The sequence below is a fragment of the Eschrichtius robustus genome, chromosome 3 (assembly GCF_028021215.1).
Source record: "Eschrichtius robustus isolate mEscRob2 chromosome 3, mEscRob2.pri, whole genome shotgun sequence".
Lineage (NCBI taxonomy): Eukaryota > Metazoa > Chordata > Mammalia > Artiodactyla > Eschrichtiidae > Eschrichtius > Eschrichtius robustus.
The window spans coordinates 94,302,727-94,815,803 of NC_090826.1; the positions used below are offsets into that span (position 1 = coordinate 94,302,727).

The 513,077-nt window shown below is 37.9% G+C and overlaps 2 protein-coding genes across 3 annotated transcripts; both read left to right on the forward strand.

Moving 5' to 3' along the window:
• The first annotated feature begins 69,314 nt into the window (after positions 1–69,314).
• On the forward strand, positions 69,315–70,571 carry PRMT6 (protein arginine methyltransferase 6). The gene has a single exon (XM_068538090.1). It carries the CDS (start codon positions 69,333–69,335, stop codon positions 70,458–70,460), a length of 1,128 nt encoding a protein of 375 aa, XP_068394191.1. The 5' UTR covers positions 69,315–69,332; the 3' UTR covers positions 70,461–70,571.
• Positions 70,572–165,080: 94,509 nt separating this feature from the next.
• On the forward strand, positions 165,081–483,896 carry NTNG1 (netrin G1). 2 transcript variants are annotated; one of them, XM_068538092.1, is made up of 6 exons: positions 165,081–165,326; positions 324,342–324,982; positions 393,526–393,698; positions 405,457–405,483; positions 416,140–416,205; positions 483,664–483,896. In XM_068538092.1, exons 1-6 carry the CDS (start codon positions 165,081–165,083, stop codon positions 483,894–483,896), a joined length of 1,386 nt encoding a protein of 461 aa, XP_068394193.1. The 2 variants fall into 2 exon arrangements, with proteins under 2 accessions (XP_068394193.1, XP_068394192.1); XM_068538091.1 differs by lacking the exon at positions 416,140–416,205 and adding an exon at positions 432,058–432,192.
• The last annotated feature ends 29,181 nt before the right edge of the window (positions 483,897–513,077 follow it).

The window sequence follows — 513,077 nt, forward strand, 5'->3', positions numbered from 1 at the left end:
AGCCTCCATTTTCTCATCTGTAAAATGAATGGGTTTGCTTAAATACTTTAAAAAATAAGCAAATTTTTTCAATTACAAGTGAACAAAAGGACTAATGCTAATTGTTTAAAAGCCAAAATAGGTAGATGGTTATACAAAGAAGAGAATCGTATTTGTTTATTCCTGGATCTACTATTGCAATTTCATGGCACAGAGAATCAGAGTTGTAACACTATTCTATATCTGGATGTTCTTCTAAAAATTGATTTTTAATGTAAGTTTTTTGTAGCATTTGATGTTGTTGAAAGAGAAAACAGTTTCTAGGGGAAAAAAAGTCAATTTTAAAACATGTGTACTGATAAAAAAAAAGGTCAAAATCTGTATAATTTCCTATATCCTGTGAAATTGAAAATGACTACTCAAAAAGATAATTACACTCATGATAAATCTCTATTTCACATACATGAAAAAAATAAAATTTTAATATACCTCTCTAATATCTTAATTTTAATTCTTTTGTAGCTAAATTTAAATATGCTTTTTACTTGATGTTGTAGCTAAAAATTATCTACGGAATTAGGTTGTTTTTCTCTGAGAAAGATTGACCCAGGATGATAGTGAAAGATAAGGAAATCTTGTCCATAGTAGGAAAAGATTAAAGAAAATCTAGTGAACTGCTTGAAGGAGTAAAACCTAAGCTCTAGTGTAGATAAAAGTGGAGGTAGTTGATTTGTTCAAAGTGGAACATAAAGCCAGAGGTAGAAATTATGGATATATAACATAAAGAATATTTTTTTCTAGTCTGCACTGCACCACTATGAAGCATATCATTTCAGGAAGGAAGTCAGCTTTGGGGACTGGGATTCACAGACAAGAATTGTGAGACCAGCTACCAGAGAGATTTTAAAAGGGATTCTTATGGTAGACAGGAAGTTGCAGTTTCCCTTATAGAACTCTGATTAATGATAAAGTTCATGAGTAGAAAACTACATAAAACCTAGTGATCTCATAAGATTGTAATATAAACTTTCTCTTTTTTTGTACCAGAAACTAACCAATTGTTTCATCCAATAAGTATTTAATAATTATTTACTAAGGAAAAGTGAATTTTTTATAAAGGTCATGTAGAGGATTGACATTAATATCTATTAAATCTTAACTCTTCACTACTTGCCAAGCACTGTTCTAATGCTGTGGATTTACTAATTGAATCCTCGCAACAACCATTTGAGGTATTACACTATCCTCTTTTTACAGCTGCAAAAACTGGGACCAAAAGATATTAAGAAGTCCACATAACTAATAAATGGAAAGGCCAGAATTTGAATACCAATGGAATGATCAGGTATCATAAATTCATTCATTATATATATGCCAGTCCTTTCATATAGTTTTTACTGGTCATCTTTTTTCTAATGATGTATTTATTCTAACATGGTGAAAGGAAAAATTAGCTCAGCATCTGGATCACTGTCTGCTAGCTCCTTTGACAAACTTCATTAATCTTTCAAAATCTTCCTCCTGGTTATAGAATTTTTCAATTAACTAACATGAAAACAGAGAAGTGTCTTGACTAAATGAAGTTTATTTATACCTGCAGTGTTACAAAGCAGTATGTCAAGATGATCTTTAGCATCAATTAACTCTAATCCCACAAAATAAAATATCATATCTACTAAGAAAGACCTTTTACAAACAAAAGTTATCACTTTCCTTTGTTTCTAACAAAAAAGACTGAACTGGTAATTACCTGTCTACTTTAAAAATCTATTTTAAAGAAATAATCAGAATTATAGACAAAGATTATGTAAAGTATGTTATTTATAGTTGTAAAAATTCAAAATTATCTAAATGCCCCGATAGGAGGGTAAGGGTTAAATAAGGAATTGTGGATCTATAAATAGATTTTCATCTATCCATTGAAAATCATGTTTTGAAAAACAGTCAATGTCATCAAAAATTCTTATTATATAATATTGGGGGGAAAGGATCCCAATACATATAAAAAATGAATTAGGAGCCTACATTTCAAAATATCATCAATGATTATATCTTGATTGTGTGATGATAGGTGATTTTAATATTCTTTTTAGTGTTTCTGTTTTCCAAATCATCTAAAAATATACATACTATGACTTTTGTAATAAAAAATCTATATTATAATAGAATTTCACAGTTGCTTTTGGAATAATAGGATGATATTTATACCTCATATATTTTCTGGAAATAATAAGTATATGTATGGAGTATTTTATGCAAACATATTTTAACATGCTATATCATTTAATTGTTAAAAGAAACCTATGGGTTTTCCACTTCCAGCCCAGATCAAATGACATATATTGGATTCACCCTCCTGCCTGAACCAAAAAACTGGGTAAAATACATGAAATACTGGTTTTTTAAGACACTAGATATCAGGCAATGAAGGATATTGATCCCTGAGGGATAGGACTCAAATGAAGTTATCCCTTAAATTTTCTCAGCTTAGTGCCTTGAGAGGTTTCCCAGCCATGACACAGGGTGGGTAGGAGGAGCCCAGGTAAAAGACAATAATTTCCTGAGGTGAAAACATGGATTTGTGAGTCCAGGCATACAAAACTTCACAGGACAGAGCACTTTAAAAATGCTACACAGAGCAGGAACTCTAAAGACCCACAGTGTGTGAGAAAACTCCCTAAGACCTAAGAAGGGTTAGAAGGGACAGTACCAAACTCACACAAGGTTGGTTACTGCCTGTTCCCATGAGTCAAGCTGGAAAAACATCATAATTTATAGGGCATTGGAAGGAGTACTCATAAGAATTTTTTCCTCAGAGAGAATCGGCAAGATGGCGGAAGAGTAAGACGCGGAGATCACCTTCCTTCCCACAGATACAGTAGAAATACATCTACACGTGGAACTGCTCCTACAGAACACCCACTGAACGCTGGCAGAAGACGTCAGACCTCCCAAAAGGCAAGAAACTCCCCCCGTACTTGGGTAGGGCAAAAGAAAAAAGAAATAACAGAGACAAAAGAATAGGGACGGGACCTGCACCAGTGGGAGGAAGCCGTGAAGGAGGAAAGGTTTCCACACACTAGGAAGCCCCTTCGCGGGCGGAGACTGCGGGTGGCAGAGGGGGGAAGCTTCGGAGCCACGGAGGAGAGCGCAGCCACATGGGAGCGGAGGGCAAAGCGGAGAGATTCCCGCACGGAGGCTCGGCGCCGAGCAGCACTCACCAGCCCGAGAGGCTTGTCTGCTCAGCCGCCGGGGCGGGCGGGGGCTGGGAGCTGAGGCTCGGGCTTCGGTGCTAGCCGGGAGGGAGACCGGGAAAAAGTCTGCAGCTGCCGAAGAGGCAAGAGACTTTTTCTTGCCTCTTTGTTTCGCGGCATGCAAGGAGAGGGGATTCAGAGGGCCACCTAAACGAGCTCCAGTGATGGGCGCGAGCCACGGCTATCATCGCAGACCCCACAGCAACAGGGGCGCAGAGGGAAAAACGGAGAGATTCCCGCACGGAGGCTCAGCGCCGAGCAGCACTCACCAGCCTGAGAGGCTTGTCTGCTCAGCAGCCGGGGCGGGCGGGGCTGGGAGCTGAGGCTCCGGCTTCGGTGCTAGCCGGGAGGGAGTCCGCGAAAAAGTCTGCAGCTGCCGAAGAGGCAAGAGACTTTTTGTTGCCTCTTTGTTTCGTGGCGCGCAAGGAGAGGGGATTCAGAGCGCCGCCTAAACGAACTCCAGAACGGGCGCGAGCCGCGGCTATCAGCGCGGACCCCAGAGACGGGCAGGAGACGCTAAGGCTGCTGCTGCTGCCACCAAGAAGCCTGTGTGCGAGCACAGGTCACTCTCCACACCACCCCTCCCGGGAGACGGTGCAGCCCGCCACTGCCAGGCTCCCGTGATCCGGGAACAACTTACCCGGGAGAACGCACAGCGCGCCTCAGGCTGCTGCAACGTCACGCCGGCCTCTGCCGTCGCAGGCTCGCCCCGCCTCCTCCGTACCCCTCCCTCCCCCCGCCTGAGTGAGCCAGAGCCCCCGAAGCAGCTGCTCCTTTAACCCCGTTCTGTCTGGGCGGGGAACAGACGCCCTCAGGCGACCTACACGCAGAGGCGGGTCCAAATCCAAAGCTGAACCCCGGGAGCTGTACAAACAAAGAAGAGAAAGGGAAATCTCTCCCAGCAGCCTCAGAAGCAGCGGATTAAAGCTCCACAAACAACTTGATGTGCCTGCATCTGTTGAATATCTGAATAGACAACGAATCATCCCAAATCAGGAGGTGGACTTTGGGAGCAGGATATATTAATTTTTCCCCTTTTCCTTTTTTTGTGAGTGTATATGTGTAAGCTTCTGGGGGAGATTTTGTCTGTATAGCTTTTCTTTCACCATTAGTCCTAGGGTTAGGTCCGTCCGTTTTTTTGTTTTTTTTTTTCTCTTTTTTTACTTAAAATAATTTTTTTCCTATTAAATGTTTTCTTAATATTTTTTTCCTTATTTTCTATTTTTAGAAATTAAAATTTTTTAATAAGTTTTTTCATATTTTTAATTTTTAAAAATTAAAAATTTTTTTCTTAATAAATTTTTTCTTAATTTTTTATTTTTTATTATAAAAAATTAATAAATCTATTTTTAAAAATTAAAAAACTTTTTCTTAATAAATTTATTCTTAATTTTTTTTCTTATTTTTTATTATAATAGTTTTATTTTATTTTATTTTATCCTCTTTCTTTCTTTCCTTCTATTTTTTTCTCCCTTTTATTCTGAGCCGTGTGGAGCCGTGTGGCTCTTGGTGCTCCAGCCAGGCATCAGGGCTGTGCCTCTGAGGTGGGAGAGCCAACTTCAGAACACTGGTCCACAAGAGACCTCCCAGCTCCACGTAATACCAAACGGCGAAAATCTCTCAGAGATCTCCATCTCAACATCAAGAACCAGCTTCATTCAACGAACAGCAAGCTACAGTGCTGGACACCCTATGCCAAACAACTAGCAAGACAGGAACACAGCCCCATCCATTAGCAGAGAGGCTGCCTAAAATCATAATAAGGCCACAGACACCCCAAAACACACCACCAGACGCGGATGTGCCCACCAGAAAGACAAGATCCAACCTCATTCACCAGAACACAGGCACTAGTTCCCTCCACCAGGAAGCCTACACAACCCACTGAACGAACCTTAGCCACTGGGGACAGATACCAAAAACAACGGGAACTATGCACCTGCAGCCTGTGAAAAGGAGACCCCAAACACAGTAAGATAAGCAAAATGAGAAGACAAAAAACACACAGCAGGTGAAGGAGCAGGGTCAAAACACACCAGACCTAACAAATGAAGAAGAAATAGGCAGTCTACCTGAAAAAGAATTCAGAATAATGATAGTAAAGATGATCCAAAATCTTGGAAATAGAATAGACAAAATGCAAGAAACATTTAACAAGGACGTAGAAGAACTAAAGAGGAACCAAGCAACAATGAAAAACACAATAAATGAAATTAAAAATACTCTAGACGGGATCAATAGCAGAATAACTGAGGCAGAAGAACGGATAAGTGACCTGGAAGATAAAATAGTGGAAATAACTACTGCAGAGCAGAATAAAGAAAAAAGAATTGAAAGAACTGAGGACAGTCTCAGAGACCTCTGGGACAACATTAAATGCACCAACATTCGAATTATAGGGGTCCCAGAAGAAGAAGAGAAAAAGAAAGGGACTGAGAAAATATTTGAAGAGATTATAGTTGAAAACTTCCCTAACATGGGAAAGGAAATAGTTAATCAAGTCCTGGAAGCACAGAGAGTCCCATATAGGATAAATCCAAGGAGAAACACGCCAAGACACATATTAATCAAACTATCAAAAATTAAATATAAGGAAAACATATTAAAAGCAGCAAGGGAAAAACAACAAATAACACACAAGGGAATCCCCATAAGGTTAACAGCTGATCTTTCAGCAGAAACTCTGCAAGCCAGAAGGGAGTGGCAGGATATACTTAAAGTGATGAAGGAGAAAAACCTACAACCAAGATTACTCTACCCAGCAAGGATCTCATTCAGATGTGATGGAGAAATTAAAAGCTTTACAGACAAGCAAAAGCTGAGAGAGTTCAGCACCACCAAACCAGCTTTACAACAAATGCTAAAGGAACTTCTCTAGGCAAGAAACACAAGAGAAGGAAAACACCTACAATAACAAACCCAAAACATTTAAGAAAATGGGAATAGGAACATACATATCGATAATTACCTTGAATGTAAATGGATTAAATGCTCCCACCAAAAGACACAGGCTGGCTGAATGGATACAAAAACAAGACCCATATATATGCTGTCTACAAGAGACCCACTTCAGACCTAGAGACACATACAGACTGAAAGTGAGGGGATGGAAAAAGATATTCCATGCAAATGGAAATCAAAAGAAAGCTGGAGTAGCAATTCTCATATCAGACAAAATAGACTTTAAAATAAAGACTATTACAAGAGACAAAGAAGGACACTATATAATGATCAAGGGATCGATCCAAGAGGAAGGTATAACAATTGTAAATATTTATGCACCCAACATAGGAGCACCTCAATACATAAGGCAAATACTAACAGCCATAAAAGGGGACATCAACAGCAACACAATCATAGTAGGGGACTTTAACACCCCACTTTCACCAATGGACAGATCATCCAAAATGAAAATAAATAAGGAAACACAAGCTTTAAATGATACATTAAACAAGATGGACTTAATTGATATTTATAGGACATTCCACCCAAAAACAACAGAATACACATTTTTCTCAAGTGTTCATGGAACATTCTCCAGGATAGACCGTATCTTGGTTCACAAATCAAGTCTTGGTAAATTTAAGAAAATTGAAATCGTATCAAGTATCTTTTCTGACCACAATGCTATGAGACTAGATATCAATTACAGGAAAAGATCTGTAAAAAATACAAACACATGGAGGCTACACAATACACTACTTAGTAACGAAGTGATCACTGAAGAAATCAAAGGGGAAATCAAAAAATACCTAGAAACAAATGACAATGGAGACACGACGACCCAAAACCTATGGGATGCAGCAAAAGCAGTTCTAAGAGGGAAGTTTATAGCAATACAAGCCTACATCAAGAAACAGGAAACATCTCGAATAAACAACCTAACCGTGCACCTAAAGCAATTAGAGAAAGAAGACCAAAAAACCCCAAAGCTAGCAGAAGGAAAGAAATCATAAAGATCAGATCAGAAATAAATGAAAAAGAAATGAAGGAAACAATAGCAAAAATCAATGAAACTAAAAGCTGGTTCTTCGAGAAGATAAACAAAATTGATAAACCATTAGCCAGACTCATCAAGAGAAAAAGGAAGAAGACTAAAATCAATAGAATTAGAAATGAAAAAGGAGAAGTAACCACTGACACTGCAGAAATACAAACGATCATGAGAGATTACTACAAGCAACTCTATGCCAATAAAATGGACAACCTGGAAGAAATGGACAGATTCTTAGAAATGCACAACCTACCGAGACTGAACCGGGAAGAAATAGAAAATATGAACAGACCAATCACAAGCACTGAAATTGAACTGTGATTAAAAACCTTCCAACAAACAAAAGCCCAGGACCAGATGGCTTCACAGGTGAATTCTATCAAACACTTAGAGAAGAGCTAACACCTATTCTTCTCAAACTCTTCCAAAATTTTGCAGAGGGAGGAACACTCCCAAACTCATTCTACGAGGCCACCATCACCCTGATACCAAAACCAGACAAAGATGTCACAAAGAAAGAAAACTACAGGCCAATATCACTGATGAACATAGATGGAAAAATCCTCAACAAAATACTAGCAAACAGAATCCAACAGCACATTAAAAGGATTATACACCATGATCAAGTGGGGTTTATTCCAGGAATGCAAGGATTCTTCAATATACGCAAATCAATCAACATGATACATCATATTAACAAATTGAAGGAGAAAAACCTTATGATCATCTCAATAGATGCAGAGAAAGCTTTCGACAAAATTCAACACCCATTTATGATAAAAGCCCTGCAGAAAGTAGGCATAGAGGGAACTTTCCTCAACATAATAAAGGCCATATATGACAAACCCACAGCCAACATTGTCCTCAATGGTGAAAAACTGGAACGATTTCCACTAAGATCAGGAACAAGACAAGGTTGCCCACTCTCACCACTATTATTCAACATAGTTTTGGAAGTGTTAGCCATAGCAATCAGAGAAGAAAAAGAAATAAAAGGAATCCAAATCGGAAAAGAATAAGTAAAGCTGTCACTGTTTGCAGATGACATGATACTATACATAGAGAATCCTAAAGATGCTACCAGAAAAATACTAGAGCTAATCAATGAATTCAGTAAAGTAGCAGGATACAAAATTAATGCACAGAAATCTCTTGCATTCCTATATACTAATGATGAAAAATCTGAAAGAGAAATTAAGAAAACACTCCTGTTTACCATTGCAACAAAAAGAATAAAATATCTAGGAATAAACCTACCTAAGGAGACAATAGACCTGTATGCAGAAAATTATAGGACACTGATGAAAGAAATTAAAGATGATACAAATAGATGGAGAGATATACCATGTTCCTGGATTGGAAGAATCAACATTGTGAAAATGACTCTACTACCCAAAGCAATCTACAGATTCAATGCAATCCCTATCAAACTACCACTGGCATTTTTCACAGAACTAGAACAAAAAATTTCACAATTTGTATGGAGACACAAAAGACCCCGAATAGCCAAAGCAATCTTGAGAACGAAAAACGGAGCTGGAGGAATCAGGCTCCCTGACTTCAGACTATATTACAAAGCTACAGTAATCAAGACAGTTTGGTACTGGCACAAAAACAGAAATATAGATCAATGGAACAGGATAGAAAGCCCAGAGATAAACCCACGCACATATGGTCACCTTATCTTCGATAAAGGAGGCAAGCATATACAGTGGAGAAAAGATAGCCTCTTCAATAAGTGGTGCTGGGAAAATTGGACAGGTACATGTAAAAGTATGAAATTAGAACACTCCCTAACACCATACACAAAAATAAACTCAAAATGGATTAAAGACCTAAGTGTAAGGCCAGACACTATCAAACTCTTAGAGGAAAACATAGGCAGAACACTCTATGACATAAATCACAGCAAGATCCTTTTTGACCCAGCTCCTAGAGAAATGGAAATAAGAACACAAATAAACAAATGGGACCTAATGAAACTTAAAACTTTTGCATAGCAAAGGAAACCATAAACAAGACCAAAAGACAACCCTCAGAATGGGAGAAAATATTTGCAAATGAAGCAACTGACAAAGGATTAATCTCCAAGATTTACAAGCAGCTCATGCAGCTCAATAACAAAAAAACAAACAACCCAATCCAAAAATGGGCAGAAGACCTAAATAGACATTTCTCCAAAGAAGATTTACAGATGGCCAACAGACACATGAAAGAATGCTCAACATCCTTAATCATGAGAGAAATGCAAATCAAAACTACAATGAGATATCATCTCACACCGGTCAGAATGGCCATCATCAAAAAATCTAGAAACAATAAATGCTGGAGAGGGTGTGGAGAAAAGGGAACCCTCTTGCACTGTTGGTGGGAATGTATATTGATACAGCCACTATGGAGAACAGTATGGAGGTTCCTTAAAAAACTACAAATAGAACTACCATACGACCCAGCAATCCCACTACTGGGCATATACCCTGAGAAAACCATAGTTCAAAAAGAGTCATGTACCAAAATGTTCATTGCAGCTCTATTTACAATAGCCAGGACATGGAAGCAACCTAAGTGTCCATCATCTGATGAATGGATAAAGAAGATGTAGCACATATATACAATGGAATATTACTCAGTCATAAAAAGAAATGAAATGGAGGTATTTGTAATGAGGTGGATGGAGTTAGAGTCTGTCATACAGAGTGAAGTAAGTCAGAAAGAGAAAAACAAATACAGTACGCTAACACATATATATGGAATCTAAGGAAAAAAAAAAAAAAAAAAGGTCATGAAGAACCTAGTGGCAAGACGGGAATAGAGACACAGACCTTGTAGAGAATGGACTTGAGGATATGGGGAGGGGGAGGGGTGAGATGTGACAGGGTGAAAGAGTGTCATGGACATATATACACTACCAAATATAAAATAGATATCTAGTGGGAAGCAGCCGAATAGCACAGGGAGATCAGCTCGGTGCTTTGTGACCACCTAGAGGGGTGGGATAGGGAGGGTGGGAGGGAGGGAGATGCAGGAGGGAAGAGATATGGGAACGTATGTGTATGTATGGCTGATTCACTTTGTTATGAAGCAAAAACTAACACACCATTGTAAAGCAATTATACTCCAATAAAAAAAATAAAATAATTTTAAAAAATGAATTTTTTCCTCAGTAGTGGAGGAAAATTAGCCCTGAACTAAATGCTGCTCTATCTCCATACAACAAATCTTAAAAGCAAGACCAAAAGGATGAAACAGTTTCAAGTAATTTTATTGCACTCCAGAACACAACTTAAGAATATTTATAGCGATAAAAAATGTTCAGCACACAGTGAGGTAGCATCTACAATGTCTGGAATCAAATTTTTTTTTAAATAATAATGGCCTGCAAAGAGCCAGAGAAAAGAACTCATAATGAGGAAAAAAATTAATTAATCAAAACTGACCCAGAACTGATACAAATGTTAGAATTAACAAAGACATTAAAACAGTTATAATAACTGCATTCTACTTGTTCAAAAAATTAAGTAGGAAAATAGGAAATAATTAAAAGACTCAAAGTGAACTTCTAGACATGAAAACTACAGTATTGATAAGAAAAATACACTGGATGGGATAATTGGCAGATTAGAAAGTAAAGACATAGCAACAAAACTATTCCTAATGAAACACACAGAGGAAAAATGAATTAAGAAGAGTAAGCACAGGGTCAGTAAGCTGTGGGAAAAATTCACATGGCCTGATATACATATAATAGGAGTCTCAAAGCAAAAGACAGAGAAGGAGAGTTATAAAAAATTTCCCCCCAAAATGTCCAAAGTTTTCTAAATTTTTTGAAAATATCAACTCATAAATGCAGTCAACTCAGTGAGATTCAAGCACAAGAAATATGGAGAAAACTACACAAGGCACAAAATCTGATAAAGAGAGGTTAAAGCAGTCAGAGAAAAATTACATACAGAAGAACAAAGAAAAGGATGGTAGCAGATTGCTCATCATAAACAATGCAAGCCATAATTACATGAGTAGATAGAGTTTTTTTATTATTTGAATATCTTGGAAATATAATTGAGAAAACAATGTGTTATGGGGTTTATAATATACACAAAAGTAAAATTTATGACAAAAATAGCACAAAGGTCAGGATGGGATGAGTGGAACTATTCAATTGTAAGTTTCTTATACTCTGTGTAAGGTGGTCTAATATCACTTGAAGATAACCAGTGACAAGTTAAATATGTATATATAAACCTATAAATCCTAGTGCAAACAATAAAATAAAAAAGAATTATAGCTAATAGCCAAAATAAATTAATACATAATGTTTACTTATTCAAAAAGAAGGAAAATTAGCAAAAAAAATAGAGGGAACAATAAAAAAATAGCAAGATGAAAAATTTAAACTTGATTAAAACAATAATTACAGTAAAAATAAATGTTCTATGTGCCTCAATTAAAAGGCAAAGATCCATGAAAATGATAAAAATGTAGCAAGATTGATCAGGTACAAATAAGAAAAAACTCATATTAACTATATCAGTATTGAGAGAAGTCACATCCACAACAAATTCTACAGGTATTAAATGAATAATAAGTGAATATCATGAACATTATATCAATAAATTCAACAAATTAACTCAAGTGATTTAAACACCCCCCAATTAAAAGACAAAAATTGTTAAATTGGATTTTTTAAAGCAAAACCCAACATACATCTTATGTATAAGAAACTCAGTTGAATATAAATAAATTAAAAGTAAATGAAAAAATAGTTACCTTGCTAAAACTACTCAAAAGAAAAATGAAATGGCTATATTAACATCAGAAAAAATATACTTCAGAGCAAAGAAAGATATTAAACCCCCCCCCCCAAATATTTGGAAACTAATATACACTTTCAAATAATCCATAGGTTAACAAAGAAATTAAAAGGGAAATTAGAAATTATTTTGAACTGAATGAAACATCAATATCATGGGATGCTGCTGAAGCACTATCTAGAGAGAAATTTATAGCACTAAACACCTATATCAGAAAAAAAGGGTTTTAACCAACTGCCTCAACCTCTATTTAAGAAATTGGAGAAACAGATAAAATAGATGAAAAGAAAGAAGACAAAATGTAACAATGAACAGTGTGGAAAATAAATAAAATGGAACAAAATGACAAAGAAAAACCAATGAAACTAAAAGCTAGTTCTTTGAGAAGATAGATAAAATTGTTTAACCTATAGGTAAGCTGATCAGGATAAGGTGAGAGATAGAGAGAACAAATTCTCAGTATCAGGAATAAAAGAGGTAACATTACTGTAAATCTACAAATATAACAAGAATAACAAGAAAGTATTACAAAAATCATTTGGCCAATATATTTACAACTTTGATAACCTAGACAAATTTCTTGAAATAAACTATGCAAACAGACTCAAGAAGACATAGATAACAAGTAATTCTATATCTATTAAATAAACTGTATTTGTAGTGAAAAACTTTCCAGAAAGAAAATTCCAGGCCCACAAGTCTTCACTGGTATATTCTATCAAATATTTAATGAGGAAATAATATCAATTCTATACAAACTCTTCCAGAAAATCAAAGAGGAGGCAAAACTTCTAGAGTCTATGAGACCAAATTTTCCCTGATAACAAAACCTGCCAAGGATATCACAAGAAAATGAAACTGCAAAAAATACCCCCCATGAACATAGATGCAAAAATTCTAAACACAATGTTAGCAAATCAAATATAATAATAATATATAAAGGATAATACATCATAATGGGGATGTCCCTGGTGATCCAGTGGTTAAGACTTCACACTTCCAATGCAAAGGGCACGGGTTTGATCCCTGGTCAGGGAACTAAAATCCCACATGCAGCGTGGTGTGGCCAAGAAAATATAAAAATAAAAAATAAATAAACAGCTGTTTAAAAAAAATACATCATAATGAAATAGTTGTCCCAGGAATGCAAGGTTGGTTTTACTTTTGAAAACCAATCAATGTAATTCATCACATTAAATTATTATTTTTAATCCATATGATTATCTGTGGTAAGCCAATATGATGGTCCCCATGATCTGACCTCAAGAAATTCACATCTGTGTGTAACCCCCTGACTTAGAGTGTGAGTAGGATCTGTGACTTGCTTCTGATGAATAGAAATATAGCAAAGGTGAAAGGATGGATGTGATTATTGCAGGCAATTACATCACATATGATTGTAATATCAGTATTGCTGAAAGACACTCTTCCCTGCAAGCTTCAAAGGAGCAAACTGTCATGTTGTGTGCTACCATATGAAGAGGGCCATACAGAAAGCTGCTAAAAGCAGCTTCCAGCCAACAGTCAGCAAGAAACTGAAATCACAAGTCCTCCAACCTGCATGAAAATGAAAGCTTCCAGCAAACCTTTGAGTTTGGATCTGAATTTGAATACAGATCTTTCCTGAATCATGCTTCACATCAGACTGCAGCCCCGCCAATACCTTGACTGCAGTCTTGTGAGAGCCTGAAGCAGGACATTAAGCTTAGTAAGCACTGTCTGTGCTTCTGATTCACCAAAATTGTGAGAAAATAAATATGTGTTGTTCTAAGTCGCTAACTTTGTGGTAATATTGTTAGGCAGCAATAGATAAATAAAACAGTATCTCAATAGATGCAAGCAAATCATTTGACGAAAACCCAACACCATTGGTGATGCTTAAAATCTCAGCAAATTAAAAATAGAAGGCAATTTCTTCAACCTGGTAAAGGGTATCAACATAACACCTACAGATAGCATCATTCTTAATGGTGAAACACTGAAAGACAAGACTGTCCACTCTCATCACTTCTATTTAAGATTTTATTGGAAGTTCTACCCACTGCAACAAGACAAGAAAAAGAAATAAATGGCATCCAGATAGAAAAGGAAGAAGTAAAACTGTCTTTATTAACAATCAACATGATCATCAATATACACACAATACCATTTACATTATCATTCATAAAATGAAATAGATTTCAGTATAAATCTAATAAAATATGTACAAAATCTACATGAGGAAAACTACAAAACTCTGATAAAATAAATCAAAGAGAGATAATCCCCATTTATGAATAGGAAGATAATATTGTCAAGATGTCAGTTCTTCCCAGCATAACCTATAAATTCAATGCAATCCTAATCAGAATCTCAGCAAGTTATTTTGTGGCTATCAACAAACTGACTCCAAAGTTTACATGGAAAAGCAAAAGACCCATAATAACTACAATAGTATTGAAGGAGAAAACAAAGTTGGAAGATTGACACTACCTGACTTCAAGACTTACTATAATGCTGCAGGAATCAGGATAGAATGGTATTAGCAAAAGAATAGACAAAATAGGTCAGTGGAACAGAAAAGAGAGCCCAGAGATAGACGCATAGATCCACACAAATATAGTCATAATATCAGTCAACTTTGACAAAGGAACAAAGGCAATAAAATGGAGCAAATATAACCTTTCAACAAATGATACAGGAAGAACTGGACATCCATATGCAAAAAAAAAAAAAATATATATATATATATATATATATATATATATATATATATATATATATATATATATACATATGTAGACATAGACTCTAGACACAGGCTTTAAACTCTTTGCAAAAATTAACTTAAAATGGATCTACACCTAAATGTAAAACACAAAACTATAAAAATTCAAAAAGATAGTGTAGGAGAAAACCTAGATGGCCTGGGTATGGCAATGGCTTCTTAGGTACACCAAAGGCATGATTCATAAAAGAAGAAAATTAATAAGCTAAACTTTGTTAATATTAAAAGCTTCTGATATGCAAAATACACTCTCAAGAAAATGACAAGACACTACAGACTGGAAGAAAATATTTGCTAAAGACATATCTGATAAAGGATTGTTGTCCAGAATATACAAAGAACTCTTAAAAGTCAACAATAAGATAAACCCATGCACCTATGGTCACCTAATCTATGACAAAAGAGGCCTGAATATACAATGGAGCAAAACTAGCCTCTTCAATAAGTGGTGCTGGGAAAACTGGACAGCTACATGTAAAAGAATGAAATTAGAACACTCCCTAACACCATACACAAATATAAGCTCAAAATGGATTAAAGACCTAATTGTAAGGCCAGACACTCTAAGACTCTTAGGAGAAAACATAGGCAGAACACTCTTTGACATAAATCTCAGCAAGATCTTTTTCAACCCACCTCCTAGAGAAATGGAAATAAACCCAAAAATAAACAAATGGGACCTAATGAAACTTAAAAGCTTTTGCACAGCAAAGGAAACTATAAACAAGACGAAAAGACAACCCTCAGAATGGGAGAAAATATTTGCAAACAAAGCAACTGACAAAGGATTAATCTCCAAAATATACAAATAGCTCATGCAGCTCAATATCAAAAAAACAAGCAACCCAATCAAAAATTGGATGGAGGACCTAAATAGACATTTCACCAAAAAAGACATACAGATGGCCAACAAACACATAGAAAGATGCTCAACATCACTAATTATTAGAGAAATGCAAATCAAAACTACAATGAGGTATCACCTCACACCAGTCAGAATGGCCATCACCACAAAATCTACAAACAATAAATGCTGGAGAGGGTTACAATGTCCCTCCTACACTGTTGGTGGGAATATAAATTGATACAGCCACTATGGAGAACAATATGGCGGTTCCTTAAAAAACTAAAAATAGAACTACCATGTGACCCAGCAATCCCACTACTGGGCCTATACCCAGAGAAAACCATAATTCAAAAAGACACATGCACCCCAATGTTCACTGCAGCATTATTTACAACAGCCAGGACATGGAAACAACCTAAATGTCCATCAACAGAGGGATGGATAAAGAAGATGTGGTACATATATACAATGAAATATTACTCAGCCATGAAAAGGAATGAAATTGCATCATTTGTAGAGACATGGATGGACATAGAGTCTGTCATACAGAGTGAAGTAAGTCAGAAAGACAAAAACAAATATCATATATTATAGCATATTTATGGAATCTGAAAAAGTTGGTATAGACGATCTTATTTACAAAGCAGAAATAGAGATGAGACGTAGAGAACAAATGTACGGATACCAAGGAGGAAAGGGGGGTGGCATGAATTGGGATATTGGGATTGACATATATACACTACTGATACTATGTATAAAATATTTAACTAATGAGAACCTACTGTGTAGCACAGGAACTCTACTCAATGCTCTGTGGTGACCTAAATAGGAAGGAAATCCAAAAAAGAGGGGATATATATATATGTATAGCTGATTCACTTTGCTGTACAGTAGAAACTAACACAATATTGTAAAGCAACTATACTCCAATAAAAATTTTTAAAAAAAGAAGAAGAAAAGGGAAAAAAAAGAAATGGAGACTCTGTCAATTTAAAATAAACTGCTTATGGACTTTTTTCATTTTTAAGATTTTAATTTTTAAGTAATCAAATGAGCTGACCTTTTATTTTATGGTTTCTAAGTCTTGTGTTTTACTTATTAGCATCCCTATCTCAAGTATTTTCATATATTCATAAATCATATCTTATTTCATCTGGGTATTATTATGTTTAAGAATACTCTGTAATGACCTATATGGGAATAGAATCTAAAAAAGAGTGGATATATGTATATGTATAACTGATTCACTTTGCTGTACGGCAGGAACTAACAAACACAACATGGTAAATCAACAATACTTCAATAAAAGTTCATTAAAAAAATTAAAAAAAGAAAATAAGCAACTCAATTTAAAAATGAGTGAAAGATCTGAATGGACACCTCACCAAAGAAGAAGACATATACATATGAAAATATGCTCAACATAATATGTTTAGGCAATTGAAAATTAAAACAATATAACCCACAGAATGGGAGTAAATATTTGCAAATGATGTGACCAACAAGAAATTAATCTCTAAAATTTACAAACAGCTCATGCAGCTCAATATCAAAAAAACAAACAACCCAATCAAAAAATGGGCAGAAGACTGAAATAGACATTTCTCCAAAGAAGACATACAGATGGCCAAGAGGCACATAAAAAGATGCTCAACTTTGCTAATTATTGGAGATATGCAGATCAAAACTACAATGAGATATCACCTCACCCCAGTCAGAATGGCCATGATCAAAAAGTCTACAAACAATAAATGCTGGAGAGGGTATGGAGAGAAGGGAACCCTCTTGCACTGTTGGCAGGAATATATATTGATGCAGCCACTATGGAGAACAATATGGAGGTTTCTTAAGAAACTAAAAATAGAGCTACCATATCCAGCAATCCCACTTCTGGGCATATATCCAGAGAAAAACATAGTTTGAAAGGATATATGCACTTCAATATTCATTGCAGCGCTGTTTACAATAGCCAAGACATGGAAGCAACCTAAATGTCCATTGACAGATGAATGGATAAAGAAGATGTGGTACACATATACAATGGAATATTACTCAGCCATTAAAAAAATGAAATAATGCCACTTGCAGCAACATGGATGGACCTGGAGATTATCATACTAAGTGAAGTAAGTCAGACAGAGGAAGACAAATGTCATATGACATAATTTATATGCAGAATCTAAAAAAAAAATGATAAAAACGAACTTATTTGCAAAACAGAAACAGACTCACAGACTTATGGCTACCAGGGGGTAAGGCTGAGGGGGAGAGACAGATCGGGAGTTTGGGACTGACATGTACACACTGCTGTATTTAAAATAGATAAGCAACAAAGACCTACTGTATCGCACAGGGAACTCTGCTCAATACTCTGTAATAACTTAAATGGGAAGAGAATTTGAAAAAGAATAGATACAAGTATATGTATAACTGAATCACTTTGCTGTACAACTGAAACTAACACAATATTGTTAATCAACTCTAATCCAATATAAAATAAAAATTTTTTAAAATAAATAAATAAAATTTTTAAATTATTAATTAAAAAAAAATAATGACACACCACTGTACACCTAATAGAATGGGAAAAATCAAAAACGCTGACAACATCAGTGCTGTTGAGGATGTGGAGCAACAGGAACTCTCATTCATTGCTGGTGGAAGTGCAAAATGGTACAGCCGCTTTGGAAGACAGTTTGGCAGTTTCTTACAAAACTAAACATACAGTAGTCGCCACTTATTCACAGGGGATATGTTCCAAGTCGTCCAGTGAATGTCTGAAACTGTGGATAGTACTGAACCCTAAATATACTATGTTTTTCCCTATACATATGTATCTATGATAGTTTATAAATTAGGTACAGTATGAGATTAACAACGACTAATAATAAGATAGAACTATAACAATATACTGTAATAAAAGTTATATGAATTTGGTCTCTCTCTCTCTTCCTCTCTCTCAAAATATCTTATTGTACAAGGTTAATGCCTTTTTCATCGTAACTAAGCACTTACCATGGATTGTGGCCATAACTTTTTCAGCTTGAGGTACAAAAGCAAAACTAGAATGAATTATTTTTCCTTCTTCACCATTTCATGGGTAGAAGATTTGTTCTTACCAGAGATCTTAGCAACCTCAGCATACAATTTTTTTTCTTTCCTTATTAAGTTAAGAACTTTCACCTTGGGACTTCCCTGGTGGCGCAGTGGTTAAGAATCCGCCTGCCTATGCAGGGGACACGGGTTCGAGCCCTGGTCCTGAAAGATCCCACATGCAGCAGAGCAACTAAGCCCAGGCACCACAGCCACTGAACCTGTGCTGTAGAGCCCATGAGCCACAACTACTGAGCCCGTGCACCACAACTACTGAGACGGTGTGCTACAACTACTGAAGCCTGCGCACCTAGAGCCTGTGCTCCGCAACAAGAGAAGCCACCGCAATGAGAAGCCCGCACACCAAAATGAAGAGTAGCCCCCGCTCGCCGCAACTAGAGAAAGCCCACACGCAGTAATGAAGACCCAAAACTCAGCCCAAAATAAATAAAACTAAAAAAAAAAAAAAATAGTACTTTCACCTTTTCACTTAACAAAAGCGCTTTATGGCTACTCTTTGGTAGATCCAAATTGCCAGCATCACTACTCTTACACTTGGGGCCCTTACTAAGTTAAATGTGTTACTTGAACACAAGCACTGTGGTACTTCGACGGGCAATCTGATAACCCAGAGGCTACTAAGTGACCAATGGGTGGGGTATGCTGAGCAAAGGGATGATTCAAGTCCTGGGTGGGATGGAGCTGGACGGTGCAAGATTTCATCACACTGCTCAGAATGGCATGCAATTTAAAACTTATGAATTGTTTATTTCTGGAATTTTTTTGTTTAATATATTCGGACCCGTGGTTGATCACGGGTAACTGAAACCACGGAAAATGAAACCACAGGTAAGGGAGGAATACAGTACTCTTACGTTATCCAGCAACACTGCTACCTAGTATTTACCTAGTGAAGTTGAAAATTTATCTGCAAAAACTAGCAATAGATGTTTAATGCAGCTTTATTCATAGTTGCCAAAACTTGGAAGCAACCTATCCTTCAATAGGTGAGAGGATAAATAAATTGTGGTACATTCAGACAACAGAATATTATTCAGTGATAAAAATAAAATGACGTAGAGGACTCTTAAGTGCATATTACTAAGTGACAGAAGCCTATCTGAAAAGGCTACATATTGTATAATTCCAACTATATGACATTCTGGAAAAGGCAAAAATATGGAGACACTTAAAAGATCAGTGGTGACTAGGAGTTGAGTGGCAGGAAGGAATAAATAGGCAGAGCACAGAGGAATTTTAGGGTAGTAAAACTAGTATATATTATAGTATAATAGCAGACATATGCCATTATACATTATACAAAGCCCATAGAAAGTACATTAAGAGTGAACTGTAATGTAAACTATGGACTTTGGGCAATAAAGATGTATCAATATAGGTTAAGCATTTGACAACTGTACCATGCTAGTAGTGGGTGTTGATAATGGCGGAGGCAACGCCTGTGTCCGGGGAGGGAGAACAAGGAAATCTCTGTACCTTGTGCTCAATTTCGCAGTGAAGCTAAAATTGCTTTGAAAAGAAAAGTTTGTTTAAAATATCCTCTGCCTCCAAATACAACGGCAGGTGATTGGCTTTTGTGCTTCTGTAACATAGTGTCTGAGTTAAACTTAACATGTGATGAAATGCACCAGTTGACAAACCTTCATACTTTAATCTATACTGGGTTTCAATTTACAGTTATACCTGAGATACCACTAAATTTCAATAATGTAAACCCTATATTTTTAGGGTAGTCACCAGACATCAAAGACAAACAGGCAAGATTCACCTGAGCCATCAGAATTGTTTCCATGCCTCAATTCTCTATAGCCATAGCACTCACTGCCCTTAAATATTCCGGGGTGGGCATGTATACTCTGACCCAACAAGTAATAAATTTAAATGATATTAAACTTTTGCACTTATAATCAGCTTGACAAAATGGGACTCCATGTACCCACCCTGGTTAAAAACAATTAATCTGGCCTAAGGTAAATTAAAACAGGTCCTTCAAAGATTGAAATCCATTATACAAGACCTCTTTAGAGAAGCAATGAAGGCACTAAGGCAGTCAATAGAAATTTTAGCTCCCTCACTTGCCTCAGGCTTCAGGCTTCATAAATGCCATAATGGCATATTTAAATAAGTTCAAATTTAATTAAATAAAATGTGGCACATTTCAATCATTCGTCAAATATCAGGGTGAATTGTAGTAAAGAGTTCGACTCTACATTTTTAAATTTTTGACTATTGGTAGATTTCAAGTTCCACTCTTCCCCCTTCTCCTATAGTTTCCACTTGTGGGGAAGCCCATGTGCTCCCTCCTGCAACACTTAGGCCCAGTGAGCAGCAACCTTTATGCAGGAGCCATTCCTCTAGCCCCATCCCCTAACTACAATAGAAGTCAAGCCCAGTCATGCCCTCCTTGCTCCCTGAACCATTTCAGACCTGCTTGGGAGTTTGCTCCTCAGGAAGACTCATTATGTGAATAACAAATCTCTTCATACCCTCTTGATGCATTTGTGGCATCATCGGTCTCAACATTAAACTAAATTATGCATGGGAAGTTGAGCCCTTTTCCCATGGGGTGATCATAACAGGCGCCAAGCCAATATGCTTAAAATTAGTAAATGAAGAGAAAGAATCAAACATGCATGCTGCTTTTTCTATATCAATTATATTTTAGAGTAACCAAATGCAGAAGAAGTGAAAAAATGAGAAACATCATACCGCAACTGTAACGGAATACTGAGTTTAGACAACAATCAACAGTGACTGTGAAAACCATTAGATAAAAGGTTGATGGGTAATCTTGTAATAGATGGATTAGGTTGGAACCATCTGAAGTGACTGATCACCTTAACAGCCCTAAAAGAGAGACAACCAGCTGCTATTTGTATCCGATGAATGCAATAGGAAGTACACAGCACAATCTGTTCAATATTCTTACTAAAATTGTAATATGCATGTAATTAAGCCTTTAGATTTAACTACTAGCTAATAGAAAATGTGGTGGATAGAGGAACTTGTCAAATGTAACCATGAGACTGACATTAATAAAATATGGTATATGGAAATTCCATCAGAAAAACCAATGGGTTTCTGCCCCAAGATGGCATTAAAATGGGAAAAGGAACTGTTATAGATAAGACATATTAACCTGTTGCAATGTGTGGACCTTGTTTGATCCTGATTCAAGCAAACCCATTGTAAACTGTTTTGAGTCAATCAAGGAAATTTGTACACAGACTGGATATTAGGTGATATTAAGAAATAATTGCTAAGTATGGTAAATGTGATGAGGATACGGTGATTGGGTTTTTCTTTAAGGGCTTAATTGCTAGACGTACATACAGACTTGTGGGGAAGGGAATGTAATGTGAGGAAAGAGGAGAATATTATAGATACATACTACTGGAGGATATTAATGTCTCACCTGAAACCTAATAGAAGGGGGTAGAAAGGAAAGAGAAGTGTATACCCCACAAAACAAATAGCACATTGGAAGTTGTGAGGATCAGAAAGACCGCAGTCTATCTAAGAAGCTGAAAGGCACAATATGGATTGTATTGTAGAGCAGAAAAGAGATAAGTGGGAACACCGAAAAGTAATTGGAAGCTATATCATAAAGGCCATGAATATTATGGTTAGTACCAATAAGAAGCCATTGAGAGATGTTAAAAAGGAGAATGAAATACTGATATTTTTGCTTTAGAAATGTCATTTTTGACTATGTCATGTGGAACGGATAGGGAGGGCAGGATTGGAGGCAAGGTGACAATGAGTTAAAAGGTTTTTCAATAGTAGATATATGAAGAAAGTGACAGTATAATTGATGAGGAAAATTTTAACAATATGACAAGACTTAGTCACTGTGTGTGTGGGACAGGGTGTGAAGGAAACAATGTAGGCAAGGATGATAACAGGTTTCTAATTTGGGGAAATAAAGAGTGGCATTGTCTCTAAACTGAGATAGGAAGCGCAAAATGAAGAGCTGGTTTGGGAGCAAAGATCATTTGCAGCCTCATTGAATCTGAAATGTCTTCAACACACCTAAGTGGAGAGATATCCAGTAGTCAGTGGACATATGAATTGGAAACTCAGGGATATATCTGACAATCATCAATACATACAGTGTACTTAAAACCATAAGAATACATGAGAAAGCCCTGGAAGAATGTGTATGGTTAGAAGAAAAGCTGGTAAACAAACCTCAAGAATATATGACTAAGAACTAAGGAGGAGGAAACTCATTTTTAATCATCTGATTCCTAAAGTCTTGCACTTAAAAACTACCACTATTTTGTTAAGCTACCAAAGACAGATATTATGTCTTATGTGCTTATGTTTGATTATTATTTTTAATTTATTATAAAATATGTCAGAGATTGCATGATTATTACTATTTTTTATCCATTTTCCTGTCAAGTATATGTCTGCTATTACAAACCATGCCACTATGAACATTCTTGTACATGTCTCCTTGGGCACAAACACAAGACTGTCCTTAGGGTATATACATAGAAGTTGGGAACATAAGCAAAAGTTTCCTTAGGGTATATATCTAGATATAGAATTTCTAGGTCAAAGGTGTATTGGTCAGTGTTCAATTGTAGGAGACAGAAAAAAAACAAGTATTTTAAGGAGAGAAGTATACAAAATACAATATTAAGTGCTTGCAAAATCAATGAAGGGGCTAAAGGAGTGGGCTTCAGACCTCCAAAAATGACTCAGAACAAAGCCACCAAATGAACCCACCAGAAGTTCACCTTGGCTACAATCAGGAAGGTAGAAAGTCAGGAAGACACTACTGGAACTGTTGAGTTGAGGAATAAACCAGTACTGCTGTGATCCCAGGATCAAGAAGCCACAGCCTCTGAACTACAACTATCTGTCAACTCTGATGAAACTAGTGACCTGACATTCACTGTTACTACAAGAAAAACAAAAACAAAAACAATGTCTGTATGACTGCCTGCTGACCAAAACAGAAGTTCAGGAATTGCCCCCATATCATTTCTATTCTCTGAGTATTTCCCAACTGTATTTAATTGACAGAACCTAATGTGCTTCTGGTGTTCTAACTTCTTGAGAGTCTGGGAAACATTGATTTTAGCTCTCAAACTTTAACAGAACAGCACAGTAGACCAACATATGAAGAAATGCTGGGTCACCTTCGTTGTATCCACCGCATAGCATCTGTGCATCTTATACTTGGCCACACACTGTGAAATAGATCTCTGTCTTAGTTTACTCTGGATGCCATGACAAAATATAACAGATTCGGTGGTTTAAATGACAGAAATTTATTTTTCACAGTTCTGGAGGATGGGAATTCAAAGATCAGGGTGCTAGCGTATTTAGTTCCTGGAGTGAGAGCTCTCTTTCTGGCTTGCAGACAGCCCCCTTCTTGCTGTGACCTCATATAGCAGAGCTGTTGTATCTCCTCCTCTTCTTTTACGGACTCTAATCTCATCATGGGACCTAGGGGATGGGGGAAGAGGGGGAATCCTCACCATCTCATGTAAATCTAATTACCTCCAAAAGGCCCTACTTCCAAATACCATCACATTGGGGATTAGAGCTAAAACATGTGAATTTGGAGGAACACATTCAGTCCTTAACAATTTCCTGTGTGGTTTTATCAATAGGTATTCTCACCACTAGTGTATGAGTGTGTCCACGGTTCAACATCCTCTCCTATGATTAGGATTTTCAAGGGTTATTCTTTTTTTCATTTTTATCAATGTAATAGGTACAAAGCTGTATCTCATTCTGGTTTTAATTTGCATTTTTTGACTACTAGTTAGGCTGAACATATTTTCACTTGTTTGTTGGACATTTTAATTTACTTTTAAGTTTAGATATCTTGTCTTTTTTTAATATTGAGGTGTTAATCTCTTCTGTAATGATTTATGGGAGGTCTTTGTAAATTCTGCATCCTAATCCTCTCCTGGCTATATGCATTGAAATTATCTTCTAGTATCTGGTTTATACTTTTACTTTTCTGTTGTTACTTATGGCATCTCTTTGTGATATACTTTTTTACATTTTAATTTTTATGTAGTCAAATTTAATTTTTTTCCCTTTATAGTTTGTTCTCTTTGGGTTCAATTTATTATACTCCTTTCTTTAGAACTATTAAAAAATATTTTAATAGTTCTAAATGTATAACCTTATAACTTCTTAAAGTTCTAAAGATTTAATTTGCACAGTAGGTTTTATTAATCTTCTGATATTAACTTGTGGGTATGGTGAGAGATAGGAATCTAATATATATTTTATTCCTTATGGGTCATCATTGTTTGGGCACCATTTTTTCCAACTAGAACAACCTTTCCCTACTGTTGGAAATGTCACACCTGTCATATGTCAAGTTTCTGAGTCTGATTCTGAGATCTCTATTCTGTCAACTGGTCTATCCCAGTACTGCACAAAACTATCTTGATAGCTTGAAAATTTTCCTTGCCTTAGAGTCTATTTTGTCTGATTTTTATACGCTAGCTTCATTTGTTTAATAGTTGTCTGTTGTACATTTTTTATTCTTTCACTTCCATTTTTTCTGTGTATGTTTAAATATGTGCTCTTTCAAAAAATAGCATATAGCTAGATTTTTAAAAAATTCAATGTCTGACAATTTCTTTTACAACTGTCATGTTAATCCATTCACATTTATTGTGATCGTAGACGTTGCTGAACCCGAGTTTGTGTGCCTGATGTACAGTGAGGCCAAACAAACTGAAACTTTGGAGTTTGGAGCAGAGAAAGGTTTTTTGCAAGGACCAGGCAAGGAGAATGGGTGGCTTGTGCCCAAAAGAGTGGAACTCCCTAGTAGTTTTTGAAGAAGAGTTTTTAAAGGCAAAATTTGGGGTGGGGGCCAGGCCACAGGATGTGTGACCTTCTTCTGATTGGTTAGTGGTGAGGTAACAAGATGATGTCCCCAGAATCTCACCCTCCTGGTTCCAACCAGTCTGAGGTCTATTGCTTGTGGTCAACACGCAGTCACTATCCTTTACCTGGGTGGGGGTGGTCTATAGAACAACTCAAAGATATGCATCAGATTGTTATCTATATCCCTTCAGAAGAACTAGGAGTCCTATGACTCTATTGTCCTATTAACTGCTTGAACCTGCTTTTTGGAACTCAGGGAAGGCCTAAGAGACTAAAGCCTTTTTTTTCTACAAACAAGAAACAGGGGACACAGAGGGGGTTTTGTACTCCGGAGAACCTTGCAGGGTCCTGCTCACTTTCGACGCCCTCTCCTTTTCTTTGATACTCCTCAATCTTGAGGGGAACAGGTGTGGGACAAAAAAGGGAATCATGTTTTGGATAGAGAGGTTAATCATAAACTCGGCAGAGGAACTCAGTTTTAGGGGGACTCAGTTTCATAGATATATTTGGATATATCTATGTCTCACTTTATTCTTTCTATTTGCTTTATTTCTATACTTTGGTATTTTTCATTTCCTGCCTTCTTTTGGATTCACCAACTTTATTTTTTATTATAATTACAGTTATTCCATCCCCCTCCTTGTTTGGGAGTTATTCCCTCAATTTTTATTATATTAGTATTTACAATCCTCTTTAAGCAGATTAACATGTATAACTGATTATTAAAATGAGACTCTTTCTCTCCTGGAGTATCAGCTTAAACCACAAGACCACAACCAATAGATGCAAGTGTCCTCCATATGAAAAAACAAATAAGTTAGATCATTTGTGAATAACTTGCAAAGTTGGTGACCCAAAACTTGTTGTGCTACCTCCTAGGCTACCTCCAGGCCATATGAGAGAACACTGAGGACTCATGGGAGGTAGATTAGAACTGGAAAGCTTATTGTAAGATGTCTTTGCAGTGCTGTTCATTTTTTCTTTGCCCCATCTCCGCCAAGCCAAGAGAGATGGAATTGGGGGGTGCTCAGAGGAACACTTGGAAAAGTAACTTGTACTACTTGGAGTTTGGGGGTCACAAGGCTGCTGGAACCTGACTCCCTCCTGGAGACGTCTAAAGGTGGGTAGTGTGTGGATCCACCTTGACAGCAGGGCAAGTGGAGTGGGCTGTGGTGCAGCAAGCTGTCACTTGGCCTCCTGGATCTGTGGAGAACCAGACATGCACTGTTTTTAAGCAAACTTCTCTTACACAAGACACCCAAGAGTGACAAAGTACCCCGACAGAGAAAAATCTGTGTAGGATGAACTACCAGAAGGCAGAGCCTGGAGGCAGCAGCATAATCCACACATGGAGAGAGCTTTTCCCACATTAGGGCATGAGGAGGAGTTTCTCAGTGAGGAGGGGTCCCTGAGAGACCCACAAAAAAAGCCACATTAGAGAAAAAGCCAGCATATATGTGTCTGTTAAACAGAAGGCCCAATACCTGAGTAAACATTGGAACCTGAAAAACACTGGAACTAAAATCTAAAATGTGATAATAAATGTTTTATTACACTAAAAAGCATCAATCACTCTAGCCAACATGAAAAATATGGCAAAGTTCATTGGAATCTAGTACTCCAACTATTTCTTGCTTTTGTCTGTCTTTGTCCTAGTTACCTTCTTAAGGGTGTACCCATCAGCTATAAACATCAAATATTCTACAGATGATATTCAGGAAATTGTCTGTCAGTATATTTGTAAAGGTTCTGTCAAGACAGGACTTAAGTCTGAAAGCTTTATCTCCCTCTTACAAACTTTGGTCCCTCTCTCAGTAGAGGATTTGCTTGCCAGCCTGCACATGGAACTTTCTCTGCCTGTTCCTGCTGTTTGACTCTTTAGTTTTTGGATCTAACACCTCTGTTCATTGCTCAGGAACAAGTCCTTAATTGGCCAATTTACCCTATCATAATAAAGCTGATGTTGGGAAAGATTATTATAGCTGATAGCCAAGAGCTGACTGCATCTTTATTTTAATTATTAGTGTGATTGTGAGCTGCAAATACTGAATAAAATAAACAGGTAACTAAATAGATGCTTTTTTAAAAGCCCTCCTTTTCCTCTGTATTTCTTAAATCACTAATGGATTCTTTGATTTTCAACATGAAGAATATCCAAAGAGCAGAGAACACATGATGCTCCCTACCGCTGCACATTTTAGAAATTAAATATGTACCCCTGCATCATTTGGCTGAGTCACTGATGGAAGTGGGGGGGAGGAGAGTGCAAATTGTGTGGCCACCACTAGCAGCAGCCATTACCAGCCAGTCACCACCTCTGCCAAAGCTCTGTTTCTTCTTTAAGACTCTTTTCTGAAATCTGAAACTCAATTGACATTTGCTAAAGTGTAAAGCTTTCACTAAGCATTGGCTCAATTTTAGTGTGAAATCTAACTCTCCAAATTATGTGTGGATCTAGGCTAGATTCCAGCTTCTTATATTCTATCTCTATCCATCCTCAAGAATCTTCCTCACTACCACCATCTCCTTACGGGGGAAACCCGTTGGCTTGACTTATTCCTTCTTGTCTAATGTACAAGAGCCAGGTGGCCTTCTTCCCAGACTTAATCTATTTGCCAATTCTTTCTGTCATCTTTTGAAGAGGGCAAAAATAGGGGAATCCTTTCTTCTTGAAACTTTGGAAATGTTTGGGGTTTTTTTATAAGAAGGTCGGAGTGAAGATATCTGGGATCTCTAAATTTTCTGCCAATCTTCTGATTGTCCCTGTAATTAGTTGGAATCAAGTGCTACAACAGCAGTGCATCTTTGATTTTAAAACTAACAATGTAACTAGTTTTTGAAGTTTCACTTATATTTAAAACGTTAAAGTTGAAAAAGAGCTCCAACCAAGTATAAACTAAAAAATGTTCAAAACTGTTTTTATTCTCCTAACTTGTGTGATTTGTAATGAGTGAAGATTAGAAAAAATTAAAAAGTTATTACTTTAAATTGTGTCTACCACCCAAGAACAGCATTAAAACAAAATAGACACAAAATGTCAGCATTAAATATGAGGCTGTGATTCTGACTGGTGACAATTTCAGGCAGGTATGTTAAACAAAAACAAAATGATTTTAATTTAAAAAATTATTTTTCCTTTTAAGTACAAATAAAATTTTACTTTATAAAAAAAGGGTAATGCTATGCAATTTTGAAACACAGCTGATATATATTTGGCACTTACTAAAACCTAAACTTTGTAATAAAGGAATAATTATTTGAGCTTTGAGGTTTTAAAAAAAGTGTTTTTAATGGAAGAGTAAAATACTAACACAATGAGGTTCTCCTCCCAGAAATTTGCTGGGAGATTTGATTGCCATCAACAAATCAAAGATTCAGTCAAAAATCCCTCTTTCTGCTTCCAAAGAAAACAATTGTGTAAAATGTTTCTATAATTCTCAAATTGAGCTAATTGCTTCTCTGCTCTGTTTCGCTTATCTGACTGGGTCTGAGTCACACTTCCTCTTTTCCATTTTCCAAACCCTTAAGGCTGACTGGTGTTTCAGGCTAGGAGAGGCCATGCCACGGTAACAAAAAAGTCCTTCCTCAGGTCACAGGTCAGGACTGGCACAGTTCTCCATGTGGTAACTCAGAGATCTAGATGTCTTTCATCTTATAGCCATGTAATCCAGAACATGCAGGCTCTAAGGTCACCACAGCGGGAAGATACAAGGAAGAGGTGGCTTACGGGCTCTACATCCTGCAAGGGGTACACTCACACTTCATTGGCTAGAACCAACATATGCAAGGAAGGCTGGGAAGTGTGCATGGGCAGTGGGTAGGCGCTAACCATTTCTGACACATATGTGAACTTCTGCAACTATACTTCCTCTTCTTACCTGAGATTTTCTAATGCTACAGTTTTGCTCACTATCAAAGAACAGTGTGTATAGGGGGATAGGGGGGTGGCTTTATTCCAACCTTAGCATCTCTTGCTCTTGGGATACATTCAATTTCCCAGTAACTTGGTAAGACAGTTTTTAGTAAATGTTTATTCTTTCAGGATAATTTGGGTGGGGCTGAAGACAGGGATGGGGTAAGTATCTTGTCAGTAGAAGCCTGGCTGCCTCTTTTTGTCATGGACAAAGAGAATGACATGTGGGGTTCAGGCATAGAAGGGCTCTTTTAATTTACGTAAAGAGTTTGTCACGCGAGTCTAGCTCTATGGATGTGGGAAAGTTAAAAAAGACAAAGTCCTGATGTATCCATTCAGGATGCACCGCTGTAAGTCTACTGCATGTTATTACTTGCCAACATATATTTTTCATGTTTTAATAAATCACAAAACTGCCTCTGACTCACTTGGAAAAAGTAGAAAATAGTTATCATGCTCTTTCAGAGAATGAATTCTCATCAGCCAGCCTAGCGACCAGCTTAAGCAGAAATGAATATGAAATTGCCAATACAGTACTGGAGGAAATGTGTACTGGTCTATTAAAAATGTCTTCACATCATGCAAGCAGCACACACAACCACCAATGGATGATGTTCAGCCTGAGTTAAAATAGATGTCAGTCCAAAATGGAGAGAATACGGAGAGAAAAAAACAATAGCAACACAACAACAAAATGGCTACAAGGTGAGACCATGATATTCCCCAAGCAGGTTAGGCCAGGTGGTTTACCTATGCAGATAATCATCATTGGGGACTTTGGTTCACATCTAAAAGATGAGCAAATTGATAAAGAATAAATCATAGTGAGGAAGGTCCTCCTGCTACATGTAAAAGAACCCATGTAATCCACTGGACTGCAGGAATCGCATTAAGTAACAACCCTGAAAGATTTTTCAAAATACACTATGGCATCTAGCTAATTAGTTTGGTTTGGTTAGCACTGGAATTCTTAACGGCATCCAAAAGGATAAAGTGATTAAACACACACACACAAACAGGAAAGGTTATACATCTAAACTTAGTGGTTCTCAAGCAGGGGTGATTTTTCTCCCCTAGGGGACATTTGGCAATCTCTGGACACATTTTGGTTGTCAAAACTGTATGGATGCTCCTGGAATGTAGTGAGTAGAGGCCAAGACATCTGCTAAGCATCCTATGATACGCAGGACAGCCTCCCATAGCAAAGAATTATCCCATTCAAAATTTCAATAGTGCTACTGTTGAAAAATCCCGATGTATACATTAATAATGGTTTATCTGGGTAATAGAATTAATAGTTACGGTTGTTTCTTCTTTGTGCTTTCCTCTATTCTGGATTATTTACAGAAGTAGATGTTTGTTTTGTATTGTTTTGTTTTAATCAGGGTAAAAGACAATTCCATTTGGGAAAAAAAGAACAATTATTTTAACATATTTGAATTACTTTGAATGAATTTAAATCTAGAGACACTTTATTCAGAAAATCTTGGGAACATTAATTGTTATAGATAGCTAGATAAATAAATAGATTTCTATTATGTTACCTTCCAATTCCAATGAATTTGCATTGTCTCCACTCTTATAGCCTTTCCCCAACTTTTCAGAATTGCATTGTAATAATTCTAAAACTGAGTTTCTGGGCTTCCCTGGTGGCACAGTGATTGAGAATCTGCCTGCCAATGCAGGGGACACGGGTTCGAGCCCTGGTCGGAGAAGATCCCACATGCCACGGTGCAAATAAGCCCGTGCGCCACAACTGCTGAGCCTGTGCTCTAGAGCCCGTGAGCCACAACTACTGAAGCCCGGGCCCCTAGAGCCGCTGCTCTGCAACAAGAGAAGCCACGACAATGAGAAGCCTGCACACTGCAACAAAGAGTAGCCCTCGCTCACCACAACTAGAGAAAAGTCCGTGCGCAGCAAAGAAGACCCAATGCAGCCAAAAATAAATAAATAAATTTATAAAAAATAAAAAAATAATAAAACTGAATTTCCTATTCATTATTCTTACAATAAACCCACAATGTGGAAAGAATTCAAGTGTCAAATGGTGACTGGTTAGATCAGTAATTGGGAAAGACAATTCCTCATAACCTAACCATCTCAAACATGGTAGGGCATCTATCATCTCTGTCCCCCAGCCACTAAAATGCTAGTGGGGTCCCTTCCATTCAGTCATGTAACAATAAAAAATGCCCAAATACATTTCCAAATAAGCGAACCCGGCTGAGAACTGCTTGACTAGGTGGTTTCTGATGATTTCTTCCAATTTTATGAGTCTTTGATCTCCCACATACCAATAGAAAACCTCTCCTGAGTCTTTCATTTCAATTAGACATGTTCCTCAAGTAAAGACATCAAGTTTCCCAGACTTCTCATGCTGAAGGAATATCATTTAATAGATATACTTGGGTTTTGATAAATTAAACCAAAGTAAATTCAAGGGAAAAAACAATAGGTGATAACATAAAGGTCTAAGTGCAACCAGTGAACTAAATGTTTATTAATAAATGTTGATTTAGTATGATTGCTAAGAGCATTTTCATAAATTTGACATTTCTCTTTACTGTTATTATCTTGAATTTCTGCCTGATTGCCTCTAATTTTCAAGTTCTAAAGTAATTGTTATAAATCGCCAAAATTTCCTAATCTCCATGACATATTTTCATACAATCGGTCAGGTACATTATTGTGCAAAGAGTTACTTTCAGCAATACTGCTATAGGATAGCATAAATAAATGTTTTCTTCTCTCTGAGTAGAATACAGCATCTAAAACAAATTTCATATTTCAAAATTTTACTTTTTACAAAACTTTAAGATAAATTTTTATTCCATGAGGAGGATATAGTTTTTAGATAAATTGTAACTGCATAGATATTTAATGACCTTGAATTTACTTTATTAAGGTACAATAAAATCTTTTCCAAGCTCATCTTTTTCACATGTCAGCTGACATGTAGGGGAAGCAGTGAAAGACAAAAGGAAATCTGAGCACCTAAATTGAGGAACTAGATGTATACTGAGCTGAGATTAGCAGGGGACCAGCTTAAGCTACAGTTTCAAGCAGAAGGGAAAGAAAAGAAATTGAGAAATGGTTCTTAAAAGAATGGACTAGGAAGCAATGAAGTGGCTATTTAAGTCAATAGCAGTGGCACACTAGATTATTAGGAAGTTAATTTGATTTTAATTCAAAAAGACTTGTGGTGTTAGGACTGAAGTCCACAGCTTTCGTAGAGGCATATAATTTAAATTCTTTTAAAGTTATAACATATAGGACAGAAGGTATGAATAATTTAAGAAAAAATTACTTTTTTCTTGGAATTAGAAGCACTTTTACTGAGGACTGTACAGTAGCCTTTCTTTTTTTTAACTTTTTATTATGGGAAATTTCAAATATATACAATAGTAGAGCATTTGTATGATGAACCCTCATGCATGTATTACCTAATTTCAACCATTATCATCACAAGGCCAATCTTGCTCTTAGACTAGGTTTTAATTTTGGCTAATGCCTATCTGACTGGATACATTTAGGAGCAGCTTCCTCAGAAATCCTGAACATAGGCAGGATAATGTCTGGATTTTCTCTAAAGAATAACTTCAGAAAGATTAAGACTCCAGATAAAGGCATCGAATTTCACACACCCATCTACTTTTTATTTCTCAAAAATCTCCACCGGAACGACAGCGAGGAGATTTTTTTTTAGCATTGTCCCACAATAACTTGGGGCAAGGGAACAAGGACAACAGCAATAAGGTTTGGAAGCTGGAACAGCTGGAAGAGGAGTATACAACTGAATCCTAAATGGGATCTTGGCAAAGCTGAAAGCCGATCCCACTTACATCTCTGAGTCTCTGAAGAGTTTTAGGAAAGGAAATCTCCAAATCCCGGAATGCCAACAGCCATCCTTCATCTCCACACAGGTGAATGGAGGATCATTCTCTGCAGAATCTGACCAACCTAAGGTTAAAAACCCTAAAGATGGAGATGTCAGTGTCTTCACAACTAAACTGTTCAGCCGCATCATCCTACAACAAAGAGCGTAGATGGTTAACTTCCCTCATAGTTTCAGAGTTTCCAATCAGAGTTTTTCAACCCCCACTTTTGAGTATGAAACAACTGAGTAGTACCAGACATCTGAGAAAAAACATCCAACATGAGAAACTGAGATCAAAATAATCAAACAGGAAAAACAGTTTGGAGTAAAAATGGATACAGTGTAGAGAGAATGCTTTAAAAAAAAAAAAAGATCATCAATATCCTCAAAGAGTCAAAAGAAGGTATCAAAACCATGAAACAAAAATAGACTATTGGTTTTTTAATAAGCGTTTTTAGAGCAAAAAGAGAGTTATTGGAAATGAAAATAACATATGATAATAGATATGCAAAACTCAGATAACACTGAATAATACATAGGCCATAAATGGAAGCAAAAAACTTAAAAATAAAAAAATAAATGTGAAATAGGAGAAAAAAGATAAGAAAATGAGAGGATTAGTCTAGACGATCCAAACTCCAAATGATAGAAAGAAAAGAACAGAGAACACTGAGAGAAAAATCATCCTGGGAAATAATAAAAGAAAATTTCTCATAACTGATTGAGAAGCCCACCAAGTGCCAGCAAAAATGGCAAAAATAAAGCCATCCCACAGAACATTGCCATGAAATTTCCAAACACCAAGGACAAAGACAAGATCCTAAAAGTTTCTGGGGGAGGGGGAAGAAAGAGTTTATACACAAAGAAACAGGAATCAGAGTAGCCTTGGATTCTACACAGCAGTATTCCAGTAACTCACAGATTACTATACAGGGCAGCTCTGGATAAAATTCCCTAGTCTTAATAATATAAACACTGAAATCTGCTCCAACCAGAACTGTAATATAGCTATTCTGAGACGATGAGAGTTAAGTAGGATGAGAGAGAAAGAGAGAGCTATGGAAGTAAGGGAAGACAGAGTTAAACCTTCCTTTTCCATAGCAGGGAGTCAGTAGATAATGCCAAAAAACCGAAAAGTCAAAAAGTAACAATATAAGCATGTTATTTAGAAACAGGAGGTTAATACCACACACACACACACACACACACACACACATACACACTCCAGATAGATAGAGAGATAGATAGAGAGATAGACAGATAGATAGATATTTAAAAAGATATGAAAGTGATTTCTCTGAGGAGGGGAAAGTGGATGAGGGAAGGAAGAGGAAGACTAATGTTTTTTCATATCAAATCTTACTTATTGTGAGGTGGATGGACCTAGAGTCTATCATGCAGAGTGAAGTAAGTCAGAAAGAGAAAAACAAATACCGTATGCTGACACATATATATGGAATCTAAAAAAAAAAAAAAAAAAGGTTCTGAAGAACCTAGGGGCAGGACAGGAATAAAGACGCAGAGGTAGAGAATGGACTTGAGGACACCGGGAGGGGGAAGGGTAAGAAGGGAGAGAGTGGCGTGGACATATATACACTACCAAATGTAAAATAGATAGCTAGTGGGAAGCAGCCACATAGCACAGGGAGATCAGCTCCGTGCTTTGTGACCACCTAGAGGGGTGGGATAGGGCGGGTGGGAGGGAGACACAAGAGGGAGGAGATATGGGGATATATGTATACATATAGCTGATTCACTTTGTTATACAGCAGAAACTAACACAACATTGTAAAGCAATTATACTCCAATAAAGATGTTAAAAAAAAAGAATGCAAAAATAAATAAATAAATGAATAATCTTACTTATTGAATTAATTTATTTGATTATTTGATTCTTAAAATTATTTGTTTACATTTGAGGCATCTATAATTTTGATTAAAATTTTTATACTGCAACATTAACTTAAAAAAATAAAGCCTTGTCCAATGTTTTTGTGTTATTCTAAGTTGATATTTGTGTAAATTTCATTTGGCTATACTCCTCATATAATCAAAACACCCCATTTTCTAACACTTCCAAGTAGCCAGCATTTCTCTGTGTGTGTGAGAAAGCTGCCACAAGGCTAATTTGAGAACAAGCTTTGACAAAAGTTATGAAAGTGAAACAAAACAACTGACCCACATAGTGTTCATTATGTCTACTGAGCACACAGATATTTAATTAGCTAAATGTGTTGACAAAGTAAGACCTTCCTGGTGGCTCAACAGTTTTGCATCAGAAGATCCTACAAAACACTGAGATAGTTAAATTGTTGGATTGCTTACAGTCAGGTTCTTATATCTATGTATGCTCTGTCTCAGGAGTAGCTAAAGAGCAATACAGAGCTTTAAAAACCACTAACAGGCATTCATGAGATGATAATTTTCAGCCACTAGAGACTTAACATGAAAGGATAGCAGTGACCTGGCCACAACCCTACTCTGGGTTATGTGCTGAATAAGAAGCAGATATCTGAATGCTTTGTGGGTAAATCATATCAAATCATTCACTTCCTCTACCTAATTTTTAAATTACCAACATATTGCTAGTAGATCTAACCATCTCCATGTGCACCAAGACCCACACCCTCACTCTCCCTGCCACATCACCGCCACCACCACCATAAAATACTAAAAATATAGACATTTGGAGATGAGTAAACTGTGATATAAGTCATAGGGAAAATAATGTATTGAAAAGCATGGCTGCTTCTACTCGGATCCCCCATTTTGGAATATGTCTGAGGTGATGTGAGAACAGTGTGTTTTTTAAAATAGATTAATGTTTTAATATTTATTGAGTGCACATACTAAATCATAAATATGCACAGAGAAACTTCCTTCTACATACTTCAAAAGAAATGCAACGATGTCTAAATGAGTTAAAAAGCAGGGCACAAAAGTAACAATAGAGGGCTTCGCTGGTGGCGCAGTGGTTAAGAATCCGCCTACCAATGCAGGGGACACGGGTTCGAGCCCTGGTCTGGGGAAATCCCACATGCTGCAGAGCAACTAAGCTCGTGCACCACAACTACTGAGACCGTGTGCTACAACTACTGAAGCCTGCGCGCCTAGAGCCCGTGCTCTGCAACAAGAGACGCCACCGCAATGAGAAGCCCGCACACAGCAACAAAGACCCAATGCAGCCAAAAATAAATTAATTAATTAAATAAATAATTTTTTTTAAGTTATTAAAAAAAACAATAGAATACTTTATTATTTCTTTCACCAGACATTCCAATCATTAATGTTATACTGGAAAACATTAAACATCATCCTAAACTGATCTTTATGTTAATATTTAAGTTAATACAATCAAAATCACTTCAAATAGTTTATCATTTATGTAGTTCTCTTATGACTAGTTCAATCTCCTTTAATTTTTTAGACTATTGCAAGCTCTGAGCAATCAACAGTTAAAAAAAAGAAATGAAATAAAGTTGTTTCAGAATGCATCCCTTTTAATTCTTTCATGGCTTGTTTTTCAAAAGGTATTAAGCTATGTTCATCTAGTTAAGCCTCATTAGTTTACCATTTATCTGTGTGATAAAAGTCAGGCCTCTGGTTTAATGTATATTCTAATTTCCTCATCATTTAAAAATTGTAACAGTCAGGTTTACAACTGGGGTGACCAAATTATCTGACACTGGATGGGGAGAGCTCTAGGTCTTTTTATTTCTTTAGGTTCAAGTAAACCAGGAATAGTCAAAGAACCCATACAGGCTCCAAAGAGTTACACTTTCACTTGACAAATGCTCACAAACTAGTCTTTTCTATAATTTATTTTGTAGTTCTGTCCAGATGTAGTAAGGGGAATACAGTTGATCAATAAAATATCTTTATTGATCACTTCTATAGATTATATCTATCCTCACCTGTTTTTCATTGTTCTTGTAAGATTTCTGACAGAAGTTCAGCAATATCGTTTTCAAGTGTCCTGTTTCCTGAAATAAAATTTGTCTGGATCAAGATACTTAAATAGTTTAGACTGCTGAAGACCTCAGAGACTACATAGAGGACATTTCAGAGGGGCAATGAAGCTAAATCATTATGCACAAACTCTTGTCAACCATTAGTTGAAGGCTTTTCACAAAGAGATTAACTCTCAATTTGTCTTGCCTGCCCCTCATAGGCTGAGAAGTCTTCACCTCTTCAAAGAATCTGGGTTTCAATTCCCTTTCACTAATATTTGTTCTACTCTTTTTATTCAAGGTAAAGATAGTTTTTCTTAACAGAGAAGATAGAAGCAATATTGTTTCTCTTTCTTCAGCATTGGAACATACATTTCTCCTATTTTTGTTTTTCTTCCTTTAGTTCCTAAGACAGCCATTTAGGCTGTCTACAGCAATTTTCATAAACCTTAGTTTATTCTCTATTTTATAGTTATTTGTTTATTCATATTCATCCCTACCTGCTGCTCCTCAGTTCTTATTTTGCCAGGTTATTTCTAAATCTGACTCAATCTGAGAACACCCATCTTAGGTGGGTTTCCACTAGAAGACCTTGAGCAAGGTTATGCGTGAAAGGTCTTCTTAGGAAGCACCCATAGGAGATGAACTAGATGAGGCAGGGAAAGGAAGTAATTCAATGCAAGGCATGTTAAAAAGCAGGATGCCACTGTGGACAACAGAGGATTAGTTCTGCTGAGAAACTTGGGAAACTTCATAGAGTCCACCTCAGAGGACCAAGAAAGCTCACTTAGTATGCACACTCTTGTCAACAATTAGTGAAGGCTTCTACCAAAGAAATTAATTCTAAAAATTGTCTGGGCTGCTTATTGCAGGCCAAGAACTCTCCACCTTCCTCAAAAAAAGTCTTAGGCAAAGGGTTGCAGGTATTTTCAGTAGGAAGCTCTTGGGTCAGGTCTGCAAGCATGGGAACTGTATGTGTTCGGTGGATATGGCAAGGATACTGACAGCATCTGCTTCTACACACCAAGATGACTAATACATCTCTTTATAAAACATCCATTTTTATTTTAATGAGATCATTCTCTATATCATTGTTAGAATGTGTTTTTGAAACTCCAAATCCTATTAAGCCATCCTCTATTATACCCTCAGATCACAGAAGCCCACTATATTTCCTTCCATTTTTGAAAGTCATATCTTTAGTGTTGATGGTAAACACCTGAGTGAGTCAATTACTCCTTTCTCTCATTACTCAAGCAGGATGATGCCACCACTTCATAGCTTCAGCTAGTGGACAAGGGTCTCAGTATTCTCATCCTTAAGTAATATTAATATTTATTTGAATTGCGATAATAGTAACATTTATTTATTAGGTTGCAAAGATCAAGGAAGTTAATATAAGTAAAATATTTACCATTGTTCTTATAAAATAGTAAAGACACTAGTGTTAGTTATTATATTATTATTACTATTATTATTGTTATTAATTGCTGATTTCTCTAAACACTTCTTTAATTTCCACCTTTTCCTTCTTAATCAAAGTTACCCTGAAAAGTAGCCCCCTTCATCTTTAAAACATTCTAGGACAGGGTTTCTCAACTTCAGCACTATTAATATTTGGAATTGGATTAATTTTTGAAGTGGGGAATTGTCCTATACATTGTAAGGTATTCAGCAATATCCTTGGCCTCTACTTACTATATTCCAGTAGCACCCTTGCCCCAAGCTATAGCAACTAAAAATGTCTTTGGACATAGTCAAATATCCACTGGGGTTGGGGATCAAATTGTTAGGAGAAAAATAGTGCATGACATATAAAAAAGTAGTCAATAAATATTTGTTGAAAGAAAGGAAAAATGAAAAGAAAAAAAAAAGAGTGAAGGAAGAAAGAGGGGAGGGGGGGAAGAGGAGAGGGAAAGCAGGAGTCAAGGAGGAAAGAGAGAAAAAGAGAGGGATGTCCTGCAACAAATGGGAAAAATTTATCCTAAGTACTGACTTTCACTGAATGAAAATATCAGTAGATGATCTGACAGCTAATGTCCCCCAATGCTGCTGCCATATATTGCCTCTATGCCAGTTTTATCATCAGATTCAGGGGTATAAAACCCATGTTCTTGACCTGTGCATGCAGTCTTCTGTTACTTATATCATTTTCCCCTTTTACTCTTATCCAAATAGTCTCCAATTTGCCTCAACCTTCAGGTTCATGAGTTTTTATGACAGGTGAATGTTGTCTTAACAAATGACAATACTTGATCTCTTCTGCTGAGAGCTCTATTATTTTTGAACATTCTACACCTGGCCCTATCCAACACGGTAGCCACTAGCCAGTAGACTTAGTATGAAAAAGATAATATAAAAAAGCTGATTAATAACTTTTATTTGATTACCTGTTGAAATGATAGTATTTTGAATATATTGAGTTAAATAAAATATATTGCTAATATTAATTCACTTGTGTCTTTTTACTTTATTAATGTGTGCCCAGAATTAGCCAAATTGTGAAGTTGAGGGCACATTCCTCCAGACTGCCAACTATGCCCGAGACTTCTGTACAAAGTGTGCCCAAGACTTCTGACATCAACTGCAAGGAGTTAGACTCGAACTAAAAAGTTAGAGGGAAAACTGCTCTCACTTCAAGCACTAACTGCAAGTTCAAGGGGTTTCCAAAACCACACTCGGTTTTGATAATTCACTAAAAGGAGTCACAGAACACACTGAAGGCTATTATACTCAGTTATTCTTTTACTATAGGGAACGGATACAAAGTGAAATCAACATGAGAAGAGCGCAGAGTCCAGGACAGTTCCAAAAGCAAAGCTTCCATTGGCTGTTGTCACAGGATGCATGGCAATCTACACAGAGCACTGCCAACCAGAGGAGCTCACTCAAGCTTTGGTGTACAGAGTAGCCAGCCTCCACTCTGAGACTATGAGGTGTGGCTGGTCCCATGTTAAGATCGATGTGGCCAGCCCCCACCCCAAACAAAGACATAGATGGTATGACATCAGGTATTACATAGATAACTCCTACAAGCAAGGACAAAAGCTAAACCTCTCTTGGGGTAAAGCCAATGTGGCTACAGTATTAATGTGACTACCAGACAATGTTAAATTACATATGTGGCTCACTTTATAGATCTATTAGACAGTACTTATCTATATCTTCCCGTTACCAAAATTCTTGTCATCTATCCTATTATACTAAATCTCAGTAATATCATTAGATTCCTATATCTAAGCTGTGCCATCTTCTGTCATCTTAAGTTTTGGGTTTTGGGGGGTTTTTTGTTTGTTGTTTGTTTGTTTGTTTTTTCATTTTCAGTATGACCTATTGGGAACTTTCTCCATTGTTATTCCTCTTTCTAGGTTAGTTTAGGATAACTGAATATATTTACATGTTTTAGAATCCCTGATTTATTTTCAGCTGATCAACCTGACAGATCTTAGTAAAATAATTTTACCTTGGAGCTCCATTTTTTCCCATAATGAGCTCATTGTTTTGGCACTCTTAAACCATCATCTAGGAAAACGCTGACATCATCTAGCAACCAAGTTCTTAATTGGATATATTCTCCTTTCTCTTCCATGAAGAAAGAGCAACCCAGCTCTTCACAGATCCTAGATATGCTCTCTAGGTTTTTCTCAGAAGTTTTATTCATCCTTTAAAAATAGTAAAATCAGAATCACGTTCAATAACTTTCACCAAGTCTCCTGTGTAACTGCTCCAAAGACAAAGTTCTCTTCCCAGTTAGCCATTTCAGGACCACATATAACTCTCTCTGGATCAATACTTTGTTGATTGGATATAAAATTTGGAGTTTATTCACCATTTATTCAATACCTGTGGTATGATATTAAGCAAGAGTGATAAAAAGACAAGAGAAAAATGTCTGCTGTCAATGAACTCTTAGCCTGTAATGGAAACTTGACCAAAAAAAAAAAAACCTAACATGGTCAATGCATTTTAAGATCATGACAGCAATCTGAAGACAGACCAAGAACTAAGCTGCTCAGTCTACAGACTGTGGATTCCCTGAGGCATTTATTTCACACTATTATTAATCTACACCTTGTCAGAAGAAAAAGAAAATTATTAGTTTTAATAAGACCTCAATTAAGAAATACCCATTCTTAAAGAATGTGTCCTGCAGCAATGGGTTAAAGCAACACAATTAGCTATGTCTTTGCAACTGGGATTTTTAAATCCTGGCTCTTATGAGGTGAAAATGGGCCATTAATTATATTTAGTTTTGGTTCATCTTCTTATATTACTCCATTCTGTCATGGGGCATATACCAATTAAAATGTATGCACGTTGTTTTTATGAACACATTAAGTGGAGATGACAATCACTAATGTAAAACCAAAACAACTAAGTTGTTCTGCTGTGTTTAGCTCTGGAGGTGGGCACTGTATGAGATTCTGCAGCTCAAGCAGTTCTGTTGATGGCTTCCTGTCCCTGGAAAAACCACTGAGGATGACTCTAATAGATGTTACATTTGCACGTATGTTGTTGCTTGCCCCTTCCTTCATGCTTATTCTACCTTAGCTGACTTTGCACATCTGTCATAATTTGGTGAATAATAATAAATACTCTTATGCAATATGTGATGCTACAAGGCACAAACAACTGAAAGTTCATTATGCAGTTGAGATTGGGGAAATAGTCACACAGTATCAGGGACCACCTCATTGTAGCCATCTTGGGCCAGATGAGGAGTTAAGAAAGCTGAGTCCTGACCTAATAATTCTCCTCCCTTACTGAAAATCTTATGGAAATTTCTTAACTTTTCTGCTTCAATCATTCATCTGAAGAGAACAGTTATATCTGTTTCGGTTACTTCAGAGTGATTGTAAACAATAAGTGAAGGGTTTTTTTAAGTATGTTAAAAAGATTTTAGTCTCTCACAAGTCTGTACAAAAAAGTTTCCTTAAGGTTTTATTGACCACAGCCTTGTTTTTAATTTCCTTAAATGAGATGGTTTTCCATACCACCACACAATAATCAGTGCCTTTCAGGGAACAGGTTTGAAATTTCTATTACTAGTTCATAGGCCTGAGGTTGTCTTCTGAAACAGAAGTCATAATGCTTTTATCACCCATCAAAGGATATTAAGGCAGCAGTTAAGAATCTTCTCAACTGTGCATGATAATCAGGGAAATCTCAGAGATTTGGCTGCAAGTAGAGACCACAAATTGTTTCAGGAAACTTTTTATGTTTCTTCTTTCTTATCAATGGGTGGTTGTACTTTTTCCTTCATTACTAAAGCATTCCCTGACAAATAGCTATATTACCATCAAGTGGTAAAATAATCGTCTTCTACCATTATTCAATGCCCATGGATGTGCTTTCTGTTGTTGACTCATTGCAAATTAACTCAATGGTGCTGAAATTAATCACCCAGACCTCTTTAACTCTACTTAGAAAAATAGGGACTCCTTGGCTTTCTGTCATTGGTACCATGAGGAACCCAACATAACTTTTACATCATTTATAGTTCTCTGTAATTGCCTTAATAGTTCTAATTAGTATACTGGATTTTGTTTTCTAGAGCTTGCATATTTTTAATGGTTTGCTCTCTTGTTAAATGGTCTAAATGACTTTCCATCAAGATTAACAGCCAACAGAGGCAGACTGCATATCAATAAAAAGACTTCTAATCTCAGAATTTTTTTCCCCATGATTTTAAGTTCAAATATTTAGTGTTGAGTTTTCACCAATTACAGGCAAATAAGCTGCATTAGTAGTGAAATCTCAAATCTCTTAAGAACATACTTTGTATGATTTTAAGATTAAATATTTAGAAGTGAACTTCCAGCAATCTAAGGTAAATGTGCTCTGTTAAAAATTAAAATGTCTAATATTCGTTCAAGAGATACTTTTCAAATACAGTCAAAATATTAAATAATAATAATATACATAAAAGCGCTTCAAAGTGCTTTCATAAGCATTATTCATACTAATCAATCTTAAATGTTTCAATAAATGGTGGAATATACATCCTTTAAAGATTCTTATGTAGAGATAAATATTCTCTTTATGTTTCTTTTTAATGAACATTTTTACAGTTCTTTACAAACTGGGTAAAATGTGGTGGGAATTCTGATGATTTACTTAAAGGAAATCATTTGATTCCATATGTTGCTACAGAAAAATAACAATAAAAAAGATCATGGAAGATATTCAATGGGAAGGAATCATACCATCTATCAAGATATGATATATGGTTACTTTGTTTTAAAAAAAGAAAAAGATAAATTGAAAGCTGCCCTCCATAGATCAGATATTTTGGGAAATAGTAAAGTAAAGGAAGAGAACCCAGAAGTGTTTATACATTAAAAACTCAACACACTCAACTGACAAATGTTTCTGGAGTGTTCATTAGGTGCCACGCTGTTTTAGATCTTGGAGATAACATCAGTGAACAAAAAATAATCTCTAATAGACTGTAAATTATATTCTAGTGGAAGAGACAGCAATAAACAAATACATACATATAAAATAAAGTGTGAGGTAGTCCTATGTTCATGAACAAGAGGAAGATACAGGGCTGCAGAGGGGAGACACTATTTTAGAAAGGCCACCCAGAAAAGACCCAAGAAAATAAGAGATGAAAAGACATCTGACCGAAGTAATGGAGAGAGACATGTGGATACTTGGGGTCAGTGCATTCTGGGACAAGGAAACTAGTGCCAATGCCCTCACGGCAGGGTGTTCAGCAGAGTCAAGGAACAGAATTGAGGTACCTGTCACTAGAACACAATGCAAAATCCCTCTTTTATTAGAGTTCATGTTACAGTGACTGTGAGATTTCCACACCCTGGTTTGAAATTCCTAGTGCCCAACACAATGCAAAAAGAGAAAAAGCTTTCAACAAAACGCATAAACACACTGAGTAAAAATCAATATGGTCAATATGTGGACTACACTTATGTTAAGGGAAAAAAACACAACTGTGATTTATCAAACAAAAACAAAAGCACTGTTGATTTTTTCTGATGCCCTAGAAAGTTATTTAATTATATTTTCTCTGGCAAATTAAAAATCTAACTTACATTCCATATGAAAGTGAAAAAAATGCTTACAAATCCAATTACTCCTTGTGGGGAATTAGAATACAGACCTCACAATTTGATAAAACTGGACTTTCGTTCTTAAACTCCCTTAGGCGTTATTAATAAAGATGTCCTCTTTTGAGGTATGTGTTTTATAATAACAGATAAAAGGCCCTCACTATATATTTTTGCCATTGGAATTTCCATAATCCTGGATTTTATGAAATTAAACCACTTTTATTTTGCTTTTTTAATATTTTAATTTACATAAGTGTTTGCTATTTCTATAATAATTTATACAAATTTATTCTGGCATGGGGGATGTGTAGATAGATAGATAACTGCTAGATGAATTAAAGTATGTATGCATGAATTTTATGAATATATTAATTGGGAATGGTAATTACTTATTCAAAACCAAAATAATTAAGATATTTTTATGTTTTCTGCTCTGGAGGTTAGTTTTTTATGAGATTTTCTCTGTCATATAATCTAAACTATATTTAGCAGTAAAGTGAGAAGAAAACAAACAAACAAAAATCTACTACTTAAGAGTAGAGCATAGATATTATGTAATTCTGGCTCTGCCACTTACTAGCTGTGTGACCTAAGCAAGTTACTCAACTTCCCTGAGGCTTAGCATTCTCTTCTGTAAAACCAAAATAATAATTTCTTATTGTTTTAAGCATACACTATCAAAATCCATGGCACAGTACCAGGGATTTAATAAGGTGCTCAAAGATTAGCACCTATTTTATAAGTAGTAGTAGTAGTTTTTATTATCATCATTACTATTACTAATCAATTATGTCTCACTTTGTTGGTGGCAGTACAAACAGTCTATGTCCCAGGTGAAACTGGAATATGTACTTGACCCTGCCAGGATCTACTGGCTACTTTACAGAAAGACTTGCTCAATCTTGCACTCTTAATTTACCATATGGCAGATGGCAATCTGTGATAACATGACTCCTGGGAGTTATGCTATGTTGCTACATCATTGATAGTGAAAAACAATGACCAATACCTGCAGAATTATAAGCTCAGTGAAGGAAAATATGGAAAAGGTGGTTCTCACAACATTTTGGTATAAGGATTCTATTATAACATAAAGGAAATTTTACTTAATTAATGCCCCCGCCCAGCCAATGTTAACTGTATACTTTTATGACCCACCTTTGAGAAAACCACATTAACAAAATATATAATTATAAATTATATAACACTTCTTAAAGAACATCTATTAATCATAATAGCTTTAAAAACAATAATACATATATGCACAAAGCCCAGGATAGATATAGGAATTAAATGTATGTTAAAGGCGGCATCTCAAATCCATGGGGGGAAAGATAGGCTGTCCGAAGAAAGTTTCTGAGCCAACTTGGTAACTGTCTAGAATAAAATGAAGTTGGTTCAGTACTTCACAGAGAAAAACAAGAGAAATATCCTGTTTTTCAGGAAGCAGCCCATACATTTAGTGTAACACTCTGCTTTCCCAGAGTCTCCAGGGCCATCAACATGGGGTCAAGACACAGCATATTCTGAATAAGATCACCCCCACTCCATTCAAGATCAAGAGACTAAAACAACACCTACTAGGACTTCTAACTCCTTAATCAGAAACTCACCCTCCACCCCTCTCCAGTTTAAACTCTTAAGTCCTGAAGAGGATCTCTGCCTTAAATACACTCAGGGACTTACTTCATCAGGTCCTTTATCCCTGTGTATGGCCATCACCACACTCTTAGTTAGAACAGCTACACTCTAATCACAACAAGAATCCCTACATTATCTTTTCTGTCTCATTTTCCCAAGCCATCGGATTGCTGAAATTTTTCCACTCTACTCTCTGAAATGCATGGTTCCATTATCAGCAAAATCATCTTCCCTTCACCTTCTTGAAATATGGCTCTCCCCTGTGGACACTACTTTCCCTGAAGCTCTTTCAAGTGGCAGCTGTTTATTGACCCCTAACCCCAGTGTCACTGAGCTGTAAATGAGGTAGATGTCAGCCTCGGTCCTCATAGCTGCTTTCAGACCATTCTCTCCCTAAAAAAAAAAAAAAAAAAACAGCTTTGAATAGATTGTCACCAGATTATGTCACTAAGTAGTCCCTATTTTTGCTGACATATCAAATGTTCTGGACCATTTCCCCTAATTTCTCAAAAATTTCAGCCCCTGAGTCACTGTCTCGCTCTCCACAATACTACTCTTTCCTTCTTTTACAATGATTCAATAAACATGCTATAGTAGTTTTCTAGGACTGCTATAACAAAATACAAGAACTGGGTAGCTTAGTAAGTAGAAATTTGTTTTCTCACAGTTCTGGAGGCTGAAAGTCCAAGATCAAGGTGCTTACAGATTGATTTCCTCTGAGACCTCTCTCTTGGCTTACAGATGGTCGCCCCTCTTGCTGCCCCTTTCACATGTTTTTTTCTCTATGCACAAACCTCTCTGATGTCTCTCTATGTCCTAATCTCCTCTTTTTATAAGGACACCAGTCAGATTTGATTAGCGCCCACCCTGTTGACCTCATTTTAACTTAATTATCTCTTTAAAGAACCTACATCCAAGTTTAGTCACATTCTGAGGTTCTAAGGGTTAGGGTTTCAATATATGAATTTTGGGGCAACACAGTTCAGCCCATAACACATGTGGATGATCCATTTTATACTCTGTCTTTTCTTTTCCTTGCTTTCACCTCTTTTAATGATCCTGTCATTAAACATATATCCTTTAAATATATATGTCAAATTATGCCATTCACCGTATCTGAGCCACCCACGCTCAAGATTACACAGAAGCTTTGTTATAGCTGCAGCTCTTTTATTATCTCAATTTATTGCTTCCCATCCTCTGATGATTCCTCTTTCCAGCCTAATTCTAAAATATCTCGGTCTCAGTAATTCTTCAACCCCAGTAAAAAGGATACTATTACCTTTTCCCTGCCCTTCGATGTCCTGATTCCACTCTTCAGCGTGCTCAAATTATTCAGTGCCTCTACCCCTTCTCCCAGTTCATTGAACTAATTTGGAAATGCCATAACCCTGGTTAAATCCAACTCTCACCATTCTGTACCTACATTCTTAAAGCTGAACAAAACTAGTCTAACTTTAAATCCATGACCATGAACCTCAAGTGGGCCCTTAGTGCTACCAGCACACTTATGGTCCTTGTATATTCACTCCCCTACACTCCAAGATGACCATACACCTATTCTCTCTTCCCAACCTCCAACACTTCCTCACTCTTAAAGCCCTTGCTACTTACCTCACTGAGGTGATTAAAGGTTCAAAAGATCCGGCACCATGACATCTATGTACCTGTGTCCATCTAGACCCAGGTAGAGTCTGTCTTCCTTCCTACTGGCATAGATAAACCATCCATCTTTATAATCTAAAGCCAGTCCCCCTACTTGTACACTAGGTCCCACCTCTCTCACCTAAGTGAGGACATTAGTTAGCATTTTCTGCCACTATCTCTTTTATCATCAAACTCTTGTTCCCTTCTGTACAATCTCCATCAGCATACACACAAGCTATTATTTATCCCATATTAAAACAACAATAATTTTTTAAACTTTCTCTCAGCCTCACTTTCTCCACCAGCTACCATCTCATTTCTTTCCTCCTTCCTAACAAAATTCCTTGAGATTTCTCTAAACTGTCATTAATTTCTCTCTCCCCACCTCTTTTAAACCTACTCAGACCAGGTTTTCATCCCAACCACTTTATCAAAACTGCTCTTAACAAGGTCACCAAAGATTTCCATACTGCTAAATCTTGTGGTCAATTCTCAGTCTTCATCTTCCTTGATGACTACTATCAGCAACATTTGACACATTATATTTATTGGGGTTCAAGGATACTATACGTCTTTGTTTTCTTCCAAACTTAATGGTCATTCCTTGTCAACTTCTTTTGCTAGTTCTTTCCCTTCTTCTCAAAATAGTAATAATGAAGTGCCCAGGTTAGAGTCCTTGGTCTTCTTCTCTCTATGCTTATTCACTTTTCTCATCATCCAATCTCATTGTGCTTATTCAACGTCACCATTCAGATGCCTGTTAAAAAACTAAAACAAAACAAGTCCATACTGAACTTGAACAGATATTATATCTGTGCCCCACCACACAAAAATTTCTCCACCCATAGCATTTCCATTTAGGTTGATGATAACTCCAATCTTCCAAGGTCAGGAAAGTCATTAAGTCATCCTTATATCCTCTTTTTCTTGTCCTTGTATCCAATCCATGAGGAAATTCTGCTGGTAAATCCAACAGACTGCATCAATGTGACCACACTTCACCACCTCTGCTGTTCCTACCTTATTCTCAGGCTTCATCATATCTTTCTTGGAATTTTGCAGTAGATTTCTAACTGGTCTCTTTCTTTCCACCCCTGCTCTCCTGTAATCTATTCTCAACACAGCAGCCAAAGTTACCATTTTAAAACATATCATGTTTGTCACTCCTCCGCTCAAAACTCAGCAATGATCCCTCATTTCACTTAAGATAAAATCTAAAGTCTTTATAAGGGTCTAGAGAGCTTTAGATGATCTGATCCCTGTTGTGTCTCTGGTTTCCTTTCCAACTATTCTCCTCATTCTTTGTACTCCAGTCTCATGGCTTCTTGCTCTTTCGGGGGCATGCTCTTAACTTAGGGTCTCAATCTAGAATGTTCTTCTCCCAGAGATTTGCATGAAAGTCACTCACTTCCTTCCTGGCTTTACTCAGATGTTACCTTCTCAATGAGGTCTGCAACAAACACCTTATTTAAAATTGCAACTTATGCCTGCCACTTGGTATTCCAATTCCCCTTAACCAACTTTATCTTAATTTTAATAACATTCATCACTTTCTGGCATACTATATAATTTATGTATTACGTTGTTTTGGGGTTTTTTTTTGTTTTGGTTTGGTTTTTTTAAATCTATCTCCTTCCCCTAGAGTGTAAACTCCACAATGGCAAGGATATTTGTCTTGATCAGTGATACATCCCAAGTACTTAAAATAGTTCCTAGTACATGAGAGACACTCAACAAATGTGTTCAATGAATGAATGAACAAATCAAACAAAAATTTAAATGTTAAAAAGACGAAATTATCAAATGCTGGAAGAAAATTGTATGTTGGGTGGGGGGTTGGTGGGTAGGTGGGGTGTATAGAAAAGTCCTTTCTATTGTATCTCAAAACCTTAGATCCATAAAAAGATAAATAAATTGAATAAATTAAAAACTAAAAAAATCTTTTGCCCAACAAGACACCCTAAGCTAAGACAAATCTCAAATCTCAAATTTTCATATGACAGATAAAGGTTAATCCTTGTAATATATAAAGAGCTCCTAGAAATTGATAAGAAGAAAATCTAACTACCCAACAGAAAAATAGGTAAAGGCTAGGAACATACAATTCACGCATAAATGGAAATAATAATGGCTTTTAACCATATGAAAAGATGCCCAACTGCTCTCATAATACAAATTAAAACTACCCTGGGATACTGTATTTACCCATCAGACTGATAAAATCCAAAAGCATTTTATGGACGAGCTCACAAATTGCTGCTGAAAGTATAAACTGGTATAACTTCTTTGGAAGGCAGTTTACCAATATCTGACAAAATCACACGTGAATAGACCTCCTGACCTAATAATTCCATTTCTGGGAATTTATTCGATATGAATCTATTTGCATGTGTATGACATGAGGTCTGTAAAAGGTTACTCGTTGCAATACAGCATGCCCTAGTAAAATGCTAAAAACAAGACAAATGTTCATCAGTAAAACTTTGGTTAAAAAAATGATGATCTCTCCATCAAATGAAATACTATTCAATTGTATAACAGAATGTGGCACTCTATATTTTGATATGGTGGAAACTCCAAGATATAATATTAAGTGAATACTGCAACAAGCAGAACAATTATATCTTGTGTTTAAAAAACAGAGTAATAAGAATATACATAAACATCGGCATTTGCTTACATGTATAAAAACAAACAGTAGAAGGATATATAAGAAATTAATCAAAGTAGTTGGAGTAAGGAGGTAGGGACTGAGAAAAAGAGAGGAAAAGGTAAGACTAAGACTTTTCATAGTGTATCTTTCTGCATTTTGTACATTATTTTTGAACTATGATATTGTATTATCTATCCTAATAACCACATGTTAAAAAATAGTTGCAGAAAAATCTCATAAGAAAATCATATCAGTACTACATCATTGAAACGCCAACTAACTTCATTTTATAAGCACCTTGACTAGACACTCTGTGTATACCAAATATGAAAACAGAGAAAAAGAACATTTCTCCATTTTGACTCCAGGAAGGCTGCGGTGAGACAGGAACAGGGACTGGTAAAGAATTCATTACTGTTATTTATTGCATACTGAAGGCCTGCAAACATGTCAGGAATCCAAATAAAACAAGGCAAGGGCTCCCCTGGTGGCGCAGTGGTTGAGAATCTGCCTGCTAATGCAGGGGACACGGGTTCGAGCCCTGGTCTGGGAAGATCCCACATGCCGCGGAGCGACTGAGCCCGTGAGCCACGGCTACTGAGCTTGCGCGTCTGGAGCCTGTGCTCCGCAACAAGAGAGGCCGCGATAGTGAGAGGCCCGCGCACCGTGATGAAGAGTGGCCCCCGCTTGCCGCAACTAGAGAAAGCCCTAGCACAGAAACGAAGACCCATCATAGGAATCAATCAATCAATTAATCAATAAAATAAATCTTTAAAAAAAAAAAAAAAAAAAAAACAAGGCAAGAAACAGTATTAGCATCAAAGACAACCACTGGCAGTGAGCAGTACCACTTGCAGAATGAATAAACAGGTGTATAGCCACTTAAAGTTTAATCTCCACATACTAGGAATGAACAGATAAATAAAAGAGAAGCCTTCCCACTGAGACCAAGAAAAATTGGACCACAGAGCAGTAACGCGGCACTGTTGCTGAAATAACAATCAAGATAGTGGGTGATGAAAACAGAAGGAAAACATAGAAACCGGAGACAATCCTCCTTAGATTTAGCATCTATTAGTTCCTTTTTATGTACAGTTCAAGGCCCTCAGATGAAGAGAGACCTCCATGCCAATGCTCCCACCTTTGGGTCCAAAGGTGGTGAGTACAGACAAGTAGGTTTCTCCCACTAATGACTCTAACAATAGTCTTCACCAAAATTTGAAAGATCAAAGGAGCGTAGCCAAATGAACTAAAAATAAAATTGAAGACATATGTAAGAATGAATGGAATTGGGAGTATTCTACCCAAAGAAAAGAAGGGTAAGAGAAAAGGTGAGTAGAATCAGCATCAACAAGAACACATTTGATTATCAACCATTTCAGACATTGGGAATCAGAGAATAAAAATAAAACACAAATACTCACCCCAGGGAGCTTAAGAGATAGGACATACACATTAAAACCAAGTTTATAAACTTGTTGCTTGAGAGTCAACCCAGCACAGAAATATATTTTATTATAGAATGCTATGTCAATACTAAAAATGTTAGGCAATTTCATATAAAAATCTGGATTTTCAGCTTCTTTTCAAAAACTGGGGCACAGAGGATTGTCAAGTGTTGAAAGAAGGAACTGTTTCAGGTACACTTCAGGGATGTATTTTACACTGAGAAAAGAGGGAGCATCATGTGAGAGAAACAACCAGGGACTTGGGGCCTACAAAGCTTAGAACAAGATGAAGTACAGTGTTGAGGCATATATTAGTCAGCTTTGGATGCCATAACAAAATACCATGGGCTGGGTGGCTTAAACAACAGAAATTTATTTTCTTATAATTCTGGAGGCTGGAAGTCTGAGATCAGGGTGCCAGCATGGTCAGGTTCTGGTGAGAGCTCTTTTCCTGGCTTGTAGGTGGCCCCCTTCTTGCTGAGAACCCACAAGGGAGAGAGACAGCTATCTCTTTTCTCTCTCCCTCTTCTTATAAAGCCATTAATCCCATCATGAGAGCCCCACGACCCTCATGACCAAATCAAAGCCTATTTACCTCCTAGAGTCCCCATCTCCAACTACCATTACATGTGGGGCAGGGGTAAGGCTTCAACATACAAATCTGTGGGGCGGGGGTGGGGAACACAAACATTCTGTCCGTACAAGAGGCCAAAGTAAACCATTTTCTGGGTAAGAAATGTGCATGTTAATGGAAGCCTGGTTAGAAGAGATATGATTTTTCAATTATCTCTTTTCACTCTTTTGTATTTTAAATTCAGTGTACTTAAAAGTCTTTCTCCACTCAAAACTTCACTCTCTAACTTACAAATATTACATCCCCAAAATCTCATCTTAAAATCCTTCTAGAAAAGGTAATGTATATTCCATTCCATACCAATTACAGACATAAAACCATGAGGTCAATTTCACAAAGAACATAAGAAAATTTGTCTTGCTAATTTATATTTACCTTTCATGAAAAAATAAATATTTTTAGTGAGCAGAGATTTAGAATCTGGTCAATAAGTTGATATACAAAATTAATTAATTAATTTAGTGATGCTAAATACAGTCAAATGAGGTCACAAGTTTTACTTTAAAATTAATTACCTGTACAACTTCTTTAACAATACGGAAACATTTCATTTATTTTTCAAAACAGCTGTTAAATGCTTAATTTTTTTAAACATGCTGCTAAAAACCTTCTTTTGCCCATAAATTCACCATATTTACATTGTTATTATTCCCCACTTCAGCTCCTTCTTTTGAAAGCAGGTGGCTTGTGTTTCATAATTAGCAAATACTAAAATAGATCATCAAAATGCAACTTTGTCAAGCTCCTGAAAGAAAGAATTTATATCAGAAGATGGTCCAATCCATATTGGTGATAGCACTGATAAAAGTCAGCTCTATACAGAGGTGTTGCTCTCTCATAGCTTTGCATATTCAACTCTCCCTTCACAGGTCCTTACTGTCCTTATCCCTAAAGCTGGGTCTGGAACCAGGGTTAGCTCTGAAAATGCAGGAGAACAATTTGTCTTTCCCATGTTAGCCCAAAGGAGACCTCATAATCTACGTGAACCACTCTGTAGATTTGAGAGCCACTTATTTGCCATAGCTCTACCACTTACTAGCTCTTTGGCCACTTACTCTCTCTGAACTTCACTTCCTTAATCTTCAAAAGTGGCACAATAATAATGCCTGTTGCCTAGAATTATTATAAATTAAATTCTTAGTACAGTGTCCTACAAAAAGAAGGCACTTACTGCAGGTCAAAGAAGAGACAGATTACATGAATTTACTCTCTCTCCTTCCTGAAACCATACCATAATAGAGTTGTTTTGTTTTGTTTTGTTTTAAGACACAAAGCCATGAAGACAAAGAGAACGGAAGAACAGAGAAAGGTAAGAGAAGTTTAGAAGTCAGAAAAGTAAATGATAACTGACTAATGGTAACTGACAGCAGACCCAGGAAGGTAAAATGCAAAGCAGGTAATGAGGGAAGTGAGAAGCAACCCCATTTAACATATAACTGTGCCCCCCACACCCCACCCCTGCTTAAGGTATAGGTGAAAATAAAGCCAAAATACGAAGATTGATGAAAGTCTTTTTAAGAACCAGTTATCCCACCTTTATAAAACCACATCACCTGTGTGATGGTTTCTCCCCAGGAGACATTTACATCGTTAATGCTGAGACTTCAGGCTTCTTACCCTTGTACTTCACAAAAGTGGAAAGCCAGGCCTATAAATAACCTGTCAGGAGACTGGAAGAGCTTTCTCAGAAGAATCTGACCTCTACCTTGAAAGATAGGGACCAAAACAAACAAAAATGGAAAAGGCTTCTCAGAAGAAACAGAAACTATGCAGGAAGAAGAAATTTTCAAAATATTACTAAGACCCTCTGTAATATAATAAAAAATAAAGCATCTATGAAAAAGAGAACAGAACTCTATTAAAAAAAAAAAAAAAAAAAAAAGGAGCATCAGGAAAGAAAAGAGAGCTTTCCGGTCTCCTCTCTAGACAACAAACACAGTAGTTAAAGCATGAGTATGCCCCTTGATAAAGATTTCCTAAATCAGCAATGCCACATATGAGTGTTTTGGGCTCTGACATCCAGGTTTCACATCCTTTCTTTATATGCATCCTCCCTAACTCCCTGTTCTGATTTAGATATCCCCTATCTGTGCATTCAACATGCCCTGTGCATACATCTTTCACAGCACATACACAATATACCTTAAATTCTGTTTGTCTATCTTCCATACGAGAGTGTGAAGTTTCTCCAGGGAAGGGACTGCATGTCACCAACACATAACATAGTCTCTGGCATATTAGTAGGTGCTCAATAAATTTTTTGATTGGATAGATAACTGGATGGGAGAACTGCTGTCACACCACGTTGGTATGTCCCCAGGACTGATCATTCCAAAAGCTCATCATCAGTTTTGCTGGACTCCCATACTAAACTCAGACATGCCACTTAACAGAGAGAAAGAACCAGGAAAGTGTTTGAGTAGAGGAAGAAGGGATGAATGGGATCCTCCCTTCAGTAAAGAATGCCAATTTGAACAAATAATATCTAATTATATACAAAAAAACCCCAACTCTATGGAGCACCTATGGAATTATGCTTCCAGTTGCAAAGGCGACTACTCTATTACTATAGTTAAACTCCAAATAATCCATTTGTGTATTTCAAAATATTAACAGTGGTCATACTTGAAGTTATTTTCTTCTTTTTGATTCTGACTTTTCTGATGTTTTCTACAGTGCAAATGTATTACTTGGATAATAAAAACTAATTGTACATGCATAAAATATATAAAATAATATGAATTCAAATCAATGTTGAAATATATTTAAAAATTCTCGCCTCTTTATGAAATGTACTTTGAACCAACAATGCATAGGATTCACTACATTTGCCCTGGCTCCTCTCAGATCTACAGAACAAATATCTATGGAAGTGAGACCCAGGCATGCGTATTTCTTACAAGCTACACAGATGGTTCTGATGCTCAGGCGGGTCTGAGAGTCACCATTTATAGAACACATGAAGGCTCATTAGAGATGTATGATCTTAAGCCAAGAACTAGGACTCCACCAAGTAATTGCATTCAGTGACTTCACTCATAACTTGTAAGTGGGAAAGTAATCATTAGTTGAGTAAGAAGAGGGGTGGAAGGAGATACATAAAGAATAGGATTTCTTGGGGTGACTACTGAGCACCGTTTAATCCAGATTCAAAGTATCTATTAAGCGAAGACAACGGGTAAGATAGGATTTATCAGACTGATTTCAAGTTTATCTTGCTCTTCTATATTTCTAACTGCTAAGCAGTAATTTCTTAGAGGATTACCTCCGTTAAAAACCCATCCTCATCCTTTTTGCTAGCAATTCTTTCCAAAGTATATAAAAACCTATTTCAGTTTTTAAGAAGCTAGTTAATCAAATGAATATTTGAGTTCATTTGCTTGGTGTCCTTTGCTAAGAGTTGACATTCAAATAAGGGCTTATAGCACATGCATTTGAGCTACTAACCATGTCTGCTAACCATTTATGTTCCTTTTTTTTCTTCTAAACTGAAAAGCTAAAATTCTGTTAACCTGTCACTTTATTTTTATTCACTATATTACATTCAAATAGCGTCACTATTATATTAATGTAATAGATGATCTCTGTAATTGAATGTGAATACTATCACTTTGTACCCTTCTAGAGTTATTAATTTCCGTGTATTCATTGTATTTTCAAATATGGCTGCACAGTAAATAATACAACATAAAGAGGCTTTAACCTATTCCCAAAGCCTATGTATGACAAGGATATAAAGCCAGTGGTGTATTAACTTAAAAAATAGATCAACCTTATCTTGTAAAAATAAGATAAAACGTAGTTCTGTCATTAAAGACAACCATGCTTGAGGCTGTAAACCATACTTGAGAATATAAAGACAAGCCTGGAAACATGTGTTAAATTTTGCTTCCTGTCCTTGAAGAAAGTCATCTCAATGGACATTTTAAAAGCAAAAAAACAGATTCAATCATCCAGGTATTTCCTCATGTTGACTAGGCTGAGAAAGCATAAATTCAACAATAAAAACAACAATAATTATAGTATCATTTTATAGCACTTTACAAAGAGTTTTAATATACATGAAGTTGAAAATTAATTGAATTCTTAAGTATGGCCATTACGCTATCCAGATATCCTAAGGCATGTAAGTGGAGAACCTAATGGTATTCATCCGAAGAGTAACACAGTAGGACCTCAAACCAGCAAGAAAATACAGAGTGAAAATTAAATATCTGCAGAGCCATGTAGGGAAGATATTTGAATAATACAAGAATTATCCTCAAGTTTTTGAGAAAGGGACTCAGCATTATTTGCCAACCGTAGACAAACCTGGGTTAAAGGACTACCAAGTAGATTTTGAGCTCTTTGTATTGATGCTGGTCTGCACCCTCTGGAGTTTCCCCTGGTGAAATCTGAAACTGGCCCTGGCACACGGAGGGCAAAGAGAGACGGAAGAAAGAGGCAGACCACTGCAGATTGGTAGGCAGCAGGTTAAAAGGCATGGGAACTTATGTAAGAGGCTCGTCTTGGGCGGCCGCAAGATGCGTAGATCTCCACACCTGCCAGGCAGAATCTTAAGGTTTATATAGAGGCTTTAATGGGGTTCAGTCGTATACACAGTCCAGATGATCTCAACAATACTTTACTCTCTTAAGGCTTCCTCCATGAAATGGCTCCGGCTATGGGAATGGTGGGCAAAATATACATTTCAAGGACAGCGGAGGGGTGAGGAGCCTCCAATTGCCCGAATCCAGCTTACAGGTCAACAGGCGGTCACATCCTCTCGATGACCTCCTCCAACACTCCATCCCTCGTAACCGGCTCTTACAATTTCACACACACCCCTCTTCTGCAACGTGCCCTGAGGGGTCAGCAAAGGGTTTCACCAGCAGGGAGGTGGCTCATTTGGCGGCTATCTGGCTGCACTGGAGGCAGATTCCACAGCAGCCACATGGGCACATGCAAGAGAAAACACGGAAACGGTAATGTTTCTTGAAATAAGTAACAGTTTCTTCCACCAAGAGGCCCATGATCTGAACCACTGATTTATTAAATCCCATAGGCTGGAGGTCAGATCACTCGTAGCATTCACTTGTGTATTCATGTGATTTAATAAAGATGATGCCTTATCAGACTCATCAAGTATGAACACACAACATTCTATTCGGATAATGGCACAGGTGCCTCCTTTTCAGACTGTAATAATGTCCAAGGCCATACAATTTAGGAGGACAGGATTTCTCATTAGAGAGATTTCATTGTTCAGTAAAGACAGGCTTTGCCGGCTATCATTTAAGGCTTTCTGGGTGAATTCAGTAAGGGTTTCTATGTGTGCTATAATATCCTCCAGGCCAACGAACGGAAAAAAGACGGCAGCCAAGTGATTGTACCAGTGGAAAACAGAATGTGCCCATCTGACCTTGAGGAGAGGGGGTTTGACAATTTTTGTTACTTTGGGGTGGATTCTCCCCTGTGCCCAGGGAAGACCTAGATAGAGCACAGTGGCCCAACCACCCAGGTGAAAGCCATGGCCAAAGATTTGCGCCACACAACCACTGGGTTCCGTTTGGGTTCCCCAACAAATACCTGGGTGTCACAACCAATCATTGCCAAACCAGTCACTATCCTTTCATGTGACAGCATGACTACACAGTTTTGGTGATATCCATTCCATATTCCTGGTACAATTGGGTTGGTTCTGTTTAGAGTGATTCATCTGTTCCCAACATAGGGGTGTCCGGGTTCAAATGTCCATGGCCCAGGCTGAGCGACATGAACCCATCCCAAATCTGAGTGTAGCCACCCACGGCTCTAGTGGTGGTAGTTTTAGGACCCTTCTGGTCAGCAGAGTGATGGGCTGCCTGCGTAGTCTGATTGACAGAAAAAGAATACCCATGCCAAGTGTTACTGATGTTCAAGCCACAGGCCAGGTCTCTGGATCAAGTGTTGGTTGATACTTGATTGGTTGATCAAGTATTGCCAGATGAATTAAGAGTACTAGTCCTAACTTGTTCTACCTTAATATACTGCTTTAGGGCCTTCCAATTCTCTCCCTGGAGTGGCAATGCCCACTATGGTAATCCTGATGAGCTAAAGAAGGGCAGCTTCCCACAATACCCAACAGTTGGATTGATTCCTTTGTCAGGCATACTAGTGGGCCCACTGTAAAAAGGTATTTCCATTAGGTGTCCATCCTGTGGCCAGACAACAGAGTAGCAGCAGAAGCCTAAGGCCAAAATGACAGATATTTAGTAGAAACTTGTATGGGAAGATCTTCCCCTTTTAAGATTTACACTTGTGGCCTAATCCTCAGATGTTACTGTGACTGCAGCTTTAAGAATTTGACCTGGCTGTACGTACCATACCTGTTGGCCAGGGGAGGCAGCCCCGTCAGGCATGAGGAGATGGGCTTGGTGTGGGATGTGCCAGATCAGGACTCTCATTTTTCCCCCTCTTTCAATGGTACATGTTCCGTTCCAGGTATAGTATGTTTCAATAGGTCCAGCTTGCAGCAGGACAATAGGATCCCAGTGGAGACTGCATAGTTCCTCCTCACCCAGAGGTATGAAGTAATTCACACATCCCAGTGGGACTTCCCATTGCCAAGGATAATGTCTTTCCCAGGCATGATGGAGCTTTATATTCTCAGCAGCACAGCACAAAAACCACATGAGAACCAAGGCAATAATTGTCTTCAAGACTTCCAAACCTTTATGGCATTGGGTATTTGGCAAGGATTCCCAATCTGGCGTATGGGGCAATAGGCCCTATAAGTTGATCATTCAAATGTATTAAAGCCTGGGATAGTACTTTAGTCCACCAGACCAAGGCGGTTTTACCTATTAGTAATTTAATCTGCTGGTTTACTATTTCATTTTTCCTTTCTACTAACATAGCAGCTTGCAGGTTATAGGAGAGGTGGAACTTCCATTCAGTGTCATAGTCTTCTGCCTAGTCCTGCATATCATGACCTTTGAAATGTGACTATTCCATGCGAGTATCCATATATGGTACTCAGCTTCTCTGATCCCCTAACGGTTGCAGCCTGGTTTGCATGGTGACAGGGGAAAACTTGAGTTAGGCCAGATGTAGTGTCCACACAAACCAAGGCATATTTAGAACCCTCAGTCAAAGGAAGGGGGCCAATATAATCAAAATTTGCCAATCCCTCACCGTTTGGGAACTCCAGGGAATGGCTCCAAACTCTTTGGTAGTTGCCTTGGCTATTGTTTAGAACACCAGGACATGCTGTTAGTACATGAAACAAGCCACTGTATTTCAAGGGCAATTGGGCATCCTTGACAATATGCCATCCCACCCAGGCACTAGAGTGGCCACTGTTTCTATGCACCCAACCTGCTGTATCTGCTGAAGGGTCAGTTGTTAGGGGTTATACCGGCGCAAGGGCATCAGCTTCTTGATTGCCAAGGGGGTGTCAGTGCCTTATGAGACAGGATGTGGAAGACAGTGAGGACTACTTCAGGCTCTTTCAGGCAAACCCAAATGCTCTCCATACATCCTGACCCCACAAGGGCTTATTCACAATCATCCACCCCTTGGCTTCCCATTGTCTAAGCCATAGACAGGGTTGGCATACAGGGTGCTCCCCTGCTGCAAACAGGCATGCCATTAAGTCAACGTGGGAGTTTGAGCCATGGCAGAGGTGGGTCAATGGAACATATTCTCAACCTTTCTCTTGATAGAAAGGGAAGTTCTTACTATGATATGCTGTTCCTCCATAGGAGGCTCCGCCTGGAGGAGTGCTGTGTACACTGCTAGGAGCTGTTGCTCTGTGGGGGGGTCTGTCAGGTTTCTGTTCCCTTCTAGAGCTGGAACCAAAACCTAGGGGTACTCTCTTCTGTTGTTACTGCCACAGTGCCCAACCCATACCTTCCTAAGTCACAGATACATCTAACAACTCAAATGGTAGCCCTGCTTGGAAGATGCCCAGCACTTTTATCTGTTTTATTAATATTTTTGCCTTCTCAAAGGTGACTTGTTGCTCTGATCTCCAGTTCCACATGTGCCCTTTCTTTAGCAGGCAGAATAAGGGATGGAGGCAGTCAGCACAGTAGGGAGTAAAAGCCTTTCCAACCTCCCACATCTACAAAGACTTGCATCGCATGCTCTTAGGGATTGGATAGGCTTGCATCTTGTCAATCAGAGCTTCTGGGACAATGCACATTTTACCTGACCATATGACTCCCAAAAACTTTATGGTAGTGTCTGGGCCTTTAATTTTTTGAGGGTTCACCACCTATCCTCTAGGTTGAGCCCTCGTACCTTTGCAAATGGCACGCTAGCTCTCCCATCTTGTCTGCCAGCCCCAAAGCTAGCAGAGTAGTGGACAACCACACATCCTTCTCTAACCTCAGCTCTTCTTCCTGCTTTCTAACTCAAGCTTCAGCCTCTAGTTGGGCTTCGGTGGCCAGCAACCTGTCCACAGTAGAGGCCAGCTCCCTGCACGGCCATTCGCTCCACTTTTTTGCCACAGTAGCTGTACATTCTGTACACACACGCAGACCACAATCATCTAACATATGGGCCACCCCTTCCCATACGGAGGTCGATGGCGAACTCTGGATTTCCCCTCGGGATGTCTCTTTTTCAAGGCTCATTTCTTTGGTCTCCTGGTTGGCTTACCAATTGTTGGTTCCTAAACCTGGGAGCTACCCTGGTGAAACCTGAAACTAGCCTCCTACACAGAGAGTGAGGAGAGACCAAGGAGTCAGGCAGATCAATCCAAATTGGTCATTGGCGGGTTTAATAAGCAAGGGAATTCACATACAAGGCTTGTCTTAGGTGGCCGCAAGCTGAGTGGATCTCCACACCTGTCTGCCAAAATCTTAAACTTTATATAAAGGCTTTAATGGGGTTCAGTCATGTACACAGTACAGATGGTCTCAATCTTACTTTCTTAAAACTACGTCCTGGATATTGCTCTGACTATGGGAACAATGGGCAGAACACACATTCCAAGTGCAGGAGAGAGTATAAGGAGCCTCTGATTGCCCAAGTCCGGCTTATGGGTCAACAGTCAGTAAAGTCCTTTGAATGACCTCCTCCAACAATTGTGAGCTTCTTATGGTGAAAAAAGAGACTGCTTCCTCCTCTCTTTCTTAAAGCCCAGCACAGTGCTAGATATGTAGGAGCTCAACAATATTAAGTGAATAAACCAATTAATATTCTTTTTCTTTAAACTGAACTTCACTTTATTTTTTTCTTTTTATTGAAGTATAGTTGATTTACAATATTATTAAATCAATTAAGGTTCTTATATACAGTCAGTCTACTACAGCTTCACTTACAATTGCCACACCACAACTCTTCTGAGTAAAAAACACGGGCAGAGATTAGATAAAAATATGATGTCTAACTTGCTTTTTTTCCTTTGATATATAGAAATAGAGAAGCTGCAGAACAGAGATGGAAGAAATGAGAAGCTCAGGTACCTCCTCTATGCAAAGTCATCCATAGGTATAGTATAGTATGATCCATTGTGGCTTTAGAGGGAGCTGAGAACTGAACAGTATACAGCAATATAAGTGAAGGAAGTACTGTTATGTGCAATCACATGGATCAATTTCAACACACATATATAGAGCAAAAGAATCTAGACCTATGACAAGTCAGCCTCTTTTTGCTTATTTTCTGATCTCTAAAGGGATTAATAATAATACCTACTACAGAGGTTTTGTGAAAATCGAGTTGTCTCTGGTACATAGAAAGCAGAAAATAAATGTTAATTGTCATCAAAATAATTAATATTGTGACTATACGTATGATGCTACACTAAATTGTGGGAAGATAAAGGAAATTGTTTCCTGCCTAAAAGGAGTTTATAATCCAGTAGAAAAGATAAATAAGTGATGGACATAACTGCTATGTGCCTTGGTTTTCCAAACTGTGAAAATAGGGATACTGATAACCACCTCATAGATTTTGAGAATTAGAGATTATTCCCCAAAATATAAACTCCATAAAAGCAGAGACTTTTGTCACTGAATGTTTTATGGTATTATCAGGATACTTACCTTTGGGAAAGAGAAAAAGTACAGGACTGGAGGGACACAGGGACAGTTATGACACAGGTAATGTTTTATGTCTTGATCTGGGTAGTGGTGCTATAATGATCATTCATTCTGTATGTATATTTGTATTAGTCAGCTTTGTTTTTTGCTGCAGTAACAAATAACACCAATATCTCAGTAGCTTGCAACAACAAAAGATTTTTGTTTCTTGCTTCCATTACATGACAGCTGCAGTCTACTGGGTTCATTTAGGCTCAGCTCACCTTGGCTTCATTCCAGGAGTCTTCTCTTCTTGGACCCAGACTAAAAAAGTAGCCACTACATACACTATATGTGGTATGATTTTTTTTTCACATGGCAGGGTTCAGAAACTCAAGGGTGACTAAGGCAAACTGTGCTGTATTAAAATCTTTGGCTCAGATATGGTGTACAGCTTGTTTAAAACTTTGTTTCTGATCTATTTGATCCGGTCTTCTCCCCATGCCATGAGCCATACCCATAGTTCTCTGAGACATAGAATAATTTTAAGATATTTTGCAATATCTATCAAACTTCAGTGGGAATACACCCTTGGTCTCTTTACCCGGAGCTATATTCTTCAGCTGAAAGCATTATTTAACAGATATAATTGAAATCCCAAATCAGTTGATTTTGAATTAATCAAAAAGGAGATTATCCTGGGGAGGTGAGAGGCAAGGAAATTATTTGGAATTGGACCCTCCCTGAGATAAAAAAGCTTCTTCTACTAGTCTTGAAGAAGTAAGCTGCAAGTGTTGTGAGAGAGCCTGGAAAATGACCCTGTGGCAGGGAACTGCCAGCAGCTTCTGGGGGCTAAAATACCCTCCATCTGACAATCAGGAAAAGAGGGAAACCTCAGTCCTACGGCTGCAAGGAACAGCAACCACATGCCTGGGAGAGAATCCCAAGCTCCAGAAAGGACTAAAGCCAGGCAGACACCCTGATTACAATCTTGCAGAGGTTCTGGGGAGGCAGTGCCTGAACTCCTGACCCACAGACACCATGAGATAAAAAATGTTTGTTGTTTTAAGTTGCTAAATTTGTAGTAATTTGTTTTACAGCAGTAGGAAAAATAATAGACCTTCCATTCCATAATCTCTACATGGCCTCATGCTGGTCCTAGCAGTCTTCAGATTGTCTAGAGCAGTGGTTCTCAAATTTCAGTGTTCCTTGGAATCTCCTGAAGGACTGTTAGAATAAAGACTGCAGAACCCCAACCTCAGAAATTCTAATTCATTAGTTACAGAGTGGGGTTCATGACTGTGTGATTCTAACAGTTTCCCAGGTGATGCCGATACTGTTGGTCTAGAAACTACACTTTGAGCATCACAGGTCTACCATGACTACATTACATCTATGCACTTTAAATGCCCTCAGTTGCAAAATGCTATGAGAACGTAAGCATCTGATACAAGCAAATGCTGGTTTCCTTTCATATTAAAGGTTTTCATAAAAGAAAAAAAAAAAAAGGAGAGAGGAAGATCTTATTAAATGTTATTCATTAACCATAATACCTGATTTTCATTAACCTACCTGATTCTTATTACTCCTGGGGTAGGTGTGCAAATGCTTATTTCCATAGATGCACCAATACATTACTTTTCCCATATTATAATTTACATTCCTGTTTTTCTGTACTATTTTCAATATAGTGGCCTGATTTACAGCAGAAATTGTTAAAATGTCATAACCAATGTTTACACTTGAAATTGTTAAAACGCCATATTCAATAGACTAAGAGGGCTCAATAAATTTAAACTGAATCGCTAATTATGTATTAAATTCATAATATCCCTGTTGTCACTACTGAAACATTCAATACACACATTTTTTAAAAGAATTACAACTACTTATAATAATATCATCAGGGAGCTATGAATTTGCTATTCATCTGTTTTAGTATTAGGTTTAATATTTGGGCCAATACACCATGGATCTAAAAGACACTACACACATCAAGAGAGTAACATATACCTAGGCTTTTTATGTTTGATGTTCCAATTTGTTTAAATACAAAAATCACCACCTTTTGTGTTCATTTTCTATAAAGGATTTTTTTTTGACAGAAGTGCCTCTTTCTATGCTGGCAGCTTCCAAGTAACTGCACCATGGCAAGAACTACATCATTTAATGAATATTCATGTCAAAGAGATATTTATAACATTGTTCGTCATTGTTCCTTTACCCTTTCCCAACACACACTTTGAGAATTATAATTAATTCTTGAAATTCTAAAGGAACTACCTTCAACTCTTATGCTAGGCTTTTTTTTTTTTTTTTGACATCTTTATTGGAGTATAATTGCTTTACCATGTTGTGTTTGTTTCTGCTGTATAACAAAGTGAATCAGCTATATGTATACATATATCCCCATATCTCCTCCCTCTGAAAAGACAACCCTCAGAATGGGAGAAAATATTTGCAAATGGAGCAACTGACAAAGGCTTAATCTCCAAAATTTACAAGCAGCTCATGCAGCTCAATATCAAAAGAAAAAACAACCCAATCCAAAAATGGGCAGAAGACCTAAATAGACATTTTTCCAAAGAAGATATACAGATTGGCAACAAACACATGAAAGGATGCTCAACATCACTAATCATTAGAGAAATGCAAATCAAAACTACAATGAGGTATCACCTCACACCAGTCAGAATAGCCATCAACAAAAAATCTACAAACAATAAATGCTGGAAGGGTGTGGAGAAAAGGGAACCCTCTTGCACTGTTGGTGGGAATGTAAATTGATACAGCCACTATGGAGGTTCCTTAAAAACCTAAAAATAGAACTACCATATGACCCAGCAATCCTACTACTGGGCATATGCCCTGAGAAAACCATAATTCACAAAGAGTCAAGTACTACAATGTTCATTGCAGCTCTATATACTAGGCTTTAAAGCACATTTTTAAACAACAGACCTTCAAATTAAAGAGGAAAAGAAATTAGAAATAAGTATTTGTGGGAGGAAATCACATCAGGACCCAAGGTAAAATAATACAAGAAAGAAAGTTGATAGTTAAAAGCAGTATAATACTTTACTTAAGTAAAAACAGAAACAAAAACATAAGATTAATAGATAACATAACATTAATACAAAAATATAAGCTCTTTAGGGGTAAGGATTTTTGTCTTTTTGTTTATTGATATGTCCCCTGTTTCTAGAATACTTAGTGCAGAGTAGAAGTCCAGAATGTTTGTTGAATAAATGAATGATTGGATAAATGCATGAATGTGTGTGATGCAGAAATCGACCATGGTTCTCACAGTCATACAAAACACATCTATGATCCTGTGTGTACTCAGGACTGCCAATCTGGAATGAGCAAATGGTTCAGATTCCAGCACAATATGCTAGATTCTTAATATAAAAGTGAGAAATAAAAAAATCTTGGTGTTCAAATGTCCATTGTCTAGCATGGAAAAGCCAGATGTACAAATAGCTTTGGTACAACGGGATGAGTGAAAAAAGTTATATATAAGGATTATTGGGCCACAGAGTGGTTGAAAAAGCTACCAAAAAATGATAACATTTGAGGACTACCTAAAAAGATAAGTGAGAGGACAAAGCAGTACCATACTCAAAGCAAAGTTACAAAAATATCAAAGTTTACACTGTTTTTGGAGAATAACTTTTAACTGTAATCTGTAGCAAGAAATATATATATATATATATATATATATATATATATATATATATATATATATATATAGTATACTTAACTGAAACAAGTTTTATGAAGTAATACCTTTATTCATTTTATGTATTTGATATTTTCTATTCTATTTTTTTTTTAATGCTGGTGAAGGTGTATTAAATCAATTTCAAGATCCATTTGAAAAACACTGGGTTTGCACATTGAATAGATGTGGTGAGTAGACCACTGGCATGAAAACACAAAGAACACTCTGCCGGCACAGCTCCAATTCTTCTCCCATCCGGGTGGTTAGCTGCTGAGATGCAATGCTTAGAGAAGGACTATGATCTGGTCCTCTTCTTACTCAAAACAACTCAGTGCGGTAGAAAAGACGAGTAAAGAAAGCGCTCTCTGTATCAAGCCAGAGTGCAGGAAAGGGAAGTGCCACAGGCCATTTTCTCTCTAATCTGGACAAAAAATTAGGGCTTGCCATTATTCTATCTAAAAGGGTTATGAGAGTTTGGAAAGGAAATCATCTCACATCTGGGATTATCCTAAATTTGATCTATATCTGGATTTATCTCAGAGTTTACCAGAGTCAAATTGTCACACTGCACTACAAAAAGCAAAACTCTTTTCTCCTTCCCCTGTGAATAACGATTTAATTGTTTCCACAACAGGCTTCACTGAAGACTATTAAACACTCTATACATGTCAGGCTCTGTTCTAGTGCTAGGAACTATAATAGTGGGGAAACAAAAGTCCAAGTCTCCTGGAGTTTATATTTTACAAAAAACAAATAGACAGATTACATACACTCAGCTAATAATAAAAGCTATGAAGGAAATAAACAGTGTCTTGAGTTAGAAAATAGTATTTAAAGTAGCCAGGGAAGGACCTTCTTAGGCGGTAATATTTAAGTTGAGGCCTGACAGATGAGGAGCCACTGAAGTGAAGTGCTAAGAAGAAAAACAGTTTTCCAGGTCCTGGAAGAGCATATGTAAAGACTTAAGACAGGAGAAAGGTGGAAGGCCTGTATATCTTGAGCCCAACAGGGAGCTGGGAAGAGAAGTATGCGATAAGATGGGAAGTTACTTGAAGTTACTGGATTGTTTCAGTAACTGGAAGAAGAAGTTACTGGAGAATGACATGGTCCAATTTAGATTTTTAAAAACTCATTCTTGTAGCTCTGTGGAGAATGGATTAGACAGGAGTATGATTAGAAGTTGAGAGATCTCTTAGGAGACTGATTTCCATACAAGTAAAAATGGGAAATTAGACTAGGGTGTAGGCAGTGGATAAGGAGAAAAGAAGATGGACTCAGATATATTTTGGAAGTAGAACTAACAAAATTTATATTCAGATATTTCTTAAAAAATACCACAAGTCAGTGAATTGGAAATAGGGTAGAGGAGTCAATGCATTTAAAAGAGGGAGGAAAAGATTTTGAGGACAGAAAGAATGGGAGAAGTATACACAAATTAACAGCCTAGAAGTAATATATTGAAGCAGTCACATTTTCAACTCTAATCCCATTCCTGCTCTGGGCCTCTATTTTCTTAAAACAAGATATCAAACTGGGCAGAGAGGAAATGCTCTGAGGATTTTTAGCCTTAAATGGTTGAGCCCAGGCCACCGAAAAAAGATAATTTACCCAATGAAAATAATGGAGCAAGATTTAACTAAAATCATTATGAATATTTCTCACTCTGGCTGCACAAATTTCCTGGGTAGCTTTTAAAACTGTATGTGCAAGCTCCACTGGAGTGGTTCTGATTTAATTAGTTTGAAGTGGGACACAGGCATAGGTATTTTTTAAAAGCTCCACAGAGGGTTCTTATGAGCAGCCAGAAAGCCCTGAGTTAGAAGTACAGCTGAGGATGTCAGGTCAATCAGCCTATTTCATTCAATGACAGATTAATAGAGAGAATGGGGTGAAGGAACTTTTCCCCCAGATAAGGAAAACAGGCTCATTGGTTTAAAAGACATAGTTTGAGACTACAAGAAAATAAAAGTCAATTTTCTTCGTGTGATTTTTTTAAGCTGGGAGAAAATTTTTTCTCACCTTACTTATGAAGAACACAGACACCCATATAGACATCACATGTATTTTAAAATGTATTTTATTTCTACTATGAACAACCAAGAGGGAAGAGATTAACAGCTGATAGTTGACTGAAAGGAAAATGAAAGAGGAAGAGGGGAGTACCAATCTCGCCCAGACAAGGAGATACACAGGAAAAAATGAGTTGAAGCAGAGAAGTGATCACAGGGGATGAAGGATTCAGTTACCTCTGGGGGAAAAAAAATAATTGGTTACCAGAATACACCTGGCAATGGGCTTCACTGTATCACACCACTGTTGCTTTTCAACTGCTCCTTGGTTTGAACCTTTCCAAGATTTAACTCTTGAATGAGCCACAGAATTACCAGAGCAGGACTAAGAGCCAAATAACCATTCTGCTAAAATAGAGACCAGACACTTAATTTTTCAACTGCATTGAAGACTCTTTGTTGCTGGTGAATGGGTAACTGAAGGCAAGAGTAGTTATATAGCTTGCCCTAATCATTCCATTAATTTGTGGTCTCACTGGAATCCGAACCAGGGTTTTACACTGTTGGGTTTTTACTTTGTTCCATTTACACCTTTGCATCCTAACTCCCCTGAAAACTTTGTTCCATTTACACCTTTGCATCCTAACTCCCCTGAGAACAGAGAAGAAAAACATGTAGTGCAATTTCCAAATCTCCACGTTTGGAGAGCTCTAAGAGTTGCAACTGTCCAGATGAGGCGGTAGTGTATGAACGGTGCCGCCCAGATAATCCTGTGTAATAAAAAATCTGGGAGTTGAGTAGACATGACAAAACATGGATTTATTAGTTTTAAGTGGGCGTGTCCACTTCAGGAAGGGAGTGAAAGCAAAAGAGAATCGAGGATCTAAGGGAAGGAGGAGGAACGTAAAGAATCATAGAATATGGGTGCGAGGTGGTGGAAGAGGGATTCCACGACACCAAAGCAGCAGGTAAAAGAGCAGAGTACAGCTCAGAGAAATCTGGCGGGCACTCGCCCGGTGCCCCGCCAGAAGCGGGCGGCACGAGCGCGCACTACAAATACCAGAAGCCCCAGCTTCCTAGAGCTCGCGCCGCGTCGCGCAACGCACGCCGGGAGCCGGCCCGAGCCGCCAAGATGTCGCAGCCCAAGAGAAGAAAGCTTGAGTCGGGGGGCGGCGGCGAAGGAGGGGAGGGAACTGAAGAGGAAGATGGCGGAGAGCTGGAGGTGGCCCTGCCACGACCCCGGAGGACTAGGCGGGAGCGGGACCAGCTGTACTACCAGTGCTACTCGGATGTATCGGTCCACGAGGAGATGATTGCCGACCGCGTCCGCACCGATGCCTACCGCCTGGGCATCCTGCGGAACTGGGCAGCGCTGCGGGGCAAGACCGTGCTGGACGTGGGCGCGGGCACCGGCATTCTCAGCATCTTCTGTGCCCAGGCCGGGGCCCGGCGCGTGTACGCGGTGGAGGCCAGCGACATCTGGCAACAGGCCCGGGAGGTGGTGCGGCTCAACGGGCTGGAGGACCGGGTGCACGTCCTGCCGGGGCCGGTGGAGACGGTGGAGTTGCCGGAGCAGGTGGATGCCATCGTGAGCGAGTGGATGGGCTGCGGACTCCTGCACGAGTCCATGCTGAGCTCTGTGCTCCACGCGCGGACCAAGTGGCTGAAGGAGGGCGGTCTTCTACTGCCGGCTTCCGCCGAGCTGTTCGTGGCGCCCATCAGCGACCAGATGCTGGAGTTGCGCCTAAGCTTCTGGAGCCAGATGAAGCAGCTCTACGGTGTGGACATGAGCTGCCTGGAGAGCTTCGCCACGCGCTGCCTCATGGGCCACTCAGAAATCGTGGTGCAAGGCCTGTCCGGCGAGGATGTGCTGGCCCGGCCGCAGTGCTTTGCTCAGCTGGAGCTGGCCCGCGCCGGCCTGGAGCAGGAGCTGGAGGCGGGGGTGGGTGGGCGCTTCCGCTTCAGCTGCTACGGCTCGGCTCACATGCACGGCTTTGCCATCTGGTTCCAGGTGACCTTCCCCGGAGGGGACTCGGAGAAACCCCTGGTGCTGTCCACCTCGCCTTTTCACCCAGTCACGCACTGGAAGCAGGCACTCCTCTACCTGAACGAGCCTGTGCAAGTGGAGCAAGATACGGACGTTTCCGGAGAGATCACGCTGCTGCCCTCCCAGGACAACCACCGTCACCTACGCGTGCTGCTGCGCTACAAAGTGGGCGACCAGGAGGAAAAGACCAAAGACTTTGCCATGGAGGACTGAGCGTGGCCTTCTCTCCCAGCTACCTCCAGAGGCGGCCAGACCTGCGCGATAGAGGCGGAGGGGGGTCGGAGGAGAAAGGGAAATCTCACGTGCAAGTAGGGGACATTATCATCCGTCTCCCTTTCCCCTTAGGGCTCCTGGGGAGGGAGAATAACTTCAGTCTCCCTTCGAGGAGATTCTTCTGGCGATATTTATTAAAAAGTGATTTCGATCCCCCTCAACAACCGAAACAGCGTGTTTATTAATGGCCCTTTAAGCCTCAAAAGCACGTGGTACCAAGCACTTGTATTTCTTTTGTTTCATGCAAAAAAGGGGGAAAAAAGGAAGAAAATGTCAGTTTGTGAAGGCTCCATGCACATCCCAGACACCTCACACCCTAAGTCTCAAACCAGGGAGGGGGTAAAGGGGTTTATAATTAGACTCCATAAATCTCCCATAGGACTAATATCTCTCCAGAGCCATATTTCCTCCCTTCCCAGGTGCCTCTAGGCTACGGTATTTCTTTCTCATTGTTTTTTTAAATAAATTTTACTACTGGTAACGTGGGAGAGGAGAATGAGGACAAAGTTTAAATAGCACTTACTACTTCCTTAGGGTGCTAGAGTCGATGAACACCTTCTCCATTAAGTGAAGTTTTATTTCACTTAATGGAGTAAGGTGTTCATCAACTCTAGCACCCTAAGGAATTGTACGGCACACCTAAGAAATCTAGAAGGTACATGTAGGAGAAAAAGACCTGAAAGATGGTGAAGTAGTATGGATGTTTTAATTGTCTTTACTCTTGAGATTTAACCAAGAAAATGTTCCATAATAAAATTTTTGTGTACTTCTTTAAAATAAACTGATACAGGAGGTTTCTTCTGATCCTGACCCAAGGGCTTATTTATCATCATGGGTGAATTATTTAAGCTTACTAAATTACGGAAAATATTTTCTCAGCTAGAAAATTAAACTCCCTCATTCAGAAGGATCATGTGATTTGGCCTACTTTGATCAAGTGAAAGTTTTTTAGTGTTTTTTTGGGGTTTTTTTTTCTTTTTAGCTCGGCTGAATGTGAAAGTTGTGAATTTAGGAAAATCATTTGTAATGAAGTGTGAATCATGTTATCAGATTTATTTTACCCATGTTTCCCTCCTTATCTCTGTGGCAAATAAAACATTGGCATTCGCTCTATTTTTATAGATGAAGTAAGTCTTGTGTACTGTTTGAGTTATAGATTTCACCTTTTTTAATATTGTTCCTAAAAACCGTGTTACAGCCCCTACAGAATATAGCTTAAGGATAATTCAACTATGCTTAATGTATGGTTTCTTCATACTAATAGCTTTTGTATGCTAATAGAAAACAGGTGTGAAAAACTGGTCTTCTGAAGTACTCTAACGTAGTTGTGTTATTTTAACTGAGTTTTTTTTCCTTTATTCATTGCTTATTAAAATATTCAATTATTACAACTAATTTTCTAAAATTTGGTATCAACACATGAGATCTACCATTATGAAGGGAAACATACATGTACAAAATCATCAACTTTACAAGATCCTTGAAGAGCAAGTAATACATTTATAGTTGTCACCATGTTGATGTTAGGATAGTTAGCTCATGTAAATGGTACAGTCATAGCAAGCTAGGCCTGGTTTAAGGTAGAGGTATAAATTACTTATGTTAGGGTCAACTATATTTTAAGTTAAACATTTATTTATTTAGCATTTTAGTGTACAGTTTTGAGTAGATTTCTGGTGTTTGTTTTAACTTCCTATAACAATCCCTTTGCTGTATGGGTACAGTATTGCCAGTATAAGCACACAAAGGGAACACCAGTTAAAACTTTGGGTAACTGTAGAAGTAAAAGGTAAGTATTTCATAATTACACAGAATTTAAAATTCTTATTGTTACTGTTTCCCCAAAGTAAGATGGATTATCATAAAAATACAGCTAAAGCCATTAGTCATGTGGCAACATAGCATAGTGGTTAAAATCTTGGACTCTGGAGCCAGACAGCTCATGCTGGAATCTAGGCTCCACCACTCTGTGTGACCGGGCAAAATACTTAACCTCTGTTTCTTCTCCAGTGCTGTCATGCAAATGGTGTAACAATCATACCTGCCCTATAGAAATGTGAGGATACCATGAGTTAACACATGCAAGCACATAGTGCCTGGTACATAATAAGATCTCAATAACTTCTTGCTGTTATAATTGTGGAAAAGTAATATGCAAACCTGGAGCAGCTGGACACATAGAAAATGTGATACAGAATAAATTAGTCAACATTTTGATTTTTTTACAGGTGTTGTTTGACAGTACGAGCATGGCCGTATATGACGAGCAATGTATGACACTGGACACCAGATGATCCAAAGGAGCCTAAACCCTGAAGTGAGGATTCTTCCAGAAGGATGAGGTTGTGAGATGCACCAACACTCAGGCACTGTCCAAGCTCTGTATGAACTGGTACTGATTGCTTAGGGTCATTTGGGTCACAGGAAGAAACTACCAGCCCTAAGGAGAGAAAAACATGGTGAAGTCCTACCTGCTTTCCTCAAAGAGCTTACATTTATTTAGCACTGTGAAACTTTCCAGATATTTTCATTAACTCACTGGACCAATGGACATTTTATTCAGTATACAATATAATAGTAATTGTGATAAGTGCTTAGGATATAAACCAGTAAAACATAGTTTCTCCTTCAAATAGGTATGTTCACAGGATAAACCAGAAAGTAAAGTAAACAAAAAATAATGGGCAAAAGACTGGATGGTGTAGGTGTTAGGGAGGGCAGGTAATTATCTTCACATTACATACTAGGAAAAAAGAGTTACACAGATTTTGAAGGATTTAGCCTTAGGTTACGTAACTAATTCTTGACAGTTTAACACAAGTCTTTCTATTCCTAGCCCACAAAAGACCCCTTAGATTAAGGAAGTCTCACTGGAGACCTGTCTCACAGGCCTCAAAGAGCCACCACCTTCAGTATATAGGATCTTCAGGTTGACCAATACTAGGCACTCACGAAGCATTCCCTGTTCCCGTTCCCCTAACAGAGCTAATCAAATGTGGCACTTTCTGAGGCACCCCAGGAGACTGAATCCTCAACATAGTAGCAAAGGTAGACAAACTCTGCCATTCTACTTGGTGCTTGATGCTGGACAGCAGAGAGACATCTGACCAGGTGGTCATTCATTTAATGATTTAATAAATACCAACTATCTAACAGTTAAGTAAGCAGATCCTACTCTCAAAAAACTGGGGTATGGTGGGGAGTAGAATTACCTACATCAATAATCTGCATTCATTCTTTAGCCTGGAAAGATTTCATTCCAACTAAATCTTACCCCTGCTGAAGCAAGGATAGGAAGCCAGCCCTGTTATCAATTTCATTCTTGAAATTTCACCCAAGTGCAAAAATACTCCTTATCATCACATAGATTATGAGCTCCTCAGAGAAAAATTTCTCTATGGTGTTAGTTCCAAAAATAAATCTATGTCCTCCATATAACTGGTTTGTTTCAGCTAACGGACACAATATTTTGGGTAGATGACTCTTCTCACATTGGCTACTAGAAAGTTGAGCCAAATTTATAGTTCACTTGCGTTTTTTTTTAGCTTTATATCTGGCTACATTTCCATAACCCAGTTTTTTTTCTTGATTTATCCCTCTCAATAAATATTAATGTTTTGTTAGAATTTATGTATCTTTGTTCTCTTCTAACACTTTCTGGCCTTAAAATATTTTCCTACTTTTTGGAATACCTGCAATAGTTCTGAGGGTGAGGAGGTTGGAGAAAAGGCCAGAGGACCCTGATGTATGCCCCCTTTATTTTCTATGAAACGTGATGTCCAAAGTTGTTCATGTGGATGGAAAGCTGATTGGATCCCATCCTTTTAGCCAACCTACAGCATTTTACGCTTTGTAGAATCAAGATTTCTGAATGTGTGACAGACTCAGACATGTAGACAATCTTGAGGAAACCTTGAATATTCTGCAGCTCTTTGTAAGCCTAGAACAGGCCCTAATTGCATCTTAAACACAACCGTAGAGTTGTAGATTGCCAAACCCCTTCCAAAAGCGTGTGAAATAGTTTAAAGTGATGATAAAGAGGAAGGAAGGACATAATGAGACTATTTCTCATATATCATATGTGCTTGTAGGGAAAGATTTGAAACAAAGAATCTAAACCTAACTAAACACAAAGAGAATTTTCATAAAAATTAAGACATCAACAGTTACATGGGAATTGTGCTCCTTGGAGAGCTTTCATAATTAAATTCATCGTTATTGATAATAATAACTTTGGGGAAAGACTGGTGAGATTTCAGTTAGATAGCTTTTTAACTCTAAAAACGATCACTTAGAAATTTAGAATACATAGAACTGGGGGCGGGGGGGCAGAATTCCTCCTTCTCTTTCTATAGGCTGTCCCCTGCAAGGAAAGGAAGGATAGAAAAAAGAAAGTGAGATGGAAAGAAATCCTCTCCACACATTTTTAAATACTTTACAGGCATTCCTGCAGTCACATGATATATGTATTTGTAAAAACCTTCACATTCTGCAATATTATACACTAAAAATAACAAACTTATGGAAAAATTAGGTTGGGTGGACCATCACAACCTATGAAATTTTGTAACCAAGAGCACTAAGAACACTAATTCTAATAAAAATAGTAGCAGTTTAAAAAGATGTTAACCCTAATAAATAAACATTGCAGTAAATAAGACAGCTTGATGAAAGAGCATAAGGAAGAGTTACAGAGACAAAGCAAAATGCCCAAAGATGAGGAGAAGGCTTCATAAACCTTTCTAGGACATAGAGCATGTGGCTGAACAGAGCCAAGAGGAAGAATGTAGGGTGTGCCATATTCCTCTTTGGCTAGCTGCATTTACTTGTGTATGTGTACTCTGTGTTCTGTGGGTGCTACCTGGTGGTGTTAAATATTAATGATGGGAATGATCACGTATGAATCAATCACCTTCCACATTATGTTTGGACATTGTTCCTCTACTTACCAATATCATTTGAGTTCATTATTTTACAGAAACATACACTGTAGCAAAACATTCTGTCCTTTGTTTGATTTCCAGAAATTATAAAGTACTTCAAAATTCCATTGGGTTTATGGATCTTTTCAATGTGGGTTTTTTTAAAGGAAAATGGAATGGAGTGGAAGATTTACAGGTGGCTGTAACCACCCTTTAGCATGAATCTATTTATTTTATTATTTTGGTCACCAGGAAAGATTCAACAGGAAAGGGGAATAGAAATTCTGGCCTGTGTAGAGTGGAAGGAAAATAGTTGAGTATCCAGAAGGTGGTTAGATAGTGGGATTGAGGATAATCGGTATTTTTCTAGAGCCAAAGGTAGCATAAAAAACACCTTGGGGTCAAAGAGACCTGAAAGTTAGGAGAGAAGCACATAAATAAAGGTTAGGATACCCATGCATACACTTTGCCTACATCACAATATCCTTAGGGTAAGCTTTTCTGAAGTCATGGGCTCAGAACATAACTCAGATTATTTTGATCGATTACAAATAATTGCTTATTTTGATACCTGTCCTTAATCTCTCTTTTCAGCTTAGATTCTAAACTTATTCAAAGACTCTTCTATGTAAGAACTTCCTAATCGTCTCAAATTTATGAACAAACCCTTCCAACCTCCATTATCTCAAGTGATGTGCAGCTTAGTAATGGGTGGTATGGAGTGGGATGACATTAGACCTTTTTTAAAAAAACACTTGCAGCTTTGCTCTTGGTAAAACTTATATTTAAGAACAAAGTACAGAGTTTTAACTTTAACTTATATATGATGTTAGAGAAAGGATTAAGAACCCCAAATGGTAAAAAAATTCATTTTATGCATTCACTGGAGCCAGACTTTTACCAGGAATTTCTATAAAGATAACAAACTCCTTATTTTAATGCAAACTCACTCTACCATTATTTATCATCTGGTGAATTATAAAAATAGGAAACCTTTAAATGGTTAAGTATATACAGTAAAAGAATTAAAAAGAGAGGATTTGGAAAATCCACAGATTAAATACACAGTCCCTGAAGAACTGAGAATTTACTCTAGTTAGAATAATTAGGGGAAAACAGAGAGAATGACAGCAATTACAACAAGGGGATTTTAATATGAAATGAAATTAGAAACTAGCAGGAACTGTACAGTTCGTAATAAACAGAATTCAATATTAGCTAGCTTTGCTTAAACCCCAACCAGGGGAATTTCAACCAGGGCTCTCCCATACATTATTATAAAATAGGTTCACATATAAATTAATTCCATGGTCTTGGGTCCAAGAAAAAATAGGCTTCAGGATGGTGCTCTATGTAGTTAGAAGACAGAACAATTGAGTTGCTCTAAGCAATAAGACAAGATTCTTAAAAGTAAAACTAGACCAATAAAGGATGTGGTCATTGCACCACCCCCATAAATAGTGATGTTATTTAAGACATTAAAATGATATATTATTCAGTGCTAAAATATGTGATATGGTTGTTAGGGAGATATAATTTTTCATTTTTTGATTCATTATCTGATTTATACCGGATGATAAAGCATTCATAGGGACACATAGTGAAAATAGCATATGCTGAAACTTTATGCCAAATGATGTTCTAAAGCACCAGCTACACTTCTCAGCATGTAGAATGTTTTTATGCAATAATGGCATATTAATCATAGTATGCAAAGTCCCATTAAAATCAATGATGTATTAACTTTGTTTACTTCATATGAGTGATACATAATAAAATAATGTTCTGTAAAGAGTGGCTTTCATCCCAAGGAAAACTTCATATCATAAATTTTCATGTAAAAGAAGCTTCTTTTGTCAGACATGCCACAGCATACATAGAGATAAATAGTCATGATACTTACATCAAGCATCTTTATTAATTTTTAAATAATTATTGAGTGCCTAACATGTGCTAGATGCACTTTAAGTACATTATTTTATTTACTCCTTGAAATAGCTCTGTAAAGTAGTTCTATTATCAATCCCATCTTACAGATGAGAAAACAAAGCATGAAGTTGGGTGAATTGCCCAAGGCCACATGGAGAGTAAGTGGCAGAGCTTGGAACTCATCACCTAAACTCTGAGCATCTAAACTACTACACTATATATCCTGTCCATGATGCCTGTGTCCTCAAGATTTAAGGTGACTTCAGTAGGCACTTAAAATAGACTCGTCATTGTCTTAGACTGGGATCTTGTAAAAGCGTTTATCAGGAAGTATTCCCAGAAAATGCTAGAAGGACAGCTGGGAAGCAGGACTAGGAAGGGAAGGAGATCTGGCTACCATGTGATATTAAGCCAAGTCCCAAGAAAGGGAACTTTGTCTCAATCCTGCAGAGATGCTCTGAAGACGGCATAGATTACACGTGCTGCTCCTAATTAGGGACATGTGTGACCTGTGCTGTCTCCAGAGCATCTCTGCAACACTCAGACCTTCTCACCCATCAGACATTGGCTAATGACTGACCCTAGAGGGACATCAATTCCTAGGCATTTCCCAGCTCTCAAGTGGGCAGGCATAACTGTTTCCACAGCCTAAGGGCAGTCCCCCAGCTAAGGGTCGACAGTGCAAAAGGTTAAGAGTCAAAGTTCTGGGGGAGCAGATGTACCCCCAAAAAAAGGGAAAGGATACAAAGCCACAAAAAGTAGAATAAGTGGATTACTTATAGGGTATTGCTATTGTCATAAATATCCATTCTAAGATTCCTTTACATTCTAAATACTTAAGACACATTTGTTTTATGTCCCTCTTTATCATCAGATTTTTTAAAACTGCATGAATAAAATACAAATATATTTAGAAGGAAAAAGTTGATCTCCCATTCCTCCTAGTTTAGAATGTATCTTTCTACTATGTAGACTCATACACATATTTATGTAGTTTTTTTACAAATATGTAGACATATTATTCATATTACTCCAAAAATTATTTTAGGTCAAAATATATATCCTGAATATTCCTTGAAGTCAAGACATGTATAAATAACTTATTAAGAGCAAATAAAAATGTATGGTATACATAATCCGTAATTTATCCAACCAATTTTCTATTGATAAATAGTTGTTTGCAATTCTTTGCTACTACAAATTATACTTACCCTTCTTTCTATTCTCTTCCTAAGTGATCTCATCCAGTCTCATTACTTTAAATAGTGTACCATCTATATGCTGATGACTTCCCAATTTATATTGTCATCCCTGACATTTCTACTGAGTTTCAGACTCATATATTCAACTGCTCAATTGTCATCTCCACTTGGACAGAACAGGCATAACCTAACGTAACCAAGTATTTTATATATAATATATGTATATATATATAATTATATACATAATTTTACCATATGTGTATATTTCTCTAAACAGCATATTCTTAAGTTTTGCTTGTTTGTTTTTTCAGAACCGCTATATATGTATCGGATGTATTTTTTAAATAGCCAGAACCTCTCACTACCCTCTATCCAACTTTATCTTTAGTCAAGAGTTGATATGCTCCCTGAAAACATGATAACAGCATAGATCATCACATCAGATCATGATCATCGGTGAGTGTTTATTGAATGCTTATTATATGAGAGTACTATTTTTGGTTTTGGTATATCAAGAAGCATAGGACAAGGTCCCTATTCTGAAGGAGCTGTGTCTGAAATGGAGAGCAAGCATCTCAACTTCTTAAAGACAACTAGTATGATAATATAACATACTTTCAATAACAAATGAATCACAGAGACAATTGCTATTATAAGAGTTTGGTCACTGCACAATGGGAGAATCAGAGCTTCTCACTGAAAATGGAGGAATGGAACCACATCTTGCTGATTCACAATCATGGCAAGATCTCCCTGAGGGACTTTCCACCCAGAACATTCTTTCATTAGACTGCATGTTCCACTCTCTCTCTCTCAGTTCTCTTCTCAAGTGTCACCTCAGAGTAGCTTTCCTTGATTACCATGATGAAAAGAATCCTCTTTTCTACCACAGATACCATTTTCCCCTTGTTATCTGAAATTCAGTTGTTTACTTGTGTATAGTCTTTCTCACAACGTAAGATTCACAAGCGATGAAATCTTGTCTGTCTCATTCATCATTGTCTATACATTGCCTAAAACATTATCTGGCACAAAGTAGGTATCCAATAAATATTTGTTGAGTAAAGGGACCTTGTAAATCAAATGGAACTTACATTAGAGGACAGAGTAGCCATTCTAGGCAAGGACAATGGCTTGAGAAACAAGTGCTCCTTAGAGAGTTATTTGCAAACATGATCCATCAATGGCTTTCTACTGTCTACATGGAAATTTTAATAATACCTGGGATACTGATAATAACACTAATGGACCGTGCAAATGATTCAGCTTGACACTATTAGAATAATTCCTAGCCAGTTTATAGCCATTGAGCCTTCTCCTAGGTCTCCCAATTTTTCCTGAGCACACAGAATAAAGCTTGTCAGAGGAAGTCGGTTGAATCTCTAGAAATAAGATATTGCAAGGCATTAGACAAATGAAAGTGTTGATAGGACTTTCAGAATGACTGTCTTGTTTTTCAGGATTTCCATGAACAAAAGAGAAAGACTAAAATTTATGACAAAGAATGAAAATAAAACCAAGGTCTAATTTGTTAAAGATGATGAAAACTTTTTTTCCAACACTATATTTTGACAACAAGTTTAGTCAGATTTCTCCCTAACTACTGTTTGACGAGTGTCTGCCAGTCTTCTCTTCCCCACCAGGCCTGAGTGGACAAGATCCTACAAAACTGCCAAAAGGCCACTGAAGGAATTACAGACTGCTGTGCTCTTCATTCACTGTCATCACCCATGCTGCCCAGTCTGTGCCATGAGATCACCCCTGATCTTGTCCATTTGCGTTAGCATGAGTCTGCATTTCTTCCTTTGAGGAAGGAAAGAAGCAGGATCTTCTCAATTACTGCTCTGATTGGGTAAATCTCATAAAAGATATGCTTTATGAGAGACTACAGTAAGAGGCAGCAACCACAGAGTGAGGCTACATACCAATATATTTTGATAGGATTTTACTAAGAACCATTTTGAAAAAAATTCATCTATTTTAATAGTATTTTTTTTTTAATCAAGAAAGCAATGCAAGGTGATCACAGCAAATTTCAAACTGCAAGAAACATGAGAAAAAATAACATATTACCCATAGTTTCACCCCCTAGAGTATTTTCCATTCCAACTTTTATGTATGCCTGTTTTTGAACTTTATAAAAATAGCATCCTGCTGTCTTCTACAACTCTTAATTTACTTAATTGTCACACCGCATGTTTTATCTTCCAAATAGCACTATTACCACTTGAAATTATTTTATTCATTTCTTTACTTCTATATTGATTTTCTCCAAATAAAAATCTACATTTTATAGAGAACAAAATTATTTTCTCTCTTATGCACTCAAGAAATTAATTAATAAATAAATGTCAGATTAATATCCTTATAAATATCACCTCATATACTGGTATTTTCATTTCTTTAGGATAGATTTCCCTAAGTATTTTGCTTACTTTCAATTCTAATAAATTCTGGTAGATTGCTTTATGAAGGGTTGTCATAATACAGATTCCCACCAAAAATATCTCAAAAAGTCTGTCTCTTGATACCCTCACTCACCTAGATTTTATTGATCTTGTTTTTTTTAATCTTATGGGTAAAAACGCTAGCTTCTTATGTTTAATTTTATTACCCTAACTTCTACCAGTTGAGAATCTTTCCTTATATTCATTGGTCCTTTGCATTTCATTTTCTGTGAATTTACTATTTATTTTACCCATTTTCCTATTGAATTTTACAGGTATTGGGAGGATCTTTGTTAATTAGGAGTAGTCTATCATATGTGTTATAATTCATTCATTTAATTTCCTTTACTTCATTAATTTTGGGTCACTCAGAACTTTTCCATTTTAATGAATCCAAATCTAGTAGTTTTGTAATTGCTTCTGAGTTTCTTTTCTGACTAAGAAGATTTTTCCTAATTGAAAGTTGGGGAAATACTCCCAAATTATCTTTTATTTTCATTATTTAATTTAAAAATTTAGATATTTAATTCCTATTTAATTTGTGTTTTGTTTTTTTCCAACTTCAAGTAAGAATTGTTTTATTTTCAATGTAAAAGCATAGAATGCACTTAATGCTACCAGATTTCACTTTTAGCGTAAGTTGGATCAATGTTTTTCATAAAATATCTCAGCATTTCAGAAGTATGAAAAAGTATAAGTTTAATAATAGATTACATGGGAGAAAGAGGAAAAGCTACGTAAAAGAAAATGCATGGAGAACAGCAGTAGATAGATTTTCAACAAAAAGAAAGGGAGAGAGAGACAGTTTGGAAAGTCAAAAAATGCCCAGAAGATAGATACAGAAGAGTCAAAATGTCTGAGAAAGAAAAGAATCTAACAATATGACCAGCAGTGTAAGCAAAATTTATCATTATTAATACTTTAGATTCAAAAAGTATTGTTTTGTATCAGTTATTTTCCTGCCTAAGCCAACTCTGATGCAGTCTTTTTAATGATGGGTAATTGTTTCTAAGATAGTTTGACATACACTATTCTCTTAAATTAAAAGATTGGTTATATTCTTAATGCTTGTATTTATTATTATTTATTCTCAATATTAATAAACATTTTATTTTAAAATGTACAATTTTTAATATTTTAAAATTTATTTTAAAATTTAAATATTAATTTATTTTAAAATTTATGAATACTGTTTTTAAACTTAAGATGTTTACAAATTTTTAAAAGTTTCAAGATAGCCCTGAAAAAAGAAAATATTAGATGATTGATCCAAATAATATGCAGTATTAATTTCCAGAAAGAAAACATTAAAATATAGCTGAATTTATGTTTAAATGGTATGGATAAATGCATCCGGTGGGCCTCATTTCTGCACACATAAAGGTTTCTTTCAGTGAGATTATAACCAAGAATGAAATTCTCCAAACAAAATGGGACAAGTATTTTATAGATACTGAGTCATTTGGGTTATGTTGCCAATGCCATTTTTTTAAATATATAGAAAAATTACTTTTTTATGATATCAGTTTTCTCTATATTTGACTGGAATATTTTTGTCACTACAAGGAAGAATCCATGAGCAAATTTCCCCTAATGTGAAAGTTTCTTTCTAGGATTAAATTTGATCATCAAGGAATTTACCCATTGGGGTCCATTTTGCGTTCAACTAATTTGCCCTCTTAATCAAATATGCGTACATGTGCACACACACAGACTTTGTAGAAATACTTGAAACAAACCCAGAAGGTAACATCTGCTGGGTAAATGTGATTCAGTTCCTGAGAAACATGGTGGTATCATCCCAGTAAGCATCATGCAATTCCTGGCTCCTTTCCTTTGCTCATGCTGCCACCCTTGCCTGTCTAGAATGCCCATCTTGTCCCTTTTCCTTTGCATGTCCAACCTTTAAGATCCTGCTTCAGTTCCACCTCCCATTCTATTTCCTTTTCTTCCCTGATGGAAGGAATCTCTTCACAATCTCTCATTATACTTTACCTGCTTCACTCTTTGGGGTCTTACCTGTGTCTGCTTTCGTGTAGTTCTGTTGTCCTGGAGGGCAAAGAACTTTCCTATTCATCTTTACATGCTGCACCTTGCCTAGGATATAGTATTTGATTGTTTTTATTCTATAACACTCTCTGTTTCTTCCTGTTCCTCATAAGGGAAGAGTGTTTTTGTACTTTAAGGCACAGTTCCTGGCTTAACTGATTTTAGAAAGGGCTTAGATGAACTTGGCATCCCATATGTTAGAAAATTCTATTACTAAAAGGAAATCAAAATACTGTATCCCAAAGAGAAGATGGTATATTTTTAATTGAACAATAACTTTGAGACTAAGTTCTGTCTGGCAAAAAAAAATATATATATATATCTATTTATAAAATAAAATTGAACATGTTACTGTTCCTCAAATAAAACCTTAACCAATTTACAACAAGTTTTACTGGGAAGAAATTCATCCAAAACTGCAATGCATATGCCAAGTTCTGCTATAATGTGTTAAAATTGCTTCAGTATAATGTTTGTGGTCCATCCATATCTAATCTATCCATTTGAAATGTAACATTATTATAAAGTGTAATTATTTCCAGAAACCTTAAAATAGGAAGTGTTTTTAATTAAACATTTGTCTCACAATATATTAACTGTAGGTCACTTTATCTCAGAAATATTAGGCAATATTTTAACTAGATCTTGACAAAAATGCATTAAATCTATTTTTTAAAATGTTTTATTACTTGCAAGTTTCAGCCTGATGTGATTTGAAAATAGCCAAGTTATAAACCCTTGAAAATTGGAGTTTATAATGGAAATACTGACAGACCCTTAACTTTTAGGACGAATGTGCTGCTGTAATAACATTTGCTGTTGCCGCCTGAGTCAGTGTTGCAACATGACTGGGGTGCTAGATGTGGTATTTCAAATATGAAACCGGTTGAATACTTGCTGAGATATTCTCCCATTTCTAAAATTTTAGAAAACTCATTTCTTGTTTTGGGAACTCCTTTTATCTCAAAAGTTATTGTAATGAACAAGATGGAGGCCCTATTTTTCTACTTACTGCAATATCTCCTTGGTTATCTCATCTTCCCCCATGGCTGGTTTCCACAAAGGCTTCCTGTCTCAGTATATTGCACCTCTATCCACCAGTTAGTTATTCAAACCAGAAAATTAGAGGTCAGTCTTAACTCATATGACATCTTTGGCACATTTGATTGGCTGTAAATACTGAGGGCTTTACTACCAAAATATATTTTGAAACCATTTTTTTTTTTTTTTAATTTATTTTTGGCTGTGTCGGGTCTTAGTTGCGGCAGGCACAAGGGATCCTTGTTGAGGCATGCGGTATCTTTCCTTGCAGTGCGCGGGCTCTTCGTTGTGGTGCGCGCGCTTCTCTCTAGCTGTGGTGCGCGGGTTTTCTCTTCTCTAGTTGTGGCGCACAGGGTCCAGGGCACGTGGGCTCTGTAGTTTGTGGCACGCGGGCTTAGTTGCCCCGAGGCATGTGGGATCTTAGTTCCCTGACTAGGAATCAAACCCACGTCCCCTGCATTGCAAGGTGGATTCTTTACCACTGGTGAAGAAAAGTTCTTAATATTTATAGAATTCCAGCAAATAAAGCAGTAGAAATGATAGAATGAGAAAATCATCATTCCGCAACCCACAATGAAATGATAGATCTCTGCAATGATTATCCATAGTTGCTAAAACCAGGGTGGGAGTGGTTAATGGAGAATTTTATATTGAAGGAATCAGGCTGACATGCTCAGAATCAAATGTACTAATCACTAAAATTGGGAAAACCAGTTACTATGTGTCTTAAAACATGATGAAAGCAACAGGAAGTTTACTTGCCTAAAATATTGAATCTGAATCTAGTCAGCCCTCTAGATTTATGGAAAGTAAAGGGAATGAAGGAATAAGTTAACACCATGAAGAAGCAACCAACCAAATCCAGAATCTGAGAAGTCTACAGAAAAACAGTGGCCTAATTTCTCCAACAAATCAATGTCGTACGAAAGGCAGTGATGATGGGGAGGGGTGGTTTTATAGACTAAAAGAGTCTTAAGAGACATAACAACTGAATGCAATATGAGTACCTAACTGGATCTGATTCAAGGGAACCATTTGTAAAAATCATATTTGAGGCAATAGGGAAATTCAAATATGAATTTTATCAAAAATATTAAGAAATTATTGTTTACTTTTTAGGTATGAAAATGGCAATGAGGTTATTTCAAAAAAATGTTCTTATCAGAGAAACATAATGAAGTATTTGTGGGTGAACCGGCATGATACATGGGTTTTGCTTTAAAATACTCCAGGAAAATAAAAGGAGAGATGAAAGAAGGAAGAAGATCAACATATACTGGTAAGTGTTTTAGCAGGGTGATGAGTACACAGGGTTCATTATGCTATTTCCTTTATTTTGTGTATATTTGAGATTTTCCCTAAAAGATCATTTTTAGAAGGTCATTTAGGTTCTGCGGAAAAGAAAGACAATAACTTGGCAAAGGTGGCCATAGTGAAATATACATATTTGTGATATATTTAAATTAATAGGAATTGTTAATTAACTGGAGGAAGAGGTGAAGGAAAAAAGAGAAATCAATGGTGATTCCTTGGTTTTTGGTTTGAGAAACTGAATAAATAATAGTGCCATTTACTGAATTAGTTTAGACTACAGAGAAGCAGGTTTGGGGATGGATTAAAAACCCAATTTAATTTCAGACACTGAGACCTGTATTAGTTTTCTATGGGTGCTGTAACAAATTGCCACATACTTAGCATCTTAAAGCAACACAATGTATTATCTTACAGTTCTGAAGGTTAGAAGTCTAAAATCAGTCTCACTAAGCTAAAGTCAAAGTGTCAGCAGGGCTGATTCCTTCCGGAGGCTCCAAGGGACAATCTGTTTCCTTTCCTTCTCCAGTTTCTAGAGGCTGTCCTCACTCCTTGGCTTCCTCTTTTCTCCTTCTACCTCCATGGTCATATCACCTTCTCTGTCTTTCACCTTCTTTTCTCCCTTTTATAAGGACCCTTTTGATTACATTGGGCCTACCAGGATAATAATCCAGGATAAGATCCTTCATTTAGTCTCACCTGCAAAGTCCCTTTTGCCATGTAAGGTAACATATTCACAGTTCTGAGGATTAGGACATAGACATTTTTGGGGGCCATTATTCAGCCCATCTCAAGGTCTAATATGTCTGAAGTGCCTATTAGGTATCCTAGTAGAAAAGTCGGTTGGATAGTTAGATATGAATGTAGATGTCAAAAGAGGGAACTGAGAGTCTAAATTTGTGAGTCATAAGCATACAGGTATGACTTAAAACCAAGTAATGTTTGAGTCTGAGGAATTCCAAGTTTAGAGGATGGACATCCCAGATGACTTGAGAGTGAAGAGTTCAGAAAGCTAGGCAAGCATTACAATCAGAAAGCTAGTTCATGTAGTATGGAGAGCTGTGTTGATGTGGCTGAGAGGTCAAACATACGAAAAGTATTCATTGCATTTGACATCATAAGTAAAATTAGTAAATTTTACAAGAGGAGTTCCAACTTAGCTGAAGTGGAGTGAGTTAAAAATGAAATGGATCCAGTGAATAAAGACAATGTATCTGCAAAGCTTCACTGGGAAGAGCAGTGACATGTGAGGTTTAAAGGATGATTTGGGGTGAAAAAAGAGGTCTTTTCTCTTTCCTAAGAGAGGAGATAAGAGAACATGCTTGTTTGTTGATAGAAATGATCTAGTAGAAAGGGAAATATTGATAATGAAGGAGGAAAACAGAAGGAGGGAAATCCTTGAAAGGTGACAATGCAAAGGTCCACAGCAAAGGAGGAAGACTTTCATGGGAGAAGAGTACTTCTCTGGGCGTAAAGAAGGGAAGGCAGGCCAGATGCGCACAAGTAGAGGCTGGCAGGTCAGTTTATGGAGTTATCATGAGGCATATCTGCTTTGATAGCTCTCTTATCTTAGTCATGAGAGTTGCAAGTGGAGTGGGGGAGACTGTTGGTGAGGGAAGGTCTGAGAATTTTTCCACCAAGAGAAACTGTGAAATTCCTTTTAAAGGACCAATTTGCCCCTGACAAAAAAAGGGGAGCGGGGTGGGAGGAAGCCTTCCCCTTGTGATAAGGTGGATTTGGGGGGGGGCAGTTTCATAAGTCTGATATTTATAATCACATTATTTTAGTGTGATAATTAAATTATAGTCAAATATAATAAACTAATTGAATAGAAGAGAATATTTCCTTTGTGGTGATACAATAGGAGTTATGTTGCCTGCTTGAAATTCACCACTGCAGTATGGATTTAAATGTTCAACATCTTTTAATGAGTTGTTACAAAGTATACTTAAAAGTATGTAAAAATGCTAGACTCTCTCTGTAGTCCTAGATGAGCATTGTCCCTCAGTGGTGACATTAGTTAACATCCTAAAACCCCATAAAAGTACCGTTTTATCCCAATTAAAGTAGGACAGTCATGTCAACAGTCTTGCTTTCCAAACAGAATAGTATTTTGCCCATCCTCTCCCAAGCCATAAGCAAATGATATTTCAATGGCTGAAAGCTCAAGACTGCCTAGATTCAAATTCTTCTCACACAAGTATCAGAAAGGCAAAAATGCATTGTTCCTGGGCTAAAAATCCTTCACCTCCGTCTTGAGGTTTAGGACTTTGGGTTGTAAGTGACAGCAATGAAGAGTTAGTGTATTTAAACTCTTTTGAGGGATATCAACCTTTGGGAGTACCTTTCAATGCAGAACCACAGTTTTATCATAGAACGGGTATGTGTCTCAGTCTGTTCCCTTTGGAAGGAATGAGAGGTATGAAATAGTTATCATAGAAAAAGAAATTACTTTACTGGGAAAGCATAACAAGATTGTTTGTTAAAATACAATCAGTTCTCAGAATGGGAGAAAATATGTGCAAATGAAGCAACTGACAAAGAATTAATGTCAAAAATTTACAAGCAGCTCATGCAGCTCAATATCATAAAAACAAACAACCCAATCCAAAAATGGGCAGAAGACCTAAATAGACATTTCTCCAAAGAAGATATACAGATTGCCAACAAACATATGAAAGGATGCTCAACATCACTAATCATTAGAGAAATGCAAATCAAAACTACAATGAGGCATCACCTCACATCAGTCAGAATGGCCATCATCAAAAAATCGACAAACAATAAATGCTGGAGAGGGTGTGGAGAAAAGGGATCCCTCTTGCACTGTTGTTGGGAATGTAAATTGATACAGCCACTATGGAGAACAGTATGGAGGTTCCTTAAAAAACTAAAAATAGACCTACCATATGACCCAGCAATCCCACTACTGGGCATATACCCTGAGAAAACCATAATTCAAAAAGAGTCATGTACCAAAATGTTCATTGCAGCTCTATTTACAATAGCCAGGACATGGAAGCAAACATAAGTGTCCATCAACAGATGAATGGATAAAGAAGATGTGACATATATATACAATGGAATATTACTCAGCCATAAAAAGTAACGAAATTGAGTTAGTTGTAGTGAGGTGGATGGACCTAGAGTCTGTCATACAGAGTGAAGTAAGTCAGAAAGAGAAAAACAAATACCGTATGCTAACACATATATATGGAAACTTAAAAAAAAATGGTTATGAAGAACCTAGGGGCAGGACAGGAATAAAAAGGCAGATGTAGAGAATGGACTTGAGGACACAGGGAGGGGGAAGCGTAAGCTGGGACGAAGTGAGAGAGTGGCATGGACTTATATATACTACCAAATGTAAAATAGATGGCTAGTGGGAAGCAGCCACATACCACAGGGAGATCAGCTCAGTGCTTTGTGACCTCCTAGAGGGGTGGGATGAGGAGGGTGGGAGGGAGACACAAGAGGGAGGAGATATGGGGATATATGTATATGTATAGCTGATTCACTTTGTTATACAGCAGAAACTAACACACCATTGTAAAGCAACTATACTCCAATAAAGATGTTAAAAAAATAAAAAATAAAAAAATAAAGATAGAGCCAAATGGATTTCCTGACAGAATAAAGGTGGTATGAGAAAGAGGGAAAAAATAATAATAATAATACAGTCAGTTAGGTTGCAGTTTTCAAGAAACATTTTTGTTGCTTTAATTAGATTCACACAAATAATCTGCATTCTTGATTTGATCCAGGAAATAACTTGATTCAAGAGTATTAGCAAACTACCCCCTAAGGGATAAAGAAAATTATTTCTAGAAGAGGTTAATATCAACTACATATTGATTTTTTACTAGTTTTGTTTTAATAAGATAATACCTGGTTATATCTCTAAATTCTAGATGTGCTCTACTGTGGTTGCCTGTGTACCACAAATAACAACATTAATATTTTGCCTGTGAATAACGCAGAGCTCTTCCATAAATTAAAAAACATAAATTATTCCTACAACATTTCCTTGAGAAGAAACCAAGTTTACTATTCCCATTTTTCTGAAAAAGAAAGTAAAGCATAAAGCACATTAAAAAGTACTATCCCCAAATCTATCAGGTGTCTTTGACTGACAGTTTAATTATTATGCCACAAAATTTGAATGGTTAAGCGTAAAAATGTACAGTAAGTAGAGCATTTAGGAAATCATTGAATGGAAGCTCCAATTCCACCTGCTTTGTCTTTGAATTCACTTCAGCAAGACAATTCAGTTAAACAAGCAAGGATTGAAGTTCTCTACTATGATTAAAGCATCTAAACTTTGTAAGAAGGCAAAAATATCAATTAAATGATCATTTGAGACCTGGGCCCAAGACATACTAGGGTAATTCAGTAGGTAGTTGTGTTTTTAAATTAAAAATGATGGATTGCTATCTACGTTGATGCTGTTAGACTAAACATTTTTATTGCTATTGTTGTTGTTGTTTTGCTAGTGATAATGATGTCTCTGATTCATTGATTTTCAGTGCAACAGACAGAATTGTTCAAAATTCTTGTCTCATTCAAGAAAAAAATAACTGTAACTACATGTTTCATATTTGGTTCTAAATTGGTTAATCAGCAGTCATTACCTTCCCAGTGGGGTTCCTTCCTCCTATACTTCATTTTTTTTTTTTTAAACATCATTATTGGAGTATAATTGCTTTACAATGGTGTGTTAGTTTCTGCTTTATAACAAAGTGAATCAGTTATACATATACGTATGTCCCTATATCTCTTCCCTCTTGCGTTTCCCTCCCTCCCAAACTTCCTATTCCACCCCTCTATGTGGTCACAAAGCACCGAGCTGATCTCCCTGTGCTATGCGGCTGCTTCCCACTAGCTATCTATTTTACGTTTAGTAGGATATATATGTCCATGCCACTCTCTCACTTTGTCCCAGCTTACCCTTCCCCTCCGTGTATCCTCAAGTCCATTCTCTAGTAGGTCTGTGTCTTTATTCCCGTCTTGCCCCTAGGTTCTTCATGACCATTTTTTTTTTTTTTTTAGATTCCATATATATGTGTTAGCATATGGTATTTGTTTTTCTCTTTCTGACTTACTTCACTCTGTATGACAGACTCTAGACAGAGTCTAGACAGACTCACTGCAACTAACTCAATTTCGTTTCTTTTTATGGCTGAGTAATATTCCATTGTATCTATGTGCCACATCTTCTTTATCCATTCATCTGTCGATGGACACTTAGGTTGCTTCCATGTCCTGGCTATTATAAATAGAGCTGCAATGAACATTGTGGTACATGACTGTTTTTGAATTATGGTTTTCTCAGGGTATATGCCCAGTAGTGGGATTGCTGGGTCGTATGGTAGTTCTATTTTTAGTTTTTTAAGGAACCTCCATACTGTTCTCCATAGTGGCTATACCAATTTATATTCCCACCAACAGTGCAAGAGGGTTCCCTTTTCTCCACACCCTCTCCAGCATTTATTGTTTGTAGATTTTTTGATGATTGATAGCCATTCTGACCAGTGTGAGATAATATCTCATTATAGTTTTGATTTCCATTTCTCTAATGATTCATGATGTTGAGCATTCTTTCATGTGTTTGTTGGCAATGTGTATATCTTCTTTGGAGAAATGTCTATTTAGGTCTTCTGCCCATTTTGGGGTTGGGTTGTTTTTTTTTTTGATATTGAGCTGCATGAGCTGCTTGTAAATTTTGGAGATTAATTCTTTGTCAGTTGCTTCATTCGAAAATATTTTCTCCCATTCTGAGGGTTGTCTTTTCATCTTGTTTATGGTTTCCTTTGCTGTGCAAAAGCTTTTAAGTTTCAGTAGGTCCCACTTGTTTATTTTTGTTTTTATTTCCATTTCTCTAGGAGGTGGGTCAAAAAGGATCCTGCTGTGATTTATGTCATACAGTGTTCTGCCTATGTTTTCCTCTAAGAGTTTGATAGTGTCTGGCCTTACATTTAGGTCTTTCATCCATTTTGAGTTTACTTCTGTGTGTGGTGTTAGAGAGTGTTCTAATTTCATTCTTTTACATGTAGCTGTCCAGTTTTCCCAGCACCACTTATTGAAGAGGCTGTCTTTTCTCCACTGTATGTTCTGGCCTCTTTTATCAAAGATAAGGTGACCATTTGTGTGTGGGTTTATCTCTGGGCTTTCTATCCTGTTCCATTGATCTATATTTCTGTTTTTGTGCCACTACCATACTGTCTTGATTACTGTAGCTTTGTAGTATAGTCTGAAGTCAGGGAGCCTGATTCCTCCAGCTCTATTTTCCTTTCTCAAGATTGCTTTGGCTATTCTGGGTCTTTTGTGTTTCCATACAAATTGTGAAATATTTTGTTCTAGTTTTGTGAAAAATGACAGTAGTAGTTTGATAGGGATTGCGTTGAATCTGTAGATTGCTTTGGGTAGTAGAGTCATTTTCACAGTGTTGATTCTTCCAATCCAAGAACATGGTATATCTCTCCATCTATTTGTATCATCTTTAATTTCTTTCATCAGTGTCTTATAATTTTCTGCATACAGGTCTTTTGTCTCCTTATGTAGGTTTATTCTTAGATATTTTATTCTTTTTTTTGCAATGTTAAGTGGGAGTGTTTTCTTAATTTTACTTTCAGATTTTTCATCATTAGTGTATAGGAATGCAAGAGATATCTGTGCATTAATTTTGTATCCTGCTACTTTAGCAAATTCATTGATCAGCTCTAGTACTTTTCTGGTAGCATCTTTAGGATTCGCTATGTATAGTATCATGTCATCTGCAGACAGTGACAGTTTGACTTCTTCTTTTCCGATTTGGATTCCTTTTATTTCTTCTTCTTCTCTGATTGCTGTGGCTAAAAATTCCAAAACTATGTTGAATAATAGCGGTGAGAGTGGGCAACCTTGTCTTGTTCCTGATCTTAGTGGAAATGGTTTCAGTTTTTCACCATTGAGAACGATGTTGGCTGTGGGTTTCTCATATATGGCCTTTATTATGTTGAGGAAAGTTCCCTCTATGCCTACTTTCTGGAGGGTTTTTATCATAAATGGGTGTTGAATTTTGTTGAAAGCTTTCTCTGCATCTATTGAGAGGATCATATGGTTTTTCTCCTTCAATTTGTTACTATGGTTTATCACATTGATTTATTTGTGTATATTCAAGAATCCTTGCATTCCTGGGATAAACCCCATTTGATCATGGTGTATGATCCTTTTAATGTGCTGTTGGATTCTGTTTGCTAGTATTTTGTTGAGGATTTTTGCATCTATGTTCATCAGTGATATTGGCCTGTAGTTTTCTTTCTTTGTGACATCTTTGTCTGGTTTTGGTATCAGAGTGATGGTGGCCTCGTAGAATGAGTTTGGGAGTGTTCCTCCCTCTGCTAGATTTTGGAAGAGTTTGAGAAGGATAGGTGTTAGCTCTTTAAATGTTTGATAGAATTCACCTGTGAAGCCATCTGGTCCTGGACTTTTCTTAGTTGAAAGATTTTTGATCACAGTCTCAATTTCAGTGCTTGTGATTGGTCTGTTTATATTTTCTATTTCTTCCTGGTTCAGTCTCAGAAGGTTGTGCTTTTCTAAGAATTTGTCCATTTCTTTCAAGTTGTCCATTTTATTTGCATATAGTTGCTTGTAGTAATCTCTCATGTTCCTTTGTATGTCTGCAGTGTCAGTTGTTACTTCTCCTTGTTCATTTCTAATTCTATTGATTTGAGTCCTCTCCCTCTTTTTCTTGATGAGTCTGGCTAATGGTTTATCAATTTTATTTATCTTTCAAAGAACCAGCTTTTAGTTTTATTGATCTTTGCTATTGTTTCCTTCATTTCTTTTTCATTTATTTCTGATCTGATCTTTATGGTTTCTTTCCTTCTGCTAACTTTGGGGGTTTTTTGTTCTTCTTTCTCTAAAACTTTACGTGTAAGGTTAGGTTGTTTATTTGAGCTGTTTCTTGTTTCTTAAGGTAGGAATGTATTGCTATAAATTTCCCTCTTAGAACTGCTTTTGCTGCATCCCATAGATTTTGGGTCATCGTGTTTTCATTGTTATTTGTTTCTAGCTATTTTTTGATTTCCTCTTTGATTTCTTCAGTGATCTCTTGGTTATTAAGTAGTGTATTGTTTAGCCTCCATGTGTTTGTATTTTTTACAGATTTTTTCCTGTAATTGATATCTAGTCTCATAGCATTGTGTTCAGAAAAGATACTTGATACGATTTCACTTTTCTTAAATTTACCAAGGCTTGATTTGTGACCCAAGATATGATCTATCCTGGAAAATGTTCCATGAGCACTTGAGAAGTGTAATCTGATGTTTTTGGATGGATTGTCCTATAAATATCAATTAGGTCCATCTTGTTTAATGTATCATTTAAAGCTTGTGTTTCCTTATTTATTTTCATTTTGGATGATCTGTCCATTGGTGAAAGTGGGGTGTTAAAGTTCCCTGCTATGATTGTGTTACTGTCGATTTCCCCTTTTATGGCTGTTAGCATTTGCCTTATGTATTGAGGTCCTCCTATGTTGAGTGCATAAATATTTACAATTGTTATATCTTCTTCTTGGATTGATCCCTTGATCATTACATAGTGTTCTTCTTTTTCTCTTGCAATAGTCTTTGTTTTAAAGTCTATTTTGTCTGATATGAGAATTGCTACTCCAGCTTTCTTTTGATTTCCATTTGCATGGAATATCTTTTTCCATCCCCTCACTTTCAGTCTGTATGTGTCCCTAGGTCTGAGGTGGGTCTCTTGTAGACAGCATATATACGGGTCTTCTTTTTGTATCCATTCAGCCAGTCTATGTCTTTTGGTTGGAGTATTTAATCCATTTACTTTTAAGTTAATTATCGATATGTATGTTCCTATTATCATTTTCTTAATCGTTTTCAGTTTGATATTGTAGGTCTTTTCCTTCTCTTGTGTTTCCTGCCTAGAGAAGTTCCTTTAGAATTTGTTGTAAAGCTGGTTTGGTGATGCTGAATTCTCTTAGCTTTTGCTTGTCTGTAAAGGTTTTCATTTCTTCGTTAAGTCTGAATGAGATCGTTGCTGGGTAGAGTAATCTTGGTTGTAGGTTTTTCTCCTTCATCACTTTAAATATGTCCTGCCACTCCCTTATGGTTTGCAGAGTTTCTGCTGAAAGATCAGATGTTAACCTTATGGGGATTCCCTTGTGTGTTATTTGTTGTTTTTCCCTTGCTGCTTTTAATATTTTTTCTTTGTATTTAATTTTTGATAGTTTTATTAATCTGTGTCTTGGTGTGTTTCTCCTTGGATTTATCCTGTGTGGGACTCTCTGTGCTTCCTGGACTTGATTAACTATTTCCTTTCCCATATTAGGGAATTTTTCAACTATAATCTCTTCAAATATTTTCTCAGTGCCTTTCTTTTTCTCTTCTTCTTCTGGGACCCCTATAATTCGAATGTTGGTGCATTTAATGTTGTCCCAGAGGTCTCTGAGACTGTCCTCAAAGGTCAGTTATCCATTCTTCTGCCTCAGTTATTCTCCTATTGATCCCTTCTAGAGAATTTTTAGTTTCATTGATTGTGTTGTTCATCACTGTTTGCTCCTTAGTTCTTCTAGGTCCTTTTTAAACGTTTCTTGTATTTTCTCCATTCTATTTCCAAGATTTTGGATCATCTTTACTATCATTATTCTGAATTCTTTTTCAGGTAGACTGCCTATTTCCTCTTCATTTGTTAGGTCTGGTGGGTTTTTACCGTTCTCCTACATCTGATGTGTGTTTCTCTGTCTTCTCATTTTGCTTAACTTACTGTGTTTGGGGTCTTGTTTTCATAGGCTGCAGGTTCATAGTTTCTGTTGTTTTTGGTGTCTGTCCCCAGTGGCTAAGGTTGATTCAGTGGGTTGTGTAGGCTTCCTGGTGGAGGGGACTAGTGCCTGTTTTCTGGTGGATGAGGCTGTATCTTGTCTTTCTGGTGGGTAGGTCCACATCTGGTGGTGGGTTTTGGGGTGTCTGTGGCCTTATTATGATTTTAGGCAACCTCTCTGCTAATGGAGTGTGTTGTGTTCCCGTCTTGCTAGTTGTTTGGCATAGGGTGTCCAGCACTGTATCTTGCTGGTCGTTGAGTGAAGCTGGGTCTTGGTGTTGAGATGGAGATCTCTGGGAGATTTTCATCGTTTTATATTACGTGGAGCTGGGAGGTCTCTTGTGGACCAGTGTCCTGAACTTGGCTCTCCCACCTCAGAGGCACAGCCCTGATGCCTGGCTGGAGCACCAAGAGCATGTCATCCACACAGATCAGAATAAGAGGGCTAAAAAAAAAGAAAGAAGAAGATAAAATGAAATAAATAAAATAAAATAAAATAAAATAAAATAAAGTTATTGAAATAAAAAATAATTATTAGGAAAAGAAATTTTTTTAAGTAATAAAAAAAAAGAGAGAGAACAGAAGAAGAGAGCAACCAAACCAAAAACCCAATCCACCAGTGATAACAAGTGTTATAAACTATACTAAAACAAAAACAAAAACAAAAACACAAAAACGGACAGACAGAACACTAGGACTAATGGTAAAAGCAAAGCTATACAGACAAAATCACACACAGAAGCATACGCATACACTCTCACAAAAAGAGAAAAAGGGAAAAATATATATGTATCATTGCTCCCAAAGTCCACCTCCTCAATTTGGGATGATTCGTTGTCTATTCAGGTATTCCACAGATGCAGGGTACATCAAGATGGTTGCGGAGATTTAATCCGCTGCTCCTGAGGCTGCTAGGAAAGATTTCCCTTTCTCTTCTTTGTTTGCACAGCTACTGGGGTTCAGCTTTGGATTTGGACCCGCCTCTGCGTGTAGGTCACCTGAGGGCATCTGTTCTTCGCTCAGACAGGATGGGGTTAAAGGAGCAGCTGATTCGGGGGCTCTGACTCGCTCAGGCCGGGGGAGGGAGGGGTACGGATGCGGGGCGAGCCTGCGGTGGCAGAGGCCGGCGTGATGTTGCACCAGCCTGAGGTGTGCTGTGCGTTCTCCCAGGGAAGTTGTCCCTGGATCACGGGACCCTGGCAGTGGTGGGCTGCACAGGCTCCCGGGAGGGGAGGTGGGGATAGTGACCTGTGCTTGCACACAGGCTTCTTGGTGGTTGCAGCAGCAGCCTTAGCATCTCATGCCCAAGTGTACATAATATCAACTAATAATTTTTACTGGAAATGTCTTCATTGTTTTGAGTTCCTACCATGTGCGAAGCATAGAGTTAAGTGGTTAAGGGCTAAGGATAAAACTGTGAACAAATCAGGAAAGGTCTCTGCCTTGCTGGGCAGCAAGTCCTTCCTGAAAAGGATCTGGGAAGGATATCTATCTTTGGGTCTACAAACACAAAAGTATACAAGTCTGTGTTCAAATGTTACTTCATTGGAGACCTACCCAGACCACTCTATTAAAATAGTACTTCACCCCTCTACCTGATAGTATATTGTATAGAATAGCTATTAGTCTATTGTTTGCTTCCCCACCAGGACAAGGCACCATGGCAGCAAGGATGTTGTCTGGTTTACCACTTTATCATCAGGACTACAATCATGCCTATACATAGCAAGCTGTCAATAAATATTTGTTGGATGAATGCATGAATAATTAAAGAATTGAGCTTGTTTGCATTTTTGTCTATTGTAGTCAAGTTTGGGAGGAACATTCTTATAATTTTTTTAGTCTAATTGTCTAACTTTCTTCAGATAAATTCTTAGAAGCAAACTGTTAGGTGTGCATATTTTTAAAGACTTTGATAGAATGCCAAGTTATTATTCTGAAAAGAAATTCGAATTTATATTCCTCCAGTGTAGGACAATCCTCTTTTCTTATAACTTTCCATAAAAGGGCATCATCAATTTTGTTAACTTGTATGAATTTTGTGGGTGGAAAAGATTGCAGTGGTGTTTTATTTTGAATTTATTTGTTTATTAGGTGGTGCAAGTTAGGCTAGTTTCATACAATTGTTGATTGATATTTCTTCTTCTTTTGAGAATTGTTGTTACAATTGGCTTATCCCATTATTCTGATCAGTTTTTACCTTTTTTCATTGTTTTGTAAGAGTGCTTTATGTATTAGAAATACTTATCCTTTGTCACATGTGTTACAAAATATTTTTAACCACTTTATCATTTGTTGTTCAGCCTTCTTTATTATGGGAATTTGGCAGTAAAACTTTTCATTTTTATGTCATCCAAACAATCAAAATTGTTCTTTAGAGTTTGCACCTGTGGTGGATTAAAAATTGCCAAAGATCCTCTGCAACGTCTCTCATCAAGAAGCGGGGTTTTCTTTGCCACTTCTTGAAACTAACAGATCTTGTGAATTTCTATGACTAATAGAATGAGGCTGTAGTGACCTTGTGCAAATTTCTGAGGCAAATTCTCTGCAGTTTCTGCTTTTGCCTCTTTGAATCCCTGAGGCCACTATACTGTGAAGAAGTCCAGTCTAGCCATCTTGAAGATAAGAGAACAGTCATCTCATTTCCCCTAGCTGAACCCAGACACCTTTGGACCTATGATCTGATCACAGCCACATGAGTTAATCCAGCCAAGATCAGCATAAGAACCACCTAGCTAGTCCACAGAATCGTAAAAAATAATAAATCATTATTTAAATTCAGTAAGTTTTAGGGTAATTTGTTACGCAGCAGTAAATAACTGATGCGATGGCTTTGGATTATCCTCAGCTAATTATTTTCCAGCTTATATTATAGAAATATATATCTAAATTTTATTTTAGTATATTATTTTAATTTTTACATTTTTATCTTCAAGTGCAAATTATTTTTGATGCAACATATGAGGCAGTATTTCAACATAATTTTTTTTTTACATCTTTATTGGAGTATAATTGCTTCACAATGTTGTGTTAGTTTCTGCTGTACAATGAAGTGAATCAGCTATATGTATACATATATCCCCATATCCCCTCTCTCTTGAGCCTCCCTCCCACCCTCTCTATCCCACCCCTCTAGGTTGTCAGAAAGCATCTCAACATAGCTATAAAATTGTCTCCAAATCATATATTGAATATCATATTTATCTCACTCATTTTTAATGCCACCATGCCCAAATTCCCAAAATTTGGATTTATTTGGTAACTGTTTAAGCTTTCCATTTTTCTATTTATTTATCAGTGGTCCAGTATTACACTTTTAATAAATGCAGCTTTATATATTTTTTTTTTTTGAAAAAGAACTTTTTTTAGAGCAGTTTGAGACTCATACTTAAATGAAAGGAAGGTACAGAGATTTCCCATATACTCCCTTCTCCCACACATGCATAGCCTCCCTATTACCAACATTCTCACCAGAACAGTACATCTATTATAATTGATGAACCTACATTGACAAATCATAATCACCCAAAGTTCATGGTCTGCATTACAGTTCACTCTTGGTTTTCTAAATTTTTGGGGTTTGGACAAACGGATAACGACAGGTAGCTATCATTAAAATATCATACAGAGTACTTTCACTGTCCTGAAAATCTTCTGGGCTCTACTTTTTCATCTTCTCTCTCCTACCCACGACTTTACAAAAATTGACCTTTTCACTGTTTTAATAATTTTGTCTTTTCCAGAATGTCATATAGCTGAAATCATACAGTATGTAGAATTTTCAGATTGTTTTCTCTCACTTAGTAATATGCATTTAAGATTCCTTTATGTCATTTCTTGGCTTAACAGCTCATTTCTTTTTTAGCACCAAATAATATTTAATTGTCTGGATGTACCAAAGTTTATTAATCCATTCACCTACTGAAGGACATCTTGGTTATGTCCAAATTTTGGCAATTATGAATAAAAACAGCTATAAACATTCATGTGCAGGTTTTTATGAACATAAATTTCAATTCCTCTAGGTAAATAGCAAGGAGCACAATTGCTCAATTGTATGGAAAGGATATGTTTAGTTTTGTAAGAAACTGCCAACTGTCTTCCAAAATAGCTGTAGCATTTTTGCATTCCCATCAGTGATATGTATTAGAGTTTCTGTTGCTCCACATCCTCACTAACATTTGCTATTGTCAATGTTCCAGATTTTGGTCATTCTAATAGGTGTGTAGTGGTATCTCATTGTTGTTTTAATTTGCATTTCCCTAATGACATATTATGTGGAAAATCTTTTCATATGCTTATTTGCCATATGTATATCTCCCTTGGTGAGGTGTCAATAAAGCTGTTTGACCCATTTTTTGATCAAATTGTTGGTTGTCTTATTGTTGAGCTTTAAGAGTTTTTTGTATATTTTGGATAACAGTCCTGTAAATATTTCCTCCTAGTCTGTGGCTCTTCTTATTCTCTTGACAGTGTCTTTTGTGGAGTAGAAGTTGTTATTTTAATGAAGTCTTGTTTATCAATTATTTATTTCATGGATTGTGCTTTTGGCGTTGTATCTAGAAAGCTATTGCCATATCCAAGGTCATCTAGGTTCTCTCTTGTGTTATCTTCTGGGAGTTTTATAGTTTTATGTTTTACATTTAGGTCTATGATATATTTTGAGTTAATTTTTGTGAAGAATGTAAGATCTGTAGCTAGATTCATTTGCTTTGCATGTGTGTCTAGGTGTTCCAGCACCATTTGTTGAAAAGACTATCTTTGCTTCATTGTATTGCTTTTGCTCTTTAATCAATGATCAGTTGACTAAATTTATGTGGGTCTGTTTTCAGGCTCTCTATTCTGTTTCACTGACCTGTTTGTCTGTTCTTTTGCCAATACCACACTATCTTGATTACTGTAGCTTCATATTAAGTCTTGAAGGTGGATAGTATCAGTCCTCTAACTTCGTTCTTCTTCAGTATAGTGTTGGCTATTTGGGGTCTTTAGCATCTCCATATAAACTCTAGAATCAGTTTGTTGATATCCAAAAAATAATTTGTTGGAATCTTGATTGAGATAGGATTAAATCTATAGAGCAAGTTGTATATATATGTCTTAACAAATCTAGTGGTTGTTAGACTTTGCTCAGCTTAGGACCTTTTATCCTTCCTCTTCTTCTCCTTCATCTTCGTCTTCTTCGTCTTCTCCTTCCCCTTCTCCCCCTTCTTCTTTTCCTTCTCCTCTCCCCCTCCCCCTCCTCCTCCTCCTTCCCCCTCCTCCTCCTCCCTCTGAGTCTTAAAATTAATGGTTCCTGTGCTTTGTTTGGCGCAATCATGTGTCAGTCCCCAAATGTTTTCCTTTTAAGTCCAAAGAGTTTTAAATTCAAATAGTTTCAGATCAGGAGATTTCACTTAAAAATCTGGAATTTTGACTTGGACAATCTGGCAATACTGGCCTATAGTTCTCCTTGATAGCAATCAATTCAGGTGAAGATGAATAGCAGGCATTTCTATCTCCAAGCCAGACCTCTTTTGCAAGCTATAGATCATACAACCAACTGTTTACTGACATTAACTCATCCATAGAAATTTCTTTTCTGGTTTCCACTATTGCTAAGGAGAAGTCAAGACAAACTTTTTTCATTCTTTTGCAAGTAACCTTCTTGCCTTCCTTGAATACCTGGAGGAATTTTTCTTTACAGAGCATACATGCTCAGCACTAAATCCCATGACACTCAATTTTTAATGAAAAGATTTCTTTATCATCTTTATCATGATCAAGAAAAGATTTCCTTTATCATGATCTCTTTATCATCCCTACCTTCAGATTCGTTTCCAAAATAGGAAATGTTACTGGGATTTTTCCAGATTTACTTCACTAACTTTCTAAAACACTGAATCACTCCTTTTGGAAGAATTATTTAATGTTAACTTACAATGTCTACTTCCAGTTTTGTTCAGTTTATACTGTTTCTGAAAAATATTCCATGTAGTTTGTGTAATAAGTTTGAGACTAACCCCTAGTCTCAAGTTTCTTGCCTATTTTATTCATTTTGGTACATTTCAGCGGGCTGGGCCTTCTCTTATTCCTACATCTTTCCTGGAAATGTCTTCATCAAATGTTTGATGTGCATGTTACGTGGTGTGTGGTTTATTAAACATCTTAATATTACTTTACAGCAAGAGGGCTTGCTTTATTTGCTTCAGACATTCCGTTTTCAAAGATAGGGAATATGCCACCTGTAAGCATTCAATAAAACTAATTACCTAGGAATTTATGAGCAATTTATTGATGGGCTTGCTACCTGAATAAATACTTCGTCTTCATGGTTATTCAATATAGTTATTTTGTCGCTTTATCTCTTCCTTAACCTACAAGTCAACAAACAATACACTTTTAATCTTGTATTTATCCTGAACATTCTAAGAACTCCTACTTAAAATTTTTTCTTTAATAGGTAGAGTGACTTTTCTGAGGCAGTTGTAAAGTATATCAGTCACAGGTATCTAGAGAAACAGAACCAACAGGATATATGTTTATAGATTTATCTTTATCTGCCTGTCTATCTATCTATCTATCTATCATCTATAGAGAAAGAAAGAGAGAGGAGGGATTTATTTTAAGGAGTTGGCTCATGCAATTGTGGAGGCTCAGCAAGTCCAAAATCTAATGGGGTAAGCAGACAGGTTGGAGACTCAGGGAAGAGTTGCAGAATTCCTTCTTGCTTAGAGGGAGGTCAGCCTTTGTTCTGTTAAGGGCTGCAGCTGATTGGATGAGGCCCATTCACTTTATGGAAGGTATTTGACTTCACTTAAAGTCCACCAACTTAAATGTTGATCTCATCCAAAAAACACTTTCACAGAAAACATCCAGAATAGCGTTCAACCAGGTATCTGGCCACTGTGGCCCAACCAAGATGACACACAAAATTAGCCATCACAGAAGATACTTTTTAGAGGTGTTCATATTTATAAAAGTAGGTTATATGGCACATTTGGGTTATTGGAAAAGATCTATCCTTTGGTGAGCCGTCTGTTTGTTTACTGTTAATGTGAACTGACTGGAATCATAGCTATTTTAAACCAGCATTATCACAACACATTACAGGAACTGCATATGCTGAAAAAAAACTGGGCAGTAAAACATATTAATGAAGAGTTATTGACAGCTTTTGTCCAGACGTGCATTTGCAAAAACAGTGAGTCCATATTTTTGCAACAGTCTTTCTTATCACAAGCCTGCATAGGCCATAGTATGTGTACAGTCTAAGCTCAGAAAAAACATGAGCTGAATATGCAAGTGTTGTTGCAGTGTTCACAGATAGCATCTGGATAAATAGATCCATATTTTGTTACAAATATACAGAAAGGAGGATGCATACTTTTGTGGCAAGCATTTGCTTGGCGTACTATAATATTTTTTGTTAAAATGCTTACTTTACATGCCTGGGGTTTTTTTTTCCCAAAAGGAATAGAGGAAAATAAGTATTTTTCTTCTAGAAATATTTAACTACTATATATTTCTGTCTTTATTCTTAATTCTTTTTTCGGTTTTGTTTTGTTTGGGGAGTAACTCCACAGATATAGAATATTTTCTAACCACATAACATTCTGCACTTAGCAGCAATACCTTGAAATATTCTTAATTTATTTCATAAATCTGCACTCAGGGATGAACAGCGCCATAACTTGGCACTGCATAAGTTAAATCACTAATTTCCCCTCTATGTAATACAATTATCCTCTAATTGACGGATATAAATTTCTACTTACTACCAATAGAATCACTACTGGTTCAGGTTTATTCACCATTTTTTGCAAAATAACTACAATTTAAAAAAAAATCATTTCTGTACTCATGCCACTTTTTGTCCTGAAAAAATGCTCATCTTTCTTTCAAGCCCTGCTTAAAACTATTCCTCTTTCCCCTAAAATAACCTCGGAGTGATTCTGCCTCTAATGGTTCCAGCTCAGGACCTCTCCCTTAGGGCTAGCAGATGTGCTGTGACATCGTATATGTGTGCAGTGGTGTGCACACAGGGTGGCATGACCATGTACAGAATTGTGTCATGAATGACAATTACTCTTGCCAGGCACTCAGAGTGAAGGTGGGTGTGTCATAAAAGAAAGATTTTCTTTAAGGCTCAGGAGATTCAACCAGCGTAGTCGCTGGGTGCTAACCCTGAGATGCTCTTGTTTGACTGAAAGCTGAGTGGATGGTGGACCAAGACTCAGCCTCTGGGAGGTCCTTCAACATCTTATTCAATTCAGTAGTTCTTCATTATGTCCACCCATCAAGTTTTTACTTCTCTTCTCACTTCTTGAAAATTGTACTGGAATTAGTTCCTAAACTTTAGGCATCTCCTCTACTGACCACCCCATCTCCAAAAACACAAATGTGCTTCTCATCTCTCTCTGAAGTTCTTCCTGTGGTTCATGCCCCATGTATTCTGCCCTCACCACTTTAAATAGAAAAACAAGCTTATCTGAAACAGCCCCAGAATAACAAAGAAAAGGAGGAAAAACAAAAGTGTTAATTTCCCATATTAAAGAGATTAAATATTCTTGTTCTCTTACAATGTTTATGTAGGGAAATCAACATTGTAAGAGAACAAGAATCAGCTTATCTTCTCATCCCCTCTATTACCTGGTCAGGCAATGAGATTCTGGCAGGGTTGCCTGTTCTGAGCTCCGGATGGGACAGTTTCTCTGAAAAAACTGTTTGGGCCAGAGGAAAAGGATGGCATCTCTGCCTACAGTGAGGAAGGGGCAGAGGCAGTCTGCTCTCAATTCCTATTGGACTTATGTGCCATTATGAAAAACAGAGAGATGGAGGGAAAGGGAAGGGGATAGGTAGGAATGGAAGGAAGGAAGGGAGGGAGGGATGGAGGAAGGGAAGAAGGGAGGAAAAAAAGGAGGGAGGGGGGACTTCCCTGGTAGCGCAGTGGTTAAGAATCCACCTGTCAATGCAGGGGACACGGGTTTGATCCCTGATCCAGGAAGATCCCACATGCCGCGGAGCAACTAAGCCCGTGCACCACAACTACTGAGCCTGTGCTCTAGAGCCCGTGAGCCACAACTACTGAGCCTAAGTGCCACAATTACTGAAGCCCGCATGCCTAGAGCCCGTGCTCTACAACAAGACAAGCCACCGCAATGAGAAGCCCACGCAACGCAACGGAAGCCCCACTCGCCGGAACTAGAGAAAGCCCGCGTGCAGCAACAAAGACCCAACCTAGCCAAAAATAAATTAATTAATTAATTTAAAAAAAGAATAAACTTATAAAAAAAAAAGGATGGAGGAAAGAAAGAAAAGAGAATGAAAGAAATGAGATAAAAACAGGAAGAAAATATTATGTATCCCAGGTTGAAGAATCCCTTTCTTTTCTTCGTGTCGGGAGATCTTGTACATTCTGAAGACTTCCACCCCAGGCAGTATTCTGATCATTCCCAAATCTCCATTACCAGCCTGTCAAGGACTATGAAGAGTTTGTGATTTTACCCTGTTTACAAGCTCACAAGTGAGCATACCAGTTTCATGGATGCTGGCAGAAGACTCTTGGATCAGAAACAAAGGACTTTAATACTCACAGCACAACAAGGTGAGTATGCTTCATGTTCACGCCAGTTCCCTTTTCCCACCCAAATCCATGGGACACTGTTTAGAGGCCCAGGTGGATGCTGTGGGTGCAGTGGGTTTGCACTATAACTAAGAAACCCAAGCTTAGGAAACCCCAAACTTTTATAATGGGCTGCAAGCAAACCTGAGCAAACTGTGCTCCAGGGGGGAGACATTTTCTCTATCATACTCTAAAGTAAAAAAAACACGCCCTGTACTCCAGAGTGAGACACTGTCTCTAACTTCCAGGCTGTTCCCTATAACAACATCCTTGAAAAGATATTAAAAGCTGTCAATATCTCTGCCTTAAAAATACAGAAATGCTACAGATCCATGGAGAATGCTCTCCCAATAAAGCCCAGCTCTCTTGTCTGAATTCCAGGCTCACATATACAGCTTCTACCACCACCAGGATGTCAGAAAGGCATCTCAAACTCAGATTGCCAAGAGCAAACTCCCCCATAACTCTACTGCCCATTTCCTTTCTCTTTTAGTGAATAACAACTAATTTAGCCCATCCTGAGCCCAGAGTCATCCTAGATGCTATTCTTCCTTCTCCCACTCCTGACTAATCAGTCACCAAGTTCACTCAATTCAGTCTCATTCATATCTTTATACCCACCCACTCTCCTTCGTACTCATGGCCCTGTCTTAGCTCAGGTCCTTAACATCTCTCCCCTGGCTGTTAAAATCCTACTGGTATCCTATCATTCCAGGCCATTCCCCACACTCACATCAAGCAATTTTTAATGCTGTTGCCTATAAAATAAAATGTAAACTCCTATGTTACAGATGTTATTTGCATTCTGGCCCCTACCTGCCTTGCTTTCCAGCCTTTTCTCTCCTCTAATTGCATTTATTTATTTGACTGTCTGACTCCTTCTAATAAAATACAAACCCCTCAATTTCAGAGACTCTCACTTATGTGACTTTGATCCTTCCAAGAAGACAATGAACACTAAATAAATCTTTACTAGATAATTATTTATCTAGTCTAGTCACTGTCTAGTCATTTATCTTTGTCTACTATGTACAAATCTATAGATGTATACGTTTTATTTCTGATGTTGGTGTATTTCACTTAAATGTACAGACAATTTTGGACAGAAAAAACACAATTTTAGATCAACTATTTTGTTAAAACTTTAAAACCTTCAAGGCAAGAGATCATTTATTTTTCAACACCTCCCTTGCCAAAGGGGGTGTTCTGTAAATAATGTTTACTAGCCAACCAATTATTTTTACTTGCAAACTGACTATATATATATGGGTTTTGTGACTGTTTTTTAACTTAAATCAGGGTCTCTCAGTCTTGGCACTATTCACATATCCTTGGCTGGATAAGTCCTTGTTGTGGGGGCCATCCTATGCATTGTAGGATGTTTAGCAGCATTTCTGATTTCTACCCACTAGGTCCCAGTATACCTCCCCAATCCAATTTTGACACCCAAAATTGCCTCCAGACATTGCCAGATGTCCCTGCGGGACAAAAATGCCCCTGGTTTGTGAGTCACTGATTTAGTACCACTGCTTGGCACTTTTTATCTCTCTAAAAAGAATTCACATGGAGTGAAAATTGTGCACAGATTTCTCTAAAACTAATTTTTAAGAATTATTAGAAAAATACATTCCAGCAAGAAAACAGTTCATGGGAGTAAAAATGGGATAAGATGGCTCACAGAACATACATGTTAATAAATGAAATATTATTTATTATATAGACAAAACCAGTGAAGAGTATGATGCTTCAGAAACTATCTTGTGGTAGACCACATGGACCATATTAACCATGGCTGTCTTTCTTAAACCCATAGAAAAGATTTATACCTTCTCCCCTTTTGTAGAATAATCTAACTGCATATCTAGAGTGATGTTTTTTTCTTATTTAGAACATTGTTTTTCTTGACTCTTAAAATTCTTATGGCATTTTTATTGCCATAATCAATGTTTATTTATTGTAATGCTAATAAACGTTTGTGAGTTTGGTTGATCTTTTCCAGTAGGATGGTTCAAGAATAATTTTAACAATTGAAGTTTGCAAAGGGATTGTCATCATATTGTCTAATTTTTCTTGGTATTTTGAATAAACATCTTTAAATTTGCTGCAATATTATGCTCTAGAAAATGACTTGAGTGTTCTGCAATAACAGCTTTTCATTTGGGTTATGAGTCTTAATATTCACTGACAGCATCAACTCTAGTAGTTTCAAATATGCCATTATGAGCCATTTGGAATTTTAAAAGCATTCATAAATAAATGCATAGCAGAATAGTTCCAATTTGTTGGATAAGTAATATAGATTTAAAAAAATAAAATAAAATAATATCAAAATGCATACACAGTTTGGTTAAATAGAGTAAGTGTATTTTGAGTCATTGAAATACATTCTTCATCATACTGAGTGAGGCTTTCAGAAGTGTTGCTTTTGCATTATGACAAATAGCAAATAGTACACTAGAATAACAAACGCCAGAAATAAAAGTGAAGATTTTAAATAAAAAGAGAATGTTACTTTACTTTTTTCATGAAGAGTGAAAATCTAAAACCTGTTGCCATTTGGTTTTTAAGAAGCCTTATTTATGAAGGGCATGAAGCAAAAAATATACAAAGGAATGAGAAATTTTTTATTACTTTTTATTCAGCATGCATAGTATTTGGAGAGAATCAAATTAGATCACATAGACTGAAAATTAATTGAGTATAGCAATTATAGCTACTATATCTTTAATTTCTTATATATTCAGAGACTTTATAACAGAATAAATATCAAATACATTTATTTTCAAAAAAATGTCAATCCACCTCCCCTCCTCCCACAATTCAAAATCCTGAAATCTGTGGGAACCACTCTGCTACTTCTCCTTGCCCAGATTTTCATGGTCCTTTTCAGGGTATGTAAATGCTTTACTTCTGTGCCAGGTGTGACCATGGAAATCTGTGTCCAGAATCTGAGCCTCCCTTGGCCTGGCTCTAGTATGCTGGTACAAATGGAAAACAAAACTCCTTTACTGGTATAGCAATTCCTGTGTCCTCCTAGGCTCAGAGTCTGGCCTCCTTCATCATCCTCTCAGATGCTCACTTCCATTTCGTCCCCTTCCTGAGAAGCCCCATCTCCTTCTCTAACAAAAGCTTCAGATAGATCTTTAAAGTAGCTATTAATTATCACCGAGGCAAGAGAAGCAAAAACCAAGAGCCTTAGCTCCTCTTCCATTCTTTCTATTCTCTTCTAACAGTGAGAATAAATCAATATTTTAATAGGCTTATAAATTATATATATATCCTCTACCCATATTTCTTTAATCCTCACAAAACTCTTGCAACACATATTGCCACTTCACAGACATAGAGTGGCACTGAAAAAGTCTAGTTATCTTGTCCAAGGTCACAAAACTAGAATAGTCAGAGCTGGGACTGAAGCCCAACTCTGTGTGATTCAAGGCCCTCAAACTCTGTAAAAGTTTCAGATGGAATGGAGGAGTCAATGAAGGACAAGGCACTATTACTGAATTTAACTGTAGATGACTACAGAACAATAATTTCAATCCAATGTTTGGTGTCTATGGTAGATAGAATAATGGCCCCACAAAGATGCCTATGTCCTAATCCCCTGAACCTGTCAATATGTTAAGTGACAAGGCAAAAGGGAATTAAGATTGCTAATAGAATTAAGGTTGCTAATCAGCTGACCTAAGACAGGGAGATTATCCTGGATTATCCAGACAGACCCAATGAAACTGTAAGAGTCCTTAAATGTGGACAAGGGAAGCAGAAGAGTGAATATGAGTGATGTGACATGAGAAGAACTCAACTGGCCATTGCTGGCTGTGATGATGGAAGGGAGCAACAAACCAAGGAATGCAGGCAGTCTTTAGAAGCTAGAAAAGGCAAGAAAAGAGAAGCTCTGCCAGAGTATCCAGAAAGGAATGCGGTTCTGCTGACTCTTTTACTTTGGCCCAGTGAACTCTACACTTCTGAACTCCATAACTGTAATTTAATACATTTGTGCTGTTTTTAACCACTAAGTTTGTGGTGATTTGTTACAGCAGCCATAGAAAACTGTTCTAGTATCTATATCAATTTTAAGTTTTTAAAACACTCTAACAATTAGCAAACAGTAAACCAGAAAAAGATCAAAGAAATCAGCATTCCATTATCATTAAGAAATTCTCAGCCCAAGGATATATTAAAAAATATAAATTCAAAGTTTTCTTTCCTTACATTTATTCAGGCTTATAATTATTCAATCAACAATGATTTCTGGGACAGCTCTTATTGACTTGGTGTGGAAGAGATGGTGGGAGGCAAAATAGACCAAGTTTCTGTCCCTCATAGATTTATGATCAGAATAGTCTCAAAAATTGATTCATTGGGTGTTCACTTTATATCCAAATGGGTCAAGTGGAATTTCAAAGAAGTTCACAGTCAAGTCAGCGTTGGATCAAGAGTAGATGACGTGGAGTCAGGCTCAGCCCCAGGCGTCTCTTTTGTTTCAAACCTGTTGACTGAAGAGCAGCCATGCTCTTGTTTGCTCTTTTCCAGAATCATTGTCCAATCTCTTCTTTCTTCCTCAAAACTCACCATGCAGTGGATTTGGTCTTGACAGCCTCTCCTCTTCCTTGCTGCCTCAGTTTTTCTTTAAACACTTTTACTGCTAACCACTGAAGAAAAATAGGCAATTGCAATAACATCAACAACAAACGTAAGAGATCAATTTTAAAGCCTACCATGTTCTTACCTCAGAGGCTTTGACTCATTTTCTGTAACTGAAAGCATTCCCCTGTTTTTTCTTAGAGGTGTTCAGACAGTAACTGGAGATATAATTAAGGCCTAAATGTGGATTCACGGTAGAACAAAGGCTACCCGTTTGACCTCAAGTGTACATTTGTGTTTCTGAGGCTCTCCCATGAGATGACACCCAATTCACTAGGGTGCGCAATAATTACACCCTTTGGGCATTTCCCCTGTACCACACATCATTAAAGGGCAATTCTAGGAGGCCTATGTCAATAAAGTTTTTTTTCAAACTTATTTTGACTACAATCTAGAGAAAGAAGTAAATTTCAATTTGTGATCATAGGCACTCATAATTGAAACAAAAGTTTCACAAAGAATACATATCACTTATACTGAACAATGAACTCTGATTTTTTAAATTCTATTTCTTCTTCCTTTTTTTGATTGCTGGCTGAATCACAACCTGAAGCTTTCAAAACGCTGCAGTGAGTTATCATGAGGAATTGGTTACACAATGTGACAAGTATAGCCATCACATCAGAAACTCTGGAGATGAGTCCAGGCTCCAACACCTTCTTAGCTGGGTGAGTTAATTCTAGCTACTTAATGTCTCTGATTGTGCTTCCTGTTATCTAATTTGTAGTGGTTAATATTTCACAAGAGAGTGGCTATGTCCCAAGGATTAAATAATATAATGTACAATGTTAGCTCTGTGAGGGCACACTTTTCATGTATTTTGTTCATTGGCGTGTGCAGTGGTGTCCTAAAGTCAGCTCTCAGAGCTCACAAGAGTTGATTCTGTACTTTTCCCAACTCCTCATTCAGTGACATCTGTTGCTAATTTGAAATCAACTATCACAGGAGTATTTACACCAGAGAAAACCGCAAGTGCTACCCATCAACCGGTTCCCTGCCCCCACCATTATTAAACATTTACTAGCACATTCCTGCATGTATTCCAAGCACCTAAAATAGTGCCTGATCCCGTGGCTTTTAGTAAGTATTCATCAAATGAATAAATGGAAAGATGAATATAAAACATTTCATAACAACAACTGATATCACCATCAGGAAATATATGTTAATAGAATTGCCTTGGGGACTGCTCTGTTGAAAGAAGAGCCACCTAAGGAACTGCCCTTAAGGAAGATCTTGCCAATCAAATAAATGGTGCAGAATGCTCTTATTCCCTGTTCTATCCCTGCAGAACCAATGAGTTGAACGGTGATTTTTTTTTTTTAAAGCCATTGTGATTTCCTTTGTAGCTTTCCCCTCTATTCTCACCTTTATCTCAGCTGCAAGTGACTAATTCCTAAAATGTCAAAAATCAAATTATGCTGCATAGCAGACAAATCCTGTATATAATTTGTATACATTTTCTTCCAATAGTGATGATGAAGAGGTGGGAAGTTTGCAACCCAATGTTAACACTTTAACTGAGAATGATGGAGAAATAAAGACCATTTCCATTAAGCAATTTATACTTTCTGATTAAAAATAAAACAGAAAATAACAACAAATATTTCCTTCCCACATATTGTCACCTTCACCAAGAACTTCTCTAAGTCTCCAGGGAAAGAGTGGGTGTCCCTCTCTTATGGGCTTCCATGGCATAATGCATGGGCTTGAGTGTATATACTGTATATTTATCACATACAGCACAATATAATTGCCTACAATTACTTGTCTCCCCCTACGTGAGCAACTGCAGTTTAATGACTTTCTTTTGTTTACAGTTTGACACTCAAAGTAATGATTGTAGCTTCCAGAATGCCTGGTACGTAATAGAAGTTAGTAGTGTTTACTAAATACATAGTCAAAATAATACATTCATGAGTTAATGAATAGTTCTTTTTATCTTAAAGATAAACACGAGAATTTGGAAAAACTAAACAATTAACAAAAAAATGATAATGAAAGAAGCTTATTTTTTTGAGACCAAACCAATGCTTATTGCTCTTCAGATTTAATGATGAGATGCCTGATGGACACTCACTATTTGGTTTCTCTTCCATGGCAGGAGGGAGGACAAGGATTCCATGTGGAAGTTAACTCTGGGGGAAAGCTCAAAGACAAATGAGTAGAAATGTGAATCTCTTCAACGTTTATTGCATAGCCAATACTTCTACTAAACAGATACCAAGTTGAGTTGCTTTAGAATCTCTACTGAAGAATTATGTCTACTTGCTTAAATCTCAAGGATTCAGTAATGTTCGACTATTTCTCATTCAGGAAGTAGTTATACCCACTTTTGTCGTTTGCATACATTTCATTCAGGGATTGTTTATACTCCTTTATATTTAAACATAATTAGATATGATCAGTAGAAAGTTCAATCATGTATATTCTCACCAACATGTAGAGATTAAATCACAAAACAAATAACTTAACAAAACATAACACTAAATTTCACACAGCTGAACTGGTTTACTTGCCCCTGCATTTGCTTGAATAGATGTTTAAAAAAGCATAATTTTCGGTGCCCCTTGGTTTCTGCCAAATCATAGCAGCCAATAGTCACAGTAAATCAATGCATATTCTTTCTCTAAGTCCTTTAGGTGCTTTTGAATTGTAATAAATGCAACTCTCTACTTCAGTGAGCTGGGCTGTGGTCCAAGAGAAAGGAAAATCTTGAATTTAGAATCTTGGCTTACCCACTGCTCAGCAAGATGTTCCAAATTCTGATGAAGATTCAACTGACCAATGCATGTAAATAATGAAACTGAGCTTGTTTTCATTGGACAAGACACACCATACTCAATTTGGGAGAGAATTTTTTTTTGTCTTGTTAGAGCTCAGGCTGTTGTGCCATTACTTGGACAAGCCTTTACCATGTACTATGTATCTTTGGATAGGTATTTCCTATTGTTGCTATGGTGATTTCTAAAATTTTTAATTCCAGATTCAGTAATATTTTGTGTAATAACTATGAACTTAGAATATACAATATACTCTCTGGTATCGTTATATCCCCATCAGAAAGCTGAACCTAAAGATCACTTGGGCACATGGGCAGGGGATTCCATAAATAGGCCCAGGGTTTTATTTGTTGTTGTTGTTCTAAGAGTTTTTTTTCTACATACTAACAATTTTTATCAGAGATTTTTAGATCAATTGGTTTTTAATTTTCATTCATTTGATATAATAATTTTGGACTTGTGAAACATTGTACGAGACTTAGAAGTTTAATTATTGTCTTAAAATTATAGTTCACATTCATAGAGATAATTAAACAGTAAATGCTTTATCATAAAACTCCCTATAATTTTTCCTATAAAAGAAAAACTTGGGGCTTTCCTGGTGGCGCAGTGGTTAAGAGCCCACCTGCCAATGAAGGGGACACGGGTTCAAGCCCCAGTCTGGGGAGATCCCACATGCTGCGGAGCAGCTAAGCCCGTGCGCCGCAGCTACTGAGCCTGCGAGCCACAACTACTGAGCTCACCTACCACAACTACTGAAGCCCGCACGCCTAGAGCCCGTACTCCACAACAAGAGAAGCCATTGCAATGAGAGGCCCGCGCACCACAACAGAGACCCAATGCAACCAAATATAAATAATAAATAAATAAATGTTTAAAAAAAAGAAAAACTTTCTCTCTTTGTGTTGAACTAGTAAGACAACTGATACAAAACTTAATTAAAGTTTAAAACATGATTAGAGGGCTTCCCTGGTGACGCAGTGGTTGAGAATCTGCCTGCCAATGCAGGGGACACGGGTTCAAGCCCTGGTCTGGGAAGATCCCACATGCCACGGAGCAACTAGGCCCGTGAGCCACAACTACTGAGCCTGCGCGTCTGGAGCCTGTGCCCTGCAACAAGAGAGGCCGCGACAGTGAAAGACCCGTGCACCGCGATGAAGAGTGACCCCCGCTTGCCCCAACTAGAGAAAGCCCTCGCACAGAAACGAAGACCCAACACAGCCACAAATAAATAAATAAATAAATTTATTTTTTTAAAAAAACAAAACATGATAGATATGTAGGGGTGGGGATGGTTGGAGAGGAAGGTGAGAACTGGATGTCAGTCCTTGAAAACAAACACTTTCATTTCCAGTTTCAAAACACTATGCCCTGAGATTTATTTTAGAAGATAAAAAGAAAAAGAAGAATGGAGCCTGTTTTTTCAGTGGTTGTCTCTGATTCTTAGCAGCTAGTGAGGACAGAGTTAAAAAATCCTAAGGGGTAAGGATTGTGTTCTACTTTTTTCCTTCCCCTAGACTCTCTCATTCATCCATTTTTTGAATATTGATTGAGTGTCTGGCCCTCTTTTCAACACTGACAATACTGTGGTGCTCTGTGGTTTCCAACAATGGCAGCAGCACTCTCTCCCGTCCCACAGGTGTTCCTACAATGTGACCTGGCTACTATTCTATCAGGAGGTGGAGTCTGATTTTTCTCCTCTTCAGCTGGGCTGGTCTTAGAACTCGCTCATAACCAGCAGAAGGCAGTAGAAATGAAAGTGCATGGATTTTGAGGTCAGTTCACCGAAAGCCATGCATCTTCTCCCTCGTTCTCTTGAAACTCTTGCTCTCAAGGAAGTCTGACTACCCTGAGGCTGCCTGGTGGAGACACCGAGTGTAGGCACTCAGTCAACTGAGCTCAGTCTTCCTGCCATTCTCACCAAAACATCAGATGTTGAATGAAGCCATCTTGGATCTTCCAGATGAGCTGGTCTTAGTCAATGCTACAAAGAGCAGAAAACTGTCAAGACACACCCTGCTTAGATTTCTGACCTACAAAATTGTAACATAATAAAATGGTTATTGGTGTAAGCCACTAGGTTTGGGAATTACCATGCACCAATATGTTATATAACTAATAATAATAATGGCTAGCATCTACTGAGCTCTTCTTATGTCTTAGGCACTTCTTTAATCCTCAGGTAAGTACTAACATTATCTCTGTTTACTGCAGAAGCCAAAATAAATGGGCTCAAGATCACAGAGCCTGGAAGAGATGAAGCTACAATTAAAATGCAAGACCTGTATTCTGAACTGCTATGATCTACGAAGTCCCTGCCCTCAAGGAGCTCATAATCCAGTGGAGAAATAGACTCATAAATAATTACAATAAAATATGACAAGTATCATAATATGCACTTCACAAGATGCCATGAGAATTTAGAAAAGAGAAAATATAATTATTTTCGGAGTGAGGAGGAGATGGGGAGAATACAAATGACTCAAAAAGACTTTGAAGAGGAAGTAGAATTTGATCATGTACAGATCTGGTGCTTGAGAGAGAGAAGAGCATTGGCCTTCTTTCTTCTCTCTCTCTCTCTCTCTCTTTCTCTCAATGGCAGGTAAATAAGGCTGAAACAAGAAAGAGTAAGAGGACGGAACAAAAAATTTGAGGAGGCAAGTCAGGAAAGGTTAACATGGACCATTTCATTCCATGCTAAAGCTTTTGTATTTTTTTCCTATAAGTGATAAGGAATCATTGGAGAAATTTTGATGAGGGAAGTAGCAAAAGAAAACTTGCATTTTCACAATATAATTCTGGTTGCAGTGTGGAAGATGAATTGAATTGAATTTAGAAATAGGTACTCAAATACATATTTTATATGAAATAATGTATTAATTTAAATTGTAATTTTGTTTCTCCCTCTCTTTCTCTACTGCCTTAGGCAATTTGCCTTATCATTCACAGCAAAACAATGCAGAATATACAAAGCAATACAAAAAATTAGTAGTAATGGTAACTAATATTTACTGAACACTTATTACGTGTGTTGTCATTTAATCCTAACAATAAACTACAATGTAAGTATTATTATTATCTCCTTTTTATAGAGGAGGAAACTGAGGCAGAGCTTATCCAAGATTATATAGCTATTTGGTAGCAGAGCTGGGCTTCAAGCCAAGGCAGTCCTGTTCCCACTGATAAAAGTTCTGAAGCAGAGTTCAGTGATGGCAGATCCCGAAACAGATATTTTCACCCCAATAGGTGAATATGGGGTCATGGATAAGATACAAAAGAATAAAGAGAATAAAGAGAAAGGGAACTTAGCCAAAACAAAAAGTTAAGGAAAGGCTTTCTGGATATTATTTTACATGAATGAATTTCAGAAGACGAATTTCTTTCTTTAAGCAGTCATTCATTTATTCATCAAATATTTTAGAGTGCCTATGGTGCCAGACACCCTGCCAAGAGAAAAAGATAATTATTTTTCCTACCTGAAACATAAGTTGTAGCATGGAAAGTTAATACACAAATAATCACAAGGTTAAAGAATGTTATAAAAGGAGAAGTACAGGTTTCCACATAAACTTATCAAAAAGGGATCCTCACCTAATCTGGGAAGGTAAAGTTTAAACCAAGTGCCAAAGCACACATAAGAGTTATTCAAGTGAAATGGCAGAACATGATGTAGGATGAGTATTCCAGGCAGAGGGAAAACCACGATGGTAGGCAGAGAGGTGGGAAAGCACAAAGACTGAAAGACATTGAGTTTGACAACGAAGAGTGATGAGCAGAACTGTAAGTGTGATAGGCAGGGCTCAATCCATGAAGAGTTTAATGGTATTATATAGACCTTGGTACCATTTGAAGGCGTTTAAAAATTTGATTTAGAATTTATTAAACTCACTCTGACCACTGTGTACAGACTGAATTGAAAGGTGGAAGTGTGGAAAGAGTGGGGAACATGGATACAGTATATTTAAATATATCTTGGAAATATAGTTAGGATGTGGTGATTGATTACATATCACGATTGGAAAAGGAGAGGGCAATTTAAAGGACAGCTCATCCATTTATAGATTGTATGATTGGGTAGATGGTAGTACCCAAAGGGAACATTACAGAAAACTGAAAGGGGGGGGGTGGTGAGAGAGAGGGATTGGTGGGTGGGAGTAGGGGATTGGAGAGATCATGAGTTCAGTTTGGACAACCCTAGTTTGAGGTGCCTGTGAACTCAGCAAGGTGAGAGTTAATATCTCGTTGGATATATGGAGTTAGGAATGATGTCTGGACTGAAGATACAGATTTGAAAATTTCTGGCAAATAGATATGTGGTAAATGAAGTTATGAAATTGATTGGGAAGGGAGAGTAGAGTGACAAGAGAAGAAAAGAACATTTCCAAGTTGAGTGTGTTATGAGACAAAGGAGATGAGGAATTTCCTGGAGAGTTAGAAACTGAACAAGATAATATTTTGAGGTGAAAGAACTGGTTCATAATATCATTTTGCCGACATGAGAAAATGTAGAGCAAAAATTTAAAGTTTTGAATTTGGCCCTGTAGGGTGACATTAGTTTAGAGTGGAGTGTTAAGGATAAGTCACAGTAGGAAGGGAATCTCTGAAGAAATTTGGCTGTGAAGGATATAAGACAGTAATTTGGGTGAGATATGGATTCAATGAGGTATTTTATTGTTTATTGTTTGTTTGTTTTTTTTATTTTTGGCCGAACCCCAAGACTTGTAGGATCTTAGTTCCCCGACCAAGGATTGAACCAGGGCCCTTCGCAGTAAGAGCACCGAATCCTAACCACTGGACCGTCAGGGAATTCCCTATTGTTTATTTCTATTTTCTTTTTGATTTGTTTTGTTTTCCAGTGGAAGATTCCAGGTAGTGTCTAGGCAGGTGTCAGAGTTCACAGAGCAGAGAAAGGTGCTTGTATGTCAAGTCCTGTTCCCTCCACCAAGAAAAAAGAGTTGTTTCAAAGTATGAGATCAAAGAGATAAAAGAGATCACAAAGATCAAAATTTGCTTAGAAGGTGAGAACATGACCAGAAAATATATTGCTGCAATAATTTTGAGAAATCTTTCCCAGAGTCATTTTCTTTTCATTACTTCATATAAATCTGTGGTCATTTCGTATAGACATTAATTCTTCCTGTGAGAGTTGTGGTTCTTAATGTGGTTAATAGCTCTAATGTTTACTTAGAGTAGATGCCAGTTCAACACTATGTACATTAAATGTGCCCAATGAAAGTAAATTTTTAAGTCTGTATCTCTCCAATGTCCACATTTACTCATGTCCACATTTTAATCAAGAATTTGTCTTCTAAAAATAATGATAGATTCTTGGCTCCTAAAAACACTAAGAACACAGATTACTAGCTTCCTTTATTGAAATTCAGTGCTTGATATGTGATAGAAGAGAGATAAGATTTCTCACTGGAAAATTAACAACAAAAATAAATCCCTAGGTAGATCACTGTTGGCCCTCTCCTCGCTGTGAAACAGGGAAAAGCATCTCTGGCCAACACCAGGGATGGTAGAGGCAAAACAGAGTTCAAACCCATATGTGGTGTGGAGGACCTGACAATAAGTATAGGCAGACTTTCTATCTCCTGGGCATGTCTTCCACCCACAGTTTTTCCCTACTTCCACCCCTACAACACCAGAGAGGTCCTGATGGGGTTGGTGCAAACGTCAGGCAACTTTGTTGTCCATTGTTGAAAGAACAGATAATTAAATATGGTATACATTCACTATGAAATACCATGCAACAGTCAGAAGCAATGAATTAGACGTGCATTCATAAACATGGATGGACGTGAATATATTCCTGCATTTTAAAAAGTGTAAGAAACCAAAAGAGAACTATAATCTACGGTACAATATCATTTACATAATTTTTTTTTCAAATATTCAAAACAATATTCCACCAGGATAGAATATACAAATGTACATAACCTTAAACAAAATGGAGTGTTTTGGGTAGACGAAGGGGCAAAAGAGGAAGAGGACTAGTGATTGTTGAAGAAAGGGATAATTAATTAAAATAAAATAAAATGAGGACTGATGATACTGTGCCATGAACCTAGACCTGTGATTAAAACAAGTCTCTGTACTGCCATCCAAAAAAGATAACAGACAGTATAGCCAAAAACAAATATAAAAAATTATATAATGAAAATGCAAGTAGGTTTATAGTTAATGTGATTTGCAGATTGAAAATGGCCCAAATGTAAATTTATGAGGAGGTAGACTTTCTGCTACTGAGCGATTTCAGATGAAGAACAAAATCAGCAGCCATTCCCCCAGGCTATTATCAATTCATCAATCTCTCCCTAGTAGTTCCAAAAGGCACATAGTGAAAAGTGTCATCAAGGGTACAAAATAAGATATTGAATGAAGTGACCCTTTGGTGAAAGAACAGGAAATGTGGGAGAAGGGTTAAAAAAATCTCAGTAGGCTAGTAAAATCCTCAAGAGATGGATCAATTTTGCCAAGCTAGTTTTGAGATTGCTTTCATATATTGTAAAATATTTTTGAGAGAAAAAGACCTAAAGATGTTACCAATTAACAAATACAGAAAATCTACATACTGGAAAATTTTATTAAATTAATATTTTATGCTTCTGTTGAATGTCAGCCTTGACCAAAATGATGCCATGACTTTGAGTACAACAAAAGAAGGTTAAAAACGCCCTTCACATGGAAGTTTTATATTCTGACAGCACAAAGGAATGAAATGCTTTCTCATCTGAAATAGCAGTTGTCTGGGAGGTTCTTTTATTCTTTCATTGACACATAGTAAATTAAGTCTTTTGAACAGTAATGCAATTGGGAACTTTAAAGATAATTATGAAACATAAAATATGTCAGTCTTCTCAAATGTAGTTGGAATATGAGTTTTCATCTCTCTCCTTCAAGAGCATTAGTATGTTTGTCTATACTCATAATTTTTAAAAAAATGTATCATTTCAATATATACCAAGAAAAAAATGTCTAATAAGTGTGTAGAGAAAAATAAAATATTTGTTTTTATAAATATTTAATAAAAGTTATACTTGAAATATATTGCTGACACATGAGCAAAAATATTTCTTAAATTGTTGATATAATGTAGCAAAAATAATAACGTAGAGAAACGAAATCCTATAATGAAATAAGGTTGATCACTGGCCCTGGAATAAATGTAGGGATTCAGTTCTCTCCTGAATGTTTGGAGGTCACAGGCAACACAGATGGACAAGTGTGTCTATCTGTCCCCTTCTTAAAATCTCGGCAGCTAAACTGATTGCAGTACAGCATGACTGGTACCTGAACCAGAAATCCTTATAGTATGTGTAGTATCCATGAGGTTCCCATCAGTCCTATCCATTTTACAGAATTTAAGAAAGAACTTGTGATTCACACCAGCAGCTTGAGAATAGGTAATGAATGCCTCAACTTCAGTTGAAAAGAGTAAATTTTCATGAAGATTCATATAGGTAATCAGTATATTGCCATAATTTCAATTATAATTCACTCTCAGATTAGACTTTTCTCATCTCCTCTGTTATCTGCAGGCACAGTCCACAATCAATCTGTTATCAAAAGAGATATTACTCTGATTTAGAGGTGTTGATCCTCAGAAGTACATTTCTTCCCCCTTAAAAGTTCTTGATACATCAAGGACATCAACATTTAAGCAATCAACATTTGACAATGCTCACCTGGGCCAAAGTGTTATCAATCTCTTATTATCAGGGTTCCTATTCAGTGCCAAAATTGTCTTCCCCAGTATCCACCATCATTACAAAAGTTGAACACCAAGATTACATGGATCCTACATAACACACATGGAAATAAACAGATTCCCAACTACAGCTATATCCTAAACCACAGAGACAATTATGTGATGCTCTAAAATAAAAGAAAATGTATAATCTCACCAAGAAGGCTGATCAAACACATGAATCACATTTGAAACATCCAAAACAGACCCATAATTATAATTTAAATACCTTATTTTTAAACATCTCCAACATAAAGGAATTTTTGTTTGTCAATTTAAATATTTCAAACACAGAATAGAGAGTATACCATTAAATGACCCATGCTCAGAATAATGTGCTCCCTTCAGGGTTACAAAGCCAAGGCAGTTTTCACCAAATGAGAAATCAAGGGTATCCATTTTGCACAATTTTATGGAGGATGAGGAGGGCCACCCTTCTTGGGTATATGAGCTCTCTCTTTTCTCAAAGCATGAATGCATCACACAGGTTTAATGTGAGAAAACACCTTCTTAAAGTTACAACCTGGTGTAGCTGAATGAAGAGCTGTGTTTAATTCTAATTTTGCTAGTAATTAGTTGTGTGTGAGGTTGGAAAAAAATTCAACTCTGTAGCCCTCAGTTTACAAATTTATAAACTAAGAAGTTTATATTAGATGATTTCTAATGTCCTTTGTACCTCTCATTTTTATCTTAGTTTCCATATTGTAAATTAAATTTAATAATTTTTTTCATTTATGTAATAAATGTATCAAATATTTAGAGAATGCTAGGTAAGTATGTGCTACATATTGAACTATAAAGCCAAAGACCCCACAACATACATTTTATACATCAATCCAAATACCCATATAAAGTGTTAGATGCTATATTAGCAGGAAAAAGAAAACAATGTTCTTAAAGAGGAAGAAGTAATTAATTCTTTGTGGGAAAATAATCTCAGTGAAAGTATTGAGTTAAACTTTGAAGGATGAGTTATTCTCTGAAGGTTGGGGTGGACAAATATGCCCTCTCCAATTCCCTTCAACTACTATGATTACAAAAAAATTATTTAGATCTTGACCATCAAGTATTGAACACAACAATATGATAATTACTAGAAATAATCAAAATCTTATATACACCACAACGTTAAAAGTTATAAAATTGAAACTCTAAAGTCACCAGATCACTACAAATGTAATCAAAAGATGAGGCCATTGAACATTTAAACTCCTTTTCATTTGAATTTAGTCAGCACTTGGGGTGGCAAGTGACAGAAACCCAACTTGAACAATATTATGTAATAGCAGGAATGCTGCTAGACCTTAGAGGCAGCGGAAGCCCAAGGATAGAACAACAGAATCTTCCCACATTCTCAAAATTGCTAATCTTGGCTTCATTCTCTTAGTCTGACTTCTTCCATTTCACAGAAACCATAGCTGCCATAGCTCAACTTACCTCCCTCCTCTCCTCACACCACTGGAAAGTGGAAAGGTGCATTCCCCAGAAGGACAGAAAGTATTGGACAAGCCAAATAATTGTTATCATGTAAACTGCTGCTATAACATCTTACTCTGAAAATCATTTTGGGAACAAGAATAGAGAAAATAGTTAGATGAAAAAAATGAAAGGAATAAACATATGTCTAAGGGTAGGAAAGAAAAACAAGGGCAACTAGAACAAACTTGCAGATAACTGAAAAGAAAATACTTGTCTTTTGTATTGTGGCAGTTGAAGAAACATCACTGTATTTTTTCTTTGATAATTTAAATATATTAGGATCACACATTTACTCACAGTACAATTCAAATGTTTTCCTCCGGGGCCACTCTTACTGGTGTAGGGTAGGGAAAGGATGGAGGAAAATAAATCAAATATTCACTTCAGTTTAGAGCTTCATCCAGTTACATAATTCATATATAATTTACATATTATAGATTACATTATTTAGTATACTATACCTTTTAGGTAGGGTCCATCTAATCTTGGATAAAAATGTTCAGAGACTCCTCTCTGCTTCTCTTCCTTAAATGCTGTCTGGGTACATGGTTGGAGTTGCAGGAGAGAGAAGGGTTATGTGGCTTTTATGTCTTTGCGGATTTGGCAGGGGAGATAAGACTTAGTGTCTGAATGCTGGTCCAGCTTGGGACCTGCCCACAGGGATATACTGGCCCTGCTGATGTTTTGGGACTCAGTTTCTGACTGCTGTTCATGACTTGGTGTCTCTGGCTTGCCTGGGACCCTGGGAGTCCTGCCTGCCTATTTCAATATGGTGTGGTTTCTACCAACTGAAGGCACTTTGGTGTCCACCAGAGCCTTCCTCTAGCCCGGACTGGCAGTTCTTCTGCAGCCCCTGCCTCTGCTGGAGGTTGATCTGCCCCTGAGATTGTAGGTTTCCTGGCAAGCCAGCTGGCTCTCAAATCGGTATTCATGCCACTGGGGAATGCTACCTCCCAAACATCCATGTGATGTGCTCTCACCTCTCCTGCAGGTTTTTACTCAAATGTCACGTTTCAGGGAAGCCTCTGTGAAATCACAGTGTTGTGGCCACAGCACTTCCTGTTCTCCTTCCTGCTTAGCGTTCATTGCCATCTTATATGTAATATATTTTTTGTTGAATGTGTGTCTTTCTCCCACTAGAATATAAGTTCCTTGAGGGTAGGGATTTTTTTCTTTGTTTAATATTGTATATTCAGTGTCTAGAACATAGCCTAGCCTAAAATTTTAAGAATTGAATAGACAAATAGAAACTAAGAAATGCTTCAGAGTTCTAACACACACATTCTCTCTGTGTAACTGTACTGTTTTATTCTCCTAACTAGTCTAGTTCCTGGCACATAGTAGATGAATTAATAAATGGGATTATCATCAATTTGTCCCTTAGTCCTATATGACTCAGCTGATATGGTCCCTCAGCTAGCCCCTGGGTCCATTTCCAATGTTTGCTTTCATTCCTTAACTATCATTGATGATTCTTCTTCCAGGCTTTTGATTCTGATTTAATTGTCTATGGCCTGAGGTAGCATCCCTCCTTGTATTATGCCCTTGAAGATTCTGTATCTGTCTTTTATCTGTGCCCCAGTCCAACCTCCCTAACTCCTTGACTGCTCAAAAGAGGAATTACCATCTAGACAGCGCTTCACTATTCTTTCCTGGTTTTAGGCTGTTAGATTATCAGCTGATTATCTTTATACTTAATTTCCAATGTCCCTGTTCATCTCATTTGGACCCTCAGGGAACAAGGAACGGATCTGACCCAATCTGAAATTTCTTTACGTAGTCATGCTGTATCTAAAATTGTGGGTCCTTGCTCCATTAAAAGACTGACCTATTATGGATCTAAATTCTGTAAGCATACCATGAATATTCCAAGGTTATTTAAGCTTGCAACTTTAAAAATAGCAAACAATAAATCAAAGCTAGTTTTTCAGGAGGAGAATAATGTATGCACTACTGTTTTATAACAATTTGTGTAACCATGTACACATTTTTGTATTATTGAGTTCATTCATAAGAAGTCTTTAAACTTGTTATGGAAATAACATACCAATGTAGACTAGGAGTGTAGTAACATGTTACGGAAAAAATGTGAACGAACTTTTTGGCCAACCCAATATTTAGCATACAGTATGTATTCGAAGCTGTAAAGAGAAAATATGACTCAATGAACTCTATTTCCTGCCCCCCCTCAAATATATTTTATTTAGTTTTAATTGGAATTACCCCCCAATTACTAATGAAATTAAACATCTTTTCTTATGTTTATTTCCTATGTTGTTTCTTCTGTGAAATATCAGGTCCTGTCTTTTCCATTTTTCTACTAGGTTGCTTATCTTCCCCTCCACCCCAGCTTTATTGAGGTATAATTGACAAATAAAGTTGGATATATTTAAAGTGTACAACATGATGACTTGATATATGTATATACACTGTGAAATGATTACCACAATCAAGTTAATTAAAATGTAATTAATATAAAAAAGAGTTAAAAAAGAAAAAGAACAACAACAAAAATAATAGCAAACATTTATTGAGCTTTTCTTATGTGCCAGACACTGTGCTAAGCGTTTTCTATACATTACTTAATTTTATTTTCACAAAATTTTATAACTAGAGACTACTGTTTTAGCCCCATTTTATAGATAAAGAAACTAAGATTCAGAGAAGCCAAGATATTTTCCCAAGATCACACATTTAGTAAGTAACAGAAGTGAACTTCGTGGCCAGTTGTGTTTGTCATCAAGGTTTATGTTCTGAAGGACCACACTAAATAGCCTTTATGATTCATGGCTACTAAAGAGGAATTTTACCACAAATTATTTATCAAATAAATGAACTGTGTAAATTCAGAATCAAGCATTAATTTACAACAAATTACCAAAAAAAAAAAGAAAAAACATCCACCATTTTTCTCACTCAGAATTATCTTATGATTTGGTAAATTCTCAGATGAATACTGAGATCGTAAATAAACAAATGGATTTCAATGAGGCAGAAATACCTTTTTTTCCCTTTTATACCAATAACATCTTTTCTTTACTCATCTTTTATGCTATATTGCGTTCATAGTCCACTGATTAGAAAAGCAAACAACACAAAACTGCTTCTCTAACACCCCTTTTTATACCCCTTTACATAATGACCAGCTATTAAGCCACCAGGCTATATGTATTTTATTTGGCAATGGTTAAAATTCTCACTAGTAGCTTAAATACATGCAGTGACAACTGACTGATAATAATGCGCTGGCCCACATTAGCGCTTGCAACCCACTCTCAAGTTGTTTACTAGGCTTCATAATATTCTAATTACCAATATGGTCAGGGACAAAATGCTGTTTTTGTTGTATTTTCTCTCCCTTTTTACATGGCTCGGCATGGATAAGCTGTGAAATGTATCAGAAAACAATGTTTCTAATAATTTTATTTCAAAATATGTTTTAGATTTTTCATGCTGAGAAAGTTACCCTCTGAATTCTTAAAGCTGCTAAGATGAACTGAATGCTTGGAATTCGCCTGTCATCTTTTCTGTAATCTCTAAAATGAGGGAAATCTTCAGGACAAAAATTGCTTTACGACTCAAGCCCCTCCCTTACTCAGTGTTTCTGTGACCGACCCTCCCGAGTTGGTCCGCAACAAGGGTCCTTCTGACCAGTGTGTTCTCGCCAATAGAATGGAGACCAAGTTTGGTTCAGAAGCAAAGGAAAGCTTTATTTTTTGATCAAATAATGGAAAGGGCCAGTTGCCCTATAGATGGCATGGTCTCCGGAAAGGCTCTGGGCGGGGCTGTTTTATCAGCTGGGGGAGGGGACGGAGTTCTCAAGGGTCTGGTTCTCAAGCAGCTGTGCTGCTCCCAGAGCTGCAGGGTCTCTGGCCACGGCCTGCCGCTGCCATCTTGGATTGAGGTGTCAAGCGCAGTGGCTCTGCTCACGGCACCACCGAGCTGAAGTGCCGGCCACAGCGTTTCCGCACACGGTACGCTGCCGCCATCTTGAATTGAGGCGCCGTGCGCAGCTCCTCTGCACACAATCTCCGCGAGTCTCTCCAAGTTGCAGTGAAGGGCGCCGCGGTTCTGTGCTGGGACCTCTAATCCAACGTGTGAAGTGCAAGGCCTCTGCACATGGCCCCCTAAAGGCAAGTGAAACTAGACATAGCACAAAAGAAGAGTTTAGACCTTATCACCTAGATTCCATCTTATTTTTCCTGGGGGCCCCAGTGGGCTTTGTTGGTGACATTTACATGGGACATAATTTCTGTGGCCTCATAAGTGAATGTTTTATTCCTAAAATAGGCTAGGCTGAGAAGATGGTCAGTGGAAGATAAAAATTAGAGGCATAAATTACGGCTGCCCCAGGGACTCTAGCCACTGCAGTTTACAGCTAAATTTCCGCCATGTCAAATCACTCCAGCATTGTTACACAGTCTATGCATACACTCTTGCTTTCTCTTTCAGCAAATAGGGTCTTTCATGCCTCTTTCAGAGCTGCAACTACTTTTGTCAACAGCCAAAGCAGCTCACTGCTGTGAAAATAACTTGGAGTAAAAACCAACCAACCAAATAAAAAATATATTTGTTCCTCAAAATTGAAGTGGGAAGGAAAATACCTGGGGGATATAATATTCAAAAAAATATGGTAAGGAGGCTTGCAAAATAATGCCGTAAGCCTTGTTGGAAATATCCTTCTAGAGTTTGAAATTCCTTCAGGATGGAGGCCATTCTGACATCCTTTGACGATAAATACTTGAATGAATCTTTCAGAAGCTATTGTGTTTTGACAATTTGGTTGATTCAAGAAGAAAGTGAGGAGAAAGGGGCTGAATATTTTATTTTGTGATTCTAAGTATAAATGTTTCTCAAGCTACATGCTTTCTGGCATCCAGCATTCAACTGGAAATTCATGACATTATTTTAATCATAGTTAGGCTATGGTTGATCGAAATGATTAAAAGAGCCTGTTAGTGAAAAGAGAGGTGGAATGTGGAATACACTTCCTGGTTTGAAAACAGAAAGCCCCAGAAACCCAAAAAATAAGGTGTTTTTGAAATTTGAATAGTAAAGTGTTAAATAACAAAAATAAGTTGTTTTCATGAATCCTGAGATAAAATTAGGATGTTTGTGAAGTGACTGGGAAGCTGAGATAACGTTAGGTGGCCTCATTTATTTATCATAATCATAGATAAAGTTCTGAAACAAGGGCCACGAGGCATGTTAAAAGCACACTTCATCCTCTGTGCATGAGGCGGTCACATTGCCTTTGCTGGGCTAACTCTGTATGTCTCAGTATTTACCGACACTGCAAAATGTAGGTGAATATTCATTATATTAGTGAGATTTTGAGAAGTGTTATCTACCTTATCAGAGTAATTACATGATATCACAAAGTAGGTCACATCCTTGTTTCTGTTTAGAGATCTAAAAATTTCATCTTAAACAGTTTCTGGAAAAAACTGTCTCTTAAGCAATTTCTCCAAGGCCAAAGATAGTACAAAACATTTTATCAGAGAGAGAGACATTCTCCAAGGTTTTCAATTTTGATTTTTTTCCCTTCTATTGAATGATCATCTTTCCTGGTTCCTTCCATAGATTACCTCACACAAGCAATCCCCAATACAAAATAGATTGTCCTAGAGGACCTATCGCAGCCATTTGTCTGAGACACAGAAATCATTTTCCTAAGACTTGGTGCTATTGGACTAATTAGACCTACCCAAGCTACAGTGCCTATTTAGCAAACAAAGTAGCAGGCCTATTTAGGTTAATGTACACTGTTTCATTGAAAAACATGTACAAGTTCCTACTGGGAAAACATCTTTTCTGACCTTAGTGATAATTAGTCCAAAAGCCCTTTTCCAAAAGCACTTCTCATCTTCTCCAGTGGCTTAAGGATTTGATTTTTATTAGAAAGTAACACTTTAATTTCTTTTTAGTCATTTGCATTTACACTTTGTGTCAGTCAGTGTCCAATCAAAAAAAGGAGAACCATCAGAAAACTATAGATTATAGAGATAGATAGATGGATAAACGATATATAGTTTTGTTATAAGGGTTGACCGTATGAATTTGAAAGCTTAAGTTGGGTAAATAGTCTCTGTAAGGCAGTTGACTTTTGTGCCTGATGCTAGAACATTGTGTTGTGTAGTGGTGGTCTATTTCCTCTTATCAGTCAGCATCAAACACACCAGCCAGAGGAATAGTCCTCTTCTTTGCCTGTTGAGTCAGAGGAATAAGGAAACCAAAGTGTCCAGGCAGAAGTTTCAGCTACCAGTTGAATGGAATCATTTTTGTGTGCCCAGCAGAGCCTAAAGTCAAGAAGACGGGGAATAATTTTTTTTTTTTTTTTTTTTTTTGCTAGTAGATCACTTAGGGTAATAGTGAAAGGAATCACTCCTGTTTCTACCATTTGATTCCTGGACCCAGGAATCCTGGTTATAGGAGAACAGCATGACTGGATGCTGATTTAGAGCATATACCACATCCAAGAAGGCATTTCAGTAGTCTCTCAAGGTGTTGCCACCCCCCTAGCACACGTTTTCAAATAGCTATTACATCAATCAAGCCAGCTGCTTCATGATGACAGGGAACACATTAAGACCCAGGAATTCCATGAGCATGAACCCACTGCTATACTTCATTTTTTGTGAAATAAATTACTTGGTTAGAAGTGATACTGTGTGGAATACCATTAGGGTGGGTTAAGGCATCCTGAAGTCCACAGCTGATAGTTTTGTCAGGAGCATTAGGGAAGACAAATCCATATCCAGAGGAAGTATCTATGTTAAAAGAGATAAGTGCTGCCCTTTTCATGATAGAAGTATCCCAATGTAAATAACCTGCTGTAGCTGGATGATTCCACCTTGAGAATAGTATCACTTGCGGGGGCTTATGTTGGTCTCTCCTGCAGTTCTCTGCTAAAATCGGGCACTCAGCAGTGGGTGTGGCCAGATTAGCCTTGTTGAGAGGAAGTCCATGATGCTGAGCCCATGTATAACCTCATTTCTGCTGTCATGACCATTAATTCATGAGCCCACTAAGCAATGACAGGAGTGGCTGGAGAAGTATGGGTCGCCGTACAGAATGGGTCACACCTGATTACGAAAATCATTCTCTGCTACAGTCACTCTTTTGATGAGCCTTCACATGGAACACAAATCATCAAACTCTCTGCCTATTTGGAATGGTTTCCCACATACCTTTTCCTCAGACCTCCTAACAACCAATTTTCCAATCATGTTCCTTTGAAGTCTCTGACCATCCAGTCAAACCATTGGCTGTAGTTCACAAATTGCATAGATTTATACATTGTATCATCCCTTCTTCCAGGAAAAATGAACAGCCAGGAGCACTGCTTGAAGTTCTACCTACTAGGAGGATTTTCTTCCACTACAGTTCTTCAGGGCCATCCCAGAGTAGGGCTGTTCTGCTGCAGCTGTTTTCTTTTGGGTCGTGCCTGCATGTCACATAGTACCATCTATAAAACAAGCCCAAGATTTTTCTTCCTCAGTCAAATGGCCAGGTGAAATTCCCTATGAGACCATCATACATGTAGAGAGAGAGAAGGTAATGTAGCAGGAGTAGAGAGAATGGGCGTCTGCATCATTAGGGACAGTAGGGGCAACAGGCATCTGTGTTCATGTAACTTACTTGTGCCTTCAAGAACTTCTTGCACAAGATCTTGTATGTACTAGCTCCATTTGATGATGGAGTATAGTTGCACACACCCAGATTCACGGTTTGGTTTGGAACCAGGCAGTTCATGAACCACATGCAGTTCATGATGGGCAGTTCAAATCACACGGTAAGTTGATGGTCCATGGTCAAATGGTCAGTCTCTACCAAAGACCTGTAGTAATCAAAAAGCTGTTTCTTAAAAGAGAAGTTATCACCAGAGAAGAGCATGGCTTTGTTCCAAAATTCTCAGGATAAGTACTGTGATAAAGTTCTGCCAAAAGCTTTAAATAGCATCCCTATATACATCAAGTACCATTGGATCTGCTGGACCATACGTCCTAAGTGGCAGAGCAGCTCCCATGGCAGTCTGGACCTGTTGCAGAGCCTTCTCTTGTTTTGTGCTTCACTCCAAACTGGCAGCTTTTTGGATCACTCAATAAAGGGCTCAGAGTAGCATGCCCAAATGACGTATATGGTACTTCAAACTCCAAATCACCATTGGGTGATATGCCACTTTCTTAGTGGCCAGATGCAGCAAATTCCCTTCACCTTGCAAGAGATCATTTGACATGCCCCAAGCCGTTGCACCTTTAGAAATTTTGCCAAGGTGACAGTCCTCTGAATTTTTATGAGTTTCATTCCCCACCCTTTCACATGCAAGTCTCTTACCAACTTGTCTAGATAATTGCTACTTTCTGCTTACCAGAACATAATATGCTCAGTGTAATAGACCAACCCAATGTCCTGTGGAAGGGAAAGGTGATCATATTCCTATAGACTAAATTATGACATAGGGCTGAAATATTGGTATATCACTCAGATAGGACAGTGAAGGTATATTGCTGGCCTTGTCGGTTGCAAGAAAACTGCTTCTTTACTGGTCTTTACTACCAGGTATAGAGAAAAAAGAAAATTTACCAAATCAATAGCTGCATACGAGGTGCCAGGATGTGCTGGTTTGCTCCAGAAAAAGAGAAAAATAACCTGCAACAGCAGCTGAAATTGGAGTCACCATCTGATTGAGTTTACAATAATCCACTGTCATTCTCCAAAATCCATCTGTTCTTCTACACAGACTGAAGAGGCAAGTTGAATGGAAGTCATCATCCCTGTGTCTTTCAAGTTTTCGACTGTGGCAATAATCTTCAAAATGTCTCCAGAAATGCAGCATTACCTTTGTTTTACCATTTTCATAAGTAGAGGCCATTATAATGGCTTCCATTTGGCCTTTCCTATCATAATAGCTCTAACTCCACAGGTCAGAGAACAATTGTGGGGATTCTTCCCATCACTAAGTACGTGTATTCCAATTGTGCATTCTAGAACAAGGATAATAATCACAGAGTTGGTTTGGAGACACCCAAGCCCTATCGTGAAAAGGTCCTGAGCCAAACTTTATTGATTTCATTACCTCCATAAAATCCAGTACTAATTGGTGGACCACAGTGGTGGTTTAAATCTATGGGAATCAGTATTAATTCTGGGCCAGTTTCCATTAATATCCAAAAAGTCTGATTATTTTCCCTTCACAATTTATAGTCACACTAAAAAATGGCCACAGATACCTTTGGGGGAATTCTGGGGAAAAGAGTACCAGTATAAAATTTTGGCAGTGTATCATAGTCTTTTCTCAAGGGGACCAGGCCTCCCCTTCATTCAAAAGGCTCTTGTTGTGTGAACTGGCTTAAGTCTGGGAATTGATGGAGGATTTATAACTCTGTTTTTGTAATTCAAGTCAGATTTCTGTTCACTAGACCTAGAACTATTCCACTTGTAAAGATTAAGTAACCTAGCCAATGCCAGGGAGCTCTGTGAGTCAGGCTATTCTGGTGACTGCATTGGCTCCAGTGCCCATTATAGTAACCATGCTACCTTTTGTTTTTGGAGATTAAGTGTTGCAACTTGGTCTCAGTAATACCATCATCCCCACATCCCCACTGTATTTCAGGAACCCGGTTTTGTGGGAGTAGATCTAACTGTATGGAGAAGAGCTACCACAAAGCTCTTCAAGGATGCCAGGGAGCCCCTTACTAATTTATTTCTCATAACTGCATGAAAAGGATGTCTTCTGAACACTCTAAGCAGATCTTAGATAAGAAAAACACTTTAGTATTCTATTCCAATCACTCTAGGCCTTTGGATTCCTTACTCTACAGAATTTCAAGAAAGTTATGGCATTTTAACTTCTTTGGTATGGGCTATTTTGGATCCATATTTCAACCAAACTACAAAAAAAAAAAGTTAGGGCCATTTCTAGCTCCTCTGCTTAAAACATTAAATCTAGAATCTCTCCTTAGGGGGCCTATAGCAATATTTTAGGCCAGATACAACTTTATATTTCTTCTACCTTGATCCCACACGTATAAGATCTATTCCTACACACTCTCTAGATTTCTGTCCAAATAAATTAGCAAATCTTGCAATTCTCTTGGTGAATATTGTACCTGATCACATGTCATGATTTGTACCATACCCTTGGGGCCTGCTGGGACTTGAGTCTGGCTGTACATCTGGAAGGGCAGCAAGGGTAGTTCCCAAAGATGATAAGCAGTGCCTTGCAAGACAACTCTATTAGAGGAGGCCATTACAGATTCTTCAGGAAAAGGAAGACTAACCTACCCAGCATTTTCTTTGCCTGTGGAAGCAGCCCTTCCACCTCTCAGCACTGCTTTATATCCTTTACTTCCTATCAACGGTCAAAAATCTCTTCAGAAAATTTCTGAATGGAACACTTCTCCTCAGGGTATATGGGGGCTTTATAATGTGTCAGGTTGGCTAGCCTAAACTATATTTCTCAAAATTCTCTTTCCTATACGTTTCCAATTACAATGGTCCTGAGAAAAATTCTTCTGCAAGGTTTGGAGGACGTAGATGGGACGGCAGCCATTTTGTAGTGCACACACATTGCGGATGTGCTTACGCACCATGTTGGCACGAGGCAGCAGCGGTGCCCGCAAGTGCTCCAGCTATCCTGGGTCCTCCTTCCGCTTCTTTGACTCCTGGGTCAAGTGTGTGTTTCAAGATTCATAACGAAGTGTTCAGGCTTCTGCAGGACACCCACACTACCAGTCAGAGGCAACAAGAACCAGACGTGAAACTTACCCTCACGAGTTCTGCTCATGCTATGGGTTCCAGCTTATTCTTGTTCTTCCTTACTTTATATCCATCTCCCCTTCCTGATTCTACCTGGACTATAGACTTAAGGTTCCAACACCAAATGTGAAGAATAAGCCTCACAGAGATTGCTTAACTAACTCTAGCTCCCACAATGGCTTGAGATCAATTCCCTGTAACAAATTATCATCTATTTATCTAGCTAGCTAGCTAGCTATGTCTATCTGTCTGTCTATATCTATCTACTGCCTACTTATATCTCCTAGTGATTCTGTTTCTCTGATGATATCCTGACTGATACAAAATTTGGTACTGGAAGTGGGATGGTTCCACATAAACAAAATCTTAAAGATGAATTCTTTACGTTGGTTCTGGGTTTTCTGGAGTTGGTTCTCTGATGTAATTAAATTTAAAGACATTAATGATCCTGTATCCCATGATAAAATGGGCCCTAGTGATCTATGGCATGCATAGACAATATAGGCAACACAGTGACTCAATTTATAATGTTTAAATACCTGTAATCAAGCACCTTTAGAAGGGAAGGGTCTGTGTGAACTAGTATTTTCAGCCTTAAAATATTATAGTAAAAATACAGAGTATAATGGGGTTGGTTAATTGCTTTTTACTGTGCTAGAGAACTGGAAGCAAGAAGATAATAAGCTCACAATGCTTTAAATTTTCATCTCAAGGTCCTCATAAAGGACTTGAAAGCCTGTATGAATACCGTGAGGAAAACTCTTATTTCCTATAAAGGTGGCATCGAGATATCTGAAAACCAAACCCAAAGTCGAATCCTGTAGGTGGCTAAACTATAATACAAATTGAATTCCCAACCATGAAGAGTCTCTTTTTTTAAAGTTACGACATTGATTGGGAAGGAATGAGATCCTGAAAAGTGAGATGGAACGTGTGGGCAGATTCTGATGACCCAATCTCTTAAAATCTTTTGAGCTTTCTTTGCCAGTGGAAGCAGCCTTTCCACCCCTCAGCACTGCTATATATCCTTAACTGGGATACAAGTGACTAAGAGGGTATAATAATAAATAGCAAATATCATTAATGGAGAAACTAATCAGCATAAGAGGTTCTGTAGAAATTTATCTACCTTATTATACTATATTGGCTTCTGATTTCTTTTATTGATATCTTACCAAAAATGATGCTATTTGTTTATTTCCTGTGGATTCTGGTAAAGATTTCTTTTTTTCTCATGGAAAGTAGATGTAGGTGGGCTATGTGATTCCTGTGGTTAAAAATTCAGGGTTTGACTTCTGCCTCTTTCATTCCTTTGAGATATTCCTACATAACTACTTCTTCATTTGCAAAAGCAGTAATAGGCTTATCTATATGTCATAGAATTTCTGAGTTTATTAAACATATAATGGTTACAAAGTGTTATATCAATACTTAAAAGTTGAATCAATCACTAAGTATAACTAAATAATAATTGAAAAGTAAATTAACAATAATTATGGCCAGATTATTATGTTCCTATGGTATTATTTATGGTTTTCATTTCCATGGTAGATTATAAAATTGAAATGTTTTTACACTACTAATATCTTTACTGATAACATTAGTTTAAAATTTTTTATTTAGAGAAATTAAATTTTCTAAATCATTTGCATTTTTGGTAGAGAAAATAACCATGATACTGTCTCAGTTATGAACTTCCACTTAGAAATTGCCAGTTGCATGTTGCATTTTCTTTCCCCTCACTCACATGAACTTTTTTTCTCTCCAACTCTAACTGAAATACTAACTAGCATTTATTGAGTAATGATTATATGGCAAGCATATGGCTTATTGATTTAACCCTCCAAAATTTGAAAGTGGGGAGTTCTACTGTGTACCTATTATTTTAGTATGACAGTATTTTCAAACACCACCTCCATCTTGTGGAAGGGTAGAGAGTAAAGAACAGAAAAATAGAGAAGTAGTTAACTACAGGAAAAACAGGGAGCCAGGAAAGCACATAGTAAGGACACCTAGCCAGCCTTGATGAGTCAGAAAATGTTTCCAGAGGAAGTGAGACATGAAGAATGTTTTGGAATTACGAGAAGGTAAGTTGGGAGATAAGAGAAGGACATTCCATAGAGAGAAAATAGTTTATACAAAGCTTGCAGGTGAAAAATAAAAAGTTTGCAAGAAGTTACAAATAATTAAGCTGGCTCAGAGTATAGATCATGAGTATATGAGTGGCAATATGTGACAATGGAAAAGTAAGCAGAGTTCTTCTGAAGGGCAGAACAAAGCTTGAATGATTACACTCTATCCTGAAAACAAGAAGGAGCCACTAAAAATCTACTGAACACAAGAGGGCCTAAGTTATTTTAGGAAAATTACTCTGGATCCCTTTATAGGATGAAATGGAAGAAAAGACTAGTGGCAGATGGACCAGTTCAGAGATGAAAGGTGATTGTGACCTAAACTAAGGCACTGACAATGACCTTAAGAAGAAGTGACTGGGTAAAAGGACATTGAACTGGTAGACTTCCCAAGTCTTAATACACTGATTAGATGAGAGGAAGAGGTAAAATTCAGGATGGTTCTCAATTTTCTTACTTCAGCAACTTGGTTGGATGGCGGTGCCTATCACTGAGTTAGGGGAAAAAGGGAACAGCACCCCTTGCATTAGGTATTATTACACCCATTTCAGAAATAAAGCCCAAAGATTTGGATAAATCCCAAAGTCACAAACCTAGTAGGTGGTAGAGTCTATAGGATTATACTCCTGACTCCTGAGTCCATGCTGTTAGTAGGTGCTTTGACATGCTTTCCAAATCCCCTTTTGGGATTGAAGAATTTATTCTCCCAGCTGTTGGGAGTGCTGCCAGCTGACAAGCCCCTCCAGGAAATGAACTACACCAGTGATTCTCAAACTATGATCTTTAGACCAGCAGTATCAGCATCATTTGGGAACTTGTTAGATATGCAAGTTCTCAGGCCACATCCCAGACCTAATCAGAAACTCTGGCAGTAGGACCCAAGAGTCTGTTTTATTAAACTCTTCTGGGTTCTGATTCTGATGTACGCTAAAGTTTGAGAGACACTGACCTATGTTAATGAGAATTGCCTTGACAAACTTCTGCTCCTTTCTACCCCTTTGTCCAAATTTGAAACAACTCTGAAGGGCCTCAGTACTCCCCAGTCTCAGTACTCCCCATGGGCCAGTTGAAGCCTTTCTTGAGAGAGCATTGTATTGCAGCCCAACTTCTCCCTCTGCCCAGGTATGTTTGCTTTCCTTTTGCCAGCGGTGTTTAACCTACATGTTAATCTTCACTTCATATTTTGCCTCCTTAGGAACCTAACCTGCAATAGTTGATACCAGGAGTGACCAGAGATTGTAGACACTGAGATGGGATATTGGAGCTTGACCACCTGCCAGCCCCCTGATCATGAGGACCCTGTTACTGATGGTGGATGGAGCTCCTGGAAAAAAGGTAGCAGTGAAATTGTTAGAATGCTCACTGGTAGAAAATGGAGTTGGTATAAAGGAAGAAGTAAATGCACTAGTCGTGCAGTATGTCAGGTATTTGAGAAATATTAATTATTATTATAATTATAAGGATAATAGAATTATTTGGTTTTTGATGGGGCAACTGATGCTTTGGAAAAAGTAATAAAAGGTTGAGCAATTAAGGGGTAGCTTTGAAAGCCTGAAGTCCTCTTTGACAGCATGTAAAGAGACTCTCATCTCTTGGAGCTGGATGACAAAAAGTGCTGAGAACTAGGCTCCAAGTTTAATTTTAAAAGTAGCAGAGCTCCAAAGAAGGCTGAATTCTCAGCATAAGCAAGTCTGTTATGTCAGGGTTAGGACCTTAACTGGAAAAGAATGGGATCTTGAGATGTCGGATGCATTTGAAAAATTTAAATCCCCAGTTTCCAGTGAACTCTTGGGATCTACAGAAGTTGCCCACTTTTATTTATCGGAGGATAGCATACTCACACTGCTTGATGGTGACGTAGAAGCCCATGCATTTTAGGACAACACACGCTCCCTCCAGAACTGCTGCCCTCCAGAACAATAATTAATGTGAAAATCACACATAATCAAACACAACCTGGCTAGGGAAGCGCTAGGTCTAAGAGACAAAGGAGGAAAAGGACTATCAAAGGAGATAGATACAGGACCTAGTCAACATGTACCAGAGGAACTAGGAGAGTGTACTTGGAAACAGATGTTAAGAGTGCTGGATCAAGAGAAACAGAATATAAAGTTAAATAAGGAAGAATGTATTGCTGTGGGATCAATTTCCTGGGATACAGGATTTAACATCCTGGTAAGGACCCTCAGGAAGAATGCTAACATGCTTGGCAGTAGAAATGGCCCACATTAAAGAGAAGTAGAAAGGTGAGAATTGCCATGGCAATTGGTAGAGGAAGGAAGCAAAGGCTCAACTAAGTGAGCATACAGGAATGGATATATTACAAAATCTAAAAGCCCACTCACCACCTATGCTCTGAGATACTCCAGAAGGAATGAACCTGTGAGAGGGCCATTAGCATTATGAGACGTTCAGTGGAGGCTCTCCTTTATAAACCAAGGATGGAGATGTTGTTACAGAACTAGACTCTCAAATGGCAATGCAAAGATAGGATCTTAAAATGGTAAATGTAAAGTGGTGGATGTCCTAGGTTGCGTATTACTAGCTCACTCTGAGGTCAAGGCTTTCATAAGCCAGTATTCACTACTATAAATATTTGGTTAGTTAGAGTTCAGTTAGTCAGTTAATTAAATACTTCTGCGCTAGTTGTAAATAGCCATTGTAGTAAGCGCACTGAAACTCTCAACTGCCAATGTCCGTCTCCACACAGGTAAAGGTTTAATTGTTGGCACAGCATTAAACAGGAGCTCATGTTGATTCTGACTGATAAGGGCCTAGGCCATACTGCTTGTTTAGCATTTTGATATTCTGAAAGGTCTTAATTCATTAAGCCCATTATGAAGATTTGAAGAAAATGCTTAAATATTCCTTTTATTGCATATATTATGTGTGTTTATATGTATCATCTCTTTTTAAAATTACATAACACCTTTTTTTGTATTATGATATATTTACAATATTTATTTGAAAGGAAGTATACCAGGATGGTATGGAGCCATAGTGTTGTGGAGAAAGTGGGGCACAGGATGTAATGAAAAAAATAGATAACATGCTCGTTAGTTACAATCTATGTTGAGAATATCAAATACATAAGCAATGTTTGATTATCTACTTTACTTACATTAATTCACAACTAAGAAACAGTTCTGTTTTTGCTAAACCTTACAGTTTTACATTAGGGCATCCCTTTGAATCTAAAATATTTTTAAGCTTTCAATAAAATATGTATTTAAATCCCTTCATTTGCTGACCTATTATTGAAAATCATTGTAAACAATAAAAACACTTTTTAATAATTCTCCCAAATCAAACAAAACCTAGCCAAATATTCCCCAAAGTGTGAAACAACAAAGGCAATAGATGAAAATGAATCAGTGATGCTGTCTGGAATTTTAGCTTAATTTTTCGCAGTTACTCAAATATTAATAACTTGAGATCTGATCTTTTTAAACATGCAGAATCTACTTAAGCCTTTAAAAAATAAAAAGCTAAACAGAGACTTAGCCCTCATACTATAGGGAGCAAGCCCAATTTGGGAGAAGGAACTAGACAATTGCAAGACATTTTAGGATTGTTATTTCCATGCATTCCTAGAGACTATGTCCTAAGTGGGGTTACTGTAGGGAAATTGACTCTGCACGGATACTGGACTGCGTGCGAGCTGTTTTATAACCTAGGCAGACACTAACAGGTATTTTCAAGTGAGTGAATCAAGATGGTGGGTCTCTTACCACAGGTTTAAATAGACAGAAGCAAAATGTAAATCAACTAAAAGCAGGGACTGTTTTATTGTCAGTTACGGGAGAATTTTAAAAAGCTGAGAAACAAGCATTGAATTCTTAATTAGAAAATGATTATAATTTTTTGCTTTTCAAAGTATGAAATAGGGAGCAAAAAATCTTCAAAACTACACTTGGTTAGTGAAACTTAAGCTGCTATCCTACTGTTAGAAGTTTGAATAGGAGGCATACAAACATCGTTTTTAAAATAAAAACTATGGTAGTAGTGTACCTCAGCTTGACTTTTTTCCTGGTTGGAATCTGCTATGTGCCTTATTTCCTTTATCTGTACAATGGGGATTATAATAGTAACTACATCATAAATAAATGCCAAAAGCAGAAATTATCACCTGGTAGGTGGTAAGTGCTAAATAAATAATAGCTATTGTTATTGTGTTAAATATTGTTATTTTGTCAAATGGGAAGCTATAGTACTTTCAGCAGAGAGCTTTGCTACCTCGTAGACAAAACAGGAATTTATGATCTTGGAACTTAGCTAATTTTTATAACACTGACTCTTTGGGGAAATGTATTCTTTGTCCCAAACAACCTATTTATAACAGTTGGGGCATACATGCACATTTTAGTTGGAAGCAATCTGAATCAGGCAGTATGCGATGAGTGTCCAAGGAGAGCTGCATATATCTAATATTTTCTATATTAGGCCTTATCCTTGGAAAGTGGTTCAGATGGCACAATGCCCACACTTCTTACCTTTCTTAACTCAGTAAGGAGGACAAGAGGCAAACTGTTGTGAGATTAGTCTGGCTAGGTAGGCTGGTGCTAGATCATATCTTTGTTTACAGGTCATGTTAAGATTTTTTTTTTTTCATCCCAAGAAAAAATAGAAACCCACCAAAAGTGTTAAGCAGAACATGACATATGATTAGGTATGTTTATAAGAAGATTGAGCTGGCTGGCATGGAGAGGATGCGTTGGCGGGAGGCAAGGAGTTTGGGCAAATGTCAATACAAAAGACTGATAGGTAGTTATTGCAGTGGTCTGGTGAAAATAGTTGTTTGAGTCAGTTGTGATCGTAGCAGAGATTTTCCTTCGGAAGAGGGAATGAAAATGCAGGCTATTGTACTAACACATTTGACAGTGTTTCTACATTTGTAAGGTAGAGAAATTGTAGTTACCACACACTGTAACTGTGAATATTAAAAGTAATTTTGACACAGAGAAGCAGCAAGGCCACACAGCTAGACCGGGATAGCGCCAAGGTTAAACTCAAGCTATCTGACCCTGACAGCTTCTCCCTCTAGGGGCTGCCGTAAGAATTAAATGAGAAGATGCTTATAAAATGTCTAGAACAACCCTTGGTCCACTGAATGTTTCCTATTGTTGTGATTGTTAAATAAACAATCCTTTGTGCTTTTTAAAGCACCGTGACAACCGAGTAATAATATGATCCATCGAACAAGTCATATGCCTGGGTGTCAGTCAAAGTTATAACAGGATAGTTTTAAAGTTCAGTTTGCAATTATTTGACAATGTTTCTAAAGAGAAAGGACAAAGAGGCAGTAGCCTGTATGGTAGGGATTTCCCTCCTCAGACTATTGTGCGTGTTCCCCCTGCCTGGTTGCTATGGGGGTTTTGACAGGGGATGTGAACAAGGATGAAATTGAGTCTCAAGGCCCTTATCTGAACAAATGAGATGTGGATGCCAGCAGCTCCCTCCTAACTGGGATCCACCCTTGTGTAAGAGTCCTCCATCCTATCCTCATCCACTGAAGGAAACAGAGCCCCACAAACTCACTACTTTGCAATATTCTTGTTAGAGGGTTAGCTTAAAATAGCAGCTCTTTGCAGTTGAGAACTAAGCCCTAGTCAGGGTTGGGGCTGCCATGGGGCACATGTATCAGGTTCAGACCATGCTTTGAGATCCAAGTGAACCTCTCTTGACTTTGCCATAAAAAAATAAACAAAGCAAACACATTTTGGAGCCCAGAAACAATGTTAGATCCCAGAGAGATGATTGACATCACTTATTTTGCTCTCCACATCCACCTGGAGACCTCTGAATGCCTGGACCATGAGAGCCTTCCATAGTGGAAGCAGGGATGGCAGATCAGGGGAAAAACAGTTGATGCCTTTTTATCTTTTCCTCTTTGTTCACACACTCTTTAAACGAAACTTCCTTTTTTAAGCACCAGGTGTTAAAAAGTGTTTAATTAGGTCAAAACCTGGGGGTAGGCTAGGGAGAATTGAAGTAGGCTGCCGGTAAATCAAGTAGCCCAAAGCCATTCTGCAGTATTTACGCCCTTGAACATAGTGCACACCCCAAACATATTTGTGGGACTGATTAATTACAACATTTGGAAGGGGTGTAAGGGACCCCACACTTCCATTCCCAGGGGAGAGTTAAGTCATTTTTCCTTGTCTAAAGTTCACAATGCACAAGACACCGGTGGAAACCTCTTGTGCATGAAAATCGTGCATTGTACCATGGACATTCAGCTGGCAGTAAGACCTGGAATGCAGAATCAAAACAGTGAATTTTACATCTGCAAAAAATGGTCTGCAAAGTGAGTCAGCGACAGTATATCTTAAATAGTACTGTTAAAGATACTGCAGTGAAATGGGCCAGGTTACATTTCCACAGAGCATCTGCCTCAGAAGCTGTAACCTCTGCACCTCTGTCACTTTACCTAAATGCCCATTCCATCATGAATCTGCCTCTACAGCTTATTGAATCATTGAGCAAATGTGCTCTGCCTCTCTTTTAAATACTTTTAATTCCCGGCAGCTTGCAATGTTACTATATTATGAACTAAAGCAAAATGCAAATTCTAATGTGTTTCAAAAAGCACAGACTTGATAATAAAAGGAGAGAAAAGAGTAGCCTCCTCCTATTGTTCAAATAGATACACAAAGAGCAATGAATAGAAATAATAAATCCCAACCAAATGCATCATTTCTTATGACCCAGAAGGAGGCTTACCGATTATGACTAAGGCAGGTGTATCCATTAAATATAAAACTGAATTTGCCACTCGAAGGGTATTATAGTCGAGCTTCAGCACAACCCTGTAAAATCTCCCCAGAACCGGCCTTGCTATTCAATAGAGAAAAGAAGCAAAACATTATACCAAAGAAGGCAAGGAATTCTTTTTTTTTTTTTAAATCAGTGCGAGACTCACATCTTCAAACTTAAAATGTGTGTGACAAGTAAAGGAAGCTAAGTGTTAGTGCTGTGTTGACTGCCTAGCCAACCCAGGAAGACTAAACTGGAGTTAAGCTAATAATGTTGGGGCTTTTCAAGATAATCTTTTATACTCCTGGCTCCTTCAGCTGTAGCATGTCTATAACTGCATCTCCTGTTGGGCTCAATTGTACTCGTTGAATCCTTTCTTCTTTCAAAACAGCATGGATTCTGAATTGTTTCATTTGTGTTCTGTTGTATAATCAGAATTTTTAAAAAACAAAATGATAAGAGTACTTATATTTTAAATGGCAGTCTCCATTTAAAAAAATGATGAAAAATGATGCCTACAAAAAGTGATAAGTACCTAATTCTTTACTCCTTACCCCCAATTATATGTATTTCCTCTTTCTATGTCTTCCATACTTAAAAGTGACAACTGTACTGAGTCAAACATTGTGTGAACGTTTATTGGAGGGAGGCTTATTAAGTCTTTACAAAGCTTAATAAGTTTTATATTCCTGCATTTAGAGTAAAGAGGATGGAATTATAGGATTTGAAAATATAAGGAACCTTAGAGGGCATCCACCCCACAGCATTTTGCACAGGAAAGAAAGGCTCAGTTAGGTCAAAGGCAGCATGCTATAGCAAAAGAGGCAGAGCTTTGAGGCCAGGCAGTGTTGGTTTCAATTCATGACTCCATAATTTATGAGCAGGTTACTAAGAGCAGAGAAGCCTTGGTGTCTTCACCCGGAAAGGGTGTAAAAATGCCCAGTTCACAGACCTCTTTTAAGGATGAAATTAAGTAATGACCCCAAGTATCCAGCACATGACAAGGTACATTAGAAGTACTCAGTATATATTCTTTGGGACTTCGCTGGTGGTCCAATGGGTAAGACTCCATGCTCCCAATGCAGGGGGCCTGGGATTCCATCCCTGGTCTGGGAACTAGATCCCGCATGCATGCAGCAACTAAGAGTACGCATGCCACAACTGAGTCCGCATGCTGCAACTAAGAAGTCCGCATGCCTCAACTAAGAAGTCCGCATGCCGCAACTAAGAAGTCTGCATGCTGCAACTAAAAGATCTCGCATGCCGCAACGAAGATCCTGCGTGCCACAACTAAGACCCAGGGCAACCAAAAATAAATAAATATTATAAATATATATTCTTTGCCCCTCTTTCCTTGCCTGGGTCACACTATAGTCAGTGGCAGAATGGAAGTGATAATACAGGTCTCTGGAGTCCCACTTACACAACATCTCATCTTCATTTAAATGGATAAGCTGTGGCTGATCTACTCAAAGACCCCTCATTGCAGAAGCCCAAGCAGCCAAGGAAATTTGTCTTAAATCCACCAAGAGATAACAAGGTGTGTGGCAGGCCCACATCTGTAGCTCATCTGAAAGCGCAGAGTTGCTCTTTTGTCATTACCCCCATGGATTTCATTCTAATTCAGCTCCAGCCAACTTCAAAAGGGGAAGAGCGTCCCAACATCAGAAGCAGCTGCTGAACAAGGCCAGCAATATCTTTCAGCACCAGCAACGGGTAAATACATGGAATAAGTCCCAAGAAACAGGGGTCAAAATGTTCATGCTCACATGGTCATTATGTCAGAATACTCTAGTAGGGGAAGAGGTTAACATTTATTGAGCACCTACCAGGCATGAAGCTCTGTTGTCAACCCACTTGTGAAATAGGTGTTATTACCCCCATTTACAGACATGGGCTCAGAGAAGGCAAGGAAATAACCCAGAGGAAATAGGGTAGTAAGTGTCAATGCCAGGATTTACAGCTGGGTATTCTGACTTCAAAGCTCAAGCTGGTTTCACAGCACTCACAGCCTCCCAGAACTGTTCACTTTAACACGTATTGGCTAAGCCTGCTCAAATGATGATTTAAGTATAAGTAGTTGGGATTATAGAAATCTGATCATAAATCAGTGAGACTGGCCACTGTGTTTAAAGACATGCTGTTCAGACTGTATTCCATAATCTATCATGCAGCTACAATACTAACCAGAAGATAACTTAGCTAGGGAAGGACAAACTAGCAAGCTCATGAGTCAGACTACAGTAGGAAGCATTTAGTAATTACGTTTTATAGGAAAACGTGCTTTTTAACAGTTTTTAAAAACCCACAGGTCAGAGAGTCTAGAATATGTTCACTATGGAAAGATGTAACATTAGTTTCCGCTTAAAGTCTTTATCATGTGAAACTAAATATGTAAGTTTTCAAAAAGTGAGAAACTCAGGGCAGAAAAATTTTTTAAGTATTTGAAAAGAAAGAGAACAAATTAAATTACCATGCAGGCTAGACGATGCAAACAATAGAATCAATCTCAAATTTTTAAACAGATTGCAATTTATCTCAAAAAATAATTTCACTATTATAATTGATATATGATTTGGTATAGTACAGGTGAGTTGGTGATTCTTCTGCTTGGCTGTGAAATATGCAGTTTCAGTGTTGATGTCATAGAAGCTGTATTCATTAAGGTACAGTTTGGCCATTGCAACAAGACCCAAAATAATCTCATATAACCATCAAGCATAGCAGTCCAGGGCTCATATGGTGGTCTGTTATATCAAGAAGCCAGGACCATTTATCTGTCTTTTGCTCTGCAGCCCTAAACACCTGTCTTCCATGTCAGGGTTTGAGATGGCTATGCTAGCTCCTACCTTCACACCTTCATTCCAAAAGGAAGGAGAAAAGGGGAAAGTAGGACTGAGACTCCTTCCCTTTAAGGATATTTCCTGGAAGTTTTACATAACATTTAATGGAGGCTAGGAAATGCCTTTAGCTAAAATTCTATTGCTAGGATAGAAAGGAAGACAAGTAATGGGGACAACTACTATAGAAGCTCGATCTGCTATCCATGATGTGGATCTTAATTGGGCAATTTGAAAATTACTCTGTCAGATGCTATTTCAAGTTGTAAAAATTTCACAAATGTTATAGGACATACTAATTTACTCCTGAGCAGGACGTGATCCAGATGTGTACACTGAAAGAGAAATGTGATAAAACCAGTCAGACCTAGAACAAAGAGATGACCCTGGTGGGTCCTTGCAAATAAACTGGCATCAGCCTCTTGCTTCATTTCTCTAGAATCTGTTAAAACCACTAAGTTGTAAAGATCAACAAAGATTTTCCAATAAGTAAGACTGTCATTTATTTTTTTAAATTATCACATAATGCTCTTTAAGAAGAAAACAAGTACTCATCACAAATTTTTATTTTGATATAATATACAAGTAAATGCAATAGTGATTTTGCATCAGTAAATATTGAAGGCTTACATAGTGTCTTATTACACTTCACAAATGATCCATTATGAGTGTAAATATTACACTTACAAATGTTCCATATGTCTTCAAACAATCCAAAGCAACAAATGTTATATAATATATTATCTAATTGATTTGCCTCATATATTTATGTTAAAAAACATTGTTATCAGCTCAGGCCATTTAACTTAATCCTTTTAGTAACTGTATGAGTCGTGTATTATCTCCATTATATCCATAAAAAATAAGATGAAGTCACTTGTCAAGATCACACAGGTCATAAGTAGAAGAGTTGGAGCTCACATCACATCTGTCTCCAAAGACTATGACGTCCCCTATAGGAAATCCCCAAATCTAAACATATTCACTAATGGCTATCTTGGAATATTTTAAGGCCACTAAAAATCTTCGCATCATGCTTATAACCAGTGAAAGAAAATTAAAATGAGATGTGGCTCTAAGTATGGGGCTGTCACCTCCTCCTCCTTTCCCTCTCCTAACTCATCTTAATCACTTAGGATAAACACTTCCCCTCCCCCCACCTTTTAACATATTGTGGTGACAAGTTAATTTAATCAGAAAGCTTTGGCAAAGTGTAAAATTTGTTGCAAGGATTTTTTTCGATTTTGTACACATTATTAATTTAGGGCAAAAGAATGTTAGTTCAGGTCCTGAACTGATATCTGAAAAAGAGTTTATTGAATTTAGAACTATATCAATCGAGGTACCATTGAATGTGATTCCTCTTTTATTTTCGATTTCAAATCAACAAAATCTTTGGATGTTTATGCTATTCCATAATATATTTTTGGATGGCAGAGTTGAAGGTGAGAAAATACTTCATTTACGTGTTCCCAGAATAGCTGCAGAAAAATCTTTAATCTCTGCTTCTTTCTAAGTTCTGTAAGAACCAGTTGATTCTGAAATGACAAATGGTCAAGTTAATTATAAATTTTGTTTTTGTGTTAAGATTATATTGTTTAAAGCTAGCCTATCAGAACTACTAGCATAATATTAATTTGCAGCAAAGACCTTTACATGTAACGAAGTCATCATTTTTATTTATGAATTGAAATAACAATTAGGCTTTATTGTTTATGTTACAAAACTGTTGACAGTTGCTGCCCTTTACTGGTTTGCAGTGGTACCACAAATCATAACTCGTGGTTAGTTGTCAAAGGTGTAAAGGTCTCCACATGCTATGCATTGTTCCAGATAACACATGTGTGTGAAGATCAGCCAGGGAGCCATCTGAAATAACTCTTCTTGACCTCAGGACTCACAGAAGTGGTTCACTACTTACTGTGTATTGTCATTTCCCCACTTGAAAGTAGGTCATCAGAATTTCCCATTTCTTCTTTCGATATTACCTTACATACTCAACTGATCATCTGTGTCCTCAGTGAGTAGTGGTCAGTGAGTAGAGATTTTCACTGATTTTCATATAACTAATACATGACATATAATTAAGAGATGAGAGTGAGGCAAGCATTATAAATCATGATAAATATGTAATGGGCACCACACCAAATGCATACTATAATACCATTGAAAAAATTTTCCACTATTTCAAAACAACTTTTAAGAGCATTATGAGTAGGTAGGGTGTTTTAATTTGTGATTTTTATCATAATGTTGCTTTGCAGCAGCTCTACAGCTACCGATATTATTTGCTGGTTATTCAGAAGTTGTTCCTTCCTGGCCACATATGCAAATGATACTTAGTGTCTCCCACAACCCTAAATTTAACAAGTTTGATAAAACTGGACTATGGGACAATTAAGCCTTCCACTCTGACATTGGTCGTGATATTGTGGCTTCTAGGCTCTGTGGTACTCAGGCTCAGCAGCTTGCCAGCACCAGACAAAGTGTTCCAGTCTCTTATTCTTTAGCATTTTTATAAAGATGTGCAACAAAACTGAGAATCCCGTCCAAGTTTCCCTGGTTTGAATTCAGTACTGAACAAGGAACAGAGATGTAATTTGTAGAGTTTGTAAATATGTGGTTATGTGACATCCTAAGTGAGAAAATGAGATTCCTTTTTGCTAAAACAAATACTATTTCATGTGTATCCCATGCCTTTCCCGGAGGTGCTCGAGATAATCAACTGAAGTCTTGAATTAAACTGCCTTTCCCATGAAACATTGTTTCCTCACTATTCATATCTTTGGCAATGACGCTGTAAAAAATGTTATTTCATCACATCATATTCTTTTTTGAGGACCCTCAGGAAAAATCCAGGCTGGTCTTATTACAAAGAACAGTGATACTTTTCCTATATCCTAGTTTTGTTTTTTTTTTTTTTAATCTAATAGATACTATCAATTAAACTATAAGATTTTTTTCTTTTTTACTGTAAACTAGTAAGCTTTGGGAAAAATTTGTGGTACATGGACATTATGATGTGCATGTTAAGCCTTATTTCTCACTGCACTTTGTTTCTGCTCCCTTTTTGGGGTCATATTTTATATATTCTTGTAAGTGCCTGAAACCCTTTCTGAAATATAGTGGCAGCACAAACTAAAAAACAGGCAAAGGAGTTCAAAACAAACTTCCCATAAAAATATAGAAATGAAATCTCCATACAAAAATCAATGATATTAATAAAAAATAATACTGGCTGACATCAAGTGTGAAGAGGACTGTTCTCCATATCCAAAAATACATAATATTTTCCCCAAAAGACTTAAACAGTACAAATATGGTTAAGCCTCAAAGAGTTGCATAAATATGAATTAATGTGATTTGCTGTAAGTTTCCATCAGACTTTAAAAACAATATCTTAAATCTCTAGCCATGCTGGCCTCTTCCAACATGCCAGGGAGGCTAAGGGACCTTGTACTAGTTGTTTGTTCTTTCTGGAACATTCTTCCCCTAAATATCTGTGGGACCAGCTCTCTTTCCTCCTTAACTCTCTGCTCAATGTCACCTTCTCTGTGAGGTCTATGCTGACCACTCTATTTTGCACTACAACTTGTCCTCAACCTATCACTCTTAATCCCTACTATCCTGTTCTACTTTTTTCTTGTTTTCATATGTTATCCTCTTTCAAACATAGTGGATAATTTACTTATTGTGTTTATTGTTTATATCCTTTGTCCTCCATCTAGAATGTAAAATTCATGAGTTCAATCTTTGTTTGAACTCATGGTGAACTTTGTTCACCACTGAATCCCAAGCTCCTAGAACCATGCCCATATTATGCACTCAACAAATATTTTGTTGAATGAAGAAAAGGTATGTGCATGTAAAGAACACTTAAAGAAAATTGAAATTGTAAAGGTTTTATAGGACTTCTTATTCTTAGCTAATATAAAAGAATTGTTTAACTTAAAATTATGTTTGTATAAATAAATTCTGTCAGAGATCTCACCATTTCCTCACATATCTATTTTTTTTTCTTTTTTATTTCAACAACTACCATTTTAGTATAAATCATTGTCTACCTGGCTTCATACAGTAGCCTCCCGTTTGCTCTCCCTGCTTCTACTATCTCTGAACTTGGATTCATTATGAACATAATTTCCAGAAAAATTAAGTTAAAAAATACGACACTATTCATGGATTTCCTCTGCTCAAAACTCTTATTGCTCCATATTATCTCTTGGGTAAATTTCATATTCTTCACTGGGAAATTCAAGGAGCACTGACCTTATTTTCCATTGATCTAATTTTCCAGACGTATGCCCACAATTTCCAAGCATGATACCTTAACTCGAACGGCTCTGCTTCCCCACCATCTCCTAAAACTGAGTTGACTTCTGGGCTTCCCTGCCTTTGCTCTCGCTCAGTCTCATGCTGAAACTCCCTCCATCACTTATCTACCCAAACCCTAAAAGGTCTCCCTCCTCCCACCTCCTTCAGTGGAACACTCCCTGATCTTTAAGACCAATTGTATTCATTTTTCAGTCAGTTTTAAAAATTTGTATTTCAGTTTTTAACCTTACACTGTGTGATATTGTTATAAAATCATTAAAAGTTGTCTTAAGCATAGAAATTATAGCTTATACTTCTATATATTCCAGACTACTTGGCAGAGTATTAAACGTATTATAAATGGTCCCCAAAATGCTTATTTATTAAATAAATAAATAATAAATAAATGTAAGCATTTATGCTGACATACTAACAATGGAAGGGTCACTACTATAATATGGGAAGTAAATAATATTTGCAAGGTGTTTTTTTTTTTAACCAAATATCACATTTATTCGTCACAACAATCCTATAAGATACTCAGCATTATTCCTATTATTCCCATTTTTACAGCTGAGGAAAGAGAGGCTCAGAAAGATTAAGCCCATTACCTAAGGTCAAGCAATGTATTAAAGGACTTGAATTCTGATCTTTGAGGATTTGCCAGTATATCATACTACATTTCATAATGACTTTAACTTGAATCCACAGAAAATACATGCATATATATAATATGTACACATGCTTACATATAGTTTGACTAATAAGTTTTCAATCTAAAATGTTTTGGAAGTTTGACCTTTATGAAAGTCTGATTATAATAATTCACAAGGGCATTTTGCATAGATATGTTAGCTAGTGCTGGTAAAGAAAGTCCAATAGTCACTGACTGATTTTGAAAAAAACCCAACCAGAATATAATGTTTAAAAGCTTTGAACACCTCATGACTGGATCTTACAGAAGGTCTCAGAGAAATGGTGTTTACAAGTCAAATAATTCACTTCTAGGAGAGATTTATGATAGCTTATGGCTAATACATATGTTCCAGAAATTGGGCCTTAGTGAACACAGTTACAAATTAACTGTATCATGTGGCAAATGCTTGATTTCTTCCTTTCTTAAAAATATGATTTCAAGGTCCCTGGCCTTCATTCTATCTGACCTTTCAGGGAGTCAAACATATATCCCACTTAATTCTAATATATAGAAATTTATATACAACTTTTAGAAATCAGAGATCCTGTTCTATTATCCAAGAATGTGAAGAGTATATTTATTTTTGTCTCAGCTTTCATTTAAATCAATCCCAACCTCAAAGCAAGACTCAAAATACAAAAGCTAGAAGAAACCTCAAAATTTAAGGTGCTTCAATAAGAATCACCTGTAGAGGTGCTGATTCAGGAACCTGCTTTATAGCAAGCCCCCAAAGACATTTTGAGATAGGATTCCCATTTTGAGAATTTAGATTCATCTAACTCAACTTCCTTATTTTACAAATTAGGTAATTAAGGCCCAGAGAAGCAGATGACTTTTTCAAATTCACACAGCAGGGAAGTGTCTTAACAAGGTCTTAGTCTCTTGACTCCTAGTCCAGTGCTACTCACACTATTGCTCATTGGATTTTCTGAAAACATTTCTTTGAAGGATCCAAACATATAATGGTTGTAAACTAAACCACATTTAGATCAGTCTCAGATTTTCTGTGGCTGAAAGTCTGAGGTTCTGCTTCTCCGTGCTTAAAAGAGCTATGAGCATTCAGCTCTCCTTGATTATCAATCAGCTCTTAATATGAGGACAATTGCAACATCTTAACAGTAATATATATACCATGATATACGGTAACCGACAGTCTAGCTCTCTTCCTTTATTGCAAACTCAGCCTTCAGAAAATAGCTGAGGAGAGAGGTAGTTTCCTAAGTCTCATTTTACATAGATATCAAGAAAACTAGGGTTTATAAATGCAGAGGCATTTGGGAATATGTGGGGAGGGCATGTAACAAACAAAACCAGATAATTCATTGTTTCCTTATCACCAATACATCTCTTGACTTTTTGGTCATAAACCCTTAAAAAGCTTGATTAACTGTTCCATCGTCACTAAAAAAGAAAAAAAAAAATCTGAATTCTGCTTTGACTTAGAGAAGTACTGGTTACTGTAAATATCAATTTGTTGCTGTTTCCTTCCATTATGCATAATGATTTCTAAATTTCTTGAAGTTTTGCATCTTTTTCTGTCCTGTTTTATCTTGTTCCCCAGTTCTTTTTGACAAATAGTTATTCTCCAACAGAAGTTTGAAGCACACTATTTTTGCTATTTAGGATAACAAAAATGCAAACCATGGTGGAATGACTGGGGACTGGTTCTTTTATCAAATGCTTAATTGGTGTCTATAATTACTAATTACTCAACTCTGTTATTCATGTGTGGCTTATCCCTGGTTATATGTTTGAACCTTGGGTTTCCAGGTCACCAGTCTGCTCTGCAGCCACGTTCTCCTGCTGTCCGTGCTTACTCAGGGAAATCCAACTAATTTTAATACCAATCTAAGCACAAAAGCTCATTAGGAAGGTATATCTCCTGCTGAAATAAGGCATATAATGTATTCAAAAGCAAATATAGAAGTTTTTAAAATTATTTGCTGTTTTAGATTACTCTTCTTCTCTTAACACAGCGTACTTAGAACTGAATGGGCAGTATCTGATCCTATTAGCTTGAGACACAAAGTTTCCATTTTTGTAGGTCAATAATGGTAAATTTTTAGCGTGTTCGTATGTCTCAACCTAAATAACATAGGATACTTCCTTTCTCTTGATTTTCTTTTCTTTTGCTCTCAATTCTTATTACAGATTTTCCATGTCAAAAGCTCATAAGCACTCACCACAAAGGCCATCCATATGTGGCTGTGAGCTGCACTCATACCAAACTACTTGGAAGTGCCAAAATATGCCCTATTGTATTAGGCCTCCTGATTCTGTTCCCCCTGCTTCCTGGTCAGAAGGCCTTTTGCTCCTCTGTCTGCCAGATGAACACCTACTCATCTTTTGAGATGTAGGTCATGTACCACTTCATCAGCTTTTCCCAGGATTCACCAAGGAGAATCAGACATTCTTTCTTTGGGGTTCACCTGCTCCCCGTGGGTTTCAATCTCAGCTCCCACGGCAGCATTGCATTGGTTGTTTACAAGTCCATCTTCTCTAACAAACAGCCTGTAAACTATGGGAAGGGACTGCTATTCATCTTGTTATTTCTAATATAGTCCCTAGCACATAGGAGGTGTTTAATTCATGTTTGAGAATGAGGAAAAAGGAAGGGAGAGGGGAACAAGAAATAATTTCTATGATATCATAGGAACCTTACAATTGTGTTATTTTCTATGGCATTTCAAAGTTTGGAGAACTGACAATTGAGTTTCTTCCTGGCTTACTGAAGTAAGAAGAGAATTCATAATGCCTCTGATTTCATTCTTCTCCATTACACATTGAGGCAGGATTTAAGAGAATTAGTCATTTACCGTAGGAGAGGGAGCCTTCTTGCCAAAGGAGATGGCAGCCCACTGGGAAGCAAAGGCCACCTGGCACAAACCCATCTTACTTACTAGAAGCCAACCCAGCTTATCTCCACTGTCTCCACTCAGCATAGAAGCTAAAGGATGGAAGCCACTGAGCTGATAAAAACAGCAGTCAAGGCAATCATTTCAGAACAGTAAAACCAAACTCAAAAGCAGAAGTCAAGAAAAGCAGGGAGAAACATCTGAGTAGAATACAGCTCAAATCAATGGCACCCTGTGATCTTAGATTTCTCTTCTGTGTCTGCTATTTTTCTATTCTTGGACTATGTTTCATCATGGATATTCTCACTGCAGTGGTCCACCGAATTTTAGTTCAGCCCTTATGGCATCCCACCCCACATTTATAGGACAGTGTAAGAACCTCTTGCAGAAGCTGCTAAACCACAGAGGCTGGACTCTATTGTACTTTGGGCCAACTGCCTGATAGAGATCTTGGAAGTCCTGTACCATTATCTTAATTGTCTGCATCTTTGCCCCATCTTGCATACAAAAGGAGTGTCCAGACTTCACCATTACTACTACATTTCTCTTAATCAATCTCTAGTATAATATTAAAAATGCACATTACAGTTAGTCTAACTCTCTTTTCCCACATGATGATATATACTCTGCCTTGAGAGTTTTGCATTGCCTCTAGCCCCTGGCAGGTGGTGTGGGTTCCATTAACATTGATTGAATTTAAGGGAAGAACCATTGAGACAGAATTCATGGAAAGATCTCTGAATTAGGCAAGGGTTATTACTCAGTCTTCCTTCATATATTTTTCTTCTCAATTTGGAAAGGCTGCTGATTTTGTTGTTGGAGAATAACTGAAAACATGAAAATTACATTTGAGGAAATTGACACAGCTGTTAACTTTTGAGACTGAACTTTTCCAGCCAACACACTGGATTAATTGGGAGATCTCCTTTTCTCAAGAAATGTTGATCTTAGACAAACTAAGCACAAAAAAATACAAGTTCATAGAGGCTTACTGAGTTTGTTCAGACCACAGCATTATCCAAACCCATTGCTGAGATGCCCCTTTTTGTAGCCTTGGAAAAAAGATAAACTGTTAAACAAATATTGACTATGTGTTCTGAGTCTCAAAAAAACCAAAATAGGTTAAAAAAGGCTCAGGGTGTCATGATTTTTGACAGATTTTAGTGGTTGGATAAAAACATCTAGTGTCACAGTGCTCTGAAAGCATAAAAATTAAGAAGTGATTTCTGTTGACTTCTTATGGGTGAGATAGGTTAAACACAATTAAGAAAACTATTCATGGTTCATAAAGTTGGAATAGAAAAGACACATGAAATACATATTTGACTATGACTAAAAAAGTTCATCTTTTAGGTTGGCATACTTTCTCCTGAAGAAAATACCAAAACCCACATTTTGTTAATTTTTTTCATGTTATTTTAACCAAAGCTTCTAATTTTATTATTTCCAAACTATTTTACACAGTGCCATATATTAGTAAGCACATGGGTGCTAACGGTCATGTTCCTTGCATCAGTCATTAACTATCAATGGCTTATACAATCTGCGATTCTTCACGTTCTAGAATCAGTAACACAGTCACTATGTGTATTTTCTTATATTAAACAATATGTTCTTTGGTCTGCTATCGGTCCTCAGAAGAACTAAATGAGGTTGTTGATATACCTATGTTGGGCATCTTGATATTTGGATAATTTGGGCTTGTAAATTTAAAGTTTCAAGATAAGTGTACTTGGTACACCTACAACAGCAGGAAAATGCCAGTATCGTCAGTGATAGAGCCCAGTCCAGATGCTTAGGACTTGTGAGAAGTTTAAATGTCAAAATATTTAAGGATTAAAAAATCCTCTTAGGTAAAGAACTTCAAAACCTGTCAAAACTACACTGCTAATGACTCTGTAATAAAACATGTCCCTGAGCACAGAGTGGAGACAAGAAAGAGCTAAAGGTTTTACAACTACTAGGAAGGATGTTTCTACTGGGACACAAACAGCAGTTATAAGAAGCATCTATCACATAGTATACAACTGGTCAAATAGGACTTGTACCTGATTTGGATACTTCAGACATCTAAGTCTTAGTTTAATATAGTGGGAATTAGTTCCTGTTACCAAGAAGGCTATTACTGAGTCCTGGGAATGGGCAAAAATTATTTGCACCTGCAAGAAACATTTCTTTTGTACCTACTTTATGTCAAGTACTTTGCAGTATTTATAAAAAGACACATATCTTTTTGGACCAGATACATTGCAAATATGCTACTACTACCAGTTTGTCATACTGATGTTACAAGTATTTAAACAACCCTGCCAAATCTCTAAAAAGAAGGTTTTTAAGCAGCTAATAACCTAGAAAAATGAACAAGAGTTAGAGACCTAACAGAATTACAAATAGATGAAAATCTAAGTTGAAGAAGAATGAGGAATGCTAGGAAACCAGCCTGAGATCTGAAGTCAGAGAACTGAAAGATTAAATAACTCTCCTCTAAAAGGAGAGAGAAAAAAGTAGAGTTGAAAGTTTAAGTAAAAACAGAAAAATCATTCTTTCCAAAGAAAGTTAAATATATATACACACACACACACACACACACACACACACACACACATAGGTGGAGAAAGTAAAGGATGATAGAAAAGATGCCAAGAAAATACCTAAAGTAAATTTCTGATTGTTGTGTATTATGTAAACAAATGCACAAAGATACGTTCAGGAAAGCTGGTTTCATATGTAAATTCACAGGTTCTCAGTTTGAGGAAGTATATCAGATCCACCCAAAGAGCTTTTTTGGAGAAAAAGTCCTTCCCACCCATCCCCACTAGAGGAGAGATCATGATCTGGAGGAGAAGGGGTTTTAATATTGAAAAGCCTCCTCAGGGATTCAGATTTCCTGCTCAGAGTTTAGATCCATTTGTTTGGTTGGTGATTTACTGAGTATGAAAAGAAAAGAGCAGATGTTTGAGAGAAAAATTCACCTCTGGAAGACTATCACTCTTGGAGTGGGAGAAGCTACTTACCTGGAGAGGGTCCCCATTCACATATTGGACGTATTTCGGCCTGATGTCTGCTTCCTAGTCAAAGGGAACCTGGGAATGAGGGAAGTTATAGTATAGGAAGAGGGGGAAGGAGGTTAGTTCTGAGACTTTGACAGCTGAAAGGGAAATTTCTCCAGGTTGGGAGCCAATATCACAAAGATCCTGGTATATCCTAGACTCCTAATCTCTGCGCAGGTTCCTTTCCTTTGCTTTTTACTGGAGAAACACCTGAAAAGATCAGACAAATCTGAGAATGGGAACTCAAAAGGAGTTTTCCTGGCTTGAGAGAAAAGGGCAGGAGGAAAAGGTAAGGATGAGAGCTGTCTGTATCTCAGTGCTCAGTCCAGGATGCCATTGAGAAGTGAGGGGACTGCTTGGGTGTTGTTTCTCAGGTTGTACTGGCTTCTCAGAAGGGACGAGGCTCTGGCAGCCTATGAGGGAGGGTTAGGTGGTGAGTGGCCTCTCCCTGTAATCAGGATATTTTGACCCTGGAGGAGCGTGGGCAGAGAGTGGACGAAGAGCCAGGCCTGGTCACTGTCTAAGAATGCCTTTGAGGACTTTATCCCTGCAGGTAACCCCTTTCTTCAATAACAGTGCTTGAATGTAGAGGTGGAGAGGAGGAAGGCAAGGAAATCACAGATTCCTGCAGTGGAGGGAGTCGAGGGAGAAAGGCTTCATCACGGCCTCTCAGGGGTTGGAGGGTCCAGGGTGCCTGGAATCCCCGTCTCCTTCCTGGCTGCTCAGGGCCAAGAAGGATCTGGTGATAGGCTCACGTTCAACACGCTTCTTCCCTATGCACCTTCTGCCACCACCCCAGCCCCCCTGCGCCCCGAGTCATGGCAAAAAAATGACCCCTCTGCACTTAGCTCAGTGCTTCCATTGTGAGGCATGCAGTGAGTGACCAAGTGTCCCCAATTGCCCATTTCTTACCCTCTGCTTTGTCTTTAACAAACTGGAGTTCGACTTCTCTCCTCCACACAGGACCCTGAACTGGCCCCCAAATCCAAGCAAATACTATAAACGCAGAACATGCTTTCTTTACAGTTTATCCCCCAAATTGGTGGACCAAAGAGACACATTTCTTCTCAAACCAGCTGGTCACACCGTGGTTTACGCCCTCTCATCTGACCAACTTTCCCTACTGCTTATGCCCCTAACCATACAAAAGCCCGGTTTCTGTTTGATTTTGTGATGCTTGCAGATTTGTGAGATCAGAGCTTTCTCCCTATTGCAATAGTCTTTCTTTTTAATTAAAGTCTGTCCCTATGTAAGTCAGTCTGGATTTTTTTTTTTCCCTTGACGTTAGTGTGTAGCTGAGAGTGATCCCGGGTAAGTTTGAGCCCCACTGCTGGGGAAGGAAGTCTTGGGGCGGGGGGGGGCATTTGTCTTTCTCTTCAGAATGGCGAGGAGGCCAGAAAACCACAGCTCTCTCTTCAACTTTCCGAAGAAGAATGAATTTCTAAATAAGGAGGTTTGAGGCTTGCGCTGTAGGGGCCGCTGGCTGGGCAGGGGAATTGGTGGTTGAAAAACACCGTTGCGATCACAGCTAGGAGCGAGGGGTGTGCTTAGGAGCGGTTTTCGAGAGGAGAGCCAGGAGTGAGGGATGGGACGGGCGAGGTTATGAGTGGAAGGTACGTGAAGAGTTAGTAGAAATCGCGCTCGTGTGGGCAAGCTAGATGTGGCGGAGGTGAAGGGGAGTCGCTGAGCCTCAGTACCCCGAGGTCCTGGAGCGGCGGCAGCGGCGGCTAGAGCAGCAGCCGCAACAGCGAGCGGGACGGAGTTAGGACCGCTCGGAGCGCCCAGGTCTCGAGGTAGTATAAGGTTTGCAATCCTTCCACTTGCTGGCAGTTGCAGAAGATCTGCTTTTAAGTGAAACGTACTTGCCACCCCTCCAAGGGCTGCAGCTTCCCCCGGCTTGCTTCCTTCTCTTCCCAGGCCCTCCCTTGCGCTCACTCTTTGATTCGTACTCGCCCCTAAGTTTGCAGAGAGCTCGCTGCCGGCTCGGAGCCGGGTCCGGCCAGGAGCCGCGGGCGGGGTCGGGAAGCCAGTGAACAGCAATCCAGAAGCATCGTGGGCCATGTATATTTCATCAAATGGACTTCGGGTGCGTCGCGTCTCGCAACCATCAACGCTATGTGCAGTGACATTTCTGACTTGAGTGGAGGAATGCGCGAAGGAAGCCCGGACGAAATTGGTACTAGAGGATCTTCTTGGCGCCAATGCTAATTGTCCTGATTTATGTCCCTTCTGACTAAGCTCAACGTCTTCGTCTGAAATACAATGAAACCTGTGCCAAGCGGGGTAGAACCACCGGGCCGCTGGTTCTGATCCCCGGGAATCAGGAAATCGTCCTGCAGCTTAAAAAAATTAAAAAAAAAAAAAAAAAAAGGATAGAGGAAAAAATAGAAAAAAAAAAATCCCTCAGTAAAAGTTTAAGGCGAGAAGTGGCAGAGGCAGTGGCGCGAGGAGGCGCGGAGGAGAGCCGGCAAGCAGAGGACTGGGCTGGCAAGACCTCCCGAAGGCTGCGATTTCATTATTAATATCACTACATTTTTGGAGGGAGAGACACCTTTCTCATCTTCTCTTCCTCTCCGCCCGCCCCTATTCCCTCCCCCTCATCTACCTGTCAAAGTCACTGATCTTTTGCATTTCGGAAGAGGACGTCAACGGGAAGGAATTCCCCCTCTCGGCTAGGGCTCCGAGAGGGGGCTGCGCGCGGAGGCTCCCACCAGTCCCCGGGGCCGGAGGCGAAGGTAATTAAGCGGCGGGTAGTGGCGGCCGGGCGCGGGGCTTCGGGTCCGCTGGGTCTTCTGCAGCCGCCGGCCAGGCGCAACCTGGACCCCGGGGGGTGCGGCGGCGGGGACGCGGCGCTCGGGTCCACACCCCTAGCTCTCCCGCTCCGCCCGCTCTGAGGAGGCTCGGCGTAACAGCCGCCGCCCGCCCAGCGCCGCCCGGGGCTCCGCTGCCGAGGCCGCCGCCCGAGGCGCACCAGGCTGGGCTCGGCCGCCGCCCCGCGCCGTCGGCTGGGTTCCCGCCGGGCGCCTAGCGAACGGGCCTCACGGTGAGTGCCGCCGGCTTCCCCCTCCCGCCGCGACCCGCGCGTTCCGCCTTTGCCCCTCTCCCCGCCGGCTTCCTCCCTCCCTCCCTCCGACACCCCCCCCCCGCCCCCCCGGCCCGCCGCGCAATCCACGGGCGGGAGGGAAGGCTCCGGGTGGGCGAGGAACTTTGTGAAGCGCCTTGTGGAGGCAGCGCGCGCGCGCACACCCCGCACACTCTCACACCCAGACACAAGTCTTCCTGGTGTGCGCCCCGGGCAGGTTACATGTGTGTTTGTGCTGTACTCAGTGCCTGGACTCACAGATACACAGCTCGCTCTCCCCCCTCCCCACCCCCGACACCTGACCGCACACAACGCATCGGAGGGTTCTTTTTTCCTTTTTCTTCTTTCTTGCTTTGCCAGTTGTCCTTGCTTGGGGAAAAAACTTGCCCTCTTGCCGGCCCTGTGGAGCTGGTGGCCACACTGAGCTTTTGAAGTTCCTTTCTTTTAATCTCCTTTATTGGTGTGAGATTAAAGCATTACTATCCCATGTCGTGCAGCTGGGGAGAAGGGAAAATTGAAAGAGGGAAAGACTTGGTGTAGGAATGCTGTCTGGAATATTTTCTCAGGGGTTGATGGATTCGGCTAGAGACATTGAATTGCTCTCCTGTATGGATCTGTGGATATCTATATATAATACAAATAATACTGAATATTATTGGGCCCAAAATAACCAATTAAGTGATTCAGACACGGGAAAACTTAGATAAGAAAAGAAACTGCGCCCTCTGCTGTTTATTTTAGTAACCTCGCTCGGACTTTTTTTTTTTTTTTTTCTTTTTATCTTTTCCAGAAATCCACTCAGGAGGTTGTCATTTTACAGGGCAGGGGAGGAAAATTTCTAGCGGAGATTTTAAGCAACTTTATTTGGAAAAGCTGGAGGTAGCGTTTCCATCCTCGCATCGGGTATAGATTTCCAGAGAGTAGAGGCTTTTGTTTCCCACTTCCTCCCCCATTCTTCCCAGGGAATGGTAATGGAACCACTCATTATCATAACAGTTTGTCAAGCTTTGGAATGGAAAATTCTGAGTAAGATTCAAAATTCCACTAAACATATGGTGGATCTGGCAGTAGATTTGCTCTAGAAATAAGGCCCTATTTTATGACTGAAAATACTAAAAGTTTTCTTATCTTACAGAATTGGGGAACAAAACAGAAGAATCTTCTAATAAAATCATTTATTCAAATACACTTAATGGTTCAGCTTGTTAGAAAAAAGTTTTCCAGAAATTTTCTTTTTCGCAGTAGGGGCAAGGTTTTTCTGATTTGTCTAGTCCTTGAGATCATCTCTAAAAAAAACTTGGGGAATTAACAACCCCAGGTTTCATTAATTAAGTATTTTGAACTGTAACTTTGACTGCCTTAAATGCTCCCCATCCCTTTTCTCTTTGGCAAAGGAAAATCAGCTCCATAACTGTTCAAGATTCTTTTGGAAGATAAGTAACTTTCAGTTTTTCATTAAGATGAAATTTGGTTCTTTGCATGTGGATCAGCTTGCAAAGAAACAATGTCTCAAGTAGTTCACACAGCAGGTTGTCCTAGCTTAACATACCTAAGGGATCTATTTTCCTTTTCTTTTCTGGGTGCCATGAAATAAGGTCTATTTCACCACTGAAGACCAACATGAGGGAATTCAAAATTCCATATAGTTGGCTATTAATTTGGTGATACTTCCTATTGTGAAATTTTAAAAGGATAATCTTAATATTTTGTAAGAAAACAGTTGATCTTATATGCACATAAGGCTGTTTTTCCTATTTTTGTTTCGTCAGCTTTCACTGGGTAGGTGTGCTAAAATGATTCAGGTTAGGTTTTTTAGGAGGAGGCTAATGTATTTTGCTGTTTCCTTTTGTATATTTGTAAGTGGTGCATATACTTGTCTTTGCCTCTGTTATTATTCTGAAAAAACATCAAGTAGTAATGTTAAAAAAAAATTAAACTATTACACGTTTAGTTGATATGCTTTCTAACTGTTGTAAGGATTTGTAGAGAGTTTTAGAGTTACAAAAACACCAAGTCACTTGGAAAGAAATAAAATTTCATACAACTCAGAAAATTAATTGTATGTTAACAGAAAAACGTGTGTGTATGAATGTGTGTGTATAGGTCAGTAAGAGATTTAGCATACTTTTAAAAATAATTTTATCTTCAGAATCCAGAGTTTTGTTTCAAAACTTTAGGTGGGTGTAGATTTTCTCAAATATGTATTCGAAACCTTGGATTTCTGAACTTCTCTACATGACAATGAAAGATTTGTTGTTCTATATTAATGAAATAGCATATTTATTCTAGACTTAGCTGATTCTGAAATAATTTTACGTATTATCCCATCCCCAAACATCCTGCAAAATATATGCTATCTAATTTCCCTAATCATTAGTCTCTTGGTGAAAACAGAGATCTTCCAAATCCTAAGGTGTGTTATTTGGTTTTATTAAGAATCTCATGATAGGCAGTTGCTCATAATACCCAATCAAGTATGAGTAAAATATGCCAATGATATTGCAGTACATGTTAAATTCCTTATATCTTGAAAGGCAGTTAAAAGGATAGAAGCAAATTAAGATGACTCCCATCTCCCATTAAGACGACTAGAAAATGCTTTCTTCACAACAAATAAATGCAAAGAGCATTCAGTATATGTTAAGTATCTCATCTAGCCAATCTCGTTATGACAGTGTTGGAAGCTGCTAATTTTGATAGGTTATGGAATTTGGATATGTCTTTATCTCCTTATATTTTTCACTCAATGGAATATGATTATAGTCAATGTTCTTTTTGTTCCTTCCCATTCAGAAACATGCATATTTATAAAATTCTTAATGTCTATGAGGAATGAGTCAATAGCTGTCTATTTCAGGTGCCCCTGAAGAGCTGAGTATTTATGGAATAAATAGCCTACTATCACCACCCCCTCCTCCTAGCGAGATTATACAGTAAAACAAATGCCGAGAGCCAGCTAGAGTTAGTGGATTTACTGTCAATATTTTCCTCTCTGTTGATGAAATTGTCAGTTGTTTTTGGAATGTAATTGTCTATAGTTTTGATCATTGTTACTTCCATGTAATGTTTAGGAGGCTTCTTTTCTAATGAAAGAAAGGACCTGTGAAATACCTCCTGCAAAGTTAACCCAAAGTGGAAGGGAATTAGCTACAGAATCCTGGAAAAAAGATATGTTCCTTGTATGCAAAGCCATTTTATAGCCCATTTTAGTCCAGATCAGTAACATCTATCAACTTGAGGGCATGATGTAACTTTGTATTTTCACAGCGGCTTTGCAAATTTATATACCAGTCAGAGGTCTATGGAGTACTCATGGCATATTAATGGGTATTTCTATCAAAGAGGACTTCCCAGAACTTTAGTGCACAGGTAGAGATGATAGCACTATTTGATTACAGTGAGTTCCCAAGGTTCGCAAAGTAAAGAACTAGAACCGGGGCCGCGCACAGCTCTTCTGAAGCTGCTCACATTTACGTGATACAAACACCTGAGACAAATTCAAAGCCCACGTTACTTGGCAATTAGTTCAGTTATGGGCAAGAAGGGATTGGTTTAGTATATTAAATCCTCAAATATGTCATTGACTGTCCTTCTCATAATTGGTTTGCCTGGCTATTTGTTGTGATGACCTAGCTTTTAAGAAGCTATTGGTGATTTTAACCTAGTTGAAAGCATAGCCAGATGGGAACTGGTGCCATTAGGTAAGAGAGGTTAAGGGGTAAATAATATCCTATTTTAAAATCATTTTATTTTCTTTGAAAACTCCATAATTATACTTCAATAGAAAATTCCTGATTTTGACAGAGGCTTCTTTTCCATTGTGTGTCATGGAAGTTCACAGATTTAATTTCTTTCTAATTTTAAATTAAGAGAATTTTCTTTGAAATGTATGTGGCACGGAAAAGTAAGGCGATCCTAACGTGAAGGATCCGCACTAAGTGATGCTACAAACATAAAAGTTGGAATGAAATCAAATAATTACGTTAAAGAACAACTTAGTGACCCTCTCCTCCTGATCTGTAATATGCTGTGGTCAATATCTTTTTCTGTGTCAATGGGAGCTCATTAAATGTAAATTCTGCAGACTGACTGAGCCATGCCATATTAGTGCTTGCCAAAGCTTGAAAATTTTAATACATTAATAATATGTCTGTAATGTAATGGAAAACTGTTAATCACAACTGGTTATGTGCCAGAAATTTAAGCTATAATTGGCTGCTTCTTGTCAAGAATGTCTGTCGCACAGCCCTGCAACCGCCTAATATTCAAATGTCTTGCACTCCTTTGCATTTTTCTTTGTCAGTTTCCTAAATTCAATCAATGATGTAGTCCATAATTCTGTGTAATGACCATCATTATAATTCTGGTGTACTTTAATGAGAATTCGTTACACCGGGATTGCTGTTGTGTCAGGAAATAGTAACAGGTTCCCATACATTTCCCTAGTGTCCAAATTTTTAACATACATATATACGGTCATCCTTTATTTTGTGATTCAAGTGAGGCAAAAGGTGGATGAAGACAGTAGCCAAGAATAAATAGATTAGGGGGATAGTATTTATTGATTAAAAAATGTGACGATTAATCTCAGAGAATTCAAATATATACTTAAGGTCATATTTAAAAAATAATATTAAAAATTAGCTTGTAGTGCTCACTCATTTCAAACTCAAAGCAGTTCATTACAGGTCTTCAAGAGTGTGTGGTTCTTGATAAGTTGTTATGTATTTGAAACTAAGAATTTAAGTTAATAATTTCTGGTGTAGTAGATTTTACACTGCTTCAGTTATAAGGCCTACTTTCCCCTCCCCTTCATCCCCCCCCAAAAGTGTTTGTTCTTATTATAATAAAATAGTAAATGCAGTTGAAAAATGCATCTAGAAAATGTAAATTTATATTATTTTAATACTTTTCGGATTATTGTCAAAATGTCCGCTGTTTCTGAAAATATCAACTTAAATTACTAATGAATCCCAAAAAAGCAGAAGGCTGTAGTAGCCACAACACATGCTTCTCTGTGATTTTTTTTTTTTTTTATGGTTTAGATTTCAAAATGTACTCAACACTATATAGTCTTTACAAGGAAGTGGCAGATTCAAATCTGTAGTTTATACATGTTTAGACAAACTGCTAATTATTGCTTCATAGTAACTGAAATATTCAACACTTTTCCTAATAGAAAATATCACAAATTACAGCAGTATGATAACATTTTATGAATTGAATATAATGAAAATTGCACTTGTATCCATAAAGCAATTATTATAAATTACTTTGCTATGGAAACACAATTCAGCCATCTGTTGGCATTTCATAGTCTCTGTGGCTTAGTTCATTTTAAGATGGTACATTATTTAAATATAGTGAATTCCTTTTATAAGATTTTGTGAGGATAGTGAACTTCCATATTTAAACTGCTTAGTGTGAATTGAAGGGTCTATAATGGTATTTCCTAAAACTGTAGGCTTTTTTGTCCTTTTACATTTAAAAAATAGTTAATTATTGGGACTATGACAATATAAACCAACTAATTAAGCAAACACACTTTTCTTACACCTGGATTCCAAATATTATAGTTTGGATTTAGACAGTGATTTCTAAAGAGAAAAGTTGCCAGTTAAACTCACCAATGACTTGTACTCATAGTTATGTAGGCTGTATTATCAGTTAACCAGAAGTACTTTTAAACAGTAATTTTTATTTTCTCTTAGAATTAGTGCCATATTATTCTGCTTCATGGCCTGTTAACTCACCCTCAGCTCCTTTTATATGTGCATTTTAAATTGTGCGTTTTACTACAGAGCTTTTAGTTTTAAAGCAGCATATAATATTCGCCTTTGGGACAAATTCTCTTCTTCTGTTACAGAAAGTAACTGCAAATGCAGATGTAATAGCTATAAAAAAATATAAGAGAATAGAAAATTCTTACGAAAAGAAAATTTGTTCCTCTGGTTTTATTTTTGAATATTTTTTCAGGGAGCCAAGTTATCTTTACCACTAAATGCAACTAAACAAAAGATGCTAAATTCTTCCAATATAATGAGCAAATACAAAGGGACAGGCTCGTGCCAACAATGCCGGTTTTCACTCCAGTTAACAAAAGCTAAGAAATGTACAAGGAATTTGTAGATTTTTAGGGTCTCTTTGCTAAGAGACAAAAGGCATAGAAGTAGTTATCACTTCTTTGTCATTGTTATAAAAGCTCTCATTTCCCCCATTGTACTCCTGGAAGATTTTCCAGCACTGCAATATCTGAGACATGTTTAAATCTAGCTGCTTGCTCTCGGTTTTGTCAAGATGGAAATATAATTTTTGAAGCGAAAACCTGTAACTCACCTGGAACACAAACATCTGTCTTTGTTATGGAAGTGTTAAATCCTTCATTTCAAAATTCTCCCCAATGTGAATGATTTCTGTGGTTTGCTCATTCTAGCAAAGTAAAGGTTGTCCATATTACACCAATTTGCTTCATATTGCATCAAACCTCCCAAATGCCAACATATCATACATTTTGTAATGCATTGATTGTGGGACAATAACTCTTATTTTTATTGTTTCTAAAAGGGTGTTGGTGCCAGAAGAAAAGAATGATTGATGGGAAGCAGACACCGAGCTATAGACACTCATCCTTTTGCTTCAGATACTGATACCTCAGTGCGCCTGAGCAACCCTTATGAGCCGTGAGCATCTAGGATCACCCAGGGTTATTGGATGTACAATAGGAGAGCCATCATTTTGCTAAATCATTATCTGCTGCTGAACATCTTTTACAAAAACCAAACTAGACCCAAGTCTAATAGATACGTTCTAAGACAATGAAAAAGCTGCAAGTTGTTGCTAATGCCTAATGCACAAGTATGCTAGGTTTCCACCAAAGTCCTCAATATACCTGAACACGTGCAATATCCGAATCCTTCACTTTTAGTTTTGGAATCTACTTTGAAGTCTCATCTTCTTTTTTTTTTTTTTTTTTTTTTGTTAAAGATACAAACCTACCTACGTATAGACGTACATGTATATGTGAAATAGAGACCACAGATAAGCAAACCCGGCTTTTGTTACCACGAAGATTGCCAAGAATTTAGAGATGTATTTGTCAAGATTCCTGTCAATTCATGCCCTTTGGGTTACAGTGTCCTCAGTGATGCAGCCCTACCCTTTGGTGTGGGGACATTATGATGTGTGTAAGACTCAGATTTACACAGAAGAAGGGAAAGTTTGGGATTATATGGCCTGTCAGCCGGAATCCACAGACATGACAAAATATCTGAAAGTGAAACTGGATCCTCCGGACATTACCTGTGGAGACCCTCCTGAGACGTTCTGCGCAATGGTGAGACAACCTTTTTGAATAGAATATTTCATGTTAAGTGTGGGCATGTTGTATATGCACACAAATGTGTTAAGTGTAAAGACTCAACTCAGGTAATAAGCTGAATCTGCAAGTGGCAGATCTGTGCTAAACAGGCTAGCTTCATTCTCAGTGGAGGCCTGCACCACCTGGAATTACAGTTTGCACAGTGTGATCGATGCACTGGAACTTACCTTCCTGCAAACCAAAGGTTTCACTGAGACAAGTGTACTGAATATAAATTATAAAAAAAAAAAGTCCACTGAAGTTTAAATTTCAGCTTGGAGATTGGGAATATGATTAGGCTATATGTGATATCATAAGAATAAAACCCATTGGTAAACCAACTTTAAAAACACAAAGGTTTCTTCACATACATATTTAAATTAAGGCTAGTCCCATGTTCCATAGTTCAAGGCTAGAGTAGATGTCCTGGTTTTCCTCATCAGGAAACTGCTATGGTTTGGAAATCCTGGGTTAGGAGACCAGTGAGAAGGGAAGCAGAAGAGGAGACAGGGGCTAAAGCCTCATGAGAAGCTTTTCCAGAAGAGTCTTATTTGTCAACTTATGCAGCCTCTTGTTTACAAGGGTTGTGGTTTTCCATAGAAAAGTTTGGAATATGGAAAACATGTTTATTGAAAAAGTAATGATATGGAGCATACAAATTCAAATACTCTCCTTTTGATAAGCAAAGTTAGATAATTCGTTGTTTTCATAGTATATATAAGTCTTTTTCTGAGTGGAAAGGTAAATGGGATGTGAAAAGGTAATATAGGAGTGACAAATGGAATTTTCACTAGAGATGTTGCTGAAAATATACCCATAAGGTATTCGTAAAGAGTTTGGTGATTGAAATGATGTAAATCAATGTGCTAAAGAATTCAGACAGTGTGTTCATTTGGTTTATGTTGTTGTTGTCTTTTATTATAGGTGGTCTTTATTTGATACAGGAACTGTTGTGGTCCCATTTTTCACCACGTAACAGATGTAATCGTATGGCAGATTTTAATAGTATCCTTACCTGACTTTATTATCTTGAACTTGGCCTGGCATTTTCCGGATAGTAAAACTATTAATCAAAGTAGCACCTGTTCACAGTCCCTAGTGAGTTCAATTAGCATAAGATCATCTTAGACCTAACACTGTAGAAGAGGTTTTGTGATAGGAAACAGTTCTGAGCACTAAACAGTGCTTTCACCTAAAAGCTAAGGGCTTGCCATTTTTCAGAAGTGCCTTTGGGGACTGGTTTGAATTATAGTCTAAACCTGATTTTGCGGAGAGTGAGAAAAAGAGCTTGGCTGTTAGGTGTCACTATGACTAACGTGCTCTGAAAGACTAAATATTTCAAAGAGAGGACCGTCTCTCTGGGTAGCAGGTATGTGCTTTGCAAAGAAGTTGCCTTTTAGAAACCAGAGACTTCCAGAAGAGGAGTTTATTCAAACACGTTAGGAAAACTATAATAAATCTGTAAAAGAACAGGGACATTTTTTGGCTTTATATAAGGTTTTTAATAATCTCTCATAAAAGGTCAAATTTAAGATCTCATTGCAAATCTGGGGTGAAATTGCTGTTCAGGTGACAGGTTTGGCCCAGAACTCCTTAGCAGAGGATGAGTTCTGGGCCAAATCTTCGTATTATTAAGAACACTCTAACTCTATATATTGGTGTGCATGCACTTGTAGCAATATGCCTCTTCTGGAATTGTTTAATAATTTACAGATCTAAGTAAAATAGCAAAGATCCTTTTTCACAGTGCTGTTTGTACTTGCATAGGCCCTGTATGATGTGTTCAACATGTGATTTGAATGTGCAGCTTCCCTGGTGTCAGCCTCTGGCAAGAGAACGCTTGCTCAGCACTGCTTCTGTCCGTCATGTTGAAGGGTTTACTTGGGGTCTTTAGCATGCCTCTTTCTCCCATCCTGAGTGGGAAAGGGTGCATTATAGAACTTCTCATGCCTAACTTTTACAGTGACATGGTCTAAGGTCCTTAAACAAGCCAATTCCTACCAGTTTACTGGCTAAGTGATGTTAGAGACCAAAAGAGAAAAAAGTGAAAACGATATCCCTCAGCTTTCTCAAGTGCAGTAATATGTGTACTTTACATGTTTATGTGAAACTCCACAGGACTGTGTTTTAAAAGGCTACATTTTACTGTGATACAGGTATTCAGAAGTCTTGGTGGGTTTAAGTTTGTCATTGGACAGAATCGTTTTCCATGGGAGAGTGTGAGGTTTGTGAGATGTTACCTATCAATGCTTAATTTGGACTCCTTAATATACATTTGATTGGCATAACAGGTTTAATAATCTATACTTTAAATACATAGTTTGAGACTATTTGTATGCATATTATATACCAAGTCAAAGATAGTGACCTAATATAGCAGCATTTCCTCTCTGCAGTTTTGTATTTTCCATAAAACTCTTTAGTGTAAGGTTTCCTGACACAAGGCTGTAAAGGATGCTGTCATATCAGACCTGTTTAGGTGCTCCTTAGCCCGAGGTCTAATGGGAATCCATCAAGTCATTTGTGTTATGACTTTCACATTCTCCCCTCCTTGACACACGCATCCATACCTGCTCCCGCGGAGTCGTTATGGCCTATTACATCAGGGCAGCTGCCACATAAGCACAATCACTGCTTAGCCCTGATATGTAAATGTTTGCTGCAAAATGGTTTCAGTAATCACCTGCTCAGCTAGTGACACCCTTATTAGCTGTGACTACAGCAGTTCTGAGCACCGAGGGGACATTTGGTCAGAGAAATACCCTATAATTCCCATAGCCAATTTATCTTATATAAAGTTGAAGTTCATCGGCAATGCACTGAGAGTTTGTATTGCTGCTTTTTGCATTGCCTCCGTCATTATATGCCAGTGACCATCCATGAATGCTACATTTACTTTAGAGTGAAATTTTAGGGAAAAAGGACCACATGATTCCATTTAACAGCAGATCTCTGTTTATTAACCTGGATAGCCTACTTAATAACTCTTTAATATCTAGTGATTTTAAATTTTTGTATAGTAATAGTACCAGCATTTTAAACATTAGTTTTATGGGAGGTTCTGCCATTTCTACTTATGATAGTGAAATAGGGGAATAGAAATAGATATAGATATACACATATACATATATATGCATGAATTTTGTATATTGAGGCCATACATTTTCTTTTTAGTTTAATCTGATATATTCCTTGTAAGTTGTCGATGGCTAAAAGAACTCTGTTTTTGTTAAGGGGGAAGGATCTGAAGGGTAGAAGAGGGTTAAGCATTTTTTTTTAGGCTGACATAACATGTTAGTATAGATCATGTCCTTCCTTCAGCCACGTAAAAGCTTCAGGTAGCACAGCTTTGTCAGAAAACACAGACCATCTAGTGACTAGAATTTGTTTCAATTTGCATAAAGAGCAAATAGGATGATCTGAGCCTGTGTGTAAAGCTGAAGTGACAACACAAAGTTATGACTTGTTCTTTGTGTTTAGACAAACTTAGCTGTCATATCTCCACGCAACACCACAGTGGCTTAAAAATGGCAAAATTATCTGCAATTATCTCCAGCCTGCAGCTAATTTTCTGGATAAGTTAAACAAAAAGCTTTCAAAAGAAGCCTACAGACAGAAGAAGTCATGGGCGTTTGTACAATTTATGGCACAGAAGTGCTGATGTCGGTAGAAATGTGAGCCCTGGAGTGCACCTATGGATTTCAGAGCCAATCAAATCTAAATTAGGAAACAAAGATTATTAAAAAGTCTTCTGTGCATGTAATTTTGCCATAATATTCTGAGGTGGACATTAAATGCTTCCCGTGGAGACCTTTGGCATAATTAATGCAGCACGCCTTTAATTACGTGTAGACTCATATTACTAAAAAATGGAGAAAATAAAGCACTCTGAGGTGTAGTTAACAATACCCTAGTTATGTTTACTGAGATAATTAAAAGAAAGGGTATAATTTTTCTAAATAAAATGTCAGAATTTGAAATGAAAATGGATTTTCTTTAGGAAATGTACTAATGTGTGCCTGTGCTCTTGATAGGCATTTATTCAAGCACCATAGCAGGTCTATTAGTGATCATTCCATATTGTGCTATTTCCAGATAGACTCCTATTAAGAAAAACATTTTTAATTACTGTAAGCATTGTGGATAGAGCATATTTCATTATGTTCAAATGGAATTTACAAAAGTTGTACAAAGCCTTCATGTTTTATAATTTTAAAGGAACCCAGTGGTATGAATGAGTGGTGACGCATAGTCTCAGGGCTATCTATAACTTACATTTCTGATTTGGCATCGGCTCAGGTTGCGATCTGGTGGCTATCAGGTGGCTTTTGAGAAGTTAATTTGATAAATTTAGTTACGTTTTCAATGTCAAGGCATTAATATCAATTTTCCAAAAACTGGAAATGACATTGATTTACATAATAATCAAATAATCCTGCACTCTGTTCACGTGAAACATAATTTAATAAATGAATGAAGTTTTAATAACAGTGACATCTTTCATTTGAATTGATTTATCCCTTAATTATGCCAGAATGGAATTTTTAAAAATCTTCAGTTCCTTCATTATTAACACTTCATTGTTATTTAGTTCATTATTTAGACTTACTTCTTAGAAAAGTTTAATTTATGTTTGCAGTGAATTAAGTTCCACAGAGATCAATCTTTCTCATATGTCACTATATCAAGTATTCCCTTGTTAAGGAGCAAACAGTAGCTCCTTATTATCTATTACATCAAGTCTAAAGAACTCTACCTGGTTTTTAAATCTGAGTGTTTACAACCTTATTTCCCATTACTTCCCATCAGGACCCAATGGCATTTCCAAGGGATTTAAGACTAGCAGTCTCATTGGAAGGGGACGACTGGATTTGGGTCGAGGCTGCATTGGCATAGCATGCATGGTTTATGCAGGAGGCCTTGAGAGGGAGCTGCTAAATATTATGGTGGGGCTAACCAAACTTAAAACCACCTCATGTCATTCATTGTTCCCAGACAGTGTTCTTTGTGTGCACGAGTACCCTTGTCTCTGTTGAGCTAATGCACAAATATTACTATAGACTACTGTATGCAGTGTGAAGTGAACAGAACATATAGCACGTGCAAAACCTGGTGGTGGTGGTGAGAATCAAACTCAAATAACATATGGTCCCTGCCCGCAAAGGAAGTAAAAAAGAGTCCTAAGCAAAATTAATATGAAGTGGTGTGTAGACAGAGGATGGGGACGAGGACGTAGAGGTAAGACCAGCACTCATGGTTTAAAGGTGAAACATTATTTTGCTGCATATTAAAGAGCCACTTGGAAAATATTGTCTGGTAGGCAAGTGCCTGATGTTAAACTGTGTCTGAAGAAGACAAGAAAAAAGGCTGGGTGCAGCAGATGGACCCACAGCATTTAAATGACAGCCTAGTGGCCTGGTTAATGGTAGATTGACACCTTATATCTGGCAAGATGGAAGAGGAACAAAAATTCATAGAACCTGATGAGTTAGACCTGTATATATATGTATTTCTCAACTTAGGAGATGCTGAAGTATGCTGCATAAGATAAGCATGGCTCATATACCTGGCGCTCCAACTTTACACAAAGATTAGGAGGAGCATTTAACTGAATGCACAAATACAAGATTTTAAAGGTGAAACATGAGACTTCAACATAATTACTGCCTTGTAGTGGACTACTTTGAATTACCTCCTTCAGTTCCCCAAGAGGTAGCCTTGTCTGCTCTAGAGGAATATCACTTGAAAATATGAGAACTAGTGTCCTAAAAAACCCATAGTCTCTCTGGATTGTTTTGGGGTCTCTCAGGCATATTCTGTAAACTTTTGGTGGTGGTGGTGGGGTTTGTTCTGCTTAGCTCTGGAACTGTACGTGGGTCTTAGTCTGGCATCTTGATCCAGATGACGTTAATGACTAGTGTCATCACACAAGAAGTCCCTCGTCTCATGTTTTTCTCTACCAGGAGAAGCAGAAGACATTCCTCTTGCCTGGAATAGTCTCCACTTACCCCAATTCCACCCATCCTTCAAGGTCTGTGTCGAGTTAGTTTCTCTGTATACTTCCTGCCAATTTCAGCTCTTATCATTCTCTTGACCTTTTAACTATGTGATTAAAATATATGCCTATCTATCTACTCTACTATACTGTACCATTTAGCACTTCATTACATCTTATTGATTTATGTACCCACATACACATATGTTTCATGTGTTTACCTTATCCTGACTCTTGGTCTGGATCACTACCCTTTAAGTGAGATAATATGTGAGACAGCCTCCTGTACTCTCTGATGCAGAGTAGGAGCTCAACAGAATCTATGTGTTATATTGCTTTCCTACCTTACAGCATTTATCATATTTCTAGGCAACAAATAAATAATAACATGTTTTTAACTGATTAATTGATCAGTTGATTGAATATAGTATTTGATTTTCTGGAATGTTTTCTATTTCTCGAGGACTTTTATCATGTATCTGGTTTTTCCCTCTGTAAATTAAGAGACAACTAGAAAAATTTAGCTAATCCATTTGGGCAGCTTATAATGATGTTCTCAAACGAGAGGTGGGAGAGAAAAATCTACTCTGAGTTTCAACACTGAAAGTATGTATGAAGGATTCTTTTTTCCATTTCTAATTGAATCTTTTAAAAAATATTTTTCCAAGTAAAAAATTTGGAAAAGATGAAAAACCTAACACTCAACATTGAAATCATTTTGTCATATTTCTTAAAAGTCTCTCTCCCTAAATATTTGGCTGGCCAAAAAGTTTGTTCTTTTTGGCCAACCCAATATAATATACATTTTGTTTTACAAAATTGGAATCATAGAATCATCAGATATAATTTTTCATCTTTTTTCATTTACTACTATAGCTTTATCATTTACTTAGGTCATTTATATGTGCTTAGAGAATATGATTTGATAGCTATAAATATCCTATTATATGGATATATAATATTTTATTTAATTATGCTCCTACCTTGATTACTTGGTGTTATTTTCATTTCATTTTTTTTCTATTGGTTATAATGCTTTGATGAACATGTATCAGTATAGTTTTCTTTGTTAAACCTACCCTTCTTCTCCCATATTCCAAACCTCCCATATTAAATGCACATGTTTTTAGGATGGTGAGCTCATCATATTGACTTTAGTTGAGGCTAAAGGGTTGGGCTGTATTCTTTTGCTCTCAAGGGTGGAATCCTACTGAATGGAAGGGGCATTCTCTGTGTGAATCTTGGGGAAAAAGGTGTTGGGCTTAAACCAAGATGTAGGACTTAAGCAGGCCCCCTCTCAGTGGGCCTTGTTCTCTTTTGTCTGGACTTGGGAGAGCTTCTGGAGGTAGAAGGAAGACAGCTTCTGCCACATGGTAGAGAGCAAAGTCAGGAGACCTCTTTGGGAGCAACAAGCTGAAGATGAGCAAATTACACCTTGTAGACTATACCTGTGGCTTTAAAACTTGCTTTAAGTTGATCCACAGTGAGAAATACATTTTATATTGGAACACAGTAAACACACACTTATCCACACACACACAACAAAAATAAAAGCTTTGCAGAACAGTCCTTACCCTTTTATATGTGCTATGCCCTCTGATATTTTTTTTCCTTTATATTCCTTTTTCTTCTTTAACAAATAATTGAAAATTACATATTGATGGTTGTGTACAAATTATAAGGAGCATTGTTTTTGAACCTTGCATAAATGGAAAAATAGTGTACACATTATTATATAGCTTCTTTCTTTTAAATTTAACATTATATTTTTGAGATATACTGCTTTGTAGTATTCTACCCTATGGATATTTCTTTGATCAATCTTCTATTTATAGACATTTAGGTTGTTTGGTTTTTATACTTTAAGGCTCTTAACTGGTGTTAAACTGTCCATCAGAAAGATAGTTTATCTATACTTCCTCTAGCGTTTTATGAAATGCCCTAGTAGCTAGATCCTCATCAATACTGGGCATTATATTCTTTTTTAAAAAATTGATTGATTGATTGATTGATTGATTGCCGCATTGGGTCCTTGTTGCTGCGCGCGGGCTTTCTCTAGTTGCGGCGAGCCGGGGCTTGTTGCTGCGCGTGGGCTTTCTCTAGCTGCGGCGAGCTGGAGCTACTCTTAGTTGCGGTGCGCGGGCTTCTCACTGCAGTGGCTTCTCTTGTTGTGGAGCATGGGCTCTAGGCGCGCGGGCTTCAGTAGTTGCGGCTCACGGGCTCTAGAGCGCAGGCTCAGTAGTTGTGGCACACGGGCTTAGTTGCTCCTTGGCATGTGGGATCTTCCCAAACCAGGGCTCGAACCCTTGTCCCCTGCATTGGCAGGCAGATTCTTAACCTCTGTGCCACCAGGGAAGCCCCTGGACATTATATTCTTAAATTTTCTTCTGATATAAGGCCTTAGCAGATAAATTACATAGTTTACCAAAAAGGATATTGATGAAATTATCCTTATTCCCACCACCTTTTCTGCTAAGATAATAATTTTTAAAATTTGGCATTGATATACAAACATATTGGAAGGGGAAAATGACATTTCATTTTTAAAGATGTATTTATTTGCTTATTGAAAAAATTGAGTTTTTAAATATGTTTCTTGGCCATTTAAATTTTCTTATTCCTAACTGTAGTAGTTTTACTCCTCTGTACTTTTTGCCCCTTTTTTAACTTTTCTACTGAAGCCAACAGTTAAGTTAAAAGATATATATTTGGGCCTTTTAAACAGACACCATTGTTTGTCAGTTGATCAAGTTCAAAAATGAGTATCCTTTCTTCCAGAGGAATAGGTCTTGTTTCAGAGACTTTTCCACACCCTTCATTTTGTGGAAATTTTACGTAATCTTGCACTGGGTTTTGGTGGCATGGGGGCTGTCATCTCAGGGCTAGGAAATATTCATCTGAGTGCCCCCTCAAGTCTTTTGTTTCTAATATAAAAACTTTGAGAAGTTGTCATTTACCCTCAGTAAAGTGTTCCTTTTCACTTAGAATCAGTCTTTTGGGAGAAGTTGCATACTGAAACATATTCCTTGTATAAAGTGGCTGGTGTGAAATCTGCTTTGGTTTTAATTCACCAGACCAATGGGCAGACTAGCTTTTCATGTGCCATTTTTAGATTTCAGAATTTTCTTGCTTACAAAAGGGGGAAAGGATGAAAGTTGTTTCACACAGCATCATACTGGAAAAGAACTTACTGAGATTGGCAGGTTGTAAGTTTCTTCTCATCTTTCTGGGAATAGATAGATTCTCATAGTATCAGTTCCATGAAAATTAAAGACGCGAGCTGAGGAAGAAACCAAAATTGGTTTTCAATTTTTGACCTACTTTGGAACTGACTTCTAAAATATTAAATGATGTATTGAGCTGGATGCTGTTTTAGCACAAAGAAATAGCCCTTTTGTTCCAGAGGGTTGATGTCCTTTGAGAGGTCCAGCAGCTGACATTATCATCAAGTCATGTCTGAACAATGCTTTTTCACCATTACATATAACTTTTTGTTTGTTTTCTGTTGCTCTCTTTCCTTCTTGGAAATGATAAAATGAAGATATCAAATACACTTCCAAGCAACCCTCTCTCAAGGGAGAGGAGAATCCAATATATGTGGTCAGTACAAATTGCAGAAGAGGTTGTGTGCATGACAAAGAAAATGAGCTGGTGGCCACTCTGAGGTTGGTTGTGATGCCTGGACCATGCCACATGGATTTTGGTTTCAAAATTTAGAAAAACTAATCTTACATGTGGTGTTAGGAAGCATTGTCACTAACGTGTCTACTGTCTGGCTCAGGATAATGTTGTATTTAGCCATCACCAGGGTCACTTTAACAGTGCCTAGCACAGTGTAAAGCACATAATATTGCTTAATGCACACTTGTTGAATTGAACTTGTGGAATATTTCTACAAATAATGTCATTTATTGAGAACTTTCCTGGTGTCATGCACTGTACTAAACACTTGGCCTTTGTTAGTTCATGTAAACCTCAATCTTATCATTATCTTTATTTAATGGGTGAAGTAATTAAAGCAGTAGGTTAAGTAACTTTTCCAACTAAGTAGCGGGAATAGGATAAATCCAGGCAATCTGACAGACATGTCCTACTTTTACACTATACTATAAATTACCCTCTAATTTTATGTGTAGCCTGTGGAATAAAACCATCACAAAAACCTTTTTAAAATCACATTTATTATTTGGATTTTGAGCTACAATACTATGATTTTGTTATCTAAAAAGCCTTTTATCTAAGATAACCTCAGAAAATTGGATTCTCTAAACAGAGTGTATGGAATGTTGGAAATGCAAGTTATGTGATGAGTGTCTTCATTCGGGGATAAGAGAACCAATCAACTGTGTTTGTTTCCATTCCTGCTTTCATTTCCATTAACGTGTTCATGTAAATGGAAGTAAGCTGTTAAAAATCATAGAGAGCGGAGTACATATTGTATTCACCATCTAAAACCAGAATAATAAGTCAGCAACTGTTGGCTAGTTAACAAAATCATATTCTTGTGGGTGAAGTGTTGAGAAAAGTAGTTAGCGTGATACTTTTGATTTTTTTTTTTTTTACACTATCAATAACAACTGTTATCATATAGCCAACTGCCTCCATGCTGTCTCTACTTGGATGTCTAGTAGGCATTTTAAACTTCACATGTTTATTATAGAACTCTTGATTTCTTCTTCCCAAATCTATTCTGACTCTGGTCTTTCCCATATCTATAAATGGCAGCTTATATTTATCTAGTTGCTCAAGACGAAAAATCTAGGAATCCTCCTTAACTCCTTTATGTCTCTCAACACACATATCAACCAATTCTGTTAGCTAAACCTTCAAAATATATCCCAAATCAGACCACTTTTCATCGTCTCCACTGCTAACTACCAGCTATATCTCTAGGTTGCACTCCTGCAGTATCTCCTAACTGGTCTCCTTGCTTCCCACATTTGCCCTATTATCAAATTCACATAAGTTTTATAATATTATAATATAAAACTTTATAATGTGTGAATATTATAGTGTAAATATATTATATATATAGACAGTGTAATTATATTATGTAAATATACATACATAAAATTTTAAAAATCTGTCAGATCTTTTCCTTGTTTAATTTCCTCTCATATTTTTTGTGTCCCACTGAGAATTAAATCTAAACCATTACCACTGCCTGAAAGCTCCTGTGTAATCTGGTCCCTGAATACCTCTCTGATCTCTGCTCGGATCACTCCCACCTTGCTCAGTCCTCTCTACCTGCCTGCTTGATGTTCTTCATTAAACGTAGTTTATTCTTGCCTTGTTTGGACCCATGTTCTCAATATCTTCCCAGAGCTCATTACTGCCTTTTGTTAGGTCTCTGCTTAAAAACCTTTCTCATCTGACCACCTTATCTAAAATCACATCTCCTCCACACCCTTTATCCATTTATCCTGAGCCTGCTTAGTTTTTCTTCACTGAATTTATTATGGAGTGATGTTCAAACTAATTAACAACTGGGGCAGCACCAACACTGACCAATCAGAAGAGATGTCAATGGTTACACTTTACTGGGTACCTTCTGACTGAATATCAGTTATAACTGCCTGATATTTATTACGTTATATACTACTCCTTTATTTATATCTCTTTTCTCCTCCCCAATACAAGCACCAAAGAGCAAGAACGTTGTCTTGTACCTGCCTATAGTAGGGGTCAATAAATATTTGTTGAATGAACAAATGAAGTGCTAAAAGCAGATATGTTAATTTGATCATAATATTCATATCAAAGATTATAGCTGTAATACATACATGGTCTTTGGGATATATAGGCTGCTTTGGAGGTCCTTGATCTTGAGGGTATTACAAAAATTTTTTTCAGTTTTTTAAAAAATATTTAAAGTACATAAACAATATAACAAATACATGTACCACTACCACTTAAAATTAACGGTGGTAGCATATTGTTTTTGTTAAGCTTTATAAAAAAGAAACATTACTAAGTTGAAATCATCTTTGTCTCCATGGCCTGACCCATTTCTTGCCTCCCTCTCCCAGAGGGAACCAGTGTCATAAATTTGCTATGTTTCCTTCTAGTCTACCTTTTAATATTTTTTATACCAAGCTTGTATGTTCATAAACAATATATAGTTTTGATTTGGGACTTTTTAAATGTTACCATCCTGAAGAATCTATTCTGTAACTTGCTTTTTTATTCAACAATGTTTTTGTAAATTATCCATTTGATCTGTATGATCTTGTTCATCCATATAAAAAATATATATTCCATTGTATAAATACATTCTTCATTAGTGGTAATTTAGGAAGTTCTTTTTTTTTTAGTTTTCTATAATTACAAGCCACTCAACAGTAAAAAATTTTTGTACCCATATCTTGATGCATATGAACAAGAGTTTTGTTTTTCCCAAGATATACACCCAGTAGCCAATCTGTTGGTTTATAAAGTATGGCATTTTCATCAAATATAGTTGCACCCTTTACATTCCTACCAACAGTTTATAAGGATTCTCCTCTCTAAGTTTTGTTTTGTCTTGTTTACTGATATGCTTCCTCTTATTGTGTATTGAAAAAAAGTTTAAGAAATCATGTTTCTCTTATCGCCTTAGACGTCAGGACACTCACAGTTCGATTTAATGATCTATTGTCGCCACCATAATTCACTCAGGATTTTTAATAGAACTCTGTGTACCATGACTCTTAATCTCTCATCTTTTAAAAAATTAATGGTAAATCAGTTGGATATTGTATGAGCATCACTAATAAATATTCATAATTATGGATCAATAGGAAGAAACAAAATTTATAGAAATAAATATTGAGCCAAACTATAAGCTAACTTCTTTGACTAGATTTTTATACAGAAGGCAACAAATTTTAAGAGTGGCATCTTCCACCTAAATTGAAACGTATACTCTGATCTGTACAACTTATACAAAAATCACAGTTTAAAAAATGATTTTTAATATTTAGCTGTATGTAATTTTTTCCCCCCCAAATCACTGTCTTCATTACTGGACTGTAACAATAGCCTTATAGTGCTTTTAAACTGGAAGTCTCCTTGCTTACTTTGCAGATGATATATAAATATTGCCTCATCCATCACCGGAATGGCTTGTTTCCTAGATGAAAAACTGAGGGTGATGTGTAACAGTAATAAATTTGGACAACACGGGAAGGGTTCCATTTCCAATTAAAACCACAGCCAGGAAGTTTCCATTTAGGCTGACAGTGTAGGTAGATCAGTACACATTTTGTTCATTTGTTTGTTTGTTGCAAATTGGGATTGTTTTAGGAGTAACAACAGTAAAGGAGTAGCTTCATACTACTAAGAAAAGGCCAGTTGCCCTTTCTAGATAGGAGGTTTCCAGGATCATTGGGTCTTGGGAATTTTTTAATTACTTAAAATTAATTAATTAGTTAATTAATATTTGTTGAAGTGTAGTTGATGTACAATATTTTGTTAGTTTCAGGTGCAGGGGTCTTGGACATTTAGAACCAGGTATTCCGAAGTGGAGTTCTGTAACTTCGGAAAGTGCATGCCGTTAGAGATATTTTATTTGGATTCAAACAGTTCTCATGGTTCAAGTTCTAACTTAATCAAGTAATTTCAGTTCTTTGGTCAAGTTCCAACTTAATCAAGTTATTTCACTTCTTTGTTCTGAGCAACAGTAGGATAAAGATGTACTTAACACGGCTCCCGTCACATAGGAAGCGCTCAATAAATGTTAATCATCTTTATCATTGTGATTATCATTTCCATTGGTAAAAAGTTGAAGTCATTCTGATTCTCATTTCCTGCTTTGAGAGCATCTTCTGAATATTTTCCCTTTAGTTTTCCTTTTTGTGAATTGCCTGGCTTTTCCTAATGTTACTAATGGCATCTAATAACTAACTGTGAGGTTCTGGCTCCAAGCCAGGTATTTAAAGTCAAAATAATTTCACAACTGTAGTTTTGAAGTAAATGAAATGTATTCTGAATAACACAGTATTAAAATAATTATTCATGGATGCAATGGCATTTACACTGAGATTATAATGGATCAATGTTTTAACAACTGCACTAGACATGCCTAGCAGCAGCTTAGTAACTCCTTATAAAAACAAAAAAATGTTAAAATAAATAACTGTGAGAAGATAAATAAAACTTATTTTATTAATAAAATATTGGAATGGGCTCAATGTGTTGGCTGTCATGGAGGCCTAGAAGTGAAAGAGAGAAATTTTAGTATGGGAAATGGAAATGCCAGGTCCTAAATCAACTTTTCTGACTGCTGTATCATCATGTTATCCCCTTCCTCAAAAGCATCCAGTGTATCTCCATCACAGTCCTGATCAACAAGACAAAACATTGTTCATTGCAGCATTATTTATAGTAGCCAAGATGGAATCTGTCTTTGTTATCACAAGACTAGAAATCTAACCCCTAACCCCTTTTCCTCATTGAAACTATTTTTAAAGGCAATTTGACAACAAGATTTCTTAGACATGCAACTGCCCAGTTATACTAGGTAGTTATCCTTACCAATACATTTTAACACTTCATCTTGTAATTATTGGTTACTTGTCTCCCTCCACACTGGATTGGAAGCTCCTTGAAGACAGGGAGGGAAGGAACCTTGTTCTCCCTTATATCCCCAGCAATTAGTTTAATGCCTGATACACAGTGGGCCCTTAATATATAGCGGTGGAATGAAGAGTCCTAGCAGTCTGCTTTCCTACATCTCTGCTCTCTCCACTTTTACTTTTTTGTTACTGTCCCTCAATTATCTTTTCTGCCACTTCAATTCTTGTTTTCACTGTCTTTGCCATTATTTATGGTATCTAAGTAACCTCGTGCATAATCTGGCAGAAGGTGACCCTCGGGGATATCTTGTGGGAGTATTTAGTTCTTTAACATAGTGGTGTTCTTTCCAGTTAGTTAGTTCAATACTCTGAGTGTTAATGGAATTCCTTGCTCTGCAGTGCCCTGTGTGGGGCATAATGGGAGATAACAATGATAGGCTAGCTTTTGCCTTTAAGCAGCCTTACAAAGTAAACAACTATTTACAAAGAAGAAGAAAATAAATGCTATGCTAGAGCTATATATAAAGAGCTATGGGAACACAGACGGATAGCTTCATAAAGGAGATGAGATGGTCTTTGAGCTGAGCTTTGAGGGAAGAGTAAACTGGTCTGATATGGAAGAAGAAAGAGAAGGACATTCCAGCTTAAGGAAACAAGCAAAGCCTTGTCTTTAGCTTTCCTTTTAAACTAATTTCCTTTTGTGGCTCTGTCTCAACAGTAATAAATGTTATGATTGTGCCATCCATGAATAAATCTGTTCAGCTGTCCTTATGTTTCCCAGTACATGATACTGTAATGTTTTTTATACTTGGCATAATCTCCTACTCTCTAGTCTATCAATCATTAAACACAATCATGTAGGTAAAGGTACTTTATAAAAGACAAAGTATAAAATAGGGGAAAGTGCTACACAAAGGTGCTGTAGTTCTTATTACATATTTATTTGCAAGCTCAGTGGTCACAAATCTTAGGTACTTAACAGAGCATATAGGGATTCAATTCAATACATATTTATTGAAGCCTAACCAAGTAATTTTGAACAGAAAGATCACAATGAACATAGAATTCAAATACAAGCAACTTAACCTGGCTTATGTCCATAGCTTAGATACTCAGAGTGTCTTCCATAATCCTAGCCCAAACCTCAGTTTCCTTCTCCCAAAATACTGATTTGAGACTATATGACATTTTCACTGGCACACTGGATTATTGGTTTTACCATTGATTTCCATTAAAAAATGTTTATAAAACTGCTTGAATGCCCTTTTATTTTATCTGCTCTTCAGTGTTCCAGAACAGATCTTCATAACTCCATGAGCCTGCCTACTGCCATCCTTAGAGTGGCATGAATTTATGCATGATCACCAAGAAGAACTTTATTCTAAAGAGTCTATCCATAAATGGCAGAACATCAATATTGCATTTTCCCACTTTACTAAATAGGTAGGCTGTATAGTATAAATTATATATAATTAATTATGATCAATGTTAAAATTCCTAAGGAGTCTAAAGTTCAAATCCCAACTTTATTATACTAATAATTCATATTTGTATAAAAATAACTTAAAAATAGTTTCATACATCTTGAGTCATGTTATAATAATGTATAGGTGAAAAACCCCATTTTACAAATGGGGAAGCTGAGATTTTAAAAAGGTTGAATGACTTGCTCTCAGTCATAATAATAAGTGGTAGATGTTGGATTATCACACGTTTATAAGGCTTCTTCTTTCTTTATTTTCTTTAATGGAAATCCACAATCATCATAGAAAACCATAGATTAGGTTCTCATTTCCACTTTAGAGTAATGTCAAGGAATAAAGGACCTCAGCACTAGATTGTATTATAATATAAATAATTTCAGGAAGCTCTACATTCATGTTTATAAGTGGTTATTGATCTATGAAATAAGACACTACATCCAGGATAGTATTTTTCTGATTATGCAAATCCTGGGTTTTTTTTTATTATTATTATGGACAGTTTAAAATCTTTCTCTCTGTAGAAAGTTGCAATATCTTTACTTTAACTTGACATGTGATTCTGTCTATACCGGTTCATGAGCATCTCTGCTCCCTTAAGGAAAATACAAGTGGAACGACTTTGAGGTAATGTTTACCAAGGTCAACAAAATAAGCCCAGTAGTAAATCTGTTTTAAAATAATCCTCTTTTGAATTGCATCCTGGAGGAACATAAGAACAAGCACATTGTGTACTTTTTTTCATATCTGTAGCAGTTTCTTTGATCTCTCTCCTATTTGGCTCAATCCTCCAAAGTTGGGACAGGTCTGTCAGTCTCTTGACCATGGAGGGGCAACTCATAGAAACCACCTAGCAACAAAATCTCCAGAAATACCTTGAAATCACTGGCTATTGTGTGTGTGTGTGTGTGCGCGTGTGTGATCTCATGACATTCTAAAAAATTGATCAAATTGGTCACTAATTTCATATGTGCACCATATTCTTGACAGACTGAAATTTCCCAAAGCCATCACAAAGTCCTCCTTATGCAGGCTAGCCTTCTTTTCCAACCAAACCTGTACCCACAGATTTGGGTGCATATAGTGAAAATAAAACTATCCATTTCAAACAGTTTAATCTACACATGTATTATTTGAGTCTGTAGTCTGTGTATCAAACTGGTCTCTTGAGTATATAGATTTTATAAAGAGTGGTGAGAGTATTTTGGAGCTTTGTGATACACAGTGCGCATGTTCTTTTGATAATGAAAGTCTATGAGGTGTGCATTTCTATAAGATCTTGGCCACCTGGGAGAAGCAAGCTTGTACTTGAGCAGGGATTCAAGGATGTTTAGATGGAGACTTACTAGTTCTGATAGGACTAGCCCTTGGCCAAGCTCCGAGTTAGCAACATTCCATTTACTGCCTACTCCTCGCCTGGTCCTTATAGCTCTCCTTGCGGGTAGCATCCTCTCAGTGCATCAGGAGGGAGTAGGGGACCTCTAATGGCAAAGGCCTTAGTAGGAATAATTTATGCTGTTACTCCTTCTAGAAATGTCTGCATTATTAATAGGATCTCACAAAGAAGTGAATGGCTATCTTACAATGCAGTTTGAAATGGTGAGGTATGTATTTTAGGGCAAGGAGTACCTTCTGCTTTTTCTTCTCTCTAATACAACAGCCAGGACACCTTGCACCAGCCTGCTGTATCAGAGTTCAACCAGAGAAGCAGAACTTGTAGGAGATACGTATTAAGAAATGCATTGCAGCAAGGAATTGGCTTATGCAATTATTGGCCTAGGCAAGTTAAAAATCATAAGGCAGTCTGTCAGGAAGGGCGTGCAAGAACTCTCAGGCATGTTCTGAAGCTGATGTCCAAAGACAGAATTTCTTCTTCAGAGAAACCTTGGCTTTGCTCTTAAGGCCTTTCAACTGATTGAATCTGCCCCACCCAGATTATCTAGGATAATCTCTCTTACTTAAAGTCAACTCATTATGGACTTTAATTACATCTATAAAATACCTTCACAGCAACTCCTAGATTAGTGTTTGAATAGTTGGTGGCCATTGCCTAGTGAGTTGACACATCATCACATTGGCTCTTTAGAAATACTAAGAAAACCATTTTCAGAGTATTTAGCTATTTAGGTTTCTTACATAAGTATATACTTTAAGACCTAAAGGAAGTGAAATTGAAAGGATATTAGAACCTAAGGAAGATAAATAAATTATTTCTTAACCATAATTCAAAAAGAGTCATGTACCACAATGTTCACTGCAGCACTATTTACAATAGCCAGGACATGGAAGCAACCTAAGTGTCCATCAACAGAAGAATGGATAAAGAAGATGTGGCACATATATACAATGGAATATTACTCAGCCATAAAAAGAAACGAAATTGAGTTATTTGTAGTGAGGTGGGTGGACCTAAAGTCTGTCATACAGAGTGAAGTAAGTCAGAGAAAAACAAATACGATATGCTAACACATATATATGGAATCTAAGAAAAAAAAAATGTTCTGAAGAACCTAGGGGCAAGACAGGAATAAAGATGCAGATGTAGAGAATGGACTTGAGGACACGGGGAGGGGGAAGGGTAAGCTGGGACGAAGTAAGAGAGTGGTATGGACATATATACACTACCAAATGTAAAATAGATAGCTAGTGGGAAGCAGCCACATAGCACAGGGAGATCAGCTCGGTGCTTTGTGACCACCTAGAGGGGTGGGATGGGGTGGGGGGGAGATGCAAGAGGGAGGAGATATGGGGATATATGTATATGTATGGCTGATTCACTTTGTTATAAAGCAGAAAACTAACACACCATTGTAGAGCAATTATACTCCAATAAAAATATTAAAAAAAATTATTTTTTTCTTGGGCCATGTCTATGTCATGCTTCAAAATTCTAATGTGTGACAAATTTCGGTACCCAGGCAATATTTGTTTATCCTTATGATCATCTTGTGGATGATGATTTAATAGGATAATTATAATTAGCAGTCATAATGAATGACAAATCAACTAATTATAAGCAAAAATTATTGTTACTGCTGATACTGGTAAAAAAGCAATTATTTAAATGGCAGGTATAGTATCATTAAGGTTAATAACCAGATACAAAACTAAACATAATTAATTGATGCTGATCATCAAAACAAGTTGGAAATGAATTAACTGGATGTATCATTTGGTATCATTTATGCTTTCTTTTAAAAGCAGCTATTATAGGTCAGGTTTAGAAAACACATTATAATTGATCAAGTTACCATTGCTGACCCCCAAATCAAATTTAGGTAATGATTTTTCACATTAGGGGGTATATTTAGGCTCACAATTCTCTTTCCTCTTCTTGGAACTCTTCAGTAAGAATAGGATATTAATAATGGAGCCATTATTACTTGTAGCACCATACAAATATTTAGTGTCCCAACCCATAATTTAATAAGACAAAATTTAATAGTGTTGAAATCTAGCCCTTAGTTTGTGATAAAATGAGATTGACTGGTCTTATTTTCTCAGTTCCAAACCAGATACCTTTTTCAGCATGACATTTTCTGTATTTCAAATCAATAGCACCCTCTGTGCTCTCTTTAATATTTAAAAATATTAATGGCTGAGTTTTTGATGTTTAAAAATGCTCAGTAAAATTTTAAGTTTTTTTTTTTCATTTTTTAATTGTGTATATGTTTAGCTATAAGACTTCCTAATTTTCTCTATCCATTCTGTACCAGTTCTGAGTTTTGGACTTAGGTTCCGTCCATCTTCCAGCAAACAGCTTTTCTCCTCTCCTTGGCCTTTTACCCTCTTCTCAAAGCCATTGGCAGAAGGCACTGAAAGGAGATTGAAGACTTGAGATTAAGATTTTTCCTCCCTCCAGGTGTCTGGCTGACTCAAAGACACTGGGTTTGTTTTGGTCTCAGCAGCTTGCACTGGTCTGCCTCTGTGTGTCCCAGCATTGGCTCAGAGGCTTCCTGGCTGTCTTGTGCCAAGCCCCCATGGGGCTCTGTGACTACTGTTATCCTAGCATAAGTCACTAAACACCTGCTGCATTTACCATTCTAAATTCCATTTCCCCATGCCTCATAAACATAACTGCCCATCTACCCTCTGAAAACGCACAGCATTATTTATTTGCTTTAGTTGCTGTGTGCTATTCAGATAACCCTGACTGTAAGACAAGCATCTTGCTCCTTGCTTGTTTAATCCTCAGACAACAGTATGAGGTAGGTATTACTGTCCTTGTTTTACACTTGAGCACACTGAGACTCAGAGATGTCAAATAACTTTGCCTATCATGACAAAGCTAATGAAGGACTGAGGTGGGATCCATCCCTAATTCCAAAACCTGTACTCTGCCAAGGGAAATTTTGGAGACCCTATAATAATATATTAACAACTATCTTCTATTGAGCACCTACTATGGGTCAGGCACTGTTGTAAGAACTTTTAAATCTGTTAACTCACAACAGCTCTAATAATTAGCTACTCTTATGGCCCCTTTTTTCAAATGAGGAAGGTGGGGCACAGAAAAGTTATATAATTACCCAAAGTCACACAACTAGCAAAAATCTTGGCAGTCTGGTTTTAGATTCCTGATATTTAACCTGTATGCCGTAATGTATGAAGTCAGAACTCCAGAATCCAAGACTTGAAATCGTCTTAACTATGCTGTCACTAGGAAAGAAAAGTGAACACTCTTTGGTTAAGGCGTTCTTGGAATGTACAATATTGGCTATGCTTTTAGAAGTTGTCTTGAAAGGAAATGGAATTTTTGTGGAATCAAACTGATTAAGGGTTTGTCTTAAATTGTAAACTGCTTGTCCCATGTCCTTGCACTAGGGACTCTCATAAATGTAAATTCACTAATTTATACTTGAAAAATACAAACACCTACCATTTTAAAAAGCGATGGGTACTTGGTTGGATGTTTATAGCGTGTGAAAATAATTTTTCTAGGCAAACTCTATGGTAGAGAATTTGGTAGTATCCTTCTGCAATCTGTGTGCTGTGAACTTGACTCTTGAGAACTGCTGCCTTTTTAGAGAAATCACCTCATTCTGAACAGAGGACTTTTCTGTTTCCAGATTGGTATGAGATTGGTACAGGAAAGCTCCATAATAAATTAACTGGTCCCCAAAGAACATCATAATGGCTCTGTAGTAGGAACTGAAATTATACTTTACTTCCAAGCCATTATGTGATATTTGTCAAAGAATCAAGCAGCAGTGCTTCAAAGATTTATTGAGATATACCCAGCCTGGATGAATTTTTTTCAGTGCACCTTAAAACCTCTTCCTAATTCTCTATTCTAGAAGTCTCTTTCATTTTCTGCTTTATTCCTTTTCCCCTTTATGCTCTTGTTTTTATTTCTAGGGTTGGATACAGTCTAGTCTGTGGTACAGAAAGACTTGTGATCCTTTAGAAATACCAATTTCAAAGCCCTGGTTGAAAGGGATTGGTGTTCCTATTTTTCAGTAATAGATAAATTGAGTAAGCTGGTACATTTTTTTGCTTGGGGCAAGGAGGCCGAGAAGTGAGCCAAAGCTTCTTTGACAACAAAATATGATCCACAACACTTAGCTTTGCCCAGAAAATTATATACTAAACCTAGCACCCTTCAATAATGCCCCAGCACACCTGATACTGAAGGTTTTACAGCTCTCTGGATCTTAAGGAAGATCATACCCATCTAATGAAAGCAGTGTGAGGTGTTGAAGAAGTTCATATTTAGAGCAGTGAAAAACGGTGAGAAAAAAAATTGTAACCCTTTATTCTTGTCCACCATTCTGAGAGAGGTAAGCAAATCTTAAACCTCAAAAGATTTCATGAAGAAAAGGCTTCAGTGCCACATTGAATGTTTATTCCCAGTTAGTCCTGGAAGAAAGATTTGAGTTTTAGAGTTCCATTTCTGTAGATAATTTAAGTTCCATTCTAATTCCTTCAGAATTTTCTGATCTTGATTAATCAATGCATTATACTAGTCAATACTAAATTGGAAGAGGAAAATTGAGTCCTGTTCAGGATTAATGTGGCATAAAAAGTAATATGTACTATATCCCACTGCAGAAAGATATGTCAGGATTGTTTGTATTTAATATTGAGATTTTAGTCTTTTGAACAAACAGAAACTATAATTTTAGTCAAATCACCAAAACAGTACTTGAGTAGTATCTGGGTTTGAATCATCTATATTTAATAATGGCATTTATTATTTCATGACACATTTTATTTCTGTTCTTCACAATAACCCTATGAGGTATCAATCATTATCCCCAATGTATAGATGATAAAAAAGAATCAAAGGAGTTCAGTAATTTGTCCAGGGACACAATGCTGGTGTCTGAGCTGAATTTCCACTATGGAATCTAGCATTTTTGGCTGGGTGCTTGTCCATTAGTTTACTGTGCTAAACTATGCATGTCTTCTTGCTATTTTTTTTTTAATTCTTTGCTTTCTTGTCCCTCTCCTTCTTCTCTGACCATTTTTAGAAGGCTTTTAGTTCTCCTGTAGAAGCTATAAGTCTATTTTTATTAATAAAGCTTTCCCTAACCATCTCCCACCCTCCCTGAAAGTCTGATTTTTATGACCTCCCAAAGTGCTCCAGTAACATCCTGTTTATGCCTGTGATAGCATTTACTACACTGTACTATGATCTCCTGTTTGCTTGTGCAGTTCATCTAATAGAGCAAGGATCTCATTCTCTATCTACATTATAACTTCCTGGGGTGTTTTTAAGAAATGCCCATGTTTGGGACCTACCTTTGAAGATGAAGTTCACAGAATTTTTTAAAGTGCCCAGGTAATTTTGATTCAAGTGCAGAATTGAGAACTAAATATTAACCTATAAATTCTTCAAGGGCGAGGATAATTCAACCATATTCCCAAAATTTAGTACCATCCCTGTTACATAACAGATACTTAATAAATAGTGGTTGGCTGAATGAGTGAATGAATGAATGAATGAAATTTAAAATGCTGACTTACTATGATTTTTGCAACATAAATATTTATTTGATTAATATATGGTTGATGAATGTGTGAGTGCCGGAATATCTTTAAGTATTTAAGAGCAATTATAATACTAGCTTCAAATTCAGGTAGTGCTTTCTGATTTTCAGAAGTAAGCTGTAATTGCCTAGCAAACCTCAGCACACTGGCTCTTCTAGGATGCTTCCTAAGAACGCCAAATTCAAGAAAAAGCAGTTTACTGGGATGAATGAAGTGCAACAATAGTGCAATCAGAATGTGAGGTTTCTTTGCAAGTCTATCCTGGGATTTGAAGGACCTTTACCTACTGGTGTGTTATATGCTGCTCAACTTCTATGTCAGGAAGCAAGAGGCATTTTAGAATTCAACAACCTGCAGAGGCATCCTGGCATCAGCACACAGCAGACTACTGCCTTGGGCAACTTAATAGGAGAAATTGATTCTTACCCTAGGTAGCCATCAGGATATTACTAGATTTCTTAGAGCAATAAGAACGTTAAGTGGGGTTTCCAGGACTGTAATATATCCTTCAGGTCTCATTTCAATGGCAATCAATGCTCATAATCCTTCTTCCAAAACACTGGAAAACATGCTGGTATAATTAATGTCACTGAGGTACTGTTTTTCCCTTTGCTTTCTGTTTTTTTTTTCCCCCTAAGAAAGTTAGGCAGGTTATAAGACAGATGTCTTCTATGAAAAGCTATTACATAAGTTGAAACAAAAGGCTAGTCTCTAATAATTGCGGTGTGTTGGGGGACAATGAGTAAATTTGCTTGAATGAGGTCAATCATAGAAATTCTTTAGGGCACCATATTTCAACTTGGCATGCAAATTCCAAACTCATTTACCCTATGCATGGTGAGAACCACAAGTATTTCTAAGGCCAGTTTTGTAAAGATTCATAAATTTGTCAGTTGGTTATGTCTCTGCATGTGATCATAAGTAATTTTAGTGTTGACAAGTACAGATTCTTGCTGGGGGGTGTTTGAAATTAAATTCAGCAATCCAGGACAAATCAATAGCTACTTATTGAGGGCCCACTGTTTTCAAGGCTGGACACTTAGAGGGGAAGGAAGTTGAGTAAGACAAGTTTCCTACCCTCAAGGAACTTTCTGTTGGGTAGGAAAAGTGTAGCTTTTGATCGTAAAATAAAGTCTTGTTGCAAAGAAACTAATGGTTTATAGAGAAACACAATGGTAGGGGAGCTTGATTTATCAAAAGTTAAGTGGTTGCCCATTCCCTGTGGATGCCCTTTTTTTTCCTACATAACTGCTATCAACAACTCTTGATACGGGAGGTATTGGAAAAAAATATGATGCATACATTATTTCTTTCTGAAATTGAAGGAAAAATCACTATGCATTTCCATAGACATGAAAAGCATACTTTTACCCTAAGTATCTGAATCCAAGATTCTTTGAAGAAAGAATTTCACTGAATTAGCCCTTATAAATAACACAGCTGTGTGGATCCTCAACTAAGGAATGCAAAGATTGCCTATACTTAAGGTGGTTATGATTTAACGACTTAACAATTTTTCGACTTTACAATGGTGCAAAAGCAATACGTACTCAGTAGAAACCGTACTTCAGATTTTGAATTTTTATCTTTTCCCAGCTCGTGATGTGAGGTAGGATACTCTCTCGTGATGCTGGGCAGAGGCAGCAAGCTGCAGCTCCCAGTCAGCCACGGGATCACAAGGGTAAACAACCAATACACTATAACCACCCAGTATCCACACAGCCATTCTGTGTTTCACATTCTGTACAGTATTCGATAAATTATATGAAATATTCAACACTTGATTATAAAATAGGCTTTGCGTTAGATAATTTTGCCCAAGTGTAGGCTAATGTTAAGTGCTCCGAGCACATTTAAGGTAGGCTAGGCTAAGCTCTGGTGTTCGGTAGGTTAGGTGTGTTAAATGCATTTTCAACTTACGACATTTTCAACTTACAATGGATTTATCAGGACATAACCTCATTGTAAATTGAGGGAGATCCATACTCATTTGATTAGCAAAGTACAAATCTTAACATCATCATTATGTGCATTAGCTGACGGGAATGAACTATATATGCTCTTATTGTAAGGCTTAAGGATCTTATCTGAATTGAGGTGTATTGAAAATTTGCAGGTTAAATACAATGCTGCATTCACTAAAATGGATAAACAGAGAATACTTTTTTCACAGTCTATATTTGGAAAGGTTTCTGATTTTCATTTACCACATCCAGGTTACCGAAAATGCTGCCATTTCCTCCTAACTGGTTCTTTCATTCAGTCCTTATTGCCATTTGCCTTGTTTGGTGCCTTTTTACCTCTCATTTGAACAAATGTACATAGTCTAAGGCAGAGTTCCTCAGCCTCAGCACAAGTGACGTTTTGGGCCAGGTAGTTCCTTATTGTAGGTGGCTATTCTGTACATTATAGGATGTTGAGCGGCACGCCTGGCCTCTACTTACTAGATGCCAGTAGCACACACCTCCAGTTGTGACAAACAAAAGTATCTCCAGACATTGCCGAATGTCCCTGGGGGCAAAGTTGCCCCAGTTGAGAACCTCTTGTGTAAGGCAGTTTCTTAAGTTTTCTTCCACAGTCTCTCCTCTATTCATGATAGCTGCCATTTTAATGGTTCTAAGCCTTGCTTTTATTATGTCACTCCCATGCCCCCAAACTTCCAATGACTTTTTACCCTCATATTCAGACCTTTTTATCACCCTTATCCCTGTCTTTTTGTTTCATTTTTAACAAAGTACTAGTGTACATGTTAACAAATTAAAGAGCACAGAAGAGTGATGAAAAGCAAGTCTCCTGCTCTACTTCTCCCTACAGTCTCTGGTTTACTTCTAGCAGTTTTCTCCAAAACGCTAGATATAGTTATACTCCTGTTTATTTGACTTAGCAATTTTAGGCAACATCTGTTGGCTTTCTGTTTTGAAGTTGGGGTTGTAGCTCAGTTATGTAATTTGCCATTTTCCCTCCCTTCTTTCCATTTTTTGACATTGAGGTGATCATTTGTAATCATATATGGTATCCTTTAAAAAATAATATATTATTGGTCAGTCAACTCTCAGTCAACTCTCAGAACCGCAATGTACCCTCTGAAGCTGGGTGGGACTAGAGACACTGTTGATAATATCTTTCAACCCTTCCACATAGTAAGATGAGACCTTCATTGCTTTTGCTTTTTCTTCCCCTCTTCCACTTTCTGTCAGCTATACTTTTATTTACATTACCATTTACAATGTAGACATTTTCATTCAGTCTTGCAAATAAAACCAAGCTTCTGTGCTTTGTTCTCAGACTGACTCTTTAAGTTGAAAGCCAGTAAGCCAAATTTACATTATTATGATTATGCAAATATTTTTCAATGCGAGGTCAAGTAGAGAGCTATAATTTTATTTTCTTCTCTATAGGTCCAATGTCATGATCTTTGTATCACTTGAAGGAGAATGATCAGTGTCAATGTCAGATAAATTCTTTCTTCAACTCTCATCAACTGTGAAAGATCACACCATATTTTACATTAATTCATAAATAGCCTGTATCTTTCTTGTGAGTTTTTATTTGTCTTGTTTCTTGTAGTATTTGCCTATTTTTATTCATCATATTCTTACATTTATCATGTCTATCTCTTTCCCCACATGCTCAGCCCTGTGCTTGGGGATTCCCTTCATTGTTTTTTCTAGGTGGGACCCATAGTTTTCTGGATCCCATGTCTTTCTAATTTTTGTTTTATCTTCCTTTTGCTAGGGTATAGGTTCAAGTAACTTACAAGAAAAAGCATACAGGGAGTAAACTTTGTATGGGTCCTTGTGTAATGAAATATTTCCCTCACCTTGGTTGATAGATTGAGCATAGACTTCTAAGTTAAAAAATATTTTTGTTCACAATTCTAAAGGTACAGTTAGACTCAGTCCTGCTGAAAAAACATACTTTTTTTCTTTTTTAGATGACATATTTTTGCTCTCTTATATTTGTTGTCACTATATTAGGCCATGGTCACATACAACCCCCAAATCTCAGTGACTTGCAACAAGTTAGCTGTCGGTTGGCTCTAACTTGGCCTCATAAGTCTTCTTAAGTATAGGATGTAGACTAAAGGAATAGCTCCTAGCTGGTAATACTCACTTCTTGACAAGAGAAAGGAGTTATGGTAGAACTAAATGTTGACACTTAAAGCTTCTGCTTATGTTATTTCCATTCACTTTCCAAGATAGTCACATGTCAATCCCTGACACCAACTGAACAGGAAACATTCCCTCCAAGCCTCCTCCTTCTGTAGCCCCATGCTTCCCACAGGGAGGAGTCCCAGGGAGGGTCCTCAAGGGATGGGGAACAGTGAATAAGTAGGACCAGTAATACAATGTACCACACTCTGGGAAGATTTCAGGACTTTCTTTTTATTCTTGGTGTTCTGAAAATTTATGATGATCTATCCAGATGGTTCTTTTATTCATCTGCTGTTCTGGGCACTTGGTGGATCCTTCCAATCCAAAAGACTCATTCCCTTCTTGTGGGAAGATTCCTCAATTATCTCTTTAGTAACTTCTCCTTCCTGTTCTTCACTCATTCTTCTAGAAATTAAACTGCATGAATTACATGTATCTTTTATCTTTTTATTTTTGTCAATAAAACATGTACGCCATTATTTTAGCTTTTTGCTCTATGATATTTTTCCAGGCATTTATTTTCAATTAATTTTCTAGAAAATTGGCAATAATAAATTGTTGTTTTGATTGTTTTTTACTCAAAATATTTTGTTCTTGTTTTATGAATATAAAATATTCTTGAATTTCTGAGATGAATTGTATTATGTTCTTTTCTGTTTCCTGAATTATTTCCATTTCTCTCAAGCTGTACTTTTCTGCTTGTTTATCTTAGTTCTCTTTTCAAGGGTTTCTGACTAGAAGCACTGTGAGGAAATAAAGTCTAGTTTGGCTTTAGGAAGTAGCAAGTCAGGCACTGACTGTTCCATATGCAAGAATGCAAAGGCTCCACTTTGAGGTTCCAGTATCCACATAGGAGCCTTATCTTTGCCCAGTTGACTCAAGGTCCTTTGTAATTCTTTCCACCTACACTCCAGAGAGTGCTTTACATTTTCCTGTCTAAAGACAAGAATATGGATTGATATCCACCCTTAGCAACAATATAGGAATTGTGTTAAAATATATGCTTCTCTTTGAAGAGCCCATTAAGAAATGAAAATGTATTTGCATTTCTATAAGGTTGTGAATTTCATGCAGTTTGTATTTTATACTGGTAATGAAGACTCAGTCAACCCTTTAACTTAGTAGGCGTAATAATTAAGCTGGTCTGGCTTCTCTGTGCTCCTTCCCAATGTCAATGTGAATATTACATGATTTGATGAAGGGCCCTAGAGCACAAGCTTTCCGTTTTTTGAAATCTAAAGTTAAAGGTAATGCAGTTTACATCAAGAAGCAGTAAACACATATAAACATAAACGTGCATTTAACTAAAATGCATACCATGTACAGAGCAATTTTATATTTTCTTTTTTGTTTCAGGTTTAAAAATTCTGATCTAGACTTACAAAACTTGTTTTATGACTCACTAATCATTTCATAGTGTGAAAAACAGCACTATAGGACACGGTCCTAAGAATTAAATAAAAATGGTCTCTGGGTTTTCAAATAAATGTCACAAAATCCCTTCTCTGAAATTATTTTCATGATTTTTTAACATAATTTGAAAACTCAAGAGTCTTATGTGTATTTAATATAACAATTCTTAGCAAGCTTTATTATCTGGGTATTTTCTCCAGATGGCATGGAATTTACAACATATCTCAAACAATTTTCATAAAAAAGGTTTAAGCATTATTGCTTGATTTTGGTCCACTTTTGTATTTTGAAGTCCTCCTAAAGATGGCTAGAAACAAATAGCCCAAAGACTGTGCTGCAGATGCCCCGTTGGCAGGTGGCTGCTCATGCCTAAAGCTCTCCTTAATATTTTGGTGAAAAATAGTGTATCACCCTTGCACAAGATTAGTCGAGCACTCTTTAAGATTGATTAAAATCTGGAACTGGCAGAGAAAGGGATTCAACAAAAAACATGAGGCAAGTACAGTTATATTATACAGAAAAAGAATTCTGTATTCAGAACTGCTTTCTTAGAAAAGTAGAGACATGGCAGTGAATTCTAAATCAAAAATACATTTCAGTGAAATAACCCATGACTGAAAAGTAACTGTGAGCACACCCATGGTTAACATCAATTGATTATGTGTTGAGTAAATGAGGGTTTGTTTTCAATTGTTATTTGGGGAATTGAGTACCTTTCAAGTAGCTAGAAAGTTACATAAAGAACACAGTTTTAAGTGGGTTCTGTTATGCTACTGAAAAATCTTAAGTGTTGGTTAACTTGTATGAAAGAGAATGTGAAATACTCCTAGGTTTTTTTTTTTCTTCACTGTGGGTAGGAAGAAAGATGCCTTTTTAAAGTTTTCCAGAACCCTTCCAAAAAGGTGTTGTTGAGGATTCCTTTAAGTAATAGCCACACAAATAATCACAGATTACAGTATCATACAACTCCATTAACTAGGTGAAGGAAAATTGCAACATTTTCATTTTAATGAGATGTCAGTTCCCTCCCTTGCTGTGCCATGCATCTTAATGTCCTTGTTGTCTGCACTGACTTGGGGCTCCAAGGCTCTGTCATTACTTGGCAATTCCTTTCTCTAATTTCTTGTGACACAGGATCCTTAAATCCACAAGAAATGTGAGGTGAGGCAGAGAGAATTCCTCCAGACTGACTTGCTATATGCAGAACATTCATTTGCATTATTCATTAGATAAGAGCACTGATTTGCATCTCATTCTGGTTGTCTCCTTTAGGTGAAAAAATACTGGAGAACTCTCCATATTCCCCCAATTTTTTATAATAATAATAATTATTAGGGGAATTAAGCTTGATTGCTATCCTAGATTTTGTCCTGCACCATCTGCAATTTCTCTTAAAAAAAAAAAACCCACACCCTAAACACTTCCAGATCCCCAAACCAATGCGCATTTTCCCCTTTCTGTTTAAAATATTTGAAGCTTTAACATTTGATGAAAGATCTGAATACATAAATATATTTTATTGAAATGCAAAATGAGACATTTATTTATGATCTATATCTTACATTAGGAATGGGAAGGAGGAGGGGGTGGAAAAAAATTTATAGGCACAAGTACGTCTCCCCAAATCTCATTTTAGAAAAATTTCTTAGCAACAGAAACATGCCACAAATTAGAAGATACTGCCGGTAATAAATTCTTCCCTTTTTGGTGGTCAAATCCAAGTGATGAAAATTTGCTTTTTATTTTCTCTTCAGAAGCAATGACCAATTAAGATTATAGCCCCATCATTATCAAAAAAGTACTCAGGGATGTTCTACTAAGTGGGTAGAGGTCTGTGTTGGTCTCAAGAGCTCCTGTGTTAGGTACAAGAAAAATAATAAAATATCCTTCTTTTCTTGGTCTGTATTCTCAATTCCCCAAGGTTGCAGTAAACTTCCCAGCACTTGCCAGTTCCTTGGCACAGGTGTTGTAGGGCTTTATTTATGTTCTCTAGAAATTTTCTGGGATTATGAGGTATGAGCTCTACAGGAGACTCTGATCTGCAGTTGCATGTTCAATTGGAACCACTGGTGCATTGACAGAGGAGAAGCAGGACATCGTGTGCATGGCAGCCTTCTTTATCCTTCTCAAGAGAGAAGGGAGCAGAGGAGTCAGAGACGAAGTCTTCTCCCTGCTGATTTGTTGCAGTTCGGTTGCCCCCTGAATAAATGATGGTATTCTATTGAAGGTTGCAGCGAATCTAGTGTCACAGATCAATCACATCCAAAAATGAAATAGAATTCCTGTGGTATTAAGGTGACATTGTAACTAGAAACATGGTGTCTGGCAGGCTGGGATGGTTTGTTTTGAATAGAGGTTTTTACAAATTGCACATTGTTTCATCAACACAGGTAACAGAAGATTGAATCGATTCTTTCGCTCTGCCTTTTCATATCTCCCAAAGGCTTTAATTCACTCGTGGAAGAGATCATCACTAACATTTATTATCCTTGTTCATGAGGTACCCCCCCCACACAACTGCTGTTTATTCTCGTCTGGTTCCTGTGATTAATGCTGTGATGCAAAACAACTACTTCTGTTCTTTATGGCCGAGTCTGTCACACTGCAATGTTTAAGGCTTTTTGGCATCCTCCTAAGGAACACCATTTTTGAAATAGCCCTCATTTGTATCGGACTGACTCTGGAATCCAATCCAAGGTTTGATTTTTGGCCAGTGACCGGCTAGGTCAACTTCAAATTGTGTTTTTCTTGCAAGAGTGATTGTTTAAAGATATTTTTCCACTTCAAGCACTCAGTTCTTTTTTTCAAATAATAAAGTTCTTTTTCACTTATTTAATTAGGGCCAAGTGGTGACCTTTCAAAGTAACAAACATTAATATTAAAAATTTGGGGCAGCTTATGCTTAGTTGTATCAGTTTTGGGTGATCATGCCATTTGGAGGACAACAATCTTTTGTTTTTGTTAACGTCTTAATGGGCCTGTAATGCCACACTTTATAAACAGTGTTGCTGGTGAGCTGTTTCCATTATAGAAGTCTTATTGTGGTTTCAGAATCCTGAATGAATTAAGGAGATTACATTTGAATGTCACACACATTCCAAAAATAACATGGCCAAAAGACAACTGCGATTTTCCATCTCCCTCAATTCCTCTCCCTCCCCCCAAAACTATCTCTGATCATCTCAGCAAGTGGTATCACCTTTCCCCCATTTGCCTAAGCCAAAACCTGGTAGTCATCCTTGATCCCCTCTTACTCTTATCCTTGTGATCAGATTACTATTGCTGTATAACAAACCACCTCAGAATTCAGTGGCAGGAAGTAAAGAAGAGTGGTGAATGGGATGAAAGATATTGTTGTAGCCATCTTCGGTAAATACTATCAACCACTGTTCACCCTTTGTCCATAACTATTCACATCCTTTTTGCATGCAAAATACACCAGATCCCTCCCTCAAAATTCCCAAAGTCTCTTCTTACTACTTTAAGTCTGGGATGTTGTCATACAGATCAGATCCAGGGGCCAGGGAGGCTCTGTGGATACAGTTCTTCTAGCATGTTTCTCCTCAATCTCTAAAGAGCTGTGGCTAGAAGATTCCAATTATCTTTCTCCCATATACCCAACACAACATGCAATGGGGTCAGGCATAGGATAACAACTGCAAACATTCCTGTTAAAAAAAAAAAAGGGGGGGAGGAGGAATGGGAGGCCACAGCTGTCACTGTTCAATGGCAGTTCTGAAATTCAGTTGGGCACGTCTTGTTGGTCCCTTAGTAAGGGCTCAGATCTACTCCCAAGCAGCTGTTTTCCCCAGCTGTAAAATCTACCTTTTCCAGCATTTGGCTTCACTCCCTGTGTTATTCTGTCTTTTCCATAAGAAATAACCCACATTTGCAGCTGAGTAGTTTTCTCTTACTGCTCCTTACCCAAAGTAGTTCATGGGTCCAAAGACCCCACCCCCTTCATTTTATGGTGTATCTCCAACCCTTTCAGTCCAAGCTGATGCAGTTCCTTTAACACTTTTGGGCTTCCTGTATATCAATCCACTCCATTAGACAAAAGATACACCCTGAAATCTCTTCAGTATCTGTAGGGCAAAGCCCTTAAGAGTTTAGGTGCCTATTGTTTAAAAAGGGATGCCCTTAAATCCAGAAGGCTTCGTATGTATTTGAAAGGTTCATGAGGCACCATCTTAAATCTTTCTGAAGTTTTAATGAAAGATTTTACAATCACAGTCTTCTCTTCATCCTAGCATCGAAACATTTTCCTAACAAGCCTGGATTTGATCTTTGCACTGAGGCCCTTTCTCACTTTGAGAATCTTCTGCAGGGAAACACTGAATGAACAATTAAAAAAAAAAAACAGCAAGACCTTTTATATTTCCATTAAAGCTTGCTTAAAAGCTGACCAATTCCTTTTTCTTTATATCTCTCTAACTATGTCTTACACATTGTTGAAAGAAACAGATTAGCACTTTCAATATTCTGCCTAAAAAATGTCCTTAGCCAAATCTGCCAGTTTATTAAGCATATTTTTCATTTTCTGTATCAATGTAGCCAATGGGATTGCCAAACTTTCTGCCATACATGACAAATATCAGTTTTCTCACTAGCCTCCAATAACAGTTTCTTCCCTCTCATCCCAGCTTTCACCAAAGTCTCCCTAAGGCCTTTCTCGCTTTCGCTGACCTCCTTCACTAGCTTTACTAGCTTTCATTTACTTTTACCAACTGTCTCTTTAAGGTCCTTCCTGCTTCTTCCCACTGCCCAGTTCCAAAGCCAGTACCACATGTTTTAGGCTTTTGATTTGGCAGAACTCCATTCTGGTACCAAATTTCTGTTCAACTTGCTATTTCTGCAAAAGTAACCACCACACAATTTAGTGGCACAAATTATCTTTTTATGATGTATAAAGATTCTGTTGATCAGGAATTTAGACAAGGTACAATAAGGATGGCTTTTCTCTATTCTACAATTTCTAGGGTCTTAGCTGGTAGAACTCAACAGCTGGGGGTCAGTTCAACAGCTGGAGCCAGAATTATCTCGAGGTGTCTTCACTCACATGTCTGGCAGTTGACACTGACTGTCAGTAGCCCAACCTCAGCTTGGGATATTCGCTGAAGCACCTTCATGTGACCTATGTGACCTGGGCTTTCTCACTGTGTGATGGACTCAGAGTTTACTGCATTGAAGCTCAGACACTGCAAAGCAAGTGTCACAGCAGACAAAGTGTGTATTAGTTTCCTGCTACTACGGTAACAATATGCCACAAACTGGCTGAAAACAGAAATCTGTTGTCTTGCCGTTCTGGAGGCTAGAGGTCTGAAATAAAGGTGTTGGCATGGCTGTACTCCTGAAGCCTCTAGGAAAGAGTCCTTCCTCTCCTCTTCCTAGCTTCTGGTGGTTGCCAGCAATCCTTCACGTTCCTTGTCTTCCAACTGCATCCCTCCAATTTCTGCCTCTCTTGTCACATGGCCTTCTTTCCTCTGTATCGGTGTCTGTGTGTCCCCTCCTCTTTTTATAAGGAAACTAGTCATATTGGAATTAGGGTCCACCCTAATCTACCGTGTCCTTATTTTTACTAATTGCATCTGCAAAGACCCTATTTCTAAATAATGTCACTATCTGAATTTTGGGGGGACACTATTTAACCCACTGCAAGTTGGAAATTGCACTGTCTCTGTAACCTAGCCTTGGAAGTTACGTAGCGTCATTTGCACCGTGCTCCAGTTGGTTGAAGCAGTGCATGATTGTGCATGAAGCACAGTCATGCCCAGGTTTAAGAGGAGGAGAGTTAGATTCTACTTATTGATGCAGGACTTTCAGGGTCACAGCGTAGAAGAATGCGGGATATAAAGTGTTTTCGTGTTCATCTTTGAAAAATGCAGTCTGCCATACCCTTACCCAGTCCGTGACCAAATTCTATTGATTCTGCTTCCAAAATATATTTCACATCTGTTCGCTTACCTCCTTTGCCACCCACTCATGCAAAGCACCATAATTTCTCATCTGAATTATTGCATTAGACTCTTATCCAATCTTTCTGTACCCACTTTTGCCTCTTCTAACCCATTCACCACCAAGCTGCAAGAAAAGAGGTATTAAAACTATAAATTGACTCTTATCACGCTCTTTTTAAATCTCTTTGGAGGCTGCCAGTTGCATGTACAATACAATCTAGATGCCTCCCAAAAGCCTAAAAGGCCCTGCAAAATCTTTGTCTTTCCAACTGCCTCAATGAAAATGTATGCCACCTTTTTCTTCTTCATGTACTGGTCTCTGGTCACTCAGGCCTTCTAACAGTTCTTGGACCAACCCAACCATGTATGCACCTCAAAGACTTTACACTTTATGCTTTCTTCTGCCTGGAAATCTCTTTCTTTGGTTCTTCATTAGGCTCACATTTGACATACTCTAAGTTTTATTTTAAGTGCTACCTCTTCAGATAGTAATGATAATAATAATTATAGCTAACATTCTTTTAAGTTAGCTTACAAAATTTTCCAGGCCTTAGAGGTAATTGTTCTATCTGGATTATTTTTTTTAAATCCTTATAACACCCTGTAAAAGAGGTTCTATTGTCATTCTTATTTTATAGACAAGAAAACTGAGATTTTATATGATGTCCCCAAATTCATACTACCATGTGCTGTATAATGTATACCATGTACTGTAGAGTTTAGAATTATACTCAGGACTCTGAGACTGCCCTTTCAACCGCTGGACCCTGCTGCCTCTACAGAAAGCCTCATTCTTTATTTTATTCTAAGTCATAGCACCTATTTCTTTTCTTCATTTTGTTGATCATTCTCTATAGTTAAGAAAATATATATATACTTATTTATTGCCTATCTTTCCAACTAGTATTAAAAAATTTTTGTTGTTCATAGCTGTATCTCACCACCCACACAGTGCATGGCACATAGTAGATACTTACTTAGTATTTGATGAATAAGTGTAGTGATGTGTTGATAAATATTTAACCACCAGTTTTGGGTGGGGGATGTGGATTCATTGTACATTTTTTTAAATTTCCATACTCCCACCTCAGAGCTGATTTCAAGCTGCAAACAGTTTAATAGCTGACTCACAAGATTCCTGAAAACTAGGCTCTAGCATAGCACTGAATGAATGAATGTTGCAAAGAACTGAGCAGCTAACCTACAGTAACTGGTTTTCAAGGGGGCAGGAGGTATCCTCTCCATAAGCCCTTGTGGTTTTAGCTCGAAACAGATCAAACACGTTTGTGAGGGTTCAGAGCATAGCTGCTATCAGAGCTGCAAAAGGGTAATGAAGAGTTAACACTGCATCAGAGATACTAAATATCTCTACAGCAATGTAGTGAGAAACATGGAGACCAGATACTGTCATTTCTTCATCTTTTTTCACTGCCTCAGGTGTTGGCAAGGACACGTATGATTCAGAAGCAAGGGCAGGATGACTTTGTTTTATCCTTTACAGGGAAAGGATGGCTGGGATTGGAGCAGAAAGGAGTGAACAGAAAGGAGAAGGGGGGGAGTTGAAGTCATCAGTATTTCACATTAGGTGTAAAAATGCTCAGTTATAGCTTTGGCTAGGGACAGAAATTTCCTTGAGAATATTTGTGACAGTTTTATGCTGAATGATTATGCAGAAGACTGATTTATGATTGGTTATTTACCTCTGTATGTAATATGGAATGACATTATTTTTTAAATCACTATATGCCACTCAGCATTGCTGACAACATCTTATTTGACAGTTCTTAATTATAAAAATACCACTTGAATTTTTTGATCAGCAGTGCCATGCTTGTGTGAATCTAGCAATAGATCTGAATAAATCTGTAACATTTGGTGGGACTGTATTTATCACATTAGGTATGAAAGTCTTGACATCATGTTGGCTGGCCACAGGATGGTAAGACCAGGGGCGATGCTTAGATGTCTCAGTCACGGCCAGGATGTAATATGTCTCTTATTTAACTGACAGGTCTATACTTTGGCCCTGTAGCTTTCAGTCCCTTCACACTCTGCATAAGTAATACCTCCTATTATGCACATTCACTCAGGGATTTTGAATGAATAATCTCTAAAATACTCTCCTTGCCACTCCAGGATCCATAGTTTTAAAAGTGCATGTGTAATTAATTTTGCTTTAGAATTTCAAATTAATACCAAGAGAAATGCCTTTCTCTTTATTAATTTCTGGGTGTGAGTCTAAAGAAAACAGCAACCACTTTTCTTGGAATCACATAAATAATATTGGAGTAAGACTGTCTCGGTTGGAGACAAAAACATTATATTTGTGTCTCATGGTAATCTATCCTTTGGTTAATGGACCCAGAACCCTCTAGACAGTTCAAAAGTCCACATAACAGAGCAAAATTTTGCATTAGGATTCCAGACTTAGCTGAAAAATGTGAAAAATCAGATGCAGCCGAAGAGTTCCCTATTGATTACAAATGTGAGATCAAGAGTAAGTTATTTCATCTAAGGCGACATTTATTTAAATTTAAAATGGTCCTTCCTGGTAATCTCATTTTGGTTAGTGGCATACAAATCAATGAAATTTTTAAGAGTATTAATTCCATTCCATTTGAGGGGCTTCCTGTGACAGAATGGGCATTGATATCCAGTCATATTTTGGGGTGTCTAAGGGTTTGCGTGAATTTAGAAATGCAAATGAAGCTTGAGGACAAAATTGTACGTAACTCTTAGTTTTTTTAAAAAAAGAAAATAAATAACTAGTAGTCTCTAAAGATAAAAATGGAAATCAGAATTCCCAGTCCTGTCAAATTACTCTTTGCTGCTCAAATATCTTTGACTCAATTTTGTTCCTCTACCATTTGAGCATAGTACTCTAATAGCTGTAGACGGGTTCATAAAATGTTTCAATATTTCTACAGTCTTAAAAAGGACCTTTTAGGCATGTAATTTGTCAGTTGTCCAGTATCATACCTGGTATAAGAATCCCCTATAGATCACCCCAGACAGATAGACAGTTCTAGTAGTTCCCCAAACATCTAAACTGGAAAGTTCTTAATGTCCTAAGACAGTTGTAGTGAACACCTATGGCCTAGCAGGTAAATACAAGTCAAAAGTTAAAAAACAAATTGCCTTATTTGAACAGGTATTTGTGCACCAGTGTTCATAGCAGCTTTATTTGCAATAGCTAAAATGTGGAAACAACCCGAATGTCCACTGACAGAGAAATGGATAAACAAACTGTGGTATATATATACAGTGGAATATTACTCAGACTTAAAAAGGAATGAGATTCTGATACATGCTACAACATGGATGAACCTTTAAGATATTATGCTAAATAAAATAAGCCAGATGAAAAAGGACAGATATTCTATCATTCCACTTATGTGAGGTATCTAGAATAGTCAAATTCATGGAGACAGAAAGTAGAAGGGTGGTTGCCAGGGGCTGGGAGAAAGGGGTACTAGGGAGCTTCTGTTTAATGGATACAAAGTTTCAGTTTGGGAAGATTAAAAAGTTTTGGGGATAGATAGTGGTGATGATTGCACAACAATGTGATGTACTTATTAATTCCATTGAACTGTACACTTGAAAATGGTTTAAATGGTAAATTTTGTATTGTGTGTATATTTTCCTACCATTAAAACCAACAACAACAACAAGAAATGAGGTGCCTTGGAAGAAGTCAGGAGTCCATGAGCATCTTTCTGTACTTTCTCACTCTCTAATTGGTCTGTGCCCCTGTTTGTCTGACTCCTACGTTTTGCAGCTGGCCTCCTTCTTTTCACACAGCCATCCTGGATGGATGAGCTCCTCAGTGTCTCCTATGAGGAAAGTGGATGGACTTTTGAGAGCCTTATCCCAAGGGATGACTTCAGCGCTAATGTATTTCACTCTTTTTCCCCAGGAGTCATCTCCTGACCTCCAGGCCCCAAATTCCAACTGCTGGCCATAAAAGCCAGTGTCTGCGGGTTGGCCCCGCCCTCCTCATTTCAACTGAGCGCCCTAGAGACACACATATTAGCCTGTAATCTCCCTCCCTTGTCTTGTATTTGCCGTTTTTCTGGCACATCTTCTTCTATCTTCTTTTTCTTTTATTTCCAAAATGTGTGTTTAGTTTTAAAGTTTAAGATACAATTGCTCTTCCTGAATGGGTGAAATGGTCTTTGTTACAATTGCTGTTCCATATATGAGTATATCCTGCATGCTCAGAAGTTACCAGGGATGCCATGGGATTTGATTCTAATGTTCACTTTAATTCAGTTGGCTCATATTAGACAATAAAATCTGACTAATTCTGAATAATGGAAGTTAGACTATAGTAGTTTCTTGAAAAATGAGAACCATTGACTATTTTTTAAAAGAATTAAACTTTCTTCCTTTTAAATGATTTTTTAATTGAAGTATAGTTGATTTACAATGTTGTGTTCATTTCTGCTGTACAGCAAAGTGACTCAGTTTTATATATATATATATTCTTTTTTTTATATCCTTTTCCATTCTCTTACATTTCTCTGTGCTATACAGTAGAACCTTGTTGTTTATCCATTCTATATGTAATAGCTTACATCTGCTAACCTCAACCTCCCACTCCATCCCTCCCCACCCCCTCTTCCCCTTGGCAACCACAAGTCTGTTCTCTATACCTGTGAGTCTGTTTCTGTTTCGTAAATTTTCTTCTTTTTAAATTCCATGTGTATCATAAACAAATAGGTAAAATGAGATAAGATATTGGAGGATTATAATCAGACTGGCATTATAATGTATAACAAATGCACTTAAATATATACTAATGTTTAGCTGTTAAATTCAGAAATTAAAAGTACCTTGATAAGGGGCTAAATTGTCCTTTCCTTTGGATGGTAGGATAACTTTCTTGAATGGTAGGATGATTTTCTCTCCTGTTATTTTTCTCACCTCTCTGAGCCCTCTTTCCACAACTTCTGGACTTTTGTTGCCTCTCAATATTATATGTTTTGCTTACTGCTCTTTGCTTTTCTCATGGTCTTTCTGATTTCAAGTTCCGCCTAGTTGCAGCTGTTTCTTCAACTTTTTTTGTGCTCTCCAAGCCGGGGTTGACCTGGAAACTAATAACCGTTTGTCAGAGTTTCTGTGGGAAAAATGCCTTCCAAATGCTAAATAGCTGCCTTACAAACTTTGTGACATAGCCCTTATGCAAGCTGTGGTCTTCTTACATTCAAATTTGTTGAGGTTTCTCTGCAAATTTAAAGAAAATTTACACTGTTTTCCATAAGTGCTTAGGGAAAATGAAAGTGTAGTGAAAACGTATGTACTTTAGAGTTAGGCAGATCTGGATTTGAATTCCACTGCAACCATTTATTTTTTTCTGTGTTAATGGATAGTTTAAGCCTCAGTTTCCTCATCTATAACATGAAGATAAATCCTCCTATGTGCCTGTGTCAGGAGCTTAGGTTTGCCAGATAAAATACAGGACACTTAGTTAAGTTTGAATTCCATAAAAACAATGAATATTTTTCTATAAACATTTTCAATACATAAAGTTTTAGTATGGAATTTTTCATTGTTCATCTGAAACTCAAGTTTAACTGAGCATGCTGTATTAGCATTTGCTAAGTCTGGCAAACCTACAAGGGGCACTAGTATATATGTGATACCCATATATGTGTGATATAGAAAATGTGGGATTCCTTCTGCAGCCCTTAGCTACAGTGGTCAGCTCTGCTGAAACTAAGTAGGTCTCTGCTTGCTTACTGCTACTCCCAAATGCTACCCTCTGCCTCAGCAAATTACATAATCACAGAGTCCCACCACAAACAATCTAATGAGAAATCACAATAGTGGTCACTTTGGGATTTTGTTCTTCAGAAACTGTATGATAGATGAAGTGATTTTTAACACTCAATTTAATAATATGATGATATCTTTGAAGTTCAGCATAATATATAAGAATAGGTAGACAATATTTAAAATCATCTACTATTAGATATGGAAGGGACTTAAGAGACCATCTTGGCTACTCTTTTTTATACCAATAAGGAGCCTGACCCCCGGAGAGTTCGACAGATTTGGCTGAGCCCAGGCTGGAATTTCAGCCCCCTGACTTCAGCATCAGCCAGGTTTTCTCCTACAGAGTTTCTCCTGCAGTGTTTCCTATCTAATCCCTGCCATGACTTATTACAATACACTTGCATGCAGTGACAGGGTAGGATCCGTTTCATTTTCTCTGTGTAGCGCCTTGCCCAGGATCGTTTGGAGGTATGGATGTAATTGATAATTTGGTGCACCATAGCATGTAAACATTGCTATCAACTTTGCCACTGCATTTTTAATCATAAACTCATCTCTATTAAAATACTTTTGTATGCATTAAACTGGGTCACTTAATGTGATTATACAAAAATAATGACCTTATTCCCAGACTCTTATAAATAATACACGTTTTTTCCCATTCTCAAGGTACAGTGATATATTGTTGTTATCAAAGGTAGATTATAGTATGACTTTCATCACTACAGCTTATTTAGTTATTCTTCATTTTCAGTAACTTAGTAAAATTAAATTATTCTTGGTTCAAACAAATTCTAAAAATGACATCTGTGGAACAATTGGAAATTTGAACATTGGCTTTAAAGTGATGTTAAAAATTATTAATAATTCTTTAGGTGTGATAATGGTATTGTAGTTAAATTTAGATACACATGCTGATATGCCTATGAATGTGCTCTTGGATTAGTTTCAAAACTGTGCTATGAGAAGAGGCAAGATTAGGTAGGGAATAGATAAAACAAGATTAGCCAGGAGATAATTGTTGAAGGTGGATGATAGGTACAAGGAGCTTTCATCATGCTATTCTGTCTGCTTTTATATATGCTTGAAATTTTCCATAATAGCAAGTTTAAAACTATATTCCTGATTCCCAAACTCTAGTCTGATTATACAGAGTTTAAATAAGATTATATCACATGAAATCAAAGATTTTAATGCTCATATTTAAGGGACAGAAATAACATTTGTCTTCAAGTCCAGTACTTGTTGGCTTATTTTTTTCACTCTATTCATTTGAGAGAGTCATATAATAGAAAGAACTTAAAACTGGGAACTCAGAGAGTCTAATTCTAGCAGCTCTCTGCCTTTTGTTATTTGTGTGACCTCAGGCAAGATACTTAATCTCTTTGGGCCTCAGTTTTCTCATTATGTAAAATGAGAACATTGCACTCTGGTCTCCTGGGGCATTCAGCTCTGAAATTGTTTGACATGATATCATACTCAGGCTTTCCAAATCTACCATTAAGCTGGCTCACGGTGTCTTTTACCTTTATTCTCTCCCTATTAATGGAATAATGGGCTACATTCTGGGGACAACTGATTTTAACATAAAGATATTAGGAATGTGATACAAAATATTGTATGCTTCCTATGGATCTCCTGTATATGCATTTATTATTTAAGTCCTTCTGAAATGAGCTGATATTTCTATCGGTATTACCTACTGGACAAGTTATAGAAATTATTTCCCACTTTGAAAAGTTGAACAATGTTCTTGGTGTGGTGCTAATATAAACTCTTTCAAAATTCAAAGGGTGCACCTTTATTTTAGGATTCAAGATTTTTAAAAATAATACCGTATTTACTCTCTCTGTATGATTTCATGATTTTATTACCTTCAGTTATATCCCCAGCCTTCTATATGAAATCTTTTATATATTCTCATGTGGCAAGACATTGTCCTCTTCACCAATTTTATTGTTTCTTTTTTGAACTGTCCCTAATTCCACAGTCTGGCATACATTATGCATGTTGTGTTTATAACATTTTTTTTTCAAACAAAGGTAATATTTTGAATATGTGAAGTGCAACTCTAACTCACTTCAGGCCTATGTATTTGTAACTTCTCCCCAAGAATTTAATTTCATTGCAGTCCTGTAATCATTGCAAAACATCTTCTTATGAAAAATATGCATTGGGTACTACTTTATAGTAATGCTAAATATATTATTTCAGTGTCACATCAGAATTCATCCTTTCAACAAATGTTTAATGAATGTTTTCTAGGTGTGTTAATTTTGAAAAAGGATCTCGAAGGAAAGAAGGCTTAGAACAAATTACCAGAGGACACAGATTTCCAATTTTAAACTGATTTTATTCCTCAGAAAATGTTACTAAAAGACACTTACTTATTCATACACACAGTCCTCCTCTTGCACAGATACTTCAAAATTACCATAATTAATTCAGAGTCCCAACTCTGGCCCCCATAGAGAGAAGTGACTATTTCAGTGGAGGCCATAATGGAATATCCTTACAAAATCCATTATCACCACTTTTTAAAACAAATCCTCTCCGCTTACTCAGTATCTTTGCAATAATCCATTTTATCAATCAATAGCCTTCTGGACCAGGATTTGTTTGTTTGATCTCTGTGAAACGATGATACTTCCTCTCAGGACTAACTTCTGTTTGACGTTGGTAGATTGTGGGGACTTTCACAACCTGTTCGAAGTACTTGAAATGACAAGTAATAAGATCCATTCCTTCTTTAGTCAGATATGTACTTCAGTAAACACGTCAGGTTCCCAGACACTGTTCTTGTAAGGATTCCTTTCATTTACTCTCATCTCTGACTGAGAGATGAGAGTGTGGGCTTCTTTGTTAACTAACTCATACATTCATTAGTTCATAAACATTTTTTTTGAGAATCCACTGTGTGCTAGGTAAGTGCAAGAGTGACAAAGATAACCTTAGCAACCCTCATTTTCAAAATAATGTATTTTGAAATCTGGCAATTCATGGTAGCATGTCAATTAATAATCATATGCTATGTGGTTGAGTTAGAACAGTACATGATCTTACTCGTGTCTTTGGTTTCTTTCTTTCTTTCCTTTTTTTTAATGTTAATTTTATTGGAGTATAGTTGATTTACAGTGTTGTGTTAGTTTCAGGTGTACAACAAAGTGATTCAGTTATACATATACATAAATTGATTCTTTTATAGATTCTTTTCTCATATAGGTTATGGCAGAATATTGAGTGGAGTTCCCTGTGCTATATGGGAGGTCCTTTTTTATCTATCTTATATATAATAGTGTGTGTATGTTCATCCCAAGCTCCTGATTTATCCCTCCCCCTTTGATTTCTTTCTGAGGATACATACATGAGGGTATTTTCATGAGGATTCCCATCAGTACATTAGAAGGTGTGTCCAGGAGAGAGTTTTCAGCAGATCCTTCTCCTTTCTTGGCCTACTCTTTGAACTTTTGTTTCATTGTCTTTTTAATACTCTTTGATGAGGCAACTTTTCAAAGCCTTTTTAACGTTAAAATAATTTAGGGCTACTGGTTGTCCCTTGTTCAAGCAGTTCTCTGCTTCTTCACATAACTTGTTGATGTGAATGAAGGGGCACGATTTCTCCTATCAAAAATAAATTGCTTTTCCTTCATGAACTTTTCCTATCACTGCCTAATGTAACAGTGTCTGTTTTCTGTCTCAAGAGTTTTTCCCTGTTTCATGTAAATAGAATCAATCATATAGTACGTAATATTTTGAGATTGGCTTCATTCACTTATAGTAATAATGCCTTTTGATATTCATCATGTGGAGATACATCTAAAGGATCTTAATTACAAAAATATCAACCCAAATTTAAAATTATTCAATATACACTATTTTTGAATGAAAAAGATCTTAGATCCCCACCCTCTGACCTTCCAGTCCCCTCTTTTTCTTGCTACTGTTGTCTAGAATTTTAATTCTACGCTTTAAACATAATATTTCTTTGTTTTTGAAAGGAATTTAATTTAGCAAGAAAGTTTGCCGCTTCCTTTGATCACTTTTCTCTATATATTTGTGTCCTTCCATCCCTCTGCATTTGTTAATTACTTTTTAACTGAAGTACTTTCCTTAATAATTCTTTCAACAAGAGTCTGTGAGTACTAATTTCTCTCAGCCTGTGTCTTTTTTTCTATATATCTTTATTTTGTTTTTTGTGCTTTTTTAATATATTTATTTATTTATTTTTGGCTGTGTTGGGTCTTTGTTGCTGTGCACAGGCTTTCTCTAGTTGCAGCGAACGGGGGCTACTCTTCACTGCGGTGAGCGGGCTTCTCATTGTGTTGGCTTCTCTTGCTGTGGAGCACGGGCTCTAGGCACACAGGCTTCAGTAGTTGTGACACGTGGGCTCAGTAGTTGTGGCTCATGGGCTCTAGAGTGCAGGCTCAGTAGTTGTGGCACACGGGCTTAGTTGCTTTTCCCGGACCAGGGCTCAAACCCGTGTCCCCTGCATTGGTAGGCAGATTCTTAACCACTGCACCACCAGGGAAATCCCTCTATATAGCTTTAGAATAGTAGTGTGCTCAGAGATAGAATTTCACATTGACCTTTATTTTTCTGCCCATTTTTAAAGGATATTTTCTATTGTCTTAGGTGCAATAATACCTGTTGTTGCTAATGAAATTTTATTGCAAATTTTATCAATATTGGTTGTGGGGTTTTTTTGGTAATCAATTTTTCTCTCTGGAAGATTTATATATGTAAATATATATATGCATATACATATGCATGTATATATTCTTCATGAAGTTTCAATAAGCTCTATTTAAGTACAGTTTTGCTTTATTTTTAGTTTTTCAGCTTGGCCTTTGCTATATATTCTCAGTCTGAGAATATCTATTTTTTCTGGGAATATATATTTTTGTTCAGTTTTGGAAATTTTTATCCATTCCCTTTATTCTATGCTTTGAATTCATTTTTTTTGAGGTATACTTGACAGTCTTAACTGATCTCCTATGTCTCTTAACTGCTTTTTCATATGTTTTAAAATAACTTTATCTTCTGCATTGCTTTTGGGTGAATTTCTCAATACCATGTTTCAGTTCACTAACTCTTGTCATTGGCTATCAAAAGTCTAAAGTTTATTCCACTAAATGAGCTTATTTTAAAAAATTAATATCTTTATTTTTCATATCAAGACCTAGAGTCTGTCATACAGAGTGAAGTAAGTCAGAAAGAGAAAATCAAATACCGTATGCTAATACATATATATGGAATCTAAAAAAAAAAATGGTTCTGAAGAACCTAGGGGCAGGACAGGAATAAAGACACAGACATAGAGAATGGACTTGAGGACACGGGGAGGGGGAAGGGTAAGCTGGGCACGAAGTGAGAGAGTGGCATGGACATATATACACTACCAAATGTAAAATAGATAGCTAGTGTGGAAGCAGCCACATAGCACAGGGAGATCAGCTCGGTGCTTTGTGACCATCTAGAGGGGTGGGATAGGGAGGGTGGGAGGGAGGGAGACGCAAGAGGGAGGGGATATGGGGATATATGTATACATATAGCTGATTCACTTTGTTATACAGCAGAAACTAACACAACATTATAAAGCAATTATACTCCAATAAAGATATTTAAAAAAAAGAGTTCTAATCTACTTACTCTTCTTAGCTACTTGTTTGTGTTTTTTATATAGTTTTATTTTTGATGCTATTGCTCCCATATATCTCTTTGAAAATCCTAAACATTTTTATGTTGAAGTTATCAGATGCTCCTGTTATTTTCATTTCATTTGGAGTAAGTTTCTTTCCCATTTGTTGATTCTTTGGTTGGAAATTTTAGCATTAATTGTCATCACCTGTTTTAGAGTTTTGGCTTGAGGATGATGGTAGATAGAGAAGGTCACAAATTGTTTGAAACTACTTCCATTCTCTGGTGGATCTATCTCTCTTCTTTAATTTGGCGGGATCTGTAACTATTTTGACCAAGACACAAGGTGGTGATACTGAGCCAGTTTCTGGGCCTTCCTATCTCTTGGAACAGTCCCTTTACATTCCCTGAGCCACTTTGAAAGAAGACCAACTACCATATAAATGACCATGTGGAAAGGCCCTGAGACTACATGGAGAGGGAGAGGGGCCCAGTTGATCCTGACTTACCAGCTGTCTCTACTAATGAACCAGGCTTGTGAGGGAAGTTATCTCTAACCCTCTAGATCACCTTAGCCACCACCTGAATATCATCAAATGATCATAATTGACACCAGGTGCAGGTGGAGCAGAGGAGTCACTCAGCTGAGGCCTGTTCAAATTTCTGACCCACAAATTTGAGATACAATAAAATGATAATTGGATTAAGCCAAAGTTTTCTCATGCATACTTTGTTACACAGCAATAGATAATGGAAACAGTGGCCTTATCTTGAATCTACCTCTTTTCCTGCCTCCTACCCATTCTCCCATAATCTCTGTACATACTCAGCCTGACTACTAGTTTTGGGATGCTCTACTAAATTCCCCATTCCTCCAGTACAGGAGTAGACTTCAGGATTTCTGTCTGCCTGTGATCCTGGATACCTGGCAGTTGGAGTCAACTGAGCCAAAAGCAGCTTGTCCCAGGTCCTGGCTTCCATGCTGTCCTTCTGACTCCTTAGGTCCTCCACTCCATATACGCACCAGCTTTTATTCCTGAGCCACCCTTCAAACTGGAGGGAGCCATGTTTGACTGTGGTTTCTTATGGTGTGTGGGCACTTTTAGTTCCACCTACCACAGGAAAGCTGACTTCCCGGTTATGTTTTCTGTTCTCCAGACTTGAAGCCCAGTAGACTTTCAGATTTAGCCCCATTTAGTGTAGTGTGTTTTTCAATTCTGACCATAGGAATTTTGCTTATTTGGGAGCTTAGCCATGTCTCTCTTTCATTCTCTTATTTTTTTTTTTTTTCTTTTGTCTATCACAGTGATTTTTTTTCATTTTTTTAAAATGAACTTTTTATTTTAGAATAAGTTTAGATTTACAGAAAAATTGTAAACATGGTAGTTTCTATATATCCATATCCAGTTTCCACTATTATTAACAGCTTAAATTAGTAAGATAAATTCCTCAGAACTAATGAAGCAGTGTTAATATTTAGTTATTGACTAAAGTTCATACTTTATTCAGATTTTCTTAGTTTTTACCTAACATCCTTGTTCAGTTCCAGGATCCCATCCAGGATCCCACATTACATTTAGCTGTCATACCTCTGTAAGCTCCTCTTGGCTGTGACTATTTCTGACTTCCTTAATTTTTATAGTAATCTCATTTTTTTGTTTTTTTTATTTTTATATTTTTTATTTTTGGCTGTGTTGGGTCTTCGTTTCTGTGCGAGGGCTTCCTCTAGTTGTGGCAAGCGAGGGCCACTCTTCATCGCGGTGCATGGGCCTCTCACTATCGCGGCGTCTCTTGTTGCGGAGCACAGGCTCCAGACGTGCAGGCTCAGTAGTTGTGGCTCACGGGCCTAGTTGCTCCGCAGCATGTGGGATCTTCCCAGACCAGGGCTCGAACCTGTGTCCCCTGCATTAGCAGGCAGATTCTCAACCGCTGCACCACCAAGGACGACTTCCTTTGTTTTTGATGACCTTGACAGTCTGAGGAATACCGGTTAGGTATTTCGTAGAATGTCCCTCTATTAGGATTTGCTTGGTGTGTTTCTCATTATTAGACTGAGGTTATGTGTTTTGGGGAGGAAGACCACAGGGATAAAATACCATTCTCCTTACATCATATCAAAGGTACATACAATACTATCCACATGACTTACCACTGTTGTTGTTAACCTTGACCATTTGGCTGAAGTAGTATTTGTTAGATTCCTCTACTATATTCTTTGCTCCCTCTTTTTATACTGTACTCTTTGGAAGAAAGTTAGGCATCGTCCTTTCTTAAGGAGCAGGAATTATGTTTCACTTCCTTGAGGGTGAAGTATTTACATAAATTGTTCCAACTTTGACCACTGGGAGCTCTTGGCTCCTGGGTCCCATTGACATACACCCATCATTGTGTGTGTGTGTGTGTGTGTGTGTGTGTGTGTGAGCATTTCTTTACTTTCTGCCAACACAGGGTGCTCTAGGCTCACCTTGTATATTTCCTTCCCCAATACTAGAATCAACCATTTCCTCAAACAACCCTGGTTCCTTTTATTGGAGAATGGTATTAGAAATGAAGATCTGGGTGCTAAGGTGTGCTTGTTGCTACTGGCGTGTTATTGCTTCAAGGCCTTCCCAGCTGATAGAACAATGAAATTGTTGTGTGTATACTAACCCCTGTTATACATATATGTATAACTATTTCTGTAGAAAGCCATCTTATCTATTTTAAGCTAAACATGACTTCATACTCACGTCTGCAGTTCTAATCTATTAACACATGAATCATTCTAGCACTGTCCCATTGCTTGTCTGTGACCTCCCACTAAAACAGTGAGAAACCTGACTCCCACTACTTGATATCTGCTTTCTGAATTTTTGAATTCTAGGGTACCAGTATAGTGGTTTCAGAATATCTAGCATTTCTATTTACTTCTTTCTTAGAGTTTACTCTCTCTGCCTACATTGCCTATCTGTTTTTGCATGTTGTCTTCTTTTTCTATTAGAGCTCTTAATACAACAATCATAGTTACTTAAATTCCCTGTCTGATAATTCCCTGTCATATCTGAGTTGGATTCTAATGCTTCCTTTGTCTCTTCAGATTGTGTTCTGCCTTTGCTTTTGGTATGCCTTGTGATTTTCTTTGTTGAAAGCCAGATTTGTTGTACTGGGTAATAAGAATTGAGGTAAATAGGCCTTTAGTGTGATATTTATATTAATCTGGCTAGGACTTGGCCTGTGTTTAATGTTTGCTGTAGCACTAGGTACTAGAGGCTTCAGATTCCTTTAGTATCCTTGTTTCTGTTTTCCCTCTTAACTTTGGGCTTCCCTAACTACTTCTCTTCGGAGAGAAGCCGTATCTTCGAGATCTTTGAACCATGATCCCCTGTTATACTGGAGCCCTTCTGGTGTGACAGTAAGGTGTCAGGGAAAGGGAGCATTCTATAATCTTCTGATTACATCTCTGTCTTTTGGTGGACAGGTCTTTTGGGGCTGTGACCTTCAGAAATGTTTTTCCCATGGCGTAGCTTCCTGCCCACCCCTGCCCCCACTCTTACCTCTTGCTCCATTCCCTGTCCACAGTATTCCCAGTTCTTCTGTTAGATGAACTAGGACCTTTAGAGGGGGCTGGAGTGGATAGAATACCCTTCTTCCAGCCGGGATAATGCTCAGACATCTTTTTCTGAATATTAAGTCTTTCACAGAGAAGACTCTGGGCCCCTTGCACAAAGATTGTCTTCTCTTCCCTCTACAGAGTCATATAGGAATCTTTGGAGTGAGAGCCTGGTGCGGTGACTGGAGATAAAGCGCATGGATGTGTGGGCACACACCCACTAAGGCTTTGACTATAGAAGTGCCTCACTCTTACGTTAGTCCACACTCAGCCTCCAGCAATCCGTCAGCAATCCCTTTTAAGTGTTCCTATCAGTTCATGACCTCAGAGGCTTCTGCTGCAGGTGTGTAGATCTCAACTGTCTCTCTCTCGATGCGACTGTCTCCCGAAACTTCAGGGTGGTGGTTTGCCGTGCAACGTCAGTTCTCTGATGGATCCAAGAAGTCAATGGTTTGCAATTTATTCAGTGTTTCCTTTTTGTAAAGATGGGAGTGATGACTTCCAGGCTCGTTGTATGTCAGAGCTAAAACCAGAAGTTGCTCATGCCTTTTTAAAAAAATGTTTATAATAATTATTATAATGTATCTGTTATGTTCAGTGTTTGGACCAGGATGCGGAGAGTGAAATTAAAATGCCCCCTTGACCACAAATCCTGAATACTTTCTTTATAATTCCCTTTCAGTATATAAAACAAGCTTCTTGCTAAACTGTTTTATCAGTCTAATATATATACGCAGAAATTTACACACATCATAAGTGTACATACAGAACAATGAATTTTCACAAACTGCAAGTCACCTGTACAACTAGTGCCAAATGAAGAAACAGAACATTACACCATGACCAGAAACACCTCTCATGCCCCTTTCAACTGCCCTTTACACTTTACTAATTGCCACTAATCCCCAAAAGGTAGCTACTCTACTGATTTCTTCCAGCACAAACTACTTTGGCTGGTTTTAGAACTTCATATAAATGAAATCATACAGTATGCACTCTTTTCATAATGTTATACTTGTTTGGTGTAACATTACGTTTTTTAGAGTTATCTGCCTATTGTATATAGTTGAGATTGTTTGTTCTCATTGTGTGACTATATAACAATTTATTTGTCCATTCAGGGTGAATGAAGATTTGGGTAATTTCCAGGGCTGTTGGAACTTTCAAATATGTGCTTTTTGGTGAACACGTGTATGTGTTTCCCTTAGATATATACCTAGTAGTGTAAATGCTGGGTTATAACTTATTCTTACTTCAGGCTTTCCTAGGCACTGATAAGCAGTTTTCTGAAGTGGCTGCCCTGTCCTGCCTCATCCCCCAGCCCCACCCCCATCAATAACCCCCTGCAGGGCATGAAGGTTCTGGGTGCTCCACATTCTCACCAACATTCAGTATCTCACGTCTTCTTCACTTTTGCTGTTCTAGAGTGTGTAGTGGTATTTCACTGTGGTTTTAATTTTCTTTTCCCTGATGAGTAACAAAGTCGAGCATTTTGTTTTCTGGCCATTTGAAGGTACCGTTTATTATGGTGATTTTTTTTTTTTTTTTTTTTTTTTATTTATTGGCTGTGTTGGTTCTTCCTGCTGCGCGTGGGCTTTTCTCTAGTTGCAGAGAGCGGGGGCTACTCTTTGTTGCGGTGCGTGGGCTTCTCACCGCGGTGGCTTCTCTTGTTGCAGCGCACGGACTCGAGGCACACAGGCTTCAATAGTTGCGGCACGTGGGCTCAGTAGTTGTGGCACACGGGCTTAGTTGCTCCACAGCATGTGGGATCTTCCCGGACCAGGGCTCGAACCCGTGTCCCCTGCGTTGGCAGGCGGATTCTTAACCACTGCGCCACCAAGGAAGCCCCCTATTATGGTGATTTTTTAATCAAGTCTATCTTACCAGTTAGACTGGGAGTTCTTTCTAGGCAAGGCTCCTATCGTTCACCTTTGCATCTCTCAAAATCTGCCAGTACTTCTCTTTTAAGTTGCCGTTCACCCAGCGTTACGTAGATGCCTGCTTAATGGAATGAATGTACGGAGCTTTCAGCTTTTCGTCCTGAACTGGTACCTTGTAGCCACCTCAAGGATTATTCCTGGAGCATCAAGTATGTAAGTTTTAGATTTTAAGCATTTAAAAAAATCTTAATAGGTATCTTTTCAGTGCCTAGTATGTATTGGGTACTGTGTAAGGCTGTGTTGGGAGAAAGTGTATTAGTGAATTCAGAGATAATTCTTATGCTCGGGAAGCTTTTAGACCATGTGCCAGCCTAGATTAAGTGCTGGTTTTGGATGAGTCCTCCTTTAATAAAAGGTCTTGGTTTCTCTCCCCTCCCTGCACCCGCTCCCTGGTGTAACTGGATGAGCAGAAGCTGATATGCAGCGCTTTAAGGATATGAACGTGTAGGCTACTTTGAAATTTGCTCTTGAGAGATTTCTGCCTAGTAATTTTCTAGAAGGAAGAAAAAGATTTTTCACTGACATTTTTTTCAAAAGTGGTATGAAGCATGTTTTGGAGATGAAAACATCCAATTACTTGGTTCCTAATTTCTCAGGAATCCTGGCCAGTCACAAGTGTCAGTGTAGGTTTTATGAAAGAAATCCTCTTCCCTGTCTGACACAGCTTTCTTTATCCTCTGTAATAGCAGAACTGCAGCCTCCACTCTGAAGAGACACTCTTCTTAGCAGTAACTATGACACCTAGAGATTTCATTTCGCCTCAAACACTTTCCCATTTTCCTCCCATATCTGTGAAAAACTCCTCTATGGAATCAGATACTTTATGCAGTAGGTATACACACTGAAAAAAATGACTTTTAGATTGTGGATAGCCACTTCCCAAAGGAAGAATATTGTAACTGTGAAGGAGATGGCACAAAGCCAAATTTTTCATGGTGCTTTGCAGGAGATCTTACTGTGCACTTATTTTTAAGAATCTCTTCATTCTGCTTTCCCTTTTGATCAACTTCTGCTCCAGATATAAAGGAGAAAAATGGACTCTTCCATGGAGAAACTGTACATATGTTTAGTATCTGGGGTATAAGGATTGACTGTTTTCTTCTTGTTTTTCTTTAAATAGTCAAACTGCTTCAAAACTCTTTGCCCTTTGAAGATGAGGTGACATGCGTATCAACAGTTATTATAATTCTGGTTCCAGTGACTCTGCTGCAGTTGCCTCTGGTACCCACAGAAGCATGGTTTCTGCAGGGCACCCCACCTCCCTACTTTTTTACCACCCTGGGGACAGAGCTGATGCTGAAGTGCTCTGTGTCCTCTGGAGACACAAAGCGTTAAGGTCATACTTTGATTCATGCGGAAGTGGGGAGAATGCTTCTTTGCTCACTTCAGTGTTCACATTTATCAAATATGTCCCAAAGCAACACAGGAGGAAACTCATTTTCCATCTGTCACCCCATCCCAGAGGGCTGGCTGGGAGACATATGCAAGCGTCCAGCCCCAGGCTGCACTCAGACTCATGTCCCCCTTCCAGCACCAAGGCTTTCTTCCTGGATTAAGCTTATCTGCTCTACTCTCCCTTCCCTTAGCTGGAGTCCCTTCTAGGAGGAGCTTTAGTCTCTCAGGTGGGTGGGCTTTTGTAGGGGCTTATCCTCCAGTTCATCTGACAGACATGCCTGCTCTCAACAATGCCCACAGCTTCTAGGGCTCTTTCTGGAACCCCGCACCACTACTGCCCCCATTCCCCTGCCCACATACCACAGCATATATTTGTGAGATTCCTTCTGTAACCAGTAAGTACAACGATTTGGAGGAAATAGAGAACATTCCCAGTTATCCAGGACCCAAACAAATAAAGCTTAAATTTTACATTTTGTGTTCAAAGGTTTCTTTCCTTGGTTTCTGAGATTCCAACTCTTTTGTTACTTTTTAAAACCTTCTGCTTCCTTTTTTTTGGTCTTCATTGCATTCACTTTTTCCTCACTCTATTTAACTGCAAACACGCCTCATGGCATTGACCCTGAGTCCTTGCTCCTCTATTCTGGCCTGCCCCCATTTGAAACCTTTACCTGTTGCTGTGATTATCCTGATGCAGCAATTAACCCATTCTCTTTTGGTCGGTCACAAATTTTGACCTTTTTGGTGCATTCAGTGAATGTCTTTTGAGAGACTCCTATATGCCAAGCACTGTAGTTATGGTGGATGTGCCTCTCAAGGGAGACAGAAAAGGAAGCACATCATGATATAGTGGTGACTTCAGATAGCAGTATGTGAGAGGTGGGAAAGCAGCATCTCTGGGGGTGACTCAACGTGGAAAGGTAAGGAAAGTCTTCTTGCGCTGGCTGTTGCTTTTCCTCTGCTCAGCACTCATTCATTCCTCACATTGTCCTGGTAACAGCCTCTGACATATGACCTTGGTCCAGCCAGTTAGGGCACTCTATTCTGCCTTACACAACAGTAGGTCCAGGAATAGACGTATGACCTATATTGGGCTAATGAAGGCATTTCTCAGCTAAACCTAGTGCTCTTTAAGGGTCTTTGATGTCTGGAGTAGTGCTGGGTGAATTGGAGGAGCATCATATAAGCCAGTTATATGTGGCCTTCACCTCTGCTGGAATTCTGTCTCACCCCGACTTTGTCTGCCAGAATTCCATTAATACATCCTTAAGAGGTAGTTCAAATTTTGTCTCATTTAAGCCCCAGACTGAATTAGTCATTCTCTTTCCATATATATTATATGTAATATATATGCTCTAATATATAATCTGTACCTGAGCATGCATATGTAAATATACATCTATATTTGAGCATGTCTCAGTTGTAATATCTCTCTAATACTCTAATCCAGCATCTTCAATAATACATATAAGAGACAAGCACGTTCATTTTAATATTCTGAAATCACCACGCCCAGTGCAATTACCACTTGACCCTTGAAAAGATTTTTGCAGACAAGAGGATCTCATGTTTGCATCCATGGAGTCCTATTAGCATGTTGCAGCGTGAGGATAGAAGGTTGAGCTCATCCAGGGAATAAGCCCATCAGCTGACAGAAGGCAGGTGATAAGATCTCTCAGCAGATTAAAAAGGGAAGGGCAGCAACTCGTTAGGAAACACAGAGATATCTGCTTAATTACTTGAAAAATGTCTGAGGCAGTACATTTTATGACACCTGGAGGGTATAAACATGCCCATAAGTTTAATTAATTTTCTTTCTTCTTTCATTGCACCTGTATGGCCTAAAGGAAAAGAAGTCTAATGAAACTACAACCAAGCACTTCTGCTGGACTTCCACAATTCATTTGGGCAATATTCAGAAAATGAAATACTGAATTTCCTATCAGTTTATGGGGAGAAATGTATTTGGAAAAATGCAGCCCAGCAGTGAAATTATACCTATGTCAAATTGTGATCAATGGCTCCCTCAGCTTTATTTCCAAAAAGAACCTAAATCTCTTTATAGATATATTAAAATATATTTAATACTCATAAATCTCTAAGGAGAAAATCAGCGTGAGATATTATCGTTTTCTTGGAGGAAAATGTTATATGAGAACTAGAAGGCTTAGGGGTTGGTCAAACCTTCTAAGCAAATAATCCCATTTGCTCTCTATTACAGTAGCATAACCCACACATTTTTGTTAAAAATCTTTAAGTTTATGATATTATTTTATAAGTTACAAACAGTAGTAATGAGTATGCTTGAATACCCATTTTAATAATATTATATCATTTAATGAGTGCTATTTGCCAGAGACTAGTACTTTCTATATCTTATCTTGAATCCTCATGACAACATTGCAAGGAAAGGATTATCCCTTTCAGAATGACTCCCTAAGAGATAAGAGACTTATTCAAGGTCACATAGCTAGTGAGCGTTGAAACTTGGATTCAAAACCAGATTCTTTTGGCTCCAAAATCTGTGCTTATTTAAGTTTGTTATATGAACAGTAGTGTGAAGCCATTTTTCTCCTTGTTAACTCGGTGTCACTGAACATATGAAAAGTCCATAGACATACCTTATTTTCATAAAAGAATCTTGACATTATTGAGCTTTGAGTAGTGAATTATTCATTGGAGCTTCTGGACTTAGCCTGCTTTCTCAAGAATTTACAGAAGAAAACTCCAACTGTGTATGATTCCATTTAACTTAATATATACTGTGTCCACTTGTTCCTACAGTAAGCAAGAAAGGGCTTCTTACTTGTACGGTATAGAGGGAAAGGAAAACATTGCATATTGAGCACCTACTATGTGCCCATTATATGCTCAGCCTTTTGCATGTATTAACTCAGAGCAAGTGGGTGATGGAGGTGACCACTGAGAGGCAATGCCCACTGGGAACACCCCAAGGTAATGCTCCCTCTTACCTTGGAATTCTGCTTTTAAAAGTCACTGTGGTAAGCGCCAAGCTTCACAGCCAAACATATTTTGGGGTCATTTGAAAATTGCTATTAGATAAAAGTGAAATGAAATATTTTTATTTAGCTGTCATTGTCATGAAATACCATAGTGCTGTTTTCAGTTTTAATCTCTTGTAATTTCATTGACTGTTAATGTTTAGTGGGCTCATAAACTAATTTGAATCGATCTGATTCTGCGCAATCAAGCCCATTACACTTGTCTCAGTTTTTTGCATCATGGCTCTAACATCTGGAAGCTATGAAAAGCACAACAGCCTGTCTAAAGAGACTGCCACAAGAAATCATGTTAAAGGACATATGATTAAGACTTGGCTAACCATCGGCACTAAAGCTCCAGCCATGCTTTCTCAGTTTCTGTATTTCACATCCCAGAAAACATACAGGCCTAGGGATGGAGCATGTGTGGAAGGCAGCTCCCAAAGCCCTACTTGGGAATTGCTTTTCCCAAAACGCATTCTTTTCTAGGTACCCACTAAGCCCTCCCTGCCTCCCCCGCTCCCTCCCTTCGCTTGATTTATCCTCCAGTCCTGTTATTAAATTAGCTATGACTAGTTCCTCAGTGACATTTTGGACCTAATTAGGTCTAGCTGACAAATTCCTGTGGCAGAGTCAGAAATAACTTTTGTATTCAAATTCTCGACCATCATGCATGTCTCAGTATGACTCCATGCCTTTGTGCTTTTTCTAATCATTATTCTTTGAAGAAGCTAGTAAGCAAGTAATTCTGCCTTTGAAAGTGGGACATTTAAAAAAGAGCCAGCCTGAAACTTTATGCCAGCCATAGCAAGGGGGAATTAAGGTACCAGATTCATTCACATTTTTTGCATACATTTTAAACCTTGATTTAGATTAACATATGTTTGCATTTCTTGCCATTTAAAATATATCCTTTATACATGGTGCCAGCTTTTGTGGATTACATGGCTTAAAGGTGGCGGGAATGGTCTTTGCAGTCAGACTGCCTGCCCTGACTCCACCACTTAGCTAACAGTGTGACCTTGGGAAATTCTCAACCTCCTTAGCCTGATTCCTCATTTGTCAGGCTGTATCTCATAAGATTCTTGTGAACATTAAAAGACTTAAAGAATTATAACAATACGTGGCACAAGGTGTGTGCTGAACAAATTTTATTTATTATTGTAACTATGCAGTTGTTAGTTCTTAAAATAGCATTCTTATTCACAATCAAGTGCTATCTTCCTGTTGTGGAAAAGAAAAATATATAGAAAAGGCGTAAAAGTGACATATATTGATATTTCCCTTGAGCCTACCACTAAGAGGCAATCTGTGTTACCATTTTCATCTGTTTTATTCCAGTTTCTAACTTAAACTCTTCCACTTATTATCAGTGTAACCTTGAGCAAGTCACTTAACTTTTCTAAACCTTGGTTACCATGTCTGTAAAATGAAGATGTTTATAACACCTACTTCAAAGGATTATTGTGACGATTAATTGAGATAGCACATGTAAACTGCTTAGCTGGGTACTTGGCCTATGTTTAGGTTGAAACACCTGAATTGCCAATATTCACCATTTTTGACCCATGAAAAAGGCAATTTCATTCAGTTCAACCTAATGCGAAGAGTTCAATATATATTAGCTTTCATGATAAGGCTGTGTGGGGTTGTGTTGATATACAAATGATTACCCTAGGGCCTCAGCCCACAGGGAGGCCACAGTCCTGTAGGCAAGAGAAAATATTCACTTAAAATCAAGCAAGCAAATAAACATCTCTAATGCAAAACTGGTGTATGCCCTAACACAGGCACATGTTCAGTAGTAGTCGATTGCAGTGGAGGTAGACCACAGTGTCTGGAAAGCTTCAGGGCAGCTATGTGGTAAAGGTGATATCTGAGCTGGGCTTTGAGACATGCCCAGTGTCTCCACCTACCAAAATGCAAGGAAAGGGCATTTTAGGTAGAGAGAACATTTGGAGCAAAGAAAGAGCAGTAGCTACATACACAGTATGTCATTCATTTGGTCAGAACATAAGGTGCGTGAGGACTGGAGGTCCTCACTGAGCACAGGACCAGGCCCTTGGCTGGCACCTGGTACACACTTGACCCTGTGCATACTGTTTCTCAGGTCACCCACCAAGTCTGGACCGCATCCCTCCTGGGGACTTGCATGGTGACCTGTACTTCCAACACGCTAACACTTCTACTTTTCATTTTAACTGTCTGTTCCTCTATACCTGCCTCCTAACCCCTCCAGAATGAAAGCTCTGGCAGGTGAGGACTATATAACTTACTGGTTGAAAGCGGGTTGAGAGATATGTATAAACCTGCTTCTGAATCCTGGTTCTGCCATTTAGAACTTGAGTGACTTTGGATGAGTTGCTTCATCCAGCTCTCAGCATCCTCATCTGTATAATGGGGATAATAACAAAGCCTAATATCTAAGATGGTTATGAGAATTAAATGGCTTAGCATAGGTATAGTTCTTAGCGTAGGACCTGGAATGTAATGGAAGCATCATAAGCATTCATTAAAATTTTGCTCTTGGTCACAGTCATACCCCTAGAATCCCGCACAATCATGCACTACCAAGCACATAATAAGCGTGCCAACTATTGCCAGATGATTGAAAAATGCCCATGGACGTGAATAAGATGTGGGTGAAGAAAACATGTCCAGACATGTAGGATGGCCTCTTCAACTTGGGATATAAAGTGGCAAAAATAATATTCAAAATATCCAAGTAGTAAAGTAATATATTTGATAAGTCAGATATTAAATATAGCATACTCTTTTTATTGTCTAAGGAAGTTAATGATACATCATGTAAATTTCTTACCTAGTCATGTTATTTGTAATACATTTCATTTGTAAAATTATTCCAATAATTTCCAAATAGTGTATTGACTAGTGCGCTGGTTCTGATCTTCCATTTGATACTTTTGCCAGCAGCTAAATGATTAACCCTGTTTGCTCTGTGACTTGACATGGGGAACTACATCAGATTTCCAACAACTTTCTATGAACTGATAGCCATTAAGTGATTGGGGATGAAGAATGTTGTAGTGATAAAAGCCAATAGAACACAGTCACTTACCTAATTTAGAGGAGGGGGTAGGTGATTGGGCAGATTCCATCTATGGCCTGAGTCTGGGGAATGGGAAGACCAATGGTGCTTTTTAGAATAGGAGCAAAAGAAGTGGTGGGTGAGAAAAGATGATTATCAGAATTCATTTTGGGGCGCACTGAGTTATAGGTATAGTAGAAAGCTCAAAATTTAGTCCTGCAACTCAGAAAGAAACTGAAGATGTAAGATGGGCTTTAATTTCATTTTAAGAGAAGGGACTCTTGAGTCAGTGCCTCTCTAACTTCAGCATACTTTGGAATAACCTGCAGGTGATGTTAAAAGGCAGGCTCCTGGGTCTTATCTCTCCAGATGCTGATCAATAGGGTAGGTCTGGAGAGGAACCAAAGAATATGCAGTTTGAAAAATTAGCTTAAATGACTCCACTGTGACTTTGGACACGTCATTTATTCTGAATTTCAGTTTTTGCCCTTAATAAATGGGAAAAATATCTAACTTTGGTATGGTAGAAAGGAGGAGAGAAAGTGCAAGGAAAGCAGCTTGTGATGCAGACGGCTCATAAGTAGGCTGTAGGTTGGAAATTGTGTGTATTGGGGGGGTGGGGTCATGTAAATTGAGGAAGTAAAGAGTTTCTGGGAGGAAGTATGGTCATCACATTGTATCCTGTACAGTATTGCAAGTTGGTCAAGAAAGGAGAGAAATGAGAAAAGACTGCTGAATTTAACAAGTGGAAGTCATGGATGAGAGAATTGTTTACATGGACAAGAGACTAGAGAGTGAGGGGATTGAGAGGAGGGTAATGAGTGTCCTTTACTGGTTCAAGAATATAAGAATTTTTAATGACATGGAAAAACACTAGTTATGTGTTCTTAAGTAAGATATAGTATAAATCGGAATGACCCTATTTTTTGTTTAAGAAACATTTGTATGCACGCATAAAGGGTAGATGGATATGTTCTAAAATGATGCATAGGTTATATCTAGGTAGTTGCATTAGGGTGATAATTTCATCCTTTGGCTTAACTGTATTTGCTAACTTGTCTATAACTGATATATCGGTTATAACAAAAAATAAAATAATAAACATTGTTCTTGAATGATGTGAATGGACTGAGAAAGATTGGTATCTCTGGGGGTAATGGGACTGAAAAAAAGGGCTTTATTGTTTAAGATCGGAGGATATTTTTCTTGCTTGTTACACAAGGTAGAGGCAGAGTGAGGTGGGGATAAAATCCTGGGAGAATCAATTTGGGATTTTGTCAGATTAAGGGGTGAGCCCTTGGAATGGAGAAGGCAGTCATCTTATGAAAGAATGGGGAAAGAATTGATGAAAATAATAATGACAGCCTGTGGAATAAAGGTATTATTTACATGGGAATTTTGAAAACGTTAGTTCCGTTGTTTTGAGATGCTTTTATTAGATACCAAAGTTATGGATTTGATCCCTAATAGGCCAGTTAACTTCTTCCCATTTCTATAGGCTAAATAATTTAACGTTAGACTCCTGTTTTATAGAAAGATGTCTAGGGTCATAGGGATGACGTGCAAGAGAGGATGCATGGGTCTCTGAAAACGTACTGGCATCATGCAAGGAAATCTCATGGATTTGCAGTTGCCGAAGTGCTCTAGTCTGACATAGCACCTAACATTACCTGAAGATCTGATGAGTCTGGGTTTGAGAATATAAAACCCCAAACCGAGGATCATGTTCTGGGGGCTGCTCTCCCTGAAAAGGTCTGCCATCACATGTTTGCCTATCGAGATCTAAGAAACACGTTTTCAAGAAAATTGATTCTTATCTGGACACTTACATGCATTGGTCACTGATTTCTAAGACTGGTAATTTAGGACACATCTCCAAAGTAATGAGTCTCAGTTTCCTGGACATCAGACTGTTTCACCCTCTCTGCACCCTCACCACACAGAGAACTCATCAAGAGGACGGTGAAGTACAGTCCCCTGAGAAGCAGTTGTTTGGGTAGCTTCTGTGGTCAGACATTTGTTGGTCCATAAAGATTTTACTAAATAGGATTTGATTCAGTTTCCCTGCCTAGAATGCTGCAGTGTTAAGCACTCCCTGCTGGATTACTCTCTGCTTTTTCTTTTGAGGTATTACATGGTATTTAACAGAAGCTGCAGGATTGCAGTATGTTCATTTAATTATGCAAGAATAATGAGAAATTAAATTGCATCCTAGTTCACATTTTACAACTAAGGCAGCATCTATTGCACTTAAAAATACGAATGTTTATGTCAGAAAAAATCTAGTTTGAGAACCACCTGTGTGAATTGTTAGCTCTGAGACTTGAAGGCTTAGTTTCTCATGTGTTGTATGGTAGTCACTTGCTTTATAAGGTTATAGTGGGTAGTAAATGGATAATGCATATTTTTCCATCAGTATCAACCTAGCATATAGTAAATGTTTAATAAATGTTGACTACTGCTTCTACTGCTACTATTACTCTTAGCCATGTACCCAGTAGTCCATGTACCCAGAGGATATCTCTAAAGAAGAAGATTGTCCCAAGGGAAAACACTAATTTATCATTTAACCAGAATATGAGATTTAGATGGGATGAAATTGGAAGACTTAGCAATTTCCCTTTAGTGATCAAAGATTCTGAATAAGAGCTTGACCTTAGAAAGGGGCTCTCAAGGGCAGTTCTGGGATCAGCAGGTATCACAGTTATAGGATATCACAGGATATGGACATCCATCTGATAGGTCAAAGGCAGGTGAGAAGCACCTGTTCACAGGACAAAGGAAAATGGCGTGAAAATTTCAAAAAACAAACAAAAAACGTGCCTGTCTTCAGTGATAGGTTCTGAGTGAAAAATATATAAATATGCATGTGCAAGCCTTTTAGAGAGTTAAGACAACGTGGATTAAGGCTTCACACATGGTTTTGGAATTAAACACATCTAGATTTGAATCCCAGCTAAATCACGTTACTAGCTGTGAGCCTCTGAGCAAGATATGTAAACTATATAAACCATATCTTCCTCCTTTTGTGGGAATTAATTTAGATACTGAAAGCAAATTGGCAGAGAGCATGGCATGAGGTAAGTAATAAATATGTGTTTGTTGTATTTATGGAAAATTTGACATTGGTGTGTATCCAGGCAGGCAAAATCTTTCTATCCCAAGGAAGTTCTCATGTGCATCCAGATAAAATTGAGAATTTGTGTTCTAATCCTCAATTACTCTATTGATATAGAAATTTGAATAATCCGGAGTGTTTTTTATAGAACCCCTTCTAAATAATTAACATTTTAATTAGTTAAATAGCCACCAGCGACAGTGGACAACCACAGACTGAAGAAGTACATGTGAAAAGGCGATAGAGACCACCCTTTGTGGAACCAGTACTGTTCTAAGCACCTGGCAAATAATGTTTGATGCAAACCTCACATCAACGCTTTAAGATAGGCAAATATCATCTGCATTTTATAGACAAATGAAATGAGATTCAGAGAGATGAAGTATCTTGTCCAAAGTTATGCCGCTTGTGAGAGGGAGGGCAGGATTTAAACTGGAGCCTGTTGTCTTTAAAGCCACTTTTTATCCAGTGTCAGCTGTGTAGCATATACAAATGTAATATATTATGACTATATGATGATGTCCTAGTGAACTCTGTGAATCTTAATTTGACTGAATTGATCCCAGATGTTAAATGCTAAATGTGATGCACTGTTCTAGGGTTTTCCCCCCCTGCTATTCAAATGCAGTCATTAACACAGGAAGTAAAATGTTGCATTTGAGATAAATGCCACGTTCATATTCCTTTTTCGCTCTCTCATTGTGTAAGGGAAGAATTTTGCCATTAATGTGGCAAAAGTTTTATTTCTCAGGAATAGAACACGTGTAGATTCACATGCCTCCAGGGCAATCTTGTACAGATGTGTTCAGTACGCAGCAGGCGCACAAATGGCAGTTTCCTACCTAACCGTATTTCTAGCAACTTTACTTTCCTTGTAACCTAAAGTGGTTTCTCCAGGCCACATCAGCCTAGGGGTGAAATACAGGGTAACAAACACTATATTTCCTTGACTGTCTGCCCATTCATTATTGTGTGTCCCCCATCACCCTGTAAAGATTTCTTCAGTTATTCCAAGGAGATTTTCTCACAGTCTTCTCAGATACCAGAGACTGTTAGCTGCTTTCCTCCTTGTGTGTTCTAACTTCCCGAGGTGATGGCACCTTGGAGGCCTGTGATGTCTCTGAAGCTGCCTTCATGCTTGGTGCCTCCAAGCAAACACGTGGAGTGTTAAGGATGCTGCTTACGAAGAAGCACTGATGGTTGGTTATGTTCTTTAGAAATCCTGAAGCCTCAAATCTACTTCTGAATTTTTTGAGTAATAGGGAAAACCCAGTTCTCCACTTGAAGATTTTGCTCCATAAACTGTAGTGGATCTGAGTAGGGATGTGGGTCCAACTTCCTCCTCCCTGGGTCTAAAGTTTCAGCCCTTCCGTCAGGTTGCAGTGTGACCATGGGCAATTGCTTAATCTCCCTTTGCCTGGGTTTCTTCATCTGTAAAGCAGGGCTAACAATAGTACTTAACCTCATAGGGTTGTACCTGGTCCAGAGTGAGGGCTCAGTAAATTTGGCCACTGTTACTGTGATATAAGTACCTAAACCAAACTGGCTCAGGTGTCCAGGAGAGCACAGAGATTTTAATCTGCTCTTTCAGTTTGTGCATATAGCTTCTCTCCCTAGGACTCAGCCATGAGCTAGAGGATACCATGAGTAGTAAGCTCTTGGCTTTATTCAGAAATGCCCTGCTCTCTAATTATGTGGCACTAACCTCAAATTATGTTCATGTGCCTTATTATTCGTTTCTTAGGATTCACTCTTGCCTAGCTAGCTCCCCAGTCCCTCAAGCAAATCACTTCTGTTGGGACTGTTCCAGCAGGCATCCAAATAGACCAAGATATGTCTGTGTTTTTGAACTTTTGGCTAGAGTTACTTTTGGCTCAAGTCGCAAACCAGCATGTTCTCTCTCTCTCTCTCTCTCTTTCTCTCTCTCTCTCTCACAAACACATATTTTTTCAGCATCAGAAACTTTCCGTTATAATTTGCTTGTAAAACTAACTCTGGTATGCTTGACTCCTTCTTCTTAAATCTCTTTCAAAGATACTTTGTCACTGGAGTTTCAGTAGAACATCATTGTGAGATGATAGTCTTTTACATGAATCCTCCCAAATAATCTTTCAATGATGTTAACTGGTTCTTCTTGAATTACCTGAAGCCAGAATTCAAGACTAATGGAAACATTTACTTTAGTAGTTTATTAAAAACGCCTATTTATATGACTTCTAGATAGCAATCATCTATACTTCCTTTATTCTTATTCAAATACTGTATAAGTATCAGGCAATCCACACAAGCTATTCTTGCATCAACTTTAAAACATTAATTTTGCTTTTGCTAGATGAGATTTGAATCACAAGGATTCTTTTCTAAATGTAAAATTAAAACAACACCTCCAAGACAAAAACAGCATTATCCCTTTCACTGATAACTCATTTAAGTTTAGGCATTAATCTCTTTCTCTTCTCTCTTTCTCACTTTCTTGATTTTTCTTAATATTGAAATACTGATCAGTGCTTGCTTTTTACATACCAGGAAATTTTAAATCTGTGAGATCAGACTCCATTGTTATTTTGTGGACTATAAAATCCATTTATACAATCTCTTTTGACCTAACACATCAACAAAATTTCTATCTTCGTCATACTAAACTCCTTGCATGTTTACAGAAAGTCAGATACTCCTGTGAAAGCATGGCTGTAATTTCCACATTAGGTTATCCCAGACACTAAGAGTCATCACATCTTCCTAGACGCTGAGAAACAACAATAATACTTACTATCATTGACTGAGTGACTACTACACGACATCAACTGGGCTAAGCAGTTTACAGTAACCTCAAATAAACTAATAAGGCAGATAGTGTTATTATTCTAGTTTTATGCATAAGGAAACTGAGGATCAGGGAAGTTAAATATGGCACTGGCATCTTTCATGTTGAGATGTTGATAGTTTTCTAATTCTGATATAAGGCGATGAGGCCTGGACCAACCAAAAACAGCATCATCAGCCAGTGAGGAGTATCTTTTGATATAATGGGTATGTGAACACAGTGGCCCGACCACGTGTGTAATGAATGAGGTCCTATGCTGTATGTGGTCAGCCCACCAGGTGGGGAAGCATTGCTCTCCCAGCACATCTCTGTTTGGCTGATCAGTGTTCACAACATCCAAGTTACTGCTGTCAGTCAAGCGAGGACTTCCTTCTAAGCAGGAAACTGGTGAAAATGCCTGAGGATGCAATGAAACAAAGCCTCAGACTGGCTTCATGCTAGATGAAAGAGCTGCACAGCAAGCCCATCAAGGTACTGTACAGATTAGATCTGCTCATATCAAGCAAAGACTTTGGGCTGGCAGCAAGTCTAAGAGAGTGGAAATGTTTCAAATGAAGAAGGGGTTTTTGGCTAGCAGCCCCATTTTGGATTGATAGCCTCACTACTAATTGATTGAAGGACAGTCAGTTCTGTGCTCAATACGTATATGCCCTCAGTTGATCCAGCATTGGCCTTTTCATCCACATCTTATACACTTGATGTCATTTTCTCATCAAGTATGCCTTCTTTGAAAAATAGAAGACAGCAAGCAATACAAAAGCTGGAAGGAGAAGATTTCTTCACTGCCCTCTCAGGCTCTTAATCCTGTCTGTCCTGAGTGACTTATTTATCCTGTAAGAATTTTGATGTGTTTAGTACATTTCAAAGTTGTTTTCATTTATTTTTAAATGAGAACTTCTGAAAAGGATTCTGTTCTGAAAGAAGAAACAATTGGGAAAAGGCTTAGAGGTAGAGGTGCTAGTGTGTTAGTCTGCTCTGTGGGGACTGGGGAAACTGATCCCTATAATATCTATCTTCCCTTCCCACTTCTCAAAAGTTTGCTATGCCATGACAGTTTGCAGAAACTTCAAATTTTTTTTTTTGTTTTTTTTTTTTTTTTGTCTTAAAAAGTATTCTTTTCAGAGTCCCAACTGATTCCTTCACATAAGTCATAGTGTCATGTATTTCTGCATTTACTGTGAATTCTATTGGAAATGATGACGATCCTCTGAGAAGGGGCTGGAAAAAAATGTGGTGGTTTAATGCATTTTCCCTCAGAGTTGCTCAACACCTGTACACCTATGGGAATATGTTAATGACCCTGAAAAGCGAATTTGTTTCTGAAGAAACACTGTTCTGTGGTCTCTGGGAATTTGTTTTTTTTTCGTAGAGATGGCAAAGACTGGTCCTAGAATTCTTCACTAAGGCAAAATGCGGAATACAAATTGAGCAAACTGAGAATGAAATATATGTGATAATACTAGTACTAATCCTAAAATGTGTAGTTTCTTTTTATTATTATTTTTCGCTGGATTATTGTACCTGTTTATTGTATTAATTTTATAAGCACTTATAAAATAGTTATGAAAGCTTGAATCCTTAAGAAATAAATGACATCACAAGACATTTTTACTTCTGGACATCCCTAGGCCTAACAGTGATATAAAGTGCCAGTATTATTGTGGGAAGAAAAGATAACTACGGTGCTCTTTACTTCAGGTTGCAGTCAGCCCACCGATGGACTGTCTACATCAGACAGAATACTAGAAAGTCTGCAGTCCTTGCAGGATTTGTTCCATGTGTAAGACCAGGGAGAGCTCTAGGAGAATAACTAGGCTGAAGAGTGGGTACAGGGCAGCTGGAAGCTGGACATTTTTAAGGTTCTGGAAAGACTGAGTCGATAGAGTCGCATTTGAATGCTGACTCTGTATATCTTAGCTAAACAAATGCTCTAAAATTCTGTTTCCCCACCTTATTTTCCTTTTCCTTTTTGACTTTAAGTATGTTTCCTCATATTTAAAATGGGAGTATTGATAATAATATTCCTGATGTATTTCTGTGATCTTCAAATCATGCACTATATAGCAATGTGGTTTTTAAACTGTATCAAGAAAGTGAGTTATTATTTCTAGGTCTGCCAAAAACTGAACATAGTTTAATGCTCAGAGCCTAGGAATACAGAGTAGCTGGCATCATTTGACTTACTCTTTGGCCTTGATAGACAACACAGCCCCATGATACAGTTATTAATCAGTTTCAAAGATGAGTGAGTTTAGCTTTCCTTGTACCACATGGAATTCTTCCTGGAATGGATAACTTTTAATGTGTTATCCATGTTATCCATTTTGACTTCCAGTGGATGAAAGAGGTATTGTGGTAGAGTGGGTGCAAGCTTGGACTTTGGGGTCAGAAAAAGATTAGTTTGAAGCCAGGCTCTCATAATTATTAAATGTATGACAAAGTACTCGACTCTCAGACCTTAGTTTCCTCACATGTAGAACAAAGGTAAATATTCCTATCTTCTCGATTTTTTAAAGAGATATTGTGCATAAACTACCTGTACAGCAAAAGATGAATACAGTGACCATACGGCCGTTACGATGAGCATAAAAGTTCATTCCAGTTAGTAAGCTCAGATGCTGGCGTAAACAGCCAGAGGTGCCCACCACTCTACCCAGTGGTGGCCTCTCAGTCCTGGATATGGCCTTCCAGGATCTCTTGAAAAGTGCCAAGAACACGTGAACAGGCTTTGGAGTTAAACAGCTTGGCTTCAACTCCTGATTGCCATTTACCACTGGTAAATAGTGGTTAATTCAGATAAGGGATTTATGTTGAGTATAGTTCTGTGTGTCTCTCCAACAGACTCCATACTTTTCTAGGATTATTCATTATATCTTAGGGCTAATTCATCTCACATGGCTAATCATTAGCTCCTTGTGATATTAGTTCATTAAGTTATCATACATTATGAAATTAATTACAATTCTGATAACTTCATCGCTTATTAAATTACAGTACCTTTCACAGAGGACAGGTAAATAAACAGTGGTACTTGTCCAGTTCAGGCCAGTGAGGTGTACAGATTGAAGGAGGGCAAGCTCCCAGTATCTGTTAGTTGGCCCTCAATGGCATTTGTTCTTTCTCCACTATCTTGGACACTGCTAAGCCGTGGAAGGCATACTGTCGCCAAAGAGAATGAAATGAAATTAATATGTGGCTATAATAGAAGAAACACATGTAGCCCATAGATTGACCCCTTCATTAGGAATCCTCAAATGAGATCAGTCTAGAGACTCACCAGGCATTTCCCTTATATCTGTGGTAATTTGTACTGTGGATGATTTTCTGGAGAAGGAAAGAACAGGAAAGACCTCTTGATTCAGAAACTCTGGCTATCACCCTGGTATTGTGTGAACATTCAACAGACCAAATTCCAGGATTAGTCTCATTTGGTCTTTATTCCTGTTGAGTCAAGGTGAATAGAATAAAGGGCTACCATATGTAACCTTCTTCGTTTCCTAGCTACTAAAACATTTCAAGGTCAGATCCTTTTTACCGTAATAATATCTTTTCAAGTGAAGGAAAGTACAGATCCAAAAAGGCAACATATGAAAGATACTTGTTGCAGAATGGAGTTCTTTATATGTGAAAAGAAATCAACACAATGTTGTTTGTACCCCATGCTTAGAGAAACTCTCAAATGTCTCTGCTTAAATCAGTTTTCTCCTACTTCAGTGGAAACCAGAAGCTCTGGATCTTGTGCCTTCCCTCGTTTCTCCCTTATCTTTCTTTCTTTTTTTTTTTTTTTAAACATCTTTATTGGAGTATAATTGCTTTACAATGTTGTGTTAGTTTCTGCTGTATAACAAAGTGAATCAGCTATACACGTACATATATCCCTATATCCCCTCCCTTTTGCATCTCCCTCCCACCCTCCCTATCCCACCCCTCTAGGTGGTCACAAAGCACTGAGCTGATCTCCCTGTGCCATGTAGCTGCTTCCCACTAGCTATCTATTTTACATTTGATAGTGTATATATGTCAATGCTACTATCTCACTTCGTCCCAGCTTACCCTTCCCCCTCCCCGTGTCCTAAAGGTCATTCTCTATGTCTGCATCTTTATTCCTGTCCTGCCCCCTAGAGAAATGGAAATAAAAACAAAAATAAACAAATGGGACCTAATGAAACTTAAAAGCTTTTGTACAGCAAAGGAAACCATAAACAAGACGAAAGGCAATCCTCAGAACGGGAGAAAATATTTGCAAACGAAACAATTCTCCCTTTTCTTTTAATAAATATTCTTGTGTTCTCTCACCCACTAATTAGTGTTACCATGTGCCTATATTGCTAACAGTTTAAAGAGAGCAGTTCCTTTGAAAATATAATCTCCTTTTAAATGCATCATCATTTTGAAGTGGTCTCATAAATTTTGTTGCTGATTTGGGATCTTAAACGGTGTATTTATTTATATTAAAGTCTGCCTGCTGTTCATCTTGAAGATATTATATTTGTATAGTTAACAGAAGTAATGAGCCAAATTTAATTTTCTTTCTACTCTGGAATGCTTTGCATCTTGTAATCACCATTGACTGCCTACTTACGAGTCAGAATCAGTGAAAGGAGTAGATGTAAAATTGCCCAATCTCATGTTTTATAATAGTCTAGTCAAAATGGAGGGTGGTACTAATAGCATTCAGCTGCATAGACATTATCTGATAATGACAGTACGTATAGCTCAGACTACAGAGGAACAAATTAAAGTTGGAAGCTCAAATATTGGACTTTATTTTGTTTAGAATGAAGTTTATGCACAAATCTCATCGGAATATGTGTTTTACTGTTTTGTGGAAATAATATAATTTTTATTAACTTTTAATCATTTTGATTGCATTTACTTTCAGAGACCACTAACACTGTTTTACCTTTGTTTCAGGATGGTATGTGGTATAACTGGTGCATTTGCCTAAAATCCATAAATATGAGATTATGAAAACATTTAAGCATACAGACCTGTGCTGAGAATAACAACTTTCAATTTCAGATTTGTATAAATCAGCAAAACCCCTGGAGATAAAAGATAAGAAATATTACTAGGCAGTCAGAGACTTAGTCCATTACTTTTAAGCATTTGCACTTCTCTGTTTATTGAGCATTATGGGTCTCAGAATATAATTTCATTGAGCTTAAATATTTCTGAAATGATTGTTGTTTTATGTGGAGTCTTTTAAACTCAGGCATCCCACTGGGGCTAGCCTTTGGATCATTCAGTGATATTCAAAATCTTAGGTCCTTAAGCAAGCATCCTTGATTATGGCTTTAAAAAAGAAATGCAATGTGTACAGTTTCAAAACCCATCTAAAAAGCTGTACTGAGAAAATCAATCTTAACAATTGATAAATTACATCCCCTATTGGAAAAGAAATGTGCTCATGGCATTTTGGAAAACATTCTGCATGGTAGTCAAGTTCTTTTAGTGAGTTCCCTGACAATCGTGGTCTTTTACTATTCTCTACACCTAGAAGCGAGAACTCCTCCCCAGACAGCTTTCAAATACAGTGGTTAGGGAGTGCACATGGAATGGAAACCTTGTTTGTAGATTTTGATTATGGATTAATTACTTAATTGTCTGTTGCCTGTTTAGGGTGGTTAATGGATACGAACATTTGATTTTTGACATTTTTTCCCACTCTTTTGCTCCCTTTTATATTGAGTTCTCCTCACTGGAAGCCATGTAATGAGAATCACCTTTCCATCTCATGTTCCTGCCTTTACTGTTGTCTATTCCATAGCAGTATAAGATTTTTGTTTTGGAGCAAGAGGTGCATTAGATCGAAGGGCAAAGAACTACCTGCACTAATTTTGCTCGTGTTGTTCTGTAACTCTCTACTCTGGAGATAGGCCTTTTGGTAAATGATTTTTACCTTTATATAGGATGAAAATTGGTAATAGAGAAAGAATAACTTATAAACTTGATAACAATGAAATAATGGTCTGGAGATGTTGAGATGCTCAAGAAAGCTTTTTCACTTTTTTTTCAGACATATATGGTTAATGAAAATCATATTTAATACTTACTGTATTCTTACCCTTTGCCAAGCACTGTTCTAAATGCTGTATGTGCTGCCTCTTTTGATCTGCACAGCTATTCCATAAGCTATTTTGCCTTATTGTACAAATAAGGAAACTGGTGCCCAGAGAGGTTAAGTAACATGCTTAAGGTGATACTGAAAAATGACAGAGACAATATTTGAATCTCTCCTTGACTCCCTCTTAACAACACACTCTAATTCCCAGGAAAGCCCAAGATCAATTGGTCCCCATGGACAAAACATTGACAGTCAGGAATTACCACCTTCCATTGGATAAAGGCTAATGCTTAAAATGAGGAGGCTGGTAGTGAACCCATAGCTTCCAAATTTGTCAGCATTGGAACTGCTCATGCAGTATCGAGCCTCATGTGTGAGACAGGGAGGCAGGATGCAAAGAAGTGGGGCAGGGCCTCCAACAGAGCACCGGGGATTAGCACAAATGAAAATTGCCCTTGGGAAATAACAGCTAAATGTTACTGAGCACTCTGTGTGCTAGACCCAATGTAATGCAATGCCTTATTTAATGTTAGCATCTTATAATTATTCCAGTTTTATCAATGCGGCAACTGGGGTTTAAAATGGTTAGGCAATTTCCCCAGGGTTACATAGCTGCTGAATGACAATAGCAGAACCCAAACTCAATTTGTCTGAATTCGGAGGTCATTGCTCTAGGACTTCTGGTTTAGCTCTCACATGTAAAGAGTTTAGAAGTCATCACTCCTGTCCTTACAAGAAAAACCTGGACAAACTGAAAATCAGTGAGTTCTCTTGGACCCATAAGAGATGAGGTTACTAGGAAAATCACCACCCTCAAATCTAGAAAGACAGGCTCATTCAGGGAGAAACATGTAAGACTGCATACCTGCAGTAGAAGCCACTGGAGTCATAAACTGGTAGAAACACTTCAAAATAATAATTCTGATGAATTACTGGATGCTGAGTGTGGACTAGCATGAGTGTGAGAAATTCTGAGGGACCTCAGCCTCAGAGAGTCCCTAGCACATCCATGGGCTTTACCTCCAGAAATCCCACCAGGTTCTCATGATGAACGTTTCATCATTACTCTGGCAAAGAGTGATTCTTGTGAAATAAGCCCAGAGCTTTCTTCATAACAAAACTTTCTTCATAACAAAAACTTAACAAGACTTTTTCAGGGCTTTATCTGTGGCCCAGCTAAGGAAAGGGCATTCTTCCCATTCCAGATCCCTCTAGCCTTCCAGTCACATCCGAACTTGTCCACAGAGGTCATGTCTTCAAGGAAATATATTGGGAACACCGCAACCAGGGAAGGATATAGGGGGAAGGGGAGAAAGTAAGATATGTCACTGGAGTGACTTTGGTTAAGACCATAGCCCCAGTAGGAAGGACCTACTAAGACACTGAGATGTAATTGGAAGATTATAGATTACTCCCCCTCTACCACACCTTACCACCACACCCACAGGGCCCCGGTATAAGAACTCTGGATTTCAAGTGAAAAACTGTAAGACTCAGGCTCTCAGAGTGAAGATGGAAGACCAAGCCCATGATATCTATATATATTTTACACACACACACATTTACACACACATACACACCTGCAGAAAACATTAAACATAGCCCAACTTTTAGCCAGATTAACATAAATCCTCAAACTAAAGATTGATTTATGTCAGTTCCTGTTCCTGATACAATATATCCATCTTTCAGCAAAAAATTACAAGGCATGCCAAAAAGCAAGGACAAACAGTCTGAAGAGACAAAGCATTCATCAGAAACAGACTCAAATATAACACAAATGTTGGAATTATCAAACAAGGAATTTAAAATAAATATGATTGATATGTTAGGTACCCTAATGGAAAAGTAGACAACATGTAAGAACAGATGGTAGAGCAGTCAGAATAATGCCCTCCTTCCTTGCCAAGGTGGCCACATTATAATCCCCAGAAACTATGACTATATTATCTTAAATGGCAAAAAGAAGTTTGAAGATGTCTTTAAGTTAAGGGCCTTGAGATAGATTATCATGGATTATCCGGGGGGGCCCAGTATAATCACAAGCGTCCTAAAAAGTGGAAGAGGAAGGCAAAAGAGGAAGTCAGAGTGATGCAATGTGAGAAGGACTCAACTACCATTGCTAACTTTAAATATGGAGGAAGGAGGCAATGAGCCAAGGAATGAAGACAGCTCCTAGAAGCTGGAAAAGGTAAGGAAATGGATTATTTCCTAGAGCCTCCAGAAGGTAATGCATTTCTTCCTACACCTTGATTTCAGCCCAGTGGGACGTGTGTTGTACTTTGAAGATATGGAACTGTATGATAATAAGTGTGTGTTGTTTTTGGCAACTAAGTTTGATATAATTTGTTAAGGCAACCATAGAATACTAATGCAGGTGGGTAATGTAAGCAGAGGGATGGAAGACTCTAAGAAAATCAAAGGAAAAGCTGGAAATCAAAAACACTGTAACAAAAATGAAGAATACTTTTGATGGGCTCATCGGTAGACTTGGCCTGCCTGAGGAAAGAATCCGTGAGCTTGAAGGTAAGTCAATAAAAGCTTCCCAAATTGGAATGCAAGGGAAAAAAATGAATGAATGAAAAAAAAACCCAAAACACAGAACAGAACATCCCAAAAAGTGTGGGACCTTTTCAAAAGGTGTGACACATGCATATTTGGAATAACAGAAGGGAAGAAAGTAAAGAAAAAGATCTGAAGAAATATTCGAAGTAGTAATTGCTGAACATGTTCCAAAATTAATGACACACAATAGATCCAGGAATCTGAGAACACCAGGTAGGATAAATACCAAACACACACACACACACACACACATACACACATATGTAGGCATATTATGTTCAAACTGCAGTAGGTCAGAGACAGAGAAAATCTTGAAAGAAAGCAGGGGGATAAATACTGTTAGCTATAGAGGAACAAGTATAAGAATTGCAGTGGTCTTCTGGTCAGAAATCATGCAAGCCAGCAGAATATGGAGTGAAGTATTTAGTGTTGAAAGAAAAAGCAATCCACCAAACTAGAATTCTATATCCATCAAAATTATTCTTCAGAAATAAAGGGTAAATGAACACTTTCTCAGACAAACAAAAACCGCGAGAACTCATCACTAACTGATTTGTCCCGTAAGAAATGTTAAAAGAAGTTCTTTAGGGAAGAAGGAAGATGACATAGGTCAGAAATTTGGATCTGCATAAAAAAAGAAGGCCATTAGGGAAGGAATAAATAAAGGTAAAATAAAGTTTTTTAGTTTTCTTATTCTTAATTAATCCAAAAGATAACTTTAAAGTAATAATAGCAACAATGAACTGTGTGATTATAGTATATGGACCAGTGAAATGAAGACAGCAGTGTTACAAGGGATAAAGCATACGGATGATAATCCAGACAGGTAGGGGGCTTGAAGAACCTATTCAGATTGTAGTCAGAACAGAAAAGATTGCTGGAAGCCCCTGCATGTCATTTAGGTCCAAGGATGACTTATAATGCTCACTATGTTCCAGGCACGTAACATTAGGGATAAAAAGATGAATAAGTGTGGCCCATACATTTAAAAAGCTATAGTTAAGCAAGAGACATAGACAAATAAATGACTATAATCTAGGTCATTCATTTGTTCAATACATATTTCTTGAGCACCTACTCTATACTAGGCAAAGTAATAAGTGCCAGAATGAAGAAGTGTAGAAGTGCTATGAAATCACAGTGAGCGGGCTAATAGTCATGTCTAGGGTTGTGAAGCAAATCTACATGAGAGTTAGGACTGGAAGGAGAAATAGAACATTGCAGGTAAGAACCTGAACAAGCAACATGAATGGCAGACGTGGAGCATTAGCAATTTCTGACTTAGTAAATTATATGAATGTTTCATACTCTGTCTCAAATCAGTCCCAAAGATTAAATAGCTCAGGGCCCAAGGACTAGCTCAGACAATAAGAAACACTAGATTAGAATAGAAATGAAAGAGTGGGGCAGGAACTAACATACCATAATCTGACCTACTCATCTTGATACTACGTTTTTTTGTTTTGTTTTTAAATGAACACCCTGCGATGGAACCAAATTAAAATTTTTGATCCTGGAGTAGGAAGTCTATTTCCTGAGGAACGTGAACTCTTGGCCAGAGAGTGCGCCCTGTCCTGAAAGCCACGGTGATGATAAAGAGTTCCTCAGTTGTGTAGACTGAAATCCAATCAAATGAGAGTTATTAGTCCTGTTAGGCCAGAGACTGAAACGGGTGTGTGACCATTGGAGCCATGGTGTTCAGAGGTACTGGAGAGAGAGAAAGAACCCACTGATGACATGATGATTTGGTTGGGTTAGAGTTGGGGTAGGATAGGAGCATTAGATTAAGACCCATTGATCTGGGACAGATGGTTAAAGGATGAAAATTACATTTGATTTTGTGGAAGAAGAGCTCAATAGAAGAGGAATCATCAAGGAAACGGAGTCCAGCCTACGGAATACTAAGATTTCTAGAACTGTGCTGTCCAATAACATGGTCACTATTTAAATTGAAGTTAATCAAAATTACATAAAGTGAAACACTCAGGTCCTCAATTGCACTAGTCTTATTTCGAGTGCTCTCATGTGCCTAGTGGCTACCATGTTGAACAGCACAGAAATCAAACATTTCCATCACTGCAGAAAGATCTGTTAGATAGTAGTGTTCTAAAGTGTGTGGGAGGTTATGATACATCAGAAATGCAGTTTGATATCTTCCAGAAACAACTGCAGAGCAGCTTTTAAAATTTTTTTTAAATTTTGCCAGTGAGGATAAGAAAGGTCTTGCAGTATACTTATCCAACTCTGCCAACAAATATTTGTATGGATGTTTGTCCCTTTTAAATAGAATGAAATATCCTCATTTTTACAGATTAGGAAATTTCGTGAAGTCAAGTCACTTCACACTAGTAGTAAATGGCATAATCAGGAGTTTAAGGCAGGCTGCTTAACTCCAGAGTCTGTTCACTTGACCTTTGCACTCCAAGACACCCCAGAAGGCCAGATCCAGGACCAAGAGGCCACCAGTGGGCACTGGAGTGGGCACCTCTGGCTGTTTAGAGCCAGCATCTGAGCTTAGTAGGGAAAGTGTCCATTCTCCTTGGGCAACAGCAGTTGTTAGATATTTTGTAATATTACTGTTGCCTAAAAATTTGTATATTAATGTACACCTTCTTGATCTTTGCAAAAAATTACGTGCATTTAATGCTTTTCATTAATACCCAGCTAACCATTGGTTTTCATGAGTCTAATTGGCTTTTCATTGTTTAGTTAGTGAAAAAAAGTGAGAAAATTCTTTATGTACAATATAAACACATTGCTTTTTTTTCAGTAACTGAAATTGATGTATGTTTGACCAATTAAACAATATTTAAAAAAAATAAATTCACTGCCTATACTGGAAACAATTCCTCAATTTCTTATTTTGAAATTATGTGAAATGCCTTCATTTCACCTACTCTCTTTGCTTTTAGTTTCTTTTTTGGGGAGATGATAGTTCAAAATAATATCTTCAAATTCATTTTGGGTTTTGTTTTTTTAAAAAAGAGCTAATTACATTGCATTGTTTTTCTTCCAGCATTTTTTTACTTTGCTCTTAATTTATTTCAAGCATTTTGGGAAATAACTATTGAGATTTCTTCATTAAAAAAAGTTTCTTTCTTAACAGTGAACACAGCAACTCCTTACTAAATCTTTTGGGGTTGGGGAATTTCAGTTAAAATTTAATAGTTTTCAGGCTGTGAGATGGACCTTCAACTCTCAAATGCCTAAATATTTTGGAAAGCCTTGGATCATTTGTGATTGACAGGTCAAAAATACAATGGTCTGTTGTGTCTAGCCCATGTCATGCTGGAGAATACTAAATCAATAGTAATGCTATCAGAACCAGAAATCAAATGCAAAATAGTTCCCTTGGCTTCCTGCATAATGACATTTGCTCTTTTGATAAATTACTAATGGATTCTTGGACAGGAGACCTCCTGGAACAGCCAAGCCTGGATATAAATGGAAAGGGTGAAGTAGTGATGTTTATTATACAGAAAAATTTGCCTTCAGTGAACGTTCTACACAAAGAATGTCCAAATATAATCACATTGTGATAGGATATTAGTAAGAAGGCAGGAACAAGCAAACCATAACCCATGATCTTTGAGCCCTACTAAAAGTTATCTGGAGAGCCTCATACTAAACCCTTTGTTCTATAACTGGAGCAGCTCAAACAGGGCAAAGCACAGCAGTGACCAAAACAACAAAATGTCAATATTTGTACCAAGCTCTTCCCTGGATTAGTCACCCTATTTCCTCAAGACAATGTAGTGATTGGCTAAAGGGCATCACAACTATACCACATATTAATAAATTTGATTGATTGCTTGACTTGATATGGGAGATCATTTGATGCCATGAACATGTTTTAGGGCAAGAAAGGGGGAGGTACTTCGTATTACTGTCTTTAAAGCCTGATGAACTGACTAAAAAAACTTTTGACCACCTGCTCCACAGTGCCCATGGATGTATATATGTACGTGCAAATACGGTGTAAAGAAAAATACTATTGAGAATATCCAAATACCACTTAACTCAAAGGCTTTAGAAATTTGTGGCAAGAGAAAGCCTCCCTACCACTCAGTTGCACTGAATAGTATAACAAATGCAGATTAGCTTCTGGGCTTTACAGAATGCCAGATAATATCGCATAAGACATGTTAACAAACCAGTCCATGTTTCCTGTGTTTGTGGTCTACAAAATGACCATACCTCAAGCTTTGGATGCACACTAATTCTAACCTTTCTGTACTTTATAAGGTAATTGCTGTATTTTCTTGCATGCTGAAAATGAATAAAAGTAGGATTTGCTTGCTACAGCAAACAAAAAATCTTTTCCCTCTACCACTTGACCACCTCATTTACTTCATGTTGTGGCTGGATCTCACTGAGCTGCGTTAAGTGAACATTTGTGCTTTAGAAATACCCTTGTTTTGTCAGATTCCCAAATTAAGGGGGAAAAAATTTTATACTGAAGGATTAAATGCAACCAGGGAACAAAATAATGAAAAACCTTATTTGAGAAGAAATAACTCTTTGGAATAAGAGGTTACCATATGTCAATATGTCATATACAGGGAAAGTGAGCTTTTGATTACTTAGAGGTAAGGTTGCCAGAGGGTTTCTGATTTAAATTTCTAAGTCTTGATCAGAGAGAACATCAAGGGGTTTGTTGAAAATCCTAACTTGTGAACTGGACTTTTATTCCTTTGAAAAATTATACAAAATATTTTCTGCTCACATTTATATTCCATGGGGTACGTTTCTCCTTGTACATTTGCAGCTATTCTTGTGCAGGTTTTATACTTGTAACATCAGAATTGAATTTAAGCATTTCTAGGAAAAGCAGTAAGTTTGGAAATGGAAAAGTGACCCCAAAAGTTGGCTCAAAAAATGTTTAAGTGCAAAAAAGACTGAGAAAACCTAAATAAACATGAATTGGGACTACTTAAATCAATTATGGGCATCCTTAAAATGGAAATCTGTTTATCAGTTTAAAAGATAGAACAGTTTCCAAGACATATTGATTGAAAAAAAACAAGTGTCCCCACTGTTAAGTACCTTGATTTTTTTCACTCGGTATTTTTATGTACATATACATAGACTCTATTTGGAATAATTGCATAATAAATTGGTAATATTGCTTTTGGACAAGGGAAGGATGCTAGGGCTCAAGTGATTGAGAGATTTGTTTCTCACTGTGTGGCCCTTTGTACTTGAATCATTTTAAGTGATAAGGCTAGGTAGACAGAATAAAAGAAAGAACTGTTCAGTTCTTTATACCTTCACTCTTTAAATGTATTACTTCTATTCCAAGTTTCATCAAAACTTAGCATCATTTTGTCCAGTAAAGTGGAAGTGTGGATGTATAATGAGTTAGGAAGGTTTTGTTTTATTTTGAAATAAAAAACTAAATTACTAACTTCCACTTTGTAAATATCTTAGAGGTAAAGTAAACGTTCAGCAATAAAGCATTTTTCAATCTACGGCAATGATTGCCAGAAGATAAAAACATGTTGGTACAATACATAAATTTGAAAGATATACCTATTACTGCAGCCAGTGTGTAGGTTAATAACTTCATATATGAGATTGTTGTTTATTTATATATATGTACATATAGATATATACTTTATGTAGATAAAAACCGATAAACCATGTTATCTACATTTAGTTATCCTGTGGATACAAAATACTAGTTAAATAGATAAAACTAAAATTTTGAACTATTTTCTTTTCCTTTATGTTGCCTGTAACTTTAGAAACTCAAGATTCTGAAAATTTAAAAGTGTTGACTATTTGATTTCCCCTCTACACCCCCATCCCTTTAACTTGTTCTGAAATGTGCCACGTGTGATGTCTTGTATTATGTTCCCACATCTGCTGCGCCATATAAACCAGTACTGCCGTCTTAGAAATAATAGACCCCCTTTCATTCTCTAATACAGACGCTGTCATTATGTGCGATTGTATTAGAGCTTTAAATTTTTCCACTCTATATTTCTGTTTTCAGCTTTTCATAGGGAATAAATGATCCATTATTTCAGTAATTTTGTATATTGTTATATTTTTGAGGTTCCATTCTCCCTCTCCCCTTCCCTTCCTCCTCAGTCTCGCCCTTCTCTTATCTCCCCTTCCTCTCTTCTTCCTTCTCCTGCTTGCTGGCTCTCTGTCTCTGCCTCTCTCTCCCCATTCATAGATCTTTGGAAGAAGGTGAAGGGTGTGGAGCAGGCAGCAGGACCTTTAGTGTGGCACATGCCGGGCAGTGCATCTCCTGCTGGAGAATTTAGCTGTCACTTTGGAGCCTGCTGAATGAAACTAGTATGCAATTCACATACCCCAAGTACTGAAAGGGAAACTGCATCTGGTGTCTGCACAGTTTACTGATAAGATTTTATCTTTTCTCCTGCTGATACTGATAGGGCTATAGCCAGGTGGGCAGTAAATAAAGATTTATTATGGGCTGGACTTGTTAGCTAACAGTACTTTCTCAGAACTATATCAAAAAAAGACCCAGAAGTGTTCATCTTTCACATCCATGGAGCTCAATAACGAATGGTATGGTGGGGGAGGGGTGGCTGCAGGAATTTTTCCATCTAGTTTGTTTTATTTATTTTTTATTTTTTTAATAAAATTTATTTATTTATTTATTTTGGGCTGTGTCGGGCCTTCATTGTTGCGTGCGGGCTTTCTCTAGTTGCGGCGAGCGGGGGCTACTCTTCGTTGCAGTGTGCAGGCTTTTCGTTTTGGTGGCTTCTCTTGTCGCGGAGCACAGGCTCTAGGCGTGCAGGCTTCAGTAGTTGTGGCACTCGAGCTCAGTAGTTGTGGCTCGCGGGCTCTAGAGCGCAGGCTCAGTAGTTGTGGCGCACCTGCTTAGTTGCTCCGCGGCATGTGGGATCCTCCCGGACCAGGGCTCGAACCCTGTGTCCCCTGCATTGGCAGGTGGATTCTTAACCACTGCACCACCAGGGAAGCCCCTATCTAGTTTGCTTTAAACCATGAACATTACTTACACAATCAGCATAATCTGAATAGATGACTAAAAGTCCAGGGGTTGATAAATTATCATCATGGCACCTGCATCTTATGCCTCAAGAAACTTAAGCAAACCCAGGGCTGTACTTGTGGATTAATTGAGCATGCATAATTTACCACTGAAGTTTACATAAGTGTAAGTATTTTTCTCATTCTGGAAAATAGGCATTTCCAGCTGCAGGAGAAAAATCAGAATATTGTTACACAATGAAATGAGCTATCAGCCTATTCAGCTATTGTAAGAAAAAAAAAAATCTCTGCTCTTGCTGCCAATGCTTAGTTCTTAAATGGAAATGATTTTTAAAGTTTAATTTGCTTTTCACCATTTATATATACTTCTTTTTGCTCGCATTTATTTTGTTGATTTTTACCCATGCTTGTAATCAATACTGTTTTCTTGTTCTAGTTCGATGCTGCTATATTTGAATGATTTAGAGAATGTTCATCTGGGCACATACTTTCACTGCAGTTATTTTAGGTAAACAAGGGCAAGAAGCAAGGGAGTCGGGAATAATAGTCATGGAAGCACATCAGGGTTCGAACAGCTTGTCACATGTTGTTACCCATGTACTTTTGGGTAAATTAGCCATTAATACTAAGTTACTATTTTGTCCTCTATAATATGGGAATAGTAACACCTATACCACAAGTGGTTGAGTTAAATGTTACGAGGACTGTAAAGAGCCTAATTTAGAACTGGGCATGTGCTAGGTGTTCAATAAATGATGTGAATTTTTGTTATTATCTTATTAAAACAATTTTTTAAAAAGATATAACAATAAATTCTAAATCTCTAAATTAGTAGTTAAAAACATTTGTTTCTATATGGTAATTTATTTAATTCTTAATATAGTAGGCTATAAAGTGTTTAGATACTGGTTACATAATGTTTAGTTGTCTATTTATGAATTTATGGCAAATTTATGCAAGTTTATGTGTCGATAGACAACCTAGAGGCACGTTAGGTATGCTCAACTTGCTTATATCGTAATGTCAACATTAGAGTTTTATTCTTTTTGTTTAAGCCAAAAGAGGCCCTTGTGGAAAATGAAAGCTTAAATGCAATTGTTCATAAAGGAATACTACTATAAATTTATTAATCCCTGTTTTACAATAGGGAAGTACATCCAAACCTCAATTCATATAGTATGCATAATCTTGAGAAGCTGAGTTTAAATTTGATTTTTCTCATCTACTCCTGTTTTTCCTGTTATATGTACATTATAATTTTAAAAGTATTATTTTTTATTTATGCCGAAAATGTTATTGCAGTAGCTGCTAATACTGAAATCTTAAATTTTGCTATCTCAGGGACCTTGTGTAATAAGTTATAAAAACTCATTGAACTATAATAGAGGAACTGAGTACTTAAAGGAGCTTTTCAATGAGTCTTGTAAAATCCAAGATCCCTTTTATAATAGAGGTAAATGCATTTGTAGTAAGTTTAATTTTTCATAACACACAACACCCACGTGTAAATTGTAAAATCCGTTGTATGCTTCTTTCTTGGTGAGAATTACAGCTTTCAGCCAGGCATTGGGTTATTCCTAGAAAGGCATGTCACATATTCTGCTACTTCTCCATGGCTTTCTTGATGTGGCTGTCACCCTAGAAACCCAGCGAATTCAGAGATGAAGCTGCCTTTCTGCTTGATTTTTCACTGAGGTACATTTCAGGAGACTATTGTGAGGCTCTGGTGGAAGAAACCGAAAGGGTAATTCTCCAGGAGAATAATCTATACCTCTGAGGCTTTCCATCTGCACACACCTGACCAGCCATTTCCTGAATACTACATGGGAGGTGCGGTGCCATTAGTCATGCCACAATAGCACCCTCAGTCCTACCAGAAATAATCATTACTTAATTAGCCAGTCTTTTCGTTGTCTTTCTCTCTTTCTTTTTCAGTCATATGTTAAAAATGAGATTACAGAGCCATGAATGGGATAGGAACAAGCCTAAGGGATCATTAATTGTGAGCACAGGGCTTAGAGTCAGATAGGCGAGGTGTCTCTGTCACTAAGGAGCTTATAATTTTGGGCAAGTGACTTCAAGTACCTAAGACTCAGTTTCTTCTTCTGTAAACTTGGTATAATAATATAATCCACCTCATTTGACTGTTCAGAGCATTAAATGAGATGATACCTATAATTATAAGCATAGTGCCTTTCAGGGCGGGTTGGTAAGTTCTAGATAGAGCTATACTTGGAAGCATGGACCTTCTCTTCTCATTTCTATCTGGGTGCTGTGGGATTGGGTCCCAGTCTTAGTACTTAGTCTTTTCCCACCTCTCCAGTTCATATGGTCACCTTTTTTTCTTGGCTTCCTGAATGTCAACATTGCAATGCCAGCCATCTGTTACTTAAACAAGAGGATCTTATTTACTCCCATCAAATGACACTTGCAATAAGAGAAACACTGTCAGCGTCAAGTGAAGTGAGGGTCTCAGCTGTGGGCTCCATCAGCCATCCTGGCCTTGAGGGCCTCTGCTGTCCTCTGCTCAGTTAAATTGTGTCTGATACCCACCTTTTCAAGTGCAGCCAAAACAAGGAAGTCAGAGGCTGGAGCCCACAGGTGAGGTTGAGTGGATACGGCCCAACCTCACCCACTGTAACTGTTTATTTAGGTCAGTTTTATAGGTTCCTGCAGAACTTGAAATTGCCACTCAAAATGGTCCCTGGTCATTGTAGTGGACTTCTGCCACTTTTTAGCTATCCTACTTGCCAGTGTGCCTTACTATTTAAAGGAAACATTCCACCGTGTGTAATATCATTAGAATAAGTACCCTGTCTCCGAGTGCAGACGTTAAGAAAGGGAAAGAAACCTTTTCAAAGCTTCCTGGCAGCCAGGGCTCAGTCATGTGACCTTGACTTGGCCAATCAGATGCTTCTGTTTGAGGCCTTGACTCCAGAACAAAGATGGTGAGGATTCACTGATGATCACTTTGCTGATGCTCAGTGGCAGCATCGCATACTTAGTAAGATGTTCAAGTATATGATATCTTCTTCTATTGCTAGGGTGGGAGTAGCAAGTGGTGCTGAAGCTAGCTTTTGGTTTGGGAAAGTGTGAGATTTTTAGCTGCCATTATAAATTTGGTGCTATAGCAGATATGGGAGGCAACACGGAGTTGATCTTACCGAGGAACTAAGATTGTGTATGCATCTTCACCATCCGCTTGTCCTCAAGTCTTCCGTGATTTAAGGCAAACATTTTTCATTTCTTGTGGCTCTCAAATTGAGTTCACTGAATCTATAATGACAGTCACAATATAAGCAATTTTATGAACCTGTCAATTATTATTCAGCCTTCTTATTCTCATCACATCCCAAGTCCAGGAGGGTGTTAAAAAATGGAAGACAGTGTTTCCTTGAATCCAAAGTGCTGAATTGTATGTTTTCCTTTCATGAATGGGAACTGGGGTGGTTGTGCATATATCTAGCTTCTTATAAAATTTTAAGAATGTTCTGATTTACTTCATCAGAAATTTAGCTATTGACTGAAATTAGGAGGTTATTTTGGGGAGTTATGCATGTATTTGAACCCATTAGAAATTACTACCTTAATTTTTCTCTAAGATAGAAGTTCCCAGAATGTGCTGTTTTGATGAGACCACCCTAAAAAAGAACTCTGTTGTCAAATAAGTTTGGAAGGAAACTACATAAAATATCTCCCTCTTGAGAATCTATGCTATATATTAGCTCATATATATTATTAGATCATATATATGTACATATATATTCATTATACATTTGAATTTATTTTACATTGTTTGACCCAAAGTTTTCCAAATTTATCTGAGTACCAAGACCTTTCCTGTAAAATAACAACCGTGAACATCCCCTGGGATTAAGTTACACTTGGTAACGATAGCATATTAGGAGATACACTTTGGGAAATGTTGCCATGATATATGTTCCTATATTGTGTTTCTTTGTGTTACCTATTTTCAACAACAGATGTCTTGGGCTTATAAACCTCCATGGTTCACTTCTGCCTACTTAATAGTTGTGGGATTTTGAGCATGTTATTTAATTTCTCTCTGCATCCGTTCCTCACCTGTAAAATGGGGATTATAGCATTTGTGTCAGAGGATGTTATGAGGATTAAATGGCTCACATATGTAAATGCTTATACAAGTGCCCAACTTATAGTAAGCATTCTATAAAGGTTGGCTATTGTTATTGGTTGTTCTTTGTTTGTTTGTTTGTTTTTTTCAGGCCAAATTAAAGTCTTCACTGACATCCTTTTTTTATGTGGAATCTTTTACTGAAGCTCTGTAACCTATTGTTCTTTTGAAACCCAGTAACTGATTTTCTACTTGCTAATTGTATGCCTGTTCCCAGATTTTTCTATTTGGTGATTCTTTTCTGTTCAAGAAATGTTATATTTAAAGTCACAGAAACCAATGCATGTAAACACGGTGTTTACTGAATAGATCCAGCAGGGAATCACACCAATTCTAAAAACAGGAAATTACAGAATTACATCAAGGCCACATGGGGTTAGACTGGGAAGAGATGTGTCCTTCCATTTCTGGGGCATTTCCTGCTGTTTGGTCTGCTTCTGGGCCCTTCCCCTGGTTCTCTAAACTGACTGACTTTCTTTGTTCAGTTTTGCTGTTTCCTCTTATTCTTCTTGGGTGGGTTTAGAAATCACTGCTTGCTAAGGCAGTGATTTCTACCTGGACATCACTTGGCTCTGCGTCAGGGCTCCCCACAACTAACAAAGTCAATGTCTCAGTGTCTGAATCCCATATTCCTAGGAAAGAGTGTCTTAATGGCTCAGACCAGCCTATACTTAGCTTCCCTGGCTCAAGTGTCCACTCTTGTTTCAGTTAGCTGTTCAAGCTGTAGCTTTATCTGGTGCAAACATGACCACTTAGACCAGCCTTCCTGCAGGGGTGGTAGTGGTAGTGGGGGAATATCCCCAATACCAGAGATAGGCGTAGGTGGTACAGAAACCGCAAAATGGCCATACATCCTGTCACCATCTTTGCTGTAAGAAGATGTGTCTTAGTGTTTTCTTCTAGAATTCCTGCTTTCTTCGCTTCCTTTTCCCACCAAGAAGAACTAAAGGATGCCAGGGAATAGCCATGCAATCTCAATTTCATGGAAATTTTTCAAAAAAGCCTAAAAATCTGAAGATGACTTCTCTCAGCTTCCTTAGGTTAAAAACACAATTTTGAGAAAGCCCCTTTACTCAGTAGGGTCTGACCTGGGGTGAGGCTGAATACCACTACATATTACACTACTGGGCCAAATGTCAGTTGTAAATCCAATCTGGTGGCTCCTTTTTACTCTCCCAGCAGCCACCCTGCAATAAAGGTTTGGTCTTTGTGACATAAAGTGAAGTTCAGTGATAAGAGGTAGCTGATAACACTTGAAATTTTTGAATTCAGGATCCAAAAAAAGAGATAGATGATAAGGGATTTATGTTTAGCCTTTTATTCTAAGCTATCAGAATTAGCTCCTGTGCAACCCGTTTTCCTGGCAAATCAACCATCTCTTCTTGGTGTGTCACAGATCTTAGAGAAGGGTACTCTTTTGGCTCTGTACTTTTCATTCTGTTTTATTTCATTTTCATTCATCAGGACATGCATAATTAAGTTTACCTGCCCTTACCCAGGAGGCAATTATTGGTCCAGATCATATTATAATTGTCTCAGGTCTTTACTGGCTTGCCTGATGTTTGGGAGTGGCGTTTTCTCCTTTATTTTAAAGCATTTGTCCTTTTTGTTTCAGTCTGACAGTGATATGTGTTGTTCTCCTTTGCAAACAAAGGAACGAACATCCCACACTGCATAAACATTTGTGTCACACTTTCCTCCTGAAATTAGTATTCTTTTAAACTGGTTAACACATTTGTACTGTCTCTGACACCTTTAACTATGACAACTATGAAACAAAATAGGGTACAGTGAACAAATATATCACTTGGAGCCGATTAGATTAATTACTATTCGGGACAGTGCTTAGATTAATTATTTTGTTTGTGTAGTATGTTCGTTAAGTGGTTGCCTGATTGCTGCTCAGAAGATTGATTACTTGTTACATTTACCTTGTGGTTTCTGTGGGGAAAACATCTTTTAGGATTCATCACTTCTAAAAGCCCAGGGGGCTTGGTTGACATGAGAATGCTCCAGTAAAGCTGTAAAATGGAGAGCAGGCTGTGGAAAATGTGTTCTTTAAATAAACACCTACAGTGGTGGCTAGAGTAGTCATCAGATCTGTTTAACATCAGGAGAAACAATCGATGATAAAATTGATTTAATACAAACTATACAATCTGGAAACCCAGTGCACCACTTGGATTGTAAAATTGAAGTACATAAGTACTTCCCAAGATTTTCTTGGTCTCCAGTAAGGTAAGATAGCAAACTCTGTGATTTTGTTATTTTACCTCTTGACTGTTGCATACCTCCCTTCCCAGTTGCAATCACCTGCCAGCTGCCGCTGCTGTTTGAGTCTGCCCTCGCTATGGGGCTCAAGAACCCCCTAGGTTCCTTCTGAAGAACCCACACTGCAGCTCTTTGAGGTGCTTGCCTCGCTGTAGGAAGCTACATGGGGTTATGTGATGCAAAAGAACATGAATTATCTGCTGTGTTCAAGGGGTGGTTGCCCGCACCAGGAAAGGATTTATGATAATAGGATTTTGTTGCAATGAGGGGTCGTAACAAATTTAAATAGAAAAGTACTTTTGAAAGAAACAAATGAGTTAAGGATTAAAAATAAAACAGCGGCTGGACTAATCTCTCCATCTGGGGACCAAAAAATACACTGCTTAAACATGATTGTATGTTATACCTATCTGTGACTTTGAATTCTGATGGCTGTGTTAGACGAACAGTTTTAGGACTCAAAGAGGCTTCATCTGTTCCTGCCAAATATACTGTACCTTTGCCCAGAAGATAAAGACTAAAGGTTATTTCTGTCTTTTCTACTCTTTGACCGTATTATTTAGGCCTATTAATCATAGTCATAAAGAAGTACAACAGTGACACAAAATACGGCACTGAAAATGTTCAGGATCTTAATGTTACGGATTTTAACTAACATACATCCCAGTAAGTTAGAAGAAAATAACCAAAAAGTAAAATAATGAAATGAAATAAAAATTCCTCATGTTTCAGTCACAGCCTTCCCCTCTGTGCCTGGAGATTTCCAAAGGTAAGCCATTTTCAAACAAAAAGTGCATTTTAGCATTTAAAATCATTTTAGATTTAAGATGATTAAACATCACAACCATATGTCATAATAACCATATGTTATTATGGCAAAGATAGCCTTCCTTCATAAAGGTACAGTAATTGCCAAAAGAGAAACAGCCTAGAGCGTAGGTATGGGGACATTGATAAATGAGAAGATGATGAGAGACGGGCAGTTGTTTTTGAGTTGGTTGGCTTCCTACAGCGGTGCAAAGACTAGAAATAAAAAGAAATGCATTAGCCCCGCTGAAAATGTATTTAGGGCCTTTTTGATTAAATTCTTCTTTTCCTCTGTGACATGAAAACTGGAACTAGACAGGAATTAATTCTTTAAACATTTTTCCTTCTCACTGACTGACTGCCCTGTTGTTTCTTTGTGTGTACCTAAGTTCAAGTCCAATAGGAAATTCTAGTGATTCAACTTCTTCAGCAGTTCCCCCCTCCCAAATTCCTCGTTTCTGATAGACCACTATCTTGGGAAGTGGGACTGAGACGGTTATGGGAATAAAGTTGCCTATAAAACAAGTTTCCAAATGTTGAAAACTCAAAGTTCAGCATATTTAGAAATAGCCTGGAATCCTGAGAAATGAGCCCCGATTTTCAAAGCATCCCTGAAATCTTCCTCTATTGGCCTTTTCATACATTATTATATATTTTACAACTACAAGCTATTCTAGTAAATAAGTTGCTTATATTATTGAACTCTTACGCTCTTTGAGAAAATTGAAAATGTGTGTTTGGAACCTCACTGAATTGTTCATAGCTGTTGTTTTAATTGTAAAAGCAGCATGTTAAATGTGTCTGTGAGAGTGTGACTTTAAGTTAATGAAACTGGTTTTCATGTATTGTTTATTGAAGTCATTTCATTACTTTATGGTCACACCTCAAACATTTAAAGGTCCCTGTAATTATTTGATGGCTAAATGTGGCTGTCCTTTGAAAGCAAAATAATGTTATTGATCCATTGTTACTCCCGACCCACAGTTTAGTTTAATTGCCTTTTCCCTTTATGAACACTGGCCTCTCATAATTTTCTCATGTAACCAAGGAAATCTCTCAGGAGACACTATACAGGGTGAGAGTCCTGAAGTGTTTTCTGAAGCAGCATTTATTCAGTCAGTCAGTCAGTCAGTCAGTCAATGAATAAATGTACTGAATACTTACTAGATTCCAGACCTCATGCTTTTATTTTCTGTATGAATGAAAGTCATAATACGTGCCTTCAAAGAGCTCGGGTTTTGTGAGAGGTCCTGTAAATGTGCAAGCAGTTAAACACAAAGAGTGTTTGAAGTGAGCCTAACAGAGCCCAGAGAGGTAACCAAAAGCATCCCAGGGGAGGACTTAATGACAGCTCTCAGAAACAAAGGGCCAGGAGGAGGGTGGTCCAGACAGAGGGAGCTGCACTTGCTGGAGTGGCAGAGAGAACCCTGCTCAAAGTGTTCCTTAAACCTGGAGGAGGAGGAGACAGGGAGGGAGGCAGAAGAGGAAGGTAAGGCACAACTGGGAAAGTCTTTGGAAGCCATGCATTTGGCCTTTACTCTGCAGAAACCAGAGAGCAGATACAAGATTTAATCAGGAGAATGACTTCTATCCAACTAGTATCATATTCTAACTGAATTAATCAGCCATACTTTATGCCTTTTCTTTATGTCCAAACTGGTTTTGTTTTTTATTTTTTATTGTCCAAACTGAGCTGGCTTCCATTTCTGACAGATTTGACTTTGAAGTGTTTTTGCTTATCTGAAAGGTAGGAAGATTTTTCTTTCTGGTCTGAATTTCTCACTTCTATCTTCCTTCCTCAGCTACCTGCTTGAGATCTTTCCCCATGCTAAATTAGAAAGGTGAATCTGCTTCAAAATATAATTAGATAGGACTTTTTTGAAAGATGATATGCTGTTTATATGATATTAATTACCTGCCTTTATAATTATTTGGATTGAATGAACCAGTTTAGAAACCAGTTTAAGTTATAATTCATAAGATTGAAAATAAAAAGTATTTTAGTTGCTAACCGTGAGAAATCACTGAAATCCACTTTTTTTTTTTTTTTTTTTTTAAGATTTATTGATTGATTGATTGCTATGTTGGGTCTTCGTTTCTGTGCGGGGGCTTTCTCTAGTTGCGGCAAGCGGGGGCCACTCTTCATCGCGGTGCGCGGGCCTCTCACGATCGTGGCCTCTCTTGTTGCGGAGCACAGGCTCCAGACGCGCAGGCTCAGTAGCTGTGGCTCACGGGCCTAGTTGCTCCGCGGCATGTGGGATCTTCCCAGACCAGGGCTCGAACCCGTGTCCCCTGCATTAGCAGGCAGATTCTCAACCACTGCGCCACCAGGGAAGCCCTCAACTTTTTAAAAAATGTTTCCTAGACTAGAGACCAACTTGGTTCAGAGAAGTATGTGAGAAAAGTCTGCCTTGTGATGGGTGTCCATTTCAAATATTTGTTTTGTAGTTTAGGTATAGATGGGGAAATAAGGATTTGCATTTAAAGAATGCATCCCATCTCTTTAATATTTTGCCTCAGTGTCCCAATCAGCTCTTCAGAAATAGAGAATTGCTTCCTTTTTACTTAAGATAATGAAAGGATAAAAATCTTTCAAAGGATCAAAACCATCAATTTAGTCATTTTGGACATCTTAATAAATAGAGCTGCTACACAGCTGTTCTAGTCACTTATTTGGAATTGATTGTGAACATATCCAAAAAGACCAGCTTGACGCTACACTGCTAATTTGATCCCTGCACATAAATGCTCTACGGATGGTGGAGGATTTCAGGTGGAGGATGGTTAAACTACAATTTGCATGGGCCCCAGCCAGAAAAAAACCCTTCCCATATGTTAGCCATGGAGGTGCAGAACAAGGGGGGAAACACAGGTCTGTGGCAAATGCCTGCAGAAGCAGGACAAAGGATAAAAATATAGATGCAGCTAGCTGGAATTTCCCAGAACCAAAATATCTTATTCTCCCTATGACCTCACAATGAGAAAGTATCCTACATTTCCATTTTAATAATCCAGCATTCTTTCCCATGCTTCCTCTTTGTTTCAGTAGCCTCAGGCCTATGGTAACCCAAAGAGCCTTTTCCCCCAAGGGTATTTCATTATTGGGACATTGTCAGTGATAATAGGACCTCCATTCCCATTTTCCAATATTGAACAAGTGGGATTAAAGCATTATATGAAAGACATTGTCATGTTAATCCCTAACTCTACCACGGCATTTTCTGTTTTGCCCTGTATAGGATCATCTACATTTGGGTTTATAGGCTGAATTTCATTAAATTAAATGCTCTTCCTGGGATTATATGCTCTTTTATTTAATGTTTTGCCCAGGGCTACTCATAATAAGTGTCTTAATGACTCTAAGACGGGTTTTTGCGTTTTTTTTTTTTTTCACTTTAATAGCAGCTGAGGTTAAAAAAAAAAAAAAAAGATGTTGCTGGAAAAATCATCATTGTCCCACATTAATATATGTAGGTTCATTTCTCTTAATTAAAGCATGTCACTGCATGTACTCCCTAGATAAAATGATTTTTTAAAAACTGAGTGAAAACAAAAATAAAAACAGCTTCATAATAGTCTCTCTATATTTTATTTTATTTAAAAAAGAAAACAATTGGAGTGTCAACTTCATTTTTTTTTTTTTTAGGGGCACACATGAACAAATACAGTTTATAATAGCAGCAAACACAGTCACATGGCAATTTTAATGTGCCAAACACTCTTCCAGGCATTTACTTCCTCAAAAAACCCCCTATTTTAAGTAGCTATTATTATATCCTTATTTTCCAAATGAGGAAACAGGCACTGAAATTAAAGAACTCGCTTGACTTTGTACATAAGCAAGTGGCAGAGTGGGAACTCAGTGAGGACTGGAACTCAGGGGTCCATCTCCACAGGATACAAAAGGCCACTTCACTGAATGCCTCTTGACTAGAAGGAGACTCAGGCTCCATCAGTGAGCACTCTATGGCCAGGCCAATCTACAGAGGAAAAGACTAGTCTGAGAATGTGAATATCTTCATACAAAGAGAATACAGCCATTTTGTTGTTGCTGCTGTTGCTGCTTCTGCTATTGTTGTTATTATTCATTTATTTTAACCCTTGGACTGGAGGAAGCAAAGGGAAAAGGCAAAATACACAAAGTAAAGGAATACTTCAAAAGAGTCCTAAAAATTAATCACCTCTGTAATAGGGGTCACCAAAATTTCATTGGAATTTTGGACAGGAAATAAAAAACATTTAGGAAATGGTAGTCTTAAAAAATACACTATAAAAATGGTTGGGGGAGACCTTCAAGATGGCAGAGGAGTAAGACGTGGAGATCACCTTCTTCCCCACAGATACATCAGAAATACATCTACATGTGGAACAACTCCTACAGAACACCTACTGAACGCTGGCAGAAGACCTCAGACTTCCCAAAAGATATATATTTTTTTTTCCCTTTTTCTCTTTTTGTGAGTGTGCATGTGTATGCTTCTTTGTGTGATTTTTGTCTGTATAGCTAGCTTTGCTTTTACCATTTGTCCTAGGGTTCTGTCTGTCCTTTTTTGTTTGTTTGTTTCTTTTTTTTTAGTATAGTTTTTAGCTTGGTTATCATTGGTGGATTTGTTTTTTGGCTTGGTTGCTCTCTTCTTTCTTTCTTTCTTTTTTTTTTATTTTTAACTTCTTAAAAATTTTAATAAATTTTTTATTTATTATTTTAGTAATGCTCTTTATTTTACTTTTTTCTTTCTTTCCTTCTTTCTTTTTTTCTCCCTTTTCTTCTGAGCCGTGTGTCTGACAGGGTCTTGGTGCTCCAGCTGGGTGTCAGGCCTGTGCCTCTGAGGTGGGAGAGCTGAGTTCAGGATATTGGTACACCAGAGACCTCCTGGCTCCACGTAGTATCAAACAGTGAAAGCTCTTCCAGAGATCGCCATCTCAACGCTAAGACCCAGCTCCACTCAATGACCAGCAAGCTACAGTGCTGGACACCCTATGCCAAACAACTAGCAAGACAGTAACACAATCCCACCCATTAGCAGAGAGTCTGCCTAAAATCATAATAAGGTCACAGACACCCCAAAACACACCACCAGACGTGGTCCTGCCCACCAGAAAGGCAAGACCCAGCCTCATCCAACAGAACACAGGCACCAGTCCCCTCCACCAGGAAGGCTACACAAACCACTGAACCAACCTTAGCCACTGGGGTCAGACAACAAAAACAACGGGAATTTTGAACCTGCAGCCTGTGAAAAGGAGACCCCAAACACAGTAAGTTAAGCAAAATGAGAAGACAGAGAAACACACAGCAGATGAAGGAGCAAGGTAAAAACCCACCAGACCAAACAAATGAAGAGGAAATAGGCAGTCTACCTGAAAAAGAATTCAGACTGATGATAGTAAAGATGATCCAAAATCTTAGAAATAGAATGGAGAAAATACAAGAAACATTTAGCAAGGATCTAGAAGAACTAAAGAGCAAACAAACAATGATGAACAACACAATAAATGAAATTAAAAATTCTCTAGAAGGAATCAATAGCTGATTGATTAACTGAGGCAGAAGAACAGATAAGTGACCTGGAAGATAAAATAGTGGAAATAACTACTGCAGAGCAGAATAAAGAAAAAAGAAAAAAGAATGAAAAGACTTGAGGACAGTCTCAGAGACCTCTGGGACAACATTAAACGCACCAGCATTCTAATTATAGGTGTCCCAGAAGAAGAAGAGAAAAAGAAAGGGACTGAGAAAATATTTGAAGAGATTATAGTTGAAAACTTCCCTAATATGGGAAAGGAAATAGTCAGTCAAGTCCAGGAAGTGCAGAGAGCCCCATACGGGATAAATCCAAGGAGAAACATGCCAAGACACATATTAATCAAACTACCAAAAATTAAATACAAGGAAAAAATATTAAAAGCAGCAAGGGAAAAATAACAAATCACATACAAGGGAATCCCCATAAGGTTAACAGCTGATCTTTCAGCAGAAACTCTGCAAGCCAGAAGGGAGTGGCAGGACATATTTAAAGTGATGAAAGAGAAAAACCTACAACCAAGATTACTCTACCCAGCAAGGACCTCATTCAGATTTGATGGAGAAATTTAAACGTTTAAAGACAAGCAAAAGCTGAGAGAATTCAGCACCACCAAACTAGCTTTACAAGAAATGCTAAAGGAACTTCTCTAGGCAGGAAACACAAGAAAGGGAAAAGACCTACAATAACGAACCCAAAACAATTAAGAAAATGGTAATAGGAACATACATATCGATAACTACCTTAAATGTAAATGGATTAAATGCTCCAACCAAAAGACATAGACTGGATGAATGGATACAAAACAAGACCTGGGGGCTTCCCTGGTGGTGCAGTCGTTGAGAATCTGCCTGCCAATGCAGGGGACACGGGTTCGAGCCCTGGTTTGGGAAGATCCCACATGCCGCGGAGAGACTCGGCCCATAAGCCACAATTGCTGAGCCAGCGCATCTGGAGCCTGTGCTCCACAGCAAGAGAGGCCGCGATAGAGGCCCGCTCACCGTGATGAAGAGTGGCCCCCACTTGCCGCAACTAGAGAAAACCCTCGCACAGAAACGAAGACCCAACACAGCCATAAATAAATAAATAAATAAAATTTTAAAAAGAACAAAAAACAAAAACAAGACCTGTATACATGTTGTCTACAAGAGACCCACTTCAGACCTAGGGACACATACAGACTGAAAGTGAGTGGATGGAAAAAGATATTCCATGCAAATGGAAATCAACAGAAAGCTGGAGTACCAATTCTCGTATCGGACAAACCAGACTTTAAAATAAAGACTATTACAAGAGACAAAGAAGGAAACTACATGATGATCAAGGGATCAATCCAAGAAGAAAATATAACAATTGTAAATATTTATGCACCCAACATAGGGGCACCTCAATACATAAGGCAAATGCTAACAGCTACATAAAAGGGGAAATCGACAGTAACACAGTCATAGTAGGGGACTTTAACACGCCACTTTCACCAATGGACAGATCATCCAAAATGAAAATAAATAAGGAAACACAAGCATTAAATGATACATTAAACAACATGGACTTAATTGATATTTATAGGACATTCCATCCAAAAACAACAGAATACACTTTCTTCTCAAGTGCTCATAGAACATTCTCCAGGATAGATCATATCTTGGGTCACAAAAGAAGCCTTAGTAAATTTAAGAAAATTGAAATCATATCAAGTATCTTTTCTGACCACAATGCTATGAGACTAGATATCAATTACAGGAAAAAATTTGTAAAAAATACAAACACATGGAGGCTAAGCAATACAGTAGTAAATAACCAAGAGATCACTGAAGAAATCAAAAAGTACCTAGAAACAAATGACAATGAAAACACGATGACCCAAAACCTATGGGATGAAGCAAAAACAGTTCTAAGAGGGAAGTTTATAGCAATACACTCCTACCCCAAGAAACCAGAAACATATCAAATAAACAACCTAACCTTACACCTAAAGCAATTAGAGAAAGAAGAAGAAAAAACCCCCAAAGTTAGCAGAAGGAAAAAAATCATAAAGATCAGATCAGAAACATATGAAAAAGAAATGAAGGAAACAGTAGCAAAGATCAATAAAACTAAAAGCTGGTTCTTTGAGAAGATAAAATTGATAAACCATTACCAGACTCATCAAGAGAAAAATGGAGAAGACTCAAATCAATAGAATTAGAAATGAAAAAGGAGAAGTAACAACTGACACTGCAGAAATACAAAGGATCATGAGAGATTACTACAAGCAAGTATACGCCAATAAAATGGACAACCTGGAAGAAATGGACAAATTCTTAGAAAAATACAACCTTCCAAGACTGAACCAGGAAGAAATAGAAAATATGAACAGACCAATCACAAACACTGAAATTCAGATTGTGATTAAAAATCTTCCAACAAACAAAAGCCCAGGACCAGATGGCTTCACAGGTGAATTCTATCAAACATTTAGAGAAGAGCTAACACCTATCCTTCTCAAACTCTCCAAGATACAGCAGAGGGAGGAACACTCCCAAACTCATTCTACAAGGCTGCCATCACCCTGATACCAAAACCAGACAAAGATGTCACAGAGAAAGAAAACTACAGACCAATATCACTGATGAACATAGATGCAAAAATCCTCAACAACATACTAGCAAATAGAATCCAACAGCACATTAAAAGGATCATACACCATGGTCAACTGGGGTTTATCTCAGGAATGCAAGGATTCTTGAATATACACAAATCAATCAATATGATACACCATATTAACAAACTGAAGGAGAAAAACCATATGATCATCTCAATAGATGCAGAGAAAACTTTCGACAAAATTCAACACCCGTTTATGATAAACACCCTCCAGAAAGTAGGCATAGAGGAAACTTTCCTCAACATAATAAAGGCCATATATGACAAACCCACAGCCCACATCATTCTCAATGGTGAAAAACTGAAACCATTTCTACTAAGATCGGGAACAAGACAAGGTTGCCCACTCTCACCGCTATTATTCAGCATAGTTTTGGAAGTTTTAGCCACAGCAATCAGAGAAGAAGAAGAAATAAAAGGAATCCAAATTGGAAAAGAAGAAGTAAAGCTGTCACTGTTTGCAGATGACATGATACTATGCATAGAGAATCCTAAAGATGCTACCAGATAACTACCAGAGCTAATCAATGAATTTGGTTAAGTATCAGGATACAAAATTAATGCACAGAAATATGTTGCATTCCTATACACTAATGATGAAAAATCTGAAAGAGAAATTAAGGAAACACTCCCATTTACCACTGCAACAAAAAGAATGAAATACCTAGGAATAAACCTACCAAGGGAGACAAAAGACCTGTATGCAGAAAACTATAAGACACTGAAGAAAGAAATTAAAGATGATACAGAGGGAGAGATATACCATGTTCTTGGATTGGAAGGATCAAAACTGTGAAAATGACTCTACTACCCAAAGCAATCTCAGATTCAGTGCAATCCCTATCAAGCTACCAATGGCATTTTTCACAGAACTAGAACAAAAAATTTCACAATTTGTATGGAAACACAAAAGACCCCGAATAGCCAAAGCAATCTTGAGAAAGAAAAACGGAGCTGGAAGAATCAGGCTCCTGGACTTTGGACTATACTGTACAAAGCTACAATAGTCAAGACAGTATGGTACTAGCACAAAAACAGAAATATAGATCAATGGAACAGGATAGAAAGCCCAGAGAGAAACCCACGCACATATGGTCACCTTATTTTTGATAAAGGAGGCAAGAATATACAATGGAGAAAAAACAGCCTCTTCAATGAGTGGTGCTGGGAAAACTGGACAGCTACATGTAAAAGAATGAAATTAGAACACTCCCTAACACCATACACAAAAATAAACTCAAAATGGCTGAAAGACCTAAATGTAAGGCCAGACACTATAAAACTCTTAGAGGAAAACATAGGCAGAATACTCCATGACATAAATCACAGCAAGATCCTTTTTGACCCACCTCCTAGAGGAATGGAAAAACAAAAACAAACAAATGGGACCTAATGAAACTTAAAAGCTTTTGCACAGCAAAGGAAACCATAAACAAGACGAGAAGACAGCCCTCAGAATGGGAGAAAATATTTTCAAATGAAGCAACTGACAAAGAATTAATCTCCAAAATTTACAAGCAGCTCATGCAGCTCAATATCAAAAAAAACAAACAGCCCAATCCAGAAATGGGCAGAAGACCTAAATAGACATTTCTCCAAAGAAGATATACAGATTGCCAACCAACACATGAAAGGATACTCAACATCACTAATCATTAGAGAAATTCAAACCAAAACTACAGTGAGGTACTACCTCACACCAGTCAGAATGGCCATCATCAAAAAATCTACAAACAATAAATGCTGGAGAGGGTGTGGAGAAAAGGGAACCCTCTTGCACTGTTGGTTGGAATGTAAATTGATACAGCCAGTGTGCAGAACAGTATGGAGGTTCCTTAAAAAACTAAAAATAGAACTACCATATGACCCAGCAATCCCACTAGTGGGCATATACCCTGAGAAAACCATAATTCAAAAAGAGTCATGTACCACAATGTTCACTGCAGCTCTATTTACAATAGCTAGGACATGGAAGCAACCTAAGTGTCCATCAACAGATGAATGCATAAAGAAGATGTGGCACATATATACAATGGAATATTACTAAGCCATAAAAAGAAACGAAATTCAGTTATTTGTAGTGAGGTGGATGGACCTAGAGTCTGTCATACAGAGTGAAGTAAGTCAGAAAGAAAAAAACAAATACCATATACTAACACATATATATGGAATCTAAAAAAAAAAAAAAAATGGTTCTGAAGAACCTAGGGGCAGGACAGGAATAAAGATGCAGACATAGACTATGCACTTGAGGACACAGGAAGGGGGAAGGGTAACTTGGGACGAAGTGAGAGAGTGGCATGGATATATATACACTACCAAATGTAAAATAGATAGCTAGTGTGGAAGCAGCCACATAGCACGGGGAGATCAGCTTGGTGCTTTGTGACCACCTAGAGGGGTGAGATAGGGAGGGTGGGAGGGAGATGCAAGAGGGAGGAGATATGGGGTTATATGTATATGTATAGCTGATTCACTTTGTTATAAGGCAGAAACTAACACACCATTGTAAAGCAATCATACTCCAATAAAGATGTTAAAAAAAAAAAAAAAGATATACTGAACCCCATATAAGATTAAAAAAAAAAAAAGTTTGGGTTTTAAAAGCCAGAAGGCCATTAAAATTTAAACACTAATTCCTAAGGATACCAGTAAGTTTTATGCTCGTCTTAGTGTTCCCATTTTCTTTCTTTCTTTTTTTTTTTTTTTTGGTCATGTTTTCCTGGTATATTTCTATTCAACCAAAGGTACAAAGCAGTCTGTAATTTAAAAATTTCCAATGGTTTCCATATGCATTCCTTTCACACTAAAGTCCTCACTTGGTCAAAGTGGCAAATATGTTCACTGGGTAAAATTCAGTGCTATACATAATAGAGATAAATTGACAAAGGTGCTTGAAATGATCATCAGTATTGGGAACTGTAAGACAGTTAATTTACTTAACCCCTGCAATCGTTAAATTTAGACCCAGGAAAGACCTTAAAAGTCATTTAGTTTAACTCTGAACTTGTTGTTTTGGATGATTTTCATAGATATAAATCCAGAACCTGTTAGAACTCATTTTTTTTTAAGTTTATTTTATTTATTTTTGGCTGCGTTGGGTCTTCGTTGCTGCTTGTGGGCTTTCTCTAGTTGCAGCAAGTGGGGGCTACTCTTCGCTGTGGTGCGCGGGCTTCTCATTGCGTTGGCTTGTCTTGTTGCAGAGCACGGGCTCTAGGTGCACGGGCTTCAGTAGTTGTGGCTCGCAGGCTCAGGCTTAGTAGTTGTGGCTCGCAGGTTCTAGAGCGCAGACTCAGTAGTTGTGGCGCGTGGGCCCAGTTGCTCCACGGCATGTGGCATCTTCCCGGACCAGGGCTCGAAACCGTGTCCCCTGCCTTGGCAGGTGGATTCTTAACCACTGTACCACCAGGGAAGCCCTAGAACTCCTTTTTAAGTGTTTTCCCTCAAACTCTACTCTTTACTTTCCCTCCCTAAAATAGTATTCTTCTGGTAATGAATAATTTACATTTGCTACTTCCGTTTTACCCTCATTATATGTTCCTCCCCCACAAGATAAAAACCTCAGTCTTGCTATTTGCTTCATTCAAACACTAATAAACCACTTCTCTAGTGTGTGAGGTTTGTGCTATAGATGCCAGAGATATTTTGCAGACTGATTTCTTTTTATTAGGTCTCTAGTTTTCTTCTTTAACTGATTATTAAAATTTTATAGTTTTCTTTATATCTTGAATCAGAAATATAATTTGAAATTCTGTTACTTCTATTATAATCCTATTGATTCAAACCCCAGAATAATGACAATTTGTTACTTGGGTCAGAAACTTGCTATAAGTACTGAGTTAGGTGAGAGGGACAGCGCAGAACTATGATTGTGTGAACATTTCATTCTTCCCTTTGAATGCAAATTATAGTTTATCTAAAAATGACTGGATGCACCAGAAGATGCACACTGAAATTTTGGCCATGTTTGCATGATAGTAAACAATGATTGAAAAATGAAAATACTCATTTGATCATCTCACGATAGTAGTTTTCTGATATAACATCATATAAAAATGAATGAGCTTTTTGATCTTCTCAGCTTTCTAGGTATTTTACTTGAACTGGCCCCTGACAAGAGCAATTTCTGATAATACAGACTATAAAGAGGCCTTGTGAGGTTTGCTGAAATATTGCTCTATATTTTCTGGGTCTGCTTTGGGACCTCTTTTCACACTCATTCCGAAGTTAAATTGGGGAAAAGGACCCTTATTTCATTCTGACATTCGTCAGTGAGGAAAAGGTCTACCTTGCCTCCAACAGCTGTAGTAGCAACAACAGTCTTCATAGAGTGAAGTTCAACTGTAGCATCAGCAACAAGACAAAAGTAAGTAACAACAGCTAGTAATGGATCCACCAGAGCCTCTAGGTTTTGACCAGGGTCTTCTACAGCAGTCACAATCATTATTACTACTTTTTTTAGAGCACATCACTTCTAAGAATGTTGGGACTGAGTTACCCCTGTTTAGACATCCTCCTGTCTAACTTCTCCGGGCTCCAAACCAACAGCATCTCCACCATTGTCACCAGGCAGTACTATCATCAAGATGCTGATGTTTAGAGATCCCCAGAAGTCAATCAGGTGAATATTTTCCCTCCCAAACCACACACAGATTGCCCTGGTTTCTTCTGTTGGCATGTCTGTTGCTTAACACACCTGGTAACTGGAAACCACTAATTCAAAGCCAGTATTTTACATAAAGAAAGGAAGTCCCAGCTGAGACTCCTCTCCAAGTTTAGTTCTTGGGGAGGGGAAAAGCAAGGCAAAGGATCTAGACAGCCTTGATGAACTACAGCTTCAGCCCAAGTAAGTACATCTGAAGAGCTGTAGTTACTATGGGTCAGGGCCCAAATAAGTAGGAGTTCTCGTGATATTAGCCATTCTTTAATTAGCTCATTTCTTTTCAGTTTTTCATTCCTTAATTCATTGGTCCATCAAGTATTTTCTGAGCTCCTGCCATGCACTGGGCACTGAACTGGAGATGTGGAAATGAACAAGGTACACAGAGTCCCCGCCCTTAAGAAATGGGCAGTCAAATAAAAAATAAAGACAGTAGACAAATAAATACACAAAGGATTATTTGATCACAAATGGAAGAAATGCCACTCAAGCATCTAAAATTTTCATAAAATACCAGACAACTTTCAGTGGCCAATTTGATAACAATAATTTGATTTATTAACGTGTAAGAACTGCTGGAAAGTAAAATTTTTCTTCCTTTTCCTGTTTCACAGAATTTTTAAAAATCTCTTCCTAAAAATTCAAATAAATATTTCAATTAATATTTTATTTCTAAGTCTGCTGTTGATCACAGGTGACAAATTTATTATTTGAAAAGATAACACTGTATTATAATATGCCATTTGTTGGTCCAAAATCTATTACATAATGGAAACAAAAGATATGTATACAGTACTCTGCCTGGGCACTGTGAACTATAGAAAAACTACATTCTAGGTGTTTACAATCATGGAGGAGAAATAAGATATGTAGTGAAATAATCACAGAACAAAATTATGAGATAAAGCCCATGGAAGTTAACATATGTAATAAGTTCTACTTATATATTTTGAAGTGAAAAACTATAATGCATGAACTGATAAAGACTTTTGGCCCTGATTTATACATCTACACTAAAAGTTTTATTAAGTTACTTTTAAAAGGCTATGGTACATGTAGTAATACATAATAAATCACATGAAATCTGAATGACTCCAGAAAGTTAGGGGCACATAAGTGGAGACTGGTAGGGAGACTAATTTGGTTAGGGTGGCCAGATGGAGCATTTGTGTGAAGGATGGGGTAATGAGGGCAGTTCAGGAAAGAAGAGCAACAGAAGGTATTTTATCATAAAAATTCAAGGTATGCCTGGAGACAAGCAGTAGACCAGTTGGCTAAAATAGAGAGTTATTTTATTGTTAAAGACCATAATGGTAGGTTGGGATCTAACTGTGGTGAACTTTGAATGCCCAACTAAGGAGTTTAGATTCTAACTGATAGTTTATGCCATTGAAGGTTTTGGGGACAGGGGAGTTTTTTGATCAAAGTTGAAAAATCCATCTGGCTGAAGAACACATAATGAGGATGATATAGTACATTGTAATTACTCCAGGTAGTAGCTGGGAGTTGAGAAATAAATACATGAATTAGAAGATCTTAAAAATCACTTATGTTGACGTGAGCATATGGTATACACATTTCCCAGGAGATTATTTGCCTCTGTTAAAAAAAAAAGACAAAACCAATGAAAAAGCAATGTCTCTCTCACCCCCAAAAGGGAGGGCGGTAAAAGACAAAATAAAGGGTTATCTGTAAGTCCATCTGTTAGTAATAGGCAGAGTTGAAACCCTTTGGCCTGGTGCAAAACTTTATTCTTAGCTATGAACGCTCTTAATTAGGGTAACCACTGTAGTTATGACTGGATTCGGAATCAGTCCATTAGAGGATCTGGTGGCAAAGAACTGGAAACCAGTATCTAACAGGAATAATACAAAGTTGGCCATTTACCTATGTGTGAGTTAATACTTTTGTAAATGATTCTGATCAAAGGGGGGGAAGGCAATGGAATCAATGTTGTGTTTATTGTAAAGGGGAATACACATAACCCAAAGCTTTGAAAAGTGATAAACCCCAATATATGTACCCCAAGTGCATGGCTGCATTGCCACAGCTCCTAGAAGAATGGATATATGGATATGAGAGTGACTGGGGTATGGGCAAAGCTAATAACCCTTCTCAGTTGGCTTGCTTTCTTTTTAAAAATTTTTTTCTAAAATCTTTAAGACAGGTAGGTTTATACCTTTGAGACCTGTACTAATTTTTGAGGCACATTTTATACTCTTTCCATTTAGGCATTAATCAGGGAGTTGGTCTTTTTGAAGTGCGAATCGTGAATAGTGAATATGAAACATTTTAAGAATGTAGTAGGAAAGCTATTAGCACTTCGGGGATGGCTGCTTAGTGGCGTGAGAGACCTAATGAATACTCTGAGTTATCTAGCTCTTTTCATCTATGGTAATTAGCCTTAAGAAGGCAAGTTAAAAAAATTATTTCTAAATCTTGTACAGTGTAACTTCCCACTTAGCATTTCTTTCCTCCTTACTAGCTTTACAACCTGAGGCAATCCCAGGTATTCCCTATGGGAAAGATGTATTTGAGAGTTACACTTATGGCGCTTGCCTTTATTAATTTTATGAAAAAAAATCATTTTAACATTCATTTTTATATTTGAGTATTCAAGAATTCAAGGGTTGGATTTGAGTATTGCTGTGGGATTTTGAAAAAAATAGAAATAAGGTATAATGACAATAAATCATGACCCAAACATCTTAATTAAATATTCTGAAACTCCACATCTTTTTTAAAATATATATTTTACTGTTTCTCTTAAGAGTCTTCTTATAATTTGTTGAAACATTCCAAGGAATTATAGATACTAAGTTATCTTATTTGATTGATGTTGGTAGATGACAGGAGATTAATCTAGAATCCTAGCTCTCTCTTGTTATTTGATTGAACAGATCCATGCCACCTTCTTTCCTCTTTGCCTGTATACACACACACACACACACACACACTCATTCACACACCCTTTGTTTTTCAGAATTCTTAACCGCTTCCCACTCCCACCACAATTTTGCCACCCCGTTGCAAATTTCTCTAGCCAGTTGCTTTTTAAGGTGACAGTGAGGGAGACTTTTTATTGATCATCTTACCTCCCACACAATTTATTGGAGGTTGACACACTCCCTGCCATTTTTTTTTTTTTCCTTTGTGAAGGTTGAAGGAGCCATTCATTATAGAGATGGCTTCATTAAAAAAGCAACCCCAAAGTTCTAGTGGATTAAGCTCTTTAGCTTCAGAGTAAAATCCTTTGCAATCTTATGGCAATCGATGCCCCCCATCCTTTCCTGATGAAGTTAAAAGACTGTATATGGATTTTCCTTTCATTTTTTTATAAGTGCTCTTTGGACTTTTGTATCTTACCATGCTGTATTCGCTGAGGAGAATTCCTGGCTATAGCTCTTTGTTTTTATTTCTTTATACATTGGCAGTTTTATAAAAATAGAAATCATTTTGCATCAATTTGGCTGATCTCGACATTTTCTCTATTTATATTAGTTTAAGGCATCTTTGGGCCACTTTTTTCTCATTTTTTTTTCTGTTTGGTCTCTATGTTTGGTGCCACTTGTGATAAGGGAGGGCTGAGGCAGAGCTGAGTCCACACTTAAGTCCCTTTGTGTACCTGTGAAATTCCATTGAGAATTCCTGCCTGTTACACCTGACTTGTCTCCACTGAAAGAAAGGTTTTGATCAAATATGCAGGCAGGGCATTTTGTGTGATTTGGGTGCAGTGAGAATTTTACCTCTTTGCTTTTCTCACGAGATGATGAGAACCTTGACTGTGTCTTTACTCATCTTTCTCGCCTCCAGTGTCTTGCATGGCAGGCATCAACAAATGTTTGTTGAGCGAATGAATGTGCAAATGAGTGAATGTTGCATGAAGTACTGATCCTGGTGTGATGATTGTATCTTGTTTCTCATTGTTCCAATATTCTATTTCACTGTCCTCTCTCAGAATAATGCCTCCCTGAATTCCCTGAAGAATTACAGAAGAGTAGAAGCTGATAAAAATGCATAACAAATCAGTGGTGGGAAAGGAAACTAGAAGTCTGTACCTCTGTACATTGGCACACTGTTATAAATTCACCCCTCCAGCCTATATGAATTACTTTTCCGGAAATTAGAGGATTTTCATTAATGAAAATTTAAATACAGCACTTCTCTTTATTTTATTAATTTGGCAATGGATTGGAATGGTGAGAGTCTGGAAGTAGGAGGACTTCCTGAAAGGGAGTCAACTAAGAGTCAACTAACGGTGGTTAACAGAATAATCATAGGCATTGAAAACTATGTCGTGAGTTGAGATTTGCAGGGCTGTAAGCCTAGACAGTGAGATAAGTGTCACATGGAAATTTCTGAAAAGCAATGAGTTCTTCCTGTCAGGTGATTTGGTTATATTGATCCCCAGTGGTTTTGACATCATTTGTTTACAACTTACTCTAAACCAGATAGCTTCCTGTTAAATTCTCAATATTAGGAGTAGGAAATATGAGTCCCAAATGTGTCTTGTTCTAATCTTCCAATCATGCTCCTCTTTTGTTATAAGTAAAAGAAATTATTTGTTAATAAATATATAAGAAAATAGAGCAGAGCTGTGAAAGTAGAGCAAAAATTTGGAGCATTCTCTTTGGTGTTCTGATTGGCCTACTACCAGTGGGTGCTTCTCTTTAATTCAATGTCCAGTAATGATCAATGTATTTGAGAATGCATCTTGGAATTAATGGGCAATTTGAAACCTTCTCCAGTTCTCTACCCCTTGCCCTAAGCAAAATTAATCTTTCCAATCTCTGTGCTTTCTTAGTATCTTGTACATAATTCTAATTGCATTTGTCACATTTTAGAAGGATTTTTTAACTGCTTATCATTTTCCTTTTATTCAAATGTGAGAGTCTGTATTTCATTCATCTTTTTTTTCTCCTGTAAATATGCAATATGTGTTAGCTGAAATGGGGATTACTGAGAAGTACCAGTGTATAGTGATGTGAGAGGTAAATGGTATATCAGGAAAATGTGCTGGATGTGCAGTTTTTCCAAATTTAGACCTATTGTCACACAACCAAGCTATTTAACCCAGTGAACTCCACTTTCCTCATTCATAAGATGAGGACAGTAGTTACAAGAAAGAATCAAAAGAAAGATGAGGCGTAGACTGTTTTCAGAGCTTTAAAGTGTTATTCAATTAACATTATAATTTTGTTAGCATTTCAGCCAGTGAGAGTGATTTTTGGGTCCCCCAGCCTCCCTGAACATGTTTCAGTGAAAACTATCAGTTTACCTAAAGTTTCAAGATTTGAGGTCTCATCCACAGACTTTCTTCACTTCATGTCGACATTTATTGAATTCCTACTATGTTCAAAGTGCTATGATGAGTTAAAGGGGTGTTGATTGCACCTCCATAAATCACAGTCTCCATGTAGTCAGACACATTGTGGTACAGTGTACAAAAACTACAGAGTCGACATTCAGAAACTGCTCTTCAGTCATTTAACTTTATCAATTCAGCATGGATTTGGGAGACATTTAGATCTTTGTTAAAACGTCCACACTGAGCTTCTATTTTTTTATTCGTAAAAAGGGATAACAAAGCCTACCTCATGGAGCTGTAATAGAGATTAATGAGATGATACATGTTAAACACCAAGTAGCATGCCTGACATACAGAAGACATTCAACCAATACTGGCAATTTCCATCATTATTCAAGAAAGAGAAAGATCAGTGTGGGCCAGAAGAGTAAGAGATGGAATTCATAGGGAGATAGGGCATACGTTGGATGTGAAGGCAATTTGCATAGAGGTAAAGCATGAACAGAGGTGACTAAGCTAATACAGGCATCAACATAAACCTAGTGCTCAGGCTAGAACCCGGGTGTCAACTGTAGCTCTTCTCTTCCCCTCATACTTATCCCTAATAGTCAATTCACTACTATGTTCTATCCATTCTGACTTCCAAATATTTCTCAAGCTTATATAATCCTCTCAATTCTCACTGTGCCTCTCCATTTCTAGCACCTCTTTCCAGCCATGATCCCTCCAGCTATCTTCAGTCCCCAGAGTGTCCTTCACTCTCTTGCCTCGAGGGCTTTGAACATGCAGCTTGCTTAACCTTGAGCACTCAGCCCCTTGGCCACCTTTCCTTCCCTATAAGCACACACTAACCACACGTACACTAACTCCTAGTCTCTTTTCCTCCAGTAAGTCCTTATCATAACATTGATTGCCTGCTTATTTCTCTCTGTCCTTCACCAGAATGTAAGCACAAAAGGCACTTTGCTAACCATAAAAGAGCCCAGTTTCCACAAATTCCCAGCCCCGTGTCTAACAATATTCCTGCATCGAGCCCCCAAACTTTGCCCTTCTTTCCATTACTGTGGATGAACTGTCCCCTATTTTATCTGAGACTAACTTCTCTCTACATGAATGGATCCCACCCCTTCTCACCAAAAGACATTGCTGCAAATATTCTACCCTTTTTCTCCTACATTACCATTTTCCTTTCTAATACCATTTATGCAAATATGCTAAAATATATCCCATCTTAAAAAAAAAACTCCCTTAACTTCACATCTTCCTCTAGCCATTGCCCCATTTCTTTATTTCTTCTTACAACCAAGCTCCTTGAAAAAGTTGTCTAAACTGATTTTCTCTACTTCCTTTTATTCCATTCTCTCTCTAACCACTCTAATCATTCTTTTGTCCCACCATTCTAACAAATCATTCTTGTCGATGTCACCACTGATCTCCACATTGTCGGATTCAATGGTGAGATCTCAGACTTCATCTTTCTTGATTTACCAACACATTGGACTCAGTTGATTACTTCTCCCTTCTAGAAACCTTTCTTCACTTGACTTTTTGGACCCCTCTCTCATCAGTCTTTCTCACTCTCCTTTGCTGGTTTCTCCTCTCAAGGTGCAATCTTTTTTTCTCTGTCTCTACTTGTATTCCTGGCAAACAAGTCTCATGGTTTTAAATGTCAACTATACGTGGATAAGCCCCAAATAAATAGTTCAAACCCAGTCCTCACCACTGAACTCCAGACTTATTGCCTACTTCATTTCAAACTTGTCTTAGACAAAGTTTTCAATTCCCACTTCCTTCCCTAAACCACTGAACACACAGACATCCCTAGTTCAATGCAACACCATTCTGCAAGTTGCTTAGGGCAAAAATCTTGGAGTCCTCTCTTTATCAACTCTCCTTATTACATCCAAAACCTTGGAGTCTTGTCTTTACTACATCCAGTTCATCAACAAATACATCTAGAATCCAACCATCCAAGCCACTATCGTTACCCATGTGGCTAATCACAGTAATTTCCTATCTGGTCTCACTGTTTCCACCCTTGCTCTCTACAGTCTTTTTTTTAAACTGAGGTAAAATTGGTATGTAACATTATATAAATTTCAGGTATACAACATTATAGTTTGATGTACGTATACACTACTAAGTGATTGCCGCTGTAAATCTAGTTACCATCCATCACCATACATTTTATCCCCTTCACCCATTTCACCCTCTCCCCAACCTCCTTCCCTTGTGGTAACCAATAATCTGTTCTCTGTATCTATGAGTTTGTTTTTGTTTTGTTTTGTTTTGTTTTTTAGATTCCACATGTAAGTGAAGTCATGGTATTTGTCCTTCTTCATCTGATTTATTTCCCTCAAGGTCCATACACATTGTCATAAATGGCAAGATTTCCTTCTTTTCTTATGACTGAGTATATATGCCCTTATATATGTGTATATGTACATGTATATATATGTATATATATGTCTCACATCTTCAACCATTCATCCATCAATGTACACTTAGGTTTTTCCATGTGTTGGCTATTGTAAATAATGCTGCAGTGAACATAGGGGTGCATATATCTTTTTGAATTAGTGTTTTTTTATTCTTCAGATAAATACACAGAAGTGGAATTCCTGGATCATATGGTAGTTCTAAGTTTTTTGAGGAGTCTCCATACTGTTTTCCATAATGGTTGTACCAATTTACATTCCCACCAACAGTATGAAGGTTCCCTTTTCTGCACATCCTCTCCAGCACTTGTTATTTATTGTCTTTTTGATAATAGCTATTCCAACAGGTATGAAGTGATATCTCATTGTGGTTTTTATTTGCATTTCCCTGATGATTAGTGATGTTGAACATCTTACGCACCTGTTGGCCATGTGTATTTCTTCTTTCATTTTATAAGGCCAGAATTACCTTGTTACCAAAACCAGATAAGGATATTTTTTTCACGAAGCAAGAAAATTAGAGGTAAATATCCCTGATGAGCATAGATGCAAAAATCTTCAACAAAATATTAGTAAGCCTAATCAAATAATACATTAAAAAGATCATACACCATGATCAAGTGAGATTTATTCCAGGGATGAAAAGGTGGTCCAACATCTATAAATCAATCAACATGTTACATCACATTAACAGAATAAAGGATAAAAATCAAATGATCATTTTGGTAGATTCAAAAAAAGCATTTGACAAGATTCAACATTGATTTATGATAAAAAAAAAAAAAACTCTCAACAAAGTTGAAATAGCGGAAACTCTCAAGAAAGCAGGTATAGAAGAAAGTGGGTACCTCAACATAATAAAGGCCATCTATGAAAAACCCACAGGTAACATCATGCTCAATGGTGAAAAGCTGAACACTTTTCCTCTAAGCTCAGGAACAAAACAAAATAGTAGTGGCCCACTCTCATCACTTTTTTAACACAGTATTGCAAGTCCTAGCCACAGCAATCAGGCAAGAAAAAGAAATGAAAGGCATCCAAACTGGAAAGGAAGAAGTAAAACTCATTATTTGCAGATGACATCATATTATATTTAGAAGATCCTAAAGATTCCACAGAAAAACTGTTAGAACTAATAAATGAATTCAATTAAGTTGCAGGAAACAAAATCAATATATAGAAATCTGTGGCATTTCTATACACTAATAAAGAACTACCAGGGTGAGAAATTAAGAAAACAGTCCCACTTAAAATTGCATCAAAAAGAATAAAATGGCTAAGCATAAATGTAACCAAGGAGGTGAAAGACCTATTCACTGAAAACTGTAAGACATTGATGAAAGAAATTGAAGAAGACACAAATAAATGGAAAGATATTACATGCTCATGGACTGGAAGAATTAATAGTGTTAATGCAATCCCTATCAAAAGTCCAATGGCTCTTTTCACAGAACTAGAACAAAGACTTTTAAAATTTGTATGAAGCCACAAAAGATCCAGAATAGCCAAACCAATCTTGAGAAAGAAGAACAAAGCTGGAGGTATCATATGCTCTGATTTTAAACTATACTACAAAGCTACAGTAATCAAAACGGGATGGTACTGGCCTAAAAACACACACACAGATTGATGAAAGAGAATAGAGATCACAGAAATAAATCCACACATATATGGACAATTAATTTACAACAAATGAGCCAAGAACATACAATAGGTAAAGGACAGTCTCTTCAATAAATGGTGTTAGGGAAACTGGACAACCACATGCAAAAGAGTGAAACTAGACCACTATCTTATACCATACACAAAAATTAACTCAAAATGGATTAAAGACTTGAATGTAAGACCTGAAACCATAAAATTCTTAGAAGAAAACATATGTGGTAAGCTCCTTGACATCAGTTTTAGTGATTTTTTTTTTTTTTTTTTGGACTCCAAAGGCAAAGGAAACAAAAATAAGCAAATGGGACTACACCAAACTAAAAATCTTCTGCACAGAGAAGGAAACCTTCAACAAAATGAAAAGGCAACTTACTGAATGGGAGAAAATATTTGCAAATCATATATCTGATAAGGGGTTAATATACAAAATATGTAAAGAACTCACACAGCTCAACAAAGACACACAAAAAGAAAACCAAACCAAACAAAACAAAATCAAATAACCCAATTTAAAAGTGGGTAGAGGATCTAAAAATTCTTTTAAAATGTAAGGTGTTTAATTCTACTCCTCTGTTAAAACATTTTCCATTGTTTTCTTACCTCTAATAAATAAAAATCAAACTCTTTATGGTGGCTCTACTACCTCTCTGCCTTTATCTCCTATTAGATGCTCTCTTGCTTAGTTTGCAACCCATAGGCCACTTCTTGGTTTATACTACACCCCCAAACATGCCTTCACCTCAGGGCCTTTTTGCTTGCTGTTCTCTCTGCCTGGAATTTTTTTACTCCAAAATCTACATGGCTCACTCTCATTTTCCTCAGTTCTCTGCTTACTTGTTAACCTTGTCAGTGAAACCTTACTTGATTACCTAAGTAAAATAGTATCCCCATTTTCACCCATGGCACACTCAGTTTTGTTTGCCCCACTCTTTTTTCCCCATAGTAATTACTGCTCCATGATATATTATATACTTTTTTGCTTGTTTATTGGCTGTCTACCCAAATGAAGACAACTCCATGATGACAAGACCTTTATAGGACCCCCTCCCTCCATTTATCTTTATCCCCAACACCAAGAAGAACATCTGATACATGGAATGTGTTCAAAGCAATATTTATTGAATGAACAAATGAATGAATGAGGCTGTTGGTTGACCATGAGAGACTAGGATGTCAGTCATTCCTTCTATCTCTGCAGCACAAATGTACTAGTATGGAGTAAAACTCTTACGCATGTTATATTTTATGTCTTTAGACTACTTAACAGTTTCCCTGACAGTTCTTTTGAGAGGTACTTTTTCTTTCCTTCTTCAAACTTCTGCCTTGAAATATCATAAATTTAAATTAGCATGTAGAAATCAACAGCTTTAAAGCAGTTTTTATTGATGCCTTCACAATGGTGGTCTAAACAATTGTTTTGCTTTTAGGATAGCTGGCTCTGTAATTTCTATTCATGATCCAAATGCCATTGAAAAGCCACTGAATATTACACAAAGTATGCCAATATGAAAAATGTCATCAACTGCCATTTTATTTCAAGCTGGGCTTCTGTACAGCAAATTGTTCCAAATTTGGTGAAAACCAAATCCAAGTCACCTTAAGCAAAAAGACAGATGTAAACCAGCAGATAACTTTTTAAAAAGAAAACAAACAACATGTTCACTCAATAAGAGCCATATATTATTTTATTATTTTCTTAACATTTTATAACCTGTCACTTATACTGAGCTTTTTATGCTTTAATCGAAATTATTTTATGACTTCTGCAAATAGTTTTTTAAGATATGAAAATCCCATTGCAGATTGCTATGGTTGGCTTATTTCCTCATTCACTATTGTGATTTCAAAGCTCAAGCTTTGTAATTAAGCAGGTCTCAGTTTGAAACTAAAAGCTTTTTGCATTCTCATCTCGGCAAACTCATAAAATTACATAACATTTCTAAGACTCAGTTTCCTCATTTGTGAAATGGAAAGAATAAGTTTGTTACGATGATTGAAATAAAGCGGTAATGTATAGCATTCAATATGCATTTACTAGTATTTCTGTTGTTATTAATTATACTGGCAGAACGACTATTTTTTAATAGTTCATAATTTGGAGTTGTATTCACCTCCAAAATAAACTTTTTGTTCACTTCCTAAATGAAGCATATTAGTCCGAATGCACTGACTTGACTCTCTAAAGTACAGTATTACTTCTTCTTCCTTGTCAGAGTCTGACATATTTCTTTGAAGTTAAAAATTAAGTTTTTCACTGATAGTGTATGCTCTGAAAAAAAGACAAGTTAGCATGATTCTGTCTTTGCTTTACTTGCAAAATATATGATTTATTTTAACTGAAAACCCTCATGTAGCTAAAGTACCCTTTATCTACAGTAATATATAACCTATAGGATGTTTCTAATAATGAGGAAATTAACTACACACCAAATGATTTCACGTCAAGTACTGAAGAACTTATTAAGCAACAGAAGTTGTTCTGTATATTCAACCAAAAAGATTTGAAAGGCAAATTGCGTACCACAAAAGTAGGCAACAATATTTAGACATAAATCTAAAATTAAGAAAATTTAAATAGTTACACTAACTTTGTTTATAAAGATACAGATAACGATTTTGGTCCCCAGGTAGTATAAATCAATTTAAAATATATTTTAATTGAGATTGTAAGCATTATTATCAGACAAAACCAGTTGAAAGCCAGCAAGTCTGATCTAAACAACTTTATCCTCCTTCAGCATTTATTACTTTCATTTAAAACCTCCAAGTTTTCCTTTTTCCATTTTATTCCAGATTCAGTTTATGAGTAATTAATACCATATACTCAGAGTTGTATTTAAAACAACAAAAACATGTTGGTAACTGGCAGACACCAAAAACCTCAATAAACCCAATCTGCAGATGAATAAGAGTCCTAAATAACTTAAATATATATCAAACTGATATATTCTATCACAGAGTATTATTTATTCTGGTGTAAATTATCATTCTGGTTATTTTGGTATAAATTTAAATTTAATGAAAAATAGGTAATAGAGGTAAAGTTTTCATGTATAAGGATATGACACGGAGAAGTATTGACTCTCCTGGCTCTGGTTAAATAGACATTTCCCACCTTTGGGTCAAAAAGTGCTACTAATCTGAGGCAAGAACATGATAAGGTATTAGGGCTTTGCAGGATAACACTCCAGTCATGTTTGGTTCATGAATTTATATTAATGACTTCAGAATCTAGGGCATGCGCTGTCTTTTACATGCATTGAAAAAAATGACATTAATGAAAAAAGGGAATTATGGGGAGCTAAGACCTTGTTCTGTCAAGTTTAGTACCTATCCTAAAAACAATGATTCAGAGTTTTAAGCTAAAACTGTCTCTTCTAGTTAAAATTCCCTCTGACCAAATAGTGAAGCAGAGAACTTTTAAAAGTCAAATGGAAATCAGCTTAGGTAAAACATCCTTGGTGATTTTAAGTGACTCTCCAACAAGTATTTATTGAGCACCTCCTTGAGTCAATACCATGCCTTTACAAATGACGCAGTTACTTATTATCATCAATAACAGTATTGTTTAGCTTTTTGAATAATAATATTAGTAGTAATACTATTAATATTATTCTTAAAGGGACTAAAATAGATTGCTCAGTATTTTTTTTTAAATAATCTTTTTTTATGCAGCAAAGTGTTTCCTTCTCTGTAGCTCCTTTCAGAACATGGGATAATAGGCATTGTTTCATCCCTGAGGAGCTTGTATTATAAACTAATGACTGTATTTGCTCCACAACTTGTTAGTTCTTTGCTGGGCTGATACATCAGAGTCATTGATGGCTAACAAATGAGCATTTTACAAAGAATTCCACTGGGAAAATGGCATTCAAATCAGCCCTCCAGTGCATTTTGTTGCAGTGAATTCCCATAGGTAAAAACCTTGGGAAGGTTATTTTTGTGCTTTTGGCTGGCTCTGTGGAATACCTGAATACCCTCCGTTTCAGCCACAAACTCCCAGAAGGACCCGTTCCCCCCATATGTACATAGTTAAGCAAGTGAAAGTTAATCCGTATTTAAGGAGAAGTTGTTGAGAACTGATGTTGAGACTTGATAGTGTTCACCAAGTCACTTGAAAAACCAATCCTTAAAAGTGATACATAATGTATAGATTGGTCTTTCAGTGCTGCTGTATTAAGAGAGTAGGCATTACCATCGTATAACCATTAAGTATAAATGCTTAGGGCTTCCCTGGTGGTGCAGTGGTTAAGAATCTGCCTGCCAATGCAGGGGACACGGGTTCAAGCCCTGGTCCAGGAAGGTCCCACATGTCACGGAGCAACTAAGCCCGTGCGCCGCAACTACTGAGCCTGCGCTCTTGAACCCACGAGCCACAACTACTGAAGCCCACGTGCCACAACTACTGAAGCCCACGTGCCACAACTACTGAAGCCAGCCCACTGGAGCCCGTGCTCCGCAATAAGAGAAACCATTGCAATGAAAAGCCTACGCACCCCAAGGAAGAGTAGCCCCTGCTCGCTGCAACTAGAGAAAGCCCGCATGCAGCAACGAAGACCCAACACAGCCAAAAATAATAAATAAATAAAATAAATACATTTTTTAAAAAGTATAAATGCTTAAGCAATTTAAAGCACTAAAGTTGGAAGCACTTAAAAGCTCTAGTGAAATTGTCTATAGGACACAACTAATCTAAAGCATCATAAATACTTAAAGATTGCTTAGCATATCCCTTACTATCATTGTTTTTCACGCAGCTTGCTTTTTGCATGGTGATAAGAAGCAAAGATCATTAATTTCCCATTTCTTAGTAAAGGAATGAAATGTGAATCATTTTCCCCTTTCTATGAAGGTTATTGCTTTTTATTCACTTATTTTTTGAACAGCATCAGGCCATGCTAAATGGTGGGTGACCCAGAAGCTGACAGATGTCAAGACAGGGGAGTTCTGAACAGGGTGGCAAGGTGTAAGAGGAATGGGAGAAAAGAGCCACTGAGTGATGTGGAAGAAAACGTATGGAACTGGGAGAAGGACTTAGACTCAGGAGGTGTGAATCCTGGTGGAAGAATGGATTGGTTTGTGAATAAGGGCAAGTTATGGTAAACTCTCTAAAGTTATTACAGGCTCACACACACCTCTAAGAATTGTTAAGGGGATTGCACTAGGGCTGTCTTTGGAAGTGCAAAATGTAAAGCAACATAGTTATTTTTGTTGGTGGTGGATTTTTTTTTTTTCTTTGGTGGTAGAGGGGTTTGGTTTGCTTTGGTTTTGTTTTTTAAATACAAGGAGCACGAGGGAGCTGGAACAACAGCCATTCCTGCCCTCTGTCCCTGGCTTCTTGCCATGAAGTCTTCCATGGAAGTACCTCATACTGTGATTCACGTACTGTCATGTAACAGGTGCTGAATGAATATTGAAGAAATGGAGTTTTTTTTCCCATAGTTCTAATTTTTTTTAATTTGGAAAATGACTTACATACTTCCTTATAATGTTTTATGTTTATACGTGTCATCGCATCTGTTAGTTGGTGAGATCTTGGTAATTGCATATCACTCATAGTCATGTAGCCCATAGCCCCAGTTAGTGGTCACTGAATCTGTATTAAATAAATTGAGTCCATGAGGTATAAACCCACCAACCTTTGTCATTTTACTTCCCCAAAACTTTTTTTTCTGACAATGTTTTTGACTTCTCTCCTGAATTTTATCATGATGATGATTTACGATCAGCAGCTACACTGGGAATTTGAGAATTAAGGCGCAGCTCTGTGCGCTCAGAAATTACAATTTATTAATATCAAACATTTAGTAAGCTCTAATGTGCCACCCATCTGTAAAAAAACTTTAGGTCTGTAATTTTTCTACTCAATTTGTACAAAAGCCCATTTAGGTGGGTATTATTTTTACAGTTTACAAATGAGGGGCTTGAGTTTGAAGAGTAACTTTCCCAAGGCCACAGGAAGTTGGTGCTGGGATTCTAGCCCAGGCAGGCTGTCTTCAGGGCTCATTCTGGAAAAACAAAAGCAACATTTTGAGATATTATGTGTTAAGTGTCCACAGAGTGTGTTAAAAATGCCATCAGACTTCAAGAAAATTAAATGCCTCAGTGAGCATGCTATTTGGATAGACTTGGTAGTATAGGTAGAACTTGAGTTTGAACACTAAGTAAGGGCAATAGTAACAATTCGAAACAATTATGTAGCATTTGCCTTGTGCCAGGGACCACTGGTATTTAATTAATTCATTTGTGCCTCACACAACCCTATATGGTAGGCACATAACATGCCCATTTTACAGATGAGTAAACTGAGGCTCAAGCAGTTAAATAACTTGCCTCAGTCTCCTAGCTGGTAAGAGAAGGGTTTAGAGGAGCAGCCAAGAGTGGGGGCATGTTGTCCAGATGAAAGCCACACCTAGGAACTTTAGAACGAATCAAACATATTTTTCCACACTAGAGTTTTCTCTGGGCAATAAATAGGAAAGCACTTGAGACAAGTTATCTCCCACTACTGACAACTTGTTGGGGGCATTAGATACGTTGGCAGAGGAATTTACACTTGATTCTATGAGAGCATTAGGGTGACAATGAAATTATTTTGAACATTTATTGTTTATTGTTACATAAAAGTTACTGCTCTGAGGCTCAGCTTAGACACTTCTTCTGGGAAGCTTCCTGACCACCCCTTCATCACCCACTCCCACCTGTGGGATAAATAAATGTGCCTCTGTGTTCCCTGAGAACCCAGGAATCCTCATTTTCATAGCTCTTGCTACATTGTTGTGTTTCCTTTTATCATTCTGCCCACAAACAATGCACTCCAATGACAGAGGAGATGTTCTCTCTTATTTTCCTGTGAACCCCCCAGCATTTAGTACAGAGCTTGGACTATAGAAGGCACTAAAAATAATAATGCTAGCCACCTGAAATTATTTTCTAACAAAATAAAATATAGATAAAACTCATTTATTAAATAAAAAATAATACTCCATTTATTTTGAAAACTCTTATCAAATGTGGTATAGAGGGAACATATCTCAACATAATAAAGGCCACTTATGACAAACCCACAGCTAATATCATACTCAATGGTGAAAAGCTGAAAGCCTTTCCTTTAAAATCAGGAAAAAGACAAGGATGCTCTCTCTCATCACTTCCATTTAACATAGTATTGGAAGTCCTAGCCACAGCAATCGGACAAGAAAAAGAAATAAAATACATCCAAACTGGAAGGAAAGGAGTAAAACTGTCACTATTTATAGCATAGTGCTGTACACACACACACACACACACACACACACACACACACACATTACTTAGCCATAAAAAAAATGAAATTCAGCCATTTGCAGCACATGGATGGACCTAGAGGATATTATGCTCAGTGAAATAAGTCAGACAGAGAAAGACAAATCCTGTATGATATCATTTATATGTGGAGTCTAAAGAATAACACCAATGAGTATATATAACAAAACAGGAACAGACTCACAGATATAGAGAACAAACTAGTGGTTACAAGTAGGGAGAGGGGAGGGAGGAGGAGCAAGATAGGGGTATGGGATTAAGAGATACAAACTGCTATGTACAAAATAAGTAAGCAACAAGGATATGTTGAACAGCACCGGGAAATATAGCCACTATTTTGTAATAATTTTAAATGGAGTATACTCTATAAAAATATTGAAGCACTATGCTGTACACCTGAAACTAATATAACATTGCAAACCAACTCTATTTTAATAAAAAAGATACAGATATTAACTAATTTTGTTTTATTCTCCAGTTATCATACATCCCTATGAAATCTCGTGCACATCCAGGGTAGAAATCAGACCTTTTCCTTTTTGTCCTTAACAGCTTCTGCTGTAAATCTGATTCCATTCTAAGGAGACTCTATGTGTACTTGATGATTACATCCTCCCTTGTGTAAGGAGGAAAACAGTATATCCAGGCGTTTATTTAGTAGACTTCAGCATAGTAGTCAATGTCTGTCTCATCATGGCAACAGTTTCTGCTTTCTGGGTTCTATCGCCACTCTCCCCCAAATCACTTTAAGTTCTGGCCCCACCTGCTATTCATCACTTCTCATGTATCCCACATACTTGTCTACCTTCTTGCCTTTGCTTCTGCTGTACCCTCTGATTGGAAACTTCTCTTACCTCCTCCACATGGTGAATGCCTACTGCAATTTCAAGGCTCAGATCACTGAACCACCACCCTCAACCTTTCTCTTGTAGAAAAATAAATTACTTCTTGGAATGAGTTCCCATAACACTGGGTATCTACTTCCATTTAATTTGTTCAGGGCATATTGCCTTCCTTGCTAGTCAGTGCAGTTGTAGGGGGCAAAAAGTAGGTCATATTCACCTCTGCATCCCAAGCGCATAGAACTGTACCTGACACAGAGTAAAAAATTGGTAATTGTTGGATGAATAATAAAATTATTAACAATGACATTCATTACCTATTATTCCCTGACTTTCCGTAGGTCGATTAAATTTTGTTTTCTGCCTCGTTGAAGAGATGGCAAAATCAGTCATTCTTAAAATTTGATTTTTAATTTTACATTAGTTCAGGTCCTCCAAGAGGCAGCTACTATGATGGGATTGCATATATAAGAGATTTAGTGGGGAGAACTCACATGAGAGAAAAAGGAGAGGAAGCTGGGGGAGGCTGGGAAAGTTGTCAGATCACCATGCACATCCCCTGTGGAAGAGAGAGAGAGAAGGAATGGAGGTTGGGTAGGAAAAGTTTTAAAACCATGGTGCAGTTTTAAGAATATTTCAGTAAAGCCAGCAAGGATCTCTGAGCTGGCAGTCATCCATCAGAGGAGCCCTGCATCTCCCAGGACCTGGTTGCCTTAGTATTCCTGCTGCATTCGGTCACTGGCTGAGAGCAGCTCTTGGGAAGTATGGAATCCCTGGTCAAACTCATAGCTGGTTTTAAGAGCCCAGCAGCTGAGGCCCCTGGTCAGTTATACTCCCTGCAGTTGGAGATATGAGAAGCCATATATGAGGTAACTACAATAGCTTGAAACCCTTGAGGGACTTGCGGCAGTAGGGATGGTCCTTTATTACTTCTACAGAGTTGCACCTAAACATACATGAAACATGCTTTAAATAATGGAACAAGAGACAGGCACTGGGAATCTTGTATTTATCTGAAATTAGTCTTAGGTAAGCTTCAGTTGTTAGCTAATTCTGACATTTTAGAGAAAAATAAAATACTCAACTGAGTAAACTTAAAGTACTACAGAAACAGACTCACAAACTTAGAGAACGAACTTATGGTTATGGGGGGAGGGAGGGAGGGAGGGAGGGATAGACTGGGAGATTAGGGCTGACATATATACACTGCTATATTTAAAATAGATTACCAACAAGGACCTACTGTATAGCACAGGGAACTCTGCTCAATATTTTGTAATAATCTAAATGGGAAAATAATTTGAAGGAGAATAGGCACATGTATACATGTATATGTATAACTGAATCACTTTGCTGTACACCTGAAACTAACACAACATTGTTAATCAACTATACTGCAATATAAATTTTAAAAAAAAACAGCAACGACAGAATTGAAGATTGTCTCCAAAAAAAAAAAAAAAAAAAAGCTAACAAAAAATCTACATAAACTTCTAAAAGAAAAAAAGAATAAAGTACTGATGTATGCTACAGTGTGGGTGAATCTTGAAAATACACTAAGTGAAAGAAACCAGGCACAAAAGGTCACATATTGTTTGATTCCATGTATATGTAATATTCAGAAGAGATAAATCCATAGAGACAGAAGGAGACAGAAGACACTTGGTGTTTTACCGGGGGCTGGAGGAGAGGGAAATGGGGAGCAACTGCTTAATGGGTACCGGGTTTTACGTTGAATGATAGAAAAGTTTTGGAACTAGATAAAGGTAGTTGCACAACATTATGAATGTTCTAAATGCCACTCTATTATTCACTCTAAAATGATTAATTTTATGTTATGTGAACTTCATCTCAATAAATCATATACAAACTTTAGTTGATAAAATAACAATAAAACTAATTTGAACAACAACAAAAAAAATACTAAAGGAGATTTTGAGCACAAATGTGTTTCCAAAAACCCAAAGGAGTTTTTATACATTTGACCAAGGTCATAATTTTCTGGAACTTAGAGGTTAAATTCAAAAGGCTTCCTCAAAAGAATCACATTTAACAAATTGTTGATGCTGCATATCTTGTGGGAAAGAACATGTAAAAGTTTGTTGTATAGAATAGAGCATACCTAATTTATAGGGATTTTAAATGACAAGCCTTTTTGAAATTCCAGAAGGCTTTTTAAATTTGCATTCTTATAAATAAACCAGTCTCTCTTAGAAGCAACCTTAAGACTAATAAATAAATAAAACCCAATCATTATTTCATATGACATTTTCATGCCAGAAAGAAATGATTCAAGGTAATATATGTTATACCTTACAGAAAGCAGTGCCATTAAAGCTACATGATATGGTTCCTCTGCTCAATAGCCACTCTACTTACCATCCCCTGCACTCATCTTCTCAATTATAAAATCTATTGCATATCCCCACCCTTTTTTTCCTGTTGACCTCCCTCTTGGATTCACCTTGGAGTCAAATTATTTAACAACTAACATGATATCATCACTGACCAATCAGGTAAGAGGCCATTTATAAACCACCAACTGGGGCATTCCAGTGTGTACAGACTGTGTCCAGCACTGCTTACCAACTTCAATTTGAATGGTCTCTAAAGCAGCAGCACAGCTGTCACACTAGGATTCCTCCTTTCTTTTCTCCTGGGTTGACTTAATTATTTCTTGACTCTCCTGACTTCTATTTCTTTTTCATTTTTCTAGAATACATCTTTATCTTCTTCAGAAGAGAAATTTGGAAAATTGACTTCTTTTACTTCTTCTGGATTGATAATTTAGCTGGGAATGGAATTCTGGGTTAAAAATAATATTCCCCTAGAATTTTGAAAACATTACTCCATTGGCTTTTGGCCTCTCCTGTTGCTGATGAAAGAAGTCTGGTGTTTTCTGAATTCCTGTTCCTTTATAGCTGTGTGTGTGTGTTTCTTTTTTAATCTGGAAACTTTTGGATCACTTTTTATCCTTGAATTCCTTAGATTTCTTAAAGAGGTGAAGATCTTGGTGTTGGGTTTAGGGTGTTGGACTTTTTAAACTTATTGTTTTGGTCAGTCTATGAAACCTCTCAATCTGAAGGTTAATTTGTTTCTTTACTTGTGGAAATTTGTCTTTTTTATTTCTGGTAATTTCTTATGTTCTGATAATTTCTGCATGTTTTCTGTACTTTCCTTTTGCAGCTCTATTAGATGTACTTGGAATGTACTTTTGAATACTGTATCACTTACCTCTTCTCTCATATTTGTGTGTGTATGTATGTGTATATGTGTGTCTTTCCTTTTCCTCAATCCTCAGAGAAATTTTCTCAGCTTTATTTACAACCCTTCTATTGAGTTTATTTTAACTATATATATTTTTGAAACACAAGAGCTCTTTATTATATCCTGTTTGTTCCTTTTTATAGTACTATGTTATGTGGAATTCGTAGAATGAATGCATGTGCTCAGTCTGCCAAATCGCCCCACAGGTCATTAAATGCTTTTAGAATTTATACTGAACACGAGTATTTTCTAGAAAAAAAAATATTACTAGTCTTTTTAAACAAAAGAAAAATGCACTTGTTTGCTATTGTTTATCATTTGTGAGACTCAGTGGTTATGTTCAAGAGTTTTGAAGATAATTGGGGAATTTGAACCACTTTACAAATGTTTTACGAATTGTGTGATTTTCACATTGTTGGCACAAGACTGAGGAAATGGACCAACCCTAATGGGTTGGTCCATTTCCTCAACCCTAAAATAAATGTCTGCTTTGTCCTCCATTTTACTCAATTAGGTTTGACTCATTTACTTGGTTAAATGAGAAGATGTATACAAATCAATCCTACCTGGAATGTGGTTTGTGGACCACTGCATATCTATGAGTTGTTTGTTGCCTGCCCATGACAAGTTAAGGAACTTGCACCAGACTGTAAATCAACTAAGTTATTAAGCACACTTCTTAGTTAGCTGACATTTTTTTTCCTAGCAAGACTTTCCAATGAAAGAAGCAGTGTGTTGATTAACATTTTGGTAAAAAGCTACTTCTCCTATCACAGACAGGTAACAGTTTGCATATCAGCTTCAGTCCTTGGACCACACTTTGAGAAGACTGGTAGAAATCACTTAGAATAGTGCCTGGCAGGAAAAGACATTGAATAAATGTTAGGTTGAGTCTGACACATGTTTTCTTTGGAATGAATTTTGAAAACAACTACTGTGATCGTTCACAGAAAGAATGCTTAGTTATCTCTTTAATAAAACAATAAAGTGAACTTTGCTCATTTCTCACAGTGAAAGTTTCATTGTTTTTCAGTTTGGCAAAATCCCATAAACCCCTTTAGTTTATTCGGCAGAAAACAATCATTTAAGTTGCCAATGTGACAATAGCCAAGGCTGTTGCAGAGCTCTACTTGTTGCCAATCGTTGCCTGTCTGTTCTAGCTCTCTTCCTGAGAGCCCCCATCCTGAGACTTGATGCCAGCTGATCCTAATTAATACTCTGGCCACTGCAAACCCTTGTATGTATTTTGCTAGTGAGATGGGTAGTGAGTGAATATATCAACATCTGTCTTCCATCATAAGTGCCCCCAGAGTTTGGAAATGACCTCTCCATCTCTGCTTGCTGATGAATGGCAAGATATTTCTGCAATGCTATTCAGTGTGTACTATCTGCTGCATAGGAGCCAGGCACTGGCCAGCCCCCTTCTGGATGAGCTCAGGGCTCCTTGGTTCCCTTCGGGAGCACTTTTGCTTGAGGGGAAAGCCCACCTGCACCCCTAGCTAACTGTCTGGCGCCAGTTCACGATGGGTTCCAGCTAGCTCCAGATTCCAAACGTCATGTGGTGGTGGCCCTGTCCTTAAGTCTCATTTCAGGCATCCTGGAATGGCCTAGTTTCTAAATGGGAGTCTTAACCGTCTTTGCACTCCATTTCCAGAATGGCATGCAAGCCTTCTCTGTGGGAACCTTCTCCCCTCTGACTTCTACAGCTCAGTTCACACAAGACTAAATAAGCTACACCCTCGTCCAGCTTGGTTATAGGCTGTGACCTTCCTCAAGTACCACAGCTCCATCTTGGGACCTACCTGCTCTTCTTCCCCAGGATGCCTTGGTAGAGGCAACTCTTTGCAGAGCCTGCTCCAGCGCTGCTAAACTTCAACCTTCAAGCTCCACCTTGCCCAGTCCCTGAAATAAGGAGTGCCAAACACACATGGGTCGTATTAGTGCAAATAAGCCCTTACTTTGTCACTTATTCACTTTCAGTTTTCCAAATATATATGGTAACATTATTCCTTTGTATTTAATGATTGCCCTGGAATGAGCGAGTCAGATTGTCTTGACATGGCTGGCTTGCACTTTCCAGTGAGTTAGCCTCATCAGGCATGGGCCACTTCAATGTATCTGATCCAAATACCTTGTTACTCTTTCTCTGCTCAATCCAGTTTACACACTACTGCCATATTAACTTTCTGAATTTGCTGCATGGATCCTCGTATCTACTGAAGAACCTACAGTGGCTCCCCATGGCGTAACAGATGGAGTCCGAGGACCGCGGCCCGATGATTAAGCAACATCATTAACTCAGCCACTGACTCCTACACTCTAAGCTGTCGTTCAGGTTTTCAGTCACGTGCCCTTAATTATTGTGTCTAATTTTGCTCATATTGTTGTATCTGTCTTCTCCCTTTCTACTGATTCAATTTTTATGCATCCCCTAAAGCTCAGTTAAATGCTCTCTCTTTAGGACAGCCTTACTTAATTACCTCAGCTAAACGTAAACTCCCCTCTTCTGAAATCTTGCTTTATTTACGGTCATTTCCTTTTTATTTATTAGTGTACTTATCTCCTCTCTTTTGCGTATTAGCTCTGAGGTCAGGCAAAGCTCCTTCATGCATCAGTGTTCACTCATAGCGGCTAACACAGTATCTTTCGTATGGAAGACACTCATAAATAGTGAATGAATAAATTATTGTTTGTTTCATACTAAGAAAGAGCCAAGAAAGTAACTATTATGATGGTCACTTAATAAAGTAGGTTTGTGAAGTTTGAACCAAGGCAAGGAGAATGGGGCCACTCTTGAGGAACAAAAACCTAATTCTTATGATACTGAACAGCAGGCTTGAACATTCCCCCCTCCCAATAACTTATCTTAAAGTGTTTATTTACATATACTTTCAGAAACCTTCGTTGTATGTACGCAAATAATGGTATCTGGACTGAAGGAAGTTAGAAAGAACCTGTTTTGTCTGTAAATCTTTAGGAAATCTGTGCTTAAGACAAGTGGCCTAATAATTTATTCACTTCATGGTGAATTTTATAGCCATTCATTAACAATTATACTTCATTGTTTGCAAAAACATGGAAAATATTTACATAATGCAAGTGAGAAAAGTAAGATAAAATTGTGTATATAGTGTAATTGTGACTGTTTTAAAAAATATATATGCAAGAAAAGATTTGAGGGAAAGATTGAAACACCTCCAAAATGTTAATAATTGAGTGTGGTGGCATAACTGTGGGTGCTTTTTTCTGTTGCAATATTTTGTGTATTCCAAGTTTTCTTTAATGAATATACTAACCTTTGCTATATTAGGAAGTAATGGATTGAAAAGGGGAGGAAAAATAGCTAATAGAATGAAATCTAACTCACTGATAGCAATTGATAGGTTGATTAGTCCACTGACTTGGAATGGAGAACAGAAATGGTATCCCTCGGGGAGGACTACAGTATTCTGCTTTAAATCTAGTTTTCATTAAATTAGTTATGATACACCTCAATAAGTAATTAGTATCTCATTGATTGCCAGTCACATATATAAAACATATTTTGACATACGTAAAGATTTTGTGGGATAGTTGGGAAACACTGAGTTCTCCTAAAAATGAGTTTATACTACTTGATGCTGTAGAAAAGCATGGATTAAATTCAGAAACAATTGTGCATAACTATCCAGAATAGTCCGCAGTAGAATGGATACATAACAGCACTCCTTTCTAGAGAATTATGCTGTATAATTTGATAATGTAAGAAGGTTTAACTCCAGCCCATGCTAAGGAGGTCTACTTTACTCTGTTGTGCTCCAGCTTTCAAATTTTTTCTTTCATGGGTTTTGGATTACATAGTTGTTGATGATGAATCATAGGAAAAATGAACAGCTAAAGAGTCAATGCACCTTTTTAGAAAAGCAAAAAGAAATTAGGTACCACTTATGATTGTCATTTTTATTTACGTTAACATTCTTTCTCCCTTTCAAAGGCTGTTATTGAGAGCTAAAAAGTGCATGTAAGAATGATCAAATACAACAGAAGTGAGTGCTGAGTTTTATGGCAAGAAGAAGGCAGTTTTTTAATATGTGAAAACCGTGTTTCTGCAAACGATCAGCAATTCTGATTGTGGTGTTTGACATTCAGTGTTAATCCACCAGCTCTAAAGCTTATTAAAAATGGCAGTAGACACATTGGCAGCATAGAAGCAGGTCAAAAATTTTTGAAAACAATGAGAGCTTTAAGATCAGCCATGAAATTGTGGTTATTTTAGAAATCTGACTTTTTCATAGAATCCACAGGTATATAATCAAATAGCCGAGGAATAATACTCGCAATTGGAGACAATCCCAGCAGTACATTTCAAAGATCCCAAGTCGGGGGTGGGGGGGTGGGGGTGGGAAGAACCTTCATTTGTTGTTTTTGCCTTTGTTCTTTTTTTCATCTGGATGTGTGGAGCTCCTCACCCCTACCCAACGGAATTAGCAATAGAATTAACTATAAAGAATAAATGTCAGCTTTTCCTCCTAAAAGAAGGAAACGCATCAAAGAGACTGTGAAGATAGAAGACCTGCAGTCACTTTGTCATTTGTGAAGGTGTTTGCTGCAATTTTATTTAAGTGGGTGTATAAAGCCATGGGAGTTATTTATGTCTTAGCTTCTATTTCTCGATTTATCTAAGAGCCACTCCCAAACCCTAATTCCTTAATTATCCAAGTGCTCATGGGAAAATGAGGACTACTCGACGGTGTACAATTGGTTGAAGGTTTAAGGAGGGTCGTCTAATTTGATGTGGCAATTGTCTTCTCCTACTTGCTAAATGAGTAAGACCTGAGGACCTCAGTCATCTTTCTCAGTCACAATCCTATGCTTTGTAGCATGTCTGACAAGAAAGTCATTTCACTACTGCCACTAATGGTGAGCTGTCTAGTAATACCTAAGCCTTCTGCTGAGAAAATAGGAACCATCCAAGGAAAAATTATTAAACTAAAACTGACAGTATCTTGTCACAAGCACCCATTAATGAACACCATGGAGGATTACATGCTTCCCATTCATTGTCTTTCTGTAATTTACTTCTGATTTCCCGAAGATTATGGAGAAGTGTTATGAATATTTGTTGTAGCCACGCATTTTGAGAAGCACATAGGATTTTAAAATAAATGGGTGGACGTAACAAGAGAAATGCATTGTAAAGTCACTTCCTTAGGGTGAACATTTCAACAAAATACATGCCATTGTAAATATGTTATCTTTTGTCTGCTGGTAGTGAGTTTCTTTGCATAGAAGGGCTTACAGATAAATATTAATTCCTGGTTATCAATGTGATTCATTGTGATATCCATAATCTCTCTTATTTCAATTCCAAAGATTTTGTCAAGAGAAGTGTAAATCTCATCATCCAAATTTATGCAAAATATTAAGACACTTTTTAAGCCAACAAAGATTTAGGGTATTCAAATGACAGTTTACATTGTGTCCTTCACACATATGTACAATGATGTTTATACATTTATATAAACTTCTTAAACCTGTGCAAAGTTGTATAGCTACTTACAGCTGCAGTTGGTTTTCTGAGCAATTTTGAAGACTCCTTTTTGCACATATAGAATTTTTCTTGATACAAAAGAATAATAGAGGTATTCATTTATAAAAGCAAAAATAAGTTCTACCAGCTGTGGAGGCTGAAACCCAACAAAATGTGCATACTGTGTTTGTGGCTTTACATAAAGTATTATAATAATTATTTACCATCTTTTTTATATTTCCCCCCTCCCCCAAAAAAAGAGTAGAGATAATATATTATTTTTTTAAAAATTGACCTAGGGTGTAAGTAGTGTATCATTACTTTCTTAATCAGGTGCAGCATAAGATACCTAAGTTTCATGGCCCTTGATTAACTACTAGATATTCTTTGAAGCGTTAGTACCTCAAAGATTTTTACTGCTTGGCATCCCTGCCAGAAAGATAGCTCAACTCATTTAAATTGGGAAGAATGATGGTATGGACAAAAGGTTGAAGATGTAAATTTGAGAAATATCTTGAAGACCTTGATTGTGAGTCCAGGAAATTTAACCTTTACTTTATTCTCTAGGTAGGAATGCAATGGTTAGGAGGGAGCACAAAGATTTAGATAGCCAGATGCTTGTTTGAATTCTGGCTTTACTATTAGTTGAGCTCAACAGTCTGCAGTCCTCTCATCTGTAAAATGCGGGCAGTACTTATCTCTTAGATTATGATGAGGAGGAGGATAAATGATATAAGGTAATATAAAATAAGCTTTGCAAACTGCTTGGAACTTATGAAAAACTTGATAAATGACAGCTATCACTAATGAGAAGCCATGAGAGGATTCTGAGCATGGGAGTGATGTGATTACACCTGTAATTTAGGAAGATCACTGACAATAGCATGTAGTGTAGAGTAAAGGAAGGCTGAAGGAAGGTAGAACAGAACTGTAGAGGTTGCAATTATTTAAGCACATGTTATTGAGAGCCTGAAGTAGGGTACAGAAGGACAAATAAATGACATTATAAAAAATAAGATTGGGCTTCCCTGGTAGTGCAGTGGTTAAGAATCCGCCTGCCAATGCAGGGGACACGGGTTCGAGCCCTGGTCCGGGAAGATCCCACATGCCATGGAGCAACTAAGCCCGTGTGCCACAACTACTGAGCCTGCGCTCTAGAGCTTGCGAGCCACAACTACTGAGCCCACGTGCCACAACTACTGAAGCCCGCACACCTAGAGCCCGTGCTCTGCAACAAGAGAAGCCACCGCAATGAGAAGCATGCACACCACAAGGAAGAGTAGCCCCCGCTCCGCTCGCCGCAACTAGAGAAAGCCCGCACACAGCAACAAAGACCCAACACAGCGAAAAATAAATAAATAAATAAATAAATTTATATTGAAAAATAGGATTGATGGAGTGGGATAACTGATATGAGCATGGAGGAAAGGGCAAAGAAAAAGATCATTTCAAAATTGGAAACTAAGTGACTAGGAGGATGTTGACACAAATTGGGAAGCACAGTAAAATGATGAAGTAGGCCTTGGAGTTTCCATTGGGACATTCAGACCAGGATATCTGGCTGGGCCATTGAAAAAGAAGGGCAGTGGTATAGTGGAAAGGTTTATATATTTGAGAGGTGTCTGCACTGAAGTACAGATTGAAGCCAAGAAGTAAGATGAGTATTGTGATTTTGTAGGGGAAAAACAGAAAAAGTCCAAAATCAGAACTGAGAAATACCAGCATTTATGATAAAGTAGGAGAAGAATCAAATAGAGGTGAAAATCATGTCCTAAAAGTCAGTGAAGGTAAACTATGTTACATGCAATCAATGAAATATTATTCAGCACTAAAAAAGAAATGAGCTATCAAGCCATGAAAAGACATGGAGGAACGTTAAATGCATGTTACTAAGTGAAAAAAGGCAACCTGAAAAGGCTACATACTGTATGATTCCAACTATATGACATTTTGGAAAAGAAAACTGTGGAAATAATAAAAAGATAAGTGGTACTAGTGGTGAGGGGTGGGGAAGATGAATAGGCAGGGCACAGAGGACTTTTAAGGCTGTGAAAATACTCTGTATGCTATTATGATGGTGGATATATGTCATTACATATTTGTTCAAACCCATGGAATGTATAACATCAAGAGTGATCCCTAAGGTAAACTGTGGACTTTGGGTGATTATGTGTCAGTGTTAGTTCATCCTTGGTAAAAAATATACCATTTTGGTTAGTGATGTTGATAATGAGGGAGGTTATGCATATGTGGGAGCAGGAGGTATATGGGACATCTCTGTAGCCCCCTCTTAATTTGGTTTTAAACATAAAACTTCTCTTAAAAATTAATCTTATTTGTTAAAAAGTCAATGAAGCCATTGCAAAGGATTGAGGAATGAGTGGGGATTGAATAAAATGAAACAGGTGTAAAACACTGTTTCAAGAAGTTTTGTAGTGAATGGTAGTGAAGTCAAGAAATATTTATATTCTGAGGAGGTTTGGATTCATTTATTTTATTGGAAGGTTATACATTCAGTCTTATTAGATTAATTGTTTTGAAGTCTCTTTTGAATCAGGCTTCAATGATATTCTTTGTCTTAGCTTCCTTCCTCCCTAATTTCTCAGACAACTTCCTAGACAAAAGTCAAGATAACTTTCGTATGATACAAGTATACACACGAGTTCTCGCTTTAATAAAGTATGATCTTCTCTAGTCAGTTGTTTCTCCCAATGACCCCCATGATTATTTCAAAATCTTTGCATTCCTCCTTCCTTCTCTTCATTTCCATCAGACAACCTACTTCAGTGAGAAAACACAGGCCATCAGAGATGCTGATTCTTTCAACTTTCCACCATCACATCTATAAACATATGTGCCTGCGAGTCTCCTGGTTTTTCTTTTCCTCCTTTCACAATGGAGCTGGGTGACCCCTCTATCTACTGCGCTGGATTTCTCTCCTCCCTCCTTTTCAAGAACCTGTGCTATTAGTCATCTCCTCGCCTCACATACAGGCAGCCTCACATTGACTTCTTCATATCAGACATCAAACAGGCTCAGGTCTCAACCAAACACTTTTAAAGTCCTCCCTTTACTGCTTATGTTTCTACAACTCCTTTTTTAAAGAGGTTGTTAATTCCATAGCTTCATAAAGTGTGGCCAACTTTTCACATACAGTGCCACTCATTGCCTTCTGCCTTTGCAAGTTTCTTTGCTTGGAATGATTTTCTGCCCCTCAAATCCCCTGCCCCTTCCCAAGCTTCTTTATACTCATCTTTTCAGTCTCAACTTAAGTATCACTTCTTTAGAATAGTTTTTTTCTCAACCCTAGTTTAGGAGTTTTTCTTTATTATACTTACTACCTTTCTAGCTACTTCTCATGCTTCTTTCGTAAGGGATTAAAAATTCCACATGGAAGGGATAATCCATCTTGTTCATTCGTGTATAATGAATTCTGCATACAGCCTGGCATAGAGTAAGCATTCAGGAAATTTTGTTGAATATTCATCACATATGCTCATTAATAGATAGATTCCTTAGTACTTATAATGTAATTTATCAAAAGAATAGATTTAGATTCAATTGATTTTCACGTTAATTGATTTTTATACATTGATTTTAGGAGTAAAGCAAGGAATATTTTCATGTGAAATCATATTTCCCACTAAGCACAATTATAATTTCAAATATGTTTTTACTGAAAAAGTGTTGACCTCAACATATGATATAACCATCCTTAACATTTCTGTATATACTTCAACAAGCATTATCTCTGCCATATGTATTTAATTTTTCAGTTTTTGTATTTAATTCTCTTATACCACTAATAACTTAGTCAACCAGACACATAATGCTTATATATACACATACTGAAAAATAGAACAGAATCATTTCACAATTCATAGGCATTTCCCATGATGTGATAACACATTCACTTATGGCTTGAGAACCTTGCTGATCCTGCCTTAATGCAAAGATTTTTAGCAGAGCAGCCCAGCTAGAAGAGCCAAATGAAATGCTAGGAAAAAAGAGAGTAATGACAGGAAGGTACCTGAAGTGACAGCTTAAAGACTTGGGCCCTGATCCTAATATGGTCACTGATTAGCTGTGTGATCTTGGATAAGTCATCTGACTTCCTTGAATCTACTTCATTTGCAAAATTGAACTTTTAATTGAGGTAAATTTATGTCAAAAGTGTACAATGCCTTTGAGCCTACATTTCCTAAGCATTGTGAGGGAAGGCAGGCATAGTCCTTATTCACAAATAGCTTATCTTCTTCATATGGACCCAAGCCAAAACAGTCTATAATTAAACAAAACATGCTGTTGTACTTGACATGATTAAGTGCTTAATGAACAGAAAAGACCATCCATGCTATAGAGTTTAGAGAAAAGAACTTCTCATTAAACGGTAAGACTCTTCCCTGTCAATACAATAATACAAGATCAAGTATAGAGGATCTAATTATGTGCTTGTATGTAGAACCTACTCATGAATATTCTTTGAGTAAATGAATGACAAACCAGGTGGATGAATCAATGAATTAAAATGTTTAAAATATTGATTACACCTGAAGAAATATTCCGAAGTGTTTCATACATATATGTGTATATGTATATATGTATATGTGTGTATATATATATATAATTATACACACACACATATAATGTATATGTATTTGTGTCTGTGTGTGCATGGGTCTTTTTCATAAATGTAAAGGTAGCATTTCACATAGGAGGAAAATGAATTTTTCAAGCAATATAGCTGACTTAATTTATTAACTACTTGAAAACATTAGAGTTTTTATATTATAGCCCATACCAAGATATGTTACAAATGATTTAAAGGTTCCATGATGCCATAAAGGAAAGAAAATATATGTGAATATTTGTACTTAGTGGAGTGAGAATGCATGTTCTAAATTCTATCTAAAACCAAAGGTAGAAGCCATAAAGGAAAATACAGATAAACCTGACCATATTAAAATTTCAAGTCTACTACATCAAAAACATTCATAAGAAATATGCAAATGACAAACTTGGGCCATTTTGCAATGGATTTGACAGAGCTAACAGTCTTAGTATAAAAAACCCTTTCAAATAAATAATAAGAAAGGTACTTGCAACCTAAAGATTTTTTAAGTGAAGGCTAAAGACATAAATTTTAAAATTTACAAGAAATAAAGAAGAGGAAAGCAATGGGTCAATAAACATGTGAAAAGCTGTTTTACTTCATTAGTTCTTAAAAATTCAGATAGAAACAAATGTTTTGTATTGACAAGGGTGTGAAGAAATGGTCATTCACTTTCCCTGCTGGTGGGAATATAATTGTGATCTTCCTGGCAAACAATTTAGAAATACCATAAGTATTAACAGATCTTCAAATGTGTTACCCACTGATCCAGCAATTCCATCGTTAGAAATTTAACTTAAAGGAATAATCAGAAACGTAGGCAAAAATAAATGTGCAAATATGGTCACCTAGGATTTATTTATAATCAGGAAAAATGAGAAATAGCTACATAAGCATTTTGGCCAGGGAAGATGAAAAAACTGTGCAGAAATTTTTTACAATCTTTTCTTAAAAGCAACCTGTCAGTGTGCATCAAAAATTATATATTTTTTACGTATTTATACTCTGACAAATTGATTCATTTTCTAGGAATTTCCCCTAAGAAAATAATAGGAAACACAGATAAAGCCAAATTCATGAAGATATTCATTGCAACATTACAGCAATTTAGAATCCATTGTTGGACTATGAGCATTGAGTAAGCAAATTGTAGAGTCCTGAAATAGAAGAGTATGCAGCCATTATTGATGTTATTTATAAAATGTTTTCAATATCTTGGAAATATGTGTATATCAGATGTTAAAGTGAGAAAAAGACTGTGTTTCTGGGTTCAAACCAGCACTCTGCCATGATCTACTATGACTTCTCTAAGCTTCCATTTTTTTAGTCCGTAAGACGGGGTCACACTTGTGCATTCCTTACAGGGATGCTGTGAGGATTAAACAAAATAATGAATATAAAGTACTTAGCACAAGACACATACCACGCAATAAAAAAAAAATTTTTTTTAATGGGACGCATGATTCCATAAAAGGATGGTTGTAACTCTCTGAGTATACAATGAAAATAATTCACTGTAGCAGTAATAGTGGTTATCTTGGAATGGTGCAAGTATAAGTGATTTTTCTTCTATATATATTTCAGATTTTTCTGCTTTCATAATTTTTAAAGTATATTGGTTTTGTGTTTTGTTTTGTTTCCAAATGGTAGAAAGCAGACAAAGGATTGTGAAAAGAAAGAGTAAGTCAGACAGGCAGCAGCAACCGGTACCTGGGCCACCAGAGCAGAGCCGCTGTCAGCTGGCACCATCTGCTACGCGGTAGTCAGCGTCCTGGCCAGTGAGGTGTAGCCTGGTGGCCAGAGCAGTGGTTCTGCAGTTGTGGTGTGTATCTGAATCATCTGTGGAGCCTGAGGACAGCAGAGATGCCAGGGCCCCACCTCCAGATATTTTAATTTGGTAGGACTGAAGTGGTATCCAAGGGCTGGAATTTTTAATAGCTACTCCACCTGTGATTCTAACTCACACCAAAATTTGAGAACCCTTGGGCTAGAGCATGGTATTAATGAGGCCAAAGTTCCAGACTGCATCCTCAAGGGTCTTCCATAGGTAGCCGCTTGGTGTGCCTGCAGGCTGCATGCCCATTCACTGCCATATGTCTAACCGAGGCCGGGCCAGTTCAGGGCATGAATGGAAAAGAGCGCATTATCTCCACCCCTCTCTCCACTCCACCGCCCGCCCCCGCCCCGCCCCTGCAGCTACACACACTGTGAAACAAATAACCCCAAACACATGTCCTATTATTGGTGAGTCAGTAATAGCACCTTTGCTAGACCGTAAGAGGACATGTATATATATATGTATATATATATATATATATATACATATATATATGTATTTTTTTTTAAATAAATTTATTTTATTTATTTATTTTTGGCTGCGTTGGGTCTTCGTTGCTGCGCCCGGCCTTTCTCTAGTTGCAGTGAGCGGGGGCTGCTCTTCGTTGCGGTGCGCGGGCTTCTCATTGCTGTGGCTTCTCTTGTTGCAGAGCACTGGCTCTAGGAGTGCGGGCTTCAGTAGTTGTGGCTGCTATATATGGCGGTTGATAAAGCTGAGACAAAGCAGGTGATCTGAAAAAGTAATCAGTTTAATGCCATTCATGTTTAAAGGTTAAGATGGTTTTGCTTTTTCAAGAGAGTTACAGAGATTAGTGAGAGTTCACAATTGTTTAGTGTTCATTTGGACTCCTTCAGCATTTTCCTCATGTTTTTGTTAGTATCATTTATTTATCCACTGTTTTGTAACATTACCTTAAAACATAATGTGCTATGGGTCTGAGTTCATCTGAAGTTCAGGGTGTTCCAACATGTAAAACGACCTGACCTGATGGGACTCAGAAGTTTTTTCATCCAAAATAGTTTCAATCTTAGTGCACCCAATGAGTGAATTCTTTGCAACACTCAGCCATCTGATTTTTACTTGCCCTTTTGCAAAGTCCATTCATGTTTGCTTTTGAAAATAACTTTTAATTAAAGTCATCCCATGGATTTTACACTGTGTTCAGTTTTCAAAGTCAGAAAGCGGTTGTGTAATTACATTAGGGCTGGTTGGGATGTGCAGGATGAATTGTTTGTACTCCTGCCTTTTTAAAAATGGAGCCCAGTGGAGCGAGTTATGTCACTTTGATATTCCTGTAGATATTGCTCAACCTTGTTTCTTTTCTTCTGGTTCTTTTTAGATGTGATTATTTTAAGTTTTGTTACCTATGCCTTTGGTCCGTTCTTTTTGTTCATTCGTTGTGGAAATATCCAACTTCACTTTGCTTCATATTCACAGATCCTCTTGCTTCTATGGTGGATTAAATAATCCAGTTTTTTTCCCTGGATTGGAAGTCTCAAATAGCCTTACTGTCTGTCACTAGTTTTCCTGTGCCATAATGAAGATGCATCTGGTGGCATTTGGCTTATGCAGTTGAATCCTGAAGGGCACAATAGGTTTGTGGCATAAGTGTGAAGAGAAAAGGCCTTGATATCTGTCCCATTTAGTTTCAGTTCCTCCTTCTTTGAGTTACAGTTACGGGAACACTATATTTCTTCATCTTTAAAATGAAGACAATAATATGGATTTTGCAGGTTTGTTCTGTAAATTAGCAATCATGTTTATAAAGAACCAGGGATATAGCAGGCATTTAATAAATTATAGCTATTACAATGAATGCATATAGAAATATATGTATAAAGTAAATAAATGATGAAAAGCAGAAAAAGCTAGCTAATATACGAGATGACAGACTCGAGATTCAAAGTTGTTTCAACTAGTATAATATTTAACAAGTATAAAGATACAGTATCCAATTTAGGTTCCAAAACTGAGCTACTAGTTGCCTAATTCAATAGATATGTTAACATCTTTGTTTATACTTTACTGCAGTATTTGTCCCTGATTACCCAGGTTCTATCGTCAACCTTTTGAACTTTCCATTTTATTATAGTTTTCCATGATTCACTGGTGAACACCAGACTCACATATTCTATTACCAAGCATCACCCAGTAATACTATACAAACTTTTGACAAGAGAACTCATTGAGTTTGCCTAAATCTTCCTTCAATTAATTGCCTGGCTTGGTGAATGGTATATTACCATTTACACAGGCACCCAAATCAGAATCTAGACTCTTCAAGTCTCCTTACTGCCACCACCACTCACTCAGCAAACCAAGTCCTATGATTTTTATGTTAATTCTTTTTATATGGCATGACTATTTATTCCTAATCATCCCCCAGCCTCTTCCATAGTTAGTGCCTGTCATAATTCCTGCCTGGATTTCAATAGCTACTTCACTGGACTCCCTGCCTCACTACCCTGGCTCCCTGCCAAACTGCCCTCAAACCTTCTGTCAAAGTTGAGTGTATCACAGATTTTGAGTTAGATACACCTATATTTAAGTTCCACTTCCATCTCTTATGGGAAAATTATTTAACTCATTTTATGTGGCTGTAAAATAAGGATCATAATATGCATACCATGTTTGTTGAGAACATTACATTTGAAAGTGTATGTCATAGAAATGAACCTTAATAATTGCATTTACTGCTATTATCTTTCCCTGCAAATTTGTCTACGTCACATCTCTCCCTAAAACCCCTTAATGATGCCCAATAACTTTTTTTTTTTTAATTTATTTTTATTTTTGGCTGTATTGGGTCTTCGTTTCTGTGCGAGGGCTTTCTCTAGTTGCGGCGAGCGGGGGCCACTCTTCATCGCGGTGCGCGGGCCTCTCACTATCATGGCCTCTCTTGTTGCGGAGCACAGACTCCAGACACGCAGGCTCAGTAGTTGTGGCTCACGGGCCTAGTTGCTCCGCGGCATGTGGGATCTTCCCAGACCAGGGCTCGAACCCGTGTCCCCTGCATTGGCAGGCGGATTCTCAACCACTGCACCACCGGGGAAGCCCCGGGGAAGCCCCCAATAACTTTAAAAATAAAATTCAGTCTCATCTGTTTAGCTGACCAGTTCTCTCATGGCCTGGTCCCAACTCTAGATTCTTCTTTCATCATTGACCATTTTATGCCCTTCCCTCCGGACTGTTCTATTTCTAAGCTATTTCCTGGATCCATAGCAATCTCAGGTCTCTCACAGCTCTTTGTCCTTAAACACACCCCTCCTGTACTTAGAAGACACTCTCTTGCCTGGTGACTGTGTTCTCTCCCTTTAGAACTCACATATGACCTGACGTACAGAGATTTTCTTTGGCCTAATCAAGGTGACCAACCATTCTGGCTTGTCAAAGATGGGCTTAGTTTATAACCACTGTCTCCCTGTAATTATTATTAGCACCACCTTTCACACTCAGAGAATTGGATGATATATTATATGGTCACCCTACCTAAATTCCACTTGTTCCCAGGTCCAGCTAAGCATCCCCTATTTTCTGTTTCCATAGCATTCTGCATCCCCTTCTGCTTTAGATTTATCACAAAATAAATTTTTCATAAAATCTCATTGATTTATAAAATCTCACTGCTTTATAAAATCTCACTTACCTGTCTCCCACTGGACCATGAGCTCCTTGAGGGCATGAATTTCATCTCAATTTTTTTCACATTATTCATGCCTAGCACAGTGCCTAGAAAGCATAAAGAGTTGTATATTAATTACAGCAGCCTATCTTCCTAATTCCACTTAAATTACCTATGAAAAACTAAAAAAGGAAAGATGCTTCAGCAGCACATTGCAAAAATGAATGAGAATTCATTTGGGTCTCTATTGTGCCCGAAATACCAATGGGACAGATGTGGACCCCATAGAGAATTACTTTCATTACCATGTTGTCCTCCCTGCTTTGTTTTATACTGTAGATCCAGCTCCCACTTCTCCATTCAGCTCTCTCTCTTGCATTTGCCCTCTGTCACCTGCCATCAAACTCTACATTAAGTCACAAAAGACATATAAATGCTAATTAGTTTTTCCTTTTGCTTTCAATCACAGACCAGCCCTCCAAACTTCATTCCCTGTGTCCCACTGAGTAATTATAACAATAGCACCTAGCATTTATTGCGAGCTTGCTGTATGCTGGACCACTCTAAGCACATTTCATATATTAACTATATCATTTAATAGTGTGAGGAGTAAATAGTATCCTTTGTGCTACAGACTCATTCTGAATTGAGGCTTCCCTCAACTAGCCCTGAACTTCGTTTCCTGACACACATCTTTATTTGATCTTGCTGTGTCCATCTCTATCAGTGCTGGAAGTCAAGAATTGTCTTCCTGGTCTTCTTGTGTTGTGAACCAAACCATTTTACTCCTTGAAGGGCTCCTATGCTAACATCTTATCCAGGCCCTAGAAGACAAGTTTTAAGAAGAGCTGCTCCAGCATAAGCAACATAACAACCAAATGCAATAAGCACATTGTTTGGGACATGATGCAACAAACTAGCTTTAAAAGACAGTTTTGAATCACTAGGGGAAATTTGAATATGATCATGCAATATGAGATATTAAGGAATTATTGTTAATTTCGTTAGATGTGATAATGTCATTGTGTTTATGTGTTAGAAAAAGTTAGGGATGCATTCTGTGGATTTAAGAGTGAAATGAACTGATGTCTGTGGTATGCTCTAAAATATTCTAGCAAAAATTATAAAAATGAAAACAGAAAACATCAAACGGGGTTACTGATAATAGAAGAGGACACAGATGAACAGACTATTGACAATTGTTGAAGGTGGGTAATGGGTACAAAGTGGTTCACTATTCTATTCTTCTGCTTTAGCGTATGTTTGAAAATCTCATATCAAACATTTAACAAATGGTGGTTCCTGGCAACCCCACTCTAGTTGTGCTGAATCAAGATCACTGGGAGTGGAGCCCTGGAATCTGCATTCTTAGAAAGCTCCCCAGTTGATTCTTCAGTGCCCTGAAATTTGAGAACCACTGGTTGAAATTTAAGACGGCAGGATCATTTCTCTAATATCTTTCTCTCCCCGGGACAACAATTGCTGCTGCTCAAGATGTCCAAGCAAAACCTTAACTTCAAGGATGAAAATATCAACGCATCAATCTCAAAGATGAATAGCAATAGCAGCAATTCTGCCACACAGAGCCAAGTTGTAAGGGTTCAGAAATAAACCTGATCTATTTCATGAAATAGAGGACATGGTTTTAGAAATTACCTACTTTTTATTCTTAATGAAATAAAAGAGGACATTGTCTCTGCTGAGCAAAAGCAGGCCTGGGTAAGAAGAGCATGCTACGTAATGAAAATGACAATAACTGAAATAAAAATCTTATTTGAAAGTAGTAAAAAGCAGACTTGACATTGCAAATAATCAAATCAGCCATATCCAGAATACTGAAAAAATGAAATCACGGGTTTAAACAATGAGACAGAGTATAATGGGCAGAGAGCTCAGTCATGAAGATAAAACCTATAGACTCAACAAATGGATCAAAATTAATCATTAAAGATGTAATAATATGTATTTTAGAATTCTGGGACGAAAAAGACCCAAAAATAGCAGTTGAAAGAGTTTATCATGTTCCAGGTAACTTGGTAATCAGGGTAATGACAGAAACAGTTTCTTGTTATAATTTTTAAATTATAAAAAACTGTGCTGATGAATTTCATAAGTTTCAGAACAGAAAAGCTAGGTTCCTTCAACAGGAGTTAACATTACCTTTCTTCATAGTTCTCATCTGCACTTTCTTAGGCCTGAAGATGATGGAGCAACTCTAGTATTCCTGGGGGGAAATTATGAGATGTTCACGTAAGAACGCATCCTCATTTTAACCTTGACAAAGTCAGGATTCATCTTCCAATCAGTGTCCTACAGTTGCTGTTTAACAGGTGACAGTTGTGACATAGTTGTCTTTGCCTGCACATGCACAAACCTTGCTGGAATTCCTGTTGACACGACTAAACAAGGGTAGCCTCTTGATGTTTCAAAAGCAAACCATTTCAGGTCAATAGGAGGAAGGAATATGAGTCTCGATTCTTGTCTAAAAACTCTCTATTGGCATCTGCTAGTAATATCAAGAAAATATAAGCATCAAAACTTGCAAAATAGGTATTAGCAACTTGGGAGAAAAATCCTATAGATGGTAAAAGCACTTTATTAAGAGTGTTGCCTTGCGTTTATGGGTTCCAGGAGGTTCATTATACTATTTTCTCTACTAACATGCATCTTGGAAAAATTTTGAAATTAAAAGTCTTTTAAAATTGGAAGAAGTGGAAGGAGCAGGAAGAGAGGGAAAGGAGATAATGCATTCCCAATGCTCCCTGATTGCTCAGATGATTTTGGGTAGAAAAGCGCAGTGGTTGAGAATCCACCTGCCAATGCAGGGGACACGGGTTTGACCCCTGGCCCAGGAAGATCCCACGTGCCGCAGAGCAACTAAACCCGTGCACCACAGCTGCTGAGCCGTGTGCCACAACTACTGAAGCCCACGTGCCTAGAGCCTGTGCTCCGCAGCAAGAGAAGCCACTGCAATGAGAAGCCCGCGCACCGCTACGAAGGGTAGCCCCTCCTCGCCGCAACTAGAGAAAACCCGCTCGCAGCAACGAAGACCCAACGCAGCCAAAGATAAATAAATAAAATAAATAAAAAATAAATAAATTTATAAATACTGAGAGATCACCTGAAATCTGGATTTTTTATAGTTTCTCTTGAAAAATTAGAGAATGTGGCAGAACTGGATCTAAATTCCTATGGGGAAACAATCAGCTGGAGCTGACTGGTGATTGCTCCCCTCACCCAGTGCCTGAGTTCCCCATCCCCCCAGACCCCACACTCATTCCTTTACACATAGTATACTTCATCGATTGACTCTGCCTGCCTGACTCTTATGATCTTTGAGTTTGTGACCTCGAATCTAGATGATTGTTGTAATTGAGACAGCTGTTTACTTGGAGACAATAAACCGTGACAATTGCAGACAACGCTTAAGATTTTTTTTTTAAGTTAGAAACAGCAGTTAGATCTGTTTTGTGATATTTAGTCCTATTAAAAGCAATCCAGATCAAGCAAGTGCTCCATTTCTTCTTTTTAAATTCGGGAGTTTTATCTGTGTCTTAAAAATTAACAAATTTTACATTCTACTTTCATGTTCTGTTAATACCCTGAACTAATTATTGGCGTACATATTTTAAAAAGTGAAATAGCAATAAAAATACCACATTATGTTTAGATTTATTTTCATATTTACTCTGAGGTAGCAAGAACTCTTATTATCTATGAAAGTCTTAATATACCATTGTTTAAGTTGATATTAGTACTCACCACTAACAGCTTTCAGTGGTTGAGAGTGGTTCTATAGGGGACTAGACTTCATCCTGGGCAAAGAGCAAAAGAAACAAAAGTAGAGGAAGAACCAGGAACAGCCTCTCAGTTCCCATAGATTAGGGTTGCATTTTGGTAGGGAACATTCACCCCAAGTGGTCTCCTTCCTCTCCTGGTTGTCTCCAAACTCATTTGATGTGCACATCATCAGTAAAAGGTAGGGAACATGTACCCTCAATATATGTATATTCTTTTATGTAAAAATGGAATACATGTTTTGCACTAATACATTTTAAGCATTATAAAACATGTCAAAATAAGCAATTTGTAGCATGATGTAACACATGTGGAAATAGATGTTCCAATATTTTCTTCAACTCCCCTAACGGGCTACTTTGGCCCTCTTCTTAACTGTATCCACCCCAGTGTTTCCCAAAGTCTACTCTATGCAACAGCAGCTCAATGTCATTTTAATAACAAAGGATTTAATTGTCAAGTAAGTTTGGAAAATGCTAGGTTAAAATTAGGTAGGTTTCCTTGCCATGTGATTTCTCATCTTTAATACAGAATCACACTGTGAGTTCTTATGAGGGAGAGCGCCTATAGGGCTAACATTCCTTGAAGATCTCTTTGGGAAATCCTGCTCTATTCAAGTTTTCTAGAGATCATCTTTGCTTGCTGTTTGCCATCCCTTTCCATAGAGTCCCATATAATCACCAAAAGATCCTGGACACCAATTCTCAACCTCTGAATTCCAAACCTTTCATCTCACTGACTCTTTTCTTTCTTAAGACCATGTCCTTCCTCCCCTTTGCACCAAGAACCTTGTGTCTTTTTTAATAAGCCCTGTTTGGGTCTTAGCCTCAGCTCTCTTCTTATCCATGCAACTGTTGTATCTTAGCTTTAGGTAAGACTTGCCTGCCTAGATCCACTCCAGTTTCTAGGATGAATCCTGGTCTTAGATAAAAGGGATTTAAAATAGATCTACTCCACAATTTGGAACTTGCCACAAATTCACTCTTCCTGCTTTGTCTTGATTATGTGTAGGAACACCTATTCTGATAAATTTTTTATTCCTAGGACCCAGTTCCCACTGTACTCCATTGATGATAATCCGGTGATTGCTAACCTGCCTGGCATCTGGTCCTCTCAAGAACTTTAAACTCTTGCTATACAGAGAATATGTTTATCAGGGACTGAAACAGAGTAAAATATCAGTTAGGTTCTGTTCAGGAACTACTGTAGTGTACCAATATTTTGATCATAAAGAAACAACAACTTAGATTTGGTTCTGCCCACTTTCTGCCACTACTAGCTGTGCAATCTTGGCAGTTCACTTAAGTCCCAGTTTCCTCAGCTGCAACATTAGAATAATAACAGTGCATTCCCCATAGGATTGGTTTGTTTGTTTGTTTGTTTTGAGAATCAAATAATTTAATTCATATATAAAGTATTTGGAATAGACTACTTAGAACAGTCCTGGCATAAAATAGATTCACAATAAATATTAACTTTTGTCATTATTGTTGTTGTTTTAAACAAATTAAAACATTAGGTATTTAGGTACTTTTCTGTAGCATTAGATATTGTTTCTGAAGAAAGTTGGGCCTTTTTTGTAATTCAATAAAAATCAAATGTTTGTGTTTCATTTGGGGATCTAAAACTGCACATTTTGTTTCTGGTTTTAATATTTCTTAAGTTGCTCAATACTGATTATTCTTAATATATGTCAAAATAGTACAGTAGAAAAGTAGTGTCAACCCACTTTGGTCTTAAGAGTTCAGATCCCTGTAATTATCCTGTCCATTTGTTTTTGTTTACTACCTTTTATATGGTGTCAACATACCAGACTGTACAGAGGTGGTCTCTCTTGGTGGAAAAGCTTCTTTTCGACAGCAACGCCACAAATACTCACAATCATATTCATCACTTCTTTAGGTTAGCCTGGTGTTTGTTTTGTTTCGTTTGATATTTCTTGTACTACAATAGTAAAATAGGATTTGGCCATCAGATGTTAATAAATTACTGCATTTAAAGTTTGGCAAAATTTATTTTAAATCTTGGGCTGTCCACCATTCAATAAGTAGTATAAATATTTTCCCTCACCCTGTAGGCTCATGAGCCATCAAATACTGTACTAAAACAATACTGATCCTGCAGCAAGATAAAAAGAAGGCTAGCAATAAGGACAATGTGATTTTACACTTTAATATCTAATATTAGATCCAAAGTCCAATATAAAATAATCTAATATTTAAAATTCAATATCTTCTGACTTCCCAGTTCTGAAATCATTTGAGTAGACCAGTGCAATCCATTCAAGACAAGTAGATTTTCTGCTGATATGGCCCTGAACTAATATTGAGGAAGATCTGCAATTGCCTAAAATCAGTCCTTATATTGGCTTCTGTAAGTGAGAGTTAACCACAGCAGATTAATGAAATTAGAAGATGAGAAATAAAGGAGACATTTATTCAATAATTTTAGTCATAGAGCATCCTGGCTACTAACTAAAAAGATTTAGCCAATAAATAAGAGAGTTTTTTTGCACTGGGAATACATCCTGTGTTTGCAAAATTATAATGTAGATACTAGCAACTTAGTCCCACACTTAACCTTCTTTCATGAGTATGTTTATCTTTTCCCTTCCCACTACATTTATTTGCACTTTGTCATCAAAATGGATCTGTCTTAAAAGTGCATTGCTTGATCCTTTTTCCCATTTAAACTATTATCCCATTTTCCTTGCTTTCATTTCCAGACCTTTCCAATGCATGCTTTGAAGCCCTGCCCTCCCCTTTTTTTAATCTTTCCACCATTCTCTAGTAAAATAGCTTCTGCCTCAGCACTCTATTATAACAAGTTTCCAAGGTCATTGACAACCACTTTCAAGACAAATCAAAAGATTTTTCTTATTCCTTATCTTCTCCCAAATATCTGGCACTATTGATCATATACTCTTTTTTTTTTTTACTACTGGTCTTTTGAAATTTTTTTTTTTTATCTAGGATAGGAATTGCCTTTTCATTTTCCTGGAGGTCAGATTAAATTTTTATGTCTCTCCTCTACATACATTCAAATATTTAGACTGCCCTAATTGTATATATAAACTCAAATGCGGGTTATAAGCTGCCAATAAAATCAGCTCTAAGTAAATGATGTGTTCACACTTATAACCAAATACATGGACTCTTCCTTCTTCTAGGGGAGTTGATTAATTCCTACATGGTTGGTCCAGAAGAGGTTCCTCCAGAAAGAGTAACTCCATCCCCTACCCCTAAATTCTGGAATAATTTATTAATACTGGGGTTGAGGAATTTCTAATTACCTTTCTGGAGGCACTTAAATGCATCCTTGTTGCAGTTTGATTTTTGACCATCCAGTTCATATTCTTTTCATGTAATTTTAAAAGAACTTTTTGGTCCTTGTGGCTGTTCTCCTTTTGGCCTTCCCAACAATGAAAAACACAAATCTCAGACAATTCTTCAAAGACTCCTTATTACTCTATTTCTCATCTTAGGCTTCATTTTCACCAGCTGGTCAGGCTATGTTTTCCATGCCTTCTGTACTCATGTTGCCCGAAGCAAACACATCAAGGACTTCAAGTGCCTATGGGCATCGATGGCAAATGTTATTTCAGTCTAGGCTACAAGAAGTAGAAGGACCATCATGAAAGTTCACTTGCCAGAGAGTTGTTTCCTTAATCACATCTGGTTGATTGTTTAAACTAGTATTGTCTAATAGAAATATAAGGTGTCCATATAAGTAATTTTAAATTTAACAAAGGGAAAAAGAAACAGGTTAAAATAATTTTAATATGTTCTATCTCCCTAGAATATCCAAAATATTATCATTTCAACATGTATCAGTATAAAGTTATTAATGAGGTATTTACATTCTTTTCTTTTTGTACCAAGTCTTTGAAATCCAATGTGTGATTTATACTTACATCACACTCATTTCTAACTAGCTACATTTCAAGCGCTTAACAACCACATGTGGCTTGTGGCTACCATACTGGAAAACATAGGTGTGAACTGTTAAAAGCAAAAGAGAATGGAAGTGGAAGAAAATGAATCTATGTTGCCAACTATATTTCAGTTTCTGTGTTGTGTGGTTTTTTTCTTTTTTTAAGGTATTAGCTACTTTAATACTTACCTGAGAGTGAGATGTAGTCTCTGTTCTATACTTGAGCAAACAAAGGCCCAGAAAAGTTAGATAATTTCTCCAAGTTCATTTTGCTCATAAATTCAAGAGTATGAATTCAGTCTCAGGTATGATCTCTTCCCATCTGGATTTTAATTACACTGAATTCTGAGTTGGCTGGCAGGGTAGGAGGACTGTGGGTTTTTTTTCTTTTTTCCTAGATTGGCCATATCTACTCTAATAGGTTTGATCCTGAGAGATAGATAAGGTATTCAGTAAGACCCATCTGGGGATGTTTTTATATTTGTCCTGGGACCTTGTATAGTTACAACATAAATAACAGGAATAGTGTTTTTACATTTGGATTCTCAGGAGATTGACTGGTTCTATGTATTCTATGAAGAGATTAACTCCATTTTATTAGTCCACTTTGAAGAACTGAATACTAAACTATTTGGTGGCAACACTTGACTCTGAAAAGAAGGCTTTTATGAGAGGACAAGTTGGAAAGGTCATAGTTAGGAACAACGATGATAGTGAAGAGAAGACAGTGATGATGATAATAGTAATTGCTGACATTTACTGAGGTCTTACTATGTGCCAGGCACCATGCTAAGCTTTTTTATACATATGCTCATTTATTCCTCACAAAAACGCTATGAAAATATACTGTTATTAATCCTATTACATAGACAAGAAAATGGAGTCATAAAGAATTCACATGGGGTTGGGATCTGAATTCTGAGAAAAACGGTTCTGTGCTCTTCTTCACTACAGGAGAGGCTGATACTCCTTGATAGAAAAACTATTTGTTTCAACTGTCTGTGCTTGAAAATAATGATTCCATCTTTGTGCAACACTAACACCCCCATGCATCACTAGTTTGCACCTCACAAGGCTTATCTTTAACTTATTCTTAACCTGCTCCTATTTTTACTGGTTTCTGTTTACCTTCTAATACTTAGCCCTGTTCGCTCTTCCATTTGCATTTTTACCACTTCATTTGTAGTTGGCCTTCCACTTTCTTGTGACTGCTTTGGGAAGTGTAACATACCTTATTCATTCCTTGGGTTGCCGTTCCCAGCTCTAGTCTCTTGTTGAAAATATGGTTGGGTCCACTTAGCTCCTTAAGAATATTCACAGCTCCTTGCACTGGCTCCTGAGTATTCTGTTTTGCCCTCTAGGCTCTTGGGACTTTATTTTTTAAACTAGAATAATATGTAAGGAGGATATTTGGAGAAAACAGAAAGACTAGCTAGATTTGTAATGAAATAGGAAAGCAGTAACTAAAAGAAGATAAAGAGAGGAATGGCGAGAAACCAAGAGAGATAAGGAAGCCTATGCAGGCCAAGTTTGAGACCAAGTTAATGGGAGCTTGGAATGAAGTAGGAAAGATTTGGAAATCAGTAATTATGACATGCGAGATATTTAGAGAGAAATGAGGATGGAGAACTTTAGAATGTTTTGTTGAACATTATGAATTAAATCTCTATGACATTTTCTTGATTTTCAGTAACATTAGATATCAAACTAACATTTTGCAAATGGAACTCCGCTGGGATAGGCAGTAATAGAGGGTCAATCTTATACTAGTTGCAGACAGATACCTTATTACCAACATTTTCATTCTCTTCCAGGCATTAAACCTTGGTGTCACCAATGATTCTTTCTATTCCTTTTTTCTCCACTTCCAATCAAATTCCTGCAGAATCGTGCATCACCGTTTTCTTCACTTTAGTGCAGTTCCTTGTTCTCACACCTAGTTAATTAAAGCTACCTCCTAGCTTACCTCCCTACGTCCAGTCTATTCTCCCTTTCATTATATCCTGCACTGTAGTTATCATGACATTCCACTATTTCTAAGGATGTCTCAGTCCCTGTTCTAGACGTCGGTGGAAATAGACTCACCTAACTCTAGGCCAGTTTTGAATCCTTTCTGGCTTCACAATAAGACCTCTTGATTTGAAAGTGAAGTATGAACTAATGTTTGAGATTCAGGCAGTGTCTCTCTAAATAATGAGAAAAGTCTTCTTTGCCTGCTGTTCTAGAAGCAATCATGCAGCATATAGAGAGTTGAGGACATTAGAAGACATAGAGTTGCTTCCTCAGTTTTTGAGAATTTTCATATTGTGTTAAACAGAAAAGCTAATTACAGAAACAACTTGCTTTATATTCATCTGTTTGATCATCATTTATTGACTGTCTACTGTGTGCCAGGAATTATGCAGGATACAGAGATGAATAAGATATGTCCAGGATTATTTGCATGTCCACTTCTAGAATTCTGACTGAATCTTACTTTTTGATTCTTCTTCATGACTTGAACAAGATTACTCTTAACATTAAGATTACTCTTAATATTGGACTCAACTTGATCCTTTTGTTTTCTCAAGAAAGGAATCTGGAAAACCAGTGAAGAAAGCTGTGTATGAGATACCTGCTATAAAAACCACAAACGACTTTCTGTTTCCCGGTTAATCAAACCCAAACACTTCTACCCGGCTTTCAGTGCTCTCTAAAATCAATTTCATGTGGTACATTCAAACTTATCTTCCACTACCTTACAGCTCATGCCTTGGCCTATCAAACATTAGGTTCATTTTCATCTTTACAGATACTTAACTTGAATAGGTTCCATGGCATATCTGAACCTTAATTTCTTCATCTGTAAAATTAGAATAATACTTGCCTCATAGGGAATTGTTAGGATTAAATGAGATGACAAATATAAAGCCCCTCTCACAATTCCTAACCATAAAAGGTGTTCAGGAATCACTGATCCCTTCTTCATTCCAAAAAGAGAATGTCTTCTTCACCTATGCAAACCTGAGACATCTTTGGAAGCCAGCACTCTGCCTACTCTAAATCCTTCATAATGACTTTATAACTTTTATACCTTTCTTTAACAATAAATTTTTGCACATATTTTCTGAAAACTAGACAATTCATTTTTATTTAACCTACCCAAATAAAAGCCCTCTATAATAAAATGTTTTATTTGCAAAATGATACATCTTTCCAATTTTGTCCTGCTGCTACATTATAGCTGTTAAGGAAGAATCAACCGTATTATAAGCTAGTCTATAACGTCTAACATAATGCTTGGCACATGAGAAATGCTTAATAATTTTTGTCATTTAACTTGTTTTGGTTCCTGATAGTGGCTCTGGTAAACTAACAGCCACTCCAGCCTTACAAATAAATGAAGATTATGTTTATTGTTGGTAATACACCAAGAGAGTTATGTATCTGTTGATGTGAATAAAATACATTCACATTATAATGAAATAGTGGTTATTATAAATGTAATAAATATTGATATATCAATTTAGTTCATAGATATAATTATGGTATGAACCATGTATATATATGGTATGAACTTGGGCAAGAAAACTGGATTTAGAGAAAATGTATTTCAAGGTTGGAAATGCTGAGAATAGAGCATCTTAGTGGAAAAAAGGAAAATGAAAAGAAGGAATAGGAAGGAAGAAAGAAGAGTTGTTTTAGTTTAGCGAGCCCTAAAATATACTACCTGTGTCCCAGACAGTGGCAAGACCAGGTTTTAAGAGCCTAGAGCCTATGCAGTTCTGGAACCCTCTTTTAAAAAGAGAAATGCAAAAAATGTAAACACAAAATTAGGTACGAGGCCTGAAAAGCAGCTTGTGTAATTGAGTGGCTCTGAGGTATAAGCTTCATTCGTTTCTTAAGAATCAACCTCTGGGCCCAGGTAGAATTTTCAGGATCTCTGTAATTAGGACAGCCGTTTAAGCAGTAACACAATAAACAAAGACCACTTCCCTCTTTTCCAGCAAAATATGTGCACTGTCTTTTTGTCCACCAGTTTCCACCTTACACATTTTACATTCTTTCAAGGATTTTGCATTACTGAGGCACTTCCATGCCTATTTTGTTTTAAATTACAACCACCTCACTTGCTGCTTCTTCCTTCCTAATTTTATTTAGTTCTCCATAATTGTCCAAGAATAAATAAAACTCTTGGTATTTAGCTACTCCTGTAAACTCAGAAGGATGCTGTGGGTTGGATAAGTAAGACAAGATGGGATAAGGAAGAGAGATCTTCAGCTCTAAAGCCACTAGGAGAAATACTGCTGTGACTGATGGAGAAAAATGAAGATCAAATGAACACCAGGAAAGGACTGGGACATAATTGCAGCTTATGCCATTTGTCTTTGTCCTCCAGCCTCACCAGAAGTCCCAGTAACTATATCAATCACACACACAGGCATACTGCACTTGGAGTTGGACTCTTTGTTTTTTGTTTGGTTTTATTCTTTTTTTACACAGTGTATTACATCAAACAAATTCCATCTACAACTTAGGGAGCTAGGAAGTTCTTTAAGCTTGGTTATCTGTTTGATCCCAAATCACCAACCTATGGGCAAATCCCTCCCATCTCATTCCATACTTTACTTAATTTATCCTGTTTCCTCCCTGGCTTCCTGTTTTTCTGCTTTCCTTATTTCCTTTAGATCCATAAACTTCTATTGCACATTTATTATGTACCAGTTCTTCTCATAGAACTCTAGTGGAGGAGACATAAAAATAAACAATTGGAATTAATATGATGAATCGTATGATAATGCATATGGTCCCCTGTATATACACATATACTCATAGGTTGGTACAATTGACTCAAGAGGTGTGAATATGAGTGAGTAAAAAAATAAAAAATACAGAGGCCAAATCTTGAAGGATCTTACAAGCTATGCTAAGGAATTTGCATTGTATTCCTGAAGGTAATGGGAAGTCTGTTAAAGAGCTTTAAGAGGCGGCGTGATACAGTTAGGTTTGGATTTTAGAAAGGTTACTGTAGCAGCTATGTAGAGAATAGATTATAAGAGGACAATATAATATGAAGAGAGAGCATTTAAGAAGCTATTACATGGTTCTGAAGATCCTAGGGGCAAGACAGGAATAAAGACGCAGACGTAGAGAATGGACTTGAGGACACGGGAAGGGGGAAAGGTAAGCTGGGAAGAAGTGAAAGAGTGGCATTGACATATATACACTACCAAATGTAAAATAGGTACCTAGTGGGAAGCAGCCGCATAGCACAGAGAGATCAGCTTGGTGCTTTGTGTCCACCTAGAGGAGTGGGATAGGGAAGGTGGGAGGGAGATGCAAGAGGGAGGAGATATGGGGTTATATATATACGTATAGATGATTCACTTTGTTATACAGCAGAAACTAACACACCATTGTAAAGCAATTATACTCCAATAAAGATGTTAAAAAAATAAAGAAGCTATTACAGTAATTCAGGAGAAGAATATTTTTTAAATATTTAAAATATTAAAAAAAAACTAAGGACAGTATTGGCAGTGTGAACAAAGCTGTGGTGATGAGTTGCATGTAGAGAACTTGGCTGATGAACAGATTGAAGAAAAAAATATATAAAATGATTCCCACGTTTCCCACTTGGGAAACAGAAGAATTTGGTGTCATTCTCAGAGTCAAGGCATACAGGGGGAGGAGCAGGTTTAATGCTAGCTACTAATTATTGAGCACTCATTGCCTGCCAAGGAGATGCTAAACACTTAACATGCATTATGTAATTTTATCTCAGATTAACATCATGGAGTACATATTATTATATGAATTTAAAGGAGAAATCAAGCCTCAAAAAAGTCAAGTAGCTTGTCCAAAATTACATAATAGTTAAATGGTAGAGCTGGAATTCAAATCTAGGCAGATCTAACCCAGATCTGCCTTGCCTCTTAATAAACAATACACCAGTGTTTATCAAAGTGTGGTCTAGAGGGGATCTGCAACCCAATATATTGAAACAGAATTCCTGATGAGTAGGGACTGCACTCACCAGGTATTTCTTATACAAGTTAAAATTTATATGCCATTGCATACATAGTATATATTATGACTTGGTGGAAGGAGAATGACAACTTCACTTTTTTAAAAAAATAAAAATAGAACTACCATATGACCCAACAATCCCACTACTGGGCATATACCCAGAGAAAACCATAATTCAAAAAGACACAGGCACCCCAATGTTCATTGCAGCACTATTTACAATAGCCAGGACACGGAAGCAACCTAAATGTCCATCAACAGAGGAATGGATAAAGAGGATGTGGTACGTATATACAATGGAATATTACTCAGCCGTAAAAAGGAACAAAACTGGGTCTTTTGTAGAGACATGGATGGACCTAGAGACTGTCATACAGAGTGAAGTAAGTCAGAAAAACAAATATCGTATATTAACGTATATATGTGGAATCTGAAAAAATTTGTAGAGACGATCTTACTTACAAAGCAGAAATAGAGACATAGATGTAGAGAACAAATGTATAGATACCAAGGGGAAAGTGGGTAGGATGAATTGGGAGATTGGGATTGACATATATACACTATTGATACTATGTATAAAATAGATAACTAATGAGAACCTACTGTATATAGCTCAAGGAACTCTATTCAATGCTCTGTAGTAACCTAAATGAGAAGGAAATTCAAAAAAGAGGGGGTATATGTATATGTATAGCTGATTCACTTTGCTGTACAATATAAACTAACACAATATTGTAAAGCAACTATATGCCAATAAAAAATAACACTAATAAAATAATAGGATAATAACTCTACTACAAGATTGCATTAATTTGAATATTAAAAACATTATATTTAAAGTCTGAAAAAAAATAAAACATGGCGATTTTAGTGTATGAAGAATACTACCTGGATTACCATAGGGGTGGAGAGCAGCAAATATTTTCAGGCTGGGATTTGATGCTGGGATAGTTTAATTCACAATTCTCAGCCTTGATAAGGCTAGTGGTGCTGCAACCACTGCAGGGCAGTTTAGATGAAATATCATATGCAGGAAGGGTGGTGGAGTAGAATAAATTATCACCCAGCTGAACCCCCCAGACTCCTCCTCCTTCATACTCTTGTTCAGTGGGCTTTGACACCTACATCCAAATCTGTTCCAAGCTTGAAATGTCTCTGTATCTTTTCCTAAAAACACTTGCACATTTATTTTTGCATCTTACTCCATAAAATTCTGTTTTTAGTATAAAAATATGTTTAATTATGTACCAAGGGGTGAAACTCCAGGAAGTTGTATAGGGTTGTTAGTGACACTGATTACCCTCAAGGACACCTGATGCTGTCTCTGAGAGCATGAGTAACCAATCTGAGAAACATGTGATTGTTGCTTGTTTAGTCTAAACTTCACTACTAAATTGTAAATATTTTATAGTATTATTTCTGTGTTTTTCACAATACTTTAAACATAGCAATGGTACCCAGTAAACAGCTAATGAACTTGGAAGAGAGACATTTGAAAGAAATAAGGAGTATGAGAAATCAGAATAGACACACCAAAACCCAATCACATTTGAGTGTCACATTGGGAAGATACCTTCCTGCCTCTCGTGATTAAGTGATCACTTCAACAGAGGATGCTTTGGTCTTCCTATACTCTCTTAAAGTTGGTGGTTTTCAGAAGGTGGACTTCAAGCAGATCTTGGACTTACTTTCTCATGTGAGAGAAAAAGGAAGCAAGTTTTGAGAATCAAATCTGATCTTTCAGGATTCAAAATGCTCAAACTAATTCTCACAATGCATGATGGCATCAGGGTGCAGAACATTCCTACCTTCGTGGTATTTTATTCACCTTGTTTCTTTCAAATTACTTTAACTTAGACTGCTGACAGCTTGCTTCAGCTTTGTGTTATTTAAGTGTCTGTGTTCTGGTCTATTTTGAGACTATCTATAAGGCAAAATACTGTACCAAAGATTTTTAAGTAATGTTTATTAAGAAAATAAATTTGTAAAAGCAATTGCCCTACCAATTACAATAGTGTCAGCTTACTACAGTGTTTTCTGTAGATATTCACTTTTGAACCCACTTGATTCTATGAATATTTATTTTTTCTTCAGTACATACAAAGTAATGATTTAGATTGCTATATAGGAATCCATTTTTGTGGCTTGTGGCTTGAGACTTTTATTGGCTCCTTCTTAGAAACTTGGTCTTCTTGACCTCTGCAGCCTTCACCAGTTTGAAAATTCTAACCATAATTCTCTGTGGGGATTTACACCGGTGTCTATTATGGCTCGAAATCTGTGATACGGCTTCTAGCATTCTTGTTGTAGAAAAGTTAAGCCCTCCCGTCTTTATTCTTGAGTTAAAAAGTCCACACACGGTTAGTGTTGTCAGCAAGCAGATGGAAACAGGCAACAGCTTCGGTCAGGCCTTAAGCCTGTGTCTATGGCAGGGAGGAATCTTTGTGATGGGCAAGGGGTTCCATTAGAAAATGGAGTAGTAGGTTTTTAACTTCAGAGTTACAAAAACAAAATTCTGTATTTTCTGTCATTCTTAGAGTGGCCGTATTTCCCAAACTAAAAGTTGGGATTCATGCTCTGACAAATACATAGGTACTTTTGTAACGCCAGTTTCAGAAAATTTTAGTTGGGTCAGCCCCATAATATTCAGGCTGTGCTGTTACCATGTATATGCCCTACATTGGGACCCAACATGCCAATCAATAGGGTAGGTTACAAAGTGAGATTTCAGTGCCATTTGAAGAGATTGCTGCCCTTTGTTTCCAAAGATACAGTGGACAACTGGAAACACACTGCTTTATGGGCCTTTCTCATCTGAGGATATATAGAGTCTATCCCCATAGCTGTGGGCATCAAGGCTTGTCAGTATTGGTGGCACTGATATTTATCTTTCAGATTTCTGGGAAAGATACCCACTATCTTGGATTGTTCTTACCTCTGGGTCTGATTTCTCTCTGTCCTCCCTTATGTCAGTAACAAAGCTGTAAGGCCTGAAGAGGGCACCTCAGCATGACTAATTAAACATCAGCTCCCATACTCAGAGTAGTCTGAGTTTCATCCAAAAATTCATAAAGGATGGGCCTTTCCCCTTTATTGTAGCCAAGAAAAAATCTAGAATTTCCAAGACCAAGAAGTTCCAAGAAAGGACTGGGAGTGGGGGTCCCTCCAACCAAAAATTACCCCTCTGATATAAAGAGGTCAATCACCAGCCTCCCAGAAACTGTCCTGCTTGGTTGGCTCCCAATGAGCTGTATTTAAAGAGGAGAAAAAGCCATCTCCTGAAGGCGATAGCCCAGCCTAGCAGCTGAAGCATGTTGCTCATGGTCTGTCTGTCTGAGAGGTGAGCAGGGGACTGTGCTACTGGTTTCTTCATCCTTCGAAAGCCTTGCACTGGCAAAGCCATAGTGATGTCCATTTCAAAGTCACAGTGGGAACAGGTCTGGAGTGCTATCTCAGAATGCAGTTTCTGCTCCCCTTGCCTTTGTGTCTTTTTTTTTTTTTTTTTTCCTTACTGTCCCTTACCAATAAAACAAGCAAGGATGAGCCAGATGCAAATGGTTGGAAGGCAGCTCTGTGTCAGTGTTTTTCACAATCTATGTAAGTGTTAACTCAAATGCTTCTCACAGCCACTTGTAAGTTACATGCCTGCTTGGCATGTAACTTACAAGTTTGTAACAGATCTCCCATGAGAATTCCTTATAGTTCCAACTGTCATTACCAATATTTTGCCAATAGGTAAAGCTTGGAAAAGCAAGTTCACAATGGTAGGAACCACAAGTATTACACTGTATACTGCTTATATAGGATTTTCTTTTTTAACTCTGAAGGATCTAGCAGATCTTAGGTGAAAGGATGTTCTTTTCATAGTGTCACTTACCAGAAGGAAAACACTTCTGTCCATAGAAACAGTACAAACATATCTAAAATTTTACTTATCCCTCTAAGTTCTGAAAGGACATTAAAGAAGAATAATAACATTGCACTTTGGCTACAAAGTGCTAATTAATAACTAACTTCAGTTCTCCCAGTGGTAAAATACTACATTATTTTTTAAATGAAATTAAACATCACAATCTTCTTCTAATTGTTATAGAAATATTTAGCAGCAATATCTGTTTAATTATTTAGGCATCTCTTAATGGTATAAATATTATCAGCACCGTCATAAATATTTTCTGCTTTGTCCATAGACAATCAGCTAAGGATCTGTTGCTTGTAGGACTTAAATTAAGATCTATTTAAGGCTGCCTGCTGGCCACAAAATAATGCTTACATTTGCTAATGCCTGAAACTGCTAGATTTAGCAACAAGAAGTGTTCTTTGCTTTCACAAGTAGGAGGAAGTTATTTTTCTTATATAAATTTTATTGTTGCTGGTATTAGAGAGATTTAGGGTGTGGTTGAAGTAGTTGAAATTTTAATTAATCTAATCCCTTTAACAGCAATTGTTTTCATATTGATAATTCTCTGTAACAACAGTGCTGTACTACAGATCACACCCATATGAAATATTTACACTAAATATTTTAGCATATAATCTCACCTCCAGCTTTCTCTTTCCAGAATGGTAAGATTTTCAGCTTTGGCTTTCTTATTTTCCTCTTTTTTCTCTTTCACCCAGCATGCAGGGTTTCTTCTTAGGGAACCAGAATGATTTTCTTTTTCCTCTGCTAGTTTTCTCTCAATGTCATTATCTCTCAGTAAGTTATGTTAATGGCCATCAAATCATTAATCTCCTAAAAGAGCACGGATGCTATGAAATAAGAATAGTTCAATTTCTTGTTTGTTTGTTTGGGTTTTGGTATCTACAGTCATTTGGTGTGGATTTTCATTTGAAATGATTTGTTTACTCATCAATTTCAATAAATTGTTATGCTGCTGAAATTATCACTAGGAGTAGAGTCAGATGAAGGACGAAACTGTCATTTTGGTCAACCTCTGATTATCTCCTGTGTAAACTGGGAATTGTTCTTAATCTGCTCAAATGTCATATTCTCGAGGCGAGACTTTCTCTGACCTCCCAATATAAAATTGCAGTCAGTATCCTTTCTCCAACAGCATTCTCCCCTTTAATTGGCTTTATTTTTCTGTATAGCAGTTATCATCATGTAACATTATAAAGCATTATACATCTGGGTTTTTTAGTGCATCTCTCCCCAACTAAGACGGAAGCTCTGCTAAAAGCAAGGATTTGGATTTTTCTACTGTTGTATCCTGAGAGCCAAGACAAGTGCCTTAAATATAATAATACAGTAGGCAGTCAATAAATAATTATTGAATACATGAAGCTTAAACTACCAGATCAGTGCAAAGAAACAAAATTTTCCCCTTTTCCTGGCATGCATTTTGATGGCTGACAACTTGATGTAGGTGTAAGCATTTATCCTGGTCTGGCTATCTTCTCAGCCCAAGTGGAAGGGTGTCCCGCTCCAGAACAAAAGCAGACAGTGCTGGATGTGGCTATGTCTTCATTAAACAACTAAAACTTCGGGTTGTGCCCCGTTGTTTGGCATCCATCCACATGTTTACAACTTTAAGAGTAATACAAAGCAGAGAATCTCGAAGGATGCTCTCCAGGAATCTATACTTATGTGGTATATAAATAGGGGTTACTAAAACAAAAAGGGGATCCGTGGTCAAATAAGTTTCTGAAACTAGGTAATATATGAAGCTAAGGAAGGTTCTTAACGTCAAGGCATCTCAGAGGTAGGATAATGCTCATTAGGGCTCTCCAAGGCAAGAAGACCTTAGGCTGTGTTTTCCAAACTCATTTGGTCATAGGCTCTTCTGTTCTGCCAGTCAACTCTTGTTTCCAAGACTAGATTGCATCATAGGGAATTCCATTGACTTAGGAGTTGAATGGGCCAGGTCAGGTGCAGGAAAAGTGGGTTCCGGCTCCACCCCTTACTCACTCTGTTATATGACCTTGGACAAGTTACTTAACACTTCTGTATGCCTCACTTTTCTCTTCCGTAAGTTAGGGATGAAAAGGATTACCCAGGATAATGTATGTAAAGTAAATGATCTATAAGTGCTAAATAAACGCTGGGTATTGTCAACACCTTTTATCAAATGTAGAAACGAGTGCTTTTTAAATAGATATCTTCAAGCATATTTTCTAAGACAGGTTTACTAGTATTGACCCACACCCAGAGTCAGCTAGCTGTGCCTCCTTTTTTGTCACAGACCCTGTCCGCATCTGAGGAGCTCTGTGTATCTAAGCAGAAATCAAAGAAATGCTATATTTCAACAAGACTTAATACAAATGTCTGATAACTCACTTTGGTTTATCCCGCAGAGTTGATTTCCTGTGTTTCAATACCCTTGACCTCAGATGAAGACGCTTTTGTCAGGAGAAAGGTGGTAGCATCCAAGTTAATGATTGTGCAGATGGCTACCTGCTGACAGAGTTTGAAGTGACCATATTTTTTCCAGTAAATTTCAAATGAAGGTGTGATTTGTGTAAATCTGACCCCTTCCAGTAAAATGTGCATTTCCATATATTTAGAATTTATAAATCCTGACAGATTCCACAATATTTATAGCCCTCCATAAAAAGCCTTTGCCAGTTTGCAGAGCTCTGCATTTGGCTCTCTGGTATGCTTAAGAGAGTTTAAATAATAATAAATTTGGTGATTTATTCCACCTGGAACAGAAACTTATTTTGCCCCCATTGGCTCACTATGAGGGGGATACTATAAATAGTGCCACAGATGCTGGGATCAGGAATAGGGAATTGAAATTCAAGAGAGAACAGAAACATTTCCATTATCACTGATGCCTTGAATATATTTTTAAAACATTTCTGGTCCTCAAATAAAGTACCTTCTCTCCTTTCTCCTACCCCATCTCAATTACACTCAGACCCCCAAACCTGTTGCCAGCTTTAGGATTCAGTTGCATTAATGGAAAAGAGAGAGTGAAAGTATTAGCTGACTAGGCAGGAGAAAGTTGCCTCTAGGGAGGCCAAAGCAAGTCTCCAATGTTCGTCTTACATTTCACAGGAGTCAGCTGGTAACTGAGCATTAATGTCTAAAGTGTAAATTCATTATTTGAGATCCAGCTCATGCATCCTGCAGATATGATGAAAAGGTCTCAGTTCATGAAAAGGAAAAAAGAAAAAATCTAGTTGTACTTACAAGAGAAAGCCTAAGGACAATGTCAGAGGATCGATTCTTTCACCCATTCATGCTTATAATTACCCAGTACAGGGTAATAGAGAAATACCTGAATAGTTGACTCCAAATGATACCATTTTTTAAAACACAAAATAAACCAAAATTGGGGAGCCAATTGTTTGCCATAGAATCAGTCTACCAATGAAACCTGAGAGCAGCCATTTAGTTTCGCATAAGTGGTGTTATAACTTGTGATATATGACAAGGAGACTTATTTTCAGCTTCTTGTTAGAGTGGACTGTGAAGGAATTAGCCTTTGTGTGAGGGAAAATAATAATAATGGCTAACATCCACGGAGAGCTGACCGTGGGCCGGCACAGAGTAATACATCAAATGGCTGTGACTGTTTGCAAAAACCTTCTAATTAAGTACTGGATTTTCCTGTCCTGATAAGTTGGAGCACACCCCCGCCCAAAGTCTTTCCTGAGCGATCCCCTTGCCTCTAGCTAATAGGATGGCAGATGTTGGGACCAAGCCCCAGAGCCTGTAGTGTACCACATTTTAATGATTTGTGGTGAACAAAGTAAATGCTTTAAAAGCAAGCTTTATGAAGCAGGGACCCAGTTAAGTATGATGGATTTGAGGTGAAGCAAAAAGAAGCTGGATGTCGTATGGGGGTATTGTTTCCCAAACAGGACACAGGTATCTACGGTTCATTGCTAATTCTAAAGCTTTACTTGAAAAATGACTTCTTAAAAAATGTGCTCTTGAGGAATGTCCTTGAGGCATGGAGGAATTTCCTTGCTTTTCTATAGCATCTTTCTAAGAGGATGCGGAGGTATTGAGCTGTTAGACAGTTGCTCAGTGTCTTTGTGCTTCTGAGATCACATTATGGGTCTAACACATATGGGATAAATAAACTGTTTTCATTTCTTAAAGACTATGGAAGGAAATAAGACAAGAAAATTACCATATTGCCTTTTTTTTTTTTTTTTTTTTTTTAAGCTATTAAAGAGGAGAATCCAGTTAAGGCAAATAAAAATGATTACTGCAAGCAGGTTGTTGTTGGTTTTTTTCTTTTTCTCCTAGCCTCCCACTCAGCAACAGCAATATGGCAAGACTTGTGTCACACCAGTGTTTTGATGCACCCTCTTTTGTTCTTCTTCCATAGGGCAACCCCTACATGTGCAATAATGAGTGTGATGCAAGTACCCCGGAGCTGGCACATCCACCTGAGCTGATGTTTGATTTTGAAGGAAGACATCCCTCTACATTTTGGCAGTCTGCTACTTGGAAAGAGTATCCCAAGCCTCTCCAGGTTAACATCACTCTGTCTTGGAGCAAAACTATTGAGCTCACAGACAACATAGTTATTACCTTTGAATCGGGGCGTCCAGACCAAATGATCCTGGAGAAATCTCTTGATTATGGACGAACATGGCAGCCCTATCAGTATTATGCCACAGACTGCTTAGATGCTTTTCACATGGATCCTAAATCCGTGAAGGATTTATCACAGCATACGGTCTTAGAAATCATTTGCACCGAAGAGTACTCCACAGGGTATATGACAAATAGCAAAATAATCCACTTTGAAATCAAAGATAGGTTCGCGTTTTTTGCCGGACCTTGGCTACGCAATATGGCGTCCCTCTACGGACAACTGGATACAACCAAGAAACTCAGAGATTTCTTCACTGTCACAGACCTGAGGATAAGGCTTTTGAGACCTGCCGTTGGGGAAATATTTGTAGATGAGCTACACTTGGCACGCTACTTTTACGCCATCTCAGACATAAAGGTTCACGGAAGGTAAGAAAACAACTGTCTGACTTGAATGAGAATGGGTGTGTCCAAAGAAAAGGCCAATTTGCTGCTCCTGCAGCCGTAGAGTGACATTTGTCCCTTTCTACTGTAACATTTTCTCAGGAACGCCAGCCTAGAGGTAGGTTCTGAGGCGTTTGAGACCCTTCTAACTCAGCAGTAATTTGTGATCCCAGACTTGCTGTCACTGAACCTGAACCTGGCAGGATTTCTTAGAATTTAAACCAAAGGCCAAAAAAAAGCATCTTACTTGAGAACAAGGAAGTCCCTAGGTCAGGGCGTGGTTTAAGTCTTTAAGGTAAGGAAGCCAGGGGAACAAAGCCAGCTGCTCTGTAAAAGGGACTGAAAAACAAGAAATACATCTTACTATTGTTTTTTTGTTTTTTGTTATAATCTTGCTTTTTTTTTTTTAATCAGTTCAAGAGGAGTATTTTTTTTAATTAATTAATTAATTTATTTATGGCTGTGTTGGGTCTTCGTTTCTGTGCGAGGGCTTTCTCTAGTTGCGGCGAGCGGGGGCCACTCTTCATCGCGATGCGCGGGCCTCTCACTATCGCGGCCTCTCTTGTTGCCGAGCACAGGCTCCAGACGCGCAGGCTCAGTAATTGTGGCTCACGGGCCTAGTTGCTCCCCGGCATGTGGGATCTTCCCAGACCAGGGCTCGAACCCGTGTCCCCTGCATTGGCAGGCAGATTCTCAACTACTGCACCACCAGGGAAGCCCCCTTACTATTGTTTTTGAATGCAAGAGAGAGTTTCAGCATGGTTCAACTCTCTGTTTATGTTTTGTTATATCGTACCAAAAAAGTTCTGGAAGTGAAAGTTATATCTCTTTACATTTATTAAATCATAACCGAAAGCATTTAGGAAATACACTGCATTTGTTAAAGAGGGGCAAGCTCTACTTTTCAGGTTTTGGATGTTATTATCTTAAAAGGATATGCTATCATTTAAAATATGAACCTGACTCAGGCTGCCTTCATTTTGTCAGTCAATTACGGATGCACCAGAGTTCAAATGCATTAATGCTCCCAGTCAGGCATATCTTTGTTTTGATAATATACCAGAGACACAATTGAGCAAGTTTCCAGGGATTTTGAAGACATTTAAATGAAAAACTTGAATAATGAGAACCAGGACCACCAACACAGAGATTCTCAACCAGATTTTGAAGTGTGGTATGCTACCAGAATAGCTAACTGATGGGAGTTGAAGCATGAGATGATGAGTAGGGAAAACTAAAGGTAAGAGTGGAGTAGAGAGCACATTGGGAAAAAAAACAAGGAAATGTGAAGCAAAGCAATAATCGTTCTAAAAATGCCAAGAGAGCTTTCAATCAAAATATATGAGGATAAGAATATAAACAGTACATACATCATATAGGTTTAGTTAATCATAAAAGCTAAACAGATAAGTCCAGATTCATTGATTACTGGCTTCCAGTAATCCCTTAGGGCTGCCTAGTCCTCAGAGACTGGAGAAGTGTTGAGACTCCCTGGGCTTCAGAGAGTTGTCTCAAACCACCTTTAATAATAGTGTTGGTACACTTGTGCACTAGAATGAAGAAATGGCCACTGCTGTTAAGTAAGAGCCAGAGTGGGCACGCAGAATGGGGTGGTGGGCGTGACCTCGGTAAGGTGGCAAAGGTTTCAGAATTTTACCTTATGGAATCTGACTTACGGAGAATAGCAGGAACTGATGGCCGCCTACTCTCAGCTTTGTTCTGGCTTCATGTTTCTCATGGAAGAGTCAAGAATCTTTAGCTATGGAGCCTCTTTTAAAACTTTTAACCAAGGTTTGGTGAAGTTTGATGAAAATACCTTTAGAGCAAAATCATATTTCCGAGAGAAATATGCACTGGTTCAATATTGAGCTTGTGGGTTCTAGAGTTCATATACGACCAGGGCATGACACGAGAGCAGTGTGGAGCTATGACGTTAAATATGAGTTTGTGATTTATAATAAAATGCAGCTATTGTACTCATGAATATTTTAGCAAAAGATCAGTTTCCAGTATCTTATTCTTGGGAACATACAATATATAAAAACAGTTGATGTTGATATTATTATTATTATTATTTTTTTTTTTTTTTTTTTAAGAAGCTCTGGTGGGCACTAAGGAGGCTTGGTTTCTTTTTTTTCTTTTAATTTTATTTATTTATTTTTGGCTGTGTTGGGTCTTCGTTTCTGTGCGAGGGCTTTCTCTAGTTGCGGCAAGCGGGGGCCACTCTTCACCGCGGTGCACGGGCCTCTCACTATCGTGGCCTCTCTTGTTGCGGAGCACAGGCTCCAGACGCGCAGGCTCAGTAATTGTGGCTCACGGGCCTAGGTGCTCCGCAGCATGTGGGATCCTCCCAGACCAGGGCTCGAACCCATGTCCCCTGCATTGGCGGGCAGATTCTCAACCACTGCGCCACCAGGGAAGCCCTGATGTTGATATTATTAACAATAGCATACCACAACAAAGTAACAAGCATTCTGTTTATCTACAAGAATAAATGTCAAAATTAATAAGCTGAGATGTGAATTTGAATCCTAGTGTGATCTATATTGTTAGGTAGAATCATCTAGGTCAGCTTACTTACAGTTTGAGAAATCCTTAATCTAAGCCAAAATCCTTATAGCCCAACTTCCCCTAAAACTCTCATTTTTCACTTATAAAAAAGGCAGTCTTGTGAGGTTTTTGGCTGGAAAATAAACATTGTTTGGGCTTATTTCTGTTATTAGATATTCATTTTTGTTCCCTCTGATTATTTAAGAGAATGTAAAATACACTTTAAAGCTAAAAGCATGTTGGTGCATTCTCTATTGGAGTCGGACTTACTGTCACTTAAAGGTGCCATGTTAGAAATGTAGAATCCCACCAGATTTTTCATTTTTCTTTTATCCTTCATCCTAGTAGTATCCTTCAACTGCATTTCAATGGTTCTGAGGAGTTTGGAGGAGCCCTCCTCCCTTCTCTGGGGCTCACCTCCACTGTCTTTTCCTGTTCACCAGTCAACTGAAAGCTGGTGAGGAAGCAGCTGGGCAAAAGAGAAAGGTCCAATAGAGGTGAGCCCCTTCCATAAGGTTCCACTCTGTCACCTCCAAACTCTGTCCAAATTCCTCAGGGCAAAACTGATGCTGGCATGTACTGTGCTAGGTACCAGATGGCTGGGGTATTTTTAGTCTTAAGGGAGGGACTAAAGAAGCAAGGCCTGATGGCTCGGGCATATCTCCAGCTTCTAAGTTATATAAGGAAGATGGAGCCACTAAGGGAACTGTTGAGCTATTGCCTGGTTCACAGCCCTTTCAGCAAAGAAGCTGATATACGCTTGAAAATTTCAGTTGGGTTAAAATCCTGAGTCGTCTTTTTCCTACATAGTAAATAATCTATAGGAGGATTGAACATTAATTGATGATCTCTAAAAGAAAGTACTAAAATTTCTTTTCAAGAATATCATAAATATAAACTTTCCAAAATATAACTGTCTTTGCATCCCTCAACCCATGCCCTCTACCATCCTTGATGTGATTGCAATGTTTGACTTACTTTTACATGTCTATGTCTGATCATTATAATGATATTTTTCTACCTGTCACTCCACCACCACCCCCACCATGATGTGAGAATTGGAGTGAGTTTTTTGGGGAAAGTGGGTAAATTTCCTTAGAATAGTGGACACATAATACTACAAGTTTTTTCACCTTGAAATATTAAGCTACGAAACAAAAACAATTGACTGTGAATTCCAATTTTCTACTTCCTGTGCACATGTGTATATGGCCTTTATGTTTTATACTGACTTGTATTATTTGGTGTAAAAACGATGTTTTGATTGTTATTAAACTAATGTAGCATTTATGTTCTTTTTAGCATGTGACACATCTGATACCAATTTTATTGGTGACAACTATAATCGCATCATAAAAATGTTATGCCTCTTTTGCTACATACATATTTTGCTTCCATTTACTCACTCTTATTGTGTATTTATTAAGATAATGGAGGAAAAAGAGGACATATGGCCGTTGGCAATCTCAGCAACTCCATGTTACTTACATTGTTCAATAAACCTAATAATCTTCATGGACTAATTCTGACTTATGGATGTCCTGCTTCAGTAAATCAGAGTGATTTTCTCTGGTGAATAATAGACGAGTGCAGTGTGCCAGTACCTTAATTAAAGAGTGGCTCTCTTAGTCTTGATCTCATTTTAATTTACAGGGTAATACTACAATAATATTACTAATGGAAGTTACATTAAAGGGCATCAAGTAGCATTAACTGTATTAAATTATGGTACTTGTGTTAATTAACTGCTGAAGCAAGATGGTTCTAATGGCCAAAAAGGTCATCTAATGCATAAATAAAATCTACCCAGACGAGGGGTGAGAGGAGAAATGAAGAGTAGATGTTTGTTCTGAACATCTTTTTATACAGACAGGGAGTTAGATGCACAGGGCTGTTAAATGTAGATAATGTCCAAAATGTTTTCTTAGTCACACAATTGGAAGTTTTGACTTTTAAGTGTTTTGTTTCTGTTTAAACTTTCCAGATTCAAATTAATTGAAAAGTAAACATTATATTTGTCAGGTACATAGATTTTATAGAATATAAATTCAACATTATTGTTTCTTTGAGGTGAAGGGCTTCAAGGAAGTAATGCAATTTATTGTAATAATTGTGAAGTCTGAAAGACCAATGAACATTGGATAATATGCTCATTTATTTGTAAGACGTACAGTCGGCAACGTATCAAGGTACTGGTTTCAGACATAAGATAACAGAAATTTTTTTCAACCTCAAAAGATTTAGGACAGAATTATAAGAACTTTTCTCAGCGGTAGAAAACTGGAATGCACATCTCCATTACTTGCCTTGTTACACACTATTCCTAAACATAATTATCAATATTTTTTTCTCAGTAGTGTTTACTCATTTCTTGATCCCTGCAGGGCCTACCCAAACTCCCTATAGGCGGTTGGCTGTCAGTTACTATTTATAGAATTGACTTTGCCCTCGATGCCTCCATTTATCTTTAAGAAAAGATCCAGGGAGCATTAGCACAGAAGCTCCACTTCCACACACTTTTGGGTGCTTTCTTTGCTTCACTGCTGCCCCAGCTCAGAACCACAGCCTCCCTGCCTAATCCCAGGACCTGGGAAGGTCCAGGGACAGAAATATTCTCTTTGGGTATCAGAAGTGAGAAAGGTCCCCTATACTCTTACCCTCAGAAAGAATCAGATATATTTGTTTAAATGTCGCCGCCTTGGTATTTGCTCTAATTGGGACAAAGTGAGGTTGAAATTCACTTTCTTGAAGCAAGGCTTTCAAATGGTTAGTGCACAAACTTGTGATATTAGGTAAACAGGAACACCGGTGGAAGTTTAAAAGTAAAAAAGCAGTTGGGCATTCTTCAAATTTTCTCAAATAATTTGGAAAACACATGTAATACGGAAGTGCTCTGCCAATTATAAAAGACTTACATTTATTCTGTAATTTCTCTTAGTCTTTTTCCTAGCTGCAATTTGAATAAATCCACCAAAATATTTACCCTTCGTCTCTCCTGTGAGAGGCGTCCTGCAGGGTGCTTTTGACGCATTTGGCCTGTCATTTTTCCATTCTTCCCAATTAGTCCTAAATACTGAGGTTGGGCTTTACTACTGCTTAACAGACTGTGCTTTTGTAACACCTTTCTTCTTTCTGTTACCCAAAAAGACTCTACCTCTGCCCTGGGACAGGTGCTGGGCTAGACAGTGGCTATATGGAGATGCAGGAGGCATAGTCAGTGCCTTCAAGGAACTGATATCCAGAAAGGGCCGAGACATGTAAACAAAAAATGATGACAGCTTGGGTTAAATGCTTTTACTGTGTGAGTGTGTAAAGCGCCCTGGAAACAGAGCAGGAGATACTAACTTAATCTGGGAAGCCTCGCAGAAGCTTTGATGAGGATGACATTTGCATGGTATCTTGAATATGTGCCTTAGAATGCCAAGCAGCCAGTGCAGAATGGATATTCTAGGTTACAAATTATGCTTAAAAACAGCACAGCATGTTGAGGAGCTCCAAATAGTGAGGAATTGGTGGAGTGGACAAATCCTGGGAGATGCTCTTCCATCTTCTTTCTCCCTATGGACATTTAGTCTCTCCAAGAAGCCTTTAAGGATTCCTGCATCTTGGCCTCTGAGTTCCCAGTGTCATAGGAAATCTAAGATTATACGGGTTCTCATATAGCAACTAAATGTAGGTGAGAAACATTCTAAGGCAGTGGTGTTAGAGGATAATCCAGGGTGGCTGTATTAGCAAGGAAATACAGAGAGAGACAAGGAGAGCAGTAACATTGCTTAATTGTGGAGCAACCGTAACTCCAAGTCCTGATGCTCAAGTGGAGAGTCTGTAAAAGCTCTCCAAATTCCACAAAAGCAATCAGAGCATAAGGGTTTAATATTTGCTTACAAAGTCAATAGGACTTGGCAACCAATCAGATTTCAAAGAAGGAAAGACTTTAGTAGGGATCCAAGTGGGGAGTCCAGTAAAGGATTTGAAAATACTGCTCTGGTGTTCCAGAGAAAGGTTTGCATTAGAAATGTAGGTTTGAAAATTATCACCTTACATGTGATGGTTGAAGTTTAGGGAATGGATGACATTGATACGATAGGGTGTTTTCCCTTATAATTATAAATGACTATGGTCATTTATAGAACAGTTACAGAACTCTGTGGAGTACTGTCATTTAAGAGGTAATTTTTGAAGGTAATTAAGAAAAACTCTGAGAAACAGAAGGAAATCAGAAAAGAGGGGAATGAGGTGATTCTAATAGCCCCTATTAATGTTTAAGTGGTAATCCTTTACATTTGTACAGCACTCAGGTTACAAGATTCTTGTCATACACCTTCTTTCCTTTAGTCCTTACAAGTAACTTGCGAGGCAGGTGCTATTTAACCCCATTTTACAGATGAGAAACTGAAGACCAGAGAAGTTCCATGACTTTTTTTTTTTTATAACATCCTACACATAATAAAGTGACAAAATCAGGTTGCTAATTACAAACTTCATGTTTTCTCTTTATTATGCTCTTGTAGCCCCACTAACCTGAAGTGAGCTCAGTACATATAGCAGACTCAGAATATTCCCCAAAGACCCATCTTTAAATGGCAGTAATGAACCAATAAGTCTTGTGGCTCTACCCTTCTTGGAATATTCTGGAAGGCACTTCTCCATGACTTTTGGCCCAGTACAGGTATCCCCATTTTGCTTTTACAAAAGACCTACATTAGTACCTGTTTTCGTTCACCAAAAGGAGTCTAAAGAGGATTTTCACCTTTATTTAAAAAGGAGAAAAGCAAAAATAGTGTTCAGCGATTGTTCTGCAGCAAGCCCTGTTAGAGGCAGCGTGCACCCTGAGCAGCCTGGTGAGAGCGGCACCACCAGGCTCCTTCCCTGGGAACTACACGCAGCATCTCAGCATCAAGCCTGCATAGTTTGGAACTGTGTCTGTGAGCTTCTGTGCTCTTATCTCAACTTATTCTGTGCCTCTGTTACCAAGATGTGCCCTAGGGTAACTGCTTCTTCGCTTTACACCGTTTCAGCTTACGAAAGGTTTCATAGGAGCTCCCTACTTTCAGATAGCGGAGGAAACCTGCATTTCATTATACCAGATTGCAGTGTGTTTATCTGAACTCTAACTTCTTACTTCATTTTTAGCAACTTTATAATGTGTGATTGGGCTAATTTGTCATATTGTGTTAGGTTTTAACAAAATTAAGATAGTTGCTCATTTTCTGAGGGGGAAAATAAATAGATGAACTTAATTTTTTCCCATATTTTTCCATAGACCTTTAATACCTGCAACTACTTCCACTTAACGGGCATCATCAAACACTAAAACAAGCCACAAACATTAATGGATAAACTTGGAAATGGCCAACTACCTTAGTTTATTTTAAGAAAGTTTATCCTTCAGTTGAGAGCAATCAAATTTTCCTTTTAACTTCCATATATTAGTTCACATTCTCTCTTCTGGAACTATAGTGAATGTGTGCTACCTCTTTCATATAATAAAATTTCATAAATTTGCAGTCAAGGATTCTATCCCTCCAAGTCTTCTTTTTTTTTCCAAGTTAAATTTAACCATTCTATCAACCAAAAATTTTTAATTTCTTCTTCTTTTTGAAGGAAAATGAAATTCAATAAATAAGAGCATTCAGATGAAAAGCTTAGTAACCATAATTAAAAATAAAAAACAACATAGAGCATTGCTACTTAACTCCAGTGAAAATGCTTTAAATAAAGATTTATGGTGTGAACCCATGTTAAGAGGACAACAGAGTGCCATTCTGATTTGGGGCATATTTTTTAAATCCTTGAGGATTTCTTGAATTATAAAGAGAATATATGCGTAAGCAGCTCATTTTCCTCTGAGGTTTATACCGTTATAAGGAGAGAAAGTATCTAATAATTTCTCCAGTTAAATTATGAACTTCATTAGTGTGCAGAAAAACAACCCAGTTTAGGAACTTGTCTCTTTATCCTTAACTCCCCAGTGCCAGAGATTTTTTTTAAACTAATGGGTCATTAAAGGAAAGATGTCTCCTTTTAAGAAACATAAGGATATTTAGGCAAAATACCACATAATAAAAAAGTGAGATAATTTTCTCCCTCACTTAATTTATCATTTTTAGAGGAAGTTATGTTCTGGCTACATCTGTATGCCCAAACAATGGGAAATAGGGATACACTCAGCTTTTCCATCCACCTTCAGGACCCAAGTTCTTTATTCTAATTCAGTGGTTGTCATCTTTGGAAGGTCTTCTTGTTTTTTTGCCCCTAGGTTCAAAGGTATTTCCTGACACATTAGGAGTTCATGGCCATTGGTCAATATTTAATGTAAGAGTTTTTGTGGATCTATGTGATCAGCGGTTCAGTAGAGACACTCTTTCCATTCATTCTCCAAATACAAGAACAAAAGTGTTAAGGCCCTGGCTTTTATCATAGTAATTTGATTGTGTGGATAGATATATTGATTTCATAACAATATAAGTATATACTCCAATTCATTAAGCCACATTTAGAATAATAAATGTTAGTGTAACCAGAATTAACTGCACTGCATATAAATTCATGATTGCTAGTTCTGCCTCCTTTTTATAGGTAAGAAAACTGTATCTAAACAAGATCAACAATCAGTGGCAAAGAGGAGATGGAATTTTGTTTTGCTTTTTTATTTTTATAAAAAAAATTTTTTTACAATTTTAAAGGTTACTTTCCATTTACAGTTATTAAAAAATATTGGTATATTCCCCATGTTGTACAATACACCCTTGAGCCTATCTTACACCCAATAGTTTATACCTCCCACTCCCCCACCCCTATATTGCCCTTACCCCCCACTGGTAACCACTAGTTTGTTCTCTATATCTGTGAGTCTGCTTCTTTTCTGTTTTATTCACTAGATTGTTGTATTTTTTAGATTCCACATGTAAGTGATATCATACAGTATTTGTCTTTCTCCATCTGACTTCACTTAGCGTAATGCTCTCCAAATCCATCCATGTTGCTGCAAATGGCAAAATTTCATTCTTTTTTATGACTTAGTAGTATTCAATTGTATGTATATACCATACCTTCTTTATCCATTCATCAGTGGATGGACACTTAGGTTGCTTTCATATCTTGGCAATTGTAAATAATGCTGCTATGAACATTGGAGTACATGTATCTTTTCAAATTAGTGTTTTTGGGTTTTTTTAGATATTTACTTAGGAGTGGGATTGCTGGGTCATAAGGTAGTTCTATTTTTAGTTTTTTGAGAAACCTCGATACTGTTTTCCACAGTGACTGCACCAATTTACACTCCCACCAGCAGTATACAAGTGTTCTCTTTTCCCCACATCCTTGCCAACATTTGTTATTTGTGTTCTTTTTAATGATAGCCATTCTAACAGGTGTGAGGTGATATCTCATTGTGGTCTTGATTTACATTCCCCTGATGATTAGCAATGCTGAACATCTTTTCATGTGCCTGTTGGCCATCTACCTTTCCTGTTTGGAAAAATGTCTATTCAGTTCTGTTTGTTTTTTTGATGTTGAGTTGTATAAGCAGTTTATATATGTCGGATATTAATTCCTCTTGGTCATATCATTTGCAGATGTTTTCTCCTGTTCAGTAGTTTGTCTTTTCATTTTGTCGATGGTTTTCTTTGCTGTGCAAAAGGCTTTAAGTTTAATTAGGTCCCATTTGTTGTTGTTGTTGTTTCTCTTATTTTCTTTACTTTAGGAGAAGGATCCAAAAAGATATTGCTGTGATTTATGTCAAAGAGTGTTCTGCCTATGTTTTCCTCTAGGAGTTTTATAGTATCCAGGCTTACATTTAGGTCTTTAATCCATTTGAGTTTATTTTTGTATATAGTGTTAGAGAATGCCTAGAGACAAATGAAAACAAAAACATGGTGATCCAAAGCCTATGGGATGCAGCAAAAGCAGTTCTAAGAGGGGAGTTTATAGCAATACAAGCTTACTTCAGGAAACAAGATATCAAATAAAGAACCTAACCTTACACCTAAAGGAACTAGAGAAAGAAGAACAAACAAAACCTAAAGTTAGTAGAAGGAAAGAAATCATAAAAATCAAAGCAGAAATAAGTGAAATAGAGACTTAAAAAACAATAGAAATGATCAACGTAACTAAAAGCTGGTTCTTTGAAAAGATAAACCTTTAGGCAGACTCATTGAGAAAAAAAAAAGGGAGAAGGCCCAAACCAATAAAATCTTAAATGAAAAAGGAGAAGTTACAACTGACACCATAGAAATACAAAGGATCATAAGAGACTACTATGAACAACTATAGGCCAAAAAATGGACAACCTAAAAGAAGTGGACAGATTCTTGGAAAGGTACAATCTCCCAAGACTGAACCAGGAAAAAATAGAAAATATGAACAAATCCATTGCCAGTAATGTAATTGAATCAGTAATTTAAAAATTCCCAACAAACAAAAGTCCAGGACCAGATGGCTTCATAGGTGAATTCTACCAAACTCTTTAGAGAAGAGTTAACACCTAACCATCTGAAACTATTCCAAAAAGTTGCACAAGAAGGAACACTTCTGAACTCATTCTTTGAGGCCACCATCACCCTGATACCAAAATCAGACAAAGATACTACAAAAAAAGAAAATTATAGGCCAATATCACAGATGAGCATAGATGCAAAAATCCTCAACAAAATACTAGCAAGCCAAACCCAACAATACATTAAGGATCATACACCATGATCAAGTGGGATTTATTCCAGGCAGGATTGCCAGGATTTTTCAATATCCATAAATCAATCAGTGTGATATACTATATTAACAAATTGAAGAATAAAAACCATATGATCTTCTCAATAGATGCAGAAAAAGCTGTTGCTAAAATTCAACATCCATTTGTGATAAATACTCTCCAGAAAGTGGGCATAGAGGGAACCTACCTCAATGTAATAAAGGTCATATATGATAAACCCACAGCTAACATCATACTCAATGGTGAAAAGCTGAAAACATTTCCTCTGTGATCTGGAACAAGGCAAGGATGCCCACTCTCACCACTTTTATTCAACATAGTTTTGGAAGTCCTATCCACAGCAATTAGAGTAGAAAAAGAAATGAAAGGAATCCAAATTGGAAAGGAAGAAGTAAAATTGTCACTGTTTTCAGATGACATGATACTATATATAGAAAATCCTAAAAATGCCACCAGAAAACCGCTAGAACTCATCAATGAATTTGGTAAAGCTGAAGGATACGAAATTAATATACAGAAATCTGTTGCATTTCTATACACTAAAAATGAAATATCAGAAATAGAAATTAAAGAAACAGTCCCATTTACCATTGCATCAAAAATTATAAGATACCTAGGAATAAACCTACCTAAGGAGGCAAAAGGCCTGTACTCCAAAAACTATAAGATGCTGATGAAAGAAATTGAAGACAACACAAACAGATGGAAAAATATACCGTGTTCTTGGATTGGAAGAATCAGTATTGTTGAAGTGACCATACTACCCAAGGCAATCTACAGATTCAATGCAATCCCTCTCAAAATACCAATGGCATTTTTCACAGAAAAATTTGAAATTACTTATGTTTTGGCAAATGAGTTCATTTCTGAACCTCCACTTGAAAAAAATTGGAAGAATGAATAGCCTAGGTTTAAAATGTGTGATGTAAATGTCTCACAAATATCATTGGTCCAAAGATCCCAATCCAGAATATTATGTAATTGGGATAGCGACTGTGTCAGCTCTTTCTTGATTTGTGACTGGTGCCTAAGACAACTGATAATGTGCTAGGAATGTATTGAGAGGACAGAGGACAAAACATTAGGATCTCAAAATCATTTTTTGTCTTATTTTAGAAGGAAACATTGGCTAGGAGTCAAGAGGTTCTAGCTCTAGCTGTGCTAATAACTCTGTGACCTCAGAGCAAGTCCCAACCAGTATAAGCAGAATCTCCTCATCTTCAAAATGGGAGTGTTATACTTGATTTGTGTTTCTCAGAATTACTCTTCAAATAAAGGCTGTAATGGTCAAAGACTTTGGAAATGTTGTTTGCAATATTTTCTTCTAGGAGAATCACAATATATATTAGCATATTAAAGGCCCTGAGATGTCCTACAGTAAAGGAATGTTTCCATTTTATTTAACCAGAGCCTCCCAAACTTACTTAGTCAAAAAGAAACCCTCTATTAGTACCCCAAAGAATTAGTGTTAACGGAACTCAGGTAGGGTAACAAGGTCTCTTCAATCTCCAGTATCGTTGGACTCTTCATATGATATAAGGAAATAAATGAAAACATAGTGTGTGTGTTTGAACTATTTTCAGTGCTAAGAACAGCAAAGGTATTTGATATTTCACAGCAAGGTCTAATTTTAGCTATCATCCTTTGATATCATTGCCACGTTAAGAGAAAAAATGAGACTATCTTAGTGAAAGGCTAGCTTTGATGGGGAGTACCTTTGTTTTTTTACTGTTGCTCTTATTTTTTGAACATTGGAGAGTACTGTGTATCTTTAAGAATTATAGGAAATTCACTATTCTATTGGAATAGATAGGGATATTTTTGTTTTGTTTTTAAGCTAGAGAAATTGTGATGGAAGAGTCAGCAAAGATGTAAAAAAATGAAATGCCAAGTGGTACAATCTGGTGCATTTTAGAGATAAATAGAGATGCTGGAGGATTTCTCTTCCTCTCAGATGTAGCTCCTCAAACTCTAATTACAGCAATAAACTAAAATCATGTGTATAAAGGAAAATAAGATTAACTAATACTTAATGTATTATTTTTACTTTCTTTCCTTTGCTCTGGAAGATATTCTTGAAACCACAGGCTGATTTTAGTTAAATGTGGGTCTCCTTCCTTCTACTCCTGAGGAGTGTTAATGAATAACAAATGAAAGCCCAGTAAAACTAAAATAGTATACAGCTAAGGGATATCACCTTGTCTAGGAATTGTGTGGCTGCCCTGGCTGCTTTTACTCATTTGGTCCTGCTAGAATATCAGGGAAGCAAAGCTGTTACAACATATTGGTGACATACATGTGTACTTATAGATCCTCCAGTGCTACTTAGGTCAGGGAACAGATGGGGGTAGGGTGGACCAAGAGATGATGGGATGGGGGAGTCTAAGAGGTCAGCAGTTTGGCAAGTTGGGAGGAGACAGCCTCATGAACTCCTGTATTGGAATTAAATAGACAGTGTGTATGCCAAACAGAGAGTCAGAGCACTGCAAAATCATTTCTTTTAGAACTGAAAAAAAAACATGAAAATAATGTAACTCCCTCTTTTTCAGATGTGAAACAAAATGGTTAAATGAATTAACCAAGGATGATATTGTTGAATAACCAAAATTTAGATCCAGATAGAACTTGTGTTTTACTCACTGATCTGCCCTCAGTGCCTATAACTGGGCCTGGCACATAGTAGGCATTCAGTAAATACTTAGTGAGGGAATGAGTGAATGGGTGTGGAATACCCTTTTGAGCATCAAGCAAACCAACCATTCTAAGAATCTGTACTCTTCCCATTAAGCCTCCTGTGGCCATCTTTGTGTATTCCTTACATAAAACTGCAAGGGAATTGGGGCTAAGCACAATATTTTTGGTAATGCCACTTTATCCAATATACTAAAATTGCAAAGCATCAATCTTCAACCAATTGTCCAAAGTTAGAGAATAAAACTTATCTACCTCAGATATCAGAGTAATGTATGTATTCAGGATAATATCGCCCTACATATTTTCTTCTATTATTTGTCTGATTGGTGTTTTTAAGACCAGAAAGACTCTTGGTTCCTTTTCTGGTTGAGGACAAGTCTATGAAAAGAATTGGACTCTTCTGCCCAATAAATATTTAGTAAAATCACCATATGTCCCAAAGTTGCCTTCAATTGATATTTGTCGCCTGGGTTCAATAACCAAGGAGTTTAAAAATGTATAAAAACCATCTTACAATTTGTAAATGAGGCCTTTAAATATTGTTAAGGTCAGGGTTGGGGTTGCAGAGGATTTGAGCTGAGAAGACATGGAAACAGGCCGTGACCTTTTGTGAACATACATCTTTATTAAAATAATTCAAGTTCATTGTACACTCTTAAGTAGCAAAATAAGATTAAAATTATTAATAGTAAATGGCTGATTATGAGAACAAAGGAGAGAGAATGAAAGAACATAATGTATGGCAAGCTCACAGTGGTGGAATTGTGGGTAATATTTATTTGTGTCTTTCTATATTTTTCACATTTCATTCATTGAACATGTCGTCAGAATAAAATCAGTTTTAAAAATAATGTTAAAATTCAGCAAATTTGCAGGATACAACATCAACACACAGAAAGAAGTTGTGTTTTTATACACTAACAATGAACAATTCTAAAAGGAAATTAAGAAAACAATCTCATTTACAATACTGTCAAAAAGAATAAAATACTTAGGAACAAACTTAACCAAGAAGGCAAAGACTTGTACACTAAAAACTACAAAACATTGTTGAAAGAAATTGAAGACATGTATAAATGAAAAGCAATCTCATGTTCATGGCTTGAAAGCTGTTAAGATGTCAATACTACTTTAAGTCAATACTACTTAAAGCAATCTGTACAGTCCATGCAATCTCTGTCAAAATCTCAATGACAGTTTTTATAGAAACAGAAAAATCCATCAGAAAATTCATGTGGAATCCCAAGAGACCCCAAATAACCAAAGCAGTCTTGAAAAAGAATAAAGTTGGAAGTCTTACACTTTTTGATTTCAGAACTTACTACAAAGCTACAATAATCAAAGCAGTGTAGTACTGGCATAAAGATAGACATATAGAGCAATAGAATAGAACAAAGAGTACAAAAATAAACCTCACACATATAATCAAATGATTTTTGACAAGGGTGTCAATCCCATTCAAAGGGAAAAGGACAGTCTTTTCAACAAATGGTATTGAGAAAGCTAGATCTTCCTGAATTGGGGATAGAAACTTACCCAGGCAAGCACCTAAGAGGCCAAGGTAGGGAGGTTCTCCTCTCTGATGATGCCTCACTTCCCCAATTCAGGATTTCCAGGTAGTTCTAAGCACCTCCCAAAACTACACCAAGGGCTCTCCTTTTGATAATGGCCAAGCATTTCTAATCATGCTAACTCTCCTGAAAATAATGACTACAAACTCCAGACTAAATGTAAAAGCAATTATTTGAAGGCCCTAGAGAGTGACAAGAGGCAGGCTGATATTGGAGGGGAGTCAATACTTGGAAGAAAGGAGAGGTATTAGGTGAGTTTCCCTTTATTCTGCTTTTCCCTAAGGGCAGGCCTCAGTCTATGCAATGCATGATGGGGAAAAAGGAGGTGCAGTTAAAACTCAGATGGAAAATCTTCTTATCTTATTGACTTGAACAACCAGTGGACAGGATGAGGCAACCACAGCAATTAAAATGTCAAGAGAGAAATATGAAAAGGACAGAGTCAGAGAGGGGGGAACCCTAAATACTATGCATAAACTCTACCTAAATCTCTGGCTGATCCCAGAATCATTAATGTGTGGGGCAGTCTCCAAGCAACCTAGCGAAAGCTAAAAGAACTGAACTTTCAGCTGCTGTTGCAGAGGAGACAGCATATGCAGTTTGAATTTAGCCACTTTCACTGCATGCTAAAACAAATGAACAAAATCAATACTCTAAAGAAGAACATAACAGAATCAAATTATTGGATTATTGGTCTCTACAAATTATTATTCATGGTGTCCAGATAAAATAGCAAATTATTCAATATTTAAAGAAAACAAACAAAAAAGATGACCTGTGTTGTAGAGAAAAGACAACTGAGACCAAACTCAACATGACTAAGATGTTGGACTTAGTACACAAAGATTTTTAAAGCAGTTGTTATAACAATGCTGAAGGATATAAGAACTGTGATTTTAATAAGTGATGATATGAAATATCTGCAGGGAAATAGAAGCTATTAAAAAATCAAATGGAAATTCTAGTACTTAAAAGGTATAGCTTTTAAAATAAAATTTCACTGGTTTACTTAAGAGTACGTTGGGTCTGCCAGAAGAAAAAGTCAGTGAGCTTGATGATAGATCTGTAGAAATTATCAAATATGAAGAACAGGGAGGAAGAAGGCAGAAAAAAAATGATCCAAGCCTCATGGGCTTTTAGGACAATAGCTAAAGGTTTAATATGTGTGTAATACGAGTCCCAGAAAGAGAGAAGAGAGGGAATGGAGCAGCAAAAATATCTGAGGAAGTAATTCCTGAAATTTACCCAAAGACATAAAGTTGCAGTGAACCCCAAGCAAGATGAATATTAAGGAAACAGCTTCCTAAGCGTATCATATACAAACCACTGAAATCCAGTGATAAAAAGAACATCTTGAACGCAGCAAGAGAAAATAAAAAGATACATTATGTATAAGTAAACAGCAATTCAAACAACCATTGAAATCCTCATCAGAAACAGAAGATAGTGAAACATCTTTAGAGTGATGAAAAAAAAAAAAAATACTGTCCATTTAGAATCTATATCCAGTGAAAATATCTCTTACAATGAAGGCTTATTAAAATCATGTTCAGATACAAGAAAACTAGGAATTCATCACCATCAGACCTGCACTAGAAGAAATGCTAAAAGAAACTTATCAGGCTAAAAGGAAACGATATCAGATGAAAACTTAGAACTTTAGGAAACAATGAAGAACAATGGAAATGGAAGATATATGGATAAATCTAAAAGATTAGCTTTCCTCTTTCTTTCTTTAAAATGCATATCACTTTTTAAAACAAAAATTGTTGACAGTTTATTATGATACGTATATAGAAATAATGCATATAATAACTACTGCGTAAAGAATGAGAGAAAGAGATACATGGACCTATATACTTGCAAGTTCTTACATTTAGCATGAAGTAGTAGAATGTTAGCTCTAAGTAGATGGTGAAAAATTAAGGCTATATAGTATAATCCCTAGAGGAATCATAAATAATAGTAATTCAATGAGGTGTATCTTAAAAGCCAGTCGAAAAATTAAATATGGAAATCTTAAGAAATATATAATCAAACCAAAACTATACCACCCAAGAACAGAGGAAGGAGGAAGCACAGTTATCTAGGGAGCCTGTCTACCTAGACATCCACTTAGGGTGATTTGGGGTACCTGATATTTTTAGAAAGTAGAAAACAAAAATACAGACTTACATTTTTCTTCCCGCCTCCACTCTGCCACCCCCGACACACTGACTTGCGCTCCCTCAGCCCTGCATCTCCTGGTGAGGTTCAGCTTAGCCCCCCGGTCCCCCTCCTGTAACTCCTATATGCTTCATCTGTTACCAAACTTTTAAAAAACTTAGGGAAAAAAGTGCTTTCATATTTGTGGTGTATGGGACCCTCTAAAGTCAGAGCACAAAGCAATAACCCATCTTGTGGCGGTCCACGGCAGCAGTAGTGGAGAGGAGGTATCCACAATGACAAAATTTTTCGTCCTAGGGAGCCAGAAAGGTGATGGTGCCATTAGTAATATTTTAGAAATGGAGAGAGATACCTATTTGAGATGACAGCTCATATTTTAACTTAAAAGTGTTAATGGCCTATGGTTAATTGAAATTATGAGAATTTTTTTTTAATTAATTAATTTATTTATATTTATTTTTGGCTGTGTTGGGTCTTCGTTTCTGTGCGAGGGCTTTCTCCAGTTGCGGAGAGCGGGGGCCACTCTTCATCGCGGTGCGCGGGCCTCTCACTATCGCGGCCTCTCTTGCTGCGGAGCACAGGCTCCAGACGCGCAAGCTCAGTAATCGCCGCTCACGGGCCCAGTCGCTCCGCGGCATGTGGGATCTTCCCAGACCAGGGCTCGAACCTGTGTCCCCTGCATCGGCAGGCAGATTCTTAACCACTGCGCCAGCAGGGGAGCCCATGAGACTGCTTTTTACCAGAGAGGAGAGACTTAGATGTAAGTATTTGTTAGTGAATGTATGAGTAAATTGGCCTATTGATAATCTACAAATAAATTAGTAAATTGCTATTTTACACTCTTTAAATTTTCATCCAAGTACAAATGTTTCCTTAGAAATAAGCAGATGGCAATCATTATTATCTTTATTATTACTGATTGCAGCCCTGGTATTTCCTAGTGGCACGAGAATACTTAGGAAGTATTCTTACCCCGTATATAACCCTGACTGTATTGAGACCATTAATATTGGTATCATAGGACAGTGGTTTGACCCTTCAATGAGTTTTCCAACCATGGAAAATATACCAATAATATAAGCATAGAGGATAAGATTTTGGATGAACATTATATTATAAAAATATCTTAAGAATGTTTTATTTCCTTTGGAAAAGTTTTTTTTTAAGAATAAAAAAAAATAAATGGTGTTTCTCAGGAGATCTTGAGGACTCAGGAGTAAGTCTTTAACATCATGTTGTATTTTTCTGCACTCCTACCCAAGATGATCAGATCAGTTGAGAAATCTCATCCACATTCACTACAGAAGCAATTTTTTATTGCCCAACCTCATGGCTGACTACAGATCAGAGAAAACCTAAGGGTGGAGTACGTGCCCTTCTTCGTTCAAAGGCTGATCTCCAGATCACTAGAACCACTCAGATGCTCTTTGGTTCTGACAGCTCTGCCACTTCTCTAGCCGTTGTGAATTTGGGAAGTCAGCAGATCACAATCTAAAATGTAATCGTTTCTGTGTTCTAGAGTGACCCATTTAGAGGAAGAGATAAAGCATGTTGAAAATGAGAAGTATGTAGTGTTAATATCAAAGGAGACCATGGCAACCACCTTCTTAACCTCCGCAGCACAAATAATGTAAAATGTACCAAAATCCCATAATGTATAACAGAAATTTATATGAAAAATAGGCCAGGCAATGTCAGAAATACACTATAATCAAAAAAAGAAAGAAGTCCATTTTGGAAATAGCAGTAACCATTTGATTAAACTTGTTAATGCAATGAAGACGTTTTGCACTTTTAAGAATAATTTATGTGTGTGGCTTAAGAAAGAAAAGAATAATCAGTTATGTTTAGTTAAACAGAAATGAAGTTACAAGCTTTTTGAGAACATGATAATTGGTAAGAATAAAAAGGAGTAAAACATCATTTAACTGGGAATCAAATCAGGTGGATGCTAATCCAAGAACTGCAGTATGGGAAATAATAATACCTACCTTACCTCCTTTTCAAGAATTTGAAAAATGAAAAATACAATACAAATAAATGTAAGCACTTAAATGTTTAGTGCTTACTAGTTCCTAGCAGTGTGCCAGTTGCTGGAGATACAAAGAAGCCAAGGTCCCTATCCTTAAGTTGTTACCATCTGGATGGGTTGATAGCCACTTCACAAGGAAAATTATATAGCAGTGTGGTCTGTGCAGTGTTAGGGATGTGCATAAGGTTGCTATGGCAACAGCAGGAAGGAGGAGGAGGAGGAAGAAGACCTTTGGAATGGGGGAAGCTTTCTGGAGGAGTTCCAATATTCTCTTCTTCATCAAGGTTATTTCTAAACCAGTACCTCCAGATGTTAGGTCAAGCCATATGGAATTGTTTTTATCAATCAGTTAAAATAAAGATGGTTGAATATTATGTAATGATTGAAAATATCTAGTGCCCTATCTTAGTATCAGTACACACTTAGACATGTTTTCCTTCTCCTTTCCCTAATATATCTAGATAATTCATTCACAGTAGACTTGGTGCCAGATACACAGAAATATTAAGTAAAATGTGGATTTGTAAGACTGTATGTTGTTTAATCAGACTGTATGACAGGCTCAATTTTTAATACAAAGTTAATCCTGTTTTCATTAAATATAAATGTTATTTATGGAAAACAAGAGTCCTGCAGAAGCAAGAGGATATCTCTCAGGGTTACACATTTTGTACTTGCTTAACATTGATGAGTTTAAACCAATAGGCTTCTTTGCAATTTGATTATTTGCTCCTTTCCTTGATATTGATTGTTCTATTAGATTTTGCTACTAACAAAAGCACGTGTAAAGATTCCAGTATTATTTTCCTACCAAAATAAGATGCCAGAGGAAATTGCTACCACAGTTGAGTTTTTGACACAAACTAAAATAAGAAAATATTAAGTTGAGGCATATGCTCGTTAACTCTGGTTTACATGGAGAGGCAGCAGAGGTTGGCTGGAAGCAAGACACACCTGGGTTCAAATCCCAGCTCCTTCACTTGCTACTTGATAGATTTCAGAAAAATTGCATAACTTAAGTATCTCAGAGTCTGAGTCCCCATCATGTATAAAGTGAAACAAATGCTATCCACATTAATGAGCTATTTTAAAGATTATTAATGTATGTAAAGTGGAAGTACATGTTAAATAAATGGTGGTTATTATCATGGGCCCAGGAATGGTAGTGAAAATTAAATATTGTGACTTCAAAAGCAGCTTTGTTTTTTTTTCAATTATCTTTTATTAGTCTCACTACAACATATTGGCCCTATCAACATTAGCCATTAAGATTTTTCTTCTTTTACTAACTCTTTCTATCTCCCTATATTTTTGGACTATATTTCCTGTATTGCTGAGTTTGTATTTATACTAATATATAATTCATACTTTACTGTACCTTCATTAATGCACATATGTTATCTGTCTTAATTGTTTCCTTTCCCTTTAAAGACTTCAGCAGGTTAAATTATTGTTACCATATTTCTAGAGTTCTCTGTTGGTAGAAATCCCCATGAAAATTAAAACCAGGAATTGCAAAAAGAGCAGAGCAAGTTCAGGTTTTCTAAGGTTGGCCCCTTGAGTCCTGGGTAAATGCAGCTGTATTATACCCCATTTCCTCTGGGTCACAGATGTGTATTTATCCTCACCAATGATGGATGGCCTACTTTGACATTTTGCATGGATGACTCTTGAGAAAGAAGACTATAGTTATAAAAGATTCATTGGTTCATCCTACAGTCCTAACATTGTCACCTCGACACACAGTGACAGTATTATAATGTCCATTGACCCTGCTGATCAGCAGAAAGGAAAAGAAAATGTCTCAGGATCACCTAAGACAGAAAAAGAGTATGGCACTTCTTTTCCATAGGATGCAATAACTATGCAATTTTTAGCTTTGTTTTTCCTTTGGCTTCAGGGAAACTCTTTTGAAAGGCAGCAAAACCCCTGTGTGCTGGGAAGGTTCAAGGGTCACCAACTTAAGAAGCATATCCAGTTCAGAGGCAAATCCATGGGTCATGAGGGAATTAGAGTAGAGGTTTAGCAGGTGAAGGAAAAAATTATGTGAGCTCAGAAGGGTGGACAATTAAGTGAAGAAGATATGATACAAAAGGAATTATATATTATATAAATGACATTCAAAACCCAATTAAAATGAGTCACTCTGTAAATCATCTTTTTTGATCAGTAGTCTTATTTCACCTCTAATGTATATTGAGTATGTTCTATTAGGCAAAGTGGACTTCTTAAAAATAAGTATTTTGCTGGATTTGGGAGTAACTTACAAACATTGTAACATTTAAAAATAAAATGTGGCTGACCTATCATTACCCAGGGAAACTCTGACATGCAAATGATGAACATTTTTTTTTAAATGTATGACCGAAGCATTAATAGAACCATAATTACCATACCATACAATTACCATAATTGTAAGATGAATGTCAAAGTTCAGACTTAAATGCTTTATACAAATAAAACAGTAAACTATAAAAATGTAAAACATAGAGGCGGGCTCTGTACATTGAGATACGTGTCTTTACACTCAACTAATTAGTCGCTGCTGAATGTTTTTGCTTTGCTCAATGGCATGTGGTACATAAATCATTGCAATATGTTAAATGCAAATGGTTGTTAATAGAGGAACCATCTGGTCCGTGCTGAAGAGTTTGTTAAAAAGAATGTGGTGAAGCTACTTTGGATAATGTTGAAAAACTCAAATACCAAATTTCTAAAATGAGCTGCCTGTGTTAACCCCAACATTACTAATACTCTCCTGGCCTTTTGAATTCTACAAATTCATCCTAAACCACAGTCTGTGCTGTTTTCATGCAACCCCAATGGATACTTCTAAAGGCAGAATATCCTACAGAGTCTTCACACTGCATGGGGACCTGCAGTGTCCTAAAATTGTGTTCAGGGATTTAGAACAACCAATAAATAATCAGACGATCCTCTCTAGAACATCTTTGCTACCATGAATAAGACAGACTCTCCATCCCGGTCCCTCCTGGAAGCTATTCCTTTATAGCTGTAGATCACTGGCCAGCTGCAGGCTGATGATGAATTGCCGTGGGTATCATCAGTGTTTGCAACCTCCCTCCTGTAATCCACAGTACTGTATTTCTCCAAAAGATCATCAGTGCAAAGGGGAGCCATGATTTCTCCCCCAACATACTTTATTAGATGCTGTCACATAGCTTCCTAATAATGTCTGCCAGGCTCACCGGTGACAGTGTAAAACATGGGAAAATTAGTAACAGGACAGGAATCAGAGCCCTCAGGTTTCCAATGTCATGTTCCACTTTCTGGCAAAAAAGGGAATGCTCCTTAATCCTACCCCTTCTAATCAGTCCCTGGTCAAGGTTGCTATCATATTTAGGAGCCAGCTGCCATGATGATCTATTATATTAATATCCATTGGAGGTGTGCTCAAACGGTGTCATACTCAAAATAGAACTTTGGCCATGAAGGAACAGGCTTAGAAATTAACTGTGTGGATGAAAATCTTTAAGCATACAACTTCACTAAAGCCAGATGCAAGGTTTGATTATTGGCCTACTGCTAACTTGGCTTTCTCAACCCTACTTTTTTTTTTTTTTTTTCTTTCCTTCACCCTACCCCCTTTCTCTTTTGGCTGTTACACTGTCTGATTTAAGACTGTGCTTTTGGGGCTTCACCTGCGGGAGAAGAGGCTGCAGGAGAGCTCATTAGCCCAGCAGACGCTCTGTCCCTGGATGAATTATACAGTGAAAAGCTTGTTTCTGAGAGCCACCAAAAAGAACCAGGGCTTTGCGGAGGTGGGCAGCCCTGCAGTGCAATACAAGCTTTTTATTTGTTAAAAAGGGATTTTGTACTAAAAAACATTTCCCTTTGTTTGTTCTCATGAAAAGAGGAGCCTCCTGAAGGCTGCATGCATTTGATGACTCCATTTCAAAATGAACACTTGTCAGTTTCCAAACAGGGCTGCTGTACTTGAAAGTCACACAAAACCATTCGGAGATGGAGAGACCGGCACGATAATCAGACAAGCAATAAATACCTTAAAGGCAGAATGTGCTGGCTGTGAATTTGAGAAGCTCAAATATTGCATTGAATTCTGACAATGATCCTGAGCCTTTACAAAGCCCATGCTTTAGATTTGGAGACTAGAAACAAAAAATTTCTTAGGTTGTCTAATTATATTAGTTTATTGAGCTGTAACACCACTTTGGTTCCCAAAACACCACTTTAATTTAATTTAGATTTTGTTACTTCTTTCCCTCCAAAAGGAAAACTTCACCATAGAGACGTATTTATTGTTTTTAATGCTTATGTTTGGAAACATCCACTAATTCACTTTCCCGCTTAATTACAGGGAACAGGAGGATTGATTCTTTAAACCTACAGATGATATTTACCAAAGTTTTTATGGAAATATAAATGGAAAGTTTCTTTGATCCAAAATTATGGTCTGATTTTCTGGGTTTTTTTTTTTTAGGAGAGGAAAGGGCACCAAGGGAAATAGGAAGAGCCAACAAAAGCCAGCTGCAGAGACAGGGCATTCATCAACCTTGAGTCTTTTGTATAGGGAAGTGCATTTGGGTCACTGCTGCTTTCCTTCTCGGCAGGATCCTATGGGGCCTCCCCAGTACGCTCTGCTGATATTCAGTGACACACACACCAGCAGGGAGAGAATTCAGACACATTCCATCTGTTGGTGTTTTCATTTTTTTCAAATCCACTAGATGAGGTGTTTGTCAGCAAACTTGTCACTCTGTTGTATTTTTGAGGCTTGAGCCCTCTTCTTGGGCCCAAAGTTATCTTAGAGATGCGAAGTAGAATATCATAACGTTCCCATAGCACTTTTTGATGCTGGAAGTGTCCTCAATTCCAAAACACTTCTCTCACTTTTGTTCTGAAAACTCCTCTGGGTCATAAAGTTCAAGTGAAGCATGGATTTATTTATTCTCAATGATAAGGATAATTTTTTAAACTTTGCCTTCTCCTTTACAATGTGATATTCTGCTTTAAAATAGCAGAAACGGTTGATTTGTGAATCAAATATCTAGTTTTCTTTGAAACAGATCAAAACAATATATTTTTTTTTTACTGTCAGGAAAAGCAGTCTCATACCATTCAAATACTGATATCCGTTCCAAAATGTCACTTCTAATATTTTTGTCTTTCTAAGAAGGATAAGATTCAATAATTCAAAGAGAGAATAGGGACTGCATTGTATCGTAGATCTGATCATGAAAATATCTCCAAATGTTTGAGTTCGTCTCATTTATTTATCTGGAAATTAAAATCCAGTGTTCAAAAGCTGTATGGAAGATCTGGGTAGTACCAGGTATTTTATCTCCACATTGTTTGATGCCAGAACTATTTATCAAAATAAAGGAAACTAACATTTTAAAACAGGTTATAAGCAGGAACTGCTTCTTGTTATGTAATGTTCAGAATAATCAAGCCTTATTGTTCTTTGTGTGAACCCCGAAAGCCCAGAGGGTGCATTTCCAAGTGCTGTAGATGATGCTGGAGGGCAGCGTGCTCACAGGTCACTGGACTGGCGTGAGCTGCCATGGCATAGAGTCACAAATACAGCAGCAAGGGGAAGCTGTATTTACTCCGGCCTTCTTTGAAATGGCATTTTTCTGCGATGGGAATGTCAGATGGCATTTTATATTATTCATGATGGCAACCCCTCAGCCCAGAACTACTGTTCTAGAAAACCCACCCACAGACTGATAACTGTCCTCATCTCCAATAGTCAGAATGCAGCCTTTTAAGTACCTTAGAGATTCTTCCCGCCACCCCCCCCCCCAATCCCCAAATGAAAAGTGTGCTGCCTGCCCTAGGTTTGTGCTATTCTTTCTTTCTCTTTTAAAAACTTTCTGAATTGAAAGCTTTTCATTCCTACGTCATGTATCTGACATGGTGAGCAATACCCTCTTCTCATTTCCAGATTGAGGGTACAGTCTTCTCAGAATTGAGAATGTTCATTAGTTCACCTGGCATAGATTGTGTAGTTTCCTCACCTGTTTTCTGAGAAGGGGTTTCGCGTGATGCTCAAGCCCCAAGATATCAGAAAAAGCGCAGTTGTGCCAACAAGCAACAAACAAAAAGGCACACCAGAGAAGCCTGGATTTGGGCTGGGGTCTGGGGTCTTCCTGCCGCTGTGGCAGGTGTGTTGCAGTCTGACTTGCCCAGGCATATAATTTCCATAAGTGTCAAAAAGAAGAAATGTATGAGACTAAGAAATACTGAACTACTTCCAGCCTGAAGTTGCTGAAGGTTTTCTCCATCAGTAATACAGCTCTGGGGGAAGATTGCTCCCTGGACACGGGCTCTATGAGGAAACTGCATTTCTTTGTCTTCGAGTATGAATTTAGTATTGTTGGCTGGCCAGGGGCAAAAGGGGACTTAAGTCAGCCATTTTAGCACCCTTGAGCTTTGCAGGCTGGAGAAAAAGACCACTCATTTGAGAGCAACCCAGATGCCTGGTGAGAGTTTACCCTGAAAGTGTGTTCCAGACAACAGAACAGACACGACTTGTGGCCCCTTCCTTGATGACAGCTTGACTACATAGGCTGGGATGGCTGTTCTGGATGCAGAATATATTTCTCTCAAGGTGCACTCACAAATCTGTTATATATTTAGATTTTTTGGCAAGTTTAAAAAAAAATCTTCAGGGACGTCAAAACAAGTAAAAAATTTATATCCAAGATAAAATGTTCAGTGCCTGGTTTAAAAAGAAGCTTTGATCAGGCTTAGGGGACCAGAATAGCATTTGGAAGTTATTGCAAGGCAATCTTTATTTAACACATTCCTTCAAAATTGCTTAACTGTGTCTTCAGTCTTGCCCCCATAACAGCCAGGACTTTATCTTGTATTTGCATTTGTAAAGAACCCACGTGTAGTAGGAATTCATAAAACAGTAATTCCATCTTACTCTCCCCCATCCCTGCCATCATCCCTTTCCTATCCTGGAGAAAAAAAGTTTCCTTTTATTACGGGTGTACTGACCCTGCACTGATCCTTCAAAAGATGACTGCTGGAACTTGACTCAGAGTCAAATTTCAATTTCTTTCCTTTTTTCTAATTTGATTTTTTTTAAAATATTTATTTATTTGTTTGTTTTTATTGAGGTATAATTGACATACAACCTTACATTAGTTTCAGGGGTGCAACACAATGGTTTGGTATTTATATGTATTGCAAAATGATCACCACAATAAGTCAAGTAAATGTTCATCAATATATTTAGTTGCAGAATCTTTTTTTCTTGGGAACTTTTAATATCTACTCTCTTAACAACCTTCAAATATGCAATACAGTATTATTAACTATAGTGGTTAAGCTTTACGTTACATCCCCATGACACTTATTTTATAACTGGAAGTTTCTACCTTTTGACTGCCTTCACCCATTTCACCCATCCCCAACTCCCTGACTCTAGAAATCACCAGTCTGTTCTCTGTATCTATCTGAGCTTGGCTTGGGGTTTCTTTTAGATTCCACACATAAGTGAGATCTTACGGTATTTATCTTTCTCTGATTTATTTCACTTGGGATAATGCCCTCCGGGTCCATTCAAGTTGTTGCAAATGGCAAGATTCTCTTTTTCATGACTGAATAATATTCCTCTGTGTGTGTGTGTGTGTGTGTGTGTGTGTGTGTGTGTGTAATTTCTTCATCCATTCATTCATCAATGGACATTTAGGTTGTTTCCATATCTTTGCTATTGTAAATAAAGCTGCAATGAACATGGGAGTGCATATGTCTTTTCAAGTTAGTGTTGTCATTTTTCTCAGATACCGAGTAGTGGGATTACTGGATAATATGGTGGCTTTATTTTTAACTTTTTGAGGAACCTCAATACTGTTTTCCATAGCGGCTGCACCAATTTAAATTTCTACGAACAGTGCACCAGGGTTCCCTTTTCTCCACATCCTCACCAACACTTGTTATTTCTTGTCTTTTTTTTTTAATTTTTTAATTTTATGTAACTTATTTTTTAATACAGCAGGTTCTTATTAGTCATCAATTTTACACACATCAGTGTATACATGTCAATCCCAATCTCCCAATTCATCACACCACCATCCCCACCAGCCCACTGCTTTCCCCCATTGGTGTCCATACGCTTGTTCTCTACATCTGTGTCTCAATTTCGGCCCTGCAAACCGGTTCATCTGTAAAATTTTTCTAGGTTCCATATATATACGTTAATATATGATATTTGTTTTTCTCTTTCTGACTTACTTCACTCAGTATGACAGTCTCTAGGTCCATCCACGTCTCAACAAATGACCCAATTTCGTTCCTTTTCATAGCTGAGTAATATTCCATTGTATATGTGTACCACATCTTCTTTATCCATTCTTCTGTCGATGGGCATTTAGGTTGCTTCCATGACCTGCCTATTGTAAATAGTGCTGCAGTGAACATTGGGGTGCATGTGTCTTTTTGAATTACGGTTTTCTTTGGGTATATGCCCAGTAGTGGGATTGCTGGGTCATATGGTAATTCTATTTTTAGTTTTCTAAGGAACCTCCATACTGTTCTCCACAGTGGCTGTATCAATTTACATTCCCACCAACAGTGCAAGAGGGTTCCCTTTTCTCCACACCCTCTCCAGCATCTGTTGTTTGTAGATTTTCTGATGATGCCCATTGTAACTGGTGTCAGGTAATACCTCATTGTAGTTTTGATTTGCATTTCTCTAATAATTAGTGATGTTGAGCAGCTTTTCATGTGCCTCTTGGCCATCTGTATGTCTTCTTTGGAGAGATGTCTATTTAGGTCTTCTGCCCATTTTGGGATTGGGTTGTTTGTTTTTTTAATATTGAGCTGAATGAGCTGTTTATATAGTTTGGAGATTAATCCTTTGTCCATTGATTCATTTGCAAATATTTTCTCCCATTCTGAGAGTTGTCTTTTCATCTTGTTTATGGTTTCCTTTGCTGTGCAAAAGCTTTGAAGTTTCATTAAGTCCCATTTGTTTATTTTTGTTTTTACTTCCATTACTTGAGGAGGTGGGTCAAAAAAGATCTTGCTGTGATTTATGTCAAAGAGTGTTCTACCTATGTTTTCCTCTAAGAGTTTTATAGTGTCCGGTCTTACATTTAGGTCTCTAATCCATTTTGAGTTTATTTTTGTGTATGGTGTTAGGGAGTGTTCTAATTTCATTCTTTTACATGTAGCTGTCCAGTTTTCCCAACACCACTTATTGAAGAGACTGTGTTTTCTCCATTGTGTATCCTTGCCTCTTTTGTCACAGATTAGTTGACCATATGTGCGTGGGTTTATCTCTGGGCTTTCTGTCTTGTTCCGTTGATCTGTGTTTCTGTTTTTGTGCCAGTACCATATTGTCTTGGTTACTGTAGCTTTGTACTATACTCTGAAGTCAGGGAGTCTGATTCTTCCAGCTCCGTTTTTCTCCCTCAAGACTGCTTTGGCTATTCGGGGTCTTTTGTGTCTCCATAAAAATTTTAAGATTTTTTGTTCTAGTTCCATAAAAAATGCCATTGATAATTTGATAGGGATTGCATTGAATCTGTAGATTGCTTTAGGTAGTATAGCCATTTTCACAATATTGATCCTTCCAATCCAAGAACATGGTATATCTCTCCATCTGTTGGTATCATCTTTAATTTCTTTCATCAGTGTCTTATAGTTTTCTGCATACAGGTCTTTTGTCTCCCTAGGTAGGTTTATTCCTAGGTATTTTATTCTTTTTGTTACATTGGTAAATGGGAGTGTTTCCTTAATTTCTCTTTCAGATTTTTCATCATTAGTATATAGGAATGCAAGAGATTTCTGTGCATTAATTTTGTATCCTGCAACTTTACCAAATTCATTGATTAGCTCTAGCAGTTTTCTGGTGGCACCTTTAGGATTCTGTATGTATAGTATCATGTCATCTGCAAACAGTGACAGTTTTCCTTCTTCTTTTCCAATTTGAATCCCTTTTATTTCTTTTTCTTCCCTGATTGCCATGGCTAGGACTTCCAAAACTATGTCGAATAATAGTGGTGAGAGCGGATATCCTTGTCTTGTTCCTGATCTTAGAGGAAATGCTTTCGGTTTTTCACCATTGAGAATGTTGTTTGCTGTGGGTTTGTCGTATATGGCCTTTATTATGTTCAGGTAGGTTCCCTCTATGCCCACTTACTGGAGAGTTTTTATGATAAATTGGTGTTGAATTTTGGCAAAAGCTTTTTCTACATCTATTGAGATGATCATATGGTTTTTATTCTTCAATTTGTTGATATGGTGTATCAAATTAATTGATTTGCGTATGTTGAAGAATCCTTGCATCCCTGAGATAAATCCCACTTGATCATGGTGTTTGACCCTTTTAATGTGTTGTTGGATTCTGTTTGCTAGTATTTTGTTGAGGATTTTTGCATCTATATTCATCAGTGATATTGGTCTGTAATTTTCTTTTTTTGTAGTATCTTTGTCTGGTTTTGGTATCAGGGTGATGGTGGCCTCATAGAATGAGTTTGGGAGTGTTCCTTCCTCTGCAGTTTTTTGGAAGAGTTTGAGAAGGATGGGGGTTAGCTCTTCTCTAAATGTTTGAAAGAATTCACATGTGAAGCCATCTGGTCCTGGACATTTGTTTCTTGGAAGATTTTTCATCACAGTTTCAATTTCATTACTTGTGATTGGTCTGTTCATATTTTCTGTTTCTTCCTGATTCAGTCTTGGAAGGTTATACCTTTCTAAGAATTTGTTCATTTCTTCCACGTTGTCCATTTTATTGGCATAGAGTTGCTTGTAGTAGTCTCTTAGGATGCTTTGTATTTCCGTGGTGTCTATTGTAACTTTTCCGTTTTCATTTCTAATTTTATTGATTTGAGTCCTCTCCCTCTTTTTCTTGATGAGTCTGGCTAATGGTTTATCAATTTTGTTTATCTTCTCAAAGAACCAGCTTTTAGTTTTATTGATCTTTGCTATCGTTTTCTTTGTTTCTATTTCATTTATTTCTGCTCTGATCTTTATGATTTCTTTCCTTCTGCTAACTTTGGGTTTTGTTTGTTCTTCTTTTCTAGTTCCTTTAGGTGTAAGGTTAGATATGTTTATTTGAGATTTTTTGTTGTTTCTTGAGGTACGCTTGTATAGCTATAAACTTCCCTCTTAGAACTGCTTTTGCTGCCTCCCATAGGTTTTGGATCATCGTGTTTTCGTTGTCATTTGTCTCTAGGTATTTTTTGATTCCCTCTTTGATTTCTTCAGTGATCTCTTGGTTATTTAGTAACGTATTGTTTAGCCTCCATGTGTTTGTGTTTTTTACATTTTTTTCCCTGTAATTCATTTCTAATCTCATAGCATTGTGGTCAGAAAAGATGCTTGATATGATTTCAGTTTTCTTAAATTTACTGAGGCTTGATTTGTGACCCAAGATGTGATCTATCCTGGAGAACGTTCCATGCGCACTTGAGAAGAAAGTGTAATCTGCTGTTTTTGGATGGAATGTCCTATAAATATCAATTAAATCTATCTGGTCTGTTGTGTCATTTAAACCTTCTGTTTCCTTATGTATTTTCTGTTTGGATGATCTGTCCATTGGTGTAAGTGAGGTGTTAAAGTCCCCCACTATTATTGTGTTACTGTCGATTTCCTGTTTTATAGCTGTTAGCAGTTGCCTTATGTATTGAGGTGCTCCTATGTTGCGTGCATATATATTTATAATTGTTATATCTTCTTCTTGGGTTGATCCCTTGATCATTATGTAGTGTCCTTCTTTGGCTCTTGTAACATTCTTTATTTTAAAGTCGACTTTATCTGATATGAGTATTGCTATTGCTACTCCAGCTTTCTTTTGATTTCCATTTTCATGGAATATCTTTTTCCATCCCCTCACTTTCAGTCTGTATGTGTCCCTAGGTCTGAAGTGGGTCTCTTGTAGACAGCATATATATGGGTCTTGTTTCTGTATCCATTCAGCGAGCCTGTGTCTTTTGGTTGGAGCATTTAATCCATTCATGTTTAAGGTAATTATCGATATGTATGTTCCTATGACCATTTTCTTAATTGTTTTGGGTTGTTTTTGTAGGTCCTTTTCTTCTCTTGTGTTTCCCACTTAGAGAAGTTCCTTTAGTATTTGTTGTAGAGCTGGTTTGGTGGTGCTGAATTCTCTTAGCTTTTGCTTGTCTGTAAACTTTTGAGTTCTCCATCGAATCTGAATGAGATCCTTGCAGGTTAGAGTAATCTTGGTTGTAGGTTCTTCCCTTTCATCACTCTAAATATGTCATGCCACTCCCTTCTGGCTTGTAGAGTTTCTGCTGAGAGATCAACTGTTAACCTTATGGGAGTTCCCTTGTATGTTATTTGTCATTTTTCCCTTGCTGCTTTCAGTAATTTTTCTTTTTCTTTAATTTTTGCCAATTTGATTACTATGTGTCTCAGTGTGTTTCTCCTTGGGTTTATCCTGTATGGGACTCTCTGTGCTTCCTGGACTTGGGTGGCTATTTTCTTTCCTATGTTAGGGAAGTTTCCAACTATAATTTCTTCAGATATTTTCTCGGGTCCTTTCTCTCTCTCTTCTCCTTCTGGGACCCCTATAATGCGAATGTTGTTGTGTTTAATGTTGTCCCAGAGGTCTCTTTGTCTGTCTTCATTTCTTTTTATTCTTTTTTCTTTATTCTGTTCCACAGCAGTGAATTCCACCATTCTTTCTTCCAGGTCACTTATCCGTTCTTCTGCCTCAGTTATTCTGCTATTGATTCCTTCTAGTGTACTTTTCATTTCAGTTATTGTATTGTTCATCTCTGTTTGTTTGTTCTTTAATTCTTCTAGGTCTTTGTTAAACATTTCTTGCATCTTCTCGATCTTTGTCTCCATTCTTTTTCTGAGGTCCTGGATCATCTTCACTATCATTATTCTGAATTCTTTTTCTGGAAGGTTGCCTATCTCCACTTCACTTAGTTGTTTTTCTGGGGTTTTATCTTGTTCCTTCATCTGGTACATAGTCCTCTGCCTTTTCATCTTGTCTATCTTTCTGTGAATGTGGTTTTTGTTCCACAGGGTGCAGGACTGTAGTTCTTCTTGCTTCTGCTGTCTGCCCTCTGGTGGATGAGGCTATCTAAGAGGCTTGTGCAAGTTTCCGGATGGGAGGGACTGGTTGTGGGTAGAGCTGGCTGTTGCTCTGGTGGGCAGAGCTCAGTAAAACTTTAATCCACTTGACTTCTGATGAGTGGGCTGGGTTCCCTCCCTGTTGGTTGTTTGGCCTGAGGCAACCCAACTGGAGCCTACCTGGGCTCTTTGGTGGGGCTAATGGCAGACTGTGGGGGGGCTCACGCCAAGGAGTACTTCCCAGAACTTCTGCCGCCAGTGTCCTTGTCCCCACGGTGAGCCACAGCCACCCCTCGCCTCTGCAGGAGACCCTCCAACACTAGCAGGTAAGTCTGGTTCAGTTTCCCCAGGGGTCACTGCTCCTTCCCCTGGGTCCCGATGCACACACTACTTTGTGTGTGCCCTCCAAGTGTGGAGTTTCTGTTCCCCCAGTCCTATCAAAGTCCTGCAGTCAAATCCCACTAGGCTTCAAAGTCTGATTCCCTAGGAATTCCTCCTCCTGTTGCCGGAACCCCAGGTTGGGAAGCCTGACGTGGGGCTCAGAACCTTCACTCCAGTGGGTGGACTTCTGTGGTATAAGTGTTCTCCAGTCTGTGATTCACCCACTGAGCAGTTACGAGATTTGATTTTACTGTGATTGCGCCCCTCCTACCGTCTCATTGTGGCTTCTCCTTTGTCTTTGGATGTGGAGTATCTTTTTTGGTGAGTTCCAGTGTCTTCCTGTTGATGATTTTCCAGCAGCTAGTTGTGATTCTGATGTTCTCACAAGAGGGAGTGAGAGCACGTCCTTCTACTCTGCCATCTTTGTTCAGGCGCTATTTCTTGTCTTTTTGATAATAGCAATTCTAACAGGTATGAGGGGATATCTCATTGTGGTTTTGACTTGCATTTCCCTGATGATTAGTGATGTTGAGCATCTTTTCACATATCTGTTGGCCATCTGTACGTTTTCTTTGGAAAAATGCCTATTCAGATCTTCTGCCCATTTGTTAATTGGATTGTTTGGTTTTTTGCTATTGAGTTGTATGAATTCTTTATATATTTTTGATAATAAGCCTTTATCAGATAAATGATTTGCAAATATTTTCCCCCATTCAGTAGGTTGCTTTTTGTTTTGTTAATGGTTTCCTTTGCTGGGCAGAAGGTTTTGAGTTTGATGTAGTCCCATTTTTTAATTTTTCCTTTTGTTATCTTTGGTTTTGGTGTCAAATCCAAAAATCATTGTCAAGACAAATGTCAAGGAGATTACCGCCTATGTTTTCTTCTGGGAGTATTATGATTTCAGGTGTGTAATCCACTTTGAGTTAGTTTTTGTGTATGGTGTAAGTTTACATGTGGTTGTCTAGTTTTCCTGACATCATTTATTGAAAAGACTGTCCTTTCCCCATTGTAAATTCTTGGCTCCTTTGTTGTATATTAATTGGCCATATATGTGTAGGTTTATTTCTGGTCTCTCTATTCTGTTCCATTGACCTATGTGTCTGTTTTTATGTCAATACCATATTGTTTTGATTACTGTAGCTTTGTAATATAGTTTGAAATTAGGAAGCATGATGCCTCCAGCTTTTTCTTCTTTCTCAAGATGCTTTGGCTATTTAGGGTCTTTTGTGGCCCCATACAAATTGTAAGATTGTTTATTCTCTTTCTGTGAAAAATGCCATTAGAATTTTGATATGGATTGCATTGAATCTGTAGATGGCTTTGGATAGTATGGACATTTTAACAATATTGATTCTTCCAGTTCATAAACATGGAATATCTTTCCATTTAGTTGTGTCTTCTTCAATTTCTTTCATCAGTGTCTTATGATTATTCCAATTTCTGAAGTCTTTGTGGGTCTGGTTCTTTTTACTTTTTCCACTGACTCTCACATATGGTAGTTTGTTTCCTGTAAGCTTTGTGATTTTTTTTTTAATTCTAAGCTTATAATTGATAGTATTCTATAGTAATTCTTTAAATAATAAAATGGATTTATATTTTCTTTTTTTTGGATTTATATTTTCTTCTTTCAGGCACCTAGAGGAAACATAGACACAAGTCTATTTAAATTTATAATTCAAAGCTTACAGTTTTAAGGACCATGTAAATAAGGTATATTCAAACCCCAGAGCCCCTTAGGTCTGGGCACTGACCACAAAGAATCAGATATTTATTGGCTTTAACCACTACTTAGAGCCAAGCCAAGAAAAGTAACTTTCCTTACCAACTGTCTCTGGAGCATTTTTAGGAAGTGTGGATGTGCGTATGAATATATATATGTATGTATATGCACACACACATTCATTTACCCTTTCCCACAAGACTAACCCTTCCTGGATTCCATATTTCATTAGGCCAATCTTTGATCCGCTGGGCTCAATGTCTTGTTCCAGTACCAATCTAACTTCACCACTACCACCTAGACCATAGATTTCTAATAATCCACTGGCTTCAATATTCACCTGCTTCCCTGGTTTTATGATTTATTCCTGACTTCAGTGGATTTTTTACACTCTTTTGCAGTCTCAAAAGTGTTTATCAAGTATCTTTAGATCTTGTTTTGAAAGAAGGTTTTAGTGCGCTCTAGACTGCCGTAAAGGCAGAAACAAAAGTCTTTATAAATATTTTGGGCGGTTTTCTTCATTAAAATATGAGTACCATAAGACTAGGGATCTAGTCTCTTCTGCTCACCTTTGTAACCTCAGTGCCCAGAAAGCGTTTCCCAGTTCTGGTTATACTTAGGATCATACCCAGTGCTTATGCATTTGATGTGGGGCCTGACATAGGCATTTTTAAAAAGCTTTTTAGGAAATTTAAATGAGCAGCCAGGATTGAGAAACATCGATCTGGAATATACCTGGCAGGGAGTATATCCTCAACAAATATTTATTGAATGAATTAATGAGTGTTGAGAAACCCCCCAAGGAAGAGTTGGCCTATTTTCTAAAGGGAGTCAAGTCATTAGAAGATATGTATTGCGTCCTTTGGGAAAAGGTAGAAAAGGCTGATGATCATCCTGGGGAGAATTTCACCTAGCCTCTCTCCATCTGAGCCAGCAATTCCTAATCAAACAAATACCAGCAATTCCTAATCAAACAACACTTCCCAAATCAACAATTATGATTTGTAAATATCTTCTCTGGCAGGCCCCATTTAATCAGAATTGAACTTGACAACTGTGAGTGTGGAATCCTTTCCTAGTTTACAGAGCACCGGCCTACAGTATATGAGTGCTAGATGGACCAGAGGAGATGAGCAGATGTGCACTGAGCACAGGAAAGGAAAGAGAGGCTAAAAGATGACTTATGATTATAACATCTTTTCTAAATTCCTTAATATCTGCTTGTTAAGTGTTGGGCCCCAGAATCTCCACACAGGTATATAAGCTTAGACAGGCTTTAATTTTAACTATTTCATTTATTTCATAGACATTTCATAGTTCCTTAAAAACTTGAATTAATTTCATCTTTTACTTGACTGATCTGATAGAAATCATTGAGAAATGACCAGAAATTCTGGATCACAAAGTTAACGTTTTAAGAAAGAGGATGGGCTAGCTTTAAAAGCTGAGAGAGAAGGAAAGAAACTGGAAAAAAGTGTATTTTTAACATAAAAATATAAATATAATGTTTTTGTCAGTGGTATTTAACAATTTGTTCACAGTGACAACAAAAAAAAATATTTTATAATAGGCTTTCTCGTCCTTAACTTTTCAATTATATGTGGTTATAATGGTGAGTTGGGACGAAATGAAGGAAAATATTGATTGGAAACATTTGAAATATAGATGAAGTCATTTAGTTGGATAGAATACTGAAGTTGCACTTTGTTATATCTAAGGAACATTTAGAAACTCTAACAGTAGAGTTAATAGCATTATATTTTACTCTACTGTGTAAGTCAAATTACTTCTTTTAAATTTCTGACTGCTCTTAAATAATGGATTTTTTCATTCAAATGTATGATTAAGATTTTGAAATGTATTGAATTTAAAATGAACTATTCTTGTGAACTCCATTTTAAACACTGTGAGAAAATGTTTACAGGTCCTAAGAAAGCAGTGAAGAGATATTTTAGATACAACAATATGCAAAATCTGAAAGTAAATATCAAATGAATGGAGTTTTTATCTTTGTGAGGGAAAAAAGTAATTAGGAGAAACTATTACTCTCTTGACTAAGGCAACACCTCAATTTGAGTTATTTTTAAAGTTTAGTTCATCAAGCCTTCTTGGTGAAGGCGATACTCCGGAGCTGAGCCCTGGAAAATAGATGGGTGTGAAGACATAGTATGTAATTTGTTTATCTTGACATCAGTGATTCCCTATTTGAGGAAGCTAGAATTTATCAACAACCAGTGGCCACTTGCACATAGGTTTGGTCGCGAGTGGAGGCTTTCTGTTCTTTTGTTCTGGATGAGTCTGTCAACAGTAAGATGTTTCTTCATCTCCAGTTCGTCTGCTGCATGCATAGTGTTGACCTGGCCCACTGAAAATTTGGTCTTCTTTTTCCAAAGTAATTTCCTACGAAAAAAGTCTAAATTAGAATCTGCTTTGAAAGTAGTGAATTCTAAAGAACATCTTAAGATGACAATCAAATCTTTCCAGGAAAAAAAGGCAGAGAGTTTAACAATATTCACAAGCTGATGTTGCTTGAAAACACACAATTTGAACTGAAACTTGAGCATATTTCTACCCTTTAGACATTATAAACTCGCCATCACACCCTGCTGTGAGGACAGCGTTGGTGCCCCAGAAGTAGAAGGGTTTAGCTGTGATTAAAGGATCGAGGTCCGTGCCTTGAATTTGCAGATTAGTTTTTGCTTGGTTTTCCCTGTTAATTCTAGGCTTGACAGCACCCCCCATCATTTAACCAAATGATGGCAAACTCCTACAAGGCCGATCATCGTCTTGCAAAAAAATCATAAGGTACTTTTGAAAATGCTGACATCTCTATCACAAAATGCTATTCCAATTTGGTAGAAACCTAAACAAAGCAACTAAAAACACAGCACAGCCTCAGTGCTGGTGGAGTAATAGAAATTTGGTATATGCCTGACTTCTGTGGTCACTGCTGCGAGCCTCTGTGTTTGTCTTTTAGTCGCTCATGACAATGTAATTACATCCTGCCTGCTTGATTTTTCTCATAACTGAAGTTGATAAGTATAAAACCACAGTTTATGATTGTGAATCACAGCCTGAAGCAAGGTGGCATGGACATGGATTGCAGAGAAATATGAATAGCAGATGATAAGACTGATTGACTCAATCTGAACCCTATCACAGACCAGTTAGGGCATCAGAGAATCAAAGAAACACCAAAGATCAATCTTAGCTTCCCAGGAAGAGACCACGGATACAAAGTGGACAGGTCCAGCCATCATATAAAAGCTTCATAGCCTCATTAGCCTTATTCATAAGATGATCCTTCCTCTGGGAATTACCCTTTCTGCAGCCTTGAGAGTAGATACCAGAAGTTAGGGGTGGCATTTTCTATTTTCTGTCTTTGGCAAGCCCCCACCCTTCCCATTTCCACAACTTGTGTATGTTCATGAGTTGAAGCTTCCTGTTTCTGTGACTAGAAAACCTAGAGGTGTTTTCATTTACAGTCACTGCCCATATCATTAGGTTGCTGAACAGTTAAGAACTGAACACGTACACTGTGCTAATTCACCTTCAGGTCTTAATAAAAAATGCTAAGGAAGAGAAGGTGAAAGAAAGGGAGGGAGAGAAGTGGGAATGAATATTTATTGGAAACAATATTTTTCTCCAGAACCAACTACCTTTAGGTGATCATTGCTATCTATAAATGCATACATTATGTAAATCTGAAAAGGCCAGGCCCAATGTGGTCCTCAAATGTATTTTATTTGGTTAACACAGTGTTTTGATTACTTTTTAAATTTAAGTACCTTATTAATTAATTACTTTTAATTTAAGTACCTTTATTAACTTAAGTACCTTATTAAGTACCTTATTAACCTTATTAAAGATCCTAAACTTTTCAGGTAGTTGCAGCTCCTGCCATACCTTGTTGTCTTCTCCAGGGTCTGCTTACCTGCCTGACAGCTGAAGGCAGTGGAGCAGTGACCCCTTGGTCTATACCATCCAATAGATTGATTTGGAAACATTGACTCTTTGAGGGAAATGCTTACTGGGTACATATTATATGCCAGTTACTGAACTTGACATGAGCAAAACAATCAATTTTATAATTTAAGGCAGTGGTACAGACCATGAAGAAAAATAATTAGGGTAAGGGAAAGAGAATGAGAAGATAATCACTTTAGGAGGGATCTAAGGAATCCTTCTCTGAGGGCAGGATATCAGAGCAAGAGTTAAGTTATGTGAAGGAGTGAGCCTTGTAAAGATCTAGGGGAAGAACATTCCAAAAGGAGGAATAGCAAGCATAAAGACCCTGAAGAGAAATAGGAAGTAGACCAGTGTGGCATATGTGAGGTAGAAAGTAATAGAAACTGAGGTAAGGGACTTGAGCTAATGCTAGATTATTTAGGTCTTATAGGCTACTTCAAGACAATGGGAAGCCTCTGGAAAATTTTTAATAAAGAAATCAAGTATTTTGCTTTATATGCTAATAAATAGATAACTTCTAGTTTACAGGTAGCACATATTTTAACTTACTTTAAATTCTTAAAATATTTGCAAAATTAAATAATGCTCCTGAAATTGTATCTGTATTCTTAATGTGCTCAGCTCACCAGTATGTTAGAAAACATTTATTGAGCACCTACTATGTGCAAGGTCCTATGCTGAGTTCTGTTTACAGTATAAAGATCACTTAATACATGTTCACTGGCTCAAAAAGCTTAGACACCACTTTCTAGCATCTATTCACCAGTCACTGAGTATTTTCTACTATGCCTCCAAAATACCTTTGTTACGTTTTTCTTCCTATTATTACTAAAAAGCAAACTTCAGAACCTTAGTTTTGTTATTGATCAATATATATGATGCACAGGCTGACACAGAACTCCTGTCATTCCTTTAACACTTTTATTAATTACATCACTTCAAAGAAAAGCATGTTGTAATATGGAAGTTCACAGCTCCAGAAAACAAAGGACAAAAGACCTTTGAAATGGGTTTGAGAAAACATATCTTTTAATCACTGTCAGCACTTCCTCATCCTGCTGAAAGCTGATGTCATTTTTGACACTCAGGAAATGATTTCTGTGTGGAAGATATGATAAACCAGTGTGCATCCTACTACAATAAGCCAATGAAAGACAGTGCTTGCTTTTTCACTTCTGAGGATCACTTCATAATTGTTGAGTCATATCAAATTAGCAACTTGGCTCCTGTTATTCTATTTTCTGGAATATCAGAATATGACTGACAGGGTCTATAGAACACTCATCAAGGACAGGCTAGTTTATATATGACAGAGACAAGCACAAGGACAGAGAGAGTCCTGAACAAGTTTGCAGGAAGGGTCATCTTACACCCACCCCTCACTCATCCAGTGCTCTTGTACAGCCATCAGGAATTCCCTGGACACCCCACAAAGCACCCATCCCTGAAACCCACCTATCAGAATTACTCTGACCTCTATCCCCTCTCTTTAGAGTCCTACCTCTGATAGTGTCCCAAGTCTGTGTGCCATGATATTTCCACCTCAATAACATAATTGCTTTTTAAAAGGGAAGGTTATGTCTTACGCAAAGGAATAACTTGAGTGGTGGAAATTCTAGATGCATTAGCAGGCAGCATAGGAGAGATACAGGCAAGAGGTCTTTTGTTCCCCTTGGAATATCATCATCTGATGTCTTATATGAGGCAGACCAGATACATGTGGTTGTTGGGTACACGTTACTGCCTAAAACCCTGGCTGGATGTGTTAAGTGCTAGGCCAGGTGTTCACTAGTTAACCCTCATTTTAGCCACACTATCGTGTGGCAGGATCTAAGTAGGAAAATGAATTTGTCTGTGCATTATCCTAGCACATGTGAAGGCAAAGCTGACAGGCACATGACATAGTGTGTTGGAAAGAACTTTGGAGTCTGAAGACCTAGGCATGTGTTCCGTCTCCACTGCTTACAGAAGGAGAGGTGTGCGGCAGGCCCCTCAGCCTCTGGGACTCTTACGTCATCTGTAAAATCCCACGGAGTTGTTGTGAAACTTAAATACAGAACATATGTTAAAACACTTTGCAAACTGTAAAGCACAAGGCAAATGATGCTATTTTCATTTAAGCAAAAATAGGATAAGGGCAGACGAAGATTTCAAGATCTTCTTTTAGTTTTTTTTTAAGTTTCTCTACCTTTTTTTTTTTTAATTAATTTTTATTGGGGTGTAGTTGCTTTACAATGTTGTGCTAGTTTCTCTACCTTTCTTAACAATCTGTTTTTATTATGTCTGATTATTTGTGGATGTGCTCTCAGGGGACCTTTCTGAGCAAATATAAGAGGTTTATCTGAGTGCCTCATCTTTCACTTTGTCTGTTTCTTGGCTTTTTCCAGGCTTTCTCTTGTCATACAAGAAGTTGGCTACGAGTACTCCTGAAAAGCCTTTTGTGTATTTTGCCAAATTAACAATCACGGTTCCATCATTTCGTTTCTTCCTTTTCAAAAATTAAACAAAGAATTAGAGTTAAGGGGCTTTTTCTTTATTTGGTAAATATGAGTTTATCTAATTGTACTTTTCAAGATAAAACATAACTCATCTAAATTTCATAAATGTATGATACAGTGAAGGCAGGGCTTATATTTTGGATTGTTTTCTGGGGAACACAATGAAAAAAAGCCCTATTTGAAGTACAAATACAGTAGAACAGCATCCTGATATAATCCTGTGAAGGAAATAAGGCACTGTACAGTCTTTGTTTCCAAGAGCTGTACGGCGTGTGTCATCACAGAATCTCACAATCATGAAGGATATGGAGGGTCATGCAGTCCAAGAGGATCACCATCCACAATACACAGGAAACATGATTTAATCTGCAACTTAACCTACTTTCAACGTCATGCCTAATTTGATCACTCCTTATCTGAACCATATTTTGCACTTAATAAATGTTAGTTAAGTAAAATGAGTAATTAACCCACTATCCTTTCCCCCTTCAAAAAAAGCTTGCTAATATTATCAGTCCCTTAACTGATTAATTCCATTCACTCCATGCTTTTGTTCGCTTTTCCCCTTTAGAACGTGGATGCTCTCTTGCTATTTATATAGAGTTTGCCTATCCTTTAAACTTCAGCTCAAGGCTAATCTCCACCAAGAGACACTGTTCTACTTTGATTTTCCTTCTTATCTGAACTCAATTCAGTTATTTCAATTAAGTACTTATTCACTTCATACATAATATATATTTCTTGAGACACTGTATACAATGTTTTTATTATTAAGGTATAATAAGACATAACCACACACCTATTTTACATTTTGCATTTTTGTTTTGATCATGTTATTTTGTGTTGTTGTTCTGGTAGCCTTTTGGATTGCTCCACTGTGACCAGTGACGGGGATAACATAGAATGAAGCTAAGTAAATATTTGTGCTTCACTGAATAATAAGAATGTGTGTTACTATAATAAACTGCTTATAGTTATTTTATTGAAATATGATATAATAATATTAAATAATAATTTAAGTCACTTCACTCTAACATGATTATTTCTACTTTTGCAAATTACCATCCAAGGCTTTTCCACCTCTGTATGTATTTTATACAACCATTATCAGAGTACATTTACCGTTTTGTATTCTGTCATCTATATTTGCCATAATCATTTTGCTAATTTTACATAATCTCATGATTATAATGTTAACTGCATAATAATATACAGCATAATCAATACTCCTTTGTATGGCTAAACCATAGTTTTATCAAGCTATTCATTCGTTATTAAACTTTGACCATTTACAATGTGTCCAGCATGGTACAGAGTACCTCAAGTGTGTAGAGAAGCTCCTAGTGAGATTGCTAAAACTGTACCCCTTTGTTCACACTCCAGAAAGCATCACCATCATCTTTCTCTTCCTGTCATTTATTGAGAAAGTGCTCTGTGCCAGGCAATGTTCTAAGTGCTTTGAATGCTCATCTCATCTGAATCAGGTATTAATATGCTCCCTTTACAGTTCAGAGTGGTTTAGAGTGCTAAATTACCTCCCAAAGGTCAATTACATAGTCAAATACACAACCTGAAGTCCCAATCCAGATCTGTCTGATATATACCTAATTATCTTGCTACTTTCTGTCACCCCCATCCCTCATTATTTAGAAATGTATTTCTACATTTAGTACCTAAAGCACTGATGAGAAGCAAAATAATTTTGCACAATGTACAGTTATACATTCACTTTAATGAGCATTAAAAAAAATATTGAAACAATATTGCATTAAATGTATTATTAAAATTAATTTCACTTATTACTTTTTATTTTTTGAGTGTGTCTAGCTAGAAACTTTTTAATTATATATGTGGTTTGCATCTGTGGCTCACATTACATTTCTATTACAGAGTGCTGACCTAAAAACAGTAGAGATCCAATATGTTGTGTGGGTCTATGGGGCATAGTTCTTCTGAAAGACTTCACTAAGAATGATCAAAGTCAACCCTAGGATCTGGTCTTCATTCACACTATAACCCCACAACGTCAGCCTGTAATAGGAATTGTAAAAACAAAAAACAAAAAACCTGATGATCTCTACAAATAAGGGCCACCGATGTGGTGAGTGATTTACTGATGGTACACATTAATCCTGCTTGGCACTCCAGGCCTCATAAGAAACAACTGGATCCCAGCCCCATTTCTGAGAACTTAAATGATAATTTTTAAAAATTATACGCATGAATGAATATATTTATTCATGTGCATATAGGTAAACCAATATAATTTTATATATGCATATTTTACAGTCACTTACCGTGTGTGATGTCATAATGTCTCTAAGTATAAAAATTCAAATTCAGCCATAATACGGAATAGACAAAATCTTCAATGAAACATAATCATATTTTTGCATATTTTTTCTATATGTCACTTGGCACAAGATATGATTTGTAAGAACTACTTAACATAATCCCTCAGGATCTGAATTCATAAGAATTTAAAATCTATTTTAAAGGTCTAAAACTACACCAAGTTTGTTTTGCTTTGGGGAGGGCAGAATTTAAGCATGCTACTGTTATGCTCAAGCACTATTTTATTTTACATTCTTTCAAAGCTGTGTTAAACAGTATGAAATTAACCTCTCTTGTTTCTCCAGCAGCAAACAATTCAACAGAAACTCAATTTTCTTTCAGTTCATAAATGTGCTATATTCCCCACCGTGTCAAAGTACCATCTCTAATTTGCCTCTCCAGTAAGCTGATGACAGATGAAGATTCTGCTACCCATGTCTGTTCCACGTAACAATAGCAGTTGACATAGATCTCTAACAACTCACCTGGGTAGCTCTGTTACTGTGGGGGGAAAATAAAAACATAGCAGACAGTTAAGTAATATTTTTGAATGGTATTGTAACCATGTCCACTCAGATGGTAATTTAATCGTCACAGTTTTAGACCTCCCACACAACAAATTGTTCCCTTTCAGTGGCACAGTAGGGAGAAAAGTGCAGGATACCAGCTGGCAGTTGCTGCTGTGGAATGCTACCTACAAATATAGACCGGAAGTTGTGGGTCATCACTCACATCTCAGAAGGACTTTTTTAGGATGGCTACTGAGCAGATGTAAGGGCACTTTTAATTAAATATAGACCCAAAAATCTGTCTCAAAGTAAAGTTTGTTGTGACACATTCTCTCCAGAGACCTGGAAATTCATAGCTAAAATTAACTTTAGAACAAAAGGGTTTAAAGTCAAGGATGATGTTCCAAAGGGCCACAAAATGCCAAACTGATGGAGTTATAGATCTGTACACAAAAGGTTCTATAAGGCTCTGTGTGTTTGTGTGCATGTGTGTGTGCTTATATTTAAAGGCACTCAAAATGAAAGGATAAAGCCAGACTTCAACTCTTTTCCAAGTTATGAACATATAAGCTCCTGGGATAATATGAAATCTTCCACACTTTAGATTGAAATGATGCAGAATTAATTCATTTTGTCTACTAGGGATTTAAGATATTCTCTGATTTTTAATTTTTTTCTGGGAAATTTTGGAGAAGTTATATGGAATAATTTTGAAATATCTATTTTAAAATATTTTCAGTTCATTTTTTACACAAAAGCTGTATACCACTAAGTTTTTAGTCATGTAGAATTCTATTTTAGTAATCTAAAAAGTCTAGGTTTCTCCATCAGATATACTGTACAACATCTTGATTAAATACTTACAAATTTCTTAAAATGTATATTGCTTGCTTGATCTATTGAATAAGCATATATTCATTAGTCTTCTTTTACAAAAGGCTGCTAAGCAGAAACAATGTCTTTTATCTGTTTCTGTGTGTCTAGCACACTATGGGTGCTTAATAAATATTTAATGATGTTAAGCCATATGATAAATCACTACTGTTCTACAGATACAAATGGAAAAGGGGCTGCATCCTGAATGCAGACTTGGGCATTCTAAACCTGTGCCTGCCAAAAACAGAAAGTATACATCTTAATATTTGCCCCAAATTGATTTTTTTTTCATACAGGACCCTGAATAATGGAAGTAGGAAGTAGAAACATGCAGATTTGAAACTCTTTGAAGGACACTGAGTTTTCTGAATATCGGACGCCAGCATGCCTAATTCATGTCAGATACTCAGTAAATAATTGTTGAGTGGATGATTATCCTTAGGGCCTAACAAACTTCATTTGTACCTGTGATTAGATTTACCTTCAGAAAACATTTCCCTGGGTGATTCTTAAGCCCTAGAATATTCCTGTTGCATCTCGATCAAGCCTGGAATGTCAATGGTATTCCCATAGAATGAAAAATTCCCAAATTTTTATCATTTGTAAAACAGGCAATTCTGCCACAAAATAAAAAATATATATTATCAATATATGAGCCTTCTAGATTTCCCCTAGTTTCTAGACTTCTGGAGTTACCCTATACTAAGATCTTTAAATAAAAATGGCTGAAACATCCACCCAACATAGAGAAGGAAACCCTTTACTCTATCCCCATATCCCCATTATTTCCAGGGTTCTTGGAGGATTTTTCTATCTCCTCATTACTTTTTGTTCCATTTTCCTACTTCTACTGTCTTCATTTTGTCTCTCCCCTCTTGCTTCCTTTCCCTTCCCTCTTCACCACATGAACATACAGTGTGTGCAAAGGGATGAATTGCAGTCCACAATCTCAAGTGTGCAAAATACATTTCTTTATTTCCTTTACCTAAAAAACAAAGTGGTGGTGGAATTCTTTAGTACAAGTTTGCTCATTTCACCTTCCTTCCTAACAACTCCATGTGGTAAGTACTGTTTTCTATCCCCATTTTACAGATAAGGAAACTGGGGCTGAGAGAAGTTAAGTAACTTACCTAAAGTTGTAAATAGAGATTTGAGTTGAATCTAAGGCTCCAGGTCCACTCCTACGTTTGACTTCTAAGTCTATGATGATTCACTGCCTCTTTCATTAGAGCTACCATAAAAGTGATGTACACAGTGGGCAGTATCCGTCTAGGTCCTTCACAGGTATTATTTTATCTGATATTAACGTATTGTTCCAGCTTCCTTTTGATTAGTGTTAACCTGATATATTTTTCAATCCTTTTGCAGGTAGCATATAGTTGCTCTTGCTTTTTAATCTGTATCTTAATTGGGTGTTTAGTTTTAGATTTAATGTGATTATTGATATGGTTAGGTTTAAGCCTAACATCTTGCTATTTATTTTCTATTTGTTCCATTCTTCTGGTTCCTTTTTCCTCTTTTTCTGCATTTGTTTGGATTGGTGTAATTTTTTAAGATTCCTTATATCTCCTCCGTTCGTTTATTAGTTGTATCTGTTTAGTTGTTTTAGGATTCCTTTAAGGTTTATAATATGTAACTGTAAGTTATCACGGTCTAACTTCAGATGATATTATACCACTTCAGATGTAGTACAAGAAGTATAATATTAGACTTTAATTTCTCCCCTGCCAGCCTTTGTGCTTTTGTTTTTATACATTTTACTTGTATACATCTTATAAGCCTCACAATATATGATTATTTTTGTTTTAACAATCAATTATCTTTTAAATAAGAAAAAATCTTATATATTTACCCTCATAGCTATCATTTCCAGTTATCTTCATTGCTTTGTGTGTAAATCCAGATTTCCATGGAGTTCTTTTAACATTTCTTATAGTTTGTGTCTGCTGGTGAGGAATTCTTTCAGCTTTTGTATGCTGGAAAATGACTTTATTTTACTTTGTTTTTGAAAGATATTTTTCTGGGTGTTGAGCTCTAGATTGGCAGGTTATTTTTTTCTTTCGTTACTTTAAAGATTTTGCTCCATTGTCTTCTTACTTGCATTGTTTCCAAAGAGAAATCTGTATGTAACATGTTTTTTCTTTTATTACTGCTTTTAAGATAGCCTGGTTTTATGTACTTTGATTATGATATGCCTTGGGGTAGGTTTCTTTATGTTTCTTATGCTTAGGTTCATTGCACTTCTTGGATTTTGTAAAAATTAGAAAATATGGGGGATTATTTCATCAAATATTTATTCTGTCCACCCCTCTCTCTTCTTTTCTTTAGGAATTCTAATTACACATGTCTTAGGTCACTTGACATTGTCATGTAATTCACTGATGCTCTTTTTTTTCTTCTGTGTTGTCTAATCTGCTAATCCCAATTGAGTGTATTTTTTCATTGCAGAAATTGTATTTCTTTGTCTCAAGAATTTTGATTTGGATCTTTTTTATATCTTCCATCCCTCTAGTTAACTTTTGAACACATGAAATACAATTATAATAACTGTACATAACTGTTTTGATGTCCTGCCTGCTAATTGTAATATGTGTGTCAGTTTTGAGTTGGTTTCTATTGATTATTTGCATCATTTTTCTGCTCCTTTGCATGGCTGGTAATCATTGATTGTATGCCTGATATTGTAAATTATACCCTGTTCAGTGCTGGGTATTTTTGTATTCCTATGAATGTTCTTGAGGTTTTCCTGGGATTTAATTAAGTTATTTGGAAACATGTTGATCCTTTGGGGTCTTATTGCTGTGATCTATTAGGCTGGTCTGGAGCAGTCCTTAGTCTAGGGCTGATTATTACACATTACTGAAGCAAGACTTTCCTGCCTATTTTATCCAGTGCCCCGTGAATTAAGAGTTTTTCTCATCTGGCTAGTGTGAATAGGCACTATTTCTAGTCCTGTGTGAGTTCCAGATACTCTTAGCCAATCTTTTTGAATGTTTTTCTCCCTCCCCTCCTGTAGTTTCTTCATCCACATACACAGATCAGTATTGTGCTGAGTACTTGAGGGGTCTGTGTGCAGATCTCCAGTGTTCTTTGTGAAGTTCTCTCCCCTCCAGTACTTTTTCTTGACTCTAGCTGCCCTAGTCTCCTGAACTCTCACCTCCTTCTCCTCTGATCAAGGAGTCCACTGGCCTCAGCCTGGGCTCCCCCTGTCTGTACCATGGTCACAAAACTCTCTCAAGACAGCAAGCCAAGGCAGTCCGTGGATTCAGTTTGTTTATTTATTTATTTATCTATCTATCTATCTATCTATCTATCTATTTATTTATTTATGTTTGCTTTCTCTTGGGAGTCATTGTCCTTTCTTTCCTGGTGTCTGGTGTCTTGAAAACATTTCACAGATTTCATCTTTTGGGGAGTTATTTCAGGTGGAAGAGTAAACACTGACCCTGTTACTCCATTTTGTATGGAAGTTGAAGTCCCGTGTTTTTAATTATGCTTTCGGGTGATTTCTGGAATGATCTAAAGGGTACTGTGGATCAGGCATTTGTATGTGGTAGATTGATTAACCAAAATGCCCTTATTGGATATGACAGAGTTTTAAAGTTACTATTATAGTGTAAGCCAAATGTGTTGACGTATTTGTGTTCTGAGCCACGAAGGGATCATTCCCCACAACTAAACCCACTTCAGTGCCTCCACCATCAGGTTAATCGTTTGACTGGGAATTGATAGCAAGCAGGATTTTTAGCTATGCCAACAGGAAGTAAATGTAAAATTCACTATTTTAGACATCATACCAGCTCAGAATCAGTCTTTTGGGCACTTATGCTTTTGTTCTTTTGACTGTTTTTTGTGCTCTTTAAGTGCATGTGCCCAACCTCCTTCTTCCTTCCTGTCCACCGTTCCCTCCTTTTAAAGAGAAGAAAACAGAGAGTAGGCCACTAGTCAGGACATTTGGCCTTTAATCAGTTGCTCCTAGCTCATCTCTGCCTAGAAAATAATAATAGCAGTGACAGGTATATTTAACATGTATTGACTATTTATGTTGTGCTAGGAACTCTTCTAAGCACTTTTATTAACTCATTTAATCATCACAACATCCTTATAACAATATTACCGTTATTACCCCCAATTTATAAATGGGGAAGTTAAGGCATTGAGAAGATAAGAAAATTGTTCAAGGTCACATAGCTAGTTAAAAGGAAAAGGATCAGATTCCAACCAGGAAACCCTGCTCTGTAGCCCAAGATGCTACCACTCTGCTGTGTTCCCTTTCTTCTGCCCAGACTCCCTTCACTTCGGAATTTACATCTGCTCTAAATTCTGTTACTTTCCTGAGTTTCTGACATGCTTTACTCTGATGTGCAATTTGTATGATGTGGAGATTTCTACCCTGGTTGTTGACATACTGCCTATAGTGAACTTTATTGAATAATTTCTTTGCTGTCTTGGTCCCAACCTTCAGTCTTCTCTTGCTGCTTCCCAGTCACCAACCCAGGTACACCTAAGTGCCTACTCTTTATACTCTTTCCCTACTCTTCATATTCACAGCTCTGTTCACTCAGAACTCTTTGAGTACTACCTCTCCTTAAATTATTACAGCCTTTGCCCACTTATTCATTGGTTCCACAGCAGAGCCCCATTTAGAAATAACAGTGAGGCAGGAGGATCAGGGAGACACATCTCCGCCAGGGAGAGATTAAAGTGCTCTGAGCCTTCAATATGTGGCTCCAGGATTTCTCCAACCTCTCTCGCTTGCTTACAAGGGGGTAATTAGCTTGCTTGCCACATGCCTGTTTTTTCCAATCATGGACACCTACTTCCTTAAAATGAGATTGTTAGATTTAACAACACTTTAAGGAAGGTTTGGGGAGCACTGAAGTACCATGTTGAAAGTGAAGCTCTCACCTTCAGTTTTAAACAGCTCCCAACTCCCAGAAGGTGTCACAGAGTTGTGATGTGGTGGCCAGGGCAGGGAGGAACATCTCCATCACCTCTAGCTGGAATCTCCAGACACCACCATGCCTCATAGTCTGGGTTCCCCACTTTCTGGCTCTGGAGAGGGAATAAAGACCTCCTTTCTCTCTTCAAAGCCCACTTAATTTCCGGTGCAGGAAGATTGTCTGAGAATATTCCCTTACTTCAAGAGAAATTCCCACCCCTAACCAGAGAGTGAGGCCAGACCTTCTGGCCCACGTGAAAACAACTGTGCTATTTAATAATGCATCTCTTCAAGTCTGTCTGTTCCTCCACAACATCATCTTTGAGGCATCAAAATCCAGTCAATGTTGTGTGTGTCAAGCTCAGTCTGGTTCCTCTTCATAGCGTTTTCTCCAAGAGGATAAGATATCAGGCCACCACATTCCTCCTTATTTCATACACTCCCCTAATTTCCTATGAGCACATGCTTGGGCAAAAAGATGCACGTATCTCCCAGGGGCAAGGGAATTTTTCGGGCAGCATAAATTGTGAGTTAGTGGTGAGTCTCCTCAGAGACTTGGATCTGCAAAGGACACACCATATTTACATCACTAACCAGAAAGCTTATTATCTCAAGCCGAAGCAGCTGCATTTGAGTTATTTCACAGGATCAAGGCTCTTTAAAGAAGAGTGGGTGGGTACTTGCATTCCATTGCATGAATGAAAAGCTCACCAAAGGGTGCTTTCCAGAACCAAGGAAGATTTTGCCAACCAGATATAATCCATTGCAGATATTTCTGGCAGAGCCCCCAAATGACAGTTTTGCAACTTCAATAAATATTAAGATGCATTCTCTAATGAATATCCCCATTTAATATAAATGCTTATTTTTAAAAAATGAAAAATGGAATTATTTTGAATGCTTCTGTTAAAACTGAAGCTCAGACAAATGAAACGACATCCCTGAAGTTACACAGCTTCTTAAGTGGTGGCCAGTAGACACAGGTGAAATAATGCCAGTTTCACAGAGAGTGACTATGTCAGTAATGGAAGCACACCGCCCCCTCCTCTGGTCTCAGCATATTGCCTGTGACCCTTAAGGATGTTTCTGATGAGGTGAAAAACTGAGGGCACAGCTAGGGGAGAAGATCAATCCAGAGACATAAAGGTGATTGCTTTAGGAGAAAGAGCCCTTCCTAAAGAACCAGGGTGTTGGAAGTGATCAGAATGAAAAAATCAGGGTTCAACACCAAGTCTAATCACCAACAAATGCAGAAACCAGGGTGGATGCACAACAATCCTAGTTAAAAGTGGAGATTAGAACCGGAGGTACATGAGGCAGGGGAACAGCCTTGGAATGAAGAGTCACAGCCCCAGGAATTGGGAATAAGGTTGTTAAATGAAGGCACCATTGCAGGAGAGCAGAACTGGGGGCCCTGCCAACGTCAGGACCATGAGTTGAATGCCGGGGAAGGAGAAAAGCCCAAGGTACAGGTTCACGGATCAGGACAGACTAGAGACAGAGGCTAGTCTGGCACAGCTGAGAGTATTTTGACAGGCTTAAATCCCTAGAGCCACCACAAGAAGCACCTGTTCCTCCTGGCGCTGTCTAGCGGGTTGTGGGTCCAGCCTGCTTGCTTCCGGGCAAGGTCCTGATACTAATCAATGGTGACCGCACGGTCCCACACAGACACCTCCATCGAGCAGAGGGCACTCTGTCGGGCAGATTCATTGTCAGCCTCCTATCTTACTCTTTGTCATAAAGCTCTTGTGTTTACCAGTGCATTAAATATAAGCCTGCAAGAGAAAATCCTCATTTTCATGCTTGAAATATAGTATCTAATGGCATATCTATTTGACTTTTACTACATGCCTTTCATTCCTCTAAGTGAGGTAATTGACCTTTACTTTGCTACCCTGTGGATTAAGAGGCTACACCACACTCTGCATCTGATATTTCCAGTCCTGCAGGAGAGGCGGCTTTGATCTGCTTCTGTTGCAGCCCTGCTCTTCGGGCAGGCCTTCAAATGAAGGGAAACCTCAAGGCCCAAGACTGCTTTGTGGCAGTTATTGTCACCGTCATGTGGATTTTATGAGAAAAAGCACAGGCCACTCCATTTCTATGGCCATCTCTATGGAGTCTAAGGAACGGGGGCCTGTAAGGCTTCCAGAACCTTCCACCTCAGTTTCAGATGACATATCCTCACTCCCTGCCTCCAGTGTGTTCTTTAGGGATCAGCAGCCTTTTTCAGATTTGGTTCAAGCACCTGAAAGTTTCAAATAGTGTCCAAAGTACACAATTTTTAAGAGAGAAGAAAATATTAGCGTCACTGGTAAAAGCTTAAGCTCTCTTGTGAACCAGGTGTACCCAAAAACGCTTTGTGTGATAATTTATCACTAGTGTTATATAGAACTCTAGAAGTCAGAGAGAGCCTGGGCTTTCTCTGTTGCCCTTTTAGCTTTCCTTTCCACAACCAAAGCAACAGCAAAAATAATAAAGGCGATGATAACGATGGAGATGATGATGAGGTTAATAAACATTTACTGTGTGCCAGGCACTGTTTTTAAATGCTTTGAAGATAATAATATGTTATTCCTCATAGGAACCTTATGAGTTAAGTCCTATCATTATCCAGTCTTACAGATGAGGAAATTGAGGCATATAAGTTATGGAACCTGCCCAAGGTCACACAGCAAGCGAGTAGTAGAGCTAGAGTCCAAACTGAGGCATTTTGGACTTGAGAGACAGAAGTTTGGATCCTGCTGCATTTGGACAAGTTGTGTATATAATGAGGCTATTTCACTAACTAACATCTTGTTTCTAGAGAGTCCTCAGGCTCGATCAGTTAGCCTCTTGAGGTGCAGGGTTCTCCTGAACACCCCAGGAGGATTTCAGGAACCCTAGGGAAAGGCAGTCAATCAGTGAAGCCCTGTTACATAAAGAACAAATCTTGATCCCTTCCACCTACTGACTAAAGGACTAACAGACAGAGAATAGGTATTGGGAGCTCCTTACTCCTGGGAAGGCAGGTGATTGATTGCTGAGGTCTTCGACCTAACAGTCTAATGGTGTCCCTTCCTGTGGTCCATCTTGCAGTCTAGAAAGTCTTCTCTGGCTCCTTCCCTCTGTCTTCCTAGTTCTGAGCTTCCCCCCCACCCCCCACCCCAGAGACAAGGATTTGGATGCAAATAGTATATTTGGGAAGTAGTTCCAGAAAGCACTGTGAGGGAATGAGGAGTAAGTAGAGCAGGAAGGAAAGTCAATAAAGTTGCTGTTTTCAGAGCTTTCTCCTTGAGAGGCAAGGAAGCTGGAGTATTTTTCCTCAAGCATCCAGCCCTCATTGGCTGAAGGTTGCTGCTGGGAAGGTAACCCACCTCTAGCTTTTTCAACTTGCTGGCCAAGCACCAAGCACATTGAGGTAAGAGACCAGGAAGCTGGCTCTGAGGGAACTGTCTGCTGTCTGCAGGGGTAGTGATGCTTTTGTTACACAGTTTTTATCTTTTCTTACCCAGAACCCTCTCCCCTTCTCTGTTCCTTCCTATCAAATGATTTTGAGAACCTGTTCAAACCAGAGCTGAAGTCTTTGGCAACAAAAAGCAGGGTAGAAAGAGCTCAGTGTTTAAGCACTTGAAGAAAAAATGTTGGCTTACATTGTTTAAAGTATTGCTAGTGGGATTCAGGGAGAGGGAGGCAGGGAGGTGTGTGGAGAAAAACTAAACCATTATGTTTCCATATTAAAACAAGTTTGGTTTTATATCCTACATGCAAACAATCTCCATCTGAGTTTTATCTTCATCTGTAAAGTGAAGATAGTGATACCAGCCTATCTCTCTCCCACAAAGTTGCTGTAGAGATGAAATAAAACACCATTAGGAAAATGCATCCTTTGAATGTGCTTTTAAACACAGAATAAGCTCAAAAATGCTAGCTTATTTGTTATTGTTATTATTTTTTCTGATCCTGTGTTTCCACATTTCCACAGTGAGGGTATGGGATTGGATGATTCTTCCAACAAATATTCATGAAGAGCCTACTGCCCACCAGGCACCATGAAGGATTCCATTCAGGAGCTGGGATTTAGCCCTGCCCATCGCCTGCCCTCATGAAGGCCACAGTCCTCGTCCCTCTCCTCCACACTTCAGGTCTTCACGGTCCACCAAGGCTTCTTCTCATCCTTCTGTTAAATACAGAACAAGAATGAGAAGACCTAGTGACCCTGGGGTAGTTAAGACAACAGGTCCCTTCTTTCTGTGGATATTGTTCAACTGGAAGTTTTGCTTGTTCTGTTTTTCTTACTTTTTTAATGGTTCAATGCTCAGAAATAATAAAATCTTAGCCACAGAGTCTCATATATTGTAAGTGTTCAGCAAATATTTCATAATGATGGATGATGACAGTCAAGTGGGGACTAAAATTTATGAAGTTAACCTAGTCATGAGCCATCTGTGGTGGCACTTGACATGCTCTCTCATTCAAAAGTCAAACCAAATGAAGTTACTCATCGTCACCTCTATTTTACAAATGAGAAACCAGTCTTAGAGAAGCAGTCTCTAGCCTAAGGTCAAACGGTTTAAAAGTGATCAACGGAATATTCAAATCCAGATCTTTTCTAACTAACTCCAAAATACAGCACTTTTCACCTTAACTTAAAAAGTGAAGTGAATATATACTACCAAACGTAAAATAGATAGCTAGTGGGAAGCAGCCACATAGCACAGGGAGATCAACTCGGTGCTTTGTGACCACCTAGAGGGATGGGATAGGGAGGGTGGGAGGGAGACGCAAGAGGGAGGGGATATGGGGATCTATGTATACATATAGCTGATTCACTTTGTTATACAGCAGAAACTAACACACCACTGTAAAGTAATTATACTCCAAAAAAGATGTCTAAAAAAAAAGTCACTTCATTTTACAAAAACCAAACAACAACAACAACAAAAAACTTTTAATAAGAATTGTGTAAGGTTAGAATTGAAATGAACTTTGAAATTATCCAGCATATTCTGATGCCCACCTCCTGGTGATAACACTTCTCCATTTTCCAATTCTAAACCCTTGACAGAAAAATCTGGTTGGCCCAGCTCATCTTTTCAAGCTAGACCTTAAATTTTGGGTTGTTGATCAATGTATGTAATGACTTCTTTGGGGTTTTACATCCAGTCTAGTTCAATCAGCTCAGGAGGTGGTGAAGTCATGGAAAAGTAACGTGGTGTTTTGGGTTAGGATCTTTTGGTTGCTAGTAACAGGAAAATAATTCAAACTAGTTTAAACAAATAGAGACTATTTTGGCTCATTACTAGGAATCCAGGACACAGCTAGATTCGGACAAGCTGGCAGCATGGGCTACACAAAGTCATCAGGATATTATTTCTCTTAGTTTTTCTCTCCTCTGTCTTGGCTTTATTTTAAGCCAGGATTTTCCATGTTGTGGCCAAGACGGCCATGAGCAGCTCCAGGCTACCTACTACCAGTGTAGCAATACTATAAGGAAAAAGAATTCTTACTCCCATAATCTCAGCAAAATCCCCAGGACCAGTTTTCTAAGGGATTGAGTCATGTTCCCATCCTTGAACCAATTATTGTGTCCAAGAAGATAGAATGCATTAGTAGGCTGAGCCCAGCTTCTCTGCTCACCCTTGGAGCTGCAAGTTGAAATCCCCCACCTGATCCTCTTAGCCTGAGAATGAGAAAGGATGGTCCCAAAGGGTTGTTACCAAAGGAAGAAGAAGGGATTTGGGGTGTGCAAAAACACATGCATACCCACTACAGCTTAGATATTGCCAGAAGGTAGGGTCAGTCAGGCAGCCAATGTAGGGCATTTTTCAAACACAGACCAAATCCTTCACCTTTCAAAGAAGTGAGTCACAGAAGCCAGTTTAATTCACCAAAAATGATCAGCTAGTTAGTGATTGAGTCCAGGTCTTTTGATCATATATCATTTGACTCTAAAATATGACCCTGATCCATATTAAATTACTTTAAATTTCATTTCTCATTAAAATATTCTCACACATTTGGTACAGACCCTATCTCTGAAGATTTAACCGTATCGATGGAAAGACTGAATGTGATTATGACAGTATCAGTACTATTTAGTTACTTTTTCCTGACCATATCCTATCTAATGGATCTTTTCAGAGCTCGTTGCTGTGCTTCATTTATATTCTCAGAGTTCTTTGTTTCTTTGCTTTAAAGCCCTTGTTTCTAATCTTAAGTGAAACAGTTCAGGTCATCAGTCATAGCAAGTAAGATCATGCTCTTTTAGTGGGCGGGTTTTTTTCTTTTACCTCTCTCTATTTTTTTTTTTTTTGCCTTTAAACTTCAACTTTTCCAAGGCTTATTAACAAAAGTAGGCCACCAAATAAGGGGAAAAAGCCAAAGGCTTTGCTAGGTGCATTCTTCTCTACTGGACATTATTTTATTTCTCAGAAAAAGGAGAATTAGAAGAAAGCTATCACCCCCAATTTTCCATACCACCCATGGGAATCTAATTCAATTTCCTCTCAAATTTTGTAGTGAAAAGTAAAAGTATAGAATAAGGTTGCTGTAGTGTATTCTTTTGCACAGATTTGACTTTTATTTCTAGTCATAAAGCTATTTATTCAGCCTGATCCATTTCTAATCAGACTCTAAGGTAACCATTTGAAGAAATAAGACCTTTTTAAGTGGATAAGTATACATATTTAAGAGATCTCAAAAACTTACCTGACAATCCAACCTGATGAAGGAATCCCACAGTGTCAGATGGCTCAGCGCTGCAGCAGAGCCTTACTGAACTCTGTGGCTTTGCAGAGCACAAGAGAACTTTAGGTTTATTCCTGCCCAATTTTTCTTATGTCCCAATTTCTCCAAGAGGAGAATTACATTTTTTCAATACAAGGAAGTATATAAGAAATTATCATGGTATAGTTCACATCAAATTGGAATTTAAAAAATAAGTGAAAAATATATTTCACTTTTGTGGTTCTATAAAGAAAAAAAAAAAGAAAGAAATCTAACTTAGTTGGTTACTATAAACCACAGAATGGACAAGTATGTGTGAACATAACTTGAGCACGTCAACAATCTTTATAATTGCTTCTTATATCAGGAATATATTCAGTTTTCCCAAAGAGGAAGGCGAATGTCTGTCTTAAACAGGGTGAGGCTTGTTTTCTGCATGCAAGAGGACATGGGGAGGTCGATTGCTGGGGGCTCACATAGTGTGTGAGGACATGGTCGGGCCTTGGTTTCCTTCTAGCCTCCTAGTTACCTGTCGTTAAGCAGAACTTCCATTCTTATGATTGCAAAGCTTTAAGTCCCTCTAGCATTTCCGTCTGGACCCCAGACAACAGAACAGGAGGAAAGTGCAAAGAGAAAGAAGCAAAAAGCCAAAGGAATGATTCCATTCAAGCTGTCCTTTTTTTTTTTTTTTTTTTTTTTTAACATTTGCTTGTGGCCTTTTTTCAAGTTTATTTATTTATTTATTTATTTTTGGCTGTGTCGAGTCTTCGTGTCTGTGCGAGGGCTTTCTCTAGTTGCGGCAAGCGGGAGTCACTCTTCGTCGCGATGCGCGGGCCTCTCACTATCGCGGCCTCTCTCGATGCGGAGCACAGGCTCCAGACGCGCAGGCTCAGTAGTTGTGGCTCACGGGCCTAGTTGCTCCGCGGCATGTGGGATCTTCCCAGACCAGGGCTCGGACCCGTGTCCCCTGCATTGGCAGGCAGATTCTCAACCACTGCGCCACCAGGGAAGCCCCAAGCTGTCCTTTTTTAAAAGCTTTCCTGAACACCCTACCTAGTGACTTCTGGTCACATCTCATTTGTCAGAACTACCTAATTCGGCCAACCCCAGAGGAAGGGCAGTCTGGGAAAATCAGTGTTTAAGTTTTCCCACATGTTTTATAGAGGAAGGCAAGAGAGAAGGGAATGTGAAGGACTTTTAGATAGCCATGAATTTGCCATTCCTCTCTATAATAATAGCTATAATAATAGCTAATATTTATTGAATACTTACTATCTAACACAATCTGTGATACACATTTAATGTGGACTATTTCATTTAATCTCCATAGCAATCCTATACTATAGTTACTAACAGTAGTCCATATTATAGGTGAGGAAACTGACACTCAGTTGGGGACACCCAACAGGCTCATGGTAGAGCTAGGACTTAAACTCAGGCCCTTCGTGTCCAGAGTCCAAGCTCTTAATACCATGTTGCCCTATCTGTCTTATAGAATCTGGTTCTTTGAACAGTGATCATTTGTATTTCTAGGATTGGAGACCCCTAGATTTTCTGTTTTCTCAAAAAGAATTAGAATGGTTTACTATGCACATATTAAGCATCTAGGATCATCTATTAATTGCTAATTGGTCTTGGATTAGTTGAGTTTTAATTTAACAAGCTCTTTAGCTGCCAGTCTTCAGATTGATTGGTTGTGCAGAGAAGAGTGACAGTCTGGATTGCGATGATTATCTTGCTATGTCTTTTATCCTTTGGCACCTCTTGTCTAACCAGATTTCCCTTGGGTGTAGTAAACGGGTCACAGAGCACCATCATATACCCTTTCCAATCTTGGACAATGCATTATCTCAAATGTATAAGCTCCTATTTTTATTTTATAGTCATGGTACTCTTGTCTCCCTGGCAAGCTTTAGAAATAGAAAAGGACTATTTTTAATATTACATACAAGAACCAGCAGTTTAGTGAATCATGTAATCTGACGCTTCACTGTGAGTAAGTTTAAAGTCTCAAGTAAGGTTTAAATGGAACTTTTAGAGGGTTTTAAAAGTGCCATAAGGATGTCTAAGTCATTTATTGCAAAATGTGTAAGAAGGCTTTCTGGTCCTTTTTCCATCAGTTTTTGGAGCAAACCAATTGCCTTATATAATTTTTTTTAAAAGATCATTTTAAAATCCCAGAGTCAGTGAAGAGCTGATCAAGATCTCAGTTTTTATTTTACACTCCCAGAGAAAACTGTATAACAGTACATTTCTCTGCTTCAAAAGAAAATAAGTTTATACAATTCGGTTTTCAAAAATAATTCTTCCAAGAACAAAGGTTAGGAGAGTGGAGCCCCCATCAACCAGGGCCCCCAACAACCAGGAACTCAATATATTGTGAAAGAATGAGCTCAAGAGCCATATGGAAACCTGCCCTCTGGGTTTGCAGGGTGGCCTCCTAGAGTCCTAACACCGCTTCTTTCATTTATGCTTCTCCCATAATGCAGGAATCCAAACACAAGTCGGATGTCCAGCCTCTTTGTTGGTCTGTTGGTGTGTCACTGCTTTCAAAAAATTATAAGCAGATATCTATTTCACACTGAACTTTGACCATTGCATAGCCTATAAATACACACCTTCTGAAAACATTTTTGCTTACCAGTGATCAGTAGCATGAGACTCTATATTTAATTAATGAAGGAAGAGGTAGTAGGATGCTGGAAAGGTTGGAGCCCTCTCTTTCCTAGTGGGATTAGGATCAGACCAGCCCCATTTGATATTTGAAGATCCAGTCTTTTGCTATAAGACTGTGCTTAAAAATACAAATGATAATTGTAGTAGTTTATATTTATTAAGTGCTTATTACCTATGAGGTGCTGTTTTCAGATATACTTTCAGATGTGTGTAAGAAAGACTGACATTAACAGTGCCTTAGACAAAGTAGAAGTTTATTTCTCTCTCCTTGCATTTGGGAGGTCAGTGCTCCAGAGCTGGGATGGTGGCTCTGCTCCATACACCCACCTTGACCCACCTTCCTCTGACTGCAGGGGAGGTTGTCTGAGGGCCCTGGTTCCGCTACCAAAGTCCACATGGTCTGAGGTGACTCAATACCCTGTGCATGTTCCAGGCAGTAAATGAGAAATGGGAAAGGAGTGCAGGCCCAACAGGAGTGTCACAGACACCACTCCTGATAACATGCCATTGGCTGGGATGTAGTCACGTGGCCACACTTAGCTAGAGGAAGTGCTGGGAAATGTAGTCTTTATGCCTGTGACCATATGCCCAGTTAAAACTGTTCTGGTGTGGAAAAACAAAGATCAGTTAGCAGTTTCTGCCTTATCACAGTGTATCATTCAACCCTCCCAACAACCCCTAAGGTAGGTATTTTACTATCCTCGTTTTACAGAGGAGTAAACTGAGCTTGAGGAAGTTGCCTAAGGTTCCTGCTAACGCCATACTACATAACCCCAGAGCCCAAACTCTTATCCACTGTTTTCTGTCGTCTCTTTTGGATAAATGCCCTATTCCATTTAGTTTATTTTTTCATTTCTTTAATGCACAATTCAGCGGGTGTTAGTATATTCAAAAAGTTGTGCAGCCATCATCACTATCGAATTCCAGAACATTTTCATCACTCTAAAATGACTGTCCATTAGCAGTCACTCCCTATTCACTCCTCTCCCCAGCTCCTGGTAATCACTCATCTGCTTTCTGTCTGTATAGACTTGCCTATTCTGGGTATTTCATACAAAGGAAAACGTATATCATGTGGCCTTTTGTGTCTGGCTTCCTTGATTTAGCATGTTTTCAAGGTTTATCCATGTTGTAGCATGTACCAGTACTTCATTACTTTGTGTTTTTTCTATTGTTATCTACATCTTCTTTATTCATTCATCAGTTGGTAGACATTTTGGTTGTTGCCACTTTTTGGCTATTATGAATAAAGCTGCTATGAACATTTGTGTACAAGTTTTCGTGTGGACATGCTTTCAATTCTTTTGGGTAAATGTCTAGGAATAAAATTGTTGGGTCATATGGTAACTTTATGTTTACCTTTTTGAGAAACTACCAGACTGTTTTCCAAAGTGACTGCCCAATTTTACATTCCTACCAACCATACATGAGGGTTCCAGTTTCTACACATCATTGCCAACATCTGCTGCTGTCCGTCTTTTTTAATTATAATCATCCCAGTGGATGTGAGGTGGTATCTCATTGTGATATTAATTTTTATTTTTTCTAATGACTAATGATGTTGAACATTTTTTATGTGCTTACTTGTACTTACTGGCCATATGCACGTATCTTCTTTGGAGAAGTATTTAGATCCTTCATCCATTCTCTAATTGGGTTATTTGTCATTTTATTATTGAATTATAAGTTATATATTATGTATAATATTATATATCATACTATATATATATTCAGTTTGTGAGTACAGCTAGAGCCTTAGTGTTGGTCAGGTTTAGGTCAGAGATTTCCACACAATATGGTGGAAGGGAGAATGTGTGCATAAGGATCACCCCCAGGATTTTAGTTTTCTTGTTCAGCAGGACTTTGACCCACTGGTGAGCTCAGGAGTCCTTTTCAACCTTTACTGTGCACATAAATCACCTAGAGATCTGGTTAAAATCCAGCTTCTTATTCAGAAAGCCTGGGGGAGGACTGAGATTTTAACAAGCCCTCAGGTGATCCCAGAGCTACTGGCCCATGGACCACACCTTGACTAGGAAGTGTTAGAGAATTAGTATTAATACGCTATTTAGACCATGGGTCTACTTCTCCTCTGAACCAGTTTGCTTTGTTCTTCCTCAAATAAAGTGATGTCCTAGAAGGAGCCCAGCTTTTGGAATTGACCCTTGGCTACCACTTACCAGCAGCGTGTTTCTTTGAGCAAGTTACTTTACTGCTCTCAGGCACACCTTCCACATCTGTAAATCACAGATACTTATTCCTCCTTCTCAAAGTGGTGACGAGGCTGAGGTGAAATAACATACATAAAGCATCTATTCAGTTCCAGGTCTATAGTGGGCTTTGGTAAGTGTTGATTTTTTTTTCCACCTGCCTTAAATGATAGGGGCTGTACCTCTGACTGTTTAGTACAAATACATCCTTATCAATGTAGAGACAACTCAGTGTTACTACCCTAATATCCTATATAGTCATGATTAAATAGAGTATTCAGTCTTGGTGGTCTGTAGTTAGTCTATGTATGTTTCATCTCCTTTACTCAACAGATTGCTTGTTCTTGGAGATTAGGACTCTACGTTGTCTTCTTTTTGAATGCATGAGACCTCTCACAGTGTTATCCACAGAATATGTTATTAATTAAAGCTTATGGAATGAAGCAGACGGCCCATTCCAGTAGCAGCGGTAACAATAGTGACAGTAGAAATAATAATAATAATTGAAACTAACACTTATTAATACCTTTCTGTCAGACATTATGCTAAGTGTATGCATGGATAATCTCATTCAGTCCCCAAAACTGTTCTTTGAAACACATTCATTTATTGTCCCTGTGGCAGCTGAAGCCTGGCCATACTTAGGAAGACAGCATGACTTCTGCATTGGTAAGAGCTGAGTTCTAAAGGCTAACTGCCCGTAGTTCGAATCCCTGCTCCAGCTCATACTGCCTGGGAGACGTGGATTTCTTAGTCCCTCGGTATTCAAATGCATCATCTATAATTATTAATAGTGCTAATTCCATGTAACTATTTTGTAGTTTATGTGAAATATGCAAAAAGCACTTAGCACAATGCCAGGTGCTTGGAAGTATTTAGTCAAGGTTAGCTCTGTTTATTTCTTTGTTAAGTCACTCATTTATAGCTTCACAACAAATAAGTGGCCGAGGCAGAATTTGAACCCAGGCTGTCTGATTCAGTGTCATAACTCATAATCTCTAAGTCATTTTGCCACAAGTCTCCCATTTCAAATAATGTATTGAAGTAGAAATCGAAAATTCATGTGTCAAAGTGAAAAGAGAAAGGTCAAGGGGCTGCAGAGGGAGAAAAAGTATGTGAGAGGCATTTTATAATTTGTCACCTTTTGAAAAAGACATCTCCAAATGCCTGATATTTGTGCTGACTTGTTTTCTACAAGTATTTGTGTAGCAAGTGCTGATCCAAGGAAGGCAAACCTGATCCAGGTTTTGTAGTGCCTGAAATGTATGCCCTTTGGGAAGGGGGCTTATTAAGGAAAAACCTTCATTAATTAAAAAATATAATAATATCTTATTGGTGAAAATAATATAAAATCATATGACTGTATGAATACATTGTTAAGGCCCTTCTCAAGGTTTTGGAAGGGCCGCCTGATACTTAAACTTCATTCACTTCAGGGTAGATCCTCCTATGGCATAAAAGTAACCAAAAAGCAGCAAGCCTGATTTCCCTTCCAGTTTTGTTTCACAAAGGGTCAGTTTTAAACTTCTTTGTCTTGGTACTTTTATTTGAAACACTACTGACAGACTACATGTACAGACCTCTAACTCACAGGAAACTCTGGTGGATAGCATGCTTCCCAGATTAAATATATTAAGTTATTAAAAAAAAAACCAGGCAGACTAGATGGGTTTTTCATACCTACTGGCAGGTGGCACAGATCTAAATGTTGGAGCCTTTTTATAAGCAAGATTAAATTGACCTGTGACAGCTGCTCACTAAAATACAGGACGTGCAGACCTGGTTGAAAGCAAGAACACACTGGTTTTCATTAAGTTTGCATCACAGAATAAAGCTCACTATTTTTTGTTAAAGGTCTGTCTTAGCAATGCCCTTATTTGACAGTGTGTGCAATTTGTCGCTTACACACAAGTGGATCTTTGAGGTACAAGCAAGTCAACTAGTTCTATCTGCAGTGTCTTGGTGTGAGTTCTATACGTGTAAACAGAATCGGTGAATAGGCTCAGCTCTCCAGAACATCAGATCTGTGACCGCTAGCGAAGCCTGTTAGGTCTCCACTTGTACAGTTCCTCCCCCACCTAATGTGATGGCAAATGTGGCAGCTGGATGGCCAAGGAAATGGATAATGAATCTGTCAGGGATGAGTGGATGTCACGGGAGTCTGCCCTCCACCCCATCACAAGGCCGGAGTTCATAACACCGGGAATTGAGAGCAATCTCCCAGCATTGTGAAATACATTTTTTTTCCGTTGGAGGAAAAGCCACTCCGGCAAACGCTCTAAATAAAGGATTTCAGTGTCTGATTGGAATGGGATGATGAGAATAAACTGAGCTGTGGAAAATGAAAGGGAGCCATTTCCAAATACAGGCCAATGTCGTTGTACCTCAGCGCCCACTTTCACAAGCTCAGCCCCGGCACAGCAGTTGTCACAATGACTGAAGAAAGACAGCCCAGGAGCCGAGCTAGGTCAGCAGATTTACTGCTGGAGAAGTTAGAGCTGTAGCCAGCACCCAAGCAGCACTCTGCCAAACTTTAGCCGAACCAAGGTGGCCATCCTTCCAGGAAGGAGTTGAAACTAAAAGATGCACATTCCAGAATAATTATGCTACCCAAATGCTCTCCTCTAAGTTGCGTTCTTCTCCTGGGTCTTTTAGGCATTTTTTTAGGATAGCTCTTGTATTAGCTTTCAGACATTTGGCAAATCCTCTGGAGTTTAAATTAAATTAAATTGAGTTTACAAGGTCTCACCAATTTTAGAGTTCCTTTTGCCCAATATAAGGTTAGCTGTGAAAACCAGTGGTGAGGGCAATTTTCAGCACACATCATGGAGTGTTTGACTTAGTACAATGCCTATTAATTCTCTATTCATAGTCCATTGCTGTATTCATCATAGTAGAACAGGCACATGAAGTCCCTGCTTTCAGGAAGTTTCGTTGTTTATTAGTCACTTGTTTATTTGTCAGATATTTTTTAAACACATATTATGTGCCAAGTAGCTTGACCCATGCTAGGGATGTTACAATAAATAAGGCAAATATGACTGCTGCTCCCAGGAGCTTACGCTCCAGTGAGAGTGACAGAAGAATAAACAATTACAATACAGCCAAAGTGTAGAGCAAAGATAGTGTGGACTTCATCCTGTGGCTGGCCTTGCCTCATGTCAGAGGAGCCCATAGGAAAGGCATTCTGGTGGGTCAGAGAAGGATTCAGATAGTTAATCAGCAGATGGTTTTTGAAAGTCACCTAGGAGCCAGACACTGAGATTTCCAAGTTGACATCTGAATGGTAAAAATTATGCAGGTAAAAGAGGTAGAGTTATGTTCTAGGCATAAGGAACAGCTTAAAAGATTACCCAAAGGCAAAGTTTGAAGAACTAATTGTAGAATTGGTAGTGGTGCAAATAAAAATGGGGAAAGAACAAGAGATCGATTTCAAAGGGACTTGTAGGCCATGTCATAGAGCTTGGACTCTATTCTGAGAATAAAGGGAAATTTTTCAATGGTTCTAAGCCAAGGTGACCCAGGTATTTTTGTGTAAATGATTGTTTTGACTATTGTGATGAGATTGGGCTAAAGAAGAGTATGAGAGGAGGCAGAAAGGTCTCTATAGAAGCCATTGTAATAAACCAGATCAAAGATGATGATGATGTCAACAGGGACGTGGCAATGGCTAGAACTGTATGTATTTGAGAGTTATCGAGGAGGAGGAATTTCAGAACTGCATGAGAGACTGAGTAAAGACAAATTAGATGTGGTAGGAAAGGGAGTGGGAGTGGTCATTCTTGACCAGCTGACTAGAAGGTGATGCAATGTACTGAGAAAGAAAACACAGAAGGATGAGTAGGTGGGGGAGGGAAGCCAAATAATTCAGTTTGGGATATGCTGGATTTGACACGTTCAGGAGAGAGATCCGTGATGGACGTTACAGCACCAGGACTTATCCACATGTTGAGCAGATGATCTTCACCTAGTGATAATGGAAGGAGAGAGTTCTGTGGATTCCTATGGGTAAAAGAGAATCTGAATCTCCTAAAATAGTTCCAAATGTTTGAGTTTATTTTGCATGTTTTTACTTTTTTCTAGGGAAAAAAATGATGCAAATTTGCTTTAGATTGCCTGTAACTCAAAAGTAGTTGAGGACCACAGAGGAAATTGAAGGGACAACCTGGAGAAGAGTGCCCAAGGAGAGTCACTTAGGCTGACTATGCTGATCCAGAACCCAAAGAACAGCACATGAAGAGAACAACAGAAGAGTGTTCTGAAAATGACCTTGAGAATCCAGTGGGGAGAGTGTGTCAGGGGAAATGGAGTGGTCCCACAGAGTCAAATCCCCTAAGGAGATAGATAAAGCAAGGAAGGAAATCCATTAGATTTTCACCAAGGACATCATGGGTGGTCTTGGCAAGAGAGGTTGTGGTTAGTTGGAAACAGTGAGTGTGTGGGAGATGAGAAAAAGGAGATGGCAAGCGTAGAAAACTCAAGAAGGGGAAGGAGAGTGTTAAAGTGGTAGTGAGAAAAGATGACTAGGGTACAAAGTCGATATTTTTCTTCCTTAAGATGAGAGAGATGCAATGAGTAAAAATTCTAAAAGCAGAAAGAGCCTTAAGTAACAACCAACCAAACCAAACACACAGAAACTTGAGGGAATCAGAAGCTTAGAGAGATAAGGTGTCTACAGTAGGTAAGATAGATATTAGGAAAGAGTAATGAACTGAGTTGAGCCTTGAATGATTAAAAAGCTTTGGACAGGTGAAAATAAACCATTAATTGAAAGAAATCTGGGAAAAATAAGACTAAATATTCATCTATTCTTCTTTCACTTCCTTTTGTTATTCGAAAAATATTTTCTCAGCAAATATAAAGTCTTTAGAATAGAAATTGCCTATAACTCAGAGACTGACTACCAGTATGAAAGTATTAATAGCTACAAGGTATATAATCCAATTTACAATTACTACTTGCATTCTTGGTCTTCACACATGAAACCAGCATATTCTTTGGGGTCACATTGTTCATTTCCTCATTTGGAATTTTTAAACACCAGATAGGGTGCTAAATCAGTATAAGCTGGTGCTTCTATCACTTAAGTTTCTAACATCTTCCATATTTATAAACACACCCATAAATAAAGGTGCTAATGAAGGAAGGAGAAAGATTCTTTAATAAGCAGCTTAACGCAAGTAACTCCCTGCATGTAGGAGATTTTTACAAGACCTAGCTCATAATTAAACACTGTCTATTTTACTTAACTGAATTTTTTCCCTTTTTAAAAGATTGTATGAATGTTAAAGACTCTGTTTATGTGTTGATGTTGAATAGGTATTGTTTAAATGGTAGCCTTTCAGCTTGTTATAATTTACAACTATACAGAGGGCAGAGTGTAGTTATAAGTACTATGAAGTGTAGTCGACCCCTGAGGAAGCTGAGGCTTGGTCTTACCCAGGGAGGTTTGAGTGGGTGGCTATTGCTTTAGGGGCTACACCTTTTACTTAGAAGAGAGCCCAGCAGCCCTCAGAAATAGTCCTAGCCATTCCTTTGTTTCCTCACCATAAGTACGGGTCAGTGTTCCAAACAGACCATTAGTGCACAAGAAAGAAATTTGGATGTTACCGTACAGACATTATAGAGACCAACAGCAGTTGTTAAAGAATCTTATTTTCCTACCTAAGAAAGAGTATTGTTACTTTTCCCAATTCATGACATCTGCCAAAAAAGAAAGCAAATGTAAAGCACTATATTTCTTCGTTTTTATGAAACTTGACTTTCTATATTTTTGTCCTAGTTCCTAGAAAAGGCCAGACTAGTTTAAAAATGCACACACACACATGCACACACACACACACACACACACACACACGCACACTTTCAGTTTCTGACCCTGACAGATCTTGGCCCTTTATCTCCAGGTCTGGGTATCAGGTTGTTTCCTTTGTGTGGACACATCTCTTCCCACGTACATTGTTCTGCCCTCTGGTCATGGACATTCTGTTGACCTAGGCTTTATTTCTCCAGAGGATGCGGCTCGTACTTTGTATGTTATAATTTATAACCTCCTAGCTCAACAGATATCAAGTTGGCCTTTGCAGTTTTACAGTCAGAGACTTTAGATACGGGAATGTATTTTTGTAGAAATTGCATATTCCATTGTTGCCTCTCATATATTACAGCTTTATTCACGGGCACCAAAGGGAAGGCCTTGGCTAATGACCTCAAACCCCTGCCACACATAGGTTTTCATTTTCTAGTATTCTAAGCATCTTTTTTCCTGAGTCCTTTGACCCATTTATGAGAGACCTTTGTGATTATTTTATGTGAGTAGGAAATCTGAGGATTATTCAGGTTACTTAGAGGCCTTCGTGGAAAAGCTCTTCTGCCTGAGGAATGTCATTTCAGAGCCCAGAATGAGAACATCTGTTTATAACCTCTTGGGGTCTATAAAATAAACCTGAATAGCAAATTATCTCAATGGTTATATTTCTTTTTAAACAAATGAGAATTGTCCTTCTGGTTTAAGGAAAAACAGAAGATGACGTTGCTCTTCAAAGCCAGATGTATTGTAGATTTGATAATAGCACAGAAAAGCCTCTCACTAGTGGCAATATTTTGGATATCTGTTGGGAAACCCCTGATTTCAGAGCACAGTTGCCTTAGGGGAGCGTCAGACCCCACTCAACTGACTGACTGGTTTTAGGATTCCTCAAAGTGTGGGATGAGGTCAGGCTGTATCATAATCCCTCCCCCACCCCTACCCACCAAGGACACTTGTTTAAAAGATTCTGAGGGTCAGGCCTGCAAATCTACATTTTACTAAGTCTTTAGGTAGCGCTCAAGCACTACAAACTGTGAGAGCCGCAATCCTAGAAGACAGATGGATAAAGCCTCAGTGATCACCAAGACAACTGGACTTAACAATGAACTCTTGTCTCTCCTCTGCCTAGGTGCAAATGTAATCTCCATGCCACTGTGTGTGTGTATGACAACAGCAAATTGACCTGTGAATGTGAGCACAACACTACAGGTCCAGACTGTGGGAAATGCAAGAAGAATTATCAGGGCCGACCTTGGAGTCCAGGCTCGTATCTCCCCATCCCCAAAGGCACTGCAAATACCTGTGAGTAACTTTTGCTCGGTAATACTGTATTTTGTGCACGATGAGCTGAGAGTTCCTCTCAATTTCACTTGCAATTGTGCTTTCACTCCTCTTACCAGTAGCCCCGTTCCTCTTCAAAATGCAGCTAAAGCTTTCATCCCTATTTTGTCACTTGTAAGCACATTTTAGCACTTGGATCATCTGTTAAATTCAGTCTTCCAACATTCACATCAATGTGTTGGGAAATGATAGAAACCACAGGAGAAATTTTTTCTAAGTGGATGAAACAGGAGCTGCTTTTTTTCCTTCCCCAAATTAATTTCCTATTAAAATAACAGAGTTCAAAACTCCCAACCCTGACTTAATTTTAACCATAAACTACTTCCAGAAATTCTCTAAATGTTTACAATCCCATTTCTCATACTGGGTAACCTAAGAGATGCTTTGTCTAGAAGATGTTTCCCTCTCCAAATTTAGCTACAGCCTGACTTTGCTCAGTGAAACGGTGGGCTTTTTCCAAATGCCAGCAGTTGATGTCATGCCTGGCGTGTATCCTGTTAGGAGAGGCTGCCTTTCGTTAAAGAGTGTGACTGTAGGCCTGTAGGGACCACAGTAAGAAAAGTGATGTTTGTGTGCATGTGAAAAGAGCACAGGCATTATCTGTGTTCACAGGAAGCATGAGAGATGCCCCATTACCGCTCATGTGGGTGCCCCTCTGAAATCCCTGAACATCCCTAGGAAAACACGTTCTGACACGCTCAAGGAGACAAGTAATTACTTCCAGAATAAATTGCCCAATTCCATGCATGGACCAATTAGCCACTCACAAAAGCCCAAGGTTTGACCTCTTTTAGAAGTAGAGAAGGGTGAGGTTGAGAATACACCCATTCAAGTGAGAAGTAACAGAAATAGCAGGAAAGTGAGCAGTGAGAGAATGAGACCTTGAAAAGCCACCAGCTCCGTGTAAGGCTGAGAATGTTATCAGGCACTTCAAAGCAGCAGCTGTGAGAAACCAAACCCCAAAAACTCATAGCCAGGAACCAGGACCTTATCAAGTTAAATGTAAAAGTAATGGACCGAGTAACAGGCCATAAAGAATGGGGGCATGAAATTATGTTAAAATTTCTATGAAGCAGGAAAAAGAATCCGTCAAAGGTTAAAAAAAAAAATCCCTCTTTATAAAGGTATTCCGTTTCTTTCTGTGTTAAAGAAAAAACTGACAGCCTAGCTCCTAAAATTAATACATAAAGTTCTGTTGAGCAGAAATGATGATTTTTTTTAAAGGCGATTTTATTAACAGAGACTCCGTGGGCTTTCCTCAATTGTTGAGAGCCATAGATTCGTGAATTCAGGAGGAATCTCAGGAGGTTATTTGTTGCCATACCCCGTGACTAGCTAGAATTCCTATCACCACAGTTGTCAAATTTAGTTTAAAGGTTTCCTCAAGTGAAAATGACTCAGATTTCATTTTTGATATCTGCTGCTCCTTTAGTGGGACAGGATAGAAGAGAACAATATTTACAAACACTTGGTGGCATTCTGGCTCATCCTCAGGGCAGGCCAACTTGTCAGGGCTTCTAGAAAGGCAGCTGGGAGAGACTGCTGTTGAAGGCATTGGCTTCTATTCTAACACGACACAGTTTTTTTCTACCCATAACTGTGCTTCAAAGTCTTGCTTATTTCAAGACATTTTCACTGGAAAGACCTTCTTGTGCCAGCCAAGCGTTTTCACTGGAATGGATTTCTTGTTATATTCTCCATGGAAATGACTTACCTAGCCCTAATATAATGCAACCTCTTTCAATTGTCCCTGTGGATTCTATTGTCTATCCATCCCTTAGTTTTTCTTGGCCTTCTCTAGACTCTTCCCCATTTCTGTTAAAATATGAAGGTGACAGATGGACACAGTGGCCAAGGAGGTTGAATTCAACGTTTCAATCCTCAATATGGCAGAAGCTAGATTGAAGATTTTAAGATAATCTGCAATAGTCCAGTCTTTCAAGGGAAAGAACCCCTTTAAAGAAATCTCTGCCACATCAGACTGCTTGCAAATGTCCAAGGATGGAAGTAGGCAATTAAGTGGTTTCATACACAGGTTCCAGAATCAAATACCAGTTTGTCCATTCACTAGCTCAGTGACCTTGGAAAAGTAAAGTATCAATATTAACCTCTCTAACACTTGGCTTCCCATCTGTATTGTGAGGATAATAACAGTTCTTACCTCATAAGGATTTTGAGAGAAGTGAATAGGCTAATGCATGCGATGTGTTTAGCATAACACCTATCACAAAATAAGTGTTCAAAAATAATTTTATTTTTAGGCTTTTTTTCATAAGGCAGACTTGTCAATTATTGGACAGTTTTAATTGTTATAAAACTTATTTCTTAACATCAATACTGAGTGTCTCCTAATTTCCAACCACTTTTTCTTTTTAAGTCTTAAGACACTGTATCAATCCCAGTTTTCTTCCTTGTCCAGGTTAACATTATCAGCTCCATTACTCATATGATAAGATTTTCAACTCTCTTACCTAGTTGTTTGCCCTGGAAGTCCTCTGATTTTGTGGAAATTTAAGCCAAACACAGGACTTCTAGCACTGTTATGATTCTCCTGTCATTTTGGCTTTTTCTTACACACATGCATACAGGCACACACTCACGTGTTCATGTGCACACACATACGTGACTCGAGTTGGTACATTACAAGTCAGATATTAAGAGGGACACTCAGGATATGCTGTCTCCTAATACAGGAATACAAAACCTAAGAAGTAAAAAGGAGTGGCTACAATCTCTGATCCCTCAACACCAACTCTTCGGTAGCCTAGAAATAACACTCATATTGGATAATCTCTGGATTTAGCAGAACTTCAAGCAGCCAGGATTTTTGAATAAGAAGATCAGTTCCTGCCCACTCTTAGCATAAAAACTAGGAAGGCTTCATTACATCAGGAAATTTTAAGATCTCCCTTCCAAACCACTCAGCCCATCACTCAGAAGGTCCTTAAACTGGGACCTTGCTGGGAATACTATGGCTTGGAAGTCCTAAATTCTGGAGCAACTCCAAGGCCAGTTTTGTATGGAGCATATAGAGCCAGGAGAGAAGAATACAGAGCCCCAGCCCTCTAAAACACCGCCACCCCAATCTGTGAGACACACCACATTTCCCTATGCCTTTCATTATAATAGACTCGGCAGAAGCAGAAGTAATAACTCTTGTGATGATGTTTTTATTCATTGTGCTTTTTACTGAAGACTCAATGTGTTTTCTTGGTTCTTTAAAGCCATATATATGTGTATCAATATATTACTTATTTTTCAACAAAGCTTATGTTTTATCTGTAAGACATCTTTCTTCTTCTCCCTATTGATCTTCCTTCTATTTTTGATAGAATTCTATTTTGAATGTCCTTTGAATTTCATTTCTGTTTTCCAAGTAGATGGAAACTCTGTCCAACTTCATGCTTAATCATGATTCTCTTGATTCCCCTTGTCTAGCTCATGAATAAAATTCTGATCCCTCCTGAAATTCTGATCCCTACTTATAGATGCTGAAAACTTAACAATTAACCTTTAGGAATAGTAATTCCAAAAAAGATAATATAATATTATCTACACCTCTGCTTGCCAAACTGTGTTCTATGACCCTTACAAGAATTCCATGGCCAAATAAGTTTGGAAAATGCTGTACATTATACTGACTCTTAGATATTCACATTACCTTATTAAAAACATTTGAGAACCCTAAAATAAGTAATCTATTTTATCATGTGTTTCCCAAACTTTATTGTTCATGGAACGCTTAAAAACTTTCTATAAAACACTCTTTTGGGGACATGCTGCTGTAAACAATTTCCTCAGCTTACTGATAGAAATGTCACGGAGACAGACAGAAAGCCAAGCTAGTTCAGCTGTATTGAATCTTTTACTTTCCTCTTACCTACACAGTCTAATATTCTTCCAAGAAAGAAAATTAAATTGGTCTGACATTGACATGATTTGTTTGTTCAGAAATCCAACTTGAATTGTTACACAATATCTAGGTCTCCTCTGAGCGATGGAAAGTAATTTAATGATTGTTCTATTATTTTCTCTGGTATCAAATTTGCATTGACCAATTTATATTTTCCCAGGTGTACATGTGTATGTCATTATCCAGACAATTTCCTAAGTGCTTTACATGCATTAGTTCATTTTTAACTCACAACAATTGTATAAGGTAGATGCTACTATTTTCATGTTATAGAGGTGGAATCTGATGACTACTAAGGAAAAGTATCTTGTGTAAGGTTTAGCTACCTAGTCAGAATGAGAAGGAAGGTTTGAACCCAGGTGTGTCTTGAGCCCAAAGACTGTGCACCTCAATATATTGCTTCTCAGGTTAAAGTTCAGTGACTTCCTCTGTCCTCCACTGGGGTGTGGACTCCATCTGACACCTGTTTGAACAAGTCAGTCTTCTCTAAACCTGCTCTCTCCCACTTTTCTTCCTAGATTGCTGCTTGTTATTTCTCTGCCTTCAAAGACTCCCCTTCTACCTTGCTTTAAATTTTCATTCTCAGTGTACAGTTGTTTTCCTTGATATTCCTATCAAATCTTGTGGTTTTAGATCTTATTAATATTGGTTTAATGCTAATAAACAAATTATAGCCTGAATCTTTCTAATGAACCCAGGCCATTTTTTTCAGCTGTCTATGAAAATCTCAAGGTCAACATGCAAGATACTGAATTCATTTCTTTTCCCCAAATCACCTTTTTCTTCACTTTCTATTGAAATTCTGCTCATTTTTTAAGACTGCTCCTCAATGTGAACTCCTCGATGCAGCCTACCCAGACTGTCCTATGCAGAATCAGCTGCTCTTTTCTTGATAATGTATGTATATCAAGATAGATTCTTGGTAATGTATGTGCACTTACAATTGGTTGACTATAATCAAAATTACCATGATAGTGATAATAATGATAGCTAATATTTATTAAGCTTACCATAGCTTTTTATATTTTGTGAAGTGCTTTATGTACTTTCTTGCATTAAATCCTTACAATGTCCCCATGGGGTGTGTACTATTTTTATCCCCATTTTACAGATAAGGGAACATAGGCACATAAAGGTTGCCCCAAGATCCCACAGCGAATACATGACAGAGCAAGATTTAAACTCAGGTCATCCTGACTTCAGGACCTAAAATGTTAGCAATTTAAGAATGGGACCATATTTTATTCTTGGCCTTCATAAATGTTTGTGGAATTAATTATTTGGTGAATGAACAAGTAAACCTATACAGTCTTGAAATGTGCTTGTGGATGCATTGACCTCCCGTCGATCTTCCCATGTCCCCTGGAATATGTGGCCTTCACAGTTCATCAGTTCTAACACAAGGGCCTTCAGTCTCGCATAGGAAGAGACCAGCTGAGATTTGGAGGAAATACAATAGGAAAGAGAATCACTTATTTTTCATGGGTGCTCATGACCCATCCAGCCATCTAGAGATGACATATTGGCTGGCTGGTTTTTATAGGCCTCCCTAAGTGGCATTCATGACCTCAGTGACTTGACCATTGTTGGGCTCTGACTACCAGTTTTTCAGGCTCAATACCCTGATTCTGTCAGCACAATAAGAGAGGACCTTCCTCTAAGAGCCTTATATATATGAACCAAGCTGTAGGGTCAATATATAGAACCAGGATACCTACCAAGTTATTCATGGACAACCACTAGTCCACAGTCACTTATCTGATGCTTATGGGACCAGATCTGATTTGGAATTCAAATTTTTTTACTTTTAAAAGGTAATACAGTGTACATACATTATATTACATCAATACCCACAGCAGAATATCAGGTAGCACCACTTAATCAAACATCTTAATATTTCTGCAGCAAACCTACGATTATTTTCACTGAGTGAGATAAAGGAGGAGAAGACCTCATACCCCTTCCAGTCAGGTTTTGTCACCAAATTAGTTCAGATCACATTATGTCATGCTGCAGCTAAATTTTGGGGAAAAAACTTTGTGTCTTCAGAGGTTTTTTTGTTGTTGTTTTGTTTTGTTTTGTTTTTTTGAGGATTAGAGATAAGAGATAGGGGCCTATAATAAATTGATCAATAATATAGAGTAGCTGTTAGAGGCCCAAGCTCTAGATCCTGGACCTGTGGATTCAAATCTCAGTCTCCTTCCCAACTGACTGCAATGATCTTGGGCAAGCTCTTTGTGTTTGAGTTTTTCCCCATCCGTAAAATAAACCTGAGTATTGACATCGTGCGGTTGTCACAAAAATTAAATGAATTAACACATGTAAGATACTTAGAACAGTGGTAGGCACATAGTAAGCACACAATGAAGTTAGCTGTTATTATCATTATAATTGCACTGAAATCTAGCATGGGACCCATCCCAGTCTAAAGAGCAAATTCTCTCTTTGGAGACAACAACTGTATGGGGAGATAAATTGTGCCCAAATGCCAGATTATTCATCCACAATATGAAATAACTGTTACAGTGTTCAGAATATTTAATTCCTTATGATCAGTGTATTCTCTCCCCTGTAATTAAGTCTCCTTGTAGAGCCAGATACTAATCAGAAGGTTGCTTAGTGAGCATGGGAATTAAATTCAAAAATTTAAATGATTCCAATGCTAATAACATCATGCTGAAACATCGGACACATCCATCCTACCCCAGGGTCAGCCTCCCTAATGCCAACAGAACACTGAAGGCCTGAAAGTTTACAGGTTACCCCTCCCTCTTCCTGAGACAGTGCTAGGCCAGTACTGCCACCACATGCCTGAAGATGCTCTTCTTTGTAGGCTTTTACCTTCTGACTAGCTTTTCTTCCAATCTTCAGATATGTTAATACACTAAGTTATCAATAGATTAATGTCACCTCTATCAAATTTGTCATAGACACTCAGGTCCCAGAGCCATTCTGTTGTTCTAAGATGACTTAGCTAACTCTGATTGGATCATTTATGTGTTGATTTAACAGTACAATTCTGTGAAGGCAATCTTATTTCCTTCACTTTCAAGTTCCTGGGAGACAACTCGCCGTACCTCCTATCCACAGCAGTTTGGACCATGGAGCCGGGTTGAAAGGACATTGGAAGTAGTTCCTCTAGAATACAAATGAGGCTGCAGAATGTTTTCTTACTAATCACCTACTTCTTTTTCAACTGGGCTTTTTGGAGTTAGAGCTCCCAGTGGCTGCAGCCTGGCTAGAAGAAAATCTAGTCACCTACTTGACAGGCTTTTTTCAAACCACCTAACACAACAATGGTAATATTTTCTGTCAGTTTAAAGCATGCTGAATCCTTGTCTTTTCTGCCTCCCTCTTGATGAGAAGCTGTTGAACTTTCCATTGATTCTCAAAAGGAGTTATGACTTTTAGCACTGCATTCATCTGCTTTGAAAAATCAGAGTGTTTGTTTTTGAGGTCTCCATCAGGTTGTCTTCCTTAAGCTTAACTATGTCCCCTTTAGCCACATACTTGGTGGGAGGGTTAGTAAAGTTGGAAGAAGAAGAAGAAGGAGACGGAGAAGGAGAAGAAGAGGAGGGGGAGGGGAGAAAGAAGAAGAGGGAGGGGGAGGGGAGGAAGAGGAGGAGGAGGAGGGAGAAAATAACAAACTATAGAAGTCTACTAGGGTCTCATCCCCCAACTGCAGTAGAATTCCTTAAAAAAATAAATAAATAAATATGGGAGTAGGGAGGGCTGGTTGAGGAGGGAAAAATTGTAAGTATCTACAAGCTTAGCACTTTCACATTCTTTGGCCCTTTGGCTTACTCAACACGTATGTGTATCTCTGACTGAAGGAGCATATCTATTCTAGAAGAAGCAGAAGTCCTAAACTCATATACCACATATTGCAGGACCTTCCCTTAAAGCTCATTCGTACCTGTGTTTCATTTCCTCGGTGTAAGTTTAGCAGTGTCTCAGTAGATGGGGATTAGGAATTACCTGCTCTAGTGTTGACTATAAACGGGTCAATTTGGATGAGGGCCTTACTTCTCACTGTGCCTTCGATTTCCTCTTCTGTAAAATTAAAGTGCTGAGTACGATTATTTCTTAACTCCCTTTCAGCTCTCCATTTTTGGTCACTCTTTCTGAATTAACTTATCTGGTATCTTCCTTTTTTCTTTCCTTTCTATCTACTTATCATCTATCTTTCCCAAATATTTTTGAGGTTGTTTCAGAGAGAGATTTAAGCTAATGAAGCTTAAATTACAGGGCCCCTCACTAGACTCCTTCTAAATTAAAAAAAATTTAATTTCATGTCTGATTTTATACTTTAAAGTTAATATTCCCAAAAAGAGCTCCTAGATTTGTATTTGCTTTAGGTCCCACAAAATCTGCATTTCCCCCTGGATAGCTTAGGGAAAACAACAAATAAAAATAAGAGCATACAAATAGGAATGTAAAAGGAAGGTGTGAGAAAAAAAGAATAGAAAGAAAATAAGCCATGGTGAAGGGCATATCTACATATTGTATAACTCTTGCTATTAGAATGGAGGAAATTTCCAAAGAGAACAAAAATATTTATTAATACAGCACTCTGAGAAATGTCTCAGTGGACCATTTTATAGGGGACAAGATCGTACTATGACCAAAAGTGGTATTTTCACTCTGAAAGAAACCTTCTATCAGAAACAGGTGATAAATTTTTGCTCAAATATACATTGAGCAACTCTTCTGTACCAGGCATTGTCCTGGGCAGACAACAGAGATACAGACATGACGCTCGTCCCCTCAGAGGTCTCAGGCAAACACACAATCATAAAGATAAGTTGGTAAGTTGCTCACAGAGGCCTGCACAAAGAGGTGTGCCATCACAAAGGACACTGGCTAATTCACATCAGGGAGGTAAAGAAGGAAGGGAAGAAATAACTTCTGAGCTCAATTTTAAAGGTAAAAATATTCTTTACATAATAGTTGTCACTTCACAGGGAATGGTTAAAGAAACTGCCAACACATGTCTAGACAATTATCCTGAACATAATCTGACTATCATTCCTGTGACTTATGGGCAACCATCACTGTTGTAAGATGGAGTTGCATTCATTGATTCAGCACTTACAGACCCCAAAGAAACCCACCTTTCATGAAATGAATTGTAGCCTTCCTGTGTTAGTTTCTTAAGCATTTGAAAGATTTCTCATGACTTACTCATAGCCTTTTCAATGCATATAACTGGTTTATTAAATTCTTTAGTTGTTTGTAGAGAACCAAAAGCAAGGTGTTTGAACATTACAATAAGAAACATTAGGGAAAAAATAACATTTGACAGTATACTAACGGACATCCCTTGGTGTTCAGGTATTTTCAACTTCAAAAATCTTTATTCCAATGAGCAGTTTAAGAATCCTTTCTAAGCAATTCCCATTTCACAACAATGGAATAGAAAGTGACTCACCTGGTAGCACCTCACAAAATTTTAAACCACAAAATGAGAAAGAGCCTGAGTTTTAAACATCCAAATGTTAGTTAAAAGAAAACATCTTCATGAGGAAAATAGGGTCTCATAATGGTCTTGCTTGGCAAGGTCTGTATAGCTGCAATGAACATTTCTCCCAGCACTGGCATCCCCAAAGGAATGGAAACATTTCTGCGTCTTTCTAAAGTATTCAACTGCAGCAAGTACTGCATCAAACAGTCTTACAGGTTTGCTCTCCACTGTGTCTGGCCTAACATCCTGAGAACTTTGCCTTGCATTATGCATGGCCCTCTAACTCCATGCAAGTTTGAAAACACATGAAAAGCCTCTTCCTGCCATCCCAACTTCCATTCTCTTCGACGGATTATGAAGGCGTAGCAGTTCCTTGTAATGGAGCAGGATTTTCAATCATGGGGAAATTTGGAGCTTCTGCAACTGATACTAAAATTATTATGCTGCCATCATAGCTCACTCAACAGGGGATTTGCAAAGGAAAAAAAATAAAGATTCAGTACCAAGTCAGTGTCACACTGTGGCAAAGATAGTCTACTGAAATGTCGGGTTAGGAATCCAGCAGTCCTTTGCAGAAATCGCATCCAGCTTGAAATTCAGTTCAGACAAAGTTAAAACTTGGAAATGAAAATTTAGCTTTCCAGTTTTGGTTGATCAACGATCAGTAATTAAGCTGAAGCATCATAAGCTCCGTGCATTTAAAATCAAGAGACTTTGAATATATCTAATAACTGACAATAAGATCTCGTCCCTTCCAGGGTTTTTTAAAACATCTTGGTAAGCTTTAATTTCTCCTTCTCCCCTCCTTACTAAGAAATAGGAAAATAGCTCTTGGTTTTAAAGAATACAAAGCTAGAAATCTCTGAGCAAGATACAATGATTCGTTAAAATAAGCAGAGGGCAGTTGTTCAAAGAGTAAACACTAAAATAGAAATGTAATGATTCCTACATTTACCACCTGTTAGCACGCTTCACGATGTGGAGGACAAGTCCGAATGGCTCATTAACAGCTATCATTTATTGACTGTGTACCATGTGTCAGACACTTTTATGGATTATCTCATTCAATTCTCACAGCAGCCCTGTGCAGTAGATATTATTAGCCCCTTTCAGATGAGGAAACAGGCTTAGAGAGGCTGGGAACTTGCCTGAAATCACCCAGCTAGTCAGTTGCAAAGCATGACTCTTACTCAGTTCTGTCTTATTCACATCTCATGCTCTCACCCACACCACTACCTGAATTTAGTGGAAATGTTACAAATCTCTGACTTCTAATTAGTAGTATCTATCCTGGTGTTGCTTGCTTGATGACCCAACTATATCAATAATAGTAATCATAGCAAAGATGGTTGGTTATAACACATACTACCTGCCAAGCAACGCTTTAAGTACTTTAATTTTATATATATATATATATAGAGAGAGAGATATATATAGATAGATATAGATATAGATATAGATATAGATATAGATATAGATACATGTAATCCTTGCAACAACTCTAAGAGGTGGAGAACAGAGCCACAGAGAGCGTAAGCCACTGGCCCCAGGGTCACACAGTCAATGAGTATAAGAGCAAAGCTTCAAACCGAGACAGCCTGGCTCTCATGCCCCTACTCTTGGCTAGGGGTTTTCATCTGGATACAGACTAAATTCATGTCCACATTTATACCAAGTTCAGTCACATTCTGAAATGGTTCTACCACCTCAGCAGAGCTTGGCAATTAAAGTAGAAGCTGAAAAATCGATGAAGCCCATGGTCGATGTGAACAACCTAATGTACTCTTGAATTATTCTGCTCAATTTAATTTCTATTACAGAATTTAATCCAAATATCTGACAAGTAAAAGAAGACTAAAAATGATGGTTATATGTAGTTAATCAGATAAAACGCCAAATGACTTTCATCACCTAACACATGCATATCAACACATTTAAAGAGGTCTGTTGCATATGTGGATATATTTGCCTAGGCCCATATAATGCATACTTGGTGCTTTGTGGCCAGAACACAAGCCTAGCTTAATATCTGTTTTGAACCACATACAAATTTTCATTAACCTTATAAGTAAGCACAAAATGTTCGATATCACGAAGCTGTCTTGAATAAGCTGTTAAGGTTGAACATTAATTTCCCAACTCTGATGAGTTCAAGGAGTTCTAGAATAAAGCAAAATGGTCTCAATGGATGGATATATATTTTGGGGTTTTTTTGGTGCTATTTTTCTAATGATCTGAATGTTATCAAGTGTTTATGTTTCTGAGATTTTTATATTATGTTAAAGATGTCACATACTAATAAATGTCTAACAGCTTTTCTTTATTGTTTTCTTTCTCTCCAGGTATCCCCAGTATTTCCAGTATTGGCAGTAAGTAAAAAAAAATCACCAATCCAAGTCTAGGCCAGCTTTGCTTTGTTGTTCAGCTCCTCAGATCTATTTTCCCGGTGTCCATTTCTGACGTAGGAGAGTATTTCCTTTGTGAATTGAATTGCTGTGTTTGTTCTCTGCACAGATATGGTGAGAGCACAGATAAAATAGTTATCTATGTATAACTCCTCTGTGGCTATGGCAGTGCCACCGCTTGCCTGACTACTGTTGATCGATGAAGGCTACCTTTACAGAGGTGCAATTAGTTACGTAACCATAACTCATTTAGCAAAAATATAAACAGTCCTATTTACCCATACCTGGTAACCAACAAACAAATTGAACTCTCTCCCTAGGACTGAATACGGATTTCTACCATAATTTAGAAAAGCAGAGAATAAATGTTTTAGGCTTATTCATTAGAACCGAAAGAAATCACCATGCAACCAGGGAGCGGGAATTTTATTAGTGCATTAAACTTTAGCCTTTGTGAAGGCCTGAAAGAGGTACGTTTGTGATCATTAGTCTTACTGGAGGAATGAAGGAAAAAAATCATCAGTATGTCCATTTCTCCCTCCTAAAATACAATTATCCATGTTTTCCTGACTACTTAGGTTCAAGTTTGATAGAGAAGGGGTATGGAAAAATACATGCAAAATTTAAGAGTAAGGATACTAGAAATTCCTGCAAGAAATATTTTAGTGGAAATATCAGCAATTGAAAAGAGAAATCTCTCTTCAACATTCTGTGGAACATTTCTCTAGTACCATTGCAAAGGGAATTCTACCAGCTGTCATGGGAGAGCCAGGCTGTAGCTCCCTCTTTACATTTTTAAAACAAGGACACCAAACACCAAGCCTGAGATACTCACTGAGGAAATGCCCCATAACTTTTCAGAGCCGAATCTCACATATTTTTAAATACTGTTCCCCTTCCCTCTGATGGCTAAAACCTTTGGACAGCTATTGAATAACTGATTTGAAATAAAGTACTGAAGAAGCCAAGATTATGCGCTGTAAATGAAAAGAAGCATTTTCACCGGGGTCTCAACCCTCACAGTCTTTGTCATAGGTGCTGAGCCACGCGGGGTGATATAAGTGTAAACAGCAGTGGTTGGAGCTTTCCAATACCCAACATCCATCTAAAAAGCAATACACTCATAATTTGGATAAAACAACTTCCCGCTTCTTATAAACGCACAGTCAGGTCTCCCAATTTATAAGTCAACCTAGTTTACTTAAGCTTGAGAATAGGCCCGCACGTGGGTTTGTTAAGCACTAGACATGTTAAATGCCATGAAAATCAGCCGCTTTGTAAATAGAAATAGGAGTCGTGTTCACATTCATTTAGATACCAGACTAACGCTGCAGCTTCCTCTTTGTGATCTTGTGGAAATGGCATCAGTGCTACAAACTTGCAAATGAAAACCTTCAGATCTAACAGTCTAATTTTTCTGCTGTACTAAGTATCTCCCTTGGCATTTGCCTAACTGTATAAATATGCCACATTGTGCTCCTTTCAGGCCTTGACAATTGCATTTGCGCATACATTTTGGAGCAAAAGGGAACCAAATGGAAGCAAGCTGAGACAGATGATTGAGGCTGCTATGGTGATCTGACCTGTCAAAAGTTTCAGAAATGGATGGATGGAAAGTAGTTCTTTGGTGCTAGGGTGTGTTTCTGTTCGGAGTGTCAATCGTGTGTTGCATGGAATTTCTGACTGTACTGCTCACTCAACATCTCATTCGGCCGCCTCCACCACATGCCCCATCTCTGAGCATCAGCAGATGTTGACCTTTTACACACTGAATCGGGAAATTCCAGTTTTGCTTTGTTTTATTTTGAAATCAGTGGTGACCTGAAAGGATGCTTTGTTGTGCCTTTGGAAAATGTATTAACCTTTATTATCAGGAAACTAGGAAAATTTAACTCCTTAATACCTAACCAAAACCCTCTAACAAATACAGTGATAGCTTGTACCCCGCCTTCATGATGCCTCTGGCTGTTCTGCTTGGAGTGCAATGGGTGTTTCCTCAGAGTTCTCAGGCAAACAGGATATAAGCGCTTTCAGGGGTCACCCAACATCACACACGACTAGCTTGCTTATTGCCTGGCTTTAAGGTCAAGAGATTTACCATGAAACCATCAAACATGATTGTATCTTCTAGGCTGCTTTAATGGCATTTACACATTCCTTCTTTGAGGACTCATAAGGTGCTCGCTGTGTGCACTGGTGGATGGATTCCTTTGCTCTCCAAAGGGCAAGAATTCATGCATAGATGACTCACTGCCTGTTCTAGAGGGCACAGAAATGGGGTTTCCAAGGTACAAGCCAGAGAAGAGAGAGCTGCTTGGATTTTTAACTAAGTTTGGGTGTTTGCCAGGCCTTTTCCCTTTATCCCAAGGAAGGAATCAATGAACATAATTCCACCAAGTACATAGAAAGATGCCATTATAATAGATGTAACACCCGTGAGATTCCCATCATCAAAGAGTATCTCAAGGAAAATGAATGATGCATATTATCGACATAAATTATTGATGTAGGTAACCGTAAGTTCATATACATATGCTATATACACAGTGACTGAATATTTTAGAGGCCTATTAGATTTCAGTATAGATTTCAAACTGTCAACACCTGTATTAAGGTTCAAATGCATAGACAGAGTGGTCATCCTTTCCGATCATCTGCTAAAAATGTTTTTGAAACAAATTTCCCATTAAGGTCATTTGTACCTGCTGCTGTCCATCTATTAGGAAATAGGTTTCCCAGTCATCCCAAAAGTACTTGATCTAAAACTCAGTCATTTTGATGTGCTTTGGCCATGGCTGAAAAAATATTGGTGATAATGTCAGCAATTAATGAATCCCAAAATAGATCTGTAGCCATTTGAGCCTTATGAGCTCTGTTTTTCCTTTACCTGATGTAGTAGTAATTCATTCAGGTTTCATTTTTTATGTAAAATGTATCATGCACTTATAAGTAAACATTCACAATTTTATCCAAGTGAATATTTGTTGATGCTGATGATCCAAATTAATATTTGGTTTGGTGTGGGTGTTTTTGTTAAAGTGATAAACTAATCATTATGTTCGAACATATATTTATCAGATCCTTAGCCTTGAAAAGCAAGTGATTTCACTAATTATGTTAAACAGTATATTATTTTTAAAAAACATAATTAGGACAACAAGGGTTGGCCTAATGTGCAAATAGCTTTGTGTGAGTGATTATCACTTAAAAAGCAAATAACAGAGGTTAAAGGTAACAAAGTCAGAGGTTAAAGACAGATAATCCACTGAAAATTCACGTCAGGAAACACCCTTTAAAAAAACTTGGAATTTTTAAATAAACAAAACCATTTCTTAGAATAGTAACAAAAGAAAAGACATATGTAGACACTTTGTGAACCCAAGTGTACACTGTTTCCTTAAATTACCTTCAAATGATTGACATCATGGTTTATAAAGTGTAGAAATTGATGGAGGTGTTTGGCTGTCCCCTCCTCTTCAATTTATTCAATTTGAAACCACAGTTCACTTAAGGGAAATATTCCATTTTCCTGCTTTCTCTTATAATGAGCATTGCCTTCGTCACAGAGTTAAAAATTCATCTCTAATTTGATTTAATTGGCAGGACTATTAAACAAGGGAAATGCTACCTGCAGGGATTCATCAGCCTGTTGAGAAAGCTCAGAGATGTTTTCATACTTGAAACCATTTGATGCCAGTTGGAGACCTTGTAAAAGTTGTTTTCCATACAGCATCCAAATATTTTTGTTCAGAACTGATTTACTGTAGAAACCTGGATCGTGAGGAAAATAACAAGGTTAATCATTTCCCCGCTCAAGGGTTATTAGTAATCTTGTTCATTCTATCCAGAGAGCTTCAGTGTTTGTTTGTTTTCCTCCCTTTGCTTTAATACTTCTAAATCCCCAAATAAAAGTTTCATTTGAATCGCCCTTTAGCTAATTAGGTTTTATATAATGAAGAAAAAAATTATCAGGCTAGTGTAGCTATATAGCAAATTGCATGGTGTGCTACATTAATTTTGAACTGTTTGCTGATGGTCTAGAAGGAAAGCTAAGGTCCCAGGTGAGATGCCTTTGGGACTTTGTTATATCATGTACTCAGTATTCTCATCACAGATCCATTTCATATTTGTGTAACTAGCATTTCACATTCATGAAACCTTTGTGGTTATCCAAAAATTGAATGAACATTAGGACATAGCTGCTTCTTTAATCCTGAAGAATAAATTAAATATTCCAATGAAGAAGGGGGAAGTATCCCCTACCTTAAAAAAAAATCCAAGAGGTTTAGCAATCTTTAGCAAACAACAATTGCCCACCTTGAGCAATGTTGACTTTTTTCATGTATTAACCTTTTCCCAGATAACTTTAGAATGTCAAGCCACTTTTTAAGTGTGAGCTGATATCTGTACCTTTGCTGTTATCTCTGTGTGCGGGCATCTGGAAATTCCTAGCTTAAACAAAGATTTGCCAAGATCTCTGAAAGGTCCTATGATGAACCTTCCAACATGTAACTGTGAACTAAGAGTGGGGTATCACCGAAGACCTCTTAGAATATAAATAGAGAGCTGGCCAGCTAACTGCTCCACTTCCTGGGAACTGGAGGGAAATGTCCCCACATGTCTACAGAATTCCATTTTACAAATGGTGAATCGGAGGCTCAGAGTGTCTGAGTAACTTACCAAATGTAATACGGCCAGGAAGTCCTGTCTGACTCTGAAAGCTGTGCTTGTAACATTATACAAGGTGGAAGACGTTAGAAAGAAAAATTCTAGATTTATTAACTCCTACTTCAGACTCTTTTCAATCTAATACATTGCACCTTAGACCTGTTGATCCCTGAATTGACCCATTTCTGCGCAGGAAACTTTAGTGTCCTGGAGAAAAACAGAAGTTCATTTTCTGTTACCTCACTGTGTGGTCAACAGAAGCTACATTAAAATGTGCCCTTCCTCTACCACCATCAATGATAAACATCCTCAGTAAGCTGAGGGAGAGGGGAAATGTAAAGGTGTTCCATATATTATAGAACATGTGACAGTTCATGAAATTAGCTATGCGAATTGTGAAACATGCTTGTACATATTCTATGACTGTAAAAATCCAAATGTTTACTTTATTGACATAGTCGCTCATAGCCAAAAAAATTCTGTGTGCCCTCTCAAGGACAGCCTTACCACTATTACATTAAACTGTATCTTCCCCAGCAGTTTAATGATGCTGTATTTCTGAGAGTCGGCAGCTCACTGTAAAGATGGTAAGATTACCTCCAAGGCCCTAGGGGTTTCTTCTGAAGAGCTTTAGGGTTTTCTATAGATTCCTTTGTAGACATCAATAATGTGGTTTCCAAACTCCCTGAGGAACAAGAGCAATAACTCTACAAATCCAAAGGGACCTTGTGACTTTGTCTCTTCCTGACGTTTTCCTCATACACTCCTAGAAGAAGGATGTTTAATGAAGGCTCACTAACATCCTCTCAGCAGTGGCTTTTCATATCCATGGTGGCACCCTGTTTCCCACTGTATTTTAGATCCAAAAACTTATGTAAAAATTAGTCTTTTTAGGAAACTTAAAGAGCCCTCATCCAACATCATCATTTTACAGACAAGGCAACTAAGGCTTAATTGAATCACCTAAGTCATCTGGTAGCCAAGGCAGGATTCTAGCTCAATGTCCAATTTCCAAACTAGGACCCTTTAGAATTCATCCACCTTTCTCATTTAATTAAATGACTAATGTATGAAACACTATAAAGTAGACTATTCTAGAAAAAAAGAAAAAACATGGGAAAGCATAGTCACAATTTACTTTGGTTTTAAAGGGTATCCACAAAATGAGTTGAAAGCTGCCTATGAATCATGCTAAGGGAGTGAATGTGTGATAGAAGACACTATTCTAAAACCCTAACTCTAAAGCTTTCTTGATGTAAATAAATCTGCTTCAAGTTTCCTTTCAGCTTGATTCACTATGGTGTCAGCAATAGATGGTCAAGTTTAGCAATTCTAACCTAGTTCTCTCCAACTTACAGTGCAAAGAGTTTTCCTTGGGGCACAGAGGGGGAAAACTTTCTACCAAAGTCTAATTTTTATAACTAGAATCTCAGTTTTTCTGATTCATGAAAAGGAGTTTCAAGTGCCACAACCAAATTGTCGCATAACAGTTTTCTGAGTCTCTCCTTAACGGAAAAAAAAAAAAAAATTCAGGCAAGATATATATATATCTGGTTCATAGTCTAAATTGATGTGCTTCTAAACTGAAAGAAACTTGAAAATGAACATTTTATCGTTAAGTGTTAAAAATCAAATCTTTTCCATGGTATTCCAAAATAATTCCTATTGCTTTCTGAACAATAGTATTAATCAATGTAGGCCCTAGAACCAGATTATTCCCTAAAGTAACTTGTATCTTAAGTGAGATTTTTACATATCCAAATCACTTGCTTTGCGAACAATTAAGATTTCACGAAATAAGGGGAGTACATTATTACCTCTACTTCAATTCAGTAAGAACTGTTTATACTACAGTAATATGTTTATTACAACAGCAAACACAAATAGAATAATAAGAGCTAACACGACATTGTAAATCAACTATACTTCAATAAAAAAAGAATAAGAACTGACGTTTCTTAAATGATCACTACCATGACAAGCAAATATTAACTCATTCATTCAGCCTTGACAACAACCAGTAGGTAGTGTCATTATCCCATTTTACATATAACAAAGCTTAGACACTGAGAAGTGAAGGAACTTGTCCAAGTGGTAAAAATGGGATTTGAATCCAGTCCAAGCTCTATTTACATGCACCATATCTTAAATAAATTTCCCCTAAATAGATATTTCCTAGGCTTCCCATAGATGTAATTTGAAATTTTAGCAATGACAACAGAGTAACAGCATAAGATGGGCATTTCAGATATTTTGTTTCTTTTTAAAGGGGGCGGTGGTTGAGTATGTAGTCTTGGTCTCCATATTCCTCAAGCCAAAGTCTTTGGAGATCATCAAGATGAGTTCAATCCATTTTCCCAGATGTATGGGACCAGGAGCCTTGAGAAGTAGGGATTTCCATAAAAGGCTATTCTTGAAGGATTGGCCATCTATAGTCCCACTGGACACATATGATAATCCCTCCCCTTTCCTCAGTAATAATTTCTTAACTCCAGTTTGGGTTTCACTATGATAGTCAAAGGTCCACTGTTACAACGTGCAGCAATAATTTTCCCTCCACACAGGGGATTCTTAATCCCCTAAATCCCCTAGATTCTCCAAAGGGCATGTGCTTCATTCCAACAGGCTTCATCCTTCTGTGAACTTTAGTGTGACACTGCTAGACCAGGAAAGAACCATTGGAGTGATGGGATTTAATGGCTGAGAGAAACCATGGAGATCTTTTAGTCCAGCACCTTTATCTTACAGGTAAAGAAATTGAAGTCCAAGGAATTAATAGCCAGACAGCTACTCAACAGAACTGGGACCAGATCCCTTATCTTCTGATTCCAGGGACCCTTTGCCTTGCAACATACTACCACTCTGAGACCTTCATATGACCCAAAGATATTCCTTAGTTAATTCATGAAAGAATGAAATTAATAAATTCTGCAACAGTTCACCTAGAAGCAATACCAATACCTTTGACGTATTATAATATTTTTTTGTATTTGCAATTTCTAACTACTCGAAATAAGCGGCCACTGGCTAAAAGTTCTCAGAGGCTTCATGTTACGCAAAGACTTTTATTAGCATTGAATATGATAACACAGAATTTGTCCCAGTTATACAACGAATATACCCTCCAATGTGCCTAATTTACTTCTGGGAATTAAACATTTGTTAGTAACTTTGACTGAATATTTATGTGCCAGGATCTTCGAGTAACAAGAGTAGCCAGACAGTAACTGGCTAATTTTAAGTTGTTTTCTTACTTTGCCTTGCAATTATAAAGCAAAATAAAAATTAAAAAAATTAAAATGAGATATTAAATTAAAAATTGCATGATGACCAAATATTAAAACATGTAAGCACAGACAGTAACATGCTATAGAAGTTTAGGGTCCACAAATTTCAATATTTTTTTTTTCAGGACATTTTTCCTCCCAAGGAAAAGACATCACGCATAAAATTTTGTCCCACTAGAGATATGTATAGATTAGATTAGGATTTCCACATGATGACTGCTGGTGGCTCTGAGTTTTAATTTTTCAGGAAGGTTAGGCATCCCACATAATGAAAATCATTTGGAAAAAAATGTCTAATTATATTCCCAAGCAAACACAAAAGCTACACTCTCCCATCCCCCAAGAAACTATCATAAGTACACAATAAAGAAGAAAATACCTTCCATGTAGGGATCAGATTGTAACTGAGGTGTCTATCTTGATAATTTCATACAGGTCAAGTAGTTAACAATTCAAAAGTAGAATGACCTACATTAATTTTTTATACATGTAGGAAGATCCTCAAAACGGAACCTCAGCATCCTAGGGAAAAATCATAAAAGAGTATACTAAAATATAGACGTAAAATATTTATTACATTAGAATATGGAATAAAGCTTAATTTATAAAATTAATTTTCAAAGCTCACTTCTAACTTTTATTTAGTATAAAATTTTTGTCTTTACTTAAATTTTTTGGCAAAGCTTATTAACAAAACGATTAATTGTATTATTACTTTCATTTCATCAAGAAAGTCAAGCCACTGAATACTTAACATTAAGTTTACAAACATCACCCCACATATGACCTGTATTTACCTCTCTTACGGAAAAAGATGGAGAGAACCATTTAAAAGAACTAAATTTTTCTTAATTTGATGCTAATAATATAAATAAATATATTTTCTATATAAAACTATAACAGTGATTTGAAATCTCTTCTAAATAAACAATTTCTAGGGACCTCCCTGGTGGTCTAGTGGTTAAGACTTCACTTTTCAATGCAGGGGGTGCAGGTTCAATCCCTGGTCGGGGAGCTAAGATCCCACATGCCTCGGGGCCAAAAAACCAAAACGTAAAACAGAAGCAATATTGTAACAAATTTAATAAAGTCTTTAAAAATGGTCCACATAAAAAAACCTTTAAAAAAAAAACCCCAATTTCTAGAAATCATTTGTTTTTCAAAAGTGATCATTGCAGTTCAAGTAGGCTTAACATTCAGTCAATAACTTGCATATTTTGCCTACATGTTACCAAATATCTATTTATTTAGTAACACCTGGATACAGATGTGGAAAATTGTTACATTCTTTATTCATTCATAAATTTTGATGGATACAGCAATATCAATATTAAGATTTCCTTTGCTTTTATGTGTATACACACACACACATACACACACAGAGTAACAGTAGTTCAGCTTTTCTAACAAATGTTAAAAAACCAAAGTTATAGTGAAAGTTCCATGTCTTGCAAGAATGTTATTCACTATAATCTAATTATGGAGGAAACAATCTGATAATACCTGTTTACAGTAGCCTAGCCACTTGATATCAATTACTCAGTTATTAGATATTTACTGAGGCCTTCTGGAAGGCTTTGCCCTTCCTCAAAGAGATTCAATCTAATTACAGAGACAAGAAATAGACATAAAATTTAAACTAGCAATATTGAAACTTACGCCTATCCACATATCAGTGAGAAATAAGGAGCACATAAGGTAATATGCTATAGGAGTTTAGAGGCAAGAGCTCTCCTTGTGGACTTGGGTGGTCCCAAAGGACCACACTAAAGATATGGTTTTGAGTTGATCTCAGTGAATGGTAGATTTGAGTCATGAAATGACTGCTTTAATTGTCATGGCCTATGTACCTTAGCAAAAATAGCTTTAAAGCACCCAATCTTAAAGCTGGCTCTTCTCCTGCTTTTCCAGAGTCATTTTTTTTTAATACAGGTGAATCTAAGAAAGAAATAACATTAATTCTTAAATTAACAATGCTTATAATTAGATTGGAACCAATAACTTTAGAAATATATTTTGAGCTAGAAACATCATGAAAATATATATTTAAAAAAAGAAAATATATACACACCCATACATACAAACCTTAGATATGATCGGAAGCACCCTGGACTATTCTCCTTAAGCCAGAACCGCCAGTCATCTTTCTCTTTCTTTCTCTGAGAAATCACATAAATAAAAATAGGAAATAAATCCACTTCTTTGCAGAGATAATGGCTCACACTTAAAACATACCCTAAAGAATCTCTCCTGAAGACTAATGTAACAAGCTCGTATCTGTAAATATAAATTGCAGAGAATGGAATCCTCAAGTGAGAAATTATTTCTTTCCTGTTATCTTCTAGTTTCAGGCACCAGCTTCATATAACGATTTGAATTGCTGAAGTCCCTGTTTGGTTATTTGTAAGAACACTCTACTCTATTGCACAAGTTAATGTATATGGCTTTGTTAGGGAACAGGCTATATATTTAATGTCCATTCAATGTTTTGGGAATCATCAATTGCTTGCTCTTGTTTGGTGTGGGAGTATGTTTTATTAAGTGCATCACAACCAAGTTAAAAAGCAGATGTGTGGTTTGTGTCTTTGTCCATACAGTTTTCTGTTTAGACCAAATGACATTATAGCTGAAAGTAACATACCCTGATTTTTCCCGGTGCATGCAGATCCTCCAAAGTTTAATAGGATATGGCCGAATATTTCTTCCCTTGAGGTTTCTAATCCAAAACAAGGTAGGAGCATGTAAAATTCCTACTGATATAAAATCCCACATGTTTAGGGGGAAAATCCCATATTCTACTTTTTAGCACTAAATAAGAGCATTATCATAAATGCCATGTCTTTGAAAGAATCATAATTCAAATATTTTTTTCTAATATGAAGTGTCCCAGAAATATTATAGTAAAAGATGTAGAAAAAATTAGAAAGCATAAAAGTTATAAGCACTTTATCAAATTTACATTGAATGTCAGCCATCCCAAGAGAAGCCTAGAGTTTGGTTGCCATCACAGTGGGGAGTATAAATAATATATCATAAAAACTTGTGAGTGACACAGGTTTCCTTCCACTGTCTCACTTTTACTTTGCTTTGGTAAACTGGCTGTTACGTCAGTTGTATTGAGGGTCAGGGAAAATACATAAAGGCAGTATTGCAACCCCTAAAAGACCTGTTTTTGTTTTTTTTTTTTTAAACTGTCGTTCCATATTGACTGACAGGAATTTGGATCTCTCTCTCTCTCTCTTTCCCCCTTCAACGTCATAGTGTATTTTCTCTGCCGAGGCTTTCCCTCTTTTATCCTTTATGAATTACCAATAATTTCTGCCAGGATTAAGAACAACCTGTTTTCTCTCTGTCCTTAGAGCAGTAATTATTTTCTGACTTCTAACATAATAAATAAATAAATAAATAAATGAAAGAAACTGACAGACAGCAGTGTGATTACACAGGAAGAAATAGAACCTTTAAAAACTGACCAATAAAATTCATAAGATTCAGTGTAATGTTAAAATTACATTAACGTCTAGCCTATAGATATACATAGACATATATAAATAGTTTATATTGAAAGAAAGTTGTCTTCTTTTGCGTCTTTCCTTCTCACAAAAAAAAGGCACATCTTTGGCTTCCACCTTCCTTTGTTATATACAGGATGTTCCTTTTAAGCTCTAATGAATACAGATGGAGGAGGAAATGAGCAAAAGGAGGAACCAGGAAATAGCTGCTAAGCAAAACAAAATATATTAGCAATTTGTTGAGGAGTCAAATTGGAAGGGCTGCATTTTCAGTCCTTGATCAGAGTGATGAAATCAAGACTGTCCTAGATACATATATTACTAGCAAATAGAATTATCTTAATCATCTGCTCCAAATGAATTTTTTCAAGTTTCTGCATACATATGTGGAAGAAGAAATACAGATCAAGCTCAACCCATTAGTATAATTCTATGAGGATTGTGGGAAGGTTTAGTGGCTTTGTTCCTTGGCAAGTTCAATGAGAGCATCTTCAGTGAACTGTCACTCAATATTTCCCATTGAATTTCGTAGCTCAACAAATTATACAAGACAGGATCTAAGACTTAACACTTCTCCACAGTAAGTTTTGTGCTGAACAAGATTATGCATTGTTTAAAACCTGAAACAGACCCATTTAATTATTTTGCTATGTTTTCTGTGAGTGTCGCAAGACTAAAAGCTTTCAGAAATATCTTTAGTTAATGCCAGTTGCACTTTTTTAGAATGTGGATAAAGAGTTCAAATAAATTTATTTGAGAAGCTCACAGTTGAATAAAGTGCTTGAACTTGACATTTTAGCTAAAGGTGCACTTTCTAGCAGAGGTCAGTTCTGTGCAAACATAATTTATCTGGTCAACATCTGCAAAGAACATCAGGCTCTATCTTGTTTTTGCTATTTTCACAAGCAACACTTCAGGAACAATTGGAAAAGAAAGGCAGGCAAACTTAGACAGAAATTCCTGCCATTAACAAACTGATATCATATAGGTAATAAATGTTGAGAAAAAGACTACATTTTTGAAAGGTGGACAGATTCGAGGTGACTCTGAGACTGAGATCCAGAGTCCGCTGAATGGTTGACCATTGTGACTATCTGTCATGTCTAATCAATTCAGCAAAAATAATCTAACTGGTTTATATGTAGATGAGATATGGTTACACAGAGAGAAAGACAAGGTGAATTGAGGCAATGATATTGCTAAGTAACTCAACAACGCAACTACTATTTTAAGAGAAGAACAGTAGGGGATCCTAATATCCATATTGTTATTGGAATAATCTCTGCATAACTGGATTCTTGATTTAAATGGTAATTCTTTTGCCTCTGAAAATAAAGCCTCTAAACTTTATTACTGACAAGGTCAAACCATTTTCAGCCAAATACAAGACTTCCTTTGTGATTGAAGCAAACTCCCAGAAACAACAAATACAAATATTCTCTTCATATAGGGCCACTTTTCAAGCGTGTTGATGATAAGTAATTACAATTTGAACGTTTCACTATTGTTTCTAATGTGCTGTTCATTCTTTTAAACCTATCCAGTTGCTCCCAAATTAGCTTTGTCAACAGTTTCTTCTGTTCAAGTTGCAAACCACAAGAGAGGTAGGAATTCTTGGATTCATACAGTGATTTCATGGTGTTATGTGTTGTGAAACATTACACTGTATGAATCTGGAATATCTGTGAAGTGTACCCATCAGCTTATTGGTGAGGCATGTTGACTGATAACGATCAATGCATCAAACAGTACTGAGAATGTCATCTGTAAGAGGAAAAAAAATGATTCACTCAGAAATTTGACTGCTGCAAATTTAAAATGCTGCAATATTTGTTTTCTGAAAGATTAATGTGTGAATAAGAATTATAACACTTTAGGTTCCTGTTTGGAACATGAATGTTAGAGTATTAACATTGTCACTCATTTGCATTGAAAATAAGGAAACTCACTTACAGTGAGTTTCAAGGATGCTTTTCATGAGAACAGAATGGTAGGTTCATGTATGGTGCCCATTTGACAAATGAAATACCTTGGCATTTCTACTTCCAAATATTGTTTGAAATGAATTTGAACAAATACCAGTGAAGAACTACACTGGGTTAAGCATTGATTATGACCCAAAAATAATAGTTACATTACTTTCTTTAAATGAAAGTGAGCAGAATCTCATCTGTGACTCATGAATGGCCCATTCCAGCTAGCATCTGTCATTCACAGACTGAAGATTTTTCAGGAAACATAAAGACTTCTGTTTTTATTTCACCATTTTCCTTTAAATGTCCTATGTGACAGGTGTGTCTTGTTTTCCACCCTTGACTGTTGGGTATATGTCATGTTTTAGGGAGTTTTGGGGGTTTTTTTTCATGAAACACCTCTTACAAAGAAATATATTTATTAACAATACCTGAATTTGGTTTGACCCACTTGGTGAAAATGACCATAATAGCTTCCCTATTCCTTATTGAAAAGAGTCAAATCATTTTCCAGATTTTAACCAACTTGAATTGTTCCTTCTGTGTCATATAGAGAAAAGGAGGAAGCTGGTCAGAAGATGGAAAAGGGAAACCGATGATATTTAAACCATGTCTTAAACTTTCCTCACAATGTACTTTTACATATCAAACATTGGCAGTGCCCTTTTGAGGGGAATCCAAGTGGATTTGAAATTTGGGGAACGAAGTTCCTTAGGAACAGAGCAGCCACAAGTTCATGGGGTGTCAAGCCTATTTGGGCATGTGTGCATATAATAAGCTAGTCGTTGATGCCACAGTAGGGATGTCCCTCCTTATCTATGATATGCAAACCTACACAGAGAAACCAAAGAGGTGAAGGAGAAAGGAAGCATTAGGGACCTTATAGAGTCCATCTTTTTTCTGTCACATCAAGCACTGGATATACAAGAGGACTCTTGACCTGAAATTTGACCCTGTATCATTGAATCTCTAGTTTCTTGGGGTCACAGCACTAATGAGATCTGAACACATTTCCACAGGCAGGAAGAAGCCACCTAATGAAGTAGATTTATCATAGAATAATCCAGATTGTTATCAAATGATGTACATGGAAGGGCTTCAAAAGCTACCTAAGGTTGCAAGACAGAGTTGGGGGTGGGTAAGAATCAGGAAAATGCTGCAGCCACTTCATTCCCATCCCTGGGGGAGGCCCCTGGAGGCTTGTGACTTTGCTAATGTAGTGAAGGGAAAATACTTTATAAGAATTCTAATTCCTTCGCCTTCTGTCTATCTAAAGTCTTTTTTTCCAAATCCTTTCTTTTTGAGTGACTACAGTAAATTTCCACCAGCTCTGACTTTGAATAAACTTTCCTCATTTGGCCCCAACATATATAAATAAACCTAGCTGTGCCACATTCAGAGTACTTTATCTTATATTCCGTAACATATGTCATATTACGGAACATTGGTGACGTAATAATGGAATTAGAGGCAACATGGAGAATAGTAAGAAAGAAGACACCAAGACATTTAACAAACACCCCCCTTCCTATTCTTAATATTCTTTTTCTTTCATTCTCTTTCTCTCCAACCTTTTGTTTTTCTATAACTCTTACCTCCCCAAGCCTTCCCCAGCCAGTCTCAGTCAGAAAGTGTCTTTAAACCTTAGAAGAGGTTTGGATCTTTCCTGATCTAGAAAGACAACTTTGAACTCTCCTTCTTCTAAAATGCTGCTCGCTTAACTAGTCAGTTCTTACGTACCATATTATCATAACTGCCTTATATGATGTCATATACATCAGATGGAGGATTTTGCTCCCCCAGGGAACTTTTGGTTGTCACAGCTTGGGAGTTGCTACTGCTTCTAGTGGGTAGAGGCCAGGAATGCTTCTGAATATCCTACAACATATGGGAAAACCACGGATTATTTGGCCTAAGATGTCAGTAGTGCTGAGGTTGAGAAACTCTGCACTGGACTCTTCAGGACTGGGCTTCATGGTCCAACATGGCTGGTTGGTCTAGGGCTATGATTCTCGCTTAGGACTGGGCCTCGTTCAAGTTGTCCCCTGGTATAAGGTGGTCCTCAATAAATATGCATTGCCAACGCATGCCATGCTTCACCATGAAAATGTGTTTTAGAGAACCCTGTTAGCTTGTTTACACAACAGTAATTAAAACTTGTCTGAAAAATAAAATATAGCCTACAGTGTGATTTGAGATTGCAAAAGTGTATAAAACCATAGCAATTTTTGGAAATCTCCTTTTTCCTACCTAAACTAATCTGCATAGACATATAGTCAATTTTCAGCTAAAATATTTAATAACTCAGTTATAGTGTGATGTATGGCTGTTGTTTTTCTCAACTCTTTCATATTTAGGATATAGCCAGACTCTCTTACAGAATTTGAATGGTGGAGGAATGAATTTAAACATAACTTTCCTCTGTGTCTTCCTCTGTTTCCCAAAGTAAGATGCCTCAGGATCATCACTGATTTGTTGACTCATTGATTCATTCATTCGACAACATGTTTTGAGTGCTTAGTATTTTGAGTTCTGTTTACATCTGTGGACAAAATGGACACAGTCTGCACGCATGTCTTTACACTCAAAGTATAGGGGAGAAATTTTTTTTTTTAATTTAGTCTTCAGATACTCTAGGTTCTACAAAAAAATTAAACAGGATTAGTAAATGTGGGAGGGGGGATTAATGTCTTTGGGTCAGGAGCTGTTATTTCACATAGAGTAGTCACAGCATTTTCTTTGAGCAAGACCTAAAAACAAAGTGATGAAGCAAGTCATAGGGAAGTCTGGGGGAGGAGTAGGCCAGACAGAGGTAACAGCAAATGCAAAGGCCCTGGGGAAGTGCTTGGCATGTTTGCAGAGCAACCTGAAAGTATTGTACAGCGAGTGAGGAGGAGAGTGATAGCAATGAGCCCAGATCAATTGGGAATGAATGAATTCAAACTCTGCCTTTTATTCTGAATGAGGCAGGAAGCCATTAGGATTATGGGCAAAAGGATGTCATGACCTAATTTAAGTTTTAAAAGAGTCACTCTGACTGCTGTGTGGAGGAGACTGTCACAAGGATGGAAGCCAGGGAAGCAGTTTGAGGACAACAGCAATAATCCAAGTGCCCTTAACTAAAGATGAGATGGTGAGAGGTGGTGAGATTTAGAATGTATTTTAAACGTGTAGTCAAGAGGATCTGCTGATTGATTGGTTGGGGGCGTGGGTAGAGAGGGATGAGAAAAAGATTGGTGTCAAGAACAACTCCAGGAATTTTGACCTAAGCAATTGGAGGAATAGAGTTGTCATTTACTGAGACAGAGCCGGCTACCCATGTAAGTGGCAGGCTTGGGAAGGTAACCTATGAGCTCAGTTTTGAACATGTTAAAGTTGAGATATCTATTAAATGTCCAAATGGAGACATTAAGAAGGCAGTTGAATATATTAGTCTGGATGAAGTCTCACTAACTAACTGGGAAGTTGGTCCAGGCTGGAAATAACTATTTTGGAAAGGTCAGCATATTGATGGTTTATGTAGTCATGAGGTTGGGTAAAAAACCCTGGCTCTTAGTGAGCCTAAAGAGCCAAGAGGTCCAAGGGCTAAGCCCTGGGTCATTTGAGAAGATACAACAAAAAGCAGAAGAGAGGAAGAAGCAATGGTAGGTGGGGAAGGAGGTGAACCAAGAGAGAGTGGTGGCCCAGAAGCCTCCTGGTTCAGGAAGCGTTGCCAGAATGCCCTGAGGGCCTTATTGAAGTTTATGGTCATGAATTTAAAGTGAGACTTGTTTCAAAATAGTTGGAGAAAAACTCCAGCCACATTTAGCTGCTGGGGTGTAGGCATGGAGAAGTGGAGAGTTGGATTTAACCAGGATCAGATTTTCCCAGGAGACTGTAATTGGGGCCGGGGGGTTGAGGGTGAGGGAGATGAGAGCATATAAAAGGAAATGATTGTAAGAATGGACCATGAACTCTATATTTTGTAAAAAGGGAAAGGAGGAAATGGTAGGTCAGTGAATTAGAGGATCAAAGAATTATTGAACTATTAATATCATCCCTTCAGGATCTTAATAAGATAGTGCAGCTCTAACTCTATCATTAATGATCATTCATGGATTCTGGGCCTATGTGGAAAGAACAGTTCCTAAAGAGTGGGAAATTAACAGAAAACTGAAAAATAATACAGCAGTCTAACAATTACATCTGAAATGTCTTGCATTTATATAGTGCTCTCATGTGTTTCAAATCACTTTCAAAGATCTTTTTATCATTTTATATTCTCAAATACACCATGGTCAGAGAAGACAGCTTTATCAAAGTCTCAGAAGAGTCTTAGAAGTTTTAAAGGTATAAAGTTACTATTAGCTCATTTCTTAGGTTATAAGACATTTAAAGTATCCACTTATCTTCTGGAAGAAGTTTGTGATATTGAGTGTTTAGCTGTGTATGGTTTTGTATATAATTATTTATAGAATTTACATTATTTAACTCTCCTATCAAAATTAATAAATTGATTTTCAAACAAAACCCAGAAACAAATAGTGAATGTCACAGAAATGCATACTATTCATTAAATTCAAAGAATAGTAGGTAACAGTGTCTACAGAGATTCATGAATTGGGTCTTGATTGAACTTGGATGTCTACAGACACGTTTTTTGGTGAGTAAAGCTTTGTCAGATGAAGCCCAGCATTGGGTAGATCTTATCCACAAAGGAACCATTCAATACTTCCAATAGTATTGGCTATTGGGTAGATCTTATCCACAAAGGAACCATGTTATGATACTTCTCCAGCCCTGTTCTCTCCCATTTCCCAATGTCATGTCTTTGCACACTCTATTCCTTTCACTGGAAATGCTCATTTCCTCCTTTTTTTTTTTTTTTTTTTTTGTTAAATAAACCTTACTGGCCCTCATGGAAGATTTAGTTTTAACTTAGTTTTTCCTAATTCTCCTCAAGTGAAATGAATTTCACCTTATATCACTTTGTGTCTCTGTTTGTTTTTGTTTTTGTTTTTGTTTTTAAGCACGTCCTCTTTTTTTTCTAGTTATCTGAGCACATGTTTGTCTTACCCACTAAACAAGCTTCTTGACAACAAGGACTTACTTCTATGTGGTTTTAAAAGTTCCTAGGATGAATTTATGCACATAAAAGATTCTTTTGAAAAAATCTGGATTAATTATATTAGGTACACCAAGAACCAACCTAGGATGGGGTTATGTGAAGAACAGTAACCACTTAGGGGCCTCTTCTAGAGAGGGAGAGCCTGAGGACAGGGTGTGTGTGCCCACGCCTCTGGAATTCCAGGCACCTCTGAAGAAGTCCTTGGGAAGCAATTAGATTTGGGACATGGGTCTCCTCCCTGCAACTACTACTCTGAGGTGGCTCCAGGCCAGAAAGATTCTCCCTGTTCCGAACCCTCAACTAAGGAAGGTTGGAGAGGCCCTTTAGGTTTCCTAGGGAGTCAGAAATGCCAGCTTAAACAAGGTTGAACTCAGCGAGATAGAATGTATGGGGGTGAAATGCTTGTTTTCTAAGAGAATTTAATTTGGTGATATGTAATTCTATTATCTTTCTTGTTGCTATTATTATTATTAATTTGGCATGTCTTAACTACAAAATTTTTGCAGGATTTTCTTACCCCATCTCCCATATGGCCTCCTTCTCCCAGAACTCTCCTTCTCCCGCTGGTTCCTCCAACTCCCCACCCACACTCCCCACCCCTAGCACACATGCACACCGTGACAAAACTAGCCTCCTGTAAAGGCAGGGGCTTGCCTTCAGGAACCTCCCATTCTTCTTGCCTTTCTTTTAAGCATCCGGGTTCTCCAAGGTGCTAACCCTATTCCTGGGTGTCTTCCACTCTTCACCATTTCCAGTGTCCTCCTCTGCTTCTATCCAAATTTGATTTCATTCTGTTGGGACCTTGACCTCAGCTCTCTACTGTAGTAACTGGCTCTCATACGAATGAATCCACACTGTTCTGATGAGTGTCAGTATGTTAAGTTATTGGGTTAGCCAAAAAGTTCGTTGGGGTTTTTCTGTAACATCTTATAGAAAAACCCAAATGAACTTTTTGGCCAACCCAATAGAAAAAAAAAAAAAAAAGATAATCACCCTTCCTTATTAATTTTGACAACACTTACTCATTTTTACTCTGGTCATCAAATGCAATACTTCCAAAATTTTAATCTAGGCCAAAAGAGTAACTCAGTACCTCACATAGTGCCTGACACATAGACCAACCGAATATATTACTTATTGAGTGAATGAATAAATGAGCTCAAATAGTGACTGTGTTTGGCTTCCTGGTGGGATAAAATAAAAGCCAGACATTAATGAGAGGGATATTTTTAGGCAAACAAGGTTTGCAATTTCATAATTGACCCCCCTTATAAATGTGAGCTAGGCCTGCCCCCATATTTGAGGAGACGAAAGAGATTCCCCACCTAGTTACTTCTCACACATTTTTTTCTGTCTGATTCAGTAGCTATTGCACCAATAGAGGCTTTGTTTTTACTTCTTTTAAAAAGGTTGAATTAGATTAATGACTTGCTTTGGATGAGGTGCAAAAAAGAGACGATCTAGTCACCCTCCACCCTTCCCTACGTCTCCTCGTCTAGTTCTTATCACCATCACCCCTAAGCCTCAGAGGCACCTCCAACATTTGGGGGAGACAAAGGAAAAGCAATCTGAGGGTACAGTAGCTGCCTGACTCTTCTTTTGTAGCAGACTTAGCTTGAAACTTGCAAGAAAAGGAAATCTTAAGAGCACTTTTTTAATACCAATCATCTCCCTGTTTTTTGTATTCTCTCTCACACATAAGCAAACATGCAGATTTGGCCTGATGAAAGGTTTACAGAAGTCATCTTCTCCTCTTACCATTTGGAAAAAACAAAAATAAAGAGTTGTTTAGTTGTCTAGATCCCTATTAAATTTGCCATGATTTCTTCTGTGAAACTCTGAGTTACTGTCTTGACACAAATGATAGTAAGACTCTAAACAAAGGAGCCATGGGTGATGGCAGACTCAGGCCTTAGATGCCGACATTCATCCTTCCTTCTTTTTTAAGATTGCAAATATGAAGAGAAAATGAGGGGAGTGATGCAAAGACAGTGAAGTTTTCAATGTGCAAAAATTAGACTTTTGCATCAATGGAAACAGAGTCTTCCCAAATTTTAAAAGGTATACACCTGCGAATGCTTCTGTTCATATTGTCTGCCAAGAATTAACACTCTCCGATCATGTTCTGAATGTCCAATCTTTCTCTCCTGCCTGAAACAGATGCTACTTCCATGCCAGTCACAACCACCTGCGGTCACCATGTGTCATGTGGAATCACATACATGTAATGCCATTCCGCCATCTTTTCTCCACTTCTCATTTTATCCAAGCATGTAGTGTGCTGTTATTCTGCGACTGTATACACTCTGTATACATTTCTGTTCTTCCTTGCAAGATTGTGAATGCTTCGGCCACTCCAATCGATGCAGTTATATCGATCTGCTAAATACAGTCATTTGCGTGAGCTGTAAACACAACACTAGAGGGCAGCACTGTGAGTTATGCAGGCTGGGCTACTTCAGAAATGCTTCTGCACAGCTGGACGATGAGAATGTGTGCATAGGTCAGTTCCATTATAATTTCAGCTATTGTTCTGTGCCTTTCACGAGATGGGGAGCTATTTAAGGTGGAGAGGCTGGTGATTTGCACCACAGCTGAGCCAGAATGAACTTTCTCAATGGAGAAAACATCCTTGTGGTAGACTTAAAGATTTCACTTGTGCTGATTGAAATCATAGTTGGGGGATGTATTTTGAATCCTTGTCTAATTGTTGCTTTAAAGATGATGAGCTGAAAAGTCATGTTTAAGAGATGAAGTAATTCTTTTTGTTTTTCTTTCTTTCTTTTTTTTTTTTGCATGAAATCTTAACACCTGGTCATTTCAACCTGATCTTAAAGTCTTAAGTTGTACACTCAGCTTTCAAAATGTAAACTCATTATAAGGTTTTTAATTATAGATATGAGATTAGGATAAAAACTTTTGTAAATAATTGGTAATCAACTAATATTGATTTAAAATATTCCCATTTGGAATTGAAAGCCATTAGCAATTGGTAATGTAGAAGTTTGCCTGGCTTTTCCATCCATAGTAATGAAATTCCACTTATTGAATTTTCCTATAGCCCTCAAAAGGAGAAGCAATTTTTCAAAACTATTCAAGACAATTAATTCTCTTAGCTTCCAAAGTACATGAGCCCTGGAAAACTGGGGCCACAGAATTCCCTTGAGCATTCTTTCCACCCCCTGTGATGACTGATCATGTCAACTGGAGAGAACCAGGTGCCCTTCCCATCCAAAGAAGCTTCTCCTACCTTTTGCATAGTAGAACCTATCTTTAAGAAAGGGAGCTGATGAAAAATAAGAAATAAGAAATGGAATTTCACTTCATAATGTACTTTGAAGAAGTGCATATATTCAAAATGGTGAAGGGTACATATGTATCTGTTACCACACCAATAGGTAATACATAGGCAACCAATGTTAAAGGTAGATTTTTTTCACATAAAGACTAGATAGAATACACAAGCTGAAAAATGAAAGGTGATCTTTTCATCAAAAAGAAATCAAATCAATCTGCAATTCTGGAATCATTGTTTTCTGATTGGATTGTCAAGGTTATATAGTTATTTGCCAAGTGTCATTTAAAATAGCTGGACAAGTTTTTTTCAGTTAAAATGGGCCAAGTTTTTATAATACTGCTTATGTCTATAGTATGTTCTAATTTTCAAAGTGCTTCCTTATTATTTGTGAATTAGTGGAGAAATCCCTGGACTTAGAGGCTGGAGAGCTGGGTTCAAGTCCCAGTTTGCTATTTAATAGCTGTGTGCCTTAGGTAAGTCGTTGAAAACTCCTGGTCAAATTGGTGTCATATGGGATGCACAGGAAACACTTGGTAAACTGTGAACTGACTTGCAAGTATGTTTTTTGTTTGTTTGTTTTGTTTTTACTTAATCCTCATTAACAAAACCATGGTGGTAAGTACTCCACTGATAATTTCCCCTATTTTCTAGTTGAGAACAGTAAGGCAAATTGACCCAAATCATACAGCTTTAGTAAAGAGTTAGTTTCCTGACTTCAAAGCTTTTGAACGCTTTCTCCCAACTACCCTGACACAATTAGCAAAGCTAAGCTTGTCAGACTTTTACTTATGGTATGTTTTTAGGATGACAGCAGCAATTCCACTATGAGCTTGTGAACAGAAGTTCAATTGCCTTTATAACATTTGGGTTACAAAGATTTGAGAATATTAATAAAAACCAAAAGGCACATAGCTGTCTGAATTCTGAATGCAGTTACATTTTGCTGAATGTCATTTGTAAAAATATATAAATGTCATACTATAAATATGTTAACAAGGGAAAAGGTACAATAAATAGGAACACTAGGAATACAGGAGTAAAACCTAATCAGTTTTTTCAAAATACAAAACATTACAATAAGATGTAAATGTTTTGCAATATCAATTTCATATTATTTTCAATAAATCAAAGAAAAAGACCTTAAAAGAAAAGATTTTATTCCATAAAATTTCTCATAGCAGGTAACTTAACAATATCCCAATATATTTTACTCAAAGTATTCTATTCTAATGAAGTCCTCCCCTTTTCCTGTTCTAAAGTAATCTATAAACTACAAAATCCACACTTCCTGTCTAATTCTAAGAGGCATAGTTCTGTTATAAATCCATATGTGATTATCCACAGACAAGAAGTTGCCATTCAGCTTTTGTCTTTTAAATCATGTAAAATACAGATGAATGGAAAGCTTAATATACATTCTTGTATTTATTTCTACTTAAAAAAAATCAAACGCAGTTCTTTTCTCCCTTTCTAGAAACTTTGTTAATTAAAGTTATAAATCTTGGAGAGGATTTTATATTATTGAGGTAAACATATCCCTATTCAGTATTTTGTACTCTTCAAACCAAGTGGATATAGATAAACACAAAGATGAGTATTTTTAGATACCATTAAAATTAGCTACAGTATACCTCCACATACCAAAATTCCTTAAATTGTTTCTCTTTCCTAAGGGGTAAAATTGTTTTTAAAGAATGAACTGAAAAATTTGGCTAGCTGGTATATGCTATGTGCAGTCTATCTTTTGTCTTTAGTTTCTATAAGCGTACAAAAGTTTCCTAAAAGAGTTATAGCTTCCACTTTTCCCACTTGAGGGACCAAGGGCAGAGCTGTCAGGCTGCCTGGGCATGAGACAGAAGCTGAGGTTTGCTCTCTGAAGGCCATTGGAAGCCTGTGGCTCCATTACCAGGGTTTGCCCTATGGGGCAGCACGAACCTATTCGCTATTTTTTACATTTAAGTTTCCCAAAGGGCTTGCAGCAGGGCTGAGAATTAAATTTGAGAGGATATACCACAAGTAGCTAAGAGTTCATTTTAATGCCATTTTGTATAGAAAGCACTAATGAAAATGAATGGATATTTACCCAATTCACTTTCACAGAATTAGGCACTAATCTCTGAAAATTTGAGCTTCATCTAAGCTGTCTCTAAACTTAAGGGGGAAAAAGGCACTTTGCCATTTCTTTAACAATTGGCAATGAAATCCACCACCCTGGCTATGAGGGAACAGCACATATCTTTGACACAATGTTGACTGTGTTGAAATAGATGTCTTAAACTATTTGCATCATTTTATATTATGGCAAATATAAAATGCATGCTATTCCGTGTTGTCACAGTGATCGCTGCTTTGTGATTCCTGGTAAATTTCCCCACTTTCATACAAATTCCAAGCCAGCCATGTTTCCAAGGATGCATGTGATTAGCCTGTATGATGCAGCAATTTCATGAAGATGACATCCTTGCATGCTTCCATTTCATATAAACTCGAACATTAAGCAGGAAGCTAGAGGATATGTGACCTTGGGTAATCACTGCTAATAATCCCTGATAACAAGCTTGACATCTGAATGAAATGCAGGGCTCAGCAGTTGCTACTAAACATATCTCCAATTATGATGTATTATTGTTTTCATTCCCCTGGAAACCCAAGATCAGGTAATCAGAGGTACCTTCTGTAAAACAAAGCAAACATAAGACACTTCTAATACTTATAAATCAACTGTAGTATAACTTTTTAATCAGACTTCCAAAAGCATTTCATGTTGTTTTTTAGTCTAACAGTCCTGCATATTCTTCCTAGTTTCATGGAATAAAATATAATTCTCCAAGGCCATCCTCATCACCCCAACATCTACCATTGACCATCGTTCCAGAAATGATATTTTTTAAACTAAATTATTTGTATGTAATGTGGATTGTAGACCCCGCCTCTCCTTGTCACTTATTTTCCTGACTCACATTACACTTACCACCTTTTGTATGACAACCACTGAGATGTACCATGGTTTAGATGTTCCACATTTCTAAAAATTTTGTTTACTTTTTTTTTACATCTAAAACTTTATATTAATCAGTTGTTACGGGCTAATTGACTAACACAGTATGTGAATTCGTATTGGCCAGATGTAACTCTACTCCCCGGCTTATGAAATGTTGGTGATTCATTGTCAACTTATACACTTTAAATAGTAAGAAACATATTATAGTAGTCTTGCTATAGGTATATACTTATAGTGTGTGTGTGTATGTGTGTATTTTTAAAGCCACAACAAAATTGCCATTTAAAAATGTTTTAAACAACTGCTGTATATACACACATTAAAATAGAAAATGCCAATTTAAAATAAAACTCCAATTATTAAGTGCAAATCAGTCCAGACAAGGAGAGAGCATTTTGGACTTTATTTGGTTTTATTTTTACCTATGTATGTTACTCTTAGTCATACAAATGTTTGTATCTTAAGAATGCTGAACTTCAAAATTGACTTACTCAACATGAAATAAATAATGATTCTAAGGTACTCCACATTCTTTGAAGAAATTATCTGATTAGTCCCTATGACAAAAACAGAACCAAACCTCTCTATTTAACAGTAAACCCTGAATCTCCATGGCCAATCTAAGATGCTAAACTTAAAGTTATTAAACTAAAATCCTCAGGGTTTCTCACAGTTGGTTGCTTGGTTAGTTGCTTGATGTGATTTTATTTGGTTTTTTGACATGAAAACCTCTTAATGGGACCATTTTAAAATAAAGGAAATCAAGAGACAGAGGGGCATAATAACTTGCCCAGTATTATACAGTGGGATTACAAAGAAAGTAACTTTGGCCTACAAATTCCAAAAGCTGGAAACTAGCTGCTGTTACCTTTCAAGCTAATGGAAGCCTAAGGAATTCGTATTTCTGATTCAGGCTTTAAGAAAAACAGAGCTTCAGAAGTAAAAATATCCTGCATAATAATGTGTGAGGAATCAAGAAATTATTCTATTTACTTTTTATTACACAAAGTTATATTGTTCTGTCCATAGACATTATAATGATACAAGTCTCAAATTATGCCTATGTTGAAATTTATTTAGGATTACAAAATTCATTTTCCTTTCATGATTGTTAATCTAGGTTGCATAAAATCTATACTAACTTAACATGTGTAGCAGATACAATATCTAAAGGCTCATCACAACATAGTATAAATATATATATAAAGCACCATCCCAAATCATAAAGTAAAACTGACTTTGAATGAACAAAGTGCATTCATATTCCACTTTAACAATGTTCAGCAGTTCTCAAATTTTGAGTGTAGCCGATAAGCTCATTTGAATAATTTAAAACAGATTTTACACTGATGGCATATTGATTTATCCTTGATATGTAAACTCATTGCGTTCATTAAACCATCTAAAAATGCCCTAACAAATGGAAACTCCATTACGATCTGTTACCAGTGAAGAGCATGATGTCTTATTTCCTTGGAGGTTTTCAGATGATTTCCTCCCATAACAGAAAAATGATATCATGGAAGGCTGAGCAAATAAATAAATGGACCTGAAATAGCCATATTTGCCAAAGCATTTCATTAGTGGACGCCTTTCTTTAAGTGATGCATTTAAGTAAGCGACACTCCTGTGTTGATACCTTATAAGCCATGCGGACTTGTCTCCAGCCTGTGTGTTGTCTTGTTTCTACAGAGTGTTATTGTAACCCTTTGGGCTCAGTCCATGATCGTTGTAATGGCTCAGGATTTTGTGAGTGTAAGACTGGAACAACAGGGCCTAAGTGTGATGAGTGTCTGCCGGGAAATTCCTGGCACTACGGCTGTCAACGTAAGTAACTCTGGGAGCTGTCCTCTGCCTGCTGCAGCATGGCTGATTCTGCTGGTCTAGGCCGGTGCGTGCAGCTTCTCAGAGCAGAAAAAGGCCCAAACCGCTGACAAGCTTTAAAAACTACATAATGCCTCAGCCTATGGATAGGAGAGAGAGCAATCCATCAGCTGTCCAGCTGGCTCCTTTGAAGCCCATCTTCGTCCCCTCTGATGGCTGGAGAAACTTATACTGAGATACTGTACGCAGATCCATGTACCTGGCCAGACCATAAATTAAGTGGCACAATAGGGACCCAGCTTAGAAGTCTTACTGCAAAATGAAGGGTGATGTGTATGTGGTTAATATATTTCTTGAACTACCCTGGAGCTCCAGAGTTCATAAATTAAATGATATCTACATAACTTATTACCACCCTTATATCATACCCATCACTGAATCTGAACCAAAAACCTAAAGGTAATAAATCTAAGGGATATTTAAATGCCAGGATAAAATAAATGATGAAAATCAATATTGATTTTAAGCCTCTGAGGTTAGGCACCATGCAGTGAGCCTTAGACAGATGCCATTTGGTTCAGCTTCATTTCTCTGAGGATTATCAGGCGTTCTTAAAAGCTTGTCAAGGCAGGTGGCATGTTGGTGTATTCAGGGAACAGAAATTTTAAAATCTGAGCAGAAGCTTCCTCCTGTCATTCATAACCTTTTTTGCATTTTAATTCTGCATTAATTTTCCTCTATCTGTACACAGTCAGCTTACTAATATCAAAGAGCCACCAGGCAAAGCCTCTGGAGAGCGCAGTCCAATACAAAATCATGCAAGCCACGCATGTAACTTTAACTGTATTGTTATCCACATTAAAAAAAGTAAAAATAAATAGAAGTGGATTTTAACAACTTGTTTTATCCAAAAAAAAAAAACACAAAACTGAAATATTATCATTTCAACATAGAATTAATGTTAAAGTTGTTAAGGATATATTTTACATTTTTCATAGTCCTTGAAATCAGATGTTTAATGCTTACAGAACTCTCAATTAGAACTAGCCATATTGCAAGGCTTAATAGACACATAAGTCTACCATATTGGACAGCACAGCTCTAGAGGTTTTTTGCTCACTTTTCACTTGAAAAATTGTCAGCATGCACGAACTGTCTAAAGCAGGTTTCTACCAGGGATGTACAGAATATTTTATCTGCTACTTATGGAATGTATAGTTATCTGGAGGCTACATTTCTACATATTATAAAGCCAAAGTGAAATTTACTGCCATACTAATGCCATGGGCAGCAGTGAACTATGGTGATAATTGAGAGATTTGGCATTGGGCAGGTCAAGGTTAGGATGGGATCTAGAAGCTGGAGGGTGAACATCTCCAGCCATGCTGGAGAATCATTAAAAGCATCAAATAGTGAGAAGTCAGGCAACACTTCTGCACATAAGCTCTGGATAAGGCCATGATTTTAACGTTGTACACACCGTAGGTTCCCAGAAAGCACCTTAAGGGTCTGAATGAGTTTGGGTCCCAAAAACAATGTGAGGAGCCAGGACTCAGAGGATAAGTCATCAGTCCTGGAACATCTAGATGTAGAGGCCCAAAGAAGGCTGACAGTCAGGAGGAGAGAAGGAGAGACAAAGGAGGGGCCGAAACCAGCACCGAGATTCAAAGCATAAGGAATGAGGAGACTTTATAATGAAGACACACCTTCTCAAAGGGAAAGTCTCATGTAGTTTACCTGATGCAACAGGACCTAATGAATGGGTTCCTGAAGTGTAATCAGGGAAAGACATTGGAAAGGAAAATTAATCTAGCCTTAGAGGAAATGTATGCCCAAAAAAGGGCCTAACTTGATTTTTCTGTGTTAATTTCCTGAAGTCTTATAAAAAATGTAATGTCCTCAAATTTTTCCTTCTGGCATTGGAAGACTGGATTTAAGCATGACCCTACCACATAAAGGCTGTATGGTGTACAAAACCCTCCATGCCTCAGCTCCAGCACCCTACATCCTTGGTATGTAGATCAGTGAGATTATAGGAGTAAATGCTTTATCCTCTTGAGTATTTCTTTTTTGAATTTTTGAATTTTATTTTATTTATTTTTTTATACAGCAGGTTCATATTAGTCATCTATTTTATACACATCAGTGTATACATGTCAATCCCAATCTCCCAATTCATCACAGCACCACCCCCACCCCCCGCCACTTTCCCCCCTTGGTGTCCATACGTTTCTTCTCTACATCTGTGTCTCTATTTCTGCCCTGCTAACCGGTTCATCTGTACCATTTTTCTAGGTTCCACATACATGCATCAATATACGATATTTGTTTTTCTCTTTCTGACTTACTTCACTCAGTATGACAGTCTCTAGGTCCATCCACGTCTGTACAAATGACCCAATTTCGTTCCTTTTTATGGCTGAGTAATATTCCATTGTATATATGTACCACATTTTCTTTATCCATTCGTCTGTCAATGGGCATTTAGGTTGCTTCCATGTCCTGGCTATTGTAAATAGTGCTGCAATGAACATTGGGGTGCATGTGTCTTTTTGAATTATGGTTTTCTCTGTGTATATGCCCAGTAGTGGGATTGCTGGTCATATGGTAATTCTATTTTTAGTTTTTTAACGAACCTCCATACTGTTCTCCACAGTGGCTGTATCAATTTACATTCCCACCAACAGTGCAGGAGGGTTCCCTTTTCTCCACACCCTCTCCAGCATTTATTGATTGTAGGTTTTTTGATGATGGCCATTCTGACCGGTGTGAGGTGATACCTCATTGTAGTTTTGATTTGCATTTCTCTAATAATTAGTGATGTTGAGCAGCCTTTCATGTGCTTCTTGGCCATCTGTATGTCTTCTTTGCAGACATGTCTATTTAGGTCTTCTGCCCATTTTGGGATTGGGTTGTTTGTTTTTTTAATATTGACCAGCATGAGCTGTTTATATATTTTGGAGATTCTTTGTCCATTGATTCGTTTGCAAATATTTTCTCCCATTCTTAAGGTTGTCTTTTCATCTTGTTTATGGTTTCCTTTGCTGTGCAAAAGCTTTGAAGTTTCATTAGGTCCCATTTGTTTATTTTTGTTTTTATTTCCATTACTCTAGGAGGTGGATCAAAAAAGATCTTGCTGTGATTTATGTCAAAGAGTGTTCTTCCTATGTTTTCCACTAAGAGTTTTATAGTGTCTGGTCTTACATTTAGGTCTCAAATCCATTTTGAGTTTATTTTTGTGTATGGTGTTAGGGAGTGTTCTAATTTCATTCTTTTACATGTAGCTGTCCAGTTTTCCCAGCACCACTTATTGAAGAGACTGTCTTTTCTCCATTGTATATCCTTGCCTCCGTTGTCATAGATTAGTTGACCATAGGTGTGTGGGTTTATCTCTGGGCTTTCTATCCTGTTCCATTGATCTATATTTCTGTTTTTGTGCCAGTACCATATTGTCTTGATTACTGTAGCTTTGTAGTATAGTCTGAAGTCAGGGAGTCTGATTACTCCAGCTCTGCTTTTTTCCCTCAAGACTGCTTTGGCTATTCGGGGTCTTTTCTATCTCCGTACAAATTTTAAGATTTTTTGTTCTAGTTCTGTAAAAAATGCCATTGATAACTTGATAGGGATTGCACTGAATCTGTAGATTGCTTTGGGTAGTATAGTCATTTTCACAATATTGATTCTTCCAATCCAAGAACATGGTATATCTCTCCATCTGTTGGTATCATCTTTTATTTCTTTCATCAGTGTCTCATACTTCTCGGCATACAGGTCTTTTGTCTCCCTAGGTAGGTTTATTCCTAGGTATTTTATTCTTTTTGTTGCAGTGGTAAATGGGAGTGTTTCCTTAATTTCTCTTTCAGATTTTTCATCATTAGTATATAGGAATGCAAGAGATTTCTGTGCATTAATTTTGTATCCTGCAACTTTACCAAATTCATTGATTAGCTCTAGTAGTTTACTGGTGGCATCTTTAGGATTCTCTATGTATAGTATCATGTCATCTGCAAACAGTGACAGTTTTACTTCTTCTTTTCCAATTTGTATTCCTTTTATTTCTTTTTCTTCCCTGATTGCCATGGCTAGCACTTCCAAAACTATGTTGAATAATAGTGACGAGAGTGGACATCCTTGTCTTGTTCCTGATCTTAGAGGAAATGCTTTCAGTTTTTCACCATTGAGAATGATGTTGGCTGTGGGTTTGTCGTAGATGTCCTTTATTATGTTGAGGTCGGTTCCCTCTATGCCCACTTTCTGGCGAGTTTTTATCATAAATCGGTGTTGAATTTTGTCAAAAGCTTTCTCTGCATCTATTGAGATGATCATATGGTCTTTATTCTTCAGTTTGTTAATATGGTGAATCACATGGATTGATTTGCATATATTAAGAATCCTTGCATCCCTAGGATAAATCCCACTTGATCATGGTGTATGATCCTTTTAATGTGTTGTTGGGTTCTGTTTGCTAGTATTTTGTTGAAGAGTTTTGCATCTATATTCATCAGTGATATTGCTCTGTAATTTTCTTTTTTTGTAGTATCTTTGTCTGGTTTTGGTATCAGGGTGATGGTGGCCTCATAGAATGAGTTTGGGAGTGTTCCTTCTTCTGCAGTTTTTTGGAAGAGTTTCAGAAGGATGGGTGTTAGCGCCTCTCTAAATGTTTGAAAGAATTCACGTGTGAAGCCATCTGGTCCTGGACTTTTGTTTGTTGGAAGATTTTTAATCACGGTTTCAACTTCATTATTTGTGATTGTCTGTTCATATTTTCGGTTTCTTCCTGATTCAGGCTTGGAAGGTTATACCTTTCTAAGAATTTGTTCATTTCTTCCAGGTTGTCCATTTTATTGGCATAGAGTTGCTTGTAGTTGTCTCTTAGGATGCTTTGTATTTTTGCGGTGTCTGTTGTAACTTCTCCTTTTTCATTTCTAATTTTATTGATTTGAGTCCTCCCTCTTAGTCTTGATGAGTCTGGCTAATGGTTGATCGATTTTGTTTATCTTCTCAAAGAACCAGCTTTTAGTTTTATTGATCTTTGCTATTGTTTTCTTTGTTTCTATTTCATTTATTTCTGCTCTGATCTTTATGATTTCTTTCCTTCTGCTAACTTTGGGTTTTGTTTGTTTTTCTTTCTCTAGTTCCTTTAGGTGTAAGGTTAGATTGTTTATTTGAGATTTTTCTTGTTTCTTGAGGTAGACTTCTATAGCTATAAACTTCCCTCTTAGAACGGCTTTTGCTGCATCCCATAGGTTTTGGAATCTCGTGTTTTCATTGTCATCTGTCTCTAGGTATTTTTTGATTTCCTCTTTGATTTCTTCAGTGATCTCTTGGTTATTTAGTAACGTATTGTTTAGCCTCCATGTGTTTATGTTTTTTACATTTTTTCCCCTGTAATTCATTTCTAATCTCATAGCGTTGTGGTCAGAAAAGCTGCTTGATATGATTTCAATTTTCTTAAATTTACTGAGGCTTGATTTGTGACCCAAGATGTGATCTATCCTGGAGAATGTTCCGTGTGCACTTGATAAGAAAGTGTAATCTGCTGTTTTTGGATGGAATGTCCTATAAATATCAATTAAATCTATCTGGTCTGTTGTGTCATTTAAAGCTTCTGTTTCCTTATTTATTTTCTGTTTGGATGATCTGTCCATTGGTGTACGTGAGGTGTTAAAGTCCCCCACTATTATTGTGTTACTGTCAATTTCCTGTTTTATAGCTGTTAGCAGTTGCCTTATGTATTGAGGTGCTCCTATGTTGGGTGCATATATATTTATAATTGTTATATCTTCTTCTTGGATTGATCCCTTGATCATTATGTAGTGTCCTTCTTTGTCTCTTGCAGCATTCTTTATTTTAGAGTCTGTTTTATCTGATGTGAGTGTTGCTACTCCAGCTTCCTTTTGATTTCCATTTGTATGGAATATCTTTTTCCATCCCCTCACTTTCAGTCTGTATGTTTCCCTAGGTTTGAAGTGGGTCTCTTGTAGACAGCATATATATGGGCCTTGTTTCTTTATCCATTCAGCAAACCTTTGTCTTTTGGTTGGAGCATTTAATCCTTTCATGTTTAAGGTAATTATTGATATGTATGTTCCTATGACCATTTTCTTAATTGTTTTGGGTTTGTTTTTGTAGGTCCTTTTCTTCTCTTGTTTTTCCCACTTAGAGAAGTTCCTTTAGCATTTGTTGTAGAGCTGGGTTTTTGATGCTGAATTCTCTTAGCTTTTGCTTGTCTGTGAACTTTTGAGTTCTCCATCGAGTCTGAATGAGATCCTTGCTGCATAGAGTAATCTTCGTTGTAGGTTCTTCCCTTTCATCACTTTAAATATGTCATGCCACTCCCTTCTGGCTTGTAGAGTTTCTGCTGAGAAGTCAGCTGTTAACCTTATGGGAGTTCCCTTCTATGTTATTTGTCGTTTTTCCCTCGCTGCTTTCAATAATTTTTCTTTGTCTTTAATTTTTGCCAATTTGATTACTATGTGTCTCAGCGTCTTTCTCCTTGGGTTTATCCTGCCTGGGACTCTCTGCGCTTCCTGGACTTGGGTGGCTATTTTCTTTCCCATGTTAGGGAAGTTTTCAACTATAATTTCTTCAGATATTTTCTCGGGTCCTTTCTCTCTCTCTTCTCCTTCTGGGACCCCTATAATGCGAATGTTGTTGCGTTTAATGTTGTCCCAGAGGTCCCTTAGGCTGTCTTCATTTCTTTTCATTCTTTTTTCTTTATTCTGTTTCTCAGCAGTGAATTCCACCATTCTGTCTTCCAGGTCTCTTATCCGTTCTTCTGCCTCAGTTATTCTGTTATTGATTCCTTCTAGTGTATTTTTCATTTCACTTATTTTATTGTTCATCTCTGTTTGTTTGTTCTTTAATTCTTCTCGGTCTTTGTTAAACATTTCTTGCATCTTCTCAATCTTTGCTTCCATTCTTTTTCTGAGGTCCTGGATAATCTTCACTATCATTATTCTGAATTCTTTTTCTAGAAGGTTGCCTATCTCCACTTCACTTAGTTGTTTTTCTGGGGTTTTATCTTGTTCCTTCATCTGGTACATAGCCCTCTGCCTTTTCATCTTGTCTATCTTTCTGTGAATGTGGTTTTTGTTCCACAGTCTTCAGGATTGTAATTCTTCCTGCTTCTGCTGTCTGACCTCTGGTGGATGAGGCTATCTAAGAGGCTTGTGCAAGTTTCCGGATGGGAGGGACTGGTGGTGGGTAGAGCTGACTGTTGTTCTTGTGGGCAGAGCTCAGTAAAACTTTAATCCACTTGACTGCTGATGGGTGCGGCTGGGTTCCCTCCCTGTTGGCTGTTTGGCCTAGGGCTACCCAGCCCTGGAGCCTACCCGGGCTCTTTGTTGGGGCTAATGGCGGACTCTGGGAGAGCTCACGCCAAGGAGTACTTCCCAGAACTTCTGCTGCCAGTTTCCTTGTCCTCATGGTGAGCCACAGCCACCCCCTGCCTCTGCAGGTAACCCTCCAACACTAGCAGGTAGGTCTGGTTCAGTCTCCCCTGCAGTCACTGCTCCTTCCCCTGGGTCCCGATGCACACACCACTTTGTGTGTGCCCTCCAAGAGTGGAGTCTCTGTTTCCCCTAGTCCTGTCAAATCCCGCTAGGCTTCAATGTCTGATTCTCTAGGAATTCCTCCTCCCATTGCCAGACCCCCAGTTTCGGAAGCCTGACGTGGGGCTCAGTACCTTCACTCTGAAGGTTTGTGGGTCACCCACCCAGCAGTTATGGGATTTGATTTTATTTTGATTGTGCCCCTCCTACCATCTCATTGTGGCTTCTCCTTTGTTTTTGGATGTGGGGTATCTTTTTTGGTGAGTTGTAGTGTCTTCCTGTCAATGATTGTTCAGCAGTTAGTTGTGATTCTGGTGTTCTCACAAGAGGGAGTGAGAGCATGTTCTTCTACTCCGCCACCTTGGTTCCAAAAACCTCTTTAGTATTTCTTGAGTACCTACTATTAATTAGGTATTGAGCTTGCAGTAGAGGCTAAAGGATGAAGAGAGGTAGCTGCTTTGGACATGTGGACATGAAGTTCACAATATGGAGTGAGAGGCTGACAAGCACCTAACAGTTAGAATGTGATCAGAGCCAAGAGCTATGTACCTGATTTTAGTGAAGCCCAGATGGGGAGTAAGGCTTCCCAGAGAGGTGACATTTGTTTGAGTACTCTAGTATTGGTGGATGCTTTCCAGGATGGAACTGCTCATGAGCTAATACACTATGTTCCAGAAATATCAAATGGTTTTGATATGATTAGAGGGTAAAGGGTGTGTGTGGTGTGTGTTGGGAAGGAGGGAAAATGTTGAAGAAGCAACCAGAGACCAGATCTTGTAGTTTCTTGAATGCCAAGCTACGAAGTTTTATCTCATCAGAAAATAGGTGTGAGGACCATCATACAGGGGAGATATGGGATCCACCATACAGTTTCAAGCAGAGGAAAGGATAAAATTCTGTTTTAGAAAGATTATTCTGACTATTCTGTAAAGGAAGGACTGGAACAGGGTGAGACTGGATTTACTATATAAATTTCATATATTTCAAATACACCTTTGAGCACACAGTCGTTTTATCTCACTCTGAAATCTTCTTTTCTTTCCTCGACCCACCTACACAGGACTGATATTCTGTGTTAAAATATAGAAATCCTTTTGCCAGTTGGTAAATGGCTATTGCCATTTAGGATCCATAAGTGCCTTCCCTAGGATCTCTTAGGTGCCCCCCAAGATCTAGCAACTAACAGGGTAATACCTGTCAGTGGTGTGCCTTCAGCACCAGCTGGTACTGGATACCAGTACTAGAACAGGTATTCATACTAAGTAGTTAGTGCTTGTAGGTTGATAAATATTTTTCATATCATTCCTTTGTCTGCATATAGATGAATACATTCAAAAATGCCTCTCAAATCAATCTCTCTCTCTCTCCCTGCCCCAGTCACTCCCCACATCACATGTGCACGCATACGCATGTGCGCGCGCGCACACACACACACACACACATGCTTCTGCTTGCCCTGAGTTGAACCCATCCTTGGGTCACATTATTAGTGGCAGTGATATTAACCTGGCAAAAAGAAATCAAGGCCAGGAAGAAACACAGTGGTCAAGTAGGGCTGATAGCAGCATTCGCAGCAATGAGCAGGGATTGAGTGCACATTTACGTAAGCAGGGCCAGGGAGGAGATGTCGTAGGTATCAGGACAGAGTCCGAGGGATCCAGACACCAGGTTCCAATCCCCCAGTGGACTGGCAAGAGGAGCAATGTGGCACTGCAGTCCAAAAGGACTTGGATTTGGGAATAGAAAATAAAGAAAGAGATTCAGTTGCTGACACTGTCGCTTACATCCTATGAATAGAACTAAGTGTGTACTTAGGCTCTGGAGTCATACAGACCCGGGTTTGAATCCCATCTCCACCCCTTACTACCTGCAGGACTTAGAGGAAATTACTTGGGCTCCCTAAGGCTAGTTTTTCATCTAAAAATTAGGATAATACTAGGACCTAACACATATGGTAATTGTGAAGATTCAAGGAAAATAATGTGGAGCTCACGGTCCATAGTAAGATCTCAATTATTATTAGTTAGTTCCAAGCACAAGTTGATTTGTCAAAGAACGAGGTAAGAATCCATGTTTAAAACTAATTGTACAATGATAGTGCAGGAAGTGCAGCAAGAATGGCCACTATTGCATATCAAATTGTTGACCTAGGGGATTCTAAAAATCCCTTGATCAGAGACAAGACTAATTCAAGCGATTGAAACAAAGGTGACCCCAAAAGCAATTGTGTGTCTTCAGCTGGGGAAATCAAGAACTCCAGGCTCATTAGTGAACTTTCTCCTGAGGGGGCCACTGATTGTGTGCACCATGAATGTAAGCTGGTCTCTCTGACAAAAGTGAAACACTTGAAAACCATCAGAATGAGTGGACTTTAGACAGCATGGGATGCGCAATTCAGGAAAGAAAGCAGAAATTAAAAGATTTCAAAGAGGACAGGCAGAATCAAACTTAGTACTGAGGTTGCTCCACAGAAGAATGAGATTGAGGAGAAAGAGATTTTTTTTTAATGCACCCCTTTGAAATCCGAGAAGAGGCATGAGCCACATCCCAGAGAATAAAGCTGAACCTTCTAAAGAGAAAGTAACGTTTCGTGCTTCACACAAAATATGGTTGGTTAACCTGTATTGGAAAATAATGGAACACTTGTTAATGGCACCAAGAAGACTAGACATAGGTCAGGTGTGTGATTTTTTTGGTTTGGAAAATGAAATAGGAATACTCACACATAGAACCAGTGGGGCTAATGAGGAGATGTATTGTCTTCCTGGTGAATGTATAAGCTACACTGGAATATCATGCAATGTCTATTAAAGCCAGCAATTTCCCCACATTTTTACCTAATGTATATGAATACTAATGGTGCTTTCAGAAGAACTTATAGTGTGAATATTTGGGTGAAAGTCAAAATATTTCATAACATGGCTAAATGTTATGATTTGGAAGATAACAGAGCATGTAGGAAATCAAGAACTAAGCACACATAGCAACAGGAAGGCTGAGATGAAGTTGCTGGGCCATGGTCTATAGTATCAGAATATGTGTTCTTGGAAGGGATCAGTACATATATTACCAAGAACAGGAAAACATGTATTTAGTAGGAGGCTCAATGGCCTGATCAAGAAGATTTTTCAATTAAATTTGAGAGGAATATAGTGAAAATACCCTTATAAAACTGTAAAACCAGACACTGTGGCAAACCACAAAGTTAAAAAAAGGCAACAGTTATTCTCAGGAGAAAAATAAGAGAAAGTTTGGGGAACAAAATTCCTTGGCTTAGGTGTATCCCTTCCCAGTGATTGCATAATAAGTACATTTATTTTCTACTGCTGCTGTAGAAAATCACCACCAATTACCACAAATTTAGTGGCTCAAAACAACACAAATATATTTTCTTACAGTTCTGTATTTAGAAGTCAATAAGGGTCTCACTGGGCCAAGATCACAGTGTCGACAAGGCTGCATTCCCAGCTGGAGGCTCTAGGGGAGAGCCTGTTTCCTTTCCTTTTCCAGCTTCTGGAGGCCACCTGCATTCCTTGGCTTGTGGCCCCTTCCTCTACCTTCAAAGCCAGGAACTTTCCATTTCTCTGTGCCTTTCTTCCATCACCACATCTTTCTCTAACCAGAGGCTGGACACAGTCTCCACTTCTAAGGAGCCATGTGATTAGAGTGGAGACACACAGATAATCTTTCCATCTGAAATCCCTTAATTTAATCACATCCCTTTTGTCATGTAAGGGAACAGGTTCCAGGAATTAGGATATAGACAGCTTTAGGGAGATATTTTTCTCCACCCACCACAATAATCATCAAGAATACCAGCTTTTAATTCCAGGGATAAATATGCAGGTATTATGGAGATGGAATGTAAAGCATGCTTGCAATAAAGATATTCAAGGGTAAAACTTTGAAAGAAATACATAATATGATTAGAAAGGAAAGATGTATGTCAAGAAGGTATAGACTTGCACTGTGAATTAGAGACAGTGAAATATTTTTCAGTGAAGATCAAAGATCTTATAGAAAAGGTATTGTGAGTGTATATTATAGACAATACAACCATTTAGAGGATATAGATATTGTCCAAAGCCAAATTATGAAATCTAAATGCTCTGTAATCTTCCAAAATGGGGAATTCACATATTAAGATATCTGCTAAAAGATGTGTCCTGCTAATTGTTGGCTTGCATTGATGAGAATTTCTTCACCCAAAAGAGCGGAAGAAGCAGTCAGTGAACTACTAGTATCACTTATTGGTAGTAGAGAGATAACAACGTCACATAAGAGACCAGTGCTATTAAAAACCTTTAAGGGATACTGTCCCAAACCTTAAGAAGAATACAAAATATTCTTGGGGGGAAAACGTAAGATCTTAGACCCTCTTTCAAACACAAAAACACACAAGTTAATTTTTTAAATAAAATCACAAACTGTTCCCAATAGACTACCTAGAGAAAACTGGGAGACTTCTAAACTAACCAACATGGCTATATGAGGATTTCTTATGAGCTTTTGGTGAACATTTATTAAGTCCCTACTATATACTAGGCACTGTGCTACAAATTAAGGCTATAAAAACAAACTGCAAAAATGTAGAATGGTGTAGAGCTGTGTTAACAAGTTGTTCAATTGGCAAATATGTGGGAATCTTAGCTTCCATTCAAGTTCAATTCCATACAACATTTTCTCATGAGTGGCTAAGAAGCTAACACAATTTCAGACTAAACAAGGACCAAAACAGTTTTAGTTCCCCTGACACATGCCCTGGACTGCCCACAGCAAGAGTCCAGTCGTTGGAAAAAAAAAAACATTTTAATGAAGCAGTGGTATAGGAGGGTTCTGTCTTTGATGAAGGGTTTTTCATATGAAAGAGAGTTTAAAAAGGCTGGTAAGTACATGATTTAACGTGTTACAGTTGTCAACCAGTTTTAGAGGACTATTACATAACAGAAGGACTTGTTATTTCAGGAAGATAGAATAGGGACCAGTGGGTAAAAAGAGAGAGTTGGGTTTTCAGCTTTGTATTTTCCAGCAATTATTCTCTCCAGCTGTTTGAGAATATACAATAGAGTGCCTTGAGTTATGATAAATCCCCAGACTCTGGAAAAGCTCAAACAGAAGTTGAATGGGCTCCTGTGAGTGATGCTTTTTGGCGAGTTTCTGCTTAAAAGGAAAGTCAAGTGAAAAGATCTCCAGGGCCTCCCCAACTTTCCAGCTCTGACTTTCGGACCAAGACCATGGGGCAAAGGGAAGGTAGAGTGAGAGACCCAGCTCAATTTGTATTAAGAACCCCAGTTCAGCTGCTCAGCTGTCCTCTGTAATCTCCTTACCAACAGACAGACTCTCATACTCTCACTAGCCTTGTTCTCAGTCCTCACTTCTGGTTTCCAAGAATCAGACTTAAGACTTATATAACTCCTTTTTTCTAGAGATTAATTGGTTCCCATCATAGCTATTCTGCTACCATAGTTCAGGGGGATTTCTTTTTCTTTCTTTCTTTCCTTCTTTCTTTCTTTCTTTCTTTCTTTCTTTCTTTCTTTCTTTCTTTCTTTCTTTCTTTCTTTCTTTCTTTTTTTTTTTGGTCTGAGACTAACTTCTACAAGCCTGACGACTTGTGATCATTAAGATGATGCTTCCAATTGCTTCTCTGAGATGAAGATTATACCTCCTTGGGCAAATACCTTAAACCTAACTTGTAATTTTTCAATTGCTCTAGTCGGAGTCTCCTGCCATTTGCTGTGTTACGCTGAAATGTCCAGTTCACATTTTACCAGTTGCCCTCACATGTTGAATCCATTGACAGGTGGCATGTCACTTAAACAAGGATGTCTGTGATGCTTCAGAGCATTTGCAATCCTAGACACATGATTTCACTCATGTGGTTCTTATATCTCTGTTGTAAAAGTGAATGGCATCACCGAATCCCAGTTTTTAATTTCCTTGCTGTCAACTTGAACACCAGTCTCATTTCCCTTGCTGAGCCCCACATACATAACAGTGATGAAAAATAAATACTTGGAAGGGCACTTGATGTTACTGTTTTCAACTCCTAAGTGTGGGAATGAAGTGCTCGCTAAATAGAACCAGTAGGAGCCTCCCAGAGGTAATTTAGAAATGAAAATATTAGAAAGAAGGAAGATAGAAAGTGGCAATTTGTAGGTATTACAGATATGCTGGGTTGTCCTCCTGGGGGGAAATGGCTCATTTTGGCAGCTAGAAGAGCAAACCCAGGGTTGCTCCCAGTTGTGAAATTTCTCCTGGTTCAGCAGAACAGTGCCAAACTACTCAGTCATGCTAATAGCCATCACTTTCCAGTGACGGTCCTGTTTTCCCTTCATTCTTTAACTTGGGTTTCATCGGAAAATCCACTGACCTCTAGTACATCAGGGACCCAATGCCAGCTATGAGCAGAGGAGTTGGGGTTTACACTTACGCTGCGGAGAGTGCTCTAATGCTTCACACCACTAATGGTTCGCTCGGAACCACCACAGAAGCAAAGGCTGATGGAGCAGGTGGAAGAAAGTGAGTTTTTCAGAATGCCCTTCACAGCAGGATCATATCCTAATACATTCAAAACCCGAGGCTCTTGAATTGCTGAAGCTCAGCGTAGAACAAATACAAATAGTGGACATACTAACAGCAATTCCAGGCTCCCTCCTGACGTTCTGAGGTTTGCCTACTACTCTGCTAACCTGTGCTCAGCTTAGAGAGGCACCTCAGTTCTGACCTAGCTGGGCAACTTTCCACATTACCTTGGCAACCCACCCTAATGTTCACCCCTTTATTTGAAGAGAATCTCGAGAATGACAAGTATGCACAAATTCTACCATTTCTCACTGTAGAACCATTCAAGTTTAACAGTGAAAGTTGTGCGAAAGGCCAAAGCTCATGAAGAAATGCAGGTACAGTTGTATCTACTAGGTGCCCAGAATCAAAGCAGCAACCTGGGCCTATCTGATAGTGAAATGATCCGATGGCCAAGCAGAAACACAATACATGAAGTTCTTTCCTTACTTTAGACAGTGCCTAAGTGGAGTTTCACCTTGAGCCATCATTCTTTACACACTAGTGAGTGCGTGTGTGTGAAAGAGAGAGAATTTCAAAATCTTCGAAAGTTACATAAAGAAAATGTCTAAGTATGAACATCAGCTCAATTGGAAAAGGGCCAACCCACCTGAAACTTGTAGGGGAAATGTTTTCATTTAAGTAAAGGGCCAGTCCTCAGCCACCATCAGAACCGAATTCTGAGGTATAGGAGACGCAGATAAACCAGGGTGGGGATCCCTTGTAACTAAGTTCTAGGAGTCAGCACAGTGACTTGATCTGGGTGTGACTGTTACCACCTGTCCAAGGAATGTTTGCTCCACCACCTCAGCCTTTCCTATGCAGCTCCTCCTGTGAAATTCTAGACATGGTTTGGATGTTCTAAGGCTCCTTCTTGGTCTGAAATTCTGTGATCCTGAAGTCTCAAGCATGGTCTGACCTGTTTCCATAGGCACCAATTTCTGAGGAACAATAATTATTTTAAAATAATAAAAATTGTTATTTATTGTACACTTTCTATGTGTCAGGAACATGTATACATTATCTCATTCTACCAGAGAGGTCATTTTTTCCCTTATTTTATAGACAGCAAAACTGAGACTTAAAGAGGGTAATTCTCCCAAGCCAAACACCTGATAAGTGGCAAACCAGTGAATATTTATTGCTAATTGAGTTGCTATTGCATTTTAGGATTTTGTCATTTTTCCTCTGCAGATGGAGACAGAGGCTTTGGTGATTTATTCCAAGAGTCAGCAAACTTATTTTGTGAAAGGCCAGATAGTAAGTGTTTTAGGCTTCCTGGGCCAGACAGTCTCTGTTGCAACTACTCAATTCTGCTGTTGTAGCCTCAAATCAGCCATAGATGACACTGAAATGAATGTGTCTGGGTTCCAATGAAACTTTATTTGCCGACACTGAAATTTGAAGTTCATATAATTTTCACGTGCCATGAATTCTTCTTCTTCTTTTGATTTTGTTTCAATCACTGCAGGATTTGGCCTGCAGACCATAGTTTGGTTTATTTTAAACTCACACAGCAGTTAAAAATGAAGACACAGAGGACCTCTTACTTAAAATGGAGAGAATATGAAGCAGGAAGCAAGAGAGAACATTAAAAAAAAAAAAAACCCAAACCATGCATTTCATTATAGTGTGTCCTCTATCTTGATATGAGTATCACAGGGAGTCGGTCTTACTGATTCATATTTACCAGGCCCTAATTGACCTTAAGAAAAATGTTAGGATTTTCAGCAACATGAAGGCTTTGACCATATAATTTCCAGAGCAAGATCACAGACATAGTCAGTGCCAACTGTTTAAAGGCTTACAAGCCAGCCAAGTCAATTTTGCATCAATTTAGTACAATCAGCAACTAATGAAAGCGAAGTCTGAGTGGCCATAATACAATCAGGATTGCTCATGTTGGTGTGAGGAATCGTTCTGTTGCATTCTGCAGGAACAACCCGTCACCTTGAATATCAGCAAAAAGCTCTGCTAAGGGAGAATCACAGTAATAACACTGGCTACAACATTAAGGGCACAGGAAAAAAAATACATACAGAACATATCGAGAATTTATTTTTTTATCATCAACTTTGATATCAGGTGTAATTATTCTGAATAAAGTGCACGTCAGTGCTGTGAACCCCTGCCTTTTCTGTCCAATGCTCTTTTGAGCATGAATGAGTCTATCGAATCCAGGATATTTTAAATCATGTAGCTCTACCTACAGGGATGGAATGTCATGACCCATCTCTATTTAAGTGCTGCATGCTTTCCATCCCATCTTTGTCAAGTTTTCTAGTTTTAAAAATTACAGTCAACCTTCAGTTATCTGTTGCTGCAAGGTGTGGAGAAGAGGTATGTGTAAATATAGGGCAATCGATTACCTTGATGTAAATTCCAGTAAAGTTGGATTTCATCTGGAACAGGCACATATACACAGAAATTCAGACCCACACATGGTTCATCTGCTCTGCGTCCAACCTCAGTCCCCACCTCATCATTATGCTTCAAAGTCAAGATCATCCAGACATCGCTGGATATTTTAAAAGAGAAACAATTGCTAAGATGTATTTTTAACAATATTCCTTCCCGTATTCTGCAAAAGTATAGGATTAATATTATGTATTGTGGTTATTTCTTCTAAGCTATTATACAACTCTTTGGGGGAAATGAGCATATGTCTCAAAGACAACACACTGCAAAAATAAGGAAATATTGATGTAATTATTTTTAAGAATCACCTTTAGACCTCTTTTTAATTAGTGTTATTAACCCTATGGGCTTAGTCTTACATTAATCTATATGCTTCATCATGAAAATCAATAATATGGACAACTACACTGTTCACATGGATTTTGAGTGTAAAAAGACAAAGTTTGGGAGTTTACAGGAGGGCTTATTACCGAATAATTTGGCAATATATTAATGGTGTAATGACAGAGATGACAATCACTGCATTTTCAATGATTTTGTTGATCCAGCTTTTACTAGTACTCATGTGGAAGATACTTGGATTATTATGAGGTCTTTCATGAGATATCACACCTCTGTTCTTTCTCTTTTTAATGACATTTATTGTTTTCTTTCTAATTTTGTAAGCTATACATGTTCATTGCAGACAACTAGAAATACATAAAAGCATAAAGTAAAAATTAACAATCACCCATAATCCCCACCCCCCAGAAATAACCATCATTAGTATTTTTATGTATTTTCTGTCTGTGTCTACATATTTTTTTAATTGACCTATATCACTATGTTAGTTCCAGGTGTACAGCATAGTGATTTGATATTTCTACACATTTACAAAATGATCACCATGATATGTCTAGCTGCCATCTGCCTGTTATTTCTTTAAAATGAAAATAAAGTTGCTGATTTTGCAACAAGGATGCTAAACTACTTATGGACATATAGATATAATGTATGAATTCTACCAGGTTATATCGGACCTTGAAATTTGGAGTCACAGTTTTACTAAAGACTGTCTGGTGTCTTAGGATGGAGGAGACTATGCTTAACCTATTGATAGGCACATCTAATAAGACATGATTAAATCAATCATGTTCAATATGTTCTTCATATACAACAGATGAGATCAGATCATCCCATACTCTATAGAAAAACTCTGCCCTTTATTTCATCTTTGGTTACTAAGTTCATTTTAACGAAGGTAATAGAAGGGCTGCTTAACAGAGCCTTGCTAAACCTTTTGAATTCTCCTCCCCAGCAAACTAGGCTGGCTTTGGGTTCATGCAGTCATTCATTCACTCATTTACTCACTCATTTATGCATACTATCATTCACTTAACAAATAGTACAATACTAGTTATGTGTCAAGAATTGTGCTAAATTTGAGCACCAAGAGACAAATAAAATGTGATCCCTGCCCTCTAATAAGGGCTGACAGTACAAGAGAGGTGTCAAATCTGATAGTGCCTCACTCTTTTTGAAATCTGAGAAGACTGACTTCCAGTACCACTTTTCTAGCTCACTTTTCTGATCATAGGTACCCCTGCTTTGACCTATAACCTTAGAATCTTATATCTGAGTTGGCGTCTCAGAGATATCCTAGTTTAGCACTTAGGTCATAGGTTAGCTCTCCTAATTGCAATGAGGACAATGGTCACTATTTATTAAGTGCATGCCATGTGCCAGGAACTGTGCCAAGCCATTTATACTGCCTTGTTTAATCTGCATAAAACCCCATTAGCAGTTGTCCCCATTTTACAGATACATGAACTGAGGCTCAGAGAGGCTAGGTAACCTGTGTACAGTCATCTAGATTCTTACAACTTAAATGTGTGATCCTTCAACCAATAGCATCAGCACCACTTGGGAATTTGTTAGAAATACGGAATCCCAGGCCACACCCTAGACTTACTGATCTGCATTTTAACAAGATATCAGGTGATTCATGTGCACATTAAAGTTTGAGAATCAAAGGATGAGATAATATTCATGGACTTAACCTAGGAGGCTGACTTCAAAGTCCAAGTTTTTTTGTTTGTTTTTGTCACTCATTGTTCATAGAATAATGGTGACTGGGAAATCAAGGGCATACATATGCCTTGGAAAAATTTTATAAGGGACAGGAACTCATACAGTATCTCATGTTATCAGTTTTTACCCGCATGTATTCTACAAATCCAAATCATATTAAAATAAGGAGGATCATGAAAACTTAAACAAGTAGCCTATCTGTTTTCTTTCATCCCTATAATTTAAAAGTGGTTAATATTTGATAGGTTAATAATAAATATTTTAATACAGTATATTGCATTTGGTTGTGAATATATCAAAAGGAAATACAAAGTGAGTTCCAAAAGATAAACTTTTATTGGGCACATAAAATAATAGAACATAAAATTTGATAGCAATTACCATTTAATCTATTCATGTTTGGAAACGTATTGAAAGAGAAACTCATAACTCAGTTAATTGTTATGAATTATTAATTGCTCATTTGAAAAGCGATGAGCAGAACTGCACTTGTTGAAAAACTTTCTCAGTGGCTTTAACCTTTGTGTCATTGGTTTTATGAGAACAAGAGGGAAAGAATGACAGCAAGATTCTAATCGTCCAAAACTAGAAAGTGACAAGACTGTGAACATCTCAGTGACTATATAAAGGTTAATTGAGATTGAAATGAAATAGTTATCACTGGCCCCACTCCAGCATACTTAAGTGTGATTCTCTGGGGGGTGGACCCTGGCATCGGTATTTTACAAAACCCTCTAGGCAATAACAATATGTAGCCAGGATTGAGGACCACACTTTCAGTAATTATACATTATCAAAGAGATTTAAACCACACATGAATTTGACTCAGGGTATTCTGAACCCCAAGTGAGATGCAAGCTGGGCTCCAGTCTGCCATCCCTAGTTAGACTTTGAGGCAGGAGGGCACACAAATAATGCTGATGCCAAAAACTCGGCCTCTGTGCACCAGTGCCAAATCGAATCTCAGAGACAGAGTTTGGGATGAAGTAGAAAAGAATAGCTTTATTGCTTTGCCAGGCAAAGGAGGACACAATGGGCTCCTAACCTCATAAACTGTGTGTCCCAACCGGGAGGATTTGGTGAGGGGTTTTATAGCAATAGTTCAAGGGTGGGGTTGCTGACAAGATTAGGGTGTGTGCAGAGCCTGAACTTTAATCTGATCTTGGGTAATCTCTTGATGAGCTTCTCTGGTTCCTTTAATCTGGCCTCAGGTGGTCTTCTCTGGAATTAAGAATGATGACATCTTCCATTTGTTGGGTTTTAGTTCTGAAAAGAGCTCAAAAATATTGTTATGTGTATCCCTGGAGGTGGAACCAGGACCCTGCCCCAAGGCTGCACTATTGTTTCTTGGCTGTTCCTCCTTTGTCTCTGCATCCCTGATTAGCAACTGTTGTCATAGTGTCAGGACGGCAGTGGTCTAAGGTGCCAGACTCAAGCTTCTGTCTTCCCTGATTAGCAACTGTTGAATCTTTGGAACTCGGGGGAGGTCATGGAGGCTGGAATCTGTTCCCTACAAACAAGAAACAGGGGACATGGGATGGCTTTCGTACACAGGAACCCCACAGGGTCCTACTCGGTTTCCATGCCAGGAGCATTGTAAACCTTGGGTGGCTTTATAAAGATGTATTTCCTAGATGGCAAGTGATTTCTGATTCAAACAGGCAGACAGATCAAGAATACATCTGGATTTAAAGATACCTGATGTAAATAGCCCCTTCTTTCTCCAAAAGAATCAATGTTATGAGTTCCTTTTGTTGAATGAAAAAACAAAGCTTCAAAAAGTGGAAGCTTTTTTTTATTAACTAAATCCAGGGATTTATTGCTTACTGTCAGCAGCGTAACTGCTTTATAATTGATTTTTCTGAAGAGAACTGAAAACTTAAGCCACCTTAATTTCCTTTATCTTGACACACATGATTAGCGTTACTCTGAAATATATTTTGCCAGGTTACCAATTACCATTTTTTTTAATGGTTTTACCTTTCTTTCCAATTATGTTGAATTTCTTGAACTCAATGCAAGCCTTTTAAGCCCAAGGAATTTATTTTTAATTTTAATTTTAATTTTAATTTTAATTTTATTTATTTATTTTTGGCTGCATCAGGTCTTCATTGCTACATGTGGGCTTCCTCTAGTTGCAGCGAGTAGGGGCTACTCTTCATTGCAGTGCAGGGGCTTCTCATTGCGGTGGCTTCTCTTGTTGAGGAGCACAGGCTCTAGGTGCGCAGGCTTCAGTAGTTGTGGCACACAGGCTCAGTAGTTGTGGCACACAGGCTTAGTTGCTCTGCGGCATGTGGGATCTTCCCGGGCCAGGGCTCGAACCTGTGTCCCCTGCATTGGCAGGTGGATTCTTAACCACTGCGCCACCAGGGAAGCCCCCAGTTACCATTTTTTAAAATCCACTTCCTCACTGCATACTTGTCTTGATAAAATATTTCTAAGACAGAGAGAAAGCTAGTGTATAAAGATAAAAATATGGCTGCTTTATTCCTGTTGATAGCTTTATCCTCTTCAAAAATATTTTTGTATTCAGTTATGTTTTTAAAAATGAATGGGATTATTAAATGTATTAACATCTGTTAATTTTTTAATCTTGGGATAAAGAAGTAAGAATATTTTGGGCAATGATAGAAATTTAAAGATAATAAAACAAAAGTAATATGTGCAACTTAGACTAATGTGCCTAAATCCTTATAGATGCAATCAGATATTTTGTGTGCAAAAATGTCAGTCCTGTACTAATAGTTACTCTTATTTAGCCTCAGTTTGCTCATGTAAAATGAAAATAAGAATTGTATCTACCTCACTATTTGTGAAAATTAAATAATATAACAATATTTAACCCAAGTTCTGTCACACAGTAAGGGCACATAGTGAGATAATGAAATTATAAATGATGGTACCTGCCCTCACAGTTTCATTGAAAATGGTGGGGATTGGGTCAATGAATTTAAAAAAGCAATCAATTTACAAACAAATGACGTGACAAAGTGAAAGCTATGATAACCATGGCTGCTTCCTTTAAAAAAAACAGTAAGTCTAAAAATGAATGGCATTTAACACTTGTTGTGTCATTTTTTTGTGTGGTTATTTTAGGTTGTAATTGCCATGTGCAAATGCAAAATTTCAGTTAAGAGTTTGTCTAAAATCAGTGACTTTTATTTTGCACCTTCCAAAAAGGGAAATAAAGCCCTTCCAGTAAACTTTTATCCATGAAATTCACCCTAACCTTGGCAGCACTTTATCAATTTCAGGATCATCCTAAATCTTGGAAATTACCCTGTAATGTTAAAATGCCTGCCTGCTAGCTGGGTCTTGAATTATGGTGACCCCTAAACAAACTGAAAGCTAGAGCAGGTTCTGTACTTGGACATAAACCAGTATCTCAGGAGTGGTGATTGGATAGTTATAATACACTGAGTCACCATCAGACCTACTGGATACTTGACTATTTTCAGCTTGATGACTGTTGACACCCTTATGGATTTGTATGTCAGAAATGTATTAAGCTCCTTCTTTTTTTTTTTTTTTTCTGTTTTTTTCCTTTTTTTTTTCTTCTTTTTGGGACTCCTCAAGAGACTTTCCACAGGGTTATTTGGCTATTCCTAGCAAGTTCATGCTATGTGCTATTTTTCAGCAAAGTTAAGATTTCTCTTTTTATACTAAAAAGATACTCAAATTGAGGTTCTTACTTTGAAGGAAATAAGGTTGTTAATTCCTGCAGAAGATTAAAAAATAATAATAAGATGAGTAACAATTTAACCACACGTCACACTGCCCTTGAAGAAGGAAGGCTAAATTCTATAGTGAACCAAAAGACACTGAGGAACAGAGGATATGTTAATATTTCTGCAGCCCTAATAATGTCACTACAACATGTGAAAATGAGAAGGAAACATAATCCCCAAAGAGTAAGGAGAGTATGAGAGAAGTATGACTGTCACTAGCTTACATGGGGCTCATTGTCAGGGTCAGCCAGTCTTGGTTTAGTCTGTTCATTTGAAATGTTCTGTCTCTCTACACACTGTATTGGCATATTACTTTATGTTTTAACATGAATGTACTAGTCATTGCATCTACATACTGAGTGGGGAATCACCAAGGGGGAGAGGAATGGTGTAAGAAGTACCACTCTGATGGAACATGGCAGGAGGAGAGACCCTGGGTGGAGGGATTCATTAATAAATAACCAAATATTTATTGACCATTTTTTATGGACTTCACACCATGATAGTAAAAAAAAAAAGAAGAAGAAAAGAAAGAAAAAAGGAAAGTTTAATACAGCCTGCACCCTCAAGGAGTTTACCAAACTTAAGGAGATTGGAATAAAGCAGATAAAATCACAGAGTAAAGCAGAGGTTTCCTGTCCAAAGTGCATAAGGTCCTCCTAATGGCTCTGGCTGTGAAAAGAAACTGGAAACTATTCTAGGTCTGCTCTAGCTGAGTAACTCTCTCTTGTATAGGGGTTGGAATCCTGGCTCTGCTTCTTCCCGTGTATCTTGTTGAGCAAATTATATAATCTCTAAAACCTAAGATTTTACTTCTCTAAAAGAGATGATTCCACCTCATAGAGTTGTCAGGGAATTAGATGAAATGCTTATAAACTACTGAGCACAGCTCCTGGGACATGGTAAGCTCTATACGTGATCGCTGTTTATTGATACTGCTCTACTGTAAGCAAACCCCAGTAGGTAACAGGGAACCTTGATGAAGAGTTGGGAAGGATACGCAACTGGCAATGAGTCATTAAACGTGTAAATGGAGATGCCAATCATAAATGTTGGTTTTTTAAGCAATATTTGACATTAACTTTTGTCTGTCCAGTAGCCATCAGGGGAATGTGGGAAGTCTCTAATTATGGACAGAGACCTTAATATGGGTTCCCTGATGCTCTACGATTCAATAGGGAATGAAAGTGTAGGAAAGATAAAAAGCTGAAAGTTCTTCCTATATTCAGAGATACCTGATGTTGCAGGTCTGCTGGTCCTAGGGAAACGACTAAGATCTAGAGAGTACCTGAGTCCCCAGCCTTGCTCAGGATTTGTGAACACTTCCCTCTGGGTCCTCGGAGTAAGAAGATGGAGCTTCCATTAACTGTGTCTCACTTCCCTGATACTAGTTTCCGTTGCAAAACAATGGTCAGCATTAGCCATTTGTATAGTAGAAGACAAGGTCTCGCTTGTGTCCGCTTTCAAATTAGAATTGTATTGTTTTGTAAGACATACAGTGAACTTCAAGTTTGGTAATGAATCTGAAGGTAAAATTAGTATTTTCATTTCTCTTTAATCAAGAAGACAAGGCACTGCCTGTTCCTAGCCCCCAGTTTAACATTAATACAGAAAATAACAATGCTTTAGACATGGATTTCTGTCTAAAACTTCATCCCAAAACTGACAGTCCAAAAGGATACTGCAAACACATTTCTTTTCAAGAGAATACAGGAGTTCACTGGGGATCTTTTCTTTCCCTTAGCAGGTACCTAGTTTCCAGCTACAAAAGTATGCATTACTCACCAAAGAATACATTTGAAAACACAGCTAGAGATCATGACTGAAACCCCCCAGGTGCTCTCTTCAGTTCAGCATAAATCTATTTCTGTTCCTCTGGTGTATTTAAGCTTTTCCTGCTGACCATGTCTTTCTTTTCAAGCTGCCATGCCTTTAATAAACAGGAAAGATGAATGCCATATATGCAAGAGTCTTACAAATAAACACAGCCATAATATAAACACTTCATAAATTAAATTGCATTCAAAAATATTCCAATAATAAATATACCATATGCCATAAGCGTGCTTGGACATTTCACATGTATTATTTCATTTATTCTCCCCAATAACTGTGCAAGGAAGTGCTAGTATACCCATTTTATAGATGAGGAAACAAACTCAGAGAGTTTAATTTGTTCATAGCAAACAGTTAGTAGGTGATAGAGCTGTTATAAAACCAAGATATAAATCTGACCCCTTGCCCCAAATACCACACAAACTCAATACAGTGGGTTCAAAATAAACCCACTTTAAGCTCAATCCTCCTTTAGGGCCGGGAGGGTAATTGGAGCTTGCAATGTTCTAGTCTTGGACCACAGCCCAGCTACAGGATCAGTTTGCTTTCAGTGAGATGGAAACAAGCCTCAATACTTATTAATAGGAGTGTTCATGAACACAAACACCACCACACAACAGAGAAAGAGACTTCTGGATAAAAACAAGCATCAATTGAGAAAGGTTACCAACTCTCTCTCATCATCACTTTATCGTCTGCCAACAGGAGCAAATTTATTCAGTGCCCTCCATGTGCAGTGAATTTATTTCTCAGAATCAACAACTGGTCTAACCATGCCCACTTGGAACAAGCAAGTTATACTCTCAGGTTCCCAGCTCACAAGGTCAATGCTTAGATGCATACAGAGGAGCGTTCCTGCTGTAATGTACAAACACTGCTGAGACTTAACATCTCATATAGGCCTAGGATGTTAGAAAGAATGTGCCATCTTTCGAGGATGCAAATCATGTGATTCAAGACAAAAATCCTGTGCCTTTTCACACAAAAATATCACACAAAATAGCCATTAAAATATTTTCTAACCAATTCTTCAAGCCTGTCAAAACTTTAAATCAATAGACATCAAACTGTGGCCTGATTAGCAGACCCTATGTCAGTTCACAAGTTAATACCCCAAAGAAGGAAATGGCATACATAAACAGCTGTCAGATATTTAGTCACTGGATCGTATATGACATCTTATTTAATCTTCACAATGTCCCTATAATAGAAGGTGTCACTTTCTACATTTTCATATGCGGAAACTAAGAATTGGAGAGGTGACACAAATGGTCTAAGGTTACGAAATTAGAGGAGAAGAGAACGGGACTCAAACCCAGCTCTCTTCCTCTCCAGGTCTCTCCAACATGTATTCATCATTCAGGTGTTGTGCACAGAGCACTGAGCTACAGCTACTCAGTACTGAGCCCCGTAGGGAAGCCCAGACGAAAAGCGAGGTGTGATGAGGAAGACTGCTGAACATCAGACGCTTGCATAATGATTCTCAGAAGCAATAAAAGTCATTATTCCCAATGTTGTCCATTAGCCCAGCCCCTCAGGATCAAACAAAACAGACTGTCGGGTGCTGGAAACAGGAAGGTGTCCATCTTCTCTCAAGCAGCAGGCTTGTTCTTCACCAGCTGTGTTAGTGCTCGTGAAAATAATACATGCCTGACTCACACTTAGGGTCCAGTATTCGCAGCCAGGCAAGGCGACTACAAAGTGACTCTGCTGGGCAGCAATCTGGTGGAATGGAAAGTGACTGCCGTTGCATTGCAGCCATTCTTGTGAAATGAGGTGACAGCATGGCAAGAACAATACGTTGTCATATCAACTTTCTTGATGTCATGTCAGTACTATATGGTCAGGCTCCCTCTGTTGCCCTGGAGACAAGAAATGGCAAGAATTCTCTTCATTATCAGATCATTAGCTGCTGGTGGCAGACACACTGTCTCAGCTCTTGTGTCCTGTGCCTGTCATCCCTTTGGAAGGGTGTATGAGGAGGAGTGGAGATGGCTCCATAGAGTGGCTACAAATACTATAAAGAGGATCTTTGAAAACTTGGCTAGGTGTCACAGAATAATCCCCAGTGAGGTTTGGAAAGATGCATCTATTTCTAGAAAGGATAAGAATATTCCCCAGGCCATAACACAGTGACCCATCCTGATGGGAGACAGGTCATTTTATCTTAGAAAGTGAAAACCATCTCATGGAAAAAGGGGGATGAGCAATGAAGGACAAGCAGATGAAATAGGGCAGTGGAAGCCACCCTGGAATCACTTTGGGCTTTAAGTGGGGTGAATGGGTCTGCCTACAGTAAGTAGAAGGACAATAATGTGACCCACAGGAAGCCTTGATGCCCTCCATGGGCTGGTCTGATAAGCCATAGGCTAACTTGACTGTAAGCTACTTGAGTTTAACAAAAATGAAACTCCTTGGACATCAAGCAGATGTCCACATCCCTGCTTTCAAACTTTAGGAGAGAGAGCAGGATTTGGGCACAGTGGGCACAAGCAAGTTTCCTCTCACCCAGACTAACTTTGGAGTCTGTTGTAAGTCCACACCGAATCCTGGAAACCCTGGTATGGGATCACTCTCGGTCAAGTAAATCAGACAGACCTCTCTTGAGAGCTCCCACCAGAAGCAAGTGGACCCACCAAGGGGCCCAGCCTACTTGCTTACTGGGACTTCTGTCTGGATCTTAGAAAGCCTTTTATGTGGCTGCTGATAACACACTGTTCTTCATCCAACTCTTTACTCCTGAAGTAGATTCAGTTACCTGGTACTAACCAGGGGACCCTATAACCCAGGGTTAGCGGTTCCATTTTGTTTTTATGTTGGTCAACAAATACCTCTGTCTGGCTACACATTGCAATACTGTTGCTTACATAACATGATGTAAGACTTTAATCCCCAGTTGGATGACATGTGTGTTTTGATACACCATTAGCTATCAGACCACCGTGAAACCAATCTCCATAAGACCATACTGGAATGCTAGGTCTTTAGGCCCATGGAATTACACATTTGGAGTATGATGTGTCATGTAACTCAACGTAGAAATGAATCGGTGATTATTCTGCACAAATTCTACATACAACACCATCCACACATTTAGGAAATGGCTCCCTTTTTGTTTCATTATGAATCTAATTACAGGCACATCTAAGTTGTATTATTTGAAGAAAATATAAACCTCAAGCCTCAGACTTGTGTGGCTAGCACCATCCTTTTTGTATTGCTTTTTTTTTTTAAACTTTTTCCCACAGTTTTATTGAGATATAATTGACACACAACGTCTTTGTCCAAGGTGTACTACACAATGATTTTATATACGTATATACTACAAAATGATTACCACAGTAAGTCTAGTTAACATCCATAACCTCACACAGTTACACATTTTTTCTTGTGATGAGAAATCTCAAGATCCACTACTCTCCCAGCCACTTTCAAATATATAACACAGTATTGTTAACCAGAGTCACATGCTATACATTAATCCCCATAACCTATCTGTCCTGTAACTGGAAGCCCACACCCCCTGACAACCTTCATTCTCCCCACCACACACACACACACACACACACACAAACACACATTATTTATTATTTGGGTCATCTGATTTAGTCCTGACAAGAATTCTTTGAAGTAAGTATTATCATGCCCATTTTACAGATGAAGAAAGAGAGTCTCAGAGAGGATAAGTACTTTCTCGAAGGTCTCGCCTCTAAGTTGTTTCGGTAGGAATTCACAAGTAAAGTATATGTGTACACATAGAATTGTTCCAGTCTGTTTTCCTTCACTGGAAAAACATTTGTGTAAAAAAAAAAAAAAAGAAAGAAAAACATTTGTTAGGAGAAATAAAGGCCAGCTGGCAACATACCCATGTTGGAAGGAAACACCATACATGCACCTATCGTTTGGCTTATTTTCCAGTATGAATTTCTGGGCATTTTGGTACCAAATTCCCAATCCAATGCTTTAACTACAAAGAGCAATACATATTTGGAAAAGTCTGGAAGCAATGGGTTTGAATTCCATTTTCACCTTCCACATGTACCCATGTGCATGGCACTCTGCTCAGTGCTGAAGATATACATAGATACTAGCACTCATCCAACATAGTTACAATGAGTGTGTTACACTCAACTAACAGAGAATTTGAGAGTATTATTTAATATTGTGCTTAAGTATAACACGCATGTGTCTATCAGATAGTCATGTAATGTTCTAAGAGGCAAATAGATATTTTGTTTGAGGGTTTATCTCATGATAATTTATTTTTTATTAAGATTTTTTGTAACAAGAAAATTGCAACATTCTTTTATAAATATTACAGTTTGAATGCTACATAAGCGCCAGAATAAATTATTAATATCAGTAGACATGAGTTCCTAGTGTGAGGATGTGTTTGCCTCCTAAAGTACTAGAAAATTATGAATCTAATACTTTGCCATAATATCTAAGAACATTAATTTCTTGGCTTTTTGTGTAATGAGTAGCATGAGGAAGTTTTTCTGAAGACTTTTTTTTCATTTATATATCCCAGACTCCTTAGTTAGTGATATTAGAAAATGGACCCATCCTCCGGATTGTATGTCTTTATTCATTATATTAAAGGGAAAGGCTCTGTTTCCCATGAAATGTTGATCTAAAATTTGCTCTAATAGCCCAAGTGCAGATAAATTCAATTCCGACATGTTCTCATCTGAAAGTTTGGGAATGTTATTCACCATATGTCTAATGTCAACTATTAAAACACACAGTACAATCAAAAGCTAGTTCAAAATCCCCTTTCAATCTGTTAGTCAGATTAATGCGGATGACACGTTAGTTCCACCGTGATACCGCTCTGTTGGCAATCTTCTAAGATTAGGAACTGCCAATCTGGGGAAGCAAAAGAACTCTATATCATTTTAAATTTAACTTCAGCCTACTCTGAAGTCGTTAGAGACAATTAAAGGAGATCTCTAGCCATTATATTCAGCCCAGTAGTCTTAGAGTTCAAAAGGTGAAAAGCACTTTTCACGATAAATAAACTGAGAGACAAAATTGTTTTCAATGAAGTTTCAATTTTAGTGAAAATAAAGTATGTGATTACATTGTCCGTTACTGAGGTCACTGCCTTCATTGACCATCTGGCTTAAAACTGAAAAATAGGTATCATTTGTGACATGGGCAGAAGTGAGCAGTGTCCACAGCTTCCCTTTTAAAGACCTGCAAATTCAGTTAATTCACACATTAATGGTCCTCATGAAACAGTTACCAAAAAATCGCCTGATGGCCTTTTGAAGCCGAACAACTCAGGGGAAAGAAAAAAAATACGTAATGTCTTACCATTACCGTACCTATTGTTACCGTTTTCCATATGATGGATCTTTGCATAATATTTTTGCATGCCAAAACCTGGTAGGCCAAATTTATCATTCCAATTACTGTAGTTCACCTATACATGGAATCCCATTTGTTGAATATAAACTTTGTTTTTGAGTCGGAAGTGTTATTCCCCCAGTAAGAAATATAATCTAATTTTTGCCTAATTTTGTCCTACTTCCTACAATCTCAGAAAGCATCAAAATAGTTTGGAAAGTTGGATGAATGCTGTTTTAAAATCATTTTCAATGCATATTTTTTATTTTATTTCTTTTTATTAAACACTTTACCTCTGAAAAAATGTTATTATTGGATTATCATATAGCATCAGTTCACACTATTATTACCTAAAGTGTATCAAAGAGAAAAAAGTTAGAGCAGTTCATTGCTTTTTGCTTTGGCAACTTTGAAAGGACTTCTAAACATATCGTTCAAGAAGACAGAGAAAGAAATTGCATTAATTTGGTTTGAGTCTTAAACCTAGGATAACTTTATTCCTATATTCTATGTAAAACCCAGGTTCTGTGGTGTTATGTCTTGTTTTCCTAACACAGAGGCCACTAGCTTCAGGTTATGCTATTCATTCAGCCTCAAAATAGAATACATACTTTCTGAAGATCCCATTCTCTGCATTCATTGCTGTTAGAGAGTCTTTGAAAATGCCCTTGCCAGTATATATAGATGTCAGCCTACATTAAGGAAAGGAAAGGAAGGGGCGGGAGAGAGGCAGGAGTAGGAAGTAAGTCGCCAAGAGAAAAAAAAACTGTATTTTCCATTTGAGGTTATTTCTATTCCGTCAAGTCTTTTGAAATTATTCACAGTAAAGACTAATGATTCCTTACAGGTAGGGGTAAGCCTTAGCATCCCCACTAGTTTCTCCTGACAAAACCCATTATGCAGTGATGCTAGCAGGAAACCAGCAGGGGAGAGTTTGTTAAAACACCTTCCAAAGGAAGTTCTTTAACCTAGAATCTGGCACAAAGGAGCTCTTCCAACACAGGGTTTTGGAATGTTGAAGAGACGCGCCCACAGCAGCGTTTTCAGACGTAGCACCCCAGGTACTCCCAGAGCAAATTATTTGCTTGTGGATTTACCAGTGGGCGATTTTAAATTACAAATCAGTACCCCTCCTTCCCCAATAGCCAGATGAGCACTGAGGGAGTGCAAATGAATTGATGAGTTAAAGTACAACGGTGGATCCTCTTGTCTGATTTCTGTCTTTGTTCTTTTCCGTTTCTTTCGAACATTGAGAGTAGAAAACAGTTTGCTCTGCTCAAAACACTTCTCAGCACAATGAGTGTGTAGGCTGAGACCCTCCTCAGAGGTGCAGATGGCTGGTCCTGGTTCTCATCACCACACTCACGTCATGCCTAGTGCTACACGACTAAGCGGTGCCCCTGCACAGTTCCATGCTGACAATTCACCAGGAGCGCACTCTCAGGCCATTATTGGCCTCTTTTGCCATGACATCATTCCTCTGCTCTTTCACTCAGAAAGAGGTGAGCTGATAATATTTTATCAGGCAGGACAGATATTTAGAATTTGGAAAAACTCTGGCAATTAAATCTCACAGAGAAATCCAATAGTTCCTGTTTGTGATATGAAATTATTTCTTCTATGGCCCATGGTTTAACATTGACTTCTTATGAATATTTATATTCCTAGCATCTTAGCTGTACTGCCAGGGAAAAAGGCAGTTCTGTTGAAATAATAGTTGTAATTATTTGATAGGTTCCTTTTTTTGACAGCAGTACATCCTTCAGCTTTCACTTTTATACCAAACTAAAAATTAGGGGGTAACCTAGCTGTGGAAACCGATGCTGGAAGCTGTCCGTCCATCATGAGCAACGATTCTTTCTCTGAGGGGAATTTTCTGCTGGATTGCCAAGTGCATAATATTCCCCTGGAGCAAGTCTGCATGAAACAACACTGCTGTGACACGTCCCGTGATATTTAACTCTAAGGGTCTGGCAGCCAATGCACGGGGGTGCTAATTGTATTCTCGAGTTATCATCACGGCTTAAAGCCCGGAAGGTCAGAAGAGTTTATCTAATCCTGGGGTAGAAAAGCAATTAAAATCCATCCCAGCCAGGAAAGCTTCCACACAATCCATTATCCCTGCCCTATTTTTAGGCCCATAAAGGAAGGATGCTGGGTGAAACAAGCCATAGAAGGCTTCAGTTTATTTAATAAATGTGTATTGAGCATGAATTCTGTGCCAGGCGCTGTTCTGGGTGGCACATTCTCTGGGTGAGAATATGGTGGTAAGAAGACAAACATAGACCCTGCTCTCAAGAGCCCATGAGCTGGTGGGAGGCAGATGGGAGACAAGGAAAGGAATAAACAGTGGGCAGGCGGACACCACTTGAGACTGGCAGTCAGCCCATGCTTTTCTGAGACGTTAACACTTTGGCTGAGACCTGAGTATCAAGCAAGAGCCCACCATGGAAAGTTGTGGAGGAAGGGTATTCCAGGCAGAGGAAACACCTCCTGAAAAACCCGGAAGGCAGAAAGGAGCTTGGCCAGTTCAGAAAATGGAAAGAAGCAGGTGTGACTGGGACACAGTGAGTGACAGGGAGGTGGTGTGAGATGAGGTAAAAGAAGGAGATGGATATGCACCAGATCACAGGTCCCTGATGGCTAGGACAAGAGGTGTGCATTTATTCTAAGTGCAGTGGAAGTTAAGCAGTAGAGTGGCATGATATGGGGGTTTAAATTTAAAAATAATAATTCTGGCTACTGTGTGGACAATGGATTGTAGAAGGGGCAAGGGAGGGAGGGTAAGAATGGGACTAACAAGACTACAGTAGTCCAGGTGAGAGGTGTTAGTGGCTTGGACTAGGTTGGGAGCAAAGTAGGTAAGAAAAATGGATGGATTAAGGACCTATTATAGTCTGAGTCTGCCTTTGCTGAGAAACTCAGTATTAAATCTAAATTTTGAGGCATCTGCAACAGAGATGTGCTTTTTCTGTTTTCTATTGCCCTTACCACATGGATGCCTTATAATTGATTAGTATTTGATTCTCTTTGGTAGAGAAGGAAACGGACAAAAAGTAGTAGTCTTCACAGCATTTCAGCATACGGGTGGAGAGCATAGCAATCAGACAGAATAATGAAGGGATTAAGGCCACAGGACTAGGTGAGATCCCAGGTTTTGGCACCTACAACTTGTGTGACCTTAGGTTATCTACCTTCCCTGAGTCTTGGCTTCTTTTTCAACAGTAAAACTGTTGAAATGAGAGTACCTACCTTATAAAATTGTTAAGAGGCTTAAATAAATCAATGCATGGAAAGTACTTAGAACAATGCCTGGTACAAACTAAGTGCTTAATGAATAAATGTTAGCTTCTGTTATTATTAGTTTGGTTTAACTGAAACCCCCTCCTCCCAAAAAGTGACACATATACTGACCTATCAATAGAGACTTTTCTTTTTAGTTACCAAACAGGAAGTAGGATGGTGTAGAGAATTTTTTTTTAATCTCTTATAAAAAGAAGAGGAATTAACCCTAACATTTAAGAAGCTCTTGTTACTTGCCAGATGATTCATAAACAATCATACCTCATTTAAACCTCTCTATAATCCAAATAGTTACCATTTATTGGTAGGCTTTTTATATGCAGTATCTATTTTCATCTTCAAAAGTACTCTACCATGTTCTGCTTGTTTCACCGACGTGGAAGCTGAGGTTCAGGGTGGTTACTTGCCCTGATGGAGCCCTATAACTCGTGACACAAGGACCCAAGATTTGATCCACCTCTGCATGACTTCACAGCCTTTGCTATTTCTTATAAAGAGTAGGTGAGAGACCAACCATACCAGGCTAATTCCAGTTCTCTTAGCTTCATCATCAGACAAGCCAGGAAATGAGGTTCTCCCTTGCTTTCCCACTGCCAGCTCAAGTCTTCATGTGTGCCTTGACTGGTTTCTATTCAAGAATGTTCCCAGGGCTTCCCTGGTGGCGCAGTGGTTGAGAGTCTGCCTGCCAATGCAGGGGACACGGGTTCGAGCCCTGGTCTGGGAAGATCCCACATGCCGCGGAGCAACTGGGCCCGTGAGCCACAACTACTGAGCCTGCGCGTCTGGAGCCTGTGCTCTGCAACAAGAGAGGCCACGATAGTGAGAGGCCCGCGCACGGCGATGAAGAGTGTCCCCCGCTTGCCGCAACTAGAGAAAGCCCGCGCACAGAAACGAAGACCCAACACAGCCAAAAATAAATACCTAAATAAATAAGTTTATTAAAAAAAAAAAGAATGTTCCCAGCTAGATTCCTGGTCTAGTTAGCATGGATTGATAATACATTTTGATGTCATTAGGCAAGTACCCATCATCAACATGAATTCACTACGTGCTTCTTAGGAAATAAACTGATGAAGGTTGGAAATCACTGCAAATCCTTTACTTTTTTCATGTGGTCATTCGATCTTTTCCCATTATTCTCATAAGATTGCTCTTGGCAGTATAGTTAAGGATCTATTGATATTAACATTCAAAAACAAATCTATCACTTGTCGTTTATAACTTGGTCATACCAATTCATTTACCTCGAAATTTTGGCATCATTCTTCTTCCCTGACTGAATTTTTGCCATAAACTTTCATCACATTAGTTATGTAATGCTAGGAAAAATAATTCGCAATCTCAGTTCATGGTACCTTTATTTCTTTTTTTTTAAACTTGTTCTCAGAAAATGGATGAATTTAAAACAGTAAATGAATAATCCGTAATATTAATTAAAACATTTTTTAGGCAGTTAAGCATTCTATCAAAAGAAAGTCTAAGAGTTCTCATCAGAAAATTTTCAAGAACTAAAATCTACTTGTGTTTTGAGAGATTTTTTTCAAGCAGTTTGCTACCTCGTCTATACAAGAGCCTGGTTATGTCCTTAGGAGTCACTTCCAAATCGTAGGACTTATTTATTCTTCACGTCATCAGTAACCCTAAAAATTGCCAGATGCCCACAATACAGTAAAAATGCAATGTATTCATTTTTAGATACATTTCCATTTTGATGGATTTGGGAGATTTAAGGTTATTTTGAAATTAGATACTTCCTTCTTAGACTATAAAAAAGAGGCTTCTGATCATTATTTTGGAAATATGAAAGCAATGAGTGGCAGCAAGTTAATGGCTTCAGTATTCAAGTTTAAAGCAACTTAACTTACCTTCAACTTAACATCCTGTGAATTATATTTCTTCTCTTCTACTTAACATAAGCAGAGACATAATCCTTCCACACTCTAAAAACCTCGTTGCCCACCCCTACCTCTGTGAATCTGTTCTCTCTTTGCAGTCTGTGAATAAACTGGCCTGCTTTGTCTTGACAAAGCTGGGCCAGACATAGGCTAGCCTTTTGACTAGAGCATTTAAACATTGTAGGTTGATTTAAGAGGCATAAAAATGTATAACCAGCAACATCATTGGCACAAAGGAATTGCCTGGTTGAACAGGTTGGAGATGTATCTGAAACAGACCTTAATAGGCTAGAGTGATATTCAAAAGATCTGACTAGTTAGGGACACCTGGTGTAAAAAGCAAGCACTGCACAGAAATGAGTGACTGGGCACAGATAAAAGGTCTAATGCATTAGTGATAGGTAGCAGGAGTCCAGGGAAAGAGGGGTGAATGAGAGCATAGAACTTTAGATTAACCAGAGGCCTACATGGAACAAAACAATTAGAATGCTAGAAGATAAAACCAGATAAGACAATCCATGTGGGATCACACAGCATACCAAGCAGCACAGCCAGTGACAAGAAACGTTTTCGTTTGAATCAAGGTCTTAGCTTTGGCCTCAGGACAAGTCTGAATGTGAATTTGTGGGGTGGCCTGTTCACCCTTCTGTGCTCTTTTATGGGGAGCACGTGGGAGTCATTCATCCTTCTGATTCTTGGAGTGAAATAGCCTGGATAGGAGCTAAATCCAAGAAACAGTTCAGCTTAAGATCTTGAAGGTTTTAAACTTCAAATGCGATCCATAGCTCCAAAACAAACAGAGCTGGAGACAGCCCCACTTGGCACTGCATCTCCAGGTAGGTTTCTATGGGTATTTCTCTCCCAACCGACCCAACTCCATGATTCCCCTCCTCCCCTGTCCTCCTTGCCCCTCTTTCCCAGCTGCTCTCCTTCGCTCCATGACAAAAGGAACAGAAACAAAAGGTATTAAAAGCTAAGCTAAGGGACTTTTCTGAAGTCACTACTCGGAGTTAGTAATGAAACTCAGATTTATTTCAGTTCTGTTCTCAGGACCGATTTAACTCTTACATGATCTTAGGAATGCAGATATCGCTAGAAGAATCATGAAGAATTTCCTCTTATGTACCAGAAAATAGTATAGATGCTTAGAATACAAAGATAAAAGATGGCCGAGTGCACAAAGTGAGGTCTGCTACCCTCAGGAAGTAATGTTTATAGATTGCCCACCTGCTCTGCACAAAGCACCACGTTGCTCAGTGCAGGCAATGAAACGAGGCACAAGACAACAAGAGCCCTGCCCTCACATTGCTTATGCTTTAGTTGAGGAGATAAGAAATACACATGAAAAAGGAGTATTTGTTGTAGGTTTTGAAGAGTCAAATAAAACTTAACATTTACTGAGGGACTTTATGTCACGCATTGTTGCAATTGCCTTATATGTCTTAATTAATTTATGTAATCAACATAACGGTCCTATGAGGTTATCTCCATTTTATAAGTGAAGCAAAGGTAGGTCGAGTGATTTGCATGGGCTCACCCAGCTGGTGTTTGGTGGAACCAAGATTTAAATCCAGGCCATCCAAATTATATTTACCTTTATATCTATGTCCAGATCTAGATCCAGATCATCTGCCATAAGGTTTGAAAGGCAGAACTGATGTCTGAAGGCTGGAAGAGTCAGAGAAGCCATGGGTGTTGTCCATGAGTTAGACATTCAAAAATACGTGGGGAGTTTAGGGAAGGAGAGGCCAGGAGTAGAGGCACCAACTCAGAGGCCAGGATACAGCAGTCGAGGAACAGGAAGGCATCAGGGACAGACAGTGCTTTGGAGTCAGAGTAGTTTAAGTTCTGGTCCTGCTGCTGTGCTCAGTCACTGGTGGGGCATGGATAAGATCCGCAGGTTTCCTATAAAATGGAAATGGTAATAATAATAATGATAATAAGTACCTATCCTGCCAGGTTAGTGGAAATATTCTCCAAGATGACATGTAAAAGTGTTTAGCCTCTTATTTATAATTTATTTTAATTTTGTGTGTGTGTGTTTAAGATAGTGAATAGATTAGCCAGGAGTAGCAAGTTCATACTGGGGAATGAAAGCAGACAGTGGGGAGATTCTGATGTCCCCACATGGTGGAGGATTCTGACTTCAGAATTATCCATTTAGCAACCATTGAAGGCTGTGAGAGAGAACTCAATCTGGCTATAGCACTTCTGTGAAACAGAAGTGCTATAAATAAATAAATCCCTTTGATTTAGGGGATAGAGAGTAAACACCATAGGAAAGTATTCTAGAAGAAGAAATGAAGCAATGGATACGGAATATGTGAATTTTTCTACAAAATTCACTTGTTCATTCACTCAAAGATACTCATACTCATTGGATATTGGATACTAGGCACTCTTCAAGGCTTGCACATACAACTGGGAACAACACAGTCAAAATCCTTATCTTCACAGAGCTTATATTTTATAATAACTCCTTATTAATATAAAGATTATATATATTCAAAGATAAGAGTTAGAGATGTCGAAGAAAGTGAAATGTGTTAGAACAAGATATTTTCAAAGCACATCATATGATTTCTCTTTAACCAGCCCACCCAAATCTTATTCATCCCTGCTTCATCTAACCTTGCTATGCCTTAGTCTGCTTCAAAGGAAGCGCTAACATCTTTTCACTGTTTTAAATAATGTTCACAGCCTCCCAGTTGTATCCAAAGCAATTTATAATTTTTTTTTTTTTTCTGCCGCTGGATCTGAAAGCTCCCACACATTGCTTGCTAGCCTCTTGACTTCCGTCTAACTAGCTCTCCTCTCTCCTGAGATACAACAGCCTTGCTCTTCTTAGGGAAAGCCTTAAAACACCCTTCTACATACTTGCAATGACTTTATTCCCTCCTTTTTAGGTCATCTACTGTATAGGTTTATTCTCATCTCTATACCATTTTCTTAACCAATTATGAAAGGACTCCTTTGAATGTTGAGAAAGGACTCTGAGTACCTCTTTCTAATGCCTCATGTTTGAAGTTCAGTTTTAGTAAAAGTTATGTTGCGTAGAATTACTTCATGTTACTCCTGAGCTAGTCTAACATCCCTGTCTTTTTTAAACACTTTCTTTAATAGGGACTTTTGTCTGTTTTCCTCTTCATTAAAGAAAACTAAATAAATTGCCGTTGTTTTTTCATGTAAGGGACTATAGGAGTGAAAGATGATATTTTTCAAATCAAAGAGTATTTAAGCACCAAAGAAGCTGAAATTACTAATGATGAAAATGAACTAAAAGACACAAGAGCATCCACTTTGTGAAGTTACATTACCTAATGAGACATAAATACATGAAGCTATAAAAATAAACACTTTCTGTGGCTCTTCCATTCTGTCTTTTTATTTTAGGACTTTGAGCAGTGCCTGGCACTTAAAAAAGCACTTCATAATAATCATTGAGTTGAATGATCTCTCATGCTCACAACAGCCCTGTGAAATGGCCTCTGTTACAGATAAAGAAACAGGCGCAGAAATTCAGATTGGAGAGCCACGAGTGGTGATGTCAGTATTCGAACCCAGACTTCTGGACAACACCACAGTAAACAATTAAGTACTAAACTTTGCAGTTCAAATTTTGAGTGTCTCAGGAGTTGGGGAAAGACAATGTGAGTTGCAATGGTGCGTTGTGACTTTATTGAAAAGGTATGCTTATGAGTTGTCTATAGTTGTAACCCCTTTGTCCTTTCCTAACCTCATTAATGTATCTTAGATTACTTAAATGTCTGGTCCCCAGTGCAGTAGCAAATACATTTTTGAAAATTAGCAGTCATTTTGTTTGGATCCCGGCATCCCTAAATGACTCGTCATCATTTTGCACATTCTCTTGATTCCATAATGGTTTTTTCCTCACCTTGAATTTATTGACACCAATTCATTTTGCCTTGACATTGGCATTAACAGGGAAATGGCTTTGTTTCATCCTGACATTATAAAATCACCTCCCAAGACTTGGTTTGACATTGTCAGGAGGTGGTTATGGTGACAGCAAGGCCACAGAAGGCAAGAGTGAATTACAGTGATTCCCAGGGGAAAAAAAAATCATTAAGAAATTTACTGCTGTGTGATTTCAGTAGCTATTTTTCACACTTGAATATCCCTGCTGTTTAAAAATCCTGAGAGGGCTTAGACCGTATTTAGAACACTCCTGCCAAGTATATATAGGAAAAATTAAGTCTCTAAGGAGACATTTGGCTATAGCTCAACAAACAGGAACCCCAAATTATATTTTAGCTTTACAAAGTGCTCAAAGGCATTGAAATTCTGTCTCCAAAAAAAAAAAAAAAAAAAAACCCGCACATGTGAATTAATGACACAATTATCTCCTTTCAGCCACAGATACTTGAATATCTTAATGCCGAATATCAAAGGCCTGTAGTATGGCTCTTCCTCCTACTCAGAATGTGAACTGTTTTACAGATCTGTCTTCAGCATTGAATGGGGCTGTGTGGATTGTCTTTTACAATTCTTAAAGAACACCAAGTCCTTTTTCTTGCATTCTTCTAAGTGCCATGATGATCTCTCACCTCCACCCCAGTGCCACATAGAACAGCTCCAGCTGCACTTTCCTTTAGCCTGATTTCCAAATTTAACTAGTCACGTTCCAATTAAAAGAAACATGTCACTAAGTTCCTTCAGGGCCACGTGTCTTTACCTTCATATTACCCACAATGCCAAGATCATGAGAGGTAATACGTTGTGACTAATGAAACATGAAGGGAATGCTTCTGATCTTTTAACTCATCTGCCTACCCTTGCTTCTTCCCCTCCCTCCATCCCTTCCCAAAGCATTTATTGTATCATTAAAGGAAGAAACCCCAAACTAATCACCATTCTCTTCTAGCTAATATTCTTCATTATGGAATCACTTATGAGAAGCCCTGACAAATCATGACATACAAGCTGAGCTGCAATGTCAAAGCTGACCAGCGATTTTTCGGTGTGCCCCTAGATAGCTTCCTCCCGTTCCCCGCCAAATATCCTTCCCTTAACTCCAGAGCATGAGTTAACCCCAGCTTAACTCTGCCTCTCATGCTCAGCAGAAGCCTTACCTCCCACTCCACGGAAACTGAAAGGAGGCCACCAAGGAAAAGTTCCTTCTACTTCCTGCTCTCCAACCTATGAGCTGTATATCCACTTGTATTGATATCAGTCTACTAGTAATAGATTTGTATCCACCACTCAGAAGGAGGCAGAGAACAAAGGATGAATTTTATTTACTTGCTTAATAAATATTTATCGGGCATCTATTTGTGCCAGGGACAGGGCTGAATATTCATGATACAGCCACAATGAACAGGTCACAGATATAGTGCAGACATGTACAAGTGTAGCAGGTATGAGTCTCCCACAGACTCAAGTAGTATGAAATATGCTTCCTTTAGGTTAAATCTGACTATGAGCCCCTCTACTGGAAAGGTGGTGGGAAATTCAATTACAGTCCTCACTATGGCTTGATCTTCAAATATAAAAATGTCCCCTCATTTTGCATCAGTTTGCACTAGTTCTCAATGAGATGGCCCTTGGGCTACAGATCACTTTAGCTCAGGAGACCCTACTGGTTCCATTCACACCTGAGGCTGTGCAGTGTTCTGCAAGGCAAGGAATCCTTGTGTCTAAGTCTCTCTTATGAGTATAGGATTGTGTATGAGTGTAGGATTGTGTATGAGTATCGGATTGTGTATGAGTGTAGGATTGTGTATGAGTATCGGATTGTGTATGAGTATAGGATTGTGTATGAGTATAGGATTGTGTATGAGTATAGGATTATGCCTTTCCTGAGATAGTTTTTGTAGACATTTAAGATAATTGGTAGTCTGACTAGAAATATATATTAATAACAAATACTGAGATGTGGCAAAATGTGGTCACATGATTCATTTATTGAAATTACCTTTATCATCTCAGTAAAAGATACTTTTATTTTCTCAAGTAAAATTCTTTTTATTAACATTTTTAATATTTTCAAAGGACTATACATTTATTCCAGGCAATTTGGAAAGAGTAAAAAGTATAAAGATGAAAATTTAAGTTACTGAAATCACTTGCACGCCTACCAGCCAGAGATGAACACTGGTCACATTTCGTTAGAATCTGTCCCAGTACTTTCTCTAAAGTTTATGTTACAAAAGGTACATGGCGAGGTATATGTTGTACTTATGGGGATCACACTAGATAAATATTTGTACTGCTTTCTCTTCTGACATAATGGCATGTACTTTGAAATGATGGTTTATACCCTGATGTATGTTGCCATCGTGTGTGACTACGCCTCCCAATGAACGCCGTCTTTCGCCTTGGGCAAAAGAGTAGAGGTTGCACCTTTTTATTAAACTAGACAAGTGCATTTTCTGATACCAGATGAGAAACTCTGTGATTTCTCAGCACCGTTTTTATGAGCACCTTGCCTGCATCTGTGTCTGAAGGTGTTGACCTAAATAGGATTTCAATACATCATTAAAGATCGCTTTAGGAAAGGTGCCCAGCCTTTGGCTTGTGGGATTCTCAACGAATTAATTATTTCTCAACATCAGCAAAGGTTTTTTTTCAGTTTGCAACAGCTAAAAACTTGGGGGTGTTTGGGCAGTGCCTCTAGCTCCTGCATTCGAGTCACCTGTTATCTCATTCACGCTAGCTAGGTTACCGCATACTGCAGGCATAGGCTCCTTCAAATGAACATGGCTTTCTTATGATGTTTTGAGTCGCATTTCCTTTGATTGGACAAGAGCAAGTGTCACTCCCATATTCAGTGCTTTGATATTAGATGAATAAGAATAGAATGGCTGCTCTCTAATGTCAGAACCTGCTGTACTAGATTACCCAGACATGTCTGACCACCTGCTGACAGCTCCACATTGTTCCCTACAGCCCCTTTAGCTCTGCTCCTTGGCCTCATTACACTGAAACAAAGTAGGCTGGATGCTGTCACACGGGGATCATGCCACCAGCATCACTGTCCCATGATGGATACAGGTACAGACAGGAGTGTAGGTTGAGAGCAGGAAAGCAAGGATGTTTTCACTTGATGGCTCCCAGGTTTCAGTGTAGATAGATACTGTATCCCCTGCTATACCATTGCAGAAGCTAAAGGTTGGCCAAGGGGCAGTACCCCCCTGGTATTCTGAAAACACACCTTATGTTCTCTGATTGGTACAGGAGAATGCTCATTGAATGCAAGTATACAAGTCACCTTTGAGAAAACAGGCACTGCTGGTCCAATCTGACCTTACAAGTACACAGCAATTGAATTCAAATATTCAATAACTGCATGTTTGACCCCATGCTGTCTCAAGATTCATATCTACAGAGGACATATACAGGTGATGTCTTTGAGCGAGGAAATTTACTTCCTTTTCACTTCAAGTACCTTGCATTAGATACGTAGTGATTAATTCATTATTCTGGCAGATATAAAAATAAGCACCCTGCTCTTCCACTCTGAGCTTCTAGCATTAGGAGAGATTGGGAAGGCATTGAACATTAACAAAGTACACCTAAGTTGTGTTTTATATTTTTTAAAGCACCACCACATAATTCTTCTTGAAGCTCCCAACAACTGTGAGGTTGGTGAATAGGACAAGTGTTATTATCCTCGCTTTAGAAGTGAGGAAAGAGAGGCACAAAGAGGTTAAACGATTTCCCCAAGTTCACCCAGCCCATTAACCACAGAGACCAGACTTGAATCACAAGTTCTTCACCTAATTCTCTTCATACCACCTCATGCTTTTAGTGAGGAGAAAAACTATCTCTGTTCAGTGGGGCACCAGCAGGCAAAACCGGTCAAGCCAAGCAGCCACCTAAGTCATCACCAGGACTATAATATTGGAAAAGTCCAACTGTTATCATGTATTTGATGAAAAAGAGGAAGAATTCCTCACTCTTTGCCTTTTAAGGTGATAGGCTTTCCATGAGAAATATTCATGCAAATCACAGAGCTCGAGAGAACTTTAGAAACACCTACTTCAAACTCTTTCTCTAACTTTATAGCTGTCACTAGAATGTGAGCTCTGCAGAAGCAGCTGCATGGTCCGTCTGGCTCACACTGTGGGCCCAGCATCTAGAGCAGTACCTGATTGGATGATGGATAGATGGATGGATGGATGGATGAATGGATGGATGTCACTAAGTGGTTTCGTGATATGTCCAAGGCCTTACAGCAAAATGATGACTAGTCAGAACTAGAACTCAGGTTTTATGACTCTTAATCAGTGTTTTTTTACCACTAAGCCATATCCCCAATCATGGCCAGACATAATTAAGAAAAGATAGGAAAAATGTACCTAGAATTCCCCAAAAGGCCATTAGACAACAGTCTATAAAGTTTCTTCTATATACCAGGAGCTAACCTGTAGGTTCAGTTTTACCTCTCACATCTCACAACTTAGTAAAACAGCCGCCAAGGCTGAATAAATGGGTCATAATCACAGCTCTTCATCTCCCTGCCACAGACTCTCAAATGCCTAAATCAGAACTGAATGTTGCACACATGCCTTTGTTATTAGCCTGTTTGGTGGAGGTTATTTGCTCTTTGACGTTTCTTTGAAAAGGACGGGAACATTTGGAACATCTTTCCCTCAGCAATCCTAGGCTCGTTTCAGGTGGTGAAGGTAGAGGTCACTTTATTAATACAGCCATCAAGGAAGGCTGTCATGGTAACCCATTGCCTCAATTCCTTGAAGTGCGGGAGACAAAGCCAAAGAGAGAAACTTTCAAGTCTATAAATACAGACCCAGCATTGCTCAAGCCTAGCAGCTCACTGACAGGGCAAACCTAAATGTATAGCTTTGAACAAGACCCAAACAGAAGAAAGAAACCTTCCCTGTGGTAATGTAATGGGTCATCATGACGATAACGGGAATAAGTGACCCTTCAGGTCATAAAAGAAAAGAAGAATAGAACAAGTAGCTATACTAAGTCCTGGCTGCTGCCCTCTTTGCACATTTGGGTTCCCTCTCTAGGTCTGCTTTTCCATAACTTCCAGAAAGGACTAATAGAGGGAAAAGGAATCAAGGTCTTATAATTCACATTTTGACAATAGTTTGCAGTTTAGGAAGAGGAAAAACTGAATGACAATCAAGAAACTTACAAAAAACAAGTTGAAGGAGCAAATGATTTAGCCACATCCCTGTGACTCTCATTATCGAAGCTAGAAGAAAAATAAAAATAAAAAGAAGTGAAAGAAGGAGGAAGAAATGCTACTTGTCCCTATTCTTTCACTGTGAAAATTCCTAGTGTTTTTATAAACTTGTAGCAACTGTGGGAGCTTATTTATCTACTATGGTGGCTTGCTTACTGAAGCTATGATCAGAGCTATTAGAACACCTTGCTGACTTCAGCCTTTCCATCAGGGTTCCACACTTCATCTTTTTGCAACATAACTCTGTTTGGGTCTAACATTGATACTATAACCTTATCTATCAAGGGCTACAGATTATCTTGGTTTGAAAGCATTCCTAATATTGAAACATCACAGGATTATAGGATATATGGTGTGATATTGGGCACACCATAATGAATTTATTTCTATCAATAGTAAAATGATCCTTTAGAATATAGTCAAGCTATTACCAAAGTAGTATTAGCTTTTTCTGTATCTAAGGATTATATTTTATTATAATAAAAAGAATTGTGTCTAGCAAATAACAATTTATATCCAATACTAGATCAAGTTTTGTGTAAGAGATTTAAAAATGAACCTTCACCATTTATTGAGATAGCACATTGTTAATTTGTCAATAGCAATGTAGAAAGAATCGGGACATGCTTAATGTAAATACTTAACAAAATAAGGTCAGCGTTTTCAGTTTGAGACAAATCCACACTGAAGGACACCAAATAAAGAAGTGATAACTGCAAAGTGCTTATTGGGTAGAAATCCCTAGTTGGATTTTTTTTTTTTTTTTTTTTTTTTTTTTTTTTTTATGGCTGTGTTGGGTCTTCGTTTCTGTGCGAGGGCTTTCTCCAGTTGCGGCAAGCGGGGGCCCCTCTTCATCGCGGTGCGTGGGCCTCTCACTATCACGGCCTCTCTTGTTGAGGAGCACAGGCTCCAGACGCGCAGGCTCAGTAATTGTGGCTCACGAGCCTAGTTGCTCCGCGGCATGTGGGATCCTCCCATACCAGGGCTCGAACCCGTGTCCCCTGCATTGGCAGGCAGATTCTCAACCACTGCGCCACCAGGGAAGCCCCCTAGTTGGATTTTTAATCTGCAATGATATGCAAGATGAAATGGAGATAATGTCAGGATTTTGTAAATGGGTGTTTATCCTCATGCCAGTTCTATCAACTGGTGGTAAATGCCTGAAACTGATACCAAGTCCAAGCTCGTACTGCTTGCTACACAACAGGCCAATAAATCGGGAGAAGAGCTGTTGGGGCAAGGAATAGCAACTTTATTCAGAAAGCCAGCAAGCTGAAAAGATGGTGGACTCATGCCCCAAAGAACCATCTTGCCTGTGTTAGAATTCCGGCTTCTTTTATTCTGAAAGGGGAGGGAGTAAAGTCAAATATTTCCTGGTTCTCGTCAGCCTCTGGAATGGATGTGTTAGTTTCTTCCTCCCTGCAGTCATTCGCAGGTGGCCCTGGTCAGGATGTTTCCTGTGAGCTAAACAAAGGTATTTTAGCTTAACGCTCATTACCTGGGAGGCAGGGTTCCCAGAGATGGGCCATTATATATAACTTCAGCTAATAGGCTACATCCCTTTAGTGATTAGCTTGTAATAGAATACAAAATGTTCTTATTACAAAACCTTGTGTTGAAAGGAATTCTGAAGTTTAGTGCAAGAGAATGCCATGATTAAGTAGCTATGTTTTCTACATAGAGGAAGAGGAAATCAGAGCATATGCAACATATTTGCCGTTCCCAAGCTAGACCTTGATATTTTTGGTACTTTATGTATGAGCTGATTTGCATTTGGAGCTCTGCCAGAATGTGTTGGAACTCTAGAAGATGTGAAATTTAATGCTATCAACAAAGCCCTCCACCCAGTGTGGTATGAAAACAGATCAGTTGGTCAATACAAATGAAAGTCTACTGAGGATCTACAGAGGAGTTACTTATGTTGTCTTGGGGAGCATAGAATGCATTTCACACTGTGCAGCACATTCACTGCACTTCTCCTCACTGTTCTCTTCTATGTGAAGAACAGTAATCTGTAAATTGGGAGACCTGGATGCTAGATCTAGAGTTACCCTTGTTTTCGGTTTCCTCGTCTAGAGCTTGTCTAGATAGTTTTTGAAGTTTCCTCAAGCTTTGATTTTACTATCTCTATCAGAGCAAGGTAGGATGAATTACATGACAAGGGTGACTCTGGTTCCTCTTTAATTGTGAGCAATACTAAATGGTCTGTCTTAGACCATTTAGATCCCAGTCTTCTGATTTAACTCCCCCAGGAAGACAATCTGCTCTTATATTTCAGCTTTGAGTACTACATTCGTCTGAATTCCTATGGTTCTGCACCTGAAAACTCACTCTCTCTGATCTAAAGTCACCAAGGCATCGTCATTCTCCTTTCCCCAATATACATAAAGACAACTGCCCATCTTCTTTGCTGTGGCTGATACCCTGATCCAGACCTTCAACCTTTTATCACCAACATTAATTGAGGAGTAATTCTTTGTTTGGGGGGGGGGGGGAGGAGGCTGCCCTGTTTATTGCAGGATATTCAGTAGCATCTCTACCCACTAGATGCCAGTAGCATGCCCTCCCCCGAGGTGTGACAACCAAACACATCTCCAGACATTGTCAAATGTCCCCTGGAAGACAAAAATCATCCACTGTTGAAAACTACTACTTTAGACTGACAACCAAAGACCTGTATTAAATGTGAATTCCTCAAATTCCTCCAATCCTTTCTCTAGTCTAAAATCCCTTCTGCCAGATTCTATCAAGAGCATGCAATGCTTATTTTGCATATTTCCTTTATCCAGCTCAAAGTGCCCTTCCTCTCATACTCTTCCCGTCTATTTATTCCTAGATACAGCGAACCACAGCAGGAAGACTTCTATGATTAATTTTATAACCTCATTTCATCACTGCATTTTGTTGAGATCTTTTTTTCTCAGCATCATTACTGGTCTTTCTTTCTCTGCCTATGGCTTAAATGCTGATATTCTTCAGGGTTCTGGCTGCAGTCTTCATTTTGACTTAATCTGTATTCTAGTAGGATGAGGTCTTCTATTCCTTTCTCTTCACTTTTTGTAACAATGACCACCATCACCCCTGCTCCAAATCTGCATCTCCAAGATGAACTACCTCCTGAACTGTTAACTAGTTTTTCCAACTAATAACAAGACCCCTGCAGAAGAGCCTACAGATCCTTCCAAGTCAATAGGTCCAAAAAAAAGTTTATTTTCTTCCCTGACCAAACATTTCCTCCAATCTTCTTTTCTTAATAAATTGCATTATGATGCATCCAAATGCCAAAAACAAGAACCTCAGACTCTCTCTTACCTGTTTCAAATAACCTGTCTCCAAATCCGTTCCTTCTTCCTTCTCCCCATTGCTCTAACCCAGACCAAGCCCATTCTATTGAAGTATCTGGTCACCTTGCCTCCAGCCTGTCCTTTCTCAGGTCTAGCCTCACCTTTTCTCCCCCTTTAAATCACCACCCTGCCCATAGGTCTTTGACAGCTTCCCACTGCCTATTATCTAAACTCTGTAGAATGTTACGTAGAACCTTCAGATCCAGGCCATGCCATTCCTTCCTCATTCATCATTCACCAACATTTTCCATGTGTCTCTCAGGCTCCAGTCAGAAAACTGATCCCACACTATGTGTTTCAACAGAGAGAGAGAATTTACTAAGGGGAATGGTTAAACAGGTGCCTTAGAATTTAAACATGAGAAGAGGACACTGAAATAACACAGAGATAGTAACTGTGTAAGTAGGGAGCAGTTATCCCTCTTGGGCTGAGGAATTACAGGAAAGAGGATGGGGTTATTAGAAACTAACAGTTTGCATATGGACACCAAGGAGGGAAAGCAGTGGGGGGGGGGGCGCGGGGGGGGGTGGGATGAATTGGGAGATTGGGATTGACATATATACACTAAAATGTATAAAATACATAACTAATAAGAACCTGCTGTATAAAAATAAATAAAATTTAAAAAAGAAAAACAAAACAACAACGAAAGACCTCATGGATAATCCTCTCACTTCTCTCTGTAATTGATTTATCAATAAATAACCACTGATTAATGATTAAAAAAAAAAAGAAACTAACAGTTTGGAGGAGAGACCCCCCAGATGTGGGACCCGTACCTCTTAGGAGGGGTAAGTCCTGGCTGCTGCTATTACCTCTGAAATGCTGGGCAGGGGCCCCTTGGAGCTGGGGCTCAAACCTCTAGAGAAGGAATGCTGCCAGGTTGGTGCAGAAACCTCTAAGGGTGAGATTGAAACTGGTTCTGAAAAGGCTGAGCCCCAGAGCCAACTGCTGCTTTTGGGATGTAGGGCCATTGCTGGGGCAATACTCTTAGGAAGAGCCATGAATCAGGAAAAGGGGAATCTCTGCTTCCTTCCTCCTACCTCCTCTGTTCCCTCTAGTGTGCCCTGTTGGGGCACACTAGAAACCAGGAGACAGCTTGCAGGGTTTCAGCCTCAACAACAGAAGGAAAGGTGGATTTAGAGTTGAGAGACAAATGGTTAATAACCAGCACAATGTATTTTCACGTCTTCTTGCCTTTACGGATATAGTTTCCCCACCCATAATGTTCTTTCTACCAATATCTGCCTGATGCATGTCATTGTTCAAATACAATCTCCTTTCTATAGTCTTCTCTAATCTTCCCCCAAATAATTATTTACACCAGCATCTGAGTTCCCCTAGCAGTTGGCAAATACTTCCTTTATAGTTTCTTTTTTTAATATTGTATCATAATTACTTCTGTGTATGTTCATTTGTTTGTTTTCTGCAAAACTGTGAGCTCCTTTAGGGCAGGCAGAGTTACAGCCAGACAGTCTAGCAGGGCACCTGGCACACAGCAGATGTTGATTGAGCTGGATGGAAATGATAAAAGCATTTTAATGAAATTAATATTAGATTATTTCTTGTATATATTTTATCTTCCCAACCAGATGTGAACCTTATAAGAGCAGAGATCATGCTTTCTATTTCTTTTATTTTTTTCATGGTGGTCAGTACAAGGTTTCATATGCTGAAGAAGAGCTCAATGATATTTGTTAACCACCTAGTTTATTCATTAAGCACCACAAATTTGATTCAAAATGACATGAAGATGGAGCATAAGTTTATGAATAGCAGGTAAGATTTGCAGTTAGGTTTAGATGTACTTCTAGCACATGATTCCAACAGAGAGATCTGTGCATATGGTAAAGTTCTGTATTTGTTGAATAGCACAATCAAGAGACCAAATGTAATGTGTCTTAAAGTGAATTCTAAAGTAATTAAATACATTCCAGGTTTCGTTTTTTCTGCTTATCTCTTACAGAAAACATATTGCCCCAACTGATGTGATTATTAATCCTGGGTTACATCTGGTCCTTGAATATTTATTAAATTTCTCACAGTCATCAACATCAAGTAGTAGATTACTTAAATGTAGGAAAGTTATTGAATTTTAACTTAATCACAAGCTTCTTGAAAAAAAGAAACCTCTGTTCAACAACTGATTTACATTCAGGTCCAAGAAGAAGAAAAATAGCTTTTTTTTTTTCTTAAGGGGAGTGATATTTAATTAACTATCGATTCCTTCTCAATTATTCAAGGCAAGCAATTATCGATATTGATGGAAACAATATTTCCCTATGTGTAGTGCCCAAATGAAAGGAAATATCCCATTCAGTGATCTGCTGCCTGGAACAAGAAATGCTGAGAATCTTTAACTTTAAATGGAAACAGTTATTTGGATCTGTTTATTCCATGTTGCCCCAATTAAACAGATATTTCCTAAAGTGTAAGCAAAACAAAATCCTGAAAACCTATGTATGCTTTCCAAATTAACAACCACCAAAAAAAGAGACTTTTTGTCAGTTTTGACCATGAATTTAACCACTCTGCCCTTGTACACTTTGCCTCAAAGCTACAGATCTTGACATTTTAAACCATGACTCATAAAATACTATAATTTGGGTGTAATATTCATGGTTTCTAAGCCACCCAATGAGAGGTAGCTTACATAATCATTAGAACCCCTGGAACACTACCTTGTATATCAATATTTTGAGCCTGAAGGATTTATAGGCCTTAATAGTCACTTCTAACATTTACAGATAGCAAATGTGGGTACATTTGAAAATTATACCAATCCATTATGCAACTATATTAGAGGTCGCCAAGGAATTGTTGTGGAAGGTGGGAAAATAGGGCCCTGTTTAGGGCACTTTGTTATTAAGTCTGTGAGCATCCACCACCATCTTTTTTCAGCTCATTTGCACACAGAGCATTAGCATGTTTGCGTTTAAGAAGCTTCTTTTGAAGGTGACATACTATTGAACATAATTAATGGACAAGACAATATTCTCTATTGAATTATTACTTGGGAGATGAGGGTTTTTTAAATACTTTACACTTGATAGTAATAGTAAGTGTGTGTGTGTGTGTGTGTGTGTGTGTGTTTAATTCATGTGGTATCCCTGGGGAAATTTGACTATGACATTTTTAAAAAATGAAGAATGTTATAATTTATAAGAAGTTACTTTTTCTGCTCTGCGCCCTGCCCCCCCCCCCCTTCCAGAGTGGTTCTATATGTTAAGCGCTTAAGCAGCATATGTTGCTGGCAAGTGTTCTTGGCTCTTTTGCTCTTTGGTGTTGTTTTAATTTCTCTGTGTTCTATTTATCATTCTGCTAAATCAGTGAAACCTTGATTATCTAAAATAATAGGAGACATGGAATTAATGAGGATAACTAGTTTTTTGAAGGAATAAGAAATTATTAGAGATGCAAGTTACATGACAGGGACTGTGAATGAATTTTAGTATCTGAAATTGCTTGCTTGATTTATTGCAACTGATTCTATAAATTGATGGACAAAGTGAAATTTTGATAATCAGGGTTTCACCATTGCATTTATTATTATTCCTGGAAATCAAGGTAACCTTGGACTCTACTTGCTATATTTACAAGGCAATAAATATCCTAATAGGCTGTTAGGGGCAAATGGGACTGCTCGTCCTCACATTCCTCCCGTGAAAAGCTTTCTCTCTTCGGATCTGGCTGCTGCCTCCCCAGGAGCATGCTGCCTGCCCCCTGCCCCGTGCTTGCCCGTGGGCTCCTCCTCCCTTCCTGCATGCAGCCCTGGAATCACCTGCAGGGAGAATGGCCCACCCCTTAGAGGTTCTTGGTCATTTTAGCAATACTGCTTTGCATTTTAATTCCATTCATCTGGCCTCAAAGTTCTGCATTCTTGTATCAGGCATTATCCTTGAAACACCCTGGAGGTCACAACAGGTCCCGGTTCCGTGAAGAGAAGATACTGCCAAACCAGGAGTATCACATTACTTTGTATTTGATAGCCTGAAATGGACAATGATAATATCCAAGATTGCAGCACAAATCTATATGAAAAGAATTAATATGATCAAAACAAAGGCAGCAAACTACATTTGTTTGGAAATTGGAGTCACGTGCTTAGTTTGCGGAGGGGAGGGGGGAGCACAAGATCGATAGAGATTTTTTTAAAGCTGAAAACATGATGTAGCAGATGAACTTAAATTGATTCTGCCTCTCCTCCCCGCGCCCCACCCCTCCCTCGTTCTGCAGCGAATGTCTGCGACAACGAGCTCCTGCACTGCCAGAACGGAGGGACGTGCCACAACAACGTGCGCTGTCTGTGCCCCGCCGCGTACACGGGCATCCTGTGCGAGAAGCTGCGCTGTGAGGAAGCGGGCAGCTGCGGCTCCGACTCGGGCCAGGGCGCGCCCCCGCGCGGCTCCCCCGCGCTACTGCTGCCGCTGGCCGCTCTGCTGGGGACAGCCGGCCCCCTGGGGATCTAGGCGGCGCATCCAGCCACCAGACGGGTCCGGCCGTGGGGAAGCAAACACAGCCCCAGCATTCGCTACTAACATAGGAAACCCACCCTCAGACACCCCCCCACTCAAACACAGTGTACAAACTAAGAAGGCCCAACTGAACTAAGCCATATATAACAGCCGTGGACAGCACACCGGAGTCAAGACTGGTAATTTCCGACTCCAGAGGCGTTGGCAGCTGTTGATATTATCCCTGCAAATCACATTGCCCGCTGCAGAGCTTATCGCCGATTGGAAAGGCTGTGACAGACCCCCAAAAGGAACGACAAAACAACAACAACAACAACAACAACAAATCAACCAACCTAAAAACATTTGCTACTCGCACGTGGTGTGCCCCCCGCACCACTCGGCCCCGTGTGGGAACCAACCAAACTGAAGCATCCTTTGCTGGCAGTGCACTGTGGGTCTAAGGAAGTGTGTTACAAGCTGCCATATTGGCCTGCTTCAGTCCCTGAACCCCTTCCAACCTGTGCTTTGGTGAACGTTGCTCTGTAACCCTTGTTGGTTGAAAGATTTCTTTGTCTGATGTTAGTAATGCACATGTGTAACAGCCCCCTTCAAAAGCTCAAGCCAGTCGTACCCCGTATATCTTAGCAGCACTGGGTCCACCAAGTGAGAGCACACATCCACTGTCCAAGAGTGGCTGTAGGAAAAAAAGAAAGTGTATCTATCCTTTTGTATTCAAATGAAGTTATTTTTCTTGAAATACTGTAATATGTAGATTTTTTGTATTCTTGCCAATTTGTGTTACCAGACAATCTGTTAATGTATCTAATTCGAATCAGCAAAGACTGACATTTTATTTTGTCCTCTTTCCTTCTATTTTGTTTCATTGTGCAGAGATTTCTCTGTGAGGGCAACGAACTTGCTGGCATCAAAGTATATCAGTTTACATATATAACAAGTGTAATAAGATTCCACCAAAGGACATTCTAAGTGTTTTCTTGTTGCTTTAACACTGGAAGATTTAAAGAATAAAAATTCCTGCATAAACGATTTCAGGAATTTGTATTGCGATTTCTTAAGATGAAAGGAGCAGCCAGATTCACACTCACTTTACTGATTTCTATGTGGACTGAATACACTCAGCTGTTGAATTTAGTACCCAGAAAGGTGGATTGGTGTTCACTAGCTCGGACAACTTCTGCAAAATATGAGACTATTTCCACTTGGGAAAAATTATAACAGCAAAAAAAAAAAAAAAAAAAAAATCTAAGTGATTGCCAAGATTATGCCAAAGCCTGTTGGCAGAGTACTAAGAGATTTTTATTTTTAAGTCATGCTATTTTCACAGATTGATGTGATCATGTGATTCTAGGGATGCTGATCTATGTATCTTTCCAATTACAGTGTTTACATGGCGTATCATAAGAGGCAACCTGGGGAACCAGGAAAGTCGCAGGGAAATTGAGTGATTAGCAATCTGACTTTGAATATATTCAGACTAAGTATTTACAGAAATATCAAAATATACAGCAGCAAGTAGCCATAACTGCTGTTCCTGAGAATAAACTTTGTTTTAAGTACTGCCCAAGGTGTAATAAATTCTTGTTTCTGCCTTTTATTAGGCCAATTACTGTGCAAAACAGCAAGGCGGGGAGAGGAGGGGAGAAGCACTGCAAAGTTTCAAAGTGACTAAAACAGTGTGTATTCCATTCCCAGCACACTGTTGTCCTACAGGTTACAAATGTGTTAGAAGCAGCATCTTCTGGCATCAAAAACAATTAACAGCCCAAGCCAGAGTCTGAAGGACAGTGAAGTCCTACATGACTTGGTAGAGCAATAGCCTATGATGGTGTTAGGTCGGAAGCCCACTTCCAGTCTGAATTCTTCACCCTCCCGCCACTCTTTGCTGCAGTTGGGGTTGGGGGAGTCTTCTGATAAATATCCTCGGTAAAAACTAGACGAAGGAACAGCGTGTCTTACTGGTTTTGTTCCCAGGAAAACAAATTCAAAGAAGGCAATAAAAGGTAAACAGGTAATGCCTGTGCTGCCTGCCATCCCACATCTAAGTCGATTGAATGTTTGTTATTCAAACCCACAGTCTCTTTTGATGTAAGAAATAAGAAAAGATGGAAATAAATTAGAGCTCTGGCTTAGTGCCGGAGTGGCCAACCAGAAACTGGAGATTTACATTAGAAGCATAAACAGCAAATTATATTTCAGGCTCACCAAAGACTACACGTGAAAATGCCGATAACGTACAGTTTGAGATTACTTATAATGAGGTGGATTTCTAATATTAAAATTGGACTTGTCTTATAGTTTATTAGCACAAACCAAAGGCAGACTGTGTTATTTCCAGCAATGATGCACTTTATCATTATCCATTCATGGCTTTGTCACCATGCTCAGGAATCAGATTGCACATTTCAATACATGGTATTCGAAAGCTAATTCTAAAATTTAGTGAAGGCCTGATCTAAATCAATTCATCTGCATTTTATCTTTATGAAGCTATAAGAATCTAAATTGATGAGAAATATCTTGCATTCAGTGTATTTAGATATAGTTTTCTGAATTTCCTGAAGTGATGTGATCTGCTTTTAATAAATTCACTTTTAGGTATATAACAAATGGAAATGAAATGTTCTTTTTAATTTGGATTCTCAAATTCTTCTAAAGGGTGTATTACTTTGGTGAAACCCCAAACCAGTAGATTTTATTTGTCTACTGATGTCTAAGGACAGGATTGGGGTGAAAAGTGGATACTAAGTTGTTCACATATTTAAGGTCCTAATTCTTGCTTTGTCTCTACTTGGACTAGCCCTTAGGATTGGTTAATCTAGCAACTTTACCACAAAGTACAAATACAATTTCTTCCATCAACACCTTTTTTTTTTTATTTATTATTTCTATCTTTGGCCGTGTTGGGTCCTCGCCTCTGCGCGAGGGCCCTCTCCAGCTGCGGCAAGTGGGGGCCGCTCTTCATCGCGGTGCGCGGGCCTCTCACTATCGCGGCCTCTCTTGTTGCGGAGCACAGGCTCCAGACGCGCAGGCTCAGTAGTTGTGGCTCACGGGCCCAGTCGCTCCGCGGCACGTGGGATCTTCCCAGACCAGGGCTCGAACCCGTGTCCCCTGCATTGGCAGGCAGACTCCCAACCACTGCGCCACCAGGGAAGCCCAACACCTTTGATGAACATAAAACTTCAAAGAAATCTTTGTCCCAAGTTTCGTCTATATAGAAAGTGCTGGTATTTATAGGAAAGTAATTAGACTCAATGTGGGATTGATTCATTTCTGAGCCTGTGCACAGGGTAGAGGGGGAACTTTAGTCCCAGAAAAGAGCGGCCCTTGCTTAGTGGGGCCCATTCTGACCCTCCTCCCATTTTGTCTCAGTAGCCAGGAACCTAGAATTCCCTACTCAGGTGTCCTCCACCTACTTTTTGGGTGTATACGCCTCTTCTGGGGGTCCAAACTCCTGAAGGCAGGCAGCATAATGGGTGCACATCCTTGAGTGCAAGAGGTGGCAAAGGGTGAATATGTATGGATAGATTAGTGACTTGGGCCTGGGAGTATATGCTGGGGAATTCACACGCGAGTGAGAAGAGGCTCCTTGCAGTGAAACACAGAGCTCAGGGATGGAAAAGAAGGGGCTAAGGGGTGGGAGAGAGAGTAGGGCTGCCTCAGGAGCAGGGTCCAGTACAGAACTCTGAGCAGTCTAAAAGATTCTAAACCTATACCTGGGTTTCTGATTGTTATGAAAGTATTTGTGTTAAAGCAGCAGAATGGAACGTAGTGTTATTTAACACTATGTTAGCTTGATGAACACTGCATGAGGTGCCCTTGAGTCAAATGACTAAATGGGTCAAATCACTTACCCAGGTACAGGTTGGGAGAAGGCATACCGGTCACAGTTCAACAATTCCTATAGTAAATGCTCCACTTCACTTTTTCTCCAACCTGTGGCCTTACTGAATATAAGAACGTTTGGATGGACTGGGGGCAGCTGTGAGGAAACCCTGAAATCAGATCTTTTGTCCCATCATCTTCACTCTCCGCCATCAATAATCCGGTATCATTGGGACGTAAGGACCCCATATTCTGAGACGGGATGCTCTGTGTTATACGGGAAATGGGTTGTTGCACTTCACCTGTTGTTAAATACTAAATAAAACACCTATCTAACAGTTTATCTGCTCAGAGAGTTACACAGAATACGTGGGAGCTTTGAACTACATGTTCTATATATTTGTTATGCATTGAATTCTATCTGTTTATGATCTGATGCAATTTAGAGCTTCAGCTTCTGAGCTAGAATTTCTTACCCACCATTTTGATTCCCAGTCTTTACCAATAAAGATGACAATGGTGACAGCAACTAAGCTGCATCTTAGAACAATCTGAATAACTAGGTAAAACTCTAGGATTTTATTTTATTTTTTTAGAAAATCTAATAGGGCACCTTAATGGCATATAGGAATGAAAAACACAGGTAAGGAGCAACCCTAGAATGTGGATCCAAATATGTGGTTGTGAAATTTTCTTTCTTTGCCTCAGGAAATCAGGACTAGATTCTACTCAATTTTCTTTCCAAGAAATATCACATGTCCACATGGCATAAATATTCTGACAGTTCTGACCATTTCCATACGGAAGAATTTTTTACTTTTAACTATGTTTTCCCTTTTTTTACACTAAAAGTAGTTTTTTCCTTTAGTTACCTAAAACAGTTGCCAATAAATTCTCAGCGTAAACTGCGCATAAACATAATACGGTGTCAGAAAGAGTTAAGAATGCCGGTTATCATACTTTGAAGTTTCACCAACAATCTTGGGAACATGGAGAATTTTTATTCTTTACAACACCTGGTAAGGTGTGACTCACATATTATCATCTTCATTTTGCATCTGAAGAATCAAATAACTAAGAAACAGACATATCCCTTGTATAAATCATGTTATTGCGTTTAACTAGAAAAGAGAAAATAACATCTGTGAAAACTGTATATTAATACTGAAAAATGCAGTTATTTGAGATCTATTATGGCAGGAAAATTCTACCCCTAATACATTTTTAGAGTAGGTCCTGGAATATGTCTACCAAGAAGGCTTAAATGATTTTAGGGCGTGTTGTTTAGATTAATACAGTTGAGCATTTAACTATTGCTGGAATCCCCTCTCTGCCTTTTCCCATCACCCAAGAGCTCTTTTTAATTGACGATTGAATTAAAATAGCGTAGTAACATTTAAAATTATGTGATGTTTTTATTAACCTGAAATGATAGCTGGTAAAATGGGCCATTATTCTGCAAGACCTAATTATGTTAACACTAAAGATTTAGCTGGGCTGGCTGGAGCAAACTGCAACGAATTGGAAGTAAAAATAGTATCATTTTCTTAACCTAGTCTCGTTTTTTCAGAGGTGTCGCTTTTAACTATTATTTAATTAGTGAACTATGAAATCTATGGGAAAAAGAACCTGACTGGAAGAGAGAAAAAAAATAATTACTACCCCTCCTACATCTGTCTGAATAGACGCCGAAATTCCTGTGTGATGAGAATGTGTGGTTATGTTAAAGACACAGTGTACCATGGTGTGTATCCTCTAGCCACCTTGCCCTGAGCGTACCACATTACAGCTTTGCTCTTACCGGGGGAAGTCATTCTAATCTAATAAAAGAAAGAAAATGGCAGAAAATCACACACCTGAAGTCCTGTTAAGAATAGGTGATTCTTTTTGCCCCAGACAGGCAAGAACATAATGTCATCTTTGTTTGTATTTTGCTCTGAAGGAGGGGTCGCTCCTGTAGGGGTATGATTTTCCCTCTACCCACGTGAAACGTGGCAAGAAAACATTCTCCAAGGAACTAGCATTTTGCTATTTACCAGTTGTGCCTACCCCATGAAGCCCTTAGTAATCGTTTTGGCTTTCATGGTGTGATAAACACCTAAAGGCAAGAGATTAGTGGCATCACTCTTCGTCTCTTTTTCTCTCCCTTTGGAAAAAAAACAAAATGGGTCCAAATATAGAATAATGACATTTGCAAGAATCCTTCAGTTAGTTGATGCCTAATTATGAAGACTCCAGCTAAATATTTAGTTTATTAAATTAATAGTGTGACAAGTATTGGAGCAGCTTTACAGCCACTTAAACTTGTGTTTACATCCTGTGTGATTACAATTTATAATTGGGAAAGCAGTCAAAACTAAATGCATTCTGATCAATGGTTCCCATTCTGCAAATAGACCCAGCACAACACGTTACAGTGAGTGACTTAAAAGTGGGACTTCTGCATCTAGAGTTCCAGCTAGACTTGGGAAAGACAATGGAGGGTTTCCAGCACTGAAGTGCTTTAACTTAGGTGTAAGATTTTCTGTATAAGTGATTTTTTTTTCTGGGCAGAGGGTCTATTATACTCTCTCTTTTTTTTTTAATTTATAAAAGGCCTGAAAATATAAGGATGACTGCACTAAAACCTCAGGTTAAGATTTACCCTAACTATGGAAGTTTTTTTTTTTTTTAATAATAAACTGTTGAAAGGGGATGAGTGAAAATAACACGTTGGTACTTGAAAGCACATATTTTCCAGCAATTGGCTCTTTTTTCATCTCTTACTGACCTTATCTCTCCTGAGCTGCTAAGGGCATCTATATTCTCTTTTGTAGATATATATTTTAACATGTTCATGTTTGTCCTGGAAGCCACATGAAGTAAAAGTGAAAATAACCTAGGTCAGGAGTGTAGTATGAGTGGCAAATGATGAAAATGTCTCGGCAACTCTGCTATATTTCTCAAGGCAGCATGTAGTGTCAATGGACACTCACTTCCTCTGGGTCCCTGGGTCAACCTTCCTTTAGGCTTTGAAGAATGTTGGTTCCAATAAAGAGTCCCAAATAAAGCTCTTGGGAGAATCTGAATAATGTAAATATCTGCATTAATATGTTGGTAATAAAAGCCTCATACCTCATAATCAGTCCCAATTAAATGATAACTAAATTCTGGCAATTGGATATATATCATTATTCATTCAATCTGAATATGTACATATTTCTATGTAAATTCTCACTTTAAGGCACGCAACGTATTTTCATTTACAATCACATACCTGTACTATTGAGTAAGTGAGGGCTACCTCTAACCAAAGGCAGATGCCACTAGGTTGACTTGAGACTTGCCTATTCGAAGATGTTGCCACTGAGACTTAAATCCCTCCGCATTAGTCAGTTTCTGTCACCTGAAATATGAGCGCACTCTGAAACAGTCAGAAATAATGTGGTTCTGATGCTGTTCTCAGGGCTGTGGGAAGCACAGCCACTCTGACTTCTCTGTTGCAGACATTTTACTAGAAAGGGCTCAAACTTGTACACACTTGTACATTTAAAAAAAAATAAATATGTGTGACACTGGAACACACGCAGATTGAATGACACAAACTTATTTTCCTTTTGGCTGGTTTGTTTCATTTTTATGGTGACTCTCGCTACAAGCATCAGATCAGGAGCAAAGGTCTTTCTAATTGTCTGTATGGTTCCCTGAGTTGTGAGTACTATTCTCTCTGTTCTGTTTGGGGGCCCTGATATACATTCCCACCCTGTGCCCTAGACCTGTGCTATCCAAATCGGGAGCTACTAGCCACCTATGGCTTTTGAGCACTTGAATGTGGTTAGTCCAAACTAACATGTCCTGTGAACATAAGATACTCACTGGATTTCAAAGAGTACAAAACAAATGAGAAAAGAATGTGAATTATCTCTTTAATCATTTTCATATTGATTACATGTTGGAATGATAATATTTTGGACACACTGTGTTAAATAAAATATATTATTAGAATTGATGTTAACTGTTTCTCTTTCCTTTCTAACGTGGCTACCAGAGATACTTTAACCACATAAATGGCTCACATTATATTTTTATTGGACAGCACTGCTCCAACCACCTAATTTTTCCATCTCTAAAATAGGGCTAATAGTATTCATTCTCCAGAGTTCATGTGAAAATCTAAGTGAGCTAATGAACGTGAAATTATTGTAAATAATTGTAATAATAAATTATTGTAAAGTGTAGGAAGTGGCTAAGAGTGTTGATGACCATGAAGGTGATAATCATGATGATATTTTCAAGCTCTAGTTCCACCTTTCCAGATTTCTCTGGAAATTTTCAGCCAGAGGTCTCACCAAAACTTTCTCTAAAAGTGCTCCAGGGCAATGAATGCAAGGTTTTAAAAGTTTTGAATGTGACATATGACCTGAACAAGAAGTTTACATTTGTAACAATATCAACAAAGAGAATACTAATGGTAGTAAAAAATCATAGTAATAGCAACCACACAGCTAATCTTTGATGAAAGCCTTGAACCAGGAACTGTGTTAAGTATTTTTACCATCTTTATTCTAAATAATGCACTGCGTTTCTATTAGTGCAGTTTATGAGCATATTGCTGACTCATTTTCTTTCTGCACACTTAATTGTTTTTAAGTTCTGTATGTAGACAATGAATGAAAGATGGCAAAATGTGACTTAGCAACAGCAACTCAGGGGACAAAGGCAAAATGCGAGTCGACAATATGTGCATAAACTTGCATAACAGAGTTCTAGCATCATAATGTGCACGGTGTTAGGATTTCTATATAGGCATTCTTCATTTTACTGCGCTTCACTCCATTGCTCTTTGCAGGTAGTGAATTTTTTACAAACTGGAGGTTCATGGCAACCCTGAGTCAAGCAAGTCCATCAATGCTGTTTTTCCAACAGCATTTGCTCACTTCGTGTCTCTGTATCCAATGTCGGTAATTCTTGCAATATTTCCAATTTTTTCATTATGATTATATGTGTTATGGTGATCTGTGATCAGTGATCCTTGATGTTACTATTTCAGAAAAATTACAACTCACAGAAGGCTCAGATGATGGTTAGCGTTTTTTAGCAATAAAATATTTTTAATTAAGGTATGTACATTGTTTTTTTAGACATAATGCTATTGCACACTTAATAGACTACAGTGTAGTGTAAACATAACTTTTATATGGACAGGGAAACCAAAAAATGTGTGTGACACTTTATTGTGATATTCGCTTTATTGCGATGGTCTGGAACCAAACCCGCAAGATACCCAAGGTATGCCTTGTAGTTGGATTCAAGTGTTGACCCTCTCGTTAATTTAAATTCTGTCTGCTTAAAGGATGGTTTTCATGAGATAACACTTTTGTTATCTCACAGCTCCATTCATAGCCTCTTGAGGTAAACTGCTCACTCCATAGCCTTGAATTCAAACCCCACCTTCATACTATCCTCAGTACACCTCTCTAATCCATGAAGTCTGAAAATGCCCTGCGCATTATCATCTTCTTGACATGTTTAGGTCTTTTTAAAAACCTGGAATGCCTTTCAACATTCTTCACCCATAAAAATCCTACCCCAAATCAAGTTCCACCTCTCCAAGAAGCCTTGTCAATCATCCTCACTACTTCTACTCATGCTTAATGATCTGACTCACCACTTAGCTCTTGTTACATGTGATTTATACTGATTTACTTGTTATCTCTCCTAATAGATTATCATTGTTAATACTAACATTACACATATAGACACACACACACACACAGGATCTTGCTTATAACAGGGCTCCATACATTCATTCACAAATATTTATTGAGCACATATTCTGTGCCTGGCACTGATCTAGATGATTGAAGCAACAGAGTCTAATGCAAATTTGAGTGTGTGTCCCTCTCATTATATTTATTTTTCTATTTTTCTTTTTTTTTTTAATTATTTATTTATTTATTTTTATTTTTGGCTGTATTGGGTCTTCGTTTCTGTGCGAGGGCTTTCTCTAGTTGCGGCGAGCGGGGGCCACTCTTAATCGCGGTGCGCGGGCCTCTCACTATCGTGGCCTCTCTTGTTGCGGAGCACAGGCTCCAGACACGCAGGCTCAGTAGTTGTGGCTCACGGGCCTAGTTGCTCCGCAGCATGTGGGATCTTCCCAGACCAAGGCTCGAACCCGTGTCCCCTGCATTGGCAGGCAGATTCTCAACCACTGTGCCACCAGGGAAGCCCCCTCTCATTATATTTAAATAGTGCAATTTAAGTAAATTACTATATTGAATAATATAAAATAAACTGAATTTCTGAAGAGAAAAATGTGTATACATTAGATTTACAGATTGAATATCATTTTAAATACTTTAGGGGAGTATTCCTAATTAAAACCTGTAGTGTATGCTTCTTAAAAAGCAAGCAGTCCTTTATAATATCATCAATGTATCCCAGTTTACCTTTTCTAATTTCAGATTTTGATATACATTGCTTTTTCTTAAAATAGAAACATCTGTATTCCTCATTCTTTGTCGTACTTTGCCCTTGAGCAAATCGTTCTCGACTGGAGTGTGCACCAGAATCATCTGGAGGGCTTTAGTAAAATCGTGTGCTAGAGCTAACTCCTGAGTTCTGACTCAGTGGTTCTGAGGTGAAGCCCAAAGGTTTGATTTGTTACAAGTTCACAGGTAAGTTTGATGCTGCTGGTCAAGACATCAACCTTTGAGAAACATTGCTTTAAGCTAGTTAAAAACCTCACGGCAATTTCCTGAGAAACTCACAGGGCTTAACCTAACCCCCTCCTTGAGACTCAGTGACCTAACATTAAAATGGGTATTATGATTTTTACCCCACAGGCTTGTGATGGGAATTAAATGAGATAATGTACATGAAACTGTCTTATCTGAGGTCCACATTCAGGAAATGTGATTTGAAACCACATACTTTCAATTTAGCCATAAAATAAGGCAAAGGCATTTATATCACTAGATTCTCTCACTCCAGCAATTCAAGCTATCTATTAGAAATTCTGGTCTCTAAATTCAACTGATTTCACCTACAAAATGATAAAATAATAGAATCCTACGGTTGACAAAGACCTTAGAGATTTTCTGGAAGGAGCAGTTAAATGTTTTGGACCAGGTAAATTGTCAAAACTTTTTTGTTTACTTTCTTGATTCAATAAAGCAATCAAAACAATTGAACTGGTTGCATGCATCATTCCTCAACTTGAATATTTGGTTCTTCCTAAATTGAATTATTTGACCAAAACAAGCTCCATCCAGACTAAAAGAAAAAAAAAAAAAAGATTCTCGTTTTTCTTGTCAGCTCGTGGTTGTAGCTTCCACACGGAAGCTCTGCGGCCCTGTGAGATCACACTTAATTAAAGCCCAGTTCCTTCTGACTCCAGCTTGCCCTCTAACTCACTCTGTGGCCTCGCTCTGTGATGTTTCTCTACCCACTAGAAGGGCTCAGGGGGCTATTAATGCACGGAATCAATGATCAAAAATTAATTTTGAAGCCTATGTTAAGAGCCCATTAACAGTGCAGCTTGCCTAACCACAAGTCTGAGCAGCACAGCCGAGATCTTCCAAAGGATTTGAGAGCAAAATTTTGCAGATAGAATGTATCTTGAGAATAATGATGCATGTCACTAATAACCTAGCGCTAAGTTATAAGCCTAAATTGGAGACTTTACAGAGGAATACACAGCCTCTGTAATTTCCAGTTTGGTGTAATAATATGGAAATGGCTTTTGATGCCGGGATTGGATCAGCCTAAATGAGCTGGAATTGATAGCTGCCTGCAATACCAGGGGCAGGAGAGAGTGATCACGTCTGTGTCCTTGCTGACTTATCTAGGGCTCTCCAGACGTGACAGTTTTAAGGAGTGAGACTTTAAGTGTGTTATGGAAACGCACTACAATATCCTTCAGCACAGAGCAAGGTACTTCTAAAATTGCCTCAACAAGAATACAGAATGGGGAGGCTCCTTTCCAGGAAGGGAAAAGGGCTTTTGTTCCCTGTAAAAAGTAAAAGGAGATGGTAAATTCGGAAAAAATGTGATGGAAGTGTTCTGAGGGCACAGGGAACTAACTCTTCCTCTAGGAGACCCACAAGCCCAGTACACCCGCTCTGTCCCCTTGAAGTGATAGCATTCCAAAAGGCGGACACCTGCACCCTTTTGGGGGGCAACATAAGGGACACTCAAGGGCAAGACAGTTACACTCATGATTAACATGTTAAAACAGCAAAATTCAAAGCCTGTGGTGACATAGGAAATAAGGAGCTTCTTTAGTTTCTGTATAATCGATAACATCTAAAGTATTACCTAACAGTTTCACTAAGAAGTTGTCATGGCATGGATAAATCAGCAGGATTTGTGGAACAGTGGCAATTTTAGATTAGCCCAAATGGAATCAAACTTGATGAGGTCTTTACAAGGCACATAAGACTTCCTATTATTTGTTTGCTTCAGCCTCATCTTCTTGCCAACCTGTGCTCCAGCTGAGTACGGTGATGGCAATTCCCTGAAGGCACCAGACTCGGATGTCCCATGCACCTTTGCACTTGTCGCCCCTTCCATCTGATGGGCGCCTCTCCATTGTGTCCATCTAGTGAGCTCATCCCTTAAGACCCAGTGGAGCTGCCTCCTGCTTCATGTCCCATTCCAGTTATTTGCTGTGTACCAACCACCCAAAAACTTATTGGGATAAAACAAGACCAGAAAGGATGGTTTGTCCCTCCTCCACAATGTCTGGTATCTCAGTTGGGAGTGACTCAAATGTTGGAAGACTGTCAGCTGGGACTGGGAGAGCCACTGAAAGATCTGGCATGTTTTCAGGGTGGTTGAATGCCAAGCTCAGCTGGGATCATCAACCAGACTACCTACACATGGCCCCACTGACATAACAGCCACAGGGTTGTCAGGTGTCTTATATAGAGGCTCAGTATTCCAGCAAACAATATGGAAGCCAGAGGCCTTTTAAGACCCAGCTTCAGAACACATATAATATTACTTTTTTTCACATTCTATCACTCAACACAGTCACAAGATTCAAGAGGAGGGGACAGACTCTGCTTCTCATTGGGAGAAGTGTCAAAGAATTGAGGACCTTTTTTCTTCTCTGATCCTCCCAAATAGGGTGGTACTTTCTCCTTTACCCACCCCTGTACCATGGGATCTCTATCAACGCCTGCTTCTGGCTGTACTGTGTGGCTGTTTAGTCCACTGGCTTCCACACTAGACCCTGATATGCTAGCAGCATCGTATTTGCAAGGCCTGGCAAAACTCACATAAGACATTGGACAAAAAGTGCTTAATGAGCACTTCTCAAATGGAGGGTCTGTTTTACGTTTAGATTCCAAACAAAAACTCTTCCACCAAGGGGTGTGTAACCCCTGCCCCAAGCGCAGCCCCACTGTGCTGTGTGGAGGAGCAGTGTTTGTGAGCAGAGGGCATGGTGGCCAGGAGAATGTAGGCTCAGACTTCTCAGCGAGAGGGACCGCCAGAGGCCACAGCCCACGACCTTTTTAGGGTGAGTTATCAAAGGCAAATGCCAGTAATGATCAAACACCCACCAGGGCTGTCAAAGGCACAATCTTGCTGTCATTCTCCTCTGCCATTGCCATCTCAACCTTCCCCTGGAATCCAGCCTCACGTGTCCAATGGCCTATGGGACATCTACCTGGATGTCTAATAGATGTGCTCTACCAGCATGTCTAAAATACCAAACTCTCATGTGCCCACCTCCTGCAACCCCCATCTGCTCCTCCTCAGCTTTCCCATCTCAGGTCGTGGTACCTCCTTCCCCACCCCCGTTTCTCAGACCCCAAGCTTCTGATCTTCTCATTCTATCGTACCCCCAGTCAGCAAGCCCTTCCAGCTCCACCTTCAAGTTCCATTCCAAACTCAGCACCCATCCCGCCTGGTCTACTGCAACAGTGTCCTTACTGGTTTCCTTTCTACCAGGCTCACCTCTCTTCAGATCTCCTCTCAGCAGGCAGAGTGACCCTTTATATGAGGAAATATGGCCGTGTTCCTCCTCAGCTCAAACCCACCAAGAGCGTCTCCTCACACGGAAAGTCCAAAGGGATTACTAAGACTCACAAAGCCCTACATGCATAGCCCTCAGCTACATCTCTGCCCTATCTTCCCACCACACCACCCCTCACTCTTCCCACTTCACACGCACTCTGCCTTTCCCTCAAGCATACTCCGAATCAAACCTCTGAACTTGTTGCTTCCTCTTCCTGGAATCTTCTTCCCTAGATATTCTTCATAATTCATTCAGGACTTGGCTCAAATGTCTCCTCGTTGGAGAGGCCCCTCTTCCTCACCAGTCACCTTTTTTTCTTTTTTTGATGTGGACCAATTTTAAAGTCTCCATTGAATTTGTTACAATGTTGCTTCTGCACTATGTTTTGGTTCCTTGGGCGCAAGTCATGTGGGATCCCAGCCCCCACCCCGACCAGGGATCGAACCTGTACCTCCTGCATTGGAGACCGAAGTCTTAACCACTGGACCGCCAGGGAAGTACCAGCAGTCACCTTCTATTCCTTCATCCAGGTTTATTTGCCTTCTTACCGCTTATCACTACTGATGTTATATTTACTATTTGTTTGTTTATTGTCTATCTCCTTCCACGAGAATGTCTGCTGTGTTTACTGCTGCATTCCAAGCATTCAGAACAGTGTCTGGCATTATAGAAGGCACTAAATAAATATCTGTGGAATTAAAGAAGGAATTAATGAATGCTCCTGGAAGACAGGATCACAGTGCTCTTGCCTGCAGAACCCAGATGAGGCCTTAGGACCCCTCTGATCTGTGCTCCAAGTGACCACTAACAATCTAAAAGTATTTTGGTTCAAGAAATGAAAAGGATATGCCACCCCTGAATGAAACTGTGGGATGCTTTTGTTTTTGTTTTGTTTTCTTCCTTTACAACAAAAACAGTTTTGTCTCTATATTCCCAGTACCTAACAGTGTCTGGAACTAACAGTACTTGATAAGTGTTCTCTGAACTCAGGCTCAGTAGACTAGAAGTACACAAGATGCCTTGATGACTTACCGTGTGTAAAAATTAACCGGTGAAATGGTAGCCCCAATTTAATTCTGCAAATACTTCACTGACACCAAGTATGTATCAAGCATAGTGCCTCAGGCACCGTGTATCTCCCCTCTCTGCTCCGTGGCTCATTTGAGGGTTTGGAAGCAAGGAGAAGGTGGTCCTCACTGCTAACCAGCTAGCTCCCGAGAAGAGTGTACCTGGATCCTCTTACCTTCGTTAGCACAGCCTCTCTCCCAGCACAGGCTGGAGCGATGTGGCCGGTGACTCCATGCTGGCATCTCTCCCTGAATTTCAGGGAGATAAGAAATAGTGCTGTCTTTACTCTGTGCTTACATATATAGTATAACTTTTAAGGAAATTAATGCTTGAGTTTGGACAAAAGCCCTTAATTTACATTTGACATTTCCTGTCTTCGGATGTTAACATTCAGTCACTCAGGTGGCGTGATCGTTCAGTAGGTCCCAAGATACTGTGCTTTCTGCATTGCTTTTTGCCAGAATGGCCCTCTTGCGATAGGTGCTAAATAAGGACAAAGTGAGACGGGGATGCTGGTTTGTGTTTGTAAAACTTCTTTCAGCCCAGGCTTTCCAAGCATGGTACAAACATTAAGAGAAATTATTATCCCCACTTGACATAAAGAGGAGAAATGTTTGATTTCTTTAGTAATAGCCTCTTATAACAGTTTCCAAATGTAATTACATTGGTTGGAAATGCCAACTTGTGCAATGAAATTATCAGCACATTATGTGAAACAAATAAAGGGAAACAATACTTCCTAGGACATACCACGTACAAGAGGAGTCTCCTCTAGATCCTGACTCCCACTCTAACTGGGGGTAAAACACCAGCATCGCCATAATGAAGAAATCTGATTCATCTTTTTAGGTCATGGTCGAATGTTCTAGCATTATCATTTGAACATTATTATTTGGACCCTGACTAAACCTTGCTGTGCCTCAGTTTCTTCACTGCTAAATGGGTTTAATAATTCTACTTCACACTGTTATCATAGGAATTGAATGTATCACTACAGATTCCATTATGGAGGTGCTATTCAATCAGGAGAAACAGAACCAAAGAAATGACCATGGAAAGGTTTCCAATACTACCTTAATTTCCCAATTATAGGCAGAGTTCAACATTCTAAGTAAAATACAGTCATAAGCAATGACACCTGGGTACCTTTGCTTTCCAAGCCTTCCCTTCTTTTTCTCAAGACCTCTTTCTCCTTGGTATAGCTGCCTACGGGTAAGACCAACTCACAGTCTCTAGATGATATTCCATCCCTGACCTACTCCTGTCTCTATGAGATGGGAAATTGTTCTCTGAAGACAGAAATGTGCCTAAGTACATATACACATTCTCATCCCCTTTGGCAATAAAGCCTTAAGGAAAAAAAAAATGTGTTTTTCAAGATGTGGCCATAAAACTATCTGGTAGGACCTTATAATCTCAGGGCCAAGAGAAAAAAAAATAGCACAAAAAGGGAAATTTCAACCAATGTTACAGAACCACAGCAGTAAAGAAGCTGTTTCCGGAACAACATAATTGCTGAGCCACGTGACCTTGGCTGCCACGTGACCTTTGCTGCCACGTGAAGAGCGAGGAAATTCTCTAAATTAAATCGGTCAGAATGGTGAATCCGAGAGGTGCCTCCTGATTGAGACCTCCGGCGGCAGGGCAGAGGGCCAGGCTGGGAAATCAAGCAGAATTGAAGTTCCCCTGAGAGAGCAGCAAAGAGCCAAATGGTAGGTGTTTATAAGTTTTGCCAAGTCTCCTCTTGCCGACAGACTGTTGCTTCTCAACTGAGTATTCCACTTCTGTTCTATGCTTCTGTTTCTGTGTCATGGCCTTGCAAATACCATAATGTAATCACAGCTTGTTTCCGTCCTCTGAACCTGTACCAGAAGGTAACTCCCAGCTATGTGTGTGTGTTGGGATTAAAGACAAAACAGGCTCATAGCCTCATGATACTCAGATGCACTTCTTTTGAAACAAGGCATTTGGGCTGAGCAGATCTGGGCTTCAGATGTACCTGGGAAGAAGAATAGGTGATGTCTCCCTGACCTTATTTACATATGGCCGAGCTGGAGCTCAGGTGCTGTTCATTAATGGTGTTAAGAGGCACCTTCCCCCACTCAGCCAGGAATGTTTAGGGCTCAGATGCTACCAAGGAGTGGGGTAAGGCAATGTCCTCCATCCTTGTCCCTCCCCACCCCCGTGTACCAATTTGAGTCTCCAATTTATTAGCATGCTAACTTGGAATGGATCACACCCAAAATCATATTCCAAGAAAGGATATAAGGGTCAATGGGAGGAAAATGACTTTGGAGTCAGTGTCACAGCCTAAGATGCAGGGGAGAGGTTTGGAGTCCAGTCCAGTCAACCTCCTGCCATGAGGGAGCGCCTTGGGGAAATGGCTCTGGGTATATTCAGAGTTCCAACATGAAACAGACGGCACGCTCTAGGGGGGGCAGTTGAGGAGAATTTAATGAGGGGATTATGTTCACAGACGTGAGCCAAGGGAAAAGGAGTGGTGAGGTATCTGGGTTTGGGGAAGAAGCTACCACCCCTGGGCCAGAAGGGCAAAGGTAGTGAGCCATCCCCAGAACCTGGAGAGACTGGTGGCTTCGGGAGAGGTGTGGGCTCCCATAGAGGAACCAGCCTCTGCCAACCTGCATCCTGCAGGAGGGGATCCTGGGGGAAAAATTCAATTCTTCTCTGCCCTTGAGTCTCTGTCAGTGAGAAACTCTGTCAGTGGCCAAACTCAATAGGGATCAAGAGGGCAAAGGAGTCTATATGATCCATGAAGGATTACCCAAGGCAGGAAGAAAGCAGAGAAGAGTGGTGGGTGGGTCTGTAGGTGCACATGGAGAACATGCAACATCATTCTGCTCGCTCCCCAAGGTCCTGGCCAATTGGGGAAATCTGAGACTCTTCATGGAAGTCAAGCCAAGTGACTTAATTAGGCTTATCTCTGAGACGCTGTCTAGGCCTGTTCTGTCTTGGTTGGCAGCACCCCAGAATGTTGACAAGTTTATGGTTCTACCAATAGCAACTAGGACATTTTGCAACACGGTAACCAGTGCAGAGGTGGGTGGTGAAAACTATGGCCAGCAGGAGTGGGTGATCCTGCTGCAGTGGCCCCTCTGCAGGATGACTGGAGGCCAGCAGTTTCTGAGCCCGGCCTCAGAGGACACATGCAAACTCCCAGTTCCCCAAAACGGACATCTGTAGAGCAGTGACCAGAACCGACATGTAAGCACCCTAGGGGAACCTCAAAGATTCTGGAGGCGTGGGAATAGGGCTCAGCAAACTTCTCTGTAAAGAGTCATATGGTAATATTTTAGGCTTTGTGAGCTATATGTTTTCTGTTGTAACTATTCAATTCTCTCATGGTAGCACAAAAACAGCTACAGTACAGCTACTTTACAGACAAGTAAACAAATGAACGTGGCTGCGTTCCAATAAAACTTTACAAAAATAGGTGGCGGGCTAGATCTGACCTTCAAGTAGTAGTTTGCAGACTACTGGCTTAGAACATTGAGATTTAGGGGGTTCATATAATCCCGACCTCATTTGTACCTGCAAGATGGTGAGGCTGGGGTCGTATCTGTTTTATGTATTGACATATCTGATTTCTGTTAGGTCGTAAGCCACATGAAAACAGGAGCCGTGTCTTATCGTTCTGGGCATCCTTAATACCCAGAATGACACAAATGAATGAATGAATGAATGAATGGATAGCCACAAAAGGGTTACTATAATTTGTAGTTCCATTGCAGTTCTTGTTAAGTTAAACCTCCTGCCTCGTTCATACATTAAAATATTGAATGGTCAGAAGATAGGAAGAGAAAAAAAACTCTGTATGGGTCCTAAATCTCTCTTAAAATTGAGACAGTTTCATGTGCTGACTGGTGCTGCTTTACTTTAATGAAAGTGGAATAGGTTAGCTCAGACAAACAACTGTTGACAGTAGAAAAGTAAACAGGATCCTAATTAATGTCTTTGCTAATGAGACTCCCTGGATGGGTGTTTAACCATGACACATGAATTAGGTGATTATTCCTAACATATGCTCAACTTACGGGGTTGGGTATTTGGTGCTTTATTTATCACACATGGCCTTCAAAAACTCCAGAAAAAAAATCCTTGCAACTCTGTGTTTTTTAATTTTTATTGGAGTATAGTTGATTTACAACGTTGTATTAGTTTCAGGTGTACAGCAAAGTGAATCAGCAACTCTCTTTTTATGATCTTCTATAAGTTCCCTTTCTATTTTCCCTTCCTCCCACCCCAGGGTATTTATGGTGCACCTGCTATCATTAGTGGTCTCATAAAAGATAACTTTGGAACTGCCTGTGAGACACTAGTCTTAGCATCCCAACCACTAGTGCAGATCCAGGACTATATAAACCCATTTGCAGCGAGGTGGAAAAAGCTGGAGAGGAGAATAGCAAATAGCTTATGTAGTATAAGGTTTCACCGCCACCCTCCTTCCCAAGTGAAAAGCAAAAGCACATATGCTTTCCACGTAGTCTGAGTCTTCTTTGTGATGAACGGAATACAGCCAACAAAGAAATGGAAGAGTGCTTTTGCTTTTTACTTAAACAGTAGTTTGAATCATTTGACCATAAAATCTTGAAATAAGGGAGTTCTTAGCTTTCCCACAGCAGAAACAAACTTTTGGGGATGGTGGAGTTTAGGGAGCCCAAAGACTCTAATAAATGTGTTTCGACATGAGTGGTTGGAAATATCTATGATCAAGCATCAAGAAAGAGATATAACCTTCTTGGTCATTGAATTCATTCAATAAATATTTATTGTGCATTCACCAAGCACCCAGCAGAGATGAATCCATATCTGGATGCTGGTACTTCATCCAGTCCTTTGTTGAGCCTACCTACAAACTGTTTTGCAAGCTTCTTAGAAGGTATGTGTTTGATATTTGTTTGATAGTCATCACAGAATCAGAAACAAGTTCCCTGGACACTGACACTCTTGTGTCTGTGTTTGTGCCATGTTTTGCCATGCCTTGCCTTGACATAGCTAGCCAAGGGAAGGCAAAAAAGAAAAATTGTAGTTTATTGACAGGCAATTGATAAAGTACTGTTCTCATTTTTTGGTGAAAACAAAAAAATTTGTAGTTTATTTCAATCTAAGTAAAATGTGAATTTCATCTTTTTATTTTTTAAAACGGCAATATTTAATTCTTCATAAAACCTGTGGTCCAAGTATTCCTATTTTGATAAATTATAAAATGACTTTCTGTTCTCCCACCTTTTCCTGCTGAGACCTGGCACTACCTAGATCTTGCCTTCTGCCCTTGCAACCCCTGGTGTATGTCTATTACTCAGAGCACCAAGTGGAGGTCAACAAGTTACTGAAAAAGGCCAGACAAATGAAAGAAATTCTTACTGCTTCTCAGTGAGTGTTGGCCTGAAAGCACAGTGATTCGTTTTACACTGGGGGGACAAGGTATTGTATGTCAGCCTATGTATGGCAATACATACAGTAAATGAGCCAGACTAATAGCAATATTAAATTGTTTAGGTGCAAATATATTTAAAACTCTATGAAATAAAAAAGGTACCATCCTCATTCTTCTGCTAAAATTAATTCTTATGAATAGTATGACATGAACACAGACCATGAAAAATACTGGAATTTTTGATCAAATAACTAACGTAACTAGAGCTGATTGGTGGCAGATAGTTACATATTGAAAGGCAAACTTAAATCAACTACTTTCATGCTGTTTCTGGATTTCTCATTTACTTTGAAAAATAATTGTTTGGTTCTAAAGGAGCTCTAAGTGTAAATAGTAGAAGACATACTCAGCTGCGGGTGCTGAACCATCAATGAACAGCATTATTGAACCATCAATGAACGCCATTATTGATACCATCAGCTGTGAATTAAAAGCTCTTTTAGTAAGAAAACAGGCATATTTTCAATTCAGATTGACATTATTCAAGGTACAGACACAACTGACATCCCTTCAGTAATACTGTACTAAGATATATCACAGGATCTGAGAAAGTGTCTGATACTTAAAGGAAGCATTAAGTCAAACACTGGGAAAAATACATTCCAACTGCCACAGATGTTCTCAGCAAAAGTGTGTAGGATGTTCAGCTGATGGAAAATTCAACATAAAAGGACTAGTTGATGAATTATGTTCTTAAAAAAAAAATTACCCAGGTTTCTGTGCAGTGTGATTCTTTGTTTTGAATTTGCTAATTGGAGATAAGATACAAATGCCAGTCCTCGTTCAGCTGTTATATCACTCTGGGTCATCTTTAAGAGAATCATGTGGGAGAGAAGGGGTTTTTAGATGCCATTTAAAACTCTCTTTGGGGAAATGAGGCAGTGGGCTAAAGATATGGATTTGACAAAAGTGTTTGAGAATTAGAGAGCTCAAAATCTGATCCTGTGATTGCATGAGAGCATTCTAGTTTGAGTGTGATAGTAATAGAAATATTGAATAATGTAGTCACACAGCACAAAAATTGTTTGATTTAGGTAGCAGGTTAAGACACTAAAATAGAGACCAGAACTCAGATGATCAGTCAAGGGGCAAAGATTGCACAAGCAAACTCAGCACGTGGAATGTGATTCCTACTTGTCAAAGAAAATGCCAAACCCTAAATTAGAAGCATCAGCAACTGAGAGAATGTTGGTTATATATCACCTCCAGCCCTCTTACCCTAGATCCATTATTTTGCAGATAGAGAGACCAAGGTCCAAAGAAGAAAAGTGATTCCTCTGGTCATATTTTTGTATTCATTCATTCATTCACTCAATAAGTATTTAATCAACATCTATGATGAGCCAGGAGCCATGCTAAATAGTAGGCAGGAGTAGATCTGTTACTGAACAAAACTTGGGTCCACCTGCCTGCACGCAGTAAAGCCAATCTACTGACACCAGGTCGTGGTGAAGGAAAGTGCAGCTTTTATTGCAGGGCACCAAGCAAGGAGTACAGGCAGCTAGTGCTCAAAAGGCTTAAACTTCTTGATGACTTTCAGGGAAAGGTTTTTAAAGACAGGGTGAGGAAGAGGGTTGTGGGGTGTGTGATCAGCTCATGGACATTCTTCTGATGGTTTGGTGGTGACATAATCAGGAGTCAACATCATGAGCCTTCTGAGGTCTATGTGCTTGTGGGTAGCATATAGTTAACTTCTTCCACCTGGTGGGGGTTTCAGTTACTGCAAAACAGCTCAAAGGACATGGCTCAAGATATTATCTATAGCCCTTGAGGAGGAACTAAATGTCCTTGACTTTGTTTAATTGCTAATCTATTATTATTTTGTCTTGCTTGACTATTTTCCTCTCTTTCTGCATTTTCTCACTTCTCTGATTAAATTTATTCTTTGGAACTCAGGGAAGGCCATGGAGACTAAAGTTTTCTTCATGCAAAAGGCAGGTGGAGGACATGGGGGGATCTGTCCCAGGAAGACCCCATGGGGTCCTGCTTGGTTACAGATCCAGCTTTGTGAATCCTGAAGCTTATATAGTTTTGAGAAAATAATGTAACTAATACAAATTGTAAATCAACTATACTCCAATAAAAATTTTTTTAAAAGGAAAAGAATGTAAAATTAAGTCAGAAAGTAGGTACTCATGTAGAATAATAGAAAAACACAAATGAAAAAAAAAGTTAAAGCCAACAATCAATCATCACAAGCATCACAAAATCCAGAAAAATAGAAAAACATTTTTATTAATTGCCTAGCACACTTTTTTCTTTTTTTAAATTTTTATTTTATATTGGAATATAGTTGATTAACAATGTTGTGTTAGCTGTCACACTTTTATAATATCTTTTCCTGACAATTTTGGCTGCATATTCATTGATCACCTTTTCAATGACAATACTTTTTTATTATTTTCTATAGACAGAAAGGAGAAATATTTTAGTCTTTCCTTCGACATCATTGACCAAAGTTTGTTTCTGATAATTGGCAATTTGGAATGATTTTTTCATCTTTACAACTCATTATTGGTTATATAATATAAAATTTCAGAATTGCCATCAAATTGGGGAAAACATTCACCAAGGAGAGAACTTCTCATTTGATTTGGTTCCAGCAAAGAGAACAAAACCCTCTATGACTTTATACAGCTAGTGATTGGAAGAATTTTTCATAGACTAACTTCTGGCACCATATAGTTCAAACCTTGTTTCTCTTCTACTACCCCCTTACTCCTCTGCTTGAAGCTGTAGGAACACACTCATTTCAGGGCACAACCTCTGGTCCTTCATCGTTATATCCCAACCCCAAATGAGTGAGCTCAGAAGACAGTAGGATCCTATCTGGAAGCCGTTCTTAGACTGGATCAGCAAGCAATAACTTAATGATACAAAAAAGTGAATGTGAACCACGTAAATACCTCTCATTAAACCAAAATTAAATATATATGCAACTCAGCTCTCCCTTAGCTGAATTCAAAAATCACTGCTGGACCTACTAGAGAATGGGCTTGAGGACACAGGGAGGGGAAAGGGTAAGCTGGGACAAAGTGAGAGAGTGGCATGGACATATATACACTACCAAATGTAAAACCGATAGCTAGTGGGAAGCAGCTGCATAGCACAGGGAGATCAGCTCGGTGCTTTGTGACCACCTAAAGGGGTGAGATAGGGAAGGTGGGAGGGAGGGAGACACAAGAGGGAAGAGATATGGGGATATATGTATATGTATAGCTGATTCACTTTGTTATAAAGCAGAAACTAACACACCATTGTAGAGCAATTTTACTCCAATAAAGATGTTAAAAAAAAAAAATCACTGCTGGTCACATCAACACTTCTCAACATGAGGAAAGTGTCACAGAGGGGAAGTCAGTGGGGAAAGACCTGTAAGTTTAACTGATTGTGTTTGAAATATTTTACTTATGCAAAGTTTACCAAAAATAAATGGCCATGTGAACTTTTGTTAAAGACCCCACAAGTAAAGGGACAATGCAAGTTGGGAACCTGAAGCCTAAACCACACTAGCTTTATGGTAAACACACCTCAGGTGGTAGTGATTCAATAATGAACATCAAGAAGCCATTTGAAAACCATCTAGTGGCTCTCAGTCTAAACCAGTAAATCGGCAATTACCACACAATGTGTTATTTGCTGACATGGAGAATAAGCATGTGGTCTACTTGTAAAAACACTAGAAAACATATCTGTCCCTCAGACCTGTCAGGGAACAAGGGAAACTGGTTATAATTGAAAGTAGAACCCAGTCCCATATCACTTTTTTTTTTTAATTTTTATTTATTTATATTTATGGCTGTGTTGTGTCTTCGTTTCTGTGCGAGGGCTTTCTCCAATTGCGGCAAGTGGGGGCCACTCTTCATCGCGGTGCACGGGCCTCTCACTATCGTGGCCTCTCTTGTTGCGGAACACAGGCTCCAGACGCGCAGGCTCAGTAATTGTGGCTCACAGGCCTAGTTGCTCCGCAGCATGTGGGATCTTCCCAGACCAGGGCTCGAACCCGTGTCTCCTGCATTGGCAGGCAGATTCTCAACCACTGTGCCATCAGGGAAGCCCCCCCATTTCACTTTAACCAGTGCCTAGAGCCAGATAAAAGATATTTTCCAAAGGCTGTATGCTATTCTTTTTTTATATATAAATTTATTTATTTATTTGTTTGTTTGTTTGTTTGTTTGTTTTTGGCTGCGTTGGGTCTTCGTTGCTCCACGCGGGCTTTCTCTAGTTGCGGCGAGCAGGGGCTACACTTCATTGGGGTGTGCGGGCTTCTCATTGCAGTGGCTTCTCTTGTTGCAGAGCACGGTCTCTAGGCTCGTTGGCTTCAGTAGTTGTGGCACATGGGCTCTACAGTGCAGGCTCAGTAGTTGTGGCGCATGGGCTTAGTTGCTCCGAGACATGTGGGATCTTCCTGGACCAGGGCTCAAACCTGTGTCCCCTGCATTGGCAGGTGGATTCTTAACCACTGCGCCACCAGGGAAATCCCCCAAAGGCCGTTTGAGTTTATGATGAGCAGAGTTTTAGTTTATGATCCACATGATGGCCGCTAATGAAGGACACAGTGAAGCTAATTGATAAAGGAGTCTTGTTAGATTTTCAAGAAGTGATAAACTAGATAGAGCGGCCCCCAAATTATTTATCATCTGCCAAGCAAATTTTCCAAAAATTACAAGTTAGAGATCAGCATCTTGTCCCTTAGACAACTTCTGTAGCCCCTGGAACCCTGTCACCCATCTATAACCCACCTATAACTGCTTTGTATTGACCACTCACCATCAAGAGGCTCTGGTCTAAGGGCTATATACATGGTGTGTCACATTTCATCCATTTGACAACCTTCATGTTTGGGATTCTTAGTCTCTTTCCAAATATGGAAACTGATGCTTCAGGAAGTTTAAATGCTTTGCCCAGGATATACAGATAGTAAGTAGTGAAATGGGATTTGCGATAAAGACTCTCTGACTCCAAAGCCTGTTTTGGGCTTACTACGTGTCAGGCATGGTTACCGCCACAGGAGATAAACAGGTGAAGATAACAGTTCCTGTCCTCACAGAGGACCAACTAACAAGGAACAACAACAAAACCCCAGGCATGTCGTATCTCATGGGTGATAAGGGCTGTGAGAAACTCTGTTCATCCCCAGCTATCACTGCCCCCCAACCCCGACCCCCGCTGCGCTCATTCTGCTCTATCACTCTAGACTCCTTACTTGTTCCTTAAATACACAAATATTCACATCTCAGGGCTTTTGTGTTTGATGTTTTCTTTGCCTTAGAACAATTTCCTCCTAGTTTCCATATAGTTTATTCCTTACCTTGCTGAGGTCTCTGCTCAGGTATCATTTCCTTAAAGAGAACTTTGACCAAACTGCCTGCCTTTCACTATCTTCTTCCTCTGTTTTATTTTTCTTCATATCACTTAGCATTACCTGTATTCATGAGTTTACGTACATTTACTCATTTATCTGCATTGACTTTCCCACTAGAATTTGTACTTCACGAGATCAGGGCTTTTTTTTTTTTTTTTTTTGATAAATTTATTTTTATTTATTTATTTTTGGCTGTGTTGGGTCTTCGTTGCTGTGCACAGGCTTTCTCTAGTTGTGGCGAGTGGGGGCTACTCTTTGTTGCGGTGCACGGACTTCTCATTGCGGTGGCTTCTCTTGTTGCAGAGCACAGGCTCTAAAGCGCAGGCTCAGTAGTTGTGGCGCACGGGCTTAGTTGCTCCGCGGCATGTGGGATCTTCCCGGACCAAGGCTCGGACTCGTGTCCCCTGCATTGGCAGGCGGATTCTTAACCACTGCGCCACCAGGGAAGCCCCAAGGCTTTGTTTTATTGTCTCTCTGTCTCCAGTGCTCAGAACAGCATCCAGTCTATTGTAGGTGACCGATGAATATTGGTGAATAAATGGATGTGCCTTCTGTGTGGCCTGATATCATGAATGGTCAGTGAGATAGGCTGTCCCTGAAAAGCAAAAGCAAAAGAAAGATACAAGTCCCTATAGACCTGTCTTTCCATTAAAGGTCTGGATCTATAGTCTGAGTTGTTAAGAGTCCCAGAGAAGCCTCCTGCTTCTACAAGACAACATTCTTTTTCTTGGTCAGGTAAACTCTTTGCCTGTGAGAGGGCCAGATTTAAGACCAAAATTGAGATTCTTGGCAACACATTTGGTCCTCACACGGACTTTAGTTCTTTGCCATGAGTCACACGTACCTCTTCTTGACAGCAAGTCTGACTCTTAAGATATACTTATTGTGTTTCTCTGGGAAGCTGTTTGTGATACTTAGAACAACTTTATCTGCCATGTTATAAAGTAGACATGTGCTATGGAAAAGTGGCTAAAGTTAGTCATATATGCCTAGTAGAGGTGGGACTAAGGATTTACTTGGCTAAAATGCTGGCTTTGAAACTATTGTTCCTTGGGCCCTATAATGATAGCCTCCTAGTAATAACGCATTTAATGATGAGGATGCATTCCAATGAAACCCTTAAATGCAACAATTCATCAGAGGAGTAATGACCTAGAGAGTGGCAGGGTGTGCTCCAGCTTTGGTGACTAGTAAGTTGCTTCCATTTTCCTAAATTGCCTAAGAACAGAGTGGGTTCAGAGAGGCCAGTGTGTACAGAAGCATCACTGCAGCTCCATTCCCCAGCTGAGGGCTCAGCCTCATCCTCTATAGCCATGGCTACCAAGAATTTGTGTTATTAAAAAAATACCATTACCTTTTAGAACAATGATGTACTTTATAGACACCGGATGCTCCTGAAATCTTTGCTGGTGAAATCTCATCTCTTGCCATCTGACCCAACCCTGGACACATAGTATGGTGGGAAAATGCATTTATACTCCATAGGCATAGATATTGATTTAAAGGCTTAATTTTGGGAAAGGATTGCCATCATGCCACAGCAGTACAGGAACACTTCCATGCCCTGCAGTCGTCAGGTACTGATTTACGAGGTCAGAGGTAGGGCTGGGGAGATAAGGTCCCCTCTGCTCCCAGGGCTGTACCACATTCAGTCATAAGGATGGAAACAGCAAGTTGTGCCTTGCCTGCGCTCACCTATTCTCATGACTGGGCAAGGACCTCTCTTCTTCTCGAGATAAATTCCATGCATCTTCAGATGCTGCCTTGTCCACCATCACCTCAAAACATAGACATTAACTGGAATTGAATATTCAGTAAATTCTTTGAAGTCTGAGGCCAGAAATTCTCTAAGCCCACTCCAAACTCTGGTCAAAGGATCTTTGCATCTAAAGGTCTATAGACAACTCTTATTTGTTGAGCCCTTTACTATTTGCCAGTGAGGTTGGAGCATAGTAGGCAAAGGATAGAAACGTACCAGGTGAGGGCAAACAGGTAGTTAGGGGCCAGATCAAAAAGAAACTGTTCATGAGGATTTGGGACACCTCCTTTTGCACTAGGTCACAAAACTTGTTATTGACAAAGCTGGGACAAATATCCAGGCCAGTCTGATCCCACGGCCCAAACTTTTAACAATGATGATGTATCCCTAACTGTAGTTATTACCGTTATAAGTCAATTGCCTATAGAAATTTCAGTCTTATTTGTATTTTATCTTATTTCTGTTTCCAGTCTAATTTCTCATTTTTGTACATCCTTTCATTGACGAATTTCTTAAAATAGCTATCTCTACCCATTGCCTCCCAATTCTCACCACGCTCTTGCTCTCTGTCTCTTAAAATCTGTTCTCTGCTCGCAATAATCTTTCATGAAACCCCTTCCTCAAAAAGTTCTAGTGTGGTTATTGAACTTCAGCTCTAATGGGATTATTTTAGTCCTCATTTTTCTCAATGTCTCTACAGTGTTTCATACCCTTTCCTTCCAGAAAGCCCCTTCTCCTTTAGCTTCTGTGACACAGCAACACCACCTCCTTTGCTCCTTTACTGTCTGCTCTTCCTTTCCTGCCCCTAAATGTGTGATTGAGCTTCCGTTCCCAGTCCTCTTCTCTAAGTCATCATTTTCTTCACTTTAGTTACCGCCTAGACATAGGTGATGCCTATGCTCTGAACTCTGTCCTGAATTCTTCAATTGTAATTGGCCCCTGGACCAAATTCTTCTTTCCTCTCCAACTCATTGTTCCTACTACATTTCTTATTTCTGCTAAAGGCAACTTAATTCTTCTAGTACCCCAGGCTGGAAAACCTAGTCATCCTAGACACTCTGCTCACCTCTCACCGGTAACCATTCAACAAATCCTGTAGATTCAGCCATGACAATATTTCTCCTATCATCTCTCTTCTATTCCACTGTCAGCATCCTAATTCTTGCTCTCACTGTCTCTGGCCTGGATTATTGAACATATTTTTTTGCTTTCCAATAAACTGACCTGAGAGTAGTCTTTCAAAAATATAAGTTCTGAGCACATATGCCACTCCCCTACTATTTAAAAAAAAACACTCTAATTTATCCTCATTGCCCTCATAACAATACTGAGACTCCTAACCACGATTTGTGTATCAATCAGGACAGGATACAGTCTGCTGAAGTAACAAACAATCCCCAGTGTCAGAGCCCTTTAAAATAATGCATTTATTTCTCATTCACACAAAGTCTGATATGGGTTCAAATGGCCCTCCAGGGACACCATCCTCCATGTGATGGCCCAGTGTTGAATTTTCATGTCAACACATGTTTTTGTAATCTCATAACAACAGAACCAGATATAGAGTTAAGCACCAGTAATTAAATGTTTCTTCCCACACGCCTCCCATTAGCCAAAGGCGATCATGTGGCCATGCCTAACTTCAGGGAATGCTGAGGGACAGTCCTCCCATGTTCCCGGAAAAAGAGGGCAACAAG

What these genes read in the sequence shown, in the direction of transcription:
- NTNG1 (XM_068538091.1), top strand. Translation starts at nt 165,081, where the DNA reads ATGTATTTGTCAAGATTCCTGTCAATTCATGCCCTTTGGGTTACAGTG. An exon ending in CAAAGGCACTGCAAATACCT is followed by an intron (nt 393,699 to 405,456) that starts GTGAGTAACTTT and finishes CTTTCTCTCCAG; the next exon opens with GTATCCCCAGTATTTCCAGT. An exon ending in CAGTATTTCCAGTATTGGCA is followed by an intron (nt 405,484 to 432,057) that starts GTAAGTAAAAAA and finishes TTGTTTCTACAG; the next exon opens with AGTGTTATTGTAACCCTTTG.
- PRMT6 (XM_068538090.1), top strand. Translation starts at nt 69,333, where the DNA reads ATGTCGCAGCCCAAGAGAAGAAAGCTTGAGTCGGGGGGCGGCGGCGAA.